The sequence below is a fragment of the Pogona vitticeps genome, chromosome 3 (assembly GCF_051106095.1).
Source record: "Pogona vitticeps strain Pit_001003342236 chromosome 3, PviZW2.1, whole genome shotgun sequence".
Lineage (NCBI taxonomy): Eukaryota > Metazoa > Chordata > Lepidosauria > Squamata > Agamidae > Pogona > Pogona vitticeps.
The window spans coordinates 186,361,927-186,938,642 of record NC_135785.1 but is presented as its reverse complement, the minus strand read 5'-3'; the positions used below and the strand labels follow the sequence as shown (position 1 = coordinate 186,938,642).

The window sequence follows — 576,716 nt, the reverse complement described above, 5'->3', positions numbered from 1 at the left end:
AAAAAGCCACAAATCCATAGCTACTTTTCTCCCTTTATTTTGCCTGATATCCACAAGAAAATGCAGATGAAGTGACTAAACTGTTCCTTTCAAATAGTGCTTAAAGTTTCAGACTCGTAGTCTTGTTAATCTCATGCTGAGGCCTGAGATGCCTTTAAAATGAACAATTATAGTGCGACATGAACTTCATAAGCAATAATGGTCATTATGCAAAAAATATAACTTCCCAGCCTCCAAAAGCCCGTGGGAACATCAGGTAGAGAAGGTGTCAGAAAATGAGGAGGTCAAGGTCTTGTGGGATTTCCGAATCCAAACTGATAGACACTTTGAACACAACACACCAGACATAGTAGAAATAGAACAAGGAAATGTCTGGTTCATTGACATTGCAATTCCAGGGGATGCCAGAGTTGAAGCTAAAGAATTGGAAAAATTAACAAAATACAGAGATCTGGCAATCGAAACAACTCACTTGTGGATGAAACACATTTCAGTGGTCCCCATAGTCATTGGGGCTTTGGGAACAATATCAAGAAATTTCACACAGTATTATAAGCAGTTGCAGATCTCAGAAATACCACCATCAGAGCTACAAAAATGGCAGTGTTAGGAACAGCATACATACTGCACCAATATTTAACAGATACTTGTGTAGGTTTTTGGTTAAAAGTTGGATCTGTTATATAATACTAGTTAAAGTTTTTATAGTTTTGATTTACTCTGCCCGGTGTTTTTGAATAATAATAATAATAATTGTCTTTAATTCTTGCTGGAGAAACTGAAATTACAAGCACATAGAATCATTAATATACTATATCTATACAGTATGTCATATGAAAATGAAAGCTGGATGAATACAATTTGTTCAAAATGGTACCTCATTAAAGACAACTTGGGTGGAAAAAAAGGAACATACTATATTCACATAATGATAATTAATGGGAAGGCTGTTGCTGCATTTCACTTACAAGCCTTGTTTCATTGGGCTTAATAGCTGGAATGTTTTCTGACTTCTGACTCTACAATTTTCTGTTTCAATACATTTTTAAGAAAAACAAGAGCAGAGAATGATTTTTCTCACAAGTATGTCATTATGAAAGGCATCAATATGTTCATAGACCTCCGGAAAATCTACTTGTAAATGACACCAGAAATTGGAAGGGACTGTTCCTTGATCTGCAGTTTCAGAGCAGTGCCCATAGATGTCTTCCTCTGCTGCTGTGAGCCCCTCTAGTTCATGTACGTACATTAACTAAAAATGGATCTCTAATCCAGTTTTCCCTTCTATCAGGAACAGGGAAATATTCATAGATACTATGCTGCAAATCTTCCAAATGTCATGAGGTAAATGATGCATCCTCCTCAGACAACGTCTTGTTGATAGAACCAAGAACATTTGTGAGGTTTGGAAATGTCTCATAATTTCTGTTTGATAGGTGATGATGTCACAATCCCAGCTTTTTGCTTCAATCTTGTCTTCAACTTGAAAAACTGTAACCTTTTCTCCTTAAGCATATTTAAATGAAGGAATATGACAGATATGCTAATTTGACTAACCAGGAAAAATCTGTCAAATGATCACTGAGGTGAAATTGCTTGTCCCTAAAACAAAAACCTTCTCTTGTCTCTCCATTCCCAAAACTGAGGGGAAAAATTATGCTCTTTGTGGAGTGCTTTTATGTTTAATATCGAGGTGTCTTTGTAATTTTGACCCTTTTATGTCCTTGTTGGACAATATCTGAGAATACAACACACACTACAGTAGTTGCTTGTCTTCAGGACCTGTACATGTGAAGCTAATCGAAAGATAAAAAGTGTTGCTATAACGGCAACACTTTTAAGATGACTGAAAGTTGTTCATTTTGCTTTGAACAGGATGCATCCTCGTCAACATCATCAGTAATTTTACTTTTCAGATTCAACAAACACTCCATTCTGAGGCTCAGCCGAAATGTATTATTATGAGATGTACTGGAATAATATTAAAAAGCCACTCAATAACTAAATGGTTTAATTAACAGTGTGGTGCCCAAGCCTCCCTAAGGAGCTCTTTACACTTGGTCAGAGAGTTTGACAGGCCAGTTACCTACTGAAAGAAATGTCAGGTGCTGTCTCTCAGACACTCAGCATCATTTACTTGCATGTTCTCACCGTGTACAGAAACATCAAATACTTATTTGCTGTCAAATAGTCATTTCATAACTCATTTTTCTTTTTGTTTGCTTTTAATGGAGGCGGTAGGTTAGAAAAGCCAAGTTTTACACAATTAAGCAAGGGAAATTAAGATGTTATTCTACATTATGTTTCCTTTTCTTTCTTTCTTTCTTTCTTTCTTTCTTTCTTTCTTTCTTTCTTTCTTTCTTTCTTTCTTTCTTTCTTTTCTCTCTCTCTCTCTCTCTCTCTCTCTTTCTTTCTTTTTAGCATAGATGGCTTGCTTCCAAGCAAAGAAGTGCCCCTTCCAAAAAAAAAAAAAAAAAAAAAAACTGGGGCAAAGTGTCCCCATCACTGAGTCCACTAGCCATACATGCTTTTAAATTAATCTTCTTGTTACCCATCTTGAATCCCACTTTTCACAGAAAAGCAGGATCTAAATCAAATAATTTAAAAGGTGCAATTTCACTGGCATGGGGACTTTGCAGATACAGGTTTATACAGATAAGGGTGTGTATAAACTTCTGCTAACAAGCCTTTCCCTACATAACTAGGCTTGGTCTTCAGATGCTGGTCATATAATCTGCTTTCAGGAAAATACTTAGTGAAATATGCCAAAACTAGAGTTTCTCTGACATAGCCTGTGAGAACCCAGCAGTATTTGTATGCCATGGTGACAGAATTGGAGTTCTGGGGGACAAATCAGATCAAATCAAAGTTATTAATAGCATTTACAGAAGAGGTTGAATGTCATCTTCCTGGTGTTTGACTTGGCCAAATCAATCACCAATCAACCAACGGCTATCTTATCCAGGTTGATCCATCAGTGTATACAGTTTCTGTCACTTTGTCAGCACCCTTTTGGTATGCACAATAAAGGAAGCAACAGCTCCATACAATGGCTTCCAAGATAGAAGAATAGGTTAAAGCAGGTGAAAATGCAACCCTCAGAGTTATCCACAAGTCTCCATACAATTTTAATTTCTCTTTCTCTTTCCAAATAGTCAGTATAGCACATGCATTTCTCTTCAACTGACTGAATAAATGGGAGCTTAACATGTAACATATTTTACAATTCTAAAATTTGTCTTTAAAAATGGTTTCAGATTAAACTTATACCACAGTACATTCCAGTATTTCAGAAGTGATTTTCCGGAGGAGGGCAAAAACTTCCAAATAAAAGTAGAGCAGAGTTAACAAGGTACAACCGCAATTATTTACCAAGGGATGAATGAATTATTCATTTTTCACATTATTTATGAAGGTATGAATAACAAGGTTTGATGTGTGTGCCATTTCACATTAGTGGGAAATGTTTTATGCACATTGATGGTTGCATGATGATGATGATGACTAAGATAAAGGCTTGTGCCAAAATCTATATACTAAGTCAAGTAGAGAAGAATATTTAGAGCCATGATTGTCCATTAAATGTTGAAAGCTAGGAGAAGTACAAAATCAAACTAAATAGCAAAAGAAAAAAAAACAGGATGAAGTATCAAAATAGTTGGCAGATAATAAGACTGAGTTATGTGTAGTTTCCTTTGAAGTGTCCTTTGATTTTCTTTCTTCTTATCATTCTAGGTTATTTCAGGGGGAATGAGTCAGATATATTTGCATTGTGATTCTTGAACAATTATAATATATAAATACTCTCCCCATCTGTTTCCCATGGCTTATGATGTTAAAGACATTCTGCAATACAGCCTATATCACTGTTTTTTTTTTAACCATATGATTGTGTGAGAGAGAGAGAAAGAGAGAGAGAGAGAGAAAGAAAGAAAGAAAGAAAGAAAGAAAGAAAGAAAGAAAGAAAGAAAGAAAGAAAGAAAGAAAGAAAGAAAGAAAGAAAGAAAGAAAGAAAGAAAGAAAGAAAGAAAGTCCCTTTCAGCTCTGTGGTTCTAAGATTATGATGAAATCAATCCAGAAAATAATTAAACCACATTAAAAGCTGAATCTAGGTTAACCAGAAGACAATCAATTGATGAGGTTTCAGCCGCATACCATTTCCCTTTTCTTTTTAGAATAGCAGTACCTACTCATATGTTACTCCATGATTTGGTGTGGTAAAGAGCTTGTTGCTAATCAGAAAAGAAAGGACCCTATTTACCATCAGCATCTCCAGAAGGAGCTTGAGTTTGGAGAAAAAGCAGTACCCAGAGCCCAAGCTTCACATTCTCACTTTTTTCTCACTGCTAAAAATATAAAATGCCTTTTAAACTAATTAAAAAAACTCATTTTATGGGCAATGGAAGGCCAGAACAGCCAACAAAACTGAACTTTTCTCCGGCATATGCGCTGCCCTTGGTAAACAAAATTTTTCTATTATGTTCAGAGGCTCTATATCAATTTCACATAGCTGTGGGCTGGATTGTGGTAGTTCAGCCTGAGCTCCAGATCTAGTTCAGTCACAAACACATAATCAAGAATATTTGAAGAACAGATAAAGAGAGCAGACTCATACATAATAATCAGAGCTTGCAAAAGTAAATTTTGGGCATGCTGAGAGAATTTGGGAGCCATAGTTGTTAACAGTAACTTTGTTAAGCTCTACTAATCATTAGCTGTACATTTTCAAAGCTAACAAGCCACAGAGTAGTGAATCTTCCTGTCTGGTGGGAAGAAGAAGGAGGTTTGTATGGCAGCAGTAATTTTCAGACTCAGCTGTCACTTCTAAAGGGAGTTCTCTGAATTTATTATTTCTGCATCGCAGTGCTATGTGCATATGCTATGAGCAATTAAATGCAGAACTATATCTGTCCTAAGAGTAATATAGGGAAACAGACCCTAGATATTTTATCACTTATTTTTCATAGTTCATCAATCTATAATTGACACTTTCATAATGTGTCTACTTAGAGATAAGTGTGTGGTAGTTTGGAGAAGTGTACTCTGAAGAGCTCAAAATAGTCAGAACTTGTTTTGGCTTGCCTTCTTACTCATTCACAGATTTAATGCTGCCATCATGGCTGCTGGTGCTGCTTTATGATGTTAATCATGTCAAGCATCAGGGGACTGGCATACTCACTAACATTTGTGAGGTTCCAGCCTTCTCTGGTGTGATCCACCAGAGCTAATGCTTTCTCCATCCTACTTAACAATTTCACTCTCTGGGTCCCTGGAGAGTTTGAAGAAGTTACTTTTTGGTCTACTGCTCCCAAAATCCCAGTGGCTATGCTGAGTGGCTGGTTTTGGGAGTTGTGTACCAAAATAACAACAACAGTGTCTAGCTCTGCCCCCTGAATGGCATCATTCCTGAAATTGCTAACTTCACACCTTCTCGTGAGAGGAAGGAACAGCTGCCGGACTCTCCCTCATGCCTTGTTCACAGGCTTTTATCTGGTGGCAGTGCTGTAGTGGGCTGGGAGCCAAATGGCTTCTTGGTTTCAAGCCCATTCCAGAGTTAAGGATGCAAGGGAAAAAGGAAGTTGATGGGTGGGTGACTGCTCCAAGCATTCCCATATTTGAACAAGCAAGCACAAGGGCAGGCCAACTGCAGTAGCTGAAACACTACCACCAAAGAAAGGAACTAGTGTTAGTGAAGGAAACCCAGTCAGCATGGGGGAGGGAGGGCTGTGGAGAGCGAGACCCTCCAGAAGCTGATAAAAGACCCAGGCCATTTCACATGGTGAGGTCCCTCATTATTTGGGAAGAGGGATAAAAATATTTAAATGCAAAGAATGGCAGATAAAAACATGTTTTTATTCATAGAATGCACAATAGTCATGCACCTTTGGCTGTGGGGAGGCCCCCATGGGGTGAGGCAGAGGCCAAACAGACCTGCTGCTCTCCTGCCTCCCAATAGATCCTGCTGAGGAGAATCTGCCCATACCCCCTCCCCCAAAATCTGGAGCCAAGCATCATGTTACCCTTTATGTTTTATCATTCCTGCATTGTTTCATGTGGTTGTTACACATTTTTAAATGTTTTGTTCTCTGCTTTTAAATTCCAATCTGGGATGAAAACAAAGGATACAAATATTTTGTTGAGTAAGAAATAACTTAAATATTCCATGAAGAATTAAATGTATACTTTTGGAAGACTAGAGATGGATCTGTGTGGCTTCCCCTTGGAACTTCCCTCACAACTGCCCTTGTACAATGGGGAGGTGGTAGCCTTGGAGGGCCGGAACACTGCTGCCTCCAAGGGGTCTGGCGATCTGGCTAAGGGCCTGTCCACACTGACATATAGATATGATATATGGATCACTGATGGCACTATTTGGAAACAAGAGTGGAAAAAAGACCTCATCCACAAGTGTTTCTACTTAGAATTATCCCTCCTTCCCGTTTGGCTGCACACCTTTCTGGCCCAGCAGTAAGGCATGCATTCTTTTTTTGCCATGCTCATTGTTTAGCATGGAGATAGCAGCCTCCAGCAGCCTCAGGCATCATGGCTGCAGATTCCAAGGGAGGACAGAGACAGTGGGGGGAGAATGGCACATCGCTCCTCCCTCTGACCTCAACAGATGCTTTGTAGCCTGATCCACAGCACACCAAAAATGGTCAGTCTGCAGAGGTCCATAAATTATCTCACAACAGCCAGAATCTTGGCCAATTAATTACAAGATATCCCTGAAGGCAAGGAAGACCTACAAGCCTTATGAGACTTTTTAGGCACTTTGGCAAGGCCCCCCAAATTCACAAGATTTTGGCTGGCTATTTAAAGGCTCACTGAAAGTGAGCTGGCCTCTTTGTTGAAGTTAGAGTCCAAAATTGGCAGGAGAATTCAACCTGAATGTGAGAAAGGGTGGGCGGCTACCTTGCTGGTATGGGCATCAGGGGAGGCTTGTTGTGCTCTGACTGGCTTATATATTGGCAGTAGAAGGGACATTAGCATGAGCACCAAATAGCTGGCATAAAAGTACTTCCTTACTTTTTCTTCCAAAATATAATTGTTATGTTTTGCTGGGAAATAAACTTTGACCGACCCTTTCTAACCTTTTGGGCATCTGGTTCTTGCTTCTGGCCACAAGTGAACGTAATGCTTCTAAAATGAAATGCTGTCACAGGAAATCTGTAGGAAGGCCAGGTTGTGTTCAAAATTAATGAATTATCTTTCTGCCTCACTCAAGCCATCTTTGCAAATTAAAACTAATTAGAAACCTTTTTGGCAGTGTGGGCGGAAGGACTGTGTTTGAATCAGATCCTGTTGTGCCAGAAATCAGGTAGAATGACTGGGTCAACAAGAGGTCCTGGCTTTTTAAAAATGTATCTCAGTGTATGACACATAGTGGTTTTGTTCTGAATTTGTTTTTGTTTTTTCAAAGCTCCAGAAATACTTTTACTTCTTAAACAATTGCAATCTCACTGGTTTCAAACATAAGAGTAGTTACCTTCTATTTGAAACAGAAGAAGAAAAAGAAATGGAACATTCTGAAGGAAAAACAATACAGATGTTTTGGAGACACTGGGGAGCCTCTGGACCAGATGTTATTGGACTCCAACTCCCATCCGCCCCAGCCAGAATAGCCAATGGTGAGGGATGATTGAGTTTGTAGTTCATAATCTGGAATGTTACCTCTCCTCACCACTCTTCTAGAAAACAGTTCCATATAGTACTTCTACCAAACGAGGGGGGGGGTTGGGGGAAAATATAACAGAAAGTATTCTGAAATATATTTTGTTTTTCTCAAATTCTGCACTGATGTTCTGAGAGAAGAAAGTTAAAAGGATGTCTGTGTTCTACTATAAATCCCAGTGCCACAACTAGAAGCAGAGTAAAAGCTTTCCAAGCTGCAGGATGTTCCTTTTTCCTGATTCAACTATCTCCTAAATGATGCATGTGGTGGGCTGTAAGTAAAGGATGACAATAAGGGTTCTTTTCTTCCAACCATAAAACCAGTGACTAATGCAGCCCTGCTTTTTTGTTTTAATGACTCATGAGGGGCACACAATGGCGATCATGAATCTTGTGCAATCACTATTTTCTTTCAGTACATGTTAATTTCTGACAGGTCTCTTCACTATAATCAGGATGTTGTTGGTTGAAGGACATGTAAAAATGAGACATTTTGATTGGCTCTTATCTTCAGCAATATAGCGATCATGACTGATGAGCTCATCTCCTGTTTCCTGGGGGGGAAATGAAAAAGAAAAGGGGGGAGGTATTTTTTTAAAAAAAAATAGGCATCAAGAGGGAAGGACATGAAAGCACAGCAGCCCTCAAATAGACTTCTGTGGGAGGTTTTGAGATGATTAACTGATAAAGGATTTGTCATTCTGAAGCAGCGCAGCAGGTGAAAATGGACGGCGGTCCAGGCTGCCAGACAATGATGGGAATAGGAATCCAACACATTAACGAGAGGTCTAGCAGAGAGGCCACGGCATATTAAAACAGAAGGTTGAAACATTAAAGAATTTCATTCCGTTCCTATTCAGGTTCAGCAGTATATATTTTAAAATCCTTGGTTCTGACCTTAGAGTTAAAGAAATGTTAATGTTTTCACTAAATTTCAAACTTTCAGACAGAGGTTTGTTGAATGAGGTTTTCTTCTGGGTAAATCCACATAGATGTTCAGCGTAAAATAATCAAAAGCTAGAAGCAACTTTGTAAACAGAAAGTCGAAGGCATTTGAGACATTTTCCTTTGGAGGGGGAAGATAACAGTGAGGATGGAGATTATGCATCATTAATGGCTTGAATGTAGAAAATATCCCCCCATTCTTAATACTAGATTAAAGGACACCCACTCCAGTTGATCTGGAGTACATTAAAGATTGGGGGGAAAGAGAATCTGTCTTCATGCAGTGCATAATTGACTTACATCACTCCAAGGTGATTTTATAGTCACAATCATGAGTTGCTGGGGGTAGGAATTGGAAGTTTAGAAAAATCTGTGCTTTATCAAAAGTCATTATCTGTAACAGCTGAATGGGTCCTGCATCTTGGAATATCAAATGCTGGCAACACAAGACCTGTAATTCTGTGACATGCCTGTGAACCTCCAGCACAAACTGGAGGTTTGATTTCTAGCTAATGGACAACAAACTTGACAAGACCTTGTCATTATGCAGCAAGGCAAGTCTTGTGTTCATATATACTCAGAAGTCTCAACTATAAAAGTATCTACAGAAATAAAACTTAATTTGTAAGCCCCTCTTTAACCATCTCTCACTTCCTGGAACTCTGGAGAATAATAGTTCAAGGTCAACATTGATTCAAAAATCAATTGCATTCCTTTTGTTACTTGAAATATAGTTCTCTAGAAATAAGTAGCTCACAATTTAATTAGATTAGCTTCTATCTTCATTTTAAAGAACTGGTTTATACTTTGAAGGCTCAGCCACACAAGGAGGTTGTTCTGGGTTGATTTGGTGTTTTCTATACATGCCCCTGGCAATATCTGCTGTTGAAACTGTTGTTGAACATACAGAAATGATTAAATATTCAGTTGCAGGAGTCCACGCTGCATAAAATTGTATTTTTTTTTCATCAGCATCTAATAACCCAAGGCCAATGGGTGTGTTGATCTAATACAACTGTGCAGTGCCTTTAACCAGACAATTAGCAAACCATGGCTGAATTACTAAGCAAAAATGACTAGCCAAGGTTTTAAAAACAGAGAACTATGCATGCACACATGCATGTGCACACAGACTGTGAAGCCCAAACAATGTGATCCTGGGTGAAAGAGGAAGGCTAAGGAGGGAGGGACAGAGAGAAAATCCAGGAAAGCTTCCTTCTTTGCATGATAGTGCTTTTTCAAGCTGAAACAAAATGAAAGATTTGACCTGACTGATTGCTAAGACCCTTTCTTTAGCAAAAATACAACAATGCTTCTTTCCTCTCCAAATTGGGAAAGTGACAAATTGTGTGAAAAATGGTGGTCTCCTGTTCCATCCCTTCTTCTCTCTCTGCATCAAGCCACTCACTGGAAAGACTAAGGCTTCAGTTTTTTTAGTAAACATCTTGGTGCCAACATCTTGATGCCCCCCACTTCTTTCTCTTGGTTCCCTCCTAGGATGCAACTTCCAACACTCAAAACATTTGGTGTCTTTCTTTGTCTTAAGCTTACACACACACACACACACACACACACACACACACACACACACACACACACACACACACACACACACACACACACACACACACACACACACACACACACACACACACACACACACACACACACACACACACACACAAGTACCTTAGGTATCCCCCATCCCTCACGGACACCATGCTGGTTTGAGTGTATTCAATGGGAGCTAAACTGGGATGGTGGAAAGACAAGAGAACCATTTTTAAAAGATACTGATACTGTATTGACTATCACATGTGCCAGAATACCAAAAAAAAAGCAATGTTCAGAGAATCGACCCAAAAGAGTCATAGACCCTACTAGCCAAGCAAAATGTAATGAATGACTATGAAAAGAGAACATGCTTACTTGTGATTAGCTGTATGTCAAGTAGTTGGCAGAAAATTTCTAAATTGACAGTGGCACCTGCAGGGGGATAAACTCAAGGACTGAATTAAAATAAAAACTAGGGATAGCATTTTTAGGACTTCCAATCCTGTAATCAGCAAGAAACACACACACCCCATGAAAGTCCCCACACTGTCAGGAGGTAGAGCAGCTTTCTCACTTCTCTGCCATTTCCACACCATTTCTCTGCCCAGTGGGAAGAGAAGAGTCCTGCTATAGTGTGGGAGTTGTGAGGACTCCCTGGGATTTGTAAAGGTGCATGGGAGGATGTATTCTAACAAAGGTTGCCTCTACACACTCTGTATGGAGGCAGTCTCCATCACAACTTGTCTTCTCATGTCACCTTTGTCCTCCCAACTCTCACACTGCAAAGGGGATTTTCTAGTGATCGAACTGCAGGAATGTCAGAGAGATGAGAGGGCTGCTTTTCCTCCCACCACTTTGGGTGGTTTCATTCCCATAATTCAGCCTGGAGAGTTCTCAGAAGTGGAACTTAATGTACAAAAGTATCATCCCTTGTTAAAACAGGAGACAAAAGAAGTAACATTCCCAGATTCTTTCTCTTCTTCCCTAGTCCATAGTTACACGTGAAATATCCTTTTCAATCTGCTTCTCCAAAGTTTAAGAAGATGGCAAGGACTTATTTTACAACTCTCAGAAGAACCTCTAAGCTTCTTTTCATTGAAGTCCCTATTCAACAAGTACCTAGGTTACAAGTTTTTGTGTCCAGTTCCTGATAAGGTTCCAGGCAATTGAGAATTTCTTTGTTGTTGCTGTTTAGGTCATATCCTAGTTCACTAAAGAAGGAGCTGCATCTGCCATCACCTTCCCCAAGAGGTTCTGGGACTCAGGCCCAGTTTTTGGTATGACTCCTAATGCAAGTGCTGCCTCAGGCTCCGCTGGCTTGAACATCTGTGGTCAACTCTTCTTTGTACTATTCTCTGAAGGCTAATTGCCTTCCCTTTGTTCCCTCTGTGATCACCCACACAAGTGTACCAAAAAAAGTTGTTATGGCATTTTAACCTATGCAGTTCTTGACTTAACAAATGAACCCTCTCTATTTGTGCCTCAGAAGCCATGTTGTCATGTGGCATTTATGATTCTGTGCAGGAATGGCTTGTATGAAATATGAGGATGAAATGCATCCAGAAACTGGTTTCCAACCAAGGCTGTCACAGTAAGTAGATGTTGGCAGATGGAGAGTATGTGTCGTGCTGGAGTTAAACAGCCTACCTTGCATTGCCTAGGATCTTCTACTAATGCAGTGGAGAATACTGTCGTCTTAATAGTACTTATGATACACCTCTCCATCTAATAGACTTCAGTGCATAAGAAAACAAAGAGTTATTAATCAGGTCCTTCTCGTAAGACCCAAGCTTACAGTGCAGATAAGGCCTATGGATTGGACTGGTTTACAGACATATGGCTTATAGAATGGACTACAGATATATAGAACTGAATGACTTACTGACTGAATGGGATGGAGAAAAAAATTGGTTTATTTCATAATAGCATGATTGATTGTTTCCTTTTGGGAGAAAGGACAGAGAATTTCTGGACTTTTGCTTCATGGAATGAAGCAAAAGGCTGATACATGGTTATTGTGGTGACAAGGTTTGGACCAAGCTCAAAGACATAGGACAGTACAGACAGACCATAAAGTTGGATGCATTCACTTGTTCCATGCCCAAAGTATACCCTGACAAGATGCCAGAATCACATCATTTGCATCAAGACAAAGAGATGCTTTACTCTCTGGTAATAAAAGGGGGGGGACACTAAACACTTTTTCTTGCCATCTACCAATATAAAAATGAAGTTTTGTGAAGAGAGGAAAGAGGTCCATCAGAATGGAGAAAAATAAGGATGTAAGCGGAACAAAAAGTAATTGGTTTCTGGCAGAGGGACACACACACACACATGTACGCACGCACACACACTTCTCTGATAAGTTTTCTCATGGAATTTGTACTTTTTGCAGATTTTGACTGCTCTTGGGGCTCTGGGCCTTACTTGAGTCTGCCTTGACTTTGAAAGAATTTTCAGTTTACAATGGATTACTGTAGGTTGCTTCTTTTGGAAGATTCTAAACTACCCTAATCAGAGTTTTCCCTTGTGATTTGTACATCAAGCTAGATTTTTCTTGGCTAAAACTTCAGACTGCTGTGAGTGAACTTTGATTTCTTTACTTTTTATTATTATTTTATTATTATTGTACTTCCCAACTCATCATGGTCACCATATCATCCATTTAGCTGGCTCACACTTCCCCCAGATTTTAAAGGTATCATCCCATGCCCATTTGGACACTCATCTGGCCTGGATTCCAAACTTCTGATTTTGTTTTTGAAGTCCCCAGCCCTTGCAGAACCAGAGAAATAAAGCAAAACATGGAGTGATTTCTTTGACCTGCCATAACAGAAACATGCCTTTCCCTGTGATCAATGAGTGAAGCCATCCACCATTTCATAGGTAAATGTTGCAGTGTTGAGAACACATCCTTTTGCAAACACCTGAAATTTATTTGTAGATATCTGTTTGCAGGAGTAATGCACTATTTCTGTGCAAATGGTGCAAAGAAGGCAACCCATATTAACGAATGATGGCCTGGGGATTATGAAGTATGAGAGTACTCTCTGTACCTAGACTACCCTAGGGGTACCATAAGGCAGAATGAACTTGGCAGTATATTATCATCATCACCATTAGTCCAAAACCCTGACATTGGGCATCTTACTGCATTTCCTGGTATGGCAGGGAATCAAACTCATGGTTCCTTCCATTAAATTCTATTTTCCCCCTCCCCCCGGTCTTCTAGGAGCATAGCTGAGAGCACAGCTATGTGCTGCCCTAAGGAAAGAGGCAACTGGAAAAAAGAAGCAAGCAAGCAGGGGACATCAGTTATCAAAACTTTCAGATCTTTGTTATTTTTAAATTTATGACTGCTATGAATCTTTAGATTTCTAGAAAGAGGTTTCAAGCAATGAAAAGCTCTGATATGAATTTCATTCCAAAGGAGGCATAACAGTGAAACAAGACCATGCGTAATGGGGTAGGGTTTAGGAAGCAAGTGGGATACTGGATTGGCACTTACTTATGTGTATGTATGTGTCTGTGTGTGTGTGTGTGTGTGTGAGAGAGAGAGAGAGAGAGAGAGAGACAGACAGACAGACAGACAGACAGACAGACAGATAGCTAAGTAAGGGCATTTTCTAGTTACAGTAAAATATTCAATCTGTATCTCTGAAGGAAATGACAGCTTGTTCTTTTCCTGTGATTTCTGTCGCTTGCCCTCACTTTCTCCTGCATTTTTGCCTGCAGACCTGACGACTATGCATTATATGTGAGGGATTTCTGCAGTATTTTCACAGCTCTGTCATTTTTGTGGGTGTTACTGTTTTTGCTGTCAATGAAAACTGGCAGCAAATGAAAATAACAATTTCATGAGATGCTGTCTGAAGTCCAATGTATGTGACAAAATGGTGTATGGAACAGCAGTGGACACAGCTGTTTTGCATGGTTCCTCTCTCCTTGTTTTAGTCTAAAAGAATGCTTGTAAGGTAGATTTGCCTAAGAAATACTAACTGACCCCAAAATACCAAGTGCCAGGGAATGATTTGGAATGATGGGGCTTGATTAATCGCTCCTTCCTTTCACATGGAAATTGCTCCTGTAACCTCTTTAGTTGCAATTTAGTTTAGTTTAGGTCTGTTTAGCTACAATGTGCCTCTCTCATTCTTGCTCTCTGCCGCCTGCCTTCTCTTTGGGGAAACAGCCTGCTGTTTAGAATTTCTTTTCTGCCAACACAGCTATTATTGCTTTGGTTTGGGATCCCAGAAAGCCAAGAAAAGAGGCATTTTAGATTTCCTGGACTGTAAGTGCTGCATTTTGATATCAGTAAAGATCTATGAAGCTGAATATGAAACGCAAAGTAGCCCTTAATAGAGTCCTGTGGAAACCAAAGTGCATCTTCCTGGTGCATGTAAAATGGCTCATTTCCCAGAGGAATGGTTTTTCTAGGATCACTTAGCCAAATAACACAGTCAGCATAAAGAGGAAATGTGAGCCTTTAAAACAAGCAAGCCTACCCTTCCAGCGTGGTTATCACCACATTGAATAGCCAGACATTAAAATGCTATAACATGTTATGCAGTATCTTTTAACAGGCAGCAGTATTTTCACCCTCCATACAGTTCAGAAAGAATGTGGTTTCAGATTTGGTATCTGCCCCTCCCAACCATAAAACAGGAAAGCTTTGTTTCATTTGATTTTCCTTCATTGTTTCAAATACAATGTCTGACTGGTTGGCTAGAGATGGAAGAACACTTCAATGTCATACCAATTTTTCAAGAAGATAACCAAATAAAACATGGAAAAATAGTTGCAACATTAATTTTCTTGAACTTAAAGAATGCTGGAATGGCATTTTCTTCTTGTCTGCGGCTTAAGAATGATGTCAAATTTGTCCAAGAGTAAGAAAAATGATCATTTAACTATATATGCACTTTTTGTTATTTAGTCGTTAAGTTGTGTCCGACTCTTTGTGACCCCATGGACCAGAGCACGCCACACTCTCCTGTCTTCCACTGCCTCCCGGAGTTGGGTAAAATTCATGTTGGCTGCTTCAATGACACTGTCCAACCATCTCATCCTCTGTTGTCCCCTTCTCCTCTTGCCTTCACACTTTCCCAACATCAGGATTTTTTCCAGGGAGTCTTCGCTTCTCATGAAATGGCCAAAGTATTGGAGCCTCAGCTTCAGGATCTGTCCTTCCAGTGAGCACTCAGAGTTGATCTCCTTCAGAATGGATAGATTTGATCTCTTCGCAGTCCAGGGGTCTCTCAAGAGTCTCCTCCAGCACCACAATTCAAAAGCATCAATTCTTCAGCTGTCAGCATTCTTTATGGTGCAGCTCTCACTTCCATATATGGTACCGGAAAAACCATAGCTTTGACTATGCGGACTTTTGTCAGCAAAGTGATGTCTCTGCTTTTTAAGATGTTGTCTAGGTTTGTCATCTCTTTCCTCCCAAGAAGCAGGAGTCTTTTAATTTTGTGGCTGCTGTCACCATCTGGAGCCCAAGAAGGTAAAATCTTTCACTATCTCCATATCTTCCCCTTCTATTTGGCAGGAGGTGATGGCGCCAGTGGCCATGATCTTAGTTTTTTTTTATATTGAGCTTCAGACCATTTTTTGCGTTCTCCTCTTTAACCCTCATTAAGAGATTTTTAATTCCTCCTCACTTTCTGCCATAGAGTGGTATCATCTGCATATCTGAGATTGTTGATATTTCTTCCAGCATGATGTATTCTGCATATAAGTTAAATAAGCAGGGAAACAATATACAGCCTTGTCCCAGTTTTGCACCAATCAGTTGTTTCATGTCCAGTTCTAACTGTGTTTCCTGTCCCATATATAGATTTCTCAGGAGACAGAAAAGGTGGTCAAGCACTCCTATTTCTTTAAGGACTTGCCATAGTTTCCTGTGGTCCACACAGTCAAAGGCTTTTGCGTAGTCAATGCAGCAGAAGTAGATCTTTTTCTGGAACTCTCTGGCTTTCTCTATAACCCAGCACATGTTTGCAATTTGGTATCGAGTTCCTCTGCCCCTTCAAAATCCAGCTTGCACTTCTGGGAGTGCTAGGTCCACATACTGCTGAAGTCTAGCTTGTTGGAATTTGAGCATATCCTTGCTAGCGTGTGAAATGAGTGAAATTGTATGGTAGTTGGAGCATTCTGTGGCACTGCCCTTTTTTGGGATTGGGATGTAGACTGATCTTTTCCAATCCTATGGCCACTGCTGAGTTTTCCAAACTTGCTGGGATATTGAGTGTAGCACCTTAACAGCATTATCTTTTAAGATTTTAAATAGTTCCACTGGAATGCCATCACCTCCTCTGGCCTTGTTGTTAGCCATGCTTTCTAAGGCCCATTTGACTTCACTCTCCAGGATGTCTGGCTCAAGGTCAGCAACCATACTATCTGGGTTGTCCGGAACATCCAGATCTTTCTGGTATGATTCCTCTGTGTATTCTTGTCATCTCTTCTTGATGTCTTCTGCTTCTGTTAGGTCCCTCCCATTTTTGTCCTTTATCATGTTCATCTTTGCACAAAAGTTTCCTTTAATATCTCCAATTTTCTTGAACAGATCTCGGGTTTTTCCCTTTCTGTTATTTTCCTATACATCTTTGCACTGTTTATTTAAGAAGGCTCTCTTGTCTCTTTGCTATTCTTTGGAAGTCTGCATTCCATTTTCTGTAACTTTCCCAATCTCCCTTGCATTTTGTTTCCCTTCTCTTCTCTGATATTTGTAAGGCCTCATTGGACAGCCACTTTGCTTTCTTGCGTTTCCTTTTCTTTGGAGTGGTTTTTGTTGCTGCCTCCTTTACAATGTTACGAGCCTCTATCCAAAGTTCTTCAGGCACTCTGTCCACCAAATCTAGTTCCTTAAATCTGTTCTTGACTTCCACTGTGTATTCAGAAGGGATTTGGATTATACCTGAGTAGCCCAGTGGTTTTTCCTACTCTCTTCAGTTCAAGCTTGAATCTTGCTACAAGAAGCTGATGATCAGAGCTACAATCAGCTCCAGGTCTTGTTATTGCTGACTGTATAGAGCTTCTCCATCTTTGGCTGCAGAAAATATAATCAATCTGATTTCAGTATTGCCCATCTGGTGATGTCCCCGTGTAGAGCCGCCTCTAGTGTTGTTGGAAAAGAGTGTTTGTGATGACCAGTTTGTTCTCTTGACCATACTCTATTAGCCTTTGCCCTGCTTCATTTTGAACTCCAAGGCCAAATTTGACTGTTGTTCCCTTTATCTCTTGACTCCCTACTTTAGCATTCCAAACCCCTAGAATCAAAAGAACATTTTCTTTTGGTGTCAGTTCTAGAAGGTGTTGTACAGTAAGTCTTCATAGAATTGGCCAATTTCAGCCTCTTCAGCATTGGTAGTTGGTGCATAAACTTGGATAACTGTGATGTTGAAAGGTCTGCCTTGGATTTGTATTGAAATCATTCTATCATATGTACACTAGTGCTATCCTTTATACTACTCCTAGCTCACAGCACACTCTCTGACACAACTGCTTTTCTGAAAGATGCCTTGCAAATAAAGGGCTTGTCCACATTAGCATATACATATGATATATGGATCTCTGAGGACACAGTCCAAATCAGGGGGAAAAAAGACCTAATCCACAAGTGTTTCTATTCAGAATGATCTATCCTTCCCCTTTAAGAGCTGCCATGTGCCTTTCTGTGCTAGTGGTAAGGCATAAATTATTTTTGGCACATTCAGTTTAGACAGGAGATATTAGCCTCCAGCAGCTATAGATTCTGAGGGAGAATTTAAGAGATAAAGCGGTGGGGGGATGAGAGAAGGGACATAGGAATAGAGAAAGGGATAAAATGGAACAGCAGTAACAGAGGGAGATAGGAGCAATGGGGGGCTGAATCTTTAGTTTCCCTTGACCTTCTGCAGACAATTGAGTGAAGAGCCTAATTTACAGCTGATTGGGCTACAGGGGGCCATTTGGTGTTCAGACGGGAGGAGCATGCCAAATAGTACATAACCCTAACCCCTGCCCAATCTCAACAGTCTCTTTGTAGCCTAATCCATCCCATAACCAAAATGGCTAGTCCAGACAGATCCAAAGACACAGACCTCAGAATTCAACCCCTGCCAAGTCAGGGAGAGGTGGGTGGGAGCAGGCAGCACCTGTTAAATTACTGAAGGTCTCTCATCAAATTTTAAATTCCTGTAAATAAAAAATAATAATTTTCAGCCATTGTTTCTGAGGCCTACACAGTCCATCTTCACACCAATCCTTCCTATACAGTACTGCCAAGTTTCAGATCAATCTTTGGAGCCACTTTCTGAGTATGAGTCATAGAACCAGGTTTCTTGTTATAATAGTGGAATGGAATTCATATGATCCAGCCTTAAAATAAGGGCATCTCATAACCTGTGTAGCCCTTGTTCTTAGTGAAATATCAACCATATGCTTTTGTATTAAAATGAAGAATGACTGAATTAAAAAAGAAAAAATTGTGTGGTGATTAACCTTCTAAATCAAACTTATCACATTTCTATATGCATAAGTTACATTAATTCTTGATTTAATCTTACAGAAAATAGGATGAAATCCTATTGCGCAATTACACAAATGGCATAACTTTGGAATCTGAATTGCCACAAGATAAGAAATGCTTGTAGATCTTATCTGTTGTATGCCAAATCATGTGATTCACTATGCAACAAATAATGTCTATAATTTGTATTCGCGAAGGCTTTCACGGCTGGGATCTAATGGTTGTTGTGGGTTTTTCGGGCTTCTTGGCCGTGTTCTGAAGGTGGTTTTTCCTAACGTTTCGCCAGTCTCTGTGGCCGGCATCTTCAGAGGATACCAAACTGTGCTCTGTGTAGTTTGGCTAGGGCGTGGAGTATTTATGGCTGTGAGATGGGATGATTAGTGTGTATTGTTGTGGGTGTATTGTTGTGATAAGGAGATTGTCACTGTGGTTGATGGTGGTGATCCCCTTGACCTTGTGGTTGGGTAGAGTTCGTGACCTTTTTGCATGCTGTATTTTTGCCATACATCAAAGGGGTCACAGACCGCATGGGGAAATTTCTGGAAAAACACAACCTAAAAACAGTATTCAAGCCCACCACAAAAATACAACAAATGTTATGGTCAGCAAAGGACAGAAGGGACCCCCTCACCACTGCCGGAGTATACCGGATACCTTGCAGTTGTGGCCAGGTATACATTGGAACCACAAAACGAAGCATCCACACCAGAATCAAAGAACATGAGAGACACTGCAGACTAAAACAACCAGAAAAATCTGCAGTAGCTGAACATGCCCTAAAACAAACTGGACATGAAATTCTATTTCAAATTACGGAAATACTGGACAACACCAGCAATCATTATGTCAGACTGCACAGGGAAGCCACTGAAATTCACAAGCACCAGAAAAACTTCAATAAAAAAGAGGAAAGTTTGAAACTCAACAAAACTTGGCTCCCAGCTCTCAAAAATACAGCATACAAAAAGGTCACGAACTCTACCCAACCACAAGGTCAAGGGGATCACCACCATCAACCACAGTGACAGACAATCTCCTTATCACAACAATACACACACAACAAAACACACTAAGCACCCATCCACAGAAAACAATACACCCACAACAATACACACTAATCATCCCATCTCACAGCCATAAATACTCCACGCCCTAGCCAAACTACACAGAGCACAGTTTGGTATCCTCTGAAGATGCCGGCCACAGAGACTGGTGAAACGTTAGGAAAAACCACCTTCAGAACACGGCCAAGAAGCCCGAAAAACCCACAACAACCAATGTCTATAATTAACTTACAGCATTTCACCTCTGTTACATTGTTTGCATAACTGTAGCTTTATTGCCAGCTCTTAGTAATATATAAATAATTAAATAAACACAAATACTGAAAAACAAATGTGGCTTCATGTGCAAAGCAGAAGCATTTTCAGCTACCAAACTCAGTGTTCAAACTGGAAGATGTATTTGATGTATTTGATATATCTGTTGATGTTTGACTCATTGAAGAGCCAGAGAGCTAAAGTTATTGACACAAGCACGAGTTATTTATGCTCCCCCCTCCCTGCCCTGACAACTGGGATGTACAGAAGTTAAGATCATACAACAAATCAGTAAAAGGACAGAGTGTGAATCTAAAATCTAAAACCCTAAAGACACTTCCATTATGCACTATAACCACAGCAATTTCCAGATCTTTCTCTGTGGGATGAATACCAAGCAGGAAATAAACACACACACACCGGTTCCTTCTTTCACCTTGAAGCTCCTTGGACTTTTCTTCAAGTTGGAACCATAAACATTTAGGATAAGTTTTTCTTCTTATCAATATCACAATGTTTTAAAATGGTTTCATTTGTTAAGCATAAGAAAGAAAAAGGGGGAAAGTTCAAGGATGGCCTTTATTTCATACAGACCGTGTTTGTTCACTGTTACATTTGAGACCTACAGTGATGGGGGCATACCAACTTTTAAAATACAGCTAATGAGTGGCTGTGCCCTGGTAACCATGGTAACCCACTGAGAAACCTCACTGCTGTTATCTACTGACGGACTCAACAGAGATTATTTGCATTTTAAACCATTCTGGTTCTATATCCTTTATAGTACAGTAGAATTGTAGCAGGAAACTGAAAAGAAAGATAATTAGATCCATATTCATAATTCTTAATTCTAGGTTAGTTAATGCTTCCCTTTATAAACGTGTACTATCTTTTTATCTGTATAATGTGAATGGTTAAAAAGGAGGCTGCTGGATTTCTTCCACACCTGATACATCAAAGAGAGAAAGAGATTTGCAATGACCTAAACTAAATTAAATACAACCAATTAAATATAATTAGAATCCAATGATAGACATGTTTAAAGAAAGTAAATTTAGTGGCATTTACTCCCAATTTCAGGCCTTTGGGTTTTTTATTTTTAGTATCCCAAATTGCTTATTTTAGAATTTACAAGGAAAAAAACGTTTAATAATAGATAACAATAATTAGCAAATGTAATTACCACAAAATTGCAATTAAGTAATCTTCTTTGTACAATACTCCAAAAGCACTGAGGTCTTTCTTTAAAAAATAAGTTTTTCCATATCTCTTAAATACAATTTAACAAAACAATTTGCTAATTCGAGAAGAGCCTCGTGGCACAGTGGTTAAACCGCTGTACTGCAGCTAAAACTGTGCTCACGACCTGGGATTCAAATCCCAGGTAGCCGGCTCAAGGTTGACTCAGCCTTCTATCCTTCCGAGGTCGGTAAAATGAGTACCCAGCTCGCTGAGGGGGCAATGTGTAGCCTGCATAAATTGTAAACCGCCCAGAGAGTGCTTGAAGCGCTATGGGGCGGTATATAAACAGCACGCTTTGCTTTTGATTTGCTTTAATTCACAAACTCATTCCAGAGGATTGCGGCTATCCTTCCCAATTGCAGGTGTCACCCTATCCCAGAGGATTACAAGTCAGTTAACACTGAGGAAACATTTAGCATTGTTATTTTTAATTCAAGAAAACTAAATCAAATGTTTTGGCATCAAGCAAACATTTCCCACCTGAATTTCAATATTATTACAAACCATTCCTTGCAGGCAATTCTCTGTTAACACCCCTTGTCTAATATTTTACCTTGTGCCTTTTCACTCTTTTTGGAATGTCAAGGTCCCAATTCTTTAAACCTTTTTTTCTGTTAACTCTTCCTTTTTCTTTTCTGTCACCACTTCACACCAACCCAATGAGTGCACTATTTCTTCTGCTTCCTCTACCACAGATCTACATCCTCATCTCTTTGCCTCTTTGTATTTCCTCATCCTTAGTCTCTATGCAGGCCAACTGTCTCTTCCACTCTGCAGTTCTGCCTCTTTTTTTTCTGCATTGTGTAGGTCTCTCTTCATTGCCTGCTAGCACTGATTTTCCTTTTGCCTGACTTCAGGTCATTCTGCATCCTCATGTCTCAATTAACTGCTACCTCTGCACAATAATACCTCTACTGTTTCCGTTTTCACAATAATTTTAGCAGAAAAAAAATTGATTTGCAGTGAAATTAATTACTTCAACATTGTACAGACAAAAGCCTAATGTCTGTGTCCAAATCAGAAAGGGTGTGAGACCTGTTTTGTTAAGGAGGTACAGCACCACCATTAACATGTCACCTTATGTTAGGATGTTTATGTTAAATTAATTATCATTATTAACCATTCTTCTTTTATAGAATCTCTGTCTATATTCCAACTTCCAAGCTTTATCAACTGTATCTATCTGGGTCCCCAAAACTTCATTCCATAGATACGAAGAAGAGAGCGGACATTAAAATAAATGTGTTAGTTTTAAAAGTACTTGTTCCTGTTTTTTGTTTTACAACTAAATCTTTCAGTAAGTGGAATGATCAGTGGAGATGCCTAGAGGCAACACTTCTCAAAGACTAGACAACAGAAGGATAATTAAATTAACTAGTGCTATTCCGATTATGTGTTTCAAGAAGAGGTCAGATGAGCCAAGAGGATATAGGGCTCTTTTCCTTTTTCCTTTTCTAATGCTATATTTTCTATCCTCGGCATTCTATGTACACTAGATAAGTGTACACAGCAAGAGAACTGGGGATGTGCACTAGCACCAAAATCACAGCCACATGCAACAGGATCCAACTGTATCCTGCCCTTGTGTGTTGTCCTAAACCCGATGCCTCCACCTCCCACCAGTGTCCTGTCAGTGTCCTATTTTGCATCTCGGTTGCTTCAGATGTCACTTGTCAAATTGTTCGATGCCTCAATATTAATCTGGCACCATCCTGCAGCTAAGGGTCTTTTGAGATGGCACTTGGTAATGGGGTGCCAATTCTGCCACAAACCTATAGAAACCAGTATTATCGACTAAAGAGAATGACTAGTTATCCAGGGATATCATCTCCCCTAGGCAACAAGTAGTCCTGATATATTTATGTTTGCAAAAGACTGTTCCCTGCACCCCTCCTAAGTTCCTGATAGCCAGGAACGTATTCTTCAGATATAGGTCTGGCATTTGCTGCTTCCCATGTCTTGCTGTTTGCCCATCTACCTCCCTGCTTTCCTGGGCTGGTGGCTCAATCACTATCCTCTAATGACTCTTATCCTTGACAATAAGGAAGCTGCTAGCAGCAATGCTCCATGTTGAGTCTTCAGGTGGCTGACCATATTGGAAGTGTGGCCCAAGTCCTGCCCATGCTTGAACACCTTCATGCACTGCATGCACTAAGCCATGGAACCATCTGTTGCAAAATGCTGAAAACTCTTCCAGATTATTGACTTCTCAGGAGCTCCAGGTTTTTACTGCATATTCCTAACAGGGATTGCTAACTTGTCATCACTAGTTCTGGCAACTAGTGGGGCAAATGCAGCTGGAGGGGCAGGGGTGATTTCAGTGTCCCATACCTCTGAAATAATATCTACCTGAGCCCCCTTAGTCTCCCCTCCCCCACGTCACATGTGTATGTACTTGAAGGGAAAATCCCACCAAACACTGGGAATGGGGGGGGGGGCTGGGGATAACCCTTCTGTGAATATGATGGAGCTGCATGGTAAGGATATGAAAGACAGTGTCTGGTGCTCTTCGTCAATCTCTTTCCCAACCACAAAAGCAGCAGCCCTTCTGCTGCCCAAGCTGACAGAGTTAGTTTGAGTGCTGACGCCACACTTTTCTTTCTGTGCCACATTAGTTCTTTGAGAGAAACAATGCCTTCTTCACCATCATTTTTGGTCCCTCGCCCTGGCTGGGTTCCACAAAGATATCACTGGAGCATGTCTGAGCTTTACTCATATCTGTCCCTCATTGGCAGAGACACACATACCCTTCTGCAGCTGCCTACTGCTCTTTCATCGTGTCAGTGCTGAGCAAGGCAGCTGGGTGATAGGTTTTGTTGGCGATGGGGGGGCATAATAGCAGTTGCAAGCTGTCTTTTTCATCTCTCCCTCTCACTCCTCTCAGTAGACATTGCTGCCAGGGGTGCAGGCTGCTGTTGATTTATAATGTATTAATCTATGAATCTAAACCCTAAATTATAATTTAGGATTTAACTAATCCTAAATAAGACTGGTGTCTGGTGTGAGCAAATTTGAACATATCGCTCCAGTTCTGGTCCATCTTCACTGGTTACCTGTTGCGTACTGGATCAGGTTCAAGGTTCTGATGCTCACATATAAAACCCATCATGGTTTGGGACCACAATATCTGTTGGAGTGTCTTTCCGCAACATCATCTACCCAACCTACTAGATTTTTCCCCCGGCAATGCTCTTCTGGGTAGCCACCCCAAGGAAGGCCCGTAAGTTATCTACAAGAGGTCAGGCCTTCTTTGTGGTGACACTGAAGTTATGGAATCAGTTCCTGGTGGAGCAGTGGCTGGCCCCCTCCCTGTTAACATTTAGGAGGCAACTTAAAATGCTGCTTTTCAGGGAGGCCTTCCACACCAACCCTACATAACTAAACCCTCTAGTCCTCCTGTGCTATGAACATTTGTTGTTGGTGCCACTTGTGTTATTCACTTAATGTCTTACTCTTTTATCATGTGTTTAGCATTTTAATTGTTATAGATAAAAACAAAATATAAAAAAGTTTTTAAAAAGACAAAGAAGTGGTGACAGAAGACATCTGTTATGTCTGATGAAGTGGACTTGTTCATTAAAGTTCACTAAAAATATAAAAGTTATGTCTTTAAGGTGTCACCACGTTTTTGTCTCTTTTTTACTTTTTATTTCTATTTTGCTTTTATCCATTATGCTTGCACAAACTAACACAGCTACCCTTTCTACAATTATAACATTTTAATTTTGTGTGTTTTATCTATCATTGTTGTAAACCACCCAGAATAGTGCATGACACTAATGGTGCAGTATACAAGTCAAATAAATAAATAAATAAAATTCAGTTAGATGTAGAAAATGCAAATATTCCTAATATTCTGTGTCCCTTTTTCTGAAGGGGGGGATTATGAATTGGGCCTTGAGAATGTTTGCCTAGCTCACATGTTACATCTGCCACAAAGGTGCAACAACAGGGCTTTTAAAATGTACACATGTCAAGGCTAGGAATAGGACTTTCCCCATGGATGCCCAAATATGTAAAAATCTGTTTCTGCTTTTGTTCTCAAAGTAGTCCCCACTCCTGAAATGTTTGTTCATGCCTCTGAAGCATTTATTTTGCATAGGCAGTCAGAACTCTGCATAGAAAGCAGTAGATGTTGCTATAAAGCTAAATCTCGATTTTATGTCAATTTGAGCATATGAATCAGCAGGCCCTGCAATAATTATAACAGCAAGAATTGCTTGCCAGGTAGTCCAGAAGGAAACCAAATACAGCAAAACGTTCTAATGGATTGCAGAAATACTATATTTACCAGCAGAGAGTCTACTGTATGCCCAAATGTAATAAATAAATCATTGTCTAGTTAGGTATGTCAACGCTTCCTGAGAGTCAAGCTATTACAATTTGTTTATACTGTATGTTGTCTGGCTGTACCTCTTCCTTCAAGCCAGCTATTTAAAGAAGCACTATTTTTAATTCTGTTGCAGTTATGACAGAACCAACGTCTTTTATTCTCTATAAACAGAACTCGGCAAAGATTTTTCCTACTTCTTCCAATACTTGAAATTGAAGCATAACTGAGATAGACCAAAACAAAGGGCATTTCTTTCTTCTGTAGGAACGGATGAAATCCTAACATGAAGCCAATTATACTGCAGAACTGACAGTTTCGAATTGTCTGCGTTCCCGGCTATCTTATGTCAGGTGCATAGACAGATCACTGTTTTGGTGTTATAAGTCATACATAGCACATTGTGTGGGAAAGCAGTATATAAATTAAAACTGATGATTATCATATCACTGGTCTGGATATATTGATTTTCTCTGTCTTTAAGAATAGTATATACAACTTCACAGATTGCTGCCTTGTCATGGCAAAGGGGCTTGAGTAATTCAGAGAAGTTATGGGCTATGCCGTGCAGGGACAACCGAGACGGACAGGTCATCCACCTGGAGGAGGAACTGGCAAGCCACTTCACCAAGAAAACTCCATGGACAGAAACAAAAGGCTAAAAGATAGGATGCTTGAAGATGAGCCCCTCAGGTCAGGAGGCATCCAACATGCTACTGAGGAAGAGCAGAGGATAAGGACAAGTAGCTCCAGAGTTAATGAAGTGGTTGGGCCAAAGCCGAAAGGACACTCAGCTGCAGATGCGCCTGGAAGTGAAAGGAAAGTCTGATGCTGCCAAAAAAAAAAAAAAATACTGCATAGGAACGAGGAATGTAAGGTCTATTAACCTTGGTAAGCTGGGTGTGGTCAAACAGGAGATGGTAAGAATAAACATTGACATCCTGGGCGTCAGTGAACTAAAATGGATGGGAATGGGCGAATTCAATTCAGATGATTACCATATCTATTATTGTGGACAAGAATCCCGCAGAAGAAATGAAGTAGCCCTCATAGTCAACAAAACTGTGAGAAAAGCTGTACTGAGATACAATCTCAAAAATGATAGAATGATTTCAATGCAAATCCAAGGCAGACCTTTCAACATCACAGTCATCCAAGTTTATGCACCAACCACTAATGCTGAAGACGCTGAAATTGACCAATCCAATGAAGACTTACAACACCATCTAGAACTGACACCAAAGAAAGATGTTCTTGTCATAATATTGGACTGGAATGCTAAAGTATGAGTCAAGAGATAAAAGGAACAACAGGAAAGTTTGTCCTTGGAGTTCAAAATGAAGCAGGGCAAAGGCTAGTAGAGTTTCGTCAAGACAACAAGCTGGTCATCACAAACACTCTTTTCCAACAACACAAGAGGTGACTCTACACATGGACATCACCAGATGGGCAATACCGAAATCAGATTGATTATAGTCTCTGCAGCCAAAGATGGAGAAGATCTATACAGTCAGCAACAACAAGACCTGGAGCTGATTGTAGCTCTGATCATCCGCTTCTTATAGCAAAATTCAAGCTTAAACCTAAGACAGTAGGAAAAACCACTGTACTAGTCAGGTATAATCTAAACCAAATCCCTTATGAATACACAGTGGAAGTGAAGAACAGATTTAAGGAACTAGATTTGTTGGACAGAGTATGTAAAGAACTATGGATGGAAGCTTGTAACATTACACAGGAGGTAGCAACAAAAACCCTCCCAAAGAAAAGGAAATGCAAGAAAGCAAAGTGGCTGTCCAAAGAGGCCTTAGAAATAGCAGAGAAGAGAAGGGAAACAAAATTCAAGGGAGATAGGGAAAGTTACAGAAAATGGAATGCAGACTTCTAAAGAATAGCAATGAGAGACAAGAGAGACTTCTTAAATAAACAGTGCAAAGATATATAGGAAAATAATAGAAAGGGAAAACCAGAGATCTGTTCAAGAAAACTGGAGATATTAAAGGAACATTTTGTGCAAAGATGGACATGATAAAGGACAAAAATGGGAGGGACCTCAAAGAAGCAGAAGACATCAAGAAGAGGTGGCAAGAATACACAGAGGAATTATATCAGAAAGATCTGGATGTCCCGGGCAACCTAGATAGTGTGGTTGCTGACCTTGAGCCAGACATCCTGGAGAGTGAAGTCAAGTGAGACTTAGAAAGCATGGCTAACAACAAGGCCAGAGGAGGTGATGGCATTCCAGTGGAACTATTTAAAATCTTAAAAGATAACGCTGTTAAGATGCTGCACCCAATATGCAACAAGTTTGGAAAACTCAGCAGTGGCCATAGGATTGGAAAAGATCAGTCTATATCCCAATCCCAAAGAAGGGCAGTGCCAAAGAATGCTCCAACTACCATACAATTGCACTCATTTCACACACTAGGAGGGTTATGTTCAAAATCCTACAAGGTAGGCTTCAGCAGTATGTGGACTGATAAATCCCAAAAGTAAAAGCTGGATTTTGAAGGGGCAAAGGAATTCAAGACCAAATTGCTAACATGCACTGGATTATGGAGAAAGCCAGAGAGTTCCAGAAAAACATCTTGTCACATACAGCACTGATGGTACCTGTCTGTCATGGGTTTGGAGGGAAAGTTCCATCCTATGGGGAGTGGAAGGCGGGACATCAGGGGGGAGGTGCTGTACTGTATATATATTTGGAGCTTGTGTGGAGAGTGAGGAGTTGGAGTCTGTGTGTCAGACTGGGTACAACTGTGTGTCAGTTGGTACATACCTGATAGGTTCAGGTTTCTTTATAGGTAGCCAGAACTGATAGGTTCAGGGTCTGTGCTTTACTTTAAAGTGTTCTGTGTGAACCAAACTGTTGTATGTATGATTGAGGCTAAGCCACGTTACAGTATCTTATTTACTCGATCTTTTTATTTACCCTGTTTGTTATTTAAATAAACCTTGTTCTTTTGTTTGTGAAAAATCCATTCCTGGTCTGTGTGACTCCTTATAGGGAATGGTTGGTGGCAGCATAGTTAAAGTGTGGCCTACTCCAGTAGGTCTGGGGTTGTCACATTGATTGGTGTCCAGCGTGTGGGATACGACTGGTCCAGTTGTCCAGTGGTCCAGCACAGCCTTGGCAAGTGTGCCCAGAGCAAAGGGGGTCTAGTCAGGGAAAATCTGAGAGCACGTAGGTAATCTTCTAGGCTTACCTCACGGGGAGGTACGCTAGTGGAAGAACGTGCCACCTCAGATTGGGGACTAGATTAGGGAGCTCTGAGGCAACCCATTTTGGCGGGAAAGGGCTGAGGCAAAGCTGTGTGAAGTAACAGTGATTTAGCCTGTCTGCTGAGAGGCCTAGCAGAGGGGGTGGATTCTGCCTGGCAACAGTAGCAAGTTAGTGCTGAAGGAACAGCAGCAATCTATAGAAGGCTGTTCCTGAGGCAAAAGGAAAAAAGTCGTCGCTTTATTTTGAGGCTTGACTTTTGAAGGCAGCCTGTTCTGGGGGGGGATTATGCCCTTGACTCGAAGCCAAATGGCAGAAATGGGGGAAGTAAGGGACCCACAGGTAGACCAAGGTTCTGAGGAGGAATTTGGCTCAGTGCAGGATGAGAGCACGGGAGAACAGAACCCAGAACTCAGAAAAATGGTCCTAGCCCAACAGCATGAACTGAGGATGAGGGAAATAGAAAGGGAAGAGAAACAAAGGCAAGTTGAGATGGAGGAAAGGGAAAGGGAGAAACAGAGACAATTCGAATTAGAGAGAGAGAGAATGGAAAAAGAAGAAAGATTAGAGAGAGAGAAAATTGCTCTGGAAAAAGAAAGGATGGCGTTTGAGTTAAGAAAATTGGAAATGATGAACCAGAACAATAATAACAATAGGGATTCTGAGGTGGGCCAATTGTCTAAAACTGACTTGAAGAAATTCCCTGTGTACAACAAGGGATATTGCCCTGAGGTGTTCTTTTCCCTCGTAGAAAGAGCGTTTGTGGACTTCTCAGTAAGGGAAACTGAGAAGATGACCATTATGCGATCTTTAATCAGTGGCAGCCTGGCAGAAGTCTATGCAGAGATGCCAGTGGAACTGTTGAAAGATTTCGCTGAGTTTAAAAAACTGGTGTTTGCCAGACATGGGATAACTGCTGAACAGCTGAGGCAAAAATTCAGGTCACTCACCAAAAAACCAGAGCAGACTTTTACCCAAGTGGGGGCCCAACTGGTGAGGTTGCTAGAGAAATGGCTGTCTCAGGAGGGGACAGAAACCTTCCAGCAGCTCAAAGACCTGATAGCGCTGGAACAGTTTTATTCAGTCCTGCATGGGGAACTGAAGTTCCAGGTGAGGGAGAGGAAACCGAAATCTGTGACAGAGGCGGCAGAGATCGCAGATTTTATTTACCAAATAAGAAAGCCCTTAGGTGCTGAGGGGAAATCTGTAGGTAAACCCAAAGAAACCTACAGCAAGTACTCTCAGGGACCAGGGAAAAACCAGCAAGGGGGAGGGGCCCATGTTGAAGGGAAGCCCTCAGACATGAAACCACAAAGACCTCAGATTTTGGAGGGAAAACCAAAACCAGATGAGAAAGACTCAAAATACAGCAGAAAATGTTATTTCTGTCAAGGAAAGGGCCATCTAATCTCAGAGTGTGAGAAATTAAAGCAGCTAAAGGGAAATTTGCCTCATGATTTGAGTGGAACCAAGCCAAAAGCTGTGTTCTGTGTCCAGACAGAGCAAAGCTCCTTGCCATTGAGGGAGCCTGTTGCTATGGCTACTCAATCTGGAACAGTTACATCTGCTGATCAGGCTGGGGAAAATGGTCCTCTTGTGGAGGTCAAGCGCTGCTTACTAGTGAGAACAGATTCACAATTGTTTGAGACCGCAGGGGTGGACGTAGGAATACTTGACCATCAGTACAGGGGGCTAAGGGATACTTGTTCCCAGGTGACCCTGTGCCATCCAGATATTATTCCTAGGGAGTATATAATCCCAAATGAGAGCTTGAAGGTGGCAGGAATTGAGGGGCAGGTGATCTCACTGCCAGTAGCTGAGGTACCTGTGAGCTTTCAAGGCTGGAGGGGAGTGTGGCAGCTAGCGATTTCATCGACTCTGCCAGCAGCCGTGCTCGTGGGGAATGACCTGGCTGAACATGTGAAACGGGTGCTAGTGATTACACGCTCACAAGCCACCACGGGGACAGTTCAGGGGGGTACTGGAGAGCCCGAGGCGGAAGCAGATGAGGGTAGTTCCGAAGCTGTGGTGGAAACCTTAACCACAGACAGCAAATTTGGCCAAGAGCAAAAGGCAGACGCCACTCTCCAAAAGTGTTTTGAACAGGTGACAGACACCCAGCTAACACCTGAAACCACAGCGAGATTTCGTGAGGAAAAGGGAATTTTATATAGAGAGACCCTGATGAATATCTCAAAAGGGGGAGATGGGGTCAGAAGTCAGCTAGTGGTACCTGAAAAGTATCGCCCCATGATCTTACAAAGGGTGCACTCTGACATGTTTGCTGCGCACTTAGGGGTGAACAAAACACAGCAGAGAATCACACAGAATTTTTACTGGCCTGAAATAGGGAAGCAGATCAAGGAGTTCTGTAAACAATGTGATGTGTGTCAGAGGCAGGGGAATAACCGTGACAGGACCAAAGCGAAGTTGTGCCCTTTGCCTGTGATTGACACCCCGTTCAAGTGTATAGGAGTGGATATTGTGGGACCTTTGCCCAAGGCCACAAAGAGGGGGAACCGGTTCATTCTCACCATTGTGGACCATGCCACGAGGTACCCCGAAGCCATACCCTTGACTAACATCGAAACTAACACAGTGGCAGATGCCTTGGTGGGGTATATGTCCAGGATGGGATTTGCCTCAGAAATAATCACAGATTTGGGCACCTCGTTTACATCAAAGCTCATGAAACGGTTATGGCAAATCTGTGGAATTAGACACAAGGAAACCACTGCCTATCACCCCGAAAGTAATGGGTTAACGGAGAAGTTCAATGGGACTCTGATGCGCATGATTAGGGCTTACTTGGCAGAGAATCCAAACAATTGGGACCAGAAGCTGCAATCCCTTTTGTTTGCTTATCGATCAGTGCCACAAGCCAGTACCGGGTTCAGTCCGTTTGAACTTTTGTTTGGGAGAAGGGTGAAAGGTCCACTAGATTTAATCAAGCAAAATTGGGAGCAGATCACCCAGGATGACCCACAAGACGTTGTGACATATATAGACTCTTTAATGAATGACCTAAAGAGAAACCTAGAGCTAGCAGCAGAGAACCTGCAAGCTCAGAAGGTCAGAAAGAAAACCTGGTATGAACAGAAAGCCAGGGAGAGGCACTTTAACCCAGGGGAGGAAGTGCTTTGGCCTAGGCCCTGCAAAGAGAACAAACTGCAGCTGGGTAGCCCAGAAATAAAAGACTTGGGTCACATAGTAGGGGGAGGAGTGATCAAACCCCTAGAGACCAAGATAGAAGCAGTTCGTGATTGGCCTAGACCCAACACCAAGAAAAAAATCAAATCATTTCTTGGGTTGGTGGGCTACTACAGAAAGTTCATTCCGAGGTTTAGCGAGATGGCGACTCCGATGACCGATCTGACGCAGAAGAAGACTGATGACCGCATCCCGTGGACCAGCGACTGTGAGGAGGCGTTCCGGAGGTTGAAGGAGGCGCTCATCAATTATCCAGTGCTGCGTGCTCCTGACTTCGACCGGGAGTTCATCATCTACACCGATGCGTCTAACAGCGGGGTAGGAGCAGTTCTTTGCCAGGAGGATGAAAATGGTGACCAGCATCCAGTGTCCTACCTGAGTAGGAAACTCCAGAAAGGTGAGAGACATTTGGCAACCGTGGAAAAGGAGTGCCTGGCCATAGTATACGCGATTCAGAAGGCCAAACCTTACATCTGGGGAAGACATTTTGTTCTGTGCACTGACCACTCACCACTGCAGTGGTTAAAGACAATGAAAACCCACAATAGTAAACTTATGAGGTGGGCTTTAAACCTGCAAGATTATGACTTTGAAGTGAAGGTGGTCAGAGGGTCAAAGAACTGTGTTGCTGACGCCTTGTCAAGAAGACCCGAAGAGTGAAGACGGCGAAGAAACATGGACTATGTATATATTTTGGTGACCAAAAGTTAATTGTACCTGTTTATTAAACATGCTTGGTTTGTATTAATAAAGGTGACTTAATGTATTGTAAATGTTAATGTTTAAATGCATAAATGATATGTTTAACCTAGAGTGTAAGTATGGGATTGTGTTATTGTATAACTGTTTTTGTGTGTTTTGATCCTGGTTGTTTTTTTGGAGAAAAGCACTTTAGCTTTTCCCCTGCAAAACAACTTATAAAGAGGGGAGGTGTCACATACAGCACTGATGGTACCTGTCTGTCATGGGTTTGGAGGGAAAGTTCCATCCTATGGGGAGTGGAAGGCGGGACATCAGGGGGGAGGTGCTGTACTGTATATATATTTGGAGCTTGTGTGGAGAGTGAGGAGTTGGAATCTGTGTGTCAGACTGGGTACAACTGTGTGTCAGTTGGTACATACCTGATAGGTTCAGGTTTCTTTATAGGTAGCCAGAACTGATAGGTTCAGGGTCTGTGCTTTACTTTAAAGTGTTCTGTGTGAACCAAACTGTTGTATGTATGATTGAGGCTAAGCCACGTTACAGTATCTTATTTACTCGATCTTTTTATTTACCCTGTTTGTTATTTAAATAAACCTTGTTCTTTTGTTTGTGAAAAATCCATTCCTGGTCTGTGTGACTCCTTATAGGGAATGGTTGGTGGCAGCATAGTTAAAGTGTGGCCTACTCCAGTAGGTCTGGGGTTGTCACACATCTACTTCTGCTTTGTTGACAACGCGAAAGCCTTTGACTATGTGGACCACCTCCCGCCAACCTAGCGGTTCGAAAGCATGCAAATGCAAGTAGATCAATAGGGACCACCTCGGTGGGAAGGTAACAGCGTTCCGTGTCTAAGTTGCACTGGCCATGTGACCACGGAAGATTGTCTTTGGACAAACGCTGGCTCTATGGCTTGGAAACGGGGATGAGCACCGCCCCCTAGAGTCGAACACGACTGGACAAAAATTGTCAAGGGGAACCTTTACCTTTACCTTTTATGTGGACCACAGCAAACTATGGCAAGTCCTTAAAGAAATGGGAGTGCCTGGCCACCTTATCTACCTCCTGAGAAATCTATATTTGGGACAGGAAGGAAAGTTAGAACTGGATATCTGACAACTGATTGGTCCAACATTGGGAAAGGAGTATGACAAGGCTGTATATAGTCCCCTTGCTTATTTAACTTATATGCACAATACATCATGCGAAAGGGAGGACTAGATGAATCCCAAGCCGGAATTAAGGTTGCAGGAAGAAATATCAGCAACCTTAGATATGCAGATGATACCACTCTGATGGCAGAAAGTGAGGAGGAATTAAAGAACGTCTTAATAAGGATGAAAGAGGAGACCGCCAAAAAATGGTCTGACGCTCAACATAGAAAAAACCCAAGATCATGGCCACTGGCCCCATCACCTCCTGCCAAATAGAAGGGGAAGATATGGAGATAGTGACAGATTTTACCTTCTTGGGCTCCATGATCACTGCAGATGGAGACAGCAGCCATGAAATTAAAAGACGCCTGCTTCTTGGGAGGAAAGCAATGACAAACCTAGACAACGTCTTGAAAACCAGACACATCACCTTGTCAACAAAGGTCCACATAGTCAAAGCTATGGTTTTTCCAGTAGGGATTTATGGTAGTGAGAGCTGGACCATAAAGAAGGCTGAGCACTGAAGAACTGGTGCTTTTGAATTGTGGTGCTGGAGGAGGCTCTTGAGAGCCCCCTGGACTGCAAGGAGAACAAACCTCTCCATTCTGAAGGAGATCAACCCTGAGTGCTCACTGGAAGGACAGATCATGAAGCTAAGGCTCCAGTACTTTTGTCATCTCATGAGAAGAGAAGACTCCCTGGAAAAGACCCTGATGTTGGGAAAATGTGAAGGCAAGAGGAGAAGGGGACAGCACAGGAAGAGATGGTTGGACAGTGTCATCAAAGCTACCAGTATGAATTTGACCCAAATCTGGGAGGCAGTGGAAGACAGGAGGGTCTGACGTGCCCTGGTCCATGGGGTCACGAAGAGTCGGACATTACTTAACGACTTCTCAGACAAGCCTCCACGTGCTTGTCAGAACATCTAGGTCTTTTGTTGTTGTTGTTGTTGTTTTGTACAGTACAGTATCTAGTCAAGTGGGTTTCCCCCCCCCCTGAAAATGAGGAAAGGATGAAATTTGCTTTACTAGACAGCAATAAAATTAATACATTTTTGAAATGCACTTTTGAAATGTTTTGTAAATTTTTGGATTGTGAGGGAAACGATGAGTTCTAAAAGGGCAATTTCAACTTTTTTTTATAAAAAACTTAACCAAAACAGCTGCTGTTTTCACTTATTTGCCAACAGCATCATTTTTCCAAACCACTCAGAAAACAAATTCTGTTCGGAATAACGAGCCAGCTCCAATTATTGTGATTGCTGGGGGAGAACTATACGGTTCCTGTGTGCATTTAGAGATCCATTTTGTTTTTCATAACACACTGGGTAGTATACATTTTACGATAACCACAGCCTGATGTGTTATTACCATGTAATTTAATACTGTTACATCATTGCATGCTTGTCTTCTAATCTGAGTGCAGCTTGGATAATGTTATTAAAATGTTTCTGTTACAATACTCTTTCTGTAACAGTAAGCTCAGGTGAACCACAGAGTGATTATTCAGTAGGTTGCTATAAAATTAATTGCCCAGGATACAGAGCCCAGAATGTTTTTATTTGTTTGTTAGGTGTAGAATCTGCCTCCCCCCATCAACTCACAGTTGCATACTAATCTGTCCTCCCTCTCACTTTACTTTCACAACAATCTTGTAATGTAGGTAAAGGTGAAGGACTGTAACTGGCCCAAGGATCAACAATTAGTTTCAGAGCTCAGTAGGTTCTGGATCTCCCCAGTACCAAGTGCTGTGAAGCTTCCACCACATACTGTTGAAGGTGGTGAAGAACCCAGACAGCTTTACCACTAAGCACCACTAAGCAGCTATTGCAACTGGAGAAGTGATCCTCGCATTCTTTACGAGCAGGCCCAGGGCACATGTGGCAAAAATAAAATGAACTGTACAAGGAGCTCCACTAGGACCCTCTTAGCAGAACAAGTGAGCCCACAATGAAACTTTTCCCAGAGTCTTATCCTGCAGATCTGTTGTGTGCCATGTTGGCAGAGGAAATGTGGATTGTAGCCCAGCATGTTTGGAGGGCACCAGGATGGTAGTTGGTGGCTCTAATTAAAACATGCAATTTAGAGTGGCAGTTAATAGTTTTTTCCAGGTCAACAGCATTCTCCTCCCTAAAACTTCAAGGTCAAACCTGAGACTTAATGGTGCACCCTTGTGGCATCATAAAGTGCAGAAACCTCAGCGATAATGGCAACGTTGTGTGCATGTGATGGGCAAACAAGGTGGACACGCAAGCCTGAATTTAAAGGACAAAGGAGTGCTAAAGATCAGCTTTACAGAGACTACTAGGAGAGAGTTGAAAACTAAGACCTATTATGCACAGTGAAAAGCAAGTGCACAACTAGAAGGAAAAGGTATGCTATTTTCTAAACCAAAAGTAGAGCAAGAGTAAATAGGAACCTGCTAGCAGATCTCTGGGTTATCTACTGTGTGCCAGGATAAACCTTAACCAAATCAAATGAAGAGGTGCCACGTCAGCCACGTCTCATTCTCTGAGATTTCAGGACCAACGCCCAAGACCTGACAACCATAACAGTTGATACCTGATGGAACTGGCAGGGCAAAGTCAAGCCAGCGGGGGGCAGAATCAAGACATGCCAGTTTTATTCCCTTCCTCCCCACTCCCCTCGGGTATACATTCCTAAACATTGCAATACAAGACTTAACATCCAAAGTCTCTTATTTTGGTTTGACTGGCTTCTATGTCATTGTATTTGATTTGCTGCTGGAAGGAATTCATTATCCTCTACTATCTTTTTAGACACTAAGCAGAGGATCTTGCCATAACAGACCAGCTTCCATCATCCCTAAAGCAGACATCACAGAAACTATCAATGGAATAACAGGAAGATGACCTGGAATATACATAATGGAAAAGCACCCAGATGCTCCTGCCTCTTCATTGTTCACGCCCAAAGTATACAATACTGTAATAGGTTATGTCCATTCATCAATTTCTCTTTACTTATCATGAGTCCTAGAACTTTCCAGAATGCACAAAAGTCAGGAAAATAACAGAGATTCAATGCAGAACCCCTTGCCTAACTTTTTTTTTAAAAGGTCAGGAAGAGGGTGGTGTTAATGATAGAGAAGGGTGTGTAACCTACAGTCTCAAAAAGAATAATAGCTATATGAGGAATGGTGTGAAATCTTGCCCCAAAAGTTTGCCCAGGAAAATTAACAACCTGTGTGAATGACAACAGTGATTTAACTGCTGTAGGAAACTTCGAATGGACCCAAATAAACCCGGGGCAGCCCCTATTGAGTTGCACTCCACTATAGCTGTCACCAGCGTATGTTGTGATGGCCACCTCCATAGCTTCACTACTCTTTGTAAATCGTAACTAGAACTGACATAAAAATATTCAAATATCAGATTAATTCACTTAATATTAATATAACATAATTAACAGGGCAATCCCATGTATGCCTATATCTGGGTAGAAGTCCTACTATGTATAGTGGGACTTACTCCTATAGCATATATATAGGGTTACAGTCTCTCTTTTTTTTAATGTCACAATGTGCTGGTTTGCTCTGAGTTATCCCAGTGCCCTGGACATACTTTCCAGAGTACAAGAATTCAGAAGACTGGTTACATCATGTAATAAAAAAAAAACAAATTTAGTGAATTTATACATCTAGATTTTTCGTGAGCCATATCAAACAACAATTCCCTGTCCCCATTTCTTTTGCCATTATTCATTTTCTAATGAGTCCACCAGGCCCTCGTCTCTCCCACAACTTTATTACTTCAATCCATTTGTGTTTATATGCAATTTCAGTCATTCACCATGTTGAAAGGCCTTTATATCTCTTAGCAGATTCCCCAAGAGAGTCACTTCATAATTTCAGAATTACACAAAAGTTACTTCTGATACTGTCCTTTGTTATTTTATTACAATTTAAAAGTGGGGATCCATTTGTAGCCTTATATTCTGATTCATTACAGAAACAACAAAAAACACATCTTAATCAAAGAAAAGTAAAACAGATTATCCCAAAGCAAATTAGACTGTCGAAAGATATTCCATAACCTGCAGTGATGTCTGTTTCCAAATAGGTAGCAGGAGACGAGGCCTACTGTGTAGTAGAGATTGCAGATAATTGCTGCTATGCACTAATATTCAATTTTGCCATGATTTGGCTGAATTTCTTCATAAATATGCCCCTATCTTGGAAGAGTTGGACAGCGAACCAACCTTAGCAGAAATAAAAGCAGCCTTGGATTCCCTCGCCTCCAGCAAGGCACCTGGAAAGGATAACATCTATTACCATCACGCAAGAATTGGAGGTTGTTCATGAATTTGTGTACCTTGGCTCAACGATCTCTGACACTCTCTCCCTAGATGTCGAGCTGGATAAACGCAGTGGCAAAGCAGCTACCATGTTCTCTAGACTCACAAAGAGAGTACGGCTCAATAAGAAGCTGATGGCATATACCAAGATTAGGCAGTGGAAGACAGGAGGGCCTGGCATGCTCTGGTCCATGGGGTCACGAACAGTTGCAGATGGCTAAATGACTAAACAACAACAACAACCTCAAGTAAGCGTCTCTTGTTTTTTCTTTAAGCATTTTTGCTATACTATTTATACTATACAGTTTAGTTCTATGTCTGATAAGCACTGCATTTTCACAAGTTGTTATACTTTATTTTATTTTATTTTTACCCTGTCATTCTCCTTTAAAAGGACCTAAGGTGGTTTATATAGTTAAAAGACAATATTTGAAGCTAAAAAGGATCAAACAAATACCATACTAAAAATGATAAGCAAACGCAACACCAAAACACATTCAAGGCAGTAGAATACAACCATCAATTTAAAAACCTCACTCACTCAAGGAGAGCTTGCCTGAAGAGAAAAGTCTTCACCTGCTTGCAGAAGGACAGCAAAGATGTGGCCGACCTGGCCTCCTGTGGGAGGGAGTTCCAAAGTCTGGGAGCAGCAACAGAGAGGGCCCTCTCCTATGTTCCCACCAAATGCACTTGTGAAGGTGGTGGAACTGAGATAAAGCCCTCTTCTGACGATCTTAATACCCAGCCAGGTTCATCATGGGATATACAGTCCTTGAGATAACTTTTAGGGTTGGAACCAGCACTTTGAATTGAGGCCAAAAATGGGATTGGTAGCCAGTGGACCAATTCACAATTATGTCACTTGCCAGATTTTTTGGGGGGGGAGGAGAAACCCACCATCACCCTAGGACACATCCATCACTGTCCCTTTAACTGATATAGGCAATCACACATGCCAGAAAATAAAAAAAACAAAGCCAGCTCAGTTGCTATGAAAAAAAATTGCTGGATATTGTACCTCAGTGGTTTAGGCAGAGGTTGGGAGTTCAATCCCCCACTATGCCTCTTTGACAGGGGCTGGATTCAATGTTCCATAGGGTTCCTTCCAGCTCTGCAGTTCAAAGATAATGATGATGATGATGATAATGATAAACACTAGCTCTTGCCAACTGAAAAAGAAAGCAACAAATGTGGTAAGAGCAGCTTACTTGTGTTCAGCTGTATGTTGTGTAGTGAATGGAAAATACATCAAATTTATTCATGCCAACTCCAGTACAAACCAAAAAGTCCTGACAAATATTAAGGCTTGAAACCAAAACACAATCGAGTGAGTCTGCCCCGTTCAATGAGTCCATGACTGATGATCAGGAAGAAGACGCATCTCAGGTTAGTCATTCTTTGCCACTGTGCCTGTGTGGCTAGCACATTGCATTGTGCAGCACAGAGTATGCATTTTATTCCCCAGAGTTTCATTTCTCTTCACCTATACATATTTGGATGGATCCCAAATCAGTTTTTGCCTTACCTTTCCATGTGAGATTCCTCATTGTATATTTCCATGAAGCTCCAGATTAAAAGCAGCCATATGAAAAACTGGACAGTTAGACTGTCTGGGTCATTTCTTCTATCTTTAGAAAACTGCTTTCTCCAGAATTTTAGTCGTCAATATCAGAACACTGTCTAGGAATTGACTACAATTTAGTCATGCTTCAAGTACAGTGGACCCTCGACTTACAGACGGCTCAGACTTTTCGAGTTACAGACTTCTCTGGCTCCAAAATTTAGATTCGACTTGCAGCCAGAGAATCGACTTACAGACCAGAAAAAAACCAAAATGGAATAAAAATAGAATAAAAACCACTGGTTATGGGATTAATCGGTTTTCAGTGCATTGTAGGTCAATGGAGATTTGACTTACAGACTTTTCGACTTGCAGCCACCATTCCAATACGGATTAATTCCTTAAGTAGAGGGTCCACTGTAAATCTACTGAAACCAATTAGGTAAGTTTGTTATAGCTAAACAGTTAGAACTGGTCATGGAACAACTGAGTGGTTCAAAATTGGGAAAGGAGTACGGCAAGGCTGTATATTGTCCCCCAGCTTATTTAACTTATATGCAGAATACATCATGCGGAAGGCTGGACTGGAAGAAACCCAAGCCGGAATTAAGATTGCCGGAAGAAATATCAACAACCTCCGATACGCAGATGATACCACTCTGATGGCAGAAAGTGAGGAGGAATTAAAGAACCTTGTAATGAGAGTGAAAGAGGAGAGTGCAAAAAACGGTCTGAAACTCAACATCAAAAAAACTAAGATCATGGCCACTGGTCCCATCACCTCCTGGGAAATAGAAGGGGAAGATATGGAGGCAGTGTCAAATTTTATCTTCCTGGGCTCCATGATCACTGCAGATGGAGACAGCAGCCCTGAAATTAAAAGGCGCCTTCTTCTTGGGAGGAAAGCGATGACAAATCTTGACAGCATCTTGAAAAGCAGAGACATCACCTTGCCAACAAAAGTCCGAATAGTCAAAGCTATGGTTTTTCCTGTCGTGATGTATGGAAGTGAGAGCTGGACCATAAAGAAAGCTGACTGCCGAAGAATTGATGCCTTTGAATTGTGGTGCTGGAGGAGACTCTTGAGAATCCCCTGGACTGCAAGGAGAACAAACCTATCAGTTCTAAAGGAAATCAACCCTGAATGCTCACTTGAAGGAGAGATTCTGAAGCTGAGGCTCCAGTACTTTGGCCATCTCATGAGAAGAAAAGAGTCCTTGGAAAAAACCTTGATGTTAGGAAGGTGTGATGGCAAGAGGAGAAGGGGACGACCGAGGATGAGATGGCTGGACAGTGTCTGCGAAGCAACCAACATGAACCTGACACAACTCCGGGAGGCAGTAGAAGACAGGAGGGCCTGGCGTGCTCTGGTCCATGGGGTCACGAAGAGTCGGACACGACTAAACGACTAAACACACACACACAGTTATAGCTAACTTGAATCTTATTGGTTTCAATTTGTGTTCTTTAAGTATGGCTACATCTACACCTGTACGAGAGCTAGCTAAAGTTGGAAGGAACCACTCTGTTTCCAGATGGCAAGATAAATCTCACACTGAGCAAGGCTAAAGGAAGAGAAGTTTGACATTTGCCTGTGTGAGTGGTAGCTTTAATACCCAGAATCCTGTCTTCCCCCAGCTAATGGCAAAGCTTACTAGCCTTCACATGAAGATGTTTGTCATGTGTGTTGCATGCATATTTGTTTAGGGTAATGGTTCCTAACCTTGAGTAACCCAGGGGGTTTTGGATTGCAATTCCCAGAAGCCTTCACCATCAGCTGTGCTGGCCAGGATTTTTGAGAAACGCAGTCCAAGAGCACCTGGTTTACCCAAGGTTGGGAGCCATTGGCTTAGAAAATAGCGCATGAAATCCTCATTGTCTGTCTTGTGCACTCATAAATAAACACACATGCAAACACACACACCCCTCTGCAGTTGTTATATAACAGCCCACCTCCATGATATCACATAGGCTTGCCTTATGTGATATTGGAGGCTATCTCCTGGTCTCATGTTTTGGCCCTGAAGTCTCAAGGTTTGGTTCCAAGAAGGGAATCTGTTACCCTGGCAACCTTTTTCCTCAGGTCAAAATGTTTTGCTTTCCGAGACTCTGGCAATATAGTGCCCCCGGTCACCAAAGTTTAGACACCAACGTTTGCATTTAAAATCAAGAAAGATTTTTGGCATGTGAGGCAGAAAATTGAGTTAAGAATTTCTTCTTTCCGACATAAAATTCAGCAGCAACTAAGTAAAATAGTAATGGCTGCTCTCTCATGTAAATCAAAATCTGCAGCCTGACATGGCGAGCTAGTTCTGCCTATTGATATGACCGGCCAACCAAGCCTATTATTGTCTTTGCTGAGAGGCAGCAGCAATCTCTGGCTTTCAGGCACAGATACTTCCCATGGTACTTGGTCTTTGGACTGGAGAGATCAGCTCCAGAACCTTCTACCTGTAAAGTACATGTTCACCCACTGACATATGGCCCTCTGCAATTTAGATAACTAGTAGATCTATGGAAACAAAACACAAAAAGTATGTATTTGATAGAAGTCCTCTAATGAATGAAAACCATCACATCCATTTGTCTTCACTGTACATTCCAAGTTCTCAAAGAATAACAGATGTAAATGGGAAGGAAGGCTTAGGTGATTTCAGGCTTAGGTGTCCAGAGCCCATGACTTGACTGTGTCATATTCAACTGGACATTCTCCACATTAAAAAAAAATGCTGCACAGAACAGTTTGACTCAGTGACATAATGAACAGGATGATCTAATACTGTATGCTGCAATCATCTCTTGTTTTTCAAATTCTATTAAACATCCCTTGAGTACCATATTTATTATAGTATACTGCAGCAACAGAGACTTTCACAGGAGACCTTCAGTCGTAGAAACATTGCTCCAAACAGAGAGGCCTAGTATGTTTAACTCCATAGCCCCTAATGAGCTGCAACTGTTTGCAGTCTTTTATAGCAACACAGAGAGCTGTAAAAATGACAATCCACTTTTTTATATAAGGAATTGATGCAGTGTCTGATGCCACTGGCTGAGAGAAATGGTCTCTGACATCTGAAATAGGAGCTTTCTTTCAATAGTAATTACTATTTAAGCTTTTCAGTATTACTGTCAGATAAGCAACAAACATAATGGATGCCAGTCATTTGATCAATATATTCTCTGAGTGAAGGTTTTTCCTTTATAATTCATTTTTGTCCAATATCTGTGTAATGTACTTCGTTTCTCATTTGTTGGTTTCATCCCATGTATAGTACCTAAGCTTCCACCACAGACATTCCCATTTACTATTGTATTGCTAATCAATATGTGGCATTTTGTACCTGCAGAAAAAGGCATTACTCATTCTCCCACATACGCAGTGTATCCAATATAATTCCTTTTGCTCCAATGATCTTCTGTTCTCTAGCAGTGGATGGGCATCACTGCACAGGGCACCTCTGGGGTTTCATAGCCTCTCCCTTAGACTTGCATGAGCACAGACTTCACAAATTTCTTCATATTCAAGATGGGAAGAACATACTCAACATCATTTAGCTAGCACAAATTACGTTGTGCTCATGAACATCTAATTGTGGACTATGTACAAGATGGGAATCCGTTGCAGTTTCCAATGAATACAAACAGGAACAACAAAACCTATCTACCTATTTATCTATACAACTTTTTAAAAGTGTCCAATTCTTTAAAAACTGGAATTTTAAATTCTGTGTATTCAGTCCTTTTAGGAACAGATCACATGCTAAGTCAAAAGCATCTTTTCTCCAAGCTTGGCATTCCAAGTTGACAAATGTCAAATGGGGAAAAAAAGTTATCTCCTCTGCCCAGGTGCTTTTGTTCTATTCCAAAACAAAAACAGACTGACTTACTCAGTGTGGTTTGAGAGAAGCTTATGTTAGAAATAAGCAGCCTTGTTTTTCTTAAAGGTGTGCCACTTCTAGTGATGTGCTAATGTTATCGTCTAGTTTACCCCTTAGCATTTAATCAGCATTTAATCAAGAAAGAAGTGGCTCTTCCTATTTAACACCTATGGAGCAAGCTGGTGTAGTTTGAGCCTCAAAAGGTAAAGGAAAGATGTACCTATTTAATTTGGCTGGTGGAAATAGGAGAAAATTGCATTTCAGTTCAAAATAATTTATTAAAATGAGTAAATAACATATTGAGATGGAAATAACTTGAGTTTTTTTTAAAAAAAAATCAAATGCAATAATGAATGAAACTAACGGGTTTTCCCATTCTTGTTATTAGTACATACAGTATGTCAAGGTAAGTGACCCAAACCCTTTACCATCCATAGGAAACAACAGAGAAAGCTGGACCTTCTAAGAACTTGCATTATACCTTAAAAGAGTTGCAAGGTGTTTCTGCTCACTGAACTGGCACAGCTGTGGTGAAAACTTGATTTATCTGTTCAGCTACATTTCAGTCCAGCTTTTCCAGTATATATCCATGTTTTAAATGGTTCCCTGCACATTTTCCTAAGGGAGGGACTATGTAACTCCAACTCTGTCATGGTGAGAAGCTTGTTCACAGTCAAGGAACTGAACAGGAATGTATATTTTACATTTATCCTGTTGCAAATAATACATGTGATATTCTTCATACAACTTTAAAAAAACTTTGTGATATCTTATTGCATAAGGGGCCTTTGTAATGGCCCCCAAGTGTTCAAATGAACATCAAAGATGTGAGAGATAGTAAACATCCATATGACACATAAGAATATTAATTAACTGTTTCTGGGGAGCATGGTTTTTATTTATTTATTTATTTATTTATTTATTTATTTATTTATTTATTTATTTATTTATTTATTTATTTCTTTATTTCTTTATTTCTTTATTTATTTAATATGCCGCCCACACTACCCAAAGGTCTCTGGGTGGCTTACAGCATTTAAAATACAATAAAGATATGTAACAATTAAAATACAATTAATATATATATAAAATTGCCATCGGACCCACAGCTAATATTATTTCAGTTAAAAGCCTTCTGGAACAGGAAGGTTTTGACCTGGCGCCGAAATATCATCAGCGTCGGCGCCAGACGAATCTCAGTCGGGAGGGCATTCCATAGTCTGGGGGCAGCTGCCGAGAAGGCCCTTTGTCTACAAGCCGTCCCTCTTACCTCCTTGAGGGACGGCTCTTTCAAAAGGGCCCCCTGGCTAGATCTTAACTGCTGGGTAGGCTCATATGGAAGGAGGCGGTCCTTCAGGTATCCAGGGCCCAAGCATTTTGTCACAGTCAAATCATTACCCTGCTAGTATGCAGCAGAGGATTGTGACTTTGTATTCTCTGGGCATTTTGGGCAGAGGTGCATTTTTTGAATGCGTTGGGACACCTTTTATAACCCCCCCTCACCCCATAATACAGTCTCCTTCTATACTGTAGGAATGGCAAGCCCAAATCTGAGTTCAGATGCACAAAGCATCCCTCCAACCTTAATTTGCCAAAACTTGGAGTATAGCTCCCAGAATCCCCCAGTCGGCATTTCTAGGTAGAATTAACGGGCCTACAATCTCTGTGCTTTCTGGTTCCTTCAGATCAGTGATGGGAAACTACCAAAGATCCACAAACCACACATAATCTTCTCTGTGTTCTTTTATTTTAAAGGAAGTCAAGTTTGAAGAGGGTTGGATAAACTAGAGGAATGCACTGTCACACCAGATCTTCTCTTCCTCATTCTGTTTTAAAACATTTCATTTCAACTCCCGTTCCATAGAATGAATGCAATCAACACTCTGCAGGGCTGCAATTTTAAGATCTCATCAGGTAGATTTTTTTTAAAATGTCATTTTCTTTTAAAATCCCAAACTACATGCTTCTTCATTTATTCTTACTCACACTCGGTACACATGTACAGTCTACCAACTGAGTTTAGACAATCCTTAGGTGAACAACAGGGCACATGTTGCCCAATATATTTCTCTGTGTGTGTTTGCAACTCACTAGCAAGATCTTGTGAAATATTTATTTTGAGAAATATGTTATTTTAAGTACACAGGAAACATATAGAGGAAATCCATATCTGTCTATTGCAAAATGTTCTTATCTACTACACAGTGGACTATCTTTTACTATACAGGATAGAACAAGCATGGCAAACATTCAAGGTGCAGTAAGCAGGGGCTATTCTAACTAAGAGCTGATGAAACTTTGTTTACTTTTCTCAGCATGATTCTGTTCTTTGTATGATGCACGTCAGATGCACAGCTGTCAGAGATAAATTCCTTCCAATATCACAAGGTAGAGGAGGTGGAAATGGGTCTAGACATTTTTGGGTGATGGGCCACTCACCATCAAGGGAGCACAATGCAGTTATTGTATCTGTCTTGGTCACTTGAGCTCCTGCCACTTTACCTGTCCTTTTTCATTGTCCCCCAAAGCATGGCAGTGCTTCCATTTACACAGACGAACAGTTTCTTGGCTGAGGATGTGTGTTATGTACTTGTGGTCCAGGCAGCAGCTGAAACATTAGTGTAGCAAGAGGTTCTTGTTATGCCATACCATCCATGGAACGGCATTGGGGGAATGATCTCCAAATGTCCTGAACCAGAGGTCTAGATCAGGACTACACATAGCTATCCCAACCTGTCTTCTGCAGTGCATGGACAAACATAGTGTTTTTACATCTTATGTTTCTACATCCACCCAACAAGGAATTCTGGCTTTAAAAAAGGTATGTTTTATAGGAAATTGTATTTTCTATCTGCACTATTAGGGTATGAGCCTATGTTTTTAATTTAATTTTGGAAACATAAGTGGGCAAACTTGCAGTTCTCCAGATGTTGCTGAAGTATACCTCTCCTTAGGACCTAACTAGCACCTGCCAGTGGAGAGGATAGCAGTTGTTGTAGTCTAACATCTCAAGGGCCACGCACAAAGCAACCAAGGTTCCCCTAGTTCTGCATCAGTTACAGAATATACTGTAAAACTGATTTGCATGTGTGCCATAGGCCAATGTAGCTCTGTTCAGATTTAGAGGCAATATTTTTAATGCCCAGTACTTCATGGGGCTGCTAAACAAACGTGCTGCTTTGGAAAACACATTATCTGCTTTCTGCAGCTCCAGACCTGAAATAATGGATTTAAGTTATAAGAAAGGTGATTTTGACTCAACATTAGGAAGAACATCCTAACAGTGAAAGCTGTTTAACAGTGAAATAAGTTGCCTCATAGGATGATGGAGTCTTCAACATAGGTTAGATGACCACCGAAGGGATGTGGTGGCGCTGCAGGTTAAACCGCAGAAGCCTCTGTGCTGCAAGGTCAGAAGACCAGCAGTGGTAAGATCGAATCCACGTGATGGAGTGAGTGCCCGTCGCTTGTCCCAGCTCCTGTCAACCTAGCAGTTCAAAAGCATGTAAATGCAAGTAGAGAAATAGGTACCACCTTGGTTGGAAGGTAACAGCATTCCGTGTCTAAGTCACGCTGGCCACATGACCATGGAAAGTGTCTTTGGACAAACGCTGGCTCTATGGCTTGGAAATGAGGATGAGCACCGTCCCCTAGAGTCAAACACGACTGGACTAAATGTCAAGGGGAACCTTTACCTTTACCTTTAGATGACTACCAGGCAGAGATGCTTTCAGTAAGGAAGTCCTCATTTGGCAGGGGTCTGGACTCATGGTTTCTTCCAGCCCTGTTCATGTCTGATTCTGTGACAAGGTGGGCTGCAATTCACAAAAGAAGTCTGTGACAAGTAAAATTGGTTGGTATTTAGGGTGTTACAGGATCTTTGCTAATATGATCATCGCCCCAAGACTGTTGCTTTTAAAAACTTGAGGTGCCTCTGAGTCATGGTTATGAATGACCTCCAAAATCGGCCATCATTAACAGCTTTTTTCAGCTCTTACCAAACTCAATGCCATGGCTTCATACACTTAAATGTTGTAATACACTGGTTTCTATCCATGTGACTTAGGGAACTTTTTTTCACTGCCACCAGATGGCACTGCAGAGTAGTTCTGCTTTTAATTGGCAGATCAGTACAACGTTTTGCAACTGTTCCAAAAAGGCACCATCAAAAATTAATTTTTTAACGTAATTTTAAGCAGGCAGTGTGACTTCACTATGCTACATCTTGCCCTTTTATTTAAATTTACTTAATAGTTTTATTTTCTCTACAGAAATTGATCTTACTTGCCAAATTATGTTAGCTGACAGCCTTATCCCAAGGTGAGGCCTGCTCACAATGAAATCTCGCTGTTGGGGAAGGAAAGGCCAATGTTTTAGTTTATTTTATTGGATTACATCTGGGGCCACCAGCCCCATTAAAATATATCAGCTGTGCTCAATGGTATTTTACTGCCGATGGAACAAACATAGTTAGCAACATTGAATCTTCCTCCAATCTGTAGCTCAAAATTGCCCTAAAAGGTTGAGAGATCCTCAAAAGCATATGTGATGGTGTGGGTGGGTGGTTTTTTTTGGGGGGGGGGAGGAAAGGAAACTCCATGGCACAAGCTTGCTTGGGTGATGCTGGAAGACCCCCTACACCATATCTATTTTCCCTCCAGTTGGCACAGTCATGTCACATTTAGGAAAGTGTAATTAAGTGTAGTACCTTTGAAAAACCAAATGAACTTTAATGGATCTGTGCCTGGCCACTTTCCACCTTCAAGAGGCTTTTGAAGATGGTACCCTTTGCTGAACCTTTTCAGGGCACTGCTTCATAATGACTGCCAAATCATGTTTGCCCACCCACCTATTATGTTTATTGGTTTGATTTATTTTAATCATATTTCCTTTATTACTGTTCTATTATTTCATTGTTAACCACCCAGAGTAGGGCCTTGCGCTAACCAGGCAGTATAGAAGTCCAATCAATCGATTGATCAATATCACCAGCTTCTCAGTGCCACAACTTCTGTCGGCAAACATAATGATGCTTAATGGCTTAAGAGCCTTTTTATATCGTGAAGTGTGTTCTAGGAACATTCACAAGAACTGGACACATTACAGTACATGAACGAACCATAATGGCCCTTGCAACGACGAATAGATTTGTAGTGTCAAAATACAGTTACATGGAAAAGATGTCCTGATAGCTATTAAATTTCACTGCATCATTTAAAATTTATTATTACCAGCAGCCACACTCTATATTTATCCTTCCCAAAGGTTGACACACTGATTATGACTTTATTATCTACCATGTATGTCCCCAAGAAATTCTATGAAAGATCAAACAGAGGTATTTATGCAATAAAACTACTTTATTTATTTCACAACTGGTTATATGTACCAGTAGTTCTAGCCAACTAAGGTGAAAAGCAAGTGAACTGTATATTTAAAGAGCAGCCTCCATTCGTGCTACCAATTGATTGCAAAATAAGTTAATGATACATCAACCTTCAGGCACAAACACATTGTTATTTTATGGTCAGAACTTTCTCACTGTGTGAAGGGCAAGAAGGTCTTTGATTAGATAGACTTCCTGATTTCACTGCCAGCTTAAACAATTTGAGAAAGCAGCACATAACTTTAAGTCAACCCCTTTCTCTCCCTGTTCTGGGTCCTTTAACTTGCTGTCCCCTCTTTAACTTCCTGTCTGTCCCCATGATTCCCCCTTTAACTTCCTATCCGTCCCCATGATTCCCCCTGAAACTGCCACTTCCTGTTCCAGTTCTGGTCTTCCGGGTGGCACGGCAGCCACTGGTTTCTTCCCTACCCTCTCATTTTGGGCACTCGAGCCAAAAAAGGTTTGCCTCCACTGCCCTAGATGGTGCATCAGCAGACCTCCTAGTAGAGCTATGCCATTCCTCTTGTTCCCGTCCTTACCGAGACCTTGTGAGGCAAAGTGAACTAAAGAGGAGTTAAGTGGCCTTACTAGGAAATTGAAAACCTATACATGAATGCAGTTATCTATCTACTATCATGCACATACTCCATCCTAATTTATTAATCTACACTGAGAACAAAGGAAGAATATTCTGCCCGCCTGCTCCAAAAGTGAAATGGGTAGCTGACTGGCTCCTCCCTAGCACCTAAGTAGCCAGAGTTTCCAGAAGAGATCTGGGGCTTTATTGTGGAGTTAAATTTTCACTTGCCTTCCCCTTTGTTGTCAGCAGTTTAGTCTACTAATACTGTGTAACACCGTCAAATTCCATTTTACCTCAATTCAGATAGCTGAGCAACATTGCTTTAAACGTTTTAATCTCACAAATTACAGGTGGAAGACAAAGGATATGGGGATAAGTTGTGCTGCTCTAAGAGGAAATAGAAACCCTTGGCTGTATCCCGTGGTCACTCTTGAATCACACAAATAGCCCTGATTCAGAACACTTTTACCTCAACACAGTGCACTGCCCTGCATCTCACCATAGTGAGGAAGGCTGTGATCAGATTACTTATATACCTGCTGTACAGCTTGTGATCCAAATGCTAACTATGGATGGTCAGCTTCAAGGCCTCCCTTTCCCTTCTTTTGGCTCTTCATTTTTAAATAAATGTATAAACAGAAGATGCCTTTGAAGAGAGAACTGTTTTCAATAAAGCTGAGCAAAGAGGAGCAAAAATATTCACGTTTTACCATATTTTCCCGTGTCTAAGATGTCCCCATGTATAAGATACCCTCCAATTTTCCAACCCAAAATTCAGAAATCAATATTTTAAATATTGGAAAGGAAGACATTTTTATTTAGCAGTTAGGCAACACTTACATGCCAGTACTATGATATTATGTATCACCCTGACCGGTCACTGTTGTGCTGCCTGCACCAGTGATGGTTGAGCCCAAGTGCCCAAACTGGGGAAAAAACAAACACCTAACCCGGCGGGCAGCGGTGGTGGAAGTGGCGCTGGAAGCAGAAATAAAAGCGGAGGGGAAAATCTCGGACATGGAGATGCCTCCAGATCCCAATCCGGGTCCAACTCTAGATGAGCCCAACCACACCACTGTCTATAGCTTGGCCATTGGGAACACAGCCAACCCACAACAGCCAGCACCAGCTGCTCCAGATCCTGGCCCACTGCCTGTTGTGGCGCTAGTACCGTGGCTGTAGCCTCCTCCTCAGGTTCACCTGCCAGGAGTAGTGATCTGGCAATTTATGGCTTGCGTGCCTACAGAGAAGGCTCTGTGTGTCAGCTGTGGCACGTGTGCCATAGGTTCACCATCACTGGCCTACATGCTCTCCTCGGCATCAGCTTACAGCATTTGCATAAAGCTTGTGACTGGAGGAAGCCTGTTTGCAGAGACAAGCTATCTGCAATTTCACTGGTGATTGGAGGCAGACGGTTTGCAGAGACATAGGCAGTTTCACAACTGCGCGGTTTACTCCTCGGCTTACTTCTGTGTAAAAGACGACCCCCAATTTTTACTCTAACGATTTTAGGGAAAAGTGTCATCTTTTACATGGAATAATACTGTAATTGTACGCTTTGCTTACACAGAATCGAGGGTAGGAACATTTTTAGAGAAGAATGCTTGTGAAGTGTATAGCAGTACCAAAAGAGTCTTCTAAGATTCCTTCAGGTGGGAATACTGAGAAGTACTGACAATTTCTTTAAAATGCACCTCAGTTCCAATGTACCAAACTGCATTGCTCAGGCTTTCTATACTACCGAATTTCAGTACAAGAACCAGATGATTATTTTACATCGGTGGGAAAAACTAAACGGGAGGCTGAGATTAACATTTCCAACATTTGTCTCTTTAATGTGAAATGCCACACAAGGTCTCATAGGATGCCTTGGCAACCATCTAATGGCAACTTTCAGAAAAATAATATTTATTAATCCACAATTCTTCTTAACACCACTTTTCATCTGTGCTTCATTCTATTTACAGTCCCTTTCTAGAGAAGTTGGTTAATAAGAGAAGCCAAATGAAATGCGTAATGGAAACTGAACATGACAAGTTGCTACTCAAGGAATCTCTGCTCGCTAATGGAAATCTTCCTGTGCAAATCATAAGACATGCAAGTGGGCCATTAAATAAATTTTTGTGTAAATATTTATCTAGTTATTACTGTAAACTACCACTGCAGCATATAGTATGCGGATTTGTGAAAACTGTAAAATCTCATTGGTCTCAGAGTTCAACTCAGTCTTTGGAGGTTCTGGGTTCAGAGCTCTCATTTGAATGGCAAGAAAACGTATGTCTTGTAAGAGGGAAGTTAAAATCATCACGTTTTTTACTTTATGATTAACTTGCTATGATGCCTAGGGGTTGGATCACATGTTAAGGCAAAAGCATATTTCCTCTTCTTGCAAGTAATCCCTCCAGGCTATTCAAATCTTTCACCACCACAGAGGCCAAGAAAGCCATACTATCACCCCACCTGACCAACTAAAAATAAAAGGGAGCTAATTTGCAGATAGAGGCAATCCAGTGTTATATAAACACCTCCTAGCCTTTTCCTTAGAAAATCATGCGTTTTCAAACAATGCAGATTAGCACCCTCTTCTCCAACAGGGTGGTCTCCCATAGGTTGCCTTTTTATTCCCTGGCAAGGCTTTTGTGTGCTCTGGAGATGAGGAACAGGCAGAACATTAATACATGATATGACAAAAAAAAAAAAAAACATTGCACACAGGATGTTGACCTGTCATCAGATGTTGAAGGCACAGAATTTGATGGGGGCATGGGAGTGTGAAGAGTTTCTGCCCTAGGTCTTTTTCTATAAGATTTGGAAATAAAAAGAACAGTATTCCAATAAACACTGGGCATGTGTGATTTGGAAGTAGAAAGGCTAAAGTTGACAAATAAGTGAGCATTCCACTAATCAGCTGGAATGCGGACACATCATTAATGTTGAGTCGAGTCCAATTTCCACATTTACTTCCGCTGTTAATCTGAACAACTTGTTAAAAAAACACCCAACATTAGAGTGCCAAGAAAGCATTCAATTCCCTCTCTTTCAGTGAGCCAAAGTTAAACAGGTTTATGTTGAACTCAGTGAGTCATGATTAATATTCTTTTTCCTCAACCCCACTGATTTCCCACTAGGCATGTTAAGCATCATCCATCATGCAAGGATGCTAACAAACTTAATTTCTTGCTGCTGTTTTGAAACAAATTTCTAGAAGTATGCCTCTAATGACAAGATAGGGTGTGTGTTTCTTGTTTGTTAGTTCATTTCTCCATTTCGTTTTACAGAACTCAACATTAACCGCCTAGAGTGGTCCGAGTTGACTAGATAGGCGGGATATAAATAAAATCAAGAAAATAAAATAAATAAATAAATATATCTCCCTAAAGGTAACAATGTCTTTAAATGCAAATATTAGAATATTTCAGAATGAATACAGAAAACATAAACTATGAAATTTGCAGTTCTGAATGCCAACAAATAATGAAGGTTCACCATCAGATTTCCTCTCTGTGTTGTAAGGTAAAGGTAAAGGTAAAGGTTCCCCTTGACATTTAGTCCAGTCGTGTTTGACTCTAGGGCATGGTGCTCATCCCCATTTCCAAGCCATAGAGCCAGCGTTTGTCCGTAGAGAGTTTTTCATGGTCACGTGGCTAGCGTGACTAGACATGGAACGCCATTACCTTCCCACCAAGGTGGTACCTATTTATCTACTCACATTTGCATGCTTTTGAACTGCTAGGTTGGCAGGAGCTGGGACAAGCGACAGGAGCTCATTCCGTCATGTGGATTTGATCTTACAACTGCTGGTCTTCTGACCTTGCAGCACAGAGGCTTCTGCAGTTTAACTTCTGTGTTGTACTTCATGCCATTTTCTAACATAGTAGTCATCTTGCCCTATTAGAAAGGGCCGAAAGTCCATTTTAGTGCAGCCTTCAAATACTGGCCAGCCAGAGTCTCAGAATAAGCTCATAAGCAGCTTTCATTGCCTTTTCCTTCTAATGCAGAATGTGTCAATTGGCCTATGAACATGAAGTCGTTTATGACAATGCTTATCCTGTTTTGCTCTGCTCCCCCCCCCCCTTTGTTTACTTGTTCTGTTAGTTTTGTTTGGGTGCTATTTGTATATATGTTTCTTCCTCTTAGCCATTACCTAATTTTCAGACCTGCTAAGAACCATATTATTTTTATTATGTACTGATACATAAAACAATAGAATTCAAAGAGGATGTACTTTCTTTTTCATGACTGTAGTCATATGACTGTAGATACTAATAATTGGGATGGGGCACGCAAACAAAGGGAGAGGAGGGATATGTATTTTGTGTAGAATTTATTTCTATCCAAAGCACTGTTTCACTTAAAGTTAGATGTCACAGCCTTTCCCTACCTAATGGCCAGAAATCGTTTGGCATTTGCTTAAGGTTTGCCTAACTTACTGCAGCTAACTGTGACTAATTGATGAGACATTTGGTTGGATCGAAATTGCATGCCTGGCCATGTGTTTAAGTGTGCAGCTGAGATGTGCAGTACCCAGCACTTCTTCAATTACTGTAGCTGCAGCAAGTTATGCAAATCTTACAGAAGCACCAATAAGATTCTGGCTGTTGTCATAAAATACTAGTGCATGACAAGCTAACATAGTTCACTTAAATTTTTATTGCTTTTAGCTTACAGTAGTTAAAAACTAGCAAGTATGTTGTGAATTTATTAAAGTGGAAAGGTACACTAGAAATATTAGCAATTTACTAAAAATCTATGAAACAAATGTGATACCATGTTTAAATGTGCTCACCTCTAATAGAAGAGGCCATACATTGCTGCTTGTGCATCTGTTTCTGGAAACAAATTAAAAGTAAAAGGCTCTTTAAAGCAAGACTGCTTCAGATGCCTCAAAAGAACAATCAAACTGGCCTTAAAAGCTATGGATATTATTATTTGTACCTCACGTCTCAGAGTGATGAGAACTTTCACAGTTTTGGTTTCTCTTGGAAAGAGGTCACTGCAGGCTGGCAATGCCATGCTAGCTGGGTAGTTCTAGCAAACATAATTCAATAATGTAACATCTAAGGTTTTGAAATGAAAAAAAAAGATTGAGAAAATGAAGAATACAGAGCTAAAGCAGTGGCACTATGAACCAGATTCTGAAAGCAAGCTTTCACTCTACTTGGAGAAGGCGAGAGTCTTGCTAGGTTGAAAGGTGCAAAGCACATAAGACAGCCTTCTGTATATGCACCCCCAGATATTATGTGACAGCATTCCATAAGCCAACTCAAAAATAGGGATGTCCCAAACAAAATATTATAACTTTGAAATTGGACCTCTGATCAGCACCAAATTTGGCACAGATGTAGTAGCAGAGAGTTTGCTCTTGCTCTGTGTCAAATTGGGGCAAATGATTTAAGAACGATAATTTTTTAAAATAACACTGTCTTAACTCCCATGCAGACATCAGTGACCTTATGTGTCTGCAGATTTAAAACAGATCAAATACACTGAGAAGACCAAACTTGTTTATTTTGAAAGAGAATGGACAGTTCCAGCCCCTTTATTTTATTTGGAAGGAATCCAGGCAGCAGGGCCTCTAATATGGAGACTGAAAATAGCCATTTGATAAGCAAAAAACTTCTTGAGTTTCTGGCATTCTTATCAGCATTCTAAATGTAAACATTTTCTCAAGCTTGTGGTGGAGGGTGGGGAGGGAGAGCTGAAAATTTAAACCTGACAGTCAGGCAAAAATTAAATGATTCTCAAGCGAATTTTTAAAATTTCTTCCTGGCCAAACAAACATTAGAAAGAATTACTATTTCTGGTGTAAAATATTTTAAAATATATTTTTAAAATGGAGAATAAATATGCAGAAGCTGTGAAATTACTAGTTTTTGCTTTGTGGCTGGGGATGATCTCAAAGCAAGGTTTACTCAGTTTACTCATAAGTAAGGAAGCAGCAGCAACAGCAGCCAAGGATGGCTGCAGTGTGAGGACAGAACATTGACGTGAAGGTTGTGAAGACAGAAGGGAGGTAACGCTCCTTTTCCCTACCTTTCTTCTTGGCCAGGGATGTTCCTTTTTTATTTCAAAACATAAAGGGACATATTTTTGAAAACATATACATAACATTTCCCTAGAGCTTTTCAACTGAAATAGCTTTTCTTCATCAGCGTGCCTAACTCAAAGAAAGGGTTTGGAAATCGGGATATAGCTTTTTAGTTGCATTCTGCATAGCGAGCATGGCAACATTAGTTTAAAGGGTGTGTATGTTTCTCCATTGTACATGTAGTACCTACTCACACCATTGTTTCACCATATTATTAAGTTCAAAATAGCCCCTCAACATATTTTGGAACAGAGGGACTATAGCCACATCCCAGCTGCTCTCACTTCTGTCTTCTCCCAGTAACCACAGTACAGATCATGGGCTCATCTTCTGGAATCCCCAACCACTCAATAGTTCTATATGAGGGAAATTTCTATTGGAATTTGTGTGTAATGTATGCATATTTAGACTCCCATTTTAAAATGCTAGGAAATTTAATTCTTTTTTTTAAAAAAAAAAACTGGTTTATGAACGTGGGATGCTGTGCTTCTGTACCCATGATTCAAAATGCCAAGAAATGGCCTGAGATTGCTGCACGATATCATGCCCACAGGAAAAAGAATGCCAAGCTTTACATAGCATCCTTTTTCCTGAATGTTGACAACACCAGTGAGAGCAGTCAAGATGGTCTATACAGGATCCCTTCTTCTGCTTCCTGTCATTCACACTTGTTGAGAAACAGCCCTGACCATGGCTTTGTGTTTGAGCGAGTCAGCTTCTGCAATTTTCCTTGTGTGGTGTCACTTTGTGAAAAATCCCAAAAGAAATTTCACAGAAGTGGAACAGGGAAGGACTGGGAGAGGAACGGAAACTGCTTCTTGGGAGAGGAATGAGAACTGCTTCTTGGACTGCTGATTGTGTAAATGGGTATGAGAGGAAGCCAAGTAAGCATGTGATCAGACAGTAGGAAAGGTATGCATCTGGTCACTCCAAAAAGGCTCACTTTGCAGGAGTGATCTTCAATAAAGCAACCCTTCCATCTCTTAGAGAATTGCTCTAGTAGGCCCCACAAAATAGTAGTCCTATAGCTAGACCAAAAAGGTCCAACTTCAGCATGGATCAGAGTCGGGCTGGAATGCAATTCCTCCTAGGCTGTATGATCGCCAAGAAGTAGATCGCTCCCAACCTATCCACCAGCAGTCCCAAATGCAATTTATTTTGATCACACTCTAAGTGGACTCAGAATCCAGGTGAAATCCAGCTAACTACATAATACCGTCACCCAGAGATAAGGAAACACTTTTTAAAAAGCGTCAGATGGTAAAATGCTCTTAGCAGCCTACTGCCATTCCTGCAAGTGCTCACATCCTGTGCTGCCTTAACAACAGTACAATGGCTTGGGTTCGGTTTTTCCAGGCCCTCTGCTGCCACTGGGGCTTATGGAAAGCTCATGGTAAGCTCACACAGAACCCAGCTACCCAGGTCCTGGGCTGTTGCTGCCAGGGTTTGCACAAGTCATCTTGTTAATTTGATTGGGGGGGAGGGTTCTTTATCTGTTTGTTCATCAGGATTCATCACAACACCTTGAACCAGAAAGCTATGTCAGGATTTGCCAGCCCCTGCTAAGGTTTAGCTGTGCCTTCCAGAAAATGACTCTGTATATCTAGGATTTAACAAGCTAAATTCTTCCTTTCACTTAGAGGAGGAATCACTGTGTTTTGGAGAAGAACATCACTAAGCTTTAAAATCCAGACAGCTCTGCAATTTCTATCAAAGAGGCTTCCCTTTGAAGTAATTACAGCTAGAGTGCAGTGCGATAAAAATTAGGCCGCTGGGCTTCTAATTTCACTGGAATATTGGAGAGCCCTTCATTATAGCCGTTTCAGGAATATGTTCTTATCCTCTTCGGAATTAGGTCTGTGCCATGTGAGAGACACTTGGCCTAATTTGATTCTCAGATAAAACAACAATTATAATGAAGCAGGACACTAAGAAAGGTTCTGTCAGATTAACTAAAGACGGCTGGTGCTGCTGAGGAAGGAATTAACTCCCAAGCAACTAAAGCAAAAAGCCTAAGTACATGCCTCATTCTGCAATTCCTGGTATAACCAGGTCTCAGGTTACTGGTAGACATTTCAGGGATTTGTTATGCCACCTTGGTGAAGGAGGCAAATCTCAGGATGTCTGGTGCTAGAGAAGCAGAAAGTCTGCTTTCTGTATATGAAGTGGTTTTAAAACCCGTCCCCACTGCCAACTGGCACAGGGGCTTGCTGGTTTGCTGACTCAGTGTGAACATATTTTCAAGTGTGCTGTAATTGTGAAATGCCAGTATACCCAATGGACAAAAGCAAAAGAAAGAAAGTAGAGAAAGAGCTGATATTTCCATGTGCTTGTGCTTGTTTGCCATTTCTAAAGCATGACAGACTGTGGAGCAACAGGGTCAAATCTTGTAAGCTTTCATGCTCCAAATGCCCTAACAACAGCAACATAGGGCTTAGGAGAAAGAAAGAAAAAAAAACCCAGCCCTTCACGAGCTGCCAGTGTCCCTCCCAATGAACAAACAATTTCTAACAGAATATTTCCAGCCCCTCATCAAAGAAAACTTCCCATATTTCTCTGGAAGAGACTATGAAAAGGTTCTACAGAACTCTCAGAAATTCCAGAGCAAAGGACAATGTACTACAAGACTGTGCCACAAGGCAAATGCTGTAGGCAAAGCTGCACAGGACCCTGCACCTCTCCATAAATCAAACTTTGCCATTTGGACTAATGGGTTGCGAGGAAAGAATCAACTGCACTGCACTAACATGCTTATGGGACAAATGCCTTGAGATTAATTATGCAAGAAGTCAAACCACAGCTTCAGGTAAAGGGGAAAACTCACAACTTCAGATAAAGGGGAAAAACAAACCCAGAAATATAAAAATGATCATAGCCAATCTGGAAAGGGTGGGCAAGACATATGGGAAGGAGGTTTTTTTTCAATCTCCAAACACGAAAAACAATCAGAACTCAAATACGAACAAAAAGCCATTATTTCATCACTTGAAAATCGCAGAGTACATTTTGACTCTTTCTGGTGGGAGAAGAGAAAATCTTGAAGACACGAATCACATACAATCACTTGTCAAGTTGTCAACTTCGATAATCTGGGGATTTCCCCCCTGAATATATCAAAATCAAATACAATCTATTTCCAGAAATGCTGAAAAATGTTGAAAAATTAAAATATGTATTTGCACTTTTACTTCCAAGTTATATCCCTCCCAAGTAATCTCTTTCATCACTGGGAAACCATGGGGACTGCAGGACAGAAGGAAAATTTTAATTCCCAGAAAATTGCCTTGGCTAATGACTAGCCTTCTGCCATCGCATGTACACATACAAGATTTCAGCCATTTTTATTTAATGCAATTCTTTTGTCTTTGGCCCCTTACCACATATATTGGGGTGCACAAATTTGGCTCATGTTCAGTACCAGTGAGCACCCAGGATCAGAATATTAATACCTTCCATATTTTTGCCCTCAGATGACAAGCTATACTGGCTAGAAAATCAAAGGGGACATTTTTAACTACTTTTGCCCATTTTAAGCTAGAAAGACATTTTAAAAAGCAAAACTGGATGTGACCTATCACCCCACCGTAAGGCAAACAGAACCCTCCAATGGCTGGCGATTTAATTTGCCATTTTGAGGGCCAATCCTTTTAAAGCTAGTGAATGTGGAGAGGATGCAGTCCTCTAAAATTAGAAGAGGGCAAAAGTACCCACCAAACTTTCAGAAGTTGCCACCTCTTATATATGAAAGAACCCAAGAATCTGGGTATTACAAAAGATAAAACATCCATGTTGCAATTTAATTTTAGATATTCTTCCTTTTATTACACAGCAGGAGTCAAGTTCTGTTTATTTGCTGACTTGTGTTAATGCCAACACTAGCAATGAAGTATGGTTTGTCTCCTCCTTTGTGTTTTGGTATACTCAGGATGAATATCCTGAAATTTTTACTGGCCTTCACCGGAATTTTGTCTGAGTACATCCTTTGGGAACAGATTGCTTTTTTTGTGCAAATAAGCAAAAACACAAATGCTTGTATTTGCTAACATTGCACCAGCAAAATTCCAGCCCAGGAGAATTAGCCTATTGGGTTTTTGTGTGGTAAAGCAAACACAAGTCCTTTTTCATCAACTGCCCACTTGCAGTCTACAAAAGCATATATGGGCCATAATGTCAGTCCACTTTGGATTTGGTTGCCAAATTATGGGACTTTTTTGTTTCTTACCAAAAAGGAATAGCTAGCAAATAAGTGTTTAACCCTAACTCTAAAGACAAAGGATTAGGAATAAGCCTCTTCTCCCAGCAGAAATAGCTTTCTGCCATGAAGACCCTCTTCTCTCAGCAGATTCTAGATATCTGCTGGCAAAGCTGTACCAGAAGTAGAGGCCCAGACAGGGACAAGAATGCGCAAGACAAAGGAGGAACAAATTTTCACCAAATCCAAGCATCCAGTTCAGAGGCACTACCGCAGCTCCGGCACAAACTTAGTCCAAGGAGAGGATAGTTCTAAATAATGTCCAGCATCTCTAGGTTGGGAGGAGGTTCCGTTCAGCACAGCGTCAGCTGACCCTTGGCTATCTTGAGTGGTTAGGAATGTGTTCCAAGCAGGAAAGTTAATTTAATGAACTCCAAAGGTAGAAGGGAAAGGTAACAATTTGGGATGCCAATCTAGGTGAATCCTGCCATCATTCAACATTGTGTGCCCAAAAGAAATGGTGAAGAAAGCACTCAAATCTAATAGTGAAATCCTATACTCTTAACTCATGAATCAAGTTTCAGTTAGTTCACTGGGATTTATTCTCTGTAGTTTGGACTACAACTCAAATAAATAAAATGAAGAACTTCACACAAACATCACTGTGTGACGTACAGCTCCCAATGCTAATGTCTTATAGAGCTGCAAAAACAACAAACAAAAAATAAATAAATAGAGGTCTAGTGATTCATAACTTCTGAAGGATGACAAAAATAAACTGAATCGAAAGAACTGACAGCTATTAAAACAATCCCAGGAAGACTAAACAGCTGTAATATATTTTGAATTTACAACATCTTCTATTACTTCTTGCTGAGCTCCTCACTTGGGTCTTTGACATGAATATACCAAGTAGATTTGTTTATCTGCTTTTAATGTTCAGCACTTATTTGTTTGGCTCTTATGTGATAGATAATCTGTCCTACAAAAACATTGAAAACAACCAGCATGGTCAAAATTAGCTTAATGAAACACAGGTTTTAATTTATAACAATGTTTTAGACTTCCCCCTTTCACACAGTCTACTGCTGTCGTAGAATATCAGTTGATTTTAGGAGATGATCACCATAGACTGAGCTCTGAGAGGAGACTTAAATAGCAGCTATGTTGCAAAAACAGCTGTTTACCCCAGGAAATGCAATGCCATCATAGCTTGCACTGTGTAGGGCTGAGCTGGACAACTGTGGTCCTCTGCATTTGGGGGTAGGAACTATAATTCCCACCATCCTTAGCCAACATAGCAAATGATGATAGATCATGAAGGTTGCATTCTAACAACATCTGGAGAACCATATTTCTCATTCCTGATACAGGGAAGTTATCACTAGCTTTATTAGCTATGAACACTAGGAGATGAACTGGACTAAATGTTAGTTTCACAATTAGAAGGTGATAATATGTTCTCCTTCCAAAAATACTATAAGTAATACAATTGTGTTTGCAAAATAAAGTTCCAAACTAAACCTATATAGAGTGTCTGATGACAAGCTAATCAGCTGTTTCCACAGCTGAAAAACCACAAGCCAGGGTGAGCAAACAAATTAGTCTTTTAAGGAAACTTTGCTTCTCATATTGTGCTCACTTATAAGGTTGTTTTGGTGTTTAAACCATGAATGTTGGTATCTCTTGGTGAAATGCTTTCATGCTGGCAGCAGTAATTGGTTCATTAGAGGCAAATACAATTATTTTTTAAAACAGCATGAGAAAAAGTAGTTGCAAGAGAAATTTTAATGCAAAATGGATCCTTTTTAAAGATGCAGTGTAGCTGATAATGGAAGAGACTGCAAGGGCCACCCATCACATTTGGACTGACATTTGCTTTGGTGCTTTGAAACAATTTATTCTTTCTTGGCAATAATATGTAGCCTGAGTCATGATCTGAAAGCGTATTTCCCTTACTGCAAATATTAGCTGAGGACAAAAGGAAATCCATCTGGGTTTTTAATAAGGCATGTGACGTACATTCACCATTTGTATCTTGGGCAAGAATTAAATATTGGCAGAATGGTCCAGCAGGAGGTCAGACTAACTGCCTCTGCCCTTTCCGAGTTGGCTGTTTGATGCATCAGCAAAGATGCTAATTAGAATTCAAGAATCATCTGTTCCCAAGACAAGACTACAAAATTATCCTCCCTGCTCCCGAACTGTTTCTCTTGCATTTAATGGCTTTTTGGCTCAAGTGTTTTATATTTTTCTGTACCCATCTGTGTAGCTGGTTGGCTACAGTGCATATTGCACAAATACAGTATGGCTGCCAACAAAGATAGCATTTTATGCCTCTGATGAAATGAACTCCAGTCGCCAGAAGCTTCTCCCACAATGGGCCTGCTTGTATTTAAGGTGCTATGATTTTGCTCTTTTCTTTCTTAAGTAACTCTGTGTATTAAAGCTTTTTTTAGTCAGATGTTCCAATCTTATACCCGTCTTTTCTCCACCCAAACAACAAAACTTTACAGGTGCCAAATATTATCCAAGGATCATTTTAAAATTATCAATTTTCCTTTAAATTAGATTTCAGAGTGGCTTGTTCTTTGGATACCCACATATACTGCTACAACTAGGAGACTGTAATAGTTTGGTAACAGCCTAAGATAGCTGGTTGAAGTTGCCTTGATGGCAACTAACAACAATTGATTCAGGCTTAGTTATACTTGGAATAGACTCAATGAAATCAATGGAGCACAGGTTAAAACTCCCTAATAACTTCAGTACATTGATTTAAAGAGGGCCTACTCTAAATATGGTTAAGTCTTGGTCCAATCCAAAAAGATGCAATCTAGAACGCTACTAATATGTTTCTGTATTTCGACTGCCATAGCTAATAGAATTTAGGAATCTCCATTCTCCACCTACTGGGAAGCCTAGTGGAATACTGGAAGTAATTTTGCTGTTTACCTTGAATTGGAAGGGGGAGAGAGGAGTTAAACCCTAATGTCTATATGATGAAAGTCATTTTAAAATATTTTAAGAAACAGCCCCAAATCTTCCACCTAAGCTACTTAAATTTTAACAAGTGCTATTTTTTTCAGAAGGCAATGGCTTGAATACAAATGTGAGAAATCTAAGAACAGGAGCTGTTAAAACTATGCAAGGCAGATAAGATAAGCTGGACCTCATACATAACATAGGACAGATATTCTATACATGATCTAACATGGGCAATCTGTGATACCATAGAGGATGTATGTGCACATGCACACAATTCCAAAAATTAAACGAATGAATCAACATTGTTGTATGATTCATACAGGATATAGTACTGTATGATTCATACAGTAAAAAGCAAACAGCCACCTAGACTATTTTATAGATTAGGTTTTCTTTTTTCGTTCCTTTTTTCTTGATGAAAGGGCTTTGATAATATCAAGTTGCTCAAATGATCTCCTTCTGCCTTATCTGAGTAGTTGTTGCTATATTTTAAAAAATGTTATATGCAGCCTATTTCCTAAGCAATCTAAAACTTGGTTTCCTGTGCAAGGGAGATCCATAAAAGATTTGTGATGTTTCTGTAGCATTTTGTTTCCTTTTCAAATATGCCAGTAAATTGGTAGAAGTACAGGCTACGAATCTACTGCCTTATACTGTATAGATTTCTGAAGAAAAATGTTTCCCACTTCACATCTCAATTGTCTTCCACCATATTTAAAAGACAGCCTATAGACACAACACTCAAGAAAGTTGTCTCATATTTTTACCCACCATATCCCAACTTTATGGTAGGATGCACAGTATGGCCACTCCAGATGATATCAGCAAATGGGCAGGAACATAGGCAAGGTACACGATTTGTTGCAAAGAGTACACTACAGCAGTGCTTAGAAAGAACAGTCGTACAGGACCCTTTGCTGTGCCCTCAAATGCTGGGTTGAGGTGTCTCTTGCCCAAAATAAAAACAAGATGAGCAGCCCTAATAATGCAAGTTGTCCTTGAGGTCAAGACACATCTTTTATATTGCTGCCCCCAACTGCGAACAATTCGTATATTTTTAGTACCTCTGTTTTGCAAAGATAATCAAGTTCTTCACTGTAAGAAAGTATCTCTTCCTTTACTTATGCACAAAAGTAATATGAAGACATGCACTGAAGCTGTGTATCCTGTGCCAGGTAGTATTTTAATATATTACTGTTCAGGAGGTAGGAACCACAGGCACGATGTTATTTACTTATTGTTTAACCACAGTTGAATGTTTATGGCTATAACCTGTGCCAGTTCCAGTTTTCCTGCTTTACTAGGTTCTTAGCAGGTTTGCTGTCCTACCAGTGTTGAATCAGAGCTCTCATTTTATTCCTGGTATTTAAAATAAATTGACCAACATATGCATGCACTTGTTCAGTGAAAACAGAAAATATCAGAGACTGAAAATAATCTAACAACCAAATAATACTGCTATTGAAGAAATAATTGTTCCTAACATTTGACTTAATACAACGATCCTATCTTTTTTGCATGGAATTAACAAACTGGATAGAGAGGGAAATGAAAGGGCAAAGGCTACCATGTATATTGTAAACACAGTACCATATCCAGAACAGTAGAGTGAAATGATAAATAAAATTAGCCTTTCAGATGTGTTGGACAAGCTCCTAGAAACACCAGCCAGTCGGGCCAATGGTCAACATATCAACGGTGGCCTTTGCCTTCTCACTTTCCACACTCTATCCAGTTTACTTGTTTTCTACAGATAGATATTGGTACTAAGTCAAAGTTTATGAAGGATAGTTTCTGAGCTATTTCTAGGAGATGAAGTCCAAAGATTGAGAATCATTGTGATAGAAAATGTGGATCAATGACATGAGAGCAGGGCTGGCCAGAGTGAGGCAGCAGCTTTTGGTACAACTCTAACTCCCCAAAAGGTCTGAGAGCCAACTGAGATGACACTAGGCCACCTGTAGATGTGCTCAGTCCAACCACCTCCTCCAGCCAAGGAATGTTGGAGATTATTTAGGATTACTCCCACCTTGGCTGACCTATGTGCTGGCATCCTGGCTTCGTCTACGGGTAACCCAGCCCCTCTAAGAACTACCAATACAAGGGTGATTGTGCAGGAGCAAAAGGCTTCTTCTACTTCCAAGCCAGCTGCCACATCTTTCAGCTCAGACTGCATTATCAGACAGCAGATTTTCAGTGTCATTAAAGGGCAGCAAGCTACAGTATTGATTTGTTATTATTGTATCTCTGCTGAAAGGGTAGGATATTCTCCCTCATACATTCAGAGTAACTTGATTACTTCTGACTACAGAGCAATCTGAGCTGGACTGGGCGGAGGGGGCAGGGCAGAACCTTGACCTTCAGATTTCTGGTGCTCGTCAGCCCTAAATAGCTAAGACACTATGGGAGTTGCAGTTTCAAATGTTGTGGGTTCACAGCTTGATCCAAATTGAATTAAGGGATCTTACGGTAGTTACATTGCTTGACCCATTGGAAGAACTTTGTCTGGATCCCAAACTTTGTCTCTAACGGAGTGTGCAGATGTGTGTTTTTGGAATGCAAATTTCTGAATTCTCCAGCAGAGCCTGGGGAATTCTGGTAGTCCAAAAGCTCAAATCTACACACCTTTAGTCTCTGGCTATGGATTTTAGAGGGATGTGGTGGCACTGCGGGTTAAACCGCAGAAGCCTCTAGGCTTTAAGGTCTGTAGATCTTCAGCTGTAAGATCGAATCCACGTGATGGAGTGAGCGCCTGTCGCTTGTCCCAGCTCCCGCCAACCTAGCAGTTCGAAAGCATGCAAATGTGAGTAGATAAATAGGGACCAACTTAGTGGGAAGGGTAATGGCGTTCCGTGACTAAGTCGCACTGGCCATGTGACCACGGAAGATTGTCTTCGGACAAACGCTGGCTCTATGGCTTGGAAATGGGGATGAGCACCATCCCCTAGAGTCAAACACGACTGGACAAAATTTGTCAAGGGGAACCTTTACCTTTACCTTATGGGTTCATCTAAACCAGCTAATCTCAACCTTTTTTTTAAAGGGCAACGGTCATAAATATGTAATATGAAATGAATACAAGCCAAATCAGAATTGTATACGTCACATAATGAACCTTATAAGGTGGTGTGTGAAGAACTGTCTCCAGTTTGTGGCCTCCTTCGTATGTGCCAAGGGGCCCAAAGAATCATATATAGCTCATTGAGAATGGCTGATGTAAACAGAGCATTTTTTGGTTGAAATGTGACTGATTGGTCACTGAAATTCTTGGTTTTTTCCAGATGACCCTCACTATGTTGAGTGAAAAGCAATGATAAAACGCAAGACTTTCTGCCTTTTTGTCCCCTTTGCAAGGTAGAAAGTCATAGGAAGCTTTCAATAATCAGAAACACAAAAGTCATTTTTTCAAAATACAGAAGCAAACAACAATTTTTTAAATTTCAAGACTTTTGAAGCAGCAAAGTATCGATTGAAACAATTAGAAGTGCATTACAATGTCAGAGGGCCATGTTGGAAAGCTTTTAATTAAGTACACTTAGGTTTAAAACTACAAAAGTAGCTCCAGAAGAAAAGCTGCCCCATTGAAACTGGTTATTAAACTGTTTCAAAAACTATCTCTTTATTTTCTTAGAGGACAGGAGTCTGAGGAAAACCATTTTGAAAAGTGTAGCCTTGATACAGATCCTGGTAAGACCTGTGCTTCTTCAGGACCAATTAGGAGGCATTGGGATGAAATTTTGCTCAGTCTGAATGAGGCTTAACTGTATAACTGGAGAACATGTGTGTAGGTCCTAGTTATGTTTGCTTATCATTTAGTAGGAACAAGTAAGTTGCATACAACATCCCTTTATAAACAAATTAAACAAAATCACACAAGATTACACAATAAGGTCTTAACTGGAACTATTAAGCAGAACTTCTATGTTCAGGCTGGAAATTGCCAATAAAAACAAATTACACTGGAACAGGGTATTGCTTTCATCACCTCTTTGTAAGCTTAATAGAATCATCTAATGGGCTACTGTGAAAACAGAACACTAAATGAGATGGAGCTGTCAGAGTACTGCTTGTCTTATTTTCTTAAAGGCTGCAGTTATTTTATTTTATTTTATTTTTTTACCAAACATCCTAGAGCTTTAGTTTCACAGTTTCACATATGAGGATGGTGGCATGAAATAGAGGCAGTAGGCAAGAATTGGAGTACAAGTTAGGCAAGCATTATACTGTATCTCACATTTCATTTGGAACACTTCTTCCTTAATCAAACTTTTCCAAGTTAAGATTCATGTGGAACAAGTGGACATAGATCAGGTAACCTGTGGATGACAGAAAGGCAATATTCTTAATCACATAATATAAATCAAATTGCTTTTCTTACCTATTTACTAAGTGCATGTGCACCTCTTCTAGTATTTTCTTGCACTGTTCAGCATGTTGTTAAAACTTTGATACAAGATGGTCTCTCTTTTTTTGCTTTTTCACTGATAATTCCGACAAATAATTTTTTGCATATTTAGCAATGACAATACATTTCTTGAAATACTTAAACTCACCAATCACTGAACCTGAACAACCATTTAAAAATTATATCACACACCAAACAATTGGTCCTGATGGAACTTAGAACAGCAATTCACACATAGTACAACTGAAAGATACCTAACTCAATGAGCTATCCAGCTTAACCTACCCCCAAAATTTTTGTGAGAATGGAGTGACTTTCTGGAAAGAAACCTGGGATAAATTTGTCTTGATTTTGTTATCAGATTTCTTCTACAAAGATAAAACAGTCAAATCTTGTTCATGTTTGAAGTAGTCTTCCAAAGAAATTGTGTGTCTACATGTGTTATAGACATGTAGACACACAAACGTATGGGTATCTTTCCCCACCCAGGAGGAAGAGAAATTTAAAATTTAAAAGAACTCTGAAGTTTTAAGCAATTCAGAGTATGTTCTTCCAAAACAGATTTTTGTATTTCTCCCAAAATGAAAAGTAGGAGCAGAACATCTTTGTTTACCTTACCCATACTTTGTTAGAGCTCCCGCTCGTGCCTATGACAATCCCGCCCACAAGATTACATCAGACCATGCTGGCAAGGACTTTCAATTCCTGATGAATGTTAATTACACTATGAGGAGCCAAGAATGCAGGAGACAACTCATGTGTTAAAATGATCATGCTGATTGTCAATGAAAAGTCACATGTGTGTATCCATTTTTTCAGTCATCAGCATGGATTTATTTGTTTATTTATTAATCAGCAGCAAGGATAAAGACTGCAGCCAAGACATCAGAAGGAGACTGAAACGCAGGATTGCTATGAAGGAACTAGAAAAGAAAATCCTCCAATGTAATTATGTGCATCTGGAGACAATGACAAAGATAATCCATACTATGGTATTTCTAATGGTTATGTATGGATGTGAAAGCTGGACAATGAAAAAAACTGACACAATAAAACTTGACTCATTTGGAATGTAATGTTGGAAAAGAGCTTCAAAGGTATCATAGACCACCAGAAGAATAAATAAACATGTTCCAGTTCAGATCAAGCATGAACTCTCACTAGAAGCTAAAATGGCAAAACTGATGTATTGTACTTTGAACTTATTATGAGAAGACAAGGTTCACTGGGAAAGGCAATAATGCTACTAAAAGTGGGAAACAAAACATGAGATGGATTGACTAAATAAAGGAAATATTTAGTTCATAAGACCTGAGAAAGGATATTATGACAGAACTTTTTGGAGATCATTTTATAGAATCATTGTAACTTAGAAGTGACTGATGGCATGCAACACTGAGTGGATGTTATTCTCTGAAAGAAAAAGGTTAAATAAATAAAATAAATCCATTAAAAAGTCATCATAATAAGCCAGTACTTAGAGCAAGCCAATTTCAGTCAGTGGAAGTTACAGAAGAATTGACTCACTAAACCCCCATTGATTCAATGGGCCTACACTACTTGTGACCTAATACCAGATTTCAGCCCTTTTCACTCCTTCACATTCCTCAAACTAGCATGTCTGTATTTTATAAAACTTGGTTACTTTGAATGCCATTGAAAAAAATAGCATTGTAGGAGTAATGCTTTGGCAAAAAATTGCATTGTAATATATAATGGTTCAAACGTTGTTTCATGTAGTTAGTTGCACTAGATTTGGTCTACTGAATCAGTGGGGAGTTAGCGAGTAAACTCCGTAAGTTCCACTGGTTGTGACTTAATACACTAAACTATGTTGTAACTAGAGTAGGTCTATTTGATTCACTGGAATTTATAGAGTTGACTCCACAACTTATGCTAAACAACAGGATTTCAGCCAATGTGCTTTACAGTTACTGTACTCTAGTTTAACACTCTTTACCACTGATCTGGAAGTAACTATTGAACTAAATTTCACTTTAATTGGATTTGTGACTGTCACACACACCCAGTTCCCCTGTTTGTTTTTCTAAACACCCAGGTTCACTTTCGGGCATGACATGTACTTTTCACCCTTTTTCACTGCCACCAGAGGATATATTCCTCTCTGTACCAAATACGACTATTAAATCAGTGTTGTCCAATATAACAATGTTTATTTATGGGTTCGTAGGTAAATCATATAAAGAAAATCATGGATGGTCTTTTATTATTCATTCAATAAACGTTGCTTTGATTACATTTATGTTTGCTTATGTAGATTCACTTTAATCAAGGTATTTATATATTCAGCTCTATTTCTTAGCACTTTTAACTCTTTCCAATCTTAACCACATAAACTTTCCTTGTCCTATTCCTATCTCTTTCTCTATCTCTCTATTACTCTTCGCTCTAACACAACCTAGGCCCTAATGCCTAAACTGTCCTTAACTGTCTTTCTTTCCCCTTTTTTTCTTGGTTCCGCCCCTCCTGTCATATCATTGGCTCCTACATCAGAGCTCTGACCTGACTGACAGGAGTGTTCTGAGAGTTGTCCATCACAGTGACCATTCTTTTTTGCTTCCATAATATACCCACTGGAGGAATCAACATGCCTCCTGGGTTCAGGCTATATGTATAGGCAAATAATTAGAAAGTTAGGTAGCCATTCTCAAATGCTATTTCATAATTTCTTAGGCATCAGGAAAAAGTATCCTGTTCCTGCCCCGTAAATTCAGTAAAGTAACAGAACACTATTCTTCTTTCATATTTTTTAAGATATGTCTTGAGATTCATGACAGCCTATAAAAGCCAAACTAGATGTATATGGTAGAAGCAGGTCTCTGTGTTAGGACTGGGCTGCTGACTGCAAAATTTTTATAAATGAGGGAGGAGTGCTAGAGAATGTCCATAGCACAGAACACTGCAGTTAGGCTTCCTGGCTTGAAACTGTATTTTTAGCTGTTTCTCTCCTGGTGGGATTCTGCGATAGGAAGTATGTAAATCCTCCTGTGAGAAAAACAGCACAATCAATCAAAACTAGTAACAGAAACAGTTCTGGAAGAAAGCATAGGTAGGAAAGGACTCAGCACCCCACTCGGATCCTATGCTTTATATTTTCCCTCCTACTTTTCCCCTAGAGTAATTCAGCCCATGCGACTATGCTGTTGTTGATCTTAACAGCACAATCCTACCTATGCATATTTATTCAAAATGACATTTTTACTGGGTCGAATGGGAATTATTCCGAATCAGGTTACAGGAGAATTGCAGGCCTGACACACAGGCCAAAGCATGTCTTCTCAGAATTGAGTATGCTCCAGTTCTGTTGGTTTCTTCAGCTCAAAATATGTTCATCAGAAGATAATAATACACAAATTAGCAAATGAACGTAACACTAAAATGCAAAATAAAACAATGACCCTTACTGAAGTTATGTTCATTTATTTATATCACTGTGGAGTAAGGCAGAATGAACAGGTAAATATCCATACCATGGGATTAAGTTGCCTGCTCCTTAATTGTATCTCCCAGTGTAGCTCTGTTCGCCCATTCCAATAAAAACAAGAGTCCTGTCCTGTACTGCTTTAATGATTAGCTAATCTGTTGCACCATAAGCTTCCATGAAAGTAGGCTGTAGTCTACAGAAGCTCAAGCGACCATGTTTTTTAAGTACGGCAGAACTCTTCGTTGTTTTAATGAGCTTCTGCATGTTTAACACCCATTCAAAGCTTTAGGGGGCCAGTCCTTCATTTTGAAGAGCTGTCCTCATTTTTTGGTGACATGTAAGTGGCTACCTCCCGTTTAGTGAGTTTCCCTGGCTAAGCAGGGGAGGTAGAAGCATTAACTGGGAAATGTACCTAATCAGCCCTCTTTCACTGCGGAGTGGGGGGGCGATGGAGGAGTCATTTTGTAAGAAAATGGAGGAGTTATTTTGTAAGAAAAGAAGCAAAACACACTGAGTAACTACTGATAAATGGCAGAAAGCAACATATTAGGTATGTCAATTTTGTATGAATTTCAGATGTAAGTTCAGTCCCTAGAAGTAGGCATTCCAAAAGCCCTGTTGAGACTATTCCTTTGAAATAACTGACTATTGCCTAGCCAGGATTTCCACAAAATGACAATGGCCTATGCTTGTTTTCCTTCTAAACATATTCATTTTCAGTAAACTACAGAAAATACAAGGTATAGAGCAGTGGTTCCCAACCTTGGGTCCCCAGATCTTCCTGGATCAAAACTTCTTCACTACTAGGTGTGCTGGCCAGGATTTCTGGGAATTGTACTCCAGGAACATCTGGGGACCTAAGGTTGGGAACCACTGGTACAGAGTATTTCAGAAAGTTTTTAAGCACTATACCTTATTTGTTTGATTTATATCCCACTTTTATCTCAGTGATATGTCCCAATATGGCCACTTAGCCACAACCTTGTGCAATACAGAGAGCAGTAATGTATTTCCACTTAAATGATAGGAACAATATGTAATTGTGAATGTACTTGCATAAAGTCATTTAAATTTAATGCAAATGTAATGCAAATAAGTACTCTTCTTTGTGAAGAATGTCCTTTTTGATCTTTCTTGTCTTCCTTTCTGGTGATGCCAGGCAAGAACAAAACAAAAACAAAAAGATAAAAATGGTACAGCACCTTAAAGACTAACTGCTGTATTTTAATGTGAGGCTTCCTGGACAAGTCCACTTCTTCAGACATGTGAGATTTCATGGCAACTAATTATACAGTTACACCATGGCCCCAAAAGAAAGAGGCTGATTGTTCCCCAGGTGCAATTAGTTTATGTGGTATTTCACACCAGACAATGACCACTGAGCTCCTTACAGGAATGATTATTGAGTAAACAATAACTGGTGTCATCCTAGGCTATAGATAACAAAGGGGAACAGCATAGTAATAAGTAGCAAGATTGAGTATCATAATCTCCAATGTGGCTTGTGAGATGGCACTAGGTAGTTAGTAACGAACTATCATGAGAATTACAGCAGATGCAATATTTGATAAGGGCTTAAGAATCCTTGGCTTATGAGTCCACTGAGATAGGTTCCAAACATATGTACATAATTTACCTCGTGTTTCTCTGTAGAATTTTGTTCCAAATATAATTAGATTTAACTGATAATTAAAACAAAAACCACAAACTGTTATGTTCTAAAATTTCTGACCGAAAATAGAAGAACTGAGCACACGCTCTACCCTAATTTACATCTTCGGAACGACTATTTCACATACTTTTAACTGTGTCATGACTAAGGGGGTGGCATTTATGGCAATTATGCCAGCTCAGTTCTTCTAAGGGCAACGAAAGAGCGTAAGAGCTGATGCGTGTAACTAGGAAATTCCGACAAGTTTCAGAGATGACGCGAGACCGGAAGAGCGACCGTGCTTCCCGAGCACAGTCAGCGGAGCTCCCACATCGCGCCTCGGAGGCAGCAACACAGAACTCACGTATCCGGAGTCCCGGACTACCAGCCTCTGCCCTCCCACGCCTCTCGTAACCAGATCCAAATCCCGGCCCACCTCCCCTCGCATTGCGCTCGAGACTCCGACTCTTTACTACCTGCGGTGCAAGCTGATTGGCTCCTTCAGTCCCGCCTTCGGGAATGACGCAGCCCGCCAGGGTTTGACAGGCAGGTACAGCTCGAGCGCCGCCATGTTGGGAGCGGAAGCGGAGTGAGTGGCAGGACGGCGAGTCGGGCGCCGAGGTTGGACTGAGAGAGTCTGCCGGCTTCCCTTTTTTTGCCTGCCGTCCTCACCCTTCCCCCCCCTCCGCCTGAGGGGGGTTTCTTCACGTCGGCTTCCGTCCGGAGGAGAGTGAGCGGCGTTTCGGTCGCCTCCTCCCCTTCACTGGGGGAGGAGGAAGGATCCTGACGCTGAGTCGAAGTGATACTCTGAGGAAGAGCCGGAGGAGGAGGAAGAGGAGGAAGAAGAAGAAGAAGAGGCGGCGGCGGCGGCGGCCCGAAGTTAAAGAGTGAAGATGCCGTTAGCGCAGCTGGCGGACCCCTGGCAGAAAATGGCTGTAGAGAGCGCGGCGGAGAGTCTGAATAGCTCCGAGGTAGGTGACTAACCTGGGCGCCCGTGGGAGGCTGCCCTGCCAGGCTTGCCGTCCTGCGGAGCCCTGCCTTTGGCAGCCCCCCGCCGCCTGAACCTCCTGGCCCGGCTAAGCCCTGGGCGGTGGGGCGGCAGGGAGAGAAGAAGGGAGGGAGGGACACAGTGTTAAAAGCTTGCTCCCTGCCTGGAAAGAAGACCGGCCCCTGGCTGCTCTCTTTCCGCCTCCTCGGACTGGCAGGCTCGCCGGAGTGTCGGGAAATAAAACTGCGGGCGTCCGGCAAGGCGCTGTCCTTGAGGCGAGGACAGGGAGGAAGCCTTGGCTACCTACGCGATCCGCTAAAAAAAGAAAGAAAGAAAGAAAAACTGGCCTGCTGTTTGCCCCACGGAGTTGCCACTAATTCCGCCGCTCTCCGCTTTCCTGGTTCGTCCAGTTACTCGGGATTACTTAAACGGGGTTAGCCGTTATCTCTCACTGCATAGAGACATCTCTTTCCCCTTGGGTCGTATGTAAATATACACACCTAACGAACTAAGGAAACGAATGCTAGTCCACCAAAACTTTATACTGCAATAAATGTATTAGGCTTTCAAAGCTCCCCCCCCCCAAAGGCTTTTAAAATCTTGTTGCAAGGAACACAGTACTTGGAAATTGTTACTTTGTAAGTGCTCCTACCTTGATCCTCTTTTATCTGGCGTTGCTGGCAGGCAGGTGGAGACAGTCAAAAGGGTGACTTTCTGAGTCATTTTCTTTTTCCAGAATGTGTTCTACATCTACAGGATTCCACTCTGTCTTTGAAATATTTAAAAAGAACTCCACCTAAAGCAGGCAAAACAGTGAATGGGCAAATCTTTTGTCTTAATCGGTTCAGAGAACAAAGTATGCTTTGACTGCAGAGTTTGTCTCTTCCTCTTCCGGTCTGTGCCATCTCTTTATACTAGTTTTAGGGACAAATCTCTTCCATTGACAGAACACTTTCCTGTTTTAGAGGCAGTGAGAATGAAAGAAATGTGTGCTCATGCCATAAAAAGAATTGGGTTGTTGTTGTTGTTTTTGGAGAAGTAGTTTTTTGGAGATCTCTTTTTTGCTTTGGAAATTAAGGAAAGTTGCTCTTTCATTGATTATCCTTGCCATATTATTATGATTATGATTATGTTTGGTTGGTTGTTTGGTTGTTGTTGTTATTTAGTAGTAGTAGCAGTAGTAGTAGCAGCAGCAGCATGCTGACAAGTAATTTCTTTTCAAGGCTTTCTAGGTAGAGAATACACAGAAGTGATTTACTGTTCTTCTGAGGATGTCCTGGGATTGTGCCACTTGCCTATGGCAACACAGGCTGGCTCTTCCCAAGGAGGCACAGTTGGGAATCAAACTCTGGCTTCTCAGCCAGGTACCTAAACCACTGAGCTATCGAGCCAGCTTTCCATAATGGTTTCTCCATGCCATAGTGGTTTTTGCAGAGACAGAAGATGATGATCTCCGCCTTTAATGTCTCTTAATGTCTGACAAAGTGGATATGTCCATGAACACTTACATTAAAATATAATGATTAGTCTTTAAGGTGCCACATGTTTTTTTCTTTGTTTCGTTTCTTTGAATTTTCCTTGATATGCTTGCACAGACTAACACTGCTGCCTCTTCTAAATCCATATTTAATGCTACCAATGGCTTTCAAGCTTATTTCAATTTCCTTTTTTCCATATGTTTCCTAGATAGTACTGGTGGGAACAATGTTTGTCTGTCCATGATTGTTATCTAAATTTGGCTGAAAGAAGAGTCAAAAGTGTAAAGCCCCAGAATCTGCCAATAAACATTCCACTCCCCTTCTTCATGGGGGACCAAACCAAATATGGTATCTTTCCTGAGGTAAATAGCATCTTATTAAGGCGAGTGTGAAGGAAGACACTATCATACTGTTAGTGACTACAGGGTTGCAGCTTTTGTTCTCTTTAGCTAAGTCTGGCTACTTTAACAGCTTCAACATAAGTTTCTTCCTTCCTCCATATACCCTCACTTTTGCTTTGATGGTCAACTTCCTCCATACACAAGTCCTAAAAAGAGATGAAGAAATTTTATGACTTTTTTTCTCTTCAAAAGAGGAAGTACTCGCATCCTGCTTCCTCTGCAATGAAGGCCTCAGCAAGGAACTGGTGGTTTGAATTTTTACTCCCAGTTCTCATGCTCTTAGAGCTGACAAGTCTCTTTACATGGTCATAGCTATACTCTTCTGGTTGGATTAAGTTCAGGTAGTGTAACTTGATAAATGACTTTAAGTGCGTACTTCTGACAGTTCCCTCAGATCAGATGCTTCATAAATTGGATTTCTTGGTGAGAATGAGCAGGTGTAAAGTTGTGATAGCTAAATCCATCTTCAAATAACAAATTTAGGTTTCCCATTTATAACACTTTAATTTGGACTAAACTGTCTTTGTTTCCCTCAGAGGCAAACATTACATATAAAACTTTTTAAAATCTTGCATAAAGACTGCACATGATGAAGCCCACTTTAAATAGAACAGCCACACTACAGAGAAATGAAAAATGTTTGTATATGACGTCATTCTGGAGCATTCTCTCAAACTACAGGGTGTACACTTACAAATGATTTGAAGAAATCTCAGAGACATGAGATAGTGAGATGAAACATTATCCTTCAAAGTACATTTGTTTTATCTCTGTTATTTCTTAAATCATCTTACTAGCTTTTATGGTGATAAAACTCTGCATTTTAAAAATTAAAAGTACGTTTTTACTAAGTCCTTGTATTTACATTTAATTATGAATTGATTTTTTTCTGTTAAAAGGCAGTTGAATGATAGTAATCGAGAAGTGCAGCATATGAGGGTTTCTCAGAAGTCAAAAAGGGTCCATGATGTGGAATTTGTATAAACATTTGCCTCTGCTCCACCCCCACCAAAAGGTTTCATTTCACATGCCTGGTCTAATGATAGTTGTGAGTTCAGTCACACAGTGGCATGTGTGCCAGAGGGGGAAATAACTGTGTGGTTGCTCTTATGTGCAGAATTCGGGCCCAAGTTTTATGAGGAAAGGTTGGAGAAACTGGATACAGCTAATCTGGAGAAGAGATTACTGAGGTTTTAAAATAATTATCATTTTCAGATATTGGATCAATTATCATATAGAACAGAGCAAATCTGTTTTCTCTTTTTTTAGAGAGTTGGATCTGAACTAGTGGATACAAGTGATAAAGATTTTGGACTTAAACCTTAGGAGAACCTCCTTGCGCTGCAGAAGGTTTGACAATAGAATAGTTTACCATGGAAGTTGGTGAGCTTTTCGTTAAAAGCAGTTTTAAGCAAGGGTCATGATGGCACCTGTTAGGAATGCTATAGTATGATTTCCTTTGTTACCAGTGAGATTAGACTAGATCAGTGGTTCTCAGCTTTGGGTCCCCAGATGTTCTTGGACTACAACTCTCAGAAATCCTTCCCAGCACAGCTAGTAGTAAAAACCTCTGTACATTTTAATCCAAGAACATCTGGGGACTCATATTCAGGAACCACTAGACTAAATGATCAAGAGCCTTCCAGCTTTATCATTCTCTAATCTTTCTGCCAGCTCCACCTATTGCTGAAAATGGCTGGGCTGATGGTATATGATATTGACCCAAAATACATATAAGCAATTTTCCACTTAGGGTGGTGTTCCACTAAATTGAAGCATTCCTTAGTTTGACACTTGATTTTTAAAAATCAAATCGATTTACTTCACAATTTAAATAAAAATGGTTTTTAAAATTTGAATGTGAAAAAAACCCAGTTTTAAACATTCAAATTTGATTTAAATCATATTGATTTAACTGGATGAGATGTTTGTAATAATGTTCCAGTTAAAAAGTCATTGTTTGGAATCCTGCTTTCATCCATAGAAATTAAACAAATCTCACTCTTCTGTCAGGTCACAATTCTGTGGTCTGCTTTCTGTACAAGACATTTGCAATGATGCTGAACTTTGATGTATATTTATGCATTCATGTATTCCAAGCTGTTTGCTGTGACATTCTAATGGTTTGATAATTTTAATATATATATCTGGGATAAAGAAGGAGTGTAGAGTATGCAGGCTGGGTGGATTTTCCTTTGTTTTTGTTTTGTTTGGTATGATGTGACATATTTATATATTTTTAATAAGAGATATTTAAGATGTAGAAATGATAGCTAAAATTTGAAACCCAAATGCTGGCAGTTTGAAGAAAATAGTCTGAATCCAGAAAATGCTCTCTGTGTGGTTGTAACTATATAATGGAATGTATTAGACAATACAAGTTTTTAAATGATCTGTGATGAAATTTTTTACTACAGCTAAATGTGTCATAACAGGCACTGTTTAATGTATTATTGCCTGTCTAGCTGAAAATGCCTCTTAAGGTGGTGTTTGACATCTACAGTACTTGTATTTAAAATGGGCATATTTAAAAAATCTGCTACATAATAAATGACTATATTTTGTTATACTTAAGTAATATGTAGCTAATTGATCGAGTTTTAAGCATTGCTGTTTATCATTCTGTTCTTCATCTTTACTGTGCACTAATAAAACTTCAATATTTTTAAATAACTTCAGTGCTGTAGTTGTTAAGAGTTAATGGTTGTTGGGGTTTTTCAGGCTCTTTGGCCGTGTTCTGAAGGTTGTTCTTCCTAACATTTCACCAGTCTCTGTGGCCAGCATCTTCAGAGGACAGCACTAGTTTGTACATTCATACATGTGCATACAAGCTGTTCAGAAGTTTCCATGTCTTTCAGCATTGTAGATGGCAAAATCTCAAGGAAATCCTGCTCCTTTTCTTGTCAAAGCCTTTGGTGAATGATTATGGTTTTCTTTTATATTCAGTGGCTGCAATCAATCAATCAGTAATAGTAAGTCTCAACTGTAGTAGGCCCATTGAATCAGTGGGGACTTGGTGAGTCAGCTCCTCTGCATGTTCTGTTGATTCATTCAGTGGACCTACTCTAGTTGTGACTTACTGCTGGATTTCAGCCATTATTTGTTCCAGGCAAATAGCATTGTTTTATTGCTCAGTTGTGGTAAATATTTTTGTCCGTTGCTTTATTAATTTGCTAAAAACTATGTTTTTTTTCCAGAATGGACAACAAATTGTTGATGAACCTATGGGAGAAGAAGAAATAAATCCACAAACAGTAAGTAAAATTTCAGTGTTTGCCGTACATATTATTTCAGCAATTTTAGATCATAAGGTTGGGCAAAGTGGAATTGATTCCTACAGTTTTGAAAGTAAAGAACTTTTATACAAAATGGTGATAAATAGTATTTCTTCACATAAGTTTATTAAAATTAATTTAGTAATATTGTCAGTTATGCTCGCTTTTGAATAGAATGAGGCACTGGTGTTTGTTGAATATGTGAACCCCAGGCTAGACCTTGCGAATATTGTTCCCTGTTTTTTAAATATATACATTAACAGAAGTGCCACTACTGTGTTTCCCTGAAAATAAGACAGGGTCTTATATTAATTTTTTCCTTTAAAAAACACACACTAGGGATTATTTTCAGGGGATGTTTTATTTTACAGTCATGTCATCTTCTGGTTGTTGCATAATGCGGCACAATGGTGGAGGGTGGTGTTTCAGTTAACTGGGGCTTATTTTTGAGGTAGGGCTTCTATTACGACATCCCAAAAAATTGTTCTAGGGCTTATTTTCAGGGTAGGTCTTATTTTCAGGGAAACAGGGTAGCTTGCCACAATCAAAAAGGAAAAGGAAACATTTTGCATTGCATGTTTGAGTGTGGACAGCTGCAGTCTGAACAAATGACTGATGTAGGCTGGAAACATCAATACATTCAATTGGGAGGGAATTCCATCAAATTCACTTCTCCCATTTTCTGACATTTTCTGTCATGCCTAAAATTGATACAAGGACACTTTAAATATTTTTGGTGCTAAGTGAAGCCTTAGATTCATTGTTAAAAGTTGGGTTCTTCAGCCCAGTGGTGAATTTTGTTATTTGAATAATTGGAAATTGAAAATGGTTAACTCTGGCTGGATAATAACCATTGTTGCTAAATTGCTTAATTTTTTATCATTCTTGTATTGTTTCAATAGAGCAAAATGGTAGATAAATGTTTCAACTTGCTGTTTTGAATTTTGAACATTATTTGCAGATGTTCTTCTGAGTGCTTATCATAGTATGACAGCATAACATTATCATATGAAGTGTGAAATTAAGTATTCATAGATATGCCAACAATACTACAACTGACTGATATGATCCACTTGTCATTAAAATGAGTTTGTACTTAAAATGATTTAAATAAATTGACTGGGACATCTCAACTGCTATAATTGTCAAAATTTGGGTGGGTGAGTGAGGTATGTCTAATTCTTGTTCACATTCCAGCTTTCCAAGCAATCTTTTGTCATTCAAATATTTTCACTGTACATTATTTCTACATCTGAAATAATTTGTTACAATTATTGAAGATTATTTAATTAAATGTTGAGTTTGTTGTTTCTGATCTTCCCAGATTATACCACTGATGTTTACTCATAATTTTGTAAAGACTTAGTAGAAAGGACCACTTGGAAGTTCTTTTTACTGGATCATACTGAGGGCTCATTCAGCCCAGTGTCCAGGTTCCTACAGTGAGGATCCAGGTGTCTTTGGGAAAACTGGGAGGAGAGTTTGAAGCCAATAGATGACCTGGTTCTCTTGCCCTCCCCCCCAGCAGTTTCCTCTGAAAATGATGGTTTCAGCTTAGCCAAACGTAGTTGATAGCTTCTGATAGACATATTTGTAGATAATGGAGCCAAGCTTCTTTGCAGTCATCCAAACTAGTTAACTAGCTTGAATTTAAAATGGGTTTTAAATTTTAGGTGCCCTCCTGCCCTTGTTCCGTGCAATCTTTTGCTTAGTATTCTGTTAAGAACATAGAAATATTAACTATAAACAATGTATCTTGAGGGCACATGTTATATTCTTAAGTGTGTAGATGATCAATGAACATTAACAATTCCTTCTGTGCCTGGTAAATGCTAAAAAAAAGTCTTTGTTCACTGATACATCTTTGTAATTTCCTGTTATTAATTTTTTGTACTACCTAGTATATTAACGAGGTGTGCAGGATTGTCAAATTTCTCTTGTCTTTATTGGTAATTAGGGCATTCATTGGAAGGGTGGATAAAAACAATGCTTTTAAAAAACTGATCTAAATCACAATTTAAATTTTTAAATATAATTTTTATTTAAATAATTAAAAATGAATTTTTTTAAAAAATTGCATCAAATCCACCCTGTAATTGTTGGTAATATTTCTAGTATAGACACTGTTGAGTTTGTGTTGCTTTGTGACTGGCTAAGGACTGAGTACATAACTTTCTATGAATTCATTGGTGACCTTCAACAAATCAATTCTCAGTTGCACCCCAAATCTCCAGTTTGGGCTACAGGAAAAAAAAATACTGACCCACTTTCAATAGTTGTTCATCGATATCCATAAAAGTATTTTTGAAGTGTTGAAATGCTAAATAAATGTGTATTCAATAACACTGTAACATAGTTGCAAATCTTGCCACCCATGGGCTGCATGTAGCCCTATGGAGATCTTCTTCAGGCCTTTGGTCCCTGCCAGAGTCCTTCCTCTGGGAAACAAAAATTGCCCTTCCCACTGCTTGCCACTTCTATTACTGGAAGCTGGAAGACTTGAGGAAAAGCAGTTTTACATTAAAACAAGGCAAAGTTTCCCCAGTGTATTCTCCCCAACATTAAACTGAGTTTTTAAACCATCACTTTTTGGGGAGGGGGTGGTACAGCACATTGGTTTCTAGGCTGAAATTTGGCTATTGGATCCCTGGAATGTGTCTACTCTGCCATCCTGTGCCAATTGCATACCACATATGTTCATTAAATACTATGGCTCTTTATTTTTTGCTGCTTTGCAAAAGAAGAAGAAAATTCTTCCTTGTAACAGGAAATTTTTCAAGTGCTAGAACATCTGGTAGCAGTAAGAAATTTAGGGCTTGGTCCTTCCTGATTGCTTAGTAGGGAAAGTTAAATATATTCCTTTAACTATCTTTAACCTTCTGGCTATGCATGCTTGCTATCCTTTAAACAAGCATTTGTAAAAGTTGGAGGTGTGCTTATATTTGATTTTGTGTTTTTCTGTAGCTCCTTTGCACAAATGAGTGATATTTTGAGAGCTGCTCTGAAATGACACACACCTAATTCAAATTTAAATAAGATTTTAAGCCTTTGATTTGTTCATACTTATCAGTATACTGTACCAAGTTGTCCTGTTTTTGACAAAAATTATTCTTCAAAGTTTCAGTGAAATTATTTTCATTATGATGTAGGAAAATCCTATGCATTCATTTGGAAGTTCCATTGTGTTTGACAGGCCTTATTCTTATTTACTTGTGCATTGTAGGAAGACAATTTTAGCAGCTTTTATTACAGTTAATGACTAAATTGATAAAGGTAATATTATGAGGTTAAAACCTAATTTTCATAGTTTTCTGAACTGAAATTTTATGAAGATTAGACATGTCGTTTGTGGGGGTGGGGGTGTTTTGGACTACAAATCTTACAGTTCTTAATTCTGCAAGGCCTACCAGACAGACACAGGTATCTACATATGCCTAAATGGGAGAAAGGCATGAGCTCTAGCATAAGCTTGACTCTACCTAACTTACTTTTTTAAAAAAGGAAACTTCCAACAAGCACCAGAACTTTCTTTTTGACCAACAACAACAACAAAAAAAGTGCTTAGGCCACAGAAGCCCTCCAGCTTGCACCTTCCTCTTAGGTGAGCCACCTGTAGGTGTCTGTAAGTGGGACTTACAGAATTGAGGATTATGAGCTTTATAGTCTGACAACCTCGAATGACACATTCCTTGTGAAGATTCATTGTGTAGAGCTACAGGCTTTTATTACTCAAATGCAAAGGCTTTATTTATTTTGCATCCCGAATCTAACCTGGTACTACAGTTGTGAACAATGGTGGAGAATGGGATAACTACTAAAGGTGGCAGATGCTGATAGGTAGTGAGCAGCAGTGAGGTCTTGGAAGACAAAGTTGTATTCTGTGTGGTCTTCGCTGCTTGTCAGCCTGCTGCCCATAGGTGTAGGATTTTGTCCTGTCTCAGTAACTGGGATTGAAAATCTGCTTTCTGGATTGGTGGTCTTTGTACATAGAATTAAGGAAGGTACTATTGTTTCATCATCTTACAATGTGAATTTTGTGGCCTGTTCAGTAAATGATATGGGAGGCTCTTTTGTGAGCGTCTGTGATTTTCAGTCCAGCAAGCTCTTCTTCTTTAACTACACAACTATTGGGGGGAGGGGAATAAATGCTTTGAGTAAACATTTTATGAATTTAACAAGTAATATTATTGAGCTAATAGTCTTTATTTTAGTACTTAGGAGTTTTTAAACTAAATTTTTAATCAGTAGGCTTCCATTTTGCAAGCCAACCTTGGATCCCCAGATGTTCCATGATTAAAACTACCAGAAACCTTTACCACTAGCTGTGCTGGCCAGGACTTCTGGATGCTGTAGAACATCTGGGGATGCAAGGTTGAGAGTTACTGGGCTAGACCTTAGGAGAGGATGTGGTAAGTGTCCAGAACCCCTTAACAGATGCTTGGGTTCAAGCTCAAGTGGCAAAGGAATGAGGATGTGGGGTGCGCTTATCTGTAGTCCGCTGTAAACTCTAGTTTCCTCTCTGACCTTGTGGAAGCCATGGCAACCAGTAGAGTACCAGTCCCAACCCTGACCTAGAAGAGGCACTGGAGGCAGAAATTCTAGAAAGGACACCTGAGGTGGTAGCAGAAGAGACTTACAGGTGTCAACTGTAGAAGCCCTTCCTGAAAGGAGTTGTGTGGCTTGGGGCTGTACTGAAAACTGGGCACGAATCATGGGCAAAGACTGGACTTGATGGGAAGCTGGTGAATCTAACTTAGCTCCCCAGCAACCTGCTAGAATGGAGTGCTGTTGGCGCCCAAACTTTCCTTGTATCCTGTTCCCTTACATTAATGAAATCCAGTCTAGCAGCTCTGGGAGTTTTCACTTTCTGGAAACCTTGTCTGAGGAGGGTCTCTGCAATGGCCCCAACCTTGAGCAAGGATGGCAGCACTCCTATCTGTAGAAATAGAAGTTTCCAAACATTTTTCCAATATGCTCCATAATTATAGGGTAATAATTGTAGTAATTTAATTGGGACATGATAACCTGTTTCCCTGAAAATAAGCCCTAGTAGGCTTTTTCAGGATGCTCAGAATATAAACCCTACCGCAAAAATAAGCCCCAGTGAATTGAAACCCTGCCCTCCACCATTGTGCAGTACTGTGCAGCAACCAGAAGAAGATGACAGGACTGTATTTGAATAAATGTAGATTATTGTACCTGAAAATAGAACAAAACATCCCCTGAAAATAAGCCCCAATGCATTTTTGGAGCAAAAATGAATATAAGACCCTGTCTTATTTTCGGGGAAACATGGTAGCAGTGGCCAGTTTTCACATATTTTTCTTTTGGAAATCCTATAGCTGCTGAGTTAGCATTTCTTCTCCATCAGTACTGCTGCTATAGAGTGCAGAAGGAGGTCCAGAGGACTTCAACTAGGAACCAGGCCTTCTTTATTATTGCCATGATGCTCTGTGGCAGTAGTTCTTAACCTTTTTGAAAGAAACACCCTCTTGAGCCATTGAGGAAATTATGGAGGGGGATGGTGGTAATTTCCTCAATGGTGGTGGCGGCGGCAGCACCAGTGGCACCACATCCGCTACCAGCACTAGCTGCTCTGGATCCAGTGGCACGGGGAGGGGAGTGATGATAAATTCCTCAATGGTGGCGGCGATACAGCGGCTCATCACCCCCTTCTGTTCCTTTGCCCCTGCGTCACCCCTTTTTGTTCCATCACCCCCCTGAAAATGAAATCACCCCCTGGCGGGCGATATCGGGCAGGTTAACAACCACTGCTCTAGGACACTTTGCCTATGGTGTTGTGCCAGGCCCTCTCTTTTTTGAGTTTCAGAAAGCTGGTTAAAGCAGAGCTCTCTAAAGAAGACTTTAAGAACACCCTCCCCCTGTAGTAGACATTTTTTTGGCACACACTGTTTAATTCTGTAATACTAATCAGCTAATGTAATTCTGTTTAATTCTGTAATATTAATCAGCTGTCACCATAGGAATTTTCTTCTTTAATTTTTATTTGTATATATGTTTTGTGTCATCCTTTGGTAGTGGATAGGGGGCTGGGAGATTTTTCTGTTTGGTTGTGAACTGCCCAGGGTAGTAGATTTCCACTAGATAGGTGGTATAAAATTGTAAAATAAACAAATGTTATAGGACTTGGTATTTATGTTGGTATTAATTTTTGTTAAAACTTACTTGAGCCCCTGATTTGCAGATTAACAATACTTTACTGTTAAAGACAACTGTTTGTGTTAGGGCAACTGTTTGTGTTAGGGCTCAGTTTATAAGCTGATAATGCTAATATACCTATTTAAAATTGCACACTTTCTCATTGATGAAACTGGGGAGAAAACATGTCCTGAGGTTTTTCTAGATTAGAACTATCATTTTGATTTTTAATTTAGCTTCCCAATAAAGTTACTTATACAGAAAAGATGAAGAAGCTGAATTAATATTTTATTTAAACGTAAAGTGCAGTATTTAAATTGAAAACTACTGGAACTTAATCAGGTGATTCATTCTTAAAAACAAAACCAAAAAAGAAACCCCAACTTCCTTTACAAGTACTGTAGTGATTGTTGTTGGAGTCATCTGATTATGATCAACAACTTTCTGTGTGAAGAGTAATTGGGATGGTTTGGAGTAGTGATAGTAGCAGCAGTGGCGTGCTGCAGAGAATTTAAATGGTAAGAAGCACAGTGAAGAAATGACAAGTGAGGTCCTGGCCTGTGCGTCCATCTTGCCCTCTCATTAAAGGACACATGATGGAAGAATCTCTGTCTGGAATATTGGGATGGAGAGGAGGAAAAGTTTGAGAGGACTCTTGAAGAGAATGTGAGATAAACAAAACCATCCTAAAAAGGGTAATGTATAGTTATGAAACATTTCTACTTTATTAGTTTGGGGAGAATCCCCAAATAATCAGGTTTTACCTGTGTAATGTTTTATTTCTGTTAGAGAAAAATAAGACACTAGGCAGAAAGATGCAAATTTTGGGAAAAGGTTGCAGGTTTGGTTATATTCTTAACCAACCAAGTTAATATATGTTCTTTAGATTTAGCAGATTTTGCCCAGTCAACTGAACCTTCAGTGCTGAGAATCAGTGTGAATTACTTTATGATAAGGCTTTATTATAATTGTCTATAATTATAGTTGTAAGTTTAACATTGACAATAAAGAAACTGAAATATTTTGTATACCTTGGTTCAATCCAAAGAGAGAGTGTGTAGGCAAGAGATTAGAAGAAAACAAAACTCAGAAGGGCGCCAGTGAGGTAATTAGAATAGATCCTCAGGTGTAAGAATGTGTCTCTGGAGACCAAGACAATTCACACTCTTGTACTCCTGATGTATGGGTGTGAAAGCTGGGCAGTAAAGAAAGCTGACAGGAAAAAAAATTGATTCATATGAAATGTGGTGCTGGAGAAAAGCTTTGCATATCTCCTGGACTGCCAGAAAGACAAACAAGTGGGTCCTCAAGCCTGAACTATCTCTGGAAGCAAAAAATGTCGAAACTGAGGATGTCTTACTTTTGATTACATCATGAGAAGAGAGGATTCTCTGGAAAAGATGAAAGGTTGAAGGCAGCAGGAAAAGAGGAAGGCAAGATGCATAGACTCCCTAAACAGATCCACAAGCTTGAGTTTGCAGGAGTTGAGCAGGACTGTTGAGAGCAGGACATTTCAGATTGCTTGTTCATAATTTGCCATTAGTCGGAGACAACTTGATAGCACACAACAGCAAACTTAAATGGCAGTTGAACAATTAAGATGATGCATAAAAAGGTAGACCTTATAATCACAGAATAATGAGGATGGAAGGGGCCTATAAGGCCATAGAGTCCAGCCGTCTGCTCAATGCAGGAATACAAATCAAAGGTTCATGTGCACATTCTTATGAAATTCTTGCTGTGATGTCCACTAAACAAATTAAAGCTTAGCAGACTCTTGACAAAGTTAAGAATTATGTGCCTAAAGCCTTTTACATATAGCATCCTGTGAGGATAGTGTGCCAGAAAATCCATTTACACCTATTTTCAGCTTGTCCATCTGACATGTTATGGTAAAATGAAACAGAATAAAAATGTCATCGCTATCCATTAATAATGCTGAGTTAAACACTTGTAAAGTGTCATTCCTGTAGCTAGGGTATTTGTGCAGGAGTTTCTCCCTCGCCATATCCTCCTTCTATCTCTTGATACCTCTTATTGAGTCTCCACGCACTTGACCATTTGTCACCCCCCCATTCTACAGCTGTCATGTGGAACAGTTATAATCAAAGGTGATAGAAAGGCACTTCCCTCCTCCTAATACTAAGTACAAAGTTGTACATGGCAATAATATATCTTCCAAAACAGTTGCTTGACTCATTTCTATGATAGATTATATGGGAGCATAACAGAAGAAGGCTTTTACTTACTAACAAAATGTCTATATTAGTGGAGGCCAGGCTTATATATTCAGGAATATACACACAAAAAAGACCCATTATTATTACTATTATTTATTGGATTTATACCCCGCACCATCTGACAACCAGGCCACTCTGGGAGGCTAACAAGATAAACAACACAATATCAAAACACAATAAAAATAAAATAATACATATATTCAAACGAATACAGTAACCAGTGGGATAAATTAAAACAGATGGCTACGAAGATGGTAAAAAGGATGAAGAAAGGGTGATAAAAAGGATGGTAAAAGGGAGGCTGAGATCTTAAACATTGCTGCATGTTTTTTTTTAATTTATATTATTTATATGCTGTTTTTTCCCCATAGAGGATCCAAGGTGGATCACAACAACTAAAATTGTACAAGAATAAGTTTAAAATACTACACAAAATTATATTAAATAAAATTAGATATTACTCTAGATTCAAAACAAATTTAAAAACATTTAAAAATATCCAAATTTCATAAACAGAGCATTCGCCAGACCCCTGCTTACAGCTTAAAAGCTTGCTTGAAAAGGTCTTTGTATTACTGGAGGGACAACAGAGGGGGCCAACCTGGATTCTTGGGGTAGTGCATTCTAAAGCCTTGGAGCAGCCACTGAAATGGCCCTCAGTTCTTTCAGTCTTTCCTCTAGGGCAGCGGTCTCCAACTTTTTTGGAACCACGGACTGGTTGGGGGGCGGGCTCTGTGTGTGGGAGGTTGGGGGCACCCGACACTCAGAGTGTGTGTGTGTCATGCAACACACACCCCATGAGCACGCCACCACCCTGTGCATGTGGGGGAGAGATCCATCTCCGTGGCCCGGTCCTGGGGAGCCCATGGACCGGCACTGGGCTGCAGACCGGGGGTTGGGGACCCCTGCTCTAGGGCTTGTTTTCCAGTCCCCTGGTCATCCTTGTTGTCTTCCTCTAAATTTGTTCTGGTTTGTCCACTTTCTTTTTAAAATGCAGTGTCCAGAACTGGACACAGTACTTAAGATGAGGCCTAATGAGTGCTGAATAGATGAGAACTAGTATTTCATGGGATTTGGAGACTATTTTTGTTCTTTAGTAATTAAGTTGTGTCCAACTCTTCGTTACCCCATGGACCAGAGCACGCCAGACCCTCCTGTCTTCCACTGTCTCCCGGAGTTGGGTCAAATTCATGTTGGTAGCTTTGATGACACTGTCCAGCCATTTCATCCTCTGTCGTCCCCTTCTCCTCTTGCCTTCACATTTTCCCAACATCCATAACTACTGTATCAATCTCACTATGCAGTCCTGTCCTCTCCACTTGTACTTTACATTTGCCTGGACTGTCGTAGACTATATTTTGAGCAAAGACAGAGCTAAAGTAGGAATTGAGCACTTCTGCCTTTTCTTCGTCGTCTGTTAATCATTTTTCTATCCCCACTGAGTATCTGAGCCATTGTTTTCTTTGTCTTTTGATACACATGTATCTGAAGAATTTGTTGTTGCTTTTAGTGTCATTCTCAGCTTTTGCCTTCTGAACACCTCTTTGCTACTTGTTTGTACTCTTTGTTTGTGGCCTGACTTTATTTCCACTTCTGCTATATATTTCCTTTTTGTGTTTTCCTCTTATTGTATATAAGCATTCATCTTTACCTCTGAGTTTGTGTCTTCCTCCCCTTTCCAGTGCAGTTCTTCACGCTTTAGTCAAACATATTCTTCCCAGTCCGTGTGAGATGCAGCCTATCACTTTCTAGCAGTCTGTCTTTCAGGAAGTGTAGCTTGTGGTCCAAAAATCCAAATCCTTCATGTCAGCAGCATCTTTGTAGCCAGTTATTCACCCGGAGTATTTCCCTTTCCTTTTCTGTTCCTCTTCTGAGTGTGGTAGGATGGATGAGAAGACTACTAGGGCCCCAAAGTCCTTGAGTTTCCTTTGCAGAGCTTCATAGTCTGATGTGATTTCTTAGCTGTGTAATGTGTTCACACATGGATGAGGACAAGGGATATCCATCTGTGGGTTTTAAAAGTTATGGCAACCCTTCCGTCACATCCCTAATCCACCCTCCAGAAAGAAAGCATCTTTCTAGGTCCATGGATCTTCTCAGCATATTTTGGATTCAATCCCGCACAGTAGGGAGTCTCTTACAACTACTGGTCTTCTCTTTGTAGGGTGTAGACTACTCTGCTTGACTGAACTTCAGCCTCTCTCAAGTTCTCACACAGGCTCTTCTGTATGTTTTCCTCTGCATGCTGTCTGCCACTGTACTGAAGGGCAGCATTTTATTCTGAAATAAAGAAGAGGTCCTTGACCTACTGGGATTTACAGTCCTGACTCTTGCTTGATTTTTTTTTCAATCCTGAATTGGAATCAGTCAACCCCACCTATCCAACTCAGTTAGATACCAGAGGAATTAGCATGTCCAATAACCTCTAAAAGTGAGGAAACTATTGCCTAGCTTGTGGCCTCTTAGTCAGAGACCAGCAATTAATTATGCAACCAATAATTAAGGTTAAAACATTGTTTGCTGCCATTATGCCTGCATTTAACAAGAAATAAAGCAATTAAATTGTAAGCAATTAAAATGAAGAGATTATTTCCATTTCAACAAGAAACATAAAACAAAAGTTAAAAAAAAGACACTGGCTCTTTAAAGGCTAACTGCTATGTTTTAATGAAAGCTTTCGTGGAACATTGCCGACTTCTTCAGACATATGAGTTAAAATACTGAGACTATTCCATACAAGGCTCAAAGAGACAGTGGTGCTTGGTTGCATTTCACACCTACTAATGATTTGTGACCCCTGTTTGGTATTCAGTATGAACTGCTTGCACAGGTTAACATGGCTGCAACTCATAAAACAGAGATTACTGTATTTCTCTGTTTATTTAATTATGATTAAATTTAAATAAATTTGACCTCTGAAATCCCGTTGATGAAAGGCAAATTAAGCTATATGTATAGATCCATGCATTGTTTGTTTCAAAGTGCTATATATAGTCATCCTTTTCTTATGAAATTATGCAATATTTCCTTTCCCTCTTCTCACCAAGTGTAGTCCTTGTGCCAACAAAGATCATAAAGTCAGCTGCTGATGGAATAGTAGAGTAGCAAATTTGACTGCTGTGAAACAGAGTAGCAGAGACACTTCTTCACAAACACAGGGCTTTCTTTTTGTCGCTTAATGTATATTCCTTTACTTAATTTCCCTTGCTGTTTTTTCTCTTTGCTGTTTCTTTATAATTCTCCATCATTCCTAAATTTGAATTAAGAAAGGTTAGCAAAGGACATAAACTACAGTATATGTTTAACTATTGATAGCTCTGCAATTCTTCTGCTGCTTAGTGTAGCCATTGTAAGATAGTCATTGTTGGCATTGTAGTGAATAGATGCAAGCATTTGGCTTCAAGTCCTACTCCTCCAGCTAGCTTCGTGGATGGGCTTGAGAAGTAGCAGTGACTCAGCCTGACCTAGTTCACAAGAAGATTGTGAGGATGAGAGGTTTACTCCATGTTTATTGCCCTGCCTGATCTCTTTGGAGAATCAGATGTAAATAGGGCAAATTATGGATAATGCATTTGATATGAGCATCTTCACTTACTTAGTGTATTTGTATTACTTAACTTTTTTTTCAGTGATAACAGTACCTGGGATGCTAAAGCTGGTACTATCAGATTTAATGAAGATTCATCATGGTTATAGTATGCATTTCTCTTCATTTCCTGAAAGTGTATCCTGTTTGTGTGTAACACAGAAAAGGACAAAAACAAAAAAGAGTCAAACTTCTGGTTTACTGTATGTAGTCAGTGCTAATAATGGAAATTTTATTTTATTTATTTATTATTTAGTTGATTTGGTTTATATACCACCCCATTAGTGCAAGCACTATACTGGGCAGTTTGTGTTTATTTGTTGCAGTGAAATTCACAAGTCAATCTTTGTATGTAGCACTGAAACCAAGAGCAAGTCAGTTGTGTTTTTGTTCTCTACACTAGTGTATAAAATGTGGATGGGCAAGACTTGAAGCTCAAGCTCCTTGCTCCCATTTGGGTTTTTGTTGTTGTTATTATTTAGTCGTGTCCGACTCTTTGTGACCCCATGGACCAGAGCACGCCAGGCCCTCCTGTCTTCCACTGCCTCCCGGAGTTGGGTCAAATTCATGTTGGTAGCTTCAATGACACTGTTGAACCATCTCATCCTCTGTTGTCCCCTTCTCCTCCTGCCTTCACATTTTCCTAACATCAGCGTCTTTTCCAAGGAGTCTTCTCTTCTCATCAGATGGCCAAAGTATTAGAGCCTCAGCTTCAGGATCTGTCCTTCCAGTGAGCACTCAGGGTTGATTTCCTTTAAAATGGATAGGGTTGTCCTCCTTGCAGTCCAGTGGACTCTCAAGAGCCTCCGCCAGCACCACAATTCGAAAGCATCAATTTTTCGGCGGACAGCTTTCTTTATGGTCCAGATTTTGGGTTTAACCAGGCAGTAAATTTCTAAGCTGGTCATTAGAAAAAAATAAAATAATAATGGGAATGGGTACTTTGAGTTTTTTTCCTTTTGTTTTCGGGGGTGGAGGGTCTTGGGGCAAGATAGGCCCTGGGGAAGAACAAAAAATCAGTGTTCTTAGAGGTCTTTTCTGGGGGGCAGGAACAGGCCATATTTGGGGGGGGACTCTTTTAAAAATGTTCTTCAGCTAGGAGAATACAACAGAACTTTTGCTGATGGAAACTACTTCATTCAGTAAAGTTAGGAAATTGGTGGTCCTCTCCAGTCAGGCAAAAGCTCTCTGTAGGCAGTTTTTCCAGCAGGTGAGGGGAAAAATTTGTACTTGTAGTTAGCTACCAGAATGATGTTGAATGTTCTTTTCTCTGGCATTGCACTTCCATCTCTTTGGAACCATGCCAGTTTTGGTGGTTTCCATACACAAGAATAAAATCAAACTCTTTCTCTATTGTCTACTTTCCTATTTTTCCTAATTGCCCCAACAACAGGATGTATTACATTTTTCATTTTAGTATTTATTATTATAATTACCTTAATCCAGGATTATGAATGGTTAGATATATGTTTTTTTAAGATTATCCTGACATTAATTCCAAGCTTTTAAATTGACATTTTTTTTTTTTATTTTACAGGAAGAAGACAATATTAAAGAGATTGCAATAACATGTCATGTCAAAGAAGGGCATGAAAAAGCTGATCCTTCACAATTTGAACTTCTTAAAGTACTAGGACAGGGGTCTTTTGGAAAGGTAAGAAAGGACTTTTAGCTTTATACAAGCTGCCTCAATGCTCAGAAGGGCTCGCCTAGTGCATTACTAACCAGAGTTCCCAAAATAGATGCTCTGGTTCTGTAATACTACCGCATGAATCTTTTATTGTAATTTTCTTCTCACCTACTTTGCTGTCCTATTTAGATTTGAAGTATGCTATAATAATGATCTTCAAATATTTTGCACTGAACACTATAACTTGAATATATTATTCCAGTAGATCACCACATACTTGTGCCATAGGATTTTATGATGAATGAGCATATCATTTATTTATTTATTTATTTATTTATTTATTTGTTTGTTTGTTTGTTTGTTTGTTTGTTTATTTGTTTATTTGTTTATTTGTTTATTTGTTTGTTTGATTTTTAGCCCGCCTATCTGGACCAACAGTCCACTCTAGGCGACTTCCAATATAAAATCAGAAAGTAAAAACACTGTCAAATACATAATAATACAAAGCGACTACAATAAAATAAAAATAGAAAAAGTAAGGAAAAGTCAAGAATTGGCTGGAAGGAAGGCCTGGATAAACAACCATGTTTTTAATTGGGTTTTAAAGATGCCCAGTGTAGAGGCCGTGCGAATCTCTGGAGGGAGATTGTTCCAGAGGCGAGGAGCCACCGCCGAGAAGGCCCGGTTTTGTGTCTTCTCCTTCCGGGCCTCTCTCGGCGTCAGGCTCCTCAGCCTCCCCTCCTGGCTTGCGCGGGTGATCTGGGTAGACCTTGGTGGAAGCAGGCGTTCCGCCAAAATCCTTGGTTATGTACCTATGTTTAAGTCTAGTGACCTAGATGTAGCAGCTGAAACTTTTGGAAAACCAGCAGGAATCATGCTATTCATGACATTTATTTTTACTCCACATGAATGAGTTACTTTATGTTACACCAGAAGTTCCCAACCTTGGGTAACCCAGATATTCTTTGACTGCAACTCCCAGAAACCTTGGCCAGCACAGCTGGTGATGAAGGCTTCTGGGAAATGCAGTCCAAGGACATCTGGGTTACACAAGATTGGGAACCAATGTTTTACATCAGTGTCTCCAACTTTTTCGAAACCGCGGACCGGTTGGGGGGTGTGGGGTCTGTGTGCGGGGGCACCCCCACTTGTGGGGGGTGGGGCATGCTCGTGGATGGGCAGGGTGTGCTCATGCACGCACGGATGAGTGGGGCACGCTTACGGGTGGGTGGGCTGCGTGTGCGTGTGGGGAGCGGGAGATCTGTCTCTGGACCCGTCCTGCCAAGGCCATGGACTGGCACCGGGCCATGGACCAGGGGTTGGGGACCCTTGTTTTACATGCATGTTTAAAAAGATTGAATTGAACTGTGTTTCATAGTGGGAGTCCAAGTCTTTAAAAAAATGGATAAGATCATGTGGGTGAGGTTTATGTACATTGGTGTTCATTCATGAAGGGATTAGAATAACAGGTATGAGGTTATATAATTTTGCTCCCTCACTATGCAGAAGTTAAAACTGTATAAATTTTTATGTGCATGTAACTGTGTCCTTTCCTTTGGCCTGTTTATTCCACTTCCTCTAATTTACTGTTTCAATAGCTTTCTGTAACAAAACAATTATATGTGCTTAATACAGGTATTCCTTGTAAAAAAAATCTCAGGATCAGACGCCAGACAGCTGTATGCAATGAAAGTACTAAAAAAAGCAACACTGAAAGGTAAATTAAACAATCCATAAAGAAAATGGCAATTATGCACTGATAGCAATGCATTGAGGTGTTCCTAATCTGTTCTCACAGAATTCCTGGTTGAAATTTTGGAGGTGTTCCTCCAGTGCTTTGAGGTGTTCCTCCAGTGCTTCGGCATACAGTGGGGGAGCACATAATGAAAATCCTTTTCTGCATGTGAATTTGAAACTTGAGAATCCATAGACTGCAGAAACAAAGATTTCAGAGCAATTTGATCTTTTGATGTTGCAGTGTGAGTCTACATAAATGTTTAACCCTCTTGAACAAGACTGCAACTAATGTATTTATGGCACATGAAATCCAAGTCGCAAATACTTTTAAAAATGTATTTATGAAGACCTATTAGTGTACATGGAGTGGTCAGCTTCAAGAGGTCAGAGGCCACACTAGCTCATCTTGGGAATGTTTTATGTCCTCCCCCAAATATTTCGCTCATATTTAAAAAATGGCCAGTTATGCCTTCTAGGGGTCTTCCCTGGACCTAAACAGGCCCATTCATCTCACAGTCGGTCCCAGACAGGCAATAATACTTGCTGGAAGTTTCTTTTTTTATTTTTATTTTTTGTTTCTTTATGACTGATTTATTTTGCTGCTAAGGGAGGCTCTTAGGTAAGGGTAAAGGTTGCCCTTGACATTTAGTCCAGTTGGTCTGACTCTAGGGCGTGGTGCTCATCCCGGTTTCCAAGCCATATAACCAGCGTTTGTCCGTAGACAGTTTCCGTGGTCACGTGGCCAGCGCGACTAGACACGGAACGCCATTACCTTCCCACCAAGGTGGTACCTATTTATCTACTCACATTTACATGTTTTCGAACTGCTAGGTTGGCAGGAGCTGGGACAAGCGACGGGAGCTCACTCCGTCGCATGGATTTGATCTTACAACTGCTGGTCTTCTGACCCTGCAGCACAGAGGCTTCTGCGGTTTAACCTGCAGTAGCACCACATCCCTAAGAGAGGCTCTTAGGATGTTGCAATTCTCCTCCCAGTGCATGTGATGGTTTTGCAAACTAGCACACAGGAGAAAAAAAAACTTCATGTGGTAGGAATTCTCTGGCTGATAAACCTTACTTCTGTAGCAGTGTTTGGCTAATGATTGTGTAAAACTACAGTTTTCAGGAGTTAGCTTGTCATTGTCTGTACTGTATATCCTAAATGTTGGTGTGCACAGATTGGTTAGAAATTACAATTTATGTATCACTCAATTCAGTGAAAAACTGAAATATTCATAAATGATTGCTTTCACTACATATGGTGTGGAGATATTGAAAACATTTAGGCTGTTAATGCATATAAATGATAGAAGAGAAGAGACAAAATATAGCTAAGTTAGTCACATTTGAACTGAATGTTGGTCAATGTCTCCTGCAGTTCGTGATCGTGTTCGGACAAAAATGGAACGTGATATCTTAGTAGAAGTTAATCATCCCTTTATCGTCAAGTTGCATTATGGTAAGCGTGATGGATGTCCAAACTTACTACATGATGTATTGTTCAGGCACTTTTGGTCATAAAATGCTGTCTGAGCCATTTATAAATATGTTCCTCAATACTCCAAACAAAATGCAGCAAGTTTCATTGAGAAACAATCCTCTGTTGTATTTTAAAAAAACCTTTTTAAAAAATAATTTTAAAAGATTCAGAATGTAATGGAGATGTGGAATAAATGGAGACAGATATTAAGCCCTGGAATACCTCCCTTAATCCCAGTAACAGAACTGGAAAGATTCCCAACATATGGATTTGAGGAGTTAACAAGTGTCTTAAAAGGAAAACAGTAGAATGGAAAGAAAAAAACTTGCTAGAGAATAAATAAGAGCCAACTTTGTTGAAGAAAAACTAAATTGGTTATATGTCATGCAGTTGGAGAATTGGTTAATAGAGTATGAAAGATTAAAACTAGAGCATAGAAAATTGACTAAGTTTGAAGAAATTATAAAGAATTTGTAAAAAGAAATAGATGAGGGGGAAAAGAAAGGAAGAATTGGTAATTTATAGAATCTTGATAGATTGGGGGAACAGTTAGAATATTTAAGAACAGTATGGGAGATGGATATAGGGAAGACAGATGAAAAATATTGGGAAAAATCTGGAATAGAAGGGTTTTTAAAGATAAATCAATTAGGATAAAATGGTTATAAAATATTAACACCAGTAAAATTAAATATTATAGATTCTAAATATTCTAAAAATGTTGAAAATGCAACAAAAAAGTTGGTACATGTTTCATTTGTAGAGGAATTGTGAAGTTATACAGAAAGTATGGGTTAAGGTATTTGAAGAGATTAAAGAATTGTTGGATGTCAATATTGAAATGATGCCAAAAACAGCATTGTTATTGATGATAGAAAATTGTGATATGAATAATACAAAAAAGAAATGGTAATGAATCTGATAACTGCAGCTCGATTGCTTAAAACGAAGAATTTGAAGAATAATTGGAATTATCAGCTGCAAGAGTGGTACAATGAAAAATGGAATACTGTATATTAATGATAAATTGACTTCAGGGATTAAGTTTAAAAGGGGAGAGATAAAGATTAATAGATTCAGTGAAATATGGGAAGAATTTATAAAAGATATGTTGTGTATAGAGAAAGGGAAAAAACTTGCCAATTAATATATGTATTCTTGAAAGGATTTGGGGTCTGGATAAAGGAGAAGGAAGATTATGCTTATAAATAAAAGTATGTAAGATATAACGGTCCCTGGGGCAGGGGCACTTGTATTTTGTGTTTATGTATTTAGTAAATATTGTTTGTATAAATATAATAAAAAGAAAAAGGAACAATCCTCTGTCCTATACAAGTCTGTGTAGCTATCAGCGGTGGAAGTGGTAGCTGTGTAGAAGGCAGTCTCATCCCTACAGTTCTGTACTTCGACATGAAGTTTCCTTGATCCTAGAATGGCCACACTGAGAGAGGTTCAAGAGAGTGTCGACTAGAAATCAGGTGTTCTTGTTGGTGGCCCCATCACTGTGGAACACTCTTCCACTAGAGATTCACCAGGCCTCCTCCCTCTGCATTTTTAGAAAACATATAAGGGTGGAACTCTGCAAAGAAGCTGTTGAAAACATATTACCACTGAGGGAATCATTTTGGGACCTAAATCTGGATGTCACCATATGATTCCTTTTTTGTTTCTTATATTATATTATTAATTTATGTTGTTCATAGGAATGATAGTTTGGGATTTTCTGTTCCCTTTTCTCCATTCACTGCCCAAAATAGTGGGTTGCCATTAAGTGGAGTGGTATATAAATTACAATTAGTCTTAGGTAAAGTTGAGTTTCTGTACAAATGTTCTTTGGTACCACATTCATTTATCAGAATTTTGCCAAACCTTTGCTTGAGTGGTGTGAACTTCTTGATGGGGATGGAGTGCACAGAGGAGCAAATGCTCTTCAGAAATAAGCTTTGAAGCAAGTTGATGATGGTCCTTTCCCATCTAGAAAGCATACTATATAGCAGTATGTAAGCGAAGTCTCTATTTTCTTCATTACCTCTTACGTGGAACATTACTTACAATACTTGAAAAGAGGTGTCACATTTTTAGTGTTTAACAATTCAACAGCTTCTGTAAATGCTTTTCTTTGATAATATAAAGTATTTATGAAACCCAATAATGTTGCTGTGGTAAAATTGATTTTTTTATATGAGATGTGATCTAACAGCCGTGCATATTGTTATAGTACCCTTTAATTTAAAAAAAAGTTAGAATTATAGTCAATCCTTACTGCCACAAGGAAGTGTGTTGGTGCATTCTGCATGAATGCTTCTGTTTGGCTTCTCTTGTGAGTAAAAATGGCTTAAGGTGCTGGCATGTTATATGCACAGCAAAATAGGCATTTAAGTATGGACCTAATACTAAACATCTTTCTGGTGGGATAAGGAAATGTTCCTTGTTAGTGAAGCTGTTTCTACTGGGAGGAGAAGCCCGATGTGGAGCTACGTGGTTGTATGTAGCAGCACACCTGAATGTGAACGACAAGCCAGGATTCTCTATAATTATACCTTAGCTTTTTATTAGAATAAGCAGAAGATTTAATGTAACAAACAAATAATTTTAAAAGATGCTTGAAAATAATTATGTGTGGTATGTTGTGCTGGCATTTGGATACTAGTGCAGAGGAGCTCTTCTTACCCTCCCTTCACTCCTGGACCTCTCTCTGTTGCCTGATGCCATGGCCTTGGAGCATTTTCAAGTCTTACAGAGCTGATTTGGGGGTGCATGTGGAGACATTAAGCCTCGTTCTGTTTCCGCTGTTCTGTTAGTGGACATCCACCATAGAATTTTAGCCAAGGTAATTATTAGGATACAACAGTTATATTTTATTACTTTTAAATGTTTGATAATGGAAGACAAATCTTAATAATAAAACCAATATATCCAGCATGGTATAGTGCACTGGTTCTTAACCTTGGGTTACTCAGGAGTTTTGGACTGCAACTCCCAGAAGCCTTCACCACCAGCTGTCCTGACTGGGGTTTCTGGGAACTGCAGTTCAAAAGCATCCGAGTAACAAAGGTTAAGAACCACTGGTGTAGTGGATAGACTAGGACTCAGAAGACCTGGCTTCGCATGTCCACTCATCCGTGGAAACTCACTAAGGAGTGACACTTGTAAAAGTGCTCCTTAAACCTAATTTGAAAGCCCAGTTATAGTTGCTACATGTTGGTTGGAATTTTACAGCATATAACACACATACTATAATGAAATATTTTTATGCATGGCTAAATATGTGGATTGAGGTTTTCAGAATATGTTGATTCTTTTCTCCACTAGCTTTTCAAACAGAAGGGAAGCTGTATCTCATTTTAGACTTTCTCAGGGGAGGAGACTTGTTTACACGCTTATCCAAAGAGGTAAACCATTTTTCTGTTATGTCCTTTTTAGGCATTGGCCGAAATCCTTTTGTGTAGTTATGCCAGCAGAATGGAAGTGGAATAACGGGCAGCAACAAACTGTCTGTCTAACTGCTTGAATTCTTGGTCACATGCCAAGCTTTGTGGCTGATGTGCAATGAAAGTCTAAGTGGAGACTTGTTAATTAGCATTACTTTGCCTCTGGAAGTTATGCCAGTTCTCTTCCACTGGCATGCCTATGCAAGAGGATCATGGCCATTGTCTTTATTTTAAAGTATGTGTCCAAATATATATATTTGTTCTCTTATATCTCCACCATGCAATCCTGTTTTCTCTATTAGAATCTTGATAGTTTTTCTGGTTTTGTTTGTTTGTCTGTTTGTAAAACAGAGCTGTGTGCTGCTATAGAAATACCAATTGGTAGTTGATTATGCAGATACGTTAGTCTGAATAGCAGTCTCTTGCTTTGCTTCACTGATAACACCAGTGCCTTTTATAAGCACATTCATAGGCACATTTATAAAAACTTATCTGTAGCTTTTGAGATGTAGATATTATCTTCAAACTAGAGAAGCATCTTTGTTATTTTTAGTTATGAAAGTACTGTTTGTCTTTTATTATTATTTTTCTTTCCAGGTGATGTTCACAGAAGAAGATGTCAAATTCTATTTGGCTGAATTAGCACTTGCATTAGATCATCTGCACAGTCTTGGAATTATATACAGAGATCTAAAACCAGAGAAGTGAGAACCAATATTAAACTTTGTACATCTGTTGTTAGCTCTCTTTAAATAAAATAAAAAACTGTAGTATTTACTAAGACTATCACTATCACTATCACTACTACTACTATTACTACTACTACCCATTAAACTATACTTAAAAATCAGGTTTTTATTCCTTAAACAAAGAAAACAACAATTGAAAATATGACAGAGTTTATCTAGGATATTGGATAAAGAAGAGGACATTGACTCCTAAATTTATAAAGAAGACATGGCCACCTCTAGCCAAATTCCTGTAGTAGTGAAGTTGATGCTCTGCCCATGCACTGAAGTTGGCTGGATTGGAATTTGACTTGGCAGTAGAGATGGGTTCAAATTGGAATTTGACTTGGCAATAGAGATGGGTCTGAATTAAGTTGTGGTATACTGTATGACTCACACCTCACAGCACCAGAACTGCCATGCATTCTGTCCAACCACCCCCTGATTGGCTGCTCCACTCACAAACCTCTGCATGCCACTTGGGTTGTCCTCTGTCACTGGCTGCCTAGTCTGGGAAGGAGCTCAGGCTGCCCTTCCCCACCTCTTCTGGCTACTCAGCTGCTGTGCAAGGAGACTTCCCATCCTGCCTTCTCGAGTGGTCGGCTGCTGGAAGAGGCAGGGAAAGGCAGCCTGAGCTCCTCCTTGGCCTGGGCAGCCAGCGACAAAGGGTGTCCCAAATGGTGTGCAGGGGCTTGTGAGTGGGGAAACAGGCCAGGGGGTGGTTGGAGGGATTGCACGTCAGCTGTGGCACTGAGCAGTGCAAATTGTATGATGCAGCACTACTTAAGTCATGCCCATCTCTAGTTGACAATGAAGCAGTGGCTAAAATCCTGGTTAACATAATAAGTCACAACTAGAGTAGTGACTTAGTAGGGATTTGGAAAGTTAGTCCCTCTGTAAGTTCCTTTTGATACAGTGGATTGCTTCTAGTTTTGACTTATTATGCTAAGAAGCAATATTTGAGCCAGTAACCTTGGTAGCATCTGAAGATGGCTAGTTTGCTCAGGCTGTGCAGTGTAGGCCATATAACATACACACTTCTGTCCTCTAGCACCTCCCTGTCTCTAGTTCACTACTCTGCTTGGAGGTGTTCACTGGCCACTCAAAGGGATGCAGTTCCAGCATTTACCATATGAACAACACAATGAATGCACATGCATAGTGCCTGTTGAAGTGTATGGCCTGGCTTGTCTGTCTTGTTGTCTGTTCATTTGATTAAAGGCCTTTCAGACTAGTATTATCTGTGATGATTTGGGTGAATGCAACTAAGCAGGCCAAAAGTGAGCAAACATTACTTTCTAGGGCCATTATTCTGCTTGATAGTAGGACCACCTCTTAAAACTAACACATTTCTTGATGGAAAAAGCATCTCTTCTATGTAGATATTATTGCAAATTATTCTTTTTTAGAATAAATGCCATAATTTCCAGCTACAATACATGTTTCAAACTGTCTCAGCTTTAGCTATAATCTCCTATGATATTTGTTATTATTTAGTCATTTTACAGAAGGAAGTTTTAGACAATAATATTTCTTTTATTTATAGCATTCTACTTGATGAAGAAGGGCATATTAAATTAACAGGTATGTTTAACTAAACTTCCAATAAATAATAGTTTTTTTCTTTTTGTCTAATAAAACTGGATTTGAGAGAGAGACTTCTGGGGGAGTATATACCAATTATCAGTAGTCTATTTTCAATACTTTTGCTGATTAGAAATCTTACTTAATTACTATGCTTTATCTCTCTAGATTTTGGCTTAAGCAAAGAGTCGATTGATCATGAGAAAAAAGCATATTCTTTCTGTGGAACAGTGGAATACATGGCCCCAGAAGTAGTTAATCGTCGAGGGCATACACAGAGTGCAGACTGGTGGTCATTTGGTGTGTTAATGGTAGGTTATAATGAATTGAAAGTGGTACTAAATTTTCTAAATCTTTGATCCATAGCACAGTACTTGGAAATAAATTCTGTTGACTTCAGTGGAATCTATAAACAAGTGCTGTTAGCATAATAAAAGCACATTGGAAAAGAGAATGTTCACATTTTCAGTGTATCATATGAAGTCATATTCAGATTCAAGGCCTAAGCTGGTTTCATGCATCTCATTTTGGAGGAAATATGTAGCTCCTTGCTTTCTCACATTATATAGGGAAACACACACACACACAAACACACACACACACACACACACACACACAAAGGCAAAACAAGTGATGCAAGCTGCTTGTGTCTCAGTTATTGGCGACTTACAAATCCACCACTGAATTCTGCATTATTGGCTGAAATCTGATTCATGGAAATTCTGCAGGATAGGGCTGATGATATCAGGCAGAGCAATTTTTTTGAGAGAAAACATTTTCTCCTGTACCACAACCTCCATCGGTCCCAAATGATCCATTTCATTGTCTGGAACTCTGGAGGGGGGTAGTGCGGGATGGGAGAGGGATACACTAATTTCCAAAAAAATTGCACTCACTGATGACATCATTAAACTTATACCATGGAACTTAAAGAAACAGGATTTCAGCTGTTGTATTGATCTGCACAGATGAAAAACTATTCTGTGTCTTATGTTTCTGCCAGTAGGTATAGGCAGATTCATTCCAGACAAAAAAAAAAGGAAATAAACCCTAAACAGATAAAACAAAGGCAGAGTCTAAAGATCAGGAACAGGTGTTTCTTTTGAAATAATATATTTTTAAATTTTCAGTTTCCTATTACATATATATGACAGAATATTTATAAATCTTTTTAAAAATGTTTTAGCACATGGGGTTTTCAAAATTTGAATTTTCCTGTAATTTTTATACTTAGGAATTAGGAGACACCATGTAAAAATGTCAAATAAAATGTAATGCAATAGAAATCAAATATACAAATATGTTTAAAAATCCTAAGACCCAGAATAAACACACCTTTACTGCCACTGTAGCACATATACAAATCAAAACATAGAAGTAAATAACAGCTAAAATCGTTATCAGTAGCAGAGGGGCTAAAATGTACTAAAATCTTTACCCAAGATCATTACTCCATAAATCTTTACTCCAAGATCATTTTGGGTTCTCAGAAGATGGTGAGGCACAGAACTTTGAATCTTGAAAGGTTTTAATTGATAAAAGAAAATCTCAGTTTGATTCTGAAAGGTGCATGTTAGAATCTTGGGAAGCCTCTCTAGAGTGTGCGTTTCAGAATTTAAAACCTGCCTCCAAGTTACCTGTCTGTTCATACCCACCCTCCGAGCTTCAGGTATCATTTGGAAGAAGGCATCTGGGGAGAAAGGCAGCATATGAATGAATGAATGAATGAATATTAGTTTGAAACAAATCAAGGAAAATTCTGCCAAGTAGTTAAATTAGGTTCACCCACTTCTTTGTGTGATACGACTTGATACCATTATGCCATGTACCCCTACTTTGACTTCTTATGTTAAGAAATTACAGAAGTTCTTTTTCCCAATGTAGATAATTTTAGGAATTTTTAAAATGGGATATTTTATATTAGGAATCAGGCCACATGTTGCTTAGTTCTAAAATCAGATTTTTGTACATTTACTTTTCAGTTGATAGAAAACTTTATCCTTCTGAGAATGTAATTCATTTAGGAAACATGAAAAATGTCTCCATATTTAAGGAATGACTAAAGTAAGGCATTTAAATCAGTTCTGTAGTACTTTAGAAATAAAATTAACATCAGTCTCACCATACTTTAGTATACTCTATAAAGCACTAATATGTATATATAAATATTTTATAAATCATTATTTCTTTTATATTAATAATTAATTATGTAGTCCACATTTGGAGGAATTACATACATGTGGACAATTATAAGAACAATAATGGTTCTCATTTGGCTACTAGAGCACTCCAGCATGTCCTTAATTGACTGGAGCTTGTCAGGGAGAGACATGCCTTTCACCTTAAGGTTAAAAAACACTTGATAATTGTTCTTGGAAGAAGTGAAACAAAATAAATGTTGTTTTTCAAGATCATTTTCTCCACTGATGTAAACTGCATTTTTATTTGGGGTATGAATGGTCTTTATTAGCTTGTGCAGTCTTCTACTTCATAGAGTAGGGTCTCAAAAATCCAACATATTGAATTTTAGTTTTAAAATATTAATAAGCAACTTTGTCTAATATAACTCCAGTTGAAAATATCCCTAAATGTTCAAATAACTATTCTAGAGATACTTTAGAAGAGCTTTAGCTAAAGTGGTGTACGTACGTAGAATAAAAGAAGAGTAAGTGCAACCTACTGATGTGTACATTCAGACTCTGAATGTATGTACGATCAGGAGATGACAGTTTTATTAAATAGTTGGATGCATTTCAGAAAGATTACATACTGCATTTTTGTGTGCAAGTATCATATTTAAAATGGATAAAATACAATTGAAGCAACTTTTCTTTTAGACTTTTGAAGAATTGGAAATTCACAGTTGAAGTCATAATCCCCCAAGGACATACTCTTAAATTTGAAAAGAATTAATACAATGGCTGTATTAAATGTAGATATATTTAGAATTTAAAGTTGTGCTACAGAAAATTGCTATGCAGAATTCCTGGTTGACATGTAGAAATTGGTTTTTGTTTTTTGTTTTTTAAATTCTAAGTAGTTATATCAAAGAATAGATAAAGATTTTGTCCAGGTCTTTTAATATAATTGATGGAAGTTTTACTCTATACAGTTTGAAATGCTCACTGGTACTCTACCTTTCCAAGGGAAAGACAGAAAAGAAACCATGACTATGATTCTCAAGTGAGTACACTCTTATTTATATATCTCATCAGGTATTCTACTGGGGATGCCCTCCGGGCTGCAATATCTAATTTCTACTCTTCCCTCATTTTCAAAGGTACTGATACATCCTGACTCCCTAATCCATGTTACTAATGTCCTTTTCTACTCTGCTATCCTTCCTAGCAAAAGTTGCAAGGACGTTTAGTCCAGTACTTCTTTAATTTCTAATAACATCTTCCCAGCCCTCTTGTCTCCCAATGGATGCCAAGATATTCTCCTCTTTCTTTTATTCTTTTTACCATTTTCAAAACATTAGTAGTGTAATCCAGCCTTGGCGAAGTTCCTCACCTTTTCTCTTTGTCACCTCTTACCAACAACAGCTCCATCTGGTACTTCTCCTGTTTCTGCAACCTCCCCTGATCCTCACATGCTGATTTATTTCTAACCTACCTATGACACTGCTTGCAGACAAATTTTATGTAACAGTTACTGAATTACAGCATGAAAATAAACTTCCCTCCTGTGTTGGTAAATATTTCCAGATTTGTTAGTTCTCTGTGTTTTGTTATATCTCAGTACAACATTTGTTACTGTGAATATTTAATTTATCCTAGGCTGTTTATAGGCATATTGAATTTTACCTGAACTGCTTCTTTGATAGATCTGTATCTTACTGCTGTTTCTTTGCTGTGCTTCTGTAGCAACTCAAATGGCTTTTGGCGTCTCCCTATGTGTACACTCCCACCAACCTAGCGGTTCGAAAGCATGCAAATGCGAGTAGATAGAGACCACCTCGGTGGGAAGGTAACAGCGTTCCGTGTATAGGTCGCACTGGCCATGTGACCACGGAAGATTGTCTTCAGACAAAACGCTGGCTCTATGGCTTGGAAATGGGGATGAGCACCGCCCCCTAGAGTCAAACACGACTGGACAAAAATTGTCAAGGGGAACCTTTACCTATGTGTACACACTCACGTGTACCTTCAGTTTCCACAATACCTTAGGTGCCATTCCTTTGATAATGGTGGTACTTCTACATGCAGTAAAGATGCTTAATGGTCTGTTGTTCTTCATGAGGTTGTGATCATTTTTGTATCTTTACATTTTTAATCAGTCACTCAAGAAATTCTTTTATTTTTATTTTCTTTCACAGTTTGTAATTGTATATTTCTTAGTTCTTAGACTAGTAGCCACTCTGTATCTTTTTTAACTGCATCTGTAGTTTAATATTTTAGTTTGTATGAAAGTCTCTTGACTTTAACTTCTATGTTTTAAATCCAGATGTTTAAATAGGTTAGAGTGACAGTGCCCTGTACTTATTTCTTATTACAAGTTAATAATGAGAAGAAAAACAAAAACTATAATAATAGTAGCATATATGAATGTTTTTTCTTTTGTCAACTCCTTAAGACCTTACCCTTCTGCAGTAAAGCAAGCAGAAGATGTGAATGTAGTTTGCCTAAGACAATGGAGAGTGATGTTCAGACAGTATAGATTATAAATGGGCTAGATGGCAAGTAGCCTGATCTGCCAGTTCCTGTAAAAGTAGCTTTCTGTAGTGCAAGAATGATTCGTAACATAACAACCTGAAAGTGTCCTTTTTTTCATGTACTTCCTCTTCAAGCATTGTTGCATTGTACAAAGGATGGGAGTTGTATAATCTCATGGAACACATCCTTACAACCCCTTCCATGTTTTTAGAGGTTACAGCAAGCTAATTCCCTCTTTGCCAGCCCACACAATTCAAATTTCCCTTCCTTATTAATTGGCACCTTGTCATTCTATACCGCTCCACAGCTTAAAAGTTTTTTTGTAAGATTGCTTGGCATTTAATACTTTATTCTAATATGTAAGGTTCAATGTTTATGTATACTTAGGTGACCAGGAAATCCTTAACTGTGTTGAAACTATTTGATTGCAAAAAAGTGTTCTGTTTATTAACTTTATTCCTTCTACCATTTTGCAGTGGTTAGCTATTAGTCACACAAAATATTCTTACTTGATGCAAAACTTTAAGGAAATATTGAGGTGCTTACAGAAATAATCTAAACTAAATTATGGCAAATTGCAGAATGATTTGAAAACAAGGAAAAAATGCAAGGGAACTGCCTGTCTGTAGTTATGATGTGTGTCCAGGAGGGAAATAATCGAATGAAATTCATCTTTTAAAAATTGTATCAAGAAACAGTGTCTTGATGTATTAAAAACAATTTATACCTGTTATGCATAATCTAAAATGCATACAGTCTTTTCAAACTATGCTACAGCTAAGGAAAGCAGAAGTAATTGCACATATCCATACAGTGGTGGGTAAATAAGAGCCTAAATCCATTTGTTAGTCTCAACAAAAGTACACCCGTTGAATCAGAGATTTACATAACTGACTTAACATTCAGCAATTGATACAGGAAATGTAGTCTAGCTTCGGCTTATATAAACTATAAATCTAGTCTAGGATTTTCATAGCACTTTTCTTACCATGATCTGTGGAACAAACTACTGTACAGCAGATAACCTTACAGAGAGAGGAATGCTAACGATTAACTGTACTGTATAGGTGTGAATTGGCTTCTCTCAGTCTTAAACAATGACATTAAAGATGGAACTACAAAATGGAGGATAAACCTGACTGTGAACAACTGTTCTGAAACAATTATGCTGACCTTTGTAGAAGTTTGTATGTGCAATCTGTATTTTCCTGATTAAGAGACTGAATATATTTTGAAGTTGATCCCATATGATGTTCCTTTTACTTTTGCAGGTTTAATGCCTTCATTTTTGAAGAAAAAATGTGAATTAGTAGCAATAAAGAGTAAATGGAATACACACATAATTAAATAGTTCTGTAAATGTATGCACAGACTTTATTACAAGTTTATAAGGGCTAAATTATGAATCCTAAAGTCCATTTGTTAATAGAGCCACTGAATTAGTTGGACTTACATTAGTGTAAGTTTAACTAGTCCCAGTCATTGAATGGGTCTACTGTATTTTGAAATACAAACTGGATTTAATTCAGATTCTTTCTTATTTTTATTATTTAGTAATACAAAATTATATTAAACCTGCCTTGTGATGCATATGTATTGAAACTACTTACATCATTTCATTTAATATATTTAATGAAATTATTACAATGAAAAAGTCAAATTCATAATATCTGTTAATTCTTGACCATTTGCTGCAAATGTTGCATTCATTTCTGAAACTACTTGTAGTTCGATTGTGTTTATATTTATTCTAACATTAGATAATGGGAAGTTTAAAAACTGGGAGATCTGAATCAGCCACCCTGAAGTAGTGACTAGTTTTCTGTGCATAGAGTCTTTTAACTATATCAAAGCATGTTTTTGTGTGTACCAATCAGAAACAAAATAGCTCTCATTCCTGTAGTTACAGAATGTGAGCAATCTCTAGACCAGTCATAAATCATTTTTTTTCAAGAAGACTTTCTAAAGCAATAAGAATTTAATCACTGCATTCCATGGATATTGTGTAATTTTAGTCCACAGGAAAAAATATCACTGTATCTTTTCCATAATCAAATTGATGGGATGCCTCTAGCTGCTCTTCCAGGAATTCAGAATTCTATTTGTAGTGTTTCAAAAGGGCCAGTCAATGGCAGTTCTAATGGCTTGCATTCACCTGGTTGTAGTGCATTTTTGATTCTGAATGTCATTTGCTAAAATAAAGAATAGGAAATATATAAAAGATGAAATATATATACTGGCTTCTAAATCTGAGTACAGTACAACCTTAATAGGAGTACTTTAGCTTGTGTATCTCTGAAAAAACATTTTAGATTGTGTGCTGTAAAATTTTTAATCATTTTATTTTAGACTGTATTATCTTAAAACACATGAATTCCTACTATAAATGTCTATATGCTGTTGATGTGTTTTTATTGTATAGAGCCAAACTTGGAATGCCCCAGTTCTTAAGTCCAGAAGCTCAAAGTCTTCTCCGTATGCTTTTCAAGAGAAACCCCGCAAACAGATTAGGTAAAGTATTTAATGAAGTTATGAATCTCAGACCTCTGCATTAGACTAAATGATCTTCTGATTACTTTGATGTTGTATTCATTATTAACTTCCAATAGGAGCAGGTCCTGATGGAGTTGAGGAAATTAAGAGACATCCATTTTTTTCTACAATAGACTGGAATGTAAGTATACAATGTAATGGCATCACTCTTACAACATACTTGTGTTACTTGTTTTATATCTTATGTCTCATATTTGTTTCTGTCAGAAATTGTACAGAAGAGAAATTAGTCCACCATTTAAACCTGCAACTGGTAGACCTGAGGACACTTTTTATTTTGATCCTGAATTTACAGCAAAAACTCCAAAAGGTAAGTTATCTTAACTGTTTCTAGATCAAAACTAAGAATTTATGTTAAAAACATATACATTATTTTCCTTGGGCACACTTGGAATAAAAACTTTGTCTTCTTCAGCATCGGTAGTTGGAGCATATACTTGTATGATGGTTATGTTGATAGATATTCCATGAAATTAATATTAATTGGGCAGATCTTATATTAGTTTCTAACTGCTTGTCCTACATTATGCCTCACTATCAGAGCTACCTCTGAGTGCTGCTTGTACTTACCATTAGTTGATCAAGTGCATTCTTCCAGCATTCTTTTGGTTTATTTTGGATTGTCTCATTATAAGGAGTTTGAGTTATAAATGATTCAGAAGTGATTTACCATTGCTTCCTTCTGTGTGAAAGAACAAACATGTAAACATTTAAGAGAGTGGCTCACCATACTGGTTCCCATCCTAAGAGTGATCTTGGATGTCACTGCTGTTGCCTATAAAAGATTTCCTGCCAGTTAACGTTCCCTCTGATTTTCATCCCTGCTGGGCATGGCTCTGCCCCTCATGCATGCAATTCTGACAGCCCCCCCCCCAAGGGTTCCGTTGCGACTGGAACCAAAGAGGCTGGAAATGATTGTTGTGGGTGCACGGAGGAGGCGGAGCCCTTTGCAGAGGGGGTGGAGTCGCTCACACAACCATGCACCTTAGAGGGAACCTTGCTGCCAGCATCACTTTGCACTTCTGTTGCTCCAGTAGCTGCCCTTCCAGAATGTCTCTGGACCCATTACCATTGGAACATTCAGTTCTCTTCTGCTGATGCAACCATTAATTGCTGAAGAGGATGAATGCATCTTAATCCGATGTTTTCGTTTTAGCCCTCCTGCCTTGGGTGACTTTCCTAGAAGTCTAGACTCACAACAGAGCCTAGCCACTTAATAATATTGTTCTCAGGTTGCTTGATAAACTCAGATACCTTCATCACATTGTGGTGTGCATCCAAGACGAGCCTATGGTATTTGGGTAGCCTGCATTAATTGAAATAACTATTCAGTGATGGTTATATAGCCACAGATATCTTGTTCATTTAAAATATTCAAATAATCATGGCTTTATGTTGCAGCCATGGTTTTGTGTTAGTTAATGCAAAAAAAAAAAAAAGTCTTTCTGATTTGCATCTTCCTGGCTAAGATCTTCTGGAGAGTTTATGCCAATGTGTTCCTCCATTTGCATTTGGTTGGATGTGGACTGCAGGAAACCAATAGTTAAAATCAGGCTGCCTTATACTAAGTCATTCAATTGGTCCATCTAGCCCAGTACTGTGGTTTCTAACAACAGTTTTTCAGCATTTCAGGCAAGATTCTATCCTAGTTTCACCTGGAAATGCTGTGGATTGAATCCAAAATTATGATCTTCCATTGAGTCCCTGAATGCCATTTTTAAATTAAGATGGTTTTGAATGCTTACATGCTTTTAATTATTCAATTGTATTTTAATTAGTGTATAATTTGATTGTTTTTAATGTTTAACTTATTATGCTTTTAATTCTGTTATTTTAATATTGTGAGCTGCCTTCAGTCCCCTTATTGGGAGAGAAAAGCCTATAAATAAAACAAGCAAACAAATAAATATGTTACCTGCTATTTATTGGTCATTTCCTATGCAACATTTATCAGCACAAGCTTGCTTATGTTCCTAGGGAGGCCCATCTTGTTCCCTCATTGCTAGTCTCTTTAGAGGCCAAGTTTTTTTGGTCAAACATTTGATTTGTCCATTTGGTTGCAATTTTAATATGAAAAGCTTAAATCTTGTGGCGTTCACCTGACTTTTGTTTCTAGTCTAGTGACTAATCTATGCATTCTCTGAACTGCCTTGCACATTTTAATGGAACATTTCTAACACCAAAATATTCTAGTAAAAGACTTCTTCCTTCCTTTTTAGATTCACCTGGTATTCCACCTAGTGCTAATGCACACCAACTTTTTCGAGGTTTCAGTTTTGTAGCTATCGCATCAGACGATGAAAGTCAAGCTATGCAGACATCTGTTGGGCACTCAATTGTTCAGGTGAATGTTCTTAATGAAGAACCGTATTGATTGACATTCATACAGCTGTAAACATTGCTCTTGTAGTTTTGCATACATAAGCAATGAACAGATACTTGATGAATGAATGTTGTTTCCAGTATCAGAGGCAGTATGCCATTCAGTTCTAGTTGCCAGGGAACACAAGTAGGGCTATGCTGTTGCACTCATGTCCTGCTATGGGCCTCCCATAGACATTGATTGTATTAGCTACTTTTCAGATAAAAAGTTGGACTGTCATTTAGTCTGATCCAGCTGCCTTATTTTCTCATCTCCAAGCATGTGCATCTTATACCTTCCTTGAATATACCAGGAAGTTCCCATAAAGATGCTTACATTCTCAGTGTCTCAAGTGCCCAAGGCATATAATGTCTTGAAATCAGGGTGCTGATTCTAAAAAGTTATTTCTAAAAAGCAAAAGATTGGTAACTTGTACTATTACTCCATATATTTTAGTTATGTCATTTTGATTGTCTTGCTTCTAAAGTTGCTTGTATTAGACAAATGTTTAATTTTAATTTGATTTAAACTTACACTTTCACTTTCACTTTTTCTTCATACATCTGATCAATAACTTTGCATGTCTTTCAACAGTATTCTGTACACTTGAGGCTGAAAAACTGGTGAAAGATTGGGAAATTGTCTATTTTTAAAGCTGACTATTAAAAATTGTGCAAATAATTTGTTAACTCGTAATCTTTGGTTCTTTAGTATGAAGAGGTAAAAGAATTCATTAATTGATTATATTATTTTGGTAGCAGTTGCACAGGAACAGTATTCAATTTACTGATGGATATGAAGTTAGACAAGATATAGGAGTTGGCTCCTATTCCGTTTGCAAGAGGTGTATACATAAAGTAACCAACATGGAATATGCTGTAAAGGTAATCCTGTTATTGCATTTTCTTATACCACTAATAGTTTTAGCATATGCAGAATGCTGTGAAATCATTTGAGTGGAGCTTCTGAGAACGATGAGGGGGAATTTTGGTTCACAATTTAATGCAAATTTATTCACAGTTCCTGAACAAACAGGTAAACTGAAATGCCCCTTCTCTCCATCCTTCCCCTTCATCTATCTTCTCTAACTGATCAGGCTGTCAACCATCATGTCCTTCCTTCCTTCCTTCCTTCCTTCCTTCCTTCCTTCCTTCCTTCCTTCCTTCCTACCTACCTACCTACCTACCTACCTACCTACCTACCTACCTACCTACCTACCTACCTACCTACCTACCTACCTATATGCACAGATGCATGCATGCATGCATGCATGCATGCCGTAGTGGTGAATTTGCATGCCAGCTTGTCAGCCTAGCACAAAATAAAAGTGTTCCCTTTTGCCCACATACCCTCTTCTGTGGTCTGAATTGTTATTTTTCCTTTCTTTATTTTTGCCAGTTTCTTAAAAAGCAGAGAAGACCTATTTGCACACATGTAGGTTAACAAGCACTCTAGCCTCAGCACAGGGTCCCTTTGCAGCCTGAGCAGCATCCTTTTTTTCCCAGTTGGAGGAAAAATGCTCCCCCTACCTTTCCTCTCACATTCAGGAGAGTTCACTCACTTCTCCTAGGAAACTTTCTGCATGCTATCTCTTAAGGTTAGGACCTGCCCTATCTGCCATGCTCTCTGTCATCTAAGTGAGTGACTCCATCCCTTGATCTCCTCCTTTATGGGTTATGTCAGCCAGCTGGCTGTGGTGGGATAGCTGGAGTGATCACCCTGGCTGGCAGGATCATTGCTGCTGGAGTTGTTGTACTGTACCAATGACAACGGGCTAAAAAAGGAGACAGGTCTTCACACACACCAACTTCTACTCCTTTCCTTCTGTAGTGCTGCTGGATGATGCCTCTTATTCTCCTGAAATACTTCTCCTTCTGGAAGAACAGAAATGAGGTTTTGTTAGTGCACAGGGTTGTCAAGCAGCAAGTGGCATGGATCTTTCCTGCAGCATGGCAGCTAACCTGCTTTTTTCACATATATGATTATGAAATTTTATTTATTTATTTATTTGTTACATTTATAGCCCGCCCATCTAGTCGTACCGACTACATGAAATAGATGTACTGTATATTTAAGTGTTTCATATAGCAGTTTGGATAAGATGCCACTCTTTGGAGTCTCCTTTCCTGAAGGATTTATCTTTATCTGAGATGCCTCAGTTCTCTGTATGTGAAGGCATTATGGATGCAGAAAGGGGAATGAAAGTAGGGAGAAGAGTTGCACTACCACAAAACACTTATCTGATGCAATGCTACAGGACCTTTAAATATTTTTGGAAGAGAATCATGAGATGATCCCTGGAAGAGGGTGTTCCTGCTATATTACCACACTATGTGCCACTGAAGACATCAATGTCAGTTCATCCACCACTAGCTCTTTCTATTGATATACAAACTCATGCATGCTAGAAAGCAAAACAAAGCAATATAAGCGGAATTGCTACCCCCCCATAAGCCCTTGCAGGATGAAAAAAAATGCAACAGACATCAGCGGAAAAAGACCAGGTATCCCTATAATTAACTATACATTGTGTAGTCAGTGAAAACTACTTCAGAATTAAGAATGATAACTGCAGCATAGCAGCAGGACAAATTGCGTTATTGTCATACCTGGAAACATCTTGAGGCAGAAGGAAATCTTACGCTACAAACAATCTAATAAAGTGAACTAGGGCAAAGTTAGAAGGAAAGTTGTTTTTGAAACTGACTTTGCCCACCATATGCTGTTTAAATCTGTCACCAGAGAGACATACGAAAGTTACTATAGGTTGAAAATAACATTTGGAAAGCATGGATAAAATCATAACATCCAATGTTTCTGTTACTTTAGATTATAGACAAGAGTAAAAGAGACCCCACAGAAGAAATAGAAATCCTGCTACGATATGGACAGCATCCAAATATTATTACTCTCAAAGATGTGAGTAGATTCTTTAACCTATTTTATAGTAATTCTGTTGTAAATATCAGCATGTGTTTGGTATCTTCCCTACTTAACTCCTTCTCAGAATTCTACAAATCTGTTTCCCCAACATGATCATTCCTTTTGTCTAACACATATTTTCCCTCACCAATTTTAACGAATTACAGAAAACATAAGGTTGTAAGAGTGTTATCTTTGTGTTTATGGTCAGCTTTTGTAGAAGACAGTACAGTATAGTCTATTCCTGTTGCCTGCCAAAAACCCACACAAATATTGAAAGACATTGTCTTCTACTACCCTTTCTTTATCTGACAATCACATACATACAATGAAATATAGTACAGTACATTTACTGAATTATTTGTCTGATAATAGTATGACCTTGTTTTAGATATGGCATTCAATTTATAAACTCAATTTTAACTTAATGTCTATAAATTCTATTAGTACCTACAGGTTTTAATTCTACAACTGAACTTCATTATGGGTTCTTGAACATTTTCATTCAGATGTTGATAGATATTTTTAAGGGCACATTTTGGGTTATTTTGTATGTTACCTTGTGAAAGAAGTAAAGTGAGTATGTAAGTAAGTAATTGTATATGTATTCAAACATTCTGCTCTGCAGCTAACAGCTACTCTCTCGTCATGGAGACTTCCATATTTTTGTGATTTTTACACTTGAGATTCTAGTAGATTAGTTCTTCTGGTCAGGACAGCCTGGATGTTTCATTTCATGTAATGAGTTTAATGGAAACTGTATATTAACGGTGGAAATCCTGATGTAAGTCATGATGATGCCAGCAGTAGAAAGCAGATCACTACTGATGAAAGGTAATATTAGGGTGCATACAACTCGTACATAGTATGACAAAGTTGCATGTACCCTAAAATATCCAAAGGAAGCCTTTAATCACCAGTGATTTGCCACTGCTGCTGATGTCTTCACTGTTGTATGTAATACAGTATTTTCATTTTCAAAAGTAAAGTCTAAAATCTCTGATATTACCCATTTGCTAGTGTTGATATGACAGAATAGCTAAAAGAGACATTGTTTTTCAGGTGTATGATGATGGAAAATATGTATATCTGGTAACAGAGCTTATGAAAGGAGGAGAGCTGTTGGACAAAATCCTTAGACAAAAGTTTTTTTCTGAAAGAGAAGCCAGTGCTGTCCTGTTGACAATAACAAAAACTGTTGAATACCTTCATGCACAAGGAGTAAGTCTGTCTCTTGTTTTTAAATACAATATTTGAGTTAATGCATTGCTCTGAAATTATGAGCAGAATCCTGTTGGTGTGAACTTACATGATTTAAATTAGATTCAGCACCAGAAATAAACTAAGCTAATTGAAAGCTTTCTATATCTCCTTTCTGGTTCCAGGATTTCTTAGGGTTCTCTTTTGTCTGAGGAAGCCTTGGGACAGGCAGGAGAAGCCTTTCTTTCTTTCTTTCGTTCTTTCGTTCTTTCTTTCTTTCTTTCTTTCTTTCTTTCTTTCTTTCTTTCTTTCTTTCTTTCTTTTTCTGTCTGTCTGTCTGTCTGTCTGTCTGTCTGTCTGTCTGTCTGTCTGTTGATAAATTGAAGATCAATAAGTCACTGGGTCCAGATAGCAATCCACCCAAGGGTTGTTAAGGAACTGAATTGCTGATGTCTTCACTAAAATATACAACTTGTCCCTGGAGGATAGCACATGTCACACCAACCTTTAAAAAGGGAAGGAGGGGGGACCTGGGAAACTACAGGCCAGTTAGCCTAACGTCTGTTCCAGGGAAGATGGTGGAAAGCCTCATCCAAGATAAAATCTTAAAACACATAGAAGAACAAGCTTTGCTGAGAGAAAATCAGCATGGCTTATGTAAGGGTAAGTCTTGCCTCACAAACCTTTTAGAATTCTTTGAAAAGGTTGAAGGCACTTCGTAGTTGGCGAACCAGTGGATATTGTCTATGTGGATTTTCAGAAGGCTTTTGACACAGGCCCCCACCAAAGGCTGCTGAGAAAACTCCATAGTCAGAGGATAAGAGGGCAGAGGTCCTCTTAGGGATTGAGAATTGGTTGAGAACCAGAAAAAGAGAGTAGGTGTCAATGGGCAATTTTCAGAATGGAGAGAGGTAAAGAGGTGTGTGTCCTAGGGATCTGTCCTGGGTCCGTTGCTTTTCTTTTCTTTTTCTTCTTCATATGAACAAGATTTTTATTTAAATTTTAAGAAGGGTGTTCTCAAAACAGCAGTGGAATCCTGTGCTTTTCAGTCAGGATTCATAAATAACCTGGAGACAGGGAGAAGCAGTGAGATGGCCAAGTTTGCAGATGACATGAAAATTTTCCGGGTGGTGAAGACCAGAAGGGATTCTGAAGAGCTCCAGAAGGATCTCTCCAAATTGGGAGAATGGGCAGCAAGATGGCAAATGCGCTTTGATATAAGGAAATGTAAAGTAATGCCCATTGGGGCAAAAAAAAGCAAAACTATCAGCTGATGAGTTCTGAGCTGTCCATGATGGATCAGGAAAAAGATCTTGGTATGCTGGTGGACAGCTCGATGAAAGTGTCAACCCAGTGTGCGGTGGCAGTGAAGAAAGCCAATTCCATGCTTGGTATCATTAAAAAGGGGGTTGAAAATTAAACAGCCAACATTATACAGTAATGCCATTGTGCAAAATGATAGTACAATGATACCTGGAGTATTGCGTACAGTTTTGGTCACCCCACCTCAAAAAAGACATTGTTGAACTGGAAAAAGTGCAGAAGAGAGCAACTAAAATGATAACTGGGCTGGGGCACCTCCTTTATGAAGAAAGGCTACAGTGTTTGGGGCTCTTTAGTCTAGAAAAAAGGTGCCTGAGGCAGACATGATTGAGACATATTAAAATTATGCAGGGGATGGATAAAGGGAAGCTCTTTTCCCTCTCACGCAATACCAGAACCAGGGGACATCCACTCAAATTGAGTGTTGGGAGAGTGAGAACAGACAAAAAGAAATATTTCTTTACCCAGCGTGTTGTTAGTTGTGGAACTCCTTGCTTGCTTTCAAATATTTTTACTCCGACTTTCTCCTTAAAGAACTCAACACAGAATTGACAAAAATAGGATTCCTGCCAGTGGTCCTGATCTATTAAAAGCCCGATGACCTGTCCTGAGGTTTCCAAAAGATTCTTCTAGGCAAAAGGGAGCTCTAGAGAGCCTTAGCACCTGGAGAAGGGGAAATAGAAAGCTTTTGATTCATTTGCATTAAATATTACTGCCATGGGATGATGAAGCCATTAGTTTGTGCCAGGTAACTTTACACAAATAAGATTTTGGCTCTTATTTTATATTTTTCATAAATGGCTGGAATTTAAACAAAAATTCTCCACTGTTTTAAATGAAATCACAGGTTGAAACTATACTTTTGCAATAAGCCTGGAAAGATGCTGCAAGTTAGCTGCAGACAGGCATGATCCCACTTATATTACATACCCAAATTATAGTGCTATTTTCTGTTTTAATCTGGCATAATTAGACACACAGTGGGAGATACTGTGGTGTGGGTTGACATGTTTACTTGTCACCATGAGCATGTTGGAGGCTGGGCATAATGTGATATGAAGGAAATGTTTTGCCATGCTCCCACTACCCTTCCACAGTCATGAATCTTTGGATGTGTGATTAAAAAAAAAAAAAGCAATCAGTACTTTGCGTTTGAAGAGACAGTGATGGAGACAGACATAGCAAGTGCTCAGGACAGGAGCAATAGGGAGGCCAACGGGTGGGCAGTCAACTGTTTGGAGGAAAAAGGGGTGGTTATTTGTCACCAAAAATTGTGATGTATTCATTGAAAAATGCAGAAGGGGGTCAGATTAGGCACAGTTTCTAGAAAAAATGCTGTAGATCTGATTAGGTTTTTCTGGAGTGTGTCGTTTTGGCCACAGTCATGTTTGTTTTTGTTTAATCTTTTAGGTAGTACACAGAGACTTGAAGCCTAGCAATATTCTTTATGTTGATGAATCAGGCAATCCCGAATCAATACGAATTTGTGATTTTGGCTTTGCAAAGCAGCTGAGAGCGGAAAATGGTCTTTTAATGACCCCTTGTTACACAGCAAATTTTGTTGCTCCTGAGGTAAATATTGAATTATTGTTTGTATGGAGGAGAGAACATGTAATCCTGTGATTCTTTAACCCTGGTTACCATTGCATGTATCTGAATCCTCAGTTATGGTAAGGGTTAGGATTCCTATAAGTTGGACTGGAAAACTACAATATGCCATACAACTTGCTGTCTGAGCTCAAAGCAGAACACAAAAGTTTTCCTGTCCCTTCCCTTTAAGAATGTGGAGACAGTTATCAGGCACAAAGTGATTGGACAAGTAATGTTCTCCTCTGTTCTTGTGTGTTGTGAGGTGAAAAAACAACTGTCTTCTAAAGTTGATTAGTTTATCTAGGTTCTTCCACTACCCTTCACATTCTTTTTTTTCTAAGCTCTGCACTGATTATTTTTTCCAGGGCTACACATTATTTTACTTGAATGAAATTGTCTCTGAAGCTTTGGTAGCTGCAATATTTTTAAAAAATATTACAGATGTATTGCACAGAACCATAACAGAGATGAAAAATAATGACCTGCATTTACAGATGTGAAAATAATTCATTAATGTCCAGATAGTTTTTCCTTTATATTTGTTTTTTCGTAATGTCTTCTAAAAAGTATGAGCAAAGATTCAGTCCCTTTTTGATCTGTGTACAAAATAAAATCATGCCACATATTATAAAAATCAAATAGTTTAGGTTTACCTTTGATTATTTAAGGTGATGTCTCAGTTCTTCAGCCAACACTTTAGCATACCAGTAATTTAGTGTTAAAAGTTCTGCAGTTTTCCAATATTTTGCTATTACGGTGTGAGCTGCCATAATCATAAGGTAAAGGTTCCCCTTGACATTTTTAGTCCAGTCGTGTCTGATTGTAGGGGGCAATGCTCATCCCGTTTTCAAGCTGTAGAGCCAGCACTTGTCCAAAGACAGTTTCCGTTGCCACGTGGCCAGAGTGACTAGGGAATGTAGTTTTATCTTCCCACCAAGGTGGTATCTATTTTTCTACTCGCATTTGCATGCTTTCAAACTGCTAGGTTGTCGAGGAGCTGGGACAAAGCGACGGGAGCTCACTCCGTTGCGTGGATTAGATCTTGTGACTGCTGGTCTTCTGACCCTGCAGCAGAGGCTTCTGCGGTTTAGCCCACAGCGCAACCACGTCCCTACATCATCATAAATACTATTACATCTTCAAATGTCACTCTTTTGATTTGTTCCCCTTCCACCCCCAATTATTAATAATGCTAATATTACTGTTGCATGAATAGTTTGATGTGTTAATATTAGCCATTTCTGTAAACACGTTTTCCTGGAACTGTTGACACTACCAGAGTTGACCATCACATATGAATATATATACCTAGCTATGGTTTTCCATTGTTTTGAATTACTGTATTCATCTTTGCAGGATGCACCAGAATAATATACTATTGGTATAATAAATTTTAAAGATTTTTTCCTAAGGGTGTCAATAAGATACATTTTGTTTACTTTTTGTTCAAATATAATCTTCCCCATACTGTTTTCAATCCTTTTGATGTACCTGTATCTCAATTAAGTGTGAGTATGTTTTAGAAAATAATCTTTTTATTTGTATGTTCCATTGTGCAGTGATTTTTAAATACTGTTTAATTGAAGAGGCAAAGATTACCTTAAGTGCTCACTTTGGTGAAATGACTTACATATTGGCTGAAATCCTGTTGCTTAGTGTAGTAAGGTGCACTAAAGTAGGTCCATTGAATCAGTGAGAATGAGTCAAATTCCTCTATGAATTTAATTGATTCAAATGGCCCTACTTTAGTTGTGACTTATTATGCTAAGTAGGCTTATAGGTCCAAGATGGTGAAGTATAAGAAATTAAGACATGGCAGGAGGGGAAGCCTGCCCAAATAGCTAGGTTTTAAGTCTATTCTTGAAAACACCCAGAGAGGGAGCCAGGCAGATCTCCACTGGCAAGTTGTTCCAAACGCGAGAGGCCACTGCTGAGAAGGCTCTATCTATTCCTTGTCCTTTCCCTCTGAACCTCCCTCGACATTAGGCCTCTCAGCTGCCCGGCCTGGCTCGAATGACTGACTCTGGCAGAACTGGGTGGGAAAAGATGCTCTGCCAGATATTGAGGTCCTAAACTGTTTACAATGCTTTAACAAGTGGAGGTAGTGATAATTACCCAAGTCTGATAAATAATTTGCTCTTTGTAGGTTTTAAAAAGACAAGGCTATGATGCTGCTTGTGACATATGGAGCCTTGGCGTTCTTCTTTATACAATGCTTACTGGGTACGTTTGTAGGTACTTATTTATTTTTTAAACAGAAAACAAATACAAAAAATAGTGCTTACTATACACTAAATTCTGCTGTGCACCCCATACCCATGGGACCCCATTGAATAATATTTTTATTATAAACTTCCTTTCCAAAATTGTATAGATTGTTGTTTAGAGGCTTTCCCTTTTCCTTTCACTAATACAAATTCAATAAATCTGTTTGTAGGTACTAAGCTAGAAATTCTTGGTTTTTTTAAATAAAACTGGATTAATTGTCCTTGCATTTTCTTTTCCCGTCAGAGCTAGCAGCAGCAAGTATGCCTTAGGAGTATTGCCCTGTTTGTGTACTGTGTCCTATATCCTGTTAAGGTCTGCTCATGTCCTAGGCCCTTCCGTTCTCCTCTGCAGCTGCACTTCTCTTTCCAGCACTTTACACATCCCAGTCATTCACATACCTAATGAAGCCCACATACCTGAGACATAGATTTCCTTCTTATTTAGGTTCAGCAGCTGGGCTCCCTGGTAGCTTTCTCATATTACTTACCGATGGGAATAGCATGGAAAGTCTTTTTTAAATTTCCCTGTGTAATAATCTTATAAATTTTATTCAGCCAACTATTAGTAGTGTGATACAGGTAATTCACAGACTGGCCTTTGGTGTTTACTTTTCTGGGACAATGGTAGGGTAGGCATAGAGATGAACAGTGACAACATGTAACACATTCTCACTTGAAACATCCGTTTAGACACATAATGAACATCCCCCTCAGTTGTTGCAGTGTGTCATCTCCTCACTTGTCATGGCTTGCCATGCTGTTAATATTGGAAACCCCAGAAACATGGAAGAGCTTGATCCAGTGAACAATGGAAGAGTTTTAGGCATAGACTTCTGTCTACTGTTGTTACATTGATGTCTTTACTGGCAAATAGAGTATCTCTAGGTTCTATATTAATTGGTATGTTAAACATGTTACAGTCATAGTATCGGTCTTCTGGATGGATGCATCTGTTTTCCAATTTTTAAAGGGATTGTTTCTGGAATGAAAACGAAAATGGTGTAAAAGAATGGTATACTGATTATCTCTGAATAATGTATAGACTTCTCACTTTGTCCTAATATTTGTGAACTACATGACAAATTGTGTATATATTATTAATTAGTGCTAGGGAATAGAGTGGCTATATCTAACTTTCACAAAAGTACACTGCATGTTACATGCGTCAATATTGCTAAATAAAATACATTTTATTTCGTTTCTTAATTGTGTAAAATGTGGAATCAGGAAGCTACGTTCTAATAAGCATATTTTCATGTAATCTGTTATGTACTACAGTATTAGATATTTTTAATACAGTGGTGCCTCGCTTAGCGAATGCTTCGTTTAACGATGAATTCGCATAGCGAGGGGGTTTCTGGGGGAAACTACTGCCTCGTATAGCGAGGCAGTCTATGGAGGAAACTCGCATAGCGATGTTTCCCCCATAGGCCCCCGGCGGGCGCTTCGGAGCGGCCGCGGGGAGACCTCTCCCGCGGCCGCTCCAAAGCGCCTGCCCTGAGAATGCCGGCTGGCTGGCCGGCGCTTTGGAGCAGCCGCGGGAGAGGTCTCCCCGCAGCCGCTCTGAATCGCCGGCCAGCCTGCAGGCATTCTCCGGGCGGGCGCTTTGGAGCGGCTGCGGGGAGACCTCTCCCGCGGCTGCTCCGAAGCGCCTGCCCTGAGAATGCCGGCTGGCTGGCCGGCGCTTCGTAGCAGCCGCGGGAGAGGTCTCCCCGCAGCCGCTCTGAATCGCCGGCCAGCCTGCAGGCATTCTCCGGGCGGGCGCTTTGGAGCGGCCGCGGGGAGACCTCTCCCGCGGCTGCTCCGAAGCGCCTGCCCCGAGAATGCCGGCCGGCTGGCCGGCGCTTCGGAGGGGCCGCGGGGAGGCCTCTCCCCGCGGCTCCTCCGAAGCGTCAGCCAGCCCCAGCTGGTAGCCTGCCCGGGCCGCCTACCCGAGCCGTTCTCGGACGCCTGGACGTCCGAGAACGGCTGGGGTAGGCAGCCCGGGCAGGCTACCAGCAGCGGGGACAGAGGGGGGGGGTATCCGGAAGGTTTCCAGGTGAAAGCCTGGAAACCTTCCGGACACCCCCCCACCCTGCAGCCGCCGCTTGAAGCCTGCCCAGGCTGCCTACCCGAGCTGTTCTCGGACGCCTGGACGTCCGAGAACAGCTGGGGTAGGCGGCCCGGGCAGGCTACCAGCAGCGGGGACAGAGGGGGGGGGTATCCGGAAGGTTTCCAGGTGAAAGCCTGGAAACCTTCCGGACACCCCCCCACCCTGCAGCCGCCGCTTGAAGCCTGCCCAGGCTGCCTACCCGAGCTGTTCTCGGACGCCTGGACGTCCGAGAACGGCTGGGGTAGGCGGCCCGGGCAGGCTACCAGCAGCGGGGACAGAGGGGGGGGTATCCGGAAGGTTTCCAGGTGAAAGCCTGGAAACCTTCCGGACACCCCCCCCACCCTGCAGCCGCCGCTTGAAGCCTGCCCGGGCCGCCTACCTGAGCCGTTCTCGGACGCCTGGACGTCCGAGAATGGCTGGGGAAAGCAGCGCGGGGAGGCTTCAAGCGGCGGCTGCAGGGTGGGGGGGTGTCCGCTCCCAGCGACCCCCCACGGCTTGGATCCAAGCTGTGGGGGCAGGCTGAGAGGGTGGTGGGATTGGGATGCCTTTCAGGCATCCCGGGTTTGGATCCCACCCGCCGCCGGTTACCCTAACCGGCGGCGGGTGGGATCCAAGCCCGGGATGCCTGAAAGGCATTCCAATCCCACCACCCTCCCCCCGCGGCTTGGATCCGAGCCACGGCGGCTACCCCAGCCATGGCCGGACTCTAGGGAGTCAAGCCATGGCTGAGTTAGCCGCCGTGGGTCAGATCCAAGCCACGGGGGGAGGGAAAAAACCGGATAATCCATTCCTATTGGAACGGATTAACCGGTTTCCAATGCATTCCTATGGGAAATGGTGCTTCACATAACGATGTTTTCACATAACGATGTTTTGTTTGGAACCAATTAACATCGTTATGTGAGGCACCACTGTACTTATATGAAGTAGTATTCTAGTGTTATTTTCACCTGTACTAGCTGAAACTCAGTAAGGGATTTTAAAATAATGCTTCCAATAATTGTGTTCCTGTTAGCTATACACCGTTTGCAAATGGCCCTGATGATACTCCAGAAGAAATTTTGGCACGAATAGGTAGTGGGAAATTTTCTCTTAGTGGAGGATACTGGAATTCTGTTTCAGATACAGCAAAGGTAAGTACATACTGTTCCTCCTTTTGTTGGAAATAGTTAAAAGAATCATTATTTAATGCAGATGTGGGCAATTTGTCATCCCTAAAATGTAGTTGGACTACAATTCCTGTCTTCCCTTATCAGTAGCTATGCTTCCTAGCAGTGAAGGGAATTGCATTGCAGCTACAGTATATCAAAAGCAGGGCTCAGTGATTTCCAGAGGTCTGAGACCAACACAGCTATTGCTGGATATTGGAAGGCTATACAAACTCCCACAACGTCCCCCATTTTTTCTTACAAAAGTTGTTTTTTTAAGTAAAAGGTTGGCCTTGTGCCAAACAGATGCTTATAAAAAGCAAATTTGGGGACGTGAGGCCACTGGGGCCCTCAAAAAAAGGGCAGAAATGCCCTGCCTACTCACCTAGAGGACAGAATAGGACTTTGTGAGCCCAAATTTTTTTCCAAAATAAAAAGGGACGTATATGAGGGTTCTGGGAGCCATATTTAGGTCTCGAGGAGACACGCTATTGCCCATTCCTGATTCAGAGGTTCACCAGTTGTCCGCCCTGACTGATTAGGTCATTTAGAAATTTTAACCTAATGCCAAATTTAAAAAAACCCTGATGAATATTTATTAAAACAGCATTGCAATGAGGAAAATAAACAAGAGGCAGTTAAACAAACCATATATTTAAAAATACGTCTTAATATATAGTATGCGATGCTTAAATTATCACCATTTGGAAAAACATCTGATAGATTATCAGAGTGAGGGGCACTCAATCAGTGAGAAAATAGTTATCCTGAAATTCTGTTTGAAAATCACATGCGTTTAGGAAGAATATTTCTGCAATTAACTACAGTTCCAGTTTCACCCTTTTTTGTAGATTGTTGGAAGTATTGTGTATGAATGATTCTTGCTTCTAGAAGATAACCCAAGGAAAAAAAACATGAAATCATATACTTACAGAATCTTAAGTTCAGGATCCTCCTGTGAGGGCCTGTACTTCCAGAAAAGACAGGTTTTATTCTGACCAATATTAACATTTGGGCCTCTTTTGCTCCCCCCCCCCAATACAAGGTAATGATTATTATGAGAATAAAGGAGTGTCCTTCAATCAGAAATTATAATTGGGGTCTTCCAAAACATGCCTGTATGTTGATGACGACAGTGGCTTGCTTCTGTTATACTTTGTTAGGTGGTGAGATCCTCACAAAAACCTGCAGGCATGAAACCATGAATAGATGGCCCTCAGTAACTGTTTTCCTTAAGCAGTCATAGTCACTCACCTTTATTGCCTTTTTCTCCTCCTTACCTACAGGTATACAGCATTATATACAAATTTACAGATATGTATATGTCAAATACATAGCAGTCAGAGAAGGGAACAGGGCAGAGGGGTCATTTTGCTGCCTCACTTATTAATATGTTCCTAATCACATGTACAAATGCACAGTGTTTCAAGTATTGGGGAATGTGGTGAGCCATCACCATCGTGGCCATAGGGATTATCTACAACTGGTTCGGACTTTATGAGGAAGGAGGTACAGTGGGGTCTTGACTTGAGAACTTAATCCGTATTGGAAGGCGGTTCTCAAGTCAAAAAGTCTGTAAGTCCTGTTCCAAATGGCTTTTAACTGAAATAACATCAAATGTGGGTCTGATGGCAATTTTTAGAATATATATTTTAATTGCATTTTAATTATTTTGCCCTTTTATTTTGCCTTTTTATTGTATTTTAAATGCTGTAAGCCGCCCAGAGACCTTCGGGTAGTGTGGGCGGCATATAAAATAAATAAATAAATAAATAAATAAATAAATAAATAAATAAATAAATAAATAAATAAATAAATAAATAAATAAAAAAATAAAAAAATAAAATAAAATAAAATAAAATAAAATAAAATAAAATAAAATAAAATAAAATAAAATAAAATAAACTAAGTCAAGTCTCCATTGACCTACAGTGCATTGAAAACCAATTAATCCCGTAACAGGCCATTTTTGTTCCATTTTGGTTTTTTTCTGGTCTGTAAGTCAAATCTCAGTCTGCAAGTCAAACCTAAATTTTGCGGCCAGAGAAGTCTGTAACTCAAAAAGTCTGTAAGTCAAGCCGTCTGTAAGTCAAGGGTCCACTGTAGCTGGTTCCAGCTTCAAGATGTGAGGCAGCAGACAGATGTAAGGTTCCTTACCTGCAGGTGCAGGAAACTGGAAGAGGAGGAGGAAGGAGCTAAGAAGACACAGCAAGGCCAGCTGGAAAGCAGATGTTGGAGCTCAAAATATGAAACACATTTTCTAATTGCAAAAGGAAGGGCAGGTGGTACCTTCATTACACCACTACATTTTAAAGCTAACTTTCAATATACACTACTCTGCTCTTCATTAGGCTGTACACCAAAATATTGTAGATAGTGCAGGAAAAAACCATATGAAAGTCGCAAAAGTCATGGTAGATGCCCATGCCAGATCTGTTCGTTAAAGATGAGTTAGAAAAAACAGGCTGCAAACACAGGAGTGTGAGTTTCAAATTGTACCCCAGTGGCTATTAGTTGGATTCTATCTCTCAAGTAATCAAAGAAAGGACTGCCAGGGCATTCAGTGCATATTGCAAGCCATAAGTGTTGTTTGTTCAATTTAATTAATTGTTCACAGGATTTGGTCTCGAAAATGCTTCATGTTGATCCTCACCAGAGATTGACTGCTGCCCAGGTCCTAAGGCATCCATGGATTGTTCATTGTGACCAGTTGCCTCAATTCCAGCTAAACAGGCAAGATGCTCCACATCTTGTGAAGGTATGTAAACATCTGTTTAGCTTTTCTGGAAACGCAGTTAAGAACACTTACTAGAGTTTGAAAACTAAACATGCTCAAACCCCGTACTCTACCTTGTTCCACAGTATCCTGTTGGTGGCTTTATCTCCACAAGTTTTTTGCCCCTCACTCTGTGATGTTGCAGTTTGTGCTTCTGCTTTTCATTTTGATTTTTATAGACTCACTGTTACCCTTATGGCAGTAGTTTCTTCATAGACTATAAAATGTTTTCATCATTAGAAAAAATAAAGGTGAATATTTTTATTCAGATTACCCTGCGCACAAGAGAATTTGCGGAAGTGGCTGTGTGATAAGGTCTGATGGTTCTGTAACTTCCCTGATGTGTGCAGTAATTTGAATAGGATACAGGCTGGAAATAATAATATTTTATGCTCTCAAGTTCATATAGAATCAACAGAACTATATAAAAAGTTGACCAGATTTATTTTGAGCCAGAAAGGATACAAGCGATAAAGAGACCTAATGGATAATGGAGCATGATAAAGAACTGATACCTAAGGCAAATAGTGAAGATGTGTTATTGCCTGACCAGCTAATCAGGGATTGGCAGTGGATATCCTAAAGCTCAGGCTTTCATGCTACTGCAAAAGCACTCCTTGCTTTTGTTTTGCCACTTCTGTTACCATTTGTGAGGCCCCCAAAGTGGAGGCCTTAGTGGGAGTGCCGTCGCTCTCAAAGAGAACCCTCCACACACAGACATCCCCACCTCCGTCCCCAACACGTCGGGAAGAGAAAGGCGTGGAGACCCCTGATTGGGAACAAGTGGTCGCCAAACCCCTTACCTTAAACAAGGGGGTAGATACGCGAGACCTAGAGGCGACTATGAAAGGGTTAACCCTTTCCCCGGGACCCGGGGAATCTTTGGCGGGAAGAAGGAGGGAGGAGATTGAGGCGGCGGCGGGAGATATAAGAGAGAAGCCGGCAGAGATACCGGGGGGGTTGGGAGTGGATCTGGTTAGAGGATCCTTGGACCCATGGATTGCTGCCTTGTCGTGGCGAAGGGGCTTGAGTAACTCAGAGAAACTATGGGCTATGCCGTGCAGGGACACCCAAGACGGACAGGACATAGTGGAGAGTTCCGACTAAACGCAATCCACCTGGAGTAGGAAATGGCAAGCCACTCCAGTATCTTTGCCAAGAACGCCCCATGATCAGAAACAAAAGGCTAAAAGATATGACGCTGGAAGATGGGCCCCTCAGGTCGGAAGGCGTCCAACATGCTACTGAGGAAGAGTGGAGGACAAGTACAAGTAGCTCCAGAGCTAATGAAGTGGTTGGGCCAAAACCGAAAGGACGCTCAGCTGTGGACGTGCCTGGAAGTGAAAGGAAAATCCAATGCTGCAAAGAAAAATACTGCATAGGAACCTGGAATGTAAGATCTATGAACATTGGGAAGCTGGAGGTGGTCAAACAGGAGATGGCAAGAATAAACATCGACATCCTGGGCATCAGTGAACTAAAATGGACAGGAATGGGCGAATTCAGCTCAGATGATTATCATATCTACTATTGTGGGCAAGAATCCCGTAGAAGGAATGGAGTAGCCCTCATAGTCAACAAAAGAGTGGGAAAAGCTGTAATGGGATACAATCTCAAAAATGATAGAATGATGTCAATACGAATCCAAGGCAGACCATTCAACATCACAATAATCCAAGTTTATGCACCAACCAGCATTGCTGAGGAGACTGAAATTGAACAATTCTATGAAGATTTACAACACCTTCTAGAACTGACACCAAAGAAAGATGTTCTTCTCATTCTAGGGGACTGGAATGCTAAAGTAGGGAGCCAAGAGATAAAAGGAACAACAGGGAAGTTTGGCCTTGGAGCTCAGAACGAAGCAGGACAAAGGCTAATAGAGTTTTGTCAAGAGAATAAGCTGGTCATCACAAACACTCTTTTCCAACAACACAAGAGGCGACTCTATACATGGAAATCACCAGATGGGCAATATCGAAATCAGATTGATTATATTCTCTGCAGCCAAAGATGGAGAAGCTCTATACAGTCAGCAAAAACAAGACCTGGAGCTGACTGCGGTTCTGATCATCAGCTTCTCATAGCAAAATTCAAGCTTAGACTGAAGAGATTAGGAAAAACCACTGGGCTACTCAGGTATAATCTAAACCAAATCCCTTATGAATACACAGTGGAAGTAAAGAACAGATTTAAGGAACTAGATTTGGTGGACAGAGTGCCTGAAGAACTTTGGATAGAGGCTCGTAACATTGTCCAGGAGGCAGCAACGAAAACCATCCCAAAGAAAAGGAAATGCAAGAAAGCAAAGTGGCTGTCCATCGAGGCCTTAGAAATAGCAGAGAGGAGAAGGGAAGCAAAATGCAAGGGAGATAGGGAAAGTTACAGAAACTTGAATGCAGACTTCCAAAGAATAGCAAGGAGAGACAAGAGGGCCTTCTTAAATGAACAATGCAAAGAAATAGAGGAAGATAACAGAAAAGGAAAGACCAGAGATCTGTTCAGGAAAATTGGACATATTAGAGGAACATTTTGCGCAAAGATGAACATGATAAAAGACAAAAATGGAAGGGACCTAACAGAAGCAGAAGACGTCAAGAAGAGGTGGCAAGAATACACAGAGGAATTATATCACAAAGATTTGGATATCCCGGACAACCCAGACAATGTAGTTGCTGACCTTGAGCCAGACATCCTGGAGAGCGAAGTCAAGTGGGCCTTAGAAAGCCTGGCTAACAACAAGGCCAGTGGAGGTGATGGCATTCCAGTTGAACTATTTAAAATCTTGAAAGATGATGCTGTTAAGGTGCTACATTCAATATGCCAGCAAGTTTGGAAAACTCAACAGTGGCCAGAGGATTGGAAAAGATCAGTCTACATCCCAATCCCAAAGAAAGGCAGTGCCAAAGAATGCTCCAACTACCGTACAATTGCACTCATTTCGCACGCTAGCAAGGTTATGCTCAAAATCCTACAAGGTAGGTTTCAGCAGTATGTGGACCGAGAACTCCCAGAAGTACAAGCTGGATTCCGAAGAGGCAGAGGAACTCGAGACCAAATTGCTAACTTGCGCTGGATTATGGAGAAAGCCAGAGAGTTCCAGAAAAATATCTACTTCTGCTTCATCGACTATGCGAAAGCCTTTGACTGTGTGGACCACAGCAAACTATGGCAAGTTCTTAAAGAAATGGGAGTGCCTGACCACTTTATCTGTCTCCTGAGAAATCTATATGTGGGACAGGAAGCAACAGTTAGAACTGGTCATGGAACAACTGAGTGGTTCAAAATTGGGAGGGGAGTACGGCAAGGCTGTATATTGTCCCCCAGCTTATTTAACTTATATGCAGAATACATCATGCGGAAGGCTGGACTGGAAGAAACCCAAGCCGGAATTAAGATTGCCGGAAGAAATATCAACAACCTCCGATATGCAGATGATACCACTCTGATGGCAGAAAGTGAGGAGGAATTAAAGAATCTTGTAATGAGAGTGAAAGAGGAGAGTGCAAAAAACGGTCTGAAACTCAACATCAAAAAAACTAAGATCATGGCCACTGGTCCCATCACCTCCTGGGAAATAGAAGGGGAAGATATGGAGGCAGTGTCAAATTTTATCTTCCTGGGCTCCATGATCACTGCAGATGGAGACAGCAGCCCTGAAATTAAAAGGCGCCTTCTTCTTGGGAGGAAAGCGATGACAAATCTTGACAGCATCTTGAAAAGCAGAGACATCACCTTGCCAACAAAAGTCCGAATAGTCAAAGCTATGGTTTTTCCTGTAGTGATGTATGGAAGTGAGAGCTGGACCATAAAGAAAGCAGACCGCCGAAGAATTGATGCCTTTGAATTGTGGTGCTGGAGGAGACTCTTGAGAATCCCCTGGACTGCAAGGAGAACAAACCTATCAGTTCTAGAGGAAATCAACCCTGAATGCTCACTTGAAGGACAGATCCTGAAGCTGAGGCTCCAGTACTTTGGCCATCTCATGAGAAGAAAAGAGTCCTTGGAAAAAACCTTGATGTTAGGAAGGTGTGATGGCAAGAGGAGAAGGGGACGACCGAGGATGAGATGGCTGGACAGTGTCTGCGAAGCAACCAACATGAACCTGACCCAACTCCGGGAGGCAGTAGAAGACAGGAGGGCCTGGCGTGCTCTGGTCCATGGGGTCACGAAGAGTCGGACACGACTAAACGACTAAACATACATACGGACCCACAAATGGGAGCAGGTCCGGGTCCCCCATGAGGAGGCCGAGAAACGCCGCCAATTGGGGTTAAAGCCTCGCCCATCATACTGGGGTGAGACCGAGGCCAAGGAGTGGAGGAGGAAACTCTGGGAGGAAAGGGAAGCTGTGGCACAAGAACTGGAACGTAAGAAACAATGGCATATAGCTGAGTTGAGGAAGCTGGGGGGTTACCCGGCCCTGGGGAGTCGATGTTGGAGACGGGTCGTCCTGGGGCGAGTGGAGCGGGGACGAAGAGACTATTCCGTTGATCTCGCTGGAGGAAGAATTGAACCCTGGGCAGGGGACTGTGCCGTTATTAACAGGACCTTGGAACCCAGAGACAACCAACCCTTTTGTAAATAGTTTATGGACCCCGTTGAAACCTAGTAACATGTTGCAAGAATCTCTAAACCCCTTTATTGGAGTGAACCATGTTGGAGTTGAGGTTGCAATAAATACAGAACCTTTTGATTTACCTCAACCGACTCGTCCTTTATTTGGAGAACAGACAGTCCCGAAAACTGAACCCTCACACCATTACCACTACAGTGGTGCCTCACTTAATGACGATAATCCGTTCCAGGAAAATCGCCATTAAGCGAAAACATCGTAAAGCAAAATTTAAAACCCCATTGAAATGCATTGAAACCCGTTCAATGTGTTCCAATGGGGTAAAAACTCACCGTCCAGCGAAGATCCTCCATACAGCAGCCATTTTCGCTGCCTGTATAGCGAGGAATCCATCCCTAAGCACAGCGGGAAGCCATTTTAAGCACCTGGCAGCCATTTTAGAAACCTGACGATCAGCTGTTTTTGATAGTTGTAAAGCGAAAATCGGTTCCCGAAGCAGGGAACCGATCATCGCTAAGCGAAATTCTCCCATTTAGACCATCGTTTTGCAATCGCAATCGTTAAGCAGGGCACGACTGTACTTGTAATAAACCCCAAACACAGCTCATAAACTTGTAAGCATGGCTGACAGCTATGTTTTACTAATAACATTAGTACAGATGTGATTTTAATCAACCCTTGAAATAGAAAGTAGTTGGGTGGGTTAAATGCTGATGCAAAAGAAGGCAAGGAGTATAGATGTTTTATGTGACATTTTTATTCAACCATTGGGCTAAATCCAACATTTCACTAGTAGAATTTCTGGAATTTTCTTCCTGTCCCCCATATTTAATCTTCCATTCAGATAACTGAAAATCATGGGGAGTCACTGAAGTCAGTGATGTACTTGGCAGTAAGATATCAGCACAATAGAACTTTGTTCCACTTGCTTCTCCAGTGCAGTTCCCTGTGACATTCAAAAATTCTCCAAAGGGTTTCCCAGCCCCTTTTCTGCTTGTTCTAGAATAGTATGGGTGTGTGTGTGTGTGTGTGTGTGTGTGTGTGTGTGTGTGTGTGTGTGCGCGCACTTGGGGGGGTCCCCCCATACAACTGTTCAGCCAGTGGAAATCCACTGCTGAATTGAGCAGTGTCTACCTGATTGCTGTGGGCCTCAGGAACCAAAATTACACAATAGTAAAGAGCTGTAAAGCAGAGATAGATTTAATAGTCTTGTGCCTGAATTTTCATATTATTAACAATTGTTTGTACAAAATAAAGGAATTGCTACTCACTTAGTGGCTAAACACAGTTGTTCTAATAGTTGGTTCACAATTACTTTTGTTTTTAGGGTGCCATGGCTGCTACATACTCAGCGTTGAACCGCAATCAGTCACCAGTTTTGGAGCCAGTGGGCCGTTCTACCCTTGCTCAGAGAAGAGGTGTCAAAAAAATTACCTCAACTGCCCTTTGAAGAGACCTCAACAGAGGAATTTGGTACCATAATAAGATGATAGCACAACTCATGGCAATGTGGCATATATCCAAGGTACCTGCAAGCACATGGTTCCAGGTGGTACCAGTTATGCTGCTGTTCCTGCTTTCATCTTCCTTTTAAACTGTTGGTGGCAAAACCTTGGCCTTCGGATGGAATATAATGTGGAATCAATATAAAATGAACAGGCTGTTTATGGAGATAAAATAGAATTATGAACATTTCTTTCACATCAGATACACTGAATAAAGCACTCTGCACCATATAGCATTATTTTTATAGGGACTGTTTCTTCTCCCGTTAAAATATTCTGCATTACATGTATGGATGGACAATTTATGTTAAGCACTTAGCTTAAAGATATGTTTTTATTAGCACTGTATAATTTGTGCCATCCAGGATTTTATGTTTTTTGTAAACTTTTCATAACAGTACACTTCTGTGCTGTTTCATTTTATATGCCTCCTACTTAGACCAATTTGACAATTAAATCAGATTAAAATGGTTCATAGTAAGGTTGGACATCTGAAACAGCTTGACTGTTAAACAGCTATTGAATGTAATTATGTGAATGTGTTTTTCCTTGCCTGTCTCCACACAGATACATTGTTAAATGTTATGGGAAACTAGAGCTGTTATGGCATTTAATGGTGTAATAGGTTTCCCACCATCACATGTGCAATTAGCTCTGAACTGAAGGTAAATAAGTAATGGTATATCTTTGTTTGTTTGAACCTTGGAGCCAGGTAATTTTACTCCATTTCACCTGTTTTACAAGTGGTCATTTTTTGTCTTTACCGCTATAATTGTAAGTGGCACTTCTTGCACAGTGCTAGACCACAAGAACGTGGAAAATGCAGGGTTTCAAGCTGAAGCAATGTATTGTCAAGTAATGAGCATGCAATGAAAATTTCTAGTTGTCAGGAAATTACTAATATCAAATTTGTTACGCTTCGGCTATCTTCAGAATGCATTTAAAAGTAGGAGGCAAAACATGTTGACTAGAATAACCCCAGTGGAACTCTCTGTGACATTCAAAAATTCTCTGAAAGGTTTCCTAGCCCCTTTAGTGCTTTGTTCTATTCAGTGATTCTGCTATCAGGCGTGGACTCTGTCATTGGCATGGCTGGTCTTCACACTGGCACCCTTGCTATTTATAATGTACAGTGAAGATCTAGGCTTCCAGTTCCAATCGCACATACTAAAACAGCGTTCAGTCCTGCTGAACACAAGAACTTCTGAACATTGCTACCATCTTCTTGTGAAAGTGGAGGCAGTTTTGTACATCCAAGTTATTGTCATTTTGAATAATGTTGGAACGTTTAGTCTATGAAAAGTACTAAAGTTATAGTAATGAAAAGTACATTGTCCTGAAATATGATATAATTTTGGTAGATCATCCCAGAGTTTTGCCAAAGAAATAGCTCTTTGTGTAAGAGTTCTCCCTCGTCTTGTATTTTGCTATTGAGTTCATTTCAGTTTAATGTTTTAAATGTTTTTAAAAAAATGAATGCAAAGAGGTAATTGGTAGCTTTTCTCATCTTCTAGGACACTCATTTTTCCTTTGAATCTCATCATCTTCTTAGTCTTCCTCTTAGCTCAAGTGTATTCGTACATCATATAATTCCAGTTTCATTGTGCCAGCTTATCACAGTGTTTAGTTATACTTGTTATGTTTTTCCTTCTTTTAACATCAATGTAGTTTACAATTATCCTTTGCTGGCATTTCCCTCAGAAGCTGCTAACTTATCCACCAGGGGCCTTTAACTATTCTCTCTTACTGGTTAATTGGTTAGTTTTGTTTTGTTTTTAAATTCAGTTTTGTTCTGTTATGCTTGAAAAATCTTTTGAAATTGTTTTCCATATATTACTTTAAATCGTCATTGTGGTAACAAAATCTAAAATTGCTGATCTCAATCCAAGGACAACTCTTACTCAAAAAAATGGTTTGTCTGGCCACTATGAACTGACATTATAGTACTTGATGGTCTGTGTAGTTAACACCTTATTCTTTGTTCCATGTTCTGGAGTGTTCTTTGCAAAGAATGAACCATCTATGTTTCCATAGTTAGGTTTAGTGAGTTTGCAGTATAAAATACTTGCCCAACACATTTTTTCCTCCTAATGATAGAATTTTTCAATAGATTTCTATTTTTACCTCTGTGATCCTTGATCTGTTTCATCTCTAATTACAAGAGTCATCAACTACTACTTCATCAGCACTGAAGCACCTGTGATATGAGGCAGAGTTACATAAACATTCTGTTGTGTTTCTGGATTGCAAAGAGGGAAGTAAAATGCTGAGCTTTCTTTGTTTTCAGATATTCTTGCTATGTTTTCCACAGTAGAAAATTTAAATCAACCCAAAGGAGATTAAATCAACTCAAAGGAGACAAAACACATCACTTTCTATGAAGTTAGGCTTAATTGCATGTTGTCACTAATTATAGATGGAACATGCCTAGCATATTTTTGGTAAGGGTGATGGAATGCATTTAGCTATAGGCAAAGGGACATTTTGTAAATTATATAAAATTAACTGGAGAGCAAAGTAAGGGAAGCCATAGGACCATGTCCTTTTCTTAATGAAAGGCAAGAAAGATAATCTGAACTGTGTAACGTCTTATAGCTTGAGAAAATAAGTGATTCGTTCATTGCTATCTCCCCTTCTTTGGTCTCAGATTTTTATAACACATTTCAAAATAATATCCTGCAAGACAGTTGTGATGTGCAAAGGAAGCCCTCTTTTAGGAATTGCTGCTTACTAGAGACAATTTTATCACATACTTGTGATACCTTTCACACTTGTGCTGTTCTATCAGTAATTATAATTCTGCTTCTTTTGACAGATGGTTCTCTTTTTGCTTAGGCCTTCTTTGAAGAAAGAAATATGACTTGGTTTAAATCACTCCTTAAGGTTAACTTTATCAAGTGACTTGAACACATGAATCCATTTTCACATTTGTTACTAAGGCTGCAACCTGAAATGCATGCACTTGGGAGCAGGTCCCTATGAACACAAATGTCTTTCTTCTGATTTTAAACATGTATTGTAAGTCTTACAGTTCCTTTTGAAGTGAGTAGTTCCATGTCATCCTAGAAAAATAATATGAATGTTTTCAGGTTGTCATTCCTATTGTTTCTCTCTAATTGCATCTTATACCCTTTTTTTCTTACACTGATGTGAGGACTCCTTTGTCTACCCAAACTACTTTTAGTCAGTATTCTGTAGCAATAATCTGGACTTGCTTTGAACAAGATATGGCCCAACTTCAGAATGTTTGTCTATGGCTGGCCTTGTTGTGCTGTGCAATGATGTATTAATTTGGAATGAGACATGTTTTCATTTTATTTCAAAGATAAATTCACTGCATAATATTTGTATAAGTACAAATCACTTCCAAATCATGGTATTGCCTCAGTCTGGGACTTCAATTTCTGATCTGATCAGTGATTAGGAAGCCTTGTTCTCACTTTCAAGAAAACAATCTCATAACTAAGTAAAACATATTTAAAGAGTCCACCAGTTCATTTACCTTTACTTTATCCATGTATGTGTTCATAACAGTCTAGGCAGAAGTAATCTGTAATACTGGGCAATGGTTACACTCCTCTTAAAATAATTAAAAACTACTTAATTGTTTCAAATTCCTTGAAGAAGGTTCCTTAAACATTTATAACTGAAGTATTATATGAGGAACTGTTATAAATGATTGTGCAGAAAAGGAGCATGAAGTTGTGATGTCTGAGAGGAACAACCAGCCAGACTACTTCGTCTCTGTTGCTTTTCTTCTTCTGTACTCAGAAAAACCAAAATATTCAAGACCAAAAAAATCCATATATTAAATAGGAATGGTTTCTGAAACAAGTTAGCTTCAAAACAGATACCATGTTAATGGTGGTAACATGCTATCAAGTCACTTCCCATTTATGGCGACACTGTGAATAAGCAGTCTCTCGGAGCCCTGCTCAGCTCTTGCAAACTCAAGCCTGTGGCTTCCTTTAGGGAGTCAGCCTATTTCATACCTGTCTTCCTTTTTTCCTGCTGCCTTCAACCTTTCCCAGCATTGTTGTTTTTTCCAAAGAATCCTGTTTTCTCATGATATGCCTGAAGTAGGACATCCTCAGTTTCAACATTTTTGTATCCAGAGATAGTTCAGGCTTTATTTGATCTAGGACCCTTTTGTTCATCATTCTAGCTATTCAGGATATCTGTAGAGCTCTCCTCCAGCACCATGTTTCAAACAACTTTTTTCATGTCAGCTTTCTTCTCTTTCCAGTTTTCACATTTGTAAATGGTGATTGGGAATACAAGAGTGTGAATGGTCTTGGTCTCCAATGACACATCCTTACACCTACCTGATTATCCTAATCCCATCATTGATGCCCTTCTGAGTCTCAGCTGACTTCTGATTTTTAGGCTGCAGTCTCCCTTTGGATTGATGATTGTTCTACTCTGGAAATGAATGGCTTTAATACTGAGGCATGATGAAGTATAGGCCGTCAGGGGTATAATGCAAGGTCTGTCCAAATAATATCAACCAGATTCCATAGATGATATATCAACATAACCATCATTCAAGTCTGCTCCAATTACAAATGCTGAAGATGAAATTGAAAGCTTTTATGCAAACATCCAAGAGGAAACTGATACCACACCAAAGTAAGACATGTTTATAATAAGTGACTCGAACACAAAAGCAGGGAACAAAGCAGAATCAAATGCTGCCAGAAAATTTGGCCTAGGCGACAGACATGAAGCAGCAGAGTGCTTTATAGAATTCTGTGACACCAAAAACCAGACAGCTGCACATGTGTACATTGTCAGATGGTCAACACAGAAATCAAATAGACTATCTAATTGGAATCAGGAGATGGAAAAACTGTATTCTACCAAAACAAGTCCAGGAGTGAATTGTGGTACTGACCATGAACTATTAATATCCAACGTTAGAGTGAAGCTGAAAAAACTACAATAATTGTAGTCAAAATATAATTTAAACAACATTCCTGATGAATTTAAAGTCCACATTACGAATAGATTTGCATTTCTAAACTCAGTTGACAATGAACTGGAAAAACTGGATTTAAACCGGAGGCATTATTAGGGAAGAATGCAAAAATACAATTTTTGTAGTAAAAATAAAATAAAAATCTAGGTGGATGGTGGAAGAAACACTTAAAATCATAAAGGACAGGTGAGAAGCAAAAGTGAAAAGTGACAGAAATAAGATCAGAACCTTGAATGCAGTTTTTCAGCAACAGTCATAGAGACAAACTACTATGACAATGGAGAACAAGATCTCTCTTCCAGAATATCCATGAAATCAAAGGGAAATGTAAGCCTAGATTAGAAATGCTGAATGACAAACAAGGAAACACATTTATCGGATATCATGGGGAATGATTAAAAAACAATTCTTGTGTGTTTTAGTTCTGTTGGCCTATTTACTATGGACAGATCTTGATTTCAATTCTTTCTTTGGTCTTTGCTTTCACTTAGTCAACTAGATCATGCAACCTGTATATTCATCAGTGTATTAAGGGAACAAAGCATGCCTACTTAGGTTGTTCTTGGCTTTTTAAAACCAGAAGACACAAATGATTACTTTGAACTTTCAGCATCTTGGGGCACTCTTGTGTAACATTTTAAAATGTTCCCTTGTTCCTCATTATAAATATTGAGATTATATTACTGTCTGGCACATTTGGCTAGAACTTCATCAGCCTGTCTTATCTCTGCTAGTATGAAGAAAAGGCTCATGGTCAAATAAATAATAAATAACCCACAACAGGATGAGATTTCTCAAATTAGTGCAGTAATGACCAGTATGGGAAGAAGCTACAGCTCGTTTGTGATGTATAAAATATTCTTATAGTACTTTCTTCTACAGACCATGAAATGTGAGATTAACAGGAAAGGAGGAAAAGTTTGAGAACTACAGTTTAGATGGCTAGCAAAATAAAATAATGATTAGATGTTTCCAAGATTGGCGCAGAAGAAAACTAGATTTTCTATAGTAGTCCTCATTAGCTTAGCTGTCTAAAATAGACTGAACAAGTGAAGCATTTGAAACTGATTTTTAAGTAATCAAATCAGGGCATAAAGAAATAAATGTATTTAGGTTTTTTGTTACTGTAAATGTAGTAGATCGACTAAAGCACTGCTTTTCTGATAATAAAAGAAAAGCTTTAAGGCATTTAAAGTTCTTGGTAAGCAGTTATGAATGGCTTTTAACCATGAAAGTAATGTATGTGATTAGTTTTACCTTGATACACCTGACCTAATCAAAGGGAATGTGCACTCACAAAGGATGTAATTATTTTACGGTTTTAGTAAGGGGGGGCTACTTAGAGATTTTTTTTAAATATCATAAAATATTTTTCTACAATTCTATACAATCATTCTTTATACTGACTTCAACATGGTCAGGTACAGTAATAGGCATTTGACTGTTCTGTATCTAGACTAGGAAAAAATAGCATCTATCGGATGCTTATATTATCATCATGGAAGTGAAATGTTTAAAAGGCGAAAAGTACTGAATATCTTTGTTTTAGTAAGAGCTCTGTATGTTTCAGCAGTTACTGTATATATGTAATCAGATTTGTTCCAGAGATAACTACAGGTGAGCCTGGAAAGATGTTATTGCTTGTATACTTGTCAAAAGGCAGGTTTTGTAGTCTTCGAAAGAAACTGAATTTATACAGCAAATAAACTTTGAAAGATATTGTGATATTGTGTGTATCCAAGCAATTGTTACAAATCAAGTAAGTCCTTAGTAACCATACTGTGCTTATAATAATCATTAGAAGAGACATCAGTATGATTCCAGGGCATACACTTAAAAATCATCTTTTTGTATGAAGTTTTGGAATTGCTGGCTTTTAGACTTAATACTGTAATATAGATTAGTTTACAGTGGATTCAGATGATTAGTTTATTGAATTTTCTCTTTAAACGTAATACATATAGGAAATAATATAATTGTACGTTTATATTTTGAAACAAAAAGTTACACTTTTTAGATCATGAGAAGTTATGAGAAGGATAAATCATGAGAAGGAAATAATGCCAAGAAAAGTGAAAGGCAATAGGAAAAGAGGAAGACTCAACATGAGATGGGTTGACTGAATAAAAGAAAGCATAACCTTTAGTATGCAAGACCTGAGCAGTGCTATTAATAGGAGGTTATTGATTTTAAAGGTCATTCATAGGGTTGCCAGAAGTTGTAAGTGACTTGATGGCATATAAGAATAACACTATTCCTAAATTTTCTGTAATTCCTTGTTAGTTTGTTGCAATTAGAACAATGAAGTGTTTGAAGGTTAAAGAATGCTGAAGTTCACTTGGCACTTTTTTTGGTAGGTCTGCAGCCTGTTTCATAAGATGTATAAAGTGTTACTTCAGTTGGCAGATTAGTATACACATGCTTAACCAGGGGCAGAATCAATGAGGTTGAGATGAAAGTGAAATGCATATAGTTTTGCATATAAGCAGTTGTTTATTTAATTATCTAAAATATGTTTACTATGTCTTTTTCCTTAGAAAGGACCCAAGGCAGCATAAATAATTAAAACAACATTTAAAGCTAAGAACAGTAAATATACAGATACTAGAAAGGATCAAACAAATACTCTAAGAAATGGTAAACAAAAGCAGTATTAAGAATACAGTACATTCAAAGCAGTGAGGCACAACAATCCATTTAAAAAATTTCCTCTTAGACTTAATCTCTCCTCTCAAACTCACTAAAGGAAACCTTGCCTGACGAGAAAAGTCTTTGTTCTTCTTCATGATCTCTGTGAATGCACATGAATGGGTTAAACTGTGCCTATGCAGGACTCTTCAGAATATTCTATAACTGACCAATAGAACGTTTCCCCATGGTGCACATGCCCCGCCCACCCATGGTACCTGAGTTCCTTTTTGCCGCTGCTGCAATCGGACTCTTTCACAACACCTAGAGCTGTTCTCAATTCTTTCAAGTCTTCTGGTTTTGATCCTGGCTTGTTTTCTACCTGATTTATGATTCAACACAAAGTGCAAAAAGTTTTGTGTATGGAGGATTCTACCAGTATAAAAGAAGTGTTGGATAGGGCTAGGAAGCCTTCAACCAAATTGTTATATTCTTATAAGTGGTCTATTTTTACCAGAGGTTTTTTGGCTGTTGCAGCTTCATTAGATGCTCTTCTTCCTTTCCTGTGTTACTCATTTGATCTAGGGCTGGCACATTCTACACCAGGGGTCTCAAACATGCGGCCCGGGGGCCATTTGTGGCCCTCCCGATGATAGTTTGTGGCCCTCGCCTTACCTGCCTCCCCAAAGTGCCCACACATCCTCTGCTGTCAAGAGTAAAAAAAAAGCCTTGCCTCACTCGCCGGCTCTCTCCCAAGACAGCACCTCTTGCACCCTCCATCCAGAACTGCAGCCTGCCAGCCAGCCCACCTGTCTGTCGGCTAAGGAAACTCCTGGGCAGCTTCCTCAGGCTCTTGCTCCGCTTGGCAGAAAATCTGATGCGGCCCAGCCTCACCCAGACTCTGCCTCTAGCGGCCCCCAGGTAAATTGAGTTTAAACCCCCTGTTCTACACTGAAGGTTTATATATCAGCCATTGTTTCTTATCAGCCTGTGGGTTCAGATGCTTCTCGCTTATTCTCACACCCGACTGTGAAGAGGTTCCTTCAGGGTTTGTGAAACATTTGTCCACCTGTACGGCTTCCAATCCCTCGGTCTCTTCAGACTGTTTTGCGTGTTCTTACACACCCACCGTTTGAACCTATGGCTTCTACTCCTCTAAAACTTCTTTCTGTTAAGACTTTGTTTCTTGTGGCAGTTACATCTGCTTGGAGAGCAAGTGAGTTGGCTGCACTGCGGTCTGATTCACCATATATACAATTTTACCCCGGCAAGGTCATCTTATATCCTGACTTGTCATTTCTCCCTAAGGTGATTTCCAGTTTTCACGTCAATCAGCCTTTGATCCTCCCAACGTTGTTTCCTAACCCCTCTTCCGATGTTGAGTGCATGCTACATCCCCTTGATGTTCGTCGGGCTTTGGCCTTTTACATTTCTAGAACTAAGGACTTCTACAAATCTCCTAGACTGTTCATTTGCTTCCACGGTTCCTCAAAAATTCTTAGACACTTTCTAGATGGATACAATCTGCCAATGCTTTAGCCTATGAGCTGTTTGGCAAGGCTCCACCAGATATATTGAAGGCTCATTCCACTAGAGCTGTGGCTACCTCTACTGCCTGGCTTTGTGGCATTGGAGTCTCTGACATTTGTCAATCAGCTACTTGGTCTACACCATCGACCTTTGTGGCACATTACAGACTGGATGTCAGAGCCAAAAAGGAAGCAAAGTTTTGGAAGGGCTGTGCTGACTTCAGTTTTACTGTGATAGCCCTCCTGCCAGTATATGAACTTGTCATCCATTTGTGTGCATTCACAGAGACCACGAAGAAGAAAGAGAGGTTACTTACCTGTGACCATGGTTCTTGGACTGGCACTCTGTGAATCCACACGTCCCGCCCACCCTCCCCGCTGTCCGTCATGGGTCATCTAGACTGAGCTTTGTACTTTCAGAGCTATGACAGTGGTGGATGTTTGGAATTGAGGTACCACAGGCAGGTGGGGCATGCGCACCACAGGGAAACGTTTTATTGGTTAGTTATTTAAGCTCTAGAATATTCCAAAGAGTCCTGCGCAGGCGCAGTTTAACCCATTTGTGTGGATTCACAGAGTACCACTCAGAGAACCATGGTTACAGGTAACCTGTCTTCTGCTTGTGGACAGCACAGATGGAGCCAGACTAGTCTCCTGTGGGAGGGAGTTCCAAAGTCTGGGAGAAGCAACAAAGAAGGCCCCTTCCTGTGTCCCCACCAAACACACCTGTGAAGGTGACAGAACCAAGAAAAAGGTCTCTTCTGATGATCTTAACACCCGAGCAGACTTTAGATTAGAACCAGCACTTTGAATTGTGCCCGGAAAGGTACCAGCAAACAGTGGAGCTGCTGTAATGGGGGCAGTCTGGCTGCATTGTTTTGGACCTGCTGAAGTTTCTGCACATTTCCCAAAGGCAGCCCCATGTACAGCATGTTACAATAAAACAGCTGGGATGTAACTAAGGCATGTATCACCGTGGCCAGTTCTGACCTCTCCAGGAAGGGGTGCAACTGGCACATTAGTTTCCATTGTGCATAAATACAACTTCTAGTGTCGGCATAAAACCTACGTGTTCTGGAAGTTGAATGTTTAATGCTGTTATTAATTGGCAATGCAGCTGGGTACAGAACCAGAAGTGTGTTTTGCTGCAACTCATTGTGGATTCTGCTGCTAAGGAAATAATATCTCCTGCTTTATGTGGGAGCCAGACCTGCATCTGATCCTTCTTCTTGCTCCTTTTTCTGGCTTGTTCCCGTTTCGAACAAGGTATCTTAAAAATAAGGTCTAAGTGACAAATTTATTTATTTATTTATTTAACTTATATGCCACCCACTCTACCCAAAGGTCTCTGGGCGGCTTATATCAATAAAAATGCAATAAAAATACACTGGTGCCTTGCAAGACAAATTTAATTCGTTCTGCAAGAAGTGCTGTCTTGTGAAAAAAAGTCTTCTGAATAGCGGTTTCCCATAGGAATGCATTGCAAGAATCTCGCAAGGCACTGGTATCGAAAAAAAACAAACCCGTATTGTGAAGCACGGCCATAGAAAACGCCGTCTTGCAAGGCACCATAGCAATCGCAAAAACCAATCGTCTCACGGGTTTTTTGTCCCACGAGGCGTTCACCTTGCGAGGCACCACTGTACAGTGGGGTCTTGACTTGAGAACTTAATCCGTATTGGAAGGCGGTTCTCAAGTCAAAAAGTCTGTAAGTCAAGTCTCCATTGACCTACAGTGCATTGAAAACCAATTAATCCCGTAACAGGCCGTTTTTGTTTCATTTTGTTTTTTTTCTGGTCTGTAAGTCAAATCTCAGTCTGCAAGTCAAACCTAAATTTTGCGGCCAGAGAAGTCTGTAACTCAAAAAGTCTGTAAGTCAAGCCGTCTGTAAGTCAAGGGTCCACTGTACAATAAAAAGATAAAACAATTAAAGTGCAATTAAAATACTCCAAAAATTGCCATCAGGAGCCACAGTTGACATTATTTCAATTAAAAGCCTTCTGGAACAGGAAGGTTTTGACCTGGTGCCGAAATGTCATCAGTGTCGGCGCCAGACGAATTTCAGTCGGGAGGGCATTCCATAGTCTGGAGCTGCCCAAAAGGCTCTTTGTCTACAAGCCCTCCCTCTTACCTCCTTGAGGGACGGCTCTTTGAAAAGGGCCCCCTGGCTAGATCTTAACTGCCGGGTAGGCTCATATGGAAGGAGGCGCTCCCTCAGGTATTCAGGGCCCAAGCCTTTTAGGGCTTTATATGTCAAAACAAGCACTTTGAATTGGGCTCAGGAAGCAACTGGTAACCAATGTAATTTAATCAGAATCGGCTTGATATGTTCCCTGGCGGCTGTACCACTCACCAGCTGTGCAGCTCGATTCTGGAGCAGCTGCAATCACCAGACTGTCTTCAAAGGCAGCCCCACGTAGAGCGCATTGCAATAATCTATACCAGTGCGTGCGTTACCAGTGTGTGTGTAACTGTCATGAGACTCTACTCGTCCAGGTAGGGCCGCAGCTGAAGGAAGGCACCCCTGGCCACCAAGTCCACCTGTGCTTCCAGAGTTAGACTGGGGTCCAGGAGCACCCCCAAGCTGCAGACTCTGTCCCTTAGGGGGAGTGTAACCCTATTCAAGGCAGGGAAATGGCCCTCCAACCTGTCCGGCGAAGCACTCACTAACAGCACTTCCGTCTTGTCTGGATTGTTTCAATTTATTAACCCTCATCCAGTCCATTATCAGGTCCAGACACAAGTTGAGCACAGAAACCATCTCACCTGGATTAGTGGAAAACGAGAGGTAGAGCTGAGTGTCATCAGCATATTGCTGACTCCTCAGCCCAAACCTCCTGATGACCTCTGCCAGCGGTTTCATGTAGATGTTAAACAGCATGGGGGACAGTATCGAGCCCTGAGGAACCCCATGACATAAATGCCATGGGGCAGAGCAACTGTCCCCCAGCACCATCCTCTGGACACGGTCAGCCAGGAAGGAGCGGAACCACCGTAAAACAGTGCCCCCTACTCCCAACCCAGCCAGCCTATCCAGAAGGACACCATGGTCGATGGTGTCGAAAGCCTTTGAGAGGTCCAGGAGTATCAACAGGGTCACATTCCCCTAGTCTCTCTCCCGGCAGAGGTCATCATACAGGGCAACCAAGGCAGTCTCTGTACCAAAACCCTGTCTGAAACCTGATTTAACAAAACTGCCTATTTTTCAGTGAGAGCCAGTTACCCATACAACTCTCTCTCTGTGTTGATGTGTCTCCTACTTTTGAAAGTTTTATTACTGAGATTCATTCTGCATCCTATTTTGCAACCCCAACCAGCAACCGGATTCAAGCTGGGCTGTCTCTTTCCCTATACTGCAAAAGGAACAAATTCCACAATAATGGACTTTTGCCCAAATAATATTTATTCCTAAATTTGGTAAAGATGCTGAAATGGCTGGATCACACCACACTGTCTTTTCAACAAATCAGGATGTCAAATATATAAAAATTAAACTGGCTTTATGGATAACAAATTTCGGATTCAATTCATAGGGTGTAAAATATCTGAGCTACTGTAATAATAAATAAATTTGTGCTGTCAAGTCGTCTGACTTATGGCTACCCTTTCAGAATTTTCTAGAGTACAGTGGTGCCTCGCTTGATGAGGATAATCCGTTCCGTTGAAATTGCTGTTAAGCGAAATCCTCGTCAAGCAAAATTTAAAAAACCCATTGAAATGCATTGAAAACCGGTTCAATGCGTTCCAATGGGCTAAATACCTCAGCATCCAGCGAAGATCCTCCATAGGGCGGCCATTTTCCATTGCCTGTAAAGCGAGGAATCTGTCCTAAAGCACAGCAGGGAGCCATTTTGTACAGCGGGCGGCCATTTTAGAGCAGCCAATCAGCTGTTTTAAAATCATCTGGCGGAAAATCGGTTCCCAAAGCAGGGAACTGATCATTGTTAAGCGATTTTTCCCCATAGCATTTCATCATTTAACGAGGTAATCGTTAAGCGAGGCACCACTGTATTCAGGACTTTGCCATTCCCTTCTGGCAGCATCCTGGGACTCTGCAGCTTGCCCAAGGCTACACAGACTGGTTCTTCTGGGATGCACAGGGGGAAATTGAACGCCCAACCGAATACCTATCTCACTGAGCTATCCAGCCAGTGTTGAGCTATAGCAGTAACAGAAAAAAAACAAAAAACACCCATCTATTATCTCTAGAATAGATGCACATAAGGTATTTGGTTGTTTTGAGAGAAATGTTCTTTTTCAAATTTTCCATAAGTTCAGCATGGGAGAAAACTGTATTCAATTAATTCAAAGACTATATGCTGAGCATTAACACGAATGGCAAACATTAACTTCAACCTTACAAAGACTAATGCATTTCATATGCATAGATGCACTCTATTTTCCTTTCCTCTAGTTTTGGAATCCCGAGCACAAAGAATTAGAATTAACCAGAAACTGAGAAGGGAGATCCGCAACATAAAACAGGGATTTCTGCACATATTGTAATACTCTGTGACAATCCAATGAGGCTAGCAACTTCAAGTATACGTACTGGATTATTACGTCTTAATAAATAGCAAGGGAATATGTTGGGGAAACACATAAATTTCCTGATTTTGTTAGACTGCTACTTCTTAACTTCCTGACAATTGACTATACTGGCTGGGACTTCTGGTAATTATACATTACTTGTTTTTTTTAGCCTTCCTTTCATCCACTGAGCTGAAGATGCAGTACACAGTTCTCCCTCCCATTTACTTAATCCTCACAACATCCCTGTGAACTAGGAGAGTGTGTGACTGAAAACTCAAGTTAGTTTCATATCCAAGTGCTCGGGAGTAGGAAATCTCCCATATTCCTCATCCAGCACTCTGACTACTACATCACTGCCACAGGGGTGTTCTCGCTGTCTCTCTTTCTATATATATATTTATTTATTTATTTATTTGATTTATACCCCGCCTATCTGGTCCAAACGGACCAGATATATATATATATATATATATATATATATATATATATATATAGAGAGAGAGAGAGAGAGAGAGAGAGAGAGAGAGAGAGAGAGGAAAAGGGCTTGTCAATATTGCATTGGACTACAACTCCCATGAACTGTGACTAGCATGGGGAATGGCTGAACTGGATTTCAGCAACAACTGGGAAGTTATACAATCCCCCTGCCTTGTGGCCTATTTTAAATTCCACTCATTGAATGGAAGGGCAGCGGACAGAAATGTTATTTTCTAGTGTAACAGTGTGAGGCAATAGATTCTTCTTGAATGCCTTCTGCTTTCTCCAAGAATATCTGTCATTCGGCCACGTGCTGGATTCCTCACACTAGATTCGTATCTCTTGATCAGCGAATCTCTGATGTTTCCAAAATTGCAATCTCCTGCCAGCATATCTGAAGTGGTATAATGCTCTTCCATTACTTCTCAGATTTTTCGAGCCCCAGTTAAAATTAACGCAGTGTTATCCCTCTACGTTTCATTCCTCCTTCAGTTCAGCTCTGAGGTCACGCTCCTCTTTTTCCAGGTTTTCCAGGCCTAGAAAGTGCAAAGTGTTGAATCTGCAAGTTTACCCTTGGCGGTTTCAGACCTCCCATTTTTCGTTTCGCACTTTCTCCTTCTTGATTCTCAGGGATCGAGTCCACATCCTCAGACAGTGTCACGTGGAAGTATAGCAGCGTGTCTTTCAGGTGCAGGCAAGTTTTTGTTTTATTTTCCTTTTGCCTAGAGATGCCGCCACAGACTAAATCTTTGGAGAATGAAACATGCCCAGTCCCTTAGCATAACTTTTCCTGAAGGCAGGAGGTGACCTGGAACTGGCATGCAAAGGTCTTTTCGTCCATACCCTCCAGAGACAGTTGAAAGCAATTTTTGAGAACCTTCTTGTAACAGGCAGCCTCACCTGTCCATCACAGCTGGGCAGTGAATCATCAGCCAATGGGGTGACGGAGGGTGGGGCTGAAGAGGGAGGAGCTGGAAGTAAAAGGGGTGTGAGGAGAGTGTGAGAGAGAAAGAGCTTGTTTAGAGGCCTGCGTGCCTATGTATTCAGTGACAGAAGTCTGTGATTGATTAAATAATATACAGTGATTGACATCTTGATTAGCTACTTGTGATTATCATATTTTATTTTGTTATTTCAATAAACCTGTTTTGTTTTGAAGGTGGCAGTGAGTGTGAAGTGGTGTGGTGGGCATTCTGAGAGGCCTGAGTTGGGGGTGACATCAGAGTGGCCTGCTACGTCACACTTCTGATAAACACATACTGTACATACTAAGGAAACGGGACCAACCACAAACTAATTCCTCCGGCCGGCAGAGGGCGCCGGAGAGGAGCGCCAAAAGGCCGCCGGAACTTGCGTCAGCGAAGTGCCTTCTGGGAGCGGCGAAAGGGCGAAGGTTTTCTCCGTCGCTTCCTCCGGGCAGGGTTCGGCTGAGCTCGCGCCGCTCTTCTCCGGCCGTCGCGAGAAGCTGGTCACCGCGTCGCGTCCTTTCCTCCCCTCCGTGCCTCAGCCGAGAGCGTGAGAAGGCCCTTTCCCCCCCCCTCCTTGGTTCGCTTTTGCCGCCGACGCCATGCCGAAGAATAAAGGTGAGGCCTTCCCGCGACGCAGCGTGGTTGCCTTTCCTCTCCCTTCATCGACTGCCGGTCCTTTGGGCCGAGACTCACTCTGGCGGCGAGGCGTTGATCTCGCTTCCCCTTGTTCTGGCTGTTCGGGTGGCTTCATGGCCGGCCCTTCATTTTGTTTTGTGGCCTCACAGTCGCCTCTCCCGGTCGGGTCGCGCGTCCGCGTCTGTTCTCTTATTCCTTCTTCTCCTCTTCCCACCCCCCCCCCCAAATTTCTCAGCCTCTTCAGTAGATTTCTAGATAGTAGATTTCTAGATAAATACCTGGGCTGAAGTTCTGTGTTCAGTATTAATATAATCCTGTCATAACTACTGAGAGATTTGAACTCTGGTAAGTTTGCGGAAACAACAAATTGAGCCCGTGAGTTTCCTGGCGGTTTAAAACTGGTTTTTCTTAAGTCTTTTTTTTTCTTCCTCTGACTCAGTTCTCTTTGATTCTTTGTGCCATAATGTTTGTGTTGTTAATTAGATTTTTTCTGACGAAGCTGCAGTGCGTGTTTGATATTTAACTGCTGTAATTAGATTATTAGATTATTTGATGCCAGGGAGATGCCGCTCATCTTTTCTACAGTACTTATTTTCCCCACGAATTTATTAGTTGTCCCGTAGCTACCAACTGTTAGGTTGATGGTTATCAAAATAACACAGATAAAATTATCAAGGGAGAGGAAATGTTTGCTTCAGTGACACATTTCTCCATCCTTATTAAGGAATTGGATATTTGGAGTGGCTAATTGTTTAGTGGCATTCTTACACTGTTTTGTTTTTATTGTTTCCCTGGCCAAGTTCTCAAGGACAGTATCAAGGGACTAATTAAAAAGCAACTGAAGAACAGTCTGTGAAACTTTGACATTTTGGAGCTAAAGTCCTGTTCCTTTGGAGCAGTGGTTACTAACTTTGGGTAGCCCAAGAGTTCTGGGACTCCAACTCCCAGGAATCCTGACCAGCACACCCTGTGGTGAAGGCTTTTGGGAACTGCAGTCCAAGAACACCTGCGTTACCCAAGGTTGGGAATCACTGCCTTAGAGTGTAGAAGAAAAAGTCTGCCTGAATGCTTTCCCATTTGTTGCATAAGCCTACAGTACTTGGCACTGTAAGATCTTAAATACTATGTATGTATATGAGCATATACATGTGCAAAATAATGGTGTCTTGCCAAAAGGATGGATTGAGCAATAGAATAATTATGTGGTCAGCTTTTTATAGAATCATAGAGTTCTAATTGGGGGGGGGCTATAAGGCCATTGAGTCCAACCCCTGGCTGAGTGCAGGAATCTAAATCGTCGATATCTAACAAATAGTTGTCAACTTTTAAATGCCTCCATCATTGGAGTGCTCATCTCTTCCCAAGCTAATTGATTCCATTGTTGTACTGCCGTAACAGTTAGGAAGATTTTACTGATATTCAACCAAAATATGGCTTCCTGTAACTTGAGCCCATTATTACGTGCCCTGTACTCTGGGATGATCAAGAAAAGATCCTGACCCTCCTCTGTGTGACAGTATTTCAAGTACAGTATTTGAACAGTGCTGTCATACCTCCCCTGTCTCCCCCCACCCCAGGTTAAATGTGCCCTCCTCTGAACTTGGTCCAGCTTGTCTGCACCCTTCTTAAAGTGTGGTGTTCAGAACTGGACACAGTACTCAAGATGAGGCCCAACCAGTGCTGAATAGAGGGAACCTAGTACTGTATTCATGTACCAAATCATTTTGATTTGGTATTTCAGCTGTGTAATTTGTGGATGCTTTGATGTTTGCATTCATTCTTCAATATGCTTTTAAATAGATTTATGGTGCACTGTAACTGCTATGAGTTTGCCTTCGGTTTCTATGATTTTCCAAGTGGATGAACTCGCTTGTACTAATACATTATTATTATTATTTACTAATAAATAATGGCATTGTTAATTAATATTAATATTTACTAATAAATAATGGCACAATCTATTATTATTATTAATCACATCATTCTCTTTGTGTTTGTGCAAGTTTTGCATAATGCAACTAATTGTGGTAACTTACAAGAAGCTGGGGTACATATTGGTTGTGTGCCCAGTTGCACAACTAAGATATATTTAGGCATCTTGTCAGTTGGGCAAGTCATGCAAATATTAATAGTACTGTATTCCAGCCAATAAGGTTAACATGATTCTTTTATTTGAAGTTTTGGAATGGCTGACTTCTGAACTTGATACTGTACTGTGTAATGTGCTTTCATTTACTTTAGATTTGGATTTGTTTATTCGTTTTCCTATTTAAATCTATGCAGCTAGAAACTAGTATAATTAATTGTTAGGTTTCATTTTGTAAATACATATTTAAAAAGAACTTTCAAATTGGATAGGAATTCACCATATTTTTAAACTCTGTCAGATGTTTTTCTAGTCCGGTGATAACTTCCACACTGGTATTTATTCATGTACAGTAGTTAACTTTCCTTTCTTGCTTACTTATATCTCAGGTAAGGGAGGTAAAAATAGAAGGCGAGGTAAGAATGAAAACGAATCAGAAAAAAGAGAACTGGTGTTCAAGGAAGATGGACAAGGTGAGACTATGGTTTTGTCTTTTTCAATTCCATGCATTGAATTGCATAGTTAGTGTTGTTTGGAAGGTCATTTGTTTAGGTGCTGGAAATATGTTAATAGGTTATGGAAAGGCCCAGCTCAAATGTGAGTTACGACCATCATCCGTTCCAGAAGATGGACATAACTTGAAATGGTCATAAGTCGAAACACCATTTCCCATTGAAATGCATTGGAATGCGATTAATCCATTCTGGCTGGGGGGAAAAAAACAATCCCCCCCAAAATAAAATTAAAATAAAACACTGCAAGCCCCACTGGAATGTGCTGGGGCTGCAAAAACAAACGAACAAAAAACCTAAAAATAAACAGAGCAAGCCCCAAAGGTGCTGGGGCTTTAAACAACAAACAAACCCAAAAATAAACAGAGCAAGCCCAGAAGACACTGACGCTTTAAAAAAAAACCAAAAATAAATGGAGCAAGCCCTGAAGGCGGTGGGGCTTTAAAACAAAACAAGACCCCAAAATAAACGGAGCAAGCCCCGAAGGCGCTGGGGCTTAAAAAACAAACAAACAATGGAGCAAGCCCAATAGGAACGTGCTGGGGCTGCAAAGAAACAAAAACAAAAAATAAACAATGGAGCAAGCCCTGAAGGTGCTGGGGTTTAAAAACAAAACAAAAAGCCAAAAGTAAACATGCTGGGGCTGCAAAAAAATCACTAAAACAACAACACAGCACAGAAACATAACCCCCACCCAGCCCAAACCCACCCAGAACAGTTTTTAAAAAGCAGAAAGCAGCACCTTACCTTACCAGGCAGTCCAGAAGCCTCCTCCCGAAGCACTCACTCTGACCGTTGGGGTGAAAGAGCTACAAAGAAGCAGCCTCTTCGCTTACCAACGGTTACCAAATTTGAGTTCTCCGCCTTTTTTCCCTTGCCTTTTTTGATCATAATTGGAAGCTCCGGACGCAAGTCGAACTACAGTTTTGCAGACGGAGCTGGTCGTAACTCGAAATGGTCGTAAGTCGGGACTTTTGTAAGTTGGGGCACCACTGTACAGAGAAGTATGCAGTGTATGAGAACAAGTGCTTTTGTATAGACTAGGAAAAAGCATTAAGTGAAGTGGAGGGACTGTATCACAGTGTGTGAAATAAGAAACCAAGGGAAGTGGGCTAAGGGTAGAGTTTTGAGAAAATATTGGTAACAACATGTAGTACATAGTTGAACATCTCCAAATAAGTCCTGGAAAGATCCCCAATCTCCTGAAAAGGACAAAAAAGCTGATCCCACAGCTACAAGTACTCAACTGTCCCACACATTACACCTGAGAACAGTTCTAACACATGTCCTCTGAGAGTGGTGAAATATTAGAAAGAAAAACTTCCAGAACACAGCCAGACAGCCCGAAAAACCACCAACAACCATCCCCAAATACATGTACTCATTTTTTTACCTTACACATTGGACTGTCAGTGTGCTATTGGGACTCTAACCATGTTTTAAAAGTCACAGCTAGAAATACAGTATGATAGGTTTCAAAATAACTCCAGTTTATCCTAGAAACAGAGTTTGATCCTTTGCAACAGAGCACTTTTGTCCAGAACTGACTTGCATACCTGAGTTAAAGAGCCAAAGGGGCTTCTATTTTGCATGAATTTAGCTTTGGTTTTTCTTACCTATTTTGTTGCATAATATATACTCACTGTATATTGGGAAATGTACTTTTGCTGACCTGATTTTGTGTATGTGTGGTGTGAGGCACTTGTAACTCAATGAGCCTTTGTTCAAAATATGTGTTGCTGTATCTCATTGATTCAGCAGCCCAAAACACCTTTGATAAAGCAAAATATAAGATGTAACTGTATGCACATCTTTTGTTTCTTGTCTGAAACCTGTAATGCTTAACTGCTATATTCTCTCTTCCAGAGTATGCCCAAGTAATCAAAATGTTAGGGAATGGCAGACTGGAGGCTTTATGTTTTGATGGCGTAAAAAGATTATGTCATATCAGAGGAAAATTGAGAAAAAAGGTATGTGAAAGCCATTCTGCTGTGTGGGAGAGGTTTATAGCTTCTGAATAGCAACCTTTCCCTTCTCAGACATGAAAGTGGCATCTTATTCCTGCATTCCTTCTTTTTGCTTCCTTTGGATTCCGTGTTCCAGAATATATCATGATTATTCATGTAAAACCTTTGTATTGAAAAATCAGGGCTTGGTGAGCCAAGGACTTAATTTTTTTAGCAGCTTACTGGACATAAATATGCCCCCGAACATAGTTCCATTTAGGAGTCAAACATGTAACTTTTTTAAAATGGCTTTATGAACATGTATTCATCATTAACTTTAAAAATCTTCAGGTAATGTTGTGCATTCATAAGATATTGTAAAATTGTCAAAATTTTGATTTAATGTTAGATGGTTCTAGAAGCAGAAGGTAGGGTTTGTAACTTTATTTTTATTTCATTTTCATTATAGGTTTGGATAAATACGTCAGATATCATTTTGGTGGGTTTAAGAGACTACCAGGTAATTTTATTTTTTTTTTACTTTTTTTTGCTTTCTCTGGATTGTAGCCAAGCACTGATTAGCTCACTTACATAAAAAGCTTTCCCTTGTGTAGTGGGTGTAAAATAAAGAACTGAAAATATCTTTGTCCCTTCTCTTTCATATGTTGGCTGAAAACCTGTGGATGGAGCTGTGCCATGTAACAAGGATGATGTCTTCAACTGCTGCTTTTCATTTTAGTATAATAAAAAGCTTGCTAGAGTCCCTCTGGGTTTTAGTCCTATATAAAAAGAAAAGAAATGTGGTCTTGTTACAGTGCAAAGACAAAAGCAGGTGATGCCTTTACAAGGGGGTGCTGATAAGTATTGTGCCTTTCCCATAAAAAAATTATATATAGCAATACTTTTGGCTGATATTCGATGGTCCTCCATGATCATGTCATGGATGGCTTTCACATTTGCAGGCACAGAGACAGAAACAGGCCTTCCACTGGGTTTCTCACTTTCAACACTGAAATGGCCAGTTTGAAAATTGACAACCCAACGTTTAACTGTTGCATATGAAGGGCCACTGTCACTCATAGTTTGTGACATTTCATCATGGATCTGCTTTGCACCTTTCCCTTGGAGAAACAGGAACTTGATTATGGTCCTATGCTTTTCCACATTGAACTTTCCTGGAGGTGCTACCATGTTTACTTTGGACTGGAAAATGAAAGTTAAATTAAAATCATAGGTAGTTGATTTTTTTCACCATTGAATATAGATAAATTGGCCAACACACCCTGCAATTTATAGCTTCCTAGCTCAATTTCTTCTGGGTAAGGCTCAATACTTATCAGCACCCCCTCATATTAGACCACTAAAAATCATATACAGAAGCTAGCTTTCAACGCATGCAGGTTTTCATCAGGAAAGACATCAGAAGTCTCTGTGTGTTGTGTAGAAAAAACGAAGTTAAAAAAATCATAGCCCCAGGCCTGTAGTGCAGGCTTCTTTTTTTAGAGCATGTTTCAAAATGAAGACTGCCATCTCAAGAGGGTGTAGGTTTCAAATTCCACCTTAGGTGATGTGAATTTAATTGTCTCCTGTACTGGTGGTAAGAATTTTCTAGTTTCAAATCATTCCACCTGCTGTTCTGTGGCTCCCAAAGACTGCCTTGGGGCAAAGGGAATCCCTGGAGTTCCCTGAAACCAGTGGTGGGGGAGCTCTAGAAAGGTTTTTATTGCTCTGAAGCAGCTGTGGTTGATGATGTCATCCTTCTTCTGTGATGTAAAGTTGCACAATACTTTTTGCCACTATATAAAACTAGCCATGCCAAGGGAGAAAGATTCCTTAATCCCTTAAGTCAATACTGTAGATGTAAGAGAGGGGACAACGATATGTATAGACAGCATTTTGATAGCATTGCATTTCAAAAGAAGCACTGTATCTGCATCCTGCATCTAAAAAGACAATGCAAGATAGGAATGATTATTGTAACTGCTCCTGTCCAGATAAATTCTATTTTGGAAGATGTCCGTAACTTCAGGCAAGGGCTGTCTTAGCCCCAGAGCACATGATGGAAAAACAGCTGTGCTGGCTTCAATGAGGAGTTACACTACTGAAGGTGTGGAAGGATCCCTAAACCATTGGTCTCTCACTAATGAGTCAAATTCCCTTAATTCCCCCTTTCAGTCCTGTACTTGCTTGGGTTCAGCTTCAGATCAAGCACTGGCATATATTATCTAGCTGCTTATGTGCCACAGACTTCAGCACATGTGCCAGTTTGACTTTTGAAGAAGGCAGGGCTGAGGAATAGGTGACAGGAGCAGCACTGGGAAGATAAAAAGGATAGTAGACTTCCTACTGCCCATACTAGTCACTTTCCAACAAGCTGATGTTAAATGAGGAGGAGAACAGGTGGTTATGGGATACGAATATGTCAGATTAGTAAATTACCACATTTTGGTCTAACTAGTTTCATACTAGCTGCCTAGAGTGGTCTGGTAGTCCAGATAGGCGGGGTACAAATCAAATCAAATAAATAGATAGATAGATAAATAAATAAATCCTAAGCAACAGTACTGTATTTTGAGAGTCTGCAGGAGCTCATGTTCTCAGTGCTAGTAGAAAGTGATGGGAGGGGCAGTATGCGAGATGGTGGAGGTGAGATTGCAAATACATGCACAGCAACCCTCTTGGAATATAACCCAGTCCCTTTTGTGCAATACCAGAGGTGGGAAGCTGCTTACTTTTGAATAGATGGGTATAGAGTTTAGCTGTAGTTGGTGGGAAAAATATCCCAATTTGTAAGGTTTACAGCTGTTATCTCCCTGGTCTAAAGGACTGTATTCACACATACAAGCCTATCTGAGCTTGAAATCTTTGGGTGAGAGCCTTTTCTTTGAAGACCTACAACTTTAAAAGGCACCTAATGGGAAGATGAAAGAAGGCTTCTGTTGTTGCTTCTGGACTATGGAACTTGCTACCAAGGAGGGCTATACTGGTCCCTTCCTTATTCTTATTCTTCTGGTCAAATATATTTTTGTGCAGATAAGCTTTTAGCAATTGACTGTTGAGAAATGGGCTCTTAAATAAGGGAGTGCTTACTTTGTTTAAATTGCTTTTACTTCAGTTGTGTTTTTATCTGTATCTTATTAATTTAGTTTTGTTGCCACTGCCTTAAGTAAAGGTTTTGGGAAGACTACATATACATCAAATAAACAAAGATGACCCATTCCTGTGGTTCCATCTGCCATTTAAATATGGCGCTGAAGACCCTTCATAAGGTTTCTCACACCAAAGCTATTGTTGATCTATTTTATTTGAAATTATTTTAGGCCACCTTAGAAGGAAATGTCTGTGGTTTCACATTAGAGATGGGCACTAACCAGAAAAATGGTGGTCCATGGTGTTCATGGTTCATGGTTACCCACAAACTTTATTAAGTTTTTTTTTAATGAACCCAGTTTGCTTTTTTAAAATGTTTGTGCCTGGGGGAGGGGAAATTAAACCCCCACCCCTTCTGCCACTCGCCTACCCCCTTACCACTATTCCGTTGCCTCTGTTCCTATCAACTCCTCTTCCTCCATTGTCATCTCAGGTGCAGATGTGTGATCCAGCACCACACGGTCCTGGATCACCCATTTACAGTCCGGCACTCTGTCCCCTGTCCCTTTCCCTCTGCCCTGTCCTCTCCCTTCCTTGGTCCTGCTGCCTCCTCCATTGTTGTTCCAGCTGCAAATGGGCAATGCCGTGTGGCTTACAGGGAACATTGGTCCCAGCTGATCTCCCTGATTAATTAGGACCCCCAGATACACACACATTCATGTGCAGAGATAGCAGGCCTGGTTCATGAAAGCCAGTCTGCTTTCTCTGTGCATGCCCATGCCTGTCAATGGATAGGCAGGAGCATGCTCAGAGACAGCAGGCCCAGCTCCTGGAAGGGAAGCTAGGTGTTAGTCTGTGAAGATGGGAGGAGGAGGAGGAGGAGGCAGCAGCACAAGGTAGGGAGGCAATGGGAAGGGGGTGGGGGCAAACAAACCAGGAAGTTTGTTAAATTGCTAAAAACGTCGGTTGGCTCAGTTTGCTTTGGTTTGTTGGTTTTGACGAACCTGAACCAACAATCCAGTGATTTTTTATGAATTTGCTGCTTCATTTTTTTGTTCATACCCGTCTCCATTTCCAGGGCTTGAAAAATTTTAGAATGTCTCACCAGTCAGTCAAAAATTTCACCAGTCAGCATGATTGGACTATAGCCTTGCTATTTATGTTTAAATTTAAATTTAAACTAGGCACTTTCTACATAACAATGCGTACAAACCCAAAATAAATATACCCTCAGACTTGGGTTGCTTTATTACCTGCACGCCTGTGAGGTCATGAAGCTTGTATTTTGAATGCCTTTCTTTTGAATGTCTCTAGCAAAAATAAAACTGAAAGCAAAAGCCCCCGACCTCTTAAGGAGCCAGGTCCTTGGGTTGAAATTGGGAGCAGGGTATCTCCATATTCTCTAGCATTTGACTACATTCTCCTGCAAAGCTATATATCTATGTGCCGCTTGAACTCTCTTCTCACGAGAAGAGGGCAGTTTTTCCTTTTGTAGTGGGAAGAGGGAGGGGAGGACTGCAGGATCAGAGAGAGAGAGAGATGGACTGAGGTTAAGGAGGCAAGGAAGGAGAGAGGGAGGGACAGAGGGAGCTCTGGCTTGTTAAGCAGCATTTTTTCACTCATCATGGACGAGTGGATTTTTCAAGCCCTATCCATTTCATATCTTTTAATAATATACTACTTGAGGAGAACATGTAAATAGTTAAGTAAATCTTTGTTGGCAAAAGCCTGTTGGAATAAATGGTATCTAAAATGTCAGGAAATTGCCATTTCAGGATATAGAGCTTGATACAAATGTATTTAAAATGTCCAAGAAAAGAACTTAAAAGAACACACATTTTTTCTGCAGTATGTTTACCATTGTTGATGTTTTTTAGGATAACAAGGCTGATGTAATTCTAAAGTACAATGCAGATGAAGCTAGAAGTCTGAAGGCATATGGAGAACTTCCAGAACATGGTAGGAATTTCTCAGAACAAATGAGAAACTCATTGTGAATAAAGGAGGAATGGGGGAAACAACACAGCAAAACAATTGCTAAAATGTATTCTTAAATTTGCTTTAATCTTATTTAGCCAAAATTAATGAAACTGATACATTTGGGCCTGGTGATGATGATGAAATCCAGTTTGATGATATTGGCGACGATGATGAAGACATTGATGATGTAAGTACCTAGCAATACATTCACCTCATTGTTACAAGGGGACAGGGAAAGGTGCTAAAATTTTACAGTCTCCAATTCTAAAGTAGTGTGGCATGCCCATGGACACACAAACTGTGTAAGACATACTGTAGATGTGTCTCTAATCTGTTGCAGCAAAAGCAACACAGTCTTGTGGCACCTTGAAAGCAAAGAAGTTCTATTTAGCATATAATTTCAGCTTGCCTGTGGCTGCAGTACATGAAACCTATACCAAATGAAACTTGGCCACATATCTCTGTTGTTTTATCTTAGCTTAGTGGCCAAGAGTTCCTCAGCAGGATTGTAGTAAAATGGCCCAAGGTCCTGGAAAGGATCCTTTCTGCCGAGTAAGTTCATGCTGTCATGGTCTCCTTATGCCATTATGAAGAATAGCATCAGGAGAGGCAACACCTGGTCTTTGAGGCCACATGTGGCCTTCCTGTTTGTTTTTCTACCTCTTGCACTCACCTTCAAAAGGGTCAGAAAGGAGAATTGATACTTTAAAAATGGCAGTTCTCTAAAGCAAGGAGCCAGGTTCTTTTATAGTGCGAACTTCTTTTCTATTCTTTTCAAAACCAGAACTGTGTTTCCTTCACTGGAAGTGAAATTACTAAAGGAACTTCTGGTCACTTCCAATTGGAGGAATTTTTTTTTAAAAAATCAAAATCTTGAACATAGCACTTGTTGGATGAGGGAATGTTAAAATGGGCCTCTAAACTTGCCAAAACATACTTACTCCTGCTATAGCAACTTATTTTGGATGGTTTTCTTTCATTCCACATAGGATGGACTTCTAAACTTCATAATATGGTTATATGGCTTAAGTCCAGTCTTATATGAAAGTTATTATCTCCCTGTATGAACCTCCATGTGGATTAAGATCCCCAAGGGAGTATTTTCTCTTGATCCTGTTATCTGGTGAGGACCTGAGAGAGGGCTTTTTCTGTACCTGCTTCTACATTATGGAACTCTCTCCGTTGGGATGTGTGCTTGTCCCCTTCCCTCCTTTCCTTCCACCAGCAGCTGAAAATATCTCTTTAGGAAGAGGCTGGTTCCCCACTAGGGGAGAAAGGCAGGATGAAATCAAATGCCATATTTTTCCATGTATAAAACAACACTTTTTCCTAAAATAAATTTAGGAAAAATTGAGGGTTGTTTTATACACGGAAGGAAGTGGAGGCAAAGGAGCAGCCGTGCTCAGCCGCCTCTCACTGCTGCCCATTGACTGCTGCCGCCAGATCGCCTCCTCCAGTGCCACTTGCAGGCATCCTTCAGGCGGGGACAAGGCAGTGACATGAGCTGGAAGTTAACTCTGGCCGTCGCACTGGAGGAGGTGATCAGGTGGTGGAGGCAGCAGCAGCAGGAGACGGAGGCAGAGGAGCAGCCGCGCTGGGCTGCCCCTCGCGGTTGCCCATTGACTGCTCCTCCTCCTCCAGCAAGGGTCAAAATTAGGGGGTCGTATACATGGAAAAGTGTGGTAAATAAATACCATACACTATGTTTGGCTTATTTTGAATGACAAGTCAAACTTTTGCAGTTGCCTAGACCCCTCTGTGCTCCCAAAGCTACCCTAGTATTGCATCTTTGAAGTGCAGGGCTAGTTCAAGTCATTGACAAGCTGACCCATCTCTTTCACTCTCTTGGAACAAGGGTAGCTGATGTATGGCCGTAGTATTCTCTGGCTGGTAAGAATTATAGCATCAAGACAGGCTCAGAGACAAGCTGATGCAGTTTAGCTCCTCTCACCACCTCCACTACTTTCCCAGGGAAGGGGAAGGGTAGTGGAAATTTATTTGGTACTTTGTTTGGACCCATTGATTACAAAATGGCAACAGATCATAGCCTTCTGTGAGGCCCCCAAGGAGTGCCGTCGCTCCCGTCGAGGGCCGAACACACCCAAACATCCCCACCTCCTACACCACCGCGTCGGGAAGAGAAGGGAGTGGAGACCCCTGATTGGGGTAAAGAAACCTCTGAACCCCCTATGAAGAATAAAGGGGTAGATACCAGTGACCTGGTATCAGTCATGAAAGAGTCAAGCCTTACCCCTAGACCCGGGGGAACTTTGGCGGGAAGGAGGGGGGAGGAGATTGAAGCGGCGGTAGCTGATATAAGGGAGAAGAGGGAAGAGATACCAGGCGGTTGGGAATGGATCTGGATGGAGGATCCGTGGACCCACAAGTGGGAACAGGTGCGGGTCTCCCACGAGGAGGCTGAGAAGAGACGACAGCTAGGTCTCAAACCTCGTCCCTCTTATTGGGGAGAGACAGAGACCAAAGAGTGGAGGCAGAAGCTGAGGGAAGAGCGAGAAGCCGTGGCCCATGAGTTGGAGAGGAAAAAGGCATGGCATATCGCAGAGTTACAGAAGCTGGGGGGTTTCCCGGGCCCTGGCTGGCCAACGATGGAGAAGGGTCGTCTTGGGGGGACTGGAGCAGGGATGAGGAAACCCTTCCCCTAATTACGTTAGAAGAAGAAGAACTGAACCCCATTCCTGGTGCTGTGAAGCCTTTAACAGGACCATGGAACTTGGAGAACACTAATCCGTTTATAAACAGTTTGTGGACACCTTTGAAACCCAGCGTGGAGTTACAAGAATCTTTGAATCCCTTTTTGAACCCCCCTCGCCTCAATGTTGATGTAGCAATAAACATGGAACCGTTGGATTTGTTAACACCGTCTCGTCCTTTATTGGAGGTACCGACAGCCCCAGAAAACGAACCTTCACACCTTCCACTCACCTTTAGTACAGATTGTCCTTCCTTCTTGCAGCTGGGAGAAAATCTCAGTGTTGTGCCCCTTGTCAGAGCCTGGCTGACCTATTGTTATGGTGATTGGATAAGAAAGATTGTTGGACTCTGGTAATCTAGCCTATACATATTCTTGCTAGGGTAAGAGGACAACTTGGAATGTTAAAAAGTGGTTTTATGGAGGACCAAGCATGTCACTTGCTCAGTAGCTTATTTGAAGACAGCTTTGGACCTGACAGTTCACAAAATGCACATTTTCTGTGAGAGTGTATATGACTTTATGCTTTTGATATTAGGGATTTAGGTCTGAATTCCTGAAAATTGATGCTGTTGTAGTTGTAGACTTTTTGTTTTTCTTAGACATGCAGAAATGTGTTAGAAGGTCTTATGCTACTGTTAAGATGAAGTTAATTGTCAAGTCATGATTTTATACATTATAAATGTACTAGTCGACAGCCTCAGAGTCTGGGGATTGTCATATACTGAGGGTGCACATCACCCTCCTCCCCCCAAATCAGAAGTATCTGGAAATCCCCTAAATATTTATTGTGATTGGAATGTGATTCTTCACATTACAACCCTTTTGTTTCTTGGATGAGGTTGGACTTGGGGGGATGCGAAAAGAGGGTGCAAGAGGTTGCTTGCAGGGCATGCTGAGAAGAATGTTTCAGAGAAATAACAAGTTTATCATGGATTATGATAGTTTGAATATATTTAGTATTTATCTTCAATATGCTATACAGTAGTGCCCCGCTTAACGATTACCCACTTGACGACGAATCCACTTCACGACGATGTTTTTGCGATCGCTATTGCAATCGCAAAACGATTATTTAATGGGCAAAATCTGCTTTGCGACGATCGGTTCTCTGCTTCGGGAACCGATTCTGCGCATTACGACAATCCAAACAGCTAATTGTCGGGTTTTCAAAATGGCGGCCGGCTGTTCAAAATGGCTCCCCGCTGTGTTCAGGACGGATTTTTCGCTGCACAGGCATCAGAAAATGGCCGCCCTATGGAGGATCTTCGCTGGATGCTGAGGTATTTCGCCCATTGGAATGCATTGAACCGGTTTTCAATGCATTTCAGTGGGCTTTTTTTATTTCGCTTGACAAGGATTTTGCTTTACAGCGATTTCACAGGAAAGGATTATCCTCGTCAAGCGAGGCACCACTGTACTATTTTGTATATTAGTTTGCTTCATGTAATTTTTACATATTTTTTCTTTTGCTTACAGATCTAAATGGATCAGAGAGGTATACATTCCAGCTTCCCACTTCAAGATTTGTTTTCAAGTCCCTGTCTTTAAGAAGACTGAAACTGCGCAACATTTGTAGTTACAGAAAACCAATCTCTTCCCAATGTTTAAGTATTTATATTTCTTTAAAAACAGATAATGTTGGACTCACAAAGGTTAGATAAATTACAACTATTTTTATCTCTTTACCATAGACTTTACATCTGTGTGTAAATACACCTAATATAAACTCCCACATTTGCTTCATCTGTTTTCACCATTAAACCTCACTAAGCCTGATTTTTGAAATAAAAACCCTACTGTTGTATAATTATCATGGATTTGGATTACATACCAGTTCATATTAGTGCACAATCTGCCAGTGAAGTGTCTTTTCATAGTGTCCTAGAAAGTCAAAGTCAACTTATAAGATATTGATAATTGACAGAACAGAGCTCTTCATTAAAATTCATAATAGCTGAATCTGCTTTCTAAGTTTTAGTTGCATATTATTTTTATACTGGTTTTGATATTGAATTTTCTCTTTTTCACAGATGAATTTGCCATAGTGGAGAGAAAATAAAATTTAAAAATATTGTGTATGTTTGAATAGCTATTCTGTATAAGGTAGTGATAATGCTGAAGGTAAACACTGGGTGGCACCAAATGTAAGTTATTTATTAATTTGAAAGACCTGGACTCTTCTCTTGTTAATTAACCATTTTAAAAGGTTTCTTTGCTCATAAAAATAAATATGCAACTTTTGTATTTCTACATAAGGGCTGGGTCCAGAGTTCTCACAGGAAGAAGGAAGAGGTGATTTTCACTAATTCTCTTCCACCCGATGCCTCCTGAAAAACTGCTGCAGAGTGGCATTGGTCTGGGCAGCACTGGGGACTGTGGGTTGGAATAGGAGCCCCACTGGGGAAAAAAATCCCTTTCATTTCTGGGAGGGAAGCTTAGATCTGGCCCACTTAGCCTATTCTCAGATGACAAAAAATGTTTCATCTATTTTATTTTAATTTTAAATTCCATATTTTATGACAAGAAACGGTTTTAAAAGGGATGAATATAAGATATTAAAGAAAGGGGAGCCTCTGGAAAATCCATATGTAGGCCATGGTCCTTCTGTGTGCCTCCTCTCAGCTTCTGCTTCTCCTTCTACTGCAGGGAGGATTCCCAGTGCTTCACTCGCACCCACACCCTTATCTAGGAGGGTATGGGATCAGTGAATCTGGTTTCCAACATGAGTAGTACACATGGGAGAGTCAATACTATTCCTGCCCCATAACTTTCCAATCCAGAAAGGCACAAGAGGTGAAGCTGAATTCATGCCTGAAATGCAGGGTGGAGCGGCTCCAGCTGAATATTGCCAAAGGATAAGCCCAGAACCTGAGGTCCTCTGACCCTCAAAGTGCACGTTCTGCTGTCCAAGACTTCCCCACCACTCCATGTTGAGGTGCAGTTGGATAAAGGCTTTTCTTTATTCTGAACTGGAGCATATCAGTAAGAGTTCTGAAAAATCCATCTGAAAGTGAACAGACCTATGAAATTAGCATTTCTAGTTGGAGTGAGAGAGACACATCCAAATATTTCACTGAGGACTAACATAGGCTTATATGTATTTCAAGGTTCAGACTGAGTTCATGTCTATTTAAGTGTCTTGCATTCTCTGTTTTAATGAAGAATTTTGCTATTAATGAACTTACTGGTTATAATAATTTCCATATGAAAGCCGAATTCTGCTATTTTGTGGTGAGGTTTTTTTAAAAAAACAGAAACAATCACTTCAGAAGCTGAAGTGATTGAGCCACATTTATTTTCAATTACCTGTGTATACCACAGTTGGATTACCCAAGAGATACTTAGTTTCAAAGCTGGTGGTGCTATTAGATACTAAAATTCTTACATTGTGAGCCTTCTGAGTATTTCATATCAAATGATGGGAACTGTGATATTACTATGGATTTTATCATTTGTAAATCAGAGACTAAAGGTAATTAATTCAGAGTCTGCCTTCTTTGTTGTGTGTGGCATATGGCTTCTTGATCTCTCTACAACAGAAGTTTAGAGATGAGAAATTGCTTGAAGCTTATACTGTTTAAAAGAATTTTTTTAAATCATATTGAATAAACAAGTATTCACTCCAACAGCACTATAGCACAATACTTAGTTGGAAAAATTCAGAAGACATGAGAGGCTGGTACTGGATATTTTATTTCTGACAAAGTTTCTACTAATGCTAAGATACAAGAAACAGGCTGATAATATGCAGAAATATTTAACAACAAACTTTTAAAAAAAGGATATGTGTTTTATTTAAGTTGTGAAAGTACTGGAAATTGAACTTTAGACCTATGTGAAACACATGCTTTATTATTGATTTGTGCACTTTCCTAACTTCGGCTCCCACTTCTGCCTGTTGCTTGAGTGATTTCTAGTGTGGAGCAAGGCCTTTATATCCGTGCATCTTTAAAACATGTTTATCAAGCCTCTCCTAGAAGGATCTTAACAGGGAACCAAGTGAAAAAAATGTCATTTTATCTTTGTGGCAGCATCAGATTAGCAGAGGGAGCTGAGAGAATGCCAGCAGCCTCAGACTGGCAGTGAGCTTCATGGCTCAGTATGGCTTTGCATCTGCATCCCACTGGCTCTTGGGCTTTGTCTCTAATGCAAGTGGCACAATTTCTGTTAAACTGTGCTCATTAATTCCAGTCACCCTTAGGCTAGATTGCTTTGAGTCGGGCTGTAAATTAATCTTTCTCATCATTAGACAAGATACATTTGTGCATGTATTAACTTCTGAAAGTATTTTGATTTTAAAGGGCATGAATACAAGATACTACATTGTTTCTTAGTTTAAAAAAAAAGCTGGTGCCATGTAATAATGCAGTATGCTGGTCATGTATAGTTAACAAACTATGTACCTAAATAAAGTTGTTTATGATGGCTTAATTAAAAAGACATGAAACATGGTTCAAATAGCAGTCTTGTCTAACACCAGGTGACAGCTTTTTAGTGTCTGTTGTTTCCTAGTGGCATCTGAATTTTCTATTATAGAAGTAGCAGTAGTTTTTCTTCACATAAAGCTGTTAATGTGTTATCAAACATATATAATTTCTTCTGAAGAACAGCCTAATATATGAAGTAGTGGTTCCTGCATGTAACCTCTCTGGTGGAATAAAGCATAGGTCACCAGTGACTTTAACGGATGAAAAAAACAGATTCAATTTAATTTATAAACACTCTCTAACTGTAGTCTATCTGTAGTTCAGGAGTGAAGTGTCAGATTATACATCTAGCTGTACTGTGAAGAACTCCTTATTTTGATTGTGGAAGAAGTTTACATTTTGCTTTCTGCCCCATTTTGTCTAGTTTCTTCTATGATAGATTCTTCTGTTCAGTTATTCAATTTTTTAAAATAAAAGGGTGATGCATAGGAAGGCAATTGAATGCTCTCTCTCTAAACTGCTCTCCAGATTACCAAGCACTTGTTCAGAAAGATGCATGTGAGAGAGTATGAAAGTGGGAGGGGGAGGATAATCAGAGTAGGTGTATCTCATAGGAAAATGTGCCCCCCCCCCCGGTATTAAAATGTGAAAGCTCAAAATATAAATGAATGCTTAGGTAATGAATATCAATTGAGACATAGACTGGACTATTGTTGAAATTGCCCAGTTGAACTAGCTTGTAAATGCAAACTGTCGTTCTTTCCCCACCCAATAACAAAAGTTATAACCCCTTTTCTGTTCGTTAAAACAGGAGTATGCTTGCTGATTTTGAGACAAATGGACACAAACCTTGAATTATTGTTTTTGGGGTTTTTTTAAACTCAGTAATTTATTTCACAGCACAACTGAATTATATTTGCAGCAATGGTTGTTTATTCTGACTGGTTAAAGTTGTAAAGCTTCAAAATAATAGCTACAAGGAGTTCTGTGCAAAAACATTACGGTTTAGTGCCTTTGGGAAAAGAAATACAGTGGGGTCTCTACTTAAGAACTTAATCCGTATTGGAAAGTGGTTCTCAAGTTGAAAAGTTCTTATGTTGAATCTGCATTTCCCATAGGAATGCATTGAAAACCATTTAATCCGTATCTGCTCTTTTCCGTCCATAGAAACTACAGTGGAACCTCTACTTAAGAACTTAATCCATTTTGGAATGGTGTTCTTAAGTTGAAACGTTCTTAAGTTGAAGCAGAATTTCCCATAGGAATGGACTGAAAACCAATTAATCCGTTCTGGCTGTTTTTTTGTTATGTAGAGGTGCGTTCGTACATTGAAGCATTAGTTCCCATAGGAACTAATGCAAAGCTGGTTAATACATACTCTACCACTAGGGGGAAAAAATTTTTTAACCTAAGATGACCTAAGGTTAAAAAAAGAGCAGGAAAGGTTTTTTTTTCCTGTTCTTATCTTGGATTTCTGTTCTCAAGTAGAAGCAAAATTTAGCAAATGGAGCTGTTCTTAAGTTGGATTGTTCTTAAGTAGAGACGTTCTTAAGTAGAGACCCCACTGTATAGAACATAGTTAATAAAACTGGAAAAATTAAGGACTATAAATACATTGTGCTTGGGGAAATATTACAGTTTAAGAGTAGTTATGAAAATAATTTGCTTCCCTGTACCCTTGTCCATGTTTTCTTGATAATCTGTATGAAAGGAAAAGGAGCTAGGGAGTTACAGTGAATGATAAAGTATAGTATTCGGCCTTTTGCTTTATTGGCAGTAAAGCTCCATAAGATAGACCTTTGGTGGGTGATATGCAGCATGCAATGACAGAACAAACTGAACATCCAGAATTTTCCAAACAAACACCCACTGTGACATACCTTACTAGAATGTGTAACATTCCTGTTCTTGGGAAAACAAACTAGCAAAATACTGAACAGTTGAGCAGTTGTGTGATATATTACTTTGACATTTGCCCCAAAGCACTGTAGTTGAAAAGCCTGTTAAAACTATCGTTGATTAGAAACTAAAAGTACCAGTTGCAAAATTAACCTTTCCTCCCGTGGAGGGCCTAGGCAAAATGCATCATTGTCAGGAGAGTGAACAATTAGGTTTCCTTCTCTCTTCAAACTGAAATGCCTAACAATCTTATATGAATTTTCAGATTTGGGTTTGTTTTGTAAGTGTCTGGCTTCAATTCAGATTTCATGAACCAGAACAATCCAGGATTTGTTTGAATCTGAAGCATATTCATTTTTATATCTATAATTCATCCAATAGAAGAAAAATCCAATAGTTTTAGAGCATACATTATCTGCTTCTGCTGTATTTTTTGCCTGTTCTTCCCCTCCATAATGCTACTGTATTAATTTTATGGTTTTAATGCAGCAAGTTTTAGTAATTATTTCAGTTATTCCTAGAGCCCAAAGCAATCATCAACTAAGCTAGGCACAAGATCTTGTGAAGCAATTAACACAAATGTGTAGCTGCATAAAGATACTAAGGCTGACAAATTAATAGGAAAATGTAGCTGTAGCTCTTATCTCACAGGGTTCTCTTCTTGCGGCAATATGAGATAGGAGTTCAGTTCTTGTAGCAAGTGTTCTCAGTAACTGCTCAGAAAGAATTGTGGCATCCTCAGCATGGCTTGTTGGATTTAAATCTCTCTATGAACAAACATAAAAACCATCTCCACTCCCAGAGAAAATACAAGTGGTATGTTTGAACTGCAACCTATTATTCTGTATCACATCCAGCTCCAAGAAATTCAATGGTTTCAATAATGTTTACATGAGTGTGTATATTAAGAAAATGAAACTTCTACATTATGCATATTGACTTAATAAAGGAAGCTACACCCTTGAGCAGGGTTGTTGAAGACAGGATATTTTTATATCACTCATTCATAGGGTTGCCATGAGTCTGAGGCAAGCTGGTGATATGTAACAATGACAGCATTCTGCATGTGAGACAAACTTGGAGCTATAAAAATCATGCACATCTGAATCTGACAGACTGTTCCATTCAGGTGGTCCAGAACATAGCAATGTTGCGCTGTGTGTTTCATTACTTGGCAGCAGGCGGTTCCCTATTAATTATCAATGTGATGTTGTCAAAGTTCTGTTTTAGTGAAAGTCACTTTCAGGTACACCTGCAAAAGCAAATCATGACAGAGACAGAAGCAGGGTATCCAGTAACACTGGGATTGGGCCCCCTGTGTAGCTCCAAATCTGCATAAAACTTATGCTTCCCAAAACAAATACAAAGCATTAAAAATTGATTAACATGAACACACACAAGATGATTTTACTGTATTGTGTACCAGATGATTATTACAATACTGTACTGTATTTACAATTGATATTTTAAAAGGTTTTCATTCTCATTGTTGTCACATTGAGTAGGTTGGGGGGAGGAAGTAACATTTGAATTTTCATCTGACTTTTTTGCTTTTTCATATCTAAAAATGCTTCTATACGGTAGCAAGCCTCAATCAATATCAATAAATATTGATAATATCAATAAATTTGAGTTTTCCTTGCAGAAAACAGTATTTATTGAATTTAGTATTTACTGAAGAGGAGAATAAGATTACGGTTAAGTCTGAGAGTGAGCTGTCCCCTCGATTGTCTGGAGCAGAAGGAGTCGGCGCCCTTATGTCCACCTTTCCTATGAAAGACCTACCTAAGAGGAGTGGACTGAAGCGCAGGGGAAGAAAATGGCGGGAACAGAAGGTGTCAGGTTTGATGACAGAGAAGGAGGAGGGAGAAAAAGAGAAGCTGGGCTTCGGAAGAGTGGCTTAGCCCAGAGGAGGAGATAAAAGAGGAAGGTAGTATAAAGGACAGGAGGAAGAACCTTGTGCGTTTAATGTTCCGGGAAGAGATGGAGGCTATATGCAAGGATGAGGTCAAGGTCTACAAATACAATTGGGAGAGTTGGATTCCTTGGAATCGACCATATATGTGGACCCACGGGGGAAAGGTCCCTGGAGGAAGGTGGGCCGACCAGATCCTATTCCAGCAGCTCAGACACCTCATGAGGGAGATAGGGCCCGTCACCCATGTTGCGGAACCATCTGCGCGGTGAGGAGCAATCCTATGAGAAGGCCAACAGACAGGGAGAGATTTGGAGCGTCTCCGCATTAAGAGACAATAAAATAGTTAATAGACTTCCTATTTATGGACTGAGTCTGTTAGCAGCCAGTCCTGTTGGTCCCACATAAGTTATTGTTTATTCCCCTGCCCCCCTTGAAAGTAAATGTTGAGTTGATAAGACTACATCTCCTGTGGTTAATTCCGCCAAAAAGGAGGAACTGCTTAGTTTTATATCAGAACCCAATCACAGTTGGAAAGAAATCAGTGTACAACCAAAACTGCTGCTCCGACCCATGCAATTCCAAGGAGAAGTGTACAGTACTTGTGTTTTTGCATTACAAATTAATTATATCCCTCTGCCAAATCTGACTTGCTGCTGCTGTGAAGCACCATAGCATTAGCAAGCTAATTTAAAAGGGTGAAAATCACTCTCAAACATAATTATCTGTATTAATTCAATTCATCTGTTACCTGTGTGCATGTGAGTGTTGGAAGAATATTCTGAAAGTATCACTTCTCTTGAACCTTTCCCCCTCCTTTATGTCTGTTCGGGTCTTCTCGAGTTATATCTCTCCTTTTTATTCTCTGCCCCTCCGTCAGGAAATAAAGATTTAAAACAGTGTCTTCTCAGGTCTGTCAACATTTTTTAAAAGAGCTCGGCTCCCCCCCCCCCAGCCATGTGCTCCATCCCCTGGATGGCTAGCTATCTAATTTTGGATAGGCTGTTTATCAAGTTTTCTAGACAACTCCTAATACTTCTACTTTCTTAGCATCAACATGGTTTATTGCTCCAGAGAACAGACTAACTAAAGGTGTGTTTAAATATCCACAGGGAACACCACTTCTGTTTTACTCTGCTAAGGGACTTCTTAACAGCTCTCCCACAGATTTAATAATCTGAATCAAACAATGAGCTTTAGCACACCAGTCATATTCTGCCATTACAAAGCTTGTCCTCTAGGACAGTGGTCCCCAACACTTTTAACCCCGCAGACCCGTTGGGGAAAGGCGGGGCACCCCCTGCGCTCGTGTGCATGCACGAAGGAGGGTGCGCGCTCACTCGTGCACATGCTCGGGGGCACTCTGCGCATGCACAAAGGGGGGAGTGCTCGCGTAGGCACAGGGGCTGTGCAAGGGGGGGGAGGTCTGTCTCCGTGGCCCGTTCTGGCTCAGGCCACAGACCTGTACCAGGCCGCAGACCAGGGGTTGGGGACCCCTGCTCTAGGTTAACTTTGGGTCACAACTTGATTTTTACACAACATTTTCTGACAAATTGGCAGAAAGGAATAAGATTTCCCTAAAAAAGTGCAGTGCTGAACAAAATCAAGCATACCTATTAGTTTTCATGCCTGTTCTATTATTTTAAAAATAAATTTAAATTTTAACAGATTGATGCATGTATGGAGGATAACATCAAAGGGAATATCCATTTCTCAGCTCCCAAATGAGTTGTTGATTAATTTTTTGATGAGACCATTTATTATATACACTGCCATTAGGAAACTTCTGTGAAATGTCCCAACATCATGTTTGTCCAAATCTTTGATATACTGCACAGTATGTTTTGATACAGGATCCCCCAACCTGATACTTAAGAATAATAAACTGATTGGTACATACGCTGAAAGAGTTTTGAAACATCCCAAATGTGCCAAAGACCATTTCATAAATAATTAAGCTTTGAAACAAAGATGATGCCTGGACATTTCACAGCAGTAAAGCATGCAAACACAGTAAAACGTAAAATTGGACTCTGAAAATGAAGTCTTTGACATAATTGTGTATTGGTGCTCTCCATCTCGTTGGAATTTCAAGGCAGTAGACAATTTTACTATACAGATGTAAAATACAATCAATATGCTTAAGCGAATAAGAAATGCTTGTCTGAGTTTTGCAAAAAATTAATGGGGCAACCCTTTTTAGGGAAAGCATTCCATACCTTGGCTGCCACTGCCCTTCCCTTTGTTGAGAAACATCTCTCTAATAATGGAGGCACCTGGAAAATTTTAGAAGACTTTCTCAAAGCAAGGGAGGATTGATATGAGGTGCTTAAGTTTATCTGGGATGAAAGTCATTTGGATATTGAAAGGGAAGTACCTGGACTTTGAAATAGCTTAGAAGCAAATAGTTTTTTTATGGCTTCGGTAATACACATGAACCTAACCATAAAAGGAAAGAAAATTTGATTATATATTCTGTATCAAGTAAAGTTTGAGTCGTTTTCTCTGTATAAAATATTGCAACAGGCAGGCTATCAGAACAATGTCATTTTTTTTAAAAATCAACAGCTTATCCTCAACAGATCTCAGGGTGGGACCAGGCAACTCTATGTAAGATTAAAAGAGCCAGTCACAATTCAACATAAAAGTGACAGTAATAAATCAAAATAAAGTCATGATTAACAGCTTCCTGAGGAATAGAGAAATCGCATCAGGCTGCATTGAAGAAAGCATTCTTTAACCAGGATGGTTGAGCTCTTGCAGTTCCAGGCAGCAGGGCAGTTTCTGCTATGGAGCATTAAAATACAGAGGAGATCCCACTCAGCTGGTCTTAATTTTCTGGGAAGAGACTAGAGGGAAGGAGAGGTGCTTCCTAATATATTTCAATTATTACTTTTATGGGAGCAATAATGCATTTCCCCCTATTTACATACCTGCCTTAATAGAAAAAAAAATTGTTACTGTGTCCATGCCAAAATGTGAAGTGGAAGATTTTATGACTTATAGAATTAAATCCCTGAATTCCCATTTTTTTAAGTGTTGCTCCCCTGTATTTTGTATGAGTAATTACAGTGGAAGTCTAGAATCTGTGACCAAAACATATTTCAAGTTTGGTATTCACTTATTTCTTCTTTGTGAGTTTCGGGCAAAGAAAGCAGTTAGTTAACCTGGGACACATAATTTAATAATTATAGTGGGGAGAAGGTTTGGGCTTCCCTTGATGCTCAAGCACTGAATCATGAACATTCTGGAATGAATGTATAATTAGTTATGGTCTAAAGCAAATTTTGATGTGCAAATAATATCAGGATATTATCCTTATTCAGTTGCATGGGTTCTGCTGACTGTGATGAACAGAAGGAACTACAGTAGAATAAATTAGAAAACTGAGCTCACCTTCCCCCTTTGAAGGTCTAGCACAATATACTTGAAAATCCGATTTAGAGTATGAAGCTGCAAAGCTTGACAGCCTTTCTACTTGTATAGCTAAAGCCAGTTCCCTCATTCCTTCCAGCTCTGTAGATGCACTGAAAATGCAGATTTATTCTGTATCATTCCATCCTATCTTAATTTGCCAAATTTAACAGTTTGCTTTTCTATTCTGGTACAGTACTAGGAATGAAACTATAGGTTAGTGGACTGAAACTTCCGGTTTGAATCCCCACTGCCCTTCTTAGAAAAGGGGCCACTTGAGGTCACCCAGATCAGGTACAACTGATGGGCTTAAATGCTCTGCCATTAGCTGTGTGGCCCTGAAAGGAAGGAGTTGTGAACTTTTAGGGGAGAATCGCTATAACTCACAATCAACCCGAGGGCAGATAATTATTCATTATTAGGCATGAAAAACTGCGTGCCTATCAGCTGCCACATTAAAAATAATACAGGCAGCTGAAGTGGTCTGAAGGATCGCAACGGTACATGACTTTATGAGGACAGGCCTTGAACTCCACTGAAGGATCACAATGAATTTTTTTTTAAAAAGGCGTGGGTTGGGGGTTCGAAAAATACCCACGGCTTATAAGGCACCCTGACTCAATCAGAGGCGCTCCCCATGCAAGCTATTTGCCAGAGCTCGTGACGCGCTCCCGCCTCGTCTTTTTGAAGTTACCAAAAGGCGAGAAGGAAGCGCTTCTGTCCCGACACGTCTTGTCCCGCCGGAGAAGCAGCCGTGTTCGTCTCGAGGCGCTGTGTTGAGATGTTGTAAATTCCTCTTTACGTCCAAGGAGGGAGGCTCGATGCGCTCTTAAAGCGCAGGCTACGCGAGGATCTGGAAACTCCCCCAAGAAGCCTGAAGGCGAAGATTGAGGCTCCCCGTGCTTTAAAAAGGATTCGCCTCATTAAAAAAATTAATCTCCGAAGTGGGAGGGAGGGTTGGCTGGGATTTTATATTTTTTTGGGGGGGGGAGGAATAGTAGGCGCGTAACAGAAGCTGCAACTCCCACCCTCTCTCCTTTTGGCGCCTCCTCGGGAGTCGGCCTGTGGAACAGGCGCTCCGGCTAGGTTTCCCCGCCCGCCTGGAGCAACAGAATAGGGAGAGAACACGGAGCAGGTCACCACACGTTGGTGGGCGGGGAGAAGTGTGTGGCGGGAAGAGGATGAACACCTGGAAGGAAAGCGGCGTTGTTGCTGCTGTTGCGCGCCCGCGGCTCGACTGTTCCTAGCCAGCAGCCAAGCCTCGGTCCTGCCCTTCGGAACCTGCGAGGGCCGCCTGCCCGTATCCCGCCTCCCTCTCTAGTCCTACCCACGCCGCGTCAGGTGTCGCGCCAGAAGCAGGAGCAGTGCGCCTGTGCGGCGGCGGCAGCAGCAGCAGCCTGATCCTTAGCCGTCCCTGTTGTGAAGCGCGGTAGCAGGCGCTTTGGGGGGGGGGGGCTAGGAAAAGGAACCGGAGGAGCGAGGGTGCGGGAGGAGGAAGATGGCGGAGCCGGGGCCAGCGCGGACGTCTCCCTCGTACCCCCGGGCGTCAGGTAAGGGCGACGGCCAAGGACAGGCAGCGTCCCGGTGGGTGTGGTTGGTAGGAACGCGCTGACTTCGTACGGATTCCCCCCCCCCGGGTCTTCTTCTCCCCGCCATGCGCCCTGCCCTCTGTGGCAGCTGGGGGGGGGACGGTGAAGGGCTTTGAGGGTGTTCCGGGGAGCAGGTGTCCTTCCTTTTGTGTGTGTGTGCGTGCGGGGGTGTCTGTGTCTGTGTTTGTGTGTGTGTGTGTGCGCGCGCCCTCAGTGCTGCAACGTGGTGCTGTTGCTGAACTGAATTGCAGATAGTCTCGAGGGAGAGCGGCCGCTGAGGGATAGCGTTGGTTTATTGGCAAGGGTGGGTGTGTGCCGTGGCATTTGGCAGGCAGCTTTTCGTTGGAAATCCTAGCATCACAAAACCTGGAAAGATGCCAGCACGAAGCTTGGGGGTGGAGAGGGAATTGTAAGGTGTGTAAGGCCCACGCTGGGGGGGGGGGGCGGGGAGGGTCGCATCCGCGCAATGTAACGGGTATTTTGTGGGAAAGCCTTTTTTCCCCGTAGTATTTGGTGGTGGTGGTGGTGGGGAATCAGAGGTAGCACTGAAATCTGTAAACGGAGAGGTGGTGGTAGGTGAAAAAAAAATCAATATTTGGTTAGTGGGTCTTCCTCATCCCCCTGTTAGTAAGTCCTTTGCTGACTTCCTATGTCAGAGAATCACAAGGTAGGCAGTAAATGCTAGGAAGGGATTGCTTTGCTAGGCAGTTTTCTGTATCCATTTCATTACCAGAAGATGAAAGCTTTTAGTGCTTTAATGGTTTGCTGTGCTTTGTAGTTGTAAAACAAGATTTTGTTTGACATTCACTAGAGCGGCAGTGTAAAATTGTAATGTTTTCTGCGCAGCTACAGTGATGCAGTTTAAACATGCAGTTGGAGAGATGAATACTTTGATTCTAAAATAATGTTTTCTGCTGGTGTTTTTACATGTCTCTGTCTCAGAACCTGTTTGGTTGGTGTTGCGTGGTACATGGTAAGAGATAATTACACAATCACATAATTTGTTGCCAAACACTTGAGATGTTTCTGTCAATTAAAACATGACCTAATTTCCAGCAATACTTGGTTTTGTCTCTTACACAGATATGAAAACACAGGTATAAGATAGATATGGTTTTCTACAGTTTTCCACAACTTCTAAGGTTAAGTGTGCATTTGGCTTAGCTGATAGTTCTCCAAGATGTTGGTAATAAAAATCCATGTGTTTAATTTTGTAACCAGTAAGTTATTGAAGGCTGAAAAAGAAGTTTAGGTAAATGGCGTCTCACTCTGGTTTCTTGAACTCTTTCATGGGACTTGTAGATGATAATAGACTTAATGTACAGCTCAGGAATTGAACAATGTGTTAGTGTGGTGATACCTCAAGTTGTCTGTTGTGATACAGCTTTTCTAAGGAACAATTAGCTTTGATTAATTTTAACACAAATCACAGAACAGTGACTGTATGACCAGCTTCCAGCCTGTGCATCTAATGAAGCAGACTGCTAGCCAGTCAAACCCATACCATTAATAAGCTAGTTAGTGACAATAATACCCTCATTGACTTCAAATATGTAAGTATATTCCTTAATATCAGCCTTGAATTGGAAGTGGGACGAAGCTGTAAATCCCGTACTGGTTCTGCAAGCCAGGTTGCATTGCTTGCTAGTCATACTGAACATCAGTCAGAACCACTAAGTCCATTAAGTATAGTTTAGTGCTACATGCACAGGCAAAAAAAGATTTGTGGAAATTGCGTGGCTGAAATTCTTTAGTACATTTGGGCAAAGGGGTCAACTGGAATTCAGTTTGTTTGGGTTCCTTGTTGTTCTTATTTTAAAATAGTTTGCCAAGCAGCTCACTAAATAATTCAGGTTTGCAGTTGATGTGCAATAGTAAGCTCATTTAAATCACACTGACTAGTTGTCCTGTAATGGCAAGCCACGAGTTGGGAAAAGCAGGTGGCAGAGCATGGAAGCTTGAGCTTCGCTGGAGCTCCCTTTTGCTTCTGCATGCAGAATTTAACTATGGTTCAGCCTTATATGCTGTTCTTTATCTGTTCAGTGCTCAAGAACAAATAAAGCCAGCACTGGAAGAACGACATAAAGGTTGCTCTTAAGCTGCAGTCCAATCCCATGCTTGCTTACTAAAGAGAAAGCCTTACTGGGCAAATTGGGACCTCAGAGTAAATATGCCTTCTGCTGTTGGATCAAAATTATGAGCTTCACGGTGAACAAGAATCAGTTACTGTCACTGAACCTGATTTTATTTTTATTATAATTTTCTGTTTTCCCATCTTGAGCATTACTTAGCATTACTAATCACTATTTTGAATTGTTTTTAACTGTTTTAGCTTACAATGTTTAATGGAACCCACCCAGAGTAGACTTTGTCTAAAAGGGCGGGATAGAAATCTAATAAACAAACAAACAAACAAACCAAAATATTATTTAATGATTTGGTCAAGTATCTCTATAACAGATTATTTTGCCTCATTCTTTTGTAGCTTTTCTATAAAGATGTAAGTCATTAATCTGTTTCTTGGCCTTAATATTCTGAAGGTGAAAACTGAAAAGCAACCTGTATCTGTATAGTACAGGGTGGACAACTTTTTTGAAAACATCAGTGCTATCAAAACTTAGAGTCACTATTTCATTTCAAACAATTTTTTTCAAGAGTAGCTGCTAAGGAAGCTTGTACAACAGCCTGAGGGAAAGGGTGTGCACACTTCACTCTCCTTTGGTGTAGACCTACAACAGAGTACCAAGAAGAGGTAGAATCTCAGAATTGTACTAGAAAACGGATGTAGCTTTATTAGGAAAGCTGTAATCTTGTGCTGCTGAAGAAAATCTTAACTGACACTTGTTAGGTGTTTTACAATTTAATAAAACTATTTCCCAGAGCAGTTTGGACTCATCATCACCTTTTCGGTGGGACTGGTTGCTTCCTTGTGTTTGGTTTTGCTAACCCTTCTCAGCTATGTCTTTACCTTTCAGGGGCACACTTGGTTACATTAGAATGTTAAGAAGAGTCCTATGGTTTGGACTATAAAGGATCATGTAGTCTAGCATCCTGTTTCCTATATTGACCAGTTATGTGCGTATGGATAGGCAGAAAATAAAGACAATAGCCTTCTCCTGCTCTTGTTTCCCGGCAACGGACATTCTGAGCTGTTTGGCCTTAAGCATGGACTAGTAGTTACTGATGGTTACATGATTACATCCTCTAGTAATTTGTCTGAAACTTCCATTACTGTATTTGTCACCATTCCTGACTTCACCAGACACCAATACAAATGCTACAGCATTACAGAGTTATAGGCTTTAAGACTGCTGCAAGCTCAGATAGATGTCTCTGTTCAGGGAAGCTTACTGTCAGGCAATGGCAGCTTTTCCAGATGCTGTATTTATACTAACGTCTTCTTCCCCTGTCTCCCATTCTACTTTATTCTGACAGAGTATGGGGTTTTCTTGGATGTACCAGGACTTGCATCCATAACCTGCATTCCATCATACTAGAGCCATGGGGACAAGACAGAATAAGAAGATCCCTTGGCAAAATGGGATGATGGGGAAGGGTAATTTATCCTCCTGTTTAAAAGAAACCATTGTAAGGGGCATTCCAAAACAACAACAACACCCAAATCTAGCAATGAATGATTTTAATAACTGTAGGCCTGTTGCCAACATACAATTCTTTGGCAAGTTGATTGAGAGGGTGGTGGCTGACTAGTTGCAGCTGTTCTTGGAGGGCACAGATAACCTAAATCCATTTCGGTTGGGGTTCAAGTGGTGCCATGGAAATGAAACAGCACTGATTGTCCAGCATGATGATCTCCTGAGGGAGGCAGATGGGTCTGTGTATGTGTGTGCTTGATCCAGGTGGACCTCCTGGACCTTTCTGCAGCCATTGTTATCCTGAGGTATGGCATCTTTCTGAGATGGCTGTTGAATTTAGGACTTTAGGGGGGGGAGGTCTGTTTTTGGTGCTTCACTTCATTCTTGAGGGCCTGGTTCAGATGGTGCAACTTAGAAAGGTGGCATCTACTCCTTGGGACCTCTATTATGTGGTCTATCAGGGATCCCCAGCTGTTTTTTAATATCTGTATGAGGCTGCTGGGAGAAATTATATGGAGATTTGGAGTTCATTATTATCAATAAATGGACAACATGGCTCTATCCTTTTCATCTGTGGGTAATGTTGTTCAGTTCCTTGAGCACTATCAAGCATCAATAATGGAGTGGACAAAGAGCACTAAAATGAAATTGAATCCAGATAAGATAGAGACGTGGTGGCGCTGCGGGTTAAACCGCAGAAACTTCTGTGCTGCAAGGTCAGAAGACCTGCAGTCGTAACATCGAATCCACACAATAGAGTGAACCCCCATCGCTTGTCCCAGCTCCCGCCAACCTAGCAGTTTGAAAGCATGGAAAATGCAAAAATGTGAGTAGATAAATAGGTACCACCACTGTGGGAAGGTAACGGTGTTCCGTGTCTAGTTGTGCCGGCCACGTGACCACAGAAGATTGTCTTCAGACAAACGCTAACTCTATCGGTTGGAAACGGAGATGAGCACCGCCCCCTAGAGTCGGACATGACTGGACAAATTGTCAAGGGGAACCTTTACCTTTACCTAGGATAGAGATGGTAAAGTTGGGATGATTATTAGAGGGATATTTATCTGACCTTGATGGGGTTACACTCCCCCTGAAGTATCAGATATGCAACATAAAGTACTCTTGGACCCAGCTCTCTCTGTGGAGGTACAAATATATGCTGTTGCCAAGAGTACCTTTTATCAACTTTGGTGAATGCCCAGCTGTGCCCCTAACTGGATAAGAAATGTATAACAGTGGTTCATTCATTGGTTATCTCTAAGACTACTGTAACACTCTCTACATAGAGTTGGCCTTGAAGTCATTATGGAAACTTCAGTAGGTCCAAAATGCGGCTGCCAGACTGATCGCAGGTACTAGCAGATATGCCCCTCTCCCATGGCAGAAGACCGAATTACCTCTATCTCTTAGAGCTTCCCCAAGACCAATGGGCATTCACCCTTGCTAGGTGCAATATTGTTCCTTCGAATTTAGCACAGGGCAGATACACGAGTTTACCCACAGAACTGAGAGTCTGCCCTTGTGGTCAGGGAGTGGTTGAATCTTTGCAGTGTATGTTGTTTTACAGTATCTTGTATAAGGATATCCGCCTGTCTTATCTGAGCACTTTCCTTCCATTCCTGATGGAACGACCCAAGAAAAATTTGACACCTCCTAGGAGGCACTATTAAGTAACTTATCATGACAATAGCCAGATACATCCTCATACAGAGGCGACACATCGTGCTGTCGCAGAGTGGCGAGCCCTAACTGTGTTATTTGGCTGTTCCCTGCCATATGTTAGCTGCTGAATGTTTGCATCTTAGTGTGTTTTAATTTTGTACAGTATGCCAATAAAGGTTTCTGTCTGTCTGTCTACTAGTAGATATGAACACACATCCCCACTCTTGGCGTGCCTTCACTGCCTCCCTGTTAGTTTCCATGCCCAATTCGAGATGCTCGTCATGATCTATAAAGCCCTTATCAGTTCAGGACTTCAATACTTTTTGGAATGTCTCTCACACACAACAGTTACCTCTCCCACCCCATTCCTTACAGTCCTTGATGATAAAAATTGTGACACCCAAGTTGGTCAAACGAGCTAACACCAGGAACCATACTTTCTCATCATAACCCCTTCCTTCTGGAATGAGTTTCTTACAGAGGTTCATCATGGGCCATCCCTCTCAGTTGTTGGGAAGCTGGCTATAATAAAGCTGCCTTTTAGTAGTGTTTTAAGTGTTGACTTGCTGTTTAATTCAAATTTGTTGAATTCTATTTAAATGCAAATTTTATCATTCCAGCTAGCGACAGGGTTTTATTGTATTTGTTGTAAATTGTATGTATGATTTGCAATTATGCCTTGATGGTTTGTGAACCGTCCACAGAGTACACTAGTGGAGTGGCACAGAAGTTTAAATAAAGTTTTTCAAAAGCACACTTGGGTGATCTACAAAGGAAATTGGGAGCCAACATCTTTGCTTTTGCTGGTTTACTATAACCACCCCTGAAACTGTCACACATGTGAAGACCCCTTCTGCACATTCTCACTCAAGGAGAGGAGTCTCTCCCTAAAGGTGCCAAGGCAAGATACTGGCATCTCATCTCTTACCATGTTTCCCCGAAACTAAAACAGAGTCTTATATTAATTTTTGCTGAAAAAACCAGAAAAAAACAAAAACACACACACACACACACAAAAAAAAAAACCACAAAAATGCATTAGGGCTTATTTTCAGGGGATTTTTTTATGTACAATCTACATTTATTCAAATACAGTCATGACATCATCTTCTAGTTACTGCACAGTGCAGGAGGGCAGGGTTTCACTTAACTGGGGCTTATTTTGGGGATAGGGCTTATATTACAAGCATCCTAAAAATCATACTAGGGCTTATTTTCAGGTTAGGTCTTATTTTCAGGGAAACAGTTTACTCATCTTCCTGTGGTCTCCTTCAGGGAGATAGCCTAGGGCTTTGGGCTGCAATTAGTGTAGCACTAGGTCCTCTCTCTCGTTAAGAGAGAAAAAGCAGGCTTCAGACTGGGAGTGTGAGCACTAAACTCACTAGTATAAAGGGGGTGGGGACAAAATTTTGAGGAGATGAAAATGTGCAAGAGCTTATGGGAAAGTGTATACAGTAGGACCACAGTATCTGCGAGGGTTCAGTTCCCACTCTCCCCCCATGTGGATATTGGAAATCGGATATAGCATACCCTATATGTTGCGTATTCTTTGTTTATATTCTTACCCATGACATCTTTACTAAGTAGTTCTCTTGAATTAACTGGCACCATTTATGTGTAATGATTGGAATTTCATATAAGAGCTTTTTAAATTAAACTGAACAATTTAGATCTCAGTTTAACTTTTATATATAATAAGTTAGGTCGCATGTGTTTTTCTTTTTTTAAGAAGAAAAATGTCCAATTTTTGCCTGATTATTTATCAGCTACAAATCAACTCAGACATTTTGGAAAACATGCATTACCTACCACTAACCTGTTTCCCCCCTAGTCTTTCATGCTGTAATTTCTGGTGAGACACAGGTCTTGACAGTCTGACCTGGAAATGCTCCTGAGACTGAGGACTATTCTCTATTGAGGCAAAATAGAGCCAAATACAAAATGGATAGAATTGAATTAAAAAAAAAAAAAGAACCACGGACATTTGTTTCATCTCTTTCACACATGAGTATATCCTTGTGTGGTTCCCCCTTTTGCCACTCATTCAATGTGTCATGGTAGTAGTGTAGTTGCAAACAGCAGACCCTCTCTCCTTTCCTCTTCTCCCTCTTTGCTCCACCCTCATTCTCATACTTTCCTTTCATCCTCCCATTCACGCAGCTGCCCCATTCATAGCTTTAGCTACCATTCAATTCCCCTTCCCCCAATGCTGAGGGAGGAAGAAGAGGCTTTTCACTCTCAGCCTAGCATGTATAAGTGTGCGAGCAAATAAGAAAATGCAGCAAGACCTGAATTTCTTGGTCAAGGGTGTCTTTAGGATTCATTGAAGGCCTCCGAGGGCAGAGTGTGGGCTGTGCATTTCACATGCGGACAGAATTGTTATATCAGGGTTGTTCATCTGTTTCGTGAGACATTTCCTACATGACTTCTAAGAATAATACCACTTATTAGTAATGGGATCTGTGTAGACTGCAATAAAGATTTTTTAAAAAATTATGTTCAATGCATGTCTGAAGTTAGATGGATTGTTCGTAATCAACCCCAAGAATTATTCATTAGTAGTTTTACTAATGACAGTAATGCGTGTCTGTATCATGTAGGCCGTATGAAAGTGGTAGGAGAGTGAGAGATTTGCAGACCTCTGTTGTTTAAGGTAGCGTTTATGCTCTTGGAGAGATTGGATCTTAAAACACATCTTTAAATAAAACTATGAAAGTTCTGGACAATGATATCTTATTTATGGGAACATCTTCTTAGGGAAAAGACTTTTGCACTCAGTGTACCCCCCCCCTCTCTCTCTCTGTCAGAAGGTTCGTTGAAAGTCTTAGGCGGTCCCGAAACTGGCGCGGAAATTGAAGTAGATGTATCATTTAAACCATTACTAACTTTATTCATGTTTAACAAAGGTGTGTCAGTGACAACTTCAGTGGGGATAAACGAGTCCCAATTGTTCAACTGACTATCAAAACGCATAACATTATCAGAATTAATGTCCCTTCTCAATATTGGGGTGCCGGGCCAAAGCGCTCCTTGCCGGTGGGCTTCCTCAACACCGCGCATATGGTGCCACAACATGGGTGGCAGGCCCAATTCCCCTCTGGGGGTGGCTTGTTGAAAGTGGGGTCTGGGAGTACCACCTTCTTCCAGGGACTTTGTCCCCTCGGGTAAACTACCACGGTCCATTCACACGTCTCCTTAATGGTCACTCCTCTTTTTCAGGCGATGGATCCGGTAACAAGCCCCCCACCTTCAGGTTTGGGAACTCTCTTAATAAGTTGCTCACATGGTCACCTCTTCTTCTCCTCCTTTTCTTTCTTACTGGTCTCGATATAAAAGTCCCGTGCACTTATTCCCACTTTTATATCCTCTTCCCACATCATTTGCTCCTCCTCTTTTCTTTTCCCTTCCTCAGAGAGACAGACCTCTATCTTAACCCTTTCTTCATCTCCCTTTGTCTTTAACACCTCCCGCTCTCTTTCCTTCCCCTTTACATCCTTGTTTTCTGTAGGAGACAGCACACACTCGTCCTCCTGGCCTTCACACACACTCTCTCTTTCGGCTTCGCTCCTGTGTGTGTGCACAACTCTGCCCCCCTGCATGCTGAGCTCCATCGCAACCAGAACCTAATGTGATTGCTGCATAGAGGAGGAAGACAGCTGCATGGAGGGAAGCGGAGTTGTGTGCACATATGCCCAACTTAATAGGAACCTTGTTTGCACTTATTTGAAAAAACGTGAAAAACTGAATGATTTTAGTGAACTGCTGTGAGTGTTTGCTAGCCTTCATTCCCATCCCCTGTTAAACATTGTACATTTATTTTTATTTACACCTAGCAGAAGTATACAACTTGATCAGGCATGAGATCTGTGGTAAAATAAAGGGCTGCTACCAACAGGTGAAATTACCAAGGCAGCAGGTCCATCCTGCCAGGTGTTTTGTTTTTCTTTATATGTCCTGTGTTGATTTCCCATGTACACAGTTATGCAGAAGAGCCAGATAATTTCTGATGGATAGTAATCAATTTCGACAACGCAGCTACCACCCATTGCCTTTTATAGCAAAGTCATTGCCCAGTTTGAATTGGAATTGACAGGCTCTTGTCTACTGCAACTCGGTCTGGCTCATCATACCATAACAAGTACTGTACCTAAAACAAAGTCTTCTTTCCTTGCCCCCCCCCCCCCCGTTTTAAAGGATTTCTCTAGTTGTGAAACCAGATTTAAGGAGAACTTTTGGGGGAGAACTTGCTAGAGGATTTATGGCAGGTGTAGTTTTCTTTCTGACCTAGAATATTTTTTAGTAATTTTTAATTTCGTTTGAAAGCCAGACAGAGTTGCAGTAGACCATTGGCTTAAATCCATTTTCTTTATTCTTGAAATAAGAGATGGTGTGATTTTACATTTATCATAGAGCTGACCTTCCAGTTTTGTATATGATGGTTTCCACCCACCAGTGCTGCAATATGTTGACCTGCAGTTATAGTGCGATATCATTTGCAGAGACATGAACTAGGATCAGAAGATTGGAGCTTTGACCCAGGGTGCTGAAATTTAGAAGATGCCAACATTTGCTGTTGGAAGGACACAAATGCTCCTTTTGCTATTTTGCTGCTGCAGAGATAGAAATCTGCCCACCACAAGTACAAATACTGCCTCCACCTGTGCCTCCTCAGGTAGAAACACAAAACAGGCAGGCTCAGCATGGAACTATGCTCATATCCAAGGTGTTCCTCCCCCTTTTTCTGTAGCTGTGATGCAGCAAAAACAGCAAAGAATGTTGTGGCAGCTTAAAGGCTTCAGTTTCATTTAACCTAAGCTTTGTGGACTTTTGTCCACTTCATCAAGTGTGTTATTTCTTGCTTTATAAGAGTTGAGAACGGCTCATTGAATCTTCCCCTGAGCAAGAAAGAGTCAAGAGTGTTTTCATCCCTACTAATTTTACCATTTAGTCTGGATATTTAATTATAGAGTACAGTGAAATTAATGTTCCACTCTTTTATCTTCTCTCCAGAGAAGTAAGTTTTTGCTGGTCAGACAGTGTAAGAAATAATGGTGTGTGACTTTTTGTAGCTGTTCCAACTCAAACAAGGTCAGCTTCATAGGAACAAAATAATGGGATGGAGTTGCTTGTGTGACTAGTTCCAATTGGAACTGAATAATCAGTTTCAACCCGTATCTCTTGGCCTTCAAATGCTGCAGGTGCAGTGTCCTTGGAACTACTCATTCTTTGGTACAGTTGCCAAATAAATTCACTGAAGCATGGAAGATTTTGCTTGGAATTTTTATCTCTTTTTATTTAAGTCATTTAACTGGAAAAAAATGCCTATCTGCACCAAATATATTTAAACAACTTGATTTCTCTTTTGTAAGGAAAGTTTAATGAATGAAGTGTATTCCATAAAATAGAGTTCTTTCTATTCTGGAGCCATTATTCTTACTCTGATCACTCCTCAGAGATGTGTTGCAAAGCTAAATTATGGGCATATAATTGTATATTGTCCAGGAGGCAGCAACGAAAACCATCCCAAAGAAAAGGAAATGCAAGAAAGCAAAGTGGCTGTCCAACGAGGCCTTAGAAATAGCAGAGAGGAGAAGGGAAGCAAAATGCAAGGGAGATAGGGAAAGTTACAGAAACTTGAATGCAGACTTCCAGAGAATAGCAAGGAGAGACAAGAGGGCCTTCTTAAATGAACAATGCAAAGAAATAGAGGAAGATAACAGAAAAGGAAAGACCAGAGATCTGTTCAGGAAAATTGGACATATTAGAGGAACATTTTGCGCAAAGATGAACATGATAAAAGACAAAAATGGAAGGGACCTAACAGAAGCAGAAGACGTCAAGAAGAGGTGGCAAGAATACACAGAGGAATTATATCAGAAAGATTTGGATATCCCGGACAACCCAGACAATGTAGTTGCTGACCTTGAGCCAGACATCCTGGAGAGCGAAGTCAAGTGGGCCTTAGAAAGCCTGGCTAACAACAAGGCCAGTGGAGGTGATGGCATTCCAGTTGAACTATTTAAAATCTTGAAAGATGATGCTGTTAAGGTGCTACATTCAATATGCCAGCAAGTTTGGAAAACTCAACAGTGGCCAGAGGATTGGAAAAGATCAGTCTACATCCCAATCCCAAAGAAAGGCAGTGCCAAAGAATGCTCCAACTACCGTACAATTGCACTCATTTCGCACGCTAGCAAGGTTATGCTCAAAATCCTACAAGGTAGGCTTCAGCAGTATGTGGACCGAGAACTCCCAGAAGTACAAGCTGGATTCCGAAGAGGCAGAGGAACTCGAGACCAAATTGCTAACTTGCGCTGGATTATGGAGAAAGCCAGAGAGTTCCAGAAAAATATCTACTTCTGCTTCATTGACTATGCGAAAGCCTTTGACTGTGTGGACCACAGCAAACTATGGCAAGTTCTTAAAGAAATGGGAGTGCCTGACCACTTTATCTGTCTCCTGAGAAACCTATATGTGGGACAGGAAGCAACAGTTAGAACTGGTCATGGAACAACTGAGTGGTTCAAAATTGGGAAAGGAGTACGGCAAGGCTGTATATTGTCCCCCAGCTTATTTAACTTATATGCAGAATACATCATGCGGAAGGCTGGACTGGAAGAAACCCAAGCCGGAATTAAGATTGCCGGAAGAAATATCAACAACCTCCGATATGCAGATGATACCACTCTGATGGCAGAAAGTGAGGAGGAATTAAAGAACCTTGTAATGAGAGTGAAAGAGGAGAGTGCAAAAAACGGTCTGAAACTCAACATCAAAAAAACTAAGATCATGGCCACTGGTCCCATCACCTCCTGGGAAATAGAAGGGGAAGATATGGAGGCAGTGTCAAATTTTATCTTCCTGGGCTCCATGATCACTGCAGATGGAGACAGCAGCCCTGAAATTAAAAGGCGCCTTCTTCTTGGGAGGAAAGCGATGACAAATCTTGACAGCATCTTGAAAAGCAGAGACATCACCTTGCCAACAAAAGTCCGAATAGTCAAAGCTATGGTTTTTCCTGTCGTGATGTATGGAAGTGAGAGCTGGACCATAAAGAAAGCAGACCACCGAAGAATTGATGCCTTTGAATTGTGGTGCTGGAGGAGGCTCTTGAGAATCCCCTGGACTGCAAGGAGAACAAACCTATCAGTTCTAAAGGAAATCAACCCTGAATGCTCACTTGAAGGACAGATCCTGAAGCTGAGGCTCCAGTACTTTGGCCATCTCATGAGAAGAAAAGAGTCCTTGGAAAAAACCTTGATGTTAGGAAAGTGTGATGGCAAGAGGAGAAGGGGACGACCGAGGATGAGATGGCTGGACAGTGTCTGCGAAGCAACCAACATGAACCTGACACAACTCCGGGAGGCAGTGGAGGACAGGAGGGCCTGGCGTGCTCTGGTCCATGGGGTCACGAAGAGTCGGACACGACTAAACGACTAAACACACAACACAATTGTAAGAAGGCCATTTTGAAGAGTAGGGTGCAGAAATTTAAGCCAATACGGGAATATCAGACTGGTCAGTGGGGAACAGCTGAGTGCCAGGTTCTGCAGGATGCCGGTAACGTAGTTGATTGTTTATCTTCATACCATCTTAATAGCATCTTATGAAAAAAGCCTTCCCAAAATTTTTGAATGGGTGAGTAATTTTTGAGGGGATAAAAGTTCAAAAGCAGTGTATCATAAGGTTATTTGAGTGCATTTGAAGGAAGACGAATGCAAACTGTCTTGATCGTTTGAAAGTATTGTGGATCTCAGCCCCTATATATATATTAAAATCTGTATTCTGTTCTGTATTGTACTTTGCCACAAAACAGTACAGATGATATAATGCATAACTGAACACACTCTCACACTGCAATTTGCACATTTATCTTTAAACCTGGTATCCCAATTTTGTGTGGATGAAGGATTCTTGGTTTGTAGAAGGCAGCATTATGCTGTTTCTGTAGCCCAAGTGGACTGTACCATTTTCTACTTGTGCCTTCGCTGATTGATTCCTGTCTTCATTGCTTTTAGAGGTACATGTTTAAAACCAGGTGCATCTGAAGATATACAGGTACAGTATCTAGAGCAGGAGCGCACAGTTTCTCATGCATGTTGTTCAGCTTGGCTTGTAAACTTATCTAGATAAGTTCCTCTATAAGGGGTGGACAACTTGTGGACCTCTGGTAGTTGATGGACGGCAACTTCCATAATTTTTCATTACTTTGCTGGCAAAATCTGATGGGAGTTATAGTCCAACATCATCTAGTACAGTGGTTCCCTCTTTTAAGCATCAATCCTCCTTTTTGATCTTTGAGAAACCTTCATACCTCATATAATTCCTTTGTAACAAACTTTCTATTTGTAATAAAATTAAAAGCAAACATGAATGTAATAATGTTCTTTTAAAGTAAAAAAATGAGCAAAAGGTTTTCACTGAAAAATCCTAAATTCTGGCACAGTAATCTCTTTCATGGATGGTTGTTGTGGGTTTTTCGGGTTCTTTGGCCGTGTTCTGAAGGTTGTTCTTCCTAACGTTTCACCAGTCTCTGTGGCCGGCATCTTCAGAGGACAGGAGTAACACAAATCATGGATGCTTGTCTAAGTCAATAAGAAAAATGTTATTCGTGAAGATGTTAGTCTTATTTTCCTGCAGTGTTTTCAAGACCCCTTGAGTGGTACGCTTTCCAGGTTGGAAATCGGTGATCTCTAGAGGACCGTGTGGTGACAGCTTTTCCTCTGTGTAAGTACTATGCCTTCCTCCTTGCCCTCGCAGTCATCCTCTGGGAGAAGGTGATAGTAACATACACAGTTTTGTTGTCTCTTTTATCTGGCAACTTTGGTACACAGAGGCCAAGATTCAATTGTATAGCTTTGCCTATGCATGGGGGGAGGCACCGGCAGCAGTAGATTGCCCCTAATTAAAGATATTGTTTTTGATAACAGATAGTACATGACTTAGTGTCATTGCATGTGTAGCCTGTGCACTTTATGTCTAACCTGCTGCAGAAAACTACCTTCTAATAAGATATTTGGGTTCTAGCAATATGTTGCTCAGAAACAAAGATAGAAGCTCCACTGGCCAGCCATATCTGTAGAGACATCTAGTGGAAGGATGTCTTCAGTATCCTCAAGCAAAGCCTAGCTGTTCACCGTATAAGTAATGCAGGATATAGCTTGGTCCTCAGCAGGATTGTAAACTGTGGTAGGTAGAATCCATGGTTCTCTGGAAAAATAGGAACAGTGGTTTACATACTTAAATCTTTGGATATGTACAGATTATAAGAATATCAAGTCTTCTGTAATTCTATTTTAAGGTGTTTTCATATGCTACTATACTAAAACCATTCCAGACATCTCAATTTTTGGCTGTTTGAAGTGTAACTGATAGTTTAATAGCTGTCTGAGGTGGCAGAGTATGAAGTGTACATATCCTCACTGTTTGCCACCTAGTTTACACTTGAATGTATTTCTGGCACTCTCCCACCTGCTAGCAGCCCTGATACTGGTAGCCCTTATAGCTCCAGTTTTTGTGCTTGTTTATTTTTCAGAGATTTGAATATTCATGTAGACTTATGTCATGGAACAGTTGCTGTGGGTTCCACCCCCAAAGCAGAATGGGCAGTAAGCAGAAATTGTATTGTTTTTGGAGAACAGAGAAAACAGATAAACACTTCTTCTTGGCAAGGTCTTGTGCTAGTGTCATTGTTGTCATCATTGACTGCTTCATGTGCTGCTTTTCCATGGCAACTGATACCCAAAGGATGGATGATACCTTGCATGATAACATTAAAAAATACACAATGAAATAAGCATACGTAATAATAGATGACATGGGTTTTCTCTTGCATTGTTTGACATTTAAGTCAGACTCTACTTTCAAAAAACAATTATTTTCCTCTTGTCTGCACATATGCAGAGGTATATACTCACCACTTAACTGGTTACTGCTTAAGATATGGAAGGAGGCTTAGTGGAGTTGGCACTGCAAAAGTATTCTAGTCTTAAAGGTAAAGGTAAAGGTTTCCCTTGACAATTTTTGTCCAGTCGTGTCCGACTCTACGGGGTGGTGCTCATTCCCGTTTCCAAGCCATAGAGCCAGCGTTTTTGTCCGAAGACAATCTTTCGTGGTCACATGGCCAGTGCGACGTAGACATGGAACGCTGTTACCTTCCCACCGAGGTGGTCCCTGTTTATCTACTTGCATTTGCATGCTTTCGAACCGCTAGGTTGGCGGGAGCTGGGACAAGCGACGGGCGCTCACTCTGTCACGTGGATTCAATATTACGACTGCTGGTCTTCTGACCCTGCAGCACAGGCTTCTGCGGTTACCACAAGTTAATTTTTGTATGATGTTAATAGACTAACATGTGTATCTCTCTTGTCATGTTTACAAACAGTGGTGATCTAAATTGATGCTTATATGATCTGGTTAATTTTTTTACAGGACAAAAGCTGACCAGTTATAGAATATTATCTCTGTTGCAGAGAATTGGTATTTGTTACAGGCAGAGTAAAATTGTAAAAGCAAGTTTGTAGGGCTGCCAGAATTTTAACTAGCAAATCTGAAGGAAAGTTCAAGTTAGTATAGACATCCTGCCACAAAACTTCTCATCAGAGAGAGTGTAGAGAGTTACATGAGGTGAAATCAGTGCTTTTAATGAAGGCATAATCGTCGCTTGATGTGGAAAGAGTGCCTCTGGTCAAATAGCCTGGTATGCAGACATTGAATTTGAATTACTCTGATAGAAGCTAAAAATTTTGGACAGATACGGCCAAAAGCAATTGACCTCTAGTAGAAAGTTGACATCTTTTTTGTTTTATACAGGTAGCTCATCTTTAACTTTGGTTTTTGTGGAGGGAATAATTGCAAAGTTTCTACAGTAATCTTCATACAGACACATAACAATTCTATGTACCAAACAGGCTGTGAGATTAAAAATGTGGTTTGTCTTGGAGTTCAATATTTTTCTTCCACAAATTGCTAGGTTGGCAACCCTGAATGGGTTGTCAGCCAGGTTAATCCTTTGCCCCTGCTATATTTAGGTTCTGTCTGCCGCAGCTACTGATGTGTATTCAGGCTTTGTTCCCCACACCTGCTGCTCACCAGAGCTTGGAAATGTTACTGTGTTTCCCCGAAAAGAAGACAGGGTCTTATATTAATTTTTGCTCAAAAAATGCATTAGGGCTTATTTTTAGGGGATGTTTTATTTTTTTCATGTGCAACAATTACATTTATTCAAATAGAGTTATGTCATCTTCTGGTTGTTGCACAGTGGTGGAGAGCGGCGTTTCCCTTAAGTGGGGCTTGTTTTGGGAGGTAGGGCTTACATTATGAGCATCCTGAAAAATCATAGTAGGGCTTATTTTCAGGTTAGGTCTTATTTTGCGGGAAACAGGGTATGTACTTAATTTTCTCCAATATCTTCCAGATTTTTTAAAAAAATTTTTTTTACAAAGCTTAAGGAAAAAGGGTCCAGTTAGAATGAATAGAAACTACCCAACACAAAGTCCTGACTTGGCCTGTAGTAAGGAGTTTAACTGTCCTATACTGTTGTCCAGACTCCTTTCACCACATACACATAAACTTGTGAATGAAAAATATTTTTTGAAGGAAAAACTATGCATTTTTCACTTGAAATTTTGCTTTGTGATGCTTCGAATGTTGCACACTACGCTCTTATATTAAATCCATTCTAATTAGAATCAAGAATACTGAAGCAACATAACATTATAAAAACAATGAAAAGCACAAGACTGCATAGTATTTAACTTTTTCAGATGTAAGGCCTATATCTAATTGTTCATTCTGAACTACATAGGTAGAAGTCAACTACTGAATGGTAAGTTAATACCATAACATAAATTCCATTAATCCAATGATTTTTCTCTGGCTGGGATTGTCACCTGAATTCAGGTCAAGGGGTAAACGCCTTGATTCTGAAGTAAAATGTTTGTTTCTCACGTTTGTTTGAACTAATGTGTAGTAATACAATAATTTGTTTTAAGGTAGTTTGGAAATAATAAAACAGTTGCTGTAGATAATTACATCTGTTTTTCTGTTGGCCTTTGAAACATACTGTTCCAGTGTTTAAAGATAAAGAAAAGTGGTCAAGTTCAGTGGGTACGGATGGTTATCTGGACCAGGGAATCATAATAATTTGTCAAACTGAAGCATTTATGTCACAATACTTTGTGTAAAATGAATGCGTTGAAGCTAATATGTTTCTAGTTGTTGTGCTTCAAGCCACACAAGTTCCATTCTTGGGAGGAAGAGAGGGTGTACAGAAAATAAAGGAATAATTTAATGAAATATTGGATATAATGTTAAATTATTTTTTAAAGCTGTTGGAGTCGCTAAGATTTTATTCCTCTTCAGTTTTAAATACAATCAATTTTATAATTAACTGTCTGCAAATTTAGCAAGAGGTTCTAAAATTTATCTAGGAGTTATGACAGTGAAAGGCTTGCATCTAGGGAGTTGAACTACAGTATGTGACTCTGCTTGCATTTCATAATAAAACTTGCTAAATTGAAATGCCAAAGACAGCTGAAACGTCACTAGAAATCTTTGAATCATTGTATCCACATATTCCAGATAGTGGCAAGGACTACTTCAAAAACCTGTAGTACTCTTTGACGTTTACAGCTCTTTGCTGTAATTCCCACCCTTTATTTTAGGGTTTTGGTGGACAAGTATTTTTTGGGTAGCATTGTTATATTTTGTTGAATATCGTGTTTGTGAATAATTGGAACCAGCAAATTTTGTATATTCTCATGCTGTGTAATAAAAACGTTCATTGCAGACAGTAATGTGAAATTTAGCTACCAAACTAGTAAAACCTCTAAAATCAACTTAAATGCTTGGATTTTTTTTTCTTGCTTGTCACGAACCAGTTTTTCAAACTAAATATAGCATTGGTACCAACCCATATCAAATCTTAAAGGACTCTGTGGATGCATGTTGCTACATTCCAAATTCATTGTCCTCCTACATTGTAAATAAACCTCCTTGGATCTTAAAATTATCTGGGGAGGCCTTTCTGTCAGTCCCATCACCGTTAGAAGTACTTTGTCAGGGACCAAAGAGTGGGCCTTCTCACTTGTTGCTTTCCGCCATGAAGCTAGGCTGGCCTCCTCTCTCCTCTCCCTTCGGCAGCAAGCGAAAACACGTTTAATCCAACAGGGTTTAGTTGATCAGTACTGTATCTGATTTTTATATAGCTAGTTGCCCTATATTCAATACTATTACATCCTAATGTATTTGTTTTTTTTTAAAAATGTCTTCATGTCCCCTTGAACCTCCTCAATTTGTCATGACAAGTTACACAAACCTTATAAAATGCCAGTAGGATTTTGGTCCCTCTATCAAAGCAACTGTTGTGGACAAAAGGAATTACAGAAGAGAAACAGCTACATGAACTACAGTGGTGCCCCGTATAGCGAGGTTAATCCGTTCCGGATTAACCTTCGCTATGCGAAAACATCGCTGTACGGGGCAGGAAAAGCCTATTGGAACGCATTAAACTTAGTTTAATGCATTCCAATAGGCGCCCAAACTTACCCCTCCAGCGATGTTTTAATGGCCGCGGATGACCCGAAATGGCCCCCCGCAGCGTTTTCGCGACCTCGGTAAGCAAGGGGAGGGCGCGAAAACACTGATGGGGGCCATTTCGGGTCATCCGGCGGCCATTTTGGAGCCGCCGATCAGCTGATCGACGGCTCCAAAATGGCTGCCGGACGCCCAAATCGTCGCAAAGCGAGTGCGGCGATTGGGGCAGCTCCGTATAGCGATCCCCAAAAAGGGATCGCTGTACGGATTCTTCGTTGTACGGTGCGCTCGTTAAGCGAGGCACCACTGTATATTCATTCTCTCTCTCTCTCTCTCTCTCTCTCACACACACACACACACACACACACACACACACACACACACACACACACACACACACTGCATATCATTTGATTTTATTTTTGCTACAGCGATGACCAAGAAATTATTCTTTTTGATGTGTTGCCATTTCACTGCCAGCATTTAAATAGATGATGGAAAGATATCTATATAATTAGCATTTTTACTTGTTGCTGGGTTATTGCCAATCTAAAAACCTATTATCAGTCACTTGTCCTCCTTTTTTCCAGTCTCACTTGGTCCCCACCCCTCCTCCTTGTACTTTGTATATATAAACCTGCGGCCTGGCTATTATATTCTATGTGTATAAGGTAGTGGATTGTAGAAGTGGATTTCGGCTCACACAGAAATGAAGGAATTAATCTTTAAAGTATACCCATTCTTCTGTTTTTATTTTAGCCATAGTAGTTTAAAAAAATTACAGTGGTACCTTGCTAGATGACAACCCTGCTGTACGACGAACATGACGATGACTTTTGCGATCGCTATAGCGATTCACAAAACAGTCATTCTTATGGGGGAATTCTGCTGGACGTTGATTAGGTCCGTGCTTCGCAGACCGTTTATTTGCAAGACGACGATTTTTTTCCGACGATCGTCGGCTTCCTAAAATGGCTGCCCTGTGTTTTCCGGACTCATGCTTCACAGGGCAGCCATTTAAAAAGCTGATTGGCACTCACAAAATGGCTTCCCTATGGGCGATCTTCGCTGGACGACCAGGTATTTTCCCCTTTGGAACGCATTAAATGTTTTTCAATGCATTCCAGTGGGAAAAGGCTTTTCGCAGGACAGTGGTTTTGCTTAACAGCGATTTTCCTGGAATGGATTATCGTCATCATGCAGGGCACCACTGTATTGCATATTTTAAAAGCAACACATTTTAAAACAGAGAATGGCTCTCCAGGCCATTATCACAGAGTAGCAGTATTTCAAATATCAATGCTAACAACAAACAAGCACATTTCTCCAAAGCATTCTCTGCTTCTCACTTTACATCTTCATTTACTAAGTTGGGGCAAAAGATATGTGGTAGTTCTATGAAGGCTGCCTAGACGTTCCTTGACTTTGGGGAGGTGTGCTTTGCCTATCAAACGCTATCATAATCTAACAGCTCCTTGAAGTGGACATTTCTTATGGTGCACATTTTGGACACAGGTGCAATACACTCTCCTTTGCAGAATGAATGGTGTCCAATAATTTCCAGGAAGTGTTTCAAGCCACCTGAAATTTTTTGAGCATTCAGATGAGGCATATAAGTACTGTAGGCAGTTTCTGGTACACATCTGCCCAATCCCTATATGCTGAGGTTATTAAAAAGAAACATACTTTTAGTCACTGTTCTTTGATATGGGAGATAATTAAGAATGCAAACAGGAGACCTCTTAGGTTGCATTGTTTTTTTATTTCATTCTACAAGCCACCCAACAAATGACACACACACACTTGATCATATTTTATTTATAGTTCCCATTTGAAATTTTCCTGGTACTCGTGGGCAGATTGTGCAGTTTTAAATGTGTTAAGCAAAAGGCCAATTAGAAGATATTTTTCGAAAAGAAGTTCATCAGTATAATTGCCAAATTAGATACAGTAATTGGTTTCAAAAATTGGAAACCAATGGTAGATTGCAGGAAATGCAATTAACAAAACTATCACTGTCTTTTAAAGTAGAACATTTGTCATTGTATTAACTTGTTTGCAAATGATCTCATGATAGGGTTAAATGTTGAGGATACCCAAATTTGGTAATGTAACCAAATGATTTAGAGTGGCTGGAACAAAAGAGATAGTGAAGAATGCTGGAAGAATACCTTTGAATTCCAGGAGGCTGTGTCAAAATACAGTAGTAAATGCAGTTCAGTGTAAGGAAGTGTAAAGTGATGCACAGTGAAGAGGGGGCGAGATCTTTCCAACTTCACATATTCATTGATGAGAGCTGACATGGCAGCAACTAATGAAGAAAACGTTATTGGGCTTTTGTTGAATAGTTCGGTGAGAACATTTCAACCTAATAGTATGTGGTGCTATGAAAAAAGAATATTAGGCGTCAAGTACAAAATAAAAGTACCAGTAGCTAATACCTTTATATAAATTTGTGGTGCAAGGCAACAGGGGGATTTTTTTGTATCAGTTTGATCATCACTTCTCAAAAACAATATTGTGGAGCTGGAAAAAGGTGCATAAAAGGAGAGCCAAAATGGTTAAGAGGCTTCAATGCCTCTCCTAGGAAGAGAAGCTACTGTGTTTCAGAATTTTTTGGGTTGTTGTTTTCCCTAAAGAGGAGTAAGGCAGGCCATGGCTGAAGTATTTAAAAGTTCACTTCTTCTATATATATCAAAGTGGATAAGAACACATTTTTCTTCTTCTTACACAGTACTAGAAACCTGGGGTTTCTGAATCCTGAAGCTGAATGCTGAAGGGTTCAGAATAGATAAAAGGAAATACTTAACAGCATGTACAGTAGTCAGTCTGAATTCCATTGCTAGATTTAGTGGTGTCCACTCATGTAGACAGTTTGTAAAATGATTGTAACATCCATTGACCAGTGGTAGCTCATGCCCGTTGTAGTTGGTGAGGTGGAAGGTATGGCAGCTTATGGGGAGCAGAGGCAAGGGTAACAGGCAGAGCTGAGGCAAAAGTGGGTATTCATAAAAAGACATATACAAGCATGTGTACATAGAGTAAGCAAGCATTCGACATACACACTGGGGTCTGAGGGAAGCCTGAGCCTGTGGTAAGTTAATGCCCTTTTCGTCTAATAGAGCAGCTTCCACCGATCTTGACCATGTTGTGAATTTCACCTTTTATTTTTAATGTAAGAACATACTGTATATATGTTTAGCCTTCCATTAGTCTTTGACATCTTCCCAGAGTTAGTTCTTATTGTCCCATGCTCATAGGCATCTCATATAAGAAACATCAGTCCAGCATTGTAGAGAAAAAGTTGTGCCAGCAGAATCTTGGCTTGAAAGTCTGATGTTCTGTAAATGTATGTGCTATAGCAGTGGTCCCCAACCTTGGGCCTCCAAATGTTCTTGGACTTCAACTCCCAGAAATCCTGGCCAGCAGAGGTGGTGGTGAAGGCTTCTGGGAGTTGTAGTCCAAGAACATCTGGAGGCCCAAGGTTGGGGACCACTGTGCTATAGCACAGCGTTATAAACAGCTGTACTTTAAACTAGAATTTTGTTTATGCTTTTTGAGTGAATCTGCCATTGCCTACATAGACACTGGTTAATTATATACCAGCGCAGGTGCAGTGACGTAAATTGTAGTAGCAAATTGCCACTACTTAAGAAGCTGCTACTTGTGCTCCTCATGTACCAACTTACACAACTGTTGTGTTACAAGGGAGGTACTTGTTAACTAGCAAGTTCACTGCTGAAACATATATTGCTGCACTGACACTGGTGTAACTAATCAGTAGGTTTCTGGTTGATATTTGCATGTTTATCTTGGGAGATGTTTGTTGTAGGATGCTTCCCCCACCCCCCCAGATCTGCTGTATGAAACAGTTATTCTGCAGTTTAGATGTGGTCACTGGCCAATTTCTTTCTGTTGTTCTCATTAATTATTGTACCAGGACCTGCAGAAGGAACTCTTCTTTTTCATCTTATGTAAGAAGGCTGGTGCAGAGCCAGAAAATTATGTGAGGGTGATAATAATAAGAGAAAGTGATATTTTCAGGATCAACAAAAGTCAGTGCATTAAAACATCTAAATATACATAATGAAATAACTGATCATTGTTGAAATAGGTATGCTGGTAATGCAGGATTAAATGTGGTCATTAGAGAGTACAGAAAAATAATTAAGCTACTGGAGATTTTTCAAATTCAGAAGAATTTAACCCAGCAATTATAGTTTTTGAATCATTGTTGCTACTGAATAATTGCAAGTGACTTAATATTTTTATGAAGAAAATTGTATGTTTTATCACCCACAGGCACTCTTACAGGCAGTTCACTGGAAGAAAAAGTCTAAACATGTTCTTGAGTTCAGTATATGTCCTTCTTAAGCGCAGAAGGATTGCAGCATAAAAATGTGTAGATTGTATGATGTGTCAGTCAAGTTTAACTAGTCCTTAGTGGTCTGTGTTTTAGTTGTGCCCAGGTCAACTCTCAGTGACTATTGTCCTCCTGCACATAGTCGTATAATCTAATAAAGTCCCATTTATGCTAGGTTGGTCTGGATTGGGCTTGGAAAAATCTGAGTTTCTATTCATAGCTGCTATGAATTTGCTTTTTAGTTTTGGTTGTGTCCTCCCCCCCTTTTATTGTGAGATGGTAGTAGATAGTTGAAAGGGACGTGGTGGCGCTGCGGGCTAAACTGCAGAAGCCTGTGCTGCAGGGTCAGAAGACCAGCAGTCATAAGATCGAATCCACGCGATGGAGTGAGCTCCCGTCGCTTTATCCCAGCTCCTTACCAACCTAGCATTTCGAAAGCATGTAAATGCGAGTAGATAAATAGGTACCATCTCGGTTGGAAGGTAAAACGGTGCTCCCTAGTCACGCTGGCCACGTGACAACGGAAACTGTCTTAGGACAAGCGCTGGCTCTATGGCTTGAAAAACGGGATGAGCACCGCTCCCTATAGTCGGACACGACTAGACTAAAAATGTCAAGGGGAACCTTCACCTTTACCTAGATAGTTGGAAACCTATCTAGGAATTTGGGCTTGTCACTTAATGACGTCTTGTTACATGCTTCTATTGGAGGGAACATCTCCTAGTGAGTAAGGGCTTCCTTATGAGTAAGTGATCACCATAAGGGTCAGCCTCTGTAAACAAGGTGCAAAGGAAAAATAATTTAATCTGGAGGTACTGCATTAATTTAATCTAAGTGATTCAGCACATCACTGATGAACTAGCAAAAAAAAACAACAACCCCACAACATTTTCCCTGTCCCTCTGCAGAGGATCAAAAGTGACACTGGAAGGAACCTTGGTAATTTTGACAGCAGCAAGGCTTGATTTAGTCCCTTCCCAACAATCACACACATTTGGAATGGACCAAATTCAAGTGCACATGCATCAAAAAAGTAGAAGTCACTGACAGATGCTCAGAAAGGTATGGGTATGGGTGCTCTGGGGACAAATTGATCCACTCTAGTGACTCCATCGTGTGATCACCGGAAAAAAAGAGCAAGTCCATCCACCCCGCAGTGCATCAAACAGCGGGACAAATGTCCATGTGACTGAGTCCTTAGCTGTTTGCCCAAGTTTTATACTGCCTAGTTCCTTAAAACTTTATAATGTTTGGATGCTTATGTGACCTCTTTTGGCAGTTAAAGCCATGAGGTGGGACAGGATGGTTTCGCTTTGCAGTTTCAAAAATTTTTTTGTGACCATTGAGAATGTAAGCAGGAGATGCAATAAAAAAACCTTTTGCTGGTAACGATGATAAACTAGATTAATGGTCTTGAAACATTTTCATACAGATTAGCAGATGGGCATGAGAGGGAAGGGGATTCTTGTGCTAAGTTTGTCATCAGCCATCAGTAGCTGGTAGAGAACAAGCTGTAGAAGCCACCTGTGGTGTGAAAAACAATTGTGGTGTGAAATACAAATTAGCAGTGAATGTATCTTCTGTTTCTAGAACTGAGCTCTTCATCATGCCATTCCTTTGCTTAAACACTCGATGATCCATTTAAGATATAAACACATCACAAATTACTTTAAAAATTTACCACAATTCCAGGGGAGGGGCAGAATGGTGCTGTTTGAGAAATGCAAGCTGTTTACTACTGTGGCTTTTTGGCTCTAGGTGACTGACTAGTCCACCCTTTCCCTACCTGGTGTCTTTTATCTGTGTTGGACTACAACTTCTAATAATCCCCAGTCAGCATGGCCATTGTACACTACTAAATTATAATTTGGTCAGAAATACATCTTTAGGTAATAAATCTAGCTTAGTTAATGTGCTTGGGAGATTAGTCGAGGCACCACTATATTTTCTGTAGAAGTGCCTGTGTTTCTGTATTAACCAGAATTAGGAAAAATTCATAATTGTTAAGTGATATAAACAATTCCCCCTTGCTTTCTTTGTGAGCTTAATCGTTACTAATTTAGCGGATATGAACATGGGTGGAATGTACTTATTAGTATTTGTGGCAGAGGGTACTCTGAACCTAGAAGACCCTGGAAAGGGTCACTGCAACAAGTTGGAATCAACTTGGTGGCACACAGTTATCACAATTAATGAAGTAACATTATTTTAGTTGGCTCTTCCCATCAAGTAACTGTGGTAGGAAAGCCACCTATCACCAAGTACAGGTTCAGAAAGATGAGAGATGTTACCTTTCAGTTGTCTCTTCAGCACTGAACCAGGAAGCAGTCATTTGTGCATAGATAGTGTCAAAATTTAAAAGTGTTAAAGTGGGAACTGGGGGCATAGACAACTTTACATGAAGCACAGGGGCAGAAGGAACTATGCTCAGGAGTTGCCACTTCTATTTCACTGTCGGCAGGAGGGGTTCTGTCTATAATTCTATAATTCTGATAGCAGTGGTTTGGTATCCAGATGACCACCAAGGCACAGGCTTATTCCTCAATTTACCTCTTTTCCTTTTGAAGGCAGAAAAGGAAGATAAAATTCTATCATCTTGGCTTTCTCTTTTCTAGAGGAAAGCTAGACATGGCGCATTTCATTCCTCTCTGCATGTCTGAAAACTGGAAAATACTTTTTTGTCATCTGTATTTCTCAACCCAAAGAGCCAGAGAGTTTTGAGGGGCATCGGCCAGGGTTTAAATTGCTCAGAGGATCCAAGTCTAATGTAGAATGGAAAAGAAGTGACAATTTCCTGAGCTGAGGCAATCTGGGGAAAAAGCCACAGTGGGCTAAAGAGAAAGGGTGTAATGAAGATGGGATGATCTTCGTAGGTTTGGTTTACCACCACCCCATAATTTTGCTTCCTGGAAAGCATATCCTTTTCTGCCCCATGAGAAAGCAAATGGAGTTAAGAAGAGCTATTTGCCGAGGCAAGTCTCTGACTTTCTCCCACAATCAGGGCTATGGCATGTTCATGTGAACTATAATAACAAACTTAGAGGTGTTATTAGTGTTCGTTTGATTAAATTATTGATGCAGGAGAGGAATGGAAGATTAAATGTATTGCATCTAGCAAGGTATGTTTACTGTAAATCTCATTATATTTTTTGTTAATTTTCCAGAGGGCTTCTGATAGGTTCGAAGTCAGGACCTGGAAAGATATGCTGATCCTCTACCTGACTAACAGTAACTAGGCAGCCAAATTAGTTTTATTCACTGAGCATTCACTGTGGACAGAATGACATTTCTCCTAAGATATTGCTCTAAGTATTTAGCCTTTTCATCTCACCATCCTCACTTCAGCTCAGCTTATTTTCAACTAAGTTCCCATATATATCTTCAGTATACGTACTGTGGTTTTCTTCCCTGAAGCATAGCTGCAACTCCAGTTGGATTTGAATCTCATGAAAGAATCTGCCAGTTTCTTCCTCAGTCTCATACTAGTTCAGTAGTATTTGATGTTTTGATTTTCTTATCCCACCCTTCTCATGCTGACAGTGAGTTTCATTGTAGCTTGTAGGAAAGAGTAGGGAGGGGGCAATAACCAAATTGTGCACATAGAACTATAAAGGTAATAAATGAGTGTTGAAGGTGCATCACTAAGATTTGGCCATCAAATCTTCACAATGTATATTAAATCTACAACTTTGGGAGAGGGAAATGGGGTATTAAACTTCTACAGCATGATAAGAGTACATCTAGCATCCTGCTTTTAGTGTTTTATTTTATGTATGATTAGTGTTGTTTTCCATGCTGTCACTGGCACAGTGCTTTCCTGAGGACTTTATACCCAGGCAGTTTCTAGCTGTGATAGTGGAAGCAGAAACTTACAAAGTCTGGCTGCACATGGTGTGTTGACCAGTAGACCTCAACATTTCTTGAGTATGTGGTATCATAGGTAGCCCATAAAGAAAGATGCCATCTTTAGGACATGAGTGTCATGGTAAAGTCCTGGACTCCCTGGCAGTTATGGATTGAACTGCTGTTGGTTTTGTTATTCATTTTTCCTAACTAAAAAAAGAAGAAGGTCTTTGAACCTTTAGCTGGTATGGTAGCTATTGTAGAAAAATGATATTTGCATGAAAATGTATGTTGAGAGTGGTAATATTGCTATAAATTGGTCTCTGCTCTTCATAATCTCCAAATCACTTAACATTTTAATCTGTGTTGGCTAGTTAATTAATTTTTTTTTTAACAGAGGTTTCTCTGACCTAAATAGCTATATGTTTCAGAACTTGACTAATGGCAAACCCAGAAGCATTTTATTACACATGAGAATACACTAAAAGACAAAATGCATTTTCAAGTAATTAAGCTGTGAACTCTTCATTAGAAATAGGAGACTTTAGCATTGAATAAAACCCAATGAGCTGGTCACTTTAAACAGTTGTTCTTAACCTTGGGTTACTCAGTTGTTTTTGAACTGCAACTCCCAGAAACCCCAGCCAGCACAGCTGGTGGTGAACACTTCTGGGAGTTGCAGTCCAAAAACACTTGAGTAACCCAAGGTTAAGAACCACTGACATAAAACAATGGTTAGGTGGGACTCACAGGTTCTTTCTTCCTCTGCTCTTCCATGCATACCGTGCAAGAGAAAGAGAATGAGAGTATACACTTCACTGCAGAATAGATTGCAGGTCTTTACAGCATAGTATCTCAATCCTGTGCTTTGTTCTTATGTAAGAGAAAGCACTTTCAAATGCAGTTTAGCTACTTGTCCAAATTGTGCTCTCTGAAAATGAAGCGTGAAGAAAACATACTGTAAGAGCCACTTCCTGCTGGCTGTCAATAAGATATCTTCAACACAAAATTTCAGGAAGCATAGTCTTCAAAGGGGATAAAGCATGCTTCAGACATTTATTTTTCATTTGAGGAAAATTATACAGTAGTTTGATATTAGTGGCAACCTGCAAACTGAATGTGATCCTAGTAGGGCACTTGTGGCCCATTGTGAGTTCCTCACTCTCCCCACCCCATGCCACCCTACCCCAGCACTACTGCTAGAGTTGCCATGCCAGGTAGGCTTTGTCAGGATGGTGGAGCTAATTATGCAGGGAAATGGAACACACAGGGATGACTCCCTTTCTGCAGACTTTTTCCAGAAGAATCAGATTGTGTCTGATTCCCATAGAACCAGAGCAGTAACCTTCCATTGCAATCCTCCAGTGACTATCAAAGTTGAAATGGAAGCTGGAATTTAACTACTGTCTGTGCAATTACTGGCTCAAACATTTTGACCTAGGAGAGAATATCAACAACAGCTGTAGGTATCATTCATGTCTGGGTCTAGGTTAATTTTTTTTCAGGAGTGGTCTGATCACTCTATCTTTTAAAAAGTTGGTCCTAATTCCTCTCTCAAAGAGAAATTTATCCATGGTCAAAGCAGTACAACCAGATAATATATTGGGTACCTCATTTAATGGAACCAGACTAGTGATAGACAAGTCAGGTTGCATGAAGGTGATTTTTATCTTTAAGTGTCTTGCAAAATCATCACAGTTGGCCATTGCATGTGTGATTATTATATTTTTTCGTGTATAAAATGACACTTTTCCCTAAAATAATTAGAGGAAAAATTGAGCGTCGTTTTATACATGGAAGGAAGCAGTCGTGCACGCGCTCGGGTGCCTCTTCCTGCCGCCACCGCTGCCCAGTTGTCTCTTCCAGAGCTCACAGCTTGTCCCCTCTGGTGGCCCCGAGGCAGCAGCAGCAGGAGGCGGAGGCAAAGGAGCATTCACACACGCTCGGGCTCCTCTTGCTGCTGCTTTCCCCGCCCGTCCGATTACCTCCTCCAGTGCGACTGCCGATTGCCGGGGCTCACCTCCAGCTCACGTCACCCACCTTGTCCCCTCCGGTGGTGGAGACAGGAGGAGGCAGAAGTGGAGGCAAACAAGCATTCGCACGTACTCAGGCGCCTCTTCCTGCTATCGCTACCAGATCACCTCCTCCCATGATCTCCTTAGGGCAGGGGACGAGGCAATGACGTGAGCTGGAGATGAGCCCCAGCAGTCGGCAGTCGCACTGGAGGAGTTAACCGGTCAGGCAGCAGAGACAGCAGCAGGAGGAGGAGATGGAAGTAGAGGAGCAGTTGCCCATTAACTGCTCCTCCGCCTCCATCAAGGGTCAAAATTAGGGGGTTGGTTTATACATGGGGGGGTCATATATATGATAAAATACGGTAATTGTCTTCCAGGGCCAACTGTAATACAGCCTTCGGCACATGGGACAGCTTTGGTGGTTAACACATTGAAGATATGATGTGGATGGAATTCCTTAATTACTGTCATAGCCATAGAGTAGGCTCAATAATGTCATCTGACACATGTTCAATTAGGGATTCAGGACAAATCTTTCTTCACTTGCATTTCAGTGATTGTCTTGCTGCATATTTAACTGTTGGTAGTGGAGGGGAAACAAGATCCAATACAAGAATCTGTTTAGTTTCCTCCCAGGAGGAAAATGATGCCTGAGCCATAATCATGTCAACTGCCCAGGTGAACTCCAACTCTCATAGAGTGAACAGAACTTTGGCTGCAACGTCAAACCGAAAATCCCCAGTGCCTTTGTGGTGTGCTAATATTTCATATCTTGTATACTCTGAAACGCAAGGCTTACATAGAATATATGGATGCAGCCGTTTATTGAAGAAGTTTGCTTGGCCAGAGGACGTCAGCATGTTGCTAGGCAATAATAAAAGTGAGATTTTTCAGACACACAGTAATGCAATTGAGATTAAAAGACATTAAAACATTAATACTGTAACCGTGCCAAGGGCTAGAAAATATGTCTTTTAGTTCAAGCATCAAACTTATGTATTAATATGGTGATTCGATTCCTAAAATTTGTACATTTGTGTTTTTACTAGCCTTCCATTATTAAAAGTACGCCCAACATCAGCAGCTGGCATCATACAACTTTACCTCATTATGGGCCCTTTGTGTTGAACGAGACCCCGCGAGTCACTCTTTTCTGCAGTGCTGCTAGAATGACATTGCAGTACTGTGGGAAATTAAAATGGGAGCTCCCAGTTGCTCTGTGAGTATTGCTACCTGTACCAGGTTTGTCTGAAAGGGCCCATACGTGTTAATGGGAACTCACCAGAAGACATTTGAGCCACGTCCCCTCAGCCCTGGAGCCAGTCCCTGCTTAATGTGAACTTGTTTTTCATTTTATCATTACCCAGTTTGGTACCAGCACTTATTTTTGTGGCTTTATGTGATAGGTGGAGATTTATATATATAGTTATAAAACTGAGCCAATAGTTACAGGGTATTGAGTCCATTTGAAGAATATTAATTAACATTGATGAGTACAGTCTCTTTGTTCATCTGTTGCATTGCATTTTTAAATGGGTGGTAATACCATAAGTAATTAATATATTACAAATTACACTGCTTTTTGACCAAACAACAAAAAGGAGCTGCACCAGTTCATTGTGTTCAGTAGGCAGAGGAACCAGTATAGTTCATTATGATAAGGAACATACTTTACCCTGCCCTGAGTCTGCATTCATATAGAGATAGCCTGCCAAATTTCATTCTCTTTATTTGGTTGTGGCAAATTTCACAGCCCAGAGGATGATGCCATAGCTCTGTATTAAACAGAGACATTGAAAGCTGAGTGACCTGCAGTTATTTAATTGGGTCTTAATTTCATATAGCAAGGATTAACCCAAAGTGGGTTAGTCCTTTATTCATAAGCAAAATTGGTCTGCATACCTTTTTTGCTGTTTGTATATGTACCGCCCTTATTTATTGCTGTCTTTCTTCTTAGAAGCTCATGGTGATGCATACTGTTTTCTCTCCGGTCATAATGTGTAATCAGAAAGTTGGGCAAAAAATGGGCTGCTTCGTAGACTGAGCTTCATAACTGGCACTACAATCTCCATTAACTAAGAGATGATAAAAGATTAAATGAAGCATTATTAGGCTAGCTGAATATAAACCCATTCTAGGTACTAAAATTACTCCAGCATACTCTAGACCCGGGCCTAATCTTTTGCCAGTACAGTAGTGCCTCCAATTATGAATGTTCTAACTTACAACCATTTTGAGTTACGACCAGCTCCGGCCGCAAAATTTTGCTTCGACTTGCAGTCAGAGCTTCCAGTTACGAACAAAAAAAGACAGGGGAAAAAGGCAGGAAATTCAAATTGCTAACCATTGGTAGGTGAAGAGGCTGCTTCTTTGTAGCTCTTTCGTCCCAATGGTTAGAATGAGTGCGATCAGAAGAGACTTTGGACTGCCTGGTCAGGTAAAGTGCTGCTTTCTTCTTTTTAAAAACTGTTCTGGGTGGGTTTTGCAGCATGGTTTTGGGCTGGGGGGGTTATGTTTCTGTGCTGTGATGGGTCTTGGGGGGTTTGTTTGTTTGTTGGGGGTTTTCCCATTTCTGATGGGTCTTGGGGAGTTTGCTTGCTTCTTGGGGTTTTCCCCCATTTCTGATGGGTCTTGGGGGGTTTGTTTGCTTTTGGGTTTTTCCCCCATTTCTGATGGGTCTTGGGGGGTTGTTTGCTTTTTTGGTTCCCCCCCTTTCCAATGGATCTTACAGGGTCTGGTTGCTTTTTGGGTCCCCCCCATTTCTGATGGGTCTTGCACACTCTACTTGCTTTTGCTTTGCTTTCTTTGCATTTCCAATGGGTCTTTCACAATGCTTGCTTTTTGCTTTGCTTTCTTTGCGTTTCTGATGGGTCTTGCATGCTTCGCTTGCTTTACTTCCCCCCCCCCCTCTTCGGCTAGAAGAGATTAATCGCGTTTCCCATGGTCTTGCAGTGATTTGGGTGTGTGTGATTTTTTTTCTTCAGCTGGACCAGATTAATTACATTTCAGTGCATTCCTATGGGAAATGGTGCTTCGACTTACAACCATTTCGAGTTACGACTGGAGTTCTGGAACCAATTAAGTCCGTAAGTCGAGGCACCACTGTATTGTTCCTGTGTCCCTGCACCAAAGAAGGTTTTGATGTGGTATAACTTTCTCTTTCTTCTCTCTGTCAATCATCTAACTCTTCTACTAGGCAATCTTAGTTAGTAGAGAATTTCTGCTGTCAGAAGGGGCTTGTGCATCCTCCTAACCCTCTCTAGCTGGCACATCTCTGAGTTAGGATTGCACTGTGAGCTGGACCTTAAACCTGGTTCTTTTATTTTCATCAAAATCCAGGATTGTTAGTCTTCTTGCCTATAACTGAACAATAATTAAATAATGAAACAGAGATAGGCATGGGTTGAACACTAGTCTACAGTATGTGAAAGGACAGTGCAATAATTCAGCCTAAGGGGAACACAGTTTAAACTGTGCTGAGATTAAACATCCAATGTGAACAGTGTCTACAATGTTTGTTTGACCACCGTAATTAACATTGATTATTTATGATGCATTTCACTTTAAGCCTTTTTCATGGATTTTGCCACAGGCAAGACATAGGGCAGATATTCACGGAGTTCCTGACTTAGTCTGTGGCTTTGCACTGGCCTTTGGAGGAATTCAGAGTGTATGGTAAATGTATGAACAGAGAGGATGAACTGACTGGATAACTGTGTGGTTTAGATATTTGACTGCAGAGCCAGAGGTTGGACGTTTGATTCCCCACTGTGCCTGCTGTGAGTACAGCCACCTGGTGTAGCCTTGGGCAAGCTGCACAGTCCCAGGGCATCCCAGAAGAAGGGAATGAGTATTCTGTACTTGGGAAACCCTGAAAAGGGATCATCATGTCAGAATTGACTTGATGCCACCTGATGATGATGATGATGATGATGATGATGATGATGATGATGATGATGATGATGTTTGAATATCTAAGTGGCCATGAAATGTTGTGTGAAAGAAGAAAACCAAGAATGACTTTTTCAATCAAAGAAGAAGGATCATTTTGGTGATAAGTATCAAGCCCATTTGTAGTTAACAGATTACCCATTGAAAATGTCTCTCTAAGAATGGACAGTATCTGCATCAAATCTAACCTATAATCTATTGCTGGGGGGGGGAGGGCTCCTTATTTCAAAGTGCTGTATTCTACCATATATCAGGTGTGTGCTGCCATATGTCATAAGTGTTCCCAAAATGCAGCTCTGTAAATTGCTCTCTTTTTATAGTGGACACCTTTTTCCAGTGTAAATATCAGCCTCTGTTAAAATATGTAGGAATGGTAAAATTAATTTAAATTTGTATAAAATATTATAAATGATATGTAATTCAATATGACTGGAAACAAATTGCGGTGATACTTGCAAAAAATAAGTACAATATTAACATTTAAGAATGATTTTTTTCTTGAAGTGGTTTTGTGCATCATAAATTTGTCTTAAATTTGTTCCATTACACTCTTATGGGTTTTTAAATATATATATATAACAAGACCTTTCTGCTCCCCCTTCTGGTTAAAATCTCATAAAGCCCTATGGCATTGCTTCCTCTTTTTTTGTCTAGCTCTAATCCCAACATGAATTTCACCCAACTCCAGGAGGCAGTGGAAGACAGGAGGGCCTGGTGTGCTCTGGTCCATGGGGTCACGAAGAGTTGGACACGACTAAACGACTAAACAACAATCCATATAACCAGTTGAAAGTCTCTCTTATGACCACTTGGTGTCACCCTGAGACTACTAAATACAAAAACTGTAGCTGTAGTCCAAAAACACAAATCTGTCCTTTTTAATTATATTCTTATAATGATTTCAGGTGGTTATATGTCTGTAAATTTGAAAGCACTAATGAAGCAACCAAAAACCAAGACAGACTTATGTAAACATGTATATAAACTTGCAACTACTGCTACTACTACTACTATCACCACCACTACTATTCCCATTATATACAACTCACCAAATACTGACTGGATTAAATTCCTTGAATATCATGTTATTCCAAAGACTTAGGATACTCATAGGTGTTTCCTTAAAATACATGTTTTCGTCTTCTGCAGTTACATAGTGTGTTGTGATGTCATTTACACATAGAGTACAAAGATTGTTTTCTTTTGGTATTCCCCCAAGGCACCCGTTACAACTGGAACAATTTTAGTTTCCTTTCACCATAATCACGTCATCTTGATTTGTATGTCTTTCTGTTAGCATTTAAGAAAAGGAGTTGGCCCTGTAGATGTCATGGTCATACACAAACCTAACCTCCTGTTGGGACACAAGGTGTACAGAAAATTCACCCACACAAACTCCAGCCACCACCCATGACAAAAAAAGAGGCATAATCAAAACACTGGTAGACCGTGCAAATCAGAACTGTGAAGCTCATTTTCTCAGCACTGAACTCAACCATCTGAATTGGGCCCTACGGGCAAATTGCTATTCCAGGAATGAAATCACAAGAGTCATCAAGCCAAGAAAACAACACCAAGCTGAAGAAGAAAAACAGCCACCCACAAATAAAGTGTTTCTGCCATACATCAAAGGGGTCATGGACCGCATGGGGAAACTTTGAAAAAAACACAACCTACAAAGAGTATTCAGACCCACCACAAAAATACAACAAATGTTACGGCCAGCAAAGGACAAAAGGGATCCCCTCACCACTGCAGGAATATACCGGATACCTTGCAGGTGTGTACAGGTATATATTGGAACCACAAAATGCAGCATTCACACCAGCATCAAAGAACATGAGAGACACTGCAGACTAAAACAACAACAGCAAAAAATGGCAGTAGCTGAACATGCCCTAAAACAATCTGGACATGAAATCCTATTTCAAAACACAGAAGTACTGGACGACACCAGCAATCATTATGTTAGAGTACACAGGGAAGCCATTGAAACCCACAAACATCAGCAAAGCTTCAACAAAAAAGAAAATCTAAAACTCAACAAAGTCTGGCTCCCAGCACTGAAAAATTCAGCATGCAAAACGGTGAACGAACTCTGTCCAGCCGCAAGGACCAGTGATCACTGCACACAAAAGACTAGCTAACAACACCCATCAATCACAGTGACAGATCATCTCCCCCCTTTCACAACAATACACCCATAACAAAAAAACACCCTGATCACCATAATCACCCAATATCCTGAAAAGGACAAAAAGCTGATCCCACAGCTACAAATTTTTACCTATCCCACAAACTACACCAGAACACAGACAGAATTCTAACTCCTGTCCTCTGAAGATGCCGGCCACAGAGACTGGTGAAATGTTAGGAAGAAAAACCTTCAGAACATGGCCAAACAGTCCGAAAAACCTACAACAACCATAATTCTGATTCATAGTTAAATTTCTTATTAACTTTAAACAATTGACCTGGTTCATACTTAAATAGCTCTGAATGGAAAAAATGCATTCTGACATGGTTGTAACTTCTCTCTTCATACATGATGGAAAAAGTAAAATATTTACAGTGTCAACAGTGGTGATGTTTTTATCCAGTTCAAACTTAATTTACCCTTTTAGCAATGTAAAATTTATAATTTGTAATTTAGTACAAATTTACAAAATAATTATCTAGCATATCTATGAAATTTGCGGAGCAATCCTGTATATATCCCATCTATTTAAACAGCGCAAAGCATCATCTGATGAAGTCGCCTGCAGTTCATGAAAGCTTACTTCGTTTATTTATATTTCAAAATTTGTTCTCCCAGAGCTCCAATTTGGTGTGCTGATAATTAGTTTGGAGTACAGCCTGACATAATTATTTGCTGGACTTTTCCATAAAACATGTCAAGTAAGCTGCAGCCATAAAATCCTTTCCGCTGGCTAGAGGCTGAAACATTAATCTGTTGTCCACCAGGTTTCTGTCAACCCCTTTAAAAAAATAAACTCCCACACAACAGTATGCTGTTGTAACTAGTATTTGGCTTGGGTGATAATACACTATGATGCAAACTTCTACACAGAGAGAGAAATTATTTTTTGGTCTTGCTGTAAATTCTTACATTAAATTCTCATATCGCACAGTTTAAACAAGCAAAGTTTGGTTTTTAGAAGCATTCTGTTTATTCCAAAAGGAAAGATATTTCAGTATAGCGGGTTTTTACTGTTTTTTTCAAGTGGTTTGGTGTTTCCAGAATTTGAAGAAAAGAAAAGAAAAACAAGGTGGGGGAGACCTTGAAGTGAGGAACATTTCTCTGTGTTTTCCTTTGGCTTTCAAATATGGACCAGGAGTCATGATTTAGAAGGATCTCAACTCAGTTGTTCAAGTATGGCCCACCTAAAGCATATTTGGCACATACACTGATGATGTTACAATGCCCACTTAAAGTGCTCACAGCTTTTCAGCTGGCAAGTATAAAAGTGTGTGTGTGTGTGTAGGAGTCCCATTTGGCATCTCTAATGGTCATTTAGTGAATAGCTTGGTGAATGAAATTTAAAAGCCAAGACAACCCAAGTGGTGTTAATTATCAGTTGCCCATATGGGTTCTGCGAGTAATGCTGGTATGGTGCTACAAGCAAGACTTCTAGTATAGTGCATCCTGCTTTCTTATTTATCCTTTGTATCTTATAGCTAGATTACAGAGAGCAGTATCCTGCTGCATAGCTCCACCTGCAGAATGAGACATCACTAGGAGCAGAGATTACAACTATTTAAATATTTCTGTTTTTCCTCCCATTTTGGGTTGCACATGATTTGTGCACAATGACACATAGTTTTGTGCACCCTGAAATTGAAAAAGGATCTGTTTAAACAGCAGGAATTTGCTGGTGACTTTGTGCAAAAGAATACTGGTGATCCATGTTGACTGCTTGTCTCTTATACCAACTTAAATAGGAATCTGGATGCAGTGTGTATCAATTTGGTAACTGCAGTTATACTGTATACTTGCTAGGAAGCAAGGCATATTCAATTCAGTAGATTTTGCATCTCAGTAACAAGCATAGGATTAAAATACTGGTTAAATGATTAAAAGCCACTCTTGCTTATGTGATTTTCCTTCTCAATTTTTTTCTAGTGGTTCATTATGGAATGCCTTACTGTGTGACTGATTTTGCTGCCATTAAGGCCTCATTGCAGCATTCTCATTCATCAGCATCACCTGTTGTGTAATGGCTTCTGCAGTCTTGTTAGCTTTAGCTCCCCCAAGACTGCCATCTCTCATTAACTCTGAATGACTGGGGGGAGGGGGGGAGACAGACAGATTTTTGTAGTTGTAGCTATTCGTTCCTCTCCTATCCTGGACATAGAAAGAAAGATGCTGTGTGGAGGCTGCTGCTCAGTGTTCCATTGGGAGAAAAAGTGGTTATGTGGCTACTACTTACCTTTTCCCAAAGGCCTCCAAGATTCACAGGTAGGGGGAATGACATTTGCAGCCACTGCCATCTGTTCCTTGTACACAGAGACTTGGAAAAAATGCAACTTTGTGGCCATAGCAACTTTTTCCCTTCTCTTTTCTTTGACTTTTTGGAAATACAGTGGTCCCCCACATGACGACGATAATCCGTCCCATTGAAATCACTGTTTAGCGAAAACATCATCCTGTTTAATGCGTTCCAGTGGGGAAAAATCCTCGTTGGGAAGCCATTTTGCAAAGTGCTGATCAACTGTTAAAATGGCTTCCCTGAGAAGCATCGGTCCCAAAAACATCCGATTGCGAAGTGCCGATCAGTGGCAAAATCGTCATCTTGCGAAAATCCGTTTGTGAAGCAGGGACTCAAATATCCAGCAAAAATTGCCCATTGGGTTTTGCGAATCGCTATAGTGATTGCAAAACCTCATCATGTGGATTTGTCGTTGTGCGAGGTCGTCATCTAGTGAGGTACCACTGTAGATGTCCTGGCATCCATTCTGAGAACTCTGGAGTGCAGGTGCTTTGAGTCTAGAGCCTAAATGATCTGCTGCAAGATACTCTTGATGGTTTGTGTGTGTGTGAGTGTGTGTGTGTGAACTCTAGAGCTGCTCCCTGTGTGACGGAGCAAGAAGCTGATCTGTCAAAATAGGTACACCTGTTTGGAGGAGCATATGATGATGCTCATCTAGAAATACTGATGATGGAAAACTGTGACAGTCCAAACAGACCTAAATGCCATATTAAGAAAACAAAGTTCTACCCATTTCCCCTACTTCATATATGCAGCCGCTGATTTAACACAGGACATCGCATGTGGCCTTTGATTTGATAAAAGTTAGCCAGCCATTCTTGCTTTATAGTACAGTTTCTATATTACATGCTCATGCTATTGTTGCTGGTTTCCCATTAGTCCAGTATTGGAACGAGCCATCAGCTGAGAAGTAGTAATCATTTTGACACATGAACACAATTGAGATTTTTGTTTCCATTTGTGAAAGAAGTTGTTTCCAGCTTTTCTGCATTTGTCTGTCTATGAAAGAGTGACATGCCACAAGAGAGACAAGGTTTAAATTAGCTACCAGGTCATTTCAAAATAGTCATTTATTTAGGAAAGAAGCTGTGAGCTAGACATAGGGCACAAGCCATCTGTGATAACTCTCCAAGAAGTAAGTTGGTCGGTTAAATCACCTCAAAATTATATAGATTTGAATCCAGAATTACTTTTATTAGGTATGTTATTAAAAGATTTTGAGAACATGGTGTATACTTTACTTTATTGGTTGATTGGCTTTTAAATGTGGATTTTCAAAAACCCAAAAATACATTTGTACCTGTATGTATGTAGAAAGAGCTAACATTAATTTTCAAAAACAAAAAAACCCCACAAGAGACCTTATTGACATTTATTTACTGAAAAATCTTATTCAATGTTACTTGGACATTTATTAAAATACTGTACTTCTAATTCACCCTATATTGAAGTAGAAGTATTGAATTAGAAGTACATCTTGAGGAGTACAGTGAACAATGACACATGAAGGAAGTTAATACAGTTTAAATACTTTAAATATTTGACTTGTAGATTTTAAACATTAAAACATTTAAAGAAAATTTAAAAATTAGAACAAGTAAGTCGTTACCCAGCAAACTGAAGGACTTGAGATCAAACAATGATTTCTCTAGTAACCAGGTTTTGCTTCAGCACCAAAATAAAGACTATGTTGCTGCCCATCATGTCTCCATGGGGAGGGCATTCTGTGACTGGGGTGTTTGTGTGACAACCCCAGACCTACTGGAGTATGCCACACTATAATTAAGCTGCCACCAACCATTCCCTATAAGGAGTCACACAGACCAGGGATGGATTTTTAACAAACAAAAGAACAAGGTTTATTTAAATAACAAACAGGGTAAATAAAAAGATCAAGTAAATAAGATACTGTAACGTGGCAAAGTCCCAAACATATACATATAACAGTTTGGTTCCCACAGAACCCTTTAAAGTAAAGCACAGACCCTGAACCTATCAGTTCTGGCTACCTATAAAGAAACCTGAACCTATCAGGTATGTACAAACTGACACACAGTTGTACTCAGTCTGACACACAGACTCCAACTCCAGCTTCTCCTAACTTCTCCACACAAGCTCCACACATATATACAGTACAGCTCCTCCCCCCTGATGTCCCGCCTTCCACTCCCCATAGGATGGAACTTTCCCTCCAAACCCATGACAGACAGGTACCATCAGTGCTGTATGTAACACCTCCCCTCTTTATAAGTTGTTTTGCAGGGGGAAAGCTAAAGTGCTTTTCTCCAAAAAACAACCAGGATCAAAACACACAAAAACAGTTATACAATAACATACAATCCCATACTTACACTCTAGGTTAAACATATCAATTAGGCATTTAAACATTAACATTTACAATACATTAAGTTACCTTTATTAATACAAACCAAGCAGGTTTAATAAACAAGTACATTTAACTTTTGGTCACCAAAATATATACATAGTCCATGGTTTCCTCGCCGTCTTCACTCTTCGGGTCTTCTTGACAAGGCGTCAGCAACACAGTTCATTGACCCTCTGACCACCTTCACTTCAAAGTCATAATCTTGCAGGTTTAAAGCCCACCTCATAAGTTTACTATTGTGGGTTTTCATTGTCTTTAACCACTGCAGTGGTGAGTGGTCAGTGCACAGAACAAAATGTCTTCCCCAGATGTAAGGTTTGGCCTTCTGGATCGCGTATACTATGGCCAGGCACTCCTTTTCCACGGTTGCCAAATGTCTCTCACCTTTCTGGAGTTTCTTACTCAGGTAGGACACTGGATGCTGGTCACCATTTTCATCCTCCTGGCAAAGAACTGCTCCTACCCCGCTGTTAGACGCATCGGTGTAGATGATGAACTCCCGGTCGAAGTCTGGAGCACGCAGCACTGGATAACGGACGAGCGCCTCCTTCAACCTCTGGAACACCTCCTCACAGTCGCTGGTCCACGGGATGCGGTCATCAGCCTTCTTCCGCGTCAGATCGGTCAGCGGAGTCGCCATCTCGCTAAACCTCGGGATGAACTTTCTGTAGTAGCCCACCAACCCAAGAAATGATTTGACTTTTTTCTTGGTGTTGGGTCTGGGCCAATCACGAACGGCTTCTATCTTGGCCTCTAGGGGTTTGATCACTCCTCCCCCTACTATATGACCCAAGTATTTTATTTCTGGGCTACCCAGCTGACACTTGCTTGCCTTTACTGTTAGCCCTGCTGCACTTAACCTCTGCAGCACTATCTCCAGGTGTTTCAGGTGATCTTCCCAGGTATTACTGAAGATCCCTATATCGTCAATGTAGGCCACAGTAAAGTCACTGAGCCCTGCTAAGGTCTGGTCCATCAGCCTTTGGAATGTGGCTGGTGCATTTCTGAGACCAAAACTCAGGACTCTAAACTCATAGAGACCGAAAGGGCTGCAAAATGCGGTCTTTTCTTGATCCCTGGGATCAATCCTTAATTGCCAGTATCCCTTTACTAGGTCCAATGATGAAATGAACCGACAACCCCCTATGGTTTCAATCAGGTTGTCTAGCCTGGGCATTGGGTAGGCATCAGGAGTGGTTACGCGGTTTAATTTCCGGTAATCTACACAAAACCTAATGCTCCCATCAGGCTTGTCCACTAGGACTATCGGAGAGGACCAAGGACTAGAAGAGGGGACGATTATGTTCTCCCTAAGCATCTCGTCCAGCTCCTTCCGCACCTTGTCCCTATAGGGTCCCGTCACTCGGTATGGGGATACTGCTTGTGGGGTTGCATCCCCTGTATGGATCCGATGCATCACTCCCTTCACTATCCCCGGCTTATTTGAAAACACCTTTTGATATTTGGTGAGCAGCACTTTTAGTTCTTGCTGCTGGTCTTGGGTGAGTGCAGGACTGATCTTTACCTCATCTGGGTTGTATTTTACTTCCCCTCTACCCTCCCAGAAGGGTAATTCAGCTTCCTCACTCTCAGCTGCTTTTATTGCAAATAAAACCCTCTGTTCCCCTCTGTAGTAGGGTTTCAGGGCATTCACATGTACCACCCTTCGTGCTTGGTGTTCCTCCTGCTCTATAAGGTAGTTCAGATCCGACATCTTGGAAATGACCCTATATGGTCCTGCCCATTTGAGCTGCAGTTTGTTCTCTTTGCAGGGCCTAAGCCAAAGCACTTCCTCCCCTGGGTTAAAGTGCCTCTCCCTGGCTTTCTGGTCATACCAGGTTTTCTGTCTGACCTTCTGAGCTTGCAGGTTCTCTGCTGCTAGCTCTAGGTTTCTCTTCAGGTCATTCATTAGAGAGTCTATATATGTCACAACATCTTGTGGGTCATCCTGGGTGATCTGTTCCCAATTTTGTTTGATTAATTCTAGTGGACCTTTCACCCTTCTCCCAAACAAAAGTTCAAACGGACTGAACCCGGTACTGGCTTGAGGCACTGATCGATAAGCAAACAAAAGGGATTGCAGCTTCTGGTCCCAATTGTTTGGATTCTCTGCCAAGTAAGCCCTAATCATGCGCATCAGAGTCCCATTGAACTTCTCCATTAACCCATTACTTTCGGGGTGATAGGCAGTGGTTTCCTTGTGTTTAATTCCACAGATTTGCCATAACTGTTTCATGAGCTTCGATGTAAACGATGCACCCAAATCTGTGATGATTTCTGAGGCAAATCCCATCCTGGACATATACCCCACCAAGGCATCTGCCACTGTGTTAGTTTCAATGTTAGTCAAGGGAATGGCTTCGGGGTACCTCGTGGCATGGTCCACAATGGTGAGAATGAACCGGTTCCCCCTCTTTGTGGCCTTGGGCAAAGGTCCCACAATATCCACTCCTATACATTTGAACGGGGTGTCAATCACAGGCAAAGGGCACAACTTCGCTTTGGTCCTGTCACGGTTATTCCCCTGCCTCTGACACACATCACATTGTTTACAGAACTCCTTGATCTGCTTCCCTATTTCAGGCCAGTAAAAATTTTGTGTGATTCTCTGCTGTGTTTTGTTCACCCCTAAGTGCGCAGCAAACATGTCAGAGTGCCCCCTTTGTAAGATCATGGGGCGATACTTTTCAGGTACCACTAGCTGACTTCTGATCCCATCTCCCCCTTTTGAGATATTCATCAGGGTCTCTCTATATAAACTTCCCTTTTTCTCGCGAAATCTCGCTGGGGTTTCAGGTGTTAGCTGGGTGTCTGTCACCTTTTCAAAACACTTTTGGAGAGTGGCGTCTGCCTTTTGCTCTTGGCCAAATTTGCTGTCTGTGGTTAAGGTTTCCACCACAGCTTCGGGACTACCCTCATCTGCTTCCGTCTCGGGCTCGACAGTACCCCCCTGAACTGTCCCCGTGGTAGCTTGTGAACGTGTAATCACTAGCACCCGTTTCACATGTTCAGCCAGGTCATCTCCCACGAGCACGGCTGCTGGCAGAGTCGATGAAATCGCTAGCCGCCAAACTCCCCTCCAGCCTTGAAAGCACACAGGTACCTCAGCTACTGGCAGTGAGATCACCTGCCCCTCAATCCCTGCCACCTTCAGGCTCTCATTTGGGATTATATACTCCCTAGGAATAATATCTGGATGGCACAGGGTCACCTGGGAACAAGTATCTCTTAGCCCCCTATACTGATGGTCAAGTATTCCTACGTCCACCCCTGCGGTCTCAAACAATTGTGAATCTGTTCTCACTAGTAAGCAGCGCTTGACCTCCACAAGAGGACCATTTTCCCCAGCCTGATCAGCAGATGTAACTGTTCCAGATTGAGTAGCCATGGTAACAGGCTCCCTCAATGGCAAGGAGCTTTGCTCTGTCTGGACACAGAACACAGCTTTTGGCTTGGTTCCACTCAAATCATGAGGCAAATTTCCCTTTAGCTGCTTCCATTTCTCACACCTTGAGATTAGATGGCCCTTTCCCTGACAGAAATAACATTTTCTGCTGTACTTGGAGTCTTTCTCCTCTGGTTTTGGTTTTCCCTCCAAAATCTGAGGTCTTTGTGGTTTCATGTCTGAGGGCTTCCCTTCACCATTATTGTTATTCCTATTTCTACTCATTATTTCCATCTTCTTCAGCTCAAACACCATTTTGTCTACTTCCAACAGTCTCTGTTTCACTTCCCTTTCAAACGCCAGTTCCCTCACCCTCAGTTCATGCAGTTGGGCTCGGAGCATTTTTCTGAGTTCTGGGGTCAGTTCTCCCGTGCTCTCATCCCCCATTTCTGCCATTTGGCTTCGAGTCAAGGGCATAATCCCCCCCAGAACAGGCTGCCTTCAAAAGTCAAGCCTCAAAATAAAGCGACGACTTTTTTCCTTTTGCCTCAGAAACAGCCCTCTATAGATTGCTGCTGTTCCTTCAGCACCAACTTGCAACTGTTGCCAGGCAGAATCCACCCCCTCTGCTAGGCCTCTCAGCAGACAGGCTAGATCACTGTTACTTCACACAGCTTTGCCTCAGCTCTTTCCCGCCAAAACGGGTTGCCTCAGAGCTCCCTAATCTAGTCACCAATCTGAGTGTGCACGTTCTTCCACTAGCGCACCTCCCCGTGAGGTAAGCCTAGAAGATTACCTACGCGCCCTCAGATTGTCCCTGACTAGACCCCCCTTGCTCTGGGCACACTTGCCAAGGCTTTGCTGGACCACTGGACAACTGGATCAGTCGTATCCCACACGCTGGACACCAATCAATGTGACAACCCCAGACCTACTGGAGTATGCCACACTATAATTAAGCTGCCACCAACCATTCCCTATAAGGAGTCACACAGACCAGGGATGGATTTTTAACAAACAAAAGAACAAGGTTTATTTAAATAACAAACAGGGTAAATAAAAAGATCAAGTAAATAAGATACTGTAACGTGGCAAAGTCCCAAACATATACATATAACAGTTTGGTTCCCACAGAACCCTTTAAAGTAAAGCACAGACCCTGAACCTATCAGTTCTGGCTACCTATAAAGAAACCTGAACCTATCAGGTATGTACAAACTGACACACAGTTGTACTCAGTCTGACACACAGACTCCAACTCCAGCTTCTCCTAACTTCTCCACACAAGCTCCACATATATATACAGTACAGCTCCTCCCCCCTGATGTCCCGCCTTCCACTCCCCATAGGATGGAACTTTCCCTCCAAACCCATGACAGACAGGTACCATCAGTGCTGTATGTAACAGTTTGTTACTGCCGAGCATAAGAGTGAGAGACACAAGAAGAAAACCTGCAGATACTTTTCGTAGCATGAGGCATCCTTTGACTAAAATGCTGCAGCCTTGAAGAACAAGCACCCTTTGATGTGACAAGAAGGTATAAAATCACAAAGAGAAAAGTCAGTGGTGGAATCAAAAGACAATGCAGACAGCAATCTAAACTGACATGGCTGTACACATGTTGAACATAAGGCATGAAAGGAAATGCCAGCACATAACAGTAAACTTTTTCAGAGTTGCCGCTTTCTGAAAAGTCAGGGAAATGGAAATTGATTGGGGAAAGTCAGGGAAATTGTGATTAAAATACATTCAAGCAGTGGATTTTTGACCTGCTGCTGCAAGAACATGATCTGTTCTTGTGATAACAGGAATAGAGAAGTAGCAGTATACAAGTAAATCTTAATGATGCACTTTTCCAGCTCCACCTTTTTCTCTGCTCCAGCAACCAGCCTAATGTGTTTGTTGAGCTCTATCCCTTCATGATTTCCAAGGTCTGCCTGTAGCATTTGCAAAGCAAGACTAGTTTAAACGTTTAGCAAGATACAAACTTTAAAAGTCTGTTTTCATCCCTTCCTGCTAGCACTGCATTTAACTTCCATAAAGATAAGCATGTTTTGGGGTCAAGCTTGTGTATGGGATGGACATTTTGTCTAATGCTAATCTCAGCACAGAATTGCACACTGCATTTTGCTGCTGTTGGATTTCAAAGTCAACTAGTACTTTCTGCAGTGGTGCCCCACATAGCAACGTTAATCCGTTCCAGGATTAACGTCACTATCTGGATTCTTCGCTATGCGGGGGGGGGGAACCATAGGAACACATTAAACTCTGTTTAATGCATTCCTATTGGGGAAAAAACTCACCGGTAAGCGAAGAATCCCCCATCCGGCTGCCATTTTTGCCGCCTCGGTAAGTGAGGTGCGAAAACACTGCGGGTGGCAATTTTCCCCCAGCTGGGCGGCGCAGGCTTCAGAGCGACCTCCGGGGAAGCGTCCACCGCGGGCGCTCCGAACCTTCTCCCCCCAGCTGGGCAGCACTGGCTTCAGAGTGACCGCCGGGGAAGCCTCCACCGCAGTCACTCAAAAGCACCCGCCGGTCAGCTGGGGGGAAATGGGGCCTATGGGGAAAAGTCGCAACGCGATTTTTCCCCATAGGAAACATCGCAATGCGATCGCTTTTGCGATTGCAAAATCCGCATTGCTATGCGGATTTGTCGTTATACGTTATACGAGGCACCACTGTACTTTGCACCATGCAAAGTAAATTTTTTTTAAATGTGATTGCTTGTTCCTGCTGGAATTTAGAGTACCAGCTCTCTCCTCCTCTTCCTTGACTTCTCCCATGCATAAATGCTGCAAATGAGAGTTGTCTCCTTCTCTAGACTGTAGGAATGATCCGCAAGCATTTAAACGCCACCTCCTTTCTTGCTGCTGATCTGCTCATTACACTTGCTGGAACCAGAAAGTGAAAGTAAAGTTTCCCAGCTTTGAAAAGTTCCTACTTGCCAGGAAACAAATCTGCTAACATCTTGGTGTCAGCCAGGTGGTTCTGTGTATGGCTGTATCTGAAACCACATTTTGAAGATGGCTTCTAAGAGGACAGTTTTTAATATGCATTGGCTGGTTTTCAAACTTCATCCTGACTTCGTTCCATGGCTATCACCAGTTGCTGGAGACAAATGCAAAGGTTATTGTAGAGCGTGCCACAAAATGTTTGAACTAAGTAATATGTGAATTAGAGCTGTGGAGTTTCATGTACGAGGATCATTACATCAGAAGAACCTGAAAATTAAATCAAGTCAGCAGTCCATTGCAATATGTTTAGGTTCAAAGCCAAGTACAAGTTCATATAGTAAAACCAGAGAGGGTGAAGGGACAGCCCCTGCAAAAACTGGAAAACATGATTAGAGATGAAAATGGCGAAGAATTACCCACCACACAAACTAATATGGCTGCCTATGTAATCAAGGACTGTGTTAGGACAGCAGAGTGCCTGTGGGTTTTACAACTGGTGATGAAGAAGACATCATTTAACTCTTGTAACAACATCAGTGAGTTATTAAAGCGAATGTTCTCAGATAGCTCAACAGCTTCATCTTGGAAAAACAAAAGCAATGTAGTTCCTTTCGGCTTGGCACCATATTTTTCTGATCTTTTACTGAAAGAGCTGAAACAATGCCAAATGTTATTTATCTGTTTTGATGAAGCTTTGAATAAGGTGGTTCAAAAGGGACAGATGGATTTAGTGGTTCATTTTTGAGATTATTACTGTCATAAAGTTTCCACACAGTATCTAACCAGTGTTTTTCTTCAAACTACTACTGCTGAAGACCTTCTTCAGAAGTTTCAGGAAGGCATGTCGTCTTTATCAGTCGCAAAATTATTACAAATACTGTATCCATAGATGGGGAAAATGTAAATCACCTTTTTCTGAGAAAACTAAAAGAAATTAAAATCAACCTTGACTGTAAAGGCAAAGGAAAAGATTGATTTTGGAACTTGTATCCTTCATGTTGTACATGGCTCTTTTAAAACAGGATTGCAAGCAGTGAAATGGGACCTGAATTCAGTCTTACGCAACATGTATTATCTGTTCAAAGATTCCCAAGCTAGGAGGGCATCATACACTGCTATGACTGGAAGCACACTATTTCCCCTGAAGTTTTGATCCACTAGGTGGTTGGAGAATGTTGAGTGCCTTAATAGAGCTATGACTGTTTTTGACAACATTAAGAAGTATGTGGAAGAAGCAAAATTCCCCCACCGTAAACCTGCAATTTGTATAAAAGCTGCAATGCAAGATCCACTCATGAAGTGCAAAATTACTTTCAGAAAAATGATTGCTGGAGATTCTACAAAGGTTTCACAACCAAAATCCATTGGCACCTTTTTTGTATGAAGAATTTTGTAAGCTAATCAAGAAGCTAATGAGTTGTTGCATAAAATCAGAAAAGCTGCAAAATTTCAATTCAAGCATATGTTGCAAAATGATGAATTTTTATTTATTTGTTTATTATTTATTTATTAAATTTATACCCCGCCCATCTAGACACATGTCTACTCTGGGCAGCTAACAATAAAAATAGAAAAAGAACAATATAATAAAATAAAAAGCAGCAATAATAATATAGTTCAAGATGGGGAAGTTGGACTGAATACATTTTACAGTGGTATTTTGATGTGCAACAAAAGTTTCTCAGGCCTGTGGACTGTTGTCAAAATGTGCCTTATCCTGTCTCATGGTAATGCTTCAGTTAATAAGGCAATGTTGATTGAAAACTTGCATGAAGAAACTATTGTCTGTCAACGTCAGATTTATGATGCTATCTTGAACTGTGAAGGACTTGCATCTGTTGTAAATGATATGTATCTGTTGCAGTCACTCAGGCATGCTCATGCACACTACACAGAAAACTTGAAGGCTAAACACCATAAGTAACAAGAAGAAATTCAGAAGAAAGAAGAAAAGAAACTTGAGGGACAAATAAAACATCTTGAAAATTTTAAAATAAAAAGACTGGGAGAAGATGTCAAAATGGAAGAGGAAACAATTGATGAGAAACTAAAAGTGTTACAGAATAAAAAAGAGAACTGTATAAGCGATAGTTTTATACCTTAAATATGTATTCTTTAAAAACAGATTACTTGTATTCTAATTTCTAACTTGATTTCAAAACTAAGTTTCGTAATGTGGCTTCAGAGAAACCATTTTGGATAGAATGTTTATATAATTTTTAGTGTAGTTTTAAATAGTAACAAAAATGTTATGTCATTGGTTAGCATTCAGAGTTTACTTGAATTGAAGTTTGTATCTTGGTGTAATTTTTGGTGCAATTGCAAAACATGTTGATGCAGTTAATGTTGAAAGAAGCTGATATTAAATCTCTTACTTTGACAAATATTTTTCCAGTTAAGACTTATGTCATCGTAGAGTGAAACATTTCATTAAGACTTGCATTAATGCAACATGACCTATCATTTTTTAACTTGTGGTTATATTTGAATGGTGGTCAGGGAAACTGACAAATGTTGGTCAGGAAAAGTCAGGCAAATGAAAAATAAAATTTCAGTGGCAACCCTGTTTTTGCTTGGTACTTCAAAGAAGAGCGACTGTCAAGAAAATGGAATACACTTTCCAGTCTAGCAAACACGTAGAGCATTGTTAGATTTTGTAGATGTCCCTGCTAGATTTTTGGATTATATACTTGAAATTATTAATAGTAATTGCCACATAGGTAATTATTAGAACTGTGCCAAGAAGAGATTGGCCGCTTTACTATAAAACTTGAGGATTTTGTTTTGTGGGGAGGATAGAAATACGTTGCATATTCTGCATTTCATATAAGGATTAAAAACCTGATGTGATTTTAGTTGTAGAATTCTGCTTCCCAATATTTTCTCAATTTGTGGATGTAACATAGGCTTCACATAAGTAGAAGAGAAGCTCTCTGAGAGGTAGACAATGAATGGTAACATTTTAGAAGCTGCAGTGCAAATGGCTGGAACGGAATAAAATTTCATTTAGTTCTAATAGGAGCTGGTTGAAAGCCCTGAATACCATCTTCATCTAGAGGCTAAATTAAGTCTGTCGTACTTTGGTCATATGATAATAATGCTAGGAAAACTGGAAGGCATTAGGAAAAAAAGAAGATCCTAGCATGAGATGGATTGACGTATTAAGGGAAGGCACAGCTATAACGGCCTGTGCAGGCAGGAAGTGGACAAACTGTATTCTTTGCGACAAAGAGAGCTGTTATAATGGCCAGTGCATAGAAATAAAAGAAAACAGTAAAAGTGGGAAAACAAATGATCTCTTCCAGGAGATCCAAGAAATCCAAGAGAAATTTAAGCCTAGATTAGGAATGCTGAAAGACCAACACGGAAGCACACTATCTGACCAGAAGAAAATAAAGGAAAGTTGGAAACTATACTGAAGACCTATACAGAAGGGGTACAAGGATGACAGACCCCTTTGAAGAAGAATCCTATAATGAAGAATGTACAGTTCTAGAAGATGAAGTGAAACTTGCTCTGAAAGCACTGGGAAGAAATAAATAATCAGAGGTGGATGGAATAACCAATCAAGCCACAGAAACTGAATCTATATATCAAAATCCTAACAAGAATATGCCAGTAAATATAGAAAACAAAACAATGGCCCACAGACTGGCAAGGTTCAATATACATTCCAATCCCCAAGAAAAGAAATGCCAAGGAGTGTAGCAACTATAGGACCATTACTCTAATTTCCCATGCAAATGAAGTGATTCTGAAGGTGTTGAAACAAATGCTTTTACCTTACACTAAGTGAGAAATGTCTATTGTTCAAGCTGGATTCCAAGAAAGAAAGGGGACACTAGATATTGCAAATATCTGCTGCCTATTGAAGCACACCAAACAATTTCAGAAGATCAGTCTGTGCTTTAAAAACTACAGCAAAGCCTTTGACTGTATACGATAATGAGAAACTATGGATCATTTTGAAAGAAATGGCCTCAGCACTTTATTGTCCTAATGTGTAACTTGTATTGTAGCCAAGAAACTACTGTTAGAACAGAATATGGAGAGACAGGATGGTTTCCTATATGCAAATATGTCAGACAAGGGTGCATTTTATCCCCTTGTCTGTTCAGTCTGTATGCAGAACATATACAGAAAGCCAGACTAGATTCAGATGAAGAGGGGAGTGAAACTTGGTGGAAGAAACATCAATGATTTATGGTATGCAGATGACACCACCTTACTGGCAGAAAGCAGCAATGACTTGAAATGACATTTAGTGAAAGGAAAAGGAAAAAGTGCTAAAGCAGGACTATAGTTGAACTTTAAGAAGACAAATATGACTACAAAAGAACTACAAAACTTTAATAGTGACAATGAACAAATTGAAATAGTAAAAGGTTTTTTATATCTTCATTCAGTCATTAATCCAAATGGAGATTTCAGCCAAGAAATCAGAAGACAGACCTGGCAGGATAGCACTGAAGGATTTAGAAAAGACTGTCAAGTTCAAGGATGTGTCACTAGAGACCAAGGCCAAGACCTTCCACACTGTTGTATTCATAATTATTATTTATGGGTGTGAAAGCTAGACAGTGAAGAAAGCTGACATGGGAAAAAAAAACTGATTCCTTTTGAAATATGGTGGTGGAAGAGAGCTTTACAGATATCCTGAACTGCCAGAAAGACAAACAAATAGGTCCTAGATTAATTCAAGCCTGAACTATCTCTGGAGGCAAAAGTGAAAAAACTGAAACAATAATACTTTGAGCCAAAATGAGAAAATAAGATTCTCTGGAAAAGACAATAATGCTAGAAAAGAGGAAGACCAAATATGAGATGGATTGAGTCCCTACAGGAGGAGGTCACAGGCTTGAGTTTACAAGAGCTGAGCAGGGCTACTGAGGACAGGACATTTTGAGATCACTCACTCATAGGGTCACTATAAGTTCGAGTAACCTAATTTACTTGGTCTCAGGATTTTGAAATCCTCCCCTTCCACAAGAACAGCATACAGAGTGTACAGACTTGTTTATTTTTATGTTCTTGGATTGTCCTCAGGTGTGTTGATAATGGAGTAACATAATCTGCACCTACTTTTCTGTTTCTGCCAGTTGTGTCAGATGTACAGTATATCTCCTATAATCTTGCTGCAAAAGAACAGCAGCTGCAGAAAGTCTTCAGCAAAGAATAAGCAAGAAAGTAAATGTAACCTTCCTTTGAAATGTTTTTTGACCTAAATCTGTCTTGCCTACTGTGTGAATGCTTTTACTTTGTTGCATTTCTTACATGGTAACAAAGAAAACCAACACATCTCTGTTTCATTTATAATGTACGTACTGTTCTTTTCTGCCCGTCTCACCCTTCCTTTTCAAATTTCTTATTGCAGGAATAACGGGTGTAGTTCAGCTAGATCATTCTCTTCTGGAATTAAGCTTGCTGAAGGGATGTTCATGAAGCATCTCCTTAACACTTCTAAGAAAGGCAGTGATGACATGTTTTCTTCTAGAAATTATCACTAGCAGATGCATAAACTGCTGAAACATTATTTTAATATACTGTACAATACTTTTAAGTTCAACACAAGAGCCTATTTTGATTACATACTTAGTTATCGTGGTTTTAAATATTTTTAAGCTTGATGGTTTGTATCATTTTAATTGCTTCCATACTTTTACAGGCCTAATGAGCATAGCAATCAAGCTTACCTAAAAAGTACGCTTCTGTCTAATTCCCTGTTGTTTGCTTGACATAGGTGTGTGTAAACCTGTGGTGGTTAGTGGTTTTAGAGATGTGCATATTTCTCAATGAAGCCTAGCATTTGTGAGATAGAATATTGCTTTTCATAATTTAGTTGTGTCTTCTATTGCATTACAGATGACCAGAGGTGCATTGCTGCTAATGTGACAACTGTATTTAGTTTTTTAAAAGTGGATGCCTAAGTGTGTGTTTGATTTAAAAACTGGATCCAGACCTTTGAAGGTCTGAAAGTGGAAGACTATGAAAGATATAGATCCTTGTTTAAGACTACACCCCTATGTATGAAAGTGTGTTGCACAGAACTGAGTTCTGAGTAAATGTGTGGAATTGCGTGAGGTTGTCAATCAATGTCAGTTGGATTTAGGCATAGGCTGCTTTACTCTTATTTTTATTTTGATGCATGATGTTTTTGTAACTTTAATGATCAGAGAGAGAGAGACAGAGATAGAAAATCACTGTACAGTGAATAAACCTTTTCTAGATAATTCTTGGCCATTCAGTATTGTTTGCAACCACAGTTTTAGTCCACAGTTTAATTCATTGGTTTGAGTAATATGTTCTGCAAGTGTATTTTGAGATTGTTGCCATAGGTTCTCTGCTGTTGGCACTAGAGACTTAAAACCTCCTGGTTTCTGGTCAATAATGTGTACTGTACCATTCAACTGGGGTTTAATGCTGGTCTAGGGAGTAAAAATGGGATGGTGAGCCTGATGCCCCAACCACAGCCATGCACTGGCTGGATGACATAATCTAATTCCTAGCCAAAGATTTTACCAGTGCTTAGATTGGGAAATAGAGATTCTTCTCTCACTCCGTTCACTGCCTGAAAGGGAAACAGTACAGCAAGGTATCTGTGAAGATTCTCAGTCATCCAGGTGTGATTATCTGGAAGTTGAGTCATGGCAACTGGACTTCTTTCTTGTCAGATTGAAACGTTTTGCTACTCATCCAAGCAGCTTCTTCAGTCTGAGGAGGGTTGGTAAGAGGTCCCTGATATATCCTCCACCTTGGTTTCAATTCCCCCTGGTCTGAATAGGCTCGTTAGAAGGACAATGGGCTGGAGAGTCTCCTTCCTAGCTTAGTGCTTAGTTAAGACACTTTGAACTTGTGTGCTTTCTTTTTCTCTTTTCTCTGGTTCAGAAGAATTCTGGAAACTTTTGATTCTGTTTTGTAATCACAGTTTAACTGTAACAAACAATGGATCATGTTAACTATAGTTTAGTGAAACAAGTTAACTTTAAACCATGTTCCAAGAAAATAACTTCTTTCACTAAGCCATTGCTAAGACTTTTGTTGTAAAGTAAACCTGTTGTTTGGGGGGGGGAGAATTGAAACCTGGTGTCTTGAGTACACCGATCATTCTAAGCTATGCTTGTCGTTTTCATTTGAACCATAACTGCACCTAAGCGTCCTCTCCATGCAGGGTGAGCCCAGACAGCTCCTTGGTATACTTCTGAACTGCGGGTGATGAAGTGAGAGGGGAGATGGCTGGAGCGCAAGTGGAGGAAGTTCCACTGGGAGTCCGATCAAACACGACTTAGAGCCCATTATCGGGCCTATTTCGTGGCAATACGGCTGGCGAAATGGCAATATTTCTCCAGTCGTATCGCTTCCTCAGAATGTCGTCCAGCAGAACTGTTTTGGGTGGTCCAGGATTTTCTTCAACTGGGAAATCCAGTGGAGGTCCCGGACTGCTCAACAGCTCACTGTGATGAGTTAGCCATTAATTTTGAGGAGGAAATCGCTCAGATTCGCAGTGGGTTGGACTCCACCGTTACTGCAAAATCAGAGGATGTGTCCAGTGTGCTGTGCTTAAGTCAAATATTAATGGATGAGTTTCAATTATTGAGACCTGAGGATGTGGACAGGCTGCCTGGATCTGTCCGTTCTACCACCACTCCGCTCGACCCTTGCCCATCTTGGCTAATTGGAAGATCTGCCAGGAGGGTTCGCACTTGGGTCCAGGAGGCCGTGAATGCCTTTTTGAGAGAGGGAGTGCTCCCTACCACCTTGAAAAAGGCAGTAATTCGACCACTCCTTAAAAAGCCTAACCTGGACCCAAGGTTAACTACCAACCAGTGGCGAACCTCCCTTAGTTGTGCAAAGTTTTGGAGCGGGTTGTGGCTGGGCAACTTCAGGCACTGCTGGATGAAACGGATTTTCTGGATCCATTTCAATTGGGTTTCAGGCCTGGTTTTGGTACAGAGACTGCCTTGGTCGCCCTGTACGATGACTTTTGCCAGGAGAGAGACAGGGGGATTGTGACCCTGTTGATACTCCTGGACCTCTCAGAGGCTTTCGACACCATCTACCATGGTGTCCTTCTGGATAGGCTGGCTGGGTTGGGAGTTGGGGGCACTGTTTTACGGTGGTTCCGCTCCTTCCTGGCTGACCATGTCCAGAGGGTGGTGCTGGGGGACAGTTGCTCTGCCCCATGGCATTTATGTCATGGGGTTCCTCAGGGCTCGATACTGTCCCCCATGCTGTTTAACATCTACATGAAACCGCTGGGAGAGGTCATCAGGAGGTTTGGGCTGAGGAGTCAGCAATATGCTGACGACACTCAGCTCTACCTCTCGTTTTTCACCAATCCAGGTGAGGCGGTTTCTGTGATGAACTGGTGTCTGGACCTGATAATGGACTGGATGAGGGTTAATAAATTGAAACTCAATCCAGACAAGACGGAAGTGCTGTTAGTGGGTGCTTTGCCAGAGAGCTTGGAGGGCCACTTCCCTGCCCTGAATGGGGTTACACTCCCCCTAAGGGACAGGGTCCGCAGCCTGGGGGTGCTCCTGGACCCCAGTCTAATTCTGGAAGCGCAGGTGGACTCGATGGCCAGGGGTGCCTTCCTTCAGCTGCGGAAATTGTACCAGCTACAGTCTTACCTTGACAAGCGGAGCCTTATGACAGTTACGCATGCACTGGTAACATCTCATATAGATTAGGGTGGTCGTATTGACCAGATAGGCTGGGTATGTATGTATGTATGTATGTATGTATGTATGTATGTATGTATGTATGTATGTATGTATGTATGTATGTATGTATGTATGTATGTATAAATAAATAAATAAATAAATAAATAAATAAATAAATAAATAAATAAATAAATAAATAAATAAATAAATAATTGCAAAGCGCTGTACATGGGGCTGCCTTTGAAGACGGTTCGGCAACTGCAACTGGTCCAGAATCGAGCTGTGGGGCTCGTGAGTGGTGGAGCCGCTAGGGAACACATCAAGCCGATTGTGATTAAATTACATTGGTTACCAGTTGCTGCCTGGGCTCAATTCAAAGTGCTTGTTTTGACATATAAAGCCCTAAACGGCTTGGGCCCTGGATACCTGAAGGACCGCCTCCTTGCATATGAGCCTACCCGGCAGTTAAGGTCTAGCCAGGGGGCCCTTTTGAAAGAGCCGTCCCTCAAAGAGGTAAGAGGGGCAGCTGGTAGACAAAGGGCCTTTTTGACAGCTGCCGCCAGACTATGGAATGCTCTCCCGACTAGGTTTCGTCTGGCGCCGATGCTGATGACATTTTAGCGCCAGGTCAAAACCTTCCTGTTCCAAAAGGCTTTTAATTGAAATAACATCAACCGTGGGTCCTGATGGCAATTTTTTAGAGTATCTATTTTAATTGTATTTTAATTGTTTTATCTTTTAATTGTATTTCAGTTGTTATAAGCTGGCCAGAGACCTTTGGGTAGAGTGGGCGGCATATAAGATAGATAGATAGAGAGAGAGAGAGAGAGAGAGAGAGAGAATAGAAGCAATAAAAATAAATTCCCTTCACAAAAATTTATACAATTTAAACTCAGCTTCTAGTAAGATGCTTCTTAGAAAGGTGGGCAGAATGCTATTACTTGCATGCATCAGCATACATCAAATGGCATATCTCAGTGGAGATTTGATGCTAGTTACTATGGGCATTTTAAGACACTTGTGGCTTTGCTACAGTTTTTCCCCCTTTTTTTCCTATTAGCTGTGGATGGATTTCTGAAAACTGATGAAAGGCAAAGACTAGCCAGAGAAAGAAGAGAAGAAAGGGAAAAATATCTTGGTAAGTTTGCTTATTCTCTTTGGATGTAGAAGCCCTCAATCCATATGCCATTTGTCCTCAGATGTCCAGCCTAGCTTGTCTCTTTAGAATAGATTGGCTTTGGAAGATTCTGTGCGGGAACAAATGCAGTTTAGGAACTTTTCCATCCAACAGCTTCAGGCTAACTGCATCTTGACCTTCCAGTCTGTTGGCAGGTGGTAGCAGTTCCAGTCTTACTGAAAGAGGAGGAGGAGAACTGCTGCTGTCAATGACTGTGGTTATAATCAGGTCTGAAAATACAGAAAGCAAGCCACTGCCACCCAGAAGGAGAAGGGAAGTGTCTCTCGTTTGGGTTCAGTGCTGTAGTTTTCAGTCCATCTTGGATGGACGTCTTCCTTTAGCAACTTGGACATCTGAAGAAAGGTTTACTCAAACTCTGATGTGGTTCTCAGTTTTGAATCAAATGTTCCAGCTAATAAATCATAACAACTGAATCATTTGACTGCTTGAATTATTAGTCATCTCCTGGTGTGTATTTGTATATACACACCCATGACTCTGTGAATATATGCTTGTCTTCTTAAACAGAACAAAACACATGCAAGCAGGCAAAAACCTTGGTTTGTATACTGTTCTTCTCTTTTTATCATAGTCTAAATGGTTTGGCCTGTATCTTGTTCAATTTACCTTCAAATAGCAGTTGTGTAGGTGGCTTGTTCTTTTGTGTAAGGCACCATAATTTACTAAGATCACAGGTTGCTGAGTTAGCAAAAGTAATCTAAATTTCCATAGAAAGTAGGAAGCCTGAATTGTTAACAGTTGAAGAGAAAATAAAGAAATAAGGAAATAGGAAATACACACACAGAGAGAGAGAGAGAGAGAGAGAGAGAGAGAGAAGGGCACAGTCTCACTCACACACCCCTGATACCAACAACACAGATTATAGGCACCAGGCAGCAAGGAGCATTGACAGCCCAGCAACTATCAGGCAACATATAGTCGCAGCAACAGAACAGATAATGAAGAAAGTTGTAGGTACAAATGCTTAAATTATGTAAGAGTCCTCCAGAATCCTCACAATTATGAAAAGCTACAAACAGAAGTACACTGAAAATATATACAGCAAAACTGTAGGCAGAATTTAACTGTAGTTGTAGGCATTATCCACTGGTTCTTAACCTTTGTTACTCAGATGTTTTTGGACTGCAACTCCCAGAAGCCTTCACCATCAGCTCTGCTGGCTGAGGTTTCTGGGAGTTGCAACACCTGAGTAACAAAGGTTAAGAACCACTGATAAATCATGTTATAATTATGTTCAATGGATTTTCCTCCATAGATTCAAACTGGCAGATGGCTGGCTAAGCAGTTGCAGTATTTTCCTGTGTATCTGGATATGCTTAAAGGCTAAGAAATGTATTTTATGTTCATGCATTTTTACTTTTAAGAACTTTGGTATTTGTACTCTCTGCTTTTTGATTGTTTCTTTTTAGGCTATGAGCTCCTGCATTTTTAGAATATTCTTAAAACATTCTCTTTGCACTTTTTTATTCTTAATATATATTTCCATTGCATTTTTATGCTCATGTGATTTTGGAACATGATTATGACATGATCTAAGTTTTGTCTACAACTTAAGTTTTGCTGTACAGTATGTATTTTGAATGTACTTCAGTTTGTAGCTTTTCATAATTATAAGAATTCTGGATGACTTTTAGATAATATAAGCCTTTGTACCTACAGTTTTGTTCATAGCTGTAAAAATGTTTTTGAAAGATACTTGATTGTGACTTCTCATAAACAATACATTTACAAGAACAATGAACCTCTTCAGCAGAATCATTAGAGATATGGTAATAATTTTTTTCATTGAGGAAGCCCCACTCTCCTTCCAGAATTGCATTTAATCTTGTGATGGTGCACAACCCTTCCTCTCTATTAATACATAATAAAAATTCCCGAAATAACACTAAAATTCTTGTTTGTCAACCCCTTTTTCACCTTAATATCTCAAGTTAAATTATCATTAATAGCTATATTCCACACTTCTTTATGCCGGTCACTTAAATGAAAACCATACTTCACTTTCCAATTCTTCATTATCATTAATCTTGCAGCTGTTAGTAAATTTGTTGTTAATACTTTCATGGTCCAATCCCGTTGTTTTCTGTCAAATATTGATTAACGTGCTATTTTAGAGGTTACTTCTATATTTAACTTCAGTATTTTATTAATTTCTTTAAAAAAAGTCTCCAAAATTTCATTATATTTTCAAATTCCTGCCACATATGAAAATAAGTGCCTTCATTTTGGCCACACCCCCAACATATTAGAATATATATTAACCATACAGTTAAATTTCACCAGTGTTAAATGCTATTTCCAAACTAAATTATATAATTCTTTTATTCTACCAACATACATTTAATATTGGCTTATATTCTTCCACTTCTCAATATTTATATCTCTTTCCAAATCTGTTTCCCATGATGCTTTAAGAGCATCATATTGTGATCCTTCTTTTCTAATAATATCTAATAATTTTTGTTAACCCTTTCATCAGCATGTAATCTTGTTTTTCTTTCTGTACTAGCATCTCTTTAAATTTTGTAAAATCCTTACATTTACCATTCTTGTTTGTTTGTTTGTTTGTTTGTTTGTTTAATTTATATGCCGGCCACACTACCCAAAGGTCTCTGGGCGGCTTACCACATTTGTTTTAATTGGATTGAATTAAGCCAGGTTATTTTATGCCCTTCTAATACCACCCTTACCTGTTCACTATTATTTATCTTCTCCAACTAATCTTTCAACCTAATAACCTGTGTTCTTTAATTTGTTTTTCAAATTTCCTCACAAGTTTCCTGGAAAACTCTCTAGTTCTGTTGCTGGATGTAATGGTGAAATTGATGGCATAAGTATTTTCCTATACTTATTCCAGATTTGTACCATATTCCTAAGAAAGGGGTTTTCTGTCTTTTTAATAATACAATATTATTTTGTTTTTTAAAAATTTCTACCAAGAATCCTGCAACTTGTTGAAATTCTAATTTTACCCATATTAAATTGCTGGGTTGTAATATAATATCTACCACACGTCTCATTTGATTTGATATATGATATAACCTTATATTGGGAAGATTTAATCTCCTAATTTTTGTAATTCATGCCACTTTTTAAAATTGATCCTTACTTTTTAAAATCACATTACATTTATTAATCATATTTTGCCATTCTTTCAACTCTTGTACTATTATCTTAATAAGTAACATCATAAACAAAAGTAACATCATAAACAAGTAACATCATAAACAAAAAAATAATAATGTGAAATTTTCATTTTAAATGCTGCTAATACTATACTAAACCACAATAGTCCAATCTTTTTAAATTCATTCAATTTCTCCTTAATTTTCAGTTTATCAAAAAATTTCTTTTTCAAACATTGCAATTTTTTGTAATATTTATACCTAAATATTTAATACTGCACGTCTTGATTTCAAATTTATTCCTAATTATTTTCTTTTCCTCTTACAGTTAAACAACACTATTTCTGATTTATACCATTTTATCTGTAAAGCCGTTATCTCCCCCAAATTCTTGCATTTTAACTTGAGCCATAACCTTAATCTTCTATCCTTACTAATGTGTCATCAGCAAATAAAATAATCTTAGTTTTATCCTTAAAACCTATACCCCTTATTAGTTTATCATTTCTAATACTGTTAATTACTAATTCTATAACTAAAACAATATCAAGGAAACGGGAAATCCTTTATGGACCACCACAGATTCAAACTACCAACGGGTGTTATCAAGTTTTATAGTGTTCGAGTGTCATAACTTTGACCTTGATAGGGCAGCTGGCAAAATGAGTCCAGCAGCTGCAGCAGCTGCTTCCATTCTCGTTCATTGTTTCTTTTCCCTCAAGACATAAGGGAGTTTTTCCAAGCTTTTGAAAGAAGTCATCAATAAAATTTTGCTAGGTTTGCAGAATTGCTTCTTGCTAATCAGCTAGGTGATTACTTTTCCTATGCCATGTGTTGCATTGCCAAATGCTCATGAGTCACAATGCTGGTGCTTCTCTCCCAGCCTTGCTCCAAAATGTCATGATGGGGCCAAGTGCCTGCAACCACTGTTTTTCTTCTCAGTCCTGCCTCCTCCCCCCCCCCCCGATTTTTGATGCACTAGCTCTGTGTAGGTCGGCTAGTTTTGTATGTGTTATGATGAGCCATTGAGCACTGGCACCATCTGGAAGTAGCTGATGATGGGCTCTAAGGCTTTAAAGCACTCTTTTTGTGGTATTTTAGGAGCCATCCTGAGGTTCACAGGAAGAACACTTCTGATCTGTGAGCTGTTCTTTACTCATGCCTGCTTTCAAGTCACCTCACACACAGAAATTGAACTTTATTGGATTTCTTTCCCTGCCCAGGGACCAGGGGAAGTGTAGCAGTTGGCACCCTGAGACCCACGAGCTCTAAGCAGAATATGTTATGAAACATTGCCATATAGAGTGCTCAGGTTACCCCGGTCGAGTATTGCTGTTCCATTCCTCCTCCCTCTCCCCAAGTTCCTGTATCTTCTCTTGAAAACAACATTCTGTGCACACTGAGCATGCTTGACCTCAATGCAGCTATCTGAGATGCTTCATCTATCAAATTATCCTGGGCTGGTAGTGTTCCACCTACCTCCCTACCCAGCCTTAAGATAATTTTTTTCCCTAAAGGGTTTTATGTTTTTTGCATATTCTTTCAGTGCATACTGTATTTCCACAAGCCTAGTGGCACCTTAATCTTGTGGGTGGACAATGCCTTAAGCTACATGAGAAATGATACTTGAAAAATGTAGGTCACTCTTAGCATGTACAATACCAACGTAAGATAATTCTTTTGTGATTTTTTTATATAAGCTGCAAGAGAACAACAAATCTTAGAAAAAGAAAGGAGAGCAAAGCTTCAGTATGAAAAGCAGATAGAAGAACGATGGAGGAAGCTGGAGGAACAGAGACAGAGAGAAGAGCAAAAAAGAGCTGCCGTTGAAGAAAAAAGAAGACAGAAACTTAGAGAAGAAGAGGTGGGCCACCCATTGATCAACACGGTGTTCTCAGAAATGCAATAGCAAAGGCTGGCTGTATTAGTCTTGCTTGCTTTCGAAAAGAAATTTATTGCTGGAGACTTGCAAGTAACATTGTTCATTACTATCCTATTGCTATCCCATTACTACTTAAATTATTTTTCTCAAGCCACTGAAAAGTTAAAAAGTCCAAAAGGTAAAATGCTCCCCCAATTGTCCCCCTATAATGATCTGAAATACTTATGGCCCCCCAAAAAGTCAACAGCATGGCAGATTGATAAATTATTTTTCATAGTAACATCATCACCCCACTTAGTAATGTCAGCACATGGTCTCCTAAGAAATTTCTGTGGCCTGAACCGAGAGGTTCCAGGGGCAAGCGTACTCCTAAATCAGCTCAGCTGAGTCCGGTACTCAGCCAGGCAGTCCCACTTGCTCCTTTTCCCAAGTCTGTTCAAATTAGCAATTAACTGAGAGGGGAAAAAAACCAAGATAAGAATCATGAGTTTTGGAGTCTGCCAACACGAACAAAACTCAAGCAATTAACGGACTCAAGTAGCGTATTTGTGGCCTAAAAATAATTATGCAGGTTTGTTGCTCAAGAGACCAAACATAAGATTTTAAAAATTATTGTTTTATTAGAAAAATAAAATATTTAGAGATATTCAGTTTGTTGCAAAGCATAGCATTCAAGTACATTTCCATAAATCGAAGCAGTTAGAACTATAGCAAATTCCAGCTATAAAAATAAAATAAAATAACTCTAAAAATAGCTTGAAAGGTAGGCAAGGCATAGCCCCCCTTTCTATATCCTTACTATGAACTACATTGTAGCATAATACTAAAAAATAGCAAAAGGAACTCAAAAGTCCATTCAAAAATCCAAATCAAAAATCACTCTGTCTCTCTGTCTCAGTCTCCATTTTTCTTCCCTACTGGGACCACCCTTCTTCTTCACTCTCCTGTGACGTAACCCAATCAGGACGAAGGGCTGTCTCTCCACACTCCACCTCCTTTTCCCATGGGATGTGCAGGTGTTGTTGACCATCTTCCTGATGTTGTGTCTTGACCCTTATCGTCTCTGGCCAAGCTTGCTACATGGAAAATTCCAACTGGCTCTAAGAGAAAACAGCTTCTCGAAGCATCTAGTTATGCTAACACAGACCAATATGGATTCCTTCTACACAGTTCCATGACTACAAATCCCATTCAGAAATTACATTTTAGCCCCAATAACCTAAACCATGACAAGTAACATATGTTTTTCAAGCTTTGGCTATGTTGTGATTTCACAAAGTAGACTGGACACAACTGGGGAAGGGGTGGAATATATAAATTCAGCCCACTTTCTTTACAATATTTTGGCATGTTATCTCTTTCTCTGATCATCTAGGGCAGCAGAAGCATGCTGCATTTTGGTTTACTTTGGAGGAAAGTGAGCAAGCACTGAAAACTTTGATTTTGTAATATTTTCTTTATTTATAAATATGGAAATTAAGGAGAAGAAGCACAAATTTCTATGAATCACCAGTTCATGTCAGAAGGGCTTCCTCTAGATGTCTGTAAGGCAAATTGCTGCGTGGTGACAATTAGAGCCTGAAAAGACTTAGAGCAATGGTGGATGATTGTCATATCACATGGTGCAAAATTTGTGACCCTCCACAAGTTGTTAGATTCTGTCATCCCCCGTTATTGGTTATAGTGACTGCCTTAATAGACATTTTTAGTCCAATGAGCTCAGGGGAAGGGGACACACAGCATATCTGTCATTGTTGTGTAACTTGGAGAAATGAGGAACTTGCCTCTTGCTTTCCCTTTGATGCCCCGGATTGCAGCTTAAAGTTGGCTGGCTATGGATGATGGGAGCTGTAGTCAAACACATCTGAAGGGCAGTGGCTGGTAAAGGCTATCGTAGGCTAAGAATGCTTTTTCCAGCATTTTCTTTTCTTTTTTGGGGGGGGGGATTGGGATGGCAAGCAGGCTGTTATGTCTCCTCATAAATGGCTGGCATTCTTGTCGTGACCATGCACAGTGCTGCCCTCCAGTTGCAATCTCCTGTTCACAGTGTCATGTGTTGCAGATCTATAAATACCATATCACATTACACTGAATGACTCTTGAGATTAGCCCTTTTTCACTGTTTCCTGTCAATAAAATGTAGAATTCATTAACTGTGTCACATTTGTTGTGAGAACTTAACCATTTTTTTAAAAATTCTAATTATGTCAAGGTAATATGAAATGTTTTCCTCTTGTTCTGGTAACCGTCTTATGAGGTACATCATGCCCTTTTGTTCTTAAATGATGTTATTGGATTTACCGTCTTTGTCTTTACATAGGTTATCTTGATAGTTCTGGCTGTACGGTGACTCATAAATGAAACACATAAAACACTGATAGCGACGGTGAGCTTCCTGGCTGGCTAGGGATTTGGCTCACTGTTTCCATGGTCCAGTTACAACACACTAGTTGAACAAGGGATAAACAAGTTTGTGAAATAAAAGTACTATCCAGGGGATATAAAAAGTGGTACTGAGAGTTCTGTATCATGTCCCAGAGTTGCCGTCTGCTCAAAAAGAATTGCTTGGGAAGGAGGTCAGTGGAGAACAGGATGGAGACTCTGCACTGGAAATGAGCTTTAAGGAGGAACAGCTGTGGATGCAATAAGATGAAGTGACGGGAGGGGGGGGCCCAAGGGGGAGAAGAGTTGCAGATTTCCACCCCCTACTCATAAAATGATGAACCTTCTCAGTGACATTAAACAACCAAATGCTATTCTCAGTCATGTAGCAGGATTGGGTGGTTAGTGTTTTTTTTGCGGTGGTTGCCTATGTAAAAAAAAGTAATTTCCATGTGGCTGGAAGGATTCGTTGCAGCGTCAGAGTCTCGCCACTGAAGGAGGAAAACGTAGCTCTGCCGAGATGACAGAGTTAATGCTTCTCATGCATTATTCTTAAACAAATGAAGCCCAGACAGAGCCACAACAGCAGTCTTGCCAGCAGGAGCAGATGCTCGGAGGTGATGTAACTTGTGTTATTAGCTTCAGCCTCTGTAGTGACCTCAGTAGTGACTGCAGACAAAGGGATACATATATCTGGAGGTGAGTGGATGTGGCACTGCTTCCCTGACTCATTTCTTTTAGCACTCTTGGTAGTCCACCTATATGTATAGTCAGAATAATGTTTGTGCAGTCAGAAGAAAAGCCCTGTGCTTTTCTGGAGCAGGGGTTCTTTAAGAAAGATTAGACTGTTTCCATTTCATTTTATTTTTCTGAATAATTGCTTAGGAACGATTAGAAGCTATGATGCGGCGGTCCATGGAACGAAGTCAGCAGCTCGAGCAGAAACAGAAGAGATGGTCATGGGGAGGAGCACTGGCTGCAGGCTCAGGAGACAGAGATGGTGAGCAAAACAGGGTGGCTGCATTGCAGATTCCAGACTGGAAATGCTCAGGATTAAAAAGAAAGATGCAAAACAGCCTGGGTAATAGGCTGCAGTGTGTGTGTGTACGAGATATATATATTTTTGAGCTGCATGTTTTAAAAGGATTTGTTATTGCTTGCTTGATTTCACAACCTGATTATCTTCATAGAAGTAATCCAGCACCAAAGTTTGTCTGTGCAGAAGATATATTGGGAGCAAATAAAGCTGGTGGAATAAACCATTATGGTGTCGTGGCTGTCAGTTCTGTATGACTTCGCAGAAGATAATCTATTTTTATCTCAGGCACTCCCCAAAGCTCAGGAGACTTCTCAGTGATTGTGCAGAATTCACAGAGGATCATTGATTTTTCTGCCTTTTGCTCTATCTGTTCTTTCTTTGCTTTCAAAGCAAAATTATTTTAGCTGCAACCATGTATTCACTTTTATTATTTACAGAAATCATTCAGATGCGTTTAAATTCATCAGCTTTCCCCATAAATTTTGAATGAAATTTCTCTCTCGTCCTTCCTCTGTTTAATGATGAAGCAGATCTCTTAACATTTATTGTCTTTGTGAAAGCTGAAGTTATTGATTGTAATTCTTTTTCTGAGTTGTACAGAAAGATTAATAAGCATTCTGAAAAGGACAATCTCTTTAATACTTCCAGAAACAGAGAGATTAAAATTTCTCTTGCCTTGTCTGGGATTTTAATACTTTTGACGTAATCTGTCATCTCTCTTTGCTTTAATTTCTTTTTATTATGTAGGTGAATCCGAAAATACCCCACCGCCTCTAGGTTTAGCTGCCAACACCCTTCCAGATTCTGCAGCCTCAACTGCTGCTGCTGATCCCTCCAATGGTATTTGAGAGACTCACAGAGCCATAGTGTCGTTTATCACTTTAACGCATCCACCAATTTTGTCGTTCCCTCACCACTCCCATCTAACTGCTGTGTTTCTGTTGATTCAGTGTGATCCTGTGACAGCAGTCTCTGGTGGAAATTAAGAGTCCATTTCCACCCAAGCACCATTGCTGTCCTTTCACCTCTTACAGCAAACTTTGCCAACCTTGTACCTTCCGTCTCCTGTAATCTTATGACCAGGCTGCCTTTCTTGGAGTTATAGGCCAAAACACTGGGAGAGCACTAGGTTGGGAAAGATGGATTTTGAGTGCATGCAGCAAATCTCGTTGAAATGAAAGGAGTGGCAGGACAGCTTGGTGAAATGCATCCGTGTGCTTTACTGTGTGTCCCTTATCTTTTCTTCATTTTGATTGTTTTGATTATTTAGTTTGTGAAAATGTATCAATGCATGCCTGACATTCAAACATCATAATAATGTTCCAGATACCTTCCCAACTAGCTGTTGTGTTCATGTACCTTTATATAAGTGTGGGGGACACATATGCCATGTGTCATATATGTCGTGTGCCTTTTGAGTAGGCACTACAGATGAACAATGTGTAGAAGAGAAAACTGGTTTTAAAACATATCAGTCCTGCAGTATAACCACACAGAATTAATTCCTTACTTGCCATTTTCCCCTCAGACGTCATGTACCTCTTCTCTAAAAGAACAAAAAGCCAGACTTCCTCTTTGGCATCACCATTGATTACTTCTACAAGTGTGCTGAAAGTAACAGATAGCAGCAATTTATTTCGTAATTAGCAGGTTAATTTTGAATCTGAGTGACATTAACTCTTGCCTTTTTGTAATTTTTCAATAATGCATATATGCCTAGATTACTTAATGTTTACTGATTTCTGTGTATTTTTCCACTGAAAATGAACAGTTGTTGAATACACCTGCAACTATATGCCAGTTTCTAGCACTTGACTTGAGTAGCTCCATTCGTTCACTGAAATGGGTAGTGGGGCCATGCCCAATGTTGGGCAGGTTCTCTGGCCTTGCCCCATAGCCAGTATTTACATATTCACGATGGATATGTAACCTAGGGAAATGTACAGTACTTGCCTAGGTCTCTGCAGAACTAAAATCACAATTGTGCAGAGTTCCTTTGCTTAGATATACCTTTCCAATGTGTGGGTGTCTGGGTTAGGGACACAGACTGCATAAAGTGTGGGTTTGCCCTTTTGTCCTTTCAGACTGGCTGTATGTGGAGATAAAATATGAAGAGGGATGCATTCTTCCCAAGTATAATTGCTCTATTTGGGAGCAATGCCTCCCTCTTCATACATTATTTCAGCATAGCTAAGACATGAGACCATAGATAAGGTTGTGTAGGTAGGCCCCGTTTAGCTAAGTGGGTCCCATGGAGTTCTGTGGGACAAAATAAATGAGCTGCAGACTCATAACTAAATTTCACTCAATGCACTGGAACCACCATCTCCAGCCTCCTAGAGAGATTTCCTGGCCCGGGGGTAGGGATGGGTGGTGGGTGGGAATAAAGCCTGTATTTCAGTTGCAAGAATGCTCAGTTAATACCCACCTGTGATGTTCATGTGTCTCAAATGCTTGTTTGCATGAAAATATTCAAAGTAGCTCTTCTAATATTAAACAAAATACAGCCAGCAAAGTATGTTTGTTACATAAACAATTCCATTTCATAATTATTTTGAACCAGTTAGGAAATGCGTGCATCCAAAATAGATTAGACTAAGCTATATTTAAATTTATTCTGTCCAAAATAAGTTTTGAAATAAAGCTTTGCCAAGATGCTAAACAGTATTGCTGATGACCTCTATTCATAAGCATCCTTTATAACTAATTATTATAAAATATTTGTCCACAAATCTTTTGGTTAGTCCTGGTATTCAGACAAAACTTGAATGTCACCCATTATAGCAGTAGTGGGAAACGCATGTCCTCCAAATGTCGTTGTACTGCAAGAACACTCAACACTAGCTAGCATAGCACATAGTAAGAGATGATGGGAGCTGTTATCCGTCAACATCTGGAGGACTAAACATTTCTCATCCCCACTGTGGGTGTGGTATCTTGTCTGTCATTATGTTGAGTTTTGAGAACCCTTGGGTTATTTTTGAAGACCTCTACAAGGTCAGAATGAACTTCTCTTCTTATCTAAGTTTGAAACTTGGGAGGAAGAGGAGGCGGCTGTTGCTCCATTATTGCAGAGATTCAGGAAGCATTTACTGTGTGCAGAGCAGAGTGTGGCTGCATGCACTACTCTCAAGCTCAGAAGAAGAAGTATAGGGTAGCTCTTCTTGTTACTCTTTAGCTTTGGAAGGGTTTACTAGAAGAGAATGAGATACTAGTCTTAGTGACCAATATTTTAGACCCTTAGGCAAGCACAGGTGATACCTTTATTGCGTCACTAAAAATCACAAATATAAAAACCAAGCAGCCTTCCCCCCCCCCGCCACTTATTTGTAGACCCCTGAATAAATTGGTACTTGTGGAAGATTTCCCAGCTTCTCCATAATGCAGCTGAAATATTTGTTGATCATCATCACACTTGCTTTTGAGTATACCATTAGTCTATCTTTGTTTTTACTTGGGTTAGTACTCCTGTTTTCCCAGATGGTTTTCAGTATACAATAACTTTACATCATATTGTAAAACTGAAATGTTAAAGACCCATGTTTTGGATTAAAGCCTTTCAGAATGAAGTAGCAGCTAAACAGTAGTTGTCAGATATGTTTTATTCCTTGAGCAGATTTAATCCCCAGGTCCATAGTAACACAATTAAAGGTTAGATCTAGGAGTCTCCAGCACTGTGGAATGACAATAAATGTCTTCAATGCGTCTCTCTGCAGCATGTGACAAACTTTCAGTCTCTACAATGAATCTTCCAAAGCAAATGGAGTCACCTATCAATAAACGCCTCTCCTCCTCCACAGCAACAATAACATATTCCCCTGACAGAGACAGAGGCAAGTGAATGTGTGGCACATTGTCACCTTAGAAATAATCACCTTTTGTGTCTCAAAATGCATCTCTCTCTTTCTCTCTTTCTTTTTCACTTTCTCTTTGCCTTTCTTGACTCATTATCTTTCGGTGAAAATCAGGATAAATTAGGGTGTTTTTTTATTAGTGGAAGTTGTGTAAGGTTCTCTAAAACACACACAACACAACACAATAGCACTGTTTTCAGATGCTGCATTATCAACTAATAACTTAAAATGTTTTAAAGTAGGTCCCAGAGCAGTTTGAATATAAATCTGGCTCATTTCGGCAGCATTGAAGAATACCTGTACCTTTATTTTAGTGGGGCTGGACTAAGCTTGGGGCAGAGCATCTTACAGGCTATAAGGGAGCAGGATCAGAATGGCATGTCTATGGCTGCCTTTCAGACTATACTGGCTCTTGCTAGTAGAAGAGAAGGTGTCTTGGTGCAGGGGGTGGTGTTTAAATGTGAGATACACCCGCTCCGGCCTGTATTCCATAGGGCAGGCATTTAGACAGAGTGAGCATAGGGCAAGCATTTAGACAGAGTGAGGCTACCACCTCAATCAGCAGGTATTGGGTGTCATTAAAGGGTAGAAAATTATTAGTTCCTTACTTCGTTATTTTTCAGGCCATTACAAAAAGGATAGGTAATTATGCCGGCCACAAATGCTGGGTTTTATTATGTTTCTTATATTCTCTCCTTAGGGATAAGGAGAAATAGTTGCGGGACTTTCTGTCTCGTGCTGACAGAACTCCCTGCTATTAAGCTCAGCATACATTGATTCCAGAGAGCACAGGGGTTGTTCTGCCTCATGTAGCAAAACAGTTTGGGGTGTTGCTGTTTTGACTAATAATTATGCAATTCTGTGATAATGCAAACAACAACTTTGCCCCCCAGTGGGCTTGGTACTCATTTTACCCACCTTGGAACGACGGAAAGCTGAGTCAACCTTGAGCTGGCTATCTGAATCCATCATGATGTAACACAGGTCATGAGTAGCATGCTAAAGTGGTTAAACTACTTTTCCACAGGGTTCTGCCATTAAGGAAATTAATCATCTTTGGACCCAAAGTTATCATCCATGGAACATGCCATTGGGGGTGGGGGTCCATTAGCTACCACCTATGGGATACTTGGTTGTGGATTATTTACACACGCGCACGCACGCGCGCGCGCACGCACGCGCGCGCGCACACACACACACACACACGTGTGTATTGCAGTTGCTGTCCTCCCACAGCTCCTCTGTAATAGTAAGAAGTATCAACATACAAATCTAATCCCTTCTAGCCATGAGGGAGGGAGTAGGTGGGGTTCAGATTTTCCTTTAAGATTTACATATAACTGTTTAGCTTGCCTGGGATATTGGTGCTGTGTGGAGTTGAATGCAGAATAGGAGACTGCTCCCCCACCCCCACCCCAGTAATCACTTTGAACTGGAGTTGTGCATAGTGCACAATGGCTGGACGACCTCCCTTTGAAGATCATTGGGTGAAGTGTGATGGCTAACAGACTGACTGGGGAACCAGTGTTGTTTTCTTCAAATAAGACGGTATTACGTGAGCTACTGGCTTCCCATTAAAGCTCCTGCACTGCAATATGGATGTAATATTGACACCTTTTCAGGTGATAACATTCATGAAGTGTTTTAAACTTTGTATATTAGCTAAGGTTTATTTCTTACCTTTCTCCGTGGAGAAATAAGATCCAGTGGCAGGATTTCCCCTCCGCTCAGTCAACTTCTGAATGCCTACAAAATCCACACTGAGTTTATGGAAGTAACTGCACACATCTATGCAGTTTTGTTTGTTTTAAATATACCCATTCCTATTTTGTATAGGAATACACTCTGAAGCAGTTCACACATTATAAAATTATAGAAACTCAGCAGGGTTTCATTACACAGGATTGGAAAGAATTTGGGAAGAACAGAGCATTGTACTCATATCTACCTGTGCATGAACTTAAGACGGCTTCAGAGAGATCACTACGTCTTGTTTTGTTTTGCATATATTACTGGTATTTAGATCCTGTCTTTCCTCCAACTGCTTAGCCCTCCTCTTCCCCTTGTGATAATCCTGTGGGGTCAGTCAGGCTGAAAGAGAGAGTGAGTGATTGATCTAAGGTCACTCAGTGAGTTTGATGGCTCAGTGGGGACTTGCTTCTTCCAAATCCCAGTTCAGTGCTTTAACCAATCTGTCACACTAGATTATTGGTGCTAGCTTCCGTAATACCACACCAGTTAATCACCATATGGATGGAGCAGCAACTTATACACACGTCATGCAAAGATATTTCAACTGATGGTGCTTTACTGGGACTGGCTAGTCCATAATGTGTGCATTCTTCATTTTCGTTTTTTAAGTTTGAGAGTCACTGCTATTTACATAAGGAAGCAGAGGAAGCAAGAGAGCAAATTGTTTGCTTGGATCTGTCTTGAACATGTTCTTCTGGCAGAACTTGTGGCCGTAATTCTCACATTTGCAGACAGTTTTATTGGGATCTTTTTTATATTTTATACTTTTGGCTATATTTTTTTAACTGCTCAGAGAGCTTTGGCTGTTGGGCTGTACAGAAATGTAAGTAAATAAATCAAACCAATTCCATGCCACCACAAAAGTAACACTCAGCAGTAGATTATGATGACTACTTAATTAAAATCAAGGACTTTAGAGAGAGAGAAAGTAGCTCTGTATTTACTTGTTACTGTTGATAGGTTGTGGGTTCTTTCCTACTGCCAGCTTAATGTGATTTGAGTCTAGAGTTGTGAAAGTTATTTTTTAATATTTCTTCAGTGCACAGTTGTGGTCCATTGATTTCTGTAAAACATTCAAAGTAGAAGCAATTTAAGTGGTGGCTTAGTAATAATCAGTGTGAAACTAGGGCCAGTGTGTGATAATTTTTTTAGGACCTGCTGGTTCTGGTATTTACCAGGAAATCATTGGATCAAACTATATTCTTATATACTATATTCCTACACCTATATTCCAGGTAACATGTCACTAGACCACTGGTTCTTAACCTTGGATTACTCAGGAGTTTTGGACTGCAACTCCCAGAAGCCTTCACCACCAACTGTGCTGGCTGGGGTTTCTGGGAGTTGTAGTTCAAAAACATCCGAGTAACAAAGGTTAAGAACCACTGCACTAGACAAAATAGTTTCATAAGTGCCAAAACCATCTGATTGTCACAGATGACCTCTTTTTTTTGCACCTCCCATAGTTCACAATTTAGCTTGCTGTGTTTTGTTACTCATCACAGAGGAGGTAAACATGGGCTTTATGATTGCTCAGGCACAAAGATTTGCTGAAATATGTCTCTGGAACACTAAAGTGATGTCACCTTCTCTCTGTAGTATGTAATTGGTCACATTGCTACCAAATTGCTCTTTCTTTCTTACCATGACCGATGCAAATTTGCCCTCATTGTCATAGTTCTTCGTGCTTCAGGAACTCATTGTTGCCAAGCAAACAGCCCAGAAGGACTCCATCACACAAAGAACAGTGTAGCTTAGGCTAGGACAAGTTGTCAGTGTAGGGGTGTTGCTGGTTAGTGCCATGGAGGTGGGAGGACTTAGAAACAAGATTCTAGCACAAACTTTGATATTTGCCATTATTCCCAAATTTTGAGCCATTTCAGACTTTCCAATGCATAAGGTTTATGAAGATACTACTATATCCTTCACAAACCAAACCCACAATCGAAAACTTCCCCGAAGTTCTTCCTCTCATCCATACACAGATGCTATCATATATAAGTCCAGAAATTTAAAATACAACCATGGCAGAATTAGCCTTTTTTTCTGCAAAAAGCCAACAAAATTCTTTTATCAGGATCCCACACAGTCAAGCCAAAAAGAGTCCAAACTACACCACGATCACCAGATTTCAGTCTCTCCAGCAGATCCCCTTATAATCCAACTGATATTCTTTCCATTAGTCCAAAGTCCAAAGAATCCATAAAAATAGACAAGGAATGGCAGATTAACATGCAGAAGATAATAATAGCAGGATTCCAGCAAATAAATGAATGTTTTAATCAAATAGAAAATCAGATGAAAGAGAGGTCATCAGATGCTAAACAGCAGTCAAGTAAAACTGTATTAACTCCAGAACAGCCCATATTGAGTAAGATATCAAGCAATATAGATGGGGTAAAGAGCTATCCAGTGATTTATTCAATTACTACAGTCAGAAAATGTGATACTGAAAATTGGATTGTTGTTTTGGATTCATTTTCCCCTTCCTAAAATTGGAAGAAAGCAAAGTCACTGAAACAAGAGGAGTTTATTGAGAAAGTATGGAATGAGACAGAAATGGATAATTATTTAGATGTGATTAATAACTGCCCAATTCAAAAGGAAATTGAAGGATGGGATTTATTACACAAATGGCTATGGCTCTCAGACAGTGCTGGAGTAACATAGATTTAAACTAAAATAAAGCTGTAAATGTATAGCTGAAGGGCAACCGAATTTAAAAAATAGCTGAAAGCAGATTTTTTTTTTTTTTTTGTAATATGACTTGATTGGATGATTGTGTATTTTGTGTTCTCCTATCCTCCCTAAACCTTTCCTTTTCCTTCCACTCCCTTTCACCTTTTGTATTCCCTATCCTATTCTTAGATAAATAAAAATATACCGTATATTAAAAAAGAAAAAAAAAAGATATTTGCTGCTGCCAGCTTACAAACTAGGCCATATGTTATTCTTGCCTTGTGGAACATGTACTGCAAATAACCACTCGGAAAATAATTCCTCAGCTATGATTTTGGGAACTGTAGTGAAAAATGTTTTTTTTCCAAGCTCTGCTCATGTTGAACACAAGTACACTTGATATATCCCAGTGGTTCCCAACCTTGGGTAACCTAGGTGTTTTGGACTACAACTCCCAGAAATCCTGGCCAGAATATCTGGTGGTGAAGGCTCCCGGGAACTGCAGTCCAAGAACACCTGGGTTACCCAAGATTGGGAATCACTGTTATATACTATCAGTCTAATTTATCCTTGCGCTGGTTCCCAACCTTGGGTAACCCAGGTGTTTTGGGACTGCAGTTCCCAGAAATCCTGGCCAGCACAGCTAGTGCTGAAGGCTCCTCTGAGTTTCAGTCCATGAATATCTGGGGAACCATTGCCAGTAACAGATAATTTGCCAGTTTCTGGATAATTATTAAGGAAACTAGTATTTCAATACTTGATTTCTTTATTGAATTAAATAAGATATACAGTGGCTTAGAACAGTCATAAAACAATTAAATACTTCCTTTGTAGAAAAAAAATCCAAAAACTTGAAATGCACAGAGATTTCTAGTTGGTACTTTTGGTTTATTTCCCCTGTGTTTCTTTTCTTTGTCCATTCATTATATTTATTTGCAAGTTTTAGAAGTATATTTTTTCTTAATGTTTTTCATTTGCTTCCATCCTTCAGCTCATCGCATGCACCTTAGTCCAATGGAAAATTTTATTATTTCTCGACTATTGACTCCCACACAAGCTTCTTTAGCCAGAAGCAGAAGTACATTAATGCTTTCTGAGCCATACAATGACCCAGGTAAACCTAATATCCTGAGGAATGTGTTAGGCTTGCTTAGAAAATGACTAAATACTTTCTTTGTAGCACAGAGATGTTTCTATCACTTGCAATATTGATCCCACACATGTGGGAACAGCTATTCTGTTCTGTCCAATTTTCATTTTAACATTTGCCTGATTCTCTTAGTACAGTATATACATGTGGTGAAAAGTAAAAAACAAAAAAGAAAGTTGTTTTCTAAAATAATCATTTGTAGCAAGGTTTTAAACTCATGTTTTCCAGGCATCTGAAAATTAATTCACAAAACACACTAGAAATTTAGAAACCAGTTTTACTACACCTTGTACATAACTGTGAAGAGCTAAACTTTATAAGTGGTGCCATGAGTGAATACTTCAAAATTATTTATAAACTAACAATAAAGCTACTGTACAAGTTAGACAAGTTTCTGAATCTGAAGTGCAATGAACTATTAACCTAAAATAATACTCCCTGAAAAACACGAATTTTAAATCTGTTAGGAGTGACCTGATGTTAAAAACATTGCTTAACTAAAACTCAAAAAGTTTAGTAAATGTCCTTACTGTATGTAATTACACGGTGCTTGTACAGAGGGAATATGTTCGTTATTATTATTGTGCCTTACTAGTGCTTGTGTTCTGTTGTTTCTAAAAAGACTGTGCTGTTTTTCTCCCCTCTCTTTACTTCTTTTGTCTGTGCTCACTATTGCTCTTGCTATTGTACTATAACTCTTTAGTATTCCATATCTGTCCTCGTGTAGCGCCAGCTAGCCCCCTCAAGTCCCCTTACAAGCCTTCCCCCACTCGAAGTATGGAGAAAAAGAAGGCAGCTTCTGCTTCCACCTCAGATGCAATGAAGGGAGCGACTGCAGCTGACGTGTCACAGGTGGGTTTGAAAGATGGCTGGATTGAGAGAGAAGTGCTGCTTGTATATTATATATGCTAGTGTATATTCTCTTTCTTAAGCCAAAAGTTAAGATGCTGCCTCACTCTCTTGCGTTCCACTCCCACTCCCCTCAAACCCTGGTGCTGACATTCCTGCCTCACCAAAAGTTTTTTAAACAGTGAGACTCACATTGGGGATCTTTGTATTGTCTGGAAGCTGGGCTGTTTTGGTTAGTTGTGTTTCTCGCATTGTGGTAGATTTCTGAAATGTGCAAAATGGTTAAAATTGGACACTGAGTAGGTGGACCAGATTTCCGATTCTCATACTACTTAAGTATATTTCTTGTAAGTTTCATGGTTGTTGTGAGTGAGTTTTAATTTAAAATACTCCATTATCCACTTTCTTCAAGAAACTTTTATAGAAAAAAAAACCTGACTTTTAAAAACCAGCTGCAGATGATTCAACTAAAAACATTAAGTTGTTTCTTCAGAAGTCCCTTTATTCTGGATAGCTCAATGGTTTAGGTATTTGGTTGCAGAGCAGTTCAATTCCTCACTATGCCTCTTTGATAGGGGGCGGACTCAGTGGTCCATAAGGCCCCTTCTTTATGAAACCTGTGTTGTGCATGTTCGGAAAGGGTGCATGTTCGGAAATGTATACACACATACGCAATAACCACATCCTGAGCAAACTCAACTGAAGTGCACCTGACCAAAGCCTGTTAAATATCTTGCAATGTTATATGCCATACTCTATGATAAATTTATTTGCCACTAACATAACATTTTAACAGATACTTAGTGATTCTTTTCCTTTTTTTAAGAATGAGAAGAAAAAGAAAGAAAAACGGCCCACGACACCTGGCACATCATCTGGTTTGGGATCTCCTCTCCGAAGATCTGATTCTCCTGCAACCCTGTCTAAACGATCAGCTTCACCAGCAACTCCTAAGTAAGAATATTTTGTGAATTTTCATTGGTCCTTCAAGAGAGATTCATTATATGTTAGAAAGGTGCAGGATTCATATATTGCTAGCTTCCTCTCTTGTCTTTATCTACCATGGGATATTGACATTTGCTTTCAACTTGGAGAGAGTGGGGAAGCCTATAGAAGCAATAAGCAGGAGACCCTTGCAGAAAGATAGTCCTGGTGGAATATCACTTGCATTCTGCACCAAACACTTGGTGTGTTTTACTTTTCATATTGTTCGATATGGTGAGCAGGAATGCAGGTGTTAGGCTGTTGTCTGGACCTTCTAAGGAACAAGGGAAATTGTTTATTGTTGCATCCCACGTTGCTTCCATGTTTTACCAAGGTTGAGGAGCTTGCAGACTAAAAGCAAAACAATTTAGTTTGTGGTTTAAGATGAGAGGTTACACGCCCCTGTTCAAAGCTGTGTGCTGTATGGCAGTGGTTCCCAACCTTAGGTCACCCTGGTGTTCTTGGATTGCAACTCCCAGAAACCCTGAACAGCATAGCTGGCAGTAAAGACTTCTGGAAATTGTAGTCCAAGAACACCTGGGATACTCAAGGTTGTGATCCAGTGATGTTGGGGAGAGGGAAGTGAGAAGTAGTTAAAAAGAGAAAAATCTCAAAATCAAAGTGTCCAACTACATACCTGCTACTTCAGAATATTTCCTAAACCAGTCTTCTCCATCATGGTGCCCTCCAGATGTGTTGGGCTGGAACTCCTACAGCTCACCTGAAATCAACATCACCAGTGAGCTGTGACATATAATCTAAGACATCTTGATGGAGCTAGATTGGGGAAGGTTGCCTTAAAGCAGGGATAGGAAACAGGGGTCGCATCTAATTTTGGTGGAATCTGGAAGGTGTGCTTCAGTTGTGAGACTAAGGGCATGGATAGGACCAAAGCAGGTTAAGCAGATCCAAATGTAAATCTTACTCCTGTGCTCTGGTGCAACAGCTTTCACGTGTGTGCAAAATCAACACAATCTGTAAGCTCCTGTTCCATGCAAAGCCTTTCCGGGCTTTAAATAGGGAAGGCCTGCTTAAATAGCCAAGTTTTTAACTGTTTTTTAAAAACACCCAGCGAGGGTGCCAGCCGAATTTCTGCTGGAAGGGCATTCCACAGCCAAGGGGCCACCGCCGAGAAGGCCCAGTTTCTAGTTTTTTCCTTCCGAGCCTCTCTCAGCGTCAGACCCCTCAGCTGTCCCTGCTGGCAATGACAGGCGATTTGGGTAGATCTGGGTGGGAGAAGATGGTCTGCCAAATATTGAGGTCCCAAACAGTTTAGGGTTTTATTTGAGATAAGCTTTAAAGAGCAGCAGTCTGCTTCTTCAGATGGACCACATTTTGTAATACATCTGCATTGATATGAACCTGGAGTATGTGTCATAGACAATTCTTTAACTATTTTCATGTGACCCTCCCAAACAAGGTGAAATGATTTCAGTGTATTTTCCTGAAAATATCCCAAACAAATTACCATTAATTCCAGTTTTCACAAATACTCTCTCTCTCTCTCTCTCTCTCTCTCTCTCTGTTTTTAAAACCAGGTTAATTTTATGCTAGCATGCGATCTGTCCAATTTAATTATTTTTATTTTGCCCTTTTATGGTCCTGTTTCTGTCTGAGAGCTGGCAGCTCTGCAAATGTAATCTTCATTTTGTGTTTCAATCGTAATTATTGTTTCATTCCTTACTTGATGTGAGAGGGAAGAAGAGCAGTCATCAAGGTTAAGATAAATTTGTGTGTGTCCTGGATTTTCTTCAAAGTACAGTGTTAAATTATTCATTTGAAATGTTTTTAGGACAATAACAAAGACCTATCCTCAGTCTCCTAAAACTCCTAAACAGTATCCAGCTTCTCCTGTCAAGCATCGCACCACTTCAAATCTCAATCAAGAAACACCCAAAAAAAGGGTAGAAAAACATAAAGATAACCAGAGGGAGAATACTAACCAGAAACCTCAAGCATCACCTGCTGAAGAGACTGTAACCCAGTCTACTGTGGAAAAGTCAGCGCTTTCTTCAGGGAAGACTGAAAGCAGTGAAGGTGTGTCTTTTTTTGGTTCTTTACTTCTGCGCAGTATTTTTTAAAATATCTGATGATAGAAATTGCAGCTTTAGCAATTTCATCCCTATAGCAAAGAAAATGAGCTGCCAATCCATACTGTGTTATTCACATAGAGTTTCTTTCCCAGTATTTTCTTTCTATAACTCATCACAGAGCTAGACTGCCCTGGAAAGACTCACTGCTAAGCAAAATAAGAGCCAAACATTGTTATTGTCTTGTCTCTTTATGCCGCTGCAGCACAACCTTCTCTAAATACAACATTGTACAGTGGTGCCTCGCACAACGAGTGCCTCACACAACGATAAATTCACATAATGATGGCTTTTCCTGAAAAATTTGCCGCCTCATACAACGATGTTTCCTATGGGGAATTTTCGCACAACGATGTCCCTTTTCGCTCCTGTAAAAGTGCCTTAAGCTGTTTGAAACCTGTTTTAAATGCTTGGCATCGATAGTCCAGCTTGTGAAACGTATGCAAACTTAATTTGGTGTTGTTCTGAGTCTTCGTTAATTTTTGGTGATTTTTTGTTTTCTCCATTGAAAGCCATTGGACGGTCCGTCCAATAGCTTTCAATGGAGAAAACAAAAAATCACCAAAAATTAACGAAGACTCAGAACAACACCAAATTAAGTTTGCATAGGTTTCAGGAGGTGGGCTAACGATTGCAAGCATTTAAAACACTTTTCAAACAGTTTAAGGCACTTTTACAGGAGTGAAAAGGGACTTCGCAAACCCATTCAAATGCATTGAGGGCTTCAATGCATTTCAATTGGGGAACCACGTTTCCCTCAACGATGTTTCCTATGGGGATTTTCGCTTAAGGATGGCAATCCATTCCAATTGGAACGGTTTAACCGGTTTTCAATGCATTCCTATGGGAAATGGTGTTTCACAGAACGATGTTTCACAGAACGTTTTTTTTTTTTTTTTTGGAACCAATTAACATTGTTGTGCGAGGTACCACTGTACCCTGCTTTATGAAAACAGTGTGAATTGTAAAGGTCTTAGTATTTGAAGGAAGGGGTGAGTAGGTAAAATGTGGCCCTCTACATGTTGTAAGATCACAGCTGTAATTACTGGCATGGCCAATAATAAGAAATGCTGTAGGTTGCAATCCAACAACATCCAGAGGTCTGCACTTTGCTCACCCCATCTTTAAAGCCTGAACTGTATACAGTATTACTGTATATGTAAAATAATGAATACAGTTCTAGCAGTGGCTACTTCTAAAGTTAAGAAGTAGCAAAGTTTGGAATACAGTGACAAAACTAAGCAAAGGGTCATCAGAAGAGGTAGCATAGACAGAGGAGTGGCAAAAGGCTTTTTCCTCTGCAACTTCTCTACAGAGTCTATTGCAGAATTGGCAAAGATGGCCCTCGAGATGTTGGATTGGATTCTCCCTAATCTCTCACTCTTGTCTTGCTGGCTAGGGCTTATGGGAGCTGTAGTCCAGTAACATCTGGAGGGTCATAGTTGCCTGTCCCACCTCTGGAACTTTGCAGAATAGGAGAAACAACAGTAAGCACCTCTCTCTCATTTTTAGTGCCAAATCATCCCTTTTGAGTAGTTTTCAACAGAAGAGTTGGGCATACATGTAACTCCTTCTGAAGTTGTGTTGCCTGGAAGAAGAAACATTCAGGGTCTTACTGAATGCACTTGTCCTTAAGATTCCTGTCAACTTTGTCCAATAATGTAATCATAATAAATTTCATTAGGGAAATCTGCAGCAGGAACGACTGATGCTGAGGAAGCTACAAGAATTCTAGCAGAGAAGAGACGTCAGGCTCGTCTCCAGAAAGAACAGGAGGAAAAAGAAAGACAGGAGAGAGAAGAACGTGAAAGGTACTCCACATTCCCCATTAATAACAGTGTACTCTTAGATTGGTCATCATGAAGATTCACCTTCTGTCAGATGCAGACTAACTGTGTTTCATATCCATAAGTATTTTTAAACTCTGGTCCATTCTTGTGCATGTACTGGATCACCGTATTTGGGAACATATAAAAAAGAAATTCTCTTTTGTCTTTGAAGGCTAGAGAGAGAGGAGCTGAAAAGAAAGGCAGAAGAAGAGAGGGCTCGGATAGAGGAGGAGACCCGTAAAAAAGAGGAAAAAAGACAGCGTGAAGAGGAAGAAGCTAGGAAAAGAGCAGAAGAGGAGGCTAAAAGAAGAGCTGAAGAAGAATGTATGCTAAGGAACGAGCAAGAAAAGAAACTGCAAGCTATGATTGAATCACAAGTATGTCCTTTTGGAAGCACAAAACCATACATCATTCAGAAGCGTTCTGGTTGTGCACCTTTTCTTAAGATGCAGCCTAATCCCCTAGAATAATGTATACTTTTATGAAAAAGCAGCAACTATAGAGATGCCGCTGTAGTGCCTATTTCATCTTTAGATTCCTTCTTTCTTAGATAAACTTACAGATCTGGCTTGTACTAAGTGGACCATTTGTTCATCTAAACTAGTACTGTCCATCAAGAGTATTGTGCGTAAAACTTTCCAAGCCCTGCCACCTATGGCAATTTTTTTGAGAGGTACTGAAGATCAAGGGTAGTATCCCCTCGGGTTTTACCATACCCAGAGCTGAAGCTGCACTAGCAGCTGAGGTGTTCGTTGTGCCATGGGCCTGAACCTGGCATCTTGCCAGATATTCATGGCCACTTCCATGGCTTTGCCTCCGCATGTGATAGAATCCAAAAGGATACTGGCCTAAATCTTGGGCTGCCTGGTCTGGAAAGAGTATTCTTTACCACTGAGCTGAAGTGCAACATTATTAAACTGACACCATATTGTATAGAAGGCATTAAAGTTCTACTGCCTATGTTTAATGCCTTTGGTGTACATGCTGAAATGTTACCCATGTAACATTACTTTAACTTCTTTGGTTTAGCATGCTTGTTGGCTCAAATTGACTGATAGGATGGAACATCAATGCTGTTTATATAAGGTTTACATTCTGTTCCTGCATGCATCCAGCGGGTCATAGAGGAACAGGCACTCCTCACTTAACGATAGTGAGGAGCTTAAAGGCAGAAGCAGGCAGGAACTAGCCGGAAGAGCAGGAGCATTGCTGCCGGCTTGGTGAAAAAAACAAATAAAAGCTTCTGTATTACTCCTGGCTTCTTTGAGCTCCAGCATTGGTTCTGCCTGGTTTGGCGGCAGAATGAAACAAAGACTGAGAAAGGGGATTCCCAGCACTGGAGAACTGGTTGTAAGCCTGAGTGGTTGTAAAAACAGGTAGGCTGTGAAGGGAAGAGTGCCTGTTGTTCAATGGCTCAGCCCATACTTTACTTACTCCGTGTCCCAGGTTCAGTCTCTGGCAGCCCAGGTAGGGCTGTGAAAAAACCTGCAGAGTTGGTGCCAGGGAGCTAGATGGGCCAGTGTGCATTTGGCAGCTTCCTGTGTTCTTTCGTTGCCATATCTGTGAGAATTGGTGGCACTTCTGCCGTGACTTCTACACAATCTAGCAGACCCACATGGGGAAAATGAGCTGACTACAGTGGGGTCTTGACTTGAGAACTTAATCCGTATTGGAAGGCGGTTCTCAAGTCAAAAAGTCTGTAAGTCAAGTCTCCATTGACCTACAGTGCATTGAAAACAGATTAATCCTGTAACAGGTCGTTTTTGTTCCATTTTGGTTTTTTTCTGGTCTGTAAGTCAATTCTCAGGCTGCAAGTCAAACCTAAATTTTGCGGCCAGAGAAGTCTGTAACTCAAAAAGTCTGTAAGTCAAGCCGTCTGTAAGTCAAGGGTCCACTGTAAGTCGCTCAGTACTGGTGTTCACAACTATCTCCTCCTCTCCCAAGTCCACAGAAACTGCTAGCAGAAAGTTTGAACCATGTTTCAGGTGTACAGAATAAGGCTGTCCGCTTATACCCTCTGGAGTCTGATAATTTGCCTGTGGACAATAACTAAAAGTCTTCTCTGACTGTGCCTAGCTTTGAAAAGGGAAGCTTTTTAAATATATGGTGTCTGTGTATGTTTGTGCATATGTGTGTCTGTGTTGGTGAGAGAGAGAGAGAGAGAGAGAGCATGAGAGGTTAAACAGGTAAGTTCTGTGTTACTTATGTTTAATCAGAAAGAAGCAGCAGAAGCAAAGGCCCGGGAGGCGGCTGAACATCTACGACTAGAAAGAGAACAAATTATGCAGCAGATTGAGCAGGAAAGACTGGAGCGAAAGAAGGTAGAAAGTTTGTTCATATCAAGTTCTGAAGGTATTTTTTACTTCTGTTTATTTCCATGAATACAGGAAACCTGTCTCTGAGCAAACAATCCCTAGACAAGAAAAGACCTGGACTATCTAGCTCAACTTGTTGTGATGAACTCCGTTCACAGCGATTGGCAGTTTTGTATTTATCTCCAAAATTCTGTAATAAGTGGTAGCATGGTGCTTGGGTTCATCCTATTAATTTGTGACTTCATCATATATCATGATTAGTAGAACTGTAATATTCCTGGATAGCTCAGTGAGTTGCGTATCTGGCTGTGGAGCTAGAGGTAAGGAGTTCAATTCCCAGAAGAGCTACCCAGTGTGCCTTGGGAAAGCACAGCCCTAGGATGCCCCCAGAAGAAGGTGATGGTGAACCACTTATGACTATGTTCTGCCTAGAAAACCCTGAAAAGTGTTTCCATAAGTCAAAGTTGACTTGACAGCACAGAATTATTATTAATATACCTGGACAGTCTAAAATAAAAACAAAGTTATAGAAAATTAGTTGTGTGATAACCACATCTAACATGATGCTCAACTTACTTACTTGCAGTCCACATTTCCTCTGATGAGATCAAAGTAGTATAAATGGTTCTTCTCTTCTCTACTTTATTCTCATAAGAACTCTGTGAGGTTGAGAGTATGTGAATTGTGACTTCTGACCCAGTGAGTTTCATGGCTGAGTAGGGATTCCTAATCCAAAACTCTGATGACTACACCAAACTAGCTAGTGAGAATTCACTGCATGATCTCCTCCATTAAATTAAAACTAAAAGGAGTATCCCATTAGAAGATACTAAAAGTGATGATCCAGGCCTACAGTGTGATGACTGCAACTTTAATTTACATGGCTGCACAGTGGGGGTTTTTCCACCTTATTCTAGATTTGGCATGTTTATAGAACAATTTGCGTTCAATAAAGATTTGTAAAAAGGGGAGATATTTCTTCTCTACTGTGTATTATTGCAGTTTCAGTTACACTTCTAGGGAACCAAGGCAAAAACTAGTAAATACGACTTTTTTTCCTACTACAGAGAATAGATGAAATAATGAAAAGGACAAGAAAAAGCGAGACACTGGAGGTCAAGGTAAGGAGAAGAAGATATGCAGAATTTTATTGTTTAATTTACACTTTATCCAGTTCTCCCAGAAATTTCTTAGCTGCAGTATAACTGAATATCCAATCTTAGCCTTCCTGGAAGGGTCATAACTCACTCGTCTATGTCCCATGTTTGTGACATATCAAACCAAATGTATGTGAATATGGGCAATGTAACAGCAAAAAACAACAGAATTATGCATCTGTCAAGCCTTTCCTTTCCCCTACTAAATAGAGCAGGTGGAAATCACAGTCCAGCACTATCTAGTGAGCATAGTTGCCTGTTCTTACTTGCAAGACTAGAGGCAAAAATTTATTTTCTTTGCCTTCTACCTCAGGGCCAGAACATATAATGACACACAATAGCTTCTACTCTTCTGGGTGGGAAAACATCTGGTGGATGATGTTGAATAGCCAAACTGCAAGACTGGAAAAAGTCAGTTTTCTTGCCTTTTTGCTTTTCAGCTCTCAACTTCAGCCTCTCAATCTGATTTTCTATAGGTTAGGGAGTGGAGGGGGAGCTGCATGTAATATATAGAAGATCTTTAAATTGCCTCCTACAAGGGGGTGCTGATAAGTATTGAGCTTTCCCAGAAAAAATTGAGCTAGGAAGCTGTAACTGCCACACTACTCTACATATTCCCCCAGGAAGTCAATGCACTTGTGACATCTGTCCTGCAGTCCCTGCAAATAAAATTATTCTGACTGCTGGTGTAACCACTCATTTGCAGCATTAGTTGCCTCCAGAACACTCCCAAATCGTTGTCCCTTTAGGTGCTTTTTGAGTTTGGGGGACAGATAATAGTCAGAAGGAGCCAGGTTGGGAGAATAAGGTGGATGGGACATCACTTCAAAGCCTGACATTGTTTCACCTGCAGTGTGTGACGAGGTGTTGTCATGCAACAGGATGACACCTTTGGAGAGCTTTCCTCAATGTTTTTCCTTGATGTTTTGCCTCAACTTCGTCAATAAAGCACAGTAATATTTTGCATTGGTGGTTGAACCCTGTTGGAGGTAGTCCACCAGCAGAACTCCCTTCTTATGCCAAAAAAAAACTGTTGCCATTTGCTTCTGTACCAACCTTTGCACTCGAAACTTCTTTTGGCCTGGGGGAACCACTGTGCCTCCATTCCTTAGACTGTTCCTTTGTCTCAGAATCATAACAGTAGATCCATGTCTCGTCACCATTTACCAGTTTGCCCAGGAAATCTGACTCATTTCTTGCAAAATGTTCCAAAACAGCCACTGATGACTTCACACGTTTCCTCTTTTGTTTGGTTGTCCCAAGTTTGGGGATCCACTTTGCTGCCAGCTTTCTCATTTCCAAGTCGTTGTGGATAACAGCACCAACTCTCTCATGTGATATTCTCAGATATATAGCAATAGTTTTGGCTGATGTTCGGTGATCCTCCATGATCATGTCATGGATGGCTTTCACATTTGCAGGCACAGAGACAGAAACAGGCCTTCCACTGGGTTTCTCACTTTCAACACCGAAATGGCCAATTTTAAAATCGACAACCCAACATTTAACTATTGCATATGAAGGGCCACTGTCACCCAGTTTGTGACATTTCATCATGGATGTGCTTTGCACCTTTCCCTTGGAGAAACAGGAACTTGATTATGGTCCTATGCTCTTCCACATTGAACTTTTCTAGAGGTGCTGCTGTGTTCACTTTGGACCTGAACATGAAAGACAAGTTAAAATCATAGGTAGTTGATTTTTTCACCGTTGAATACAGACAAATTGGCCAATACACCCGCAATTTATGGCTTCCTAGCTCAGTTTTTTTCTGGGAAAGGCTCAATACTTATCAGCACCCCCTCGTATTACTATTTTCTTAAGATTCTGATGGTTTGATGTGGAGATTTTTCTAGCAATGCTAACACTCAAATAGATAAAAGGCAAGCAAATATAAAATGATATTAAGTGTTGCAAAGCAAAAAAGTTATACTTCATTCAACCAAATAATTTTACTGCATTTCCCAAATGTTTATAGGGAAAGAAGTGTTTAGTCTTTAAGATATTCCAGGACTCTTTTGTTTGCTGTAAAACAAGAATGCACATCATATGGACTGGTTGATACAGTGGTGCCTCGCAGGACGAGCGCCCCATTTAATGCCGAAATCGCATTACGATGAACTTTTTGCAATCGCAAAAACCAATCGCTTTACGATGGTTTAAATGAGGGAATTTCACTTTGCGATGATCGGTTCCCTGCTTCGGGAACCGATTCTCGCAAAATGACGATTTTCGGCCAGCTGACCAGCGGTTTCAAAATGGCCACTGGGTAAAAAAAAAAATGGCTCCCCGCTGTTTTCTGGGACGGATTCCTCGCTGCACGGGCAACGAAAATGGTCACGATATGGAGGATCATCGCTGGATGGTGAGTTTCAAGCCCAGGAACGCATTAATTGGGTTTTAATGTGTTTCTATGCACTTTTTTATTTCGCATTACAACGTTTTCGTTCTACAGTGATTTTGCTGGAATGAATTAACGTTATAATGCGAGGCACCACTGTATTTGTAAGGTCTGTGTAATCCTTCTAAGGATAAATGGCAAGGTGAGGGTCTCAACTGGGTCCATTAACTATTGTTTCTGCAGCTGTCTGCCCAAAGGACTTGAGGAAACAATAAGGAAAGAATTTAGCTGTTTTAAATCTCCATTCTTGCCACATGTTCTCTAAAATGATTTTTCCTACTTTAAAAAGCCAAAACCCCAGCTCAAATCACCCTGATGAATCATGAGGGTTAAAAGGCAGTCTAGTACCGGATGTGAGGAAGGCACCAGGCTGGGTAAAGCTCAGGATGCTAGTATTGAAATAAACAATTAGGCAACATTCTAAATGGGACAGTGTGGGGAAAAAGACTGGTCCTTAGCTTCCAAAATTGGTGTCAATGACAGTCACAGAGAGATGAGAGAGGCTTGCACCTTTGCCACCAGGTAACAACCCTGAAATCTCAGCCGACAGCGGGTTAAAATGTAAACTTCCCCAGGAGCAGGAGAAGGAGACAGGGTGTGGGCTTGTACAACATCTAGGATATATATATTCATGTGAACTGAAAATGTGATACACCTCTGTATACAGAGAATATCATAAGAAGTAGATGCTTGTATTACTACGTACATGCTACATCAAAACTCAAGCAGCAGGAAAAGATAGTAAGGTTTAAATGCTTTTTAGTTTAGCGGCTTCTTTGCAAATATTTATGTCTGATGAATTGTATGTGTTTCATCATACAGAAAGAAGACACCAAAGCAGATGTGCCATCAACTCTAAATATGGACAGCCAGCCAAAACCATTTGACATCAGTCAAGCAGGTAAAAGAAAATGTTGGTTTCATACTTTTGGTGTTTGTAATCTACAGTTATATCCTTATGAATCCTATGATTGTTATAATATCTGCTGTTATATTCAGGAATATGATTATTCATTTTCAGGATAGTATTCTAGCAGTATCTTCTCAGTTTGGGCTGTTGACTATCTCTGCTCTGCTGTTGTAAAAGTGGAAGCAGAACTGAATTTGCAAAATGACCAGATCTTCACACAACACAGAGCAAATGCTTTACTTGCAGAGGGTCTTAGATTCCATCTCTGACACTTCCAGGTGGGGCTGAGAAAGGCTATATCTGAAAATCTGAAAGCTGCTACAATATAGTACAGATCATACTGAGGCTATGTGGGCCAGTGATCTTACTCAGTTTAACACAATTTCATGCACACTGAAATAAATGGTTCAACAATGTGATAAAAGCAAGAGGGACAGTGGGAAATCCAAGGCATTTCTCCTGAACTTTGAGAACCTTCTACCTACCACCATAACTTACATAAGCAGGGCAAGCACGAAGGCATACATCTGTCACTTTCACACACAATAAATTGCTGTCAATCATTGTTTTTCTCCCATGTGCCAGTTTTTAGGAGCAGTTATTCCCCTATCAGGTTCACCTGCTAGATGGAGAAAGATCAGGGGAAACTAGGTATGAAAATAATTGGACAAGGAGAGGTAAATAATCAGATAAAAAAAATCTGGCTGCTGCCTTTAGTTTGTGTGGCTGAAATCCTGCTGCATGTCGTAGTCAGTCACAACTGGAATAAACAATGAATCAATGGAACTTACAGAAATGTTGACTCACTCACTCTCCACTGATTCAGTGGTCCTACTCTGGTTGCAACTTACTATATGAAGCAACAGAATTTCAGTCAATATCTACATATTCCTGCTGTCCGTTGATGGATAAACTTTTCATGAACCTATGAGGAATGTAAAATATGTTCCAAGGCTCTTTGGTAGCACACATTTGACATTCTGGCCCAAAACTGTTTCTTGTGCCTGTTTGAACCTTTTGGTAACCTACTCCGATGTACCTTTTAATACTATTTCAATTTCTGCAGCCTGATGATGTGGACAGATCCCTTGGAGAGGTGAAGGCTAACAAATATCTGTTGGGTCCTTCCTCTTCCTCCGTATAAAAGCTGCCAGAAAGGGACTGGTCAAGTGGGTAGGAGGAGTGGTGAATACCTCCTTGAAATAAGTAAGGATCCCAGCATGCTTAAAGGAGGCTACAGTAAGACATTGCTGAAAAAACCTTCCTTGTATCCCATGATACTGAATAATTACTGACCAGCCTTTAATATTCCATTCTTGGGCAAGGTGCAAGAACAGGTCATGGCTTCTCAGCTTCAGGGGTTCCTTGATTAGATAGATTATCTAAGTCCATTTCAATCTGACTTCAAGCCTGGCTATGAGACTGTCATGAGTTCAGCCAAATGTTAATCGTATTGTTATTTCTTCAAATCAAACCTTTAGAATCAAGTTCGTCATTATTTTTAGATGATGAAAGACTGTTTTTTCCACGCCCCCCCCCATTCTTCCCTTTTTCTCCTTTTCCCCCTTCCCCCTTCAAAAAGTGCACAGCGTGCTCTAATAAGATCCTGCTAACAGACGGCCATAATATTTGCCTGTTCTGTTTGGGGGAATCACATCAGACCTTTTCTTGCCAAATTTGTAAAAAATGTACCAAACAGGCGTTGAAGCTGAGAAACAACATCTGAAATCCTTTCTCTGGCAAAAATCCCTTCAGCCCTCACAAACTATGGATGCGCCTTCTAATACAGAGCCTCCAAATCAATCTCCAGCACCGGTTATTGCATTTCCAACTGCTTCCAAGAGTTCTCAGAGATCTAAGCACATATCTAAACCATCATCCTCTAATAAATCTACTTCAGTACCAAAGTCCACTTCAGTATCAGACCAATCTAAATCAAAGAAAAAGAAAAAATAATCTACCAAGGTCCATCCATCTGCATTGGTATCGGACTATCCGAATTGACTCTTCCGAAGACGCGCTGATGATTCCTTCTGCCCAGCCTGAATCCCCCATTCTGGCTCAGTTCCGGCTTCGCTGGTTGATGCAGAAGTAACTGTGATACCAACATCTCCACACTCGAGTCCGCTTTCTACTGGTCGCTCCATATCATTGGGCAAATCGGACTCAGTATGCCCGGCACCCGACGTTTCCCTGCCACGAAAGAGATTGAGAAAGGAACATCGTACAACTCCTTAAACACACTCTCTGCCTCAAACCCCAAACTCTTTCTTTCTTCTCCCTCAAAACTTTCTCTGACTGAACTCTCCTCTCATTACAGACTCTCCTCTCTGACGTAAAACTGACTGAAATTCTTCTTTCTGACTCCCTCTCCCTCCTGGTTTCTCTGCCTCCCAGCAGCTCCCATTGGTGCAGGCCAATACCATTATATATATATATAAGAAGACAGGGTGTTCGCAACACCTATCTCTCTGGGGTGGAACTTGGAGGCACTGTTTTACAGTGGCTCTGGTCCTTCTTGGAGGAGAGAACTCAGAAGGTGTGCCAAGGGATTCCTATTTTGACGTCCTGGCTGCTGGCCTGCAGAGTCCCTCAGGGTTCTGTTTTCTCTCCTATGTTATTTAACATCTACATGAAACAGCTAGGAGAAATTGGAGTTTTGGAGTTCATGTTACCATTAGGCACGAGACCCAACTCTATCCTTCCACCTAAAACTGAGGAAGTTGTTTGAGCTCTAGATCAATGTCTGGCATCAGTAATGAAGTGGATGAAGGTGAATAAAATTAAATTTAATCCAGACAAGACAGAGGTGCTCCTGGTCAGTCAAAAGGCAGATCAAGGAATACAGATGAAGCCTGTGCTGGGTGGGGTTTCACTCCCTCTGGAAACACAGGTGCGCAGCTTAGAGGTGCTCCTAGATTCACTTCTGAGCCTGGATGCCTAGGTTTTGGTGGTGGCCAGGAGTGCATTTGCACAATAAAAAACTGCACTTGTTCCTGGAGATATCTGATTGGGCTAAACATCCCAGCCGGATTACTGTAATGCACTCTACACAGGGCGACTTGTCAGGAAACTTCAGCAGCTCCAAAGCGTGGCTGCCAGATTGCTAACTGAGGCTAGTGACAAGGATTGCATAACCCTCCCTGTTGCAGCAGCGGCTGCCAATCCATTTCAGGGCACAAATTAAGAGTGCCGATTCTAACCCTAAATGGCTTTGTTCCAAGCTATCTCAAGGACTGGGTCTCCCTTTATGAGCCTGCTCGGGTGTTAAGTTAATCAGGAGAGGCCTTTCTCTCAGTCCCGCCACCTTCACAGGTGTGTTTGGTGGGGAGAGGGGCCTTCCCTGTGGCTACTCCCAGACTTGGAACTCCCTTCCATAGGAAGTCAGGCTGGCTCCCTCTTTGTTGTCTCCCCACAAGCAGGTGAAGACCTTTCTCTTCAGGCAAACTTTCCCTCAGTGACTGGCTGCCTAACAAATAACAGTGCTTTCTATAGAACAGTCTCTGTATAGAAATAAAAACTGTTATTTTCATGAATAATGTTAATGACATAAATGTACCAATTAAAAAAATCATCCTTTTTTGGGTAGAAATGAATGGCCTTGCAAACTGCAAAGAGGATAAAGGCCTACCAAGTGCTGTGCCCGATTCCTTCCCTCGGGATGTCTTTTCTAATGGATTTAAGCCATTCATGGGCCTTATTCAACTGGATGCAGTGGATGGAAAATCTAACAGTATGGATGATTCAACAGATGAAGTGCAGTCTATGGACGTGAGGTATGTGTGTTTCATTTAAAAAGAATTGTTTTGATTAGGAACCCAAGACCCACAGAACTAGTTCTATGTGCCTGATGCTGATGCAGACCTATGCTTTTGTATGTTACATCACCATCTATGCCATCATTTTGCAATGTATTTGTTTTTTTAACTGGATTCATAGTAGCCTTTATTGACATCTCAGGTCAGAGCCATAACTAGCAACGTAGACACTTGGGGCTTTGCTGCCCTATTACTCAAGCTTGGATCATGTGATATTAGTGTCTGTGGAGAGTGGCTGGAGAAACAGAGAGGAATATCTCACTCTGAGTGCATGATGGCCAGATCAGTTCCATGCTAAGCCTTCCTATTTTGTGTTTCCTTCTGCCCCAGGAAAAGCTGTTAGGTGCAGTATATGCACTTAAAATGAAAGAGTTGGTGCCTGTCTAGCAGCAAATACTAATGGCCAGGTTCATGTCTTTCCAGCAGCAAATTTTTGTGTTCCTCCCCCCTCCCCAAAATGTTGGTGCCCAGGTCATGCCATCCTAGTTACAGATCTGCCTAAAGTAATGACATCGCATCTTGGACCTGAATATTTATTTCATAATGTGTCAAAATTCTGTTTCTCCCCAATTCTTTTATTAGTCCTCCTCTTCCAATGGTCACATATGAACCAATATTTCATTTCTTGCTGTGCAAAACAGTAAATTATATCATTATTGATGGAGATTGAATTCACACAGTCAAAGCCTATGTATACATACTCAAAAGCCAATCCCACTATGTCAATTAGCACTCACTTCCAAGGTTAGGTGTGCATAGGATTGCAAATTTAATAAATTCAGGGGTGAATTGATATTACATACGGTATTATCTACTCTCTCCCTTCCACTCCTTAGAAACTGAGTGAGGACAAGAAAATTCTTCTACACTCTAGGATACTTTCATTGTCATGTACTGTATATGGTATTAACTTGGTTCTTTTCCTTCCTTTTTCTTTATATAGCCCTGCTTCGAAAGAAGAACTCATATCCATCCCTGAGTTCTCACCATTAAATGAAATGATGCCTGGTGTTTCTTTGGACCAGAATGGCTCAAACAATGGGAAAGCTCTTGAAGAACTACTAGATTTTACTGGCCAAGCCACTTACCCCAAATTATCAAGTGAAAGTATTAGCATAGATGATTGTAATAAAAACTTAATTGATGGATTTAATAGTCCTGGGCAGGAGACAACTCTCAACACCTTTTGTTGACAAACACACTGGTACTCAGCAATAAGGTACAGTATTCTTGTAGAGTGTAACCAGTTAGCGATCACTTCCAGTACACCTTTCTTCACCAAAAACAAATTTAAAGGAAAACAAGAAAAAGATTACAGCTGACAGTCTACCACGAATATTAGGATATTGCATATAAAACACTACTTGAGGGATATACAGTCACCCAGAATTTGGGTTCCCAGAGAATTTGGGATAGCTTTCCTCAGGTGACATAGTTACATAAATAAAATTTTATACAAGGGAAAAAAACCCAAACCCTTTGCAAATCATTTTTAACTATTTAGCAACAACTCTGCCTTTTACTTCCCCTTAGGATTTGAAGAAGCAAAATTTATACCAAGATTCAGTTGACCTAAAAGCTTGCCCATGCCATTTCATATCCACTTTTAAATTCATCCTTGTGCCGTCCATCAGCCTATTTCCCATGGCTGCAGAAGGTCTTCACAGGTCCTATAGAAAACCTAGGCAACAATTTAAAGAGACTATAGATAGAGATGGCTGTAAGAAATGTGATTCTTTTCTCTTGTTGACTAATACCTGTTCAGATTTCTCTGTTATGCTTTTATTCCTTCAGTAATTGAAAATGAAATTGAAAACAAGTAGAAGAATATTGATGTATAATACAATGTGAAATTGAATTATTTCATTTCTGTAAGATCAGTGTTTCTTTTTCTGATTGACAGAGGACATTGGAAGTACAGAACACTTTCACTGCTGTTGTCAGAAAAATAAGAGCTTGCCATTTAAGAATCTGCTGCAGTCCGCAACACTGGAAATCATGTCAGTCTGCACTGAACGTACTGTCTTCCCATGTGCATTGTTGAGAAAGTAATCGTTTTGGCCAAGAGGAAAATCTTCAACTTTGACTGGTTTCAGGGAACATTGTTGTTGTTGTTTTCTGTTGGTTTGTTTAGAATTTAAATTACTAGGAAAACATGGATATTAAATATATGCCGTTGGGCTTCAGATGAGTCCATTCATTTATTGTGAAATCCTTTTAATTTTATCACTGAATTTCAGGATATTTTTTGTAAACCAACATTAGAATGAAATATAGTTCCTTTCTTTGCCATATGCCTAACTTTTTGATTTGTTTTTATCTGGGGAAAGTCTTGTTTTTAATACATTTATTATAGACATTTTGTTGCATATTTATAACTGAGAAGGCTTGAAAAATATGCAATTGCTGGAATCTCAGAGGTTATCTTGCAGACAGTGGAACATTAAGGTTATCTCTCATTAAAATATGGTACATAGCAAGTCTTTTTTAATTTGTGTTATTTTTATCTGTTGTTAGCTTAGATGGCACAAAGGGGGTTTTCCACTAATATAATGCTTAAAGGAATTAGTAAGATATTACAAAGGGTCTTTAAAGTGTATTTAATTTTAACTGTTTATGAAAAAAGACCTATACCTTTAATTATGTGTATCATATTATTGTATAAGCAAATGTATAATGGAGTCCATGCTGATGATATGTTAAATGTTCAAGATATAGCATCTGTTATCAATATCTGCCCGCCTTCACTGATAGGGTTCTAACAGCCTACAGCTCAGCATCATATAATCAAAAGTAAATAATATACAGTATATAGACATGGGCAACAAAATACTATAATACATAATCATGAATGGTGAAAGTTGTATTCATAAAACACAATAGTCTATAAGCATCTCAATCGATAAACATGTTTATGAAGAAAGTTCTTATTAAGAATGTGTACACATTCTATAATCTATAAAAAGGGAATGCTCCAGCCCAATTAAACATTTTATGATTTATTGATTTCTGTTGGAAAGTCAAGCACTTGACTTAGATTTTTTTTAATTTGAAATCAGTGGAATTTTAAAGTGTTCTACTAAGCCCAGACTATGCACAAAGAATTTCAATATGTTGTGAACAGAAACTTCTGTGCTCCCGAAAGGACAATTTTGTCCATTCTTTACAACAATTCTGTTGAAGCTAAGAAGACTAGATACTTTTATATGTAGGGGTGTATTAAGACGTAATGTAGCTCTGTTCATGTGACTCTCAAAATGGCCCCTTTTGAAGAATTTAAGTAGTAAATGAAACTAAGTGGTGGTATACACAAATGCTTACAATATTTATGTTGTATTTCAGCAAAAATTACTCCCTTGGTGGCTGTGCAGTGTGTTGTAGCATGGGTACAGTGTCTTCCAAGTTAATTCTTCAATTTCTCTCCTAAATAATAAAAAATTACACTGATAACATATGGTTGCAATACTGTAGTAATGATGTTTTGGGTCTGTTTGTTTTTGTAAAATCAAGTAGCATGTTTGATTATATACCACACTTTGATTATGGCATATAACTAAAGATACACTCCCCACCATGCAGGTGTATATTGCAGTGTTTTCTCAGGTAGTCATAAGAATGTGGAACCTTCTGTTTGAACAATTGAGAATTCAAAGTTTAATATTAACTATATAAATGGTTCCATAAATTACACACACCTGAACATATGATTATGCCAAATGCAAATTGTTGATACTTAAATATACTTTTCCTTTACGTCCTTATTTCCCTCTCCTTTCTTTTCCTGGTTTTTAAAGTATCACATTCACATCCCTACAGTCTACTGTATTTTCATTATAATTCCAAGCTACAGTACTTTTCAGCAAAATCTTGTGTGAATAAGGGCTACAAATCTGTAACAGTACAGCAGGAATACCTTTTGTGCCAACTACATGCAACCACAAGTAGTGGAGCAATTAAAAGATGAATCTGTATATAATGTCAAAAACACCAACAATGAAATACATATGTACTAAAAATGTAGTTATGTTTTCCAGTACTGGTGCTTCTTGCCATCTTCTGACTAAAGGAATCAAAAACTGTAATTTCTGGTAGTTTTAAGAGTGTGGTTTGCATGTGGTGTAACAGCAGAAGAAATAGATTTGATATTTTGCTTGCTTCAACTGTGTAAGTACAAAAACTAGGCTAAAAAGTACATGGGATAATAATGTTATAATGAGCTGCGAAACAATTTGAGGTAGTAGGATCAAAATAGTGGATTTGTCCTTTGTATAGTGATGAACATGCCGGTTTTGCAAGTACAGTAGTAGCTGTATTGCTAAGGGTCTACACTAGGACTCCAAAGAGGTACTATAGGTCTTGCTTTACCCACCTCTGCATTGTACAGATGATACAATCCTTCAAATACTTGAGAAGGTAGACAAAGAAATAAAGAAAATTGCTGCAGTTTCAGCCATTGCTGATATGTTGGTTAACAATGCTTTACGATTTTTAAAGATTCATGGAATGCATTGGGTTGCAGATTTTATTACAGTAATAGTTTTTAATTCAAGAAGCCTTAAGAAAGGCAGGCACTATCCTGGAAGACAAATTCCTCGATTTCTCTTACACAGAAGATCCCTCTTCTGAAATATCCTGTTGTGACATATACATGTTCTGTCTTGCATAATAAAGATTTTTTTCTTCTTCTGAACATTGGCTTATTAAAATACAGATTGATGCACAGGTCATCAGTTGGTCAGTGAAGATTTAGTTATTTAATTTTATTTTGTTTGGTGACCTACCCACAGCAACACACTTCAAAATAGAAAAGGAAGTCTGTCTGAAGAATTGTGTCCCAGACACATATTTTGAATTTAAATGTGGAAAATCACCTAATTATTAGCAGAAATTCAGTGTAGGCTTCTCCAGCCACTGATCTCTGTATCAGATCTAATTAGAGGATTCTCAAAGTTGATACAGCAGTGATACAAAGTTACAGCTCTTGCTGTGTTAAATAGCCATTGTCAAACAAGATTATGCCACACCTGGACAGTCTTGATTAATCATTTAGTAAATGTTGGATGATGCAGTTATACCCTTTTAAAGCTGATCCCTTGACATTAAATGTAGTGGCAATCCACAGAGAAGTGGTTGATGCTCAGTAAGATCCAAAAGGATGCAAGGTGAAATTGTTTATTTTCTAGTTTCATGAAATTTTCATTTAGCTTCTTGACAACTGGCACATGATGATATGGAGAAATATTCTTTGATAAACAATGCAGAACGTACTGTGCATTTAAGAAAGAAGGCTGCTTCTGAACCACAAGCTGTGAGCCAACTGGTTCAAACTGTACATCACTGATAGTCACAGGTACACCACTGTCAGTCTCAGTCCTGTATTTTACAATTCTGGGAACATTTCTATGGTTACTCACATGCTGGTAGGTAAGGTTATTGCAGGATGCTTTGAACAGTTATGATGATGGCTGGACTGGCATTTGGAAATTTCTGTTTAGGACAGAGCAACAAAATATACAAATTTAATAAAGAATTTCCAAGTGTTGAGTTCTTCAATTATTTGGGATATGAGAAAAAATGCTGTGAAGAATTTGTATGACATTTTGCTGATCCTCATTCTTAGGTGAAATGCCCTAGGAATGAGGATGTGCCAGCAATGAAACGGGCTACTGTTTAGCAAGATAAGAAAATAAGACATTATGGATATGTAACAATGAAGAGTAGAGAAGGAATCATTCCTGATGAAGGGGGGGAGTATATCCTCTAATAACTGCTGCTAGCAGTTATCAGAGGATAGTTATTTTTTGATTTTGCTTGAAATACTTACTAGCAAAACAACTACCTCAGCTTAAGTACCCTTGAGCTTGGTGGTACGAAAGATCACTGTGGAATCAACAAGTGGGACTGCAGCAAAACGTTGCAGACTGGGGTAGCTTCTATCAACGTGTTTACCGGCTACACCGTTTTCCAACAGATTTCATTCGATTACCCTCCCCGTTGGCTTTATGTCCTTCATATGCTCTCTGGGTACAACTTCTGCAAGCCTTGAGATTTTCTTAAACCATCTGAATTTCTCTTGGATGGAACCCATTTTGCCTACACAATGATCCAAGGTCGATTACCGCTGACACGGCCAACAAATCTCCCCTTGACGTCTCGAATTGTCACACAAGCCGCCGGTGTAAATTACTGCTGATATAACGAGAGTTTGCAGTTCCCGGTAATTCAGCTCTTCCGAATTTCCCCACGCTTTTCTCTCTCTTTTCTTTCTGCTCATTGTTGTGACATACTCTTACCCAGCCAAGGGCCTCTTGTGACAGACTAGTGCTTCCTCCCATGCATATGTATTCGGACTTCCCACGCCAGTGTACTTTAAAAAAAATTATAGCTAATTAGCGTGTGGAAAAGTTAAATTCGGAGAGCGGCAGTTTTCCCTTCCCGACTACCAGAAAGCCCCTCGCAGAGCACCTGGGAAGCGCAATGCAAGCGATTTCTGCTCCTTTTAAGAGCACAGAAAAGAGGTTGTTCATCTCCTGAGCAAAGGGGAAAACAGGGGCGCTTCGGAACCATCCCAGTCAACAAAACTGCTAAGCCAGGCCGGGCACTTGGAATACGGGCGGCGCCCTTCTGATCATGGGAGGAGTGCGTGCCCTCCCCTCTTAGCTCTCAGAGCAAGGTTCCTCCTCCTTTGGGTCCAGGGTTCAGATTCCCTGGATGAAATCTAGAGCCGCAACGAAACGTGGCCCTTCAGGAAGCAGGAAGCCGCCGGGGCCCATGAGGGGAAGACAAAAGGGGGCCGAGGCCTGGCGTGGAAGCAAAGGGGGGGGGGGAGGGCGGCGGCGGCGAGACGTTGCCTTCGCCCTCCTGAGGGTCGTCAGGGGCGCCTCGGGAGCCGTTCGTCCCCGCCCCTCTACTTCCGGGGCACGTGGCCCAGCCCTTCTGCAGGGGCGGGGCAGGGGGGCCGAGGTAGGCAGGCAGGCAGAGAGGCTGGGCAGCGGCTGCTGCGGGTGTCGGTGGGAGGAGAAGGCGGAGGCCAAGGCTCTTCCTCCTGCTCGTTGGGCGGCTTGGGCTCGTATTTCCTTCCCCCCCCTCCCCCCCAGCTGTGAAGCGGAGCTGAACGTGGGGACGGAGACCGCCGGAAAGTGGGGTCCCCCGAGCTGCAAGTCGCTGGCGGCGGGCGAAGGCGGTTGGGACGGCTGAGGCGGCAGGCTGGCAAGGTAGGCGCCTCCGGGGCCCCGCCCCCCCTTCCTGGGCCTGCAGTGCCGCCGAGATTCTCCTCTCTCCCCCCTCCCTGCGGATGAGGGGATGGCGGGGGGGGGACCGGGCAGACCTGCCCTGCGGGGGGACAGGAAAGATGTGACCTCACGGAGGAGCTCTCTGTGTGTGTGTGTGTGTGTTACATTGAGGCAGGGGGGCTACACCCAGGACCATCTCGGTTTGGAGAGGGAGGCCGCTCTTCATCCGCCACTACCCGTTACTATTGGGAACTGAAGAAAAATCTTGCTTTTTCTGCCACCCAGCTCCTGTCATCTTGGTGGATGGAGGTGCCCTTGCCAGGCCTTCTTTCCTAACGGGAACGGCTGAGCCCGACCAACCTTGATACCATTGTCACCTTCGTTTGGTCTATGCTTTTAATGAAGAAAGGGGTTTCTAGTGTAGGCGAATGGTTTTGAAAAAGTAGCACAGGCTTGGGCCAGAATATTTTGCTACCTGAGGAAGAGCAACGAGTTGTGTCAAGTGGCATCCCTACATCAAGGTATAGCACTGAAAACTAGCCAAGATTTTGGTGTCTAAGGCATAAGCACCACTTGCCATCGCTAGCGCAAGAAATGTCAATGGAAATAACTGAAAAAATTGCTGCCTTTTCTCAAGTGCTGTCTGAAACGGCTTCATTACTCTGCGTAATGCCAGGGGCCAGTCTTGGTGTAAAACTAGGATATTTAGTATTTTAATTTTAGTTTAAGGTCTTAACTGGTATGTAGTTCAAATAAAGTTCAGGTAGTGGTGATAACAGGGTTGTGTGAGTGCCCAGATTATGAGAGAAGTTAGGTTAGAATGTTATGAACTGCAGCTAGGCTAAAGTGTTGTAAACGGCAAGGAATGTGACATTTGTAAAATTAATTTGATGTGATGTGAATTAATCCAGGATTATTGCCAATCCATAACACCAAAATAATTGTACTTAGAACCCCTATTTTGCAAGGAACTGATTTAAGGATAGTTATCATTTAAGTACTCTGGTTGTGAGTACAGAAGAGAGCTTTAAATCGAATAAGATTTTAATCACCATATTTAAAAAATCATGACACCTTGGAACAATGTATTATTTTCATGTTTGGTTAGGACAAATGGGAAATTGAGACTGACATAAATATCCAGGGAAATAGAGACTGGCAGAAATAACAAGTATGTGTCTGTCTGTTTTTTTATTTATACTTCTGGAAGAACACTCATATCTGTGTATCTACTGTACTATGAACTATATAAACTTGTGTTTGGTGCTCAGTCATTTTTTCATCCAACAGAATAACCTTTTGGCCATTATACTGGAAACTTGAAGCAGGCTCATAGTGGTGACTACACAGATATTTCTGAGAAGCCTAGAAGTACAAAAGTACAAACCATCTTCCATTGTTGCTCCATAGCAACTCACACTCTGGAGAAGTGCTGACAAGGTAATAATAGGGATTGGCTGTTTTTACTTATTCTGAGTACCAGTTGCTAGGAGGCAATGGGAGTGGGCTATTGCTGTGCTTGTGAGCTACCCAGAAGTATCTTATTCGCTGGTGGGGAATCAGGTACTAGCGTTGGTCATGCCCAGCAGAAGTGCTCTTACGTTAATATTTAACCTAGTCTTGTCTTGAAAGAATTGTTAAAAACTTTTCATTCATTCCTTTATTATGATCAACAGTTCTGATTTTTTTAAAAAACCTTCCTGTGAATGCCTCCAGTCTCTGCTTCTTTTTATTTTCAGAAGAATTGCTGTGTATTAATATTTTTGTTAGGTGCTGCCTGGAGTGGTTGATTCTGCCTGGCTATTTTTTGTTCAGTGTTACTCAGCAAAGTGCCACGTTTATTAGCCTGTAAATAATGTTGTAAAGCTTTGGAAAATTCATTTACTTCAGTTTTGAGACTTGCTTAGTAGAGGATCCAAGAAGATGAAATAATTATAAGTAATACTGTACACTCTTTTACTCTATATTGTACACATTCATTTTCAATTGTCACAAGTGTCCAGGATCAGGTGTGTTTTGCCTCTTGTGCATTCTTCTTGTTGTAGAATGTAAGAATTGAAAACTCTGATATTCAGACATGATAGATTTAAACCACTGATTTTAAATCATATTCCCAGCTTTGTAATTCATGTATTTCCTGGAGGAAGGTGCATAATATACTAAAATAAATAGCTGTTTAGGAATAATTACGACTCTTTTGAAAACCTTATAATCCCAAAGTTCCAGATATGCTGCTTACAGATCCCTTGCACTACACAAATATTAAGGATTAAATGTGTTTAGCCACATGTGCAGGTAAATCTCTGTTGCACCCCACTCATAAGACAAGTTTACACAGAGAGTGACCACTGGAAGGCAAGTGTCGAAGCAACCATTAGCCTTGCAGAATGCAATGGCAGTTTTGTTGGTCAGCATTAAATATGGTCATCACTTTGCTTGAAGTTAGTACATATTGTACAATTTTTGACGGGATTTGTTCTTTTTCTAGTAAGTTAACTTGAATGCTGGTGCCTTTAAAGGGGCATGTACTGAACGTTAGTCATGTAAGTTTGCTCACAAGACAGATTTCAGTTTCCAACAGATTGTTTTTCACAGTTAAATGTGTTCCCCAGATGTAGTAGTTTGTTTAGACTGACATAGTGGTTTCCATTTCATTAAGGCAGGGCTGTGGAAAAAATCATTCACACCCATTGAATGCAAACCTTATTAATCTTGTGGCAAGTTGTATTATTCTTGTAGCCAGTTTAATGGGCAGCTTAAATTTATGAAATAAACCTTTGATGAATATCATGGTTTTAGGCAGTGAAATGGAGAAGCAACACAATATCTTGTAGCATCTTACGCAACAATGCATACTTTCACAGAGTGCAGCCCACTTGAGGTAGGCTGAAATCTATGAATACTTAGGATAAATAAAATGAATTAGTCTTTAAAATGCCATGAGACTTTGTATTCTTTTTGCTATAGCAGACTGACATAGATGTCCCACTAATAATGGAGAGAAGAACTAAGCATCTCTAAAATATAGGGGCAAAATTATATGAAATATATACCTTGCTGGGCAAGACTTATCCACAGTTCACCAGATTATGGAGCGTATTTTGTTTCAAAGGTATAATATGCTGCTGGTGACAAAAATATGACTTCTGAACTCTTTTTTGCAAGCCTGATATATGCATGGACAAGTATAATGCAGAACAGTAAAGGGGTGCTGAATGTTGAAGAGAACTGCAGTTGCTAAAAAGTATTTCTTTTCTTTGTACTGCATGTACCACCAGATTCCTTTTTATCATTTATAATGTTCACAATAGAAAGGAAACAAAACATGCTGTGATTGAGTTTGTTAAAGATTTGAAGCAGCTCCTTTCTTTTACCGGGAAATGACAACTGAGCCTCCTTTGAAATATTAACAGATTTATTTGGTTTAACATTTGGTGATTCCACAACAATTATGGGTTCAAAACAAATGAAATCTGGCAACTGTCGAAAGTGTGAAGACGAGAACTCCATCTGTAAATTGGTAAGGTTTATTGAGGGGCTGGCCCAGAATGTTCCTGGTCGGTGGGTTTCCTCATTGGAGCACTCCGAACCACGCAAATTGTCCCACAACAAGGGTGTCTGGCCCAGTCTTCCTCTGGTGGTGGTTGGCTGAAGGATTGGTCTGGTCGGATCACCTTCCTCGAGTGACCTGGTCCCCGTGGAAAGACAACAACTGTCCATTCTAGCGCTTCTGTCAATGTTCCCTTTTCCTTTTGACAGGTCAGGGTTAGGCAGTAATCCTCCTACCTTTCAAATTAGGTCCTACCTTCAGATTAGGGAAATCTAATAACCCACACACTCTTTCATATCTGTGTTTACCTTTTTCTCTCTCTACATTTCTCCTCTTTCCTTCTCTCTCCCTTGGGTATACTAAACTGTCTCCTCCCATTTTGATCTCCTATACAGTATGCTCTTCCCACACAGGCAAGATTAACTCCTCCCCCCCTTTCTTTCTCCCTCTTCTACCAAACAGATTTCAATCTTTTCTTCTTTTCTCGTTGATTCCCTTCCTCTCTCTTCTTCCACACTCAGTGTTGATTCCCTTCCTCTCTCTTCTTCCACACTCAGTTCCTCACTTTCTGTTATCTTCCTTCTCTATCTCTATCTCTCTCTTCTCCTCCCCCCCCCCCAGGTCTCTAGGCGAGGGGACGACTAGCTCTCTTCTTTTTCTTTTTGGTCTACCACTTCTTCACACATGCTAATTGAGCAGATCACTTAAAGGCAGGTGATCTCCTGAAATGCAGGTTTTATTTAATTGCCCTGGCATCTTCTGTGACCTAGTTTTGTAAATATGTTGTAACTTATTATTTTTTTGTATTCATTTTAAGAAAACAAACCTCCAGGTAGGAGTCATGGTACTATTAAACAATAAATTCTGTTGTACATGCTGTCATGACTTGGTCATGCTAACTCCAGGAGGTATGAAATAGTTTTGCAGCATTCAAATGTTAATACTCTTAGGTTAATAGAATTTTTGTAGGATATGCCAGCATGACATTTTTGATCTTTTGACCATTTTCAGGAATTGTGATACAAAGATGGGGTAGGAGAAAGCAGTGTAAATCTGACGGAGCAAAAGGCGCTCCTCCTCTTTGGATCATCCATGACCTTCCTGTCACTAAATTTATTCCCATGGTGACAACAACAAAAAAGAGGGAAGAGGGTGTGCATGTGCACATGCTTTCTCTTTAAAACAAGAATTTTGCTATGTTAGGAGCCTCCAGGAACCATTTTTTTCCTGCCATAGGAGCATCATATTCTTTCCTGTTATAGGATATCATATTGTTAGGAACTGTCACTGGGTCACATTATGAGAAGTCAGAGAGCAGCAGAAAAGCATGTTATCTACGCTTGATCTTGAGTATTGTAATGTCAGTGTGACAGACCTAAGGCTGTTCATTTGCTAAGGCAGTGTCTTCATTCAGCAGTCAAATAAGGGGATCCATCCTCTTTATTGTTGTTTTGCTCATAGGAACATGACAGAGTGGAGGTTTCTTTCCTTACTTGTTCATCCTGTGAGCCAAAGCATGGGGAACTGAATTTCTGAGATGAAGAGCTTTTGGGGTAGATAGTTCATCTTTTCAGATCTGTTGCTTTTGCATCAAAGAGAGTAGCACAAGTACACCCCTCCCTGCATGTTGAATGAACATGTTGCCCTGATAGTTTGTACAGGATTCACGACTCTTGACAGAGCTGAGGTTAAGTCACCTGAGAGGCAGAAACACAGGACAAGTCTCAAGTTTTCTTTTCTGACCATGGCTGCCTAGGCTCAAATATGAGTGTTGCTATGGAGCTGGGTTTCAAGAGTCTGAGAAAAGAAGAAGACTATGAACAGATGGAAGTATCTGTAGTTCTGAGTCCCCCAAGTGGAACAATGAAAAATCTTGGTGCAGATAACTCAATTTGAGTAACTGTGATGCGCAAGTCAAGAGCTATTGAAATAAAGTTCTTTCTTAAGCATGAAAATGTGGGACAGCAGCATGCAAAGCATCAACATTTTACTTGGAAGTTTGAAACAACGTCAACAAAATACCTTATCAAGAGGTAGATAAAAATGCATCTGTATTTCTGAGGGAGCTGCTTCATACTATTAAACTTCACAGAAGAGAGAGTGTAAGCGGTAGGTAGCTGTTCATGCTGAATCCTGTAGCCCACCTCATTTAGAGGTCAGCCCTTTATAAGTATTTTCAGATACTTTTATAGAATTCAAGCTTTTAGTTACATAGGTGCTTCAGAAACAGATTTTAGTACAATAAACTGATTGTCTGAATGTATTGTCTGCTGAAAATTGGTCAGAAGCCAGTGACCATGACACAAAAGGGACAAAAAATGAGATCTTCTTGGATATCTCTTTTTGTAAGGATATTTTCTCAGAGGACAGAATGGTGCTACTTTGATGATTTAAGTACAGTAAGAATAGTTGTGCCATCTACATCATAATACACTTCTGACTTTTGATACAGCTGTGCTGAGTGTGAGCTACATTCTGATAATAGTTTATGATTGATTTAATTGTGTTTTCTTAACTAGCTGAACGTTCCTATTTCTTAAAGCTTGTGTTTACTTGGAATCAGTTTTTATTTGTGCATTCAGTTTATCGGATTTCAAGTCTTTATATTTCTAGTGAGGCTCACAGAGCAACATGCGCGCACAGAAAAGTTGAACATTAAGCAGAATTTTTACCTAGCTAAATAGATGGATGAGAACAACTGCTTTAGATCATACAGTTTAGAGATGAGAATATAGCAGCAACAAAATCAGTTTTAATGCTTTCTTGAGTGTCAGACTCACATTGGTGAAGTGAATGCCAGACCCACACCTGTGAGCTGCCACTGAAAATTCACTGGCAGGCAGATGAGCAGGACCTCTGGTATTTTAGCTTATGACTTTGGTCATTTAGATGCAAATGGTCTTTGAAGCAACAGGTCCGAAACCTCATAGGGCCTTAATAGTCATATTTTGAATTGTTCCTAGAACTACATGAGAGGAGTGCAATTCAAAATGCAATTTAAAAATTGTATGTAAGACATTTTGCCACACATTAGCAGGCCATTAAATATGTGGTGTTCTCTTGCACCATTTGAAGTTTCTTCCCAGAGGTAATCCTGGGTCCTGCTTCTTCTGACAGGACCACAGCCGGTATACAGGTATTAAGATGATAGAAGGCATTCCTGGCTACTGCTTACCTAGCTAGTAGTTAGCCCGATCTTGCAGGGATGTGCAACCCCATTGCCAGCTGGCTGAATTAAGCATTATTTTCTGTAAAGGTAAAGGTTCCTCTTGACAATTTTTGTCCAGTCGTGTTCGACTCTAGGGGGCGGTGCTCATCCCCGTTTCCAAGCCATAGAGCCAGCGTTTTCTCCGAAGACAATCTTCCGTGGTCACATGGCCAGTGCGACTTAGACACGGAACGCTGTTACCTTCCCACCGAGGTGGTCCCTATTTATCTACTTGCATTTGCATGCTTTCGAACCGCTAGGTTGGCGGGAGCTGGAACAAGTGACTCCGTCGTGTGGATTCGATCTTACGACTGCTTGGTCTTCTGACCTTGCAGCACAGGCATCTGCGGTTTAGCCCACAGCGCCACCACGTTATTTTCTGTATGAGACCCAAATGTGTATCAGCCCAAGCTATGCCCTGAAATTAATTTTTTGTTTCTGTTCTTTAATTTTGTTAGACAGTAAAGCCAGAGAAGACCTAGACCATTCTTTTATTTGTAAGAAACTGTGGTAGATTGTTCATATATCTTTAAAAAGTTGTAAAAGAAACTGTGCTGTTCTCATTGTGAGGCCCCCCCTCCCTTCTTTCTCCTCAGTTTTCTAAATTTTCCTTTTCAGGGTCTTAAAGGACTTGATTTTGCAACGAATGTTAAAGACCCTAAGTTAAAACCTGTTAGCAGTTTCTTTTCACAGGATAAACACACCATCTTCACTGTAGTTTGTTAGTCGTATTTTATCCCAAAGCAGATCCTGTTCATGATGCTAGCTTTTGTCACACTACCAAAGTGACTGCATTGCTGATCTGGAGGAGAAGGCTTTTCCTCTGGCTGTGACTTCAACCTTACATAGCCAACTTTCGGTTTGGTAGAGCTGTGATTTTTATGATGATTTTCTTGGCTTTTTCTATTCTTTTGGGACATAGTCTACTCATGACTGAGCACTGTGTAGAGCCACTTCTCTGATATTGGGATATGCTTGCTGTTAATAACAACAAAAGAAACTGAAATGTATACTGTACAGTATAAGAGATTGGGTGGGTGGATACTGCAATGAAAATGAAGCGTATTAATACCTATACAAAGAGATGGAAATAAAAATAGAAGTGGTGTGTGTAGTAGAGTCATGGTCTGTGTGTAAGTGACTTGCTGGGTTTGCCCCTGCAACATGTTAATGACATCTGAAAAATAATTGTTATTAAGCTGTTATATAAACTGGAATCACAGAGAGACATGCAGATACACATGCCAGTCTTGCCCTGGCACTTCCCATAGTGGACAGCTAAGAAGGTCAACAAGAATCACATGATAGACCATCTGCATTGGATTTTTAAATTTAAATTGTTTTGCTTAAAAATGATTTTTATCCACCCTGTCTTCTAGACGTGATCTGTTTTGGTTTTTCATTTCAGCAGACTGGTAAAACATTTAAATACCAGAGAGCCTTCTCCAGAAATAAACAGGCTCTGATTATTTAAACATTAAACTGGAGTTTTTCATTCATATCTTTCCCACTCTAACAGATCTTAGATGATGTTAAATAATCATTTCTTTATTTTATTTATAGCTTCAAGAAGTTTGGTTATAAGTATCTGAGAAGATGGTTAGATCACGATCAAGATCACCCAGATGGAAACGAAGGTAATTGCTCACACGTGATCATATGGATTTCTTGTACTTTGCCAAAAGAGACCATTAAATTATTCTGTGAGAAGGTATGAATGAGGGTGTGTTGGATTATAGTCTGCAATACCCTAACAATAAGAACAGAAGTGTGGAGTCCACAGTTTTCTTCATTGAGCAGATATCAGGTAGGAAAGTAATAATGACCTGATGGAATACGGTTGGCTAAACAGAAATAGAGATTTCAGGATTCTAGCACTAAATTCAGCATCTTGATACATTTCTGATGTGATAGACTGGAATAAGCTTTATGTGCAGAGACCAGAAGCTTTCTGACCATCTGATGAAGATCTGTGCTTAGGAACTAATTTTAGTTGTGAATGTCTTTGGCTGTGTCAAAGTGTACATGTTCGGTGATTTTAAAAATTGTCAAGGAAGCTAGAATGCATGCCTATAAGGTCTTTTAAAACGTCCCCATTGCATCTCCCAGAATACACCAAGCCACTACAGGTAACTTCAGCAGACTCCCCCCCCCCCAATAGTTTGTCCTGCAGCCTCAAACTTGCCAATTAAAATTCTATTGCAGTACTTAAAATCGAATTATTTTTATGTGTGTGTTTTTATGTAGATCTTTATCACCTGCTGCAAGGAGTCAGGAACACAACAGACAGAGGCACAATCACATTAATTATGATTCTGAATACAAGGTTTTCAGAAAAGACCCAAAGAGGCCTGTGTCTTGGAGAACAGAGGATGGGAAACATGGACAAGTGAATTCTAGATATTCACCACATGAAACAAACCACCATCGACTTTATGAATGTAGGTCATATTCCCCAACTCTGAAGAGATTTCCTTCAGAAGATAAATATAGTCATAAAACCTGTAGAACACAGTCACCTGAAAGGAATGAAAGCATCAGAGGATGCCAGTTTACTTCTAGATATTCAGAGATCTCCCACAAAGAACACAGTCAGTCTTTTTATCCATCCGAAACACGTGTCAGAGAGATGCATGAAGATAACCGATCTGTTGGAAACACAAAGGGGATGACGACTTTTCATAGGCCATTGGAGACTTCTTGTAAGTTTGAAAGGAAGTGGAATGACACAGACCTGAGGCATCATCTGTTACAAGAAAACAAGTTTACTCATTCACCTCGAAGATTTTCTAACGAATTTATTCCAAGGAGCTCTTTCGAGAAGAGGTAGAGAAATTGCCCAGTTTTAATGATTTTTAATGATGTACGGCCTCACGTGAAAATCAATTGTCCTTATAGTTGAAGATTTCTACCCTGAAAAGTGTTTTCCCCCTAAGAGAATAAAACGTAGCTTAATTGTGGGCCACTGATAGTAGCGGAGTATTGTATCTTGTATATTAATTCTGTTGGTGGCTAGCATATATGAGGATCATAATTTCCTCCTCTCTTTGGTGGCTTGAGGGATCACAGGGTGACACATTCTACCCAAAGCCTTTATCTCCCAGCATTCTGCATACATATGTTCTCATTTTCTTCCTTACTTCAAGTATAAACTACTTTATGTCAACACAGGTATCGTGAAGATCGTGATTACAGAGAGTACGGGCACACGTATAAAAGAGCTAAAGAAGTGGAGAGGTATCATGATAGAGAAATAGCAAGCAATTCCAAATGGAAGCATGATCATTCTTCTAAACCCAACCATGAAAAGGAAGAACAACAAAATCGTGGTCTTCACACTTATCAGCCTGTGGAGAAAGAATACACTGACAGTTGTCAAACAAAGCTTCCGTCTGACTATAGCCATAAGCGCCATAAACATCCGACTGGAGGAAAATATATTTCTGGTGAAAGAACAGAGAAATACATGAAATTAGAAGACCCAAAATATAATTATCCTAAAGGCTCCTGGGATAGCAAGTATTCAGAACACTATAGCAGAGAGAAAGAAAGCCATACTGAAGAGCCTCGCACTGAAGCAGTACTGAAATACACTTCCGGGAAGGGCGGCAATTCTTGTACTAAACCTTACAAAAGTAATGCTGATCAAAAAGAGAAAGAAAGAGTAAAGAAACATGATGATTTTAGGGGAAGAGTAGATGTTTCCAATAGTCTTCAGGTTGACACTCATAATAAAATCTCAGATGTGAAAGTTTCAGATGTCTATGCTAGGAAGGAAAAACTTACAGTCAAAGTGGATATGAAGAAAACTGTGAATAAGTACAGGTACTGTCTATTTAACCTATTTGTGTTTATGAACTTATTAAATGAAAATGCCATAGTTTCTTTGATAATTATAGTACAGTGGTTTTAAGTTGAGTGACGGGGATTCATGTAGCATTAAGGTCTTTCTGCCATTCCCTGCTTCCACAACAACTTTTTTGTTGTCCAAAACCTACATGCTAATGGCAGTCCTTCAGTACAACTGTGGTGTAGCCCACACACTCAACCACATGCACACAAGGTGTTTGCTTCTTAATGGTTTAAAGTTATTTCAAAGCAATTATAAAAATCTCCCAGCATGTGGAAAGCGAAATGGTATCTAGATATCTCATAAACATATTTTCTCTGACTTTGCTTTGCTCTTGCTGGGGTTTGTTTTGGATAGAGACCTGTGATTCATAGTTGGTTTATACAATTAAAATCAGGTAATAAATCTTCCTGGAGTGCATCATTTTAGGAAATGTGCCATTGTGTAGTTCAAAGTTTTCAGTATTTTTAGAGATTGGAGATAAGCCGGCTTTATTGTTTAGGGCTGTAGAACAGCCCCGGGCACTCAAGCTGGCTTGTGAATGACTATTTCCACTGGAGCTTAATAAGGCGGGAAGGAGGAAGGTGCGAGAGAGGGAAGGGTGGATTCATCAACCTTATTTAAAGGTAAGATTATAGAAAATTTATGGAGGGAGGGTGTGTGCGTGTGTGTGTGTGTGTATGTGTGTGTGTGTATGTGTATGAGTGAGAGAGATGGCTCTTTCATAAAACCATGAAAAAAGGAACCTTCAAAATTTAATCTACTGCATTTAGCTCTGCAGTTTCGGCTGAGAAGAGCAAGTACTTCAAGATTTTGTTTAGACCCTGAATTTGTACTGGGCAGAACCAGAATATTTAGAAGAGTTTCACTAATAGCAAACACCCAGTAAAAGATAACCAACACACCTGGGACTAGATGTCTGAAGTGTGTAGTAATTGCGTTTCTCTATTTCTCATCCCCAAAGCAGGCAAGAGTTCATTCCCCAAATCGCTTTGACAGCAACACCAAACAAAGGTTCTTACAAAGACTGGCTTTCTTCATCAAGCCAATCCATCTCGTGCATTCTTCCTCTTTTCCTACTGTATTGCACTTTTTCCTTCATTGCTGCCTTTTCCAGTGAGCTTGTCTTCTCATGATGCCACTGGAGTACAATACCCTTTGTTTGGTTATTTTAGCCTCTAGTGAGAGTCCACACTTAATTTGCTTTACTTATCTCTCTGACAAGTCATGCTATCTGTAAAACTCTTTTCCAACACTACATTTAAAACAAGTGAAATGTGTGTATACACTTTATGTAGTATATAAAATGTGTTTTGAAAGTCTGCACTCCTATATATAGCTGCTTTTCTGAGGGTGGTTTACTTTGGAGGAAACAAGTCCAGGATTTCAGTGTACTTGATAAGCTTTATAAATGATGTTGTTTAGTTGTTAAGTCATGTCCTACTCTTCATGACCCCATGGACCAGAGCACGCCAGGTCCTCCTGTCTTCCACTGTCTTCTGGAGTTGGGTCAAATTCATGTTGGTAGCTTCGATGTTGAGCTTTAGACCATTTTTGCACTCTCCTCTTTCACCCTCATTAAGAGGTTTTTTAATTCCTCCTCAATTTCTGCTATCAGAATGGTATCATCTGCATATCTGAGGTTGTTGATATTTCTTCTGGCAATCTTAATTCCAGATTGGGATTCATCCAGTCCTGCCTTTTGCATGATGTATTCTGCATATAAGTTAAATAAGCAGGGAGACAATATACAGCCTTGTTGTACTCCTTTCCCAATTTTGAACCAATCAGTTGTTCCATATCCAGTTTTAACTGTTTCTTCCTCTCCCTCAGGAGATAGATAAGGTGCTCAGGCACCCCCATTTTTTTAAAGAACTTGCCATAGTTAGCTGTGGTCCACACAGTCAAAGGCTTTTGCGTAGTCAATGAAGCAGAAGTAGATTTTTTCTGGAACTCTCTGGCTTTCTCCTTAATCCAGCGCACGTTAGCAATTTGGTTTCTAGTTCCTCTGCCCCTTCGAAATCCAGTTTGTACTTCTGGGAGTTCTCAGTACACATACTGCTAAAGCCTACCTTGTAGGATTTTGAGCATAACCTTGCTAGCGTTGAAATGAATGCAGTTGTACAGTAGTTGGAGCATTCTTTGGCACTGCCCTTCTTTGGGATTGGGATGTAGACTGATCTTTTCCAATCATCTGGCCACTCCTGAGTTTTCCATTGAGGATGATAAAAAAAAAAAAAAACACTTGTCCGTTGATGTTGGGTTGTGGCACCAAGGTGGATGACATGACCTTTAGCCTGGTTTGTTCCTTTTTGCACGCCACACACAGAATGATGAAAGTAGTAGGCCCCCCCCAACTCGGAACTCTCTAGCAAACACGTCATTGGTAGCACTACTCTGGCAGTCACTGATGATGATTAAATCCTCTGCGAGCTAGCAAAAAATTAATACAACTTGCTAGGCACATTGGACACCTTACTACTCCCTATACCACCCCATGACTGGTGTGCAATGTGTTCCAGCAAAAATAGTGCATATCTTTATTAAATTTGGTACATCCTGCTATTTCGGTACACAGCCTGTGTAGATTCAATAAGATTTTGAATTCAAATAATGTATCATTTCTTTCCTTTCAAATCAAGGGGGTAATGTCAGCGTATATAAATATTTGGGGGGGGGTAAAAGGTAAAAAAGTTCCTTGACCCCTGTTGTAGCAGAATGAGTAGATCATTGTTTGAAGTTTTCTTTCTTTATAAAGGTGTTTCATTTAGAGTTCCAAAATGCTGCATTCATTAACAATTCCCTGGGAGAATTCCTGGTTCCACCTTCAGTTGCATAATTGACATATAAGTAGGAACTCAGTCAGAGAATTGTTAATCAGCAACTACTTGTCACTTCAAGTTATGCCATTTAACCACTGTAAATATTCAGTTAGATTTTGACCATAGGATCTGAGTAGCATGGTCATAATTCCAAAAAGCTACGTGCAACCTATATGTTTTTAGGGTTTTTTTAAAAAATTAAGCTAACAGCCCCTCATATGCCCAGAGAGGCTGCTCCAGAAGACTGGGGGAATTCACTGCTGGCCTGGCATATTGTCTTGCCTAATATAGTACCCATTTCACAATCCCTGCCTGCATTTATTCCACTTACCTCATCACATAGTACTGACAGAAGTGGCCTGCTTCAGCTTGAGAAACCTGTGGAGTCCAAGGGCCTGTGTCTGAGGAGGTACTGACGCAGTTCCTTGCACCCACGTACAGTGGTGCTCCGCATAGCGAGGTTAATCCGTTCCGGATTAACGTTCGCTATGTGAAAACACTAAACGGAACACAAAAACCCATTGGAATGCATTAAACATTGTTTAATGCGTTCCAATGGGCCCTAAACTCACCGTTCAGCGAGGATCCTCCATAGGGGCGGTCATTTTCGCCGCCTCGGTAAGCGAGGAATCCATCCAGAAAACAGCGGCGGCCATTTTGGAACCGCCAGTCAGCTGGCATTTCCCCCTAGCTGGCCGGCGGGTCCTTGCTCCGGAGCAAGAGGAGGAGGTGAAGCAGGAGACGGGGAGCAAGGCGCCCAGCCGCGCCAGGGCCCCTTCCCTTCTCTCTTCCCCTCCGTTGTCGGGAGAGCAAGCCGAGAGCTCTCGGCTTTTGGAAGAGGGGAAGGCGGAGAGGGCGTGCAAGCGCCCAGCCGTGCTGGGGCTCGTTCCCTCTCTCCTCCTTCCTCCACAGCCCCGGGAAGAACAAACCGGCTGGTGGCCGGCCTTTGGAGGAAGGGGAGGAGATAGAGGCGGGGAGGGCGTGCAGGCACCCGGCAGCGCTGGGGCTCATTCCCTCTCTCCTCCTTCCTCCACAGCCCCGGGAAGAACAAGCCTGCCGGTGGCCGGCCTTTGGAGGAAGGGGAGGAGATGGAGGCAGAGATGGCGAGCCAGGTGCCCGGCCCTTTCCCTTTCCCCGCCGCCTCTGCCACCCCGGGAGGAGCGAGCTGGCCGCCCACCAGCTTTTTCAGGCAGCTGACAGGCGGGAGCTTGAGAAGGACCGCGGGGGGGAGCCCTCCCCCCTGGTCCTTCGGAAGCCCCACCGGTCAGCTGGGGGGGAAAAGGGCCTATGGGGAATCATCGCAAAGCGATGTTTCCCCATAGGGGACATCAGTATGCGATCGCATTACCGATCGCAAAATCCGCATCGCTATGCGGATTCTTCGTTAAACGGGGCACTTGTTATGCGAGGCACCACTGTATTTGCTGTAGCTGTTTGCATATAGACAGCTGGGATGCTGGTGGGTAAGTACTGCGTTTCCCTGAAAATAAGATGGTCTTATATTAATTTTTGCTCCAAAAACACATTAGGGTTTATTTTCAGGGGATGTTTTATTTTTTTCATGTACAACAATCTACATTATTTATGTCATAACTTTTGTGATATTTTTATTTGCTGATTTATGTTGTATTGGAAGCCGCCTAGAGTGGTCGCAAGACCAGATAGGCGGGGTAGAAATGAAATAAATAAATACATATATACATTTATTCAAATACAGTCATGTCATCTGGTTGTTGCATAATGGTGGAGGGTGTGGTTTCACTTTACGGGTTTATTTTGTGGATAGGGCTTATATTACGAGCATCCTGAAAAATCATACTAGGGCTTATTTTCAAGTTAAGTCTTATTTTGGGGGAAACTAGTAGCACCACAGGGACGTGGTGGCGCTGTGGGCTAAACTGCAGAAGCCTGTGCTGCAGGGTCAGAAGACCAGCAGTCGTAAGATCGAATCCACACAGCGGAGTGAGCTCCCGTCGCTTTCTCCCAGCTCCTCGCCAACTTAGCAGTTTGAAAGCATATAAATGCGAGTAGAGAAATAGGTACCACCTTGGTGTGAAGGTAAAATGGCGTTCCCTAGTCGTGCTGGCCACGTGGCAACGGAAACTGTCTTCAGACAAGCGCTGGCTGTTCAGCTTGAAAACGGGATGAGCACCACCCCCTAGAGTAGGACACGACTGGACTAAAAATGTCAAGGGGAACCTTTACCTTTTTAGTAGCAGCCGCAGTTGCAAACCTCTGGGTAAAAACAGTATACAGTGATGCCTCGCATAGTGATTGCTTCATTTTACAACGAAATTGCTTTGCGACGCATTTTTTGCGATCGCAAAAGCGATTGCTTTGCGATGTTCCCTATGGGGGAATTTCACTTTGCGATGATCGGTTCCCTGCTTCAGGCACCGATCATCACAAAGCGATGATTTTTTAACAGCTGATCGGCGGTTTCAAAATGACTGTCAGGTAAACAAAATGGCTGCCCGCTGTCAGAATTCCTCGCTTTAGAGGCACCGAGAATGGTGGTGCTATGGAGGATATTCGCTTAAAGGTGAGTTTTCAGCCCATAGGAACGCATTGAAGGGGTTTCAGTGGGTTTCTGTGGGCTTTTTAATATCGCAAAGCGACGTTTTCGTTCTGCAGTGATTTTTGCGGAACGAATTAACATCGCTATGCGAGGCACCACTGTATTCTCTGATCTGAGAATCGGTATGACTTAGATACAATGTGCTCTAATATGTCAGATGGAAGGGGAAGGCTTTATTTTGTGTGGGTGTCTCTATAGTAACATAATACGAAGACATCAAAATGCTAGGGAATGAACATGCAGTGTGACTGTAATTCTGTATCATGGCACTCCGTGCATCCTCCATACTAAGAATGCATTGACAGACTCTTCTTTGTAGGATAAGGTACACATCAGAATGAGTATGGTAGAGGATTGAAAAGTTGAAACAGACTGATGTGTGCCAATTGTAAAATATTTTTATTTATTTATTTATTTATTTATTTATTTATTTATTTATTTATTTAACTTATATGCCGCCCACACTACCTGAAGGTCTCTGGGCGGCTTACAGCATTTAAAAATATGAGATGGGAGCTCAGATTGGTGGCTACTGAGGGACTGTTACTGGTTTTCAAATACTGTACTGTGTTTGAGGATGTTTATTTTTTTTCATGTACAGTATAACAATCTACATTTATTCACATACAGTCATGTCATCTACTTGCTGCACAATCGTGGAGGGTGGGTTTCACTTAACTGGGTCTTATTTTTGGGGTAGGGTTTATATTACGAGCATCCTGTAAATACTAGGGCTTATTTTCAGGTTAGATCTCATTTTTGGGGAAACAGGGTAGGCCTTATCCTGTCAATGATAATGGCATAAAAACTCAAGTCTGTTTGATGTTACTGTTAAGTAGAATAAGTAAAACAGAGTGTAAGTAGCAGATGATCGAGTCTATAAGGACATTCACTCAGCAGCACTTCTGCTGCCAAGTATCTGTGTACTGTATATGGGGAAGAGGTGGAGAGCTGAATTCCTACTCCACATTGAATAGCTGTGTGTATTTTTAGGGAGTTCATGCAATGGATGAGTGTCTGCATAAAGAGCTTGAAATTACTGCTGCATTCCTTATTGAGTTAGGTTGTTTTGAGCTCTTTGTGAGAAGTTGAATTGGGGTTCTTTTTGTGTATAGTGACTGAATTGGGCATTCTGTACAATACAGTAAGGATGCACTTGTGAGTTGCAGAGTAATTACAGTTATAAATTGTGATTGTAAAGTTGCAGTGTCATTTTAGAAATTCCTTCCTCAGATGTAGAGCTTACTATTAATTTCATGTTTTGAAATTAGTAATTTAACCATGTTACTATATCATTTAAATAAGCTTGTGTACTTTTTTTTTCCTTTAAAGAAAATATTTTCTAAACTTGTCTAAATTTATTTCAGGAGTGCATCTAGTCATGTCATGGAGAGGCAAACATCACGTGACTTAGTGGCCGTGGGTAGAAAAACTGGAAGTTTCCATTCAGTATTTGAACATATAAAATCTGTGACACAGAATGTAGAACAAAACCCATCGAAAGAATTTGCTCAGGAAATCATTACAATTATTCATCAAATTAAAGGTGGTTACACAGTGTGTTGGACATGCAGATTCTTTGTGATGCTGTCTGTACTTTTGTGTGCATGTGAATGGTTTTAATCTTAATAACCTAAGAATTTGACGTGTCAGGTAGCCCACATAGAGTGAACACAGTAAATAAGATTGGTGACATATTTTTATTTATTTATTTATTTGGATTTTTTCCCACCCATCTAGACCCAAAGGTCTACTGTATTTTGCAAATGTCAACAATGGAAATCTAATAATTGCAGCAAGAAATGAAGCACACATTGTTCTATGGTTTTCAGATTGGAAATGATTAGATTTCTAATTTTTTTCAGTCTTCATAAAATAGAAGGGAACAGAAGCTATATAAGTGCTTTTGTAAAATAAATTTAGAAACCATTGAACAATAATAAAGATAATCTCATTTCTGTCTTATATCACACATCAAATGTTACATAGCTCAGACTGAAATTAAAGACAAACAACACAAATTATATTCTATATAACACAAGTTAAATATAACAATGTCCTATGTTTTGCAAATTATTCCTTATGCATTCTTAAAGGGGTATGGAGATATTTCAGGGGATTTTCCTTGAGAAGGTTAAATTGTACGTATTTTATTTCATATTCTATATCTTAATTATTTTGAATACAAGTTGCTTTTTAAAAGTTTGATTTGATCTTTTGCAATTTGATGCTTAAATAATTGATCCCATGTATTAATAAGAGTAGAGGTGAACAGTATAGTCTCCCAGACCAGTTCTGTTGCCCCCTGTGGAGCTCTTATATCCTCCTCACATATACAAACCCACAATGTTTTGAGTCAAAAAGCTTTTGTGCTCCTGGAGGCTTCCTAGTAGTTTTTACTTAAGACAGCTGGAGGGGAAGACTTCCCCAACCAGAAATCAAAATGAGAAGGGGACCAGCATACTGTTCTGGTGTTTGGTTATTTTCCCCCCAGTATTTTCTGACATATCTAAGCCAGGTCTCCCCCCCCCCCCCCCCCGGGATGCAAGGGGTGATAGTTTTGCCCTCAGGCTTGCTTATGTTACGAGTGCCTGCTTTGGAAGAACATGTCCATATGATCTTATGGAGTTATCAAAGAATTAGAAATGTTGCATCTTGTTTCCTTACACAGAATAGTAATATTCTGCAGTATGTTGATCCACTTTTTAAAAATGGAATAGTTACAGAGATAGTATTTGTCAGCATAGTATTTGCAATAGTATTTTAACTGTGCAATTTTACTAATAAAGATTGGCTATTTTTTTCTCTCATCTGACCTCCCACAGCAAACTATTTCAGATCTTCAGATATAACTCTGCATGAACGCTTCTCAAAAATACAAGACAATCCAGTTGCAAGTGAAATTAAAAGACATTCAGATCCAGAAATTCACAGGTAAAATAAATGTATATCAGGCCTATACAAATCTTGACAGTTGACTAAATAGCAAATAAAATAACAGCATTACTACGTTTTTATGAACTTAATTGGTTCAGGAAAATGGTCATAACTCCAAATGGTCATAAGCTGAAGCACTGTTTCCCATTGGAATGCTTTGAAATGCAAGTAATCCATTCTAGCTGAAGAAAAAATAACCAAAAAAATCACTGCAAGACTGGTCGGTAACGCGATTAATCCCTTCCAGCCAAAGGGTGGGTGGGTGAAGAAAGCAATAGACTGTGCAAGACCCATTGCAAATCAAACAAGACAAAGCAAAAAGCAATCAAGCATGCAAGACCTAATGCAAAGAAAACAAACAAAAAAGCAATCAACCGTGCAAGACCCATTGCAAATGCAAACAAGACAAAGCAAAAAGCAATCAAGCAGATCATGCAAGATTGGAAATGGGGGGGACTAAAAAGCAAACAAACTTCCCAAGACCCATTGCAAATGGGGGAAAAATCTAAAAGGCAATGAAACCCCCCAAGACCCATCAGAAATGGGAGGAAAAACCCAAAAAGCAAGGAACCCCCCCCCAAAGACCCATCGGAAATGGAAAAAATCAAAAAGCAACCAAACCCCCCAAGATCCATCGGAAATAGGGGGGAAACAACCAACAAACAAACCCCCCAAGACTAATCAGCACAGAAACATAACCCCCCAAGCTTAAAACCACGCTGCAAAAACACCCAGAACAGTTATTAAAAAGCAGGAAACAGCACCTTACCTTACAAGGCAGCCCGAAGCCTCCCTGCAAACACACACACACTCAGAAGCAGAAGGAGGCAGTCCCAAGCCTCCAACAACGACGCACACTCTCTAACTGCTGAGGTTAAAGAGCCACAAAGAAGCAGCCTGTTTGCCTACCAACGGATAGCAATTTGAATTTCCCGCCTTTTCCCCCTGCCTTTTTCTGTTTGTAACTGAAAGCTCCGGCTGCACGCCGAAGCAAAATTTTGCGGCCGGAGCTGGTCGTAACTCGAAATGGTCGTAAGTAGGGGTGTTCGTAAGTCGAGGCACCACTGTAATGGTTTAAATTTAGTAGTTGCTTTGTTGCATAGACATTTATGTCTAAGCGCAATGATACATTTATGTAAACAGTGAGTGCTCACTGGAAGGACAGATCCTGAAGCTGAGGCTCCAGTACTTTGGCCATCTAATGAGAAGAAAAGACTCCCTGGAAAAGACCCTGATGTTAGGAAGGTGTGATGGCAAGAGGAGAAGGGGACGACCGAGGATGAGATGGTTGGACAGTGTCTGCGAAGCAACCAACATGAACCTGACACAACTCCGGGAGGCAGTAGAAGACAGGAGGGCCTGGCGTGCTCTGGTCCATGGGGTCACGAAGAGTCGGACACGACTAAACGACTAAACACAAATAGAAAATGTACCCCACTGCTTCACAATTATGCATATTTACTTAGACATAAAACCTATTCTGTACTGTGTGCAGACTCAGTCCTGATAGGGAATGGTCATCCTAAGGTAATCCATCATTATGCCTGTCTTGTTGCAAAGCTTCACATTGACTATCTTATTCCACTAGCATATTTTATCTGGTACTATAGACCAGAAAATGTTAATCTAACTACGCTGGGATATATTCTTCAAAAGTATTTAACTGAAAGGGAAGAGTACATGGCTTCCATGTACGGTAGAGCAATAGAATTTTCCTGTGCCCATGGCATGCCTTTCTTGTCATCTGATGGCCATATGATATGCTTGTTTACATGCATTGTTTGGGAATAAGTCCATCATATACAACCAGTTCTTGTTAGTTTATTATTTCTCAGTCTGAGCCTCTGGTCTTGGACCCTAAAAGATATAGTATAATGATATAATGAAAGAGCTAAAACACATAATACATTTTATTTATTGATTGATTTATTGATTTATTTATTTGATTTATTTGATTTATATATGAAGAAATCTTACTTCTCCCACCTATGTAATTTTTTCTGGCTTCTGGTTTTGTTTATTTGTTTTTACCTTCCTTTCCCCTTCACAGTTTATATTCACATTATTCCTTTCTATTCATATTTGGAATAATCATGACTATCTTGTACATTCTTTGACTAAAAGCAAAATTATATGGATTGTTAAAGTCCTCCTAGGAGCTCTTCATGATTTAAAAATGTATTGTGTAAATATATGTGGTATAATCTGGTGTCTTTCAAGTTGACTCTTGCTTCCATTTGGCCTTTCATTTATATGGAATCCTCTGCTCATTAAATCAGGAGGATCGATATGTCTCTGGCAGACCTTCAGAAGAGACGAGCTATTTCATGTGAGTCTGGACAGGTATGTGTGTTTATTTATAAACAGAAATAAAGTAGAATATCCGCAACATGACATATACAGTGGTGCCCCGCTAGACGCTTACCCTGCTAAACGACGAAATCACTTGGCAATGATTTTTTTGTGATCGCAAAACGATATTTCCTATGGGGGATTTTCGCTTTACATTTATTAGGTCCTTGCTTCGCGAACTGTTTGTTCGCAAAACGATGATTTTTCCGGCTCCGCAAAATGGCTTCCCTTCGCAAAATGGCTGGCTTCCCTTCGCAAAATGGCTGTTTTCCGGACAGAAGTTTCTCAAAACAGCGATTTTAAATAGCTGATTGGCGGTTTTCTACGGGCGATCTTCCCTGGATAATGAGGTATTTTCCCACTGGAACACATTAACCGGTTTTCAATGCATTCCAATGTTGTTTTTTTCACATGATGATGATTTCGCTGTACAGCGATTTTAACAGAACGGATTATCGTCGTCATGCGGGACACCACTGTATATGATATTATCTTATTTTGGTGAACATTCTGGAATATTTTCACTTTCTCACTCCAATTATATAAGGTTGATTAAATTTTTTATTACATTTATCTTCTGCCTTACCTCCAAAGAGCTGACAGTGTAATATGATTTTCTTTAATAAATGATCCTGTGAGTACAGTATGCTAAGTCACCCTGTTGCCCCAAGTTACCTGAGTCCTTACTTGTGGCTAGGCATACCCTGGCCACATGGGAAGCATGGGAAGGCCAGCCACCCTCTTCTGCTTCTTTTCCCAGGTATCCTTGTGCATCTAGGAGGATTTCAAGGAGTGAGGTCTTCCATGCCAGAGAGAGAGAGAGAGAGAGAGAGAGAGAGAGAGAGAGAGAGAGAGAGAGAGAGAGAGAGACACACACACACACACACACACACACACACACACACACACACACACACACACACACACACACACACACACACACAAGGGTAGGTTAGGGCAGTTAGCGTGGAGGGCGGGGGACATTATTGATTGTGATAGTGTAATAACTGTTAGATTTCATTGTCTCAGGCTGATTAAATGCAGCTGAGGGGTGATTTTGCACATAGAAGCAGGTCCTCAGTGACAGAAACAGGCATTTGGCCCTATCCCAGGCAGGCAGTTCTCTTTCCATGGGGATCAAGGGGTGAGGGACTGACTGCCACAGTGCTCCACATCTGGTAGCAATGCTGCCCCAGGTGGGTATGTACCTGGGGTTACAGATCCAATGCTGGTTACCAGTCCTTGGGCGGGAAAGATGGGTATCACCTGATGTAGTGCACTTTATGCTGTACTGATGCTTTTACTGTATGTTACAACTATTCTGAGCTTTAGCATTTTTACGACCATTATTATTCAATATACTGTGAACTGTATACTACACTTTTCAAACTATGAACAGTGTAGTGGCTCACTTGATGGGCAGAGAGTATCTGGTGTCATCTTTCCAGGGTCCACAAGTTAGACTGAGAGTGACTAGCCCATCACTGCCCAGTGAGTTTTGTGGATGAGTGGAAGATATGGATCAGTATTTCTCCAATCTAAATATAAGTGCTAAAGCGCTTACAGCAGACTGCTTCTTCATATCGTAATCCATGATGTTAACTGAGTCCTCTAAAATTTGAAGGTCTTTGCTTTGCTTTTTAAATGTTAAACTAAATGTAAAAAGAAAGAGGAAAATGAATATAATTATATAACAATCAATGTTTTCTTATTTTTAGAGTGTTGTGAGAGTTCTGGAAGATCCAAATGATCTGAGACATGATATAGAGAGGAGGAGAAAAGAAAGACTGCAGAATGAGGATGAACATTCCTTTTATGCTGATGATATATCACAAAGGTAAATGTCCACAGATATCTTAAGGATATATTTGTTGTGTAGTTTTCAATCAGCCATCTAAAAATACTGGAAAATCCTAATGTTGTGATTTTTAAAGAGGCTAGCATTCATTTTGGTTTTAGCTGCGATTTTCAGCTAATCTTTTCCTTGCCTCCTGATTGATTGATTGATTGATTGATTGATTGATTGATTGATTGATTGATTGATTGATTGATTGATTGATTGGATTTCTATCCCGCCCATCTAGACCAAAGGTGTACTCTGGGCAGTTTACAAATTTAAAAACAGTAAAACCAAAAACATATATTACAGGTCCAAGGTGGTGAAGTATAAAAAAATTAAGGTATGGCAGGAAGGAAAGCCTGCCTGAATAGCGAGGTTTTAAGTTTATTCCTGAAAACACCCAGAGAGTGAGCCAGGTGGATCTCCACTGGCAAGTTGTTCCAAAAGCGAGGGGCCACTGCTGAGAAGGCCCTATTCCTTGTTCTCTCCTCTGGGGGAGCAAGCCTTATATTGTACAGTGGTACCTCAATTTACGAACACCCCTGTTAATGTAATTTTCTGTTTACGAATGAAAATCCATTGAAAATAATGCCTCGATTTACAATTTTTTTCCACAATACGAAGCAAGTTTACATTACACCTGAGAGATTTATAGTGCTGCCCCTGTGCATGCATTCCTATGGGAAACCACGTTTCGGTTTGTGAATATTTCGCATTACAAAAAGGCCCGGTGTACACATTAATTTCATAAACCAAGGTACACCTATATGCAGTCCTCCATCATTCTAAATTATTAGTTGCCAGGATTGTTAAATTAAAATAATAAAAATCAACTGTGCAGTGGCAAGGTGTGTAAAGTCACACCTAGGCTAACATTTCCAAAAAGTGTGTGTTGACTCATTCTATCCTTTCTGCTCTCACCTGGGTAGGACTATACAGCTGGCAGTTGCATTCAAGCTACACAGCCATTTGGAAATATTTCTTGCCTTCTGATGATATGGAGAAATTTAGAGGCAGCTGCCCAGAGGGTGGAGTACCCGACATTTGGCCTTCTTTCAGAGCTACTCCATTTCTAATCCTACTTTTTCTCTGCCAAGAAGAATTGCTTAGATCCCATTTCTTATTAACTAATTAGTTTTTTCTTTAGCACAAGTTTGCCCCACTCCCTTTAGCTAGAGGACTGGATTACTACCACATAATACAAGAAGAATAAAGATGATATGCACGATGAATAGCATTGGTAGTGGGACTCCGACATTTGCTGTCAGCATTACCAGACATCAGTTTAGCAGTCATATGATGTACTTGCATACTTCATACTGTTTTACAGAACTTTGGATGTAAAGCAAAATGTAGCTAACTGATAGTCTAATTGTATTACTGATTGTATATGATATTTGCTTGAATACAGTCATGCAAACAAATGAAAGATTAAAATGTTGTAGTCCATAGGAAAAAAATCCCTGATTTTAATATTTGATGTTTCATGATGAATGTAGTCCTGGATAGATTCTAACATACTACAAACTATGTCCCTGAATTCACTAGGTACAGTTTGTTAATTAATAACTCATTTTTTCCAAAAAGTATACATAATATCTTATATAAAATCAATGTAATAAAAAGATACAAATATGGATTATGAGAAAGCAGCACCAAATTAATTAAATCAGCAGCCCTACAGAAATATCTTGACTACCAACCAAGAAGTAAGCTATGAGGGAACCGGATGTACTTTTCTTGGGACATTCATCCTGGCTATCATACTAAAGAAGGCCTGATTTTAGGTACCCATCAGCCTTCTCAAGTTTGGTGGGAACTTGAATTGACTGTATGGTTTATGACTCCTGAGCACTCCTGGTGCAATTTAAAGGTCAAAGCCAACACCTGGAATTAATCTCCAAAACAGACTAGTAACTATAGCTGATGTGAATTGGTAGCCTGATAGAACTGGGTGAGGTGGATGTTGGGTGTGGCTTCCAAGGGTTTTTCCCCTCCTGCTTCCTTAGCATTATGTATATATATATAGATACCACAGCTCAGGTGAAGCCAGAGGGCAGGTGACTAGAGCACAGTCTGACTTGAAGATGACCAGCTCAGTGTAGTTTAAATTGAGTGTGGCCTGCATATAGGCATGCTATTCGTGTATACATTTATCATAGAAAGCTTTAGGTTTAAAAGCAACTTTCATGTTAAAATGGTTTCCTATGGTTTTAGGAAGAAGCTTGAGAATGTTGACTGCTCCTTTCAGATATTTTAGACACAATACCACCCATAAGGTTTACACAGTAATTCAAGTAGGTTTGGTATAATGTGTATGCATATCCACATGCACGCTAGAGAGAAAAAGATAGAATGGGAGGGAGAAATGTGCTTTAGTTACTCTGCGCAGCACTTGGCCCCATCTCATTGGTATTACATCCTGGGGCCTTTTCATGTAGTTGTTCTCTTCATGGTCATCTTTTCCAATTTACTTGGTCTGCTAAAACCCTGTTAAAGCCCTTCTTAATTAAACATCTTAGTGTAAAGTTTTGATCAATGGAATTGGGTTTACAGAATCCAGATTATAAAAACTGCACAGTCTTAACAGCCTAAGCTGCAAGAGCAGCAAAGCAGTATATCTTGTCTACAGTCACAGTGTTTGCAAAGTGCTGTCTGGCAAAGCTTTTCTGGATGATGTACGGCCTGATGAACTCTGGCTGTCTGCTGGCGGGTGAGTCATCTTCAGCTGCCTGTAATGAATTTGTCACTCACTTTGCAGGCCAGAGATCACTGCATATTCAAATAAAATTCGATGCACTAATTTAATACAGACTCTAGGCTCACAGCATAAGGGGTGGTTTAGTTTTATTTACCTGGATCAGTTACAGTCATTGTTTTCCTCCAGTGTGGAAACAGTGTTCAGACATACACACCCATCCCATTCTTATTCTGCCTGTTTGTTGTTTAGTCGTTAAGTCATGTCCGACTCTTCGTGACCCTATGGACTAGAGCACGCCAGGCCCTCCTGTCTTCCACTGCCTCCCAGAGTTTGGTCAAATTCATGTTGGTATACTCTGCCTAGCAAAAGATATTTGATAGAAGCTGATCTCTTTGCTAGCAGGAATTGGGGGTATCTTGTTGTCACAGTTTCCATGGTAGGATGCTGCATGTTCTTCAATCTGCAGCTCCTCCAGAATTTTCACCCAGACTCCACACATTAATGAGTATCCAGGGCTGTAGAATGGTTGGCTTGTCTGCAGTTTCATCAGGAAGATGTCTACCTTTAGAACCACTGCCCTTCATATTTTTTGTGTACCTATGGCATTGAGAATCTTAACTGATTTGTTTTGCAATTGCTACTTAGTCAAAATAAGATGAGACCTGATGTCATATAAGGGAAAGTGACTCAGGAGACCTGGATTCAAGTTCCTGCTTGGTCATGGAAACATGGAGGGAGAGTAGAAATGGTAAAATTGAATATCTCACATACCTCAAAAATCATATTAGGATCACTATAAGTCACATGCAGCTGTTTGACAGCATGTCTCACACGCAACACACACACACAGTTAGGATGGAATTTTAGTTCTGTTGCCTGTTGCATTCATCTATAACCTCTGAACCAATTCACTTACTTTTAATACAGCAAAGTGGCTATTTTTCAGCTGCATGTGAAAAGTGGATGATAGAAACCCAACATTTCTGCCTTTGTGCTACTCAAGTGCATTTTTTTTTGAAAATGCTGTCTGTATGGCAGATCTAAATTGTGACCTCAGGAAAGTGTTCTCAGTGGGTTCCTCTTTTCCCAATGCTCTAAACTGGAGAATCATCGGTAAACACTTCAAGAGTTTTTGTTTGTGTGTGTGTGTGTGTGTGTGTGTGTGTGTGTGTGTGTTTTGGACTGGCTTTCACTGGCCAGGATTATTTGGGTGGGTGCAGTTTACAGTTTACTATGCTAGAGTTATATTTCAAATGTAATATTGATTTTGTGCCTTTGTGAATCTTTGGCCTATTATATTTTCAGAGTGTTGGATCCAGACTTAGTAATTACCAGGTTCAGTTCCCTCAGTTGTAGGTTCTCTCTTAAGTCTTGATCCACCATTTAAGGCATACGATGGTTTTGCTGTCTAAAGATATCACAGGTTTAGCACCTTAGTTTTGTATGTTTAAAGTTTATTTCAGACAGTTTCAGAACTCTATATTGAACTTTGTAATACTGATTCATCTAAACCTTAAAAGAATCAGGGCAGAGAAACAATTTAAACTTAGTTCTTTGCATGCATATTTTTGTCACCCATTGTAACTTGCATCTAACCATCAAGCCATCATTCTTTACCTCAGTGTTTAGAGTGCGGCATAGCTTTGCCTGTAAGATATTTGTTGTGAGAACAAATGGCTTGCCATGAGTCACCTTCTTGTCTGTCACTGCAGATCCTGTCTACTATGACTGTGAACTTTCCTTTAGTCCAGTGGTTCTTAACCTTTGTTACTCGGATGCTTTTGAACTGCAACTCCCAGAAACCCCAGTCAGGACAGCTGGTGGTGAAGGCTTCTGGGAGTTGCAGTCCAAAACTCCTGAGTAACCCAAGGTTAAGAACCAGTGCTTTAGTCTTCAGAAAACTAGGTTACACATTTTAATTGATTTTTAACGGATAATTAGAAATTAGGAACATTGAACAGGAAGGAAGAACTCCCCACAAAAAACTTACTGGACTTTATTTCCAGCCCAACTGTAACAACTTTATAGAAATATGACTCAAATATAACTTCTGTATATTTTTAGATTGTATATTCCATCATGAGATTTTTTTTTATTTTCATAGGTTTATTTTCAGTAGTAAGTTTGATGATGAGCTCAAGAAATTAACAGGTTTTAAAATACATATAGATACATATTGTCTCATATGCCATGAAATTGATTCAAACTAATGGTGACCCAGATAAGGTTTTTCAGGATATTTAAGGTGTGTGTGTGTGTATGTTTGTGTACACACACATATATAGTAATAATAATAATTTTAAATGATTTCATTTAAATTTCACAGCTTTATATATTGTATCTATTTAGGTATGAACAGAGTTACAGCTTTCCAAATCTACAAAACTCTCAAATGCATGGATTCCAGAAATACTCAAGATTCTTAAATCCACCTTTCAGGAAGTTTATTAAGAAACCTCATATGGTAAGTTAAAATCCATGGATCCTTTCCTTAGTGCTATTATGAAGTATTTTGCTTATTTCTGTAGCACTTGTCTTGAAACTGTATACTTCACAGACGAGTTCATAGCCAATCATTGTTTCTGCTATTCAGCAGGATATACAGGTAAACACAGGCCAGGTGTTAGGTGCATTTCTTATCTAAATTACTCTTTGGCAAATATATGGCATACAGTGAACATAGTCTCCCTCTCTCAATGAAAAAGAAAAGTAAAAATGCTTTGGCCTTTTTCAAACTTCTGTCCATAACCTCTTTGGAAAATACTACACTCCCAATTCTCCAACTTTTTTGCATCAACAGAGCTCTGTTATTTCTACTTGTTCATAGGTACCCACAAGAATTTTAGATAAAGAGACAAAGTTTATACATAACTAGCATTGAAGAACAGGTCTACCACGACTGTTACATATAATAACTGTACAGTTGAAAGATGTGATATCTGAGTTTTTCAAGCTGGATAGAAAGGAGAATATTAATGTCACTACTAGCATGTTATCACAAAGTTTTGGTCTGGGGTTGTTTCTGGTACCCATGTAGCAAAGAGGGAAACAATAGGACACTGTGGCAGTGGACACTGCATGTCCGGCAGATCATCATGGCATGCAAGTGAACAGAGTATACTATTCTAAAAGCTGCCTTTAGCAATCATAAAATAGGAGAAGATGATATAATTGCTTATAGAACAGAAGAGGAAGGTTATAAGCAGTTAGAAGTTAAAGGGCAGTTGGAACAGAAGAGGACTTCACAAAAGATTAAAGGATGTATTTCTGACCTATGACTATGAATGTACTCCCAAGCAGATGTATATTCAGACATTAGGTCGTTGTTTGTACCAATAACCTCTTTAAAAAATTTTTACAGTGACTGTCACCTGAAACCTTGGAGGGGGGGGGAAGGTGTTACCAAGCTAGTCAAAAACAAACAGTTTGGAGTATGAGAATGAGTTATTTAGGCCAGTGTTCTTAACCTTTTTGAAAGAAACATCCCCTTGAGCTATTGAGGAAGTTATCATCGCCCCTCTCCCCACGGCGACGGCGGCAGTGGATCCTCTGCCAGCACTGGCTGTTCTGGATCCACCTGCCGGATCCGCTGCCAGAACCACGGCTGCAGTCTCCTTCTCAGGTTTGGCTCACTCCATTGCCCCCTTTCTGTTCCTTTGCCCCCGCGTTGCTCCTTTTCATTCTATCGCCCCCCTGAAAAACAAAATCACCCCCGGGGGGTGATATCACCTGGGCTAAGAACCACTGATTTAAGCCACTACAGGCTCTAAAGCTGGCATTCTCTTCAGTTAATATTTATTTATTTATTCGATTTTTACCCCGTCCCTCTAGACCATGTTACAATTAAACAAGTTAAATTCATTTTACTGTTCCAAACCAAAATACAGATTGCTACTTTAAAAATAATGTAAGTTGCAAATTGCAAATGGTACCATAATTTGGAAAGTTATTTTTTTAAATTAACTATGTAGATGGTAATGAGCTAGTAAAATTTCATTGAATCTAAAAATCTAAAATTATTATACTGCAAGACTGTGTCATCACATTGCTCCTAATCAATTCAAAGGCAATCATGAAAGCTCTCAAAGACTGTCAAGGTATGACATTAGTTTTGCTAGATTATAATTCAAATGTTCCTTTTTTCCTGTAATTCACCTCCACCCTTCTTCCAGGTTTTTTGAACTTGTACAGTATTTGAGAATTGGGGTCAAAGAAAATAGAAAGGTGTATTGTCTAGATCAGGGACAGACAATATGTGGCCTTCCACATGTCGATTGGCATATTCATCATCCGTTGCTATTGGCTATACTGCCAAACATGCCACAGAGTTGCACTCCAATCATATCTGGAGGACTACAGCCCCCTCCCATCTAAGAAAACAAGCAAATGAAATAAGTGTACAGTGGTGCCTCGCAGAACAAGCGCCCCGTAGAGCGATGAATTCGCTCTACGGTGATGCTTTTGCGATCGCTAATGCGAACGCAGAGTGATGCCCCCAATGGGCGAAAATCGCAAAGCGAAGGTCGGTAAGCGGTTCGCTTACCGACCTTCACTTTGCGACCTGCCGATCAGCTGTTCCGCGGCTTCAAAATGGCCGCCGGAACAGCCGAAATGGCCGGGCGCAGCGTTTTCGCGCCCTTGGTAAGCAAGAGGAGGGCGCGAAAACGCTGCCGGAACAGCCGAAATGGCTGCGCACAGCGTTTTAGCGCCCTCCCCTCGCTTACCAAGGGCGCGAAAACGCTGCAGCCGGCCATTTCGGCTGTTCCGGTGGCCATTTTGGACCCGCCGGACAGCTGATTGCATCCATTTTCGCGCCCTCCTTCAGCGGGGGGAGGGTGCGAAAAAGGCTGCCGGCCATAGGGAAGCATCGCTGAACGGTGAGTATTCGGCCCAATTGGAACGCATTAAACCATGTTTAATGTGTTCCAATGGGTTTTTTCTTACCGCTCAGCGATGTTTCACACAGCGAGGGTTAATCCGAGACGGATTAACCCTCGCTGTGCGAGGCACCACTGTATTTGAAATATTTTTCTGTGGTTCTAATTAAAGATGGGGGTACAGTGGGGTCTTGACTTGAGAACTTAATTCGTATTGGAAGGCGGTTCTCAAGTCAAAAAGTTCTCAGGTCAAATCTGCATTTCCCATAGGAATGCATTGAAAACCATTTGATCCGTATCTGCTCTTTTCCGTTCATAGAAACTAATGGGAAGCTGCTATTGTGCCTTCGACCACTAGAGGGGGATATTTTGTTTCTTTTTTTCTTAGGTCAAGGAAGGTTCAGGGAAGGCAGGGAAAAGACAGTCCAGGCAGTACAGTACCAGGCAGTCCGAAGACTGTCTCCCAGTCCACTCTCTAAACGCTGGGAGGAGTGAGGAAGCAGACAGGCACCCTTTTCACTGGCCAACAGTTAACTGAAAGTTCAAATTTTGCACTTTCCCTGCCTCCCACATGGGCTTTTTTCAGTTCTTAACTCAAATCTAAGTATGTAAGTCAAGTCAGTATTTTCCTATGAGAGTGGTTCTTAAGTCAAAATGTTCTTAATTCAAGCCGTTCTTAAGTCAAGACCCCACTGTATTCATATACGAATACAAATATCCCCACACAGGTGGAAATAATGAGGCTCCTACTCACGATTTCGCAGCTGCTGCCGGCTCTGCAGAGGCTTCCTATCGCGCCGTTCTCCACAATGGATTAGCCAGTCTGCGACCTGGCAGAGAGGCTTGTCATCCCACCTCCTGCAAGGAGTGGGTAATCAATTGCGGACAACAGTGCAATAGGAAGCCTCTGCGGAGCCAGCGGCAGCAGCAAAATCACAAGTGGAGAAAGACCTAATTTCCTCAATAAAATAGAAGCAGTTCCCATTAAAAAAAATCTTTAGTTCTTGTCCAAGATTTGCGTAGCTTGAAATGGCTATGACTAACTGACAATATGCCAGATACATCTTGGTTGCATAACTGGGTATGTAACCAGTCGTGTAACCACCACATATCATAGTACTTCAACATTTAAACACAGTTTGTCACAGCAAATTATACACACTCCATTAGGATTCTGGCAAGTTTGTATTTCTGCTCAATGAACTGGCAGTCGGCTATGTATATTGTATTTCATTTATGCTCTAGAGATGCATAATGCAGAAACTGTTGTTGCTTGGCGGAATGATTGTATGATATTCTCAAAAGCAAAGTGGCAAAAAGTTTGAATGTTTAGCCATTTCCATTTTACTGGCCAAAATTCTATCGTGTTTTTATGCCAGCAGAAAACAATCGTCATAAAGCTCCCTGGCAAATTGCTTCTGGGGTTTAGATATTATGCAGCCATTTGCTGTTGTGTTCCAAGTTGCATGACTCAGTGTGCAGCAACAAGCGACTATGCTAACTTCTTAACTTGTGGCAATTCATCACCAAGATTTATGCTAATTGTTTCATGTTAACATTCATAACTAAGAGGATTTTGATCACTGAGTAAAGAGCTAAGATGCTGTATTGAGACTTAATACCAAAAAAATTCAATATGTTAAATACATTTATACATGATAATATTCACACTTTAAATTCTTGACTCTCTCACTTATTAAAGATACTTTGGGCCAGAATTCTAAAACATATTCCTATGATCATTTCTTTTTTTCCTCAACAGCCCAACTTTAACGATGGCCGGTCACACTTCAGATCAAACTTAGTACAGAAAGGTTTATATATTCAGGCTAAATATCAGCGGTTACGTTATGCTGGAGCAAGGGGATTTACCACTAATAGAATGCGAAGAGGATTTTTCAGAAAAGATCAGGTGAATTATTTTTCTAAACAAAAATTGAATACCCATCATGACCCTGACTAGAGATGAATACAACTGAAATCATGCCTTTTCATATGAAGATCTCTACATGGCACCACAGGTGCTGCTTGTTCCCTCCCCCCACGTCTTGGACAGCTGCCCCACTCGTAAGTCTCCATGTGCCATTTGGGTCGTCCTTGGTCATTGGCTGCCCAGTCTGGGAAGGAGCTTGGACTTCCCTTCCCCACCTCCTCCAGCAGCTGATTACTCAGACAAGGAGGCAGGACAGAGATTCTCCTTCTGCAGACATTGAGTGGGCGGCTGCTGGAGGAGGTGGGGAAAGGAAGGTCAAGCACTTTCCCAGACTGGGCAGCCAGTGACCAAGGATTACCCAGGCAGCACACAGAAGCTTGTGAGTAGGGCAGCCATCCAGGAGTAGGGAACACTTTGTACAACAAGGCACAACTTAAGTCGTATGGATCTCTAGTCCTGACAGATGTCCAGGACAGAAACCAAGATGACTATTAGGGATGTGTACCATGCAGACATTATTGAGGTATTTTACAGCTTCAAATTTCCAACTTCCTGTACATTCTTATTAGCTGCTTGCAAGTGCTGTTTGATTTCATAGAATAGTGAATTTGGAAGGAGCCTATAAGGCCAGCAACTCCAGCCCTCTGCTTGATGCACAAATGCGAATCAAAGCAGATCTGACAGAGGGTTGTTTATTTATTTATTTGTTTATTTATTAAATTTATACCCTGCCCCTCTAGACCATGTCTAAGTTTCTCTTGAATACCTCCAGTGTTGGAGCACTCACCACCTCTTTCCCCCAGTGATTTGACAGACCAAGAGGTGAGGGAAAGAGACAAAAGGGGGAAACATGGGAGTGGGAAAGAGAAACTTTTGTATCCCTCTCTTTCGTTAACATTCATATTTAACAGGCTGTCTTTGGGGAATCAGTGAAAGAACACAAACATGAAAGTAAGAGCTTCTTTCATGCTTTTCCCCATTCATGTCCCCCATTTGTACAGTCCCTAATAGCTATCTCTGGTTCCTGTGGTTTACAATTATACCTTTCTTTCTGTATTTTGTGGATTCCTCTCTTATACCTGTATCACATACCTTGTTCTAAGAAGCTAAGAGTAACATTGAAGTTTCCCAGCAACCTTGTAAATTTAATTAACCTGAGAGATAGTGATCCCTGACTTCCAAGCTTGCTTAGCGACATTTTAGAAAAAGGCTGCTCACCAGAAGAATCATGGGTCAGTCCACGTAGGCTATTAGATTTTTGTTGCAGCCTGAGTATTTATTTGAACTAGAGTACCCCATGTTATCCAGGCACTTGAACCAGTGGTGATAAAGAGACCACGTGTGCATTGTGATCACTTGATGACTGAAAAGTAAGCCTTTGCATACCACAGATTTGGCTTTCGCATTCCCTAGCATTGACTTAAACCAGCTCTGCAAACAATCAGCAAATAGAAAGTTGTGCATCTATGCATTACTTTCAGTGCAGGTTCTCTGCCCTCAGTGCTCATTACTGTCCCAGCATTCCTTCCATCTCTCTTTCAGAGCAGTGTGGGCTTCTGTTTGCAGGCTTTCCCTTCATTCCATGTGTGAGAAAACAAAAAGCTGACCAGTTCTACTTGGGAGAACTGGGGATATACCTTCCTCTTTAGCAGGAGGTGGGGTACGAGAAGACAAAAGCGCTACATAGCTGTTCATTTGTTCATTGTGAAAATTCAGTGGGCCTGTGTGTGTTCCCCCAGCTTAGCAATGAGACAGAAAAAGATTAGCTTTACAAAGCCAGCCATTCTGCCCTGGTGCATTTATGGAGTTGCCAAAATGGTCTTCCATTCTCTTCTGTTTCCAGCTTATATGAAAGAGGATTGAGAAAATGTGAGTACACTTAGCCAAGGCATGTCTATTTAAATAGATCCCTGTATAACCAAACAGCACTCTACTGGAGTAGCTGTGACTGCTTGAAGCCTTGGACGAGAATGTTCCCACCCCTGCACAGATTTCATACCACCCTTTGTAGATCTGATCACTATGTTACTTTAGGACATGGTTGAGAAACTTCCTTCTTGCCCTCAAGCTTCTTCTGCTGTTGCCTCCTACCAGCGCTATAGGAGACAAGCAGAACTGGGGACACATTATCATTGCACTTGGAAAAGGTTACTGTTGAGCTAGAGGGGGCCAGAAAAAAGGCAACTAAAATGATAAAAGCTAGGCAGAATTACACACCTGTGAGAAAAGATTGCAATGTCTACTGCTGCTGACATCTGATGAAGTAAACTTTTTTCATTAAAACCAAATTCCATAGTTCTGAGTCTTCAAGGTACTAATGCTTTGTGTTTTCTCTGTAAGAAACTGTGACAGTAGTCCCCACCCACTCCACTGGGACCAAGTCCTGATATTCTCAGGGTGTGGAACTATGGCCATAAATACAAATGTGTCACGATATAATCTTTGGTACATTGCCACCATCAACAACACCCTCTGCTTACCAGCAAAGTGTGTTTCAGGTTTAACCACTTTTCTTTCCATAGACATCCATCTTTACCAATTCCATAGCTAGACTGAAATAGGACAGAAATATTTCCTCCCCTTTTGTTCCCTTTTCAGACTCAACAGGAAAGGGTTTGTAAAGTTCATTTTAAAAAGGAAAAACAAAAAAGATAAAGGAATAATGGAAAAGACAGAAGAACAGATTCAAAAATAATTATAAGTATAATGTTACAGGATGCAAACAACCATACCAGAAACACAAAAGCATTTAGAGCTATCCTACCCTTTTCCTCTTATCAAGCAAAGATGTTATTCTCACGAGCAAGCATGGGTGAGTCCTTGATTGTGGGAATGCCTCTCTCTAGCTGAGAGATAAATGAAACCTTAAGTCATTTTTCTCAGTTCTCTTTATACATTGCTGGGCATCTTGTTAATAGCCCTTAATCTACTTCTGATCACTCTGTAGAACAAAAGAACATCCTAAAGCAAGTGGTTAACAAAGGACTGCCCTGTAGCCAGCTATCTTAAGCCAGCGTTGAGCCAGCAGCACTGCCAGTTTCCTAACTCATGGTTAGAAGTTGAATCTATAACAATACAGATTCACTAATAGCTCCTGGAGACAAATTAATAACTTTTTATCTGGAGTAACACCCTTTTTTCTTTCTTTAATAGGGTTCGGAAATCTGAGCAGGAGTCACTATCTCTGATGACCATGGCAAGACAGCATTTCTTTGCATTTGACAGTTCTATCAAGAATAAAAAGGGGGACAAACAGAACTAATACTTTAACTTTTCGTGTTAAAGATAATTTTATTTTTCAGTAGTTAATGTTGAAGAACTTTTTTACACTTTTAATAATGGCTTTTTTCAAGATACAGTGATCAACAGAACATTATAGGATTGTTCCTTTTAGTTGCTCTTGCAGGCAAGTCAAAAATAAAGCAGAAAGGGAGTCTTTATTTATTGAATACCCTTTTTTCTCTCTAAGCATGGTTTTGTTACTAGAACTTGAGTTGTTATACACAGAAGTTTATATGTTTAAAGTTTATTGCTTATATAATAAAAAAGAAACAAAAATATTTGTGTTCTGTATATGCAGAAGCATATTTTTTCAAGCAGTAACTTTAGCCGTTTTTTTCAAGATATTTTCTTTTTACGATATTTGCTTACATTTTGATATATAAAAATAGAATTATATGATGGAATAGAAAACATACAGACTTCTCACGGCATTTGAGAAAATAAGATATTAAGAAAAATGTTGCTGCCAAACTGTTGCATAGGAGTGAGCCTATAACTGCACTGAGGAACAGGTGACTGGCTGATTTGTCTTTTAAAATGATATATTCTTACTCAAATACTACTTTACCCAGTTCCAAATACACCGATAAGGAATTTTTAGCTATGTGGTTTTATGACTCTCTTTGGGGAAATGTATTTCTTTGGAATAGCAAGACTAGCAGTGTACATGCTAAAGGAATTGCCTCTTGCTTCTTATCTGAATTGTAACATTTTTCTCTAAAGAATTTTTACAAAATTCTAGTTGTACAGTTTATGATAAAGCATGCTATACAATATATATCTTATGTTGAAATGACCCTACTCTTAACTGTGGTTTACTATGCTAAAGTACGCCACAGTTCGAATAGCTCCATTTGAATCAATGGAGCTTATGGAAAAGTTGAGTTGACTCACCAAATCCTTACTGATCCAGTCGGCCTATTCTAGTGCAACTTTCTACACTAAGCAACAGGCCAATGCCTGGCATTACATAGTCTGAACTATCTTAATGTATAGTAGTCCCTCCCTCAATTTAGTTTACATTATATAGTGTTGCTACATACTTTTGGCCTTATTTTCCATTTGGAAAGTGTTCAAAATCTGTGTCTTGTTAAAGATCCTTGCCTTTTAGATATTTGGTGCTGACTGTCAGAAGCATACTACCTCAGTGTCCCACAATCCACACTTATTTCTTGTCATATCCTTGGTACAGAAAGTAATTTGGGTAGACATTAAGTTGCTGTTGATAAATATGGAGTTGTTAGAATTCTGTTTAAACAACATCTGTGCTGGCTGCACTGTAAATCTACATATATAAGTAAAAATGTATACTTGTTCATGGACAAGAAATTAAACAGAATAGAAATCCATAACTTATGAGGGCATTAAATACTTCTAGTGAGCTGCAATTGCTGTTTATTACTTATACATAATATATGTAAGCATGTATGGCCATTGAGCATGTTTCCAAACCTGCTATGGTACATAACATGATAAAATATTATCAACTTTAAGCTCTTGGTTAAAAAAGGATGTGGCAAGTTGTTGTTATTTCAGTAAGTGGATACAGCTGTCAAATACATTATGGAACAAAACTGAGTTTACAGATGCAAGAAATATGGCCAAAATTAATATACAATGCTCACCTGTAACATAGGTTTAATATATCTAAGTATTTTAACAGACTCTGAAATGTCTAATGCATATAGAAATCTGGAATAGGTTGCAGTTTCTAATCATAACTTCAGGTAAGTTTGATTAAAAATATGACAGAGTTTTCTGTACTAAATTAAATCCTGCATTTAAATTAAGCAGTCTTTCCATTAATTTTGTTGAGTCTCAAGCAAAGTGACTTAAATTGTAAATATACTGCTTCCCATTTGAAAAACTGTTGTAAAATCCTACTACAGTGGTGCCCCGCATAACGACGACCCTGCTTAATGACAAATCCGCAGGACGGTGACTTTTTTGCGATCGTCACAGCAATCGCAAAACGATGTTTCCTATGGGGGATTTTCATTTGACAACGGTTAGGTCCGTGCTTCACGAACCGTTTGTTCACAATATGATTTTTCCAGTTGATCGTAGGGTTCCTAAAAAGGCTGCTCTGTGTTTTCCGGACCCATGCTTCACAGGGCAGCTATTTTAATAGCTGATCGGTGCTCGGAAAATGGCTTCCCTATGGGCGATCTTCGCTGGACCATGAGGTAATTTCCCCATTGGAACGTATTAAATGGGTTTCAGTGCATTCCAGTGGGGAATTGTTTTTCACATGACGACGATTTTGCTTAACAGCGATTTCAGGGGAACTGATTATCGTTGTCATGAGGGGCACCACTGTATTTTGTAAAAATTAAGTTAGGAAGAGGCCCTCAGCCTCCACGTGATGAAAAGGACTACAAGTAAGTTGTGGAAGCCTCAGCACAGAAATAAGTGTTTAATTTCTAAAAATTACCCATTGCTGATGACATCATCAGACTTCCAGGGGGTGTAATTGCATCAGCAGGATTGTAGCCATGGAGTGTCTACAGAAGGTCAGTGTAGCTGACTGAGAATGATTTTGTAACAGTCTACATTGAACAGTGTATTTTTAATAATATCACAGTCCCAGCCTATTTGCAGTCAATTTGCTGAAATTGAAACCTTCTTTAAAAGATTAAATGGGGTGGGGTAAATCATGGCTTAGTTTCCTATTAGACAGATTGAGGAGGCCACCTCAGGGATAAGATGTTGGTGTTAAGAAAGGACAACAAATTGTTGGTTATTTGCTTTTGTTATATATGTAATGCCACTGATGGGGGATGTATTGTGTGATTTTTTTCTGCCTCATATTCACCCTAACTTCAGATTAGACAGCATGTTGTTCTACCTTGTCCTTCATATCTTTTGTTAGCCTTAGATAGTTTAGAAGAACTACATGTAAATACTATATCACAATGCATAATCATAGGACATTGCATATGTGTTAAAAGTATAAGGAGACAATGGAGACCTATTGCATTTGAAGTAAAAGTAAACATGGAAGAGCAGAACAAAAATCACTGAAAAATAATTTCATAGATCCAGGAATTGGGGAACTTTTACGAAATAAGACTTCATTATCCTAATTGTTAGCAGGAAAGACAGGTCCCAGTAGCTCAAGAATCAACACTTACTGCTTAGTTACAAGAATGCAGGTAGCAGGGCAAGTTATTAGGATATGGCAGTTAGAACTATTGAGAGTATATCATGAAATGCTATTCTACTGTATATCATAGACTATTATATCAGTCTTTTTAAGAAAACTTAAATTTCATCTGCTTCATCTTCAGTTAATACTTTATTTCATCCTTTTTTATCCCAGAAATTGTCCATGAATTGCAAAGCTTCTGAACTGACACTTCAAGGTCCAGTGGCCATTTATCCCCTTCTGCTGGATCTTAGAGGGGCCCACACTCTTTGGCTCCTAAGCCCCATAAAAATGGTAAATCATGCTCCATACATCTTTTTGATGCAATCTGCCAGTTTTTTTCCAGGTTGCAAAGGACAGGGGTACTTTGCAAAATTACTCTGTTACAGATATTAGAAAATATAATGCTTTGCTCATCATTTAGTTGAAATTTGTGTGCAATGTGTAAAAACCACATCCAGTATCTACTCTCAATACTTCTACTACTGATTTCTCGCTTTAAAAAAGGTAATAATTGGGTTATCTGTGTGTTTTAAATTACTTTCTTTATTCTGAAGAAAGTCTTCTGTGTTTTGTTTTGTTTTGTTTTTTGATGATAGGACTCTGTTCTTAAAAATGCATGAGTGCTGGTTCTGTTATGACACACATTGGTTGTTTTCAAGGAAGTTTTTCAGATTCATTTGCAAAAGCTGTAAAGAGTTTAGATGTACGTATAGCTGCTGATGTACAACCTCTGCCATGGCAGGTTTTACCAGGCTGTCGGTATTCTTCAAAGCTCTTGGAAGTCTTAATTGAAGCTAGTATTCTATACACAGATGGGAAAGAGGGATTTAATTAGAATTTAAACTCAGATTAATAAAGATTTTTGATTAATCTCTAGTGCTCTAACGCAAGTACACATGGTCTTCAGTGCATCTGAAGCTTAGAGGCAAAAGGGACTGTTTTCACATGACTGGCCACTGCTGAAGGTAAGATGCTGCTTTATGGACCTTCGGCCTGGAGCAGACAAGGTCAATGGGAACAAGGGCTGTTTTGTTTTTTAATTTATTAGCAAACTGAGGGTTAAAGTGAAGTGTGATTAAAGAGACTAATTTAGATATTTACTATTTTTAAAATTTTAGTGCAGTGGTTATGTACTGCAGGAGTGTGTGTACTGTAAAGCCTGAAATGAGCTTTTGTATACTGAAAAAAAAATGGATTTAACTAACAGGGACCTTTAACTTAAAAAGCCCCTTGTACCTGCTAGTGGTCGAAAAGAATTTATCTTAAAAATTGAAAAATTCTAAAACATGTTTTGAGCCATGGAGGCTGTCAAAGCATGGTAAATATCCCTATGGAGAATAAAGATGAACTTTTAAAAAAGCTTTTCAAAAAAAAAAATAGGGGACCTGGGAGATGCATGTTGACCACACCTGTGTAATAGAGCTTTATTGGCAGAGATCCTCTTGTGAAACTTAATGCTGTGAGAATGTAATCAATGGGAGATTTTGGCAATTTATAATTTCCTACTTTTGTCTTGAAGCTTTTCCTATTCCAGTGTAATCACTTTCATCTTGTGGAAGCTGTAGGATGAAAGGGGGGAAAAATCAGTTACCAAAACCTGAAGCTACTCAATGACATTTTGGTAATTAACAATTTCCTTGTTTCACCCCATCCCACCCCCCAGTTTCCGTGGGATTAAAGGGTTGTATGGGAGTCTGAATGCTGCAGGACATAAGCAGGAAAATCTTAATTACCAAAAAACACACCCTGCTGATGATATCACCCTTCTGCAGGCATAAATTATGCAACAGCCAAACCAGGTTTTACATAGTTTTCAGTGTTAGCTTTCATAGCAGAAGGTGGATTGGGAAAGAGTTGCCAGGATACTGAAAGCATTTTTCTTATGGGAATATAGGAGTATTCATTTCTAATTGAGAAATCCAGATGTGACATTTGGGAACAGTTGGCGATGATGGGACTTCTACCATATAAGCTGGTAATGCTGAGAATGAAATAAGCATCTCCACACCCCAAACTTTTCTTTAGTAGCTTTCCTTGAACTGTGTCAGATGTCGTGGTATTTTCTGACTGCTGTGAGCAACAGTATATTTTGTGGTTGGGTATCTTGTGTACGTGCCTTGATTTCCTAGTGCTGTACATGTTTCTGTCCTCTAGAGGGCATGGCCACATTAAAAACATCTCCTTTGTGACAAATACTTTAATTTCAGTCTCAGCATTCTGCAACTCATAGATCTCCTTCACTCCAAAACAACAGGCACTTCTGTAAGACAGGGATATTGAAGGTTGCCATCCTTTGGCCTTGCACCTCTGCCCTCCAGCTGTTACCAACTACACCGTTCTTAATTACTCTAGTAAATATGCAAGGGGAAAAATGTACTTGTGGCTTCTTTATCCGAATCTCTTTCCCCACCTTCAAGTTATAAAATATAACTTGCCTTGTTTGGCTCAAGGATCAGACTCTCTATGGGCATGCTCACTACCTATAAACATAGGACTAATTGAAGTGAAGAAGGTGCTTCAAAAAAGTAAGGTGTCTTACAGTTAGGTGAGGCATTTATCTCTATTCCCTAGAGTCATCTAGTCTGTGACAGCAGGGTGAAAAGTAGCCTTTAAGAATACAAGTTAAATCAATATCTTACTACAGCTCAACCATGGATAATACAGTGGTGCCTCGCATAACGTTTTTAATTGGTTCCAAAAAAAAAACCTTATGCGAAAAAAACTTTATGCGAAACACCATTTCCCATAGGAATGCATTGGAAACCGGTTATTCCGTTCCAATAGGCACGGATTGGCATCCTTAAGCGAAAAAACCCATAGGAAACATTGTTAAACGATACAATGTTTCCTCCATTGGAATGTATTGAAGCCGACTCAGTACATTTCAATGGCTTTGTGAAGTCAATTTTTGCAAATTTAAGTGTGTCATAAAAGGGTCAAAAATGGTTTTAAATGCTTGGATTAGCTTCTGCACCCTCTAAAACGGATGCAAAAGTTAATTTGGCTTTGATCTGACTTTTCGTTAATTTATGGTGAATTTTTTCCCCCCAACTTTTGACAGCTGTCAAAATCTGACAGCTCCATTGTTTCCTATGGGGGAGAAAAAAATTCACAAAAAATTAACGAAAAGTCAGATCAACGCCAAACTAAGTATGCACACATTTTAGAAGGTGCACTAACGATTCCAAGCATTTAAAACCGTTTTCCAGCATGTTAAGACACTTTTGTAATTGAAAAAATGAACATCGTTAAGTGAAGCAGGGGACCTAAAACCAAAAACGTTAAGCGAAGCATGGTCCCAAAATCGCTATGTGAAAATCGCCCATAGGGAAAAACGTTATACGAAGCACAATCTGACTCTGAAAAAATAAACGTTAAGCGAAAAAAACGTTAAACGAAGCAAACGTTATGCGAAGCACCACTGTAATTCCCATCTGCGCAACAGGAATGATGCCACTGGCCACGGCAGATTGCTCTTAATTGAAGAATTCCTTGGTCAATATCAGAGTGCATGTGACTCAGGCAAAATGATACAAACTCATATAAACTCTGACTTTCTTAAAAAAATCCCTTTAATTGGTGCCAATTTGCTATGGCTGGTGATATCACTCCCATTGTACAGGAAAAGGTACAAGACAGGATACTGGTTATTATACTCATTTTAAAAAGTAACTTTACCAGTTCTGCTTCTGGATCTCACTCAATGGTTTTCCTTCTCTCTATTAAATGCCCTTTTAACTCAAGACATCAGGTATGAAACCTAGGCCTTTCTTGATGTAAAGTATGTGCCCAAACATTCAGATATAAGGCACCAGAGGCAGAATAGCCAGATCTGCAAGAAATTCAGTTGTTACCATTAAAAAAAAATCAATCCTGACTTAACTGTTACTTGTGGGAGAAATTGCTGCAGAGAGTTGACATCATCTCCAAGCAAACAATGACCATGATTTCTACCCTTGCTATCTGCAAAACTGTCTTAAGCAACAAATGCTTATGGAACCAATGCAATCTGAGGCCCTCCTGGCTAGATCTCAGGATGAACCACTTTTTAAAAAAATACAGCTTGCACAACAAACACATTCCCTCAATATCAAGAGCAGGCCCTCTATGTTGAGATCCACATTGACACCCAAAGGAACATTACCTTCCACACACACACAAAAAGAAATTAGGCCATAGATCCTGAGAACAACAAGGCCAAAAAGATAAAACCAAAGCCTAAACCTAAGAGGTCTAGAGAAACTCAAATTCTAACCACAACTTCACCTCAAAGCAAAGATTAGGATGACCTGGTCTGTTTGGGACCAGCTTTGGAGGGGGACTTGGACATGTCTCAGACTGTACATCTTCACTAGCCTTTAGCCGCTCTCTGGAGTGGAGCCACCTGACATGGGAAGCCAAGCTCTACCTAGCGCATGGGAGCCCGCGCAATACACAACCAAGTGAAACAGCTTGAGGCTGACTATAGTCCTATCACTCTTCTTCAGAAACAGCTTCCACAGTACTGGAGAGGAGGTCTCTGCCCTGAAAAAGGCAATAAAAAGCACACCAATCCCAGGCTACAGCAAAGACTACATGTATGCACTGTAATACCATCTCAGCACCATGCCACATTGCTTTCACAGACTGGAGGGGCATTTCTACTGCCTCCATAACCGTTTTTTTGATTACCAAGGGGTGCAGTGAGAGAAGCCCTTTGCTCCCTCTCCATGGTGTACCAATGTATTTGTTGATGTCAGTGCAGTACACCTATCATTATAGGACACAGGTGGGGGTAGGTGGAGGACCCAAACCAATTGTAGCTCATCCAGATCAGTTTCAAAGTTGTCCATTCTAGATCCTAGGCCGCCTAAAGAAGCAGCTTCCCAGTGATCAAGATCCTTGACACCGAAGGAAAGGCAAAGAGTCAAGCCAACATCCAGACGTTCAATACCAATTGCACCACAATGTTTGTCAGGTTTGGCATTGCCTTTTTTGTCAAGATCCAATCAACACTGACACCAAGGGACCCACAGGCACTGCTCAGTCTCTAAAATACAGTGGTGCCTCGCTTAATGAGCGCACCGTATAACGAAGAATCCGTATAGCGATCCCTTTTTGGGGATCACTATACGGAGCTGCCCCAATCGACGCACTTGCTTTCCGACGATTTAATGGCCGCGGACAACCCGAAATAGCCCCCCGCAGCGTTTTCGCGACCTCAGTAAGCAAGGGGAGGGCGCGAAAACACTGACGGGGCCATTTCGGGTCATCCGGTGGCCATTTTGGAGCCGCCGAACAGCTGTTCGGCGGCTCCAAAATGGCCGCCGGACCAGCGAAAACATCGCTGGAGGGGTAAGTTTTGGCGCCTATTGGAACGCATTCATGTAGGCATCCTTCAGTCTCGAGAGACTATGGTATCGTGCTCTGTATGGAGGTCTTGGAACAGTGTCTTGTGTGGCTGAGAAGGCCAATTCGAGAGTGACAATCCCTTCCACACTGGAGACAAATCCAATCTGTCCCCTGTCCAGCTCCCTGGTTTTGCTTGTTTCGGGACTGCCTCTTTGCCTCGGTCTGCTGTACAAGTGTCTCTTCAAATTGGGAGAGGCCATGATGCACCGCCTGCCTCCAGGCTGAACGCTCAGACGTCAAGGTTTCCCATCTGTTGAGGTCCATTCCTAAGGCCTTCAGATCCCGCTTGCAGATGTCCTTGTAACGCAGCTGTGGTCTCCCTCCGGGACGGCTTCCCTTCACTAATTCTCCATACAGGAGATCTTTTGGAATCCGACCATCAGCCATTCTCACGACGTGCCCAAGCCAACGTAGACGGCGCTGTTTCAATATTGTATACATGCTGAAAATTCCAGCTCGTTCTAGGACTACTCTATTTGGAACTTTGTCCTGCCAGGTGATACCAAAAATGCGTCGGAGACAACGCATATGGAAGGTGTTCAGCTTCCTCTCCTGCCGTGCACAAAGGGTCCAGGACTCGCTGCAGTATAGGAGTGTGCTCAGGACACAGGCTCTATAGACATGTATTTTGGTATATGCCGTCAACTTCTTATTAAGCCATACTCTCTTTGTGAGTCTAGAGAACATGGTAGCTGCTTTCCCAATGCGTTTATCCAGCTCGACATCTAGGGAGAGAGTGTCAGAGATTGTTGAGCCAAGGTACACAAATTCATGAACAACCTCCAGTTCTTGCATGGAGATAGTAATAGAGGGAGGTGAGTCCACGCCCTGCCACATGACTTGTGTTTTCTTCAGGCTGATAGTTAGTCCAAAGTCTTGGCAGGCCTTGCTAAAATGATTTATGAGTTGTTGGAGGTCTTCAGCAGAGTGGGCAACAATAGCTAAGTTTAAACTAAGTTTAATGCATTCCAATAGGCTTTTCCTGCCCCGTACAGCGATGTTTTCGCATAGCGAAGGTTAATCCGGAACGGATTAACCTCGCTATGCGGGGCACCACTGTACTTCAGTTCCTAAGAGCAAGGATGCACACTATTTTCATGATATCAAACAATCTTCAAAACTGGCATCAACACCAAAACCAGTGCCCAAATGCACTAAAGACATTACCACACAGAAGCTGAAGAAACACTTACCAAGGCCTCTCTTCCTTCTTCAGCTGTTAAAAAACCCTCAAGTACCTAAAGAAAAAGAGGAAAAACAAATTGGTAACATTTCTAACTCTCAACCTTTTGACTCAGAAAACGAGTAATCAGATGGCTCACCTTCAATTCTAGACACCACCCCAGAATCAGATGTTGGAGACGCAAACCCACCCTTCCTACCCAAGGATTTTCGATCATACTTAAGACATGATGTTTCGGGATGGCCAAGTCTCTTCAGCTGGAGTCACAAAGACCACTTCTATCACAATCAGATCCAGTGTGTGATATATAATTCTACCATCTCTGATCTGGTTAAAAAGTCATGTCTTAAACCATCTTCCCTGCTAACAACCTCTAGAAGGATTGAAAAACTGTACAAGATCTACAACAAAGAAGCCACTCCCCCCCCCCCGAAATATCCACAACTTTAACACAATAATTATGGCGGCTTCCCAAACTAGATCAAGGAGGTGTTGCAACATAACTCTCAATAACAGGGATCACATAAGATGGATATAATTGGCAGAATGTACTGTACTGTGGCATTAGGAATACAAGTAGCAAATTACCAGGCGTCAATGGGAGCATACCACAGATTCTTGTGGAACAAAATCCATCCCCTTTTGACCTTGCCACACACAAGAGATGCATGCTGCAAGACATGCTACAGATGGTACAGTATGGCAAAAATCACATCAGCTGCGACGGCACAGCGATGATGCACCTAGTTTTGCCCAACATCCCTTTGAGTTTTTCTTCACAAAATAACATCCTGCCTTTAGGACTACATTTGACTACCTGGCACGCTATCATCCATGGCAAATGTGTCTTGACCATAGCCATGCTCAACTGTTTACTTCCCTTCCACCTACAAGTCTCTTCAGATCTACAACACCATCTCAATTTTAGAGAACAAAACGGATGTTTCTTTGTAGTGGTCTCTGTGAATGCACACAAATGGGTTTATCCTGTGCCTGTGCAGGACGTTCAGAAAATTCTAGAGCTTAGAAAAAAGAAACAATTTAGTTCCCTCCCCCAAGGGTATAGGTTCCGCCTCCTCAACCTTCCTTTCAGTTCCTCTTTTTCCACCGTTCCAGTTGGACGTTTGGAATAGTAGAGCAACTTTAAGGAAAGTTATAGCCCTTTTAGGCTTCCTTTTCTCTAATTCTTTCGATTTGCCTGATTCTATTTTATTTTTTCTGTATCTGGTGCATTAGAACTTGGCAAACAATTTTTTCTCCGTTCTATCACCCTTCACGCTTTCCCCCCGTTCCACAACGGATTCCCCCTCCATTTTCTCCTTTTTATCTTTTGTTTTTTTCTTTTCTTTTATGGCCCCTCAGGGCTTCAAACAGTGCACTGTTCATGAAAAATACCCTTAACAGACAGGCATGACCAGTGTTTGTTTTGTCTGGAGGAATCCCACCGCACCCAGTCATGCACAGCGTGCAGGAGCCTGTCTAAACAGGCCATTAAACTTCGGCTCCAGTGGCTTCGTTCCTTTCTTTATGAAAAGACTCTTACTATGGAAGCTGCTGTTCTCCCTACATCGACTCCACGCACGGAGACTCCTAAATCTGCTCCTAGTCTGGTTGAGCAACCGTCACTTACCTCGGCTCCTTTGCTGGCTAAGCCCAAGGACTTGATTAAGCCGCCTAAGCCGGTCACTACCAAGGCTCCGTCGCGGTCCGTTGTTCCTGCTAAAAAGAGACAAGGAAAAGACTAAGAAGCAAAAGAAAACATCTATAGCTGTCCCTTTGCCTCTTCCCACAGCTCCCTACTATAGGAGGATTCCTCGAGAGAGGGGTCGGTCTTTCGGACATGGAGGAACAGGCTATTTTTCCAGCCCAAACATCTCAAGATATCGTGAGCATGTCGCCAAGCTCCGGCCATTTTGGGGCTGTCGAAACTTCCAGCTTGGCCATTGCCCCTCTTAGCCCTCAATCTTCAGGGCGGGCAGATACGGAGACTCAATTGGAACAGGAGTTTGCTTCGTGCGCTCCTAAGAAGCATATGGAGAAATGCAAACATGTCTTTCCTTACCAACCTCATCGTATCGAGGATCGATATCACCCACAGGGCCCACCACCATACGGCCATCCATTCTTTGCTCCGTACCAACCCTGTCCATATCATGGATACAGATATTCAGGCGACTACAGTGGATCGTCTTGCCCACATCCATCCTGGTACCCTTCCACGGCTCCGCCATCGGAAGTTCGCCCAAGACATCAAGGGGACCTGCCTACACCCCAGCCCCTCGTTCTCGGAAGAGGCCATCATCCACGGCTCCTCCTGTGCCTCCAAAGCGCGCCAGACGCAGTAGGAGCCACCCTACAGTACAAACTACTACACTATACTCTGGTCCTGAGAGACACGATACAGAACCTTTCTCAGTCTACCCAATCTGATGCTGAGCCAGTACCGAGAGATCTGCTACCACATCACTCTTCTTCTTTCACTTCTGTGTCGTTCCATGATGATGGTTCCTCAGTCTCCACTGACCTTGATGTTGCCAATGAAGGCACCGCGGGAACCTCCTCCCAAGTACCTATGGAGGATTTTACATCCTATGCTCAGCTCATTATACGAATGGCAAAAACTCTGCACCTTGATGCACAGATACCATAACAAGAAAAGGACTTAATCTTTCACGATATGGAGCAGGACAAGTCCTCTCCTCCTAGTCAGAGCCTCATACCAGCGCTTTTCGATCTGGTCAAGACTTCCTGGGACAAGTCTCCTTCGACTCTCCAAGTCCCCCGCAAAATTGAGCATCACTGTAAGACTCACAGATCAGACTCTGACTTCCTCACTAAACATCCTATGCCTAACTCCATCGTTGTTGAGGCTACCCAATGCAAGTCCCGCAGTAGAGCCACAATAACTCCAGTTAATAAAGAGGGAAGAAACACTGATTCCCTTGGTAAAAAACTTTATGCGCTGGCTCCCTTACTGATAAAAATCTCAAATTATCAAGTGGCGATGGGTGCGTACCAGAAGCACTTGTGGAACAAGATTCTTCCTATATTGCAATCTCTTCCCGATCCTTCAAAAACTGAGGTGCTCAATACCTATGAGGAGGCTAACACCCTCACCAGACAGCAAATGGTGGCAGCAAAGCATACCGCTGAAACTGCTTCCAAATCCATGCTGACAGCCATAGCCCTCAGACGATATGCTTGGATTAGGGCTGCTAACATCTTGGATGATACCAAAGCCAAAATCGAAGACCTTCCTTTTGACGGTATAGGTCTCTTCAATTCCAAAACTGACGACATTATGGAAAATATCCATAAAATGGGAAAGACAGCTAAGTCATACGTACCATACCAACCGTACAGGTACCAAAAGTCAACGTACAAGAAAACACCGTACTAGTCTTCTACTCAGTACCAGCCCTTTTGGTACAGTAAGCAGCAACAACATGAACCATCCTATCAATCATCACAGCAGAACCCTTCACTCGCCAAGCAACAATATCAAGGGCCGAAACAACCTTTTTGCAAGCCTCTCCGTAGGGGTAAGCAATATTCCTAATTACCTTCACAATTCAATTAGATTGTTATCATTCCTTCCGGAATGACACAGAATTACTACAGACAAGTGGGTTCTTTCCATTGTCGAGAAAAGCTATTTAATAGAATTCTTGCTAACCCATCCGCCAAATTCCATCGCGGCTACCCCCTTCTCCACACAGTTACATCAGGAGATATTGTTCCTAAAGGGGCAGTAGTCAGAGTTCCATCCTCTGACTCGCATAGGGGGGTTGTTCTCTCGATACTTCACGATCCCTAAGAAAGATGGTGGTATCAGACCTATCATGGACCTGAGAGACCTTAATATATATCATACAAAAAATTCCATATATTAACGCTTGATTCCATTCTCCCTCTCTTATCGCAGGGGATTTGGTTTGTCACCATCGATTTAAAAGATGCCTATTTCCATGTCTCCATTCATCCGTCTCATCGAAAATTCCTTCAGTTCCAATTTCATCACACCACCTACCAATTCCCTGCCCTCCCCTTCGGGCTCTCCGCAGCCCCCAGGACATTCACCAAATGCATGGCGCCGGTGTGTCATATCTCCGTACCAAGGGGATAAAGATCTTCCCTTACATTGATGATTGGTTGTTGGTCATGAAATCTTACCAGGATGCTGTCGCAGCCACCAATACCACCCTCGATACATTAGACAGGATCGGCTTACAAATCAATTGACAAAAATCGCGTCTGATACCGTCTAAGATCATCGATTACATAGGAGCGAGACTCGACTCAACCCAAGCAAGGGCATTTCTTCCCATCCAAAGAATTGTAAAAATACAGTCGGCGATAAGACACCTTCGGTCTCTTACAGCCGCGACAGCATTGGACATCCAACACTTACTAGGTCTGATGGCATACACAACATCAGTGGTCATCAATACCAGATTCAAACTCAGGCCCCTCCAGTCCTGGTTCCTCCGACAATTCAACCCCTTTACAGACTCCCCTATGAAAAGGCTACAGATCACACCGCGTGTACTAGACAATCTCCTCTGGTGAACAGTTGCCCACAAATTATCCATGGGCAGACCTTTCCAGTCTCCTTAACTGTCTGTACAGGTCATGATGGACGCCAGCCCCTCGGGGTGGGGAGCTCACTGCCAAGGACTGCAAATTCATGGTCTGTGGACAAAAACACAAAGAATGTTCCACATAAATCAGCTAGAAATGCTAGCCATCATCAAGGCCTTTCAAGCATTCCTTCCACATGTTGAAGGCAGGGCAGCGCAACTTGTCACGGACAATACCACTGCTATGCACTATATAAACAGACAAGGGGGGACTTGATCCTTACCGCTCCTTCGACTAACAATACAATTCTGGGAATGGTGCCATGCCCACTGTATCTTCCCACAAGTGATCCATATTTCATCGCAAGACAACTTCCTGGCAGATTGCCTGAGCAGGCTCCCCACAAGTGGATGCACGAGTGGTCCCTGAATGAAATGGTTTTTCGGGACATATGTCAATGACGGGGCCGGCCTATCATAGATCTCTTTGCGTCCAGCCTCAACACCAAGTGCCCGAGATACTGCTCCAGGGCAGGCATGGACGCCTCGTCCCTCGGAGATGTATTCCTCATACTGTGGGCTGGAGAACTCACCTGTTTCCTCCAATACCAATGCTGTTCAAAACGGTAGCCAGACTCATTCAACACTGAACAGATGCGATTCTAATCGCCCCTTGGTGGCCACGACAACTGTGGTTCGCTCACCTAAGAGAAATAATGGAGATGTTCCACTTACTTCCAATACTGTCGTTCCTCTCACAGCACGACGGGATCTTTTCCATCCCGACGTCTGGTCTCTTCACCAGACGGCATGGAGAATAACCAACAATTCCATGCGGTCCTAGACCATGCTAGAAAACTGTCCACCTCTTGCCTATACAGTAATAACTTATTCCAAGGGACTCACCCCAGTCCCAGCCTCCCTCTTGACTGTATTTACCTTCATACTGCATCTCTTTAATCTCGGACATGCACATACAACTATTAATAAATTTCATCTATCATTGCTCACCAACCTCCACTAAACTCTTCCCTCATCCTACGGTCAAGAAGTTTCTAAAGGGCTTGAAGAACATCAGTCCGCCCTTGCAACAACCTGTGCCACAGTGGTCACTTTGACTGGTACTTGAAGCACTTACCAAACCGCCATTCGAACCAATGGCAACTTGTAATGAAAAATTACTTTCTCTTAAGACTTTCTTGTGGCCATAACCTCCGCTAGACGCACCAGCAAACCCTCAGCATTGAGATCAGACCCTCCATACTTACAGGTCCATCCTGACAAAGTCACTTTATATCTCAATGTGTCTTTCCTTCCCAAAGTGGTGTCGGATTTCCATCTGAATCAACCTGTTGTATTACCGACGTTGTTTCCCTCACCGTCCACACAACTTGAGCGTAAGCTCCATACCTTGGATGTTAGGAGAGCTCTTACCTTCTACTTTGACAGGACAAGGCACTTTTGAAGTTCTCCACGTCTTTTTCTTTGCTATCATGGACCCAATAAGGGTAACCCTGCCTCTCCATAAACCATATCAAGGTGGCTAGTACAAGTGATACAGTTGGCATATCAGCTTGCGGGCCAGCTGATACGGGAACGCTTGAAGGCTCACTCTGCTCAAGCAGTCTCCACTTCGACCACTAGACACAGAGGTGTTCAGATACAAGATATCTGCAAAGCAGCTACTTGGTCCAACCCCCTGACGTTTGCAAAGCACTATCGCCTCGATGCCAGGGCTAAGAATGATGCTGCATTTGGAAGGGCTATCTTGTCATCTCTGCTAACGTGATGGCCCTCCATCCGGTGAGTACTGCTTGCTAATCACCCATTTGTGTGCATTCACAGAGACCACTATGAAGAAAGATTACCTACCTGTAACCATGGTTCTTCTAGTGGTCCTCTGTGAATTCACACATCCCTTCCTTCCTCCCCGCTGTCCGTCACCATGCCATTATTAGATATCTATTCCATACAGTAACGGTGGATGAGGGAACTGAAAGGAAGGTTGAGGAGGCGTAGCCTATACCCTTGGGGGGGGGACTAAATTGTTTCTTTTTTCTAAGCTCTAGAATTTTCCGAACATCATGTGCAGGCGCAGGATAAACCCATTTGTGTGAATTCACAGAGGACCACTAGAACAGTGGTCAGGGAACAGAGGTAAATTACCCCAAATGGGGTAAAAATGAAAATCCTGGGGGTAATGAGCAGAGCGCTACTTCCACCCCCTGCAGCCAAACCTCAAACTGGAAGCCACCTCTCCCTCTTTCCTTGGTTGCAGCACTTGTAAATCCTCCGTTCTTTTAGAGATCGGAGATAAGGCTGCTTGATTGGTTATAGATGTAGGACAGCCCCGAGCAGTCAATCCAGCTTGTGAATAACTACTTCTGCCAGAGGTGACTGCAAGCAGGAAGAGGGAAAGCTCCAGTTAAGGAGGGAAGGAAGGTGCAAGAGAGTGACGGGGTGGCTTCATCAGTTTGTTTAAATGTATGTACGAAATTGAATGAGTGAGGAAGGGTGAGTGGCTGTGTGTGTGTGTGTGTGCGTGCGTGCGTGTGTGTGTATGAGAGAGAGAGACTGACTCAAAACTGAAAAAAGGAACAGGCAAGAAGGACAGAAGGCTTGAATTGAGGGAGGGAAAGGGTGGCTTCATCAAGCTTGTTTAAATGTAATGAGAGGAAATGGACATGCTGAACTAAGGCAAATAATTGTTGAAAATTGAGGGAGGAAGAACAGCAGAAGTCTGAAGTGTGTAGCATTCACGTTTCTCTATTTCTCAGCCCCCAAAGCAGACAAGAGTATCATAGTTTATTCCCAAAATCTGAATCCCAGTCTTTCTGCTCCTGGTCCTACTTTCACTGCAGCACCAAACAAAAGACTGAGGGTTTCTTTATTGAGTCAATCCATCTCATGTGCAGTCTTCCTATTTTCCTACTGCATTGCACTTTTTCCTGCATTGCTGCCTTTTCCAGTGACCTTCTTCTTATGATGCCACTGTAGTACAGTACACTTTGTTTGGTTATTTTAGCTACAAGTGAAAGCTCACACTTAATTTGCTTTACTTATCTTTCTGACAAGTCACAATAGGTTTCCTCCCAAGAAGTATGTGTCTTTTAATTTCGTGGCTGCTGTCACCATCTGCAGTGATCATCGAACCCAAGAAAGTAAAATCTGTCACTGCCTCCATATCTTCCCCTTCTATTTGCCAGGAGGTGATGGGACCAGTGGCCATGAGCTTAGTTTTTTTTATGTTGCACTCTTCTCTTTCACCCTCATTAAGAGGTTCTTTAATTCCTCCTCACTTTCTTCCATCAGAGTGGTATCATCTGCATATCTGAGGTTGTTGATATTTCTTTCGGCAATCTTAATTCCGGCTTGGGATTCATCCAGTCCTGCCTTTCGCATGATGTATTCTGCATATAAGTTAAATAAGCAGTGGGACAATATGTAGATTGACTGCCCGGGGCTGTTCTACATCCTTTCCCAATTTTGAACCAATCATTTGTTCCATATCCAGTTCTAACTGTTGCTTCCTGTCTCACAAATAGATTTCTCAGGAGGTAGATAAGGTGGTCAGGTACTCTCATTTCTTTAAGGACTTGCCATAGTTTGCTGTGGTCCACACAGTCAAAGGCTTTTGCATAGTCAATGAAGCAGAAGTAGATGTTTTTCTGGAACTCTCTGGCTTTCTCCATAATCCAGCGCATGTTAGCAATTTGGTCTCGAGTTCCTCTGCCCCTTCGAAATCCAGCTTGTACTTCTGGGAGTTCTCGGTCCACATACTGCTGAAGCCTACCTTGTAGGATTTTGAGCATAACCTTGCTAGCGTGTGAAATGAGTGCAATTGTACAGTAGTTGGAGCATTATTTGGCACTGCCCTTCTTTGGGATTGGGATGTAGACTGATCTTTTCCAATCCTCTGGCCGCTCTTGAGTTTTCTATTAATGATGATAAAAAAAAATAACACACTTGTCCGTTGATGTTGGGTTGTGGCACCAAGGTGGATGACATGACCTTTAGCCTGGTTTGTTCCTTTTTGCACGACACACACAGAATGATTAAAGTGGTAGGAAAAAACCCCAACTCGGAAGTCTCTAGCAAGCATGTCATTGCTAGCACCACTCTGGCAGCCATTGATGATGATTAAATTCTCTGCGAGCTAGCAAAAATGTAATGCAACTTGCTAGGCACGTTGGACACCTTACTACTCCCTATACCACCCCATGGCTGGTGTGCAATGTGTTCCAGCAAAAGTAGTGCATATCTTTATTAAATTTGGTGCATCCCGCTAATTCAGTACACAGCCTGTGTAGATTCAATAAGATTTTGAATTCAAATAATGTATCATTTACTTCCTTTCAAATCAAGGGGATTAATGTCGGCGTATATAATTTTTTTTTTGGAGGGGGAGAGGTAAAAAAGTTCCCTGACCCCTGCACTAGAAGAACCATGGTTACAGGCAGGTAACCTAACTTTTTGTCCTCTAAAAACTCCAGAAAGACACAATTCAAATGTTCCCCTTTGGAGTTGCTGGAGAATGGATTCTATTCATGTCACTTCAGAGTATGCAAGAAGGAGAAAGGTCTGACGCCCATCCTGGACCTAACAGATGTAAACTCCTACAGAGATGCAATGAAATTCAGAACAATACTACCACTTCTCAAAAAAAAAAAAAAAGAGAGAGAGAGAGACTGGTTTGCTGTGATAAATCTCAAGGGTGCTTATTTCCATATTAACATTGCCATTTCCTACCATTCGTCCTAGACAACAGAATCTTATGAGTTCAAAGTAGTCCCTTTGATCTATCAAAAGCATCCAGAGTCTTCACAAAATGTACGGTGCCAGTTGCTGCATAGCTCTGAGTTTATGATATAACTGTATTCCCTGGCTGACTATGGCAGATTCAAAGGGCAAAACACAGAGGGTTATTGCCTTCACTTTACATCTACTTGTGGAGCGTGGTCTTGGAGTTAATGTAGAAAAGTTGCATCTAGAGCCAGAATAGAATGTACAATTTATCGGAGTGGTTCCAAACTCTGTAACTCCAAGGGCCTCCTTGCCCCAAAACAGGATAGAAAAGCTTCTGCTTCTCTCAGAGTGATTCAAAGCCGATCCTTCAGTAATGGCACACATTACCCAAAGGTTGCTCAGCCTCGTGGCATCAACAGTGACAGTATTCTCATACACCCAGTTGAGAATGGGGTCCCTCCAAGCATAGAGCTAGTAGACTAACTACTAGTTCTTTGCTAGTAGAACTATGATGGATGAATATATCAAATCTGGCTATGGGTTGCCCTTTCAAACAACCTTGGCCCAAGATCCAAGTTACAACAGATGCCAGCTTGACAGGTTGTGGAGCTCATGGTCAGAAGCAACAAATTCATGCCCTTTGGTCAGAGAACAAACAATGCCTCCATATAAGCAAACTAGAAATGTTAAGTTGTGATAAAAGTCTTCCGAACATTTGAGACAATGATCAGAGGCAAAGTAGAACAAGCAACCACAGACAATACTACCACATTATACTACATAAGCAAGCAGGATGGAACATATCACATGCCTCTCCTTTACATAGCCATTCATTCATGAGAATAATATTTTCAACACCAGATATTTCCTGTGTCCATGCATGTAGCAAGGCAAGACAACCAGATGGCTGATCATCTGAGCAGACAAAAATCTCAGACACAGGAGTGAGAATTCACTTGAATATACAGTACTCCAGAAAATATGTGGTTTGGGGGCTCGCGCTGAAGTATATGCTTGAAACCAGAGATAAGACAAAGTTTAAGAAATACTACTTGCAGACAGATTGAGGGAAGCATTCAGAGATGCATAATATAAAAAAGGTAACAAGACCACCTTCATATTTTCCCTCCAATTCCCTTGCTACAGAAAGTGTTACTAAAGCTTCATAAAGAAAGATCCAACACTGATTGGCCCTTGATGGCTGTGTCAACTCTGAGACTCATGGCCACAGACATTTACCAGTTGCTGATCACACCAGAGCAAGGAAAGGGTTCATTACTCAGACCTGACCAGACTGAAACTGACTGCATGGAGAAATCTCCAATAATAAAATGGATTATACATGAAGCCAGACAAAATTTCTAAGAGGCATTCAGTTGGGCAACATTTGCAAAGTAGCAACATGGTCACAGATGTTGACATTTGCCATACATTACAGACTGGATGTCAGAGCAAAACTTGATACAGCTTTCAGCGGGGCAGTGATTTCTTCTGTTGCTGTGACATCCCACCAGCTGGTAAGTGAATTTCTCTGTCAATGATATGCATTATTCACAGAGATCATGAAGGAGGAGGGCAGGTTGCTTCCTGTAACTAGTTCTTCAAGTGGTCATCTGTGAATTCACACTGTCTGCCAGTTTCTTTTTTCTTTCAGTGGCAGACGGGGGAAACAGGATTAACCACAAGGTGGGGAAGCATGTGCAGTGCAGGAAATCAATCTAACAGAATATTTAGGCTCTGGAATGTTCCAAAGGAGCTTTGCACAGATGAAGAAAAACTCATATGTGTGAATTCACAGATGACCACTCAAAAGAACTACAGTTACAGGTAAGCAACCTCTCCATTTGGGAGAGCAAACTACAGTACTTCATCAAGAAGCTCACTTTACATTTACCCACCTCCTGGTATTGGCAAAGGAACAAGAAAAGAACCCCGTTAAGCTGCACTGAGATCCATGGAGGAAAAGTGGGATAAAGATTTAAATTAACAGTGACTGAAACTACATTTCTTTAATAATTATGCACCTTCAAGTAGATTTTGAGTTATGGTGTCCCATTCCAGAGTCTTCTAAGTACTGAAGTGGTTTTCCATTCCTCTCTTCTGAAGACACTTAGGGGGTCCCTGTAGCTTGCTCAAGGCCATGCAGGTGAGTTCTTCTCCTACAAGGTACACAATGGAGGATTAAATTCCTGATCCCTGGTTCCATAGCCAGTTCACAGCTCACTGAACTACCTGCTCTCAAATAAATACTTCACGTGGAACCCATGATTTGTGCAGGTAAGAGACTGTGATATTGCAACTGGACTTCTAAGAAAAACACAGTGACATCAAAATCTCTTACCTGCTCAAACATACACATCCTAGGTCTTCAAAATATGTTTTACGGAAGCCTCCCTCATTAAACTGAGTTCTCACAATCAAATTCCTTTGTCTGATTCACCAGCACACATAAGTTTAATCAGCCCTCTTATGTATTCCCTTAAACCTTATATTACCCACTGGCCTTCTCCAAACTCATTCATTATGTATTTCCTCATAAGAGAGGTATCCTGACTCATGCCCAACTGGTCTAATGCCATAATTTATCTTCCCCTCTCCCCCAGCAATAAACGCACTTATTTTTCCCTCCATCCCTTCATTCTGTTTGGAGTGTGAGAAAGCCACACGTCTTCTCCTCCTCTCCCCCACCCCCCACTATGTCTGGATCTCTATAAACAAACTGCAGGACATAGAAGAGAGATTAGAAAACCAAGACCTATAAAAATGATTTCAGACACCACCACTGCAGTTCTTGTGGCGAAATTTACACAGAAGTAAACATGTCTAATACTGATACAGTACTTGGAGTGGTGTAGTGGATAGTGTGATGGATTAGGCCTCAGGAGACCTCAATCTGAATCCCCACTTGTACAAGAAAACTCAGGAGAGGTGGAATAGAACTGGTAAAACCACTCCTTAAATCTCTCACCTTGAAAGGCCTATTAGGATCACTTGACAGCACATAACACAGATACACATACATATACAATTGTTTCAGCTGTTTGCCATTTATAGATTTATCTCTATTAATAAAACTGTTGTTTAATTATTGGACAGGAACAAATGTACAGTGGTGCCTTGCTAGACAGTTACCCCACATGACAGGTTTTTTTGCTAGACATTGACTTTTTGCTATTGCTATAGTGATTCGCAAAACAGTGATTCCTGTGGGGGAATTTCGCTGGACAATGGTCCCCGCTTCGCAAACCAATTTTCGTTAGACAGCGATTTTGACAGCTCCCTCCGTGCTTGCAAAACGGGTGTTTTCGGGACCTAAGCTTCGCAAGACAGCTATTTAAACAGCTGATCGGCGGTTCACAAAGCGGCTTTCCTATGGTTGATCTTCGCTAGACGACGATTCTTCCCCATTGGAATGCATTAAACAGGTTTCAATGTATTCCAATGGGGAAATGCTTTTTGCTATATGATGATTTCGCTAAACAGCGATTTAAGTGGAACGAATTATCATCGTCTAGCGAGGCACCACTGTAAATGTTCCATTAGCTGCCTCGATCCCAATCATGTTTGCTCTGGAGCTGCTCTGTAGGGCTTTATTCTCAAGCAAATGTGTTTAGGACAGAGCTATCTTTGAAAATCCACACAAGTTCTAAAGCAGAAATACACTTTAGCATTTTAAGAAACATGGGTGGGACAGTGGGGGGGGGAGTACCATTCAGGACTGCAGGGAAACAGTTCATTAGACACAAACTGACAGCCTGTTTCTTCTCTTCAGCCTCACTTTAAAAGGTGCCTACTGGAACAGGGAGCCTTTGTACTTTTCCCGAAAAGGTTCCCTTGACTGGCTCCAGTGCTCTACTTAAAAATCTATGATATTAAGGTGTGCTTATTTTCATCCTAAGCCACAGAAGACAGCATCCCTGCTTACCATCTCTGTCGTCATTATCACTGAGCTGTCCCTTTCCCTTCATAATGTGACCAGCAGCAGAACTTGCTCTTTCTACCAATCCATAACCAGTCAATGGTCAAAGATTGTGATGCTTAGAAAGGAGGCAGAGGAGCAGAAGAAGCGGCAAAGCAGAGCAAACTGGCTGGCTCCACAAGGCACAGGGTGTTTTCTGTTCCCACTCTTCATTCTTCCCCTCACGCTACAAGGTTTGCTACTTCCCTAGACAGGCACCCCACTTCTTGCTGGAAGGCACATCCACATGCTCCAGCTGCAATAGTAGCCTGCAAGCATGCCTTTAGCCCATCCTACAAAGCACCACCGTTTTGCAGGATCACCTCAGCCCTGTTCCACTTATCCCAAACATCTCCTCATGGCAGGTGAACGGAGGGCGACCGGTCATTTTCTCTCCTCCTTCCCTCCTTAGCCGGTGAAAGCGGTGGCTGCCAGCAGGGGCAGCCGCAGACCAGTTAAGTTCTGAGGACCTGTGGGAAGATCATTATCTCTCTCCAGAAGCCAGATTCCTCCCAAGGAGGGAGAGCGCGGGGCATAAAAAGGGCAACAAAGGGAGGCAAAGGAAGCTCTTCAGGAGGGAACAGGGAAGCGCGAATGAGCGCTCAGGCGAGGTTCGCAGCCGAAAGTGCTTTGCAAAGCAGCCCCAGGTCGTTGGCTGGCTCCAGACTCCGGGAGCTTTCGCATGCGTGGGTTATGATCCCAACTCTTACCCTTTACATGCTGCGTCCTGTCACGGCTTGCACCTCCTCCCCCGCCCGCCAGCTAGACCGCCGTCTTTTTCTTTCATTTATTCATCCCTCCCAGCACCCTCCTCCAGTCACTCCTGTCTTCCAGTCTGCAAGCAGAGCGCGGCCCCTTCTTGCTTATCCCAATTTTCCTTCCCGGGCGGACGGCTAGGAGAGGATCCGACCCGCCTGCTTTCTTTTCCTCCCCCACCGAGCTTCCCCTGGCGCCTGCCTCCTTCCCCCAACTTGCGCCGCCGAGGCAGCTGCCGGCAGCAACGACAGCCACAGCTGTAGGGAGGAGGCGAAGGACGGGCTGGCTCGGACCCCGGCAGGGCCGTTTCTTTCCTCGGCCAGCTTTTCCAAGGGAGGAGGAGAGACCCTGACCGCGCTCAGACGCCCCTCAGCCCGCCACGAGATACAGAAGGTGGAGCCAGGCGCCGAGGCTGCTTCCCCCCGTAGGAGGAGAGGCGGGCGGCAAATGGAGGTAGAAAAAAAGAGACCGGGGAGGTGGCAGCGCCTCCCCGCTCTTGAGCCAAGGCACCCCACTTGGCGGTAGCCCCGGTCGCGTCTGCCACCTTGGCACACGAAGGGTCCCAAGGAGGGGCGACACCCGCCCTCCCACTCAGCCAGCCCATTCCCTTGCAGAGAACCGCTCCCGCCGCCCCTCGGCTCGCGTTCCCGCCCCGACGCGCTTGCGCATTCACACGGCACGGGCACTCGTTCCTCTTTTCTAGCGGCTCCAGGTGAAATCCGCCTGCCTTTCCCCCGCGTCTCTTCAGCCCCCGCACCCGCCTCGCGGTGCGTCAGGTGCATTGTTTTTGTTTTCCTCCCGGCTGCTCTTTATCTAAGAAACCACCCCCCGGTTACCAAGGGAGGGCTTTCGGGGCAAGAAAGGACAGGCATTTGTGCCGCCGCCGTTGCAATGGGCACTGAGTAGCCAGCCGAGAGGAAGCGCAGGAGACGCTGCCAGCAGCCCCTCCGGTGCCGCGGGGCGGAGAAGCCGCCCGTCCTTCGCTCTGCCTTCTAACCCTGCCACCGCCTCAAAACTTTCAGCCTGCCTGGCGGAGCCTCAACTCGACATAAATGGGTGAGTGGAGACGCCGGGCGGGGCAGTTGGCGGGAGCGGCCCCTTTCCTGCCTCCCGAGCCTGGGCGAAGGGAGCTGGGTTGCGTGGCTCTTCGTGGAGCCCAGCCTCGCCGGAGACCCCGGGCGTCAGAGGCAGGCCGAAGGGGCCAAGGCGGGGTAAAGGGGCTGTGTTTCCTTCCAAGCGCATGGGGGAGGCCCTCTCTTTAATTTCCGTATTTGTGAAACTGTTGCTACCTATTCTTGTGAGGCGCGAGAAAATGTTTGGGCTCGGCGGGTTCGAGCGAAGGGTGTGTCCCTTGCTTGCTTCCGCTCCCTCTCATTTTGCAGGCGGGCGGGCGGGGAAGAGGTTTTCAGTGTGCGTGGCGGGGACCCTCCTGCCTCGCCTCGCCTTGCCAGGGAGGGTTTACTCTCCCTCCCCTCATTCTGCCTGCGACGACTTTTGTTACCGCCGCGTGTGCGGAGGTGGAAGAGGGCCGGCTCCTGGAAGGCTCTGAATGAAAGCAGGCAGGGAGGCCAAAGGCGGCATCTTGCGCGCGCTGTCAGGCGAAAGCTTTCCCAGATCCCTTCCGTGGCGCGTCGCCCCCTGGCACGGCACGGCACGGCGCGGCGCGCGCGGGGCTAGGCTGCCTGAATGGCATAGGGAAGCCCGGAGGGCGGACGGAGTGGAGGGAAGGTAGATGAGGGGGAGCCAGTTTCTGGCACTCGGGCGAAGCTCCACTTTTCCTGTCGACGCACATCGCTGTGTGTAAGCGCCGCCAGCGAGCGAGCAGGCCGATGCAGAAATCATCCTCCGCTGCATGACAGGAAATCGGAGGGGCGTGCTGCGCCTTTGACATTTTTTTTTCCGGGGGAGGGGAGGAGAGTGCTGGGTTCTTCCTCTCTCTGTCTCGTTCCCTCTCCCCACACCACTTCCCCCTGCACGAAATGCCTTGTTGGCAGCTGCCGTAATACGCATCTCCTCTCGACTTCTTTGGAGGTGCCTAGTAGTCGAAGAACATCTCGACTCTCGGCAGTAGTAGTAGTAGTAACAGCAGCAGCCGCCCTACTCGCTTACCTGTGTGGCTCTCTATGCTGGACTCTAGTGGCAACTCATCAGACTTGGAGGTGTGGCAGGCTTTGGGGGGGGGGAAACTAAGACTGGCGAGCCTCATCGATCCTGGCAGGCATCCATCAAGAAAAGGGCAGGCTAGGGTTACCAGTTATTGTTTGTCGCAATGCCACAGAGAGACTGTTTCTCATGTTGAGATTACAGTGCACTCACTGAGTATCAGTGCTGTGGAATTTCCTCCTCCCGTCTCTTTGTTGTTGCCCCTTCAGCCCCAAACTTCCTGTTGGCAAATCCTTGTGTGTGTGTTCCTTCCCAGAAGATAGCAACAACACCAAGAGAATAAGATAACACTGAGCTCTGCATGGAGTTGATTATACACTAACATCTTCAGAGATTCAGCGGAAGAAAGCCTGAGAGGTTTGCTAGAAATCTCTGGTGTGGTGTGGCAACAAGAATTAGGGAATGAATCATCCATTGTGGGGAGGGGGTTATGGAAAGAGAGAAGAGGCAGCCGTGCCAGGCACTAGCCATCTGAAGGGCAAGTGGCCTGTTCCTGCCTGAAGAAGGGATTATATTCACTCTTTCGCCATGTGTTTGTCATAAATACAATGTGCTCTCTGTGTTTCAAACATTCATGTCTCTGGAGAGTGTTCAAGTCCTTTTACATATCTATACTATGTATATAGCCATCCTTCAATCTCAAGAGACTGTGGTAAAGTAGCTACTGTATACTAGAGGGTAGACCAAATAGTTGCAGAGTATTCTACTTAAACATGGTTATGTTACATGACATTTTTGGAAATCAGAAGGCATCAGGTTGGAAGGAATGAAGTGGGATTTGTTGGTTTTGCAAGTTACTTTATCCTCTCTATTTTTTTGGTCAATAGGTATGTGGTTAAGGAAGATGTCTTGGGAGAGGGCAGGAATGCCTTGTTAGCCGCTGAAAAGGCTTTTGTGGTGGCCAAATATTTAAGAAGAGAACAATAGTTCCTGTATGTGTCACGAGATTTGCATTCGCTTTTTGAGGTTCAGGCACTGCTTTAATGAAATGCATGCAGTAAAGTGGTATTGCATTCAGGATTCAGATATACCAATTCAAGTTCAGTTGCTATGTTTAACTGTCAGTCAGGACTTACGATGTTCTGGTAGTCAAGGGCCATAAGGCTGCATTGGTCACCAGGCAGCATGAGCTGATGATGCATGCTTGTGTGCATTTCATATGCTTATTTGCATCTTGACTTGCATCAAGTTTTAACAGGAAAAAATGCAATGTTGTGTTGAAATACAGTTTAAGGAAACACTTCTCAGGTGGCTTTTACTGTCTAAACCTCTGTATACAGATTTTGGTACAAATGTGCAAAAGACTTACAGTAAAACTACATTTTCTTCAGATTTGTTACCAGATCTGCTTACAAATGTCTGCAGGAATGTGGGTGCTATTGGTATCTGCAGCATTGTATAGTAAACTTCAGATATTGATTCTGAATTTGGTGATTGGTGGAGAAGGTTTCTGCCACAGACTAGTCGGCTTTGATTTTGCAATGATTGGGTGACAGTTTTTATAGATTTATCCCATGCCGTTAACATCAAACAAGGAAGGTGTGTTCTGTACCAGGAATGCCCAGCCTATATGGTAAAACAACCTGTATTCTTTTGTTAAAATGTAAAATGCAAATGAAGGCTAGAGGTGTCTTCTCTAGCTGACTTCCAGGATTGTTCGGTGTGAAGCTGCTTTTGCAGTCTGACCTGCATAGAGCATAGCCATTATCTCCTTGGACCTCATTGACAAAAATGGGTTTCGCTCTGTGTACAGAGATGCGTGTAACAGCACTATCATCATTGCTACATCTATTTTCTATGCCACTTTTCTGTGCAACGTACTAAAAGCTGCTCACCATGCAAGAGTAGCAATACAAAAACAAAATTGCACATCAGTATGTTACAGTAATGCATAATTGCAAAGAGAACTAACAAATCTTATGATAATTTTAATATTTTCTCTACAAAAATAAGAAATATCAAGCATTATTCACTCATTCATTAGCTGTAAAACATAAACTTCACCAAAGCTTTCCATAGACGTTATAACTAGCAGCCAGCTCTCCTAGCGCACTGGGACCAACAAACAACAACCAGTAAACAGACTGCACCACATGGTATTTCATGTGTTCCACTCTCTTTTATTGTGGGGCAGAATTTGTAGGTTATTAAGGCTTCAACACAAGCACAGGGGACAGTGATCACTCTGGATGTTCCTCCTGCTTCTTAGTGGTCTTGATTTGGCCCCAGAGATACACCCACTCGTTGAGGAAATCAGGTGTTTCAACTTTTCCAGAGCAAAGCACATTTTGCAGAAAATAAACTTTCTCAGACTCTGATCACTCTTTTACCAGGGCAGGTCTTAAGGCTCCAGCAAAGCCTCAGAGTCAAGGGGATCTCTTCCCCTGTGCTCTAGATCAGTGGTTCTTAACCTTTGTTACTCGGATGCTTTTGAACTGCAACTCCCAGAAACCCCAGTCAGGACAGCTGGTGGTGAAGGCTTCTGGGAGTTGCAGTCCAAAACTCCTGAGTAACCCAAGGTTAAGAACCAGTGCTTTTGATGTTCCTGTTCATGGTTGCAGTACATGCTTAATTTCTGTGCTTTTGCTTTATCTGTATTAGAGGATCCTGTAATGTACTAACTTTTTTTTTCTCTTGGAATAGCAATGAATGAGAATATGATTTTTAGCTGGGAGGAGAAAACTCCTGCTGCTAAGCAGGTATTTAAGAGGAGTCCCTTTTGGGTCCTACCACTGAGAGCAGAACACCACATGTGAGTGCTAGGGTAAAGGGTTTTCTTGGCTGTGGCATCCCAGTTATGCAGTGCATTCCCCTTGGAGCCTTGACTGACATGAATAGCCTCCATTTCCACACCAAGTTAAAATCCAGCTATCCGTGTAAGCAGATGGACCTCGCATTCCTCATCTCTGCACTAAATCAAATGATTCCTGTCCATCTGTTGTTACAGATTTAGGTAGTTTGGGCTCAACAGACTTTCTGGGTTTTTTTTTTTTCCCTAAAGGTGTTCGGTTTGTAATATAGTGGCCTATGCAAGCAGGCGTAATTCATTACACGTCTCTATAGGCATGACCTATTGCACATAATGGATTGGGCACTATAGCAGTTCCCAGCCTTGGGTAACCCAGGTGTTCTTGGACTACAACTTCCAGAAACCTTAGCCAGCACAGCTTCTGGGAACTGCAGTCTAAGAACACCTGGGTTTCCTAAGGTTGGGAACCACTGTAGTATAGTAGATCTAGAGCCAATCCATTGATTAAACAGGTTTAAATAATCATTAGTGCTTTTTAAAAAAAATGTAAGTACTGTACCGTTTATGGCAAAATTTGTGGAGAAGGAGAAAAGGGAAGCTGTTGGGTAGCTTTAAGGCATAAACAGGAAACAAGTAGCTTAAAGGTTTAATGCACCTTATATGAGTGAGTATCAGCTCCTCAACATTTTTGGAGCCCTCTAACCCTACCATATCCTCCCAAAGTTTAAAAAAATAACGAATTGGCTCAGAAGACTCCCTTGTGCTCTCCAGGGGTTGTACTTTGCATATTTTGAAGACCCCCCCCAACACATTTTTTTAAATTAAAGTGAACTGCATTTCCCCCCCAAACAGTTTTTTAAAGATATAAAACATTTTTATCACTAAGGGGCATTTTATGGGCATATATGGCTAGAGTGAGTGATACAGGTAGATCTAGGTGGGAGAAGACATTCTGTCAGATATTGTCCTAAGCCATTTAGAGCTTTATATGTCATCATTAATACTTTGAAATCAATGCTGAAATGAACAGGTAGCCAATGCAAGGCCGCCAGATTGGGGGAGATACGTTGATGTTTTCTCACCCCAGTAAGAAGTCTGGCCGCTGCATTCTGCACCATTTGAAGCTTCCGCATCAATCTCAAAGGTAGCCCCACATAGAGTGCATTACATTAGTCTAATCTCAAGGGTACAAGCATATGGATCAGAGTGGTGAGGGCCCCCACATCAAGATAGGGATGCAGCTGGGCGATCCACCAAAGATGGAAGTAGGTGGTGTGGACCACTGATGCTACCTGTGTTTCCATGATAAGCGCCGGATCAAGATGTACCCCCAAGCTGCGAACCTCAGTCTTCATGGTGAGAGTCACACACACCCCCAAAGTGAGGGAGTTTCCCAAACCACCAATGTCTGGGCCACCCACCCTCAAGACCTCCGTCTTGTCTGGGTTCAGCCTCAGACCATTTGCCTGCATCCATCCCAGTACGGCATCCAGACAGTGCTGAAGGGACGGAACGGCATCCACTGTTGTAGGAAAAAAGGAGATGTAGAGCTGGGTGTCATCAGTGTACTGATGAGACAAAGCCCTCCACACCCCCTGATGACCTGACCCAGCGGTCTCATGTAGATATTAAACAGCATTGGAGAGATAATCAAGCCCTGCAGAATGCCACAGTTGAGATTCCGCGGAGCCGATACACTGTCCCCAAGCTGTACTCTCTGGGGATGTTCCTCCAAGAAGGTTCGGAGCCAGGCTAATGCCAGACCACTGATTCCCAGCTCAGAGAGCCTCCCCAGGAGGATACCACGGTCGACGGTATTGAAGGCAGCTGAGATATCGAGAAGGACTAACAGAGACATTTTGCCCCTGTCGGCCTTCTTCAGGAGGTCATCAAACAGGGTGACCAATGCCGTTTCCATACCATGGCCTGGCCTGAAGCCAGACTGAAACAGATCCAGGGTGTTGGTTTCATCCAGAAGAGCCTGAAGCTGGTCAGCCACCACCATCTCTATCACTTAACTAAGGAAAGAAACTCTGGCGATGGGCCTATAATTGCCAGTATCGTCCACTGCCAAGCTCGGTTTCTTCCTAATGGGCCTAATGAGTGTCTCCTTGAGGACAAGGGGAACCTTGCCCTCCTGGAGAGACCCATTAATTATTGCAGTGGCCCATTTGATTGTTGTAGGTCTGGCTGCTTTTATTAGCCAGGCTGGGCAAGGGTCGAATGAGGAGGTGGTGGCACAACAGAGGTCAAGCACCTTGTCCATCATATCTGGTGTGAAAGAGATCAAGGCAGAAAGAGATAAAGTCTCATCGGGCAAGGTGGAGCGCTGGACGTCTCTGCTCGATCTACTGTGTTCAAAAAAGGAGAGAGTTCCCGGCAGATGGCCCCCACTTTAGATTTTAAAAAGGCTGCAAACTGGTCAGTTGAGATACTAGTAGGAGGCCTATCACTTAGACTAATTCCGGATAGATCGCAGATTATATGGAAAAGTTTCGCCTGCCGATTTGAAGCTTTGCTTATCCAGACAGTGAAGTGAGCTCAACTAGCAGCTCTCACCTTAGTAAGGTAATGGCTATTCGCGATCCTGACAGCTTTCCTATTATATTCCGTTGGGTTCCGTCTCCAATTGCACTCTAGCCTTCTCCTGTTCTGCTTCATAGCTCGCAGCTGCTGGTTAAACCAGGGTGCTGGATGAGCTCTGCAACAGAGAGGGCGTTTAGGAATGATCGTGTCAACAGTCCTGGTAGTGGCGGCAAGCCAGCCATCAACCAGAGCCTCGACAGGAGTACCAGTCAGGTCAGCCAGAATCCTTCTCATGGAATCCTGGAATCCTATAGGATCCAGTAGCCTCTGAGGGCGGACCATTATATTAGGTCCTTGCTCCCTGCAGGGAGGGACAGCCACTGAGAGGTTACATTTTATTAGGCAATGATCCGACCATGACAAGGGGACTTACACAAGGTCAGTCACCATCAGACCACACTCTCTCCACTCGAGGGAGAACACCAGGTCTAAGGTGTGGCCGCCCATGTGGGTGGAGCCGTTAACATGTTGGGATATGTCCAAGGAAGCCATGGTTTCCAAGAACTCAAGAGCTGGACCAGAAACCTCTGCCTCCACATGGATGTTGAAATCACCCAAGGCCAAAAGCCTTGGGGGTTCCAACAGTGCCATGGAGACAAAAGTCTGCCAGCTCTGCTAAGGAAGTGGCTGGGTCGCAGGGATTGTGGTAGCCCAGAAAGATCCCAATACCATCCCTGGCCCCAGTCGACATGTGAAGGGCCTCAAGATCTGGTGTCACCACCGCGGAGCCCCTAACAACCTCTAGAGTGTTTTTATATACAATGGCTACTCTCCCCTCCGCCCCTCCAGTCTACCCTGGTTCTGAACTGCATAACCTGGAGGGCAGGTGAGGGTCAGGGGAACACCTCCTTTCCCGCCCATCCTAGTCTCAGTTATGCATGCCGGGTCTGCATCTTCCTCCAGGATAAGGTCTTGAATAATCTGGTAGGTATTGTACACAGATCTGGCGTTAAGCAGCACCAGATTTAGAGTGGACGGTCGGTCACAATGCCAGAACAGTGAACAGCCTTCAAACATCTGTTCACCGTTCTTCTGCAATGAGCAGGAACTGTGCCAACGCCATTATCTCTCTCTACCCATATTCAAAGGACCCTCACTGGGGGACAGGCCCCCCACTCCCTGTCAAACAGGAGAAAGGAAGAAAAAACAGAGAAATTACAAATTAATAAAACAAAAATACAACAATATTCAATTTAGCAAAATTAAATTAAGCCATAACATAAAAGAAACATGTAGTTTTAAATTAAACAATTAAGCATAGAGGTTTGTTTGTTTAAAAAACTGTAGGGAAAAAAATTGAAGATGTGGTCATGGGAACTTACAGTATGTGGTCCTTCAAAGTCCAGACATGAATGTTTATGACCCAGGGATTTCTAGATTCCATCCTGCTTTAAAAAGAATTGAAGAAGAAAATATGAGAGTTTATAGGGAATGAAGTAAATTGGATGATACAGAAGCATAATATAACAATGAGGTCAGAGTAGGTAAAATAAAATGTGATTTATTTAACTGCTTGTGTGTTCTCTTAGCTAGAAATTTTAGATGCTGTGGTCCAGAAACCTGTGACATTTTAAGACAGATGAGAGCAGAGTGTCTTGTGCAAAACATGTCTGCAATATTATGTAACTTCTCTCTTCTAGAAGTAATGTTACATTATAGAACCAATTTCCTGCTATTGCATAAACCCTCATCTCTGGTTTGTGTCTAGTGTGCAGTCTGGTGTGCTGTTATTCTTTTGCTCCTGGATAGGAGCATTTAACACTTGGATAACTCGACAATGCTGATTTTTGTCCATTAGGGACTTGCTTGGTAGAGAAAATAATTTACCCTCAAGGCCCTGGGATAAATTAAGCTACCATCTTGTAGTTAAAAAAACCTTGCAAAAGTGTATGGGTAAGATTTTTTTAAGGCATGCACTTCTGTCTGTATTTGCTTTAATATCTAAATGGGTTTAACTTGTGTTGCTCAGGAGAAATGGAAGAGTAGTCTTCTCTGCCTTGCAGCAGCTGGTTCAACAGAACTGCACAACTCAACATGCAAAATGCAGATCACACAGAGAGAGTAATAAGCATTCTGTACAAAAATGTCACTGCTCAGCAGATAGATCCGGATGATTCAACCCAAAGAATCTGATCTAGTATTTCCAAAAGAAATAAAAAACATGCCAATTTTCCTAAATGGCACTGTGTCAGGGAAGGTCCTTGCCTGATTTCATGTAGCTTTTTAGCCAGTCCTGGAACATTACAAGAATCTGTCCACAGAGTCTGGTTAATGACATGCAGATTTTGGAGCTGTGGCATATCCCTGATTACCATGTAGATTGGTTGGGGTGTAGTTGCATCATTTTGAATACTTCTGGATCCTTTATCATGTTACAGTTTTTACTCAAGAGAATTTTCCAGCTGTGGGCCAGACAGAGGAATTCCAGTCATGGGGAAGAAGTGAGAGGGGAGATGTTGCACAAGAGTCCCATAAAACAGCAGTGATGATCCCCCTATTAGCTTTTGTGAATAATGCCATAAGCTGTTACGTATATAAAATTTTCCAGGCTATTTGGGTCAACCTTAAATATCAGTATTCTATGTGTACTTTATGATTACTGGTAAGGATATGTTGGAAACCAAGAAAGGAAGCTAATTAGCCTTGTAAGCAAAGTTAGGCATTTCTCCCAAATTAAGTATGGTGAAAGCCATGGAAATGTTGTATTGACATTTGTTTTTGAGGGCAGTACTCAGTATTGGTATCTGCTTGCGTGATTGAAGAATCTTGCTTGGCTTTTTCTCTGGGATTCCCTTAGCTCATGCTACAGGACCACACATACCGGCTGAAATCTTGTTGCTTATTGTAAGTAATCACACTGGAGTAGGTCAGTTGAATTGGTGGGGATTTGATGAATCAACTTCTCCATAATTTTAATTAATTCAAGTGGGCTTTGTTTGTGATACAGTATTTTAAAGTTAGCCACAATTAAAGTAGGCCCATTTGAATCAAGTGAACCTATGAAGGAGATGACTCAGCAAATCCCCACTGATTCATTGGGTCTACTCTAGTACAACCTGCTACATTAAGCAACAGAGCTTCAGCCTTTTTCTCTCCAACATTAAGTCTGCATATTTTTGCTTGTCCCCTGGACTGATTTTTCAGAGCTGCCTGTTTTCTAAGATCAGGTCAGTTGACACAACCCAATTTTTATAGGTTAAACTTCTCATCTTGTCCTGTGAATTAGCTTCGTGTCCCCAGGGTTGGAAAGATCTGAATGGCCATCTAGTCTGGCCACTTGCAGTAGTGTGCCACAGGGAGAGAACAGGTGTGCGGTGGGAAAGTGATGTTTTTCTGTGGCAAAATTGGCTTTTGTTGCATGTTGGAATTCTTGTCAAATAGGCCTGTTTGTGAAGTGCCAGGTCTAAATGCATTGCATACCAATTTTACAGTGTTTTTATGGGGATGGGTGTATTTTGTTTGAGCTAGATTGGAGGTGGTGTTGAAATATGAACACTCGGAGCTTTTTGACATCAGTATCACTTAACAGGTCACTTGACTGAATATAGTCCATTTAAATGCACTTCAGATAAAAGCAAAAAGCTGTTTGTTTTTCCCAAAGATAATTGTGGCTTATCTTAAGTTTACTGTGGGTCAGTGCTGATTACTGTGCTACAAATGTGTAGCACAAGAATGGAAATATTTTAAATTCTGTTGTTTGCATGTCTGAAGTCTCCACTATCTCTGTTCCTTTTTGCACACTTCCTTGTCAGCATCTTTAGTTCCTCTTATTTGACTGAGTGGTAATAATTTCTAGCAGCCAGTGTGGTACAGGTGGAAAGAGCCTAGATATTGAAGCTGAAAAGATACCTGTGCATAGTAGTTTGTAATACTCTACTACCTGCACACATAGCTATGAGAGAACTGTGTGAAAATGAGCAGGCAACCCATTATGACACTTGAGCAATTCAAACGCTAAAGAAGCCATAATATTCATCTGAAGTAGTGGAGTCTTTTGTTCGGGAAGAAATAGGACAGGCAGTAAGGGAAAACACGGTAACACTGTCACATCAGCAAGTGGCCCACTAGAAAAGGTCAAAACAGCGGAGTCCTGCCAATGAAGAGGTAGGATTTAAAGTCACACTTACTAATTACATGCTGGTAATGGTTAGCATCATTCAAGCTAGAGATGAAGGACAGGGTAGTGAACAAGTGGGGCTAGAACTGCACATTTTCAGAGAGCAGAAAAGAGGAGGTACTATCATGTACATATTTGTAACCCATAACCCAAATGCCCAGCCATGCATACTTCAACACACACGGCTACTGCCATTGCTTGATTGCTTGGTCTTCCCAGTTATTGTCCCAATGACCCTTTCTGCCCATGTCTCCATCTGTTGGCTGACTGCATGAATTATCACAGCAACGGTTGCTTAGAGAGTTTTCCCTTTACCATCCGAGGTAGCCAGAGAGTAGTTCATCTGAGTTCTCCTTTTTCAGAGTCCCATCCTAGGACCAGCTGAGGTGTTCGTATGTTACACAAAAAAGTAATCACTGGGACTAACAACAGTTTTTATTGAATAGTCATGGAGATGGAGTATACTATAGAAGCAGCAAGAGACTTTTATATCAATATGCCTTTGAAAGCAGTGTGATGAATTAAAGAAAAGCAAGTGCTGTTTGCTCTATTAATATGTCAAAGGGGGTGGGCAACTTTCTATTCCCAGGACCCTGTAAAGGCTGCATATGCCTTGAAAATGAGCAAAAGGTATGAAAAACTAAAACCAAATGTCACTGCAAGGCCACATCTAATTTCAGTTTGTGGGAATAGGAGTTCTGGAAGATTTGAAGACTATATTCTGTTTTTTATTGCAAAATCACAGTTCTTGGAGTCTTCAAGGAGCAGAAAATAGCTTTCTGTTTTTCCAGATTTCTTTTTGACAGCATGGCATCTGGGGGCCACAAAATGGCCATGGAAGGATTGTATCTGTTCTCTGTGACAAGCTTTGCCTATCTCTTCTTTAACATCAGGATGGTTATGCCTTCTCATATAATTGTCAGGGAGCTTGCAAAGGTGCAAGTACCTTGTAGGGATAAGAAAGTTGGTAGACTGCCAGAGAAGGAACTGGACTAGCATGTGTTAGTAGTGCAGGTTATATTATAGGCATCACACTTGATTTGCATGGGGAACGGGGAATAATTTTTCTCTTTATGCCTGTTGAAGGCCTGCCTAGGGAGAGGAGAGGAGAGAGAGGGAGAAAGAACATGTGTACAGTGGCACTAAAGAGTAATAGTGAGCAGATGCAATGGATAGTCCCTGGAACAGTACTACACATTGTTCGAATTGTTATTGCAAAAGTTTACAAACACTTGCGTGTTCTCCTGCTACAGTGGCTCCTAAGCTTGACTGATTCAGGAATTCTTGGACTGCAGCTCCCAAAAGTTTTCGCCACCAGGTTTCTGGAAGTTGCAGTCCAAGAATAGCTGGTTTACCCAAGGTTGGGCACCATTGTCCTTCTGTTCCTGGCCATTTTCTGTCCTCTTGGTGGAGTGGGCAAAGTGTAATGTAACAGTATGTATGCCTTCCTTTTAGAGGAGTTGCAGTGTAATTGTGTGTGTCAGGGCTGTCTGTTCTGTTCCACGTGGGCAGGCCATAACGGTTCCTACCAGGTAGAGTGATCATGAAAGTTTGGCAGCAGTAGCAATGATTGGACTAGAGAGCCTGTTGTTTAAGATGTCCCTTTCTTCATGGTATGCACATACAGTACTTTTTTATTCTTGTATGATGGGCTAGACAAGCATGTGACCCATGGGCTATTTCTGTGGCCTCCTGTAAACTGTTGCTGCTAAATTTTGCCATTGAGAGAAAAGCAGAACAGACACAACATGCTTACTTTAAAGAAGTCTTTGCTGTTTACTGTTGAAACCTGGCCGTGTGATTTGCTGTAATTTCAGTAGTAGTGGGTAGCACATAGCAGGTCTCGGGAGAAGAATTGGCCCCAAAACTACATCAAAGTTTCCACCCCCTGCTGGATCCAGAAATAGGCAAACAGCTACATAGAGAGAGGAGAGTTAGATACATTCACAGGAGACGAGGCTGTCAATTGCTGACAGTTGCTACGGCAATGTGTAGTGCATTACAGACAACATACTTCTTAATGTCAGTTCCTGGGAATCAGCACAGAAAAGGCCTTCACACTCTGCTTTGTCTTCTGTTAGGCATCTGGTTTGTCCATTCTGAGAAACTTGATGCTGGGGTAGACAGGTACAGTAATTGATCTGATCCAGCATTCTAAGAATTGGGTTGAAGCAACTGTGGTAGCATGGATGTGTGCTAAATAAAACCTGGGAGATGCAGTTGTGGTTTGGTAGGTGCTGTGCATCCAAATGAGATTATTTTCATAATCTTCAAACTATTCTTGGGTTATATTAATGATGAGTTTCCACAGCTGAAATAGTGCTTTTTCCATTTCAATTATTCTTTTCAAATATTTAAAGACAAAAGGATATTCCACAGGGGAAATAAAAAACAGAAATAAAAACAAAATTAAGGTTGTAAATTAGATGATTTTGACTCCTTCTACTTTCTCACTCTTAAAGCTGTATATGGTGACCACAGTAGTTTTAAAATTTATTTATTCACTGTCGCTGTTTACACTTGCCTTCATAATTGGTCTTTTTTAAAAATTTGGAAGTGAAGCTGACTTCTGCAGCGCTTCTAACAGTAGTTGGATAAACACTGAAGCTGGACTGTTTCATGAGGTAGAATATAAGATAGATTATATGATGCTCTTTTTATTCAGCTATTAAAATGCCAATCATACTTCTCTACCAACTGATTTCTTAGAAATATATAGCATAATCTTAACTCAAGGATGCTTCAGTGTTAGAGGTTAGAACTAAATACAACCTTATGCTGGCAGAAATGCTCTTCTACAGACTGTCTTATTGATTTGTGGACAGAGGAGTCTGCTGGCAGACATGTTCTGATAGCTAAAATCTGCCAGGAGAGGAGCAGCAAGAGGGGCAGAGGAAGACTTGAGCTGCACCACACAAAAGCTTCTCCAGACTAGGCCCAAGGCTACAGTCCTGGCACGGAGTTAGGCCAGGGAATGGTAGTCTGAAGGACTTCAGCGTGGGAGATGTTTGGCCTCAGCACAGTGTCAGCTGCTCTTGTTCAGGTCAGCTGGCCCTGAGCTAGCTCTGCCAATTAAGATTGTGGGTTTTTTTTTTTTTGCCAGCATGTATTAGCTGCAGATTTGCAGGCATATGACCCAAGTACATTCTGTTGATGTGGTCAGATAGTCATAAAAATGTATCTGTGAAGATTGGGATTCTCAGATCAGATTTGGGTTGTGGTGACAGTTCTTTCATAGCTGGTTTGGATTGCTGTAATGTGCTGTACATAGGACAGCTTCTGAGGAGTGTATGGAAACAGGTGATCTGAAACACTGTAGCTGGAAAATTGACTGAGGCCAGTTACAGGGAACATATAACTTACTTCTTACAACAGCTTTGCTGTCTCATGGTGAATTTCCAGACATAGAATCATAGAATGATGGAGTTGGAAAGGGTGAAAAAGGCCATTGAGTCCAACTCCCTGCTCAAGGCAGAAATCCAAGTCAAAGCAGATTTGACAGATGGTTGTTTAAATTTCTCTTGAATGCCTTCGATGTTGGATCCTAACAACTTTCTCTTTGTTCATGAGAAGGTCACACGTTCTGGTCCTGTCCTGTATCTCTTTTGTGGCTCTGAAGGACCAAGTGCAAGGAGATCGACCTTCTGGTTCATAATTCTTCACATCCTATGGTCCTCTCACCCTTGACATACAACTTTTTTCACATCCAAAAACAGATAGCCATGGACTGGGGCCTTGATTTGCATCCATGCACCTCAAATGCCCCCTTTATCCAAATTCTTGGCTTGTGCTTCCAGTTGACTCCAAGCCTAACATGTGTGAGCTGGCATCTGGCTGCACTTCTTGCCATTTGCATCTCATTAGGTGCTTCTCCGCCCACCCCTCCCCGGTTCTTCCTCTTCTCTCCAACCTGTTTGAGCCCTGCACAGTTTCGGTCCAGGCTATCTGAAAACCTACCCCATGCAAGCCCCCCTGGCCTCTGAGTGCTGCAAGAGAGGTCCTTGTCTCAGTCCCAGCAACGACAAGGCTTATTCAGTCGAGCAACTAAATCGAGAGGAGTGGCTATAATCCTTAGGAAAAATTTAAAATTTGAAGTGATGGACCAGTTAAGAGATCTGAAGGGACGATATATTCTAGTGAAAGGAAAGTTATTATTTTCAATATTTAAGAATAGAAATGAAAAATTATTTAATAAAGACCTAATAGTACATCTTATTGGTGCAGCAAGAGCTAAAATTGCACAAAACTGGAGAAATGCTGAAGATCTTTCAGTACAAAAATTTGAGAACAGAATCTGGCAAATGGTCCTGATGGAAAAGTTGACCAATCAAATTAAAATATATAGAGGGGAAATAAAACAAGATAGATATATGAAAACCTGGCAACCATTATTAACATATGGAATTAGCTCAAGAAAAGAAGAATGTGAAATGGGAAGTAATTTGGATTGCTGGCATGTAATATTTAAAATAATTAATCAAGTATGTTAAACTATGAACTAGTGGATGTGTAAAGAAAGATAATGTGCTGACAGACTGTGTAAGCAATGTGATAGTATTGGTCTACAATTCTAACTTGCATTGTCATACTCTTTCAGAAAATATTGTATTAAAAAGAAAATTGTACTCAATAAAAATTATGAAAAAACAAACAAAACAAGGCTGACTTATTCAGTGAGGGTGGGAGAGAAAGTTTTGGAACTCCCTCCTGAGGAAAGCTAGGATTGCCTTCTTTGTTGTCCTTCCATTGCAGAAGAATTCGAACTTTTAGCAACATTGTCTTCCATATGCAGATGCAGTATGGTTGTCATTATGCAAAACCAACAAAAGTACGCATAGTCAAAGCTATGGTTTTTCCTGTAGTGATGTATGGAAGTGAGAGCTGGACCATAAAGAAAGCAGACCGCCGAATTGATGCTTTTGAATTGTGGTGCTGGAGGAGGCTCTTGAGAGTCCCTTGGATTGCAAGGAAAACAAACCTATCCATTTTAAAGGAAATCAACTCTGAGTGCTCACTGGAAGGACAGATCCAGAAGCTGAGGCTCCAATAATTTGGCCATCTCATGAGAAGAGAAGACTCCCTGGAAAAGACCTTGATGTTAGGAAAAAGTGAAAGCAAGATGAAAAGGGGACGACAGAGGACAAGATGGTTGGACAGTGTCATCAAAAAGACCAACATGAATTTGACCCAATTCTGGGAGGCAGTGGAAGACAGGAAGGTCTGGTGTGCTCTGGTCCATGGGATCACGAAGAGTCAGACACAACTAAATGACTAAACAACAACATGCAAAACCAAAACAGAAAAAAAATGATTTGGTAAGTTGTTGCATAAGAATATTTCCTCTAAAGACCTGTAACATTAATAATATATGTTTTCAGTTTGGTTTCAGTTATTGAAAGGAAATCTCTAGGAAAGAATAATAAACGTGGTTACAGAAGGTAATAGCATTCAAATCTCAGAATTCCCTTCAAAAAGAGCACAGCCAGTTACTTTCCCCAGAATAATGGTACAGTGGTGCCTCGCTTGACGACAATAATCCATCCCAGCAAAATCGTCAAGCAAAAGTTAAAAACCCATTGAATTGCATTGAAAACCGGTTCAATGAGTTCCAATGGGTGAAATACCTCATCGTGCAGTGAAGATACTCCATAGGGCGGCCATTTTCCGGTGCCAGTTAAGCGAGGAATCCATCCTAAACACAGCAGGGAGCCGTTTTGCACAGTGGGCAGCCATTTTGAGAGCCACTGATCAGCTGTTCTAAAATCGTTGTTTAGCGAAGAATCGGTTCCCGAAGCAGGGAACCGATCGTTGTAAAGTGAATTTTCCCCATTTAAACATTGTTTTGCGATTGCAATAGCGATCGCAAAAACCTCATCGTAAAGCGGTTTCATTGTGGAGCGGGGTAATCGTCAAGTGGGGCACCACTGTATTTAAGTTTTGAGTTTTTATCATCTTCAGAATGTTCTAGCCAAGTCATGCTGTGCCTTTCCACTGAAAACACTGTGGTGCTGTATGAAGGAAGGTACTGTACATTGTTGTTGTTTTAAATCATGACCTGGATTAACTGATTCAAAACATATATGAATCGTTGTGAAATGTTAACAGATAGTTTCACATAGTGTCTTTCTCTGTTCTTCTTTTTCCTAGTACTGTAGTCTAAAAATGTTCTTAATGTCTGCTAACATGTTTAAGGTGTGTAACAATCCCAGTCAATCTGTATTGTACATTGTTTGATTTTATGCAATCTCTTGCACGAGATATGCTTATAAGCAAGGGCTCTGGGGCAGTGTGAAGAATATGGAAAGAGCCTTGATGGATCAGACCATTTTGCTCCCACAGCAGCCAACCAGAGGCCTGCAGGTAGGCCCATTTGAATCAATGAAACTTTTGGAGAAATTGACTCAACAGCTCTAAACTGATTCAGTGGGCCTATTCCCCCTCCCATGGCACCAACGGCTGCTTGGTGATCTGCCATGCCTGCCCAGTCCATGTGGAGCCCAGAAAGGCAGCACAAGCAGAGCACCACCTGCCGAACCAGGTAGGAGCAAGCAGCGCCCAAGTGCATCGATGGGAAGGCAAGTGCCTGGACTGCGTGTGTTCAAAGTCCCTTTCGGGGACTCCAATTCCCATACTTCCCAGCCTAGAGCTTATGACCCTTGGGGAGGGAAGGCTGCCTTGTTCGGCTTTGCCCGGCGCCGCTTTCCCCCGCCTGCTCCGGAGCCTTCTTTGGGCGTCCAGATTAGCAAGGTTGCCTCTGAGCCTGTGCAGAGTGTGAGCAGCCAGAGGATCCCACAGCTGGGCTGGGGTCGGTTCAGGTTTATTTGCTTTTCTCCCAATCGGAAGTACTTGAAGAATATTATCTGTGAACAGTTTTATGGATATGTGATTGCTAATGAAGATCTTCTGCAAAAAGTTGGCTCCTCCGAGAAATATGTCATATAATTAATAAAGATTATAAGGTAATAATTGTACAATTGGCTGTTTAAATATTTTTTTTGAAAAAAAGTCTTCATTTAATTTATTTTTATTTTTTAAGATGACTGTTTCTTGGTCGGTTCACTAAGAGACATTTATTGGCCACTATTGTAATAAAATTGTATTGATTGCGGGTTTAATCCAGAATGATTCAAATGAAACATTCAATGCGTCCTCCTCTGTCCTCTTTTTCGTCTTTCTATGTCCTCCTTTTGCTACCCATGTATCTGGCAACCCTACATCTATGATAACAACATAGTCAATAATGTCAGTGCCTGTACCAACAGTGGTTTAAAATAATGACCAGAATCCTGTTGGTGATTCATGCTTGTGTAAGAGAAGTCTGAAAAGTCATTGTGGTAAATGGCTGCTCATTTGCAAGATTTCAGGCTTGTACCTAGGAATGTAGGCATACATGAGGAGTACAAATAGCACTTGATTATTGAGCACTTCCACAATTTCCTTAACACAAATGCAAATCGGTGATAGGTTATTAGCAGGTGTCAATAATGATTTATTTTTATGCTATTAATTATGGGAGAAATTTGGAACTGGCCACGGCATGAAATAAGAGCTAGTGTGGTACAGTTAATAGTTTGTTGGAGTAGAACTCTGGAAACTTGCGTGCACTTCCCAGTTCAGCCACAGAAACTTAATGGGGCTGGCAATGGTAAACCAGTCCTTGAACATTACACATAGCTTGAAAAACCCACCAAGATCACTGTAAGCTGGAAATGACTTCAGATCATATAACAACAAAAGTATCAAAAACTTCATTTTGTGACCCTGGCCAGTGACAGGACTTCAGAGAAACAGTATGAGTGAACCGTTTTCTCAGTCTTCCAAGTAAGTGCTGCGTGCTGATGAAAAAGAACATATGGATTGTGGATTGAGTTGAACATGTATAGTTAGGGCGCCAAAATCTGCAAATTGCTCAGGAGAGCAAAACAGCAAAAATAGTGCTTCAAGTTTTCTGACCTCTGTTCTCCCCAGATGCAGTGACATATGTTTTAAGAAGAAAATGTGAGAAACTGCTGCTCTCCTGCTTAGGAAAAGATCAACAGCTTTGTATATCTGTAATGATTTTTCATCTCTTACAGTTTGCAGAACAGTATTATATTTCTGACAGTGAACTGTTGGATGTTATGATGTGAATCCATTCTGCCAGAATCACTGACTTCCCTCTTCTTTCCTACAACCTTCCAGTTCACCCTAAAACCCTGATTTGGAGGGCTGAGGAGTCCTCTGGAGGCAGATTTTCCTCCCAATGCAGAATTTAAATTTCTTTAAATTATTATAGAGGATGATGTAACATTCCTGTTGATTTTAAATGGTTGATAAATTGCATCTTGCTAATTTACCTATTATACTACTTTAAAAGCCCTCCTTTTAAACAAGCACAATAAGTGGGTACAGATTTTTCTCATAGTTGAAAAGGCTAACATAAGGAGCGAAATATGTGATGTTTCAAAACATAATTTCTGTTGTTAATTACTGCCTTTTCAGCCAATTCCAGCAAATATGGTGACAAAAGGTCTGAGAAAGTGAGGACATTTAGTTCCCCCAGCTCCATATTTTTCTGAGTTATAATTTTCTTTTGAAGATTATGTTTAACAAATAAATAAAGCAGAAAGCCTATACTTGCTTGTTCTCAGAGGTCTTACTGAGAAGTGTTATGGAAATACTTCATATGTGACTTACTTGCTTACAGCCTATGGTGGAGGAACTGGTAAATCTAGAGCTTCAGTTTAATACAGAAACTAGTAAACGTTTGGATTTAACTACATTGTGATTTTTTAGAGTAGAGGTTAGATCAGAGAATTGTAAAGTATGTGTGGTTAGGGGTGATTTTAAGCAACAGCAACAAGTTGAAATTCCACACTGTTTCACTTCTCCATCATAGGAGGTGATCAGATCAGCATATAGATCATTACTTGGTTCATTTTTTATGCATTTTCTGGTGATGACGTGCATTTTGAGTAAGATCTATCCACCCCACCCCACGCAGCCCGTAGAATGACAGCTATGACAAAACATGAGGGAAGGGGTGGGGGCATCACTAATCAAAACGGGGGGGGGGGCAAATTTGAGTAATCTGAAATGCTTTCTGGATCCTTCTCACAGGCCAAAAAAAATCCTGTATGAATGGAAGGGTTGCTCAAGTGCAAGATAAAATAGATCACCAAAAATATGACCTTTTTAAATATGACCCAGATAGCTCCAAATTCCCTTTGCTCTTCACACCTGCACTCTCCTCCCCATCCATAGCCTTCTTGCAAGAATCCAACAGTTTTTTTTTAGGTGGAACAGTTGAGCGCCTGGCCTATGTGGGGAACATAACAGGAAGGCTGTGGGTTTAGTGTAGTGGGTGGGCAAAGAGTTCCATATCCTTTAATTAGTGAAACTTCTCTGCTTCAAACTGCTTCATACATTCACAGCTTTGCTACTGCTTTGCACATTTGATATGACACCTTTTCTGTTGTAAGGTGATGTACAGTGTTTTTTTTCTAATCACTTGAGTTGTACTTACTGCGGCTTTAGTCATCCTTGCACTAACCTTTGAAATGGCAAGATCTGATAATTGTTATGAACTTTACCTAGGTTCGCTTAGATTAGAAGATTCAGAATGTAGCAGCTTGCATTATGTAATGCCAATGCTAAAAAAGCTGTGTTGGTTGCTAATATGATTCCAAACTTAATTTAGTATGCTGCCAACCTTTTAAGTACTTTAAATCAATGAATTCCAACTTGGAGCTGCAAATATTGCTGGCCAACTATTTGTGGAAGTGTTGATCGTTGCCTGTGCCAGTCGAGGCTTGCAGATCCAGGCAAGAGAATCCCTGAGCTGTGAGCCCTGATCATTATAACACATTATTGTCACTATTTAAAAATTTATTGGAGATAAATTATGGACATATGAAAAGGCCACAGCATCGACTGATTACAGCAGAATAGTCTTGGCACAGCATAACAAGTAGATCCCGGTGCATTAGGTGACCCACCTGCCAGCCAGTGCATACAAAATACTGCACCCTTGATGGGTTACCAAGGATTGATAACCAAAGCTGGGTATTCCCTCCCCCCCCTCAGGTGTGTGACACAAGGATGACCCAATGGTACCCATTGTGGGGTGCTGCGACAACTGTGTTGGGGCAGGCATGGCTTGTCAGACACCATTCCTTGCTCCCCAAATGGAGGGGATTCCAAGCTGGGATAGGGCTGAATGCCCATGTCCCTCACAGAGTATCCGTCACTGTGCACAAAACCATGTAAACAAAATCCCTTGATTTTGTTTACAGGCCCAGCCCAAACCATCTGCCCTACACCCCTTTGTGTAACCTTATTAACCCTTCTACAGTTGTATCAAACAACATGCACCCATACAAGAGGGTGGGCAAAGTCCAAAGGAAGACTAAAAGGAGAGAAGCTGAGGAATCATTTATTTATTTCCCTGAAAGACTAGATTGAAGACCACCTCTTTCTTCTCCATAAGGCAGGTTCCGTCCCTTCAGCCATCTTCTGATTGGCCAGATTTGAATCTTTCCTGGCTGGACATCCTGTAGCCAAGCTCCTAAGGATCTCAGAAATGTGGCAGTCTCCCTCTACATGACCAGGCCTCACTGGGCTGCAAAGAGGGTCCCAGATAAGTCAAACTGGGCAACCCAAGCTTCTGGCATTTGTAGTCCAATAGCCTCTGAGGATCAAAGTAAGATACCAGGTATCTTACAGAATTCCTTTTTTATACTTAGCTGCAAATATGAAGACAGTTAAATATATCTGCCTTTCATTTGGGGGCAAGTCCCTATTACATTCCTCCCTTTTTAAAAGGGAGCTTTGTCCCAGCTCCCGCCAACCTAGCGGTTCGAAAGCATGCAAATGCAAGTAGATAAATAGGGACCACCTCGGTGGGAAGGTAACAGCGTTCCGTGTCTAAGTCGCACTGGCCATGTGACCACGGAAGATTGTCTTCGGACAAAACACTGGCTCTACGACTTGGAAACGGGGGATGAGCACCACCCCCTAGAGTCGAACACGACTGGACAAAAATTGTCAAGGGGAACCTTTACCTTTACCTTTACCTTTTTAAAAATCTTCTCTTTGGTGTGCCCACAAAGCCAGTTCTTTTACTATTTGTTGTCGTTGTCGTTGAGGAAGTAGGTGAAAATACCGTCATAACATTTTCAGAGAGATTTTTTTTTCCAAATAAATCTAGTTAGTCTTAGAGATTCCTTGTTATCTTTTGGTACTCAGTATTCACAGCCCCTTCATGGATTGCTGCCTTGTCGTGGTGAAGGGGCTTGAGTAACTCAGAAAAACTATGGGCTATGCCGTGCAGGGACACCCAAGATGGACAGGACATAGTGGAGAGTTCCGACTAAACGCAATCCACCTGGAGTAGGAACTGGCAATGCCACTCCAGTATCTTTGCCAAGAATGCCCCATGATCAGAAACAAAAGGCTAAAAGATATGATGCTGGAAGATGGGACCCTCAGGTCGGAAGGCGTCCAACATGTTACTGAGGAAGAGTGGAGGACAAGTACAAGTAGCTCCAGAGCTAATGAAGTGGTTGGGCCAAAGCCGAAAGGACGCTCAGCTGTGGACGCGCCTGGAAGTGAAAGGAAAATCCAATGCTGCAAAGAAAAATACTGCATAGGAACCTGGAATGTAAGATCTATGAACCTTGGGAAGCTGGAGGTGGTCAAACAGGAGATGGCAAGAATAAACATCGACATCCTGGGCATCAGTGAACTAAAATGGACAGGAATGGGCGAATTCAGCTCATATGATTATCATATCTACTATTGTGGGCAAGAATCCCGTAGAAGGAATGGAGTGGCCCTCATAGTCAACAAAAGAGTGGGAAAAGCTGTAATGGGATACAATCTCAAAAATGGTAGAATGATGTCAATACGAATCCAAGGCAGACCTTTCAACATCACAATAATCCAAGTTTATGCACCAACCACCACTGCTGAGGAGACTGAAACTGAACAGTTTTATGAAGATTTACAACACCTTCTAGAACTGACACCAAAGAAAGATGTTCTTCTCATTCTAGGGGACTGGAATGCTAAAGTAGGGAGCCAAGAGATAAAAGGAACAACAGGGAAGTTTGGCCTTGGAGTTGAGAACGAAGCAGGACAAAGGCTAATAGAGTTTTGTCAAGAGAACAAGCTGGTCATCACAAACACTCTTTTCCAACAACACAAGAGGCGACTCTATACATGGAAATCACCAGATGGGCAATATCGAAATCAGATTGATTATATTCTCTGCAGTCAAAGATGGAGAAGCTCTATACAGTCAGCAAAAACAAGACCTGGAGCTGACTGCGGCTCTGATCATCAGCTTCTCATAGCAAAATTCAAGCTTAGACTGAAGAGAGTAGGAAAAAACACTGGGCCACTCAGGTATAATCTAAACCAAATCCCCTATGAGTACACAGTGGAAGTAAAGAACAGATTTAAGGAACTAGATTTGGTGGACAGAGTGCCTGAAGAACTTTGGATAGAGGCTTGGAACATTGTCCAGGAGGCAGCAACAAAAACCATCCCAAAGAAAAGGAAATGCAAGAAAGCAAAGTGGCTGTCCAACAAGGCCTTAGAAATAGCAGAGAGGAGAAGGGAAGCAAAATGCAAGGGAGATAGGGAAAGTTACAGAAAGTTGAATGCAGACTTCCAGAGAATAGCAAGGAGAGACAAGAGGGCCTTCTTAAATGAACAATGCAAAGAAATAGAGGAAAATAACAGAAAAGGAAAAACCAGAGATCTGTTCAGGAAAATTGGAGATATTAGAGGAACATTTCGCGCAAAGATGGACATGATAAAAGACAAAAATGGGAGGGACCTAACAGAAGCAGAAGACATCAAGAAGAGGTGGCAAGAATACACAGAGGAATTATATCAGAAAGATGTGGATATCCCGGACAACCCAGACAATGTAGTTGCTGACCTTGAGCCAGACATCGTGGAGAGTGAAGTCAAATGGGCCTTAGAAAGCCTGGCTAACAACAAGGCCAGTGGAGGTGATGGCATTCCAGTTGAACTATTTAAAATCTTGAAAGATTATGCTGTTAAAGTGCTACATTCAATATGCCAGCAAGTTTGGAAAACCCAACAGTGGCCAGAGGATTGGAAAAGATCAGTCTACATCCCAATCCCAAAGAAAGGCAGTGCCAAAGAATGCTCCAACTACCGCACAATTGCACTCATTTCACACGCTAGCAAGGTTATGCTCAAAGTCCTCCAAGGTAGGCTTCAGCAGTATGTGGACCGAGAACTCCCAGAAGTACAAGCTGGATTCCGAAGAGGCAGAGGCACTCGGGACCAAATTGCTAACTTGCGCTGGATTATGGAGAAAGCCAGAGAGTTCCAGAAAAACATCTACTTCTGCTTCATTGACTATGCAAAAGCCTTTGACTGTGTGGACCACAACAAACTATGGCAAGTTCTTAAAGAAATGGAAGTGCCTGACCACCTTATCTATCTACTGAGAAACCTATATGTGGGACAGGAAGCAACAGTTAGAACTGGATATGGAACAACTGATTGGTTCAAAATTGGGAAAGGAGTACGACAAGGCTGTATATTGTCCCCCAGCTTATTCAACTTATATGCAGAATATATCATGCGGAAGGCTGGACTGGAGGAATCCCAAGCCGGAATTAAGATTGCCGGAAGAAATATCAACTACCTCCGATATGCAGATGACACACTCTGATGGCAGAAAATGAGGAGGAACTAAAGAACCTTGTAATGAGGGTGAAAGAGGAGAGTGTAAAAAATGGTCTGAAATTCAACATCAAAAAAACTAAGATTATGGCCACTGGTCCCATCACCTCCTGGGAAATAGAAGGGGAAGATATGGAGGCAGTGATAGATTTTATTTTCCTGGGCTCCATGATCACTGCAGATGGAGACAGCAGCCCCGAAATTAAAAGACGCCTGCTTCTTGGGAGGAAAGCGATGACAAATCTTGACAGCATCTTAAAAAGCAGAGACATCACCTTGCCAACAAAAGTCCGAATAGTCAAAGCTATGGTTTTTCCTGTCGTGATGTATGGAAGTGAGATCTGGACCATAAAGAAAGCAGACCGCCGAAGAATTGATGCCTTTGAATTGTGGTGCTGGAGGAGGCTCTTGAAAGTCCCCTGGACTGCAAGGAGAACAAACCTATCAATTCTAAAGGAAATCAACCCTGAGTGCTCACTGGAAGGACAGATCCTGAAGGACAGATCCAGTACTTTTTGGCCATCTAATGAGAAGAAAAGACTCCCTGGAAAAGACCCTGATGTTGGGAAAGTGTGATGGCAAGAGGAGAAGGGGACGACCGAGGATGAGATGGCTGGACAGTGTCTGCGAAGCAACCAACATGAATTTGACACAACTCCGGGAGGCAGTAGAAGATAGGAGGGCCTGGCGTGCTCTGGTCCATGGGATCACGAAGAGTCGGACACGACTGAACGACTAAACGACGACGATTCACAACCACAATAAGATAACCCTGAAACAATAGTTACATTTTACCTGTCATTGTGGTTGTCATTATTTGTAACATTGCATGCTATTGTTACATTATTATTCACTATGATGTTTCACTGAGTTTCCAGACTCTTTCATAAGAAGTAATTTATTTATTGAGAAATATTTACTGCAGTTTACAGTAAAATTAATCTTCAGTGTTATTGACCTCTGAGGCCTCCTGCCCAAATCTTCATCACTCACATAGTTCCTTCTGTCTACCTTCCAAAGTGTTTGTCTTCAAGATATAACAGTCCCTTGTAGAAGTATGATTCTGCCTCCTTAGATATTCTTTCTAATGATTGTATAAAAATGGAAGCACAAACTATAGGAAAAATAAATGACATTTTAATAAAGACTAGCATATTTCAGTAGAACTGAACCTGTGTTCTCATATCATCTACTAAAATTTGTGTCAAGCAACCGAGAAATTTGGAAACACAGATTGTGGGGAACCTTTCTGGAAAATTCAGGGTCTTCTCAGTGCCTGGGAACAGCTGGGTGAGAAAAAGGAGGAAATGGGCTAAAGCTTTAAGGTTGAGATGGCTTGTTTCTTGGAACGGTGCTAATTGGGAAATTATTTCAGCTGTGGTGAAGGAGGGGGCAGAAACTGTATTTGTCTTCATGAACATTCAAGGGATTGGCGGACCCCCTTGAAACTTCTAGAAGGTGATGAACAAGGTATAACAAGATCAGAAGTTATTTTAGTTGGCTTAGTAATCTCTGAGGAGACACTATGTTCAGTTGATGTCCTTTTATGCTATGTTGTGAGGAATGCCATATGTACATGTTCTTGAGACTGCTGAAGCTTTTAAAGACATATGAGACTATTGTCTTTTCCAGTATTTTTAATAAAATATAACAAAAAATCAATTGAACGGTTTGCATTTTTGGCTAAGGGGATTTGTGGTACTTAAATCCAAGTCTTGCTTTTCTATTATTTGCCTGCATGTTTTGTGTATGTAGTTGTGCCTTGCACAGTTTGCCTAAGAGTAAAAGCATTTAGCCTTGTGGATTTCTTTGAACTTCCTGGAAACACTACTTAATTCAGCAAGACTGGAGTGTTAGGAAGTTACCAGGACAAGTAGTTTCCCTAGCCATCACCACATTTAATGCTCCTAGGCTCATCCCTGCAGGATCAGCAGGTAGTGTGGCTGAGTGGTTAGAATGGAGCTCCCTACACCTTGTGGGTCCATTACAGTTTGTAACTAAGCTCTTAAGGTACACTCAGAAGGATTGCCTAAATGAAGAAAATTGTGATGAAATTGTAGCACAGTTCTCTATATACCCTGTTTCCCCGAAAATAAGGCAGGGTCTTATATTAATTTTTGCTCCAAGAAAAGCATTAGGGCTTATTTTCAGGGGATGTTTTATTTTTTCATGCACAACAATCTACATTTATTCAAATACTGTCATGTCATCTTCTTCTGGTTGCTGCACAATGATGGAGGGTGGGGTTTCACTTAACTGGGGCTTATTTTGGGGGTAGGGCTTATATTACGAGCATCCTGAAAAATCATACGAGGGCTTATTTTCAGGTTAGGTCTAGTTTTAGGGGAAACAGGGTAGTTGAGCAACTTCAGAGGGTTGAGGGATCCATTTCCAGCCATTGATTCTTCTGGAACTGCAACGATCCTTCCCACACAAGAAGTTTGCTTATAATAGATTAACACTCATTCTATATAACCTTTGCTTGCTGGTACCTTCTTTAAAATCATTTTTAAAATCGATATTTAAACTGGTACTAAAGCACACTTTAAAATTGAAAACAATATTGAAATACTGTGCAAATATATTCTATTTATTTATTTAGATTTATACCCTGCCCATCTAGACCAAAGGTCTACTCTATTGTAGCCCTGTTTCTGTGAAAGATGTTTCATGTGGTTAAAATTTTCCACACAGTTCCATATTTGTTTTAAAGTATACTGTAACCAACCCTGAGTACTGGTTTTCTTTTCTTGAACTAATAATGGAAAGAATTGCTACTCTGGAGAGTAAAGGTATATATATATTTAATCAGAGCTTAATGTGTTGAACAATATTAATATCTTTAATATTAATATTTAGGAGTGACATAGACTGTACTCCTAAATAGGTTATACTCCCATGTATTCCTATACTGATCTCAAGCAAATATGTTTGGTGTGTTACAGATTTTTCTAATGTAATCAGAACAGTCAGTGATTGTTGAAGATTGTCCCTAAAAACATGGAATGCTTTTGATTTTTTATTAGATTTGCCTAGCCTAATTTCCATAGTTGCCAGTTCCACAGCATATAATTAATTCACCTGAGCAAGGAGTCTGACAACTTCGAAAGACTTCATAAATTGAAATTATCGGTCTTCTTAGGCTTTTGATAGCAACTTGGATGCAGAGGAAGCTAAACACACTAGTAGCACTGAAATAAGTGGGACACGTTAATCAGTTAACAGAACTAAAGCATAAGTAACTTCCTCTGGACCTGGCCCAAAACATCTATGATGATAGGTTTACTACAACTTTGTGATCATTTATATTAATGACACCTGTTTGGGTATCTCCGTTGCTCTTCAATTGATATAATTGGTTGCTGATCAGCTACAGCCTCTCTTGGATGAGACCAATGCCCTGGATCCATTCCAGCCGGGCTTCAGGCTTCATGGCATGGAAATGGCATTGGTCGCCCTGCTTGATTACCTTTTGAGGGAGGCCAATGGGGGCAAAATGTCCTTGTTGGTTCTCCTTGATATCTCACCTGCCTTTGATACCGTTGACCACAGTATCCTGCTGGGGAGGCTCTCTGAGTTGTGAATTGGTGGCCTGGCTCTTGCTTGGCTCCAATCCTTTTTGGAGGACTATTCCCAGAGAGTCCAGCTTGGAGAGAATGTATTGGCCCCATGACTCCTCAATTGTGGGGTGCCGCAGGGATCAATAATCTCTTCAATGCTGTTTAATATCTATATGAGGCCACTGGGTGGGGTCATCAAGGGGTATGGCGCTTCGTGTCACCTGTATGCTGATGACACACAGCTCTACATCTCCTCTTTCCAACAGCAGCGGATGCCGTTGCGTCCCTTGAGCATTGCCTGGGGGCTGTACAGCAATGGATGCAGGAGAATGGACTGAGGTTGAACCCAGACAAGACAGAGGTCCTGAGCGTGGGCGCCCCTTCTATCAGTGGTTCGGGAAGCTCACTCTCTTTTGTGGGGGGGGACAGCTCTCACCACGAAGAGTATGGTCCACAGCTTGGGGGTCCATCTTGACCCAGCGCTTGCCATGGAATCCCAGATGGCGTCTGTGGTTTGTTCCAGCCACTTACATCTTCAGCTGATTGCTCAGCTGCACTCCTATCTTGATGTTTGGTTGCTCACCACTCTGGTCCATGCACTCATAGTCTTGAGATTAGACTACTGCAATGTTCTCTACATGGGGCTGCCCTTGAGACTGATGCAGAAACTACAAATCGTCCAGAACATGGCCGCCAGATTATTAACTGGGGTGAAAAGATACCAACATATTTCCCCCACTCTGGCGGCCTTACACTGTTTACCCATTCGTGTCTGCATTGATTTCAAGGTACTAATGCTTACCTATAAAGCCCTAAATGGTTTAGGGCCTCAATAGCTGACAGAGTGCCTGTCCCCACCTAGCTCTACTTGTATCACTCAATCAAGCCAGACTGGGTGGCTGAGGGGCTTAACCCCGAGAGAGAAGGGAAGGAGAGAACAAGAAACCAGGCCTTATCAGTGGTGGCCCCTCATCGTTAGAACAGTTTACTCCCGGAGATCCGACTGGCACCCTCGCTGGAATTTTTTAAAAACAAGTTGAAGATTTGATTCTTCCGGCAGGCCTTGCCCCCTCCCATTACATAGCTTCTTTATCCCATCTTGGATCCTGTTTTATTTATTGATCTTTATTGCTTTTATGAACAAAGTTATTTGAATGCTGTTTTTAACTTTATACCGTGGTGCCTCAACTTACGAACTTAATCTGTTCCAGAAGATGGATCGTAACTCAAAATGGTCGTAAGTCGAAGCACCATTTCCCATAGGAATGCATTGAATTGCAATTAATCCATTCTGGCTGAACAAAAAAAAATCACAAAGAAAAAAAACCACTGCAAGACCCATTGGAAACACAATTAAGCTGTTCCAGCAAAGGAGGGAACAGAAGAGCAAACAAACCATGCAAGATCAATCAGAAATGTAAAAAAATAAAAATAAAAAATCACCAAAAAGCAAACAAACACTGCAAGACCCATAAGAAATGCAAAAAGACCCCCCCAAAAAAACAGACTTGAAGACCCATCAGAAATGCAAAAAGAAAAACCCGAAAAGCAAACAGAGACTGCAAGTCCCATCAGAAATGCAAAAAGAAAAACCTAAAAAGCAAACAGAGACTGCAAGTCCCATCGGAAATGCAAAAAGAAAAACCCAAAAAGCAAACAGACTGCAAGACCCGTCAGAAAGGCAAAATAAATTCACCAAAAAGCAAACAAACCCTGCAAGACCCATCGGAAATGGGGGGGGGGAACCAAAAAACAAACAAACCCTGCAAGAGCCATCACAGCATAGAAATATAATCCCACCACCCAGTCCAAACCCACGCTGAAAAGCCCACCCAGAACAGCCAGTTTTTAAAACGTAGAAAGCAGCACCTTACCATGCAGTCCAAAGCCTCCTCCAAACACACACTCTAACCGCTGGGACAAAAGAGCTACAAAGAAGCATCCTCTTCGCCACCAACAATTAGCAATTTGAATTCCCCGCCTTTTTCCCTGCCTTTTTTCTGGTTGTAACTCAAAGCTCCGGTCACAAGTAGAAGCAAAATTTTGCGACTGGAGCTGGTTGTAACTCGAAATACTTGTAAATCAGGATGGTCGTAAGTTGAGGCACCACTGTGTTCTGTAAGCCACCCAGAGTAGATTCCCAAATCTAGATGGGTGGGGTAAAAATGGAACAAACATACAAACAAACAAATAAATAATACAATAGAATACAATAGAATACAATAGAATACAATACAATATAATATAATATAATATAATATAATATAATATAATTAACAGTCATTTCAGGCAAATTAAAAGATTCACATACAGTGGTGCCTTGACTTATGGACTTAACTCGTTCCAGAAGATGGTCGTAACTCAAAATGGTTGTAAGTCAAAGCACCATTTCCTATTGAAATGCATTGAAATGCAATTAATCCTTTCCAGCCAAAGGAAAAAAAATCACCAAAAAAATCACTGCAAGACTCATTGGAAACACGATTAATCCCCTCCAGCCGAAGGGGGGGGGAAGCAATCAAGTGTGCAAGACCCATTGGAAATGCACAGAAAACAGGGAGCAGGTCAGAAATGCACAGGAAACAAAGCAAAAAGCAAGGGAAGCATGCAAGACCCATCAGAAATGGGGAAAAAACCCTAAAAAGCAACCAACCCCCCCAGACCCATTGGAAATGGGGGGGAAACAAAGAAATAAACAAACACACACTGCAAGACCCATCAGAAATGGGAAAAACACTCCAAAAAGCAACCAACCCCCCCAGGACCCATTGGAAATGGGAAAAACTCTCCAAAACGCAACCAAACTCCCCAAGACCCATTACAGTACAGAAACATAACTCCCCCAGTCCAAAACCGCACTGCAGAAACACACAGAACAGTTTTTTAAAAGCATAAAGCAGCACCTTACCTTACCAGGCAGCCTCCTCCGATCGCACACTCTCTAACTGCTGGGGTGAAAGAGCTACGAAGAAGGAGCCTTATCGCCACCTACACTTAGAAATTTGAATTTCCTACCTTTTTTCCCTGCCTTTTTCTGTTCGTAACTGGAAGCTCCAGCCACAAGTTGAAGCAAAATTTTGCAGCCGGAGCTGGTCGTAACTTGAAATGGTCGTAAGTAGGGACGTTCATAAGTCGAGGCACCACTGTAGCAAAGTTATTACTGCTGAGATTTTCCCTAGATGATCTGCAGAGTTATAGTCAGATCAGTCAATGTTGCATAGCAAAAGCTGTTGCTGATGCTGGTAATATTTCTAACATCCTATGATCTTAGCAGGTAGAAAGCTCTCGAAAGACATCCGGCAGAGTCATCTAATGACCAAATCACTTCTATCAGTAGAACTGGAACGGTCAGTTCCCTTCTCCCCTCATTTGCAGTTGTCATGCTCTCTCAAATCTGCTCAGTAGGCTTGGTGATCTGCAACAGTTTTTCAGGTGGAACAGAAGGTTGAAGGCAGTAGGAGGGAAAAAAGGTTTGTCATGCTGGTGGACATCCTTTACTAATACAGTGGTGCCTCGCTTGACGAGGATAATCCATGCTGTTGAAATCGCTGTTAAACAAAATCCTTAACAAGTGAAATTAAAAAGCCCATTAGAATGCATTAGAAACAGGCTAATGTGTTCTAATGGGCAAAATACCTCTCGTAAAGTGAAGATCCTCCATAGGGCGGCCATTTTCCGGTGCCTGTCTTGTGAAAAATGGCTCCTAAAAACAGTGGGGGGCCATTTTGAAAACCGCTGATTAGCTGTTGAAAAAACATCGTTTAGTGAAAAATCGGTTCCCTATCATCGTTAAGCGAAAAAAACCCATTTAAACATCATTTTGCGGTCGCTTTTGCGATTGCAAAAACATCATCGTCAAGCAGATTCATTGTTAAGCAGGGTAATTGTCAAGCGGGGCACGACTGTACGGTGGATTTATGCCAGCATACATGGAGAAGAAGAAATTGGAATGGGGAGGCTGAACTCTTCTGTGGTGAAAAGGCCTGCACAGAGTAGGCTGTGTGGAGTTGATTTTGAGGATCCGCAGCTGTACTATCTAGGCTGATCACGTGGCTGTAACATTTTTAATAACTGTGTTTCCCTGGCTATCTCAGCTGCTTGTTTCCCTGACAACTCCAGTGCTGGATTATGGCAGGAATAGATATCTGCTGTGAAAGATGATGCTGGTTGGTATTTCTTTCCTTGCTCCTTCAACCTCTTAAATTGTAAATATGCTGAAGGAATGTGTCCTGGGGATGATTCTACTCTAAAAGAGTCTGGGATTTCTAAGTGCAGCTGTCGTAGATTCTGGCAGCAAGACTGCTTCTCCTAGAATAGTACTACTGGGATAGTTATTTACCAAGATGCTTGTATCAGTAATGACAACATCTAAGAATTGCACCTGTGGGGAATATGCTACTCTGAACAGCATGCAGGTAACACTGCAAACAACTAACACCAGACAAATAATAATACCCAGTACAGTAAAGTGTTTGCTAACTCCTGACACTCTGGTATTGTTTGTACTCAAGAGTTTGAACAACGTACAAGAGCAGCTACTGGGAATTAAATGTTAAATATTTTGGCTTTAATTCTTCCCTTCTGCAATAAACAAACTGTTAGCAGAATGAAATGCTGCAGAAATAATAGAATGTGCATACTGACCAAAAAAAAAGCATCTATGTAAAGAAATTAATGCTACTAATTTTAAGTTACCATGGGAGAAAAGAAAGGTTGAGGAGTTAGCTTAGGCTGAAATATGTGCCTGTTTTTTGAACATCAGGAAGTGTATTAAAGTGGATGAACTGACAGGGCATTTTTTAGTAATGACAAAACAGTTACTTTATAGGCTATGTTCTTTTTGGCGATTGGTAAACCATACTCAAAGAATGCATATCAACATTTCAGGGACAGAAGTGTCAATGATCTTATAAATCACTGAGCTGAAAGAGTAGTGAAGATACTCATAAGATCTGTGGGTGGCACCAAATTAGGTAGGGGGTGTTTGATGCCTTTAAAAACATTGAAACATTTGAAGCAGGTGCTCAGTCAGACCTTCCTATTTTTTTATAAATGTGCCATTTTATGAGAGAAATTCTAGAATATTAAGGCTTGAATCTGCTTCTTTAGATCTCATACTTAATCCAGGATATTCTTGTATTTTAAAGACTTATTTAGGGAGCTATATTTCCTTTTTTTTAAAAAATGCAAACAGAACTTATTTATTGAAGTGAAACCAATTTAATAATCACAGAAGTTCTTCAGAGAACATTGTACACAAGCAAATCATTAACAGGTCTCTCAATACATACTTTTCTCTTGCCATATAATTATCACCTTCTCTATCTATTTACCTTAACCAGCTTTATCTCTATTAGTATCAGGAGCAATATTTCCTGTGGGGAAAAACCATCTGTTTAATGCATAATGAATATGTATTAATGAAATGAAGCTTTCATATTGCATAGCAGCCAGCATTGAGGATGGAATTCTAAGATTTTAAAGCCTGGATGAATTTAGAATTGTTTGACTTGAAAATTATTGCTTCTGCCTATATATCAGAACTTTTCTAAAACTTGATACCTTTTGCTTAAAATTTAACTGTATACTTAATTATTACTGTACTAAAGGCACCTTGTATTATTATAATAACAATATTATGTTTTCTTGACCCTTGAAGGTACTGCAAAGGATAATGAAAAATTCACAATCAATTTTTTTCATATCTTCACCAATTCGGAAGCCAGTGCTGTAAAACCAATAGAATCTTTGCTGAGCTTTTGAAATTCTCTTTCTCTAATTCCATATTGTATGTTTGTGTTTTCACCTTCTAGTGGAGGCGATAGTGGAGTTTGACTACAAGGCTCAGCACGATGATGAGCTGACAATCAGTGTAGGTGACATAATCACCAACATCAGGAAAGAAGATGGAGGATGGTGGGAAGGACAGCTCAAAGGCAGAAGAGGTTTGTTCCCTGACAACTTTGTAAGAGTGAGTACAAAGTGAAAACTGCTAACCATCATGTGTCACTGACTTGTGCTGTCTTGTCTAGATGCAGGTTTGCCATCTCAGAGATGCATATTTGTTCAAACTTATTTGTGAAATTAATATAAGACCAGTTATAAACACATAACACAGGAGCAAAATATATGTTAACATGCAGATGTTACAATGTTCCTACAATGAAAAAGGGGGGCTGTCCTATCTCTTTCCAGCTGTTTTGCCTCTCAGAATTGCCCCTTCCCAGGTGTCCCACCCCAGGAAAAAAAGATAAACATCTTGTGCAGAAGAAAAGGGATTTTGAGTATAAGATGATGCAGGACAAGATTAAGCACTATCTCCAGCTGATGTTCTTCCGTTCTCAATGGCAACTTACTAATGCTTTTCCTTTTTCTTAAGATATGAATGTTGGATCAGTGCATATGCAGTATCTAGTTTTGATCTTACATATAGTTGCATTGTGCTCAGGCTGCACAAAATGAAAGCAAGGACAGTGCAGTATAGTGGACAGATTTGAAAGGAAAAGCATCTTTGGCTTGGGAGCATGCTCCCCTTAGATTTTTGGGTTCTCTAGAGCAGTGGTCTTCAACCTTGGACCTCCAGATGTTCTTGGACTATAACTCCCAGAAGCCTTCAACACCACCTCTGCTGGCCAGGATTTCTGGGAGTTGAAGTCCAAGAACATCTGGAGGCCTAAGGTTGGGGACCACTGCTCTAGAGCTTCTCAATCCAGGTTTGCTGCAGCATTCGGAAGCGACAGCTGCAGCCCAGTTGCTGTGCACCAACTGCACCATTATATGAAGTAAAGAAAACTGTCTGCCATACATGATACTATTTTACACTCTCTTGGGATCTATCCATGAAAACTGCAGCTGGTACAGGCTACTAATGATGTACTAACAGTACTGTGCATCTTGGGCTTGAGTCTTTAGAACTTTAGAAAACTTTTCTGTGCAGCGTTTGGTTTTGGGATATTCCACAAATAGGCTAAGCTTCCCTTTATAGATTTTCTAATGTTTCTGTAATTTTTTGTATATTAGCTTGTACTCTACTTTTAGTTTTAGTTTTGTGTTTATGCTGTTTTATATAGTTTACCACTTCAGAAGTATTTGCTAACAAGTTGTATATGCAGTTTTCAAAACAAAATAAATACATTCATCTTCTCTGTCAGCTCCTTTTAATGTTAGAACTACAGTGGTGCCTCGCTTAGCGAGTGCTTCGCTATGCGATGAATTCGCATAGCGAGGGGGTCCGGGCCATCGCTGGAGCGTTCGCTCAGCAATGGCCCCTATGGCGATTTTTCGCTTTGCGATGATCGCTAAGCGATTCGCTTAGCGATCTTCGCAAAACGAAGCGGGGGAGAACAGCTGATCGGCGGTTCCAAAATGGCCGCCGGAAGGTCTGCGCCGCATTTTCGCGCCCTGCCCTCGCTTACCGAGGGCGCGAAAATGGCGGCGCTATGGAAGAAACATCGCTTAACGGTGAGTTTTCAAGCCATAGGAACGCATTGAACAAAGTTCAATGCTTTTCTATGGCTTTTTTAGTCCCGTTTAGCGATGTTTTCGCATAGCGAAGGTTAATCCGGAACGGATTAACCTCGCTATGCAAGGCACCACTGTATTTATATTGCAAGATGACTTCCAGAAAAACCATATTAGATCAGCATTTAAAGACAGCCAAAATGTTTGGATAGGTTTGTGACAAGTGGTACAATGCTGAAAACTGTGAAAGTTTTTTTTTTCCTGTTTCTCTTGAAGTAGCATGAGTGTTTATCTGGTCTACGTCAAACAGTCATCTTACCCACTACAGATAACTATGCTGAGAAACAGGATATGAAACAGAGTAGGGGGAATTTGAAGGTTGTGTTGAAGTTAGTATAAAATTTTTAAACTGTGAGTTAGTATTGTTAAAATGCTGTTTGGAATACAGTGAATAAAGTAACCTCATCTTTGTGCTATTTCATACCTGCACTGCACTTGATGTTAGCTAACATATGAAAGTATGGACAGAATTCATTGAACACCATTTTATTTGTAGCAAAATGAACATTGTCTAAAAGGTCATTCACAAATACAAACCACCTGTTGCTGAGTGCAATCATCAATTGATGAATATGCATATTTGAGCCAGTTGTAAAATAATTAAAAAATATTTGCCTTGCCTGAAGGGCCATACACAAAACTGCAAGTATTTGCTCAACCAGTCCTTCAAGATACAGTGGTGCCTTGACTTACGAACGTCCCGACATATGACCATTTCGAGTTATGACCACCACCAGCTGCAAAATTTTGCCTCTACTTGCAACCAGAGCTTTGAGTTATGAACAGAAAAAAGGCAGGGTGAAAAGGTGGGGAATTCAAATTGCCAACAGTTGGTGGCAAAGAGGCTGCTTCTTTGTAGCTCTTTTACCCCAGCAGTTAGAGAGTGTGGGATCAGAGGAGGCTTCGGACTGCCTGGAAAGGTAAAGTGCTGCTTTCTGCTTTTTGAAAACTGTTCTGGGTGAGTTTTGCAGCGTGGTTTTGGGCTGGGGGGGTTATGTTTCTGTGCTGTGATGGGTTTGCAGTCTTTGTTTTTTCGGTGTTTTTTTCCTTGTTTCCGATGGGTCCTGCAGGGTTTGTTTGCTTTTTGGGATCCCCCCCCCCATTTCCAAAGGGTCTTGTATGGTTTGTTTGCATTTCATTTTGCCTTTTTTGCATTTCCAAAGGGTCTTGCATGGTTAGTTTGCTTTTCTCCCCCCCCCCCTTTGGCCAGAACGGATTAATCGTGTTTCCGATGGGTCTTGCAATGGTGTTTTTTTTTAAATGATTTTTCCCCTGGCCAGAATGGATTAATTGCATTTCAGTGCATTCCTATGTGAAATAATGCTTTGATTTACAACCATTTCAAGTTACGACCGGAGTTCCGGAACCAATTATGTTTGTAAGTCGAGGCACCACTGTACAGCAAAGAAAGTGATGCAGCTCATCTGTGACTGTTATCAGAGGGTTTTTTTAAAAAAATTCATTTCCCATGCTCCTCTCCTGAAGATTTGTCAATTAAGTGGCTTGATTATTTTGCCACTTGTGATATTGAAAATTCAAAACAAAGACCAAATAGGGTTGCTTGAGCTCAGATATGCCATTAGAATGTGAGGATTGTACTGAATCATAGTAGATTTCTGGTAAATGTGTTCTGTTTGAACATGCCAACATCAGTGGTCTTATTTTTCTCTGGATGTTCTTTTTGCTCCAAATAGCTTGCAAAGTAGAATAGCAGTCTCACCAGGTGCATTGCCTGAGCAACTGAACGAGAGTGTGGCAGGATCTCAGCTGTTTCCGGTGGTTGGTGCAAATGCTGGCAACGTTTTTATAAATGTAGCTGCAGACGGTTTGTGTGTCATGAATCATTACGTCACTCAGGACAGTGCCTTGGCAATAGTGACTTTTAATATATAAAAGCGGAATGCAAGTCTTAAACTGAACAGTTGCCTTTTGTTTATACTCTCTGTGTAAGACAACTAGGTGTCTCATGGAACCTGAAAACATTTGGTCCTATTCCTTATTAGAAGACCAGATAGGTTGCGTTGAGCCATTGTCTCCCTGTCTGTTAAATACTGCCTAGATATTTCTCTTTGCCAAGAGGTCCACAGTGCTTTCCTTTCCTATACAGTTTATCCATTGATGTAAAGGATAGATGTGCCAGAATTCCTGCAAGGATTTAGAAAAAACTGATAGAATGAAATACTTCAGTTGTACCTAGGCCTTGGAAATTGCATAGTTACTACCACATTTAATTATAGAAGTTGTTTGGCTATTCTGTCCTGCTCTGTTAGATGCCAGCAGGGTACACTCAGTATTAAATGATTTGGTATTTCTGTCACCATAACCGCCAAGAGCTCATATAAAAAATTGGTGCCCTCTGTTTGGCATATGTAGGTGACTTGTGCCAAATAAACCACTGAGAGCTCTTTGATTTGATTTGTAAAGGTCAAGGATTTTGAAAATAATGTGCAAGCTTCCTGATTTTGCTACAGTTCAGTAGGTTGTATAGCATAGTGTGAGGGTTCAGCTTTCGGCTCCACATTCAGTTCAAAGAAATCAGTAGATTTCTGTTGGTTCAAAATAGGCGCAAGATTTATTGGTACATTTAACAATAAACAAGTTTCTATAATATGATTCTGAGTCTTTTCTCCTTCTGCCAACGAGTCTGGAAGCGGCTTCAAGTCGTCAAACAGGAACGGGTTACCATAATTATTATCCCATGGTCCTGGTAAATTGCTGGTCTGCCCCGTCAAACCTTCCAGCAAGGGCACGGTCTCGTCATCCTGATCACCATTCCACAGGGCTCGTCTCTCAGGGTCTCGATCCTGCTAGGGTCCTCCCTGAAACTCTTCTTCCTCATCTCTCTTATTCTCCATTCCAGCCTTTCTCTCCTTTCTCTCTCCACTCTCTCTTCTTTTAATCTCCTCCTTCACTCTCTAGCCTTGGTTCCTCCCCAATAAGAGGGTCTGGGGGGGATCTCTCTTCTCCTTCTGTAATCCGCCTCCCCCTTAGGTACTTTCAGTCTCTCCCATAATCCCATCCAGGGATCCTCCATCCACACCCATTCCTAACCAGGCCGCAATTAACTCTCTCTCTCCTTTTTACCTCCCCTGTTCCTGCCTCAAACTCCAACCTCTTTTTCCTCTCCTTTCCCACCTTTTCCTCCTGAACCTCTCTCATCGTTACTCTCTGTACACTGGGCCCTCGACTTACGAACTTAATCCGTTCCGGAAGTCCATTCGTAACCCGAGAAATTTGTAACTCGAATCAGCATTTCCCATAGGAATGCATTGAAAACCATTTAATCCGTTCGGCTGTTTTTGGTTCTTAAGTCGAGGGGCGGTTCGCAAGTCGATTCATTAGTTCCCATAGGAACTAATGCAAAGCTGCTTAATCTGTTCCTACCACTAGGAGCAGAATATTTTTCTTTTTTCTTTTTCCCCCTTTTTTTCCTTTTTTTTTTGTTCGTAACTCGATTCTGCGTTCGCAAGATGGGTCTATAGTTTCCTATGAGATCGGTTTTGTAACCTGAAACGTTTGCAACTAGGGCCATTCGTAAGTCGAGGGCCCACTCTATCTCTTCAATCAGCTCCTCTATTTCTGTCCCTTGTTGAGCTTCTGCCGTAGGCTCTGGTGCTGGCTGAGGTCTTGCCTCCTTATCCTCTTCAGTGAGTGGACGCCTCTTCAGTGAGTGGAGTATCCCTTTCGCCTTTTGTCTCACACATAGTAAGTACATTGCTAGAGCAAACGTGGGTAAAGTGCAGCCACAGAATTGCATGCAGATGCTGATGAATATTTTTTGCAGCCCTGGCCCATCAGATTCTGCTGGTCACCTATCAAAAATGTGTTTGCCCTGCAGGGGGGAGAAGCTGCTTGTGGAAGCCTTGTCAAAGCAGCTGATCAACCTTTTAAGGAGGTCACAGGACCATACTGCTGTGTTAAACAAGACACCCCACCCCATTTGTTCAAAACGGGAAGAGGACACCTGACCAATTCTAGTGTTATTTTTTTTTCACATGTTTGTCAATAGAGATACATCTTGATAGCTAGATAAAGCTTCGAAGATTTCAGAACAAGGAGCTCTTGGACCAGCTACAGTTGCCTACCGCTGTGCTAGAAATTTACAGCTAGTCTTTACAACAAAAATGGCATATCTGCTCTTCCAATAGGTACCATAATCTAACACTTCTTGTGTTTATTACTAGTTTGAATACTGTGTCCAGCTAATGGTGATATTTGGTCTTTAGGAACTTGTTGTTTAGTCATTAAGTCATGTCCGACTCTTTGTGACCCCATGGACCAGAGCACGCCAGGCCCTCCTGTCTTCCACTGTCTCCCAGAGTTTGGTCAAATTCATGTTGGTAGCTTCAATGATACTGTCCAACCATCTTGAACTCTGTCGCCCCCTTCTCCTCCTGCCTTCACACTTTCCTAACATCAGGGGCTTTTCCAGGGAGTCTCATCTTCAGGATCTGTCCTTCCAGTGAGCATTCAGGGTTGATTTCCTTTAGAATGCATAGGTTTGTTCTCCTTGCAGCCCAGGGGACTCTCAAGAGTCCCCTCCAGCACCACAATAGAAAAGCATCAATTCTTCAGTGATCAGCTTTCTTTATGATCCAGCTCTCACTTCCATACATAACTACAGGAAAAACCATAGCTTTGACTATGCGATGTAATGGACTACCATCCAAGAAATTCCTTTTAAAACAAGGGCGGTATGATTAACTGGTGTCTCATTAAAAATATTCTCAATACCCCCCCAAAATAAAATGTAACTTCTCTCCAGTTTTTCTATCAATTTGCAAAGGCTTATCCTAGTTGCAGAGTTCATACAATTCATACCATTAGAGTGGTAAAGAATATGAAAGTTTGAATTGGCATTGCTACAGCACTTCCCCCCCTTTCTTTTTAAACACATATGAATGTAGTGTAAAGTCTCCATTGGCTACAATTAAGTACTGTACATTTTTCATTGTGTTAACAACATCAGAATAGTCACATCCTAGCTGAAATGGCTTTAATAGCAGCGCCTGTGTAAACTTCCTGAGGGTATACTGAAGGAAATTATCAATTCATGGTTAATTTAAGATGGTTATCTAAACGCTGTTGAAATTATATCACTCTTAGCACTGTTTTATAACATGCACTTTCTTTTTTAAAAAATGTACCCAACACTTTGATCTACCAAGCAAAATATTTTAGGGCAATACATTGTTAGATACTGTCTTCCTGTTTCTATACCTAACCAATGATAAAGATGTTAATAACTTTGTGTGCTGCTAAGTGCAGTTATTCAAGGTAATCATTAAAAACAGTGGGGTCTGTTTCTGAACAGCTATGTGTAGGATTATGTTGCAATGAGTTATCTTTAGTGGGCTGGATTCTGAGAGACAGAATGCTCCTGACACACTTTAACTGCTGGAGTTTATCCTGGCTTGTAATATTCTTGTCATAAGAGGCAAGAAGTAAAATTTTGGCTGCAATCCAAGTACTTTTAAAACACGCTGTAGTTTGCCTGATTTAATGCGCTATTAGCTGTTCTTTGGCTTAGAGCCTGTTATGGAGGGATTCTACGTTTTCAGTAGTTTTTCAGAGGGAAGCCTCACCCATCCCAGATGAAGAGCTAGAGTCTACACGGCTGACCCTTGCTTCGCAGTTATACAGCAGTTTATTATCTCATATAAGTTTATCTCCACTTTTCTGCCTTCCGATGAGTCTTTTTTTTTCTGTTCTGATTCTGCCATCACCTTCCTAGCATATTTACCCCATTACAGGAAAAATATTAAATATATGTTTAGATTCATAATGGGATATGTAATTCTCCTGGGAGGTAGGGGTGTGGGAAAGAGAAGGGCAGATACTTGACTTTTGATCCAATCTATTCTTGGGTTTTCTCAGCTGAGACAAAATAACACATTTCCTCAGGGGTTTGTTGCCTTGGCCTTCTGTTTGGGTTGGAATGTTGCCCAATTGCATTTTCCAGTACATTTTGAAAATAGCATCACTATTTTCTTTAATTTTTATTTAACCTTGGTCCTGAAGGTTCAGCATTATCTGCAACAAATCTTCTTCAGAACAGGGAATTCAACACTTTTTTTGGAGTAAAGTTTTAGATAAAGCAGTACAAGAACAACTCGAGTTACTCTTCAGATTGCTGCTTTTCAAAGGTACAAATCCTGTACTGAACTGTCCACATGTTACATTTACATGCAGTAATTTATGGCTTATATTGTTTTAGGTAACTGTAGCATACATCCAGGAGGCAATTAATATTTAGTTTGAAATTGATATTTCATTTAACATTTCATTCTGTTTCCATATGTCTGTCTAAATGGATTTGTCCATGGAAGCTCACATTAAAATAGTCTTTAAGGTGCCACATGTTTTTGCCCTTATTTTGTTTTGTTTCTTTGGAATTTGTCTGATATGCTTGCACAGACTAGCATGACTACCTCTTCCAAAATTACTTTTGCATGCATCTTTAGAAGACCATACAGAATAACTCAGAAATATTGTGCATTGCATCTGTTCAGTGTACAAAGTACATGGTGCTTGGAATATAATGATTAAACCAACTGAATTGTACATTCATTGGAATAGCATTCTGTCTATCAGTATTTCAAGGGTTGGGACACCTCAAAACTCTTGTGTAAACAAAACGTATTGTTTCATAAATGTAATTATGTTTATTGCTGTTTTGATTACCAATACTATTACTTATTAGGCTATATCCAAACTAAATATTTTTTCCCTGGGGTTTCTACCCTTTGTTATTGTTTGTTTGTTTGTTTGTTTGTTTGTGTGTGTGTGTGTGTGTGTGTGTGTGTGTGTTTTAAACTGATTAACTTCAAACTTTGTGAGCTTTTGGTATAGTTAGATTTATATTGAACCCAACTTATTTTCTTTTCACTGCATGCTAAGATTACATTTGTACTTGAGGTTTGGTGTATTTGAATGCTGCTGAATACAGTGGTGCCCCGCATAATGGGTGCCCCATTTAACGACGAATCCGCATAGCGATGGCTTTTTTGCAATCGCAAAAGCAATTGCATTGCGATGATTTAGGTAGTAAAAATCGCTTTGCAATGATCAGTAAGCTGTTTTGCTTACCGATTTTCGCATAGCGATGTTTTTGGAACAGCTGATCGGTGGTTCCAAAATGGCCACCGGGTAATTAAAATGGCCACCCACTGTGTTTTTGCGCCCATTCCTCACTTACCAGGCAGCAAAAATGGCGGCCGTATGGAGGATTTTCGCATAATGGTGTTTACAGCCCATAGGAACACATTAAATGTGTTTTAATGCATTCCTATGGGCTTTTTTGTTCCGTATAGTGACGAATCCACATAGCGATGATTTTTCCAGAACGGATTATCATCGCTATGTGGGGCACCACTGTAGTTTCATCATACTCTTCATTGCATGAGAACATACATAGAATATTCAAGTACAATTTAACACTTGAATGTTGAACACGCTTTGAGGATAAATTGATTCAAGTGCAGACATTCTAAGCTTCACTAAAGAAAAGCTAAATTTTCTTTGTGGTACAAATATACAGTAGTTACATATTAATCACTAATTTGAATGATTTTTTAAAGAAAGCCCTAATAAACTCTTCACTGTATCCACTGAGGACGTAGCTGCATAGCAGTTTCTTAGAGACTGGTTGTGATCATAAGGGTGTCTTTTATTAACAAGGAAAGGACTGGATGGGTGAAAATGCTACAGGCCTGAGCCTTTTGAATCATACTGATGATCCAACTGGGATTGTGGGCTTTTGGCCATCTTGTCATTGCATCCTGCTATTTAAATTAGCAGCTGTATTTTAACACTGCTGTAACCACTCATTAGAGAATGAAGTGCCTCTTGTTAGAGACCATGACTGTCCATTGAGAGCCCATCTGGTGTCCTCCTATTCATTTCTGAAAAGCAAGCCATATCCTCTGTAGCGCTTTCAGTCTTCTTCATTGATCAGTGCTGGCATTTCTAGAATAATCTTATTCTAAAAGTTTTCAGAATACTCCTTTTAATACTTCTGCTTTTTAAACTATTCCATTCTTAATGTAACATCCTTTACAAACTACGCATCTGGAATATTTGTTGTTCTTAGTTTCCAACAGTTTTAAGGCTATTTTATGTTGTGATTTTATAGGGAGAGCTCCAGTCACCAGCTTCTTAATATTTTCTGTCTGTATAATTTTATGTAAATTATGTGTTTTTTGGGGGGAAAGACACCCTTTGAAGTAGAAGAGGCCCATATGGGTTCTCCCATATTTGTGTTATGTACACAAAGTCTGTTTAGTGAGGTTTTGTGTTTAGCATCCACAGCCACTCTTCATTTTGCAGTCAGTCAGTACTACTGTTTCTAATGCTAATGATGATGAAATTTTATGAGAGCCTTTTTACTATAATGAAATTTTCAAATAGGTTTCCATAGGAACAAGGTCATAGTAATTGAAACGGGGGGAAATTGATTGTACGAGCCTGAGTGATAGACATAAAAATTATAACGGTTGCAGAGTTTTAGATCCCTCCATGGAATGATTAAAATAATTTTACTGCCAAGTTGATCAAAAGACTTAAGCTTTTCTCATCAGTTATGTAAAGCTGTACAGATGAAACTGTGTATGTCACATGCACACACACACACACACACACACACACACACACACAGAGGCGAGGGAGGGCAGGCCTTCTTAGGTTGTATTGTGCATTCTTTGTTTTCCCATTGAAGTGCAGTAGTTCCCCCCCCCCCCCGGGGCCAAAATCTTAGTAATGTCTTTTGGCCTGAAACCTTATGAAAGAAATATGCAGCTCCATTAAAGGAACTCATTTGTGCTGTGTTGTCCAACCATAACATCTTGCATTTAATCTTCGTTGTATTTAAATATTTACAGCCCAAAATATCCTTAGATAACTCTTCCTGACAAAAATGCCAGAAGTATATACTCACCAGTCCTGAATAACATTTTGCATGACATGTTTTGCACAAACATTTGTACATGTACACTACTAAGCAACAGTTTCCAACTTAATAGGGGCCCATTTATGTCATAATTGGTCCTCTAGAGGGCTGGGGCAGTGTGGCAGCTGCCATGTTGGGGCTGCCTCTTTCATCCCAGTATGCTCTGCCTGGAAGGAGGAGCTTCCAAAGCTGTCCAATTGGCAGGCTGGGTTCAATCTGGAGAGTATAAAAAGGAGGGGGCAGAGTCCAGGTGCACACAGATTGGGGGGGTTATGCATTCCCCCTCCCCCATGGTGGCTCATGTCCATGTGGTTAACCCCAGTTCTGTTATCTGAGTGGCTGGCAGGCGGGTCAGATGCTGTGTGACCCATCTTCCATGCTAGCATTAGGGTATCAATAGCTATAACTAATAGAATTGTGCCCTGTTTGTTCCAAAGAAAATTGAGTCTGCTAAATTCTCTCTTCTAACCTCTTGGCCAACTGAAGCCTTTACTCTCAAACAACATTCATTTGAAAATTCAGTCTTCTGATTCCTGTAATAATATCAAGCATATGTCGAAAACTTATTCCACCCTCATGATGTTTTGGATCCATGGATGCCTTTTCTTTGCTATCATACTTTACTATAAAATTTCTTTGAGTTGTGAAGAGCCACAGTTGCCTCTCCTACCCCAATAATGTATAATGAAGTCTGAGTAAGATGAGAAAGGTTTGCATATTTACTTGCATGTTCCTAGATTTAGTGCCAGTGTTGTCAAAGAACAGAAGTCATTTTCTTTAGGGATATAAGCTATTTACATAATGAAACATATGTTAGCATGAAGTGGAAAATCTTATTTTAATTTTTCTTCTTATACCTCAAAGGAAGAAAAATCATTCTTATTTTTTCTAACATTCATTGTTCTTAGAAACAATAATTTTAAAATTGGAAGCACATTGTCTTTATGAAACGTTTGTTTTTGCTATCGGTTGTTGCATGTTACAAAAATGGCTTTTTGGCTTCTTTCTTGTTAACGTAGAAAATGTGGGGAAAAGTGCATCTTTCTGCCAGCATTCAGCAGTGGATGTTGAAGAAAGCTTACTTTTTCTAGTGAGGAAATGAGTGAAAGGAAGGAGCAGTGTTATGTGCTGCTGCTGAAATCTCTTACTTTAGTATGCTGATCTTCAAATACAGTATTCATCTTAATTTCTCCTAAAATACATATTACTGCCAATAATTTTTTTAAAAAATGAGTACAGTCTTGCAGTCAGCAGTGGAGATGGTTGGCATTAACCATTCATGGACCAGGTGGAGGATATCAGGTGCTTCAGTAACAAAATGGATAAAATGTATGAATTTTAAAAGTTGGATTTTAAATTTAGAAGGTTTTGAAATTTAAATCCAATTTATTTCATTTTTATTATTCAGATACTTTTGCCTCTCTTTTTTTAGAAAAAAAGCCATAGCAGATGTAAAAAGTAAATTTACTATAATAGTAAAAGTAGTATAGTTCAAAAAATCTCATTGCAGAACAGGGATTATGACTTCTAATTCTATACTGGTGTCATTTTCTTTCAAAATTATTTTCAAAAAAGGCACATCAGTTATTTAATTAGGGCCTCAGCTTGATGGCTTTCCACAGACTTCTTAATAAAGCAAAGCAAAGCATGCTGCTTATATACCGCCCCATAGCGCTTCAAACACTCTCTGGGCGGTTTACAATTTAATTATGCAGGCTACACATTGTCCCCCCAGCGAGCTGGGTACTCATTTTACCGACCTTGGAAGGATAGAAGGCTGAGTCAACCTTGAGCCGGCTACCTGGGATTTGAACCCCAGGTAGTGAGCACAGTTTTAGCTGCAGTACACCAGTTTAACCACTGCGCCACGAGGCTCTTTCTGTCTCCCTTCTCAGGAATAATTGCACTTGTCTCCGAAGTTATGTACTTGTTTACAGCAGTATATGGCAATGAGAAGAAACAGTCCAGATCAACTCTATATTCCAAACCTAAGTTTTTTTGTCGCTCTCTCTTTTTTATATTATATGATGTTGGAAATTCTTGAAAGCACTATTAAAATGTCCAAGTTGATTTCCGATAGATTCTTTGAGTGATGCTGGTTCCTTTAAGAGTGGCATTGCCATTGTCCCTCTGCAATTTTGTTTAGGCAAGGTGAAGTCCTTACCTCTTTCTGTGACACTAGATATTTTGGCAGGGAATTGAGTAGGTTAGGATCCAATTATGCAATTCCTCTGCCACGAAGTGTACCACTTAATAAACATAACCAAGACAATATAGTAATGTCTTAATATTCATGATACATACTTCTTTTCACAGCATCCTTGTCCAGTGTACATAAACTGGAATTGCTGATGAATACAGGACACATGTAGTCAAATCCAGGCAAAGAAATTATGAAGAATAAAAATCAAGTTCATCACAAGCAAGAGTACACTTTTATGGAGAATCACGTGATTAAATCAAGACTGTTCAAGTAGTGGTTTAATTGTGTTTTGAAACATGATATAAATCAAGTCTACCTCATGAAGAAACACTCTGTCTAGTGTGTTTCAAGACATATTGTACTTCAGAATTTGCTGCTACAACTTGAGATGGGCCGAAATCAAAAATGGTGATTTGTTTTGATTTGTGATTTGTCAAGGTTGACGAATTACAAATGTATATTTTTCTGATGAACTGATGAATAGATCCATTAGTTTGTGTTTTTTTTAAATTTAAAACCCTATAAAATGGGCCCCCAAGCACCAAGAGACACCAAATTGCAGGGAATCTTTCCCTGACTCTCTTCTACAACCCCTGCAAGTTTGGTGAAGTTTGGATTTTGAACATCCAGGTCATATGCCCACAAAGAGCCCCCCTGAATGTTCCTCCAGGCATCCAGAGACACCAAAATCACAGCGTAGTTTCTACTGATTCCCCTCTACAATCCCTCCAAGTTTGGTGAAGATTGGGTTTCATATATCTGAGTTATACATCCACAAAGTGGGCTTCCCTAGGAAAGTGCTCTTTAACAACTGGCATGGAGAAACCAATTGTTCACCAAACTTGGTGGGATTGTAGAGGAGAGTCAGTAGAGGCATCTCTGTGATTTTGGTGTCTCAAGGTCCCTGGGGGGGGGCTTCTTTGAGGCTGCATAATTCAGATATCTGAAATCCACTTTTCACAAAACCTGGAGGGATTGTAAAGGATGATCAATTTTGGTTTCTCTAGATACCTGGGGGAGGGGACTGTTTTATAACCAAACAAAAAAAAATCCTCTAAAAATTCCTTGATTCATATTGAGGACACTGATTTTTATGAGTACAAACAAATTAGCAATTTTTGAATGAATTTGGTGATTCATTTGTAATTCGTGCACATCTCTAGCCACAACTCTTTTTACAAATGACTTTATCTGCAGAGGGATACAGTTTTCCTGTGGGCAAGTTTCATTCATAAATATGGATTAAGAGCTAAAATGCATGTAATGTACAATTTAGGATCTCTGTTTTATCCACAAGTACATGTTCACTTGATCCAAATCAAGACCACCGTGAAAGAGTAGTTAAACCCTCCCCTCATCCATTCCTCCAGTTGATAACTCCTGTTGTGTGAGGAGTTGAAAAGAATAACTCACCCACTGTCACCAAAGAAAGCTGTTCATGGTTCATAAAGTCCCCCTGTGGGGTTGATGAGGGGTTAAATTTCCCTGGATTGTACACAGTACTCCTGGTGTGAAACAGGCCAAACATGCTTGCTTAGAGGGAGTGATAAAGGAATTTGACACTGCATGCTACATTCTTTTGCTAGAGGTTGCTCAGGTGAAAGAAGTTTTAGCAAAATGCTTTTGGATTTCTTCTTCCTGCAATGAGGTTTTAACTTTGTTTGTTCCAATGATTGTGTGTGAGGTCGAAATTGTCACTTGCAGGAATAAAACTGTCCTTCTGTGAATGAGTTGACAAATAAAAAGAGAGTAACTCTCTTTTAAGAAACGAGATGGTTTAACTCTCAGACGAGCACTTCACGAAGTTTTTTTTCTGGAAGTCTCACTCGTGCTATGCTGTGTATTATAACTATGTCAGATGATCGTAGGGATGTGATAAATACTCACAAAATTTCTCATTCTCAGTGGTTTTCCAAATATTGCCATGACAAATATCCCTGCTGAGATTTTATGCTGCGTTGATGCAAGAACAAGAACCTGGTCTTGTCCCCCACTTTTTTCACCAGTTCTGTGGAATAAATGTACTGCCCTGTACACTGAATTCTGTGCAAGAAAGATACCATTCCATGCAGGAGCTATAATAATACTGTGCATCTTGACATTCTTTCTAGCAAAATGACCACAAAACATCTAAGAAATTGTTACATATTATATGAGGTTTCTTTTAAAACCAAATGCCAAGAAATCTCTCTTTGAGGAGTGCAGAATGATTCCTCCCCCACTTGGTTTCTTTCCAAGAGCAAGAGGCAGTGAGATTCACGCCTCTAGTTGGTGGGTCAGAGGCCAGCATCCTACTACTGTAGCGTGGCAGACAGTTTCTAGTCTACAGACTTGGGTTTGGAACAGAAAGAATTGCTCAAGGGGAAACAGACTTGAGGTGAGGCAAGAGCCAAGAAACAGAAGAAAGTCAGTCAATGGAGCGAAGGTTAGGGCAGCAACATAGAGCAGTTGCATGAAAGCAGAGTCAAATGTTCCGTGAGCAAAAATCAAGGGATCTCAAAGTGTATACAAACAAATGACTCCAGGTGTAAAAGTTATGAAACAACTCACAGGCTGTGAAGCACGGCTAATACTAGGCATGCACTATGTTTTGTTGCTGTGATTTAGAGGGCATTAACCTTGTTTTACCTCTCGAGAACTTCATGCAGATGTTGAAGCCCCATCATCTCCCTCCTTAGGAATTAAGTACTGGCAACACCTGTTCGATCAGCAAACAAAAACTAGGGAATGCATTCCTCCACATGAAAATCCGTCTGTTGTTTTGCCCTACATATTCCCACCAACAGGACTTCACCAAAATAGGTTCCTCTTACAGTTCTCTCCTGTCTTCTTATTTATAGACAATATCTTGTATTTTTAAAATAATACTGCTACCTCTCAGACTCAGCTATTGCCAACATATTATCAATGGCAGGGTAAAATCCTGGAATATGAAAAATTAATAATCCAAAATACAGAGTTGAGTCAACTGCCCTCTGCTTGTACCTTGAATGTTAAAGTTGAATACTGGAGGGGGGGTGAGGGATCTCCCAAGCTCATGATTAGCTATCAGTCTTCTGCCAGCTATTGTATCTCTCTCTGAAAGCAGCCACCCCTTGGGAAAAAGGGGTGTGAGTGAAAATGAGAGGATCTTAGTAGATGCCAGTTTCTTCAGAAATGGCACACAAAGCACAATGTGTAGTTTGCAAAGCCTAAAATTCTACAATTCTAAATTCCGCAACAAAAGAAAATCCTCTCTGTTTCATTTGCCACTGGGGACCTGCAGAGAGAGTTTAATATTGACAGAGCCTTCTGCTGGTTGCTACTCTGTGTACTTTCTCTAATATGAGGGTTTGTTAAGCAGGACAGGCACTGCAGTCTACAGCTGACTAGGAATGAGAGTAGTATCATAGCCGGAACCTATTCAAAGTGCCATATTTCATAGCCACTTGTAAAAAGAGATATCCACAAAGCTAAGCATCCTTGCATGAATTCTTCCTGAATGCCTGCTGCAGAGGTAGGAGAATCTCCCCATTGTCCTGTTGTAGACTATACGTTCCACTGTGCTTTATCCATCGACCATCCTGGGTGGGCCAGTGATAACAGTTATAGACTTAAAGATTCAGAGGATCAAAAGTTCCTATCCTTGTTTTGCTGAGATTTGCATAATCCAGATCTTGTTTCAATTGTGGATTTTTAATGGCTTAGCTAAGACACTGTCTATCTTAATTTTAATACCCATACTGGTGATAACAATGATGACCCTACACAACATTATATTATATACCAAAATAAATGTGCGTGAAAGATTTTTAAAGTTCCAGAACTATTATTATTGCTCATTTGCACCACACTGCCTTTATTATGGTTTATGTTGATATTGGTAGCTATGTAGGATAAACACAATGTAATTGAGAGGTTGCTGTCTTGGTACTTTCAACTCAGCAGGCGTTTGGCTGATTATTCCAAATATTGTGTATTCCAAAGCATCTTCCTGATTCACTTATTGATGATTTTTAAAATGTTTATAGTAGAAGCGTAAGACAATTTTTTTTTTAATGATAGAAGGATATTGTGTTTTAGTTTTACTGAACAGCTAGGGACTCTTTGGGCCTCCAGATATTTTGCTCTACAGTCCTCGTCAGTGCCATCCAGCCAAACCAATGGTAAAGGATTTTGAAAATTACAAAACATTTCAAAGGCCAAAGAATCTTTTGTTGTATTTTATTTTATATGATTTTTTCTGCACCCTTTCTCAGCTTTGCAGTTGTTTATGCATTTTGTAGCTCTTAGTCCTCTATTGCATCTGTTGTTCTTTGTATATAATCTCTCTACATGCTTGTTTGAACATGTGCTTATACAGACACTCTAAATGTTGTGTACAAGCATTGAAATTACCTTACCATTATCAACAGAGACATCAAAAAAAATCTCACAACTCAGTATTATCCTGTAATGATTGCCTTTGGAAAGTTCTTGACTCTTCCGTTTGCACAATATGCTTTTATGTTCCTTCCACCTGTATATGCATGTTTTTCTCTAAACTATTCTGATTACTTCTAGAAATTTTCTGAATGAATGTCCACAATTTTAAAAAGTGCTTAGCAAAAACATTATCTATTAGTTTCCTTTATCCTCTGATTCATAGTTTTTTCTGCAAGTTCTTTAGAAATTTCTATCCATTAGAAATATTACTTTCAGGGCTAATGTGGCCATTTAAAAAAGAGTTATTCATTGCCATTGCATATAATCAGGAACGGAAGACATTGCCATGCCCCATAGAAAAGCATAGTTTTAGTTGTTGGGGGTGGATTGGGAAGAAGTGTTGCCTCTTGCCTCAGTTACATAAGGACAGTTCCCTGTTTTATATGAGGTAGCCATAGGATCCCCTTCTGTTCAGTTTTTAAAGTTTTAAACAAATTCCTGGGCAGAAGACCTATGGCAGGGGTTTTAAACTCAATTTACCTGGGGGCTGCCAGAGACAGAGTAAGGGTGAGGCTCGCCCGCATCAGATTTTCCGCCAAGCGGAGCAAGAGCCCGAGGAAGCCGCCCAGGAGTTTCCTTAGCCGACAGACAGGTGGGCTGGCTGGCAGGCTGCAGTTCTGGATGGAGGGTGCAAGAGGTGCTGTCTTGGGAGAGAGCTGGCGAGCGAGGCAAGCCTTTTTTTTTTACTCTTGACAGCAGAGGATGTGTGGGCGCTTTGGGAGGGCAGGCAAGGCGAAGGCCACAAACTAGTACTTGCTAAAGTGATGCACCACTCTACTATCAGGAAGTGATGGCAGCCGGCCATATTTCCTGAATTGCATTGCCTCTGGCTATTTATTTTGTACAGGAACCAAGTTACCAACAGGACAGTGATCTGTAGCACCAATCCTTTGTTTAAATAAATAAATAAATATGGGGGATCATCTCCTTCTTGAGAGACATGTAGAAATGATGCTGTTTTAAAGACAACACTGTTGTATTTATCCTAAAACCAACCTGCCTCGTTACCCTCCAAAACTAATAATACCAATCATTGCTATTGACTTTTGGTTATACTTAAGTTTATTGGGTTAAGATCACCTTACTACCTGCCTAACTTATTATATCTCTCATCATCGTCGTCGTTTAGTCGTTCAGTCATGTCCGACTCTTCGTGACCCCATGGACCAGAGCACGCCAGGCCCTCCTGTCTTCCACTGCCTCCCGGAGTTGGGTCAAATTCATGTTGGTAGCTTCGATGACACTGTCCAGCCATCTCATCCTCTGCCATCCCCTTCTCCTCTTGCCGTCACAATATCTCTCATAGTTGCATTTTATTACTTGGTATTTTGACAGGTCGTATGTTTTCTGCTTAATACAGCAATATTTATGTATTGCTTTCCTTTATCCTCTGATTCATAGTTTTTTTCTGCAAGTTCTTTAGATGTGTGCTTTGTTAGGTGAAACCTGGACTATAGACTGAGATTCAGACTTGGTCACTTGCAGCCTTGCCTAATTACATGTAAACGTCAGGCTTGTTTAAAATAAGTCCAGTAATTTGCTGTGAACAACAAACCAAACCCAGTGCTTAACACAGGAAAAGGGTGAAATGGACTGTGAGTATTAGCACACAAATCAAGTATATCTTATTACACTGTGCAAAATACTTTATGTTATAAAATGTCATTGCAGCAGCAATGCTACTGAATACATATACAGTGGTGCCTCACTTAGCGATGTTAATCCGTTCTGGAAAAAACGTTGATAAGCGAAAACATCGCTAAGCGAAATTAAAAAGCCCATAGAAACGCATTAAAACACGATTAATGCATTCCTATGGGCTTAAAACCTCACCTTAAATCCTCCATAGCACCGCCATTTTCGCTGCCTCTTAAGCGAGGAAAAACAGCGTGTGGCCATTTTGTTTTCCCGACGGCCATTTTGAAACTGCCAATCAGCTGTTAAAAAAAGGGTCGCTTTGCCATGATTGCTTCCCTGCGATCATCGCAAAGTGAAAAAACCCCATAGGGACCATTGCAAAGCGATTGCTTTTGCGATCGCAAAAACTCCATCACTAAGCGATTTTGTCGCTCAACGGAGCGATCGCTATGCGAGGCACCACTGTAGTTTATACTGAACAACACGTTATTGTGATAAGGTGACTGAATTTATTATATTTTGTTATATAAATGGATTTAATCACCTGAAGGAGTGTGGATAAGTTCTCACATGAATTTCCATAAGAACCTGGCTAGTCCTTGTGCAAATTCACAACAGGATTCTATAGTACTATAGTTGTTCGAGTTACAAAGAAAACAGTCAAGCTTTCTTAATGCCCCTTTTTTCTGTATATCTTGAATGGAATATATTTCTTTCATGAGTACATCTGAAAAGCAGCAAATCCTGGTGGCTTTTTAGTGCTATGAAGCATTAGTCACAATTGTATGCCAGCTTTTTGGTGGAACTGAGCCAAATGTACAAATCAGTGACGTAAAATCCAGCTTTTGTTTTACGTGCATTTGTATATATCAGTACAGTGCTGAGCTCAAGAGCCACCGAGAAAACAATGGTTCGACAGGTGCAGGCAGGTTTCCCCTTATGAAAAGACTCTATTCAGAAGCTGATAAGGATCTTCAGTCTGCTCATATTCAGTAAAATGTTGTTCTGCATATTTTCTGCACATATTCGGAGGAAGGTTTTCTTCTCCCTTGAAGTGTCATCCTCACATGTGCTGCTTGTTTTATCTGTTACAATAGCAGTCTGGTAACCATTTTAAAATAAAACTTTGTAGATGTTAACTCTGCCTTTCACCTTGGAGTCTTATCTTCCAGCATTATCTCCTGTTTCATTCAAAAAGCAGAGACATCACCTTGCTGACAAAGGTCCACAAGCTATGGTTTTTCCAGTAGCGATGTATGGAAGTGAGAGCTGGACCATAAAGAAGGCTGACTACCGAAGAACTGATGCTTTTGAATTGTGGTGCTTGAGGAAACTCTTGAGAGTCCCCTGGACTTCAAGGAGATAAAACCTACCCTTTCTGAAGGAAATCAACACTGAGTGCTCACTGAAGCTGAGGCTCCAATACTTTGGCCATCTCATGAGAGAAGTCTCCCTGGAAAAGACGCTGTTGTTAGGAAAATGTGACGGCAAGAGGAGAAGGGGATGGCAGAGGACGAGATGGTTGGACAATGTCATCAAAGCAACCAACATGAATTTGACCCGACTCCGGGAGGCAGTGGAAGACAGGAGGGCCTGGCGTGCTCTGGTCCATGGGGTCATGAGGAGTCAGACACGACTTAACAATTAAACAACAACAACAATTCTCTTCTGCTTGTGCAACCATTACTCCTAAAGAGGGTGGATGTGTCTTCATCTGGTATCTCAGCTGTGACCATTCCACCTTGATGACCATGCTAGGAGTCCAGACTTGTAATGGAGTCTAGAGGTTGTTCTGGTTTTTTCAGGCTCTTTGGCTGTGTTCTGAAGGTTGTTCCTCCTGACATTTCACCAGTCTCTGTGGCCGGCATCTTCAAAGGACAGCAATCTGTGCTCTGGTGTAGTTGGCTTGGGAGTGCAGTATTTATGGCTGAGATAGGCTTTTGTCTTTTTTCTGTAGATGGGTGATTAGTGTGTATTGTTGTGGGTGTATTGTTGTGCTAAGGGGAAGAGATTATCTGTTCCTGTGGTTGATAGGTGTCATTAGTTGGTATTTTGTGTGTAGTGATCCCCTGTCCTTGTGGGTGGGTAGAGTTCGTTGACCTTTTGCACATAGTATGTTTGATAGCTGGGAGCCAAGTTTTGTTGAGCTTCATACTTTCCTCTTTTTTGTTGAAACTGTGCTTGTGCTTGTGGAGTCTAGACTTCGGATGGCATTGCTCTTGGCTTCCCTGATACACTGAATCCATTTCACCATACTAAGGTGTGTATCCAGGTGAGGTTATGAAAATATGAATTATTGGCCAAGAAAATGCAGCTGGAAAAAGTTAATGGCAGCAGGAAAAAAGCAAGATGGAACCTGAGATGGATGAACTTAATAAAGACCAGAAGGGAGCTCTTAATATTAAGACCTTTTGGAAGTCACTAATTTCATAAAGGTCACTGTTAGTTGAAAGCAATTTGACAGCACATAGTAGCAGACCAAAACATTTGGAGGGCCATAATCACATGACTATAGCATCTATCAGATTCCCAATATTTGAGTATGTTTTATTGAATATTGCAAAAGATGGATACAGTATATATTTTTTGGCAAAGGTATGTTTAAAAACACCTCTGAAAATTGCAGTTTCGCCCTTCAAACTGTGTGAAGACCTCCAGGAGCTCTGGCTCTGATTGCTTACATTTTCAGTTAATGACATTTCTCTATAGCATGTTTTTATTTAACTAATAGGGTATTTTTTATAGGAAGCACACAATATGAAACATGGGGCAAAGAAATATTAGTCATCAAGGCTTGTGGAAAGTAGTAAAAGAGAGGATTCTGAACTGAGACAAATTTGAAGACTAAGGCAGTGAAAGATGTTAATGTTGTCTTTCAGCAATGAACAGAGATAATTCTGACCTACATTTAAAATCCAATTAAGTTGTCTGTGAACCACTGAATATGTGTAACTAACATGTCTTGTGTAAGTATATTAATAGTAATAATGCATTACTCAGACTCTTTTTTTAATGTATGGTGAAATTATATTAAAGTTGACTTTCTGTAAGGTGCATTGTGCCTATACCGTTTATAGCTGTTGAAGTGTGCTGACGATATAAACCTTTGTTTAATGTGAAATTTCTCAATGTAGATAGCAACATAGTGTACAGCTGTACATGTTTATGCATTACTTCTGAAAAGGCTAAAATACATGGTTAAAGAATTATTTGTCTCTTCATTCATGTTTGGACTAGTTAGTAAGCACTGAAGCAGATATCCTTTAATTAAACCCATCTTTTTTTCCTTCACATCTTTAATTAAATTTACAGTTAACTTCATGCTTTTAGTGTAACAGTATATCTTTTACTCTAAGTGAGACTATGACTGTGTAGCTGGAATAATGCAAATGGATCCACTGTGAAGTTGTATCCAGGGGGTGGGTTTCCCCTGCTTAATTTGCTTCAGCCAATCACAAAAGAGTCAGCAGAGAGAGGGGAGGGAACTGGCACTCAGGCTTGTTTGCAGCTTGTTGAGGTAGCTGTCCAGATTTGCAGGGGGCACGGTTACAGCAGAGCTACCTTAGCAAGCTAGCAACAAGGCTGATAGATAACTCCCTCCTCACACTTTAAAAGATTTTTGGTTACCTAGCTGTTTTAGTGCTAGGGCAACAAGCCTTTAAAAGGGCTTGAAACCAAGTTGAGAATATTACTGAGTGGGTAAATGAAGAAGGTCATAAACATATCACAGTTATTTGGGGGTGATAGTAAATCTTGTTTCTGGTTGTAGATCCTATTCTGGACTGCTGTTTTCATAGGAATCTATGGAGGGTCAGAGGTGTTTGTCCTCCCTGACCTCCTAAATGATTGGTCTTTATTACTTCTGTATCTGTAGACACACTGTGCTGTAGTGGTATGTGAGGTGTACTGGTGTAACCATTATGCAGCTCCCCTCCACCAAGAGGTATTGAAAAATGCCTGCAGACATTCTTGCTATCTTTGGTATATTTCATAGTGTAGGGGAAGGAGCATGATGTGGTCCATGTGCAAAATTCAAAAGCAGGAGTTGACAATAACTTCATAAGAAAACTAAAATATTGTAAGGTGAGCTTTCAAGAATTTCGTAGGATTCTTTGTTAGTTTGGCATTGCAGAGCTTGGAGGTGGAAGGAAGAAGAGGGGAAATTCCAAACATCATTTTGATCAGATGTTCTGGCTACAGGATCTGAAGTTCCAAAAAAAATCCTTGAATATCTTGCAGTGTTCTTGAAACTTTTGTAGAAACGTCTTAATTTAGATATCAACAAGATAGGAATAAGAATTGTGGATAGTCACATCATTCAGTTGAGTTAAAATCTATTTAGTATCTATATAGCCAACTAGATAAAGCTTAGATTTTGAGAAATATTATTGATAATAAGCAGCTTTTCCAAAAAAAAAGTTTTTCTGCTTGCTTTTCAATAACATTTTTAAAGGAAAAAAAAAGTTGTGATCAAGGCATTTCACTTTGACGTTAGATCACAAAGCATAGTTCAATAAAAGGAAGTACATTGCAAATTATTATATATTGGCAAGCAGTATGTATTTTGAATATCCTTTTAATATTGTGAAACTATTGCTAAAATGTAGACTTGGCCCATTTGTAACCACTTAGGGATATCTGCCGATCCCTCATCTCATCTACTTCTGACAATGTATGGTAGGTACTGTAGCTCTATTGTCCTCCTCTGCTTGAAGGTCTCCAAAGAGTGAAGGCAAAACTGTACTTTACAAATAATTATCCTTCATTAAAATTGGTTAGGTGCTGAGAATGTTTAATTGTCACAGCTTTTCACACATTCCAGAGTTTGCATATTAGTTTGTTTCGTTTTATGATTATTCAGTCGTTTAGGTATCTGACTGCAGAGCCAGAGGTTGGGAGTTCGATTCCCCACTGTGGTTCATTGACTGCAACTGGAGTCAGAGATCCCTAGGATCGCTTCCAGCTCTGCAGTTCGAAGATGATGGTGGTTGGTCATTGGGAAGCAAGCACAGGCTTCATTTGTTAGTGTGATTGCCAATCATGAAAGTTTGCTGCAATTATGTCTCTACAGTATGAGCGATTTCAGTTTCCAGTGCCAGGCTATATGTAACATATAGTTTGGCCCTCAATGGGACTTGTTACATGTTAATGAGACTTGCAAGTGCCAGTCTCCTTTTTTCCTTGTCATACTTCTGCTCTCCTAGTCCCTCTTTGTCTTTGGGTTTTTGCCTAAAAGCTGGATATCTTAATCTCTGCAAATATAAGATGAAACTCTGCAAACTTGTAGAATTGTAGGAGAGCTTGTTTGTTTCCAGTGATACCCTTGACTTTTTTTCCTAGCCCAGGGAATTGGAGCAAATCCCATAGTATTTGATTGTGTAGTTGCAGTCTAAGTGTACATCTGAAGTCAGTTGATGGTCTTCTATTTTTGTTAAATATTCCTGTTCGTATGCCGATATACTACAGATAGATAGTTGTGCCATAAAGCATATACATGAACTGCTTGAAATTCCTAAGAGAATAATGGAAGGTAGAATAGTGGTGTCAAAACTAGTCATATTAATGGCATCTTACAATATTAGGATAGCAGGATAACACATGATTATTTAATAGAACACTTTTCTAAAAGATTAATATGATTCAAGATTCCTGCTAAGCTAGTAGAAATCCTACATATTGTTGTTGTTTAGTTGTTAAGTCATGTCCAACTCTTTGTGACCCCATGGAATAGAGCACGCCAGGCCCTCCTGTCTTCCGCTGCCTCCTGGAGTTGGGTCAAATTCATGTTGGTAGCTTCGATGACACTGTCCAACCTGTGACAAACCCAGACCTACTGGGATATGCCACACGTTAACTAAGCTGCCACCAACCATTCCCTGTAAGAAGTCACACAGACCAGGGATGGATTTTTAAACAAATAAAAGAATAAGGTTTATTTAAATACACACAGGGGAAATAAAACGATCAGGTGAATAAGATAAAGTAACGTGGCTTATTCTCACTCATACATACACACAGTTTGGTTCACACAGAACCCTTAACTTGAAGCACAGACCCTGAACCTATCAGTTCTGGCTAACCAACAGACACCTGAACCTATCAGGTTGGTACTCTGACACACAGTAGTACCCTGTCTGACACACAGACTCCCACACCAGCTTCTTCTTCCCAGCTGCTGCTTCGTCACATCCCAGCATCTCACTTTCACCACACAGGCTTCACATTTATATACAGTACAGCCCCTCCTCCTGATGTCCCGCCTTCCACTCCCCATAGGATGGAACTTTCCCTCCAAACCCATGACAGACAGGTAACATCAGTGCTGTATGTAACACCTCCCCTCTTTATAAGTTGTTTTGTAGGGGGAAAGCTAAGGTGCTTTTCACCAAAAAACAACCTGGATAAAACACACAACAACAGTTATACATACCATATCATACTTACTTATACTTACATTCTAAGTTAACCATATCAATTAGGCATTTAACCATTTACCATATACATTACATCAATTTACCTTTATTCATACAAACCAAATTCAAAAAATAGGTACATTTAACTTTTTGTCATCATTATATACACATAGTCCATGTTCTTTCGCCGTCTTCATTCTTCAGGTCTTCTTGATAAGGCGTCAGCAACACAGTTCACTGACCCTCTGACCACCTTCACTTCAAAGTCATAGTCTTGCAGATTTAAAGCCCACCTCATAAGTTTACTATTGTGGGTTTTCATTGTCTTTAACCATTGCAGTGGTGAATGGTCAGTGCACAGAACAAAATGTCTTCCCCAGATGTAAGGCTTGGCCTTCTGGATCGCGTAGACTATGGCCAAACACTCCTTCTCCACGGTTGCCAAATGTCTCTCACCTTTTTGAAGTTTCCTACTCAGGTAGGACACTGGATGCTGGTCACCATTCTCATCCTCCTGGCACAGAACTGCTCCTACCCCGCTGTTAGACGCATCGGTGTAGACGATGAACTCCCGGTCGAAGTCTGGAGCACGCAGCACTGGATACTGGACGAGCGCCTCCTTCAACCTCTGGAACGCCGCCTCACAGTTGCTGGTCCATGGGATGCTGTCATCAGTCTTTTTCCTCGTCAGATCGGTCAGCGGAGCCGCAATCTCGCTAAACCTCGGGATGAACTTTCTGTAGTAGCCCACCAACCCAAGAAATGATTTGACTTTTTTCTTGGTGTTGGGTCGGGGCCAATCATGAACAGCTTCTATTTTGGCCTCCAGGGGTTTTATCACTCCTCCCCCTACCATGTGACCCAAGCACTTTACTTCTGGGCTACCCAGCTGCAGTTTGTTTTCTTTGCAGAGCCTAGGCCAAAGCACTCCCTCCCCTGGGTTTAAGTGCCTCTCCCTGGCGTTCTGGTCATCCCAAGCTTTCTTTCTGACCTTTTGAGCTTGCAGGGTCTCTGCTGCTAGCTCTAGGTTTCTCTTTAGGTCATTCCTTAAGGTGTCTATGTATGTCACAACACCTTGTGGGTCATCCTGGGTGATCTGCTCCCAATTTTGTTTGATCAAATCAAGGGGCCCTTTCACCCTTCTCCCAAATAAAAGTTCAAATGGACTGAACCCGGTACTGGCTTGTGGCACTGATCGATAAGCAAACAAAAGGGATTGCAGCTTCTGGTCCCAATTGTTTGGATTCTCTGCCAAGTAAGCCCTAATCATGCGCATTAGAGTCCCATTGAACTTCTCAGTTAACCCATTACTTCCAGGATGATAGGCAGTAGTTTCCTTGTGCTTAATTCCACAGATTTGCCATAAGCGTTTCATGAGCTTTGATGTGAACGATGCGCCCCAATCTGTGATTATTTCTGAGGCAAATCCCATCCTGGACATATACCCCACCAAGGCATCTGCCACTGTGTTAGTTTCAATGTTAGTCAAGGGTATGGCTTCAGGGTACCTCGTGGCATGGTCCACAATGGTGAGAATGAACCTATTCCCCCTCTTTGTGGCCTTGGGCAAAGGTCCCACAATATCCACCCCTATGCATTTGAACGGAGTGTCAATCACAGGCAAAGGGCACAACTTTGCTTTGGTCCTGTCGCGGTTATTCCCCTGCCTTTGACACACATCACATTGTTTACAGAACTCCCTGATCTGCTTCCCTATGTCAGGCCAGTAGAAATTCTGTGTGATTCTCTGCTGTGTTTTGTTCACCCCTAAGTGTGCAGCAAACATGTCAGAGTGCCCCCTTTGTAAGATCATGGGGCGATACTTTTCAGGTACCACCAGCTGACTTCTGATCCCATCTCCCCCTTTTGAGATATTCCTCAGGGTCTCTCTATATAAAATCCCCTTTTCCTCCAGAAATCTCACTGGGGTTTCAGGTGTTAGCTGGGCGTCAGTCACCTGTTCAAAACACTTCTGGAGAGTGGCGTCTGCCTTTTGCTCTTGTCCAAATCTGCTGTCTGTGGTTAAGGTTTCCACCACAGCTTCTGAACTCCCCTCTGCTTCCGTCTCTGGCTCATCATTACCCCCCTGAACTGTCCCCGTGGTGGCTTGTGAACGTGTAATCACTAGCACCCTTTTCACATGTTCAGCCAGGTCATTTCCCATGAGCACGGCTGCTGGCAGAGTAGATGAAATCGCTAGCCGCCAAACTCCCCTCCAGCCTTGAAAGTTGACAGGTACCTCCGCGACTGGGAGTGAGATTATCTGCCCCTCAATCCCTGCTACCTTTATGCTCTCATTCGGGATTATATATTCCCTAGGAATAATATCTGGATGGCACAGGGTCACCTGAGAACAAGTGTCCCGCAGCCCCCGATACTGATGGCCAAGTATTCCTACGTCCACCCCTGCTGTCTCAAACAACTGAGAATCTGTTCTCACGAGCAAGCATCGCTTGACCTCCACAAGAGGACCACCTTCCTCAGCCTGATCAGCAGATGCAGCCGTTCCAGACTGAGCAGCCATGGCAACAGGCTCCCTCAGTGACAATGAGCCTTGCTCTTTCTGGACACAGAACACAGCTTTTGGCTTGGTTCCACTAGAATCCTGAGGCACAATTCCTTTTAGCTGCTTTAATTTCTCACACTCTGAGATTAGATGGCCTTTTCCTTGACAGAAATAACATTTTCTGGTGTATTTTGATTCTCTCTCATCTTGTTTTGGTTTTCCCTCCAAAATCTGAGGTCTTGGTTTCATGTCTGAGGGCTTCCCTTCACCATGGGCCCCTCCCCCTTGCTGGCTTTTCCCTGGTCCCTGAGAGTACTTGCTGTAGGTTTCTTTGGGTTTACCTACAGATTTCTCCTCACCTAAGGGCTTTCTTATCTGGTGAATAAAATCTGCAATCTCGGCGGCTTCTGCCACAGATTTTGGTTTCCTTTCCCTCACCTGGAATTTCAGTTCCCCATGCAGGACTGAATAGAACTGTTCCAGTGCTATCAAATCTTTAAGCTGCTCGTAGGTCTCTGTCCCCTCCTGAGATAGCCATTTCTCAAGCAGCCTCACCAATTGGGCCCCCACTTGGGTAAAAGTCTGCTCTGGCTTTTTGGTGATTGACCTAAATCTTTGTCTCAACTGTTCCGCATTTATCCCATGTCTTGCAAACACCAGTTTTTTAAACTCTGCAAAATCTTTCATCAGTTCCTCAGGCATCTCGGCATAGACCTCAGCCAGGCTACCACTGATTAAAGATCGCATGATGGTCATCTTCTCAGTTTCCCTCACTGAGAAGTCCACAAACGCTCTTTCCACTAAGGAAAAGAACACCTCAGGACAATCTCCCTTGTGGTACACAGGGAATTTCTTCAGGTCAGCCTTAGACAATTGGCCTCCCTCAGAATCCCTATTGTTATTATTATTCTGGTTCATCATTTCCAATTTCCTTAATTCAAACGCCATCCTTTCTTTTTCCAGAGCAATTTTCTCTCTCTCCATTCTTTCTTCCCTCTCCATTCTCTCTAATTCAAATTGTCTTTGCCTTTCCCTTTCCCTTTCCTCCACTTCAAATTGCCTCATCCTCAGTTCATGCTGTTGGGCTATGAGCAATTTTCTGAGTTCTGGGTTCTGCTCTCCTGTGCTGTCACCTTGCACTGAGCCAAATTCATCCTCAGAACCTTGGTCAATCTGGGGGTCTTTCACTTCACCCATTTCTGCCATCTGGCTTCGAGTCAAGGGCATAATCCCCCCCCAGCACAGGCTGCTTCAAAAAGTCAAGCCTCAAAATAAAACGACCACTTTTTTTTTCTTTTGCCTCAGAACCAGCTTTCTATAGATTACTGCTGTTCTTCAGCACTACTGTAACTTGCAACAGTTGCGAGCCAGAGTCTACCCCCCTCTGCTGGGCCTCTCAGCAGACAAGCTAGCTCACTGCTATTTCACAGTTTTGCCTCAGCTTTTTTCCCGCCAAAACCAGGCTGCCTCAGAGCACTCTAATCTCGTCCCCAATCTGAGGTTACACGTTCTTCTACTAGTGCACCCCCCCGTGAGGTACACCTAGAAGATTACCTACGTGCTCTCAGATTGTCCCTGACTAGACCCCCCTTGCTCTGGGCACACTTGCCAAGGCTTTGCTGGACTGCTGGACAACTGGACCAGTCGTATCCCACACGCTGGACACCAATCAATGTGACAAACCCAGACCTACTGGGATATGCCACACGTTAACTAAGCTGCCACCAACCATTCCCTGTAAGAAGTCACACAGACCAGGGATGGATTTTTAAACAAATAAAGACTAAAGTTTATTTAAATACAACACAGGGAAAATAAAACGATCAGGTGAATAAGATAAAGTAACGTGGCTTGTTCTCACTCATACATACACACAGTTTGGTTCACACAGAACCCTTAACTTGAAGCACAGACCCTGAACCTATCAGTTCTGGCTAACCAACAGACACCTGAACCTATCAGGTTGGTACTCTGACACACAGTAGTACCCTGTCTGACACACAGACTCCCACACCAGCTTCTTCTTCCCAGCTGCTGCTTCGTCACATCCCAGCATCTCACTTTCACCACACAGGCTTCACATTTATATACAGTACAGCCCCTCCTCCTGATGTCCCGCCTTCCACTCCCCATAGGATGGAACTTTCCCTCCAAACCCATGACAGACAGGTAACATCAGTGCTGTATGTAACACAACCATCTCGTCCTCTGTCACGCCCTTCTCCTCTTGCCTGCACACTTTCCCAACATCAGGGTCTTTTCCAGGGAGTCTTCTCTTCTCATGAGATGGCCAAAGTATTGGAACCTCAGCTTCAGGATCTGTCCTTCAAGTGAGCACTCAGGGTTTGTTCTCTTTGCAGTCCAGGGGACTCTCAAGAGTCTCCTCCAGCATCACGGTTCAAAAGCATCAATTCTTCAGTGGTCAGTCTTCTTTATGATCCAGCTTTCACTTCCATACATCACTACTTCATATAAGAAGTCTTAATTTGTCAGTTTCTGAGAGAAAGTAGGGATGCATCAATAACTGTTGGTATCCTAGAAAATTAATTAACCTCTGCATAATTGTGTTTGAGGTTGTGCAGTACAGCAACAAATGATGGCACGGAAACATCTGTCAAAGTAATAAAAAGATAATAGTGATGAACATCTGCATGGAAGCACATAACTCTTCTTTATTTCATATTAATTACTTGAAAAATCTTTCCATGTGTTTATTAAATTGTAGTACGTTGATTTTAATTATAATTGTAGTACGTTGATTTTAATGTAAACCCCACCAGAACTATGGTGGATGTACTAAATTCTGAAGCTCAAGGCCCCAAGGTCAGGAACTGGAAAACAGAGAGTGGAGGAGGAAACAGAACCTCAAACGCTGTCAGCAGATGGTACTGCTTTCTTGGTTGTGCATCCAGTACCACTCCTGGCCAGTTGTACTACCTCTGATGACAGCAGGTAGCACTGCACCTTCTTCATTCATTTCATTTTTGACAAAAGGGCTAATGTCTGAGTGCACATTGAGTGGCTAAGCTTGTCCTGGGGGGATCTCATAGTCTCTAATACATGAGAGCTCAGAGCTGAGTGTGTTTTTAAAAATCCATTAAATACTTTTTAAGGAGAAGCTATGTGCTACACATAATCAAATAAAAACTTGATGCGAATACCCAAATTTACTCTGCTCCGAGGTGAGTATTAAGTGAAGCCAGGGAAGGACCTGTAATTCCAGTGTATTGTTTTCCAAACAGAAGTTAACCAGATGCCTGTGAGAACTCCACAAGTAGGGTATTTGAACAGAAGCCCTGTCCCAACAGTGGTATTCTACATCCATTGATATCCTTATTCTCCATGAATTTGTCAAATCCTCCATGTGGCAGTTATCTCTTGCATTGTGTATTTCTTGTAGTCAGTCCAAAATTTTCTGCCTTTCAGCTTCATTGAAAGACTTCTGTTCAAGAATATTACAAAAGTCAATGATATTTAGCCAGCAATTTGTCAGTATCTCATGGAAGCTAGCAAAGCATTGCTCATCAGCTGAAGGCACATAAACAGAAAAGTTTGGGAGCTATGGAGTGGATGTGAGGAACAGTCAAAATGAATGAAGAGAAGTAGATTAAGGAAATACCATAAAATCAGGGCTGCTTCTTAGATTCATTAACTCTTTTATTACTTATCAAACAGAGGTGGAAAATTTTCCTGGTATACAACCCAAGCCTAATGTGGTTCCATTTTTTTCCGAACTACAGCTAACAAACTATATTGCTGTGCTTGGGGTTGTTGTTGTTGTTTTTTGTTTTGTTTTTTTTGCTTCTGTCTCTCTTAAGTTGTTTTTTTTCCTCCCAAAAGCCTTTACAGTACTTCAGATCTTAAAGGGAATGAGATTGAAGTCTCTTAAATTGAACTGTCATGTCAGGAAACTGTTTATCCCTAATTGATCTTGTTACTTTGAGTCACATAGTTTGGGGGGGGGAGGCTATTTAGAGTTCTCCTTTCTAGCTAGGGACAATTTTAACCTGACATCTTCAAGAACAGATTTGTTTGTTTTAGAACATTTGTAACCAGCATGGCCATAAAATGTCCAAGGCAGCCAAGTGTTTCACATCGAGTCAATCATCCATGCACTTGGAACTCTTATGCTGAATTGAAATTTAAAATGAAACTTTAGTATTGTTAATAGTTTTTGTATTATAAGCAAGTTTTTAAAGCAAAAGAGGGAGCAGAGCAGGAGGCTTACTAAATGGATGTTTAGCCTGCTGTTTGGTTCACTGTAGGAACAGGATGGTTCCTGGTTGCTGGTTAAAGACAGCAATCAGACAACATACTTGTTGGTATGAACCAGCCTCCCCCCCCCCCGGAGTGGTCCTATCTGTGCCCCTGTCAGGGGCTTCTACTTTTTTTTGGTGTGGGTAGGATGTAACTGGTTTGGATTGCTTCCAGCAAGTGCAATTGCTGAAACCAATCCAAAGCAACCATTCTGTTTTCAATTTTTGATATTGTAAAGTGGCTTAATAAGTGAGTCACTTCAGGATATTGGCAAATCAGCCACTTCCTCTGCTCTTTGGTAGAGGAGAAGTGATTTGTGTTTTACTGGACTATTCTGATGTGCTGTATCAAATATTTTAAAAATCCTTTTGTCTTCCCCTGAAGGGCTGGTCAGGGAACAGTTTACACAGTAGAACTGTGAAGATCAATATAATAAGCATTTCATTTGCAGACCCACATTTCAAGTATTGGAAATTAATTGTCAGTAACACATTCAGATTATCAAGCATCAGTCCCCTGAATTTAAGTATGTACCTGTTTATCTGTTTACCTATTATGCTGACATCTCACTCGCATTCCTAGAAGGTCAGGAGCGTATAGTAATTGTATATAGTTTTTCCTCCTCCTCATTTTATCTTCACAAAGATTATGTGAAGAAGATTACACTGAGAAATAGCAGCCACACCAAGGGAAACTTTGTGGCTGAGGACAAATTTAAAACCAGGTTTTAGCATTGTATTCCAGCATGAATGACCCATTTCCATGCAATGCATTGTGTGATACTTTTGGTAGGAAATTTAGAGTTAAGAGTAGTGTCCCCCAAGCTGTTGCTTGGAACCAACAGTATATATTGATGTTACTTCATAAATAACAATAAATGTGGCGATAGAAGTGAATTTTTCATGAATCTGTCTGTCAAGGGGGTTCAGTATTTCACCTTTCTTGGATATAACATTTAAGTAAAAATATAGGTGCATTTTAAAAGCTAACTTTCGCTTTAATTTGTTATATATATGCAGGAGCATACACTCACTAAAATAGTTACAAACTTGTCCCAGAATGCTTCATATTATTATTACTGGTTATATTTATCTGGATTATGGTAACTAGGCCGTAACTGCATAACATCTGTGGGGCTATAAGGCACGATGAGGGAAGTATGTTTTCTTGCATTTGAATTCAATCCTTCACTAAGAGTAAAAAAAGGTTGTTCAGTCATTGTACAGCTTTCCTCAGTTCCAAGCAGAGGAATAGGAGAAAGTTTATGCTGAGTACCCAGCTGTCTCCTTTCTTGTGAAGTGGTACAGAAGAAACGGCCACAGGCGTGGTGTAAGGCTCTCCTCTTATTTACTTGCATGAAGTCTTGTCTTTGAATATGAGCTGGAAGAGTTGAACTTCCTGTTGGGTGTTTTCCTCTTGAAATAGAATGCCTGAGGTATTCTGAGAAGTCAAGTTTCTGTGTTGTACAAAATGCCTGTACTCGTGTATTGTCATCACTGACTTCCTTAGTTGTACAGTATATCAGCTGTTCTCCAGGCAAAAGGGCAGAGTGATGAGATCGTGAGTTCTCATGTGGAAGCAAAGTGGGGCTCTCCAAATATTGTTGTACTACAGGTCTCATCAGCTGTAGACATTATTGCCCATAGTGAGGAAACATCTGGAAGGCAGCCTTTTCCTATCCCTGCGCAAGCCTTGTGGCATATTATATGAGCTTACATACACTGCTGGCATTTTCATATCCTTGCAGTTGTATACAGTAATATGATAGCTTTTGCTGTAGCTGGACAGTGACTGAGTTTTTCTCTCTCTTCCCATCAGTACAATCAGTAGTGCACTCATCATAATTTTATTTATGTGTGTGTGCGCGTGTGTTTGCTGATGCTTGTACATTTTTTTCTTTAAAAACACCCAGGATGATCATCATTGATGAATTTCTTTAAAATCAAGCAAACCTCAATATTAGAATGTTTGTACATTTCCCAAACTAATTTGAAGTGATCGTGGTGAAGATAAAAAAGCCAATTTGTATATATTTAGCTGGTATTCTTAGAAGGTGCTGTACTCTCAGCTTAGGCCTTGTTTGTTGGGGGAACCAACTTACCTTTAGGCCTTTAGAAGAATGAACAGTTTTAGTGACTGTTATGAATAGTTTAAACATCAGGTATTATGTACAAAGAGGAAGTACATTTTGCAATATGCGAATGCATTTTCCTTAGTTGTTCCAGCCAGCTAGCCTTTTCTCCTTTCTCCCCTCCTTGTTATTACTCAGGCAGTACTACAAATTTAACTCACAGATAGTGAAATTTTTGAATGTATTGTACATTCAAGTCACAGTCCTTCAATATTTGTAACCACTTTGATATTTGTAACCACTGTAATATACTGGCTAGTGACCAGTGAACAACCTAGTACCTTCTGCTTCTTGCAAAGAATTCTGGTCTGAGTGGACCTTTGTGAGTCAGTGAGATAATACAGGTTTAACCTACCTTACTGGCAAGTTTAAAAATGACGGTGGCATTCAGACTTGGGTCCTCAGATGTTAGACATTATCATCCCAGACCACTGAATGTGTTGACCGTATAATCAAATAACATTTGACAACTCAGGTATGGGATCCATGACTGGGAACGTATACAAATACCCATGCCAGTTTTCTTATGTCAAGTGTACAGTATATAAATGTACTCAGCTGTACTCAGCTAGGTTCTTTTGTCCTTGAGATGAAAAAAAAACTGACATAAGAACTTCAGACCTTGGATGGGCTTCACGTTGCCCTTTATAGGATATTAATGGTTTTCAGCTGAACTGTAAAATGATTTCTGTAATTAGCTAAAGCCATATCTTCAGTGTTACATTCGAAGTATGAGACATGCACCTAATTCACTAGGCCTCATTTCTTGTTTGATAATCAATATTTCCTTGGCCTAGAAGTACTGCTAAAACAATGACAACCTCAAAATGCACCAAACAGGAAATTACTGAGAAAGTATTGTGGTGTAGCAGTATTTTTCTTGCTACAAGTAGAAAGCAGGAGGCCTGATTTTAATGTTATATAGCTCTCATTTTATTATTTGGGTTGGGATATAGAAAGATTAGAGTACCAGAAACACAGGCCTATCAGTTGTGAAGAAAAGGTTCATTCAAACAAGTAAATTTCCTTTTGAAGTACACAGCAGGTAAAAAAAATGCTATTTATATGTGAGCACCTCAGAGCTGGTGTATTTCTATGTACATTTGAATAACAAAACGAGAAGCTGTATTCATGCACGTTTCCGCTGACTGCCTTTGTTCTAAATTATATGTGCTGCATTATATATTTAACCTGGGTCTCTTGTTGGTATTTGAAATTGAATAGATATTAGGAAAGTTGGATGCTTATGCAATCTCTTGAGATATACAAGAAGATGTTTATGTTTGTCATGTTCCCGGGGGTTACAAGAGCAGAGTCTGATAAGCCAGTCCTGTGTCAGAAATTCAGAGAATGCAGAACTGATATCCAAATACCAAAGCCAACTCACACAACATAGTCCAGGGTCAGAGTCCAAAGCCAAAACGCACAACGTAGTCCAGGGTCAGAGTCTAAAGCCAAGGGTCCAGAGAAGAAGGTACAAGATAGTCAGGAGCATGGATGCAAGCCAGAGGTTTGACTTGATGCTTCCACGGACTTTCAGCCGTCTGAGAGCTGTTTATATAGTAAAAACAGTCCTTGAACTGCCGGAAGCCTTTTCATCCTGTCAGAACTCAGGGCTAGTTGATTGGATGTTTCTGCGGGCAGCCTTCATGCGATCCTCTGACCTTTTCGTCATAAGTCTTCCCCAAAGCCTGGCCCTCAGCCTATCTACTGGGGGAGGAGAATCTGGAGGTGATTCAGCTGTTTGTGTTTCTAATTGCTCAGCATTCTCCTCAGCTACAGTTAATCCCTCAGGTTCCGGATCTTTGGCTGCACCCATGACACTGTTCTACAAACAAAACACACATGTACACATGCAAAAACCAACTTTAGACTATGGTCCTTTGCATGACCTGTAACTCAGAGGCAGCAACTTTTTAGAACATGAGAAATTGTAATTGTTCACTTCAAACAAACTTTAAATCAGAATTCATTGAGAAAATGTGGCTATTTGATGGTATTTTGGTTTCCCTCCTCTATCTAGAAATATAACACATTTTTAGATTCTAGATCATTACCCACAAAAAATTAAAACCTATGCTTCCATTTTGCTTTTGTTGAAGTAGTTGTCTAAACTGTCTGCGGACGTTGAGTGCACGATAATAAAAGGAAAAACAAGCGCTTGACAGAAATGGAAGACATGGCACTGTTCTTTGACTCTAGGAAAAAAATCACCTATAAAAATCAGTGTACATCCCATTCAGTAGATATACTTATCATTGGTTTTTTGGTGCCCTCTTCATTTATACAATACTTCTCAGATGCAAATGTCCAAGGCCTGCACCATAGAATTTGGCTGTCGATCAGAAGGGTAATGACAAGCAGCTAACAACAAGTTAGTTATCTCACTATTGAGCTTGGATGTGTGTACACACTGTGTTAAATTGGATCCAAATGTTTCCTTACACAGAATAAGGGGCCTATCCTGTGGTTAAAGGGTAAATAAAAAGGTACAAATGATTTTCCCTGGTGGTTTCTGTGATTCACACACACATCTTGTGCATGTGCATGGCCACATTCATGCTGAACAGCCTTGGCAGGATCTTCACCCACTTGCATTCTGTACATACACAGCCATATCTTTGTGTCTCATCTCAGTTCCCTCTTTTTCACTATGAATAAAGTTGCTATTTCAAGCATTCTCTTCTACAGTTCAGTACTCCTTTATAGATTTTTCTGCAGATAGTTGTTTTTCCTCAGTTTCATCACATTTTAATCAGCTGTTTCATCTTTATCACAGTACTGTCTTCATCATCCCCATCATTATCTTGTCATCATTTTATATCCCATAAAACCTTGTTCAAAAATTGTACTTCATGTGGAGGAAAAAATGCTCCAGCTAATGGACATTCAGGGGGGCTTATTTGTCTACAGTCCATTTCTGTAAAATCTCCAGGAATTTCATGAAGCATATTTTTCAGAACCACCAATCCAAAATGTACCTGTTTGCTTGGGAAAAGTCCTTCAAGGCAGCAGTGCATTTGGCTCAAAACAGACCTCTAAGCTCAGACTCTTTTGATGTGTAAGAGTCCCTCCATTTTGTTCTATTCTTAACTGGTCTCATTGACTGTTTGTATCTTATGGCAACTGTGAAAGATATCTCCAGATAGAAATAAGTGCAGACGTAGGGGAACAATGAAAGAGCAATGCCCAAAGATTCCAGAGCAGTACAGACTGCAAGGCCTTTTATAGCTCTCATGGTGACCTTGCTAGTGCCAGTGATGTACATTCATAAGTCCAGGGAATTATGTGCATTACAGTTAACCCCTCTTCCTTGTCCTGATTTCATATGCTTCACCTCAATGCCTTCTTCCTACCTAGGGTGGTATAGGATTTCCATATTAACTGAAGTATTGCTTTCCCTAACATTCTGCCTAATCCTGGTTCAGTTCTCAATTAAACATTACACTGCTTTGACATTAGAGAGGCCTTGCCATCCTGAATTGACAGAACAGTGGTACCCCATTCCTCTCCATGCCTCTTTGTTTGCGTCAGCAAAGGAAGGGCCACCCAGTCTCTCCCCAACAATTCTCTGACTAAACCATTACCCTCCGCTATCAGTTGGCTTACGTGCCTGTTTCTGATGGCATCCATATTTACATAAGGAGTAGCCTTGCATGATCTGTGTTGTACCACTGCATCGTCACAGGTGTCCACCTTTGTCTGGCAATATTGTCTTGATATTCATGCTCAAAAGAATGGTTTGTTTGAATTAACTGTGATCTCATTGAATCTACAGAGATGTCACCACCCTTTTACTACATTAGCTAGTTTTGTGTATGCGAGTCACAGAGATCAAAATGAAAAAAGAAGAGGTTGCTTATTTGTAACTGTGATTCCACAAGTATCCTTCTGTGAACTCCTACAACACACCCAACTCCCTTCTGAACACACCTGTCTTTTCTTGGAAGAATAGGAACTGTGGAGCATGATTAGATTGTACAGTAGCTGCATATGCAAATTGTACTGAGAAATGGGTTCTTGCTACCAAAATCTACTCAGTGCTATAAATATTTTGAAGAGGGCTCTGCACAGAGGTAAGACCTGTGTGTTAATGCAGAGATAACAACTTGAACAACACTTAGATGTAAGCAACTTGTTCTACTTCTTTAATTGCTCCTCCTTTTTGCAGTACCTATGGTGATTTAGAATCACCAGGATCAGTTATTTCTTTGCTTGTTTTACAGGAAAGGATCAGTAAAAATCTCAATAAGTCTACAATTGAGGCTAAGAACCCTGTTTCCCTGAAAATAAGACCTAACCTGAAAATAAGCCCTAGTATGATTTTTCAGGATGCTTGTAACATAAGCCCCACACCAAAATAAGCCTTAGTTAAGTGTAACTCTGTCCTCCACCATTGTGCAGCCACCAGAAGAAGATGATATGACTGTATTTGAATAAATGTAGATTGTTGTATATGGAAGAATAAAACATCCCCTGAAAATAAGCCCTACTGCATTTTTGGAGCAAAAATTAATATAAGACCCTGTCTTATTTTTGGGGAAACACGGAAGTACTTGAGAAGAACACAACTAATTTATCTATTGCCTGATTTTGACTGATAATGAGGCAAATTTACATAGTGTACAAATGCTCAGTAAAGACACATTTATATGGATGCCAAATGGATAAGGCAGTTTCTCTTAAGTGAAGGATATTTTTAAAAAATCCTGCTACTTATCCTGCAGGAGAGGAAGAGCCTTATCACTTTTATGAACCATGCAATGCTAATTTATGAATTAAAGCATACTTGATACAGTGGTACCTCGCTAGACGACGACCTCGCAAAATGACGAATCTGCATGACGATGAGGTTTTGCGATTGCTATAGCGATTCACTAAACAGTGATTCCAATGGGCGATTTTCATTGGACGATGATTTGGTCCGTGCTTCGCTGACTTTTTTTTTTTTGCAAGAAGACAATTTTTACAGCGGCTTCGCAAAATGGCTTCCCTATGTTTTTGGGACCAGTGCTTCGCAGGACAGCCATTTTAACGGCTGATCGGCGCTTCACAAAATGGCTGTTCTATGGGCGATCTTCGCAAAATGATGACAATTTTCCCCTTTGGAATGCATTAAATTGGTTTCAATGCATTCCAATGGGGAAAAGGTTTTCACAAGACGATGATTTCGCCAAACAGCGATTTCAATGGGATGGATTATCGTCGTCATGTGGGGCACCACTGTAGTGTGTTTTTTAATGTTGAACTCTAGAGAGGTCCTTGGCAGAGTATCACTACTAAAGCACGCAAGGTGGTGATGTCTGTCCTTTGCATAGATTGTTGTTTACCTTGCTTTTATTTTTTATTTGTTGGCTTAATAAAGATTCGTGATAGAATTGTAAAAATGTTAACTTTTTGCTTTAAAAGGTCAGTTAAAAGGTAAAGCCTTGGAAGGTTATAAATTTAACAGATAAATATTAATTTTCTAGGACATGGATAGGGAAGGATGTGGTCTTTCAGATGTTCTTGGGCTTCAACACCCATTGTTAATTCCTGTTGGTTGCGTTGCAAAGGCTAGATGAGGGCCAAGGTTTTTGATCTCTGCTGCATATACCTGACTGCTACTTTCTGGATTTTCCAGTTCAAGGAATTGCGAGAAGTTTCCTCTCAAGTTGGCACATTTGTTACTGTTCACCATTCAATTGAATTTCTGTTAATGAACAGCTGTAGTAGTTGACATTTTCTGAAGTAAAAAATTAAGTGCTGTTACTACAGTGAGAACGGTTTTCAAAAAAGGCACAAGTGGTTTCTAAAAAGTGGTTTCTAAATGCCAAACTTCACTTAGCCTGGGGTTTGGGGATTTGGATTGAGTATAGAAGGGCATTTTAAAACAGAATTTTAATTTATGGCAGTCGCTGTTAGTAGGTGAAAGGTTTTAAAACAACCTATATTTTCATGCTCTGGTAATAGTGGATGAAGCAAAACTGCTAAAAATTCTATCATAGAGGATTTCTAAGCAAAGGATGTAATACTTAACACAAGTGAAAACATCATGATTTCAGAGTAGACAGAAGAAGAAAGAGGGTGTCAGTGGTGATCACAAATGGGGAAGTGAGCAGAAAAGGCATAACTGTGGGGAAAATTTATGCTGTTATGCTGTTACAATGTATATGTCTGTGGCAGTAGCAAATGTATATCTATGACAATGGCAGGCCTCATGCTAAAACTGCAAGTCACTAGTTTCCAGTAAGGATGATCATTAACCTGCTGTCTATTGTCTCTGGATAATGTAGTTAAAGTGTTCGTGTATTCAGGAACTTGTCTGTGTATTTGGATGGTATCTGTGCCTGTTTACTATTAACTGTTTACCAGCCTGTCTGTTTGCTAATCACTCTGTTTACTGATGCCTGTGTATTCAGGAAATTAGTTACCTCTGTATTGATTAACTAGAGCAAATGTAGTAGGGGGATACAATAAAAGAAGAGGAGGCGGGGGAACAAGAGATTCCTCTCTGAACAGCTGTCACGGCATGCTGTGGTTCCCTTCCTGCAAACCACACTCGAGTGTCCCGTCTTTTCCTTTCTCCTTGCTGGTCAAGGAGAAAGATCCCTGCCCTGAGGCTTCATCTGCGAGATCCCTACTTCCTCTCATCTTGCAGATCCCGACAAGAATCCTATTGCAAATGCAATGTATGTAACGGAAAATTGCACAAGTGGTTTTCACCATTTTCTGCCCACACTTGGGAACATAGCCCAAGTGTGTGTCCTGGAATATCTCCAAGCTTGAAGCAGTTATGCGGCTTGGGGTTAGAACTCCCTCCCTGCTCATGTTTTCAAGGAAACCCTTTTCTGAATGCTGAGGAGGCCTTCAGTGAACGCAATATCCTGGAACTAAATTCATTATTTAATAGTGATGACGTGATCATTCACTGGTGGCATGTGTGCTCTTAAAAAGTGACCCTAATCTACCTGATTTGCTTGTCAGCTTTCAGTTGTATTCTGGGTTTAGCACCTTGAGAAGTTTACAGCTGGTTTTGTACTTCTTATATGAGTTTTTAAATGAGCTTGATGGAAAATGTAGAATATCATTTTCAAGACCAGGGTCCAAAGGCGCAGTTCTGTTGATGAACTTCCGCTCCTGCTGCATCCCCAGGTGATCTCAGACCAACTTCCGCTATGCTGTTAGTTGGATGCTAGTATGACAGTGATTGTTATGAGCCTGATCCCATTGATGAAACAAATTGTGAGAGGGAATTTTTCTTCAGTTCAGATCATGTGACTTTTGGGTCACTGCTGCCTCCAAACAGGTGGCTCTACTTGGCCAGGAGGGAAGGGCGGGGAGGTAATGCTATTTAGGAGGCGGAGGAGGACAGGAGTGGAGCAGAGGCAGGTGACTGAGTAGAACAGAAGGTGGGAAGGATTTGGAGGGGGCAAGGAGAAGAGAGACAAGGTGGGAGGGGAGGAAAATGGTGGGGGCTGAAAGGGGAGGGAAGGAATGCTGGACTTGGCTGACCAGTGGTTGGGAATTAGGTGTTCAGCACGATGGCAACTTTTATAGCAAGTGACCTCAGTGCATTTACAGTGGTGCCTCGACTTACGAACTTAATCCATTCCGGAAGATGTGTTGTAACTCAAAATGGTCGTAAGTTGAAGCACTATTTCCCATAGCAATGCACTGAAATGCAATTAATCCATTCTGGCCACAGAAGAAAATCACACACACACCCAAAAATACACTGCAAGACCCATCGGAAATGCAAAAAAGGAAAACCAAAAAGCAAACAGAGATTGCAAGACCCATCGGAAATGCAAAAAGAAAAACCTAAAAAGCAAACAGAGACTGCAAGACCCATCAGAAATGGGGGAAAACACCCCCCCAAAAAAACCAAACCCTGCAAGACCCATCACAGCATAGAGATATAACCCCACCACCCAGCCCAAACCCATGCTGCAAAACCCACCCAGAACAGTCAGTTTTTAAAAAGTAGAAAGCAGCACCTTACCAGGCAGTCCGAAGCCTCCTCCGTACTCACACTCTTTAACTGCTGGGGCGAAAGAGCTACAAAGAGCAGCCTCTTCACCAGCAAAAGTTAGCAGTTTGAATTCCCCGCCTTTTCCCCCGCCTCTTTTCTGGTTGTAACTCAAAGCTCTGGTCGCATGTAGAAGCAAAATTTTGTGTCCGGAGCTGCTCGGAGCTAACTCAAAATGGTTGGAAGTTGGGACAGTTGTAAGTCGAGGCACCACTGTATTTTATTTTTTAAAATAGCTGTTTCCTGGTATAGCACTGTATCTGATAGCAGAATTTAAAAAAAAAAACATGGGTAGAGTGTTCACATATGCAAAATAATTCCAGTGACTCAATTCCATATCGAACTTAAAACAAACAGACCTCTGGTGGAGGAGTAGTAAAACTTACTCCCCTGTCGCATTACTCCGCATGTGCAAATGCCCAAATTTAAATCAATGTAAAATATGCTGAACTCAATTTAAATAAGGGTTGTCATTTTTTTTTACTAGTCGAATTGGGCTCTTAGTGTACCTTTTCTACTGTGTATTGAGTAACAGAATATATAGGCACTACCAGATTCATAGTAAAACTCTAGCTTTTTTAATGTCTCCCCTCAGCCTAGGTTTGCTGCCGTGTCACTACAGTGTAATCACAATGAAAGGAAAAATGCATAGCTTACAGTAGTTCTGTAAATTATTTACGTTAATGTCATTCGTGGGCTTGTTTCAGGGATTGTAGATTTCTGTCTGAGTTGTTTTTCTCCTACCCAAATATTTATAGCTCACATCCCCCTTGGTTTAGTAAGAATGATAATAAAATAAGCAGTTTTTACTTTAAAAATCTACCTTACAAAAGCAAAATAACACATCATTAAATGTCATGATATCCCTTACTCAAATTTGTTTATATCATGCTCTTCCTGTTAGTTGCTAGCATGCCAGTATCCTTTATTTTACATGACTGAAGCCTGTAACAGAATCCATGTCATAGATATATTCAGGTCCTGTGGAACTATACAGCGTGGGTCAGTACAGTAGTTCTAAACTAGTGGTATGTGTACCACCAGTGGTACTCAGAAGTAATGTAAATAGAAGGAACACAGGGTTTTAACAGTAAGTATTATAAATTCATGTCCTTCCAATCCCCATGTCTTCCTACAAGTATGACATGTAGCCTCCCACCAACCCCACTTGTCGTGAATTATCCATCTGTGATCTTCTGGCATGTTAATTATAATATTGGATACCCAGAATTTTTCGTGATATACTGTTTCTCATGACCGGTAATATATGTTATTTTGTTGATATGCTGCTTTCTGCCAGAGATTCTCCATTGTGCTTTTGCCCATCTTTCAAGTTTGTTCTCCAGATGGCATGATCTTTTCCTGCCAGGAACCTTTGATCTACCCTGCTCATCTCACTAGTTCAGTACAAAATTTGACAGATTTTACAGAGCCTTAAGTGACTCCTTATAAGACATGGCAGTCCCAGTACAGAAGACATTATTTATTGTCTTTGTGTTTTACCATTTCCATAGCAATAACATTTATACTGAAGAATACTGTTAAAAATTTCAACTTCTAATGTGATTATTATTTTTATTTGCTTGTGTTTACTGCCAACAGTACTGATGCAATTTTTAATATCCCTAACATTTACCATAAATTATACATACAATAGCAGAATGATTCTGAGCATGTTTATGTCCTCAGAAAAAGGGTGGTGTTATACATAATATACTAGGTCACAGGTTCTGTAATACGTTTATTTGTGAGTGGAACTGAAACATAAGATATGAAAATCTGAAAATTTCTGGTGTGAATCATGTCCATCCCAACAGTGTGAATGATTGTCCTTGTGGGACCACAGGACAGTCAGTGCAGTGCACTGCACTGCAGTGAATCCATCTTCTCGGTTCTGTGGTGTTCCCTATTTAGGCTACCATAAGTGAATCAGTATCAATTCTTGTACCAGAAGTGAGTACAACAAAAAAGTTACGCTGCATCTGTTTGGAATTATTCGTATTCCTTTTTTTAAACTTTATTTAATAGAACACCCCCAAAACACTGAGAAAAATCTGTCTTAAATAAAACTTGTGTCTTTTGGCAACTCTGTTTAAACTTGCAGTATTTTGTGGAAATGGAGAACAGCCTTGATGATTTAATTGTTATTCAGCCTTATGTTTCCACTATCTTTTGTTTGTTTGTTCATCTGTTTTGTTTAGCCAACCATGTATGCAACATGTTTGACATATAAATGGTCTTTGCCCCCATAGAGCTGTGGGGGCGGGAAAGGTGTCATAAGTTCAGCAGTTTGGGTTGAAAGACAGATGGAGAAAAGGATTTTTTTTTTGAGGGTGTATGTGTGACAGGAAGTAGAAATTGACCCCAGCAAAGGAAGCAGAGTGGGGGGTTCTTTTTGGGATGATTGGCAATTGGGTAGGTAGCTTTAAAAATGGTCATCTGAAAAAAAATAACTCTTTCAAGCTCTGAAATTGTGCTGGTAGAATTTTATAAAGTATGCTGGAGGTTTTTCTTTCTTTCTTTATATTTGGTATTTTCTCCTATTAGGAGACTTTGAGTTCTGTATAGGTTCTTCCAGTTAGACCAGGCCAGAACTTAGACTGGAAGTCTCTTGATGCATGTATGGGGGATTTGTGATAGATCATAAAAGATTTATAACTCTCATTGTTAAGCATTATCAATTGCCCGGCCTGACTAGAACGAGTGTCTCTGGCAGAACTGGGTGGGAGAAGGCGCTTTGCCAGATATCGAGGTCCTAAACCATTTCAGGCTTTATAAGTAACTATAAGAACTTTGAAATCAATGTGGAAATGAATGGGCAACCAATGCAAGGCGGCCACCATGGGGGAAATATGTTGATGCCTCTTCACCCCAGTTAGAAGTCTGGCCATGGCATTTTGTACCATTTGAAGTTTCCACATCAATCTCAAAGGCAGCCCCACATAGAGCGCATTACAGTAGTCTAATCTTGAGACTATGAGCGCATGGACCAAAGTGGTGAGCATCAATATAGGGATGCAGCTGGGCAATCGCCGAAGGATTGCCCATGCACCTATCCCGGGCCTCAAATATAGGCCTTAGCTTCCTACCATAGTGCCTCAAAATTGTATAAAGATATATTCTTTTATTGGCACAGAAGGTTGTCTTTTGCTTTCTGGGAAGGAGGGTAGTTTGCTTTGGTGTTTTGTTTCAGGTCACACTAAAAATATATTTTTCCAGTACTGAATTGTATTTCCTTTTTCCATGACATTTGTTCAGTCTTCAAATTAGAATAGAACTTTTCAGTATGAAGAAGAGGAAGTAGTTTGATAGAGGGGAAATTCAGTCATTAATACATAGTTGCTGAAAACAGAATTTTGCTTTTTAATGTTAAAAATAAGTTCTGAAAACAATCCTTGATTGTTGGATATGATGGACAGTACTAACAAAACCTCTAGTATTCCATTGTTTCCTCATTCCATTGAGTAAACTAACTACAAACTGTAGAAACTGTCAGTTAGAATTGTAGGTAACTACGTAATAATCTCATTATTCAGGAATCTTAATTATACTCCTGAATTTTTGAGTCAGTACATTTACATACTTAAACGCTGAATTTGGAACGTTCACTTCAATTTGCCAGAAACGTCCAAATTTAGGATACTAGTGTAAGCATATTGGATCTTCGCTCCCTTAGAGAAGAATCTCTCCAGGAAAAAATGAAGTATTGTAGGAGAAAATCCGTTGCCTTGCCCACAAATTGCTATGTGCTCATTGGAACAAACTGTTTTCCATTGCCCAAGGATCCATGCCAGGGATAGCTAGAATGATAGTGTTTGGAGCTCTGCTTCTTTTGGTATTTATCCTATTTAGTGGTTCTGTATTCAGAGCAAAGAATATTATATCATAGCTATTAGCTCTATGCCTAAATATCACTAATCTGTAGAATCTAATACAGTCATGCTTCAGAAGCTTTATAAATGCTTTGAGGAAACTGAAGTTTTTGGAATCAGACATGATGGCATAACACTCAAACCGGAGCAAAACACATCCCATTTTATATAGGATTCTGAATAAACAAGTGAAGATAAATGTATGGAAAAATATTTTATTTTATTTAACATAATTTCAGTATCGATTTCTCATTTGTAAAAATCTCAGAACACTCTATGGTCTTAAAAATTTAGGAATATTCCATTTGCTGCAATAAGGTCTCACTACGTAAGTTCTGTTGTACCACGTAAAGAGGGTACCGTCAAAGGAGGAAGTTGCCTCAGGAATCAGGCGGATAAACTACCAGTTCAGTGTCTCCAGTTCATGTTCAGAAGGGCTTTTTCTATCCGAGGTCCCATCTACAAGTCAGCACGAGCTATAGAAAGATATGTCACCCAATGATTAAAATGTTACAGTGATTCAATTGTAACTTCTCAGAGTACTGTTTCTGGTGTAATGGAAACTAAAGCATTAGTAGTAAACAAGCAAAGGAACTCTGAAAGTTTATGTTGTGCTGAATAAAGTTAGTACCTTGTTGCTTTTGGTGTCCATTCAAGTTTTAAAAGCTGAGTAGTGTGGCTGCATTATTGAAGGCACCTCCAGATGGGGAAAGTTGAAGCAGTCTGGTTCTTATCTTTAGTGTGATCTATTTCATCTCTCACTTGAGCAACCCTTTCATCCATATAGGTCAACATTTTTTCGTCCTGGGAGAAGGGTCCAGACAGGCATTTGGATCATTCCTGTTTGCCTCCCTTTTGCTTCATGACACTCCCCTTCGAGCCCCTTGCCCTGCCTTTTCCCATGGCCATCATTTAGCGGGCCATGGCGACTTTCCTTCTGTTTGTTTGTTTGTTAAATAAAGTAAGTGACATAGCAAAACAGCCATGAGTGCTACCAGCACTGGAGAGCTAGCATAGTACACATAAATGTAAAATGATAGAGTAGATAAAAATTGAGGATGGGGTTCTTCCTCATCCCTTTCAGTGCCACAACCCATCAGATAAATCTCAGAGTTGCCACCTCAGATAGCACCACCCACAGCTCTATTTTGGAGCAAACTAACCGTCCTCACAGGCGACAAAATGGGATAATTAGGAATGTTCCAAATCGCACCAGAAAAACCGCTGTAGCCCTACTGCTGTGCTGAAAAGGAGCGGGACAGCTCTAAAAAGGCCTGGGAAAGCTTTCCCTCTAATTTTCAGCCCCATTGGGCAGGGCTGTGCCCCTCTTGTACATGACTCTGGCTTCTCCGTGTAACTCTGCCTCCCCACACGAGGTTCTGTTGCGACTGGAACCAAAGAGGCTGGAGATGCTGATGGTGGGTGCACGGAGGAGGAGGAGGTGGAGGTGGAGGAAAGCTGCATGGAGGAAGGAGGAGTTGCACATGCTCACACAGCCGTGCACCTTAGAGGGAACCTTGGCCCGGAATGGATTTCCTTTAACTCAAAATATAGTTAGACTTGAACCAAAGAGCACTAAAAGGGATCCAAGTAGTGAACTATATGCCTCTTTGGATATGCTCTGACCCGAGCATTTCTGCTTGCCATTCTTCCCCTGAGTGATGACTGCTTTGTCTTTCATATCTTAAGTTAACTCTTTTGGTAGCGTTGGTTGCTGTGTGCCGGGTAGTCTGTATGTTTGAAGGAACAAATAAAAAGTTGTTGCATAGTCTTTCGCTTTCTTAATGTTTTCTCTAGCAAATGTACCATGTCATTACAGTGTGATCCTCTGTAAGTTCATTTGGCACCGTGACTCACTAATGTACAGTGTATCACAGAAGTGAGTACACCCCCTCACATTTCATAAACATTTTAGTATATTTTTTCATGTAACAACACTGAATAAATGACACTTGGCTACAGTGTAAAGCAGTGAGTATACAGCTTGTATAACAGTGTAAATGTGCTGTCCCCTCAAAATAACACAACACAGCCATTAATGTCTAAACCGCTGGTAACAAAAGTGAGTACACCCCTAAGTGACAATATCCAAATTGTGCACAAAGTGTCAATATTTTGTGTGGCCACCATTATTTTCCAACACTGCCTTAACCTTCTTGGGCACCAGAGCTTCATAGGTGGCCACTGGAGTCCTCTTCCACTTCTCCATGATGACATCCCAGAGCTGGTGGCATTTCAGGATGCCCCACAGATGCTCAATAGGGTTTAGGTCTGGAAACATGCTTGCCCAGTCCATCACCTTTACCCTCAGCTTCTTTAGCAAGGCAGTGGTGTGTTTGGAGGTGTGTTTGGGGTCGTTATCATGTTGGAATACTGCCCTGTGGCCCAGTCTCCAAAGGGAGGGGATCATGCTCTGCTTCAGTATGTCACAGTACATGTTGACATTCATGGTTCCCTCAATGAACTGTAGCTCTCTAGTGCTGGTAGCACTCATGCAGCCCCAGACCATGACACTTCCACCACCATGCTTGACTGTAGGCATGACACACTTGTCTTTATACTCCTCACCTGGTTGCAGCCACACACACTTGACATCATCTGAACCAAATGAGTTTATCTTGGTTTCATTGGACCACAGGACATGGTTCCAGAAAAGATATACATGAAAAGATATACTAAAATATTTATGAAATGTGAGGGGGTGTACTCGCTTCTGTGATATACTGTAAGAGGAATTGACTTCCATGTAAACTGTTAGGCTTTGCAATGCAAAAGTAATCTTGTCCGAGAATGCCATTGTACACGAAAGCCTTGTCAACACTTCCAGCTTTTGTGCATTGTGTTTAAAAACCATCTGGGATTCTTTTGAGTACTAAGAACAATGCATATGAACATGTACTAGATGACTTCAACAAACAGAAGTTTTAAAATATTTGGAAAGGGAAAGGTAAACATGGGAGCTTAGTAGGTTTCCCCTTTTCCCCCTGCTTTGCTTTCTTTTACAAGGTATATTGTAAAATATAGCATTTCTCAATTTGTTTTCACCTTTTCCTTTTTCTCCTCCTTTTCTTTTTTCCTGTTTACTAAAACAGCCATATATTACTGTGAGACTTGTTTGTATAGACACATGTGATCAGAACAATAATGATGCAAAGAAATTTTTTACATGCAATGTGCTTTATTTGCAATTGAATGGAAGCTGATGCAGATATTTACAGCATAATGCAAGATACTAGTACAGTATGAGGAAACAGCCTGTCAATGCTACTAGGTGGTCAGAAGCACATTTGTCAAGCACTCATTCTTCACATTGTTAAGATAGAGTTTGGGCTGATGAATAGAGTGATAACTAGGTTGCAGGATACCTGAGTTCAAATTCCTTCTTTGGCTATGGAAACTCACAGGTGTGGGCACAGGTAAAATCACTCCTTAAATATCTGACTTACCTTGAAAACCCTATTAGAGTCTTTATAGGTCAGTTCCACCTTGATGGTGGATAACAACAGTGGCATTACTGAATTGTTAAATGCCAGTACTTGGCCCCACATTTATTTCTTTATTACCAGTTATATCATTTGTTTATTTAAGAGTGAATGGCCTGAGTTGTCCTAGTGGGGTTCATCACTGAATGGGGATTTGAACCCAGGTCTCCTGAATACTTCTAATCATTACACCACACTGTCCCTCTTTGTGCTTTATGAGGCTGCAGAATATTGTGCCAATTTTCAAAAGAATAACACAGTAGTGCAATATGCACCTGCAATTCATACTGTGTGTTTTTTTGTCTGTCCTTTTTGGGGTTGTTTCCCTTTCTGATTACTTCTGCTTCCTCTTGTCTTATCACGGATGGGGCTTACAGGTCCCATTGCAACTGGGACATATTAGTCAGGCTGAATGGAGGAAGGAATCGGTTTGGAGAAGGCTTTATGGGAATTGAAACCTCCCTTGCGTCTCAGTATGGGTACCAGCACCATGAGCATTGGTGCCTTCTCCCCAAAATCCCTACGAGTTGGTGCTGCTGCTTCAGAAGGAAGGCACAAAAGGGGTGCAAGGGAGGAGCAATTGTAGCTCATTATGTCCCTAGGCATTTCAGTTGCCTCCCTTCCCCTCTTCGTGACTTTTAAAAGGAGAAGCTGAACTACTGATGTCTGGATTCTAACTCTTAACACCAGAGGCATTGACCTTCCTGTCCTGGGTTGATGGGGATGATGGAACAACAGGAGTCCCATGGCTAAACCCAAGACCTCATCCTCCCTAGCTTCTTGACAGCCACCTGTATGTGCAGCCTAGACAGCTGAACAGTCTGGATAAGAACATTTGTCTGCCCCCTAGTTCCACTTCCATAGAGTGAGAAGCACGTTCTAGTATACTCTTCCTTTTTCATTTCTTGCATCATTAAGGACCTACCTGGAAAAGAAAATCAGAAATCCTAGCGTGGTTACCAAAGAGCAAGAATAATTACACAGAATGGGATCAAATTCTGTAGTAGTGTTCTCAGAGTCCAATTTTGCTGCAGTTATGAGGAAGGGCATTACAAAATGTTAACATGAAGGAACCATTATTTTAATGGCCACTTTGGTGCTACATTTATAAAAAAAATTTGTCCAGCTGACTGTGGAAGAGTAGTGCTTCAGCAGTGGTAAATGCCCTGGTGTTGCTTACTCATAATTTCAAAAGTTTTTTGTTTTTTTCCTTTACTAAATCTAAAGATTAGCACTTGTGGTAGTTAACATAATGTTCATAATGACTTGCTCTTAAACATGTGTTCTGAATTGTTCTCCTTTTTTTTCCGTTTCTTGCACAGGAAATAAAGAAAGATGTGAAAAAAGAAAGTCTTGCCAGTAAAGCACCAGAAAAATCTATACTTGAAGTTTCCAATGGAAGTCCCTTATTGTTGTCTGAGACAATTATTAGAACTTCTAAAAAAGGTATTGTATATTTAATTTTAAATTCTGTTTTGGAATGTTTAAGACTAACATCTGCAGTGTTTCACACAGTAGCCAGATTACTTGTAATTATTACTGCTGTTGTTATTCCATTGGTGCAAATTTCAATGGCAAAATGCTGTGCAGGCACAAGTACTTGCAAACAATTGGTCAGTGCATGTATAATTTGTTAAGTGTACATGAAGTCACAAGATAACAATTTGTCTGTAGTGTCTGGCCAACAATGGGAAAATTTTTCCATACCACAATTTCTGATCGGGTGTGGACAAGCATTACGAATTACTCTTATCGGGTGACTGAATGCCGCAGATTACCAGTTTTCCCCACACAGTTAATATCTGCCCCACAATAAGGTTATGCAGTCGTTATAGCCACCTGGAGAAGCTCAACAAATGCTTTAATACCTTATTGTATGGTATCTTATGCATCTTCATAAATACATTATTATCAGAATGTACTGTATATTGTATGCAAACATCTCTTTCAGAAATACATTGAACTCTTTACATTGATACGGATTTGCAGTGGCTATCATATTATCATTATTTTTAAATACCAGTCCCTTCCTCTTTTTCTTACATTTGCTATATTTCAAAATAAACAGTTGCTTGACCCAATTGAAAAAAAAATTTGAATGTTTTGAGCATCTGATTGATTTTGATTTACTTGTGACTGTGAGTTTTCCTTGCTGCTTATGCTCTCTGGAGAGCGTGTAATTATTCAAGAGTTTATATTTCAAGAATAAATGCTGCCTTTTGTGCCATGGAGAGTTTTCTGAATCTCAGAGGCAAATCCATTGTGACTATTAAAAATGTGCTTTAAAATGTGTTATTTACGGTGGTCAGGAAACTGCCGGTTCTGAACATTCTTTTTGGAAACTCAGGCAAGATTGCTTAGAAATTGGGGATGTACAGTACATAGCCTGCAGATTTGGTCTGGATGCCAATTTGAAAAAGGCCTGGTTCTGCTTGAGCTGGTTTGGATCCCGTCTGCCTTCACTCAAACTGAGAGTCAGAAATACAGAGGTTTGTATCTCCCATTGATTATCTCAGGGAGTGCAAAAATACAGCTGTACCCTTTGTCCTCTTTGAATGAAATTAGAAGACATAGTATCCCTTCAGAAGGGAACTGCGCGTGCTATATGGCAAACAGATAGATTCAAGGGTTTGTGTGCCTGAGTAACCTTTCCATTTGGATGGTACCTAACAAAGGGAGAGTTCATTATGCACCGCAATCTCCTTATGTTTCTTGCAGAACCTTGTTATTGAAATGGCAGGCAGCATAAGGTGGCCCTAATTAAAAGAAAACCTTCAAAGTTTCAGAAGTAAAGTAATTCAGTTAAATGTAGTAGGTCAAGGGGGATGGGGTTCTACAATAATTATATTATATTAAAATGTTAGGTAAAATCATTACAACAACAACAACAACAACAACAACAACAACAACAACAACAACAACAACAACAACAACAACAACAACAACAACAACAACAACAACAACAACAACAACAACCCAGAAACAACAAAATATAAACCATCCCATTTATTGTTTCCTAGACAGTCACCAAGGAGGGAACTACTTGAAGGGAAAGGTATTTACAGCAAAGATGGAGCCAGCCTGGCCTCCTGAGGGAAGGAATTCCAGACTATGGGTGCAGTGACAGAGAAGGCCCTTTCCTGTGTCCCCAACCAAACACACCTGTGAGGGTGGTGGAATTATCTTAACACCCAGTCAGGCTCATGAAGGGAGATACAGTTTCTGATGGTTATAGATTAAAACCAGCACTTGGAATTCTGCCTGGGAGCAGATCCTCAGCCGCTGGAGCTACTGTAACAGTGGAGTTATGTAATCCCTGTCAGCCCCAGTTAGGAATCTGGCTGCAGTGTTTTGTTCCCACTAAAGTTTCCAAATACTTTCCAGAGGCAGCCCCACGTAGAGCATGTTATAGTAATCCAGCCAGAATGTAACTAAAGTGTGTGTCACTGTAGCCAGGTCAGACCTGTCAAGGAACAGGAGCAGCTGGTGCACTAGTTTTGACTGTGCAAAGGCACTCCTGGCCACCGTTGAAACCTGGGCATCCAGACTCAGAGATGAATCCATGAGCACAGCCAAGGTGTGCACCGGTGTTTTCAGAGGGAGGACAACCTTATCTAGTACAATCTGAAACCTTATTTCTTGATCTGCCTTTCAACTGACCAGGAGCACCTCTGTCTTGGCTGGATTAAGTTTCAGTTTATTTACTGAATACAGTAAATTAATTTACAGTTTATTTACTTACTCAGTGTATTATTGACATCAGACACTGACCTAGAGCCAAAACAGCTTCTTTGGATTTTGATGGAAAGGAGAGATGAGGTTGTGGTTACGAATATGGTTACAACTGTGTCCAGAGCTGCCTTAACTAGGTTGAAATGTATTGTCCAAGTCTGTCCTTTCCTCGATGAGAAATCCCTCAGGACCTTGGTTGCATGCATTGGTTGTTTCCCTTATCCAGTACTGCAATGCTCTCTACTTTGGGCTTCCATTGGGTCTCACCCAGAGATTGCATCAAGTCCAGAAGACAGCAGCCAGACTGGTGGCTGGTGTACATAGGTTTGACATTTCCCCAATCTTGTCTTGCCTACACCGGTTACCTGTTGCATCCTGGGTCAGATTCAAAGTCTTGATTATCCCCTATAAAGCCCTTCATGGTTTGCGACCATGTTACTTCTTGGAGGTTATCACTTGACCCACTAGGTTCTCCCGGGCCATGGGCCTTCAGGTAGCCACTCCAAAGGAGGCCAAGAAAACGTCCTGTAGAAGTAGGGCCTTCTTTGCTGTGGCTCTAATGCTTTGGAATCAACAATTGGCAGAACTGAGCCTGTCCCACCCCCTCCCAGCTTTAAAAGATCTTTGAAAACATTGCCTTAGAGAGAGGCCTCCTTTTTTGGCAACCTTGTTTGATCTGTTTTTCGCTGCTCTATATGGCAGGCGGATGGATGGATGGATGGATGGATGGATGGATGGATGGATGGATGGATGGATGGATGGATGGATGGATGGATGGATGGATGGATGGATGGATGGATGGATGGATGGATGGATGGATGGATGGATGGATCCATCGATCGATAGTGTATCTCTGGTGACAGAGAACCCATAACTGTTAATTGTGGGCTAGTCCATTTCAGCACTCAAACTAGTTAGAAGGTCCCGATTCTGCTCCAGTGTCAGCAAAATCCAGTGCACCTAGAATCATGGAACAAAGAAGTTGGAATGGGCCTATAAAATCATCAAGTCCAATCCCTGCTTAATGCAGGAATACAAATCAAAGGTCATCTGCTAGGTGGTTGTCTAATTTTCTCTTGAGGGCCTCCAGTGCTGGAACATTCACCACATCTCTAGATAATTGTTTCCATTGCCGTACTGTTCTAACAGTTAGGAAGTTTTCCCTAATATTGACCTGGAATCTGGCTTCCTGTAACTTGAGCCCATTGTTGTGGGGCCTGCACTCTGAGATGATGGAGAACAGATCCTGCCCCTCATCTTTATGACAGCCTTCCAAGTATTTGAAAAGTGCTATCATATCTCCTTTTAGTCTGCTCAAAGCTAAAGCTGTTCTATCAGTCTTGTCTCCTAATGCTTGGCTTCCATCCCCCTCATCATTCTTGTTGCCCTCTGAATTTGATCCAATATATCATCCAGTATGACATCACCAAGAAAAGACATAATGCGGGTCTGACTCAGAATTGCCGTTATCAAAAATTGTACTTTAGGCAGTGTGTTCCTCTGCCATATGTTTTTCTCTAATGACATTGAAAGTGCAAGTATCATCTTAAACTAACCAAAAACAGTTTAAAACCAGCCATACCATGTTATTGTAAACCCTTTCTTCTCCTTAGTCTCATACCACTTGCTTGCCACAGCCCCCCCCCTTGCTCTTGTTCCTGGACCTTCCCTGTCCTTCTGATTAAAAGCTGCCCTGTATATCCTGTCCACTATAAACAAAAAGAAAATCCCACACACCATATTTTGTGTTGTAGTCCCCATGTGTTGTACTATGTTAAGTTTTATACATGCTGCCAGCACTTTCTAAATATTCAAAGCTTAATTTTTTTCTCCCCTTTTTGATTTTGAAGGAATTAACTGCTGGTCTGTTCTGACAGCAACAAAAGATATTGTGGCATGTTTAAGAGTCAACATTTGCTGATTCTAGTCCGTTTCTTCACACACACAGTCTGTAGGATTCTGAAGCAGTGGCATATAATTCACAAAAGCTCATTCTGAAATAAATCTTGCAGCCTTAAATATTTCCAACAATCCTGTTTTTGTTTTGATATTGTATTTGCCCACTTTCTTTTCATAACCTTCCTTTTCTTTTGTTCTTTTATACGAGGGAAAGAAGAGGAAATGTGTCAGGTGGGCTGGAGAAAATAAGTAAAAGTGGAGTATTAAGAAGATTGGAATCAAAAGGAAGTAAAGTCTTGAGAAATTAGGTATGAAAGAATAGTAGAAGAGGAAATTTCAGAAACATTCCCTTTCGGTACTAATTGTTGGCATGTTACATTTCCTCATAATTCAAAGATAAAATGTTAAAATTTTCACCTAATGTACCCCATTGGGTGATAGGCACTAAACTAGAATTGTGCTTCTGGACTGCCCTGCCCAGACGGCCAGTTCATTGCCACTGGAATTTTTGTAAAACTCTTGACCACAAAACCTACAGAACAAGAGGTTTCAAGTTGTTGGTCCAACTTTGGGCGTGCATTGGCTATTGTACTGATTCAATTTAAAATATAACACGAAATTAAAAGACACGTGCTTCTTGGGAGGAAAGTGATGACAAATCTAGACAGCATCTTAAAAAGCAGAGACATCACTTTGCAACAAAGGTCCGCATAGTCAAAGCTATGGTTCTTCCAGTAGTGATGTATGGAAGTGAGAGCTGGACCATAAAGAAGGCTGACCACTGAAGAATTGATGCTTTTGAATTGTGGTGCTGGAGGAGACTCTCGAGAGTCCCCTGGATTGCAAGGAGATCAAACCTATCTGTTCTAAAGGAAATCAACCCTGAGTGCTCACTTGAAGGACAGATCCTGAAGCTGAGGCTCCAATACTTTGGCCATCTCACAAGAAGAGAAGACTCCCTGGAAAAGATCCTGATGTTGGGAAAGTGTGAAGCCAAGAGGAGAAGGGGATGTCAGAGGACGAGATGGCTGGACAGTGTCATCAAAGCTACCAACATGAATTTGACCCAACTCCGGGATGCAGGGGAAGGCAGGAGGGCCTGGCGTGTTCTGTTCCATGGGGTCACAAAGAGTTGGACACGACTTAATGACTAAAGAAGAACAAAAAGTTTCTGTACAGACTTCAAGGGCAGCTCAAAGTAGAGAGTGTTACAGCAGTCTGTTTTGGAGATTACCACCACATGAACTATTGTTGTTTGCCATGTCTTATCTAGATAAGGATGCAGTTGGGCAATCAATAATTTATTTATGTAATGTTTATAGATGGTGGTTATAAGTGCATTCCTTTAAGTTCTCGTGCCACAAGGGCTTGCAATCTACAGTTCAATATAGATTAAAAAGAGGAAAAGAACAGAAGGAAAGAATAAGCCATGAAGCAGTCAGTGGCTGAAATCTGTTCCACGGTTAGGTGGAAGTTGTAACTTTTAGAGATATATTGCTTTAAATTAAGAAATTTCCGAAGACATTGTCTGAAGTTCTGTTGCTTCGTCGTCGTTTAGTCATGTCCGACTCTTCGTGATCCCATGGACCGGGAGTTGTGTCAGGTTCATGTTGGTTGCTTCACAGACACTGTCCAGCCATCTCATCCTCGGTCGTCCCCTTCTCCTCTTGCCGTCACACTTTCCTAACATCAAGGTTTTTTCCAAGGAGTCTTCTCTTCTCATCTGATGGCCAAAGTACTGGAGCCTCAGCTTCAGAATCTGTCCTTCCGGTGAGCACTCAGGGTTGATTTCCTTTAGAATTGATAGGTTTGTTCTCCTTGCAGTCCAGGGGATTCTCAAGAGCCTCCTCCAGCACCACAATTCAAAAACATCACTTCTTCAGCGGTCTGCTTTCTTTATGGTCCAGCTGTCACTTCCATACATCACAAAAGGAAAAACCATAGCTTTGACTATTCGGACTTTTGTTGGCAAGATGATGTCTCTGCTTTTTAAGATGCTGTCAAGATTCGTCATCGCTTTCCTCCCAAGAAGCAGGCGTCTTTTAATTTCGTGGCTGCTGTCTCCATCTGCAGTGATCATGGAGCCCGGGAAAATAAAATCTGACACGGCCTCCATATCTTCCCCTTCTATTTCCCAGGAGGTGATGGGACCAGTGGCCATGATCTTTGGGGGTTTTTTATGTTGACCGTCAGACCATTTTTTGCACTCTCCTCTTTCACCCTCATTACAAGTTTCTTTAATTCCTCCTCACTTTCTGCCATCAGAGTGATATCATGTGCATATCGGAGGTTGTTGATATTTCTTCCGGCAATCTTAATTCCGGCTTGGGATTCCTCCAGTCCAGCCTTCCGCATAATGTTCTGCATATAATTTAAATAAGCTGGGGGACAATATACAGCCTTGTCGTACTCCTTTCCCAATTTTGAACCAATCTGTTGTTCCATATCCAGTTCTAACTGTTGCTTAGCATATTAAATTACAGTAATATAGGCCTGTTGAATCAGTGCAGATGTCCCCAGTGAACTCATCTCTGTTCCATTTATTCAAATAGGTCTACTTTAGTTGTGACTTACTTTAGCTTAGTAAATTGAAGCTAGAGTAGGCCCATTTGAATTAATGGATCTTATGGAAAAGTTGATTAAATCCCCAGTGATTTAGTCAGCTTATTCTAGTACAACCTTCTATGATAAGCAACAGGATTCCAGCTATTATCTGCTGTGTGCCAAGTCACCTTTTGTGTAACTGAATGACAGAATTTCAGCTACAGTATTACGTGGTCATTTCTTGCATCTGCTAATCACAGGCTGATTTATATTAGAGCAGCTAATAAATTGTGAGGTGGCATAACACAAATTTCAGACTGAACTAGCTGTTCTGCTAGTTCTAGAATTGAGTTCCCATATAGTGATTTTTTAAAAATCCCTCTTTCTAAACACACAAGGATCTTTCTCTATTTTCTTTTCTCCATGTTTTATCCTGCCTTTTCAACAGTGAATTTAGAGTATGTTCCCTTCCAGATAATTTTAAGTATTGGTGACAATGTTAACCACTCCGTTTCATAACTTATTGGGGATTTGGGTATATGTCCCTTCTTTTCTAGTCTGACGTTCTAAATATTAACCTTTCTTTGCGCAAAGGTTCAGTAGAAGCAGTAAAAAAATGTTAAAGGTCAGTTTAATCTGGATTAGTATTGGCTTTCTGAGTATAGTCTTCTTCACCGATCTTAAAACGCTGACTAAAATCCAAGTCTTCAGAGCACACATACATAAAACTGAAAAAAGTACAAACAGACAGATATTGTAGTAAACATGCTAAATTATTTACATTATCATAGTTCTGTACTTGAACCCTGTTACTTAACGAAAAGTGGAAGAGGCTTGAAGCAGCTCCTCCAAATATAAGCAGTATTGATACAAAAGGAGGGGGGACTTTTTTTTAATAACAGTGTCTGCCCCAGTTTACCCTCTCTTCATTTTTATGAAAATTTGTAGGAAGAGAAGACACACACACACACACACACACACACACACACACTTGCTTGCTCGCTCACTCACTGTCCCCACCACCACTTTTTTAAAAGCCAAAGCTCTGTGTTAATGAGATGTTTGATAAAGATGTTCTAGAATATACACCCCAAAAACAGAGATACCGATACATTTTGATTGTGACATTTTTGCAGCACCCTTTGGGTGTTCCAAAATGCTTGGCTTTGTTTTCCGTGTTGCACTTGTGGAAGTAATGGAAAGCTCCATATGGTATCTGGCAGCTGGGCCTCTGGGATCAGGGAAAGCAGGAGGAAAAGGCAGCACATTCTGTTACAACAGCAGCAAGTTTGAATCCTAGTCATTTTAAATAGCTTTCTGGTATGCCTGGCCTTGTACTAACCATTTAATTTTTAATCTCCTCAGCAATTCCATTTTTATGTAAGAGATTTTTAAATGTCACGGTATGCCAAAAAGCAGCAAATAGAAAAGGAAAGCAGAGTAAAACAGAAACCAACTAGGCCAAGTGCTAAGGCTTATAAAAAAAATCAGCATGGTTTCAAAATGTACTTGGTCTCACTTTTTCTCCATTTCACATTTTTTTGTTTCTCCTCACCTGGTGCCAGGCGACTTTACCGTGGGCTCAAATAGTTTGGACAAACTCTGTTTTCTTCTTCTTCTTTTGATCCTCTTCCATTTCTGTGCTGTATGGCAGATGTATGGGAAGGCTTGGCTCAAAAGGTCTCCTGGATAATGCGAAACCACAGAAACTGAGCCCCTTCATGTACAAGGCAAGAGGAAAAGATACTTGCTCTATGTGAGAAAGAATTAACAGTTGTGTTAGATGCAGCTTACGTGCCAGTTTGAACGTGGAATTATGGTTTATAGAAAAATAGCTCCATTATTGCTGGATGAGACATTATAGAGACAGCTGTTACTCAGAGTCTTATTAATATGAAGAATAGCCATAATCCTCTGGCAAAACTTACATTGGTTCGAGAAAATGATGTCACTGCAGTGGCAGATCAACACTAATGACAGTCAGTTGTGAGTCACACGTAAAGCCACCCAACTCAGAAGCAAGAAGGAATGCCATAACATTGGGAACTCCTGTTGGGAGTGATCTGTTCCTGCAGTTGTGTTGTTTCCCCTATACTGGTGTAAACTATGCAAGACTTTTGTGCTTTAAAAATAATTTACACAGCAAATTGATTTCAAGCAAGTTAACAGATTACACCAGGGGTCGTCAACCCCCAGTCCGCATCCCAGTGCCGGTCCATGGGCTTCCTTTAACTAGGCTGCGGACACGGATCTCCGCCCACCCACCCCCGCACACACGGGGGGCGTGACACGCTTGCACAGGGGCATGTCAGGCTCATGGCTGGGTGTGTTGCACTTGCGGAGGGGTGTGTCACGCTTTTGCACATGCAAATGAGCGCAACACAACCACCTGCAAGCGCGACACGCCCGCTCACTCTCAAAATCTGCCTGGCTTCTAATTCTAGCCCAAACTGGAGCGGGAGCAGCGGCGGCGGCTCCTACTTGGTGAGGGTGGGGCTTCCTCCCCGCCTCGTAGGGGCTGGGTCCTGCCTGCCCCCCCCCGAAGCACCCACACATTCAGAAGGGGAGCCCTCTCCCTGCCCAGCAGTCTTCTCCCTCAGGGGCTTGGCGCCACTGGGGCTTCTGCTTTTAGGTCTCTCTCTTTCTCCCCCACCCCGCTCTTTGCAGGTCACCTGGCGAGGAAGCTGCTGCTGTCGCCTCGTCCTCTCTGCAGCTGAGGTAAAGGAGGGGCCCTGCTCGCAACCTGGCCGCGCACTTCTTCCTCCTGCCTGGCTCCTTGCCCAGACGTGCTGCGGGAGAGGGTGATGCCGAGAGAACAGCCTTCTCGCTCGTGCTCCCTTCCCCCATCTCCTTTCGCAGCCTGCCGCAGAGAGCTTGCACCTGTTCATCCAACCGTCTTGAGGGTCTGTCACTCGTTCCCTCCCTCTCTCTTCCTTTCCTTTTCCTTTCCTGCTGCTGCTTGTTTGCCGCCATCGCTGGGGCCAAAGAGCCGCGGCCAACAAGAAACAAATAAAAAGGTATCCAGACCTATAATTGATCATTCTTCCTGCACTGCTTCTTCCATTCATTTTACCTTTTACTTGTATGATCAGCGGTAACAATCTGTCACAGATTGCTACAAATACCATCTCCATCTGCAGCTCTTGGAAACTTCTGTTTAAAATTTATTTATTTTTTAATATTTTATTTTTAAACTACTAAGAATAGGGCAGGGAATACAAAAGGTAAAAGGAAATGGAAGGGATAGGAAAAAGGTTTTAAGGATAGGAGAGCACAGAATATACAATCATGCAGTCTATTCATATTAAGTATACAAGCATCCAATCTATTCCTAAGCAAAGTGGTGGAGAGGGTGGTGGCCGATCAGCTTCAAGCCCTCCTGGATGAAACAGATGCCCTGGATCCATTTCAGTCGGGCTTCAGGCCACGCCACGGCACAGAGACGGCATTGGTCGCCCTGTGTGATGACCTATTGAGGGAGGCCGACGGGGGCAAAGTGTCTCTGTTGGTCCTCCTTGATATCTCAGCGGCCTTCGATACCATTGACCACGGTATCCTCCTGGGGAAGCTCTCCGAGTTGGAAATAGGTGGCCTGGCACTGTCCTGGCTCCGTTCCTTCTTGGAGGACCGTCCTCAGAGAGTTCAGCTTGAAGAGAGTGTCTCGGCCCCGTGGATCCTCAATTGTGGGGTTCCGCAGGGGTCGATTATCTCCCCAATGTTGTTTAATATCTACATGAGGCCGCTGGGAGCGGTCATCAGGGGGTGTGGGGTCAAGTGTCATCAGTACGCTGATGACACCGAGCTCTATATCTCCTTTTTGCCAACCGCAGGAGATGCCGTTCCGTCCCTTCGGTGCTGCCTGGAGACTGTACTGCAATGGATGCAGGAGAACGGGCTCAGGCTGAACCCGGACAAGACGGAGGTGCTGAGGGTGGGCGCCCCCGCAGCTCGGGATCTGGGAAATCCCCTCTCTTTTGGGGGGGGGTGACCCTGCCAGCCAGGGATGTCATTCGCAGCTTGGGGATCCACCTGGACCCGGCGCTCACCATGGAATCCCAGGTGGCGTCGGTGGTCCGTACCGCCTTTTTTCACCTTAGGCGGATAGCCCAGCTGCAGCCCCACCTTGATGTGGGGGTGCTCACTACCTTGGTACATGCGCTCATAATCTCGAGATTAGACCACTGTAATGGGCTCTACGTGGGGCTACCTTTGGGGCTGCTGCGGAAACTACAGGTGGTGCAGAATGCGGCGGCCAGATTAATCAGTGGTGTGAAAAAATACCAACATATTTCACCCACTCTGGCCGCCCTGCATTGGCTGCCCATCCGTTTCCGCATCGACTTCAAAGTGTTGATGCTTATGTGTAAAGCCCTAAACAGTTTAGGGCCTCAATACTTGGCGGAACGCCTACTCCCACCAAGATCTACCTGTGTCACTCGCGCGAGCCAGGAGGTGAGGCTGAGGAGCCTAATGCCGAGGGAGGCCCGGAAGGAAAAGACAAGAAATCGGGCCTTCTCGGCGGTGGCTCCTCGCCTCTGGAACAACTTACCTCCTATGATCCGCGGGTCTCCCTTGCTGGGTATCTTCAAGAAGCAATTAAAGACATGGTTGTTGCGGCAGGCCTTTCCATTATACACCTCTTTTCTTCCTTTTTGTTTGTCTTACGTATTATGTGATTTAATGTAGTGTTTTCATCTCTTAGAATTGTCTATTTACATTGTCTTGTATTATTTTTATGGTTGTTAGCCGCCTAGAGTGGTCCTCTCGGACCAGATAGGCGGGGTATAAATCAAATAAATAAATAAATAAATAAATAAATAAATAAATAAATAAATAAATAAATAAATAAATAAATAGATAGATAGATAGATAGATAAATAAATAAATACATACATACATAAAAATAAATAAATAAATATTCATTTTTCAATTTAAAAAAATCAACTTTCTACTTTTTTTGTTTAAAATTTATAAGGGTCCAACCCTTGGATCACTATAGTTCAGGATCAAGAGAAAGAGAACTTTTTTCTTATGTCCAAATGGGAATGCCACTAGTTTGATGTTTTCTTGATAAATCAGCAATGCTGATCATGTGAGCCCTGTCTCGGTAATTCACCTCTTGAGTGATAAGAGGCAGAATCAGTAGGAAATCAGTTTAGTGTCAGGTCTGTGATTATTCTTGTGGATATCCTACATTTGGAGGGGTGGGAGATGGAACTTTGCTAGTGGCAGTCAAGACTGCTTTTGGGATGAACTGTGGAGCTGTTGAAAAATGCAAAAGAGAAAATGTAGAGGAGACATGTAAACTGTCTGGAAAGCATTTGAGAATTTTTGTAGTTAAAATATTCCCTTGTTGACTATTAACACTTTGGAATATACAGTAATACTATGAATTTCCAAAACACTGTAGATTTATTCACATGATATTTTAAAGTTCATGAAATTAATATTCAATGTTTTCCTCCACCACTGTTATTTAATCTCTGCCCACCCACTCCTGAAATAGACAGATACAGGTGTTGGAGTTAACTAGGGTCACACTTTATTGCTTTTACCCGCCAGTCACTCTCATCCTGCAGAGGGGCCTGGACGTCATGTGGATCCCCGGGGCAGGCTCTAGAGGTATCTCTTAACCCCTGTCCAATCCTGGTAGGTGTCTTTACCTGTATAAGAAGGGAAGGTGGTAAAAATAAACCAAAATTAGGTTTGATCTCCTACCGGGTCGGTGTCTTTACCTGTATAAGGAGGCAAGGAGGTGAAAATGGAAAAAAATAAACCAAAATTAACTTTGATCTTACCTGATTGGTATCTTTACCTGTATAAGGAGGGAAGGCAGTTAAAAACAACAACAAAAAAACCAAAATTGGATTTGATCTCTTACCTGTTTGATGTCTTTACCTGTATAAGGAGGGAAGGCAGTTAAAATGGAAGAAATAAACCAAAATTAGTTTTCATATCTTACCTTCTCAGTGTCTTTACTTGAAAAAAGAGGGAAGGCATTTAAAATGGGAAAAAAATAAACAAATTGGTTTTCATTCCTTAACTGGTCAGTGTCTTCACCTGGATAAGGAGGGAAGGTGGTAAAAATGGAAAAAATAAACCAAAATTAGGTTTCATCTCTTACCTGGTTGGTGTCTTGGTGTGTTTAAGGAGGCAAGGTTGTGAAAATGGAAAAAATAACCAAAATTAGTTTTGATCTCTTACCTGCTCAATGTCTTCACCTGCATAAGGAGGGAAGGTGGTAAAAATGGAAAAAATAAACCAAAATTAGATTTGATCTCTCACCTGGTTGGTGTCTTGTTAAATCAATCTAAATTGAGTTTCGATCCCTTACTTAGTCAGTGCCTAATAATAAGACATGTTGTTTTACCTAGAAGATAGCTATGTGATACGTATTAACATTTATAAACCACTATCTCTTTAAATTTTGAGCAAGTAATTAACACTATGAATATGGAAATAGATACAAGAGAAATCAACCCAGAAAGAGAACTATTAAGCTGAACAAGTCAATAGATCCTGGCATATTAACACATTAAATGAGTAAATATTTCAGACACAATAATCTTTGGAACCTTTCAGACTCGGAAACAATATGTAAAGAAGTCTGTTGTTCATTTCTGAACAACATAAACAAAAAACTTTTTTTCTAATTATGGTTACTAAGGAAGGAGATTAACTGAATACAATCTAATGAATGGTAGGGATAAAATACACAAATTAATCATGCAGAGTGGGCAAATGTTTCAGAAATGAAACATTTCTGTTTCATTTCCAACAACTACACCCACGGCTCCATCAGAAAGGGGGGCACCCAGAAAAGGATCCCCACAAATACTATTCTTTCCCATCTGTGTGGGAAGTCTGTTATTGAAATCCAACTTACATCTGACTGCCCCCTAACAAACCCATTTATCTCCATTAAAAAACAACAGCAACCTCTCAAAAGTATCACATCAACTGCCCTGCCAGACCTCACCACCTTAAACCTACACTACCCAGGCAACACCTTAATGTCGTTTCCAGAGTTATAGACAAAACAGGAAACAATCCTGTCTGTTGATACAGAGTACATCTCTACAAACTATGAACCTGAATGGCTGAGAAAGTCCACGGTTAAGCCCAGATGAAAGGTAAATGTAAGTAATTTTGAAAAGTCAAGGTCTCTCTAACTCAATCTGCTCCCAGTGGCTGTTGAGGCAGGAAAGCAGCAAGTGGGCAAAGACCAACACTGTTGCTCCAGCAATCATGTGACTTCAGAGGTCATGTGACACCTTCTCTCATTATGTCCTCAGCAGTATGTCAATAGTTATTTAAATGTCTCTCACACTCTTAAGCCCAACCATTTCCCTGTTGTGAGGCAAAATGGGGCATGCCTTTCCCTTTGCCGAACAGTAGATGCCAGATGCAAGGGGGGGCGGCACTGGCAGTTGCACTGGCTGTATTTGCAAAGACCCTAGGCACTCCCTCCTACTGGAAGGACAGAGCTGTATGACCTGACCTGATGCCTATGTCTGGCTGTTCTCATGTGTGTCAAGTACACAAGGGCAGGTAGGAAGGGACCTTTGTGTCCTTTTTGTGGGGAGCAAAATACAGTACCTTGTGCCTGCCCTCCCAACTAATCTTTCTTATTTATCCTCTCCCAAAATTGCTTATTTGGGCTACATCGTGATTGTGGTGACATAGGAGTGAGTAGTATTTCTGCAAAACATTTTTATGCCACTCTTTAGTGAAAGAAAATAAGACTTTTTATAGAGTGGCTTACATAAGATTTTTTAAAAACCAGACAATTCCTGTCTAAGAGCCATGACCCCCCCCCAAAAAAAAAAAGGAAAAAGAAAAGGTAAAATTGAAATGTGGAAGGAAAAGAAACCAATCCAGTTCTTAAAGTTAGGGAAATAATTCTGGTGAAGTAGTAGGATACCAACAGAACGGATATCTCAACAGAGTTAATGAAGCTGCACTACTTCTTACGTCTTCAATCCAGATGGAATAAATGTTCTAGCTCACTGGTTCTTAACCTTGGGTTACTCAGGAGTTTTGGACTGCAACTCCCAGAAGCCTTCACCACCAGCTGTCCTGGCTGGGGTTTCTGGGAGTTGCAGTTCAAAAACATCCGAGTAACAAAGGTTAAGAACCACTGGTCTAGCTGATACTTGAGAGAAAGAAGAGCCCATTAGAGTTGTGAGTGGCTTTCCAGTCATATTCTCAACTACAGTTTATCATGTGATCTAAATGCCATGATAAAAAGTAGAATTGTTAGTGGGAAGCATAAGACACACCCTAATCTTAAGTACCCACCTCCCTAGATTCTAATTGTTGAGACCTAGAATGTTGCCCTCCTAATTATTCAACTGATACACAAACTAATAGACACCTGAGTTTATATGACATGGGTGGGTGGTCATTTTCACGGCTTTATGTTTTGAAAACTGATCTGACTGTGCTTCTTCTTATTTCTATCAGTCTTCTCCTGATGAATACTGACAGAAATTTGCTAAGCTCTAGGGGGTCGCATGTCCTTTGCGCCGTCCTGAAGTAAACCAAAACATTAGGAACACATTCCCTTTATCATTCTTTAATGCTACAGATATCGTGTAGCATAAAATTATTAACAGTGAAAACAAGAACTAGACATATTGTTCAACAACCTCATCTTAGTGCAAGCACATTACCTTCCATTTCTATAATGAGTTACAGTGCTATGGAAAAGGCTGTATGAACTGTCCCTACGAGACTGTGGTCAGAGGGAGGGAGGGAGGGAGGGAGAGAGAGAGAGAGAGAGAGAGAGAGAGAATCTAATAGTGCAAATGCAGTTTGGGGGATGAGATTAAATCTGGAATGCCTGTGTCAGGAAGCTAAGAGGTGAAATGCCAGGCCTGCAGTTCATTTGGGGAGCAGCTGTGTTGTCCACGGTGAAGAGCAAGCTGAACTAGAAGAGGCTTGCTAGAAAAGATGAACAGCTGAACACTGCTCATATGGGGGAAAGGTTGTAGGCAAGAGTGACAGTTTAAGATGGAAACATGTATGAGATTGTGAGCAGATGCCATTTTGGGTGGCTGTTAGAAATAGAGAAATGTTTTGGACAGAAAAGTGTGAAAAGATATGCTACATTCCTATGTATCCTTAAGAGTTTTCATTGCTGTATTACATTATTAGGCAAAATGAATTTTAAAATTTCTGGCATGCATTTCAAAAGTCCAGTATATTCTCAGGCAGAATCATGTTTTTGTTTATTTCTTTTGTTATTTTTAAAGTATTTAAAGGGAGACCACTGACTAACTAACTAAACAGAGAACACAAATGATATTGCTTTTAATATAGTGGAATAAGTAAGTCTTTCAACCATCAACCATCCAAAAGGAGCCAGGGAACCATTTCTGATTCCCTGTTCAATAGCACATGCTAACATTTTAAGTCACATGGTAATGAGATAACATTTATATTTATTCTTAAATTGTTGGATTTGACATTTTTTGAAGATTTCTTGACGCTTCTAGTGTTGAAGAATGGAATGTATTGTTTTACAACTTCGAGCTTAAAAAATGCAGTAACTTTAAAAATCATAGTGGAACATCTATGGTTTTCTTGGGCTGCCTCATTTTTCTTCATTGGAAATTGACACATCTAGGCTATGAAGCTAAACCTGAATCTGAACTGTAGGATATAGTGACTTTCTTCCTTTTCAATGGCTGCCCCCTTGTGGTAAACCATCTCTGCAGCTGAATAATGGTTTTCTTATCCTGTGTGGTGATTCTAGAGAGCACAAGCTGATACAGAATAATGGTACTTTGTTTAATGTTATAAAGCAGCGGCCTTTGTGACAATACTGAAGAGGGGCTCATTCACCCTGGCATATAAAAAGTGAAGAACTGATGTTAGATCATTATGTGGTGAAAGTAAATGAACAATTTATTTAATTTGGTCCGTCAAATGAAGATACTTTAAAATTCATAGAATCATAGAATAATAGAGTTGGAAGGGCCCTATAAGGCCATCAAGTCCAACCCCCTGCTTAATGCAGGAATACAAATCAAAGACTATGTGCCAGGTGGTTGTTTAATTTTCTCTTGAATGCCTCCAGTATCAGAACATTCACCATGTCTCTCGGCAATTGTTTTCATTGTTGTACTACTCTAACAGTTAGGAAGTTTTTCCTGATATTGAACTGAAATCTGACTTCCTGTGACTTGAGCCCATTGTTGTGTGCCCTGTACTCTGGGATAACTGAGAACAGATCCTGCTCATCCCCTCTGTATGACTATCTTTCATGTATTTGAAAAGTGCTATCATATCTTCCCTCAATCGCAAGGCTAAACATGCCAAGTTCTTTCAGTCTTCCCTCATAGGTCTTGATTTCCAATCTCCTGATCATTCTTGTTGCACTTCTTTGAACTTGTTTCAGTTTGTCTGAGTCCTTAAAATGTGCTGCCCAGAACTGGACACCATACTCAAGATGAGGCCTAATCAGTGCTAAATAGAGGAAAACTAGTACTTCATGGATTTGAGTCTGTACTTCTGCTAATGCAATGTAAAATGGCATTTGCTGTTTGTGCAGCTGAATAACACTGTTGGCTCTTATTCAGTTTGTCTACAATAATTATCTACAATAATTCCAAGTCCATTCTCACATGTAGTATTTTGAACCAATATCCTTCGTCTTGTAACTGTATGTTTGCTCCCCCCCCCAGGTGTAGAATTTTACACTTATAAATGTTAAACTTTATTCTGTTGTTTATAAATGTTAAACTTTATTCTGCCCAGTGCTTGAGGCTATCAAGATCTTTTTGAACTTTGTTTCTGTGTTCTAGTGTATTAGCTATTACATCCAATTGTGTATCATCGGAAAATCTTATAGGTGTTCCCTTCACTCTATCATCCAAATCATTGATAAAAAGGTTGAAGAGCACTGGGCCCAGGACTGAGCCTTGTGTTTGCTGATTTGTTACCTTCCCCCAGTTTGAAAAGGAGCCATTGAGAAGCACTCTTTGAATATGATTCTACCTGCCCACACCTACTTAGTTTCCTAATCAGAGTATCATGGGTCAGAAGCTTGGCTGAGGTCAAGATATATTATGTCTACAGCAAACTCACTGTCTACCAAAGAGATTACCTGATAAAAAATAAGATAAAATTAATCTGGCAGGATTTCTTCTTAACCAATCCATGTTGGCTTCTAATTATTACCACATTGTTTTCATGGTCCTTGCAGAGTGTTCCAGAATTTTCCCTGGGATTGATGTCAACTGTCTGGTCTATAGTTCTCAGGTTCTTGCTTTTTGCCCTTTTTGAAGATCAGAGGAATGTTAGCCGTCCTCTAATCACTTCCAAAGAATAACAAGGAGAGACAAGAGGCCCTTCTTAAATGAACAGTGCAAAGATATAGAGGAAAATAATAGACAGGGGAAAAACCAGAAATCTGTTCAAGAAAATTGAAGATATTAAAGGAACATTTTGTGCAAAGATGGACATGATAAAGGACGAAAATGGTGAGGACCTCAAAGAAGCAGAAGACACCAAGAAGAGTATGGCAAGAATACACAGAGGAATTATACCAGAAAGATCTGGATGTCCCGGACAACCCAGATAGTGTGGCTGCTGACCTTGAGCCAGACATCCTGGAGAGTGAAGTCAAGTGGGCCTTAGAAAACATGACTAACAACAAGGGCAGTGGAGGTGGTGGCATTCCTGTCGAACTACTGGAAAACTCAGCAGTGGCCAGTATCAGTGGCCAGACAGCAGTATCTATCTCCTGAGAAATCTATATGTGGGACAGGAAGGAACAGTTAGAACTGGATATGGATCAACTGATTGGTTCAAAATTGGGAAAGGAGTACGACAAGGCTGTATATTGTCCCCCCGGCTTATTTAACTTATACGCAGAATACATCATGTGAAAGGCCGGACTGGAGGAATCCCAAACTGGAATTAAGATTACCAGAAGAAATGTCAACAACCTCAGATGGTACCACTCTGGTGGCAGAAAGTGAGGATGAATTAAAGAATCTCTTAAGGAGGTGAAAGAAGAGAGCGCAAAAAATGGTCTGACGCTCAACATAAAAAACCCCCAAAGATCATGGCCACTGGTCCCATCACCTCCTGGCAAATAGAAGGGGATGATATGGAGGCAGTGACAGATTTTACTTTCTTTGGCTCCATGATCACTGCAGATGGTAACAGCAGCCGTGAAATTAAAATTGAAAATCTTAGGGCATGTTCAACTACTAATGATATTTCCAGTTGTTTTAGTCTGCAGTGTCTCTCATGTTCTTTAATTCTAGTTTTGTGGCTCCAATATATACCTGTCCACAACTGCAAGATATCCGGTATACCCCTGCAGTGGTGAGGGGGTCCCCCTTATCTCTCCCCCTTATCACAACAATATACCCACAAAAAAAAAAACACGCTGATCACCATAATCACCAAATCTCCTGAACAGGACAAAAGCTGATCCCACAGCTATAAATACTCAACTATCCAAGAAAACTGCACCAGAGTTCAGAGTTCTGACTCCTGTCCTCTGAAAATGCCAATCACAGAGACTGGCGAAATGTTAGGAAGAATAACAGTGGCCAGAGAGCCTGAAAACCCCAGAACAACCATTCATCAACTACTTATATATCGATCCGAAGCTTGCAATCCTAGTCCCTCCATTTGAACTTCACATTTGCCTGGAGGGTCATAGACCTTCTTTTGGGAAAAGACCAAGCTAAAGTAGGAATTTGACACTTCTGCCATTTGGGGGTGGGGTTGTCATTTGTTATCATTTTTAGATTCCAAATGACTAGCTGAGCCACTGTTTTTTCCTCTGTCTAGCAATACACATACTTGAAGAATGCTTTTTTGTTGCTTTTAGCAACAAAAAAGGGGTGGGGGGGTAACACCTTTTTTTATTTTATTTTATTATGTTTATACATAGTTATATATATTTAATTTAAATTAATTTACTTTGTATTTGTTTATAAATTTGTTTTAGAACGTTTGTGTTATTAGCTAAGTTTTTTTTTCTCTTTCTCTCTTCTTTTTCTTTTCCTTCCTTATTCTGTCTGGTATGGAGTGGGAGGCCTGCCTGACCAGCGAGGGGCCTTTCAACATCCCGGTGGTTATGGGTAGAGGGCGATATGGCGTTGGCACAGCCCCCACTCGTGTTAGTAGAACGGTGAACAGATGTCTGAAGGCTGTTCACTGTTCTGAGGCTGTGACCAACCCCCAGAATCGAGGTAACCAGTTCAGCCAGCCTTCCACTCTAACCCTGCTGCTGTTGAATGCCAGGTCTGTATCCAACAAGCCCCAGCTAATTCAAGATCTTATTCTGGAGGAGGATGCAGACCTGGCATGCATAACTGAGACGTGGCTTAATGGGGAGGGTGGACCTCCTCTGGCTCTCATCTGCCCGCCCGGTTATGATGTCCAGCACCAGGGTAGACTGGAAGGGCGGGGGGGGGGAGTAGCCATTGTATATAAATCCACCTTGGAGGTTACCAGGCGCTCCTCGGCGGTAAGGCCGGGTCTAGAGGCCCTCCACGTGTCGATTGGGGCCAGGGATGGAATTGGGATTTTGCTGGGCTACCGTGCTCCCTGCGGCCCAGCCACTTCCCTTCCGGAGCTGGCTGACTTTGTCTCCGCGGCATTGTTGGGATCCCCGAGGCTTTTGTTCTTGGGTGATTTCAACGTGCATGCGGAGGCAGAGGTTACTGGGCCAGCTTCTGAGTTCTTGGAAACCATGGCTTCCTTGAACATGTCCCAACATGTCAACGGCCCCACCCACGTGGGTGGTCACACACTGGACCTGGTCTTTTCCTCCAATTGGGGCGAGAGTGGTCTGATGGTGACGGACCTGGTGTCAGTCCCCTTGTCATGGTCAGATCACCACCTGATTAAATGTAACCTCACAGTGGCTCTCCCCCCACGCAGGGAGCAGGGGCCTATTGCTATGGCCCGCCCTCGAAGACTATTGGATCCGATTGGTTTCCAAGATGCCATGAGAGGGATTACCGCTGACCTGGCTAGCGCTCCTGTCGACGTCCTGGTGGATAGCTGGTCTACCGCTGCCACCCGGGCAGTGGACACGATCGTGCCCAAACGCCCTCTCCGACGCAGAACACGTCCGGCGCCCTGGTTTTCCCAGGAGCTCCGGGCGATGAAGCGAATAAGGAGAAGGCTAGAGCGTAGATGGAGGAAGAATCCGACGGACAATAACTGGATAGCCGTTAAGGTCGCAACTAACCTTTACCTGAGTAAGGTGAAGGCTGCCAGTAGATCATTCTTCGCTAACCGGATAAGCGAAGCATCCAACCAGCAGGCAGAACTTTTCCGTATAGTGCGCGACCTATCCGGAGTTGGCCCGGGAGATCGGCCTCCCCCTAGTTTTTCACCGGACCAATTTGCGGCATTTTTAAAATCTAAAGTGGAGGCCATCCGCCGGGAGCTCTCTCCCTTTTTGAATACAGTGAATCGTGCTGAGATGTCCAGCGCTCCGTCTTGCCCGGTTATTTTTGATTCTTTTCAGCCAGTTACACCTGATTCTGTGACCAGAGTGCTTGACCGCTGTCGGGCCACCACCTCCTCCTTGGACCCTGGCCGGCCTGGCTAATCAAAGCAGCCAGGCCGAAAACAACTGAATGGGCCACAGCTATAATAAATGGGTCTTTCCTTGAGGGCAGATTCCCATCTGCCCTCAAGGAGACACTCATTAGGCCCATACGAAAGAAACCTAGTTTGGCGGCGGACGAAATTGGCAATTACAGGCCCGTCGCCAATATTTCTTTCATGAGCAAAGTGGTGGAGAGGGTGGTGGCAGACCAGCTTCAGGCACTCTTGGATGAAACAGATGCACTGGATCCGTTCCAGTCGGGCTTCAGGCCACGCCACAGGACAGAGACGGCATTGGTCGCCCTGTATGATGACCTGCTGAGGGAGGCCGACAGGGGCAAAATGTCTCTGTTGGTCCTCCTCGATATTTCGGCGGCCTTTGATACCGTCGACCACGGTATCCTCCTGGGGAGGCTCTCCGAGCTGGGAATCGGTGGCCTGGCGTTAGCCTGGCTCCGTTCCTTCTTGGAGGACCGCCCCCAGAGAGTTCAGCTTGGTGAGAATGTCTCGGCCCCGTGGAGCTCCAACTGTGGGGTTCCACAGGGATCGATTATCTCCCCAATGCTATTTAACATCTATATGAGGCCGCTAGCGGGGGTCATCAGGAGGTGTGGAGCGATGTGTCACCAGTACGCTGATGACACTCAGCTCTACATCTCCTTTTTGCCAACTGCAGGTGATGCCGTCCTGACCCTCCAGCGCTGCCTGGAGACTATACTGGAATGGATGCAAAAAAATGGCCTGCGGCTGAACCCGGACAAGACGGAAGTCCTGAGGGTGGGGCCCCCCGTAGTTGGTGGCCTGGTTGGCCCGCTCTCCTTTGGGGGGGCGACCTTGGCCCCAGTGAGCGGGGTCCGCAGCTTGGGCATACACTTGGACCCGACGCTCACCATGGAAACACAGGTGACATCGGTCGTCCGCTCCGCCTACTTCCACCTCTGGCGGATTGCCCGGTTGCGGCCCTATCTCGACACGGGGGCCCTCACTACCTTAGTACACGCACTCGTAATCTCAAGATTAGATCACTGCAACGCGCTCTACGTGGGGCTACCTTTGAGGCTGATACGGAAACTTCAGATGGTGCAGAATGCAGCAGCCAGACTTCTCACCGGAGGGAGAAAATATCATCACATCTCTCCCATTCTGGCTAGACTGCACTGGCTGCCCATTTGTTTCCGTATCGACTTCAAAGTCTTAATGCTCACTTATAAGGCCCTAAACGGTTTGGGACCTCGATACTTGGCGGAACGCCTTCACCCACCAAGTTCTACCCGAACCACCCGCGCGAGCCAGGAGGTGAGGCTGAGGGGCCTGACGCCGAGGGAGGCCCAGAGAGAGAAGACAAGAAACCGGGCCTTCTCGGCAGTGGCTCCTCGCCTTTGGAACAATCTCCCTCCTGAGATTCGCGCGGCCCCTTCGCTGGGTACATTCAAAACTCAATTAAAAACATGGCTTTATGTCAAGGCCTTCCCTCCTGCCAGCATCTAATTTAATTTAAATTACTTTTCTCTTCTTTTTCTATTTATTATTTATGATTTATTATGTTTTGTTAATTGATATTTTGATATTTTTGGATTTATGCTATTATAATTGTATATTTTTATGTTAGCCGCTCAGAGTGGTATCGACTTACCAGATGGGCGGGATACAAATCAAATAAATAAATAAATAAATAAATAAAATAAATCTTGCGAACCTGAACCATTAATTTAAAAGACACCTGCTTCTTGGGAGGAAAGCGATGACAAACCTAGACAGCATCTTAAAAAGCAGAGACATCACCTTGCCAACAAAGGTCCGCATAGTCAAAAGCTGTGGTTTTTCCAGTAGCGATTTATGGAAGTGAGAGCTGGACCATAAAGAAGGCTGACTGTCGGAGAATTGATGCTTTTGAATTGTGGTGCTGGAGGAGATTCTTGAGAGTCCCCTGGACTGCAAAGGGAACAAACCTATCCATTTTAAAGGAAATCAACCCTGAGTGCTCACTGGAAGGACAGATCCTCAAGCTAAGGCTCCAATACTTTGGCCATCTCACGACAAGGGAAGACTCCCTGGAAAAGACCCTGATGTTGGGAAAGTGTGAAGGCAAGAAGAGATAGGGACGACAGAGGGCAAGGTGGTTGGACAGTGTCATCGAAGCTACCAACATGAATTTGACCCAACTCTGGGAGGCAGTGAAAGACAGGAGGGCCTGGCGTGCTCTGTTCCATGAGGTCACGAAGAGTCGGACACGACTTAACTGCTAAACAACAGCAACCTCAGCCAATTGTCAGCTTTTGCTTACCTAACACCATCCCTGCAATTCTTTGCTACTTGTCCGTACTCTTCCTTTGTGGCCTGACCTTCCTTTCACTTCCACTTAGGATTTTACTTTCAGGTCCTCTCTGGACTTCTTGTGAAGCTACATTGGTCTTTGTTTCTTGTTGAAATTGTTTATAGTTGTGCTTTTAGAATTTCTCTCTTTTTTAAAAGAAACACCACCCATTTTGTACTCCTTTTCCTTTTAGGATCCCCTACCATGAGACCTTCCTTACCACTTTTCCAAGTTTAATAAAATACAGTACACTTTCGTAAAATCCAGCGTGCACATGTGGCTGCACTCTGGTTTTATTTTCTCTGAAACCAAGAATTCAAATAGAACATGATCATTTCTCCCCAGAGTTCCCCTTACTGCCAATTCTTCCACAAAGTGATCACTATTGGTTAGAATCTCTCTCTCTCTCTCTCTCTCTCTCTCTCTCTCTGTGTGTGTGTGTACAAATCACTCTACAGGTATCTTAAGTAGAAATAAAAACATATTTACCTACCATTCATCTTCAGTTATAATCAGAAGAGTAAGAAAAAGAATAAAAGGGCTTTTGGATCTCTCAGCCATCTGGATGGATGGACAGATCCCTATGATCACATGGTCCTGATGTCAAGAGCAGAGAAACAGGTCTGCTGTCAGCAGTAGTTAGGGAAGAAGAGTGATTGGACAGAGAAACTACCAGAATTAAATAGACAAGAAGGAGAGAGAATCAAGCCTCAAGCCCAGGGTATGGGGAGAGGACTTTGTAAATTGTAGTGGGAAAAGAGAGAATTCCTTTAGGTCCTAAAAACCTTCCTCCCGCTTCTGTCTGGTGCTACAAAGCATACAAGGCTTTTATTATTCCAACAGGGTGTGGGTTCAGTGACTCTGCTTAGCTGAGCTTCAGCCTCTTTCATGCCCTCTTGCAGGTCCCCTGTATGTCTTTCTCTGCATGCTGTCTGCCAGACTCTACTACAATAATTTGAAAGTGGTTTTGCAGTGGTGAAGAGTGTCTTCTCCTTCTTTTTCTCCTAATTGTGACTCTTTTCTGTGGTGATTACTCCACTGTGTTTATTCTATTCTCAGCAGAGTATAGAATAAACTTGTCTTTATGCCTTGTCTTGCTGGTCTTCCAGCTCCAGTGCCTCTATTAGTTGCTACTGCTTGCGAGTTCTGTCTATATAGTCTTCTTTTTCTCTTATAGCCTTAAGTGTGGCCACTCACTGCTCCATTTCTTTCACTTTCTTCCAGCAGTGCAACCATTTTTCACCTGCTGCATGGGTACGCCACTTTGTTCTCAGGCATGAAGACAAAAACATGGCATACACTCTGCAGTTCACCACCTTTTTTGCTGTTCCATTTGTTATTCTTCTCCAGTATTCACCATGGATTAATCTAGTCATAATTGTGGCAGTCCGGATTCTGTAAACAATCAGGAGACTTGCACCAGATTTATAACATATGATCACTCTAATTTTAGGCCATGAGGATTTTACAGTTTCAGTTACACTCAAGCCCATGACAACAGACAACTTATTCTGACAGACAAACAAAAACAGTGCAAGTATTCTTAGCTAACTCTGTTTTCCAGAGATAGCCTCTTTTCTATATGACCGTTAGATATGCCATCACTATGTGTTTCTGTGATGGTTAATTTCATGTGACAGATGTCCAATGTAAGAGACTGCAAGATAACTTTAATGAGAGTATTTTAACTATCCCTTCCACCCCCTTGATAGCTGACTGGCATCTTCCCATCTACTTTTAAATAACAATCAACAAATCCTGAGATGCTTTCAACTGAAATTTGCAAACATTGTATTTGGATTTGTGACAGCTGTTGTCAGCTCATGGTATAACAGCTGTGCCCTGTCACAGTGGCAAGTGTTACAGTAGCAGCAACAGCATCCTATCCTGGTTCATCCTACCATTTTCCTTCAATAACACTTACAGTGCAGTCCTATAAATGTCTCACCCAGTCTCTTACTCCTTGACACAGAGAAGCCAACAAATTCTGAAAGCATTCAGGCAGTTCCTGCATTCCTGAAGGTCTTAATCCATGACACAGAGAAATAGCCTGCAGACATGGGTCCTGAGTAAATGTGGCAACAAATGTGTTCTCTGGAAGTGAAGAGACCTGGACTTGGGGTCTGTGGCAGTTGTAGACATTGTAACTACAGCTATGACAGCCATAATGGCATTAGCATTATTCTGTCTCAGTTTATCCTAAGCCTTCCTTTCAAAAATGAAGTGCAAGCTTGTATATGTCTCCTCAGAAATAAGTCTATGAATTCAGTGGGATAGCTCAGTGAGATGTGTACCTGTCTGCAGACCCAGAAGTTGGGAGTTCAATTCCCTCCTGTGTCTCCTATGACAGTGGTCCCCAACCTTGGGCCTCCAGATGTTCTTGGACTTTAACTCCCAGAAATCCTGGCCAGCAGAGGTGGTGGTGAAGGCTTCTGGGAGTTGTAGTCCAAGAACATCAGGAGGCCCAAGGTTGGGGACCACTGTCCTATGAGAAGAGCCTGCTTGTGAATCCTGGGGCAAGCTACAGAGTCCCAAGGCACCCCCAGAAGAAGGAAATGGTAAACCATTTCTGAGTATTCCATGTCTAGAAACAGCTGGAAAGATGTATGGGGAAGAGTAGAGAGAGGACCTCTTCAGGTTTTCTAGAATGTTCCTGACCTGTGCTGACCTTCCTTTAACTTTAGATTGCTGTATTGACTATCTAATTGTATAGCTAGAAAATGCACCCAACACACTAAGATTCCAAGCTATATAAGGCACATAAGTGCCTGCAACTTAAATGGTGCTAGGGAATGGAATGACAGCCAGCAAAGCTTCTGTTCTCTAGGGCCTAGTTCTATTAGAAAAAGTTGAATAATTTTGAGACTGTAGAATTCATTAAAAATTACATTTTCAGTTGAATTTTAGGAAACCACATGAAGCATTCTTTGTGTTGAGCTATTTCAATTGCTTTTGTTTGATTTGTTCATTGCAAATAGCTGAAAATCCCATTTAAGTAGTTATTCGGGAGAAAAGAAGTCATGTATTAAAAACAAAATATCTTGGTGTGGGTTGCTAAAGATACAGTTATTTCTATGATGACGAATAACTTGCTATTGTATGCCTAGGCAGGAATTTGCAGTACGGAATAGGAAAGATAATGGAATTTGTTATAAACTCATAAAGGACTTTATTTTATTCCTATATATAAAGGAAGTTTTTTTTTTTAAAAAAAAAGGGTCTTCTATTCACTGCTGTTAGATTACTTTGTAAATTAGTTAAACCTTACATAAATACATCAAAGAAAAGACACAAATCAAATTCTCCCTGCCTACCCACATAGCACCAAAATAATATTTTATTTAAACATTGAAGAATTGCTAATATGCTTGGTATTAAGAATTCATATGGGAAATGTGATAATCATAGTGAAAGCCACTGAAATCAGCACTTGAGTGGGTTATAAATATTAGTTATAAAATAAAACATCCTTGCCCCCCATTTTTGTTGTTATGTTTAATACCAGTGAAGCATAAAACTCCACCGGTGTGTTTCTGCTTGCTTTCCATTGTATGAGCAGAGATGTCTGAAAGCACTTGTTGGAAAACAATTCCTACTTCTGCTTGCTTGTTTCTGCATAAAGAGGTGCTGGAGACCATTTTAAGCAAGCCATTTGAATGTCAAACCATTAGCACAGAGGATCATTTTTTTGCAAATCAGAACAACAGAAGAGAATGTTGCCCTGTCTCTCTGTAGGAGCTTTTGTGGTGGTTTCTTTTCTTCTGTTACTGGATGGGGACACAAAGTACATGCCTATAGAATTAATTGCTTTTGAACAACAGACACTGTCAAAGCTTGCTTTTGAAATTCTAGTTGGTTTGGAAAGCTGATTAGCCTGTGGCTTGCAAAGCCATGTTCAAGAACCAGAAGCCCAAATGTTCCCTGCACATGATGAAACTAACCTAGAATTCTTTAGATCTTGGCTACTGTATCTTTCTTCATGTCTCCAACTCATAAAATCAGTAAGACTCACTGGATGTTTGAAATGGCTTTTTAAAAAACAATTAATCCCAGCATGTCTGGGATATTTTGGGAGTAAAAACAATCGAGAGCTCCAGCCTTTTTTTTAGTTGTCCAGATTTTCACTGCTAGTTTGTTCGAGAGGGATGATTTATGCCAGACATTTGATTCAGTCAGTCTCTGCCATGATAATTAATGATACCTTCATTACAGTGTAATACACTAAGCATAGTTATTTGACACAGAGGTAAAAGCTAGAATAGCAGTTAGATCATGATTGAATTCATAGATTATTTATGCAGGCTTCACTGCACAGAAATTCATTTATCTCTCTTCAGAGACATTACAGTTCTAATAGGTATTACTTGAATGAATTTGGTTATTCACAATTGCCTTCTAATTCAGTGGTTAGTGAATTGCTTAAAGACTGGCGTTCCTTTTTATACCTGCTTTTTACAGTTCCTGCAATTATTTTACTCCAAACTCTCATATCAAGAACTAACTCCCCAAAAGGTAGAATGGATGTATTTTGTATACAGCTCTGGGTTAAAGATATATTGTTGTCAATACTACCTCTTACTAAGAGTCTAATTTTTATTACATTATATATTGGTACTGTGTGTAAAAAATTATACCATCTGCAAATTATTCAGGTGTATTTGATTAATTTTTGTGTTAGCAAAAATGTGTCATTCCTAGATAGCTGAATGGTTTAGGTCTCTGACAGCAAAGCCAGAAGCTGGGAATTCAATTCCCCACTGGGCCTCCTTGACAGAGGCTGGACCTGATGATCCATATGATCCCTTCTAACTCTGGGAGAATGGAAATAAAATGGCGTTTTATGAGCATTAGAGAGTCTTTTTGGGTAGTCAGGAGAAAAAAGTCTTTTTAGAGGGTGTGTTGTGTGGAATCTGTGGAATCAGGTGATTTTGAGTTTGGATGCCTGAGAGTAGTTAATGGGAGTAGGTATAGTTTATGGGAAAATGTGTGTGAACACTGTAGAAGGATGTGTATTATAGTTGTTTTCTCCTTCAGCTTAACTGCCTAATAGATTATCTTCACCTTCCTGTTAATTGCATTTCCCAAATACAGTGGTGCCTCGCTTGATGACAATAATCTGTTCCGTTCAAATCGCTGTTAAGCGAAATCGTCGTCAAGCGAATTTTAAAAAACCATTGAAATTCATTGAAAACCGTTCAGTGCGTTCCAGTGGGCGAAATACCTGCTTGTTTTCCGAAGACCCTCCATAGGGCAGCCATTTTCCGGTGCCTGTAAAGCGAGGAATCCATGCTAAAAACAGCAGGGAGCCATTTTGCACAGCGGCGGCCATTTTTAGAGCCAAAGCAGGGAACCGATCGTTGTCAAGTGAATTTTCCCCATAGGAGCATCGTTTTGCGATCGCAATAGCAATAGCGATCGCAAAAACTTCATCATAAAGCAGTTTCATCGTTTAACGAGGTAATCATTAAGCAAGGCACCACTGTAAGTTCTTTTTGTTTCTTCCTGAATAAAACTCTCATTATTTATTTTTAAGTACAACTTAAAAAAAGATATTTGGAGTCAATAAGTAGAGAAAATGATACCCATTGGCTATGCAGGCTACACTGAACCAGAAGAGGAAGAAACAATTTTCACTAAAGAGGACCTCAAGAGGAAGGTGCCCCTGGATGGATAGCACAGTTAAAGGGGTAATCCCAAATACTTTGGAAACCTTTGGAAGCCTGACCTTCCTTTCACTTCCACTTAGGATTTTACTTTCAGGTCCTCTCTGGACTTCTTCTGAAGCTACATTGGTTTTTTTTCTTGTTGAAATTGTTTAGTTGTGCTTTTAGAATTTCTCTCTCTTTTTTTTAAAGAAACTCCACCCATTTTGTACTCCTTATTCTGTTAGGATCTCCTACCATGGGACGTTACTTTCCATTTTTCTGTGTTTAATAAAATACAGTTTCCTAAAACCCAGTATGCACTCTGGTTTTATTTTCTCTGAAACCAAGAATTCAAATAAAACATGATAAAATATGAGGGAGATGCAAACTTGAAGCCCAGGGGGTGGGGGGAGGACTTTGTTAAATGTAGTGGGAAAAGAGAATTCCTTTATGTCCTAAAAACATTTGGGGGTTGTGTCCTCATGTGAATGTCTAAACTGGCAGCACTAATACATGTTTAGGATGAAGTTTCCGGAGTGTATGGCTACCTGAGGAGTGTGTAATTCACTAGTGTGATACTAATGAGAAGGGATACCTCCCTTGGGAGTGGGCATTGGCTGAAGAATGGAACAGCAACTGAGAACAGGGACACTGGAATAAGAAGCAGCTTGTAGGCTGGAAAATGGCATGGAAAGTCACAATCATAATATGGGCTCAAGAGGTAGGAGCTCTTGATTTTGTCAAAGGCGACTGTGAGAGAACCCTCATCTGTTTAGCCCAACAACAATAGAAAGAAAGAGATTGGCTGGAAGAAGCCAGAAAGGGGAGCCAATCCAGAGAAGCCAGCAGGAGGGACATAAGGAAGAACTGAAGAGAAAGGAAAGCCAGAGGGAGTTGGATTGTATCTAAGGAAAGGCGTCCATATCCAGTTCTGTCTGTTGCCTCCTATCCCACATATAGATTTCTCAGGAGATAGATAAGGTAGTTAGGCACTCCCACTTCTTTAAGATCTTGTCATAGTTTGTTGTGGTTGACACAGTCAAAGGCTTTTGTGTAGTCAATGAAGCAGAAGTAGATGTTTTTCTGGAACTCTCTGGCTTTCTCTGAAAATCTAAGCTGTGATGGGCTATTCCCACCCCCTCCTTCTTCTTACCATGCTACTTTCTGTAAGTATTTCCTCACATAGCACAATCCATTTGGAAAACTCTCCAAGCTTTAGAAGCTAAGAGAAGCTTTCTAACACATCCCATCATCCATCTTTTCTTACATTCCTAACACCTCCTCCTTATTGACATTCCATAACTGTAAACCAATTAACTTCAAAGAGGCGTAACACAACTCTCCACCCAGAATTCTCATGAAGATCCCGGTGTGTTATCTTGTCCCAATTGGGATGTTATGTGTTGAGTCTTCACACTGGGCCTCCTTAGTTCTTTCCTCGTTATTGCAGTTCTCCCTGTACCAGGCAAACTGGAAAACAGTTTCAGGGCCTACCACATTCCAATGCCTTAGTATCAATTTACTTTGAACTTAACAGTCTCCATTTTTTTCTGACTACAAATCACACTGTCCTTCAGATCAGATCTCAGTTGCCAGGTAGGTTTGTATGGAAGGAGGCACTCCTTCAGGTATCCAGGGCCCAAGCCATTTAGGGCTTTATATGTCAAAACAAGCACTTTTTAAATATTTGGACTAATAGCTATTTTGTATATGAATTATAGTTCTAGTAAAAGTATGTAAACTAACATCAGCTTCAATTTTCTACCCAGAAATATTAGAATAAAAGATATTATATATATAAAGAAAGAACTGCTAGATCACCATGAATTATATATAACTTATTCTTCCTGGAAGAGAGAGGAAGTTTATACAAGGATACACTGATAATTTTTATATAAAATGCTAAGAAATATCTGAGCTTCATACAAATAACAAAACTCCCCCATGTGGAGATTTATGTCTGCTGTGAGAAGAATCACTGTTCCTTCAGGAACCAGAATAGAGTATTATTCTGTTGCTGGCCTAATTCTGAGTTTTCTCTACCTATCATGTGTCCATGCTTTGGGGAAATTCCTGAAGTCACTTCTTAAAAGGAGTAGGGGCATAACTGGCATTTTTTTTCAGAAATGCTAAAGGAGTGGTTATGTCACATATCTGCCCATGACAGGAAGGATGCTGACCTCAGAACAAAGAGAAGGGTTTGATTCTGTTTCCATTCATCACATTGTAGTGGTTTGCATACACTTGATGATCAGAAATTCTATGTTACAAAGCAAAGCAAAAGCTTACACTTTCAATTTTTTTCTATCATAAAGTCTTCATTTACAAAACCAACTGAGAGTTGAACAATCTATCATTCATTTATAACATAGGCTTTATTTGTGTTATATAAACAGAAGGTCTGTTTTCCTAGAGTCCTCTTCATTCCTGCCCGTGAAATCGCCTCTGTAGTAAGAGGAAAATGCTTTGGACATACAACTTTTCTTTTCAACCTAAGATATACTGAAAATCAATTCGGAAGTCTTTCTGGAGTGTGTTTTTATTGTGGGCTATAAATGTCTCATTCACTGCAGTTTACTGAAAGGGATCTAGATGATGTAATATTAAATCTGTAGCCTTACATGTTTTTCTTTTGTTTCTTCTTTTTCTTACAAGCGAACATTTCTTAAGGAAAAATCTGTCAAGGAAAAAGGGCAGAATACCTCCACTATGCCTTCCAGTTGTGAACAATAGAAACCCACAGCCTAGAAGCACTTTTTGTATCTAAGTCGAATAAACGTGAACCTATTTTGTCTGTCCTACACAAGTTTGATATTGAGGGAGGAGCTATGGGAATGAGAAAGAAAAATATAAGAAGAAATCTTATTTACTTTTTCTATAGTGAAAGTGTGCCTGGGGATGAATGGCTTGGGACATCAGTCCTAGCAAGCAGCATCCAAGAGGTAAAAGCAAGCATTGGTTTAAGTCCCCATTTTATGTACTTCTTTCTCTACGTTCTTGCTCATTCTGAAGCATATGCAGGCCAGACTGTACCCTCTCTTTCACCTGTGTGCCAGATGAACAGGCAGTGTGGCGTGAAGAAACCATGATACTGTAATTGGAAGATAACAAATACATAATCTGAAAACTTTTAGTTGAAATGATTACATACCACAGGGCTAAAAGGAACGGAAAGAAAAAAGAAAAATCGTGCTTGACAGTCAGAAACCAAATTGGATGAGCAAGACTATAAACTGAGAGGCAAAGGTGATGGTTGTTTTATTCATAGAACGAAATTGCTGGAATGGTTCCAAAGGACAACTGAGCCCAATCTCACTGCCTGAAGCCAATTTTACGTGCATAAAGACGGAGTATTGTGACATCCTTGCACTGTGCAGGAGCTGACATTGCAAATTCATTAAGAATCGCCCCCTCTGCTTTTCGTAGGCTTCCAGATTCAACAGTGATAACGATCAGGAGAGATTGTAGAAAGACTATAAGCCAGACAACCTCCTGCATTAGGAATGAGTAATAAGATAAAAGTGCCCTATAGATTATTGACAAGGTTAATTGCCTTAAAAATAACTGAGGCTTACTTCCCATGTACTTTGTGCCTCCGTGGGACTGCTTTTGGCACAATTCCTAAGGAACCATAATCATGAAAATCTGAGCTTGACATCAGGATAGCTTTTCTACCCTGAGTAAAGATCCTGCTGGCAACCTTCCTCAGTAAAATCGATAGGAGTGATTAGTTTTCACATGACATTTTCCAGACTCGCTCTTTCACAGTGACTGTTACAAAAGCACCGTTAGTTAAATATGCACATCAGACAAACATAACTGGTTTGCAACTATTCAAAGTTTCTGGGAGTAGATGTCCCTTTCGTTCAAGGCTGGTACATCTGTGTGCACAGCTCACACACAACCACACACAACCTCACACACTTCTGTAATCAAGTTTCTGAAGTTCTTGCAGAGGCTTCACATCAGAGTTTACATTTAACCCACCCCCACCTATCTGCCTTCTGGAATAGCTATCTCACAGTCAGTTGTGACTCTGAAAAGCATCACAAATTGTGACCTTGAGAGGCAGCACAATCAGTATCCCTGTAAAATTTCTGTGAAAAGCATGCATAAATAAGCAAATAAATAAATAAATCCGTTCATCCGTCCATCATGCCCGTCTGGGAACCTGGTAAAATTCATCTCCATTTCTGTCAGCAACCAGCCAGCCAGCTGAATCCAACAGTGATTTTTGAGGCTGAACTAAGAAAGCCGTACAATATAGGGAAGGTGGACCTTAAGACCACTCCAGTTTCAGGACAGTTCTGATTCTCAATTGACTCATTAATACTACATGCCAAACATAGGCATCCTTCAGTCTCGAGAGACTATGGTAACATGCTCTGAATCGAGGAGTGTCCTCTCCAGAGCATGAAGCCCGGGTAAGGTAATATGGAGGATAGGCTGTTACTCAAGCAGCAGATCCCCCCTCCACATTGCTGAAATGGTCCAATGGAAAGGCAAGAGCCAATACGACTGGTTCCAGCAATGTCGCAGGAGTTGGCAGAACGACACGAGCTGCCTTCGGGACTCCAGCTCCGGATTTTACCTCGAGGTTAACTCCTGAAGCCTTTTCCATTGATGGATATAGCCACAAGGCAGTGGAGGTTTGAAATCGGAGTTTTCCTTCTCCTAGATGGGCTGCCTTCCATGGCTGACGAGCGCCACCTACCCGGCCTGCTCTTTAATAGTACAAAAGTATGATCTGATCCTTAAAACTTTCCTAACTCCCCGGCTTATGCAAATCTGATTGGCTTTCCTGTTTACCATATTTACCTATTTACATGCCAAAAAGGTCTTGGAATTGTTATACATCACAAACTGGATATGAGCCAACAGTGTGATGTGGCTGCACAAAAGGCAAATGTTATTTTAGGCTATGTTAACAGTCTCCAAATCGTGAAGTACTAGTTCCACTCCATTAGTTAGGCCTCCTCTTGAAAACTGTGTTCTGGACACTAAATTTCAAGATGGATGCAGAGAAACTGGAACAAAGGAGCACCAAAACAATGATCAGGGGACTGGAAACCAAGCCCTATAAAGAAAGACCAAAACAACTGGGCATATTTAGCAGTGGTGGGATTCAAATAAATTAACAACAGGTTCTATGTCCTAATGACCATTGAAAAATGTATCCCGCAGTGATAGGGCAAAAAACAAAAAAACAAAAAACCTGCTTTGGAAGCAAAAGGAGCTGGGCTGATTCACATTGGATTGGCTGTGATCAGTTTTTTTTTTTAAAAAAAAAATCAAATGCATCAATGTTATATTTGCAGCAAATCTTGTATTATTTATCTGTGTAGCTGCAGCCTAAGAAAGTCAATGAAAGGAAATTGGGCATGAAGTGGAAAAGCTCCTGGTTCTGCACCCATGGTGCTCCTCAAGTGGTTTGTTAAAAGATCTCTGCTTGAAGCCCTAAAGGGTCACAACCCCCTGTCTATTCTACCCTCTTTCTCCACCTCAGTGCAAACTTGATGCATTTCGATCACATCTTCTTTTCTTGCCTCCCCCTCACCCCAGTGCCCAACCTAGCTGACTGTTCAGTCGTTGAGTCATCTCTGACTCTTCATGACCCCATGGACCAGAGCACGCCAGGCCCTCCTGTCTTCCACTGCTCCCCAGGTTTTAGTCAAATTTATGTTAGCTTCCATGACACTGTCCAGCCATCTTGTCCTCTGTCGTCCCCTTCTCCTCTTGCCTTCACATTTTCCAAGCATCAGGGTCTTTTCCAGGGAGTCTTCTTTTCTCATGAGACAGCCAAAGTCTTGGAGCCTCAGCTTCAGGATCTTTCCTTCCAGTGAGCACTCAAGGTTGATTTCCTTTCAGAATTGATAGGTTTGTTCTCCTTGCAGCCCAGGGGATTCTCAAGAGGCTCCTCCAGCACCAGAATTCAAAAGCATCAATTCTTCGGTGGTCAGCCTTCCTTATGGTCCAGCTCTCACCTCCATACATTGCTACTGGAAAAACCAAAACTTTTACTATGCGGACTTTTGTTGGCAAGGTGATGTCTCTGCTTTTTAAGATGCTGTCTAGGTTTGTCATTGCTTTCCTCCCAAGAAATAGGCGTCTTTTAATTTCGTGGTTGCTGTCTCCATCTGCAGTGATCATGGAGCCCAAGGAAGTGAAATCTGTCACTGCCTCCATATCTTCCCCTTCAATTTCCCAGGAGGTGATGGGACCAGTGGCCATGATCTTAGTTTTTTTGATGTTGAGTTTCAGGGAGTTTTTTGCACTCTCGTCTTTCACCCTTCTTACAAGGTTCCTTAATTCCTCCTCACTTTCTGCCATCAGAGTGGTATCATCTGCATATCAGAGGTTGTTGATATTTCTTCCGGCAATCTTAATTCCGGTTTGGGATTCCTCCAGTCCGGCCTTTCACATGATGTATTCTGCATATAAGTTAAATAAGCAAGGACACAATGTACAGCCTTGTCGTGCTCTTTTCCCAATTTTGAACCAATCAGTTGTTCCATATCCAGTTCTAACTGTTGGGTAGCTCAGTAGTTTAGGTATCTGTCTGGGGAGCCAGAGGTTGGGAGTTTGATTTCTCATTGTGCCTCCTATGAGTACAGCCAGCCTGCCTGGCCTTGGGCAAGCTGCACAGCCCCAGGACTGGCCCAGAAGAAAAGAATGAGAAATCGCTTCTCCTCTGCCTGGCAGTCCCTGAAAAGGGTCACCCTATGTCAGAACTGACTTGAGGGCACATGCTTATGCTTATTCTTCCTCCACGAACCTCCACGGCTGGTATTCTCAGGCAGGAACTGGGAAGGCAGTCCCAGGGTGTTGGCCCCTTCCCTGGAAAGAGTCAGGGGTCCAGCGATGGGCAGACTGGTTCCAACGTCCTGCAGGCCTCCTGTAACTCTCGGAAAAGAGGCCAGCAGTGGATTTAGGGGAAAGGCGGGCCAGGGCAGCATTTAACCCACTGCTTGCCTAGAGCTGCCATGCCTCTATCCCCAGAACCGGACTCACTCCGTGGAACTGCCAGCAAGAAAAAGGCCAGCGATTCATGGGGGCGTCGAACCAGAGGGAGTGCCGCCAGGAGCTGCCGCTACCCAGCGGCCCGCCCGGGCTAGGAGGGGCGCGCGAAGGGGCAGCCTTCTCTCGGGCTGTTGCCCAGCCGCCTCTCTTCTCCAGGGTGGCCACAAGTCTGGCCAAGGCCCGCCCGGCGCGCAGCGAGCCCCCATCGGAAGGTGGGATGGGGCGGGATTCCCGTCAGATTGAGACAGGACTGGGTCCGTCCGGGAGCCCTCCACCTCATGGTCCTCCTCTGACGACAAGCCCCAGCAGCAGCAGCTTGGGCTTTGCAGGCAAACCAGCAGGCATCCAAGGAATTCGCTCCTCTCTGGAAATACCTCTCTCTGGCTCGCGTACGCCTCTCCCCTGCATGGGGGCTTTGGGGGAAAGAAGTGACTTGCCCGCTGCCGCGTGATAGCCCAGCCTCTGTTCCAGAAAACTTTCTCCTGGCTGAGGGGCAAGGAGCACCTGGGGCACAAGAAGGCGCCACCATGCCAAGAACCAAGTACCCGAAGGCGGGCGACGGGCAGGGGACTCGCGCCCACCCTTGGTGCATGTGCACGGGAGAGGAAGGCACTCAGGTTTCAGGCGGAATTGGCAGGCGTTTCCTCCTTAGGTGCAAAAGGAACAGGCAAAAGGAAGCAAAGGGAAGGACGGAACGGCCGAGGATGGCTCTGCACTGCAGTTAAACGCAAAAGTTTCTTCTTTCTCTGGGGCGGGGTGGGGGAGATGGGCCGTGGGGGAGCCACGGTTCTGCAGAACTAATAGCAGATTAGGTATCGGTTCTGTAGAACCGGTGCGAACCACCTCAATCCCACCACTGATATTTAGTCTTAAGAAAATAAGACTCAGGGGAGATATGATAGCACTCTCCCAATACTTGGAAATGTTGTCATGCATAGGAGGGGCAGGCTCTGTTCTCAGTCATCCCAGAGTGCAGGACACATAGTAATGGGCCCAAGTTACAGAAAGGCATATTTCAATTGAATATCAAGAAAAACTTTCTGTTAGAGCAGTGTAAGAATGGAACCGGTTACATCAGGAGGTGGTGAGCACTCCAACTCTGGAGGCATTCAAGAGAAAGTTAGACAACCATCTCTCAGATAAACTTCAGTTTGGATTCCTGCACTAAGCAGGAAATCGGACTCTATGGCCTTATAGGTCTCTTCTGACATCATTATTTTGTAATTCCTATGACCATAGATGGGGTCTCTCCACCACAGCTGAGCAATTTAGGTCAAAACTATAGTTCACTTCAAGGATCTAGTTAGCTGCTACAAAAAAGTGTTTCAGGGTATAATTAAGGTAAAAATAAATGTTATTATAAATATTCATAGGCCAACTCTAAGGGTTAAAGCTTTCAATTTGGGGACCCTACTGTGGGATGGTAAGAGAACTTTGTTGTCCTGTGCTGTTGCTCTTTATTCATTGCCAGAAAGGTACCCATTTATTTCAGTTTCCACTTAGCATTCTGGAATGGGCAATTTTTAGTACCTCGAAATGTTCACTGCAGAACTGTGTAACAATGGTAGATTAATACTGGTTTTCCTTCCCCATGTAGCTGGCCAGAAATATTAGCATAATAATTTTGATCCCAAGATTTGTCGCTTTCCCCATGGCTTTTCTCTTACTAGCACAGTAAAAAGGGATGAGGTTAACCACCAAATTACAAAGTAGTGTCTAAAATGGCCCCTTTGTGTGGCAGAGCTACTTTCGGATTATAGCAATTGCTCCACTGTAGGCAGAAAAGTAATGATAAATCTTTTAACATGAGCAGTGCAATTGAAGGTTCTTCCTGGTGAGTTTTTTCTCCCCGATGGTTAGTTTTGTAAACGGACATGCTGAGCTGACCTGTGCCACTTTAGGGTTATTCTGAGAGCTCCTCCAAGAATGTCATGGATTATGTGGCAATTAGAGCCCACATGTGTGTGACCTACAAGCTTCTAACCAAGAAGAGACTTCCTCTGTAACACAGGCGAAGACAGAAACGAAAAATAGATTAGTAAAGAGAACATTTCAGTTCAATGGGAAGTTGAATAAAGATTGTTTACTGCAAAATGGAACAAAGGCCATAACAATTAGGAACTAGGGGAAATTGATATGACCTAAATAGAATGTCATAGTGCCACTGAATGGAGGCTTTCATAAACTTATTTTTCAAAAGAAAATGATGTCCCTTTATTTTAACAATTTTGTAGCTGAAAACATTGAGTAAACATAGTTTGTAATGGCTTTAGAATTGTTTTATAAAAACCCAAAGAGTAAAGCGAGACCATGTTTATAACATAGAGTCTATATCTGCCCTATATCTACTGTTTATCTACATAGTCAAAGGCTTTGCTGTAGTCTATAAATAGACTGATCTTCTTCCAGAGAATTTCAGAAGAAGATCCATCTATGCTTTAAAGGCTTCATCAAAGCCTTTGACTATGTATATCATGAAAAACTATGGGTTGTTCTGAAAGAAATGAGTGTGCTGATTGTCCTGATGCATCAATTGTATTATGGACAAGAAGCTACCATTAAAACAAAATAGAGAGAAGAATGGTCCCCTGTGGGCAAAGGTGTCAGACAAGGATGCATTTTAAAAATCAGTAATTTAATATAGGTAGATGACACCATCTTCCTGACAGAAGGCAGAAACTACTTTTAGGGAAAATGAAAGAGAAAAGTGCCAAAGCAAGACTCCAGTTGAATATTAAGAAGACAAAGATACCTTATCTCAGTCATCAATCCAAGTGGAGACTATGACCAAGAAATCAGACAAAGACAGACACTAGAAAGGGCAGCTATGAAGGATCTGGAGAAGATCCTCAAGCGTAGAGATGTTCCACAGGAAACCAGAACCAAGATTACCTGCTCTCTTGTATTTCCAGTCACCATGTATGGATATGAAAGCTGGACAGTTAAGAAAGCTGACAGGGAAAAAATATTCATTTGAAAAGTGCTGGAGGAGGAGAATCTTGTGAATACCATGGACTGCCAGAAAGAGAACAAGTAGATCCTAGATCAAGTCAAGCCTGAACTATCTTCGGAGGCAAAAATGTTGAAACTGAAGCCGCTTTGCTTCAGGCACACATCATGGCAAGGCAGAATTCTCTAGGAAAGATTAAAGGCATCATGAAAAGAGGAAGTCTAAATGTGAGCTGGATTGACTCACTAAAGGAAGCCATGGGGCTGAGTTTACAAGACTTAGCAGGAGTTTTAAAGACAGGACATTTTGTAGATCACTCATTCATAAGGTCACCATCAATCAGAGATGACTTGACAGCACAGAACAACAATATTTGCTATGTTTTCTAATTTAGATGATGATGACCATTCAACATGCTAATAATATTTGTTGCTCTGAAAGAATATCAGAATTAAGGCCATCGTAACTGTTTAGCTTTACTTTATTTTTCTAAATTTGTGAGTGGTATAAATAATGGTTGAAATCCTCTTGCCTAACTGCACAAATGGCATAACTTTTGGAAGCAATTTGCTGCAAGTAAGATATCACCTTAGACATTATCAGTTCCATGCTGAATCATACAACTCAGTGTTTGACATAAGGTCCACAGTGATTTCTTGACTTGGAGTACTAGGGGGAAAAAAGGACTTGAGCCAATAAATAAAACCAAATGTGTGTCAATCATACATCTTCCCAAATCTGTTGCAAAATAAAGTATGTTCATTAAAAATAACTACCCTGAGCTCCATCACAGGTATGATGTAGCCAATGATAGGCCTCCACAGGTAGGACACTCTTCTGTATGAATCCATGTGCTTATAAGAAACAGGCTCACATCTAAAATTCAGTGCACTGCGCACAGTGCAAAGAACGACGGCCAGTGCCCTGTGAAGGCCCTGATGGCGGGGGGGTGGGTGGGTTGCTACTGAACACATGAGAACATAATTGCTCTGTTTATATTCTGACTGGCTATTCCTACTTGTAATATTTGCGTGCTCAGAACTGAATGAATATGGATCATATTATATGTATACTAAATAGTAAGTCATTCGACTTTTCTTGAGATGCATTATATATACTCGGAAACTGGCAGACCTTGTCGAAGAAGTGTGAACACTGCCGTTCCCACCTGTGTCACGAAGCCTCTGTCTCCATATCTTTTCCTCTTAATAGCCTATTCAAAAGCTTCCTGGCTGAAATCCTATTGCCAGAACTGTGCTGCACAACATGGATTATGTCATCCCAGTGCTGCTGCCAGGACAACCGGAAGCAATTTTCCAGCTTTAAATTGTTCCTCCTCCTGTTTGTGGCTCCTGAGGATAGCCCCAAGATTAAGAAAATCCCTGGAGATTCTTGAAACCTGGGGGTGGGGGTGGGGGCTCTGAGATGCTTTTTATTGCCTCAAAGATAATATTAACCACGTTGTGCAGCAAGATTTCAGCCATAATGTTACACACGTTGTTACTTCTGCAATATTTCAGGGGGATGGATGTAAATCTCCTCCAACTGCAGTTTTACATCAAAAGGGGATGAACATGTGTAATCTAGTTCAGCTCTCCACTCCTGTCATTAGGAATAGCAAAATATTTTAAGGCATCTTCACTTTTTTGCTGCTCATCAGAGGAAATACTGTAAAATCTATATTAATAGATATTGCTTTTAAATTAGTAAAGGTAAAAGTTCCCCTTGACAATTTTTGTCCAGTCGTGTTCGACTCTAGGGGGCGGTGCTCATCCCCATTTCCAAGCCATAGAGCCAGCGTTTGTCCGAAGACAATCTTCCATGGTCACATGGCCAGTGCGACTTAGACACGGAACGCTGTTACCTTCCCACCGAGATGGCACCTATTGATCTACTCGCATTTGCATGCTTTCGAACCACTAGGTTGGCGGGAGTTGGGACAAGCGACGGGCGCTCACTCTGTCACGTGGATTCGATCTTACGACTGCTTGGTCTTCTGACCCTGCAGCACAGGCTTCTGCGGTTTAGCCCACAGCGCCACCACGTCCCTTTTAAATTAGATGATGACAAATTTAGTTAGGAACACCTGTAGAGGCAATCTCCCCATTTTTCCATTTCTATTTTTAATTTTTAAAAAGGTTATTTCAATACATATTAAACATTTTGACTCCATTGGTGAAAATATCTTTATTGCTTGTTATTAACAGCAGAAAAAATATTAAGGTAACCGTTAATATATATATGTACTGTACCTTGGTTGTTGAGTTCTCAGGTAATATACAAATCCTGGCTTATCTTTGTCAGAGGAATGAGAGAATTAAAATGAGAATATGAAATGGAAAAACTAAACATATTTTAGTTAATCCATTAATTGGGTGAAATCCTGTTCCAGATGGCATAACTTTTGGAAGCAAATTGCCTTAGGCTAAGAAACACCTGTTGGGTATTGAGTTGCATGGTTCAGTGTACAACAGACAAGATATATACAGATTTCTTAACTTAAAGCAATTCACTTCTAAAAGTTGTGCCATTTGCATTAACTGCACAACTAGAGTTCATCCATTAAAATGACATTCTACAATTGTTGTTGTTGTTGTTGTTGTTGTTGTTAAAGGGCATGAAGCCAGCAGGCTTATTTTGTTGTTATTGTGTGACAATTTGTTTGGCTATTGTTTCTGTATTGGGCACTGCTATTTACCGTGTTGGGTTCTCTAGTGAGCTTTTTAAAAAAAAACAAGAACATTATGTAAATATTTCTCATAAATGTTTGCTTTCTGGAGGTTCATTTATTTCGGTCAGGTTTTAGCTCAAGCTCATTTGCTAATATATTGCAGACATTCCAAATATATTTTCCGGTGCTTTTCTTACCTGATACTTGAAACACAAGTGTTATAATTAATAATTACTTTTTTTACAACTTTAGGTGAGCGAAATAGGCGAAGAAGGTGTCAGGTAGCTTTCAGCTACATGCCTCAGAATGAAGATGAACTGGAATTAAAAGTTGGAGACATCATTGAAGTGGTGGGAGAAGTAAGTATGCGGGATCTAAAGTTCATACTTCTTTTGTTGTCAGTTTGTGTCAGAGTATATTTGGAAAGTGTAGGGGTGAGGAATGATCCTGTAAGTGCCATTTTTGCACCTATAGTCAACACTACTGAAATTCGACAAGTCGCCAAAAATGGCAAAATTTAATAGCAAATCATTAAAGGTTGTTAAAATCACAAACACTCGTTTACAAGTGTTTATTGTTCTAATGGCTTTTTCAAGTTCACTTCCAAAGTTCCTCACCCTTTATATGGGAAATTTGTATAAAACAAGACTTGACAAAGTGTACCCTGAAAGCCACATGCAGCTTTCCAAGAGACCCCCACAGCCCTCATCGGAAAGATTTTTTTTGACTTTCAAAAATATTGTTTTGCATGAAGGGGTCTCCAGGACTCCAAAGCCCTCAAAAGTGATCCAGAAAAAACTATAGAAATTGACATACAGTAACGACCTGTTTGAAGCCCCCCCCCCCCAGCCATTTGGCTATTTCTAGCCGTAGCGTACCACATGAGGACTGTTCAGGATGAAAAGTTGGTGTCAGCCCTGCCAAATGTGCCAACCCCAATAAAGAGCCCCTTTTCACTCTCTAGTTCTAGACACTTGTGAAAATAACTACAGATATGTTGAAGGAAGTGATTTGAATGACTTGAAAATCTTTGCCCATTCCAATAACTATTCCATTTTGCAGACAATTCTAGAGTATATGTACAGTAGAATACAGCTGTGGGAATCACACAGTTCATCGATGGTGTAGTCATATCTGAAGCCTCTGGGCCCCTTCCAGTTTCCTGCTGCTCTTCCCATTGTCAGAAACCTTTTGGGTGGAGAATTGTGTCTCCAGAAACCTCCAAGGGGGGGCAGCCCTCCCATTAAAAATGGTGTTTCACAATGATACCTCCTTTTGGCCAATTGCTGTCATAATTTCCTGAAAATTGGAAATGACATTCCAGTCATTTCCGAGCTTATTGAAAGAGGCCAGTATGGCCAGCAGATATCAAGAGGGTCTCTAAAATGGCCCCTGGATATTCTGCAATCATCCACTCATTGTGTAAGCATCCAAATTTCCAGGAGAGGAAAGATAAGGAAGGCAGATTCCTCTGAGTTAATCAAAATCTTGCATTTACAGCAGCAGACAGAATCTAGTCCTTCATGTCTTCTCTTTTGGCAATTGTTTGGAATCTTTTGAGATTGGATTTGCATCAGAGAAGCATTTACTGACAGAATATTTCCCCCTTCTTATAAAAATCAAGAATAATTAAAGTCTGGTTTGCCCATAACCTACTCATTGTGTCTATTTATTTCACTTGAAACAGGAACTCTGGCTCATTACCATGTGGGTAGCAGGCCAGCCCAGAGCAACCCAGTAAACAATTGTATATCTTTTCTCTCTGCCCACCCCCGTAGGCTTTTTTGTCATCCTAGAAAACAAAATACATTGGAGATAAAAAAAACCCTGAAATATTTCTTTTGGCAACTATGTGCAGTTAAATAGGAAAACAGTGGGATGGTGTTACTTAAAAAGCAGCAAACCATTTAAAATTCGTCCAGCTGAATTGCATGCATAATACAAGGACTAAGAAACAAATTAAGTTAAGAGCTTTTTCCCTTGCTACAAGAGATTTTGCTTTTTCTTTTGTTTCTTTGAAGGCAAGCATATTCTCTCTGAGCTTGGATATGGAACAGTCCTCTATACTTGTATGCAGTAATTGTAAAATTGCTAATCTAATGATGGATTTTACTGGGCACATATATCTGGCAGGAGACTGCTTTCATTAATAATACATTTTCATTTGCAAACCTTTATTGGCTTAAATGAATTGCATCATTTAAAACCATATGGCACAAGGATTTGCCCAATCGGAACAGCTAAATTTGCTTTGTGTGTGGCTTTAATGCTTTATAATTCATATATCTTTTAGTACCTTTAATTACAGTTGTTTAATTATAATAATATATGGACACACATCTATATTCATTTGCTATTAGAATGTCAATATCTGTAAGAGTCTAGATAGCAAAGGTTCCTTTCTAAATAGCTCAGAAATGAGAAATCAAAGAAGGAAAAAGGTTATAGAAGAAGACAGTGGAAAATATATGCTTTCAGTTTAATTACTGATTTAAGCTTAGTTACTGATTTAGGCTTCTAGTATAGGTTAATTCTTCTCATTATAGAGGACTGGAATGCTAAAGTAGGGAGTCAAGAAATAAAAGGAACAACAGGTAAGTTTGACCTTGGAGTTCAAAACAAAGCAGGGCAAAGGCTAATAGAGTTTTGTCAAGAGAACAAGCTGGTCATCACAAACGCTCTTTTCCAACAAAACAAGAGGCGACTCTACACATGGACATCACCAGATGGGCAATACCGAAATCAGATTGATTTATGTTCTCTGCAGCCAGATGGAGAAACCCTAAACAGTCAGCAAAAACAAGACCTGGAGCTGATTGTGGTTCTGATCATCAGCTTCTTATAGCAAAATTCAAGCTTAAATTGAAGAGAGTAGGAAAAAACACTGGGCTAGTTAGGCGTAATCTAAACCAAATCCCTTATGAAGACACAGTGAAAGTGAAGAACAGATTTGGTGGACAGAATGCACGAAAAACTATGGATGGAGGCTCATAACACTGTACAGGAGGCAGCAACAAAAACCATCCCAAAGAAAAGGAAATGCAAGAAAGCAAAGTGGCTGTCCAACGAGGCCTTACAAATAGCAGAGAAGAGAAGGGAAACAAAATGCAAGGGAGATAGGGAAAGTTACAGAAAATTGAATGCAGACTTCCAAAGAATAGCAAGGAGAGACAAGAGGGCCTTCTTAAATCAACAGTGCAAATAAATAGAGGAAAATAATAGAAAAGGAAAAATCAGAGATCTGTTCAAAAAATTTTGAGATATTAAAGTAAGATTTTGTGCAAAGATGGACATGATAAAGAACAAAAATTGTAGGGAGCTAACAGAAGCAGACATCAAGAAGAGGTGGCAAGAATACACAGAGGAATTATACCAGAAAGATCTGGATGTCCCAGGCAACCCAGATAGTGTGGTTGCTGACTTTGAGCCAGACATCCTGGAGAGTGAAGTCAAGTGGGCCTTAGAAAGCATGGCTAACAACAAGGCCAGTGGAGGCATTCCAGTTGAACTATTTAAAATCTCAAAAGATGACGCTGTTAAGGTGCTACACTGAATATGCCAGCAAGTTTGGAAAGCTCAGCAGTGGCCAGAGAATTGGAAAAGATCAGTTTACATCCCAATCCCAAAGAAGGGCAGTGCCAAAGAATGCCCCAACTACCGTAAAATTGCACTCATTTCACACACTAGCAAGGTTATGCTCAAAATCCTACAAGGTAGGCTTCAGCAGTATTTGGATGAAGTACTTCCAGAATTACAAGCTGGATTCCGAAGGGGCAGAGGAAATAGAGACCAAATTGCTAACATACGCTGGAATATGAAGAAAGCTAGAGAGTTCCAGAAAAACATCTACTTCTGCTTCATTAACTACACAAAAGCCTTTGACTGAGTGGACCACAACAAACTATGGCAAGTTCTTAAAGAAATGGAGTGCATGACCACCTTGTCTATCTCCTGAGAAATCTGTATGTGGGACAGGAAGCAACAGTTAGAACTGGATATAAAACAAATGATTTGTTCAAAATTGGGAAAGGAGTACAACAAGGCTATATATTGTCTCCCTGCTTATTTAACTTATATGCAGAATACATTGCGCGAAATGCTGGACTGGAGGAATCCCAAACCAGAATTAAGATTGCCAGAAGAAATATCAACGACCTCAGATATGCAGATGACACCACTCTGCTGGCAGAAAGTTAGGGGGAATTAAAGAACCTCTTAATGAGGGCGAAAGATGAGAGTGCAAAAAATGGTATGGAGCTCAACATCAAAAAACCTAAGATCATGGCCACTGGTCCCATTACCTCCTGGCAAATAGAAGGGGACGAGATGAAGGCAGTGAAAGATTTTACCTTCTTGGGCTCTATGATCACTGCAGATGGTGACAGCAGCCATGAAATTAAAAGATCCCTGCTTCTTGGGAGGAGAGTGATGACAAACCAAGACAGCGTCTTAAAAAGCAGAGACATCACCTTGCCGAACAAGGTCCGCATAGTCAAAGCTATGGTTTTTCCTGTCGTGATGTATGGAAGTGAGAGTTGGACCATAAAGAAGGCTGACCGCCGAAGAATTGATGCTTTTGAATTGTGGTGCTGGAGGAGACTCTTGAGAGTCACCTGGACTGCAAAGAGAACAAACCTATCCACTTTGAAGGAAATCAACTCAGTGCTCACTGGAAGGACAGATCCTGAAGCTGAGGCTCCAATACTTTGGCTATCTCATGAGAAGAGAAGACTTCCTGGAAAAGACCCAGTTGGGAGTGTGAGGGCAAGAGGAGAAGGAGACAACAGAGGATGAGATGGTTGGACAGTGTCATTGAAGCTACCAACATGAATTTGAGTGAACTCGGGGAGGCAATGGAAGACAGGAGGGGCCGGCGTGCTCTAGTCCATCGGGTCACGAAGAGTCGGACGTGACTTAACGACTAAACAACAACAACAAAATAGATTAAGGACTGAAGTGGTGAAGCCAAAAACTCCATGGTAGCACATGGTCTGAGGTAATATAAAGCAAAAGAAATCGTATCATCTTGCTTTCCTGGAGGTAGTGAAGATGTAAAGAATAATGAGGGAGGTGTGTGACAGCCGGGAAGCAGCAGCATTAAAAAACATTACAATCAATATTGACAACAATTCCAAGAAAGAACCATGGCTTATGCCTGAACAAAAGAGTAGATGTCCCACTGATCTTGTTTTTATAGCTGTCTAAGACTTCAGACATGATGGGTTATGAACCTGTAGATGACTGCATGGCTGCATACTCTTCCCTTTGCCCACCATTCACCCCTGAAGCACTAGATGGGTGGTTTGTGTCTTTCTTAACAATCAGCCAGTCGTTCTGAGCTTGTTCTGCCTGCCTGCCTGCCTCACTCCCCCACTGTCTCTCTGTATGTGTTTTATTTCTCAAACATCTGATGTGAAATACTCAGAAATTGGGAGGCATGGAGTATAGAATCCATCTACTAGAAGTCTAGCATCTTCTCTGTGACTGATTGGGAAAGCTGACTGTAAAGATGTGAGCCAGTCGGTGTCTAGAACAGAAGAACAATTAACACCTTCATTTGACCTCCTGGACTTTAAAGAGGGACTGAGAGGGAACTGACACTTCCAATCTTACCTCAAATGAGACATTAAAAGCCTGTCCAGTTCTTTCCTTGTAGTCATGAAAATTAAAGCTGTGCGGAGGAAGGTTCTTTTGTTTTGGGTAATTACGAAAGGAGATTAAGCTTTTGATTATGACAGGTCTAGAGTAGCTCTTTTAATGTATAAAAGGGGTTAGGAAACTGATTATAGACAGCCTAACCTATCTCTAAGGAGAAAGTGCTTTGCTCACTTGCTGTCCTACAAAGCCATGGAGGTAAGGACGTGCTCTGTGCATGTGCCAGAACTGCACTACTGTTCTATTCAGATGTTAGTATTAGGTAGTCTATCTTAGCTCTTGTTGTTTTCTGGTGTTTTTCTCTTGAATGGCCTTCAGACTGTCTCTATCTTGCTCCAATATTTTGGGAAACGTTTTGGAAACTTTTTGGAATGTTTGTCTTTTAACTTTTTAAACCTTTCCCTCTGTTTTAATAAAATACAAAAAAATTCAAGTAGCAATCTGGATTTTTGGCTTAGAAGGTTGGTACTAAAACTAGGTATTGCCGTGACCAAGATCATTGGTGTTTGCGTGGGTGTGGTGGCCGCTTTATCCTTGCAAGAAAGGCACCTTGCTTTTAGCCTTTGGACTTTGTTTCTGGAGGCATTGCCATATCTTAGAGGATGGTATTGTGTGGGAACAATATAGTTCTATTCAGGCCTCATAGCCTTCACTGCATCAGCCACCCCAGGATAGGCAAGTGGGGTATGGAGGGGGGCGACCCAATACCATCAGATCTTAGTAGAAACGTTTTAGTTAAAGAGACCTGTAGGAGGGAAAAGGATTATTAACTGGACATGAATCTCATGATCTTGAAAATTCCTCACTGAGATTTCTCATCCTGCGAAGTTACCCTATTTAAAAAGTATACAGTGGTGCCTCAACTCGCGAACATCCCAACATACAACCATTTCAAGTTACGACCAGCTCCAGCCACAAAATTTTGCTTCAGCTTGCGGCCAAAGCTTCTAGTTACGAACAGAAGAAGGCAGGGGGAAAAGGCAGGGAATTCAAATTGCTAACGGTTGGTAGGCGAAGAGGCTGCTTCTTTGTAGCTCTTTTGCTCCAGCGGTTAGAGTGAGTGCGATCGGAGGAGGCTTCGGACTGCCTGGTAAGGTAAGGTGCTGCTTTCTGCTTTTAAAAAACTGTTCTGGATGGGTTTGGCAGTGTGGTTTTGGACTGGGTGATGGGATTATGTTTCTATGCTGTTATGGGTCTTGCAGGATTTGTTTGTTTTTTGGTGTTTTTCCCCCCATTTCCAATGGGTCTTGCAGGATTTGTTTGCTTTTTGGGTTTTTTCCCCAATTTCCAATGGGTCTTACAGGGTTTGTTTGCTTTTGGGGGTTTTCTCCCCATTTCCGATATTTCTTGTGGGGTTTGTTTGCTTTTGGGTCCCCCCCCATTTCCAATGCGTCTTGCACGGTTTGTTTGCTTTCTGCTTTGTTTTGGTTTTGCATTTCCGAAGGGTCTTGCACGGTTTGTTTGCTTTTCTATCCCTCCCCCTTTGGCCGGAACGGATTAATTGCATTTCTGATGGATCTTGCAGTGTTTTTTGTTTTGTTTTGTTTTTTCTTTGTTTTGTTTTGTTTTCTTTTGATTATTTTTTTTCCTTTGGCCAGAACAGATTAATTACATTTCAATGCATTCCTATGGGAAATGGTGCTTTGACTTACAACCATTTCAAGTTACGACCGGAGTTCCGGAACCAATTAAGTTCGTAATCTGAGGCACCACTGTACTTTACACCCCTAATTACTGTTGGCATATCAGCCTGTGTTCTTTGGGTAAATAACCACCGTGCCCCTAAATATTAGCATGACAGAGTGTGTTTTAAATTGTCCCTACTGCAGTTTCACCCATATTTTTATGCACAGAAGTTAGAAACACAAAGATTAGAAGAGTAAGTTTTCTAAGCTATAAATGAATAATTAAGTTGGCATGCTGCCTATACTGTTAATATTCAACAATATGAGTAACGAAATGGGATAATGACTATGAAAATTAGGCAGGCTGATATATAGTGCTTGTCAGAGTAGCAAAGGTTTTTGAAGAAGAAATAAGAACTCATTATAATAGCAGGTAGCTGGCTGGTTGGGGAATTAATGGTCTGACATGTTTTGACATTGAAAGTTTCTCAAGTTTCATACCTACTTTATGCTTATAAGCCTTGGAATTGTTACACTGACCTAATGGCAGTGGGTTGGTGATTGTTATCCATAAGCTAGGTGGCAGAAGTACATAATAAAATAAATACATTGATTTTGATCAATGGTAGTTCAGCTCTTTTACCAGAGCTTGGAAATTTACTTTTTCAAACAAAAACAAAAGAAGACTTAAAAATTAAGAAGGCAAAAGTGATGTGGCACCTTAAAGACTTTACTGCTATATTGTAATGTGAGCTTTTGTGGACAAGTCCACTTCCTCAGATATAAGAGTAGAACTACTTTTTTCAAAGTAATTAGTCATGTCACAACATCAAGGCCCTGTGAATAATTACAAATATAGCTACAGTTTTTAAAAAACTTATTATTTATATTTTTCAAGAGCATTTAAAATGAGTGCTTTTTAATTAATTTAAAAGAAATCACCTGAATGCTATAAACTACTGGTCTGTGATATGAAAAACACCCTCCTCCCATCCACCTCATCTTAATGCTCTCAACAGAACAGGAGGCAACAGTGTTAAACATGCAACACTTCAAATATGTGACTTCCACTATGGAGTTGTGGGTGGGTGTGGATGCAAATAATTTTACTGTATACAATTTCTCTTAAAAGCTCAAATTCTTTTTGCTAGGAGGATCCCAGCCCCATGTTAGACTGATTTTTCACATACTGAAACTGTCCTCTTCTGTCACTTTTCTGTGAACGCGCAATGTCTGATGGATGGAAATTATTAAAATGTCGATGGCATCCTTAGCTGATATAGCTGAATGAGTCATTCCTTCCTGTCACAATGTAACCCAAGGGCATTTGGTATTTAGGGGCTGTCATTTCCTAGCATGGGGATGCCATTCCGTATGGAATACATTTACATAGGAGGAACTTAATCATTCTGCATGACACATATGCTTTCTGCTATGGGTATTTTAGAAAATAATTCATTAGTACTTTCTAGCAGGTACAATTTCTATGCTGTCCCATCAAATTCATCGTCGTTAGTTATATACACTCCAAGTTCCTAGGTTGTTAATACAGGAAAAGTGGAATATTCAAATGCAGGAAAAAAACACAAAACTGACAAATTTGCCCATTTCTGTTTGATTGACATGTTTGCCCCTTTCTCTCACATCACATAGATGCTGTATTCCAAGGTGCAGTGCCATGTGCCTCTGTCTCCCTTGGCTTGAGGTTCAGTCGTCAGTCTCATGAAACCAACAATAAGTCACAGATTCAGAGAAAACATTGCTATTGACTTTGGTGACCGATAATAATAATAGATAAATGAAGAATGCTAAAAAAAAAATTGATGCAGTTCTGTATATGTAATGTGAAGCTGCAGCAACATTAAGGGAAAGCACATAAGAGAAGAAGCACTATCCACAGAGAACCACTATCCACCACATGTGTGCTGTGAAATGGGAGAAATGGGAATCCCACAGGTGATCATGCAGTCTGATTGTGCATCCAGATTGCCTGAGTATAACACCCAGCACACTTACACTGGCATGACTTTCCAATATACAAAAACAAACAGTATTTAAGCTAAAGTGTCTTAAAGTGACTGATGATTGTGCTGGATAGAAGCAGAACCATCATAAAGAGGTGCCACCTATCCCAAAACATTGCAGGCAGTCTTGAGGGATTTGAAAATGAAGCACAGGTTGTGATTATGTAGTTAATGCCTATGAGAGGTGTGCAAATGTAAGCAATACATAACCTTATTCTAAACAATGTTCCCAGGTAGAATTAACCTTAAGTAAGTCAGGGTGTTTGGTTTTCCTTTCTTGGCACAGGTAGAAGAAGGCTGGTGGGAAGGAGTTCTCAATGGAAAGACTGGCATGTTTCCTTCCAACTTCATAAAGGAACTATCTGATCCTGATGAAGCTAGAACTGTCCAAGAGGAGCAACAAATAAAACCAAGTAAGTGTACAGTCATACACTGTCCTTACAATATTCTTAGCTTTCTAGTTGTTTTCCAATGTCTGAATACACTTTTACATAGTACTCATTTTCAGGAAGGTTGGCTTTCTTTCCTTGCAGGAGGTGTGGCTATGGTAGAGCTAGCTTAACAATCTGCAAACGAGAGTTTCCTGCTAACTTTCTTCTTTTTGCTGATTTCCTCCTCATTTGCTTTTTTGCCTCCCAGCTGCTCTAGCACATCAGCACTGGCACAAAGCCTTTAAAAAAAATTATTTAGAGACAAGCGGATGGTCAGATGAGTGGTACTGGCCTCCACCAAGTGCCTCTTTGCTTCCTCTTTCCCCATCTTAAACTAGGATTCTGAGAGAGCTAGCTTCTGGTCACCAAGCAATCACACCATCTGGATCAATATGAATGCATTCAGTTCTTTTTTTAAAACAAAAAAGCCACAGCAATAGAAAGAAGAATTATGGACTGGGGGTAAAATTCCAGGCTGGCCTGTATGTCATGCAACCAACAAATCAGTCTGACCCAATACTGGGGCATTTTCTGCATTATTTGTCAATGTAGATGCACCCTCATCCAATTATAATTTGGTGTTACATTTGATCCTGGAAAGTCTTGAATGTTAATTCAGAAAGTTGAATTTTAAAATGGGGAAAGGAGCCCCCAGTTACAGTGGTAAGTTTTGGAGAACACGATGAGCAAAACTTCCATGAATTCTCTGGAATGGTGGCTTACCGTGATGTCCAATTGTGATTACTTTTTGGGGCATGTTAAGCTTACATCAGCTGTAATTGGTGCCTTATTTTTTTTTTACTTCTGCAATATTGATGAATAATCAAACTTTTATTTAGTAAGAACTTCCCATTCATAATGGAATGACGCCCTCTTTTTCAGAAGTGATGCTTCTGCAAAATTACTTGTTTTGGACAGTAGCAGTGTTTTACCCATGGATTTTTTTTGGGGGGGGGAGGGAAATAGTTTTAGCTTATTATTCATAGTGGATCCTCTGCCTATTTGTTGGCTTCAGTAATTATGTAATGCCAGTTGTGCTTTAAAAATTTATGCTTATTTCTACCTCGCACAAATTGTTTCTTTAGAAATAGAATGTGTGCTATATACGTATAACTATTAAAATTATGAATATACATATTATTTTAGGTTGCAATTGAATTTGTACAGTTTGCTCTGATATTATGTGTTAATTGTTCAGTTTTCTTAATGAGAGAGATATAAAAATGCTCATGGGGGTGGGGAGTTATCTTCTTTGACCTAAAAATTCAGGCTTATCTTTGTTTCTCATGCTTTTTATACTGGCTTAGAGACATTTGAAGCCATGGGTCTTTTCTTCTTGCTGCTTTGTTGTCCTTTCCCCTCTATTAGCAGTGCCCTGCGCTACCATCCAAGTTTAGGATACATCACTGACATTCTTGTTCCCAGTACTGTATGTGTCTCCCTGTCTTCTGGAGTATCTTCACTTTCCTTGGCAGGATTTAGTTTGAAGCCCCCCTGGCCAGGATGGGGAGGTTTCTAGCAAATATGTTCTTTGCAGACCATGTAAGGTGCAGCCCTTACTTGCCAAGAGTCCTTTTTCATGGAAATGTTGACCCTAGCCCAAGAAGCCAAACTTTTCCTGATGACACCAGCTGAATTTTCAGAAGGAACATTTGCGCTCTCTGGGTAGGGGAGTTTGGGTTTGTTTGTTCTAGTTCTGCCTAGCCTGTGGCAGCACCATTAGAACATTTAGCTGCCAAGCACAAAGAAAAATCTATGTTTACCTCTTTTTTTGCTAGAAATCATGAGATAAAATATACTGTATTTTGTTGTACATTTGGTAACATAAATCATTAGCGAAAATTCATCCTGTTTGAAATGCATACAGTGAAAGCATAGACTATTGGAATTCTTGTCCTATTGCTTTCAGTACAGAGCAAAATTAAAAACTCTTCCTCTCCTTTCTTTTACCATTATTCGATTCTCCTATCCCCCTTTTTTGTTCTGGTTTCCCTTTCTTTCATTCTGCTGTCAGGAAAATCTGCCTTTGAAGGGACAATTCTGTATAAGGTGGCACCAACAAAGATTGACAGCTACAGACGCTATAACAGTGAGTTAATTAAAAGAAAAAGAAGGAATGCTAAAACGAGGCTGCTCCTTCAATTCTGTATGGTTTTGTCTGCTATTGAACTAATGGCTGCTGATTGCACTTGGTCTTGGCTACTCTGCATATTTGTCTGTGAGCTGAAATTGGTCTAGTTTGCTTCTAGTTTGACAGCACATATGTATTATGAATGTATACTGTTACCTTTCAGCATGCATATGTGTGTGCATATGTGCGCAGTGCTGAGAAATGCTCAGAAAGATATGGAACTGTGTTGTTTTAATTTCATTTCTTGCTTTCATCATGATGTTCATATAGGCTTGCATCTTGGAGGAGGGCTGTTGGTGACTAATAGAACACATGTCCTAGACTTGGTTTTCTGTGCCCAGTTTAAATGATATTTGGTTGTAAGTGCTTTCAATCTAACTTGACATCTAGGGTGATCACTAACATTTAGAACAGATAGTGCAAGACCAGCTAGTCTGTTTTCTGTCACAGAATAAGGCAGCTCCTTATCCCTGAGGAAATAGGTTGGGGGATGTTTAAAAGCAAAATGTTCTTAAATATTGAAAAGAACATAATGGAATAGAATGAATTATTTCTCAAGTCTATTTATGAGGGTTGGCTACCAAACAAAGAATTGTTTTAATTTTAATTCTGCCTACTTTCTTAATAATGAACATCTCTGGCACTCATCATTATTTTAAGCAATGCCATATGTCATGTTTAACTAAGCTATTCTGTAAAAGCTGAACTACCCATTTGGTAAAAGCCCTGTTTGGGCATTCCCATGCTAAGAAGGGAGCAGAAATATGCTGGGAGGGAAACAGGAGATAAGCATGATAGCTTTACCCTCAACCCATGAAGGGAAACCTCCTCTGTCTATTGAAATGGTTGAATCCTGAGAAAACAAGAATGTTTGCCTAGGGCTAAAACTCTGTGTCTCAGAATCTTGGTTTGCATTAAGCAGTTGTAAGGGAGGGTAGAGGAACAGTGTGCAAAACAGTGAAATAAAACCAGCAGGTGAGAATCTAGTTTGGATTGTATTGTTAGAGATGGAAAAGACACCAGCATTAACTGATCTTTTTTAAAAAAGAAAGAAATATATCCATACTGTATGTTACTCTTTATCTTACATAATAGTTGCCAAAGAACAAGGAGCTACATTTATTAAGTACAAGAACTGTTAGCCAAAATCTTGTTGCTTAGCATAGTTTATTCAGTGGGCCAACTCTGGTGACTTAGTATTTTGGCCACTATGAAAAAGAAGCATACTGTATATATTTGCAAGGAAATGACAAAACATTTGAACAAAAGATATATATGTTCCTGAATATTATTGGTAGACCTAAATCTTGGAATATTTTTTTATGTTCTGGAATACATACATTTTTAAAATGTTTGTTCTAATTCATGAAATCTTTGCAGGTTCCCTTACAAAAGGGTTTTGTTTACTAAAACTCTCAGATATGATGACTGAAAATAGAATGCAAAGAACTGTAGGTTGAACTTATAAGTGCTACCTTAAGAAGTTCTTCTCTCTGCTCTGCCTTTCTTGCAAATTTCCAAGTTAATCAGTCCAATGTTAACCTGATTTGGGAATTTTCGCCACTACCACCATATCATCAGTTATTAAAGCACTATAATCTTTCTTGAGGAAGTATTAGTAAATGAGTATTTCTTCTTGTCAGGATCTGACTGAACAAATACTTGATTTTAGTGAATTTATTTCTATGTCTTTTGTTAATTATTTTTATCCACATTCCACTGTATTGTGTAGCACATCAATTTGTATGAGTCAACGTGCAAAAATCTTACCTTGAGTTATCTTTCCCTTAGTAGTAAATTATATGAGCTAATCAGGAGGTGGTTGATATGTGAATGGCTTTTGGTTCACCTGCATAAAGGGTATTTTGCTCCACAGCTGCTGGGTTTGTGTAAAATAAAATGATCAAAGTCAGAATGTGTTGATCTCTCTTGCAAGTAACTTAACCAAGTTGGCCTTTGTTGCTCTTCTTTATTAAGTCCAGGAATGTTTTTTCTGTCATACATATTTGTCCTCAGGGGAAGAACAGTAGATAAGTATCAGAGGAAATACAGGGATCCCACATTTAGTCATTGTAATTTCCAGATAAAAGTGAGTGTTAGCAGGTAATGAGAAAGATTCTTGAAACAAGCCATAAACTTTAGTTAGCAAATTCTGGGCAAACGAGTCAAGAGTTTTCATTACAGCACTCTGTATGCTTATACAAAAACAGAGGAGAAAAGTAGTATGTTCTGTTTCCTACCCCACAGTTCTTCCACATACACACTTAGAAGAAAAATCCACACATAAACTCTATCTGTAGTTTTATAGGTTATTGTTTCCTGGCTGCTAGATCAGGTGAGAGAAAATTTGTTAGTTGCGCTGATATTTCTTTTTTATTAAGCCAGAGTTTGTAATGCTTGGTGTTTTGGCAGAGAACAGTATTAGTCCATCTGCAGTAGAAGAAATTATTTTGTAAAAACGTTGCTCTAAATTAAGCCCCATACGAGGCGATGAAAATAACATTAATTGTAACAGAAAATGACATAATAACTGAGTGAGATTTTCTTTTCATTCCAGTCTTCCGTTAATTAATTGTGTTCCTCTTTATTGGAAAACAATCGCTTGCCTGAATTTTAAATTGAGTGGAAAACATTATAAGCACAGTAATAAAATTAGAAGTCAGTACAGCTTATCCTTAGATTTTCTTTGTAGTGCAAATTTCTGGACTGATTCCAGCTTAACTCTAGAGGAAATTATTGTCAGTGCATTAATTTTGAAGTATCGGTCACATCCAAAAACACAACTTGTGAAGTTGATGTAATCTGATACACTTTAAGACCCATGGTCTCAAAATCAGTAAGGAATTAGACAAGAAGAAACATAAATATTTATTAGTTAAAATATATATTTAAATACATTTAAAATGCACTACCAGACCTTTGGATAAATGTGGAATATGTCTGTAATTTAATTAGTAGTCATTCACTTTGTGAATACAGAGAGTTTCATTTTTATTAACAGTATCAATAAATAATAATCATATGCCATCGTCAACTCTGACTTATAGCGACCCTTTTCAGGATTTTCCAGAGAGAGATTACACAGAAATGATGTACGACTCCCTTCTCCTTGGGGTGCCTTGAGACTGTTCAGCTTGCCCAAGGCTACAAAGGCTGACTCCTCTCCTTGGAAGCACAGTGAGGAATCAGACTCCCAACTGGACATGGACTATTCATATCCCTATTCCTGGAGATACAAATATGAATCACAGCACCACAGGTGCCACGAAGACCCATTCCCTTCCCCAGAACCAGCTGGTCCAACCAGCTGGTTGCCGCACAACTCTGGGATCCTTTGTCATCATCGTCATTCCAATCCCTGAAGGATACCGGCCAGCACTTCCCCACCTCCCTGTGCAGCCAATCACTCATCAGGTGAGCAGGGAGATTCCCCATCCTGCCTCTTTGCTAGAGTGGTCAGCAGCGTGGGGAGGCAGGGAAGCACTGGCCAACTTCCTTCTCAGATTGACATGATGAGGAAGGACTCCCGTGCTGTGCCATGATCAGTTAGTGGACCAGCCAGTTCTCAGGGGAGAAAATAGATTTCCATGGCATCTGTCATATCATGATTCATATTCGTATCCCAGGGATACAAATACAAACAGCTTATGTCTATACTCAACTTCTGGCTCCACAGCCAGGTACCTAAGTCATTGAGCTATCCACCCAGCTAACACCATTAGATACCGATTGGAATGTAAGAAATGAAATCCGGATGAATAAATTTGTCCATTCTGCCATATTTCAAAACAGAATCTAAAATATTTATTTGATTGACTGATTGATTGCAAGCACTATTCAGGGCAGTCTATGGGTTAAAAGCAAACATAATAACATACATTCAAACAATATGACAGTACACAACTATAAAGTCTAAAATTCATACAAAGAGGAAAAAAAGAAGAGGGGGAGAGAGAAAATTATAGCATTCTGGAGTTTCAGTTGTTGAAGGAGGCTTTGAATACAGTAATTCCATTTTTACCAGTTTCCTGAACATAAGGAGAGAAAGGAGCCTAGCATATCTCAGATTGATTTATTATTAATCAGTCCGATTTAAGAAGCGAGGACTATCTAAAAACACATTCCATTATTGTTCTGAAGGTAACCCATATAATTATAATAATCTGTTGCAGCTAATTCGTGTAACTTCAAATGCTGACATGCCAACCATTCCATATTAGGCAGTATTTGCTTTCTTTTACTGATTCTTTAAAAATTTCCATCTCAGTAATACTTTGAATGACTTACTTTATCTACAAAAATGTTGAGAGCTGCTGCTAGGAAAGAAACTGTGATCAATGAAGTTACTTAGTGTTGTTTAGAGTGGACCACAGTTACCATGTTGGCTGTGGTATAGTAGTTGAAGTCCAAAATACTGTATCTAGAAGTACAAGTATCAAAGGCTGATCACCCTGCAAAGAGTAAGAAAAGCACAGACTCAATCTAGTATTCAGGCTAAGCAACTTCATTTATTCAAGTTCCCAGGATGATTTCTATGTAGGAATGTTATAAGTTAAGCATTTTCCCCCAAGTTTCACCATCCCTCCTGAAAAACAACAAAAGAGTTTGTACACCCAGAGTTCTTTTCACCAGCATGAAAGCAGGAGTTGCTTGAAGAAGAAAATGTCTCTTTGAAGCCAAATAAAAACAAATTCCTAGATATATTTATTCACCATGATAGGAGAGGTAAAGAAAACAGCTCTTTAAAGCCCTAAACCAAGGTGGTAAGGGCCTTATCCTCCAAGGGAACAGCATCTCCTGCCTCCCCTGCTCTTTCTCACCTCAAATCTTGAATCACAGCCCCTTACTAATACTTCCCTTCCCATTGGGCTGAACCAAATAGTCCACAGGGGTTACACAAGCTTTCCACAAAAATGAAACAATGGCCTCTTACTCTTCAGCCTCCAGCCTTTCTTATCTGAAGGAAAGTGCCAGATTCTATATCCGAGTGAAACTCATGCCGGAAATATGCTGTTCCACACAGAAATTCGAACAGTACTGCACAATGTGTTATTTTTTCCTGCTCTTTCCATATAAATAATGTCTAGGAAACTGCTTGTTATTTCTTCTATTCTTTTAAATGTAAATTCTATATAGGAAATATGCTTAATGTTTCTTCTGCCCTTTCCAGGCAAATCCTGCACAGAATAAAATACTATCCTATGCAGAAGTTGTAAGAATGCTACAAGGCTTGATGTTTCTTTGGCCCTTCCCATATCCATCCTGTACAAGAAAGATGTAGTTTGGTGTAGAAATTGTAAAAATTCTGCTTAACTTGAAATTTCTCCCAGGAAAAAATTACAATGAAGCTTCTGAAACTTCCTGTGAGATATGCAGGGTGGGGGTCTGCATAGAGAAATCTCACTGCAAGAAGGAAAGATTCACATCCCTGCTATGCCCTGTTCTTTTCAAGCAAACTGGAGCCATGATATTACTCACAGACCAATGACTGAGAACCTTTGGCCTCCCAGGTGTTGTTGAGTTAGAGTTCTCATTAGCCTCAACTATTATGGCCCACGTTCAGTAATTATGAGAGCTGCAGTGTACAAACAGGGAGAACAGAAACTTATACTAATACCCAGGTGAGACAGCTTCTCTTACTCTAGACAAGTAATTCCCAATCTTGGGTCTCCATATATTCTTGGACTAAAACTCCCAGAAGCCTTCACCACTAGCTGTGCTGGCCATGATTTCTGGGAGTTGCAGTCCAAGAATATTTGGTCTACTGAGCCCTTACCATGCAGTTATAATGGAAATATAAAAGTGACCAGAATAAACTATATTGCTTGGAAAAGTGGGATGAAGCAGTAGGAAAAGAGGAAGACCTAACACGAAATGGGTTGGCTCAACAGAGGAAGCCATAATAGTTATTTTGTACTAGGTGGATGGCATGGAAATTTAATTAATTATTAGGACCTGAGCTGTCTTGAGCCGCAGTATTGCAGGAAGGGTAATATGTAAAAGAAATGAATAAACAACTAAATCTTTTTGAAGGAAAATTAGAAAATTTGATCTTGATGCATCTTGAATTTGTTTATTTAGAGGAATATTTGTTATGCACATGTAGCAATAAGGTATCCATTCATTGTAACAATGTTCAGCACATTGCAAGGGAAAAAAACCACATTATCCTCTAAGTTAATAGAAATGGAATTAGCGCTCTTCAGTGAGCGTACTAAATCCAATCATGTTGTCTGTCTTGATATATTTAATTTGTGGGCAGGGGATGGTGGATGTATGTCTTTGTAACAAGATTGCCTGAGCTAGAGAATAATGCAATTAAATGCATTGGCAGAGATAATGTTGTATAGTATATTTGATCGTGTATTTGATTACTTACTATTTAGCTTTCTGTTTCACACTTCAATAATATATTGTTTTGATTGCATAACTGGTATGCTATGAGTCATGCAAATAAAAGTACAAATGTATGTTATGAGTTAACTACAACTGTCCTTTGGATAGGATTTGGGTAAAATTTGCAGCTGACATGGCACTTCATTAGTTTCCTCACACACACGTGTGTGTGTTCAGATTTTCATTGCATACATTTTCAAAGCTAATTTTTTTGGATCTTGAATAGCTGGGCCACTTACCAGGCTCTGTGCGGCGCTCAGCTCCATCATCATTGTTGTCGCACCAATCCCAGAAGGATCCCAGCCAGCACTTCCCTGCCGCCCCGCATAGTCGACCACTCATTGGCTGAGTGGGAAGACTCCCCATCCTGCCTCTGTGACAAAGTGATTGGCTGCGTGGGGAGGCACTGGACAGGCTCCTTCTGGGATTGGCATGATGATGACAGAGCCAGGCACCATGCAGAGCCCAGTAAGTGGCCACCTCAGGCGCCTTGGTTCATATTTATTTCTCCAGGGAAACAAACGTGAAGTGTCCATGTATAATCTTGAGCAGTTCCTTCAGTAGCTCCTTCCCATAGAAGTTTTAAAACAGTATGAAGCAAGGTAATTCCAACAGTGTTCAATGTGGAAAAAACAGGTATAAGCCACAATAGATCCTCCTATTCCTGTATGAACCTGTGCATATATTAAGATTGTTAACTGAAACCCTTTTCCAGGTGTCCCTCCTATGGGAAGTTAGAAGAACAGCCACCAAGAATAGGCTTTCTTTGTTGTGGTACCTAAATTATAGTGTGTCCTCTTCAAATGTATTCTCCTTTTGCCCTACTTGCTATCCTCCATTCAGGACAACCTCAGTGGGACCAAAAGTCATATTTTAGATTTGCCAGAACCTGTAGGATACACTCCCATCTTATGATAGGAGACTTTAAGCTGTTTTTCAGCTTTAGTTAGTTGTGCAATAGCTGATCAGGTTTTTTCCAGATACCTAAAGAAGATAATAAAGAGGCATTTGTTTTAAATTATGCAAAATATGTGAAGTAGTACATGCAGAACCTGGTAAAATGTTACAGCAAGGAGTTGTTTCATTAACTACTTAAAATGGTTCCGGAAACATATATTTACACTTGGGAGAACATAAACCTTTTTCCTATCTAAGGATAATCTAATATGTTTAGCTGCTCTAAATGTCACACCACAGTCTGTTCCTGCCAATATAAATTCAGTTTTATCTGATAAAAGCTTATATCCAGTACTGGCAGTCAGGAAGCTAAGATACAGATTTTTAAATCTAGATATGAAGGACATTCTGGGAGAAAATGAATTTGCACTCGGAACTTCTTTGGCCTGGGGGAACCACTGTGCCTCCATTCCTTAGACTGTTCTTTTGTCTCAGGATCATAACAGTAGATCCATGTCTCATCACCAGTTACCAGTTCGCCCAGGAAATCTGACTCATTTCTTGCAAAATGTTCCAGAACAGCCACTGATGATTTTTGGTTTTTTGTTCGGTTGTCCAAAGTTTGGGGATCCACTTTGCTGCCAGCTTTCTCATTTTCAAGTCATGGATAATGGCACCAGCTTTTTCACAGGATATTGCCAGATATATAGCAATACTTTTGGCTGATATTCGGCCGTCCTCCATGACATGTCATGGATGGCATTCACATTTGCAAACACAGAGACAGAAACAGGCTTTCCACTGGGTTTCTCACTTTCAACACCGAAATGGCCAGTTTTAAAATTGACAATTCAGTGTTTAACTGTTGCATATGAAGGGCCATGGTTACCCATAGTTTGTGACATTTCATCATGGATCTGCTTTGCACCTTTCCCTTGGAGAAACAGGAACTTGTTTATGGTCCTATGCTCTTCCACATTGAACTTTTCTGGAGGTGCTGCTATGTTCAGTTTGGAGCTGAAAATGAAAGATGTTAAAATCATAGGTAGTTGATTTTGCACCATTGAATATTGTGGCGGTCTCCTCTGAAGCCCCTATTCCCCCAGGCCTTCACGACGTTCTCGCTCTTCTTCCGTCTTCGCTGCCACCAAGTATTGCTGTCTCAATACCATTCACTCAAGGAGACATGTGTACTTTTGAAACTTAACTTATTTATTTGATCAGGGAGGGTAACATCTGATTCATATACAGTAGGTAAATCACAGGTTGCTAATCACTTGAATCTGAATCAGTACTACTTTTACTTTAAAGCTCTATCCACTCTCTGTACCATTCAGCTTCCTCACAGATCTCTCACTCACTATTAGTTCACTCTTAAGTTTCACACAGTCTCTCACTCCCAGAATCTCTCTCACTCACTCCCAGAATCTCTCTCACTCACTCACTAAATCTCTCTCCCTCACTGAATCTCTTTCATACCCCATACACCAGCCTTTATATCCAAACCCCTCCCCCCTTGGCACCGCCTTCCGTCCACTCATTGGCTCCTTCTCCACTGCTCAGCCGTGACAGACAGATGAGGGCAGGGCTGTTCACTACAAATATAAGCAAATTGGCCAACACACCCTGCAATTTATAGCCTCCTAGCTCAATTTTTTTCTGGGAAAAGCTCAATAATTTCCAGCACCCTCTCGTACCACACACTATTTTAGAATTTCACTTTTAAAATAGCAGTTTGTTTCAGCCTAGATATCAAACTACGGTATAACTCTGAATCAGTACATTTAGCCTATGGGATAAGCTAGATCATAGATTGGGAGGCCAGGCCTTTCCATAAGCCTTAAGCAGCATAGTTAATAGTAAGGATGGTGTGACCTGCAGTCCAGCAACAAATGGAAGGCCATAGGTTCTCATCTCTTAATTTGACAAATTATTTAAACTGGTAGGAAATTGCTAAATAAAACAGGCACCACAAAGTCTGTCTACACATGCTGATAATTAAAAACGTTTCCTTTAGTAGAGTTCCTATTTTGACTATCAGAATTATGGAGAGCATGTCAACATAGTTCTGCAAATGTAATTCCTGATTCAGTAAAGACTGGAAATGCCATCAAATTCCCATACTTCAGCATTGCAAAGGATCCAGCTGGGGCATCATTTAAATGTCAGCAGTATTGTTTCTAAAATGGGAGATATCTTCTCAACCTTATATATTCTCCGTCATTTTAGTGCAGCAGGTACTGATTGGTTAGAAGTCAATTTTGCTGAAAGAAAATTACTTCTCAATTCCTAGTGTAGGAGAATAGAATATATTAATTTGGTGCATGCAGCTTAATTTTGCTTTGCTTTGATTTCCTTACTGTTAAAAATCATTGCCAGATTGCAAGTCTTAGATGTTTTCTTTTTCCCTTTCTCTGTGGCAGGTTTAAGAGATGCTACCGGTTCTGAGAGTGATGGTGGTGACTCAAGCAGCACAAAGTCTGAAGGCGCCAATGGAACAACAGCAATCCAACCCAAAAAAGTTAAGGGGATTGGCTTTGGTGACATTTTCAAGGACAAACCTATAAAGCTACGCCCAAGGTCAATAGAAGTAGATAATGATTTTCTGCCAGTTGAAAAGGTACAGTTTGCAACTTTGTTCCTCACATATATCTGAACCTTCTCGGCTTATTCCCGAACTTTGGTTGTTGGTCTTTGTTCTTTGTGTTCTGCCATAGTCAAGAAAATGAACACTGGTTAAATGATTGATTGTTGCAATTACTTAGCATACAATATGCCACATGCATGCAGTCCTGTTCTTTTTTATCTCACTAAATATTGTAGAGAGGTCAGGCTGAAAATTATGGTAGTTTTACTACGGTTGTTACATTTATATTGCACCATGTAGTGGATATTACTGATATAAAGATCCATGCATCTCTTCCTTCCAATATATTGTGTTCTGGTTTATGCTGTACAGAAGGTGTTCCTGCTAAATTTTAGTATTGTCACGTTGTACAGCATGGAGTCTATGCTATCATGTTATGAACAGCAAGACAAACTGGCAACATCTGATGGACTCTAACTGGAAGGAAAAACAGCACCTTGGGATATGTTTGTTTGTTTGTTTGATTGATTGATTTATATCCTGCCCATCTGGCCTAAAAGACCACTCTAGGCGACTTCTCAATCAGCTGTCTCCTCAATCAGCTGTCATTTTGTGCAGAGTTAAAATCTATGAAGAGTTACTAGGTGATACCAAATATAGGCTCTGTAGCAGAGAAGTGTGGAGTGTCTGTGGTTATTTTTGAGAACACTGATTTAAGAAAAGAAAATTAACTTGGTGAATAATAGTGAAAATGGCAGAAGGGAAACTCATAAGGGAAATATTATGATCAATGGAAAATTAGTAAAACAATGAAGAAGTTGCATTGTAGCTGTAGTAAGGGAGAATTTTGCAGCCTCAGGTTGTGATCAGACAACTGCAGAAGGGCAAGCCTGATCACACCACAAAGGATCACTTAAATGGAAGTGGTCTCCACCCAACCCGCCAAAATACAAGCCCTACAGCTGGACCACAAGGGGGGTGGATTGAGTTAGGTTGAAGTACTTTTCCTGTGTGTCATGTGATTGCTGCTCCACAAGCAGTTTAGATTGTGATCTATTTCCCTGTGTGATCACACTCTCAGGCCGAAATAAGTGGTTTAGTTAGCTGTAGCAAAAAAAGTCTTTCACCTCTCTTTTCTGTTACACATATTCATAAATGCTTGATTCTCTATCTTCAGATATCCGCTGAAATCCTGTAGGCATAGGTTTACCCCATGCAAACCAGATGGCATAATCATCTAGAGAGGGAAATGCTTAATTTAATTTAATTTAAAAATCTCCTCTCTTCCCAACTTCAAATTATGAGGCCCCTTAGGAATCCTTTTTCCCCCCGGGAAGCATTTTGGAAGCCTTGGGACCAGGAGAAGTTTTTCATATTGGAAAATCACCAGGGAATCATCACCACAGGCAGTGGGGCCACCAGCAGCAATACTCAAGAATGGTTAAACATTCCCTTCTTTGGGGGGCACCCTAGGACTGTGCAGCTTGCCCAAGACCACATAGACTGGCTCTGCTCACAGAAGGCACAGTGGGGGAATTGAACTCCCAACCTCTGGCTCCACAGCCACATAAATAAACTGCTGAGATATCCAGCCACGTGCCAGTGGAACTGGTAAAATCACTCCTTAAATATCTCACTTATCTTGAAAGTCTTATTAGGGTCCCTATACATTGGTTCAACCTTGATGGCACATAGCATCAACAATGAGTTAGTGACCTCCAAAAAAATGTTGTCATTAACAGCCCTGTTTAGTGGTGACCTCCTTAGCCATGACTTCTGTTCTGAAGTATCCATCTCACTCCTTTTCCTGCTTCTTTAAACTTTTTCCAACGCTATTGTCTACACTTCCTGGTTTTCTTCACTGTCCATATAGGAATAAAACAGCATAGATGATCTTGGCCTTAGCCTCTAGTGCAGGGGTCTCAGACATGCGGCCCAGGGGCCATTTGCGGCCCCCCAGATGATAGTTTGTGGCCCTCGCCTTGCCTGCCCCCCAAAGCACCCACACATCCTCTGCTGTCAAGAGTAAAAAAAAAGCCTTGCCTCGCTCCCCAGCTCTCTCCCAAGACAGCATCTCTTGCACCCTCCATCCAGAACTGCAGCCTGCCAGCCAGCCCTCCTGTCTGTTGGCTAAGGAAACTCCTGGGCGGCTTCCTCGGGCTCTTGCTCCGCTTGGCGGAAAATCTGATGCGGCCCAGCCTCACCCAGACTCTGCCTGGCCCCCAGGTAGACTGAGTTTAAAACCCCTGCTCTAGTGACATACCCACACTGTTCTGAATCTTTTGTATTTTTATAGCTTCCCTTCCAAGCCTCAGTCTTCTCATGTCATGGCTGCAGTCTGCATTTGGATTGATCGCTGAATTCAGAAAATCTGTAATTGTTTTGATTTCTTTACTATCGACATTAAAGTTATGTAATTCATCTATAGTCATGATTTTTGTCTTGATGTTCAGCTCCGATCCGGTTCTTGCACTTGTTTTGCCTGTAGACTCATGTCTTTTGCCAATGGAAAACCACTCTGTCTCTCTGTATTCTGTACTAACCGTAGCCTCTTATCCAGAGTATAGATTATGCATCGCAGCAATCAAATGTGACACACTCACTACTTTTACAAAAACCATAACTTTGGACTATCCGCACAGTCAAAAGCTTTGCTTTAAACTAAAGAGTTATTTTTTCTGAAATTCTTTGGTATGCTCTAGTAGCCAATGTGTATTTCCAGTGTGATGTCTTGTGGCCTTTTCTTTTCTGGATCTGGCTTGAACATTTGCCACATCTTATTCCATATTTGGTAAAAATACTTTTTTGCAAAATCTTGAGCAATACTTTCTTTGTATGGGAAATTAAAGGTCCAAGAATTACTGCACTCTTTGGTCTCTCCATTGAGCCATCGGAACTGTCAGTTCTCTTCTGCTGACTTGACTGAAAGCTGAAGAGGGCAGATGCATCTGAGACTGGTGCCTTGGCTCTGCCATTCCAGCTTTGTTGACTCTGCTAGTAGTCAAAAGTTGCAATGGAGCCCAGTCTCCCGAGGGCATTGCTCTTGGCTTCCTTGACATGGTCAGACCTCCTCACTGTGTTAAGGTGTGTATCAAAGAACGTGCATCTCCAGAATAGTTTTAATTATTTCGTCTGTTATTGGTTTTCATACCAAGAACACAAAAATTGATGTTGTCAATTGTAACAACTCAGTCTGGGCAAATATTTAGGTCATTGATATTTTGACTCAGCATATGGTGTAGTTGCACAGAAGCACTGGTTTCAGTTGAGAAATAAACAACACATCCAAACTGGTTTCTTTCTTTGAGGAAAAAAATACAGTTATTAATGCTGAGAGTGTTAAACTCTCATTGATATGTTTTCTGGGCAGAGTGCATTTAATCCATTTACTGTGTAAGAATGAGATTAAAAGCATGCAAACGACAGTTTCATATGTGATGAATTTATACAAAGTTGCTCTGTGTGTGTGTGTTTTAAAATTGCCAGATTAAAACCATATAAACAAAAATATTGTGTTACATTTGAGGCAACATAACACGCCTGTTTGGAAAAAAAATCAATGCTAACTCATCCCAATCCTAGGCCACCCACAGCCATTTATGGAAGGTAGTGGTAAGCAGTGGACATTCTCACTGAAGACAAGAGGGAGGAAAAGAAAATTCTTGCCAGTTTCCCTTAGCTTAGTGAGGGAGGTAAATTGCCTCCTCCCTTCCTCCAGTGGGAATTTAAGGAGTGGAGTTGTACTCTCAGCTAGTCTTTATAAAAGGAAGATAAATAATATGCCTGTTCTATATAGTTATTTCATATTTTAAACAACCCAAAAAGCATATATTCAAAGATTTGTTGGTTGCTTTTTTGCTCCTTTCTGCAGCTGTGTTTCAGGGGGTGGCTGTTGTTCTCAGCATTTCATTTTTCATTCCTGCTTCCTCCAGATTTTATAAACATCTGATCCAAAAAATGCTACCCAGAATTCTAATGGTGTTCACAAGATAGTGTAAGTTGCCATGACTAATTATGGCTTATTGATATGGTGTCAAGGTGTATACAAACAGGTATAACACTTGGCACATGACTGTTGGGCCCAGCACTTTCTCCATTATCCACAGTTAGCTATAGCAAGTTACACAGTCCTTTTGCAAGGATTTCGGCCACTCGCAATTAAATGTGTTTCCATTTTCTTAAACTTAAGGTTGAAAGACAATAGGCAGGACTTTCCATAGTCTCAGGCCAGCTGTAGTAAAGGCTCTGCTGCTATACAGCAGTGGAATAATTATCCGTGCCTGCAATTGACACTTGGGCTGATATTGGAAAGGTAGCATTTGAGTTCAGACCATGCAAGTTGCAAAAGTTGACCAGTATCTTAATTTGGCACCCAAAGAAAAACAAGCTGAGAAGGCAATTGACATAAAGCAACTTTTATATGTACACCATTCAACCTTTCTTTCATTCTTTCTTTTTTAAGTGTGTGTGTGTGTGGGGGGGGGCTACATTGTGAATCAGCTGCAACTTTTGAGTCATTTTCTGAGGTATTCTTAAGTAAAGTAGTGAAATCTGAAAAATAAAAATAAAAATGGAAGCATGTACCATCTGTAACCAGAGACTTGCAGACAATTAAAGGCAGTTTTGTCAGCAGCTCCTAAGTGGCTCAACTCCAAAGCTGTGGACTGTCTCATTCAGAGCAACTACATAGGGGGGAAAATGCAGGAAATACTGCTGGTTTACGGCAGGCTGATTTCCTTTTTGTTGACTATATTATTCAAAGGAAATTAGACCAGAGTCCCCTCCCCTCATGCAACATTTCCCCTCTCCGCCTCCTACTTTTTGAAAAACCAAGTCCATTAGGACCAATTCAGGCATATGATATCCTGAACCAATGCAGAAAAGATAAGATGAGCTGTGTATATGCAAACACATACCCTTTCTCCCTCATCTCTTGCCTCACAAGGGAGTGAAGACAAACTGTGCATGCATGCACAGAAACAACCCTTTTCTCTCACAAAGCTTCTCTCTCCATGGGCAGAGAGGCAGAAGCCAGTACATACTCAGGAAGAGCACAAGCAAATTTGAGTCAGCAAGATTTCTGCCCCTATCCCAAGCCTGCTTGCCTCAAGTGTAAGAAGGCTGGTGTGCTCACTTATAGCATAGCCCAGTCCCTATTCACCTGAAGAGGAAAGGAGATCAGGATATCTTTCTTGAGTTTTGTCCACACTCATTTTGCTCTTCAATTATTTTTTCTTTTTCTTTCTCCTTTTTTTTAAAAAACAAGCAAGGCAAAGCTGCCTGTGTTTTTTACAGTTCACAGGAAAACTAATTAGATTAGGAAGCAACGATTACAGCCTTGCTCATCTTGTAGGCATTTCCCTTTAAATGGTGCTGCCTGCTGGCCTGTTGAAAGCAAGGGTCCCTGTTTCTTCCTGTATGGCCAGTGAAGGCAAAGAGACCCAGGGAAGCTAGTGAGACTTCACAGCAAATGAATGTGTCTGAAATCACATTTCCCTTTCTGTGCAGATGCAGCCTTACTGGCTTCATATAGATGTGATAGCACACATTCCTAAACAATGTTCCCAAACCAAATTCCATGGGCATGAGATGGCATTCGTCAATGTTATTGTCACAATCATATTAGACAAAAATGAGCCAAACCACTGAAGTGATGGTATATTCTCTAATACAACAAGCCGGTATTTATTACAATATAATAGAAAAATATTATTTCCAATGTAAAATAGGATTCACACTTTCTGGATTACAAGAGCCACTCCAAACTGAGATGAGAAGGCAAATATTAATATTTAACATGTCATTCAGGAATACCATCCAGAGCTCAGTTTCCACACATTCATTCACTCTTCCCACAAAAACAAGGTTAGACCCTGTCCAGAAAGTAGGCAGATCTTTGTCAAAAGTAACTTACTTTCCCCCAGAATAATTTTTGTTCAATGACAATAAACTGCAGCATCTTTCACTGTCTTGTGGAGCATTCTCAAAGAATGACATAAATTATAATATATTGGCCAGGACGATTAAATTTCCAAATGCCTGGCATTCAGCAGCCATGATCAGCATAAATCCAAGAGTCCTGATATTTTGCTCTTTGAGTGCAAATACTGGTAAAAGCAACTCAATAAATTACTTAGACATGGAGAGAGAACTGTATTCTTGGCTGAAAGTTTGCATATATATAGGATGAGTCTGATTCAAGTCCCACAAAACTATGATAACTAGTTTTTCTTTTACGGTGTTCTTTTATTATGAAACAAGAATGACTTTTCTTCCCAGTCAGTTTACCAGTTCTATATTTTCAGTGACATTTATGGATCTAATTTTAACCATTGCCTATATTAGTTGCTGTTTTTTGCAATCCCTTCACAGTTCTCTTTTTTTTGACAAATTGATCAGTCTGAATAATTCCTGAAACTTCACATGCACTTTAGGGCAATTTGGTGTTGAATAGAGATTCCATGATTTTTTAAAACAACATTACTCTTTATATTAGATGTGTCTCTTGCATCTCAATAAAAAATAAAATAAAATCATCTTCTGTGCAAAAGAATTTATAGGAAAGTTGATGCATAATAATGTAAAATTGGACTTGAAAACTGCACAAACCTTCTCAGTAAAAGGTTTGCTTTCAGTTTACACCAGTCTAGCTATGCAAACAGTGTGTGAGTAGATACCTAGTGATTTCTCTTGGAAAGCAAACAACTCTTCTAAGAACTTCCTTTACTAAGAAATCATTGTGCCCTCTTGGGCAGTGCTGAATTTCAACACCACTGCATTTTCAGAAACATTTAGCCAGAATATTGGATGTAATATATGTCTTACAAGGGAATGGTGAGTAATTCTAATGAATATCCTCTCCATCACTCTGTGCAATTCTAATGAATATCCTCTCCATCACTCTTTTTACCAACTTTATTGCCGTCTGTTTTAATTTACCCTATTTGGCTTGTATTAATTTATTTATTTTTATCGTGTTTTAATGTTGTTTATAATGTTGTTAGCGGCCCAGAATGGCCTGGTTGTCAGATGGTGCGGGGTACAAATTCAGTAAGTAGGTAGGTAGGTAGGTAGGTAGGTAGGTAGGTAGGTAGGTAGGTAGGTAGGTAGGTAGGTAGGTAGGTAGGTAGGTAAGTAAGTTAGTTAGTAAGTTAGTTAGTAAGTTAGTAAGTTAGTAAGTAAAGGCTTATAGAATACATACCTTTACTGATATCCAGTGTGGTGTAGTGATTAATGTGACTGTAGCATTCACCCTGCTCATTAATATTTATGTTGTGATTTGCATGCACCAATAGGAGTTAGTGAGGAGCGGAGTTAAGTGGGTGAAGAAAAGGAGGGAGAGAGAAAAGGCGGTTAGGTGGTTAAGAATGAAGAGAGGAGGTTGTTTAGTTGAGAGTTAACAACATTGACTGGACTGTTATCACCTGTAACAATAAACAATTTCTACTTGGTTCTTAAATGAAACATTGCCTGGACCTCTATCATTAATAGTGAATAACATTTATGTAATCAACTGTTGGCAGCTGAACAACATGTAGCTTGTGCCCTTGCTTGGTGAAACAACCAAGGGACAGGCGGCAACATGACAGTGACAAACTAGGATATGGCCTGAGTTCAAATCCTTGCTCAGCCACGGAAGCTCACTGGGGATATGGAACAGGTAAAACCATTCCATAAATATCTCACTATGAAAGCGCTATTAGGATTGGTATCATGGCACATGAAATATTTTTACCCTCTAAAGTAGAATTGAGACAACTCCTTTCCCTTAGGACTGTGTGTGTAATAACAATGACAAAACATAGAATGGCACTTTTCTTTAAAAAAAAACATTGCAGGTTAAGCTTTTGTGACTGCATCCTGCTTCTTAAGATGCATTTTATGTTGCCATGAGTAACAGGTGCAAGTGTGGGTAGAAGTATAAAGCAGTGAGGTCAGAGAAAACTGAATGAGAGAAAGCACAGAGCATGTAATTATCGTTTTGTTTTTGAGAATATGCTGGAGTTATTGTGGCACAGAGGCTATATTATTATTATTGTGCAAGACTTAGGAAGTAGATGATAAATTAGGGCATAGTATCTGATAAGTGAAAGATGAGTTTCATAACTATAATAAATCTCCACATTACTTTAAATGAATAGAAGTCTCAGTTACTAGCCATGGGATTGCCAGAATTTGTGGACTACAACTCCAGAAGCCTGCAGAAATTTCCCCCTGCTGGACTTCTGGGGACTTCAAGCAAGAAATCAGAGTACTGACTGGTGTTTTCACCTGTAATTGACTATAATTGACAGAGAAAAGAATGTACAACTACTGATGCAATAACTAGACATGAGAGTCTTTGACTTTGCAAACTGCCACCCCCAGAAATCTGCACGATCCCCAGACAGAAATCAAGAAATTAAAGTCCTCGAAGTGTTTTTGAGTTCTTACAGCTAATGAATTCAGACTACAGCTGCCATTTTCATCCTACAGAGTAGACAGGGGAAATGGATAGGTGGGGCTAAACTCCATGGGAGCTACAAGAGATTATGGATCTGGTAGGGTCTGGTTTGTTTGTTTGTTTGTTTGTTTGTTTTGAGGAGTTTGTTGAGCAGAAATTAATGGGCAGAGACTACCACACCCATAATCCCTTGCAGCTCCCACAGAGATTAGGCTTGCCCATCAATTTTCCCTGTCTTCTTCACAGAATTAAAATGACTGCTGGAATCTGAATTCTTTAGCTGTAAGAACTCAAAACCACGTCTGAGGATTTTGATTACTTGATTAAAGCCATCAGAAGCTGTCTGGGGGTCCTGCAGATTTCTGGAGTGGTAGGTTACACATTCTGAAACTCTCATGCCTATCCGTTGTATCAATAGTTGTACATTCTGTCTTATGTCAATTACAGATATTATGAGGGCCCACAGATTACGTACCCGGAAAAAATATCCTTTACATTGGAGTGGAATTTGAAAGATATAGAGCCTCTTCCAAAATATTTCTTTCCACACTGCCAGAAGACAATCTTTTGAGTGATAAAAGTAGCTGAAAAACATGAGAACTAGGAGGCATTGAGAAAGCAGGGAAGCATTTACTTCTGATCTGCTACTTTTAAAAAAATCTGTATCATAATAATTTTACAAAGAAAACTTTGCTCCTTATACATTCATCTTAAAACTGTATAATTTCTTGGGAAGCAGGACTGTAGTGTAATGAACCTAGAGGCGGAAATGATTAAAAATTAGGAAATGAATAAATTAAATCTTAAATGCAATAGTTTGAGAAGAGCATTGCATAAATGGCAGGAGTACATTGTGTCAGCCTGCACAAAACTACAAATGAAGATTCTAATACCGGGTTGGATATGTCTCTGCTGGCATTGCTGTACCAAGGTTAAACTGGGTATCTAACTAAGTGATATGTTTGGCACTTTTTTGTAGTAGTGTTTTATTTCAGTGGTGAAATAAAACATTTCTTGAAACACATGATTCTCCTCACTGATAAATCATTAATTACTTTGTTTTGTGATTGGTTATTAGAAGGTAAACATGGCTTTAATTTGCTTCTCTAACTGCTGATGCATATCTTTCTGTCTCTAATCAAATTTTAAGTGGGAGAACAAATTGATCAAGGAAATCTGCATTTTCTTTAGTGACCTACACCCCCCCCACACACACACACTATTTTGGTCCACATAAGCAACTGATGTATAAGCCAGTGGTTTATGTATCTGGCTGTAGATCCAGAGGTTGGGATTTCAATTGCCCACTATGCTCCTTAACCAGGGGTTGGACTATATGATCCATAGCGTCACTTCCAGATCTGCAGTTCTAAAATGGTGGTTATGATTTATATAGCATATTTTAACAAGAATTTGATTATTGTCTGAAAGTGAAATGTATTTAGATGTTTCTAAAATGAGAAAAATGGTTACATGACTACACTCTTTTTTACTATCTACCACAGGGACGTGGTGGCACTGCAGGTTAAACCGCAGAAGCCTCTGTGCTGTAAGATCTGTAGATCTGCAGCTGTAAGTTCGAATCCACGCGACGGAATGAGCACCCGTCGCTTGTCCCAGCTCCTGCCAACCTAGCGGTTCGAAAGCATGCAAATGCAAGTAGATAAATAGGGACCACCTCGGTGGGAAGGTAACAGTGTTCCGTGTCTTAGTCGCACTGGCCATGTGACCACGGAAAATTGTTTTCAGACAAACGCTGGCTCTATGGCTTGGAAACGGGGATGAGCACTGCCCCCTAGAGTCGAACACGACTGGACAAAAATTGTCAAGGGGAACCTTTACCTTTACCACTTACTTAGTACTAACATCTCTCAGAGCATGAGGGACCTATATACACAGAGTGGCATGGTGGTATCCATTCTACAGAGCCCCTCTCAATGAAAGACGTTTTGTTCTGGGTTAGGAGATACGAAGCACTTGATAATAGTTCTTCAGCATTTTGGTGATAGTGTGGTCAACTAAAGTGGAACCTTTAAATTATATAAATATGTCTATATTTATTTAAATTGCTAGTATTCTCCTCCCTAATACAGTAGTTTTTTTAAAGCACAATTGTTGTGTATCCAAGTGGATTTCAAATAAAATACTGTAGTAAAATCACAAGAGATGCTAAAACGCCAACACTGTAGCTAGAATAATTGCAATCACCAACTTATGGCCATAATAATGAATATGCAATATGTAATTTCACAGTGTGTTTGTAACATAAAAAACATTGAAAGAATTGTCTTATTCACCAGTCATGCCAGTTCAAGCCCCCAAGGCCAGCAGTCCCAGTGTTCTGAAAATTAACTATAAAGCTAAGATTCAGTTGGTGGAAAATTGGAAGGCTATGTTTTCATGTTTCTGAATAGGGTGTTCCATCAGATGCTTGAATTGAAACTTATCTGTTAGGAAACCGGATTTGGTGACTCACTGTGGGTGGCATATTCCATTTGTGAGTCAAATCCAAACCTGTTCAGCTGCATGGTTCTGAGCTGAGCATTTTGATGCTTGAGGTGCTCCATATGTGTTGGTGTGAAAAATCAAGCCAGGGTTGTCATTACTTCTGTTTATTAAAATTTCAGTGTTCCATTTCCTAGGACATAAACAGTTCGTAAGATTTGCAGAACTGATGAAATTGTCAATGCTTATACAGTATGTAAATTTGGTTTTCAGTCAAGTACAGTGCTCATGTATTTTGTCTTAAACATCTAAATCCCTCTTCTGCACACATACCAGTTTTTACTTACATTAGAGAAACCACATCCGTCATCTCTTAGGTCATATTGCTTGCTTGATTAAAACTTGTGATCCATATTATGGACTCTTCTACATATTCTGCAGGGAAAAAACATTATTTCCACTGTGCAGAGAAGAGGACTGTCTTAAGGAACACAGAGATGTTTGTTCATCTTGTTCTATTCTTTTGATAACAACAAGAAATTCTTCTCTGTATCTGGATGACTTTGTTTAATAGTATCTTTCTTCAGAAACATGTTCTCTTTTGTTTGTGTTGTATTTTCTGCTTCTCTGTGTGTGGTGTTAGAAGGAAGCCCATTTTTCTTCTCTGGGACAGACAGAAACCCTACTGCTAACCTCATGTAGACCAAACTGCAAGAAGTTCCAAATTTTCTGTGAAATAAACACATACGAGCTTTGTTTCCCTGTAGCTTGTGTTGGCTTTAGAAGTGTGACTCAGTTTTAGGCTTGGTCTTCCAGACTTAGTGAGCTCAGCACTTACAAGGAAGTGGGAGGACTCCTGTGCTGCTCTTGAACAGTTTGCTGTAATCTCTAGAAAGGCAGCTTTAACTTCACAATGGGAGAAGAGGTATGTCTTTAAACAAACAAACCTTTTTTTTGCTTGTATTTTCAACTGTGTTTTAACTTGTGTAATCTAGAGCACAGATGTTTGGCAACAAGGCCTTTGGCTGATTATATTATGGCATTAGAATGATGTATTTAAAATGAGAGACGTTTCACTGAAGCCTCAGAACGGAAAGCTGTTCCATCTGTGTTTGTGAGGAAATAAGTAACGTATTAAAGCAAGGGAGTCCTCTGCAAAAGCAGAACTTGCCTGGAACGCTGTAGTTGTCTCCTCCTCTCCCTCTTTTGATCACTGAACATCACAGATGTTTTATGATATCCTTGTTGTAGAATGAGTAAAAAAGAATCATTTTAAATCTTATTGTTTAATTCACTTAAGCTATCTCTGTATGTAGGGTAGATGTTTCAATGAGTAAAAAAGAATCATTTTAAATCTTATTGTTTAATTCACTTAAGCTATCTCTGTATGTAGGGTAGATGTTTCGTACCTTTTTTTTTTAAAAAAAGAAAAATATAGAGCAGGGAGGGAGGTCCATTTGCAAAATAGGTGTGCAAAAGTTCATAAAGAACCATGTTCAGTTTTTCTTAGTTGAATGCTTTTTTGTTAATTGTGTTGCTATGACTGTGGTAGTACTAATAACATACAGTGATGTGTTCAGTTTTAAAAATGTTTGCTACAAGTTGATATGTCCAAAGTCTCTTGACTACCTTTTGAGATCCATCAATTAAAAAAATTAAAAGTGATAATTATCGTGCCCCTCCGTTCCTTGCTGTAGTTTTTTGTTTGGGGGCATGTATGAAACTTTGATCTTTCAGCAAAAGTCCCAGTCCCTCAACATAAGATCAATTGGTCCCTTGTTGCCCCTTTGTAAACACAGCATACCACAGAGGAATAGTAAGCTCATACCACCTGAAATATCTGTAGTTTGTTCCACATTTCAGAGCAGCTGACGCATTCCTGTCAGTTCCTATTCCTGTTCATAGCCCATGGAAGAAGTTGACATGGGATGAGCCTGGAAAAATGTGTGTGGGCCGTCTGTTTCCTTCTTCACTGCTGATTAATGCTGCAGTTTTCACACAGATGTTCGTATCTTTCTTTCTTTACTTACTTACTCTTATTTATTTATTTATTTATTTATTTATTTATTTATTTATTTATTTATTTATTTATTTATTTATTTATTTATTTATTTATTTATTTATTTATTTATTTATTTATTTAAAGCACTCACACATCCCCAGGGCAAGGAATTATAAGGAAAGGAGAAAACTCCACAGTTGGAAGGGTGGGGGAACCCAGTACACCCCAGAAACAAAGCAGATCTAGAGAAAAGGAGTCAGTTAAATAAACAAATGGAAGGGAACTAATGAAGTGTTTGTTTTGAGTTTTAAAGGCTATACCTTTTAAAGCAGTATTGAAGCCACATGTGGCTGTCAGTAGTGCTTTTTGATAAATATTCATTCTCATGTTAAACTCTTTTCAATAGACTTAATTTAATTAATTTCAGTAAAATTTACTTTCAAGTAAGCATGTTGAGGATCATTGGATTAACGATGAAAAAACATTGTGGAGATACCTTCATCGTCTTGAGAGTCAACACAGAATCCTAACCTGAGAGAAATAAATATACCAGTGATACGTTGGATCAACAACAAATACCATTTTGATACTGCTCCTTTATTTACTTCAGCTAGAGAGTGGAGAAGATCTTCAAAGGGGATGTGGCATCTTGTGGCCTGCTTCCTAATATCAGCTTGTCTAGTAAAATTATTTATTTCATGCAGAATTAGCCACGAGATGCCCCAGTCTCTGAAGTGGACTTTCGAAAAATTGCTGGGAAGAGGTGTTGTTGATTGATAATCTCAGTTAACCTAATAAGATCAGTATTTTCAAAAACTGTCAGGGTTAAATGCATCTTCGTCTGTGAAAGACCTGGGCAACAGTATAGTGGTGTTGGGCAGGAGGTGTCTGCTAGAAGCTTCTCATTTGCATCCTCAGTTATATCACAGGACACAAAGTGCTGTTAACATTACAAAACTGGTATTTTAAGTCTTTTTTCACATAAAGTTTTTTTTCCTAGCTCAGATATACCCAGTAATTTCCTTTCTATTTGGAGCCAGGGCATTTGGCTTGCCCTACTGACGAGCTCCATCATATGTTGAAGTTGATGGGCTTCATAATATGTGCAGAGTAAAGGGGGAATCGGAGCAGTGTGGCTCTATTGCACTGGGGGATGCTGAGAGAAAGGTGTGTGAATTCCCCATTCACTCCCCCTTGGTCAGTAGGGAAAGGTTTTTCTACTTCCTGGCTTTCATTGGCCAGTAGGAAATTTCTAATTAGAGCTTTGGGCCGGCAGTCTGTGGGGCAGGGTGTTCAATCCAGTCTACCTAATCTAATATAAAGAAATGGGAAGACTGCTCTGACCAGTCTCACAGACTTTTTTCTTCCCCCCTCCCCCTTTTATAGTGATGGTTAATGTTTACTGCTTATGCACAGGTTAACATTTACTGCTTGGATATTAGGGGTTATTGAATAGTTTTTAGGATCTTGCTGCCTTTTTGAAACATACTTTACAAACGTCGTTAGCAGTTTGGAGCACTGGGCTTGGATCCAGCCATTATGAGGGCAGCAAACAGGAGCTTGCTTGTCCAGGTTGTTAAAGGAATCCCCATATGGGAAACCTAGGGCAGGGCCATGGTCTGACCTAGCCTGGAGACTTGTTGGCCCGGCCCAGCCCTCCAGTGGCGGGGAGTACATCCATGTGGCTTCTAAAGGACTGCCGCTCTTGGTGGAACCTTCAGCAGCTGCTGAAGGGTTTGGTGGTGGGCATCGGGAGGCAGTTGGGTCTCTCGATGCAATGGATCCAATTTCCTCAATGCTGGGGCAGGGCTGCTATAAGCAATTAAGTTGTAGCCTTTTCTTCCACAAGAGCTGTGTGCTTTATAGGGAGTATTAGACAGCCTGGAGCCTGCTCAGCACTAGGTCAACAATTGAGTATCCCGGCCCCTTTGCTGATCAGATGGCAGTGAAGCGATTTAGCTGTCCTAGGTTTTCTTGTCTTAAAGATAACCGTTCTGAGTCCTCTCTGCTGCATTATAAACATGACATCCTGGATTTTTAAAGGAAAAGAGAGAGATGAACTGAGGTAAAATTATCCCATTTTTTTCCATATTCCATTTGGATTACTTCTAAATACCTGCATAGCTGAATCTGAAAACCTTGGTGGGGTTTTTAGCTATGGAGACGCCTAAATATTTAAAGCCTTAATTTGTAAGTGCAACTTTTAAGCTTCAAAAGGTTTAAACTTTGAGAAATAAAAAAATGGTAAGGGGGTATATTAAAACACTTTAAATCTGATTTCCTAAAATTCCTCCAATCTCAGAGAAATCATCTACAGCAATTCTTTGAATATATAGAGGATTGCTTTGATAGGATTCCTTAGTGTCAGTATCATCTCTTCAGTATGTAAAATGATGATGTGAGTCCAGGGGCTAATACAGTACTGTATGTATTCCTAGATAGCCACATTCTTCTACTATCTGGGGAAAGAGCTGCACTTTTTTAAAAAAAGTAAAAGCTATCTATGTTCGAAAGTACAGCTCTTCCTAACTAGTGCATCCTTTACAATTTGAAAAAAACTGTATGGAATGTGGTTGTGCAAGTGTTTCAGGGGAGTGATGCACTTCTCTCTTCCTTGCCTTTCCAGTTATATAAAATGTTTAATTACTTACTTAATTTATGTAGCTCTAGAGAGTGTTCACCCAATTTACAGACCTTGTGTGGCACTTAAAATGATGTTGGCTGGTTGTTGTTGTTGTTACTTTTCTTCTAAAGGTTACAAGTACCAAATACTTTTACTATTCTTTGTAAAGTATGTTTCAAAATCTGTTGCAAAGCTACTTCACCATGGTACGAAGGTATAATAACACATACCAGTGGTACTAACGGAGGACAAGCTTTACTGAAAGACTAGAATTAGAATGTTATTCTTTGGAAATAGTGTGACCCTGTTCATGTCTACATGGAAATATGTTCAGTGGTGTTTACTCTCAGGTAGCTGAACACAGTACAGCAACTTTGTGTCTTAATAACAGTCTCAAGTGAAAATATATATAGAAATGTACATACGTATTTTATGCACAGGTATTTTAAGTTCCAAAAGCTGCAAGAAAAGTGTAGCATACTAAGAAATTATTGGGTTGCTTGAGACTTCTGATGTTTCTTAGGCTGATAGTCTTTCTTTTGTCTGTACCTGTAATTTGGGGGAAAGGCACGGCTGGCTAAAGATTCAACTCGGTTTCATGATAGCAATCATGTTTTGTTTTGTTTTTATCTTTTCCGTTCAGTCTGAGCTCATGTAAGTATGAGTTAGTAGTTGCTGGATGCTGAGGAGGTAAAATGTTCTCCATAATTTCAAACCGTAAGGGAAGGATAGTATTATTAATATTCCTTTTATTAGTTACTGGCTGAAATCCTGTTGCTTGGCTTGGTAGTTGCACTAGAGTAATCCAATTGAATCAATAGGGATTTGGTAAGTTAATGCTTCTGAAAGTTCAGTTGATTCAAATGGGCTTACTTTAGTTGGAACTTACTTTAGAGTAGCAAGTCTGAAGTACAGTAGTTCCATCGGAATCCATGGAACTTATGCAGGCATTTAATTACTATGTTCCCACATCTATATATCTTAAGAAAGAGCTGTGAAGGATTATTAAGTCACCACAGAAGGATCCACTCAGTCACACTACCCTTGTGCTACCTGGTGTGGGTACTTGCCAGGCAAGTATAGTATGTGCACCAGTGACTGGGAAAGTTTCCTGTGAACCAACATCTTTGAGCCACTTATTCCTTGATGTTCCAGAGAGAACCAAACAACCAGGTTTTTGTTCCTGGTTGCAAACCAGCCCTGCAAGGTAAAATAAAATGCACAAAAATATTCAAAAGACTTCCAAGTGCAAAAGACACTGGGTTTAGTACCTACAACCCCCTCCAACGGTCTGAACGAAGAAACAGCTGTAATTTTTTTATTTTTATTGCAGCTAGCAAAACATGCAAATTCAGAAGTAAGCTGATTGACTCCAGCAATATCGTGATAATATGAAGCAGGTCCATTATAAAGCTACACAAAAGCAGTTTCAGAGTTTGGGGCAGTTAGAAACCCTTCCTGCTAAAAACAATAAAAGCTAGCTATACTTGGAAAGTGGCATGGTTCCAAGACATAAGCAAAGTGCAGCACAGTAGCAGTTTGGATTAAATGTTAAAGCATGAAGGAACTCAAGAATTGCTTTACTGACCCATTGTTTCAGCTGACTTTCTATCCCATTACCCTTTATGAGCTGGTTCATTCCACCTATCAGAGAATGCCAGTTACTTGGTTCCTGCTGCAAGAGCATCCCATGACCTCTCCAGGTTCATGCATTCAGTGTATCATGAGAATCTAAGCACTTGCCACTTCACAGAAGATACTTTCAAGGTTAAAGATAACACTCGCGGCCTGCTAGCAATGTATGGGCATGCTTTCTTAGTCCAGCTCCAGTATGTTTAAGATTTTAAGAAAACATGAGGGGGATGGTTAACACGTTTTCTGCTGGTTTTGTCACAAGATCCAGTTGTGGTATAGTGGCTAGAGTGATGAATCAGGACTCAGTAAGATTTGCATTCAAATCCCCGCTACACTAGGGAGACTCAGGAGCAGGGAGGACAGTACCAAAAAAAAACCCACATATGGTGAAAACCTTGTTAAGTTTGCTATAGGTCAGATGCAACTCGATGGCACATGACATAGTATATCTTTAAAAAATAAACTGAAGAAGTATACTTTTTTATTTTTAATTATCTGCAAATAAAAGACTAATGCATCAGGTGGAAACACTCTGTCCCCAGCTCCAGTTTCTTTTTGCACCCCAGCACTATTTATTATCTCAGGTTGCCTCTCAAAATGAAAATATGCCAGCTAGGAAAGAAGTGCTTTAACTGGCGATGGTGAGCACATTGGACACATGGTTAACAAGTGTGGGTTTATGAGTATTTTTTCCAAAACAGGATGTGACTGGGAGTTCATTCTGGTTTTTTAAAAAATAGACAAGGCTCCCTCACTCCTTCCTTCCTTCCTTCTAAATCAAGATCCTCTTTTAGAGAATTATCCCTCCTAGAAGCCATCAGGAGTGTTGATTCATCATTTTAGGCTGATATAATTTCAGCAGAGGAAGATCTGGAATAGCCTTAGGCCAGTTGTCCTCAATCTTGTGTTCCTAGATATTCTTGGACTGTAACTCCCCAAAATCCTGGCTAGCACAGTTTGTGGTGGAGGCCTCTGGGAGTTTTAGTCCAAGTGCATCTGGGGATCCAAAGTTGGGAACCACTGCCCTAGGCCATAAAGTTGGGCCACATGATTCCTATACATGGCCTAAAGCAGCAGAGTGCAAAATGACGGGGCAACGGCATAGATACACCTTTATTTATTCCATTATTTTGATATGTAGAAGAACCCATCCACTCACTTTCTATGTGGATATACCTATTGAAACTTGTTAAGTCTATTTGAAACCAAAGGCATTATAAAGAACTCACTATTAGAGTAGATAGCATGTTCGCATTGAAGATACATGATTTGTGTTTGAGAAATCAGACTTCAAAGGAATCCCATGCTTAAATCCTGAAGACCTTTAGCAGTTTAACCACTGCGCCATGTAGCCTCATGGCGCAGTGGTTAAACTGATGTACTGCAGCTAAAACTGTGCTCACGACCTGGGGTTCAATCCCAGGTAGCCAGCTTAAGGTTAATTCAGCCTTCTATCCTTCCGAGGTCGGTAAAATGAGTACCCAGCTTGCTGGGGGGCATTGTGTAGCCTGCATAACTAACTTGTAAACCGCCCAGAGAGTGCTTGAAGCACTATGGGGCGGTATATAAGCAGCACACTTTGCTTTGCTTTCACACAAAAATGAAGACTAATTGGCAGATTCTGGGAGGCAAGATAAGTCCATGATGTGATGTTCATGCACCATCTGTATGTAGGATTTTTCTCTTCTCTTGACAAGCTATCAATGAAATCTGTTTTTGCTCTCAGAGTCTTATTTACCATCAAATGGCTACAAACAGCTGTGAAGAAATCTAGGTAATATTTGTGAAAACCCAGTGATGCATACTGCACAGAATACTGCAGGTGACCTTAGAACTGCATAGGCAAAGGAATAAATGTGAAGAGATTTAGAAAACCTAACCAGCTCCATCTTTGAATTAAGTCTTAAATGTGGTGGGGGTGTTTCTGTACCAGTATGTGAAGGGCCATTCCTGTGAGAAGAGCACCTGTATAATCTTTTGGTCCACTAGCCAAGGTTACTCTGACTGGAGTCTGCTAATGAGCTCCAGTTGCCTTTCTGTGGAAGAGGTGGAACTTCAGTGGTTTTGAAGACGTTTCTCCAACTTCTGAAGATAACACTCTCCTCTTCTTTCAGGCCTATGGGGAAATTGCATTGGTGCCATCCTGGTCATGCTTCCCTTCTGCTTGGTTCAGACGGAGTCATGGCCTTGTATTTGGAAAGCCAGCAGCTCAAACCTTGTTCCTGACCTGCTGAGAACAGTTAATGTATTGGTTAATGCACACAAAACTGTTTTGTTCTATTCTTTAAAAAAGAAGAAGAAGAAGAAACTGCATGACAAGATTCTGAGACTTCCTGTTTGGTTTGTGGGCAGGATGCTGAATGTATTGACACATCCCCCCCCCACACACACATACACTGCTGGTTCCATGTGTCAAAAGACTGCTGTGGATCATTCCCCCCCCACCCCCCGCTTTTCTGTGTCTGCAGTAAAGTCTTTTACCTCAATTCTAAAAGAAAAGAAGACAGGGGTTGAATTGGCTTGATGGGTGGTGCTCGGTCATTGAGGTATATAATTCAGCAACTGCAGAATCTATCTGGGTTTTGTGTCTACAAACGTTCAGCCCATCCTTCTGTCTGTCTGTCTGTCTAAGCTATACTCTGTGTGAGCTAAGGAATCTTGACTGTTAAAATTTTGAAATTGCATTGTGTATAAGTATTAGCTTTAGCTAGTTAGAATTTGTTGTTTTCCATTGTTGTGATTATTCCTGAACTGTTTCTACAATTCATAACATCTGATTGTGAAACACATTAGCAACATAAACTTGTTTATTAACTATCAAAAGCCCTTTAGTATCATACTGAAACGCTTTGTGTTCAATTGTGATTATAGTGAATGAAAAAAAAAATTCATGGAAGTCATACACTGGGAAGGATGGAGTTTCTGTATCAGGTGATATCATTGTAAGCTTATGCTGTTCAGTGCAGTTGAGTTATGGAATATGGAGCAGTAGGAAGATATTTCTGAATCTATTTGTAGGACAGCTTTACATGATATGTATGTTTGTACCAGTTTGGCACTGTTATTCCTAACTCTGAAATATTTTCTGGTGTAAGAGGATGATCCTTCTTCAGACATTGGAGCTTCATATTCATAAACATCCCTGGTGCCATGGAGGTCCATTCCATTCATTCAGAACTAGCCTGGTTTACTCACCAGGCTTTGCATGGTGCTCCTGTCCATCACTGGTAATAATCGCGCCTGCACTTCCCCGTCTCCCTGCACTGCTGACCACTCCAGCGAGGAGGCAGGATGACTAGTCTCCCTGTTCAGCTGCTGAGTGGTCAGCAATACAGGGAGATGGGGAAGCGCCAATCTGGCTGCTTCCATGATTTGTGCGATGTTACTGACGATGGATGCACACACCACATGAAGCCTGGTGAGTGGACCGGGCTGGTTTTGGTGGAAGGGTTCAAAGGGTCCAGCCACCTGTGTTGGCAATATTCGTATTTGTCTCCCCAGGAGAGGAATACTAATATCCCATCTCTACCCTCTTTCTGCAGAACTGGATGTTAAATGCACAGATTTAATTCAGTGTGACAGTTTCATAGTAATCCATTAGGCATATGCTAAAGCTCCATATCCATGTGAACACTGCATTCAGTTCAGTCTCCTTGAAAGCTGGTTCATACATGTGTGTCTTGCAGCAATCTTTCCCCACTCTGCCAAAAACAGATACCTGCTTGTCCCTTTATCTTGGAGCAGTTCAACACCTATTCAAATTGAGAACAATGTTTCTTGAAGTTCTGAGTGAATTTTCAATAAGGGTTAATCCATAGTTTGTATACTGTATTTGGTTTTCATTGTCCTTACAGATTCTTATCTGCATCTGACTTCCACTAAGTGGAGTTATGCCACAGGGATTGCTTAACGTGATGGCCTTAAGCTGTTTATGTCAAATAGATTCCTACTAACTGTTAACCAATCACATATAGGCTTTGCCATTAGTGTAATTAGGCTTTCTGCACGTTATTGTGTACAGTACTTAAATTTCAAGCTGCATTGCAGAAGTGTGGTCCTAGATACTGTAATAGATGTACCTCACTAGTCAGCCACAAGAAACAAACTAGCATAAGCATTAATTTCAGGCAACCCCCCATGGGCTGTGGCCTGGGAGCTTTGTCCCTCAGAATACAACTTCATTTACTGGACACAATATAGTATGTTAAAAAAACAACTGTTGTTCTCTATGACTAGAATGTCCAGAGAATAGGGCTGCAATGCTTACCATGAAAGAAACTATGTTCCACTCATTGAGATTACATACCTGCTATGTAGATTTCAAAAGATCAGGAAGATGTTTATTCCAATAACATATGAGGTATCTTATTTAGGAACCACTGTGCTATCTAAACCCTAGTACCTACTTGCATAGGTGTATACCATATTTTTTCATGTATAAGACACTACCTTTTCCTAAAATCATGACACTAAAAATTAAGGGGGGTCTTATACATGGAAGTAAGCTGAGGAGAGAACAAAACGGCCCATACCTAGCCTCTGTAAACAGGCTTCCTTCAATCATGAGGCTTAGCTTCATACAGTCAGGAGACTTAGCTTCCTCCAATGACAAGCCTTATGAAACTGACATCAGCTGGTGCTGAACAAACAAATTGGAACACGCCTCGTTGGAAGTGGAGCCTGTAGGCTCTGATGCAACAGAGACTCGTAATATCCAAGTGTTCTCAGTCCAGAAGCTGAATAATCAAAGCTACGTTTTCTTAATTTTGGGGGTTAGAAAAGTGTGTGTGGGGGGGGAGGATCTTAGAAATGGAAAAATGGCTTGCTTCTATTTCTCCATTGGGCAGAAGAGGAGGAGGAGGAAGAAGAAATCGTCTTAATAGCACAAATAAGCAAACAGGAGCTTTTCTTACCTAAGTCACCAAATGGACATGGAACTTGCTTAGGAAGCAAAGATATTGGCTGATGAGAGCTGCTATTTTTTAAATTTATTTATTTATTTATTTATTTATTTATTCATTCATTATTTTCATTTATATGCTGTTCTTCTCTTCAAAGTGACTCAGAAGCTTTTAAGATTGAGCAGCCAAAGACCAACAGCTGTATAACATAGTGCTAGCTTACCCAAATTGTAGTCAGCTGCAGGCAGAAATGTAACACATATAGCCCATACCTCCACTATTTGCATGATGTCGTTTAGACTGTACAGTGGTGCCCCGCTTGACAACGACCCCACTTGATGACAAAATTGCTTGACGATGACTTTTTTGCAATCGCTATTGCAATCGCAAAATGATGGTTCCTATGGGTTTTTTCGCTTTACGTTGATTAGGTCCCTGCTTCACGAACCGTTTGTTCGCAAAACAATGTTTTTTCTGGCTCCACAAAATGGCTTCCCTTCGCAAAATGGCTGTTTTCTGGACCCCTGCTTCGGAAGACAGCGATTTTAAACAGCTGATCGGCGGTTCTCTATTGGCGGTCTTCTCTGGATGATAAGGTATTTCCCCATTGGACCGCATTAACCGGTTTTCAATGCATTCCAATGGGGTTTTTTTTGCTTGACGACGATTTCGCTTAACAGCGATTTTCCTGGAACGGATTATCGTCGTCAAGCAGGGCATCACTGTAGATGGCTAGGCCCTGAGAGCTTGCAAATTTTAAGGTGAAATCATCTGGGGCCTGGGCTAATTCTGTAGGCCTTCTGAGATTTCCATAAGGATTCCCTCTCAGCAGCTGAACAATATGGGTGGGGTTCCACTCCCTGAAAATATTCAAAGTAAGATTAAGCCTAGGCAGTATGATTTTTCATCGCTGAATTTTTCTATGGTTTTCTATACCTTGATTTTCTATATGAAATTTGAACCAAGATGTAGAAAAATCTTTCAGCTGCCAGGGCTAGCTATTGTAGAATCACTTTTTAGCAACACAGAGTGAAGATATAGTACCAATGTACACATACATATTATACCTATGAAATGACCATAATGTTTCACTTTCAGAGTAACTGGTAAATGAGTAAATCTTGAGCTAGGTTGCATGATATCTGAACAAGATACCTGTTATGCCTCTAATTCTGGTTACCATGTCTATTCCTCTGCATAGTTTGGCCCTCCTTTTTCATCTTAAATTAGTGCTTAGTATTATACTTGGCAACATGTAATTTGAAAGTCTCAAATACCTCTGACAGCACTGGGTATTTTTGTCCAAGTAGCAAAGGAAAATACGTCAACAACTACCTTTTAGAAAGGAAAGAAAGAAAGAAACTTGTTTTGAGAGACAAAGGAAGGAATAGCTAATTTCTGTGCATTATTTGAAGTACTTCTAGAATTTTCAGTGCAAATTACTGGTGTAGTCTCTGTGCAGTTTGCCTTCTCATGGGCAGCAGTCACATATATTTTTGCACATGGAAGTTGGCCATGGTGTTTAGATCAAAATCAAGTATATATAGAAGACCATAACAAATCTAGCCTTGTTTTCAGATAGGAAAACAGTTTGCATTTGTGCAGTGTTCAGACAGAATTCTAAATCATGGGTCAGTGATACAAGAATGAGCTTAGGAAATCCTTAGACTTAAATACTCTCCCTCCTTGTCTTCTGACACAGCAGTGAGTAGCTCAGGTTAAGTTTGCTTCCCTTTTTTGATCAATATCGTCCAAATCCACCCAGTTGTGATTAATCTTAACTATAATTTGTTTGAAGCAAACCAATTTCAGACAGTGATTATTAAACTGATTTGTTTCAACAAGTCTTTGTTAAGATTAACCACAGTTTAGAGTCTGCATGTAATGATAAAATACAGTGAAAACATCCAGAGTTCTCCCCACCACAGCATCTACTGACTGAACTACATAACCACCATTTTATGGTCACTCCTCACCTCTCACAGAAAAATCCCCAGTTCCATTGCGTGACTGCCAAACTATGGGTTTGACTTGATGTCTGAACTGTACATTGATTCTCTTTCATGAACAGAATAAGATAACCATCCTTTTCTTCATTATGCCTCTGGATAGACATGGGAGCTTTGGATTCGTATCCCTGGGCATAAGATTACAAAGTGCAGCAGCACAGGTGTCATGGAGATCCATTCCCTGCACCCAGAACCCACCCAGTCCACTCACCACCAGGCTTTGTGTGGCATGCATGTCCATCATTGGTAACATTGCACAAGTCGCAAAAGTAATAGCCCGGCCAGCACATCCCTGCCTTCGTGTGCTGCTTAACCACTCAGCACTCAGCTGAACAGGGAGACTAGTCATCCTGCCTCCTCACTGGAGTGGTCAGAAGTGCAGCCAGATTCACTGGCTGGGAGTCTCTAGCATCAGCTTCTCTGCTGCTGCCACAACTTGGTAATTTGCCCCTTACAACATCACATTTAGGTGAAAATTATGTTACTTTGTTACAGTCTGTTGAAAAGGAGACAGCATGGAATAAAGTCTGACTTCTTTTTTAAAAAAATTTTGCCACATAAGTTCCCTGTGTGTTGTAGACAAATCATTCATCATTCATGTTGCCTTATTTTACTTCTTTTATATACACACAAAAATACACAGAGAATATTTATTAGTGTCATAGTCCAGTCCACATAACCACAAAAATTATACAAAACAGCGTTATACAAAAGGCAATACAGAGGCAGAATTTTACCTTTTCCCTACCCATATCCATTTTCCCAGTCGTAAATTCCCGAACCCCAAACCCTACCTTATTGAAAAATATGAAGAAAGGCAGATTCAACCATTTAATGTTACAACAATTGGAGTAATAAATAAAATGGATAAAATCTGCTGGAACAGCACTTTTGGCCTTACTGTAGTATAATAAAGTACTGTAAATTAATTTTAATATAACAAACTACTTTTTCATTTTATTTAGATACGAATCTCTAAAGTTTTGCTGTCAATGAAGCAAATTAGTAAAAGAGACTAACATGTGACTGGCATGTTGCTATTTAGTTGTGACACCTTCACAATTTTTCTTCATGCCCAGTAAAAAAAACAATAGGATTCTGACCATTGTATTATGCACAACACGCGAGATTTTTAAAATACGAAATGCAGGGGACTTTTTGTATGACACATAATGTTTCTGCTGACAAAACAAATCCTGGTTTTTTATTCTCATAAAGAAGTGAAAGTTGCCTATTTTTGCAGCAGACTTTTGCAAAGCAAGACTGCTGTTTCTGGAACGCTGGTATCACCAGAGGCTTTAGTGAGCAAAGTGTGTGGGTGTGATCTCTCATATGCATAGGCCCATTGAGAAATGGATATTTAGAAGAATCCAGTTAGAGTGGTTTGGGATGTGGCAATATTGTGGGGAACCAAAAATGCAAATGCCGTGTGTTTTCTTTTGTTTGTTTGTTTCACTTCTCTTGTGAGAAGTAAACCTTTCTTATCTAATTGTTGAAGTCAAAGGAAATTCGAAGATTCAAGTTTGGGCAAGGTAGAGCAGCACATAAACAGGAAGCTGGTTTGGTTTTGCTTTCTGCACTTTCTACCTAATCATCATGTGGGAAGAAGAATGTCGCGAAGAGAACATTATGTTTAAACTGGGAAATTTCTGATGAAAATGATTAAGATATGTGCAAATGAGAAGTGAAAAGCCTTAGATATAAAAGTGTATTATGATATGTCATACTTCTATTGTTTGACACAAAGCTATGGACAGTTTGATCATTATATCCTAGGATTAATGTACCGTATATGTGGCATCCTGTAGTTCTGTTTCTAATATTACAGTACATTTTGATTCATTTTGTGTTTTTACCTCCCACCTTTTTCTTAAGTGTTCTTGGTCAAATTTTAAAATAGGATTCGAATGTGTCAAATTTATAATACTGTATATATGAACCTATTTTGAGCATGGGAAAAGCCCTTGTAATTGATTTGATTAGCAATGAACACCTCTCACTTTACTTCTATACAGTAGTACATGACTTCATCGTTGTGGTATTTTTTTTCTGAGTGAAATAGGGTAGGAAAATAGAAGAACTTCAAGTATGCTCTACCAGCAATTACCTTAATTTTTCTTTTTATTTCCATTTGGTAATTTATTCAAATCTGAAGAGAATGAAAAGTCTAACATTCAAACACCTGAGATGGGACATCCTTGGTTTATTGTCTCAGAGAATGACAAGGGCATCTACAAAACCCTGTTATCTTGTATGTGACACTGTTAATTAATATGGTTGGTTTGGAAAGCAAAAGTGCAATTTTGACTGTATTGCAGGAAACACTGATAAGAAAAAATGTTAAAATGTGATGGAAATGAAATAAAGGACATGTTCTATGGGGGTTGCAATGCTGTCTACTAGTACTTCAAACAAAATACAAGTTTTTTTAAAAAAATCCTTTCAACCCTGCTAGAACACTCATCTAAAGCCAGAGGAATTTAATTTCTGAGGTCACGTCTTTGCACCCTTTAAAGTAAATCAACTGTTTCTATTTCCATACAACAAAGCCTAAAACATGACAACATCCTCCCTCCTTTTCATGAGTTTTGTAAGCCACCATTTAAGCTAATTAATTAAATTAGTTGATGGAGCAGATCTGCCCTCGCATCATAAATTTTGACTTGTCTTGCTGGATGCTTGTAATTGGAAATGGTGTGCTTCCTATTAATGAATACTGAAAGCATACTCTTCTCTATGGGAGTCTGTGTATGTATGTGTGTTTCAAAAGGAAGAGAATCTTGAAACATTCTGTCCATTTTTGGCCACGTGAACCGCAGTGTAGATTTGTCTTTTATGAGTTAATATACCAGAGCTACATTTTTATGTTGCCCTCTACTCCTTTTGAGGCAGTGCGTTCTGTGTTGTGCACTATCAGTCTGATCAGCACTACAGCTTCCTGTTGAACCTCAGTTGCCTGGAGATGTTAGCACAGCAGTAGATAAATGAAATGCAAATTCCGTCCTCTTCCATAATTGCTTAATTGAGATTCTTTTGTTCAGTATTAGAAGTATGCAAACAGTAAACTTCTTAGTATTTACCTTTTGTCTGTCCAAATATTGTCCAACTAACTAGCTTCCATGGACCCTTTAATTCAATATTGTTTCTCTTGTGAATTGTCAGTTACCAATGGGGGATGTTTTTGTTGATTTGGTTTGTTTCATTTTGTTTGCTTGTTTGTTTATCTCAAATGAAATATCATAAACTAAGTGTAAGCATTTGCATGAACCATTACAGAATTGTAACACATTGTTAAATCCCTCTTCATGCTGGTGTTTTGTGTAATTGTCAATAAAATTACATAGGCTTAAGAAGTGGTTATTCTGGGATATACAAGTGCCAAGAGATTTGATACTCCGTATGGCCGCACATAGAGCATAATTTTCTTTCACAAATAATATATCATTATAAGGTCATGAGGGATCAATGAACTAACCAGTTAAACTTCTTAAGGAAATTGTGACAGGTTAAAAAGGAAGTACTTAAACCAGTTGTGTTTTGTTGGTAGTGTTCATTCAGAGGACGAAATGTGTGAATTGTGGTATTTTGTTCATTACTTGTGTTTTTGGAATTGTTAAGTTAAAACAAATCAAAGAGTGAATCTTTTGTTTGTTTGTAGGGAGTTGGAAAAAGAATACCCACAGCTACAGCAGTTCAGGAACCAGCAAAAATAGACCCAGACAGCAAAGTAAAAGGTAGGTCTTGCTGCTGTTGTGTTTCCTTTTTTGTTCTCAGAGCAGCTATGCATTTAGAGGAATTGGGGTTATTTCCATTTTTCAGAAATCTTCTAATTTCAAAAGTAAGAAAGAAAATATACCACACAGCTTTGAGCTAAGTATGTTAAAAGATAAGGGCTCTTATTTCACAAACTTTAAAATAATCTTTTTTATTTTATAGCCTGATCTTTTTATGAGGTTTATGATAATTTATCCTGAGAAATCCAATTTTGGAAGTCCTTTCCTGTTAGAAACACAGATGTGTCTGCACTTCTGTTTTCCTATTCTGTGTTTCCTTTAGTGAAGAATATGTTGTCAGATGGTACAATCTCCCAGAGGAAATGAAAACAGTGGTACAGTATTTCCAGTGTGTTCATCTTAAAAATGGATAAACCATATAATTATGTTTGCTTACATCTCTTTTGGTACATAGAAAAGGACTTATCTTTTCAAATCTAAATTTTCAACAATTTCTCAACCTTTAATCCTTATGTGGAGAAGCTTTTTTATTATTACCCACTGCTTCAAATTAGTGTTGGCAACAGGAAACTGGCAGGTATTTTCAGAGCAACAAAAATCTTTATTGCAGGGAAGACTTCCAAGACTTAATATAAAACAAGCTTAGCAAAGAGGGCTTGTAATGGCAGAGGGAAAGCACAAAAGGTGTCATTTCACTGGCAGACCCCTACACACCAGTTACTGCCTTAAATTAGGAGTGTGGCTCTGAATACAAAATTATCTAACATTATAATCCCATGTTCCCTTTCAAAATGGGATTTTACTTAAGAGTTATGTACCTCAGCAATCAGAATGGCAAATTAAGCATCTGTTCCAGTGACAAAGTCACAAAACAAATGCTGTTGTAGATGCAGGATACATCAGTGAGGAGACACATGCTATAGCAAATCTACATTTTCAATCACTTGATGAAGCACCCTTGTTAAATAAAAATAAAAAGCAACAGTATCATCTAGTTTGGCCCACAAGTATGTAAAATGGTATTTAGCCATGAATGGTGAGTGAAACAATATTAAGCTGTACATATTTAAAGAAATGGGATAACAATTATTTTATATCGATGAAACCTTGAATTAGTTATGGGCACATCAGCACTCTTTCTTCATGGTACTTAAACTCTTGTGCCTTTATATTCCCCTTTAAGCTTGTCAGAGATTAAGATAGTGTATCTGTAGAGGAAATAGATGTAGTTGGACACTGTTGCTTTTCTTTTAATGGAAAATATCCAAATTGTTGTTGTTTAGTTGTTTAGTCCGACTCTTCATGACCCCACAGACCAGAGCACGGCAGGCCCTCCTGTCTTCCACTGCCTCCCGGAGCTGGGTTAAATTCATGTTAGTTGCTTTGATGACACTGACCAACCATCTCATCCTCTGTCGTCCCCTTCTCCTCCTGCCTTCACACTTTCCCAACATCAGCGTCTTTTCCAGGGAGTCTTCTCTTCTCATGAGATGGCCAAAGTATTGGAGCCTCAGCTTCAGGATCTGTCCTTACAATGAGCACTCAGGCTTGATTTCCTTTAGAATGGATAGGTTTGTTCTCCTTGCAGTCCAGGGGACTCTCAAGAGCCTCCTCCAACACCACGATTCAAAAGCATCAATTCTTCGGCGGTCAGCTTTCTTTATGGTCCAGGTCTCACTTCCATACATCACTACAGGGAAAACCATAGATTTGACTATGTGGACTTTTGTTGGCAAGATGATGTCTCTGCTTTTTAAGATGCTATTGAGGTTTGTCATCGTTTTCTTCCCAAGAAGCAGGCGTCTTTTAATTTCGTGGCTGCTGTCACCATCTGCAGTGATCATGGAGCCCAAGAAAGTAAAATCTGTCACTGCCTCCATATCTTCCACTTCTATTTGCCAGGAGGTGATGAGACCAGTGGCCATCATCTTAGTTTTTTTGATGTTGAGCTTCAGACCGTTTTTTGCACTCTCCTCTTTCACCCTCATTATAAGGTTCCTTACTTCCTCCTCACTTTCTGCCATCACAGTGGTATAATCTGCTTATCGGAGGTTTTTGATATTTCTTCTGGCAATCTTAATTCTGGCTTCAGATTCCTACAGTCCGGCATTTCGCATGATGTATTCTGCATATAAGCTAAATAAGCAGGGGGACAATATACAGCCTTGTCATACTCCTTTCCTAATTTTGAACCAATCATTGTTTCCATATCCAGTTCTAACTGTTGCTTCCTGTCCCACATATAGATTTCTCAGGAGGTAGATAAGGTGATCAGGCACTCCCATTTCTTTAAGGACTTGCCATAGTTTGTTGTGGTTGACACAGTCAAAGGCTTTTGCATAGTCAATGAAGCAGACGTAGATGTTTTTCTGGAACTCTCTAGCTTTCTGCATAATCCAGCACATATTAGCAATTTGGTCCCTAGTTCCTCTGCCCCTTCGAAATCCAGCTTGTAATTCTGGGAGTTCTCGGTCCACATACTGCTGAAACCTACCTTGTAGGATTTTGAGCATAACCTTGCTAGCGTGTAAAATGAGTGCAATTGTATGGTAGTTGGAGCATTCTTTGGCACTGCCCTTCTTTGGGATTGGGATGTACTGATCTTTTCCAGTCTCTGGCCACTGTTGAGTTTTCCAAACTTGCTGGCATATTGAATGTAGCACTTTAACAGTGTCATCTTTTAAGATTTTAAATAGTTCTACTGGGATGCCATCACCTCCACTGGCCTTGTTGTTAGACAAGCTTTCTAAGGCCCACTTGACTCCACTCTCCAGGATGTCTGCCTCTAGGTCAGCAACCACATTATCTGGGTTGTCCGGGATGTCCAAATCTATACAGTTCCTCTGTATATTCTTGCCACCTCTTCTTGATGTCTTCTGCTTCTGTGAGGTCCCTACCATTTTTATCCTTTATCATGCTCATCTTTGCACAAGATATTCCTTTTATATCTCCGATTTTCCTGAACAGATCTCTGGTTTTTCCTTTTCTATTATTTTCCTCTATTTCTTTGCATTGTTCATTTAAGAAGGCCCTCTTGTCTCTCCTTGCTATTTTTTGGAAGTCAGCATTCAATTTTCTGCATATTTCCCTATCTCCGTTGCATTTTGCCTCCTTTCTCTTGTTTGCTATTTGTAAGGCCTCATTGGACAGCCACTTTGCTTTCTTGCATTTCCTTTTCTTTGGAATGGTTTTTGTTGCTGCCTCCTGTACAATGTTACAAGCCTCCATCCATAGTTCTTCAGGCACTCTGTCCACCAAATCGAGTTCCTTAAATCTGTTCTTCACTTCCACTGTGTATTCATAAGGGATTTGGTTTAGATTATATCTGACTAGCCGAGTGGTTTTTCCTACTCTCTTCAGTTTAAGCTTGAATTTTGCTATAAGAAGCTGATGATCAGAACCACAATCAGCTCCAGGTCTTGTTTTTGCTGACTGTTTAGGGCTTCTCCATCTTTGGCTGCAGAGAGCATAATCAATCTGATTTCGGTATTACCCATCTGGTGATGTCCATGTGTAGAGTCGCCTCTTGTGTTGTTGGAAAAGAGTGTTTGTGATGACCAGCTTGTTCTCTTGACAAAACTCTATTAGCCTTTGCTCTGCTTCATTCTGAACTCCAAGGCCAACTTTCCTGTTGTTCCTTTTATCTCTTGACTCCCGACTTTAGCATTCCAGTCCCCTATAATGAGAAGAACATCTTTCTTTGGTGTCATTTTTAGAAGTTGTTGTAAGTCTTCATAGAATTGGTCAGTTTCAGTCTCCTCAGCACTGGTGGTTGGTGCATAAACTTGGATTATTGTGATGTTGAAAGGTCTGCCTTGGACTCGTACTGACATCATTCTATTATTTTTGAGATTATATCTCATTACAGCTTTTTCCACTCTTTTGTTGACTATGAGGGCTACTCCATTCCTTCTACAGGCTTCTTGCCCACCCATATGGTAATCATCTGAATTGAATTTGCCCATTCCCATCCTATTTAGTTCACTGACACCCAGGATACACACCTGTATTAGTAGAAACTGCCTCTGCCAACGGGAGAGGTAGGGAAAGATCAAAGCTTAGGGCAATATGGTTTATGTGTTTTTTCAATGCTCTCTGGAAACTTGGGAAATTTGGGACTTAAATGAGCTTGGAATCTCTGTCCTCAAAAGGGGGAACTCCCTTGTACTTTTCAGAAAAAACAATATTTGGCAATTTTTTCACAAGAAAGTGCTGAAATGCCGGAAGTGCACAGCAGCTCTTATAATCTTGCTCAGTGGGGAAAAATTCAGAATGTTGTCTTTCTTGTGCATAAGAACAAAATAAACAATGATTTACATCTCTACTTAGAAGACTACAGGGAGAGAGGAAGCAGGTCCCAGTGCTTCCACTGTCTTGATGGTGCATTTAATTTTATGTTTTTAAGATTTTTCATTGTAGCAACAGATTTAGGAAAGAAAGAGGTAGAATTAGTTCCAAAATATTTGAAGTTATTTCCAAATATAAATTAATGGGCATATATTGTTCCCTTTTGGGTATAATAGAAAGCAGTGCCTCTCTTCTTCTTTCCTCATGGGACATTTATATGGTCATTAACAAAGATGAGAAAGGCCAGTGCTTGCCTATCCCCATCCATATTCCCGTATCCCTTCACTTGGTTAAATTATGCATCTTCCCTGGGGATCAGAAGAAAGAATAAACACTATTATAATGTTGTAATAGAAATATTTAGTAGCATTAAACATTTCTTTATGTAGTCAAAACTATTAAATTAAAAATGTTAATATGACCTGCCACTTGCCATAATGGTCTGGCACGCTGGTGAAAGCAGAAAGTAAAACTCTGCTATTCCCTGTGGGTATTCCTTAACACATGAATGACAAATGAGCACAGCCTTTCTAATCAAAGTATTTTAATGGAATATTTCTGGCTTAGAGTAGTTCTACTAAATCACTGTTTCTACAGAAGGACTCATTATTTTTGTCTGGTATCATGAAAATCATGTTAATGCTTCATGCAGTTTCTAAAGCCAATGTCAAGATAAACATTTAGAAAGGTATTCCTTATCACTGTATGTGGCTGTTTGAGTAGTATAGTGCATTAAAATACAATCTTTCCTCTTTCAGTAAAGGAATATTGCAAAGTTATATTCCCATATGAAGCGCAGAATGATGATGAGCTGACAATCAAAGAAGGTGATATTGTCACTCTTATCAATAAGGTATTTGTAATTTCTATTTAAAAAACTATTCATGCCTTTTGATGGGAAGAATGCTTTGAGAGCTGATGGTAAACTAATCTAAGTGTTTGCCTGTGATCATAATGTAGGATTTTTAGAGTATGTACTTTGTAAAAACGTAAAATAATCATGGGAAGCACAAGGATAAGTCATTTGCTTTGTCTTTGAAATTGTCTCCTTAAATGGCACAGATTTTCTTCTGTGTAATTAAATTGGTTGACAATGCAAATTTCACCCTCTCGGTGCTCCTTTCTGAGTATTGTCTGCACGCATTGTAGGAGGAAGTGGTTGAGGAGATTGCCCCACTTCAGCCTTCTGGACAAGGGGCTGGAAGCTTACCGCATAAGCTTCCTGCAAATAAAAATGAGTAAGACATTGCTCTCATTACTAATAAGTAACAAGTAGAATAACCCACTATTAATATAAACCCCTCCCCCATTTCTTTTAAGCCAAACTATGAGCTGTAGCAACGTCAAGGTACACACCGGTTCTCTGAAGGCCGATATAGCTTGAGAACGCCTCCCAGAAGCACTAATAGCTTTGTAACCCAGACAAATAAGTCATCCACAAGTTAAACTTACTCCTGGAATGGAGTTATATTCCTGGAATTGTGCCCTAGTTCCCATGGGCTTGCATTTTAATTTAACAGAGAGAAACAGAGTGGGTCCATTTTTGTCTCCGCAGCTGATTCAGTAATTGCTGGATAGATCCCTGCCGGGTTCTGGAGAGGGGGGAGTGGGAAGCCTTGAACCTGGAAATAGGTTGTTGTTGTTGAAATAGGAAAACAAAACTAGTTTAAAATGGCCAAAAAAATGCCAGAAACATGGGGGATAATATCACACATAGTATCAAATAATTTCCTCATATCTTGGATTCCACTTTTCCTTTAGTCTTTGTCATATCATGTAAAGGGTCGAGAGAAACAAAAATTTGCTTGAGTCCGTGAAGAGTTCAATGGGGATACACTTAACCCCACACCCCATATCTCCCTACACCACTGGAAACCAGTAAGTTTCTTGTGCTTACAAAAACATAATGTTTGTGGGAAAGCTGAATTTGTTTACAGACTCCCTTGCAGATCTTTATATTAAACATTTTGAGGTCTTGCTGATTTCCAGGGTGCAGCAGTGATGTAGGAGAATTTTTTTTACTTTGCATTTATAGAGGTGTTTGTTTGTGAATTTAAAGTCTGCTTCTAACAGCCCAGATAATAATCTTGTTATCCAAGTGATGTTTGTATTCTGAAAGGTACTGCTACACATTTGCAATGAAAAATTGATCACAAAGCTTTCTAATTTTAGTTCTCTTGACTTGACTTTTTACATATTAAGTCAGGAATTAATTAGTTATTCATTGTTTCCAAAAATATGCCTTAAATACTCCCAGGATCCTAACATTGAGATAGAGCTACACTTTGTACCTGAAGACAGAATCTACCACAACTGTCTGCTCAGTACAGTTCCTGGATGACATGCTTGTCATGATTGTGCCAGCATATTTTCTCCTCCCTTTGAGGGTCTCTACACCCCCTGGAAAAGCTTTCCTCTACTGATTGTGCTTTGGTGCAGAGGCCAGCAGTGAGAGAGGGAACTGCCCCAAATTGAACAAAGAAGCATTGGTCCCTTGGTCTCTTCTTGTAGTCATTCACTGGAAAGTACAGTCTTGTTTCAATGTTTTGTGTGCCTGTTCATTTAGACTTAACTTCCTCAGATAAAACTTGTCATGAATTTTGGAATTACAGGTGTCAGGGGTTTATCACTGTAAGAGACTACGTTTAATTGGGCTGTCCTCCAAGTGACCAGAGATGAATTAAAGTTTAGTCTCCTTAATAACAATCATGTGCTGTCAAGTCAATTCTGACTTACGGTGACCCTTCCAGGGTTTTCCAGGTAGAGAATGCTCAGCAGTGGTTTACCGTTCCCCTCTTCTGGGAGCATCCTAGGACTGTGGAGCTTGCCCAAGGTGACACAGGCTGCCTCTATTTACAGGAGGCATGGTGGGGAATAAAACTTGTAACCTCTGGTTCTGCAGCCAGATATCTCAATCGTTCTTATCTTTGTCAAAATCTTATCTTTGTCACTAAATACTTGCTGGTGTCAGCAGAAGATTTTCTGATGTTCCTATATAGAAGTATGCATTCTGCAAGCATAAATATATGTTGATCAGAGCCACTTGCAGCAAGAACAGAAAACATCTATTCCAACAATTTCACTGGCTGCTGGTCTGTTTCTGGATACAAATCAAAGAGCTAATCATGACTTATAAAGTCCTATACACATCTTGGGTCCAGGTGTTAGACGGACAACATGTTCCCATAATGTTTCCCATATTCAAGAGGCTTTTAAAATCTTAGGGGGAAACATTCTAAATCAGTGGTTCCCAACCTTTTCTGAACTGGTTGGGGGGGCAGGGTCTGTGCGCAGGGGGCAGGGAACCCCCTGCACTTGCGGGTGGGCAGGGCGTGTGCACATGGGCGGGGGTGTGCTCACGGATGTGCAGATGGGCAGGGCGCCCACGTGCAAGTGTGGATGGGTGGGGCACACTCACGGGTGGGCAAGGGGTATAGGGGGATGCTTGTGGGTGGGCAGAGCACCACTGTGTGCAGGTAGGCGTGGGGTGTGTGCGTGCGGGGGGGGGGGAGATTTGTCTCCGCAGCCCAGTCCTGCTAAAGCCACGGACCGGCACTGGGCTGTGGACTGGGGATTGGGGACCCCGTTCGAAATTGTTTGAAATCATAGCTGCTTTAATGTGATAATACCTAGAGTATCCTGTTGGTAATCTAAAGTAGATTCACTGGCTCAGTTTTATTTACCTATGTGTTAACTTACCACTCAGCATTTGATTCAATTAGTTTACTCCTATAGTTGAGATTAGCAACAGAATACAGGCCAATGTATTTACTAATGTCCTCTTTCTTTTCTTTTTCTTTTCTTTTCTTTTCTTCTTTCTTTATTTCTTTCTCTTTTTTTGACAATTTTGTGAGGTATACTTGAGTCCCTTCAATTAAGGAGGGGATACAATTGTGCCATTCTGAGACTGATTTGTTTAGCAATCAAGATATATTAGGCTACATGTTTTATCAGATTTTAGGGTCTAGCATTTTGGAAGTCTTCTTAAAATCAGAGAGAGGGACAATGGGAAACGTCTGCTCTAGTTTTCCACGTCCATTCAGAGGTGATGAATGTCAGCGGTTCTCTTAGTGATTTTCAGAGGTGCATTTTTGAATCCCGAAAAGTATTTTGAAAAGGAGGGCTACATAAGCTGTCTACCAACCACAACACTCCCTAACAAATTTAGTTAAATCAATGATTCGAAAGAAAGGAAGTTTACTATAGATTCAATGTGTATATGCATAAATAAGTAGTTATTTTTCAATTTATGTTACAGATCAGGTAATTCTATATTGCAATTGGTATAATGAATAAAGAAATATTGCTTCTAAGCTGTGTAACTGTATTTTCGAAATTATTGCTGTATGCATTTCTTCTTCTTTTGCTCTGTCATGTTTTAGTATATTTCGTGTGCATGTTATGTGACAATTACAGTCTGCCCTTATGACTTTTGCTACTGTTTGAGTCAATAAAAGGAGGAACCACATTTTCAGGCAATTTCACTCATGACTGGTGAAGCTCAATTTTTCAAGCAATTTATAAGGTTGCCCAGAAAAAAAAAGCTTTAATATTTGTTTCTACCAAAAACAAACAAACAAGCAAACAAAAAGCAGTCATTTCTCTCTTCATATTAGTTAGCACGAATGAAACATCTTTGCATGCAAGAATATTTCAGGATTTTTTGTATATAACACAGAAACCCTGTACTTATAGCTCTTTTGGAAGACAAAGCTAGATCAATGAATATAAGACCTAGTTGAATGAAATCTTTAGTGAAAGCCTCATTTGTGCACACTAGCACAACTTTAGTTCTTCTGTTATATGATAGTGAATATCATACTAAAATTAAAAAAGAAAAATCCTGCCTCTTAGATACTTTTAACAAAACTTTGTTTCTTAGTGTTGTACCTGGTCATTGAGGGCAATCTTATGAAAAATAAATATTATTCAGTGGGAACAAAGAGTGCAGACTTAAGCAACAATTTGCAGGGAATGTGCAGCGATTTGGAAAAATTTAGACCTTTAGGTATCAGTTGTGGCAGTGTTAGTTTTACACTGAAACATAAAGGCTGGTTTAAGGGAGCAAACCTTGAAACAATAGTTTCCGGCTATGACAGAGATAATAACAATGGAATGATAAAACACTTTTGAGTACTCTACCTAGACAACCCTGAAAAGGGTGGCCATAAGTCAGAATTGACAGCACATATTTATATAACAAAGAGTTCCACTGAGCCTTTGCCTTGCATAAACAATAGAGAATCTTCTGGTGCCTTAAAGACTTTCATGAGCCCTCTCAATCAGATGCCTCCTTAGTATGCAGGCAATTAAGATATTTACACAGACAAAAGGTTGATGGCTTTAACAGTAACTGTTAATAAAATTATTATGAGCCATTGGGGGCTGTCAGGGACATCTAGCACAGATTAGCAAATTAACACGTGTGGTGAAGAAAAGTCTGCCCAAGCCAAATACAAAAGAACAGTTTAACCTCTTAATAGATACTAGTGAGTATAATAATTGCGTGCCATTGTCGGTTCTGATTTATGGCAGACCTTTTCAGGGTTTCTTGGTAGAGAGAACTCTGAAGTGGTTTACCATTCCCTTCTTCTGGGGGACTCTGCAGCTTGCCCAAAGCCACATAGGCTGACTCGACTTACAGGAGACACAGCAGGGAATCAAACTCCCAACCTTTGGCTCTGCAGCCAGAAATCTAAATCACCGAGCTAATCAGTCAGCCCTCTAGTGAGTAGGGGCCTGGAGTGAATAGGAATGTAAAAAATTACACATACAGAGAACGGGCCATTAAATAAACAGAAGCAGGATAGTGGTACAGACCAACCTGCATAAATAAACTGACTAACAGATGTTGTGAGATAAAAGAAAGTCTTCTTCCCTCTTTTAATCCATAATATGTAGATAGTTGAACCTTTTGATGTATTCTTCAGCTACTTCCTTTCTCTGTTCATGGCTGGCTGGCTTCAGGTCAGAGACATAATTTCCAGAGAGACTGACATGTTCTCTCTCTCCGGTTGTTTTGTTTTAATGTTTCTAATGTCATACATGTATCCATTCATTGTTACAGTTCACTGTCCTACTCAAAATGCTGCAGGACATTGCTTGCCAAAGGTGCTACTAGTTTTGAATGTAGTCGCCTGTTCCCTTATCAAGAACTAAATATTTGTGCTTTGAAATAGTCACAATGACATGTAGCATCTGAGCTCAACAAACTGCAGTTAATGAGAACAACTTTGAGGTCTGAAACATTATAAGTAATATAACGGCTTGAATTATTTATTTAATTACTTGAAACATTTAGTCCCTGCCCTTCTTCTAGAGATCTTAAAACAGGAGAGATAGAAATGTTAATTAACTGTTTTTTTTTAAAAAAAATCTTACTATATTACAGTAAATAATGTGTGTGTGGGGGGGGTGATGACAACAGGTCAACAACTATTCAGAAACCAGAAACAATTTTGAATAAGACTGCTCTTCCAAAAGAAAGGTAACCCATCTTGCAGAAGGTGATTAGAGAAAAGGGAAGACGGGCTTCCCTTTGAAAACAATTCTCAAACATAAATGCAGCATCCATCTTTCAAATCCTCCTTAGTTGTATTACAGGGAGAGTTGAGAAACACAGGAATGTTTTGAGATATTAGTGGGTGGGCAGGCTCCAGCAAGAGAAAGCAGTCCTTTTGTTCCAAGCCATGTGTCCTGAAAGTCATCACTATCATTTTTAATTATTCCTGGAAAGAAATAGGAAGCCAGTACAACTGTTTCAATGAGGTAGCTTTGTGCTTTTGTTAACAGCTTGTTTTCATATTGTGGACCACGTGTAGGTTCCAAGCTGTAGTCAAGGCCATCCCTTTGTTCATGCAACATAACAAACTTATTTTCAGTTGTTCTCTCAAAATAGAATTTTCTTGAACTATAAGATAATTAAAGTTATCTATTTCCTCATGTTCCTCATGGTTGTCATGGCATGGTTGCCATGCCACTCTTTCTTATACTACCTCATGCTGCCATGCACATTTATGGCTATTACACTGGCTGTTGAGTACAGAAATCACTCAAGGTAGCACTGCATTGCTTTCGATTTTCCATTGCCCTAGCCTTGGGCAATGGCTAATTGTACAAAATAGCATTCCTGTTTCAAGCTTTTCCCTATAACTCTAACTTGCAGAGCATGGCACATCATTCAATTCCTTGCACCTATCAGGAATATATTTTGACATGGAATGCGGGTGAGCAGGAAAATGTAGGATGTGGTGATGCCACAAGAAGAACTGTGCTTGATCCAGAGCCAACTCTGCCACTAGGCAAACTGTGGCAGCCACCCCAGACAGCAGAATTTGAGTGTCATAAAAAGGTCAGTGTAAGAACATAAGAAACAGCTATACTGGATCAGATAAAAGCATTCTGTTTCTGTACTGGCCAACTTGATACCCATGGGAGCCAGATAAGCAGGACATGAAAGCAGCAGCACTGCTCTTGGGCTCATGTACCCAGGAAATAGTTCTGAGAAGCATGCTTTTTCTAATCCTGGAGTCATCATGGCTGATGTCCACTGATAGCCTCTAATGAATTTTTATAGTCCTCCTTTAAAAATGCCTGTGTTGGTAGTGAACACTGCGTCTTGTGTTAGTAAATCCTTTCTAATGAGGAGGGCGTTCAGATTTTCTGCACTATAAATACCTTATTTTTCTATTCTGGTAATTTTATCAACCTTGCAGGCGCCTTTCCGACACTTCAATACGATACACCTGGAGAAAGGCCTAAATTAGAAGGCTTTGAGTCTTAGCTAGATCTTGCTCTTGCAGTGCTCAGAAGCATCTGGCTCAGAAAAAAAATAAAGGAATACATTTCCAAATGATGACTGCAGCTCAGCAAAAACAAACAAAATACCCGGCATCTTGTTGCAAAGTGAAGCCACTTCCACAGAATGATAAGAACAAATGAGAGCAGATGGGTGCACAATAACTAGCCCAACATGCTAGTTATTGCTTTGAACTGAGAACAATATATACTAGATTTGTTCTTCTTTAAATATGGAACAATATGCAATAGTGTCAATATATCAATCAATATACAAAGAAGAAATTAGGACATTATATATTTTCTGTCATGAAGCTTGAGACTTCTGCGGCTGAAACAAAGTTTTGATTTGTGCAGAAGTGCATGTTTCAGATCTAGCTCAAGCACAATGCTGAATTGTTCAGCAGTGTGGGAACCAAACCTCTTGTAATTACAGACAGCAGCATTTCCTTTTCTCCTCTAAAATGGGCGTTATTAAAAAAATCATTTCCTGGTTTAAATTTAAGAAGAGGTTAATATTCAAACCTGGTGAAACTGTAGTTAATTAAAACCTCAACTTGTTGAAACAAGTCATGGTCAAGCCATGTTTTGTGCTGTTAACTAGAAAGTGAATATTTCTGGTCTCCCAGTGGCCACAGAGTATTTGCCCGCAACACTGAAGCAAGTTCATTTTTATAAAACGGGTGGACAACTTGTAACCTATCATATGTATTGTGGTCCCCATCATTGATCATCACTATGGTAGGTTAGCTAAGCTACAGGCGTTGATAGTCCACAGATGGCTCATCTCTCTCATAAAATTCGGTTTAGCAATGTATCTGAACTGGGCACTGATGCGTAAAATGAGATCTAGATTTATGGTGACAACACATAAACATTTAAAATGGAATGGATCAACAACCATATTGGGACAGTCCTCCAACAGGCAGTGTAACACCATTGTACCAAAAGTTTGCGTCATATATACATCTGCAGTATGGCTGTCACTTTTGTACAGTGGAACCTCTACTTAAGAACTTAATCGATTTTGGAATGGTGTTCTTAAGTTGAAACGTTCTTAAGTTGAAGCAAAATTTCCCATAGAAATGGACTGAAAACCAATTAATCCATTCTGGCTGTTTTTGTGTTATGTAGAGGTGCGTTCGTACATTGAAGCATTAGTTCCCATAGGAACTAATGCAAAGCTGGTTAATACGTACTCTACCACTAGGGGGAGAATTTTTTTTAACCTAAGATGACCTAAAGTTAAAAAAAGAGCAGGAAAGGTTTTTTTTTTCCTGTTCTTATCTTGGATTTCTGTTCTCAAGTAGAAGCAAAATTTAGCAAATGGAGCTGTTCTTAAGTTGGATTGTTCTTAAGTAGGGACGTTCTTAAGTAGAGACCCCACTGTATACTGTACTTGGGACGTTAAACCACAAAGACTTGAGGAAATGTGTGGTCAGGTTACATAATAGGCTTTCTCATCTTAGTTTTCACACCTCGTTACTTGTTCACACTTCAGCACATGAATGGTACTGGTGAAGTCAAAGATCAGTCTACAGCCCCTGGTGTTGCCCATTATTGAGTGAAAATTATCTGATGTATTTATAAATTGTACTGTGGTACTTGTGACCCAAAGAGAGAAAGAAAGCACCTGTCATATTTGCTAAAGGATAACAGTAATCTGTTCAGAGTACATAGCAGAACCTTTTGGAGGGAGGTTTGACTCCCAGAAGGTGTCCATTAAAAGTCTCCCTTTAAACATTCACAAAACTGTGGCGCTGGAATTGTTTCCACACAAGAGGGACTACCGGAGTGATCTGTCTGTGTTAGCAAGGTAGTGGGGTGCTGATTTCCATGAGAAAGACAAAACACATTTGATCTGTGTGATTGGCTATTATATATCACTGATTGTGTGGGAATCTCCTGACTAATGAACAGCTTCTGCTGAGCTTGGAGAAGGTCTGATGGGCACCTTGGTCACAAAAATGGCTAGTATGTGCCAATGCATTGCACAGTATACCGTATTTTTCGCTCCATAAGACACACCTCTCCATAAGACGCACCAAATTTTTAGGAGAAGAAAACAGGAAAAAAATCTATTTTCTTCTCCTACAAATTGGTGAGCCTTATGGAGAGGTCCGTCTTATGGAACACAACCTTCGACCATTTGGAGGCTCACCCAGCCCCCCCTGAAGGCCAGAGGGGGCAAAATCACCACCTTCAGGGGCTCCTTTGAGGCTTGGAAAGCTTCAGAAGAGCCCCAGAAGGTGGCAATTTCACCCCCTCTAGCCTGGTGGGGGGGCAGGGTGAGCCTCCAAAGGGTCCTAGAGTGTGTTCCAGGACCCTTTAGAGACTCACCCTGCCCCCCGGGGGTCAGAGGGGCCAAAATTGCCACCTTTTGGGGCTCTTTTAAGGCTTGGGAAGCTTCAAAAGAGCCCCAGACGGTGGCGATTTCCCCCCCTGGACCCATGGGGGTGGCGGAAGCATGGCAAGGATCCAAGGGAGCCTTCCAGACCCTTGCCACACTCCCCCCACGGGGCCAGCACGGGCGAAATAGCGACCTTCCAGGACCTTTTGAGAAGCTTTCAAGCCTCTCAAAAGGTCCTTGGAGCTGGCAATTTTGCCCCCCCCTGGACCCGTGGGGGGGTGGGGGAAGTGTGGCAAGGGTCCAAGGGAGCCTTCCAGATTCTTGCCACACTCCCCCCACCCCCCGCGGGGCCAGCGCGAGCAAAATAGCGACCTTCCAGGACCTTTTGAGAGGCTTTCAAGCCTCTCAAAAGGTCCTGGAAGGTCGCTATTTCACCTGTGCTGGCCCCGTGGGGGGGTGGGGGAGCATCGCAAGGGTCCTGGAAGGCTCCCTCGGACCCTTGCGACGCTCCCCCCCACGGGGCCAGTGGGGGCGAAGTCACCACCTTCGCACCATAAGACGCACGGACTTTCTACCCCCCCTTTGGAGAGAAAAAAAGTGTGTCTTATGGTGCAAAAAATACGGTAACTGTATTTTGAGAAATCCTATTTTTGCTACTCAGTTCCTAATGTAGTAACGTCCTGCATACAAGGTCTGTTCTACTTCTTGTTGCCTTTTGAAAGCTTGTTCATAAAACCTGAGAAGCTATTGTGGATTAAATTATCATTACAAAGAAAGTCATGGTTATACTGCAAGGTCATGTTATATTAGTCTCTTTTGTCTTGTTATCATGTACTGTTCCGGGGATTAAAATCTTTAGATGCTGAGGGCCCCAACCCTTTTCTAGATGAACAACTTCCTTGCCTCTTTCCCAGAAATCATAATGCAGAGACTAGGCTCAGGGGTTTTTTAGGAGAGACTGAAGTCACTTAGTTAGAGGTGCTTACATTTTTTCCACATCCTTCTCTATCAGCTAACAACATCCTAGGATGATTACAAATGAATGTATGGCTCATTCTGAAATATGTAAGGCAATGGCAAAAGCCATCACTAATGTTGCACCCTGATCACATTGATGTAGTGGCATGCAGATTCGTTTGTCCTGTGACAACTTCCAGTGAGAGCTGGTTTTTATCTTGTATTCTTTACAGTAGGGTCTGCACTTTGTGTGAAAAACAGGCATGAGAACAGATGTACAGATTTCTGTTTCTGACGTTTTTTGTGTGGAATTGATATCCTACCTCTGCCTCTTTACTACATGAGAGAACCCTGCCTTATTTTCTGGATATCTTCACTTGAATACATTCCAAGAGATGGGTGACTTTTGTGAATAAGAAGGAGAGATGAATTCATGCACTTCAATCTCCTCCTTAGTTTGGTGTTGCAAAAATGTGTGCCTTTCAGCAGAAATTGTTTGGAAAACCAGAAAAATAAGAGAATTGAAATAGTGTATTTTGTCAGAATGGTGTGGGTATCAATGAGTTCATTGCTCCAGTGTGTCACATATATGTAACACTCAAGATTCTCTATTACTGTCATCACTTTTTCCATAATTTGTTGCACAAAAACCTTGCAACCTCTTCGTAACTAGGAAGCATATTCATGCAACCAGAAACCACATTCTAGTAGCCCTAAATCTGTTTTACCCTATTAATCCACCATATAATGTGTTTGTTTGAATTTATTTACAGAGAATATAGATGGTGTTTACAGTTGTTTAGAAGAGTTTACTATTGGGAAAGCAGACTCAGAAAGCTGAAAACTTAGTAATGTGTGTGTGTGTGTGTGAGAGAGAGAGAGAGAGAGAGAGAGAGAGAGAGAGAGAGCGAGAGAGAACTGTGACTATTGGGAAATCACCGAGAAGGTTAAAATATACATATCTTGAGCTCTTTGGGAACATTATTGTGGCACAGATCCCATTTGCCCACAAAGTTCACTGAGAAGAATCCTTATGTATGAAAAAGAAGCGCCTTGCAAGATATGCTCATTATTTCTCTTCCACCTTGATGTGTGCTTTAGGAATGCATCGACGCTGGCTGGTGGGAAGGAGAGCTCAATGGTAGAAGAGGAGTATTTCCTGATAACTTTGTTAAACTGCTTCTTTCTGATTTTGAAAAAGAGGTATGGACAAATGACTCTTTATTAATTTAAACCCTAACATTTCAGCATAAATCTTTTAGAAGTCGCTGCACTTAGTCTCTCCTGGAACAGGCCCATTGAAGTCAGTGGGACTTAGATGAATGTTGACAAACAAGTCGAATTAATTTCAGTGGACCTATTTGTGTGGACCTGAAAGCTGAATTGAAACTTTTGCCTTTTGTTTTGAACGTACAATAAAATGGGCCAAAGAAGTTTTTTTTTTTTCAAAATTTCACAAAACTAATTTTAAGACCAAAAGTTTGGTCATAGTGGCACATTTCTGTATCTCAGTATTGTACTGCGCAGGTATTTTATACAATAGTATAAAATATTGCATGCGTGTAGAACCAGCCTGTGCAAGATTGTGGTGAATGACCAGGTTTTGTAAGACAGTTTTGCCTCATAAAAAGAAATGTCTGGATATGAATATCCAATATTTATTAATCCCTAAGAAAGGGCCCTATCCTGAGTCAAACCACAGATCCAACTATCTATGTCATAAGCGAGCAACTGTTCATAAGCACAAAGCTTAGCAACATATTTCAATGGCAGCGAAACCGAAATGACACACCAAAGTACTACTGTTGCATAATCAATATTTTTATTTCATGTGCTGTTCCCACTGTTCCCACTCCTCCCATGCTTTTTATATATGGAAGCAAAATAAAATGCAATAAGCAAGAAACTGTGCCCCATTTGTTCTGCAGATAAAAAGATACATTTGTTCTGCAGATATAAAAGGCTATTGTGTTACTTGTTACTAATGAGAAGGTGCAAAATGTATTAAAAGGGGGTACACAGCCATGTTTCTGGCCTTATCACCAACAAAATACAGAGTGAAGGTCCAATCAGGTATTGCAGTTGCAGGAGAACAGCTGTTTACAGATGCTTCCTTGGTGTAATACAGTGGACCCTCGACTTACAGACGGCTCGACTTACAGACTTTTCGAGTTACAGACTTCTCTGGCTGCAAAATTTAGATTCGACTTGCAGCCAGAGAATTGACCTACAGACCAGGAAAAAAACCAAAATGGAACAAAAATAGAATAAAAACCGCTGGTTATGGGATTAATAGGTTTTCAATGCATTGTAGGTCAATGGAGATTCGACCTACAGACTTTTCGACTTGCAGCCACTGTTCCAATACAGATTAATTCCTTAAGTAGAGGGTCCACCGTACAGTAGTCCATGTTTGAAAAATTATTTAATTGTATTTATCTCTTTTCCTATGACGATCTCCTTGTGTTAAGGTGGAATTTTCGTAGAACCATATGGCATTATTTTATATTACAGGGTATTTCACACACACATAGCATGTCTGTGCTTGTGCATGGATTTGAGGTGGGAAGGAAAGATGTCAAATTATGAAAGGTCTGTGGCAGGGCAGCTATGGCCCTTCATATGTCTAGAGAGCTGCAGTTGCCTATCCCTGGTCTATAGTTTTTTACAACATGGCCAAGATTTTTTTAACTGCTTTTTAAAAACCATATCACGTTAATTCAGAATCCTGTTTAGAAGAAAACTGCCTCCCATTCAAAACAAGACTAAATGGTTAAATTGGGCTCCATTGTCAGTCAGATTAATCTTCTTTGAACTGAACATTGAACTAGATAAAACCATTGAACTATAAAAGAACTCACAAACAGTACTTACAACAGTAACTATCTTAAAAGAAGCATTTATCTTTCTCTCCCATACATAGAAAAATGCCTGATCCTATGTACCTTTAATCTATTGCTCAGTTGAAAGACATGTCATTTATTATATAATGATTCTTTAATCTAGTTTTTGAAGAATTTTGAAAGATAGTTGGTGTATTTGGGGTTTCCAATAAAAAAGGAGATAGATCCATGCATACTACAGCCCACCTCTGCTGGGTGCTATATTTTTAGAGACTAACACACCCATAGTAAAATTAGATAAAATTGTTTTCCTTTATCTATATTTTATTCATTTTTTTCCTGCTGTATTGATGGAAAGGCTTTATAAACTGATTTTCCCCCTTTCTGAATTGTAAGAATAAAAGATTTTTCTGTCTGGTTTAGATTCTTGTTAGTAATTGTGTGTTTACTTCATTTCTATTTTAGAGACCTAAGAAACCTCCTCCTCCATCAGCTCCTGCCTTCAAACAAGGATCAGGTAATGCATAGCTGTCATACAGACACATGAATAAACATACCCTGCAGAGATAGTGCAGCCACTTTTTTGTTTCTTAATGAAAGCTGTCAGTATCACTTTCTCCATCGTGCAATTTAAAAATGGTTAAATTACAGGTACTTTCAGGTTGTAATAGACTCCTCTTCAAGTTCCAGTGTTGTTTATGTCAGTGAGAAATTTGAAGGCAGGCAAAGCTAGTTAAGTACTGGTTAGGTTAAGTGAAAAATCAGAACATGCTTCTTTCCCCTAAACTAAACAAGATGATAGTGATTGCTTTGTGTTTTTATGTAGGGAGCTGGGTTTACATACAATATCACTGTAATTTGTTTTTCAAGTTTCGGTACTCTATTTCTAATTTTTAAAAGGTATATAAATTTTAATTTTATGTCTCAGTAATTTTTCTTGTGAGGCAAATGCCTCAAATCATACTGTAGCAATAATAATCCTTTGCCATCTAGTGGCTGTTAAAAAAAAACCCCACTAAAATGCGTATCTGACTTTCACAATTAACAGCAAAGACATTAGCATTTGTACTGTATTATCCAGTTGTAGGAAAGCTTCAGGAACATCAGTTTTGGAAATAGACTGTTACATGATGGACAATATTGTATGATGCAGCTTTTTGTCAATAGTTTAATTTACCTTTTTTTCAAAAAAAGAGAGAAAACACATATTGCATTTGGTCCTCTTTGTTTACTATATTTCTATCCTACTCTTTTCACATAAATGGACTCAAGGCAGATTATAAATGAAGAGCTGCAAATAATAAGAAATTCAATAAATTGAAATATTAAAATACAGTTAAACAAACCAGTAATGAAAAGCATTCAGTAAAAACAGTTTAAAGCCAGTTTAAAAACACAGCTAAAACAGTAAAGTGTATGCACTACACATTCCCCTAAAACTTATTTCTTGTAAGCACATTTAATTTCCAGAAATCTGCTTTAAGAGGAAGGCTTTTGCCTGTTGGCACAAGGACATTAGCGAGTGAGCCAGATTAACTTTCCATAATAGCCTGAGCAGCAAAAATGCCCTGTCCTGTGTCTTCCCCAAACAGGCCTGTGAGGGTGGTAGGAATTAAAGAAGGTGCTCTCCTTAAGATCTCAGAAGATGAGAAGAATTATATGCGAAGATACAATCCTTCAAATAGCCTTCACCCACCTTCACCAGGTCTTATAATTCTCTCCCTGCACTTCAAATTGAGTCCCCCTGCATTTCTGTATGTAACCATCTCTATAATTTTGGCCAAAATCCTGTTGCTTAGTGTAATAAACGGCACTGTACTGGTCCTTTTGAATCAATAAGGATTTAGTGAGTCAGTTCCTCCATATGTTCTATTAATTCAAATGGGCTTATTCTAACTGTGACTTACTTCAGCAATGTTGTTGTTTAGTCATGTCCAACTCTTTGTGACCCCATGGACCAGAGCACGCCAGGCCCAACTGACCAGAGCATGCCAGGCCCAATTTGACCCAACTGCCTCCCGGAGTTGGGTCAAATTCATGTTAGTAGCTTCAATGACACTGTCCAACCATCTCTTCCTCTGTCGTCCTCTTTTTCTCTTGCCTTCACACTTTCCCAACATCAGCGTCTTTTCCAGGTAGTCTTCTCTTCTCATGAGATGGCCAAAGTATTGGAGCCTCAGCTTCAGGATCTGTCCTTCCAGTGAGCACTCAGGGTTGATTTCCTTCAAAATGAATAGGTTTGTTCTCCTTGCAGTCCAGGAGACTCTCAAGAGCCTCCTCCAGCCCCACAATTCAAAAACATCAATTCTTCGGCGGTCATCTTTCTTTATGGTCCAGCTCTCACTTCCATACATCACTACAGGAAAAACCATAGCTTTGCCTTGTTGGCAAGGTGATGTCTCTGCTTTTTAAGATGCTGTCTAGGTTTGTCATCACTCTCCTCCCAAGAAGCAGGGATCTTTTAATTTCATGGCTGCTGTCACCCTCTGCAGTGATCATGGAGCCCAAGAAAGTAAAATCTGTCACCACCTTCATCTCTTCCCCTTCTATTTGCCAGGAGGTGATGGGACCAGTGGCCATGATCTTGTTTTTTTTTTTATGCTGAGCTTCAGACTGTTTTTTACACTCTTCTCTTTCACCCTCATTAGGAAGTTCTTTAATTCCTCCCCACTTCAGCATAGGCAGTTGCAACTAGGGAGAGCCTATTTGAATCACTGGAATTTACAGAGAAGTTGACTCACTAAATTTCCATTGATTCAGTGGCCCCTGCCATAGTGTGCTTTAATACTCTAAGCAACAAGATTTTCACCTTTGAGTTCCAAATTTTATGTTCCCCTGTTCCTTTTACATCGTGTGGGGTCCTGTTTTGGCTCTAAAGCTGTCAGCACTCTGGGAAATGAACTCAGCATTGATAAAAGAGGTGTACCAGGTGGGCAAAAGTGAGCATAGAGGTTACTCTTCAGTAGCAAACATTAAAGTGCTGTAATTTAGTATTGATAGAAGTTAAATGCATTATTGGTCTTAAATGGACTATATCCATTGCATCACCAGGATTTATGAAAGTATTGACTTAGCAAAATATTTACTGTGATGTACACTTTCATACTCTGTAGCTCACTTGATTAGATGTATCTTATATTTGACAAAGTAAAAATTGGTTTACCATAGGTTATACTACAGTAAATATGTGAACCTTTATGATACCCATGGAGAGGTAAAGAATGATTTAACTACTTTCTCAGAAAAGAATACATGCAGTTTAGAGTATTATGTTCTTTATGAACTGTCTCACTTTAGTCACAGTATTCCTTGGTAGAAACAATAGGACATGTTCAAGGAAGCCAGAGCACACCGAGACCTTCGCGCATCCTTGCGATTCATTTTGCACTGCAAATAGATATTTTGAAACAAGTCATTAGATTTCAGTCCTTTCAAGTTCTCTAATTATTTCCCTTCTTCCCACCCTCCTTTTTTCTGCAGCTACCACAGACAGAAAGCATGAAGTCAAAAAGATACCTCCTGAAAGACCAGAATGTCTTCCTCATCGAACAGAAGAGAAAGGTAAATGGATTCAATTTCAGAAACAACAGAAAGGGCAGTAGAAAGATCCTGCAGGGGTGGGCACCACACAGTTCTTTCACGGGGACCCAATACAAAATATATTTTCTTTCTTGATTCCCCCCCCTCCTTTTCCTTTCTTTTTGCCCCAAATCACCTGTTTATTTTCCTGGAAGCCACCAGAAATAGCCATTTTCATTTCAGGAGACTGAGAGTATGTATAGGTTATATATGGTCAAAACAGGATATTTTCAGTGCATTCTGGGGGAGTCAGGCTGGGGGCCCTAAGACCCGCGAGATTGCCCATTCCTGCTCTAATGGGTTCTAGATGGTTTTTTGATCAGAAAAGGAAAGTCCATCTTTTGTGTTCTATTGAATGATATAATTCAGAGAGATAAGCGTGCTGTCATCCCCTCCCCTCAGATTCATTATTATTATTATTTTATTTATATCCCGCCTATCTGGTCGGGTCAGGACCACTCTAGGCGGCTAACAACAAAAATACTACTACAATAAAATTAATATAGCCACCTTTAGGTTTCCAGTGATAGAGAACAAGGATTGTGAAGCATTTATTGCATTGTGGACCTAAATGATGATGCAGATTGTGTTTCTGTCAAGTTTTGTCAAGAATGGCAGCTATTGTGTACAAGATAATTCTGTTTTAAAAATATATTTATTCTTTTTGGGGAAAATTGATTTGAAGAAAGACCAGAGAGAGAGCAAAAACTGTTAGATCTACAGAAACCTTCTGTTCCTGCTATACCACCGAAGAAACCTCGACCACCCAAAACAAACTCTTTGAATAGACCTGGTACATTGCCTCCCAGAAGACCAGAAAGACCAATTGTGCCTATGACCCATACAAGGTATTGAATTGATCTGTCCATTAAAAAGAGTATGGACTGATAAAATATGTAAAAATTTGTGTATGGTTATGTGTGCAGTACCAGATGTTTCTCCCTAGGGGTAAATTCTATTGCCCAGAATCCAGTTGAAGAAATATACCAGTGTAAAATCCATCAGCATAAATTTCAGCAGCAAACTGCCATTAGTTAGGAACTTAATGTAGGTATTTGCTGTTGTGGGCTAAGTCATACGACTGATGTTAACATCAAATACCTGTGCCAACTTCTTAACTAGCAGCAGTTTGTCACTGAGATTCATGCTGATTGACTTACACCAAAAGACATTAAGAGCTACCAAGTAAAATGGTGCTTCTTGGATACAGAACAAATTTTCTGTGACTGTGGAGAAATTCAGTCAATGCAGCACTTATGGGCAAGCAAAAGGAGATCTAGCAAATGGCGCGTCTTTGTTGCATGCCTGTTCACACAGCTTATTGTACAACTGAAGTACTCTCTGGTATTTCATCAATTAGGATCTGAGCACACCAGCCAAATGTGCCCCAGTTGCAATATTGCCTTTCATATTCTCTCTCTTGGCCCCCACTGCCTTGTCAAAGTCCACTCACAGTGTCTTCCCTTAATGGAGAGGTCAGGAACTTAATTGGGGTGCTTGGCGGAGTGTGTGTGTGCCCTGGGGGGGGGAGAGATGCACATGACTTGAGGAGTGGTTCCCTCCTTTAGGTCTTTTGCCACCACAGAAGCCAGGAGGGTGAATGAAGCGGTGGTATCTCAGCCCCCACCCCTCTGTAGCCTTTCTTGACAGGCCTGTCCATGGAGCTCCAGCGTGACTACAGCTGCTTCTTCCCACCAGTCTCTGCTAGTGAGGAAAAAAAACAGAAATGAGAGAGCACATGCAGACTGACTTTGGTGCCGGGAAAGGGTGACAGAAGCAGACTGGTGGTGCAGCTGCAGTGGCCATGGCTGCTGTTGCTGCCACAAGGTTAGGAGGCAGGCAGGCAAGCCATGCCAGCATTCCACTTTGCTCTTCAAAGAAGGGAAGAGGCAGGTGTTGTGGGCAGGGGTTGAGGAGAGAGAGTGAGAGAGCGGGCTTTAAGACTCCGTTTCCACTGCTGTCGCTCCTGGTGACGAAGATGCCTCCGACTCCGGGCATCCTGCTGCTGCTGCATGGGGAAAGAATTGATAGGGACATGCACACAAGCTGTACTAGTAAGGAATGCATTGTTTCAACATAGGTACAAAATAAAACAGGCCTCCTGGTGAGGGAGAAATAAACCACAGATACACCGCTGGCTGGAAAAATGATTAAATCATATCCGTGCATCATGTGACCGGATATTTATGCAACAATCTAACCGGGGTGTAACTGGAGTATATTTGGCTGGTGTGATCAGGCCCTTAGCTGCAGTTAGCCACAGAAAGTTATGTAAACGATGTGCAAACATCAGTAGTATTCCATTCAATGGTTGTTAATCTGTTTTGGGAAACCACTGTTATCCGTACTTCGATGTAATCTACAAGTTCCATTCTGTCCAGCATTTTCACTATGTATACTGATTTTAAATCATAAGAGCAAATCAAATGTAGGAAAATATGGTTTAAGAAGTGCCAGGGCTGTAGCTCTCAGGAAGTCAGCGTCAGGAACTCACTGTGGATTTGTAATGAGAAAGAGAGAGAACTGTGCTTGCCCTTGTGTGTGTTAGGCAGCGTGCAATTAAACTGGCCCCAAAACTGTGATCAATATTGAAGGATTGGGTATCTGAGGACTCTCTTTGCTGGAAAGCATCATCCCTAAATGGTAAAGCAGAACAGCTTGTCTAGAACTGGCTTTGAATGTGATTGTTAAAAAAAGGAGACCGAAAGCACCCTTCATGTAGCTGTTCCTAGCCAGGTTTCCATCAGATGTTTTGGACTGTAGTCTGTAGAATTCTTGACATTTAGCAGTGCTGCCCAGGACTGAGGGGAGTTCAGCCCTAGGTTGGATCTGCATCTAAAATACCTGGAGGACACCAGGCTGATGCTCTTTTCTGCGCCACAAAAAAATAACATCCACATCTCTGCAAAACAAACAAACAAACAAACAAAAAACAAACCAATGCACATGGTGTCCTGGTGGAGCTATCCCTTCTGCATCTCCAGCTGGAGCAGAATTGCAGATCATCTGTATTTACAGAAGTAGATTTGTATTAAGGTTAGAAACCAGAGTGGCTCAGTTTTAGAGAAGGATGACACCAGCCCCATTTTATATCGTTTTAGAGTAAAAAAAAAAAACAGCTAAATATACAGGGAGGAAAGAAACAGGCTTATTTGTAGAAATAGATTAATGGTCTCTGAATGTGCACTAACTGTAGCTGAAAAATAACACTTCATAATGTAAATATGCCGTACTATGATTCCTTTTTCTGTTTATCCAGTCATAGAAAAGCAAACAACCCTCATCTGAAATTGTCAGCACAAAGACATCAGTAATTATGAGGAAACCAATCATATTGAAGATGCTGCAGAACTGGGGAAGAACTAAAAACCCATTATCACAGCTTGGCACTTCAAACCCTCCTCGGTTAATGGATCTCTTACATATTCAGCCTTTGATTTCAATATTATTTAGGAGGAAATTTTATTATTTTTTAAATTGGTCTTCAGAAAGTATATTTTCTGATTTTCTTCATCTCAAGATGCAGTTAACATTTGAGAAATTGTTTAGGACACTAGTGTATCTAAAATAGGCGCTTTTGACAGGTGCTAAAGAGAAACAAGATAAGGTTAATCCAAGCAGCATGTTGGTTTACAGGAGATGGCTCCCTCTGACAGCTTGCAGTGACCCCAGCGCTGCGCATGTGGAATGCTTTTTCCCCCTCCAGTTTGTAAGAGACAAGCTAGAAATTTACTTTAGCAGGCAATTCCAGTAAATGTCTCTTTTGTTTCTAACTGCAGGAATGATATCCCAAAAGGCGATCTAGTGAGCTGTACATTTTCCAGCACCTTAGAAAAGGATTCCACGGAGAGAAGCAATGACATTGGTAAGTTGTGCTGTTTATATCTGACCTACATCTTAAAGACGCATTAACTTTCTGCTATTAATACAGCTGTACAGTGCTTTAATATTTTTAACCAGCAGATACTTTCACTGCAGATTATAATTTTTTTAACATTCCTGTCCAATAGAGTTTGCAAAAAAAATTTTTAATGTTTGTGACCACTTGCTCAGTTGCATAAACCATTTAGTTATTTGGGATTTTAAAAGCCAGAGATTCGTTTTCAGTTACCTGAAATAGTTGCTTCTCTTTCAGAAGGAATTTCAGATGTCTGTGGTAGCTTTTAAAAAATGATCAGACTCTTTGAAGCACTTGACATTTCACTGTTCATTCCACTTTGGCAAAAGTAAAGATAAATGTTAATATCCCCTCTTTTGACAAATTTGTAGTTCATAAAATATGTATTCTCAATTGATGGGATAGTGGAGATCTGCTGGAAAGTGAGGCTGTTCTCACTGCAGTTACATATGTGTAAACAAACCTAGGGTCACTTTCAGATGGAAATATTCCAATGTCATCTGCTTCAGTCACTCAGCTGAGTAACAACTGTGTTGCAGCCGACATATTTTTTGTAAGAGGCAGTCTTTGTATCCTAAATTGTAAGCATTACAACATTTCATTGGTAGCACGCGCTGTTATTTTTATGTTATTGTTTCTTGTTAGCACACATGTTGATAAAACATTGTGCTATGGTAATTAATCGTTCTTTAGTCCAGACATGACAGTTTTGCATTTATTTGCAACTTATTATGCTAATAACAAAAACAAAAAACAAATTTTATGCAATTAAGCTTCCTATTCACTAGGAAGTAAGTCCCTTTGCATCCATGCTTAGAATGAGCTTTACCAGTGTGCTGATGACTTATATTTTTGTTCTCACCTTTTTGGTGTGTGTGTGTGTTTTCATTTTAAAGTGGATCTGTGCTAGCAAGATGATTCTTCATTGCATAAAGTGCTTTTTGGACAAACATTTCACTGAAAAGATAATAAGTTGCATGAACATTTAAATGCTTCTATTTAATGTATTTATTTGTTTAGTTGTTTGTACATAGCCTGGATATTTCACATGTTTTTATAGATAATAGTGCTTAATAACAGTAATAATTATAGAGCTCATCATTTCATGTTTTGGGTAGCAATAATTGCTAGCAAGATGCAGAAAACCATCTGTTTGTCTAAGCCTTTTATTATTATGGAATATGGCTATAATTTTATATTCCGCAAGTTGTAGATACAATGTGAGAACACAGTACAGTAGTACATTTTGTTAGTGGAGTTGCTGCAGGTCTGCAATTATTATAATAATAATTTCAATACTGTAGTAAGAATGAATCCTATAACATGAACCATTGTTGGTAGTTTGGAATAGGAGATCATTTTCATGTATATAATAACCGACAGAAAAGACTAAGAACATACAATTAACATTCAACCTTATGGCTGTTCACAATTATTTTCATTTGGGTGGACTGAACTATTTGAATCAAGGTATGGGACTGCAACATTTTTGTAGGCAAAAATAAAGATTTATAGTGATATATTGTTTATCATAGCAAAACAGGACTACCAATAACTGTAGTTATTTTGAATGAATATTAACACTACATTATCAAGCATTCATTTAAATGAATATTAACACTACATTATCAAGCATTATTCGTGGTCTTGTGTTTTTTAAAGTTTTGCACCCATATCTAGAGAATCAGAATTTAGTCACCACTGAAAAAGGAAAGCATTATGCATGTTGTCTATCATACTAGAAAATGTGGCTGGTATCCTACTGAGCTTCCACTGAACAGAAAAAGTCCCACCAGCAAGATCATTCTGTAGTAATGCAAGATTCACACCACTTGCACAATCACTGTCATGGCATAAGCAGTGAGCTCCATAAAGACCTGCTGTCCAGTTGTCAACAGCACAAGTATTGCAATCCCACATTATTACACTGGTGGGGGCTTTCCTCCCCGTGGAAACTCAGCAGCAGATGAGGCACAGTAGATTGCTTTGATATGTGCTGCTAAGTTATGTCTGACCTATGGCAACCCTAATAGGATTTCAAGAATGTTTGAAATGTTCAGTAAATGGTTTACTTTCCCTTCCTCCAAAAGTTTCCATGCTCAAGCGGAGTGTTGAACCCAGGTGCCCTGAATCCTATTCTGCCACTCTGTCCGCTACACCACTCTGGCAGTTCACAGTAGTTTAGGAATGCTTTTAAAAGTTTCTTAATAAATTGAGGCAGGAGAAAAAGCATGGTGAATTTATTAAATTATTTGTTATTGCTTCTATAATATTGTCAAGGACAGAAGAGTACTCACATTTATACAAATGGACTGACAGCATATAGAATTAAAGTGAAATATGTATGAGGTAAAAAAAAAATCTAACTTTTGTCTAGGCCATCTAAAAGGTGATGAGCCTATCACGCTCATAGGCTACAAAGAGCATAATTTGATCATGGTTTGTTTCATGATAGCTGATTGTTGGGAAGGTAGTTATGTAAAATAAAACTAAAATCACATTACATAGTGATAGTGTGCTTTTAGAGATGGGAGGAGAGGGAGTACCACTGTCTAGTACCCTAGCCAAACATTTGGAATCAGGTTAGACACAGAAGAGTTATGTTTAACATCATGTCAGACAGAAATAGATTGTCATCATTTGTGTGTGAACATGGCTCCCCAGAGCACGTTGTTGCCTGATGTAATTTTCTTGGCATAAAGGCTTAGGATATTTATATCTAATGGAATAGGATTACCTAGTCTGTGAATGGTGGCTGGACTGGATTGTATGTATATTGTTTATTCATTTGTTTAATTTGAATTAAGCACATAAGGTATTTTTCTAGCTTTATCTGTGGCTGGCACATCCTTCTTTAAAAAAAAGGTGATTAGTCTTATTGTTAAGTGTGTCTGTAGGAATCTATTCTTTTTACTCCTCACACCTTTTTTTTCCTTTTCTCTTCTTTTTCTACATTTCCAGTGGTGCCTTTCTTTTCCTTTCCACTCACATTTCTTCAAGCTTTCCCCATTTACATCCCTTTACCATGGGTAACTCTTCTTCACTCGATGATGGTAAGGCTGTTTTACCACCTTCTGTCTGTCCCGTCATTTTTCCTACAGATGGAGAGCATGAACTGTACCATTCTCTTGTAATCCTATTGTGTATTTTGCTGTTATATAGCAGATAGTTGTTGTGTACTTGTTGGTGTAATGCCTCTGAAAATAAATGCATTAATTGACACATAGCAAATATGTACATATTACTGATCTAAAATGTGAGTCCACTTAAAGTTTTGCTATTCAGCATTTTAAAAGCATCATTATAAATTAAATCCAAAACATTTTTAATAGACACAAAGCACATATTTAGTATAAACTTAAAATACATGCATTTTGGACCAATAAAACATTTAATGGATATAATGAACTACTCAGGACTTTTTGTTTTTAAGAGAGGATATGATCCATACATATATAGGAATTCTGTGTTTTTGGAGGTCTCCTGCTAATCAAACAAAACAAGGGAACCGCTGTAAACCAGGACCTTACCTAATAATTGCAACAATAGATTGCTGCAAGTGTATGATTATTATTTCAGAATAGCTGGTGTGTGTTTTTTTCAAAAGATCCATAACAATAATGCAACTTCTCTTACTAAAATTTCAATTTAATTTTGAAAAATCTTGTATATTTAACTAATTTTCAAGGTCATTCCTTAATAAAATGTAGGGCCTAGTCTTCAAAGTGGCTGGAGAGCTCAAGTGAGTTCAGTACCTGGCTGCAGAGCCTGAGGCTGAATGTACAATTTTTCTCTCTGCCTCTCAGAAGGACAGCCAGCCTTGGGTGAGTGGCACAGTCCCAGAGCATGCCCCAGAAAAAGGGAACAGTAAACCGTTTATGAGCATCCTATGCCTGTAAAACTCTGGAAGGGTTGTCATAAGTTGGAATTGACTTGATGGCATGTTGTTGTTATCATCATCATCTTCAAAGTTGGATGAATTCTTAAAGAACCATCAATACATAGGAAAGTGCTGCTGAGTTCAATGCGTTGAGAAGGTTTATTTTGTCAAGATAGTGGGCAGGTATGTTGTCAGGACTCCCGCCAACCTAGTGGTCTCCCACCAACCTAGCGGTTCGAAAGCATGCAAATGCAAGTAGATAAATAGGGACCACTTTGGTGGGAAGGTAACAGCATTCCGTGTCTAAGTCGCACTGGCCATGTGACCACGGAAGATTGTCTTCAGACAAAAACGCTGGCTCTATGGCTTGGAAACGGGGATGAGGACCACCCCTATGGTCAGACACGACTGGACAAAAAAATTGTCAAGGGGAACCTTTACCTTTTTATGTTGTCAGGAAACAAGAAGGCATTAACATTAATGTGGCCTAAATGGATACAGATTTTTTTGTGGGGGGGAATCTTTTTGCAGATCCTAGGAAAGTAAGTCTAGGACCTCATGACTAAAGCATAAATTCTGTTATTATTTCTTATTTTTCAGTACCAATTTGATTGGAATAAATACATATTGCATTTGCTTTCTATGTGCACTAAATCTGTCAAAGAATAATGTATTTATTTTATATGGCTTATTTATCTACTAATTAAAACTGCTGGTATCTTCTGTGTTTAAAATTTTAAAAGCCCAATGCATAGTCACACATCAGACATCTTTCCTTCATCAGTTCATATTAATCTATTTTTTTAACTGAGCCCCTATAAAAACATTCAAGCCCCAAAAATATTTGTGAACCTGAGGTTTGCTATTTATAGTGGCTATTTAAATAGTTGATTTAAATCTACTGTATCTTCGTATACCACTTATTTTTCCTGACTAGAACTAAACTGTGTTAATTCACTGGTAAATAGAATATTTAGACTGTAGTTTCAGTTTTACAACCAAGCTTTATATTTCTTTTGGGGTCTCTCATGATTAGCAGTCACAGCAGTTTGTTTATGTTTGGTTTGAAACCTGTGTGCTGGACAGTTTTGTTGTGGATAGAGTTTGAATGTTTGTGTTTGAGAAATTTTCAGCTCGTTTCTTCATTTATACCTTGTGAATTTTAGAGAGGTGTTGAATCCATTTGGAGATAACTGTACATCTAACATTACTCACATTCAGTTGATTTCCTATTAACCTAATATTATACTGCTGGCTGTGAGCAAATTGCTGCATTTTTGCAGACCAAATTCAAGAGATTTTCATGATTTAGAGTCCAGCATTGGGCCAGTTTATGCTGATGCCACCGTGACATTCGCTAGGCATGGGATTTTCAAAATTTGTGGATTACAGCTCCCAAACATCTATGGGAATTCCCTCAGCCAGATTTCTAGAGGCTCTGGTCAAGCAATCAGAGTCATAACCAGTGTTTTCATGTTGTTAGATCTAATAAATAGACTCTGGCAGTCATTTTTGCTCTATGGAAAATTCAGGAAAAATGGATGTGTATTGCTAAACTCTGTGGGAGTTTCAAGGGATTATGGATGCGGTAATCTCTGTCCATTAAACTCTGCACAGTAAACCTGTCAGAAAACCTTGAATCTACAAACTCCATATGTTTATGGAGCAGTAAAAGCCACTTACTGCTTATTTGATCACTGATTTACCTAGCTGGTTAAATCTGCAAAGATGGTGTGAGACCAGAGGCGAGGCGATCGAAGCTCTCACCAGAGTGTCATCCTCCCCTAAAAAGGGAACGGGACGCCATACCCGGGGGTTGGGAGTTAATATGGGTAGAGGATCCCTGGACAGGGGGATGTGAGAAGGTTAGAGTTCCTCGGGAGGAGGCCAATTACAGAAGGAGACGTGGTCTGCCTCCCAAGCCATCTTATTGGGGGGAATCCAAAGCCAGAGAGTGGCGGAGGCGCTTGAGGGAAGAGAAGGAGGCGGTGGAAAGGGAAGAGCAAGAGAGGCAAGCATGGCGTCTGTAGGAAGCTCGCTGGAGGAGGTATTTACAGGACCTTGGGAACCCTATGCAGAGGGAGTCGACCCCTTCAACCTGGGGGGACGAGAGGAGGAGACCCTTCCCTTAATAGAGGTGGACGTTGACAGCCGGGACCGTGTAGAGACTAACCCTTTTGTCAAGGGTCCCTGGTCTCAGGTTATAACCCGTTTTTACAAAATTTATGGACACCCTCGTTTGACCCGTTGGCGGAGAGAGACAAAACTACAAACAAGTTCGATGTTGATAATTCTTTGTTTAATGTACCAATAAATCCCAGTTCTGGTTTTTCAAAGACTGAGCAGCCTGTGTTTGTATCTAATCAGCGTGAGGCCATACTAGAACCCTCACAGATGGGACTAGCTGCTGGATTCTGAATTCATTAGCTGTAAGAATGTGGGGAAAAATGACTCAGATTGCTTCGTTAAAGCCCCCAGAAATGTGGCCAGATTCATGCAGTTTTCTGGGGGCCCATGCCTAGCGACCACTTCTCCTGCAATTATAATTAAGGAGTCATGATTGATGTCTCTTTACAGAAAGGAACTGCCCTCTCCCATTTAGATGAAGCACTAACAGAACACTGATTAAAGAAAAACACTCTTACTCCCATAAGTTTTGACCAGCTGTAGGTGATCCTCAGATTTAATGTTTTCAGCTTACAGGAACTGAGAGGGGAGAGGTGCTGCAACTTCGGGCACTGAAATGTCATAAACCTGTTTTGTTCAGAGTTCTAACTGGAATATGGGGCTGAGACTGATTTGGCTGTTTCGCCAGGTGGCCTCTTCTGGTAACCAGATAAGGGAGTGCAGACTGTTTGTTTTCCTGGATTCCTCATCTGCTTGCAGTACTGTTGACCATGGGATCTCTTTGAGCTGCCTGGCTAGATTAGGCATTGAAGGCACTATATTGCAGATATCCTGTTCCTCTCTGTCAGATTATACCCAGAACATAGAGCTGGAGATCACAGTTCTGACACCATGGGCTTTGAGTATGGAATTTCTGGATAAGGTTGCACACATCTCTAAAGGTCCTTCATAGCATGGGGGATACTAATTGTGAGCTGTCCCTGGATTCCAGGGTAGCAGCAATGAAGAGAAGTGTTTTTGCACAACTTCACCTAGTGATTTCACCTGTGATTTTAACTTGGCAGCAGTCATCCCTGTCTTAGCTACATTGTGTCTGAACTACTGCAGGATGCTCTGTATGGCAGTATTCCAGTTCCAGCTGGAATACTGTGTAGCAATTAGGCTGCTAACCGTTACAAGTTATCTTGATCATGTATCCCTGACACCAAGGATCCCTCTAAGGCAGGGGTCCCCAACCCCTGGTCTGTGGCCTGGGCTGGACCGGGTCACGGAGACAGATCTCTCACCCACCAATACATGCACTCCCCCCCACAGCCCGTCCGTGCATGCACGTGAGCGAGTGCCTGCGTGAACACCCTTTGCACATACACACAAGTGCCGACAAGCACCCCCGCCTTTGTGCATGCATGAGAGCAAGCACCCATGCGAGTACCCCCACCCTTTTGTGCATATGCACGAGTGCGTGTGCCCCCATGCAAACATGAGCGCGTCCCATGCGTGCATGCACAGCGAGCGTGGGGGTGCCCCGCCTTCCCCAACCAATCCACTGCTCTAAGGTGCTTGGCTGCCCATGCACAACTCCGGCTCCCTCCACATAGTTTTCCTCCTCCTCCACGCAGCCCCTTTGGTTCTGCTTGTGACAGAACCCCATGCGCACTGGAGGGCAGAGTTGTGTGCACATGCAGGGGAGAAGTTGCACGTGAGAGAAGCAGAGCCCCACCCAGCAGGGTGGAAAATGAGAGGGCCAGTTGTCTGACAATGAAAGATCTGCACTGGTTGCTTTTGATTTCTAGGCATTGGTTTTAACTTTTGCAGTCCTAATGACAGAGATACCCTGTCTCATTATGAACCCATCCAGATGTTAAGATCTTCAGGACAGGCTGTCTTTAAAATACATCATCTGCAGATATATGCTTGATGGGTGCTTATCTGACTGCTTTGTGTTGCTCCCAGGTTGCAACAAAAGAACATCATAACTGCAAATGGTGTGTGACTGTGAACATCGTTCGTTCGTTCGTTCGTTCATTCGTTCATTCATTCATTCATTCATTCATTCATTCATTCATCTTATACAGCACCTCATAGTGCACACCCTCTCTGGTTGGTTTACAACAGTGGTTCTTAACCTTTTTTGAAAGAAACGCCCCCTTGAGCCATTGAGGAAGTTATCATCGCCCCCTTCCCCGCGGTGATGATATCTTTCTTATTTGTTTGTTTGTTTGTTTGTTTATTTATTTATTTATTTATTTATGACACTTAAATCCAATGACCCCTGAAAACAAAATTCTATTGCAAGAAAATGAAATGCCCCCCAAAAGTAACATTTTATGATTTAGTTGCAAGTGAATTTTAAGACACAAAAAGAAATATAAAAAGAGCATAAAACAAACCGCAATGCAGGAACTAAAAATTTCAAGATGAAAACTCTGAAACTAAATTAAGATTGGAGGAAAATATATATTCATGCACACTGTAAAAAGGCTGCAGCCATCTTCACAGGTTTGGCTTGCTCCAGGGCCCCCCTACCGCCCCCTTCTGCTCCAGCGCCCCCATGCCGCCCCTTTTCGTTCTACCGCCCCCCTGAAAAATGAAATCGCCCCCCGGGGGGCATTATCGCCCACGTTAAGAACCACTGGTTTACAACACCTTAAAATCACATTATAATAAATGAAACCAAGTACTTTGCAGTAAATACCATAAAATAGAATAAAACTCCGTCTCTAGTGTAAAATATATCTTAAATAAATTAAGCAAGTTAAACAGATTATAGCATTTCAGGTGGCAAAGCACTAAAAAAGGCAGCTTTAAATAATTTTGTTTTTACTAATTTCTTAAAAACCAAGGGAAGACTCAAGGGTATTATGCTGTTATTTCTATGAAATAATGTCTCAACCAGTATCATCATTGTTACACTTCTTTTTCTTTAATGAGTAATGTTTGCGTTATTGCTAAAATGCAATTGGGCTCAAGAGGTAAACTCCAAACCGAAATACTGTACCTATTGTAGGAATCCTCATATAATAGTTTAAGCCTTGATAATTTTCATAGGGTGACTATATTCCAATTATTATTTAGGAAACATATCTAGCATTTCTAGTAGGAAAATATATGAAAAAAGAGATGGCTGGTTGATTGATTTTATTAAGAATCCACCTTCAGATTTTAGCACCCTGGATGTTGGTAACACTGCAACAGAGGAACATTAAAAGGAGCATCTCTTTATTAAAATGCTTAGGGCTTTCGAATATGGGTACATAAATCTAAATTTTCTGCATTGTAAAACTGTAGGATGTCTTTTCTGACATGCCACCCTAGAACTAACCACAGTTCTTCTGTTTATGCCCCAGCCAAGCCTACTTACTGTTCATGCACTAAATGCTTAAGTAACGTTATAATTGAATCACTATCTGAAATGTGTAGTTCCTGCAAAAGAAGTGGTTTCAACTCTTTTTGAAATAGAGGAAACTTTTGGAATAGGGAGAGTTCGTATTTTATTGCTGTCTTTGAAATTCACACCCATCACTTCATCTGTCCCATTCTCTACTATATTTTTTAAAAAGCATAGATAAAGAATGAAAGAGACAGACCCTAGTGCATGGAGCACATCCTCATCTTTTGCTCATACTGGAAGCTTTTGTCATTACGAAACTTAGTTTTGAGTTTGTATGATTGTTCTTAAAATTAAGTGTGTAGAAGTGGTTCTGTAAATCTTTAAAATGGCTGTGAATCCACGATGAGAAAAATACGCAACTAGAGTTTAACCTTCAAGTGCTCTCAGCATGTAAGGACAACATGTTATGAACATAGTAACCTTTCCTAAGTGTGACGAACATGTCCTTACTAGATGTAATTTGATTGCTCCATTCCAAAGCAGATTATGTACTGCTTGAAAAAAAAAGTATTAATAGGAATGATGAATAAGATAGTAGCAAGTGGATAAATAAGCATTTAGTAATAATCTTGTCACTACAGTCATTTTTTTGATAAATGTTCTTTGATAAACAAGCTGAAAATAGAAAAAGATATAGGATGGACCTGTGGTTGTGAGATTCACAAGAACATTCCTGCCTCCAACTCCATATGCCTTCCAAGAAGACTCTACTGGAGATTTGGTGATGAGAGTTCCTGTACAATGTCCCAGGCTTTTCTTAAGGGCCCCCTTTCATCAATGGTGGGAAAAGGAAGGAAGGAAAACCCCATTAAGCATGGAACTATGGATTCAGCCCATTATCAATAATTGTTACTACTCCTTTTGAGGTTACTACCACTGTATTGAGGCGCTGGGGTGGGGGGGAGGGAAACACCAATAACCAGTATCTTGTTGCATCCTGTTTCCTGGATAACAGTCACTATGTTGTCCTCAGTGCCTGATTACTGCTAATTAAAAAAATCCTTTTCTGATTTCAGGGTATACCTAATTTTATCTTGTTGCATACACCCAAAAATTGAAAAAATAATTCTGTAATTAGTGCCAGTCGGCCACTGATTATGTCATTTGTGGAAAATACTGGCATATAGATCCAAAGCAAGTTGGTGTCCCACTCTGTAGTATAAGATACACTGTCTTAACTCATCATTATCTATCCTGCTTAGCTGGCAGAATTTAATCAAACTAAAACAAAATTCTGTGTATTATGTTTTCGGGAGTAAATGCATTGAATTTAAAATGATAAATTCACTTTAAGCTGCTGGACATCAGAAAATTAATAAGGCTCTGCCTCAAAAGATTATTGCATCATCTTGTCTTTCCATGGATCAACATGCAATTTCATACTCTGCAATGCTACACATATTGAGTGACAGTGTGTCTAGCATTTCATTCTGGGACAGCCTGCATCCCGCTGGACCTAAAGAAAGGATTAGATGCCAAGGGAACGTTTGCTTGTGTAGTGAGTGAAGCAGATTACCTAAGTACTTGGGACAAGGTGTTTTGAAAGATGAAATACAAATGCATCTAGGTTTAATATATTTTTTAAATTTCTTACCGTTGCTTGTCAGAATACTGTTAAATAGATCTAGTGTAGTGCTGCATGTAAAACCTACCTATGTGCAGTTACACCCATTAATTTTTAAAGCCTAGTTGGAAATAATATAAAGGTACATAGGGTTAATACATTCTTAATGTGCATCTTTGAAAAGCAACTTAAAATGTCTGAGTTGAACACTGGACAAAATCTTGTTTGCATAAACATACATGGTACTTACCAGATGATGTCATCACCCAGTGATATTTAATTTAGCATTTAGCATTTGATTTAAATGTTACTAAATGATGTTAGGTTCCAAGGCTCCTCCCTTTTGCCTTAGGAAAGCTTCTGAGAAGAGGGCAGAAGTCATACTCGGCCAGGAGTTCTGCTAGCACATTGAGCAAGTAGTTGCACAATCAGTTGTGCAGTCAGGGATACAATGTGGATTGCATGGGTGTAACTCCAAACTTCAGCAGGCATAACTCTATGCTATGCCAAATGCAATAGGATTTCAGGGTTTTTTAAAGTACATTAAGCAGAGTGAGGTTTTTTTAATATACATAGAAAAAAAATAAAAAAATCCCCTTGCTTTAATAAATATTAGCATATAAAAAGTATCTTCATTTTAATGACATGGAATTTCTGTGTAAGATGGAGGTGCATCATTTAAAATAATCTTATCAGTTGTCTTCTTGACATCAGTATTTCTCAACATTATGGTTTCTCCTTCTCCTTTTTGTTTTCAAGATCTTGAAGGATTTGATTCTGTAGTACCCGTTGCTGAGAAGCTTAGCCATCCAACAACTACCAGACCAAAAGCTACTGGCAGAAGACCTCCTTCACAGTCATTCACATCTGTAAGTACTAGGAATGTTGTATGCCCTTTATACACCTTCCTTATAAATTCAGCAGTTCAAACAAATACATGGGCTGTGACCTAATTTCTTCACATATGCAGCATCCATGTGCCAAGGTTTACCATAGGCTCCACATATTTCTTTTTTCCTACTCACTGACAAACTTTACTTTGGATATGTTTGAACCAAGCCTCACAAGATTATCTGTTGTAATTAGCATGAAGGAAACCATACAGAAATGTCTTTATCTGACTGTATCTCCAAGGCTTACAGTGGTTACAAAGATATTGCTGTTACAGCCTTCAGTTTAAGGAGGCCTGTGAATTAATGACTTATGAAAGGTCCTACTGTCTTGCAAACTAAAGACCGACTTCATTTGTTGAGGCAACACATCTCATGTTACCACTTCTTTTCATACTTTGTTACTTTTCCTACCATGTGTCCAGTTGCACAGAATGTTTTCTGCCCACATGAACGCCACTCTTCTCTCTTTAAAAAAAATCAGCATCTTTTAAAGAAATAGATAAAAAATATTTCAAAAGGTTTGAAGAAATATTTGATAATACTTTATAAGCTTTTAAAACAATATTATCTCCTAGGTCTTTCTCTCTCTTTGCTTACCAGATTAATGCTCAACTGAAAGGTTCTGACGGCAGCAGGTCCTAACCATATGTATACTTTTTTAGCTGTCTCACACACTCTTGAGTCAATTCATTGGGAAAAAGGTGAGATCTAAGTAAGGTCAATAAAAATAAATAAATGTTCTGCTTCAGAAATCAACTGCCTTCAAAAACCTCTCTGCTTTAAAAATCAGGAGGAAACCCTAGAACTGATCATCCTCTGGATTTTTATTTCTTTAAATGGAACAAATAAAGCAGTAGATTGAGAACTTATAAGGTTTTCCCATTTGAAATATGTCGCTTCTCCAAAGCATGACAAACAAACAAGCAAGCAAAAACCTGGAGGTAGTTTTAAAAAGTATGGAAAAACAGATTGTTTTTGTTCTATTTTGTCTCAGTTCATATTGGTTTTGTGTTATCTGGTTAGTGGGAAAAATACCATTCAAGTGCAACAAATGCTCCATGAATCGTAAACCTCCTTAAAGCTTTATGACATTATGTGTAATGGGAGTGCTATTTAGCATTTACCTTTCATCCAGAATAAGTTATCCCAAACTTTTCTATCCTGTCTTTGTTTCATTTTATTGAAATTGTATTCTCTTCTCCCTGTTTTTTTTTTAAATCCTTCAGATGCACTGAGCAATTTCTCTCCTATCTCCTGTTGGGTGTTTGCTGGCAGCTAGTAGACTTTGAGTGGGGAGTTAGGTTTGCCTCTTGTTTGCATACCATTTTTCAAAACCAGTGTTAAAAGAACAATAAAAGTATCTTGTTTTCCCTTTAACATGCTATGAGCAATAAATTTAATGATGCCAGGCCACATGATACCAACATGTATGTGTTGGTTTCATGTACAAAGTTCATCACTCCTTTCTCTTTTTATAAACAAACTGAACCAATTAAAACTCAAGAGCCCTGTTTTTTTCTTAAGTGTACTTTTGCAGAAACATGTCTGAGGCAATACAATAGTAGACTAATAAGGAGCTTGCCACATCTGACTATTAGATGATGTTTGTTTCTTTATTCCTCAGTTCTCTATTTGGCCAAAACTCTAACACAAAGTTCAGTCATCCAGCTGAAAAATGAACTGAATTTTAAATGGCCCAGTACCTCAAATTCAGCTTATAGATGCTCCATATTGCATATCACTACCGTCAGGAATGTGGTGGCACTGCGGGTTAAACCACAGAAGCCTCTGTGCTGCAAGGTCAGAAGACCAGCAGTCGTAAGATCAAATCCACCGATGGAGTGAGCTCCCGTCGCTTGTCCCAGTTCCTGCCAACCTAGCAGTTCGAAAGCATGCAAATGCGAGTAGATAAATAGGTACCACCACAGTGGGAAGGTAACAGTGTTCTGTGTCTAATCGCGCTGGCCATGTGACCATGGAAAAACGCTGGCTCTATGACTTGGATGAGCACTGCACCCTAGAGTCCGACATGACTGGACTAAATGTCAAGGGGAACCTTTACCTTACAGTCATTATTCAATGACCCATTGTCATTGAATAAAAGTTTTTGTGAAACAGGGGAGGCCTTCTGTACCTTCCCATTTTTTTGGACTCCTTGGCCACCTGCTATTCCATCTCTCTTTGTTGGCAAACCTAATAGTAGTCGTGGTTGGAGTGCAAATAGCCACACACACAAAACTTAGGTTTTGATATAAAACATTGGCCTCCACTTTATTGGTTATAGCTGCCAAAAGCCCTGGTGCTAGCATAGACGAAGGATTTCCACCAGCCACCCCACCTGGTGTCTGATGCTGCCCAAAGGGACATCTTCTTTGTTAACAACATGGACATGGAGAGAGTGCAACAGTCCCTAACCTAGTCATGCATATGATCTCTTCACCCTTACCCCTCTAAAAGAGGCCCACCTGGCAGGAAAACTGCCACCACAGGGCCTTCCCACTACAAACCAGATTGCACTTAAAAACAAACTCCCAGTCAATCTGTGACAAGTAACTCCACCTCCAAACCAAAAGCACATAAAGATGAAACCTCACTCACAACCTTTATTAACTACAAAAACCTGACTTAAAGGGAGGGTGAGTGGAAGAAGCTTTGAAGCTGAAATAAGCCCCATTGTGGCTAGCAGCACTGTTTATGTTCCCAGATAGGCGGGACTGGAAACCCTGTCCTTCCAGTCCACTTGGAGAACTGGTCCTGCCCACCAGCCAGTCTCATTTGCCAGTTCAGTTCTGAAGCTGAGAAGCCTTACCAAGGGGCCATGGGAAAGAGAAACATGGCCGATAAAACATGGCCTCAGGTGAGTTCAGGCTTCTCAGCATGGGACTTCCATACACATACATTCCAGGTAGAGGGGAAAGGTAGCAGGTGGGGTAGCAGATGGAAAGCACAGGCAAAATTGAGAAGGGCAAGGACCTGCAAAGCTGAATGCCTCTACTGTGGATTCTTAACATATTCCTAGTTCGGAGGTGTCCGTGGATTATGACACATAGTAACGTATACCTTTTTCATTTAGGGGAAATGGTAGCACAGTGGTGTTGAAGTGTTATTGACTTATTATGGTGTGTTTATAAAAAGAAACTATTCTTGTGTCTCCACAGTCTTCCCTTTCGAGTCCTGACTTTTTTGATTCACCAAGTCCTGAAGATGAGAAGGAAGAACAAGTTTCCCTTCCACCCAAAGTACCTGAGCCACAGAAGAAAGCAAAGACTGTTACAATATCACTAGTAAGTTATTTTCATCGTTGAGAGGAAACCCCTTACAAGAATCATGGAAGCTAGCATGTCTTATGTTAAGTGATAAAATTATCCTAAGGATTCACAAGAATAGGATACATTCTATCCTCTCACACTTTTTGAACCAGGACACTAAATTATATATTGACAAAGAGAGTAAGTTCTGCTATAGTCACTCAAACTGGTTTGGTTTTAGCTAAAAAAAGGCAGATATCAGATCCAGTATTCAGGTTATTATATGTACTCCATTCTGAAGCCCAAAACAGAAATACATCTTTCTCAATTGCCTCCTTTGATGCCTCCAAGGTATTTAATAATGGATGGATATATCTATTTAGTGTTTGTGAAAAAATGGATATTGTCTCATCATTCTTGAAAATTATGCATATCTTGCATAGTAATCATAAGGCAGTCATGCAAACAAATTGTATGGGCCTTTTACCAATTCATAGGGAAACTAAGCATGGCTTTTCACTTTCCCCAATCTTGTTTACATTTGTCATTGAACCTTTAGCTATAGGAATCAGGGAGTGATCTTAAAATAAAGGGAACCCAAATTAATGGCAAGCAGTGCCTTATCAGTCATTCTATCAATAATATAGGAATAAAAAAATTCTACTTTCTCAGAGCATAATAAACACATTGCGTGTATATTACCATATGCAATGGAGTTAGTATACCTTTTGTATCCTGAAGATGACTAGACATGTTTTCCTGTCAAAAACTTGGTATTTTATTGTTTTATTAAAGTTTTTACTTGGAAGCTAAACCTGTTAAATTGTTTGGGTCAATTCAGTCTGTTTGACTAGGACTGGTCAACTTTTAATATAGCAATGGTTTCAGCTAATCTAGAGGAAGAATATTTTGGAATTAACCAAGTTAATTTCAAGCAATTTCAGAACTTCAGTGGATAAATCAAAATCCGGTAGTGGTGCCTCGATTTACAACCGTCTTGACTTGCAACCAATTCAAGTTAAAACTAGCTCCAGTCGCAACATTTTGCTTTGACTTGCAACCGGCCCTTTGAGATACAACCAGAAAAAAAGATAGAGGAATTTAAACTGCTAACTGTTGGTCGGTGAAGAAACTGCTTCTTTGTAGCTCTTTTGCCCCAGTGGTTAGAGAGTGTGCATTCTGTGAGAGGCTTCAGACTGCCTGGTACTGCTGGAACAAGCTTGTTTGATTCGGAGGGGTGTTTATGTTTCTGTGCTTTGATGGGTCTTGCAATGTAGCATTTTCAGTCCCTGCTGGAATGGGTTTTGTTTGCTTGTTTGTTTCAGACTCCAAACTTCCCCACCCCCATTGTCTTCTCTCTCTCTGTCCTCTCTCTTTTTGTGCCTAAAAGCACAAACCTTTGTCTGAGAGGTCTGTATACCCCAGTGATGACCTTTTTTCTTTCCTCCTTTCCCCATTGGTCCCTCCCTCCTTTCCTGCCCTTTTTTTAACCTTTAAAAATGGCCAGAACAGATTAATCGTGTTTCATTGTATTCCTGTGGGAAATGGTGCTTTGAGTTACAACCAACTTGAGTTACAACCATCTTCCTGGAATGAATTAAGTTTGCAACTCAAGGCACCACTGTATTCTGAAGTCATGTTAATAGATTTTTTAAAGAATCTGTAACAGGGAATGAGTACATCAGTTAGTTCCTCAGCCAAATACCTTGGAATAATACTACATGAAAGCTTAACTGAAATAGTACTTTTGAATTTTAAGTCATTGTTGAATTCAGTGTCCCAAGATCTCTCTTCACGGGAGAGACTTTGACTATTGTGTCTGGGCAGAGTACAGGCTGTGACAATGATTCACTTGCCAGAATGTACTTATTTGTTCTAGTCATTGTGTCTACCTACCTCAGAACCCACTTATTGCATAAAAGCCTGCCTGAAAATGAAGCTCTTTGCCTGACAATGGAAAGAGGGACGGGGCCAACTTGACTTTTCAGGCACTTCATTCCGAAGCCCAGAGCGCCCCTAAAGGAAACAAAAAGTAAACAACTTCTGAGAACCTTATACATAGGAAACCATGGAAATGGTTGCCATGAGTCAAAATCAACTTGATAGCATATAATTATTGTTACTTTTAATACCTAATGAATTGAGTCATACTAGTACTCACTCATACTAATAATGGATCCTCAAGGTTGTGCAGGAGAAGGTGTGGCCAGAGAGGCTCATCGACCATCTTTGGTGGTTTTGTCCAATCATTTTCGTAATTAATTTTCGAAGAGCATGAGTTGATCACCCATCAGTCTATACATATGTCACCATATTTAGGTGTGGTCTCCTTATTTTGAAGGGAGAATTTGAATTTGAATCAAATATTAATTTATTTGCTTTGTTTAACAGCTAGATAACTGATTGCAACCAAATGGAAAATAGATGATCATCTCTTGCTCTCTCAGTGGCTGTTAGAGTTGTTTGTCATATGGCTCTTATAGAAAAGCAAACATTGCAGGTTCATTCGCTGAGAACTGGCAATGTCAGAAATACATTTTTGGACACATAGTCTCCTCCTGTCTCTTATGTTTCTTTAAATCATTCTGTTTCCATGCCAATATCACATATAAACTTCTGGACCACTTGAATTTCATGCAACTTCTAATGTGCTTTTAAGATTAAAATAAATTTAGGTGTTTTTTAAAAAAAAAAAAGAATGAAGGAGGAGATCTGCTGAATTGTACTCTCACAGGTGGCCACCTATGGCAAGTTCATATCAGCTTGGTGTTAAGACCATTTTGGAAATAAGTGTATGACTAACCAGGTGAAACCGATTAGTCCATGACCAACTGCATGGAGAGTCTCAATGGAAGTCTTGGGAAGAGAAAAGACTTAATTACACAGCCTGAGGGTTTTTAATCATTGTTGCCCAAATGTTTGTGCATAGTTTCACTGTCATTTTTTTAAAGGTATCGGATAACAAAGCTTCATTGCCTGCCAAGCCAGGAGGCCTAACAAGTGGAAGTAATCTCCCATCTTCACTGTCATCCTCATCTGTACTTCATCCAGTTCCAGCAGGAACAACAGGTCATAGGTCAAATTCCCCATCTTTATTCAGTACTGAAGGAAAACCAAAGACTGACCGCTCCAGCCAAGGTGAAGCAGCTTTGGAAGAGCTAAGAACGCAAGTTAAGGAGCTACGAACTATCATTGAAACCATGAAAGACCAACAGAAGTGAGCATCTCTCATTCTTGTAGTATTGTTGCAATCAGCTCTTGCTAGGCCTTTAAAAAGTAGTCAGTGCCAGGATTCTACTCAGCTCCTGTAGCATAGGCTCACACTGCTTAAGTAAATGTTTTGATTGTGTAGGACACTTGTTCTTAACCTTGGGTTACTCAGGAGTTTTGGACTGCAACACCCAGAAGCCTTCACCACCAACTGTGCTGGCTGGGGTTTCTGGGAGTTGCAGTTCAAAAACATCCGAGTAACAAAGGTTAAGAACCACTGGTGTAGGAGAAGGGTGTGTTTTTTTCATGGAGATCACCACGTGCAATTGGCACATTTATACATTATTAATCTGGTGAGACCTTCTGTTCAATGGAAGCTCAATATAATTGAAAAGACCATTCCATTTTTTTCCAGAAGTAAAGATTCTGCTAAGGGGTCTAGCACAAATATCCATGTTTCAATAGAAAACAGATGTTGCAGGTAGGAAAAGGGGGGCTAAGAATAGCACAAAGGGGGGCTAAGAATAGCACAACTTTCCCCAGGCATCTGTAGCTAAACAGTTGTCTCCTATTATATTCATCTTGTTATTCACGACATATTATGGCCATATATAATGTTTAGCTTACTCATTTACAGTGGTACCTCGCAAGATGACGACCCTGCTAAACGATGAATCCGCATAACGATGGTGTTTTGCAATCGCTATAGCGATTCGCAAAACTGTCATTCCAATGGGGGATATTTGCTGGACATCAATTAGGTCCGTGCTTCGCGAACCATTTGTTTGCAAGATGACGATTTTTTCGGCTTCGCAAAATGGCTGCCCTGTGTTTTCCGGACCCATGCTTCACAGGGCAGCCATTTTTACAGCTGATCGGCCCTTGCAAAATGGCTTCCCTATGGGCGATCTTCACTGGACAAGGAGGTATTTTCCCCATTTTCCCCATTAAACCGTGTTTCAATGCATTCCAATGGGGAAAGGGTTTTCACATGACGATTTCGCTAAACAGCAATTTCAGTGGGATGGATTATCGTCGTCATGTGGGGCAGCACTGTATTCTTGATACTGTGGTTTAAAGAAAACAAACTGGGCAGAACTTCTGTGGTGATTATGGATCATCTCAGGCTGCTTGCTTCATTTGCTGTTGCAGCCCATCACGTCAGGCACCCCACACACACACAAAGATAAAGGAGTTCCAGAATATCTTTATAGTCTGTAGAGAGGGTTTGAGTAAAAGTCTAAGAACTGCAACTGGAACAAGAAATGTGGAGAATCCTTCAGATGTAGATTTTCAGATCCACTTGAATGAACCAATGGCACTCACTTTTTAAAGCTTCAGTGAGTCTGGTGGACAGTTTTCTACCCCAAGGGATCCTTCAGTGGCTACACAGGCTGCCAAAAAAAAAATGAAACCAGAAGCGGTCAGAGGCTGACTTTGAATTTTGTAAAATGAGCATCTTTTTAAGTTAAGTTAGCCTGAGGTCTATTTTAAAAGTCATAGGTGACCCATGGGGGTGGAAGCATTAAAAGAAAATTTCGAGGGGCTGCACTTTTGTGAATATAGCAAAAGAAAAAATAGTTTTCCCTAGATATTTTGTTAATGTAGCCAAATTTATCACATAAATTTTTCCTAGATGACCTTGCAGAAAATTAATTATCTGGTCTCCCATGTTTTGTTGTGTTCACGGTAAATGAAACTGAGTGTTTGGGTGGGGGCAGCATCTCTGTAGGCTTTGATCATAATGCAAAGGCAAGAAGGAGGTTATCATTTTTCCTCGTGGTGTTTGCCGAGTTCCTGCCTGGATCGCCCCTCGGTAAACACGTCAGCAGCACCTAGATAATGTTTATATGATCCACACAGAAAACTCTGTGACAACTGCATGGACTTATTCAGAGAGGAAAAAATGTTGCAGAGATTGAAGGGTAAACTACTACTTGAACTTACAAAAATAGTGAATTTCCATTAGAAATAACACAATACCTATGATATGGAAATGCAGCAATTTCTGTTTTGTTTTCATTTGTATTGTTTTTCTAGAAAAGAGATCAAGCAATTGCTGTCTGAATTAGATGAAGAAAAAAAGATCCGGCTACGATTACAGGTACTGGGATCAAATACAACCTAACACGTAATAGCATAATAAGCTGCAGTTAGAATAGGGGCATTTGAATGGAGCAGTTGAATCACTAAATCCCCACTGATTCAGTGGGCCTACTCTAGTGCAATTTACTACACTAAACAACAGATTTTTGGCCCCTATATTGAGGGAGCAACAATGCCTCCAGTAATTGTAATATATCAGCACCATGCTGTAGAAGCAACTTTAGAAAAAGTGAAGAGTTTTAGTGAAGAAGATGTTATGTTTAGCTCTTGGGCCTATATATTTGAATCTGCTTGTATCATATGGATTTTAAAAAATAGGTAAGTAGAAAGTCATGAAGCGAAAAATTTAGTAAAAGTAAAATTTGCTTTAAGTCTCCCTCCCTTTAGAATGACAATATTATGAGGTGATAAATGGCAAAATCCATTCTTAGTCCCACTGAGCCTATTGAAATAAATGAGACTTAAGTTAATTGTGACAGGTAGCTCTCATTCATTTAAATGGCTGTACTGTAGGCTGTTTCTAATTTGAAGTTAGACCTGAATGCAAGAAGTGGAGCAGCAGATGGATTTACTGATGCAATTCTGAATGGTTAAAGATAAAAATTTTACTGGGATCGGCAAAGCAGACTTGTGGGTTCTCGTTTTCTGGCTAATGAATGGTCCTCCTTGTCATGGATGAACTTCCTGTGCAGTCAGAGCTACAGCCTCACCATGACCTTTGCACTCCTGGCTGGTGATGCCAAAGAGTACTGCCCTTATCCATTGGCTCACAGGGAAGATGCCATCATTTTGCGATGAAACAATCTGCACCATACCTGATGTTCTAAATAGCAACAGGACCAGACTGCACCAGTAGTATTATGCTGGCACTATATTATTACTATTACTATTACTGTTACTATTACTATTACTATTATTACTATTACTATTACTATTACTATTACTATTATTATTATTATTATTATTATTATTATTATTATTATTATTATTATTATTATTATTATTATTATTATTATTATTATTATTATTATTATTATTATTATTATTAATGCTGCCTAGTGACTGGAATCCTATTGGTTAATTACATTCATGTAAGTGCAATAAAGTAAATTGCAAAGGCAATTCACTAATTAACACATTGCTGATGGCATATTTTATCCCGCATGAGTTGCACAAGTTGTGTGCAGTCAGGGATATGAGTGGCACCTCATTAACCAGCAGCAATTTACAGCATTGCACTTTTTTTAAAAAACAATCCTTTTTATTTTATTTCACTGTTTCATTTAACGGCATAATACTAACTAACTATTAGGGCTCTGGGTGCTGATTATTTTCAGTCTTTTTGTTATTTTTTTCTTATTAATTTCAGTCTCTTTCTATTATGCTCAATACTGACCTGACAATGAAGACATGCTGCTCTGCCACCTTTTAGGTTGAAGTGCAAATGAGGTGGTGGTGTAACTTGATAAAATGAATACATGTATGGCTTGATCTGGAGTTCTTGGGTTATTGTTGTTTTTTATAGATGGAGGTTAACGATATAAAGAAAGCTCTTCAATCAAAGTGAATTTTGGATCGATGGAATGTTGTCTTGTTCATTGTGACAGAGACTTTATGCCCCAAACAAAATAACTTTGTGCCAAATGGTTAAAGGTCTGCCTACATCCTTTTGTTTGAACAACTAGCACAAGCATTTTAATAGCACAACACCAATTCCAGCAGAGAGACAAAATTTTCAAGTGACACACCTGCTCAGTGATGACACTGGTTGTGACTGATATTATTCTTACTGTGCTAAAATCTTCTCTACTTCGAGTTCACAGTGAAAACTCAGGCAGTTTAGTTCATAGTGGTACTATTTTAACGATATTTTCCATAAGTGAAATGTATTCTTCAGGTTTTATCAGTTTACAGCTTTTATGATTTGACTTTTTAAACTATCTTTTGTCACACAGATTCTTAAAATGTTTGTACTGCATATAGCCAGAAATGAATGTTGATATTTGGGTGAGGGGTTCATTGGTTGGTTCTCTCCCCCTTCTGTCTCTCCCTCCCTCCCTCCCTCTCTTGCTTCACATAGAGCAGCTTAATTTGTGTTATTTTAAATACTATTACATATGCAATCCTTTGTCCAAAAACTATCTGCAAGTTTCTGTACAAATAGTGTATTTAAAAAGAAAAAAAGAAGAGAAATCTGGTCTTTGTAATGATTTGTGCCTTCTTTTGCCAAACATTGATTGGAGCTGGTTGTAGGCCAGATGTTAAGAAATGTAGCTATCACAATGAGGCCTAGAAATCCACTAGAGGTCACTCTTTCAGCATATTAGCTGCTTGCTGACTAGAGATGTGTGTGTGTGTGTGTGTGTGTGTGTGTGTTTTGTGTGCGTGTGCGTGTGTGCACGCGCGCTTGTGGTCTGGGTCTGGATGAAAGATGGTATCATCACCACAGCAAGGTGGGGCTGCTTTATTTCAACAGCTGTAGCTTTTAAAAAGTTACTAAACTGAGAATTCCCTTCTGCTTGATTTCATTCAAACTTTTAAACACCTGCTTACATCTCCAGTTTTGCACATCATGGGTGAACAAATTATATATTATCTAAGAGTAAACATGAATAAAATATAAATCAACAAGAGAGAGAGAGAGTTGTATTATTTCATGGCACAGATAATTGTGCAGTGTTAATCTCATGTTCGGTACCAATTGCCACATTTACTGTAATGTGAATTTGCAAATGTGGGGAAATGAACTATATTGTATAATGACACCCTAGCGGCTCATCTTTTCCCCCCTGAGATCATGTAAAAGCAATGTTTATTTCATAGACTGTGAGAGTTTCAGATATTGAAAATGATGGAGTGAGTGAGTATCTGAGTGTTTGCATTTATCTGTGCAATCCTGAGAACAGGTTATGTCAAAAACTGTAGTTGGGTTTCCTATTTTCATTGCAGATTATATTAATGGTGCAATCCTATGCATATCTATTGAGCAGTAAGTCCTGTTAAGGTCAGTGAAATTTACTTCCAGCTAAGTGTGAATAGGATTTCAGGCTGAGCATGCAATCCTAAATACATTTAGTAGAGAGTAAGTACCACTGAAAAGCATGCAACTAAAAGACTGCACTGTGTGTCTGCTTGAACACTTGAGTTATATGTGCTGCTGAAACATCCTCTTTTGCTGTGTTTTGGCACTGCTCTGAGTTATGATGTTTACGTGAGTATCATACCATGAATCTGTTTTGTTATATTAGGTATGAGAAATCAGCATTTTCTGATAGGGGACACATAGCATCATTAAAAAATTCCTATAATGTTGAAATATTTATGTACTTGAATGGAACAAAAAGATTTCAAAGGCAGTAATGCATCAGAGCACTTAAGTTAATCATGTGTATTTCTTAACATGAGCAAAAGCTCTAATTATAAACATTTGTCACTGTATTGCTGCTAGGGTCTTAAAATAGCATTAATTTTTCTGTGTTAAAATAACCAAACCCATCTTTACACAGTGCTTTAAGCATGAAGGTACATTGTTGACTCCCTGATCTTCACAACATCCATGTGTTTGATAGATAGTATTATTCTTTTGTCATTTTACAGAAGGAAGTCTATTGCCCAGTCCTAGGATGTACACAAATGCTTAGGATTTTGCGCTGCAATAAACAATGTTTATGTAGCATTAGAAGAGATTATTATCTGGCACAGCCGCAATATTGCAACATGTATGCCAACTCATATTATTAGGAATGGGCAGATGGTCAGCGGAACCTTTGGATGCACACTTGAAATGCCAAAATCCTGTGAGCTTCAGCATAAGGAGATGGCTACTCTTCAGCAGCATGGCATTTTGAATGTTCTCCTGGGAAATCGGCGAATTCAACATGTCTGTATATTATATGTTGGGATCCCCAGGTTGCGCCTGAATAAAGAGGGAATCTGTGTGGCAGTAAATCAATATGCAAATCTGCCGTGTTAATTTAGCTATTCCATGCCACTCACAAGAGTTCTGGTTCATGTAATTATTACAGTATGGGAGCAGTTTCCACATGGACGCATCACATACTACTCAGATCACGGCTGATAGGTGAAATGATAATTTTTTTCCATGCCACTATCACTTTTCCATGTGGCTTTGTGGTTTGGCACAGGAAGTGATATCGTTTGCCATACCTCATGTATACAGAACCTAAAAGGTGGGACCTAATGGTCTAGATATAACTCCCATGTCCCAACAGTATTTGGACTTGAATCTATGAAAAAGATTAGCTCTAAACCAGTGTTTCTTGCTGGGCGTCAGTAATTCTCTTGTAGTGTTTTTTGTTTGTTTGATTGTTTTTAGCTTTTTAGCTATAACGATGTATAGCTACTGACTTAAAAATTAAGAGAATTCAACAGGTTGACAGGTAATGCTTCTAAAATGTATATGAGACCTAGAGTTACAGGATAGCATTACGGGTTTCTGAATTCACTCACTTGAAGAACTGACTGTAAATATTTACAATGTGGATTTGGAAAAAAAGGCCTTGAAATATGAGACATTCTAAATTGTTATTTTGAAAGGAAAACAAAGTCTATTTTGAGTTCAGCATTTTGACTGACATGTAATCAGGGTCTCTAATTTCTTTTTCTCCTTCTGTTATGGTGGTAAATTGTCATTTTATAATACTGTATTGAGGAGTCTAACGTATTGTGATTTGTAAAATAAGATTAAATGAGATTTTGTGGAAATGTTTTGTTTATTGTTCATGGTAATATAAATTATACTTTATGGTGCATTATGTTTACAAATAGAGACCATTTTACAAAGGAATTACATTCCAATGCTTTAAACAAACACCTACATTAGTATAACATAATTTTGTTATATTTACTTTTTTGGTCTAGGCAGACAGACAAGGATACACTGGGAATTAATCTTGAGCTATGTTAAATCAACTTTCTCTTTTAGGTGTATTATATTGCCTTTAGCCAGTTATGATGAACTAGCAGTATCGTGCTAGCTTTACTGCTTTATTAAATACCTTCTATTACTTGCTTTTTATTTCTTACTGCTGCATTATCAAATATGTCTTTGATTGTAAATAGCTATTTTGACTTTATAAATCATACTTTTAAACTTCAGTTCTATATTTTTTATGTTTCCTTACATAATTCATGGAATTCAGTCTCTAAATTTAACAATCGTGTTCCATTGATCTGTGCCCATAATGACTTATTGTGCAAATTGATTGACATCTTCTAGTCTTGTTCAATAGAGCATCTCCTTAGATCAGTGTAAATCCTGTAAATGTTGCATGGGTGTAAGCCAGAGATTTCACAGAATGATGTGGGCAGAATATAATGTTCTACCTGTGGAGGAGGATTCTGACCAAGGGGTAAAAATGATACCTTAAAGATTAACAACTTTATTATAGCATAAGCTACCATGGGACTGGGCCACATCCTGCTTCTGATAGAGCAGACAGTGTCCATAAAAGCTTATTCCGTAATTACCCTGTTAGTCTTTAAGGTGTCACAAGACATTTTGCTTTTCATGCAATAGACTAATATGGTCCATTCTTTGAAAACTCTACAGCTTAAGTCTTCCCCAGAGTAGTGCCCTTCAAGTTTTTTGGATTGGAAGTCCCATCCAACTTAGATTGACTACTGGTCATGGATGATGGGAATATTAGTTCAAAACATCTGGAAAGTACCACTGTGGGAAAATATGACCTACATGCTTCATTTTGTTTAAAAAAATCATCTTAAATTAATTGAACTCAGAGTATTGTAACAATCTAAATATTAATTTATAGATAAGAAAGGTAGTTGTGGTTTGTGTGCATGCAAGAATAGAAGCATATTGGCTTTAGTCCCTCCAAACGAGAAAGCTATGGAAAGAGGCCAAAACGTTGCTTATTTTCTTCTCTGCAGCAATACCAACATGCTCACATTCTTTCCACCTTCCTTTGCATTTCACCAGTGTCTTACAGTTGTCCACCCCGACAAACAACACCATTGGAAAGAGGATGCTATCATGCGCTACCAGGCAGTAAGGAGCTTTCTGGCTTCCCAAATCTAACCAAACTCCTTTTGATTTTTTGCTTTCTCCCTAATGGCAGAAAACCTGGAATATTTAAATTAAAATTGAAACAACTGCTTCTATAATTACAAAGCTGTATCATTCTGATGGCCAAACTATGCATTAGGATAACCCATGGCTTAAATCACATGACTGAGGCAGCTTTTCATATCTGGGAAATTGGGCTCGCAAGGGAAGATCACACATATATCTTCAGACCATCACAAAATTGCAAATTTAGGAGTTTCTGCTGTGAGAATCATACAATGAGTACTTACATATTTTCTTCTTCTAGTGATGCATTATCTTATGATGGATTTTTTTTTTATGAATAACAGTATCTGAGAATTCTTAGAGGCCATAGCCCTATGCTTATAAATGGAAATTAGAGAATCATATTAGGATAGAAAATAGAAAACACTGAGATATTCTCCTCCAATAAGATATCTATTTATTGTCTTCAATTTCTCTTAAAATTTAAAATTGGATTAAGACCTGACGAACATATTTTCCCTTCCAAACTTAACCAGATCTTGGAGAAGTAATTTTTGTTTTGACTAAAACATTCAAAATCCCTCAGTTCAGACTGGGAAATAGAGTGGGGGGGAAGGAAGATTTTTCCAACATTTGGCCCTAATGAGGAATAGCAAAGATACTATTAAGGAGTTTTTAAAACTGTGTGACCTTGTAGCTAGAAAATAAGTGAATGTGCATATCTGCATGGATTTTGATGTTTATGTGCGTTACTGCTTTCTCTTCCTACAGGTAATTTCTTTACTTCTTAATCCATTTTCCCAGGGCAGATCAGATAAAATGTTAAGTGTAAACACGGTTGTCAGGTTACTCAGCTACTAGTAAGTAGAGGTCAGTTTTGCTGAGTTGCTCTGCAAAGGTGAAACAGCTCGGTAGTTTAGCCACGATAGTAATTAAAAGGTAAGATTCCAAAGCCATTGAAAAAGGGCCAACAAATCCTAAAGTGAAGAAATGGCAGCAGCCATCTCCTAGTACATGACAGTTGGGCTAACACAGTATGAGATAATTCATAGTTGTAGCAAAATACTGTTGAGTGGTCAAGTGCTTCTTTACTGTCTTAACTGCCTTGCAGAGGTTGTTGGTCGTGCTGCAAACCAGCCAAATGTGCAAGTCCCAGCTGCCAGCCATTTCTTTGACTATATGAACTGGGGTAGTAAGAGAAAGGAAATGAGTCACTAGCATTTGGAAAAACTGCAAATGTAAGTAATCTGCAGTTGCATAAGCTTTTGAGGAACTGGCAATCCTTTAAAAACAACCACATTCTAGCTGGGTATCTGCCTGCTATGCCTTGTTTTTATATTTGCTAATAAGAAAAAAATCTGTCACTCCACATAAGGAGACTGATACTGTACACAAGATAATCTTGCAAGTTCCTGTCACTCCAAGGTATATACTGTAATGTGTGCATGAAGGCTATACAATAGCACAGGGCAACTTGTGGCCCTCCAGATTTTGTTTAACTGCAACTCCCATCATCTTTAAACACTGGCTGCATTGGTAGGGTTGTTAGGTCTGATACTTATAGTGCATATGTTGTCCTCCATCCTCCATGACATAGAATTGAGCTTGAACCACAGAAGCTTAGCCTTGGGAGAGCATGTGCTGCATGCCTTTTTCAAGCTTGTGAAAGAGTAGCTTAATATTTTCAAATAAAGTTCCTTCCCATGTTATTATTCACCAGATAATGGAAATTCAAGGGGCAGGGACTGACAGGAGAAATGGATGCTTTCATCTTCTAATTGCAAATTTGTAAGTTTTTCTTCCATATGCTCTGTTTTCCTTTTGGTCTTGAGAGGTGGTGTAACATATAAGTGGCATGAGACAGGTTAGAAATTCTAATGCCCATAGACTTAAAGACTTCCAGGGGAAATAAATCAGATGCCTATGCTAATCACTGTTGACATTTATTCCAGTAAAGGGCTGATCACAGAATGAAACAGTCAATAATATCCAAATTCATCTGAATATAAAACGATAAGCATTTTCATTGTCGTAATACTTCCAGGCAGCTTCAGCTTGTCTATTGCTACAAGTTTCATTTTATCTATATTACTTCTATGATCCATATACACAAAATTACCTCAAAGTTGTTGTAAAACCCAGATGTCTTCCAGCTATGAGGAAAGCTGAAGGCACATATATTTAAACATACATCCTTTCAACTTGAAAAGGTTACAGGTGTTAAAACTCAAGTTATAAACAGAAGTTAAGATACCTGCATATAAAATACATGGACATTTAAATATAACTGCTTATGGCCTACAAAGGCAGAAAATACATCTCTAGAATTTATCAATGAAGAGTAAAAGCATTGTAACATTGAATCTATCTATTTATCTACCTACCTATCTATCAAAATAAAACACAATATTTAGCATCTAAGCATTAGGCACATAGGGGAAAATTATTTTAAAAACCTTCTCACTCAGCCAAGCCAGTTAGAAGTCTGTGGAAGAAATTTAGTTGTTGATTTTCAGGTGCCACTGCTGTTCTGCCCCATGATAACAACAACATGTACAGCGTGTTGTTTCAGTGATTATGTCTTCCATAACTATGTCTTATTCTCCATACAGTATTTATAAATAATTATAATTTATATCTCCCCAATCTGTAAATAACCTATTTTGCAAAACTTGCCAGCTACAATGTTCTGTTCTATGGAATTATTTCCTCAATCTGAATTCTCATTATTTTTGCACTCCTTTGTGGGTCTGCAAACTTATATCTGGCTAACTGCCAGCACTATGATAAGCAGAAATGTTGACACTAACATTCTGCAGGTCTTACACTCTTAAGGGTTTCAACTAACAAAACTCCAGGATTCTTATTCTTTGCTGGCGACCACGTTATGTTCGCCAGTAGAGTGTACTATTGAATTGACAAACCACATATATTTCATATTTTCAAGAAGCACTTTAAAATGACACTTTTTCCCCTCTATGTATACAAACCATTCATTTACAACCTTGCTATTTACACTAATCTTATCTCTTGCATTTCAAAACATTCATTCAGCTGCCAAGAAATGTTTGTACATTGACCTTGCTCTGCTGAATTGGCTCATCGCCTTGCAGTGACTTATGAGACAAGTTCTTCAAGCTGCAAATCTTAAAATTATGTTCACTTTAGGGCAAATATTTCTGTTCCCCCTCATTTTCTATTACTCTTAAACATACAAGGTTTCAGATCCTGACAAAAATGCTGGCTACATAATGTAAGAAGTGTGCTGTCAAGTTGCTGATTCCTCCCTTTATTGCTTTACCACTAATTTGTAATGATAAATGCATGTGTAAGTAATTTTCTATGAAACATGCATTAAAATAGATAGTTAGGGACTCCATGTTTCTCTTATAGCATCTCATTCTAGCTTTTTGCATCTTATAGTAGAGGGCTGTTTCCATGCAGGCATGGAACTGGGCATACTTTTTAAGTGTAAAAAAAATTGAAACAAACCACTCCTTCTGCACCTCATTTAAAACTTACTTGTCACTAGTGGTGTGTTCCTTAATAACTTCCATTTACCTGGTCAAACAGAATTTCCATGCTACAATATTCAGTTATTTATTCTGAACCACTTTAAAAGAAGTAGCTTGTGTAAGTCTTAGGTTAAATATGTTATGCCCATGCTGGTGCTTACATCAGAAAGCAAATAATATTTCTCCAAATCATCCATTTTCTGATCTTTACAAGATCTTGTTGTTTCAAAGTGGCTTGACTCAACTTCATCTACAACTTAAACTTGATGGTATGTCTAAAGCAGAGACCTCACCTTGCTGACAAAGGTCCACATAGTCAAAGCTATGGTTTTTCCAGTAGTGATCTATGGAAGTGAGAACTGGACCATAAAGAAGGCTGACCGCGATGTTGAGACCCTGATGTTGGAAAGTTTGAGGGCAAGAGGAGAAGGGGACGACAGAGGATGAGATGGTTGGACAGTGTCATCTAAGCTACCAACACGAATTTGACCCAACTCCAGGAGGCAGTGGAAGACAGGAGGGCCTGGTGTGCTCTGGTCCATGGGGTCACAAAGAGTCGGACACAACTTAACGACGACGACAACATGTCTAAAACAATTTATATATTCAGTTGGAAGGAGATGGGGTTTTGTTGTTTTTGAACTAATCCTGTCAAAGCCAATTTTAAAGTTCCGTATTTGGGGAAGTACTAAAGCACCGTTTTTGAGAGGCTTTGTTTCAGATGGATGATTAGAACCCATTTGACATTTTTCCTCCAACATGGTTTTACACTGGGTGCAGAGGTCAAGTTGGTAGTTCTCATGCTTCAAACAGATTAAGGTGTCCTCAGTATACACACACTTAATATCTATTCTCTTATTTATTCCTAAGGGGAATGTTACACAGCAGTGTATTCTAATATTTCCACTCATATCAGAACTAAATAGCAAGGGTCAATATGGTGTTCAGTCTTCAAGTGGAGGTTTATGTTACACATACCAAGCTGTATATTCTGATATATTACCACTACTTGCTCATGGCAAGCATCTCTACATACCTGCAACATATTTTGCTCCAGGAACAATGGACAACAGAGAATTTAGGCAGGGCATTAGGGGAATGTTTTCCCTACGCAGCACTGACTTGCATTTCTGATAGAAAACATTGTCACTTGGGTGGAGTTGTTGGTCTAGGAACTAATATGAGTTTCTAAACTCATGCAAGCATAGCACTATTAATTTTAGAAGCTTGGGTCTAGATTCAGGGCTTGATAACTATGGCCCTCCAGATGATTACTTTTTGGTTGATTTTGTGGTTGTGTGTATGCTTGTTTTCAGCCTACAAGTCCCATCAGCCCTTGGATAGAAGCTGGTGGTGAGAAACTAGCAGTTGCAGTGAAACGACATCAAAACAGCCACATTCACCCCTCTTTGCCACTCTATTTTTATAGCACAGAAGACTTCTTTATAATTAAAATGCTCCTTAAATAGTAATTAATTTTAATTACTAATTTGAACTAATAAGGTACTCCTGATCACTGTTGAGTGCTTTTTTTTTTTCTTGGTTATATGACATTAAGCCACTTCTGAGTTATGGTTACCCTAATAGGTCCCTCAAGATGTGTGAGATGTTTGAGTAATGGTTTTTACCATTGCCACCACCCCTGCTCCTCAACATGGGTTTCCACCATCCAGTGGAATTTGAACTCCTAGCTCAAAACCTTAACCACTAGACTGCACTGGCTTTCAACTGCTCTTCTATGGTAACACATGGGAGCATTTTAAAGAATAAGTCTGGCAGTATTACCTTTGAATAATCTGTTGTGAAATGGAAGCTTTGGTTGACAAAGATGGAAAATTTTGAATAGAATTTTGGGACGGCTTCTCAACAAGAAAAATCCCTTGCTGGCTTGAGAGGATGTTCCTCTTTATAGAAGGGTCTGCGTTTTGATGTTGAAAGTATAAAACATCGGTGAATTGTTCATTTGTTAGAGAATGTCACATTCACTTAACTGGAATGGAAGGATGACAGATATCCTTATTTGAAGGATGCACGTTTTTAAAAAACGATAATCTGCAGTATTCTTCAAACTGCAACCAACCTTGTTGACAGCTTGTGGGCATCACAGCTAGATTATCTGTTAGCCTGGTATCCATTTGAGTTCCACACATGTCGTTCTTATCCAGAGAAGTAATTGTGCCCTTTGATACTTCTAAAAATAATCCCTGGTCAGTATCAAAAGAGTCCAGTAATTATTTCCACAGGCACAAAGGCTCTTTGGGGTCATTTCTTCAGAAAAGCAGCACATTAAAACTCACCTTTAAGGCAAGTTAAGAATTGTTCACTCCCCACCAAATGAAGAAACCTAAGCCAATTTATGTTTTGAACAGAGATGAGACTTTTACTACTATCCATAAATTTTCTACTATTGTCCCCTAATAATTTATCTTGCAATCTGGAGTTAAAATATCAGTTTAACAATTGTCATGCACTGGGTGCTGCAATAGAGTCACACATTCTCATGTGCACTGGAACTAATGATAGGAGTGAAGTGTACAGTTTAATTGGGTTTGCTTTTCAGTTACACTCAGATCTGTTCAAATCCAGATCTATCTCAAAACAGCATTTGGTCTCGCCTCCAGCCACTAGCATACCAACCCTTCCTACCAGTTCCCCCTCAATCTTCCCAAGGGAAAAAAATAGTAAAAATCCATCAAGAGGCCTCATAATCGAGAAGAGGAAAGGGTGCAAATAACCTACCTTGAGATAGACTTGCTACAGATAGGAGAGACCTGGCTCATCTCCCTCCTTATGTGGAAGGGATGCCCCTAAACATGCTAAGAAGTGTCATTCCTGCCAGACAGGAAACAACAGTTCTAGTTCTATAGTGGAAATGTTGGCCAGGGAACATACATTGCATATTTTTCCAAATTCTGTCCAAGAAAACCTACAAATTTCATGCTTTCAGCAAATAGCAATGATTTGGTGACCAACAATGACACTCCCTTGCCTAGCCAGTTCTGGTTTTCCCTCTTCCTTCTAAGAGATAACAGGGTATTTATGGTAGGGAGATGGACAAAATAAATTGGTAAAAAGGTGGGTCAGTTCTTTTTCATTTACATGATTTCAAATAAGCCTGTGCTGCAGGGTCAGAAGATCCGGCAGTCGTAAGATCGAATCCACGCAACGGAATGAGCACCCGTCGCTTGTCCCAGCTCCCGCCAACCTAGCGGTTCGAAAGCATGCAAATGCGAGTAGATAAATAGGGACCACCTCGGTGGGAAGGTAAACAGCGTTCCGTGTCTAAATCACACTGGCCATGTGACCACGGAAAGATTGTCTTCGGACAAAACGCTGGCTCTATGGCTTGAAGAGCGGGATGAGCGCCACCCCCTAGAGTCGGACACGACTGGACAAAAATTGTCAAGGGGAACCTTTACCTTTACCTTTTGCTAATTAGAGTAGGAATATGAAAGTTCATTACCAAGCAGCAGAATTTGGATTCTTCAGCGTGGCCTCTGTGAATGCACACAAAAGGGTTAAATCAAAGCCTGCACTGGACCTCTCGGAATATTCTCGAGCTTTCAACAGAAAGTAACAAAGTTTTAGGTTGCCTGTACTGTGCATGCTCCGCCTGCCAAAGCCTCAGTTCCATTTTTTTCTGCCGAGCGGTTTGGAACCTCTCACTTCAAGCTTGTTTATTCGACTATTCTCCTATTGATTTTTACGGAAATCAAACTTGGCTACCGCTCTGACTACTCTGAATTCTGTTGCCCTGACGTTGGACTGTTGCCTGGACTTTCTCTGATGTAAAGCTCATTACCAAGCAGCAGAATTTGGATTCTGTACTCAACATCTCCTCTAATTTACCTTCTGCTGGCAATTACACGCATTATGCCTAATACAGTATGGAAAATGGCATGCAGCTCTGCTTCTTGGATTGAGGTCTCTGACCAGGAGAAATACTCATTCATCATTTCATTGGCTGAGTGCAAAAATTCTGTTTTTATGAAAAAAGGATCATACACAGAAGCCTCCTTCCAAGATAGGATCGATATATCTGAAACAGAATGGTACTTTGTACCTACCTGTAGCAATCAAAATGTATTCTTAGGCCAAAACTGGTTTTAAGGATAAATAATATGGATGCTGTGGCGATCCCCTCTGAAGCCCCTATCCCCTCAGGTCTTCACGAAGTTCTCGCCCTTCTTTCTTCTTTGCTGCCACCAGATGTTACTGCTTTAATATCAATTAAGTGTGGAGACTTGTGTGATGTTACAAACTTAGAAAGTTTTTATTTGAACCAGGAAGTTATTAGGTGATAAATATTCATTAGAGCAATCACAGGCTGCCAGTCACTTATATTTCAATCTAATCAGTTACAACTACAAAACTCTTAACTTTCTGTTCCAATCTACGTTCATACAGATTTCTAACTCACTTTCCAGATACTTTCAAGTTACACACAGTCTCTCACTCACAGAATCTCAGACTCCATACACCTGTCTTTATATCCAGCTCCCTCCCCCCTTGGTTCCGCCTTCCATCCACTCATAGGCTCCTTCTTCACTGTTCTGCTGTGACGGACAGGTGAGGGCAGGGCTGTTCGCTACACACCTCCCCCCCTTAAAAAGTTGTTTCATGGGGTAAAAACTATAGTGGTTTACCCTCATGCACAACGAGGAGCTTTAAGGTAGTACCCCAACAACTTTCCAGCATTATAATCAAACCTTACCACCTTTAAACATATGCAATAATTAAACAAGTTATCTGCTTGGTATACAATAAACCTTATAATTCAGTTTCTAGTTCAATTACAATACTCTCCCTTTCAATCATATACACGGGTGCTTACTCAACCACATTTCATAACACTTTTAATACTTACATACATTTTTTTATGGAACACACAACATATAACATTTAACGAGGTGCAAATAAACATTTTATCACTTTTGCCATTTTACCAAAGTCCATTCCCTTCGTTGTCAGTCTTTGGCATTCTGCTACCACATTTTGAATCTCTTTTGTCCCAATTTTAATTTTTCTCATTCCTATTTTATGACATATGAGTTCTCTCTCAACACCATGTTTTCGTCCTCTTCAAAAGTCCAAAACGGTAGTCCTGGTGGAGTGTTAGTGCTCATAAAGGAAATGTCCTACCCTCCTGCACAGCTTGAGATATGGGGAAGTCCAACTCTCTCTACACCGTCACGATACTCACAACTTACTGACAGCTGGGGTCTCTCACCAACCTGTAGCTTCCCTCTCCGGAACGTCCTTGGATGAAGGATCTTGCAGTCATCCGCCTGGGCTGTTCACTACAGATGCTTTTTTGTGTATATATTTTTGAAATATAAAATAAAAACAAAATAGTTGTGGAGTTAGTAATTAATTATTTTCCTTTTCAAGGATAAGTACATCATCACACAAACTCAGTGTTCCTGTATATTTCATCACTAAAAAATACACTGTTACAGATTAGAAACTGGAAGACAAATAAACATACATAAAAGCTATGCTGGATTTCCATCAGTTTGAAATCAGACATACAAAGAGTATGTTTTGGGACATAATTGTCTGCAACACAAGAAATGTATTATATCAAACATTATACATACTTAACAAATGAATCACACATAGACACAGCAGGAATTTCTTAAGGAGATTTGCAGACAGTATTGGTAGCTCTTGTGCTATTTGCACTGTGCAGTTCACACAATAAATAAAAATAGTGGGGGGTTTTAATGTCAGGCTGAAAACAGGTGTGCTTATTTACTCTTCACCAACGTAGTCAATGAGCTTCCCAATAATCAGACTTCGCAGAATCTCATACCTGTATTCTGAAGACTAATAACCAAACAAAGCAAGCTAATTTGCATACTTCCAGAGGTAAAATCAAGGTAAAGATAATCTACACTATGGTATTTCAGCTTGTGATGTATAGACATGAACGCTGAACAGAGAAGAGAAGTGACAGATTTTTAAAATGATTAATTTGAAACATGGTGTTGGAGGAGTGCTTTACAGATGCCATGGACTAACAGACAAATTAAGTGGTGGTTAGATCAAATCAAACCAATTGTGACTAAACACCATTTCAGGAAACTAACAAGTTAAGTTGATTATGTCTTACGTTGGCTGCCATTGTGTTCAGAACAAAAATTATGAAACAAACAACATACATTGGGCACATCATGAGAAGACAAGGCTCCCTGGAAAATATACTGATGCTGAGGAAAGCTGAAAGCGTCAGGGAAAGAGGAAGACTGAACATGAGATGGGTTGGCTCCATAAAGGAAGCTATGGCCTGGAGTTTGCTAGACTTCAGCAAGTCAATTAATGACAGAACCTTTTGAGATCACTCATTTGTAGAGTCACCATAATTTGGAAACGCACAACAGCAAAGGTGAGAGAAACTATGACACTTAGAGGCTTGCATTAGTTAAGGATTTTCCTCTTCTAGTCACTGGCTATTTCCACTGTCTGTTTCTTGCCTAAGACACCTGTATTACATCATGATAATCTTTTTCCTGAAAAATCACAGATGGAACACCAGCTACTCCTATCCAGATCTGGTCATCTACATAGCTGGTAAATGTACACATATAATAATAAAAAACTGAGGCAGCTGAAGTGAATTGTATATACAGTACTTAGGAGTACCACTGAAACTAACAAGTCAAGCTGATTCTGTCTACTTTGGATGCCATTGTGTTCAGGTGAATGTAGTCCTCACTATCTTTCACTGAATGGATGTGTTGGGTGAGTCTGTGCACCCCCCCAAGAAGTGTTGGAACCACCAAAAAGTAATATGTAACAGGAAATTAGAGGGGTATTCTCAGCTTGGTAAGACAAAGCTGCTGTGTATATTTTCTTACATTTTTACCTCCTGTTCTAAATCAGGATGACAGGAGGTGAAATCAACTACAGCAGACTACAAACTACTTTTTACCCAGTCAGATTTGTACGAAATGAGAACACTATCCTTATGGGGACAATATTGCTGAATTATAGGATGTGGTGGCTTGAAGGTGGCCCAGAAGAGAGTGTGCCATCCTAAAAGGATGAAGGAAAAGAGGGTGGGGGAAAACCTGAGAGTGGAAAGGAACAGGCAGACCAAAGGGAGAATGTAGTGGCAGAAAAGGAGACAGCAGAATGCGGTGGGAAATTTTATTCATTCATTCATTCATTCATTCATTGAGCTTATATGCCAACCATTTAGACATAGTCTACTCTGGGCAGCTCACAAAACACAGAAAAAAACAATATGAAATAACAATTTCCAACATTTACACAAAACAGAGTAGAGAAAGAGAGAGAAAGAGAGAAAGTTACATAGTGCCCAGAGGGAAGGCCTGTCTATATAACCAGGTCTTGAGTTGGTTTTTGAAAATGCCTAGCAAGGGGGCCAGACGAATCTCGGGGGGTGGGGAGTGTGTTCCAATTTGAAGTGAGTTTAGTGGAAGAGCGTGGGAATAAGAAAGGGGGAGAAGCAGGAGCTGTCAGTTCGAGAGGAGAGTATAAGTAGTCAGGGAGAGCGGCGGTTTGAGGCAGCGTTAGAGTTATGGAAACGGAAAAGGGAGCTGGAGAGGTTGAGACAATATGAAAGAGTGAAGACGCAGGAGTTGCTGAGAGATTCTTCCAACCTGAAGTTAGGCGGGCTGCTCCCAGATCCCATCCCAAAAGGAGGAGAGGTAAAATACGAAACGTAGAGTGGTTGGTTATCATCTTCCCCAAGAATAAAGGGAGATGCCGGCAGGTAATTAGGCCAGATTCGCAATCCAATACCCCCCTCCCGAAGGTGATTGGGCTCGGCACCCATGCTGTGACACAATTTGAGCAGTGCGGAGTGCACCCCTTTGGAAGCCAACTGATGTGGAGAAGTTTGACCCAGTACCCCTGTGAGTTCAATAGACGGTGTACGGGACTATGTGTTGGATAGTTATGGCACGTTGCCTGAGTTAAGCTTTTTCGACCCTATCATGAATAATGTTGATTTGCCTGAGACTAATAAAGACGTTGTTAAAGTTAAGAAGACATCTCCCGTGATATTTCCCCTGCAAAGTGAGGAGTTGTCAAAATTGAAATCCACTGAGAAGGACAACCAATGAGCTGGCATCAGGGTTGCAGGCACCCAAGGCCCATTGATGCATGTGGGAAGTTTAAGGCTAGCTTGTCTAGGCCCAATCACACCTAAGAGCTACTGTAGCTCAGATTGCTGAAAAACTTAATGCTGGCCATGATAGAAAGGCGTCACAACACACAGTGCATCACAGTTTGCTGCATATGGGGCTGCATAGCCACAGACTGGTGAGAGAGCCGATTATGGCCTCTATTCATCACCAAAAGGGCTTACAATGGGGACATTAGCATCAGAACTGGACCAGGGAACAATAGGAGAAGGTTGCCTGGTCTGATGAATCACATTTTCTTTTAGATCAGGTGGATGGCCAGGTGCATCTTCCAGGGGAAGATGGCAGCAGGATGCACTTTGGGAAGAAGGCAGGCCAGCAAAGGCAATGTTATGCTCTAGCAATGTTCTGCTTGGAAACCTTGGGTCCTGACATTAATGTGGATGCTGCTTTTATATGTAGCACCTACCTAGAGATTGTTACGGATCATGTACACCCTTTCATGGCACTGGACTCTTTTAGCAAGATAATGCACCCTGCCAAGTTGCAAGAATTGTTCAGGAATGTATTCGCGAAGGCTTTCACAGCCGGGATCTAATGGTTGTTGTGGGTTTTTCGGGCTTCTTGGCCATGTTCTGAAGGTGGTTCTTCCTAATGTTTCGCCAGTCTCTGTGGCCGGCATCTTCAGAGGACAGCAAACTGTGCTCCAGCTATCAACCCTGGATGATGTCCTCTGAAGATGCCGGCCACAGAGACTGGCGAAACGTTAGGAAGAACCACCTTCAGAACATGGCCAAGAAGCCCGAAAAACCCACAACAACCATCTGTTCAGGAATGGTTTGAGGAACATGTCAAAGAGTTAAAGGAGTTGTCTTGACCTCCAAATTCCAAATGGATTGAGCATCTTTGGGATGTGCTAGAACACCAAAGCGAGTCCATAGAAGCCCCGCCTCGACTTAAGTATTTACTGCTAGTGTCTTGGTGCCAGGTATCACAGAACTCCTTGCGGAGTTCATGCCTCGAGGCATCAGAGCTGTTTTTGGCAGCATGAAGGTGACCCCCACGATGTTAGACAGGTGATTTGAACATTGTGGCTGATCAGTGTATATACTTGCAGTTATCAAAAGGTGCAGCTCCTGCTGGTAAAAGAAGCCAAGTGTGTATTTTTCTATGTTTTGAAATCAATGTATTGGGTAACCAGATATTATTAAAAACAAATGATTCACCCTCATAAAGCATGTGCATTGCTCCAAAAAATGTAAGGCTCAGTTAAATTACTTACATATCCTGGGAGGCATCTTACCGAGACCTGCCCTGCTATTAGACTAAGGACGTGGGTACATGTTGAAAAACATCTGTTTTTGAATTGGGTTTAGCATATTTGAAAAAAGTTTTTAAAATTCCAGTAACATGTGACAGGAAAGTGCAGACTTTTTTGCCCGGTAAGAATTTACTTTATTTTATTTCATTTGTTCAAATGCAATGTATTTCACTTGGCTGTGAAAGGGTTGTTTATTTAAATCACTTGGAAAATCTATTTATTTTGAAATGTTTCAGCATATGTGAACACATCTGTCAATGTAAATTGTGTCTGTGGGGTTTGTGAAGTAATGGATGCCAGGATCACGTTTTTTGGGGATGCAGGGAAACCTTGCAGTCTGATCAGAGAAAGAAAGTTTGTATGGGGGAAAGTGCTCCCTTCTTTGCAAGCCTAGAAGTTGCCAATATCATCAATTTCTCTAGTCAATTTATCTTTGTCACTCACTGGTATGCCCTCCCTCTTGCCAGCCTCAGCTCCCTTTCTTTCACCATCACCCCTACCCCCTGTGTGTGTGGGGGGGGGGGGGAGAGAGAGAGGCTACAGGGAAACCTTGCAGTCCATTCTGTTTTAATTTTTTCTATCTGTGATAGTAATCTAGCAATATCTCACTTTGAAAGAAATTTCTCACTTTGAAATAATTTTTTAAATTAAAAACACCTCAGCAGCAGCTAGAGGCTGTGAGAGACAGCCAGCATGAGAATAGGCAGGCACACGACAAAGCCTCAAATGTAACAATTCTAAAAGCCTGTGTAGCCCCTTCAACCAATATACCAGTATAACACGGTTTTAAAAGGGAATAAAATATCCAAAGAGGATAAACACACCAACCTAAAACCACATGACTTTAAACTGACTTCAAACCCTGATCCATCTTTCAATTAATTTTAATAGTGCAACCATACCCTAGGAGGAAGTAGATAGACCAAATGCTGGTTTCAGTGAAGTACTTAAAAGTATATATACATTTATTTTCTCTTTCATATTTTTCCAGCTCCTGAGAGGTTTGCAAATAATTTTCAAATGGGACGCAAGTTGCATAAGGCTTAGTAGTTCATGACCAGCACTTTAAAATTAGCCCAGAAATGGACCAGCAGGCAGTTAAGTTGTTGAAACAGGGGAGTTATATGCTCACAGCAATTGGTCCTGCATAGTTCAATCAAATCAATCAATTTTTAAAATTGTAAGTATATACATAGTATACACGTACAACGAAATTCACACAGACATCCAGAGACCAGACCCGCATGCACACACACAAAAAATTGCCAAACATTCCTCACCCACTAAAAATCCCCCACTAAGAATACAAACATCTACACTGCAGGCTAAGTAACGATAAACATCTATTCACTACTGGTGGTCTTTAAGCTCATTATTAAGTAGAATTATAGCTCTGAGATAAAAAACTATTCAGAAAACGTGTGATCTGAGTCTTAATTGTTCTATATCTTCTGCCAGATGACAACAGTTCAAAAAAGTTGTAAGCAGGATGGGAAGCGTCTCTCAGGATGCTGTGTGACTTCCTCAGACAGCGGGATGTGAAGATGTCATCCAGGGTTGATAGCTGGAGCCCAATGATATTCTGGCCAATTGTAATGGTTCTCTGTAGAGCTTTTTTGTCCACTACAGAACTACTCCCAAACCATACCAGAATGCCATAGGTTAGGACACTCTCAATGGTGCTATAATAGTAGGACAGAAGTAAATCCTGAGTTAAATTTAACTTCCTGAGCATTCTCAGGAAATACAGCCTCTTCTGTGCCTTTTTCACTAGCATGTTGGCATTTATAGTCCCCATGAGAGGTCCTCTGAGATGTAAGTGCCCAGAAATTTAAAATTACCTACTCTCTCCACTTCCTTGCCATTTATGTACAGTGGTTAATGTACATTTCTCTTCCTCCTAAAATCAATTATGAGTTCTTTAGTTTTTTTGATGTTAAGTGTAAGATTATTTTCTTTACACCAGAGTATCAACCCTTGCACTTCTTTTCTGTAAGCAAATTCATTGTTCTTATTTATGAGTCCCACCACTGTCATATCATCCACATATTTAATAATTGTGTTGGCGTTATACAGTGGGGTGCAAACATGTACAGGGAATAGAGGAAGGGACTTAGCACACAGCCCTGCGGAGCTCCTGTACTTAGTACCAGGGTAGAAGGATGGTGAGATCCCATCTTTATTGACTGCGGCCTATCTGTCAGAAAGTCCTTTACCCACACACAAATCTTATGAGGTAATCCCAGGTTGATCATTTAAAAAAACAACCTATTGGGCGCAATGGTATTAAAAGCAGAGCTATAATCCACAAACAACAGCCTCGCATAAGTTTCCTGTTGTTCTAAGTGACTCAATACAGTATGGAGTACAATGGACACAGCATCATCAGTAGATCTATTTCTCCTGTATGCAAATTGCCATGGGTCCAAAGAAGGTGGAAGACTAGCTTTAATGTAATCCAGCACCAATCTCTCAAAACATTTCACAATAACAGATGTTAAAGCTACTGGTCTATAATCATTGAGAGATACCACAGTTGACTGCTTGGGGACTAGCACTATAATAGATGTCTTTGGGCAAGTGGGGACAGAACACTGCAACAAGGATAGATTTAAAATATCCATAAAACTCAAACTAATTCTGCAGTGCAGCCCCTAACAACTCGTCCCACGATTCCATCCGGTCCAGCTGCCTTCCGAACATTAATATTCTGGAAAACACGTCTCATATCTGAAATCTGCAGTAGTAGTGGTTGTCTGTCTATGGTAGATTCCAATGATGTATTATAGATAGTAGGTGCTGGAATATTGGTTGTTCCTGTTTCCACCTCAAAACGGCTGAAAAAATGATTTAACTGCACTGCTGCTACACAGACTGTTTTTGTTAATATGCCCCGTGATTTGTAGTAGGCCATGCCGTGCCCAACAAGTGTCAGAGCTCTCAAGATGTTGCTCAGTTCTCCGGCTGTACATAGCGTTGGCACCCCTAATGCCCCTTTTCAGCTTAGCTCTGACCTCTCTATACTGTAGTACACCACCAGAATGAAAAGCAGCGTTTCTGGCTTTTAGTAAAAGGTGCACTTCTCTATTTAGCCAAGGCTTGTTATTAGAAAACACTCATACTTGTTTGGTGGTAGCTGCAGGATTTTGAACCAGATGAAGTTTCCAAACATTCCTCAAAGGAACTTACATAATCCAAGTGAAATGTAGCAGAGGCATGTTTCACCATAAGCAAAGAAGACATCTGTAGGAACCAGCATAGCTAGCACATTAGTTTTAATTGTGCAAACAACAACACCCCAGGCCACTGCTGATAACTGGACATCCGAGGTCAAGGCTGAATAAAGCCAGTACTGTGCCCAGCTTCCAAACCTGATGTTCTGCACCCAACTCCACAGACTGAACCCTTATGCCCTGATCTGCCTTCAATTGATTAGGAGCACCTCTGTACTCTCTAAACTAAGCATCGATTTCACCTAGTTCTTTACTGACACCGGGGAGGTTCCCTGGAGTCAACTAGAAAGGAGAGAGAAAGTTTAAGGCACTAAACTCAATACAATTTCTGCCAACAGTTGAATGCATATGTTAAATACCATAGGTGTCAGAAGAAGACCCTATAGCATCAGCTAGGGTGTCAATCAACAATCCTCGTCTAGCATAATCTTCTGAGTTTGCTCTTCCAGGAACGACCAAGGGGCATTATAATACTGTCACCAGGTCCCATCCCAGAAAGGTGACTCAGAAGAATACTGTGGTTGATG

At 40.6% G+C, this 576,716-nt stretch overlaps 5 protein-coding genes and 3 long non-coding RNA genes across 37 annotated transcripts; 5 read left to right on the top strand and 3 right to left on the bottom strand.

Annotated features, from left to right (window-relative positions):
* Positions 1 to 66,888: 66,888 nt before the first annotated feature.
* LOC140705719 (uncharacterized) lies at positions 66,889 to 72,954 on the bottom strand. Its single transcript, XR_012085195.2, has 2 exons — positions 72,817 to 72,954; positions 66,889 to 67,155 (listed from the first exon to the last, which is right to left on the bottom strand). It is a non-coding gene; the product is annotated as an uncharacterized LOC140705719 (long non-coding RNA).
* Positions 72,955 to 73,020: 66 nt separating this feature from the next.
* On the top strand, positions 73,021 to 138,729 carry RPS6KA3 (ribosomal protein S6 kinase A3). 2 transcript variants are annotated; one of them, XM_020789208.3, is made up of 22 exons: positions 73,021 to 73,311; positions 78,405 to 78,461; positions 92,005 to 92,121; positions 93,733 to 93,814; positions 95,213 to 95,293; positions 98,627 to 98,706; positions 99,343 to 99,449; positions 101,020 to 101,057; positions 101,226 to 101,368; positions 104,170 to 104,240; positions 108,135 to 108,223; positions 108,322 to 108,386; positions 108,473 to 108,575; positions 110,485 to 110,609; positions 111,389 to 111,511; positions 113,457 to 113,546; positions 114,612 to 114,770; positions 117,483 to 117,644; positions 119,809 to 119,885; positions 123,037 to 123,154; positions 125,787 to 125,927; positions 131,849 to 138,729. In XM_020789208.3, the coding sequence occupies exons 1-22, from the start codon at positions 73,234 to 73,236 to the stop codon at positions 131,969 to 131,971; spliced, it is 2,229 nt and encodes a 742-aa protein (XP_020644867.3). In that variant the 5' UTR covers positions 73,021 to 73,233; the 3' UTR covers positions 131,972 to 138,729. The 2 variants fall into 2 exon arrangements, with proteins under 2 accessions (XP_020644867.3, XP_020644866.3); XM_020789207.3 differs by having other exon boundaries at positions 111,386 to 111,511.
* Positions 138,730 to 147,573: 8,844 nt separating this feature from the next.
* On the top strand, positions 147,574 to 164,553 carry EIF1AX (eukaryotic translation initiation factor 1A X-linked). Of its 2 annotated transcripts, XM_072994297.2 has the most exons (8): positions 147,574 to 147,754; positions 150,251 to 150,334; positions 152,240 to 152,343; positions 152,789 to 152,839; positions 157,287 to 157,368; positions 157,485 to 157,576; positions 161,579 to 161,597; positions 162,133 to 164,553. In XM_072994297.2, the coding sequence occupies exons 1-7, from the start codon at positions 147,739 to 147,741 to the stop codon at positions 161,582 to 161,584; spliced, it is 435 nt and encodes a 144-aa protein (XP_072850398.1). In that variant the 5' UTR covers positions 147,574 to 147,738; the 3' UTR covers positions 161,585 to 161,597; positions 162,133 to 164,553. The 2 variants fall into 2 exon arrangements, with proteins under 2 accessions (XP_072850398.1, XP_020644804.1); XM_020789145.3 differs by lacking the exon at positions 162,133 to 164,553 and having other exon boundaries at positions 161,579 to 161,636.
* Positions 164,554 to 173,144: 8,591 nt separating this feature from the next.
* Positions 173,145 to 268,295, top strand: MAP7D2 (MAP7 domain containing 2). Of its 21 annotated transcripts, none has more exons than XM_020789195.3 (18): positions 173,145 to 173,307; positions 229,252 to 229,329; positions 234,215 to 234,378; positions 237,664 to 237,778; positions 238,565 to 238,657; positions 241,534 to 241,650; positions 247,094 to 247,216; positions 247,956 to 248,104; positions 248,928 to 249,055; positions 250,878 to 251,122; positions 252,860 to 252,986; positions 253,177 to 253,381; positions 255,221 to 255,325; positions 256,387 to 256,440; positions 259,700 to 259,778; positions 263,377 to 263,563; positions 264,549 to 264,824; positions 265,509 to 268,295. In XM_020789195.3, the coding sequence occupies exons 1-17, from the start codon at positions 173,256 to 173,258 to the stop codon at positions 264,796 to 264,798; spliced, it is 2,271 nt and encodes a 756-aa protein (XP_020644854.3). In that variant the 5' UTR covers positions 173,145 to 173,255; the 3' UTR covers positions 264,799 to 264,824; positions 265,509 to 268,295. The 21 variants fall into 21 exon arrangements, with proteins under 21 accessions (XP_020644854.3, XP_078246551.1, XP_078246557.1 ...); XM_078390433.1 differs by lacking the exon at positions 173,145 to 173,307 and adding an exon at positions 173,742 to 173,760; XM_078390421.1 differs by lacking the exon at positions 173,145 to 173,307 and adding an exon at positions 175,972 to 176,902 and having other exon boundaries at positions 247,980 to 248,104.
* On the bottom strand, positions 261,843 to 269,556 carry LOC144588173 (uncharacterized). Its single transcript, XR_013543551.1, has 3 exons — positions 269,430 to 269,556; positions 269,020 to 269,092; positions 261,843 to 261,980 (listed from the first exon to the last, which is right to left on the bottom strand). It is a non-coding gene; the product is annotated as an uncharacterized LOC144588173 (long non-coding RNA).
* Positions 269,557 to 270,687: 1,131 nt separating this feature from the next.
* Positions 270,688 to 307,045, top strand: BCLAF3 (BCLAF1 and THRAP3 family member 3). Of its 3 annotated transcripts, none has more exons than XM_020789202.3 (12): positions 270,688 to 270,819; positions 272,128 to 272,277; positions 279,159 to 279,232; positions 279,843 to 280,421; positions 280,767 to 281,420; positions 288,213 to 288,391; positions 289,671 to 289,779; positions 292,062 to 292,125; positions 293,853 to 293,971; positions 299,025 to 299,139; positions 303,315 to 303,464; positions 306,639 to 307,045. In XM_020789202.3, exons 3-12 carry the CDS (start codon positions 279,192 to 279,194, stop codon positions 306,651 to 306,653), a joined length of 2,025 nt encoding a protein of 674 aa, XP_020644861.3. In that variant the 5' UTR covers positions 270,688 to 270,819; positions 272,128 to 272,277; positions 279,159 to 279,191; the 3' UTR covers positions 306,654 to 307,045. The 3 variants fall into 3 exon arrangements, with proteins under 3 accessions (XP_020644861.3, XP_020644862.3, XP_078246566.1); XM_078390440.1 differs by lacking the exon at positions 270,688 to 270,819 and adding an exon at positions 271,123 to 271,358; XM_020789203.3 differs by lacking the exon at positions 272,128 to 272,277 and having other exon boundaries at positions 270,692 to 270,819.
* Positions 307,046 to 310,730: 3,685 nt separating this feature from the next.
* Positions 310,731 to 329,957, bottom strand: LOC110076719 (uncharacterized). Its single transcript, XR_002300150.3, has 5 exons — positions 329,744 to 329,957; positions 327,843 to 327,977; positions 318,123 to 318,211; positions 316,503 to 316,547; positions 310,731 to 311,477 (listed from the first exon to the last, which is right to left on the bottom strand). It is a non-coding gene; the product is annotated as an uncharacterized LOC110076719 (long non-coding RNA).
* Positions 329,958 to 330,966: 1,009 nt separating this feature from the next.
* SH3KBP1 (SH3 domain containing kinase binding protein 1) lies at positions 330,967 to 558,679 on the top strand. 6 transcript variants are annotated; one of them, XM_078390438.1, is made up of 19 exons: positions 330,967 to 330,985; positions 365,228 to 365,359; positions 416,182 to 416,305; positions 458,479 to 458,585; positions 467,817 to 467,943; positions 469,976 to 470,050; positions 479,809 to 480,005; positions 507,689 to 507,764; positions 512,870 to 512,964; positions 524,317 to 524,418; positions 526,524 to 526,575; positions 529,539 to 529,619; positions 530,323 to 530,485; positions 533,417 to 533,502; positions 545,257 to 545,366; positions 548,549 to 548,674; positions 551,590 to 551,855; positions 553,889 to 553,952; positions 555,480 to 558,679. In XM_078390438.1, exons 2-19 carry the CDS (start codon positions 365,321 to 365,323, stop codon positions 555,519 to 555,521), a joined length of 1,932 nt encoding a protein of 643 aa, XP_078246564.1. In that variant the 5' UTR covers positions 330,967 to 330,985; positions 365,228 to 365,320; the 3' UTR covers positions 555,522 to 558,679. The 6 variants fall into 6 exon arrangements, with proteins under 6 accessions (XP_078246564.1, XP_072850413.2, XP_072850411.2 ...); XM_072994312.2 differs by lacking the exon at positions 330,967 to 330,985 and adding an exon at positions 331,448 to 331,588; XM_072994310.2 differs by lacking the exon at positions 330,967 to 330,985 and adding an exon at positions 331,448 to 331,588 and having other exon boundaries at positions 365,228 to 365,385.
* The last annotated feature ends 18,037 nt before the right edge of the window (positions 558,680 to 576,716 follow it).

Excerpts from the sequence above, each read along its gene's own strand:
- RPS6KA3 (XM_020789207.3), top strand. The coding sequence starts at position 73,234 with ATGCCGTTAGCGCAGCTGGCGGACCCCTGGCAGAAAATGGCTGTAGAG. Across the intron at positions 108,576-110,484 it reads TACAGCAAAAACTCCAAAAG|ATTCACCTGGTATTCCACCT; the intron begins GTAAGTTATCTT and ends CTTCCTTTTTAG. Across the intron at positions 110,610-111,385 it reads TTGGGCACTCAATTGTTCAG|CAGTTGCACAGGAACAGTAT; the intron begins GTGAATGTTCTT and ends TTATTTTGGTAG.
- SH3KBP1 (XM_072994310.2), top strand. Across the intron at positions 512,965-524,316 it reads TTGTCACTCTTATCAATAAG|GAATGCATCGACGCTGGCTG; the intron begins GTATTTGTAATT and ends TGTGTGCTTTAG. Across the intron at positions 553,953-555,479 it reads AGATCCGGCTACGATTACAG|ATGGAGGTTAACGATATAAA; the intron begins GTACTGGGATCA and ends TGTTTTTTATAG.
- BCLAF3 (XM_020789202.3), top strand. The coding sequence starts at position 279,192 with ATGGTTAGATCACGATCAAGATCACCCAGATGGAAACGAAG. Across the intron at positions 280,422-280,766 it reads AGGAGCTCTTTCGAGAAGAG|GTATCGTGAAGATCGTGATT; the intron begins GTAGAGAAATTG and ends ATGTCAACACAG. Across the intron at positions 293,972-299,024 it reads GCTGATGATATATCACAAAG|GTATGAACAGAGTTACAGCT; the intron begins GTAAATGTCCAC and ends GTATCTATTTAG.
- EIF1AX (XM_072994297.2), top strand. Across the intron at positions 150,335-152,239 it reads GTTCAAGGAAGATGGACAAG|AGTATGCCCAAGTAATCAAA; the intron begins GTGAGACTATGG and ends TCTCTCTTCCAG. Across the intron at positions 157,369-157,484 it reads TGGAGAACTTCCAGAACATG|CCAAAATTAATGAAACTGAT; the intron begins GTAGGAATTTCT and ends AATCTTATTTAG.
- MAP7D2 (XM_020789194.3), top strand. The coding sequence starts at position 176,848 with ATGGGGACAAGACAGAATAAGAAGATCCCTTGGCAAAATGGGATGATG. Across the intron at positions 176,903-229,251 it reads AAATGGGATGATGGGGAAGG|CTGTGGATGGATTTCTGAAA; the intron begins GTAATTTATCCT and ends TTTTCCTATTAG. Across the intron at positions 248,105-248,927 it reads CTGCAGCTGACGTGTCACAG|AATGAGAAGAAAAAGAAAGA; the intron begins GTGGGTTTGAAA and ends CCTTTTTTTAAG.